Source organism: Watersipora subatra, chromosome 10, assembly GCF_963576615.1.
Source record: "Watersipora subatra chromosome 10, tzWatSuba1.1, whole genome shotgun sequence".
NCBI classification, from domain to species: Eukaryota; Metazoa; Bryozoa; class Gymnolaemata; order Cheilostomatida; family Watersiporidae; genus Watersipora; species Watersipora subatra.
The window spans coordinates 29,320,945-29,733,890 of record NC_088717.1 but is presented as its reverse complement, the minus strand read 5'-3'; the positions used below and the strand labels follow the sequence as shown (position 1 = coordinate 29,733,890).

The window sequence follows — 412,946 nt, the reverse complement described above, 5'->3', positions numbered from 1 at the left end:
CACCTACCTAAATAGTCTAACACCTACCTAAATAGTCTAACACCTACCTAAATAGTCTAACACCTACCTAAATAGTCTAACACCTACCTAAATAGTCTAACACCTACTTAAATAGTCTACCACCTACCTAAATAGTCTAACACCTACCTAAATAGTCTAACACCTACCTAAATAGTCTAACACCTACCTAAATAGTCTAACACCTACCTAAATAGTCTAACACCTACCTAAATAGTCTAACACCTACCTAAATAGTCTAACACCTACCTAAATAGTCTAACACCTACTTAAATAGTCTAACACCTACCTAAATAGTCTAACACCTACTTAAATAGTCTAACACCTACTTAAATAGTCTAACGCCTACCTAAATAGTCTAACGCCTACCTAAATAGTCTAACACCTAACTAAATAGTCTACCACCTACTTAAATAGTCTACCACCTACTTAAATAGTCTACCACCTACTTAAATAGTCTAACACCTACCTAAATAGTCTAACACCTACCTAAATAGTCTAACACCTACCTAAATAGTCTAACACCTACCTAAATAGTCTAACACCTACCTAAATAGTCTAACGCCTACCTAAATAGTCTAACACCTACCTAAATAGTCTAACACCTACCTAAATAGTCTAACACCTACCTAAATAGTCTAACACCTACCTAAATAGTCTAACACCTACCTAAATAGTCTAACACCTACTAAATAGTCTAACACCTACCTAAATAGTCTAACACCTACTTAAATAGTCTACCACCTACTTAAATAGTCTAACACCTACCTAAATAGTCTAACACCTACCTAAATAGTCTACCACCTACTTAAATAGTCTAACACCTACCTAAATAGTCTAACACCTACCTAAATAGTCTAACACCTACCTAAATAGTCTAACACCTACCTAAATAGTCTAACACCTACCTAAATAGTCTAACACCTACCTAAATAGTCTAACACCTACCTAAATAGTCTAACACCTACCTAAATAGTCTAACACCTACTTAAATAGTCTAACACCTACCTAAATAGTCTAACGCCTACCTAAATAGTCTAACACCTAACTAAATAGTCTACCACCTACTTAAATAGTCTACCACCTACTTAAATAGTCTACCACCTACTTAAATAGTCTAACACCTACCTAAATAGTCTAACACCTACCTAAATAGTCTAACACCTACCTAAATAGTCTAACACCTACCTAAATAGTCTAACACCTACCTAAATAGTCTAACACCTACTTAAATAGTCTAACACCTACTTAAATAGTCTACCACCTACCTAAATAGTCTAACACCTACCTAAATAGTCTAACACCTACCTAAATAGTCTAACACCTACCTAAATAGTCTAACACCTACCTAAATAGTCTAACACCTACCTAAATAGTCTAACACCTACCTAAATAGTCTAACACCTACTTAAATAGTCTACCACCTACCTAAATAGTCTAACACCTACCTAAATAGTCTAACACCTACCTAAATAGTCTAACACCTACCTAAATAGTCTAACACCTACCTAAATAGTCTAACACCTACTTAAATAGTCTAACACCTACCTAAATAGTCTAACACCTACCTAAATAGTCTACCACCTACCTAAATAGTCTAACACCTACCTAAATAGTCTAACACCTACTTAAATAGTCTACCACCTACCTAAATAGTCTATCACCTACCTAAATAGTCTACCACCTACCTAAATAGTCTAACACCTACTTAAATAGTCTAACACCTACCTAAATAGTCTAACACCTACCTAAATAGTCTACCACCTACTTAAATAGTCTAACACCTACCTAAATAGTCTAACACCTACCTAAATAGTCTAACACCTACCTAAATAGTCTAACACCTACTTAAATAGTCTATCACCTACCTAAATAGTCTACCACCTACCTAAATAGTCTAACACCTACTTAAATAGTCTAACACCTACCTAAATAGTCTAACACCTACCTAAATAGTCTACCACCTACTTAAATAGTCTAACACCTACCTAAATAGTCTAACACCTACCTAAATAGTCTAACACCTACCTAAATAGTCTAACACCTACTTAAATAGTCTACCACCTACTTAAATAGTCTAACACCTACCTAAATAGTCTAACACCTACCTAAATAGTCTACCACCTACTTAAATAGTCTAACACCTACCTAAATAGTCTACCACCTACTTAAATAGTCTAACACCTACCTAAATAGTCTAACACCTACCTAAATAGTCTAACACCTACCTAAATAGTCTAACACCTACTTAAATAGTCTAACACCTACCTAAATAGTCTAACACCTACCTAAATAGTCTAACACCTACCTAAATAGTCTAACACCTACCTAAATAGTCTAACACCTACCTAAATAGTCTAACACCTACTTAAATAGTCTACCACCTACCTAAATAGTCTAACACCTACTTAAATAGTCTAACACCTACCTAAATAGTCTAACACCTACCTAAATAGTCTAACACCTACCTAAATAGTCTAACACCTACTTAAATAGTCTAACACCTACCTAAATAGTCTAACACCTACCTAAATAGTCTACCACCTACTTAAATAGTCTAACACCTACCTAAATAGTGTAACACCTACCTAAATAGTCTAACACCTACCTAAATAGTCTAACACCTACCTAAATAGTCTAACACCTACTTAAATAGTCTAACACCTACCTAAATAGTCTAACACCTACCTAAACAGTCTAACACCTACTTAAATAGTCTAACACCTACCTAAATAGTCTACCACCTACCTAAATAGTCTAACACCTACCTAAATAGTCTAACACCTACTTAAATAGTCTACCACCTACCTAAATAGTCTAACACCTACCTAAATAGTCTAACACCTACTTAAATAGTCTAACACCTACCTAAATAGTCTAACACCTACCTAAACAGTCTAACACCTACCTAAATAGTCTACCACCTACCTAAATAGTCTAACACCTACCTAAATAGTCTAACACCTACTTAAATAGTCTACCACCTACTTAAATAGTCTACCACCTACCTAAATAGTCTAACACCTACCTAAATAGTCTACCACCTACTTATATAGTCTAACACCTACCTAAATAGTCTAACACCTAACTAAATAGTCTAACACCTACTTAAATAGTCTAACACTTACCTAAATAGTCTAACACCTACCTAAATAGTCTAACACCTACTTAAATAGTCTACCACCTACTTAAATAGTCTAACACTTACCTAAATAGTCTACCACCTACCTAAATAGTCTACCACCTACTTAAATAGTCTAACACTTACCTAAATAGTCTAACACCTACCTAAATAGTCTACCACCTACTTAAATAGTCTAACACTTACCTAAATAGTCTAACACTTACCTAAATAGTCTAACACCTACCTAAATAGTCTAACACCTACTTAAATAGTCTAACACCTAACTAAATAGTCTACCACCTAACTAAATAGTCTAACACCTACTTAAATAGTCTAACACCTACCTAAATAGTCTAACACCTACCTAAATAGTCTAACACCTACTTAAATAGTCTAACACCTACCTAAATAGTTTAACACCTAACTAAATAGTCTAACACCTACCTAAATAGTCTAACACCTACCTAAATAGTCTAACACCTACTTAAATAGTCTAACACCTACCTAAATAGTCTAACGCCTACCTAAATAGTCTAACACCTAACTAAATAGTCTACCACCTACTTAAATAGTCTACCACCTACTTAAATAGTCTACCACCTACTTAAATAGTCTAACACCTACCTAAATAGTCTAACACCTACCTAAATAGTCTAACACCTACCTAAATAGTCTACCACCTACCTAAATAGTCTAACACCTACCTAAATAGTCTAACACTTACCTAAATAGTCTAACACCTACTTGAATAGTCTAACACCTACCTAAATAGTCTAACACCTACCTAAATAGTCTAACACCTACCTAAATAGTCTAACACCTACCTAAATAGTCTACCACCTACTTATATAGTCTAACACCTACCTAAATAGTCTAACACCTAACTAAATAGTCTAACACCTACTTAAATAGTCTAACACTTACCTAAATAGTCTAACACCTACCTAAATAGTCTAACACCTACTTAAATAGTCTACCACCTACTTAAATAGTCTAACACTTACCTAAATAGTCTACCACCTACCTAAATAGTCTACCACCTACTTAAATAGTCTAACACTTACCTAAATAGTCTAACACCTACCTAAATAGTCTACCACCTACTTAAATAGTCTAACACTTACCTAAATAGTCTAACACTTACCTAAATAGTCTAACACCTACCTAAATAGTCTAACACCTACTTAAATAGTCTAACACCTAACTAAATAGTCTACCACCTAACTAAATAGTCTAACACCTACCTAAATAGTCTAACACCTAACTAAATAGTCTAACACCTACCTAAATAGTCTACCACCTACCTAAATAGTCTAACACCTACTTAAATAGTCTACCACCTACTTAAATAGTCTAACACTTACCTAAATAGTCTACCACCTACCTAAATAGTCTACCACCTACTTAAATAGTCTAACACTTACCTAAATAGTCTAACACCTACCTAAATAGTCTAACACCTACTTAAATAGTCTACCACCTACTTAAATAGTCTAACACTTACCTAAATAGTCTACCACCTACCTAAATAGTCTAACACCTACCTAAATAGTCTAACACCTACCTAAACAGTCTAACACCTAACTAAATAGTCTACCACCTACCTAAATAGTCTAACACCTACTTAAATAGTCTAACACCTACCTAAATAGTCCAACACCTGCCTAAATAGTCTAACACCTACCTAAACTGCCAAAGTGCCTAAATTGCCCAGCAAAGTTTTATATCTATTCAGTTATGTGAGTAAATTGTTACTCAACCTACTTACCCTTTAAATACAATATAAATGCTAGTAATATATATATAGGGTTAGTGATTTTACTTATATAACTATTCAAGTGTAAAATCTTTACACATCATTTTTTCTTATTGGTGCACAAAAATAACTTATTCTGAGTTCTAATAAGAAGACAGGGTGTAAAACTGTCTGATTTTGTTAGTTTCATGCTTAGTGATGAAACGAAGCTTACTGTTTGGAGCTCATGATTTTTTAAGCTACAAAACCAGAGTTTTGAGTGATTCATGGAATTTTTATGAGAACTTTCAGGCAAACCATTCATGTTTCAGAATCGATTACTATGCGTGATTGTACTACTGTCAAAGGTATGTCAACAAAGATCATCCAAAAGTAACCACAGTTAAAACAAATGTGCGTAAATACATGGCATAAGGATGACCGGACAAGGGGCATTAATGACAAAAAGTTCTCTGGTTGTTGCGTTAGATGCTTGCAGGGTGTGTTAACAGTGTGAAAATAAAGAAAATTGTAGAATTTGGAAGCGGATCAAGTTTGTCACAGACAACAGATATGATGCTAATTGCTAAGTAAATATAAAAATAAATATCATGAAATATCAGTGTTTTATTAACTCACTTTTTTATGTCATGGCATGGTTATTTTCTTCAATAAACTAAACGGGTGTGATTGTTCATAGCTGCGTGGGACGAACTCATGTGAAATTCTCTCAAGTTTAGGTTGTACCACCCAAACATAGACCAGGTACGATAAAGTGCCCCTAGTACGAAAACACTACATACAAGTGGTAAAATACAGAGACTGATAATTCTAGCACCGACCGGACATACCTGTGGCATTCATATATATATTGTATATATTCGTACATATACAATGCGGAATTATCATTGTATGCATGCATGGATATCGGCAATAAAACACTTATCTCTTCGCTTCCTACACGCGGCAGTTGTACAATATATCTTCTACTTTCGCAATCTTAAACAATCAATCATGTGAAGCTAAGTAACATGACATGGTGGCAGTGATTGTCATCCTCACACATTTATAGTGATGGGGGATGAAGATGAACCAGCCCAAAGTCCACGTTTTCACGCTCTGAGACTAAACCCACCGGATAAATTCGACTTTACAGATCCGGGCAATTGGTCTCGTTGGAGAGCTAGATGGATGCGTTATAGAGATGCCAGCCGTTTAGCCGAAGCACCTGAGATAGAACAAATAAGCACTCTCATATATACCCTTGGCGAACAAGCTGAAGACATTATTTTAGCTCGAGGTATTAACGAAGACACTCACCAGAACGTTATCGCGGCATTCAACGACTACTTTGGCGTTCGAACTAACACAATTGTGGAACGTGCGAAATTTAACAAGTTAGTGCAAGGCCAAGATGACATGGATACTTATATACATAAGCTATATCGCCAGGCAGAATACTGCGAATACAGAACTTTAAGAGAGCAACTAATACGGGATAGACTAGTTGTGGGAGTAAACGACGATTGCTTGAGCAAAAAGTTGCAATCGGAAGCAGACTTGACATTGGCAAACGCCGTTGCAATGTGCAGACGCTTTGACGCAGCCAAGCAAGCGCAACCAGTAGTGAGGTCGGGCACAAACAGTAAGGAAGTACAGTAGACATGGTGAAGTCTAGTAGTAGAGGCCAATACACTAAAGACAAACACCGTAGTGACACTGCGTACAAGCCTAAAGCTACAGCATATAAACCTCAAACACACGCTTTATCCAAACAGCATCAGTCTAAACCCACCACCAGCTCCAAACGTCACAGGTGCGGTAGATTCCCTCAGCACAGTAAGCAGTCTTGCCCAGCTATCAAATCTAAGTGTGACTTTTGCAAAAGTGTTGGCCACTGGAAAGTAGCATGCCGTAAAGCTAACCCAAACGTGACAGAAGTAACCACAATTGACAATTCAACCGACTTTCTGGAAGAGGTGAAGAACCTTAGTCAATCAAGTAAACCATGGACTTCAACACTAGACATTACACTAGACAATGGTCAGGTATTAAAACGAACTTTTAAACTTGATACTGGCGCCGATGTTTCAGTTTGCAGTGAAATCGGGTGGCATGATAATCAGATAACCCGGTCAGACCGCCGTCTCATAGGCCCTGGGAACTTCGCATTACCTGTTGTTGGAAAGGTAAACGCAAAGTTGAGCGTTGGTAATAGACACGCTAACGAGGTCATTTATATAGTTGAGAATCAAACTACTAATCTTTTAAGTAGATCTGCATGCATTTCCTTAGGTTTAGTGCATTATGATGCTGATTATGTAACGAATGTTTCATGCGATAGATCAATTTCTGATTCTAATTGCAGATTTTTTTATGAATATCCCGAAGTTTTTACAGGCCTAGGTAAGCTAACTGAGCCTTATACGATAGAGGTCAGAGGCGACGCCAAACCGGTCGCATTACACGTCCCATATGAGGTTTCACAACCGAGGTTATCCATAGTTAAGAGACAACTAGAAGATCTAGAGTCGAAAGGCGTAATTTCTAGGGTTATGACACCGACTGACTGGTGCGCAGGGATGGTCCTGGTGCCAAAGGATGACCCGAATCAAATCCGCATATACGCCGATCTAACTAACCTGAACCGTGCTGTAAAACAGGATACACACCCGAGTAGCTCAGTTAACAGTACATTAGCTATAGTATCCGGCGCAAAGTTTTTAACCAAACTAGACGCAAACTCGGGTTACCATCAAATACCATTAGCTGAGAATTAACGACTACTCACAACATTTATCACCCCCTTCGGAAGATACTGCTATAACAGAGTGCCCTTCGGTCTAGTCAGTGCGGGTGACATATTTCAGCGTTGTATGAGAGACATATTCGAGGGAATGGATGGTGTCGTTTGCCATATGGCCGATTTGTTAGTATACAGCACGGTTAGCAGAACCGAACAAGATGCTTGTGTACGTCGCGTGTTAGAACAACTAAGATCTGTAGATATGACTTTAAACCACAAAACTGCAAATTCGGGCAAACTTCGTTAAAGTTCTTAGGTCATTATGTAGGTGTCGAAGGCGTTAGCGCTGATCCCAACCGTATACAGAACATACTCGCAATACCCGACCCGACTAACAAAACACAATTACAGTCATTTCTGGGATCTGTCAATCAACTCGGAAAGTTCTCACCCAGAATAACCGAATTGACCCTTCCCTTAACAGCATTGCTTAGAAAGGATTCGTCGTGGGCCTGGGACATTACACAAAAACAAGCCGTGATAGACATTAAAACAGCTCAATGCTACACCATGCTTAGCTTGGTACAGCCCAACAAGGCGCACAGTCATCATGTGTGACGCGTCTAACGAAGGCTTAGGAGCTGTGCTGTTCCAAATACAAGACGATGGCACTCAATGCTTGGTAGCGGCTAAATCCAGATCCTTGACCGACACAGAAAAGACATGGTCGTCTATCGAAAAAGAAGCTCTCGGCATTGCTTGGGGTTGCATGAAATTCGAGATGTACATCCTTGGTCATCCAAAGGTGGCAATTGAGACCGACCACAAGCTGTTGGTACCGATATTTAATTCAAAAGCCATCAATGACCTGACATTGCGAATTCAGAGACAAAGACTCAGAACTATGAAGTATGCGTTTACAGTAGAGCATATTCCAGGCAAAACCAACTATATAGCTGATTTATGGTCGCGACAACCTTCCGGAAGACCGAGCCAAGATGATGTTGAGCTAGCAAAAGATGTTGACGTGAGCGCAATTACTGACATAGTGAATCTACTAACAACTGAACAACGACTAGTTGAGCTTAGGAACAAGCAACAAGAGGAAACAACTCTCCGATCTGTGATTGAGTACACCCAACGAGGTTGGCCAGCATATTTATCCGACGTTGACACACATCTCAAACCATACTGGCATGCTCAGTCTCAACTCACACTCGCCGATGGTTTATTGCTGTATGCTAAACGTATCGTAATACCTCTGTCGGAACGCCTGAGTATTCTTCGACGATTACATGGTGGACATCTGTTTGGTGGCCTGGTATATCCGCCGAAATGGCAAAGATGGTCAAATTATGTCGCACATGTCAAGTAAACCAAGACGAACATCGAGAACCCTTGAAACCTAGCAATCTGCCAGACAGACCGTGGCAACGAGTTGGAACCGACTTGTTCTATTGGAATCAATCGAATTACGTCATTGCAACAGACTATTTTTCAAGGTATGTTGAAATCAGCAAACTGTCGAACCTGGACAGCAAATCGACTATAACATCACTCAAATCGATCTTCGCCCGTCATGGCATTCCAGAAATCGTTGTTTTCGATAATGGACCACAGTACGCAAGTCAAGAATTCCGTCAATTTGCCAAAGATTACTCGTTTCAGAGTGTCACAAGCTCACCACATTATCCTCAAGGAAATGGAGCTGCCGAACGCGCTGTTAGAACAGTCAAAAATCTTCTCAAGAAATCTACAGATCCATACAAAGCTTTACTTGCATACCAAAATACACCAATTCGAAATGGATACTCCCAGGCTGAACTACTCATGTGTAGACGACTCCGTTGTGATTTACCCATAAATCCTTCTTCATTAAACCTGATGATACCAAGCTATGACTTAGTTAAAGACCGTGAACACACTTACAAACAACAAATGAAATACAACTACGATCGCTGACACAAAACACGACCACTACCACCCAAAGAACCTGACGACAATGTTTACATCCGAGACTTAGGCAGGACAGGTACCGTAAGACAGAGACTTCCCGACAATTCGTTTGCGATTCAGACTAGTTCACACGAGGTACGACGTAGCCGACATTCACTCACCCCGGTACCTGACAACCATACTTGTGACAACCACCAAGCTAGACCTACAACTCCCACGCTTAGCAGTCCACAGCCGATCAATCAAACTGCTCAGAGACCCCAGATTGCTCCATCTCCACGCCGTAGCAACCGGGCGCGTAGACCTCCAAACCGCCTCACCCTCTAGGCTTGGTTAGTTTGCGCAGGTCTGCATTATATTGTATTTTATGCTTATACTTGCTTACAGCTATCCCTTTATTATACTCATACATATTGTCCGCTTACTCAGTTGGCCTTTTGGATAAAAAGGGAGATGTGGCATTCATATATACAGTGAAACATGGATAACTCGCCCTCGGATATAGCGAACACATGGTTAACTCGACTAGATTTGCTTGGTCCGTTCCCACGCAATGATAAATGGCTCTATATAATTCGAACTCAACACTGTTATAACGAACTGTTTTTTGCCCAACGGCTACCGAAACGGTTGCTATCGCTTTAGAAAATCACTTTATTCCAAGCCATAGAGGTAAACCTCAACTTTCCGTAATTCATAAGCGTCGTTATTACCTCCATCGGCAAAACATTTTTGTCAACGAATTTTCTAAAGGTTTGGTGAAATTTGATTTATCCTGCTTTACGATGAATAGCACGGACTAGCCGGGACACGCGCGCAAAGATTTTCGCCACGCACATACAAAACAAAAACAGCATGTTGTTTTTGTTTTGTATTTGCGTGGCGAAAATCCTTGAGTGCGTGACCCGGCTAGCCCGTGATGAATAGTTTTCCGACGTTGATTCCGTGTTGAATCAACGTCGGAATGTTGAATGTTTAAAACGTCTTAAAGATTGTTGTAATTAAACGTATACGTTGTCTTAGCTAAAAAAAACTATTCATCGTTTGACCTAAACACAGAATACGTGTGTACATTCAATAAGTATCCATTCAAAAAGCGTGAGTGATATACAATGTACCGTAAACCTCGTAAAACTTTTAATTGAACTGCCTCGGCGTGCTGCTCTTAACGAATCTCAGATAAAGTAAGGTAATCTTTGCATAAACTTCAAGAAAAATCGGCAAAATTGATCGTGGGTAAAACGCTCAAAAGAAAAAGATGTCTTTTCTTTTGAGCATTTCAGCAACGATCAAGTTTTGCCAATGTCAATCTAAAAAACGTCCTGGCAATAACATCACCTCAAACAACAAACCAATCTCAAGTGATAGAAAAATCTTATTACTTTTTGATAAAAACGTTTTAAGCTTTACATTAGAAGCATTTAATTTGAAACAAGCCATTTGTGCTTTTGATTTATATTATAGTTTGTATATGTACATGTATCTACTAATGAATAAGTAAATACATGGACTTGTGATAGTGCTCTGATAACTTGAACGCTCTGATAATTCGAACACTTTTGCTCGGTCCCTTGAAGTTTGAGTTATCCGAGTTTCACTGTATATCGTATATATTCGTACATATACAATGCGAAATTATCATTGTATGCATGCATGGATATCAGCAATAAAACACTCATCTCTTCGCTTCCTACACGCGGCAGTTGTACAATATATCTTCTACTTTCGCAATCTTAAACAATTAATCATGTGAAGCTAAGTAACACTACAATACCTGCCAACTCTCACGCATTGGGCGTGAGACTCATGCAATCACCCCAAAGAAAAAATGAAAATGCGTGAGAAGTGCGTGAGATTTTTGCCTCAATTTCCACAATTTTATATATACTATCATTGATACATCAATTGCCCCAAAACCAAGTCTCACGCATTGCCCCACACTTGGGTTGGCAGGTCTGCGACCGAAGATTTGTTACCAAAACTCACTGTACTACAATATGTGGCAATGAAACTGTATTTATGATTAATCGATAATGAAATTCATTGATAATACCAAAAACACTTGGCTTGCTATTTGCTGTTACCGTAGATTGTTTATTCTAGTTTTGAGACTGGAGAACGGATTTCTGAGGCATACATAAACGGTTTACATTATAACTTGGTGAAAAAGTGTGTTGGTGAGGATGCCATTACAGATTTCATAGAATAAAAAAATAGAAGGCTCAAATGAGAAACTCACCCATACGTGGACCCTAACCAAAAGAGCATCATCTTTATATGCTCACTCGTAGTTTATCCAGAAGAAAATAGACGATACTGATATTTTATACATGAAAACTTAAATTTAGCATGCTTTTGACACGTTTAAGAACACATACTAGTAAAGTTACTATTGCAGTAGTTGTACCCAAATGACAGTGCATCTGTGCATAGCAAGTATATGAAAGTTTAAAACAAATAGTTATGGTGTTATAATTTATTTGTTTTGGATAGATAGTTGATTAATCTTAAAAGACAGCAAAATGAGAGAAATATAAAGTAAGAACAATTAGAACACCCATTTAGTTTGTGCAAACTTTCGTAAACTCTTACACAATTCTTAAATTTTCATCGAGATAGGTAGATAGAACACCCATTTAGTTTGTGCAAACTTTCGTAAACTCTTACACAATTCTTAAATTTCATCGAGTTTGAGTCACAAGTCATAATATCAACAATGATAAAACAATTACTGTAGGACGTTGTGGCAAACAAATGTTTGGACATTACAAAGGTTGATTTTCTAGGAAAATATACTATAGTAAAAACATTGTTCACTAACGTTTTACTGGTGACAGGTCTATGTTCCGCACGCCCTATGTTCCGCAAGGCCCTATGTTCCCCACTTTTCCGCAAAATCGGATAAAATTTATGAAAAGAACAGACAACTTCTAAAGCAAATGCAATTATTGTTGTTTAAATTAAAACCGTCGTTGCGAAATCACGCCGTTGGAAAAATACAAACCGCTCTGCTGAAGATCTGACGAATGAACGTTCACTAAAAATTAGTAGTAATAATAGTTCTTCCCTTACCTAAGCTATCACATTACTTCACCTGCCTCGCTGCTCATTCAATACTCCACGATAACTGCCCTAAATAGCTCAGCTATAGCTTTCAAACCATAATCACAAAACCAGAAACAGATTCAAATTACCTAGTGCCATAAACCACAACAAACTCAACAGTAACCTGCTAAATTCATTTAATAATCTCTTCACTCATTTAAGAACTCTTCCTCTGCAATCTTTTAAAACAAAACTCAAACTACCCCTACTATCCTCTGACCAATAATACCATTCACCATTTAGCCTTACCTATTTTAACCATTTCATATTACACTTTGTTTTCATGACTAGAAAACTTGTCATATATTTGTATACTATTTTCACTGAGCTATTATTTGTCCACTTTTTGTTTAAACAATACTCATATCAATCCTCAAGCTTGTGTTCTACATATTTTATGCATTCAGTTCTAATATTATTATATTAGTTAGACTATTCACTAGTTTTTTAGTTAGACTATAGTTTCTTTGCGGTCCTTTTTATTTTTTTGTTGTACACCGCTTTTTAGTTAGTTTACTTGCCGTGGTACCTTGTGGAAAACATATTGTAAAATATGACTATTGATTACCACAATAAATATTGCTCAAAAAAAAAAAAAAAATAGGTACACGAATTATTAAATTAGAATACGCAAAAAAACATCTTTTTCAGTCATTTTTATCTTAAAGTAATATTGATAAATTCAAAGGCTACTTCATTTTTTTATTTAATTAAATATAAGTGTTCATGTAAGCCTACATTTCTAATTATAAAAGCCATAAACTCTGTATATCTCACTCCATAACAATATAATCATGTAAGCCTTTTGTTACGTACTCTGTAATATTATACAATTTTTCTTCTAGGCGTAATGTTTTTACCATATGATATTGTATGCCAAGAAAACCGGTGCTTTACACTAAATGATATAGTAAATAAACATAATCATGAGGCTATGTTCCTCACTCAATTATAATACTGTATTAATATAATCATGAGGTTTATACTCCTCACTCAACTGTATTATAAATATAATCATTAGGGCCAAAGTTCTTCATTCGATTATATTATAAATATAGTAATAAGGGCCTATATTGTTAACTCTATTATATTATAAATATAATCATGAGGGCCTATGTTCATCACCCTAATATATTATAAATATCATCGTGATGGCCTATGATCTACACTCTGTTATAAAGATAACCCTGATGGCCTGTGTCCTTCATTCTATTAGCATAAAAATAAAAACCATGAAAGGGCTATGTTCCTCGCTATACTTTATTATAAATATAATTATGTTATATTATAAATATTTTATTAGTTAAATTATTTATATTATTAGCTATGTATAGTTACGTATATTATAAACATAATATGTTTCTCATTTTATTATAATATAAACATAATCATGAGAGTTTTTGTTCGTCACTCTATTTTATTATAAATGTAACAATGTTGTATTATATATATTTTATTAATTAAATTATTTATATTATCAGCTGTATATAATTATGTATGTTATAAAATAATATGTTCTTCATTTTATTATATTATAAATGTAATCATGAGGGTCTCTGTTCCTCACTCTATCATGTTATAAATATAATAATGAAGGCCTATGTTCCTCGCTCAATTATAATATAAATACAATAATGAGAGACTATGTTCCTCACTCTATTTTATTATAACTATAACAATATTATATTTTTAATATTTTATTTCCTAAATTAGTTATATTATTACTAGTTACGTATATAATAGTTACTCACTCGTAACTATATATAGTTATGTACATTATAAATATAATATGTCCCTCATTTTATTATAATATAAATATAATCATGAAGGTCTCTGTTTCTCACTCTATTTTAGTATAAATATAATAATGAGGGCCTATGTCCCTCACTCAATTATAAAATAATTATAATCATGAGGGCTTATGTTCCTCACTCGATATTGTACAACGTACTCGCTTGAGCCTATGTTCCTCACTCGAGATATTACGATATTGGTATTCACTAAGGCCTAAATTCCTAACTTCATAACGAGCATGCTACACTTGCTTGGGTCTATGTTCCTCACTCAAGATTGCGCAATATACTCAAAGGGCCTATACTCCTCACTTCATAATGAGCATATTATAATAATCCCTTGGGTCTATGTTCCTCACTCGAAATTGGGCAATATAATTAAAGGGCCTATATTCCTCACTTCATAATGAGCATGTTATACTCACTTGGGTCTATGTTCCTCACTCAAGATTGCGCAATATAATCAAAGGGCCTATATTCCTCACTTCATAATGAGCATGTTATACTCACTTGGGTCTATGTTCCTCACTCAAGATTGCGCGATATACTCAAAGGGCCTATATTCCTCACTTCATATTGGGCAATATACTCCCTTGGGCCTAGGTTTCTCACTCGATTGCTTGGGCTTATAATCCTCAATTGGTAATGCGGAACTTTTGTAGAACACATGTGCTTGCCTGATGAAAACGTAGAGACAAAGTGCAAGGCGGAGAGCTTCTTACAAAACATCAGCATTAACCAGCCTTCGTTAATGACTGCTGATGATGCGGACATGCTGACAAAGTCTCCACCTCTAGTTGACACGACTAACCTACGACCTGCTATTGACAACTTCCCGGCTCACTTCACTACAGACATGATCAGTCATTCACTACACATGCCAAGTGTATGTGACACAGGCTACCAAAGTCAGTCAGCCAGCAGATGTTATATGGATGTTTCCACCATTCGCGAAACTGTAAAAGAAGATCTCCATGGTGAAGGAGTAGAAATGGAAAGAGCATCAAAATCAAACAAGTCCACTTGGACCCCACCCAGTTCATCCACACCTACCAAGGCACTATGGTAGGTGTGGATGAACTGCTATGTTCATCTTTAACTGCTCAAAGGGGCTATGTTAGTCACTCAATCCTGATATAAATACAATCAGTAGGATCTGTGTTCTTCATTCTGTTATATCATGAATAGTCATATGGCCGAGGTTCTTTCTTGATATTGCATGCTAGTCTTGCTAGATCGTATAAAGCTTTTAGGATCTCATAAAGTCAGACACGGCCATTTTTGGCATGATTGTGAGGCGCAGCACATTTGAATGCTCCCTCGCATACTTTACAGCCTAGATGTGAACTTTTGCTGTCATTTATGCTGCTTTAGGCAGCACTTGGCACCAACTATCACTGAATGAGGTTTCATCCTTGTCATGTAATGGATTGAAAAATTATTAAATATCAAACCTGGTGTGATAACCATAATTTGACATCAAAAACTGATTTGTGATCAATTGCAAAAATCTTCTGAAGTTTTTGACACATGGCATTAATGTTCGGCAAGCTCATATTTCTACTAACCTTCTACTAAAAATATGTACTGTTTTGTTTTTAGGACCAAGTTTAATGATTCTGTGAGGTTTGAAAGAAGACTACCTACTGTGACGCGCGGAACTGTGACGCGCGGGACAAAAATAACACTACGAAAAATCCAGAATTTTTCTACGTTTTGTAGTATTTAGACAACAAATTGTCATGATTTGGAGTTACAACATCTACGCATATACATGTGGTCAACCAACTAATAATTTAAAATTAGTATATATTATACTTATTTTATTTAACCATGAATTATAAGACACAAACTATTCAAAGATTGTGAGACTTTTATGCAGTAAACAATTTTTTCTTAAAATCGTCATATTCTGCCGTTATCATTTTCTCATTTATTAGTAAAAAGTACCACAGTGACCTGATAGTTACCCCTGGTGCAATAACTGGAGATACTTTAAGAGGAAAGTTCATCTGGGTGGTTCTTTTGTTGTTGGGGTTTGGCTGCATAAACTTCTTGCGTGCACTGTGCATGTACTTTATAGTTCAGCTACTTTCATTGGCCTTTGCTATGAGAATTTCTCCCATGTTGACTTTAGAGTCATAGGCCAATGCGACCAGCATTTGTGGTGAAAACTCCATTAATGTTTGTGAAGTATCCCTTGTGGTTACTTCTTGATTAGGTTGGCTGCTCTGTGTGTGTGGAATTGGCTGCCAGGTGGGATCAATCAATCAGAACAACATAACTATCTTTTAATTGCTATGTGATGGCACGATCGAATGCCATGAATTAAAGGCACCATGGACCAGGGCTCTTTGCATATTTGCACAGTTTCAGTAATCTTATCTTTTGAGATAGAGAATATCTTTATTGGTTTCGCTGACTTGGAAGTTATTGTTGTTGCAGCTTTCGCAAATGACTGCGGAGTTTACGACATACTTTTTTTCCCGGTACACTGCCATTAGCACCTGTTGTTTGATGCTTTTCCTCAATACCATCTATTACACCTTTGCCATGCGATGTGATTTTTGTAATCATACATTAAAAACACACATTCAGTTCAAAGATTACCTCACAATTTGACGGGCATCACGCCAAGTGTTTGTATCAGTAGGGTAATATTGACCAACTCCATGTTTTGAGTTCGAAACATCGTAAATTAATTCTAATTTTTTATTTCTCTCAAAGAAACTGGCTTTTTTGCTTTGGAATATCCAGCGATGTTTTCCCATGCAAGGTATCAAAATGAAATCTCAAACAAAGGCAGACATCGTCATAGTATTAAAATTGTTCGGCGTGTCACAAATACTTCCATGTGCCCATAAAACCGAAACTAGCTATATTTTCAGCTAATTAGCAAGTTTGGCTGGTCAAACTCGCCAATTCTCGCCAAATCTCGCTTTTATATATAAAAGATTTTTACCTCGGATTGCTTAGGAAGAACAGGCTGCAACTAAATGCACTAAAATAGTGACACAAATGGTAAAAAAAAGTTGCATGTGTTAGGAAAAAACACCTAAGCTAAAAATCTACTTTTGTATTGATTATAAAAGAAAAGCAAAATATATTTCAGAATGAATAGCAAAATTTAAAGAAAGATGACCTATTGTCCCGCCCGTCACACACCAAACCAAAAAAATATACTTGCATACCCCATATCATCATGAGAGATTATTTCATTATAAAAATTTTCTTGTTTCCGTATGTCTGAACATGTTTACTCACTAATTGACAGAAAATTATGATCACAAAAAAGTTTAAAAAAAATTGCTTATGTGTGTGACCCTATGTCTGGCTCTGCCCAGTCAGATTTTTCTTGCTTGTGCTCGCGTAGAACAACTCGCTGTTGCTCACTGAAGTGGGCCATGCTGAAACTGACAATTCAGTTATGTATAATGTATACAGAAAAAAAACTTTTTTTCTGGCATTATACAAAACATGCCTTTATAATTGACCTCAAGACTCGAATTTTGGAGTAATACATTTATAGTCTTTCCTTTTAGAATACAAAAACCTGTGGTGAAACCTTACGATGCTCAAGTTAATCAATAACTTTTGGGAACTTAGGTTTGGAAATGTTCAGGAAATCCAATTTTATTGCATTCTAAGCATAACGTGATGAGGTATTCCAAGTATTGATGAGATTTTGAATTTAGCGATGTTTAATGTATTTGTGTTTACTTGCTACCAAGCCAGCAACAGCGCATTTTAAGCAGCTTTGGAAAAATTTTCAACTGACCAAAGAGGTGCAGTTTATCTTACAACTACCAGCAAGTATGTTTGGGGCCTATGCTTATGGGATGTTAGGCCTATTATAAATGTAGGTTATTTAGGAAGTCCTGTTTGTCATTCTACTCTATTTCAACTTTGCTTATGCAGGCTCCTTGGGTGGTGTTCATAAAGCTGAAAGATCATATTTCACTTCAGAAGGTGACAGCAACAATAAATATGTCGTACGTTTCAGCCAACTCATACTCACTCAGGCTCTGTAACTCTTAGTCTGATCATCAAGGACCACCGAGAAAGTAGATGGCTGTAGATAGCCGTTTTCTTATGCCTATGGTGTTTTTATAAAAGCACCTATACTGATCATCCCACTGAACACGTAGCCAGCAAAATAAATCAGGCTTATGGGGGAATATGGGCACTAATTCAGGACTGACAACTGCCAGCTTACCAAACTGAGAATTGTTATTCACTTTTCTAGTTTTCCTTGTGCCCAGCAACAGTTGAGCATTAGTTATGTTGTGATATCATTATTTGTGTTCATAAAATTAAGGCTATTGGAGGGTATGTCAAAAAAGTGTCTTATTGCAGCCACATTTATATACATGTAGTCGTAAACATTTGCTCCGTTAGATTGTCTGACTTAATAATTTAAGTCAGAAGTTTAAGTTCTTAAAATTATTTTTTTACTTTTATAAGGTTTATCATCACCTCTATGTACAATATTTTGCTATGTACAATATCATACCATGCAATTTTTTGTAAGTGTTTGTGTCAGGGTTTGAAGCAATAGATGACCAAAAGTCAAAAGAAATAATAAATTGTGGGATCACTTAATACCACAACTGCTGCAAAACATTGCGGCAAGCACTGTGATGCATCAATAAGCAGACATGAAATATATGGCAATTACTATGCTGCTGGAAATATCAAGCATGGGAGTTGTCCAACCATTACAGCTGATGCAAAGCAATTATAAAGGACATCAGTTGGATTGGGAGTTGTCTGACCATTATAATGAAGAGCCTAATGAATGGAAAACAGCATAAAATTGTTACTAAATCACGATTATTATTGATCAACACCATTTAATGTGAAAGAGACTAACTGGCTACAACAATTATTAATGGATATTCAGCGAAGCAAACAACTCTACAGAGTATCAGGCAAAAATGGAGGTATATCGCCAATATTACAGAAGCCAGCCAAATTTATGACTTGTTGGAGCGAAGAAACAGCCGGCGTGCACCAGATCAGCAACCAGCCATAAGAATAAAAGTGAAAAAATAATTTACAACACTTTATTTAGTATATTTAGTTATAGCTTATAACATCATTATAGTCTAGAAAATGTCGCATTGTAGAGCCGTAGAAAAATATAGCATAATTATTCATTAACTCAGATATTGTATTTTATGAGAAAATATTGACGAAATGGTAAAAAGAATGGCATAATATGATAATAGTTTCTCTTGCTTCATATAAATTAGCTAGCTAGTAGCAACTTAGGACGAGGATTACTGTAAAATTAATTTTATAATGCTGCCACTGTTAGTTTTTGAGTTATGGCCAGTTTTGTACAATTTGTTACTTAGAATTTGTACGACTTAGAATATTTTTCACTTCTCGTTCGCTTGTCGTCATAGAATCCCAACCACAGTAAGGAATTTTAGCTCACTGCAAGGAATCTGAAATAGAAATTACACAAAAGCTTACGCAAAGACCGCAAGTAAAACACAACCAACCAATGACATTCGACAATGGCTCAAGGTCAAGTGTAAAAGAGGGGCAAAATCAAGGGAAGAGAGGAGGAACTGGCGGCGAGCCAGGCAGGACAGTGAGAGGCTGGCAGCGAGCCAAGCAGTAGCAGAGGGGGGAGCTGGCAGCGGGCCAGGCAGCAGAGGAGAGGCACAAGAAAGGAGAAGCCGGCAGCAAGCCAGGCAGCAGAGGAGAAGCCGGCAGCGAGCCAGGCAGCACAGCGAGAAGCCGGCAGCGAGCCAGGCAGCAGAGGGGAGGCACAAGAAAGGAGCCAAGACAAGAGAAGACTAACAGAAGCCCAAGATAGCTAAGGAGCCGGCAGCAAACAGCTTGCCAAGGAAATACATAGCAGATACGATTCACCCAAAGAGGTGGCAAGCCAGGAAGCCATAAAGCCCTGAGAAGAGAGTTTATCCAGCCCCCCTGACAGTGAGAGCTATCGCTGCTCGCCTAATAGATACATACATACTCATTGAACCTAGTAAGGCCATAACAAATAGGGCTAAGTATATAAGCATAATTATTGTTATTTTTGCTTGAGCTAGTAAGCTTTGACAGAATAATTGTTATTTTGACCTTTGGAGGAAAATAGAGTTCACAGACACTTAGAAACAAACCACTGGCGTGTTATTGTCAATTATAAGATAATTACCTGCAGAGAGTTGCCTACAAGAGATAGTAGGCCTCATAATCTCAATAATACTTGATACTTGGGCTCATCATTACAGCAACGCCTTACTGTCAAAACAAATTGCAAGGATAACTATTATAGTAGTGCCCATCTCCATTGATTGAGTTGCTATTTCAATTTTGCTGTATAGCAACAGTCTGATTTTTGTGGGGCAGAAGTGCCACTTTGTCTGCGGTCAAAATTTGTCTTGGGAGAAATTGAACACAAAGTCCAGAGGCTAACCATTACACATAGAACCATTGTTATGGCGTATGGCGCCTTACAGTGCCTCGCGTTGCGCGTTCACAACTCGAGTTGCACAACTCGGCCTGGGTTTTGATGAACTCGAGTTGTGCTACGCAAAACTAACCCGGGTTTAAAAAAAACAAAGTGCGTAATTGGAGTGTCTCGTTTCATTTACGGAACCGCATTTGCGCGCCCTCTAGTTGCCGATAAGAAGCGCGGTCAAGGTACAATATTTTTTGAGCAGGCTGTTTTTTATGCACACAATCGGTTGTGATAGAGTTCTTCCTGGCGAAAATGAAAATGAAATAGAAATTTTCTTCGATGTTAGCAAAAAAGTTTAAACGTTTAATTTTGTTTGATGAAAGCAATAAAATAATAATAAGTAGTAATTAATAGTAATAAAAGGGAAAGTTTAATATTTGTTTCTCAACTTAAACTTTTGTCAAGGAATAAGTTTCAGATGGCTATGGGCATCGGTGTATTTGGAGGTATAATTTACTAGCAGTTAAAGATTAAAGGCCTAATTGTCTAATATGAAGGTGGGCTTGAAACATCAACCACTGCTCAGTAGAGATAAATTCTATTTTTAATTTAGGTAATTATGATAGTATTTAAAACAACACAAAAAGATTATACCTGTCAAATTGAGTGTTTCGCAGGCAATTTTTGGGCTGTTTGAGACCCCTTGGGAATATTAATTTATCAAAAATCGATTTTAAAAAAATCCCTGATACAATCTTATTTATAATATTGTAAATGTGTATTACGCGTTTATGATACGGGTAAATACTAATAAACGTGTTTCAAATTATTTCTTCTCATAACTGTTTCTCTAGCTATGATACATTTGGAAGCATGCTGAATCTGCAGTTATTGCTAAAGAAGCACAAAGGTCATATAATATTTTTAAATGTTTCCTTCAAAACACACCAGTATTCATATTTGGAGTTGTTAATCCTGCACCGTCTCCTGTGCAGTTCTTTTAGTCACCACTTGTGTGAATGATGTTTTTGCTGTACTTTTCAAGTTCTATCTATCATAACGAGGATCTGATTTAAATATTTCCAATTTCTTTCTATCGCTTGCTCCTCAGCTTACTCCTGGTTGGTGCAATGCCAGCTGATGACCTATCTATTTATAGATGCACTAATCTTCATTTTAGAAGAGATTATGGCGCCTTACAGTGCCTCGCGTTCCGTGTTCACAAATCGAGTTGTACAACTCGAGTTGTGAACACACAACAAATTAAACTATGTATGTACTGTAAAACTAGAGCTAATGGCGAATTATAGTGTCCTGAGTTTGCAACTCGAGTTGTGAACGCTCAACGCGAGGCACTGTAAGGCGCCCATAGGAGGTAGTATGTCTGTCGCAGCAGTGATAGGTATGTAATTATTTCTGGTGCTGAGCATTTGTTACATAAATATATATTATATGTAACAAATAATCTACCACTTTTCCTGTTTTAGGTCATTTATTAGTGCAAGCGGATTGTTCAAGCAAAGATGATGACTTTGAAAGATTTGTTACAGGTTTGTGCGAGTTTTCACATGTGCCAGTAAACCTGTTAGTTGTTTATTATCTGAACATGTGCCAGTAAACCTGTTAGTTGTTCATTATCTGAACATGTGCCAGTAAACCTGTTAGTTGTTTATTATCTGAACATGTGCCAGTAAACCTGTTAGTTGTTTATTATCTGAACATGTGCCAGTAAACCTGTTAGTTGTTTATTATCTGAACATGTGCCAGTAAACCTGTTGGTTGTTTATTATCTGAACATGTGCCAGTAAACCTGTTAGTTGTTTATTATCTGAACATGTGCCAGTAAACCTGTTAGTTGTTTATTATCTGAACATGTGCCAGTAAACCTGTTAGTTGTTTATTATCTGAACATGTGCCAGTAAACCTGTTGGTTGTTTATTATCTGAACATGTGCCAGTAAACCTGTTAGTTGTTTATTATCTGAACATGTGCCAGTAAACCTGTTAGTTGTTTATTATCTGAACATGTGCCAGTAAACCTGTTAGTTGTTTATTATCTGAACATGTGCCAGTAAACCTGTTAGTTGTTTATTATCTGAACATGTGCCAGTAAACCTGTTAGTTGTTTATTATCTGAACATGTGCCAGTAAACCTGTTAGTTGTTTATTATCTGAACATGTGCCAGTAAACCTGTTAGTTGTTTATTATCTGAACATGTTCCAGTAAACCTGTTAGTTGTTTATTATCTGAACATGTGCCAGTAAACCTGTTAGTTGTTTATTATCTGAACATGTGCCAGTAAACCTGTTGGTTGTTTATTATCTGAACATGTGCCAGTAAACCTGTTAGTTGTTTATTATCTGAACATGTGCCAGTAAACCTGTTAGTTGTTTATTATCTGAACATGTGCCAGTAAACCTGTTAGTTGTTTATTATCTGAACATGTGCCAGTGAACCTGTTAGTTGTTTATTATTTGAACTAAGATTAATTTTTTTGCCAGAAAATAAATTTTGTTTTCCCAAAATGAAAGTATTAAAAAGTTATTATTAGTAAGTTCACAAAGTTAAAAATTAGCAGGACTGTAAGTAAAATCGTAAAAGGTTTGTCTGAAAATAATAATGTATAGCTATGAGGGAGACAAGCAAAATGTATTTTGCTATGCCTCTTTATGCTGGGCCGCCGAAACAGCACCTCCCAATAATTCTTGCAGCAAAATATAAAAATTACTTCAAAATCCATCAACTTTTCAATATTTTTCGTTTTTTTCTAATAGAGTTGTCCTCTCTTCAATAAGAAAGTAGATAGTTTTAAATGCAAATAGTAACTAGCTTCTATAGCGACTTTAATTTGTGTTCTATTCTACATGAGCTTCCCCGCTGTCTTCTCCTCTACCATCCTATCCCACCTACTGATACCGAATAGTTGATGGTTTGGTTGGCTATTGGTCAGTGTAGTGTAGGTCATAAGTATGTTCTGTCTTACCACCACATAGAGTGAAGTTCAAAATGGCAAAGAAATTAGGCTAGTCAAGTACTGTGTGTATAATTATTATACAAGTTTCATTGATCAAGGAGTTGTCTTTATCAGTATGTGAGTAAAGTGATATACACTATACCAAAGGTGGGAAAGAGACTTAGTGTGGGTTATACATATTGTATTCTAGGGCCATTTTAACCCACCACGCGTTTGGTACAATTTTCAGAATAATTTCTAGAATCAGTGCGAGTTCAAACTACAATACAACGACATATTTCATTATTTATTTACATGGTTTCTATATTTACATGTTTAGTTGTGTTTGTTTCGCCCTCCCCCCTCCTCCCCTATTTTCGGTGAGTCTATTTCAGCAACCCCAAACTCAAATCGGTTTCTACTGCGCTGTCTTCATACAATTCACTTTTTGGGCAGATGGCCTGGCCTAGATAAATTCGCACATTAAAACTTAATTTATATTTCAAGTAAATCTGGAAGACTATTGTTTTTGTCAGTATTCCATCTTCTTTCTTCTAATTTCATAAAACCTATGCCTCGGGGATCTAAGAACTAGAGTTAAGAGCTTGAAACTTTGAGCATTGGTAGGTAGAACATCCAACCTTGATAATTGATTTCTTTTATACACCTAGGGTGTCTCTGCAGCAGGATTTACAGCAAAAACTGTTTTTTTTATTATGTATATCTAAAACACCGTGGAAGTTGGAAGCACCAAATTGTGTAAAAGAATAGACATTTCAATTTTCTACGGATCATTATTTAGGACCTAAGCTGTGTCATTATTTAGGACCTAAGCTGTGTCATAAAAGGTTTTCTCAATACTTTGCGCCATAAATTTAGTTGTCACTCCATAACTCGCTTTTTGGGGCCATTAACTACTTTGACTTTATTGTTTTAGATATTCGCCAAAAAGGTATTTTGGAGCACCATGCATTGTGTTGCTTGAGCAAACAACTTTTCTTATATCAATAGCATGTTAGACCACACAAAAGACCACCCTGAAATCTAAAGCCTACATTGTATATTTGTATTGGATAGTATATTACTGTAAAGCACAGTGTCTACTGTGATGCAGTAGGTATTGCATTTGACAGTGAATTTGAAAGTCCGAGGTTGATCCTTGGGGTTGTGCACCCTTTTTTTCTTTTTAGAGCATACAATAATTATGATTGCACAGGAAAATCGTTTCAAATCAAGCAATTTTCTCTTGTGGATTAATTGTATTTTATGTTAAATCATTGTATTTTTCGTAGAAAAGCTAATATCTTTGATTTATATTACTTTAAACAAGCATATTATTGAACATTTGGAAACCTTTTGATTTTCCGTAGGAAAACCAATTATATTTAGTTGTAGTTTCTAGGAAAAAACAACTTTGAAGTGCGATACACAAAAGGCGAGTTGCTGGTGGCACTACCAAACAGGGTATGAATTTTTGTTGTTCCAAATATCAATTGTTGTCAGTTATTTGACATGCACATACATTGAGGTAACTGAGATATAAGAAGTGGAGAAAACCAACTGACACTGGGTAAGCCCATTTAATTTGGAAGAAATAATTGTAGACTTTGGTTTTAGGGTACTGCCACATGCAAACCCTTTGACTAGCCGTTATTTACATACATGTATGTACCTGAACTGAATGGAGTGAAGAATTTTGTTCAATTTGTATGTTTAATCCAATTGCAGAAACACCAGCTTGATCACATCTATCTAGATTTGTTCGCCAAAAACGTAAGTTTTCACCATACATAAGCCAGAATTGAATAATGCTACGGTTGACCCTACAAATGAAAATCATCTGTCAACAATTTTTAATAACTTCCTAATCATTTGGTTTTTACATGAATAAACAATATTAGACTTTAAATTGTTTAATTTCTTATGTTTGGAGTTTCTTTTTCTCCGCACAATATATATACAAAAAACATTTTGTAAATGTCGACGTTTCTTTTCAATATAACTTTATATTACAATGATGATTGGTCAAAGCTTTTTATCGTTGATAATGTCTAAAGAGTAAGGTGTTGTTAACATGGTACAGTCACAATTGTTTAGATCTCTTCATTAAAAGGTTGTCTGTTTAAACCAATTTTGTGCCATTCTGACAAAACTATTCTAGCAGAATTCTAGCCCTAACTGCTGTGCTTGTTCTAATAAAGGCATAAATGAAAACAAAAACAATTTTTAGCATATCGCTATTGAACAAGGGTCTGTCTAAAGCATTTCCAACTTATCAGCTGCGTAAAGCTTGCGCTTTAAGCCTGGTTCACATTCACATACATGTCCTATAAGGAAAAGTTCCTTTGTGTAAGCATTGATATGGATTATATCAATGATATCATGGTCACAACTAGTTGCTGAGCATCTGGGATTTATGTGAACAGTGTGGAAAATAGTTGCGTAAGACATCCTAAGGCATCTACAGTATCTAGGATGTTTACACTGTCTAGGCATAGTGATAGTGAAGGCAAAACTGGGCAAGCATTGCATGAGGCGAGACAAGATGCCTTTAAAATTTCAAGATGAGAAATGAGACACCAAAAAGAAAACTGAACTGACATCGACAAAAATATGCTTTTTATTTCATTCTGACCAACAAAAAATGAGTTGTCTGTTTAAAGAAGAGATAATTCACAATTTCATCGTCATATTTATTAAAACACATTCCCGACGAGACACTGTCTTGTCAACCCCATTCTCATTTTTCAAGAATAGATCTTGTCTGGTGGCATCACTATCTAGGAGAGTGCTCTTGACAAACATTCCAGAAACATTCCAGAGTAGGCCTAAAGTTGAAAAGGTGGAAAATAGAAATTTGTTCTTTCACTACCTTATATTGTACTGAGTATCATGCCCTTATATGGTACTGAGTATCATGCCCTTATATTGTACTGAGTATCATACCCTTATATGGTACTGAGTATCATGCCCTTATATTGTACTGAGTATCATGCCCTTATATGGTACTGAGTATCATGCCCTTATATTGTACTGAGTATCATACCCTTATATGGTACTGAGTATCATACCCTTATATTGTACTGAGTATCATGCCCTTATATGGTACTGAGCATCATACCCTTATATTGTACTGAGTATCATACCCTTATATTGTACTGAGTATCATACCCTTATATTGTACTGAGTATCATACCCTTATATTGTACTGAGTATCATGCCCTTATATTGTACTGAGCATCATGCCCTTATATTGTACTGAGTATCATACCCTTATATTGTACTGAGTATCATGCCCTTATATTGTACTGAGTATCATACCCTTATATTGTACTGAGCATCATACCCTTATATTGTACTGAGTATCATACCCTTATATTGTACTGAGTATCATGCCCTTATATGGTACTGAGCATCATGCCCTTATATTGTACTGAGTATCATGCCCTTATATGGTACTGAGCATCATACCCTTATATTGTACTGAGTATCATACCCTTATATTGTACTGAGTATCATACCCTTATATTGTACTGAGTATCATACCCTTATATTGTACTGAGTATCATGCCCTTATATTGTACTGAGCATCATGCCCTTATATTGTACTGAGTATCATACCCTTATATTGTACTGAGTATCATACCCTTATATTGTACTGAGTATCATACCCTTATATTGTACTGAGTATCATACCCTTATATTGTACTGAGCATCATGCCCTTATATGGTACTGAGTATCATACCCTTATATTGTACTGAGCATCATACCCTTATATTGTACTGAGTATCATGCCCTTATATTGTACTGAGTATCATACCCTTATATTGTACTGAGCATCATACCCTTATATTGTACTGAGCATCATGCCCTTATATGGTACTGAGTATCATACCCTTATATTGTACTGAGCATCATACCCTTATATTGTACTGAGCATCATGCCCTTATATTGTACTGAGTATCATACCCTTATATTGTACTGAGCATCATACCCTTATATTGTACTGAGTATCATACCCTTATATTGTACTGAGTATCATACCCTTATATTGTACTGAGTATCATGCCCTTATATGGTACTGAGTATCATACCCTTATATTGTACTGAGCATCATACCCTTATATTGTACTGAGTATCATGCCCTTATATTGTACTGAGTATCATACCCTTATATTGTACTGAGTATCATACCCTTATATTGTACTGAGTATCATGCCCTTATATTGTACTGAGTATCATGCCCTTATATTGTACTGAGCATCATGCCCTTATATTGTACTGAGCATCATGCCCTTATATTGTACTGAGTATCATGCCCTTATATTGTACTGAGTATCATGCCCTTATATGGTACTGAGTATCATACCCTTATATTGTACTGAGTATCATGCCCTTATATGGTACTGAGTATCATACCCTTATATGGTACTGAGTATCATACCCTTATATTGTACTGAGTACCATGCCCTTATATGGTACTGAGTATCATGCCCTTATATGGTACTGAGTATCATACCCTTATATTGTACTGAGTATCATGCCCTTATATGGTACTGAGTATCATGCCCTTATATTGTACTGAGTATCATGCCCTTATATTGTACTGAGTATCATGCCCTTATATTGTACTGAGTATCATGCCCTTATATGGTACTGAGTATCATACCCTTATATTGTACTGAGCATCATACCCTTATATTGTACTGAGCATCATACCCTTATATTGTACTGAGTATCATACCCTTATATGGTACTGAGTATCATACCCTTATATGGTACTGAGCATCATACCCTTATATTGTACTGAGCATCATACCCTTATATTGTACTGAGCATCATACCCTTATATTGTACTGAGTATCATGCCCTTATATGGTACTGAGCATCATACCCTTATATGGTACTGAGTATCATACCCTTATATGGTACTGAGCATCATACCCTTATATTGTACTGAGCATCATACCCTTATATTGTACTGAGCATCATACCCTTATATTGTACTGAGCATCATGCCCTTATATTGTACTGAGCATCATGCCCTTATATGGTACTGAGTATCATGCCCTTATATTGTACTGAGTATCATACCCTTATATTGTACTGATTATCATGCCCTTATATTGTACTGAGTATCATACCCTTATATTGTACTGAGCATCATACCCTTATATTGTACTGAGTATCATACCCTTATATTGTACTGAGTATCATACCCTTATATTGTACTGAGCATCATACCCTTATATTGTACTGAGTATCATACCCTTATATTGTACTGAGTATCATACTCTTATATTGTACTGAGTATCATACCCTTATATTGTACTGAGCATCATACCCTTATATTGTACTGAGCATCATACCCTTATATTGTACTGAGTATCATACCCTTATATTGTACTGAGCATCATACCCTTATATTGTACTGAGTATCATGCCCTTATATGGTACTGAGTATCATACCCTTATATTGTACTGAGTATCATGCCCTTATATTGTACTGAGCATCATGCCCTTATATTGTACTGAGTATCATACCCTTATATTGTACTGAGTATCATACCCTTATATTGTACTGAGTATCATGCCCTTATATGGTACTGAGCATCATACCCTTATATTGTACTGAGTATCATGCCCTTATATGGTACTGAGCATCATGCCCTTATATTGTACTGAGTATCATGCCCTTATATGGTACTGAGCATCATACCCTTATATTGTACTGAGTATCATACCCTTATATTGTACTGAGTATCATACCCTTATATTGTACTGAGTATCATACCCTTATATTGTACTGAGTATCATGCCCTTATATTGTACTGAGCATCATGCCCTTATATTGTACTGAGTATCATACCCTTATATTGTACTGAGTATCATGCCCTTATATTGTACTGAGTATCATACCCTTATATTGTACTGAGCATCATACCCTTATATTGTACTGAGTATCATACCCTTATATTGTACTGAGCATCATACCCTTATATTGTACTGAGTATCATACCCTTATATTGTACTGAGTATCATGCCCTTATATGGTACTGAGCATCATACCCTTATATTGTACTGAGTATCATACCCTTATATTGTACTGAGTATCATACCCTTATATTGTACTGAGTATCATACCCTTATATTGTACTGAGTATCATGCCCTTATATTGTACTGAGCATCATGCCCTTATATTGTACTGAGTATCATACCCTTATATTGTACTGAGTATCATACCCTTATATTGTACTGAGTATCATACCCTTATATTGTACTGAGTATCATACCCTTATATTGTACTGAGCATCATGCCCTTATATGGTACTGAGTATCATACCCTTATATTGTACTGAGTATCATACCCTTATATTGTACTGAGTATCATACCCTTATATTGTACTGAGTATCATACCCTTATATTGTACTGAGCATCATGCCCTTATATTGTACTGAGTATCATACCCTTATATTGTACTGAGCATCATACCCTTATATTGTACTGAGTATCATACCCTTATATTGTACTGAGTATCATACCCTTATATTGTACTGAGTATCATGCCCTTATATGGTACTGAGTATCATACCCTTATATTGTACTGAGCATCATACCCTTATATTGTACTGAGTATCATGCCCTTATATTGTACTGAGTATCATACCCTTATATTGTACTGAGTATCATACCCTTATATTGTACTGAGTATCATGCCCTTATATTGTACTGAGTATCATACCCTTATATTGTACTGAGCATCATGCCCTTATATTGTACTGAGCATCATGCCCTTATATTGTACTGAGTATCATGCCCTTATATTGTACTGAGTATCATACCCTTATATTGTACTGAGTATCATACCCTTATATTGTACTGAGTATCATGCCCTTATATTGTACTGAGTATCATACCCTTATATTGTACTGAGCATCATGCCCTTATATTGTACTGAGCATCATGCCCTTATATTGTACTGAGTATCATGCCCTTATATTGTACTGAGTATCATGCACAAAAATGTTATTTTGCTTATTTTGTAAAAAGGCAACTTCAGTTAACTTTTACAGTTTGATACTTTTACAGTTTGATACTTTTACAGTTTGATACTTTGACTGGTAAAAGTTGATAAAAATTTAGGCAAGTGTATGTAAGTGTAAGATATGATGAAAAGCAAACCTAACAATTCATGTCATTGTTTTAGAGTTGTAATTAATTTTAATCACATCAGTTTGTTTTACCTTCTTGTTTTGGCTTTCGCTACAGATAAACGCAATAGATCAATTAAGTAATCTTACTTCCAAAGATATACACCTATGCTCCGCCGATAAGAAAAAGTTTGATGCCTTGAAAAAGGATGTTGCGGTCGCGGCTCGGCTTTCGACTTACATATCTGATAGGGTATGTATTGATTACGACATGATAATATAGTTATTTTTAAGAATCCAAGTGACTAATTTTCCATATTTCATTTGGAAGACTAGTGTGTTGTTAGGGTTCTGGATTATATTTGGAAGACTATTGTTTTTGTTATTTCGTCTTCTGTCTTTTTATTTCCTAAATATTCTCACTCGGTGATCTCAGAACTGGCCAGAGCTAAGAGCTTGAAAATTTGAGCGTTGGTAGATAGTACCTCAAACCTTGATAATGATTTCTTTTATACACGTAGGGGGTCTCTGTGGCAGCATTGGCAGCCAAAACTATGTTCTCTCTTTTAATTATGAATATCTAAAGAGCCGTTGAAGTCAGGGGCAACAAATTTAGTAAAAGAATAGAAAGAATAGACATTGTAATATTCTATGGATCATTATTTATGACCTAAACTGTGTCATCAATCATTTTCTCAAGACTTTGTTCCAAAGTTTTCGTTGTCACTCCATTACTTGCATTTCCGGGTAAGTTGCTACTTTTGAATAAATAAAACTTATACATTAGCCAATTAGGTATACTGGATCAACTTGGCTTTGCCTAGCTTGAACAAATAAGTTTGTACATCAATAACATGTTAGACCACCCTGAAACTTAAAGCTCAGATTCATATCCGATATTATATTCCAATACAGTGTCCACTGTGGTGCAGTGGATACTGCACTTGCCACTTGTGATGGCTGGTGTCTGGGGTTCAATTCTCAATATAGCTGTATTGCATATATACATATCTCCTTTTTGATGGCTCACAATATTATTGCAGAAGAGTGTCAGTTCAAATTTATCAGTTTTCCTTTTTACTTAATTTGTTTTCATCTAAAATCATTGGATTTTTATAGGAAAGACAATATCAATATTTTAGGGTTAAAACAGCAGGTTTATATTTGGAAGCCTTTTTGATTTTTTGTTTGAAAATCAATTATCTAGTTTATTTTTTAACTTGTAGGGACAAAGTCTTAGAAAGCAGGAATACAAAGCTACGATTGGTATGAAACTACAAAGAAATGGAAAGTTTGTGCAAGTGAGTATCAGTAGCTTATATACATATTTAACAATATTGATGTGTTCTATTTAAATAGTAATATTTTTTAACTAATAATTTTTTTTCTTATTATTTGAAATATGAATGTTCTGATTAGAGAAAAGCATATGAAACTAAATCAATATTGTAGATGGTGTATTGAATGACTAAGGAATTGCAAGTTGCATTTAATAATTATGCCATTAGTAGGTTAGAACTGTTGCAGAAACAAAGAGGCTCTTTGGCTTTTGGTGTACTAAAAACTGGTAGCTCATGCTTTTTCAAATTTTATCTATTACCGACTAGAATCACTCAGATCATAAAGGCGGCTCCAAACAGATATTAAAACCTCTATTTAAAATCATTATATATCAATGTAACAATGTCAATTCAAAGTCCCAATTGTTTTTGCTAATCTAAAAATACATATAAAAGCAGTAAAAGTTTTATATCAATTTTTTAAAATCATATTTTTACATATATCTCAAATTCCTGTATACCCTTTAGCAAATATAATTTTCGAACAACTATTGGCCCAGTATTGAATTTACATGGTACCATTGTGCTTTTTGGAAAGTTTGATCTTTGGCTATTACAATTGTGGGTTTGAGGTAATTTTTATCTCAGCTTTTTGAGACATTCCAGATAGAGGGCATTTCTCTATGATGTTTTTCTTTCTAATCTATTGTGTCTTATTTTGCAGTGTAAAACACCTGGTAAGAGACTGGAGAATTACTCTATTAATTTAGAAGATAGCGTGGAAGAATTAATATCTAAATTAATGAAGGAGTTTGAAATGGAAAGTTTTGTTATTCCAACACGCACAACCGTACATCTTGGAAGGAACACGGGACCGTATTTCCAACCATCCGAGTCCATGGGAGAGATTATTAAAGCTATAAAGCGAAAATCAAACCACATCCGCCTTTATATTTACATTGAAACGTTAGTAATATGTTTTCCTATATGTGAGTAAATTATTATCCATTAAATGTATTACTGTAGTTAGGTTTCACAAATATAGAGGTTTCCTTCAGATGATGTTAAAAATCTGGAGCATCGGTTTTCGATAGTTAAGAAATGGAAACTTAATATTTTACTGAAAAAATTCTTTGGAAACATAGATTTTTGTGAAAATTAGACAGAAATATAAAATGCATAAAACTTCCTTTTTAGGTTTATCTTTTAAATGTGAAAAAAATGAAGACTGGTTTAATTGGAAAGAGCTTCAATATGATTAAGTTTTACAATGATAAAGTTTAATGTTTTTTCAAAGCACTGTTATTGGTCTATGTTCTTGTACTCACTAGGAACATGAAAATATTTGATCTTTAAATTGCAAAAATGTGTAACATATTTTAACTTTTTATTACTTCAAAAAACCAATTTTGGAAATCTTTTTGTTGCGCATGTCTTATTCTATTATTAGTTTTTTTAATTTGCAATGCAAACCATATCTACATGAAACTTTCTATAAATTATGTGGTTCAGTGTAAAGTTAAGTACACAGAGGCAACTATAGCAATTATTTATCTGTTTCTCAATTAAATTGACCAGTTTATTGGCTTATAGGGGGGGGGGTCCTAGGATAGGCTTTCAGCTTTCGTTTCATTGTTATTGATTAGGAAAGTTATGATTTTGAAAATTCCTAAATACTATAGATGAATTCTGGTAATAGGATATAACTAAATACTATCGATGAATTCCTGTAATAGGATATAACTAAAAATCACAGTATGTTCGAACTACAACAATTGTTTAATGTTATATAGTCTGTATAATTGAAGTTTTTCAGCTTTTATGAATTAATTCTGATTTGTTTGTACAGTCAAACATGGATAACTCGGCCACGGATAGCTCGAAAACATGGTTAATTCGAATGGTTTCTTTGGTCCGTTCCCACGTAATGATAAATTGCTATAGATAACTCGAACTCAACACTGTTAATTCGAACTGTTTTTTTGCCCAACGGCTACCGAAACGGTTGTTATCGCTTTAGAAAATCACTTTATTCAAAGCCATAGAGGTAAACCTCATCTTTTCGTAATTCATAAGCGTTGTTATTACCACCATCGGCAAAATAATTTTGTCAACGACTTTTCTAAAGGTTTGGTCAAATTTGATTTATACTGCTATACGATTAATAGCACGGGCTTGCCGGGTCACGCGCGCAAGGATTTTCGCCACGCACATACAAAACAAAAACAGCATGTTGTTTTGTATGTGCGTGGCGAAAATCCTTGAGTGCGTGACCCGGCTAGCCCGTGACGAATAGTTTTCCGACGTTGATTCAACACGGAATCAACGTCGGAATGTTGAATGTTTAAAACGTCTTAAAATTGTTTTTATTAAACGTATACGTTGTCATAGCTAAAAAAACTATTCATCGTTTGACCTAAACACAGAATATGTGTGTACATTCAATAAGTATCCATTCAAAAAGCGTGAGTGATATACAATGTACCGTAAAACCTCGTAAAACTTTTAATTGAACTGCCTCGGAGTGTTGCTCTTAACGAATCCCAGGTAAAGTAAGGGATTTTTCTTTGGTAACTTTTTCTTGAAGTTGCATAAACTTCAAGAAAAATCGGCAAAATTGATCGTGGGTAAAACGCTCAAAAGAAAAAGATGTCTTTTCTTTTGAGCATTTCAACAACGATCAAGTTTTGCCAATGTCAATCTAAAAAAACGTCCTGGCAATAACATCAGCTCAAACAACAAACCAATCTTAAGTGATAGAAAAATCTCTATACTTTTTGATAAAAACGTTTTAAACTTTACATTAGAAGCATTTAATTTGAAACAAGCCATTTGTGCTTTTGATTTATATTATAGTTTGCATATGTACATGTATCTACTAATAAATAAGTAAATACATGGACTTGTGACAGTGCTCTGATAACTTGAATGCTCTGATAATTCGAACACTTTTGCTCGGTCCCGTGAAGTTCGAGTTATCCATGTTTGACTGTATATCTTTCAAACTATTTAACTAAATATAAGCACTTTTTAGCAAAGGAGAAGATCGTAGTGAAAACAGAATGAACCCGGAAAGAAGACTAAGATCTACGAGTAGGAGCCCAGGATTTGAGCAGGAGATGGGATTGGAGAGTAGGAGCAGAGGGTATGTGGAGGATGGCTCTGAGAGCAGGGGAAGATGGTATTGGCAAGAGAGGTCAGAGAGTAGGGGCAGAGGGTATGGGCCGGATCAATCTGAGAGCACGGGCAGAGAGTGTAGGCAAAAGAAAAAATCAGAAGGCAAGAACAGGCAGGAGGGAAGATCAATGAGCAGGATAGAAGATGACGGGCAGAGTGAAAGGTCAGAGAGCAGATATGGAGATGATGAGCAGAAACGATCAGATAGCAGGGACAGAGATGAAGAGCAGGAAAGAATGTCTGAGCGCATGTGGGAAGATGACGGGCAGAGTGAAAGGTCAGAGAGCAGATATGGAGATGATGAGCAGAAATGATCAGATAGCAGGGACAGAGATGAAGAGCAGGAAAGAAGGTCTGAGCGCGTGTGGGAAGATGACGGGCAGAGTGAAAAGTCAGAGGGCAGATATGGAGATGATGAGCAGATAAGGTCAGATAGCAGGGACAGAGATGAAGAGCAGGAAAGAATGTCTGAGCGCATTTGGGAAGATGACGGGCAGAGTAAAAGGTCAGAGAGCAGATATGGAGATGATGAGCAGAAACGATCAGATAGCAGGGACAGAGATGAAGAGCAGGAAAGAATGTCTGAGCGCGTGTGGGAAGATGACGGGCAGAGTGAAAAGTCAAAGGGCAGATATGGAGTTGATGAGCAGATAAGGTCAGATAGCAGGGACAGAGATGAAGAGCAGGAAAAAAGGTCTGGAGATGATGGTCAGGAGAGTAAGAAACATAAAAGAAAGCAAAGATCTGAAAGCAGAGAGAAACTTAAACGAAAAAAACATGGAAGATCTACTAGTATAACTCAAGACGAGGATTCTCTTTCTGTCGTCTCAGAAAGCAATGATAAGGTTATTATATTTTGTTATTCAACTCTTGTTTTATTCATAATCGATTTTAAAGAAATTTCCTTCAATTGAGTCAAATGCTAATACACAACAGGAAGTTTCACTTCTGTGTCTACTGAAAGAGTTGTACATTCTTCGAGCTAAATATATTCATTGTTTGTTTTAGTCAAAGAATTTAAGAAAGAACAAAAAGGCAGTGAGTGCAAGGTGTCAGCTAAGGTTGCCAGATGTGAATGCTGGACAAGCTCTGAAGAACTTACTGTCAACAGTAGATATCATGGAGGTAAGTGCACTTTTAACAATTACAATTAAATTTGTCTCTTTTGGTTTAATTTATGTGTTGTGAGAAGTGTCTTCGACAAACGAGATTTCTAACAAACAAGCTAATAATGTCTTTTGGTATAATAATTTATTAGAATTTTTTTCTGTCTAGATCTTACAGTGCAGGTTAATAAGACAAGTGAGCTAGTTTTGCAACTGAGGGCATACCACATTAAGCACAATTTCTACTGTGGGGCAATGGGTATTGTGTTTGTTAGTGAATTTAAAAGTCTGGAGGTCGATCCTCGACATTTTACACCATTTTTTTTATCTTTTAATAATGTTAATTAATGTTAATAATTTTCACAATGTTATTGCAAAGGAATATCGTTTAAAATTTAGCATTTTTTTATTGTTCGTTAATTTTTTCTTTATTTCAAATCGTTTGATTTTTCGTAGAAAAGCTAGCATCTTCATTTTTTACTTTAAACAGACATATTATTGAACATCTGGAAGCCTTTTGGTTTTTTGCAAGAAAACCAATATTATCTACTTTACTTTTAACATTGTCTCATTCGTTCGCAAGAGTGATAAAAATGTGTAGACTAAATCCTGCAAGTCATCTACCTAAACTATGTGCATCCATTTCATTCAATGTGTGTTGTTGCAGCAAATGGTTGCTTTATTTACACTCGAATGGCATAATTCAGGTCAGAAAAAAGAGCCCATAAACCAGACATTTGTTCCAATATTATCCATGTTCTCTTGGATTTGAAATGGAGTTTGAAGAATCTCAGTCAATATAATATGTCAATACCCAAATATGCTAGCAAATATGACCAATTTGCACACTGAAGCACTTACATTATGGTCAATGACTGCTTGAAGTTGCTGTTAACATGTCTGAAATTACTTTCAGTTTAAAAAAGTTATTCTAGCGCAGTTCAGTAGGCTTCTACCTAAACAAAATCCAAAAGTTATTTACCGAGTCCAGGTAGGCCTGGTTAAGAGTATAGTGGTACTAAGTCCAGGTAGGCCTGGTTAAGAGTATAGTGGTACTAAGTCTATGTAGGCCTGGTTAAGAGTATAGTGGTACTAAGTCTAGGTAGGCCTGGTTAAGAGTATAGTGGTACTAAGTCCAGGTAGGCCTGGTTAAGAGTATAGTGGTAAAAATATTCTCTCTACTTTAGTCTCTCATTCTTTATGCCATCATTATAAATGTGTTTCTATGCATTTTCAGGGGGAGTTCAGAGGCATCTGTGGTACAAATTCTTTAGAAAGATGGAGACAATATGCCAAAAACAAAGTTTCTCAGCAGGTATATTCTACAATATATTGCCACAATGAAAAGGTCGAATGTTGTTATGCAAGATATTTTTACTGAACTTTAACATACTTTAACGAACTCATAACATTACGCTAGTAAAATCCCGCAAAATATTATAGTAATGTAGCATCTAAAGTGACTGCCTCCCACTTTTCTTTAGAAACATCCTTGGATTTGGAAAGTTGCTGGGGCGGCATTCCATTAGTTACAAATTGCATTAAATCTTTATTCTCCAGCACCGTCAAATTTTGAACCAACTTCACTGTCTGCCACCTGAGAGATGATGCTCTCACTATCTCCCGGCTTATTGCATGATGTCATGGGCTAGCTAAGAGGCTGTCTCGGTAATTCATATGAGTGCATAAATTATGTATTTACCTAGTACAGCAATGTGTCGTAATTTGGTGTTATACGAACATTTGGTCTGTTATTATTTCACAGTCATCTCTTAAATGTCAAATTCCTGATGGGGGTGAGTTGTATTGCTTTGTTTTAATCTGAATAAGCATTAGTGCAAGCATCAAAATACAGTGCAACATTTGTTTGGATTCATATTTTGGCAGATCCTATAGAAAGTTGTATTTTTATGCTTGGTACTTTATAGTTGCTGTTAGTTTTATATTAGCCTCATTCAGTGATTCACTGACTCAACACCTAGTGATGGCAAAACAAGGCGAGACAAAATGCTTTTCAAATTTGGAGACAAGAACAAAACAGCAATGAGCCACCAAAAAGAAAAATTACCTGACATAATATAGATAAAAACATGTTTTTATTTCATTCTCCCCAACAAAAGAAAGGAGTTGTCTGTTTAATAAGGAGATAATTCACAATTTAATTATTGTTTTTTTATCGAAACACATTCCCGACGAGACACTGCCTTGCCAACCCTATTCTCGTTTCTCCAGATAGGATCTTGTCTCGTGCCGTCACTAGTGACACCCTTCCTTGTAGTTGACTGTTCTTTGCTTATTTGTCTGTTTGCTTGTCCTGTCTGATCAATCATAGAGTTGCATTAAATGTTCAACACATTGTCACACTTTGTCCAATGATATAGGTTAGAGAAGTAATCCATATCATTGCTTTATCATATGTTTTAGTTGTGTTGTGTACCAGCAATGAGCAATGCAAACATTACATAGAGTCTTCAAGTATTGAAACAGGATATTATTTCTTCATCCTCCTTGATCGCGAACAGGTAATTAACAATATTACTGAGATATATTAGTTTATAACGTTTGATTCTCTGACCATCGAACAAAACAGTGTACTGTTTGTTTAATAGTAGCACTAAACCATATTTATCAGACTTGTGCAGAGTAGAGATTTCAAAGAGTCCAGAGTCAAGTCAGAGTAAATAAAATTCTATTGTAAAAGAGTGAAGTACAAGTCATCATCAAAAGTCAGTAATAAGACTAAAGTCAAGTGACATTGTGAATGACAATTTTGTAAGAGCAGAGTTAGAGTCTGAAGGTATCCAAGAGTAGCCAAGTATAGAATGTACGTGTTAGAATAACTTCTCTGCTTATGTCTCATGGGAAAAATAATAGCCTAAATTACCATGAACTCAACAAACAGTATTTTCTCTTCTGAATTTAGTGACTTTTTGGTTACTAATACTACTTTTGGATGTATTTTAACTAAATGTGGACATATAAATAACATACATATAAGTGACAAGTTGAAAGAGTCTTTTGAAATATAAATGAATAGAGCAAAAGAAGAGCAGAGTAAAGAACAATTAAGAGTAAGAGCAGAGTCCAGTCTTCAGCTTATATTATTACAAAACTAAGAGTCAAGTCAGAGCAGTGAAAAAAGCATTTTTAGTCAAGGAAAGTCAAGCGACTCTAGTGCCCAAGCCTGACACTTTTTGAAAAGGCTTATAACATTGCAGTTGGACATTCAGTCAGCATCTTACCGTATTTTCTTACTTTTATGGATATCAAAGAACATTCTAATCACATCATGATGTATGATTTCTAGGGGCAGTCATATGATATTCCAGCATTTTCGGGGACTGAGATATACGAACTGATTGTTCGTAATGGTTACAGCAATTATGAAGTATACACATATGGTACTCAGTACTTCTGTCGAAGAGATGACCATCAATTGCGGGTTACAACGTCAGAAGTGATGGACCAAGCTAGGAACAAGGCAATAGCTGTTGTTCTGAAGAAAGTTGGTGTAAGTTACTAATAACTTGTTATTTGATGCATGCTGTACTCTAATGGGGAGCGCACCGTTTGAAACAAACTCCTTTCCTTTATTTTTCATTGCTGCAACATTACACAAAGAAACTTATTGGACACCTACGCAATGAGAGCTCATTTCTAATTGGTGATAATTACGCCAAATTTGCCAAAATAAATTGCTGCATTATCTCAAAGATGTCTTTATATTATTTAATAATATAATTAATAGTTTAATAATATTGACAAACCCATTCACAACTCCAAAAATTACTCCTCAAAACGCAGCTCTGCATAATTTTTTTCTGATATATATTTGCATGTGTGACTCATCATTGGTTGATTCTTGGTGCAATAAAGTGGTTGCGTTGATCTATGAACGTTCTATATAATATATAGAACGTTCATAGCCCAATTTTCTCGCCGTTAAATTGATCAAGTTGTAGTCATACTAGTTTTCATTATTTCTTTAATAAATTGTGAACAACATAATTTAAAAAGAAATAAATGAGTAGTAATAACATTGATTATTGAAATAGATAGCATTTTTCATGTAATTTTGGTCATTAATTTAGCAATTTATAAACATTCATCAAAGCCTTGAACATTTTCAAGTCTATTTCTTGAAAGAATTCATCAAGTCTCAAATAACTTTTATTTCTTGCAATAATAACTCTATTCACTTCAATTATTGAGTGAATTGATTTGATCAAGTGTCAAGTCATATTATAATCTACTGGAATTTCTTGATCAAGTCAAAAAGTGGGCAATCAAAATGAATTAAGTGCACAGCACTGGTTCCGATATACTGTATTATTTAATATATTACTAACATATTACATATGAATTTGACATAAATCTATATTGATCATGATCAAGTAATTGGGATTATGGCCAATTATTGATAACACGGACAGAATAATGTTAGTGAAGAACACAGTAAATAATTAATATTCGGCATCGCCTGTATCTTCTTTATGAGAGAAGACAACTCACCCACATAATTTAGAGTTTGATTATGTCTTCAAACTTGGTTCGCATTTCGTTTTGTCACAATTCTGCAATATTTGCTACTTTAAGCTAACCCAAAAAATCTAAGTTGCTTGAGTAAGATGAATGAAGTTATTTCATATTTTTTATTTTTAAATGAGATAATAACCTTTAAACCATTTAACAAAAAATTCTGATTTTTAATTATAAAAATTATTGACTTTATAAACCTAGATATGTTTTTACGTTTACATCAAATAGCCAATGTGTTCCCTATTCCCTACTTTTCACAATTAGGCTACACAATATCGTAAAAATGGCAAGACAGGCTGAGTTTGAGAATTGTCAAACTGATGGTATGCACCTTTTGCGCAGCTATATCACAAAACAGCAGTACAAGCTTACAAGTTTAATATCAGCAAAACTCCTTGTCCATTAGCACTTATGAGGATTATAGGCTATTATTTGTAAAACAATTACAGTTATTTTTACAATATTGAGCTATTAATGTGACTGGTTCTTGTTGGATTTTTTGACAGGATTCAAAGATCATGTGCCTATACTTGGGGCTACCAACAGATTACACGCTATAGACCCTGCCTTTTTGAGCCGATTTGGAACACCTATTGAAGTTCCATTACCTGATGCTGTGAGTTCTTTTTTAAATCGATTTTCTACATTTTAAATACCGGTATCACTTTCAAGTTTGCAGTTATTCTTAGAGTTGTGGAATCTTGTCTTTAGCACAGTTCACTTATTAATGAGTTTGGACAATCTTAAGCCGCCTTACAGTGCCTCGCGTTGCGCATTCACAACTCGAGTTCATCAAAAACTCAAGCCGAGTTCTTTCAACAACAACTCGAGTTCAACAACTCGGCTTGAGAACATCTCATCATTTCATTTTCTCTAGCTACGGTATATTTTATATGGAATTTCTTTGGTGCATCATTAAACGTCGTTGACATAATTTCTATGTTTGTTCATTTCTGGTGTTCATTCAGTTTCTTGTCAGGCTCTAGAGAGATAACTCTTTTTCATTTGAAAAAGAAGTGGCCTAGCTCCCACATAGATTGTTTTTTAGTTTGTTTCTTACATTCTACAATTGTTTTTGTTTCCAATTTACTCACATACTAATAAAGATAACTCATTGATTGATGAAAATTGCATAATAACTATACACACAATACTTGACTAGCCTACTTTCTTTGCCATTTTAAACTTCACTTTATGTGGTAGTCAGACAGAACATACTTATGACCTACGCTACACTGACCAATAGCCAACCAAACCATTTACTATTCAGTATCAGTAGGTGGAATGGTAGAGTAGAAAAAGTGGGAGAAGCTTGATGCATTTAGAGCTATCTACTTTTTTATTGAAGAGAGGACAACTATATGAAGAGAGTATAAAACACTGAAAAGTTTATGGATTTGGATGGATTTTTTATTGTTGCAAAATTATTGGCGCTGCTTTAGCACCCTTTGCACCCTTGTTTCTACAGCCCTGTTTATTTTAAAATTTTATCAACAAATAATATTTTTTTGCTTGTCCGCAGCTATTTCCTTGATTAATTTAGGTTTTTAGGTGCTTTGTCACTATTCTTCACTGCAGGCGAGATAATTTACAGTGTTTTATGCATAGGCCTACGTATGTTTTACATGAGGCTAGAAGAGTTTACCTTGAGAAAACTCTGCAGGAGATGAAAAATCATCCTAACGCCAAAGTCACCATGGACATCAATATTGATGCTTTGGTAATCCATACTGATGGCAAATATATGCGCGATTTAAGGGACATATGTCAGTAAGTGCATTGAGTAAAACTAAGAATAGCAGCTACACAATTTTTCAACATCCAATATGGTTTAAATATGACAAAAACTTAATAAAAATACAATACTTTTCAAGAAACTAAATTTACATAATAAGTCTTATTTCTACCAAAATCAGCAGTTGATTCTCGAGTACTGCACAATAATGCACACATTAAAAGTTACTATATCAGAGTCTGTCTTTTCTTTAAAAGACTAATGCCCATAGTTTTATAAAATAATCACTATAGTATAAGAGAAAGAGTGTGTCAAAAAGCACAACAGATATAATACTCAGTTTATTTCCGACAGCAGCATTTCTAGCTCCATGCGCTGTTTTTTTCATGGGAGAGCTACAGGAAAATGAGCAGTCCTGTAGTATTTTAGTTGCAAAGGTTTTAAATGATGAGTATACATCTGGCACTGTCTCAGTATATTCTTTTTTCATCTCTAGCTGAACCGATGAGACAGAATATAGATATCGATGGCAATCTATAAATAGAAATTGAAATAGGTGAACCAGAATACCTACCTATTTGATGACTTTCTAAAATCCAAATAAACTACATGTACAGACAGTTCCCTACTTACGAACATTCGAGTTACGAACAACGGTACATACGAACGCATGTATGTTGTTCGTAACTCGATTAACTTTCGAATTATTTGTTTGAACTTTACACATGTATTGTAAAGAGATTTGCCGGCCTTTACTTGGCAAGATCTCTACTAATAAATAAAGATAAGAGAGTGCCTGTAGTTTCATTCAGCTTTTAATTAGCGAAATAAATTTCACCAGCCGAGGAGCATACGGCTATTTGCTCTGCTCAACTAAATGCGCGCACTCATTTATATACAATAATATCAACCGTTCCGGCTAACGGCAAACGGTAAGAACACCGACTAACAAGGTGAATGAATAGGACCGCTAGAGCGTTGGTATGACAACAATCTAAGTGACGATAAGTGATGGTGTTATGACGGTATATCAGATATAACAATAGCATAACGAGTGAAACAACGATATAATAAACGGACAACACATACAAAAAATAAGACAACAGCGATAAGTGATAGCATAACGATTAAAACAACAATATAATAGAAAGGACAATAAATAAGAAATGCAGTGTCATGGCCCGGCATCCACCAAAGTATTATTTCCATTTTATTAAATATTTTTTTCAGTACAAACCAATACAGGTTAATTATACAAGCCTTAAACATACTTATATAAACCTTCAATATACTTATATAGGCCTTAAACATAAATTATAATACAAAATATAGCACTGCAGCACCTTACGAACAAATTCACCTTACGAACAATCGTTCGGAACGTAACGCGTTCGTAAGTTGGGAACCGTCTGTACAGTCAAACATGGATAACTCGCCCTCGGATAGCTCAAACGCATGGTTAACTTGAACGGTTTCTTTGGTCCGTTCCCACATAATGATAAATTGCTTTAGATAACTCGACCTCAACTCTGTTAACTCGAACAGTTTTTTGCCCAATGGCTACCAAGATGGTTGTTATTGCTTTAGAAAATCACTTTATTCCAAGCCATAGAGGTAAACCTCAACTTTTCGTAATTCATAGGCGTCGTTATTACTACCATCGGCAAAATATTTTTGTCAACGACTTTTCTAAAGGTTTGGTGAAATTTGATTTGACCAAACTTTCGCTCGGTCCCGCGAAGTTCAGGTTATCCATGTTTGACTGTATATAGAAAATTTTATGTATGAGTCAAGAATGATTTGGTGTAAAAACATAGTTCATATACAAGCACAAACACTAAATCTCTTATATTATCATTGAACCATCCTTGCTTTCCGGACTGACAAATAGTCTGGTCCAACGAAAACACAATTGATTAAATTATTCACAAAATCCCAAAATAGATTTACAGGCATCGTTTGAAACAAGATTGTTAATATTTGAGGATCTAGAAGCAAATTCAAATTCCACATGTTGGTTTTAGATTAAAAGGTATATTCACAAATATTGACATAATTTTCAAACTCATAACGGATTAATAGTTAATAAATGACATCAAATAGATAACTTCTAAAAAAAAAGAACTCTCAGCAAGGTGTCAACCGAGCGACACTGTCCAATAAAGGCTCTTGCCACAGATTGGGAAACGCTTCTCTATATAGACCGGCGATGCATAAAGTAAAAATTCAACCAGAACAAAAACCCAAGCGGACCCGATAACTCCAAATGTTGTAATTGAATCTCCTTACAGGTTTACAAAGTTGAATTTGCAGACTAAACCAAAAGCACAAAGGGCTCCATTACCTGCACACTACACAGGTAATGGAGACCGGTAATGGTTTTACTTTGCACTGTAATAATTGGACTGCATTGATTAGCATTGATATATTCACACTGGCACCGTAATGGAAAAAAATCACAATCACATATATAACATCATGCTGCTTAGTGTTGCGTCATTCTATTATAGTGCAATACTCTTAAATTGGGAGTCATTAGGTGCGCTTGGGTCTTGTCCTGGCTGATTTCTTTCTATAAGCATTGCCGATCTACGTAGAGAAGGGCTTACAAATCTGGGGCTCTCGGAGACTACAATGGAAATAAAAACCTGGCGGAACGGTCCTACGCTCTGTAGTGGTTTTGTAATTGATGGTTATTTTTTCCATTATCATGCAAGCGTGAACATCTCAATGCAACACAATAGAAACTGATTTTTGCAGTAGAAAATATAACCATTACCAGTCTCAATGGAGCCTTATAGCGCCCCATGTTCCATGTTCTCAACCAGAGTTGTTGAACTTGGGTTGACAACATGGTTACATACATAGTTTTACAGTACATACATAGTTTAATTTCTATTAGCTAACGGGTGCCTATTGATGTACCATTGTTAATATAACCAGATCCACGGTTATGCTACCGTAATACCACGTAATACCAGTATATTGCAACATATTTTTACAAACTCGAGTTTGTGAACTCAGGTTGTAATACTGGGCTTGCAACTCTGTTTATCAACTCTGATTGCGAACCCGGGACACTCTAATCCGCCATAAGTCTCAATAACTTGTATAGTGTGCAAATGACATAGTAGATCATCGCACCTGTTAAATACAAAACTTTAGGTACACCATAAGCATCTCCATCCTTTTTTGGTCTTATTCTGTGTGTATTCCATCGCTCTTTAAAGATTTTCAGCTGTTCTCGAATTATGCCCATGAAGGAAAATCTTATTGCTTCGCTAGAAAAGAAATGACAGTTGATCATTTGTAATACTATTAATATAGTAATTTACACAACAATTTTTTCATCTTGAATGTAATGTAAGGTAATGCCTGCCCACAAGACATAGTCTCTGAAATATAATAGGACCTATTAATAAGCTCCATACTTTCGTAATAAATTAGTTGTGACAACAAGACAATTGATCACACATAGCGACCTGTTAACACATGTATGGAAACTACGCTTCTTTAAAACACAAACATTGTGCTAGGGGTAGTAGTGGCAGAAGCTATCAACTACCAACTGTGGTAGTTGATAGCTTGTGCCACTGCTGACTAACTTGTGCCATTGTGGCTAACAATAGGAAGCAAACACCAAAATCAACTGTCACTTCTACACACATACATATGGGTTTCGTTAGCTGTAGATATCTGTCCTTTAGATTCCAAGTCATCAAACAAGTGTATAAATGGCTGAAGGCAACCTTCCCTTAAACTTCGCCAAAACCTTTCTATCCGCTGAAATATTTTACATTACATTTCACATAATATAACACAATAAATATTGTTTATATAACACAGACATAAAGAATGCAAGAAAAATAATTGGAAACAGGGACCAAACTGAAATCAATATAACAGTAAGCGCTGGTACAATTATTTTACTAGCATTCAATTGTTTGATTATAGTTTTTGGTTTGATGGTTTCTGTTTTTCGGTATGGGAGTCCAATTAAATGGATAATTGCTCCAATTAATTTGACCTTCAACTGTTGAGCTTTAATTATTCCATTTATTTGATGTTTAGGTTATTGGTTCTCTTGTTGAGTCTAGCACCACAAAACTTTTCATTTAATTGGAGCTACATAACAAAATAATTGGAATAATTGAACCCGAATAATTAAATGAAAAAAAACCTAAATAATTAAATGGCCCAAATAATTGGTAATTGGACAACCCTATGATTCAATTATTCCAGTATTTAATAATTGCACCAGCTCTAGATGATGCTATGCTGCAACTACATAGAATTGTAGGTCTATTCTAAAGTGTGTATAAATCAACGTGTATTAATCATCGTTTACAGTTTGACGACAAAAGGTATGAATGACCAGCAAAGAGCAAAGATTTTTCGGAGCTTTGCTACAAGCATGGTTGTCTATAGCCTGTATTTACAAGCTTTTTTTTCGGAAGGGGAGATGAAAAACAGCTCGTCACATATTGTTTAAACAAACTGAATCTAAAAATCAAAGTTGTTGTCTTTATTCTAGTAATCTCCTAAAAAATAAAAACTGACCAATCATCGTTTGTATGTAGTCTGATGGTAGTCCTCTGACTACTACACAGTAGTAACTTGTGTGTTTGACACAATCAGTGCTGAAGAATCTGCAAATGCAGAGTGCTGTAAATCTATACTGTAAATTTAACATTGTATGTCTGCCTGGCAATAAAATTCATGTATATATATATATATATATATATAGGACAGTCTGCATGACTCAGTGCCCGGTTATTTTGTACAATGAAAAAAAATTGTTTTACAAAGATGAGAAAAATAAGATTGATACTTTGCAATGTGGTTACAGATAAAGACTTTTAAAAATAAATATTCGAAAGTATAAGATAAAATTTTGTATCTATATTTATTCATATTTACAGCTAGCATTTTTTTCTTCATTGTACACTTTACATGGTTGAGCATGTCCGCGCAATCATCCTATGAGAGAACACCTTTTTGGAAATATTTTGTTTTGCAAACACAATGATTATGAGATGTACTACACTTTTATAGTATACTAGCTGCATTACCCGCCTACAGTAACAGATTCACGGGCAGCATAAGGTTTATTGAGAGTTGGCTTTCATACTGTAAAACAACTCCAAATATGCAGTTACATCTCCCTCTCTCCCCTCTCTCCCTCCCTCTTCCCCCTCTCTCTCCCCCCTCTCCTCCTCGCTCTCTCTCTCCCCTTCTCTCCCTCCCTCTCTCTCTCCCCCCTCTCCCTCTCTCCCCCTTTCTCCCCCCTCTTCCTCTTTCTCTCCCCCCTCTCCCTCTCCCCCTCTCTCTCTCCCTCTCCCCCCTCTCCCTCTCTCTCCCTTTCTCTCTCTCTCCCCCCCTTTCCTCCTCGCTCTCCCTCTCCCCTTCTCGCTCTCCCTCTCTCTCTCCCTCCCTCCCTCTCTCTCCCCCCCTTCTCTCCCTCTCTCCCCCTCTCCCTCTCTCCCTCTCTCCCTCTCTCTTAGTTCAACGCAACACTTGCGGATAGACAACATTTTTGGTTTTTCTGTCGGGCGTATGAAGAAACAGTTTTCGGCGTGTGCCTACTTTTGAGCAGGCGACGTATAGCTGGTCATGGCTGATGCAGGGTGACAGTAAGTCGATAGCAGCTGCTCTCTTTCTTTTCACAATAGCGTATCGCAACCCTCGGAGTACTCGTGAAAGTTCTGTAATAGTAAGTTACAGTAGGCCTACTCGTAGCTGGAAAAAAATTAGTAACTCGGCTGCTGAAGGAAATGAACATGACCCACTATCACGAACAGCGGCAAATCCAACGTTATTAAGTAGTGGAGATGTGGCAATTCATATACAATACAACATTGTATAAGAAACACTTACCTTTTTGATGTGGAAATTTAGTAGGTGAGAAATGCGTTTTTCCAGTGGCTCAAAGAAACAAACGTTTACATGACCTTCTCCGTACACGTTGGCAGTAAATATTAATTGCATGTAAATAACTACTCGTTAATTTATTTTATTTAATAAATAGTACATTTGTATAGCTGTATAGACACCTTTGTATAGGCCGCAGAACTCAGGAAGGCGCTTTTTAACACGGCAGAAAATTTGCTGTTTAAAAAGCGTGCTAACCGGGGATTTCGGTTAATGCGCCCGAGCGGTGAAAGAAAAACAACAGAATCGCCACACCTTTATATAAGCCGCTTGGCTCAAATCGTCAGAGAAAAGTAGCGGCTAATAGTCCATATTACGAAATTACGATATTTAGTATTCATATTAGTTCGGTTGGCTTCGTTCGACCGAATGGAAAAAGAAAGACCGCTCCATAATTTATTTACTGTTACTACACATATTAATTCGGTACACGTTGGCAGTAAATATTAATTAGATGTAATTTACTACTCATTAATTTATTTAAAGAGTAGTAAATTTTATTTAATTCACGACTAATATTTACTACTAATTTAATTTTACTACTTACTCATATTAATTAAGTTTGCTTCGTACGATCGAATCGAAAAAAAAGACCGCCATATAATTTATTTATACTGCTCATATTTGGGAGTTATCGGTGACTCAATATGTCGAGAAGACAACTCATACTATTAGCATATCAGTATTTATCGTCCATCCCTACGATGAATAGCAGGTTACGTATTATAATAGAGGCGTGTACTAACCGGAGATTCCCGTTAATGCGCCCTAGCGGTGAAAAAACCACAGAATAGACACGCCCTTATATAAAAGTAGCGGCTAATAGTCCGAAAAGTACGGTACTCAATAAAGCGGACAGACAGATACACAACGATTGCCATTTATATAGTAGACTAGAATTCTGATGCTCGCTTTGCTCTCAGCAGCATTCTAGAGGATCACACTGCAAATCTAGAAAATTTTTTAACTAATTCAAAGCCAGCGGAAACCTATGACATCAAATTCTGAATTGGTTTCATTTATTTATTTTATTGAAAAATGTGGTTTTATGATCCTGGTTATATATATATATTATATATATATACAAAAAGTAAGAGATGATTAAAAATGAGTTTTTATTACTAATAGTTTCATCAGACATTAACTCATTAATACAATCATCAGACAACTCATGCTTAAAATTTTTTAGCATGAGTTTATTGTCTGATGATTGTCTGATGATCTTAAAATTTTTTAGCACAGTTATTGTCTGATGATTGTACTCTGTACATGAAACTATTAGTAATAAAAACTCATTTTAGTCATCTCTTACTTCTTTTATATTTTAGCACTTACTTCCAGTAATAGAGCACTATGCTAGAAAAGAGTGACATTATTCTATATATATGTATATAGTTATGTAAAACAGTTGCACTTAACTTTCAGCTACTGGCAGTTTCATGACTTCTTCTGTCAATCTTCAGGCTGCTACTAAAATTCAAGCTGGTGACTGATATTTCCGCCCTTTCCTCTGATTGGTTGATGTTCCGTTTGGTTGGTGAGTGGTGGTTCTTTTTGATGATTGGTTGACTCTAAAATGAGCGGGGAGAGAATTTTTAGAATAAGGGCAAGTTGATGTGATTTCTGATCATTTGTTAAATGTAGAGGTTTCTGGCTTGTCAATAATACAAAACTTTTCTGCTAAAAAACTAGAAACCTCTACATTTAACAAACGATCAGAAATTACATCAACTTGCCCTCAATCTAAGAATTATCTCCCCGCTCATTTTAGAGTCAACCAATCATCAAAAAGAACCACCACTAACCAATCAAGCCGATCATGAGCCAATCAGAGAAAAGGGTGTGAATATCAGTGACCATCTTGAATTTTATTAGCAGCCTGAAGATTAACAGAAGTCATAAAACTGCCAGTAGCTGAAAGTTAAGTGCAACTGTTTTACATAACTATATATATATATTATACAATATAGATAATCTAGTAGTATAACTGTTTTGTCAACGAGAGCTTTACAATGCTTGTATTGTACATAAACTAGGTGACTGGACAGTTTTTAAACATGTGAGAGGACAACTTCACAGGATAAAGCTGTTTTCTGCAATATGTGACAAGTTTTTTTTGGTTTTCCGCCACTCCGGAAAAAGCTTGTAAAAACAGGCTAGGTTGTCCAAAGCAGACTAGACAAACCAAGGTTAATCACATAAAGTCTATTAGCATTAGAATTTGGCTACTAGCAACAATAACATAAGTGAGATTTTAAGTCATGTTAGATACTGTACAAGAGCATTTTTATTGCATTTCACCTATTACATAGCGATAGCCAAATATTCGCTATTAATAAAAATAGAAAACACTATGATCTTTGTATAGCCTCAGGTATGTTTACGTTTCCACCACTAAGAAAGGGGTGATATTCTATTACGAACAATCAATTTCGAATCAGGCTGTTATGAACTGTCATTTACGAATAGGGCCGGATTCTATGACACTTGACATGCTGCTGAAGCAAACAATTGCTCAACTAAAAGCCAAATTTTTTTGCAGCTTTGTTTTGCTAGATTATGTTCCTTCAAACCGACACTTTTGTCGTTAAAACATAGAAACCCTCTTGTAATAATAACTCTTCTACAGTGTTAATGATAGAATAAAATTACTTGATTTCTGGTAGACTTTCCATAGAGAAAAGACTTCCCACTCATGCTATCACTATGAACAGGCACGTACAATTTTTGGCAAAGCTAAAATAGATTTACTTTGTGATGACAAGAAGAAATGCTCACAGAATTATAGGCCAAACGCAGTGAGAATTAAAAAAGTAAGGAGACAAGCTTACTACCTGGCAATTGTGCAATAAAAATAATTGATGGCAATGGAATAATGCATTTGTCAGTCACTGAAGCCAACATATTTGTTTAATTAGTTCAGTAGTGTCCAGCAGACGATCTTCAACCATTATTTCATGGGGCCTTCAACTACTTGATGCAGTCATGTAGCGGGTGAGATCAACCTAATATTTCACCTTTCCCCAGCTGTCATGTAGTACAATATTTATAATTGGAATGGATGCAATAGGGGGGGGGAGAAAGACCTTTATCTTGAATCCAACCAAAACGTCACATCCGGCCCGCAAATTGAATAGGTTGAACAGCCTAGTGCAGATTTGCAACAAAGGATTTCTTCAAAGTGTCATATGTGATGAACCTATTTGCAGTCAAATAACCCCCGAACACACTCTTTCCTAGATGATTTCAAAAAATGGGACAAGTTGGTCAAAAGATTAACCTTATATTGAACATGTCCCAGTTAAAAGTCCTATAACCTCTGATTTGCTTACAAACAAAATATCAACAAAAGTACAAAGTTTACCAACATCCAACTCGAATAGAAAACTAGCATTTAAACAATGCAAACCTATCACTAACCTACCTTTAAACTTCTCAACTTGATCCAAAAAATATTTAGCGATAACAGCAGGATCATTGTTGGTTACACCCACTTCTAACCACAGAACATATCGAGAGAACCTGAAATGGTAATGTTTTTAAACTCAATATTAGGCGCTTCACTCCATAAATATATTTTTCATTTAATTTCATAGTTCATGTCAGTGTTTTTTACCAATGATCAATAGTAAATTTAAAAAGAGGTTCATTTCACACAAACCTCAAATAGGCTTCCATATTATATGTGGAAATTAATTGTTTTTGTCAGAATTCTATTTTCTTTGTTTTTTTTTATTTGATAAAGCTTTTGCCTTTAGGATCTCAGAACAAACCAGATCAACATTCTTTGAATTTCAAGTGTTCATAGCTAGTACATTGAAGCTTGACATTTTTTATTTTTATGCAGATACTGGTGAACACCAAAGCATAAAAAACTATACTATATTTTAATGACCGTTATCAGATTTTGCACATGTTTAGAGTTTCCGAAACTCCGCAGTATAATCTTTGTGACCTAAGATCTTCATTGCAGTGGGAGAGTCATTGGTTATTTTCTGTTTAACAATATACGGACAAAATTTAACCACTTAATGAGGCTTATTGTTTACTGAGCTGTTAGGCCAGTGTTACAAGAGATATTCAAAAGATTTATTATTTGGATACTATTTATCTACAAAGCAGATGGTCATTGTGGAAAAATGGTAGTCAGCTTACTCAACTTCACACTTCTGAGTCTTGAGTTTCATCCCGGACAATGCTGTAATTTTTTATCCCATTATCATTGCTGGTAAATTTTGTTTTGACATTGTCATAACTTATCAATGAATGACTATTAATATTCTTTCTAAAACAAACTTTTATCAAACTAATGATACATATTAATCTATATCGATTATGAAATTTCATGTTGTAGCCATTAATTGTTTCATTGAAAAGCCAATTATCTAGTGAATTTTAAAATGCTTCATTAATATCAAATGTTTAGACCGAGACATGAGAATTATTTGCTCTAATCATATTTTGTGGGTTAAATTACATTGACTATGCCCAGGTTTTGGGAAAATTCTGTCTGCTTTATCAACTGTATAGCTCTTAAAATGCCCTCAGCCGGCCTGGGAATAATGAGTTTCAAAACGTTGTCGCTGCTAGAATCTTCACACTAGATACATACAAAAATAGTTTAGTTTGTAGGCAAATGTCTGCTCTTCCTGGTGCATTTTTTATTCAAACCTTTGGACTTTTAATAATATTTTGTAGGATAATTGTAGAGGTAAGTCTCTATTTTTGAAAATATTCATGGGCTATAGGATTAATGTTGTTCTAGATTCAACTGCACAACTTATAAGAAATGGTCATAAAAATTACCAGCAAATCTTAAAACAGATTCCAAAAAAGAATGGCTCATGTTGACTGTGCAAGTAAAACAAAAAAAATGTTGAAATAGCGTGAATGAGGCATAAGTTTGCTTTTCTTACCCATCAATGCAGCCATGTACAGCAAATCCAAATTTTTTGAGTTTGTCCCAGCCATCTATATGCCATACATAATTCGGGTGCACTGTAACAACATGGAAATCCAGAATATTCAACCAATGATATAGAATATGCTATGTTATTGATTCAACGAAAGTACAAATAGGAGTGACTAACAATTAAAATATAATTAAAACAATATACACAAACTACTTTAACTCTGTTTGCAAAAAATTGTAATGCAATAGTCTAGCACACATTTGTTACAGTTCTTCTAAACATAAGTACAAATAAGTACATTGCTTTCAAATGGAGCCAAAACCATGTTTTTTACACTAGAATTAAAGTAAATTAACTGTGACTTTGACAATTCTTTAAATATTAGTTAGTACAAAGTCTGCAAATTATCTTGGAAGAACTGCATGTTATTTAGTAAGAAAGATTCAAGGTAAATCTTTCCATGAATTCCGGCTTACTTTCAGAACTGATATTAAAGTTGATATCGATATAGTTGATAAATGAGTTGCCATAATTGGGTGTTACCAAACTAACATAGAATTTCTTGTAAAGAAAACAAATTTGTTTTTAGTTAATAAAAATAATTAAAAGACGATAAGCAAAGCAGCTATAATGGTTGTAATTAAAATTAAATAATTAGATACTTACTAATAGACACGACGTTTTAGTGTACGTTCCTCATCTGAACACCTTCAAAGTCAACAATTTTCATTAGCAGCATGACATCCCGCCTAAAGATAAACCACACATAATCCAATAAAGTAACACGCAAGCGAGGAGTTAATTCCTTGATGCAAGCCGTGCCGAAGATTTCAGCTATTTCACAGGAATAAAATAACATTATAGGTTAAATTGAAATAAGAACATTATTTCAATTGAAATTGAAATAACTTGTTTTGTTAAAAACAAAACAAGTTAAATAGTAATATAATAGTAATACTCGCGTAAGTTTTAAAACGCCGGATAAAACTTATCAATGCAAAATGAATTGATATCTGTATATGTTTGAATGTGAAGATTGAAGATCAGACAACTCCTCAAGCATTACGAAAAGTATTAAGCGTTCTTTCTTCCTCCTCCTCCACCCAAGTAACAGGAAACCTGTGAAATTGGGCTAGAGCTGAGCTAAGTAAAACATACTCTGATTATATACTCAGATTGGGATATTTTACATCACAATAATAGCACAATCCCTCAAGTTGAACAACAATAGAGCTTTTGGACCTGACAGAGTGGAACACTTGCAGCTTACTCGGCACGAGTGTTATTCACAGCGATTGCGGGCTGTTTATTAGATTCCCAGGCACTTTTTAACCTCTAGCGGATTAAATATCAAACATGCTTGATATTTTGTACTATTTTGTACTAAAACTCTCGGGTGAAGCAGCCTGTAATCTGGTAGAAGTGGCCCAAAACTGACAAAGGTTGAACACCCCAGCCCTAGACACATCAGTTCTAAAACTAAACACATACATATTTAGTACACCAGCACAATTAGAATACCTGCATATGAACAATTGAATATTCTATACTACCAATCACAATTCGAATTAGTTTCAAATTAAAAGATTTATTGTTAAAGCAACTAATCTATAAATAATCGTCTATGTTGCCAATTAAAACCATTGGTAAAAACTGGTATATCAGCAAAGCGTAGCGTAGTACATGTACATTAACTCACTGCCTCACATTCAATCCATATTCATTGTTGAGAATCTGCCAAACTGTTCTGTAACCAATTAGACCAGAAGAGCTGTTGATCAATTCCTAAAGTGTTACAAGAAAACTTGTATTATAGATAAAAGAAAGATTTGCATTCATTATTTAAACACAAATTTTCATTTTTATTATTGTCTGTACAGTAATACTTCAACTTACGAGTGCTCTAACGTACGAGAAACTTGAGATACGAGCCAGCTTTTAAGCACGTTTTAGCACTAACATACGAGCAATGTTTGAGATACGAGTACGTGAGTCAGTTGCTAAGTATGCCGGAGGTGTTTTATGAGAACAGCATCACTCTGTATTTTTCAACTACTCAGGTTATACTTTTGTACCGTGTTTTCTGTGCGCAGGCTTCAGTGCAGAATTATGTGAATTAAAAGTACGGTGCGTAGACCGAAAGTTTGCCAGTAAAATGAAAGATAATGGAAAGAAAAAACAAATGATAACAATTGATATTAAACGGAAAATTATTGTAAAATATGCGAAATGTGTATGCATGATTGAGCTAGCTCAGCAATATGACAGAAATACATCTACAATTATCAAACCGAAGGGCATTCAGGGCATTTAGTTTGCAAAAGGACTAACCATAGTTTCTAAACGACGCAGCGATCTTCACGACCGTTGATGGAGAGACTGCTCAGGCATTGGATAAAAGATAAACAATTGGCCGGTGACAGCGTAACTGAAACGATGTTTCAATAAAGGCGAAAAGGCCGGTGGTGAAAAGGCGAAAAGGCCTATGTGAAAAGACCGGTGCTATCTATAAAAATTATAAAAATAGACTTTCGAACGAATTGGCTAGTGGTCGTGCATTAACCTCTTGTGATGACACCAGTGTTCGTCCTGATCGCAACACGTTGAAAGGGCGACAAAGGCAAACGCCCTTAGATAGGTTTATCTTAAAACGGCCGGCTAGTCGTGAAAGCGAAACAAAGGAAAAATTAGCTAACCAGCGAGAAACTTCCAACTATGAACGCCGAAGAAATTTTAATTACGAAAAATGAAAGTTTGCTTTTAAGTTTTTTTTAAGACTTCGATAAAACCCAAATTTATTAAATTCAACTGTTGTAATGAAGAATAACACTTATATCTTCCTCCCTGGCAAATGCTAGCGTTAGCAGCAACTGTATGTATTTAATTTTACATTTTAATTAATCTTATTTCCTTGCATCGTTTTTATATTTGTTGCTTTTTAAAAGCAAGTGGTAAGTTAGGACAATAACCAAAATGTTTTTTCTGTTACAATATCTTGTTTTGAGTGTTTTATTTGCATTTTTTAGAGTATAGAAACCAATTAATATATATTTAATTGGTCTATATATAAATAAATTGCACCAACATGCGAGTAAATTGACATATGAGCTCAGTCTCGGAACGCATTAAGCTCGTAAGTCGAAGTATGACTGTAATTGAGAGGATCACTACTAGCAAAAAGAGGTTAGTCCACTGAACGATTGATTAATTGAAGGAGTGAAAACCATTTCGCAATGTTCCCTTTACATGCTCGCTCCTGTACGAAAATAGTTTCAAGACACTTTAAATCCTTGTAATTTACAAGGAGGCAACAATAGCACTGTGAACTGCACTATGTGCTATGTTAAACATTTGTGTGGTCTTACGCAGAAAGATAAGACGCCAGTAAAATGTAAAAAAGCTACATATTTCTTAATAAGGTCCAGCAAATTAAACTTACCAATAGCTTTTCTAATAAGTTTCAATATCAGCTGTCAGATTGTATCCTCAATGACAAATACCTTTCCTTAATGACAATTTACTTAGCTGGCTTGTCCTAAAATGTCGAGATAACGATGTAATACAGTTCGAGTCACTAGCTAAGCTTGGACCTGTCATTAGTATTTCATTATGAACTAGAACTGGTTACTCCACCGCAAAAAAACCAAAGACTTCAAATAGGACTAGAACCAGTAACTTGTTACTTTTCAAACCTACACACTACATGTGAGCTATGTAGTGTCAAACCTACACACTACATGTGAGCTATGTTGTGTCAAACCTACACACTACATGTGAGCTATGTAGTGTCAAACCTACACACTACATGTGAGCTATGTTGATTAATTACAACGAATATCAAGTAGGCCTACTTCTAAAGTGTTAATGTTATAAGCTTGAAAACAAAAATGTTTGGCAGCATTTACGGCAGCACCTGTTGACCTGACGTCTTAGGTGTCAAACTGAAAGTTACTTAGTTTAATATTATTTATCTGCCTACAAAATTTCAACCTAACTAACAGTTTTAGAACATTAAGAAACACAAAATGCGCTGCCAAACGTAACCCTGCTGACATTTTCAATAAATACCGCAAACTCGTCAAGGGCAGCTTTATCTGTCAAAAAATTTGTTGCTATAACTTCAACAGTCTCCGAGATTTAGTTATCAAAAAAAGGTGAAATAAAGAGAACAAATAAATAATTCCAGGTATTTCAATAGTCTTAATAATTATCTGCTGCACACTGATCAAGCGATGTGACTATACATCTTGTGTATACAGAAGAAATTGTTTCAATATGTACTCAAAGATGTACTCAAAGATGTATCTGGTGCTAATGAAAAAACTAGGATATATTCTAAATGTTTGTTTTTTTCTAAATTTGTTTTAAATATATTTTAACAATATGTACTCTTTGCATTTAACGTTAGCGAATAACCCACCTTAAAGAATAGAGAAAGCATAATATTATTATGCTTTATTATTCATCTTGAGGTGTTGACTGATGTTCTAAAAAAAGAATCAAGGAGATTGACCAACCAGAAGCTGAGATATAGCCAGCCAAACACAGGTCTACCAAAAAACAAAAGTGTTTTGGTAATCATCAATATATGACGTATGAAATCGACTTGTGTGCCATTGGTCAATTAAGCCAACTAATGCGCTCTCCTATAACAATCACGGCGTTTTAATTGGTTTAATCCCTGGAAGTATAGAACAATCAAATTGGGCCTAACAATCATCGCTCCTAGAATTCCGAACCAGTCCCTCTGACGTGTAGATTAGTTTTAGCATAAAATAATTACACGCATCTATTATTTCGCAACATTTCGCTATCTTGCTAGTTCAGCTCAGTTTTGTTGTTCTCCTACTTAGTTTCCATATTCAGACTCATCTTTAGCGTTGTTCAGATTTTTTAACTATAGCTATAGCTAATAAATAGAATCAATCATCAATCTCGGTTATCATTTGGAATTTTCTACAAATTATATTAGTTACATCATTTATTCTATTCGCAGTAATATTATTATTTTGTATAATATGCATTATGAATATTATATAAATCATAAAAAATAATCATAGATAAGATAATAGATCAATAGAAAAATCAAAGCAAAGGTTATCGTTTTCTTTTCTTATAGCAAGAGCAACACGGTCAAGTTAGTCTTTTTAAGATTATGGCTGTAGTGAATTTCCAGTCTGTTAATAGTGACGATAATCATGAAAATCAACTGAATGCTGCAGTAGATACACAGTAGAATAATGATGAAGGAACAAAAAGTCCCATTCCTATTTCTTGTTCTAAACAATCTGCAATCGTGGATATCGCATATAGACTATACACGCGCCGTTCGTTGAACAGATGATCTTCGGAGCATATCCGTGGAGATCGAGTTAAAATTTGAAGCACAATAGTCAAAATCTGCTCTTCTGCTTTAAAAAATCATGGCGAGGGGTTGTGGGCAAATGCCTTTACCACACAATGTTTGGATGATTTTCCTGAGAAACCAGAGCTAGTATGTAAATTATTTACTATCGCGAGAAGCGTTTCACATCTCGTAGCCAAAACAATCATTATACATAACGGCGGTAAGGGTGCGCAACTCCGGCACATGACCATTAAGTCGATTTCATACGTCACAGTTTTCGGGACTTTCGAAGGGTTTTCCTCTAATTCTTTATTAGGTAGACCTGTGTTTGGCTGTCTATATCTCAGCTTCTAGGGGGTCAATCTCCTTGATTCTTTTTTTAGAACATCAGTCAACACCTCAAGATAACTAATAAAGCATAATAATATTATGCTTTCTCTATTCTTTAAACAGTTTTACATATTTTTATATCTGATATTAACAATAAGCTAGGTTTCTCCAAAAACTAAAAGCTGTGGTGTGAACCTTATGTTATAGAATCTGGCATAGATGTGAAACTTACGACAAATTTACTCCATGTTCTGCAACAACAACATGTTTCAATTCTTCCAATGATAATGTCCCATGACGTTGCAAATAGCTCGCACTGAGAAAATTAGCCATTTCTTATATTTCTGCAATACAAAATTACATCAAAAGAATTATATACCAAACACTTTCTTTAAATAATGTAAACAATCTTTCAAAGAATTACAAATTACTACTTTTCAATGTACCTACATTACATTTGGCTGCATGTATGTAACAACTATTTCTGTATAATGTAATAAAAAGTGTTTAGCAATTACCGCAAAAAAGTGCATTAGAGAACCAACTCTAACTTAATTTTTTGAAATAAACTTGGTTGAGCCTAGAAATTAAAAAAAATCCAATAACATTTGTCAAGATTATTTTTTCTACAAGTTGTCATAGAACCATTTAGTGTACTAAAAAGATTTTGTGTCATTAAAAGATGCTAGCCATTTGTACAAGACATTACAGGTATAGGTTTCCCATATCCTCACAGTCAACTCTGTTAAGTAAAAACTTCCATTGTAAAATACAGTCAGTTTTCAACTGCTGATAGAAACAGGTCTCAAAGAACAGCATTTTAAAACATTTCCTGAGGTTATCTAAGGTCCCTAGATGCAAATTAGGCAGTTAACAGAATGAAAGGACTACAACTTTTTATACTGTCAACTCTGGTCGCCCTCTCACAACAGTATGGCGCCTTACAGTGCCTTGCCTTGCGCGTTCACAACTCGAGTTGCACAACTCGAGTTGTGAACACGCAACGCGACTTTTCAAAAGTAAGGTGCAATATATTGGTATTACGGTAGCATAACCGTAGATCTGGTTATATTAACAATGGTACATCAATAGGCACCCGTTAGCTAATAGAAATTAAACTATGTATGTATGTACTGTAAAACTAGAACTACGTGGCGAATTATAGTGTGCCGAGTTACACAACTCGAGTTGTGTAAATATAACTCGAGTTGCACAACTCGAGTTCATCAAAACTCAAGCCGAATTCTTTCAACAACAACTCGAGTTCAACAACTCGGCTTGAGAACAACTCATCATTTCATTTTCTCTAGTTACGGTATATTTTATATGGAATTTCTTTGGTGCATCATTAAACGTCGTTGACATAATTTCTATGTTTGTATATTTTCTGTGTTCATTCAGTTTCTTGTCAGGTTCTAGAGAGATAACTCTTTTTCATTTGAAAAAGAAGTGGCCTAGCTCCCACATAGATTGTTTTTTAGTTTGCTTCTTACATTCTACAATTGTCTTTGTCTCGTTATATTTATAGAAACAAATATGCGCAAATATCGCCAATATATATAATTTTAATGTGTATATATATTTAAATTATTATTATTAAATTTCTGTAAATGTTCTGTAAATGAGACACCCCAATTACTCACTTTGCTTTCTTGTCGAACCCGTGTTAGTTTTGCGTAACACAACTCGAGTTCATCAAAAACCCAGGCCGAGTTGTGCAACACGGCAACTCGAGTTGTGAACGCGCAACGCGAGGCACTGTAAGGCGCCATACAACAGGGACACCAGCTGCCATTCAAACTGATGAACTTGTGGTCTCTGATTAAAAACCTAGCCACTGAGCCAACCTGCGAGTTGTAGTGGCAAAAATAAACAACATACTCTAGTGGCACTTAATATTCGTGGCATTAATATTCGCCACTGAGATTGGCAAAAATATCCCATAGAATTATCACCATATAGTGCATTTATTTAAATTCTTTTGGTTTTTATGTTTGCGAAGTTTAGTTCTTAAGAAATTGGAACTTCCATTCTATTGGAATTGCCCCACACATAAAATTGGTTCGAGTGTGTATGTGAGATGAATAGTAATTTCTTTTTTTGCTTTATCTTTTGTTTTTCAATTCAAAAGTGAGTAAGAAATTAGTACTGCTAGGATACGTTCCTCGAGGTGCTTTTGCTTCTATGTATAGGATAATGGACAAAAAGGAAAGCATCCCTTCCGTTTGATATCAACAGTGCCAACAGTGAGTCATCTAACCTCCTGTTTGTTTGCAACAATAGGTATCAATTCTTTTTCAACTCTTATTATAGACAAATAAAACTACATTATCAAAGCAATACCCCTTTCATGTAAATGTTGAGTTATTGAGGATTTTAACTGTTTCATAAATTTGAATATTTATGAACACTAGAAAACAACAATTTTTGCTAGCATATAGGCATGGAAGAAATGTTCGCTAATAAAAATTAGCTGATCCCTAGAATTTGCTATGTCAACCAAACCGAGCCCCCAAAGGGTTTCCTTGATGTCGAAATTTGTGCTCATTACAAAATGCAATGTAATGACCTTGTACATTGCTGATGTAATAGATGTTAGACCTGATATGCGGCAGTGCAAAATGTAACACTTCTCACTGCTGATTTGTCTTGTTGACCCTGCCTCATTCTCCCCCACTAAAGCCTAAAGCCGGTCCTGGCTAAACGTTCCTGGCATCAATTGAAAAAATCTTCAAGTTTTGAATCAGGCCACATATAAACACAATCACCCTAGTTTCTCAATATTTCACCAGAAAACAACTTGACGCAAATTATTTTTGAGCCAACACAAATTCATGGCAATACCTTGGATCCGATCTGTGTTAATCATCCATCACTGGTCAAGGCTACTAAATCTATAACGCCAGATTTGAGAGACCACTCTGTGATTACAGCTGAAATAGTGGTACCAAGTCTACAGAGAAGCAGACATAAAATAATTTTATAAACATATGGCAAATACAGAGCAACAGCTGTCTAATATGAACGATGTTAAAGAGATGAGGATCAAATTTGCATGTTCTTTCAGAAAAGCAATTGATGCATCTGTACCAGTAAAGTCTATTACCTTACCAGCACCAAACCAACCTCCATGGTTCAATCAAAGAGCTAAGAAATCTATTGATAATCAGCATAAAACCCTAACAAAATACAAAAAAGACAGCGGTTTATTTTTAATAAACAAATATAAGCAAGAAAAACGAAACAACAAAAAACATTCCACATGTTAAAAAAGACATTCATTAATGATAAATTAGGCAAACCTCTGTCCAAAGGTAATAGCAAACCATTCTACATATACCTTACATTCTCAACACATATTTTAATAAACAATTCTGCACTGATGAACCAATAAATGATCTAACACAACTACCATCAGTTGTATTTTTAAAATGTTCATGGCTAGTTTTTGATTTGTTATATAAACTCTATATAACATAAGTAGTTTTTAGGTTACAAACTGGTACAAATACAGTTGCTGTTTTTTTACCAGTAGTATGTGTATGTTATAAATGTTTTATTTAATAGTAGTAATGTTATAATTGTTTTATTACGTACATAAATATTCTATATCATTGCCAGCATAATGTTAATTTTGAGATAACTGTTTGAATAATACGAAATATCTATCCATTTCATGTCAGCACCAGCAGGCGCATCCGATTAACCCGTAGCTAACAAAATAATTGCAGAACCCATAGATATTAATAAAAATGGTGTGACCAAAATGATCTACGACTTGAAAAACAACAAGTTCTCAAGACCTGATAATATTAGGAAATGTGAACTATTAGTGCATCCTTGATAGCTCGTTGTTTCAAACATATATATCAAGTCTCATTAAAACCAGAGAAATCGCCCACAACCTAGAAAACTGCTATCATCACTCCCATTGACAAGAAGGGTTCAAAAGAAGCTTGTAACTACCAGTCGATCACTCACTAGCATACAAATAACAAATGAAGCGCTCGCCATTTGTGCCTCATGGCATGTTCATAAGTGTTCTAAAATATTTGAGGTATTAAATCTTTGAGGTATTAGTAAGAGTAGCTAGTGTGTTATTTACTTTCAATATCAAAAATTTCGCACTAATGATACTGATTAGCACATTAATACTGATCAGCACAATAAAAAGTATTATATATAAATATAAAGAGACAAAAACTATTGTAGAATGTGAAAAGCAAACTAAAAAACCATCTATGTTCGAGCCGGTCTGCGAAATTCTTTTTCTCAAATATGTTTACATACGGCAGTAAAATTTTGGCTCGATTGGTTTTAGTAATTGAGTTTTAGTAATCAAAACGTACATCATTAGTTACAATTAGAAAGGAACACAAAATTCCTGAATTTTATTCAAAAAGGCGTAAATTAATTAGTTTCATGTGAATGCCCGCTTACCTTTTAACAGCACTTTTTGAATGATAACACAATTTCTACTAGGTTTTTTAGAATTTTGTGTTCCTTTCTAATTATATATATATATATATATATTGTTGCGTCTTACCTGTTTGAGTTATGTAGAATGTGTATGCAATATATGTGTGGCTATGAAAATCTTAATGATAAACCTGGCCAGGCTAAATCCCTAAATAAATACTCTACTTGTCAAGTTGCCATTTTATCGAGCATGGACTTTTTACGCATGTGCAAAACATAGTCTATATTGGCGTCGGTAATAGTTCGGCACAACATCCTCCCTTCTTTTAATAATGTGCTGAGTCTATCTGTTATGTAGAGAACTGTTTATATGTTGATTGTTGTGTTCCCCGTTGATTGTCCATATGATCGACGCTAGCAATTAGCAAGTTGAGTAAGATGTGAGTATTGATATAATAATATATATGGTAAGTAGTAGAGTGGTATAGTATGTACAGCGCTGTACCAAAAGACAGCCCGCTAGTATTTTGGTACAGCAGTATTTCAGTGACCAATGTCCCAAAAGACAGCCCGCTACTCTAGGTAGCGACGAGGATTAATTGTTCTTCCGTAGCGTGTGATTCTGATAGGCGTTGCCTCTGATACCTCCCTCTCTTTAGTGTTGGTAGATGTTGTCTATCACTGGTTCTGATGTTGTTGTTTCAGGAGTGCTGAGTACTCCTGGTTCAGACTTTGTTGGATGAGGGACTTGTCTAATATCCACTCTGTTCCTACGCACAGGAGCTCCTCTCTCTGGTTGCACCATATAAGATCGTTCATCCAGACGTTGTGTGACTTGAGCACGTCGCCAAACTTTCTGACCCAAGGTCACTGGTCTAGGTCGAACTACATCCCCATCCTGCAGAGGTTTTAGTTCCTTTGTGTGCTGGTCATATACAGCCTTGTCTACAGATTGTTTTTGTTTAAGTGCAGATTTTACACTATCAGTATTTGGATTTGATGGGCTTAGTAATGATGCAGTAGTTGGCAACCTTGTCCTGCAACGACAACTAAACATTCGCTGAGCTGGACTGTATTCAAGCCCTTCTTGAGGTGTGTTTCTATGGGCTAGTAGCGCTAAATAGGCATCAGTCCCATCTTCGTTAGCTTTAGTTATTAGTCTTTTTGCTGTCTTGACTGCTGATTCCTGCCATCCCCCTGTTGATGATGTGGACTTGAGGTTTGATGTCTAATGTCATACTTTTGAGTGAACTTTTCAAATAATTCTGATGTAAATTGAGGGCCATTGTCAGTTATAAGAGTTTCGGTAAGACCATATCGAGCCATGTGCCCTTTCAATTTCTTTACTATAGTTCTAGCGTCTTTTGACTCAACTCTATCTACTTCAATAAAGTTGCTATAGTGGTCGACAGTGACCATATACTCTTTTTCACCACATGTGAAGAGATCACTAGACACAATCTGCCTTAGATGATCTGGTAGGTCTGTCTTCATCATTGGTTCGTTCCGTTGTCTTGCACTATATCTTTGACAAATGTCACATTGGGCTATAAAGTTTTCAATTTCAGCCGTCATTCCAGGCCAGTAGAGGCACTCTCTAGCTTTTCTCAGCGTGGCCTTGACCCCTTGATGGGATGAGTGTAGTTCTTGTTTTACTTCAGCTCTCAGTGAGCTGGGAATCACAATTCTCTCCCCTCTGTAGGCAAGTCCATCATGCACAGCCATTTCATCTCTCATGCTATGAAATGGTTTTGCTAGCATGTTTATTCTCTCTTTCTCTTCTGGCCACCCCTTCGCTATAACTTTCATAACAGCTTGTAGAGTCGGACAGTTTGCAGTTTCCATTTTTAGATCTTTTTTCCATGGACCAGCTATTGTTTCAGTTAAGGCTTGAACAATTTCTGTGAGACAGTTTATTGTTTCATTCTCCCTTGCACTGTCTGCTGGATCATTCAGGTGACATCCGTGTCTACTAAGCATGTCTGCAATATGTTGCTGCGCTCTTGGGTGGTATGTTACAGTAATATCATACTGCTGAAGCCGCATACGTAGACCTTGCAGTCTTTTAGGGACATCTCTGAGAAGTTTGAGCATGATTCTTTGTAGACATCTGTGGTCTGAAAGTACAGTTGAGTGCCTGCCATATGTGTATTGATGATACCTTTCAATTGCCCACACAATGGCAAGAAGTTCTTTCTCGATGATAGCGTACCGGGTCTCTGCATCTCGAAGAGCTCGACTGCTAAACTCAAAAGGTTGATCATCCTGTAGTAAGGTTGCTCCTATAGCCTTGTCACTAGCATCACACTGCACAGTTAACTCTTTCTTTGGATCATAGTATTTTAGCATCACTGGCTCAGCTGCTACTAGTGCTTTGGCTTCCAAAAAGGCCTCATTTTGAGCTTTGGTCCAGTTCAAAATTCCCTTACTGTTTGCCTCTCGCAGACGAACTGAAATCTCTGCTAGGTTGGTGAAGAACTTGGATAGATATTGAAGAAAACCAAGGAAACTCTTCAGTTCCTTTTCATTTCGAAGTTCTTTCATTTCCGCCACACTCTTGATTTTCATGGGATCAGGCAGTAACCTTTTGTCTGTTACTATGTGGCCTAGAAACTTGATCAATTTCTGACATAACTGTACTTTGTCTGGGTTTAGCTTAATTCCTAGATCCCCACAGCGCTCAAGAAGCAATCTCATTCTTGCATCATGATTTATGCGCGCTTCTACATCGTCTGAGCCGCAGCCTATCACTACAATGTCATCGGCTACGCAGACTACACCATCTACACCTTGCAGTGCACGATGAAGTTGTTTCTGAAATATCTCAGAAGAGACTTTCAGACCAAACGGCAGACATAGCCATTTATAACGACCAAATGGTGTGTTCATGCATGTCAGTAAAGATGATTCTTCGTCAAGATTCACATGCCAGTATCCAGCCTTCAAGTCTACTACAGAGAACAGTCGAGCATTTTTGAACTGTGGAAGTACATCCTCCAATGTGAGCATAAGGTAAGATTCTCTCTGCAACGCTTCATTTAATCTCTGTGGGTCTATGCATATCCTCAGCTTGCCATTAGGCTTCTTTGCCACTACCATGTTGCTTTCCCAAGGAGTGGGTGTATCCACAGCCTCAATTACCCTTTTCTTCACCATAGCATCTAGCTCAGCTTTAACCTCTGTGTGTATAGCATGTGGCACGCGGCGCACTGGTGAGGTATGTGGTCTGACTTCTTCTGCCACTTTCAAGTGCTGAACACCAGGTAGAGAACCTAACTTGTCGTCGAAAGCACCTGAAAATTCTTTCAAGATGTCAATCTGACTGTTCGTATTCATAGCATTGATATTTCCTTGGTTAATGGTTATCATGCCCATTGCCACAGAAGCTCTTAAGCCTAAAATGAGTGATCGTTCTTTGTCTACAATATGAAACGTCACTTTGTACTTTTTGTTGTTTTTGGGATTACGAACCATTATCCTAGCGGTACCCAAGACTGTCTGCACATCGTTGGTCCATGAAGTTAGTATTGTTTTGTCTGCTGTGATTGGTACCCCCTGTGGTAACATATCCCGCCTCAAGATATTGACAGTCGAGCCACTGTCTACCTGAAACTTGGCCTCTGCACCTGAGTTTATCAAAACCAAGCGTGCGAAAACCTTTTGAGAGCTGCTTTTTGTTGTGATCTGGTCTATTGATTCATGATGACTAGTCTCCCCTGCTATCGCATGTTTCGATGCATGCGCACCAGTTTTCTTTTTAAGACAGACAGCTTCAAAATGATTTTCTGCCTTGCAAATCTTGCCAAAAGCTTTGCAAGATTCCTTCCTGGCAGCATGCCTTCTGCCACAGTATTTGCAATCCACCGACCTAGTTGCCGATTTTGTGTCCTTAAAGGAACGATGACTTCTCATTGAGATTTCATTCACATTAACTGCTTCTTCTGCTTGTATTTTTCGAAGAGTAGTAGTAGCACGTTCCTCACTCTTACATAGCTTAATTACAGACTCAAATGTTTGCTCAGTAGAAGCCAGCAGTTTTCTTCTTGTGTCATTGTTTTGAATGCCTAAAACAAGTCTGTTGCGCAGCATTCTATCCTTCAACTCTTCAAAGTTGCACACTTTTTCCAGACTGCACAGTCTTGCTAAGAAAGTGTCGAAATCCTCTCCCTGCTTCTGGTCAGCAGTGCCAAACACAAAGTCATGGTACAGTTCATTCTTTGTTCCAACACAATGTGACTCTAGAATATCTAGTATTTGTGTAACAGTGGTGTGTTCTTCTCCACTAGATTCTACTAGCTTTACTGCAGGTTCACCAACTGTGTATAGTAACAATGCAGAACGGTAGTCCTCATCTTCCTTGCTTAATTTACTTACTATAGCATATCTCTCCCATTGTTTCTTGAACACTCGAAACGCTTCTTCACGATGTTCATCTAACAACAGTGCATTAGGAAGGTCAAACCTGCGAGCCATAGCTTAGTATAAGTCTTTTAGATCTTCTGTGACTAGATTTTTTATTTATTTATTTTCATTAGCTTAAATTAGCATCGTACTCGTTTGCATCAGGATGTTGGTAGTATATTCAGTGGGCTATTACCAGTTCACTTCAGACACCATGTTGCGTCTTACCTGTTTGAGTTATGTAAAATGTGTATGCAGTATATGTGTGACTATGAAAATCTTAATGATAAACCTGGCCAGGCTAAATCCCAAAATAAATATTCTACTTGTCAAGTTGCCATTTTATCAAGCATGGACTTTTTACGCATGTGCAAAACATAGTCTATATTGGCGTCGGTAATAGTTCGGCACAACATATATATATATATATATTGATTCTTAACCTTTTGGATACCATTCCGGTAATCTGACGGGCTGAGAGCGCAGTCTCAGCGTACGTCAGAGTCTTTGATACGTATTTTTTAAATTCATTTATTTATTTTAAAAATGGCACTAAAATTTTTAATTAATATTTTTAGGAGTTTTAAAAGATATCACACTACTATTTTGAGGCAATAATTAGTCCTTTATACGCATGTGCAAAAAGTACACGTGGCTAGAAGTTGATCATTCTTTTTGGAAAGCTTATCATCATGAACGGACGTGACATTTCAAGCGCTGCTAAAAAGATTCGTTTACAGGAAGATATCGACTGGTTTGAAAGTGAAGCAGAGGATTTCAGTGCAGAAGAATGTGAAGAAGACGATGAAAGTGAAAAAGAAATTCGACCGAGTGAATCGGAGTACGAAAGTGAGAGTGAAACAGCCGGCGTTGAAGGAGGGAGTCATGACGGATTTCAGAGAGGAGCCGATTTAAAACCCAAAGAATTTCATTTTGATGACAGCTTGGCAGGTGTAAGAAGCCGAATTCCTGGTCAGATAAGTATTTTTGGCTATTTAAAGCTGTTCATTACATCGGCCATCATGAATATTATAGTTAATGAAACAAATAGCTATGGCCTTCAAAAACATGGCGATGCCTGGCAGCTTGTCGATGAAAAAGATATTTGGCGAATTTTTGGTTTAATTTTGCTTATGGGTATTGTCAAAAAGCCTACTCTAAAATCTTACTGGTCTACCGATCATTTGTTATCTATGCCAGTGTTTAGTAAAATGATTTCAAGAAACAGGTTTTTAATGGTTTTAAGCAGTTTGCATTTCACTGACAATTCGGAAAACCCTGCTGGCAATAAATTGTTCAAATTAGGAAGTGTTTTTGCCATGATATGTGACCGGTTATCTTCTGTTTTGCTGCCTGGTAAATTTATATCTATAGATGAAAGCTTGCTGGCTTGGAAAGGGCGACTCAGCTTCAGACAGTATATTCCATCTAAAAGATCTAGATTTGGAATAAAGCTGTTTGCTCTCTGCGATGCTGTCTCTGGCTATGTGCACAAGCTGTCTGTGTACATTGGTGATGAGCAGGAGCAAGCCGAAGGAACTGGTAGAGGCTTGCTCACTCACAACATAGTCATGAAATTAATGGGTGGTTTACTAAATTTAGGTCATTGTTTATTTATGGATAATTTTTATAATTCGCCAGAGTTAGCAGCTGAACTTGTAAAAAATAATACTCATGTTTGTGGAACTTTGCGTCCAAACAGAAAAGGTGTCCCCAAAGATTTGAAAATGTATAATGGAAAATTAATTAAAAAAGGTCAGACAACAAGCTTTGCTAATGGGGAAAGTATGGTTAGCTGTTGGAGAGATAAAAATATATTTCTGTAATTTCAACTATGCATAAAAACATGGATGTCGCAGATACAGGCAAAGTAAATTATAAAGGGGATAAAGTTTGCAAACCAGCTGTTATTTTGGATTACAACAAATACATGGGGGGAATTGACAAATCGGATCAAAATCTGCATTATCATAACGCTGCACGTAAAACCATGAAATGGTATAAAAAACTATTTTTTCATTTATTAGATATTTGTGTATACAATGCGGCCATAGTTTATAGAATTCATAGCAGCTGTAAAATAACTGACTTGCAGTTTCGACAGAAATTAATTCATCAGATATTTGAATATACCGGTTCTTGTCGCAAAAACAGTAATCCCCGCGCTTCAACTTCTTCTACTCATCGAATAGTGACAAATAGTCCAGGGAAAGGTAGACCGGCAAAATACAGAATTTGTAGGCACTGCAAAAGGCGCGGTGATGACAACAAACCTAAGCAAAGCGAAACTAAATTTAAATGTCTAGCATGTGGAATACCTTTGTGTGAGTCGTGTTTTGATGCTTACCATGCTAAATAAATTCATCTTAAAATTTATTTAGCGTGTGCAAATGCTTCATTGCTTTGTATCACTTGCTTTTGTACATACACTTGCTAAAATGTCATTGTATTTATTGTATTGTTATGTATTGTATTTGTTGTACATTTACAGGTTGTATTTGTTGTGCATTTACAGGTTTTATTTGTTACAGACCACCCTTTTTAGGGCACCCATATAATCAAAGAGTGCAGTTCACATGCTTTCTAGCAGTCCATGATTTGCAGTTTGTGCTCGTAATAAATTTTGCCTTCTGTCTTGTGCTGCTTCACCAAATGTGCCAATGCAGGCTCACGACTCAATTCATTTTATGCACAATAAATTTTGCTGCAGCACACATGAATTTGTGCCATGTGTTTATATGCAAAATAAATAAATATAGTTTTGAGAAATGCATAAGATCATAACTAAAATCAGAAAAACATGATAACTATCAATATATATATATCTCAAGTTGTAAAGCTTTGCAAGCTGTCTGGAGGAAGAAATCAGTCTAGAAAATAATCTCAGCTTTCAAATGCATATTTAGTTGCAGCTAAATGCCAATTTGCACGAAAGTTATAGCAGTGATGGCACAGCCTGTCAGGTCTTGTCAGCCCTCTCGTGCTCTGCTTACAGACATGGCGTCATGAGCATTTCTAAGAGCTGCACGCGCAATGCATATGAGCGCCTAACTCTGCTTTTGATGCACTTGGACAACCAATTTTTTTTGCTGCGTGTAGCAAACATATTTGCCGCCGTGCAGATGCTTATCATAAACTATTTTCTTAGAAGTATTACTTGTAAAAAAATATTTATTATCGATATTTTATGGTAAAAAGCTGACAGCTTCGTCGAATCAGAACACTGACCAAAATTTTTACAGTCGATTTGCAGGAAATAAACGGCAGCCTCTTGAGAAATTTCTAAGCTTTCTAGTGCATATTTATTTGTGACTGTATGCCAGTTAGCATGAAAGTTATAACCAATTTTAGGCGGCCATGTCAAGCCTCCATTTTTCGCTTGTCATTAGGGCCACGCGCTGAGAATTTTGAGCGGCGCTCCCGCATTGCATCGGAGATCATAACTCCACTTTCATTGCTCTTGGGCGACCAATTTCTTTTGCAAATTGTTGTGGACATATGAATCCATATAAGTACTGTTTATACAACATTTTCAATTACTTCTATTATTTAGAAAACACAATTGAAAATGACGTACGAAAATAAAATATTGGGAGCTTCAACAAGTTGAGACTTCTGCAGGATAGCAATTGCAAGCTATTTACATAAAAAATATATTAGTTTGTAGAGAAATTTCTCAGCATTCCTATGCATGTTAATTTATGTATCTACCTCAAGTTTACTGAACGTATATTCAGTTTTTACGCAGTCGAGTCGAAGGCTCAGATCGCCGTAGTAAATGCTCTGGTACGCTGGGGAATTTCCAGCCGTAAGCGCCCGGTCGCTAAAGGGTTAATGTAATGATGTAAGTTTTGGTTACTAAAACTCAATTACTAAACCAATCAGGAGCCAATATTTTACTGCCCTATGTAAACCTTTTTGGAAAACCAATTTCGTAGTCGGGCTACTTCTTTTTCAAATGACAAAAAGAGTTCCCTTTCTAGAACCTGACAAGAACTGAATTAACACCGGAAATGATCAAACAGAAATTATGTCAATGATGTACCAAAAAAGTGCTTCGTATGACGCCTTACAGTGCCTCGAGTTGTACAACTCGAGTTGCACAACTCGAGTTGTGAACACGCAACGCGACTTTGTAAAAGTAAGGTGCAATATATTGGTATTACGATAGCATAACCATAGATCTGGTTATATTAACAATGGTACATCAATAGCCACTTGTTAGCTAATAGAAATTAAATTATGTATGTATGTACTGTAAAACTAGAGCTAATGGCAAATTATACTGTGCCGAGTTTGCAACTCGAGTTGTACAACTCGAGTTATAATTACCAACTCGAGTTTGTAAATATAACTCGAGTTACACAACTCGAGTTCATCAAAAATCCAGGCCGAGTTTTTTTAACAGCAACTTGAGTTCAACAATTCGGCTTGAGAACATCTCATCTTTTCATTTTCTCTAGCTACATTTTCTATATATGGAATTTATTTTGGTGCATCATTAAACGCCGTTAAAATAATTTCTATGCTCATTTTCGGTGTACAGTTTCTTGTCAGGTTCTAGAGAGATAACTCTTTTTCATTTGAAAAAGAAGTGGCCCAGCTCCCACATAGATTGGCTTTTAGTTTGCTTCTTACATTCTACAGTTGTTTTGGTCTCGTTATATTTATAGAAATAAATGTGCGTAAATATCGCCAATATATATAATTTAAATGTGTATATATATTTAAATTATTATTATTAAATTTCTGTAAATGTTCTGTAAACGAGACACCCCAATTACTCACTTTACTTTTTTTACAAACCCGTGTTAGTTTTGCGTAGCACAACTCGAGTTCATCAAAAACCCAGGCCGAGTTGTACAACTCGGCAACTCGAGTTGAACAACTCGAGTTGCAAACACGCAACGCAAGGCACTGTAAGGCGCCATAGCTTCGCGTTCCATGTTCTCAAGCCGAGTTGTTGTTGGAAGGAACTCGGCTTGGGTATGGCTATGGCGCCTTACAGTGCCTCGCGTTGCGCGTTCACAACTCGAGTTGTGCAACTCGAGTTGTGAACGCGCAACGCGAGGCACTGTAAGGCGCCATAATCTCATCATTTCATTTTCTCTAGCTATATTTTCTATATACAGTGAAACATGGATAACTCGCCCTCGGATATAGCGAACACATGGTTAACTCGACTGGATTTGCTTGGTCCGTTCCCACGCAATGATAAATGGCTCTATATAACTCGAACTCAACACTGTTAATTTGAACTGTTTTTTGCCCAACGGCTACCGAAACGGTTGCTATCGCTTTAGAAAATCACTTTATTCCAAGCCATAGAGGTAAACCTCAACTTTTCGTAATTCATAAGCGTCGTTACTACCTCCATCGGCAAAATATTTTTGTCAACGACTGTTCTAAAGGTTTGGTGAAATTTGATTTATACGTACTGCTATACGATGAATAGCACGGGCTAGCCGGGTCACGGGCGCAAGGATTTTCGCCACGCACATACAAAACAAAAACAGCATGTTGTTTTTGTTTTGTATTTGCGTGGCGAACATCCTTTGAGTGCGTGACCCGGCTAGCCCGTGATGAATAGTATTCCGACGTGGATTCCGTGTTGAATCAACGTCGGAATGTTGAATGTTTAAAATGTCTTAAAAATTGTTGTAATTAACCCACTCAAGACTGTTCCCGATCACTTCGGGAAGAGTTGTGCTCTCCAGGGCCCGTTCCCGAAGTCTTCGGGTTAAACTTTGATTTGTTCTATTGCTTAGCTGGTTAGGTACATCGGTTTTATTCATTCACCAAACGAAGTTTAAGAGTCTGGGCATCATTTTGATACCAAATATGTGATTGGACAAGAAAGTTTTAGCTAACAAATTATGTGATAGATAACAACTGTTTTGAAAATTTGTTGATCGCCATTTTGGAAAATGTTCATCCGAACGATGGCAACATTTTTAAGTGAATTAGATGTGGTAATCAGCTCAGGGGAAAAAAATAGCAACGAAAGTAATGTTCAAGAAGAAAATGAGAATTTTCTGATAAAAGAAGGTAAGTTTTATGTGGCTATTTATAGAATTTTACCGGAAAAAAAACGATAAAAAGCCGAAATTTTTCTTGTGAATTTTTAACAAACTTTATTCTAACAGTGTAAGATATGGATTTTTTCATGATACACATGATTATAGCATTGTCAATCCAATAAAATTTAGATCTTTTTGCAGCATGAACTCATCACTCTATTACCCCATAATAAATAATAGTTTTATGATTTCCTTGTAGAACTACAAGATAATAAAAATTTCTTTTTTCATTTATATCCAATTGTTCAACCCACAATTAGTCAAGCATATAGTTCTCAACCTCAACATCTACTATAAACTAGCCCCAACCACTAGGCTCTAATATTGGTTATAGGGGACACTTACCACAGTAATCATCTTCATGACTTTCTGTGTTTATATCTGCAGTATCAAAAAATATTTGCAATTTGCATTACCAATTGTTAGCTGCAGTAGACTACTTATTTTCAATTTGTTATCAGGTATTTACCCTGAAAAGCTACTAAAGCACAATTTTTTTCTAGGCTGTACGAGAAGTTTGAAAGCAAATAGGTTGCTTACTACCGATCATACTTGCTACATGAAGGTGAAGACAGTCAAGGGCTTGTGAGTGATGATGCCGTTGATGATGAGCCTATGGCTTCAACACCATTATCTGATGAATACTGCATCAACTAACTTATAATGGGAGCAAATATGCATGTGTAGTTGGCATCAAATAACTCTCACCATGTCATCATTTTTTTATGAACACACCCATATTATACATGTATATATTGTTTCGTTTTCATGCATATTCATTTTTACTGTATTTTTTACAATATATTTTACTGTATTTTTACACCTATTTTTTTACTGGTGATTGATTGTCTGTTAGCTGGTAACTTGAGTATCTTTTTTATGCATAATATATTCATAATAACCTCTGCAATGCATTTCAATATAAATTAACAAATTGTTTGATTATATAATTGATAAAACTGTCAGTGACGTAGTGTTGGTTAGGAGCTAGTAACACCTGTTCTATTGCCTGGAATTGAGAAATCTTTTTTTTTATTTGCTGCTGATAAAGTTTGTTATCAATCTAACATAGGTCCAACAATGTCAGTACCAAAAAACTGCTTGTGAACTGCTATGAAACATAAAAAACAATTTTGATCAAAAAAAGTTCACAGAATTATTAGAAATTGTGGTTAGTAGAATTTGTAAAGGTGCACAAAAATTTATATCAAATTGTAGCCTGGAAGGTCTTTGTTAAGCTGCAAAAAACAAATCAAGATTATTTTGAAAAGAACTCTAGTTATACTCTATTTTGTGTAGCTCTATTTTAATTGTAAGGCTAGTGAAAAATTAATTAGGCTGGGGGAGCAGTCAACCAATAACTAATTAGCCCTGAATGGGTTAATGATGCACCAAAATAAATTACATACAGTGAAACTCGGATAACTCAACTTCAAGGGACCGAACAAAAGTGTTCGAATTATCAGTGTGTTCAAGTTATCAGAGCACTGTCACAAATCCATGTATTTACTTATTTATTAGTAGATGCATGAACATATACAAACTATAATATAAATCAAAAGCACAAATGGCTTGTTTCAAATTAAATGCTTCTAATGTAAAGTTTAAAACGTTTTTATTAAAAAGTATAGAGATTTTTCTATCACTTGAGATTGGTTTGTTGTTTGAGGTAATGTTATTGCCAGGACGTTTTTTTAGATTGACATTGGCGAAACTTGATCGTTGCTGAAATGCTCAAAAGAGAAGACATCTTTTTCTTTTGAGCGTTTTACCCACGATCAATTTTGCCGATTTTTCTTGAAGTTTATCCAAAGATTACCTTACTTTACCTGGCATTCGTTAAGAGCAACACTCCGAAGCAGTTCAATTAAAAGTTTTACGAGGTTTAACGGTACATTGTATATCACTAACGTTTTTTGAATGGATACTTATTGCATGTACACACGTATTCTGTGTTTAGGTCAAACGATGAATAGTTTTTTTTAGCTAAGACGCCGTTGAAATAGGCGCGTTTATTATATCCTTGCGTGAGAAACATAGGCAGAGCTGATGTGCTATGGCGAATCATCATTTACTTTTACGTCCGCAACGTCTAGACAGCAATAAATTTACTGATTGAGCCGTTGCGATTTGTGGAACATAAGGCCTTGCGGAACATAGGGCTGTCCCCTCAAAAACTGCTGGGTGGTTACCCAGTTCCCGCAATAGTCTGATTTTGCGGCAAGGTTAACTTTCTAAAAAGTATTTCAAAGGTTCGGACTGATTTGTTATAATTATCGGTGCTGCTAATTATCTGGCTCTCTTGTTTAAACTAACACTCTAGAACTAACGGTCCTTCATTCTAGAATATTTTTGACCACGACTGTACAACAGGTGCTGAGTGGTAACCTACCACAAGTTTATAATTTTGATGTATGTGATCGAACAGCTTTAACAACTTATTCTTATAAATTGGATTACGTATTACTATTATAGTGTTATCAGATAAGGGAAGTATTGTTAGAATCTTTTTGCAGGAACTTTTAAAGGCTTGTGATACGGTAAACTGATAGTTAGGCTGAAAGGCATCGGATCTCATGGTAATGTTATTTGTTGGAGTAAGGACTTTTACATAAAAGGAAACAGTATGTTGTAGTAAATGGGTATAACATCGTTGTAATTATATAAGTGTCAGATGTATTCACACAATAATCAGATTATAAATACACGACTGTACAGCTCAGCAGCGGCAATTCAAAAGAAAGCTTACATAATAAGACAGCCTAATGTGCTGACTTTCAATTCAGAACGAGGCTTGAATCCTGTCATACCTATGACAATTAACTTGTTTACAAAACCCAGCAATAGGGAAGACAATTCCAATGTCTAGGATATTACACCTCATGTTTACGTATAAGATTTAGCTAGTCAGTAATAAGAAATATTATCAAACCCACAAATACATATATATATATATATATATATAATTATGACATTATTGCATTTTAGCCATTTATATTAGTCTAAACGTCTGTTGCGGACGCCGTAAATTGAACCCTGGCAGCATAATAAACCCAGCCGCAGCTGGGAAATCTCTGTTCCAGGCATGCCCCCATAATAGGGCGGGTGTGCTTTCCCTTACAAGCACTCGGGATGTCTGTGCCGTTATCTCGAGTGACTCAGGCTAGGGTTTGATCCCTTTATAGCTAATGTATGCGTTGACGGCTTAGTTCATGTTATGTATTTGTTTAGATATGCCGGTGGTCTTCTGTCTCTTATCGGCCTTGCTGAGGATTCACTGTCAAGCGCACTGTCTCGTCCACTCATCGGGGTGATTAGACTAGCGGGTAGTTTTCTTGCGGGCGTATCCGGTCGAACTGGTGTGTCCGGCTCCTCTCGTACTGAATCCCAACAAGCAATGTCGGTCTGTGGTCTTGTTGGTCGGCGGTCATAATCACAGTTTCGGGCTGGTGGTAGGGTGGTTCCTCCACTATTTCCAGCTTCATCTACAACAGGTAAATTAGTTTCCGGGGAGTGAAAACGTCTAACATGCGTTACATTATGTTTCACTATTTTGCGATCTACCGACTCTAACGTCAACATGGGACTGCATACTTCTCGCACTTTATATGGATCATAATGGAATGGTGTCTGGCATTTTGACTGAGTATCCCTTTTCAACAACACTAAATCGCCCACCTCCAAGTCGTGCCCCGACTTGTTCTGATTACGTTTGACAACCATCTGATTTTTTACTTCCGCATCACGATCCCGTTCCTCCAACTCCCCAAAGATATCTTGCACCTGAGGGACCTTTACCCGTAATTTTCGCCCAAAAAGCATTTCTGACGGAGATTTACCAGTGATCGAATTTGGCGTGTTTCTGTAAGCCAACAGGTATTTCCTTAACTCCCCTGCTACGCTCCTACCCTCAGCTATGGCAGTCCTAACTCTCTTCATCAAAGAACGATTCTGACGCTCTACCTCCCCATTAGACTCGGGCCATCGCGGTGTCACTAAATCATGCCTAATGCCCATACTTTCAATGTATCCAGCAAACTCCCGAGAAATAAACTGAGGTCCATTATCTGATTTTAAGCTCAAAGGCAGTCCATGCTTGTCAAAAATCTCAACCAAAGCTTCTATGATTTTGCAGCTAACAATGGACTGCATGAATACACACTCATAAAACCTGCTATAGTAATCTACCACGACAAATATATATCTACCATTCTCTAGTGGACCCAATAAGTCGCATGCTAAGTCTTCCTAGGGCCCATTTGGCAACTCAGTGACTCTAACTGGGTCTCTTTCCTGTGCCTGACCTACTAATTGACAACCCTTGCACCGCTTCACATAGCATTCTATTTCTGCATCCATACCCGGCCACCAGACCCTCGTTCTCAAGTTACGCTTAGTACCCACAATACCAAGATGTCCTTCGTGTCCCGGCTCAATTATTTTATGTCTCAACTTCACCGGTACAACTATCCTGTTTCCCCTCAACACTGTTTGGCCAATAATACACAGCTCATCAATAACGGGTCTAAATTGTTTTGCTATGTCTTTTGGTGCATTGTCAAATGAACCTTCAGCTATTGAACGCCTTACATAACCCAATTCCCCATCTCTGTCAGATATTCTCTCAACCTGTTTAGCCGTTATTGCCTCAAAACCTAATAAATCGTCCACAACTACCTGCCTAACAAAAAGCTCAGTGTCTTCTACAGACTCCACTGGAGATCTATATTGACCCGTCACCATTCTAGATAAGCAGTCTGCAATGTTCAATGACCCTTTAATATATTCTATATTAAAGGGTTATTGAACAAAGACCCTTTAATATATTCTATATTAAAGGGTCATTGAATATTCCACCTCTCTATTAAGGGCCTTTAAATATTCCACCTCTCTATTTGAGCAGAGGGAGATTTCTTTTCGTGATTGCATAGATCACCTCCAATGGCTGGTGATCTGTCATGAGAGTGAATTTAATCCCAAACAAATAATGGTGGAGCCTTTCGCATGCCCAGACTATGGCCAAAGCTTCTTTTTCTGTCTGACAATATCGTTTCTCAACTTGAGTCAACGCTCTCGAAGCATAGCAGATGACCCTATCAACCCCTCCCTGTACTTGAACGAGCACACACTCTAAGCCCACGGGACTTGCATCTGTGTATAGCAAAGTATCGGACTCCAAGTCAAAAAACGCCAGTGTCCTTGTATGAGCTAACGCACATTTCAAATCCTGAAAAGCCTTCAATTCCTGCCCCCCAAACTCCAGTTGCATTTCAGACTGCTTGCCGATGGTCATGCTTTGCAACAACTCCGTTCTAGATGCGAAATCAGGAATAAACCTTGAACAATAGCTCACTAACCCTAGAAAACTTTTCAATTCCCCTACAGTTTTTGGTACTGATGCTCCTGATATGGCCTCAACCTTGTCTGAGCCTGGATCAACCCCCCGGCTAGAGATTCTATGTCCTACAAAAGTGATCTGCTCGGCCCCAAAAACACACTTGCCTTCATTCACAGTTAGCCCTGCCTTTTCTAGTCGCTCAAGTGTCAATTCTAAGCGTTCATTATGCTCTGCCATGTTACCTGCATTTACTACTATATCGTCAGCTAAGTTCACGACTCCTGGAATCCCTGCAATTATGTCGGCAACTTTCCTTTGGTATATTTCAGGGGCAGCGCAAATACCAAAGCTAAGCCGTTTGTTACGGTATTGACCAGCATGGGTGGTAAATGTTGTAATATCCCTAGGCTTTTTGTTTAAAACGAATTGATGAAACCCCATTTTCATGTCAATTTTCGAGAAAACCTTAGACCCGTTCATGTCTAGCACTAGCTCATCCACCGTGGGCACAGGGTAGTGATGTCTGATTATGGCTCTGTTGGCCTGCCTCATATCTACACACAACCTAATGCTGCCATCAGCCTTTGGCACAATAACCACCCCGCTACTCCATGTTGTCGGCCCCTCTACTGGTTCATTGATGTTTAAAAAGCATAACTCATCCAAATGCTTTTCTAATTTTTCGTGAACAGAAAATGGCACCCTACGGTTGAGGCACGGTAATGGCACCCACTATGGTTGAGCCACAGGCACAACTGTATGATCAATAAAAAGTGTTATCTCACCATCGACTTTTCCTATACCTTCTGAGAACAATTTTGGAAACTTACTTTTCCAGGCCGCCCCCTCCTCAATGACAAGATTTGTAAAAATGCTGATCAGCCCCAACTCCGTACATGTTTTTATCCCCAATAGAGCCTCAGCCACGCTGTCAATCACCAAAAACTTGGTATTTTTGGCCATCTCACCATTACCAGAACAATGTACCTCTGCCCAAAACTGCCCTATCACTGACAGCGGTTTCTGTGATGTATATGAATAAATTTTCGGACCAGAGCGCTCTGACTTTTTAACTACAATACCACCTTTTTTAAGCGTTTCCCACGTAGGTTTATCTATGACATTGCAATCTGCTCCTGAATCCAAAATAAATTTCACATCTACACCTCCCACTTGCACCACTGCTCGGTGAAGTCCTACTTTGTTGATAGAATTTAATGTGAAAGCAAATCTATCAGGGTTCTGGCTAACATTACCAGCGTCAGGCCTATCGCTAGAATCCTCATCGTTCTGTTCTACATAATTTACATGCTTACCCTTACACACAGATTTAAAATGATTGCATTCTTTGCACTTGAAACATTGTCTGCCCTTGGCCGGGCACACAGCATGTGAATTTTCCCTATTACCCCCATTGCCTCGGGCTTTACCTCAAAATTCGTTAGCAACCCTACTACCCCTATCTAGGCCTGTCCTGCTGCCACGAAAGCCATTACTACTCCGATTGGTGCCTGGCCTATTATCACTAACCCTGTTCAACAGCGGTCTGCTACTCATCTCCCGGAATCGACTTTCTACTGACTCGTGTGTACTAGCCAAAACCAGTGTGCGTTCGAAAGTTAAAGCGTTTCCTTCTTCCATCAAGTGCTTCCTTAGCACATCGGATATACAATATTCCACGATTTGATCCCTAATTTGATCATTCACATTGTGGTAATTGCATCCATTACCACCTGCCTTCCTTAATCGCGCACAGTATTGGCTCACTGTCTCATTTTCCAATTGCACCATCTTACGAAACACATGACGCTGAAAAGTCTCATTTGTCTCAAACCCGTTGTAATTGTCTCTATCAGTAGCTGCCAACATGCCATAAATTTCCCTAACCCTGGCCCCAGCGTGGTACAACAAGAGCGCCTTTCTCTGAGCCCTCATGTTGACGTTCCCTTCCCCATCCAAATTAAAAATTCCCTTCGAGTCAGAAAAGGCCTCAAATTCTTCAACCCATGATCTCCAATTCGTGGAAACTATTGAAGCATCGCCGTCTGGAGAGAAATTGCCTGGCCCCTTGCTATCCATTCTGAACTCAAATTTAATCAGCAATGAAGGAAGAAAAGAAAATACCTTAAAAATAAAGACCAATCTACTTGGCTTTTAGAGTGAGATGGTTGCTACAAACAGTCTGGATCCCATCCTCGTCGCCATTATAACATCGTTGTAATTATATAAGTGTCAGATGTATTCACACAATAATCAGATTATAAATACACGACTGTACAGCTCAGCAGCGGCAATTCAAAAGAAAGCTTACATAATAAGACAGCCTAATGTGCTGACTTTCAATTCAAAACGAGGCTTAAATCCTGTCATATCTATGACAATTAATTTGTTTACAAAACCCAGCAATAGGGAAGACAATTCCAATGTCTAGGATATTACAATGGGTACGAATCATCTTTGAGATCTTTATAGCCAAGCATTTTTCAGAGATTTGATTTTAAGCCACTGCTGTTCCTTTCATTCATAAATGAGTTATATGGCGCCTTACTATGGCGCCTTACAGTGTCGCGCGTTGTGTGTTTGCAACTCGAGTTGCTGTTCAAAGAACTCGGCCTGGCTTTTGATGAACTCCAGTCGTGTTACGCAAAACTAACCCGGGTTTCTAAAAAAAGCAAAGTGAGTAATGGTGGTGTCTCATTTACAGGACTGTATTTGCGCATATTATATAAAATTTAATAATTGATTAATAACAATAATTTAAATATATATATATATACATATTTAAATTATATATATTGGCGATATTTGCGCATGTTTATTTATATAAATATAAAGAGACAAAACAATTGTAGAATGTAAAAAGCAAACTAAAAAACAATCTATGGGGGGGGGCCAGGCCACTTCTTTTTCAAATGAACAAAGAGTTATCTTTCTAGAACCTGACAAGAAACTGAATGAACACCGAAAATGAACAAACATAGAAATTATGTCATCGGCGTTTAATGATGCACAAAAAAACTTCCATATAAGAAATATAGCCTGAGAAAATGAAATGATGAGTTGTCTAGTACAATGCCCCCACAGAGCTTCACGTTCCATGTTCTCAAGCCAAGTTGTTGAACTCGAGTTGCTGTTGAAAGAACTCGGCCTGAATTTTTGATAAACTGGAGTTGTACAACTCGAGTTATATTTACAAACTCGAGTTTGTAAATATAACTCGAGTTGTAAACGCGGGACAAGATAATTCACCATTAGCTCTAGTTTTACAGTACAGTGCAACCTCGGTTCTCGACCATAATCCATTCCTGAAGGTTGTTCAAACACCGAGTTGTTCGAACACCGAAATCATTTTTCCCATTACAAATAATGTAAATCGTTTTAATCCGTTCCAACACCCTGAATGTTTACCTTGTTAGTACACATACATTTATTTGTACAGCAAAATGGCAAAGACACAAATAACATAAATGTAACCCGTAAAACGTAATGTAATTACTATTGTAATCTTCCATACGAAAGATTACGCTAGCATGAACGTGTAAAAATAAAAAAGGATAAAGAAAAGAATTATGAATAGGATTTTTTAGGATACAGGATGTTCTTTTCTCTTAAAATATCTATTCAATGACACTTGCTTCTGCCTTCTTTATAGCACATTTCGGAAGTGGTTCATGATAGTGCCATTTAAGTCATTGATGACTCTTGTGGCTGCAGCTTTATCGGGGTGGTGGAGTTCGCCGAAATTCTGTAACTCGGCCCATTTGCTACACATTTGTTTAATCTCGGACGTCGGGGCATCCTTTCTTGGCGACAACAGTTGGTCACGGTCAACGCCGCTCAGCATCCGGCGTTCGAACTCTGATTTTTGTTCCAACTACGAAGCAAGAATTGCTTCTTAAATTTTTTGTTCGGACTCCGATTTGTTCGAACTGCGAGTCGTTCGAAAACCGAGGTTACACTGTACTTACATACATAATTTAATTTCTATTAGCTAACGGGTGCCTATTGATGTATCATTGTTGATATAACCAGATCTACGGTTATGTTACTGTAATACCAATATATTGCACTTTTTACAAACTCGCGTTGCGTGTTCACAACACGAGTTGTGCAACTCGAGTTGTGAACACGCAACGCGAGGCACTGTAAGGCTATGGCGCCTTACAGTGCCTCGCGTTGTGTGTTCATCGCGAGTTATTGTCTTGTCACATGAATTATGTTGTTATGTTCTCACGTGAATTGAAAGGCCAATAAACAGCTTAATATAAAACCTATCGTAGCACTAGTTTATGACAAACACTTCGGGTTTTACCGAAGACCCTGTAGAAGACATATAGATGTTCGCTACTTTACAGTTTTGTTTCGGCATTATCTAATTGTCAAGTCGCAATCTGATCATGTGACCCAATGCTTCACAAATAATTTTTGCTGTACTTTTCGATTATCAGCAGTGACCAACAAGCTTGTCATGATTATCAGACAATGATATGTACTCCTTCAAGCTAAGGCTAAAAAATTAAACAAATTTTTACGGTATGTTATACGATATCATTGCTAAAAGTAACAGCATTACGATGACGATAAAATAGACGCGTAAGAAATAGACATGGTTTTATTGAATGCTTGAAGTATATTTGTGAAAATGTTTCGACGAATAAGGTTGCATGAAAGTGTAAACAGAAACCATCTCTTACAACTACGTCACATTTGAGCCGTTTTGGAAAGAAAATCCAAACAATGGCGGTTTCGTGTGGCTGCGATTTTCTGTTGGTTTTTGAGCATTTAAGAGCTTGTAATCACCTTTCAACATATTTTGCACCTACAACACAACAGAGTAAGACATGGTGAATCTTTTCATCTTTTCAATTAACTGTAATGTGAATTTTGTTGCAAGTCAACTTTTAAGAATAATTTGAGGATTGTGGTTTGGAATCTAAAAAAGCCGGGAGTCTAACCAGTATGCAAGTTTTAAAACTATTAGTGAAATAGTTTTAAATTAAGAATAGAGAAATTTAAAATTTGTGCTAGGGCTCATTGAGGTGTGAAAGTCTCTAAAAAAATTGGAAGAAACATCAACTTGAACTCATACACGAACGGTGACCACATATATATGTAAAGCTAGGAAATGCAAAATATGCGTACCGTAAGTCTTTATGCTCAAGCCGTGCGGCTTGTCGTTGGGCGCGGCTTCTGGTTCAAGGTCATAGGCCGCTGCTAAAGCCAAGTTTTTAAAATTTATGTGGGGCTCAGGGCGGCTTCTCGATAAATGCGGTCTACGCTCAGTTCAGCGCTATAACCATAGACTTGCAGTCATGATACACTTTTATGTACGGGGTTTTGGCGACCTGCTCGTTTATTTTCAAGGTCCTGTTTATGAAATACTTTAGACTAAAGAAGAACTTATTGCTCATGTTTAACTCACCACAGTCGTAGATTATTATCACCTTTTCATTCTTGACCCGCATATTTCCATAAACCTGAAGCCCTCTAACAGCGCAATAAAAATCTAGCTGAGACGTGGCAAGTAAGTTCTTGATGCAAGGGTTTAGGAATTTTAATTCGAACTTGGAAGTAAAAGAAAATTATTTTCACGCGTACTGATGTAGTCTGTTTTCCTATTCAAGAGGACGGGGGTATATCAAAACCCGCCTCAACACTCTTGTTCCCGAAGAGGTCAAGGATGACAAAGCCTCCGTCATTAGCCGCGGTCTGTGGGCATATGCGGCTGGTTGGAGGATTATTTTTTCTTTCGTGAGTCATTTGCTTTCGAGCACAAGCCGCTCGGCTTGAGCATGAGGACTTACGGTATACGCGAAGACATGGTTAATTAACAGCTTCAGCAGTCAATAAAACAGTTGAATAAGATAATATGGTGAAATCTAAATATGTGAAATGTATGGGTGACATCAGCTTTGCTCAGCATTCATTGCATAAATAATTAAGCAGAGTAATGTAGTATTGATGTCAACTAAAATATAATCGGCTGGCATTGTTAAAATTGGTTGAAATAGTTGTCACACTTGAAATATGCACTTCACTGAGCCATAAAGCATTAATTAGTACACGCCGCTTGCAATCACAACCTCCTATGTTAGTTCGCATTTACTTTTAACTTCAAGGTCTACTTACCATCGGGTCTACTTACCATCGGGTCTACTTACCATCGGGTCTACTGACCATCGGGTTTACTTACCATCGGGTCTACTGATGATCGAGTTTACTTACCATCGGGTCTACTTACCATTGAGTCTACTTACCATCGAGTTTACTTACCATCGGGTCTACTTACCATCGGGTCTACTTACCATCGGGTCTACTTACCATCGGGTCTACTTACCATCGGGTCTACTTACCATCGGGTCTACTTACCATCGGGTCTACTTACCAATCGAGTTTACTTACCATCGGGTCCACTTACCATCGGGTCTACTCACCATCGGGTCTACTTACCATCGAGTCTACTTACCATCGGGTCTTCTTACCATCGGGTCTACTTACCATCGGGTCTACTTACCATCGGGTCTACTTACGATCGAGTTTACTTACCATCGGGTCTACTTACCATCAGAAAAAACAGATGTTTTGGTTAAGCAGTTTATTTGCTGCATTCCTCTGTTCCCTTCATGCTACTTCTATTCATTTTATTCTTTATTTATTCATCCGGGTGATGATCTGTATAACTGTTTAACCTTTTGTAATATTTATTCATTCGGGTGGTGATCTGTATAACTGTTTAACCTTTTGTAATATTTAGTCATCCAGGTGATGATCTGTATAATTGTTTAACCTTTTGTAATATTTATTCATCCGGGTGGTGATCTGTATAACTGTTTAACCTTTTGTAATATTTATTCATCCGGGTGGTGATCTGTATAACTGTTTAACCTTTTCTAATATTTGTTCACAGCAAATTTTTATTTTTTACTGGAAAAAAACTTATCACTCTGCATGTTCTTATTTACTATTTGGCATTCAAAGAGTTGCATGCCATTACTGGCATGCAGTTTGAGTACTGAACTTTATTGGGTATTTGTGGTATAAACTTTTTTAAAGGTGGCTATTACTTTTAATTTTGTAGCTGTATGTGATTAAGGAAATCTCCTTCACCTTTTGGCCAGAATAAAGCTGAAATGAGTTACTACTTTGTAATAGTTGGACACCATGATAATCCTGTCTTTGAGCTAGAATATTACACTAAATCTGATCCAAGGGTGAGTATAGAAATTGTTGGGATGCACGGAATGCTCTGTAGTGATATTTATACCTGTATATCTCACAATTGCTGTTAACGCAGACAGTTTATGGTTCTCCAAGCAAGGGTCATTTTTAGAGAACAATGGAGCTCATTCTCTGCTGTGCTAGGGTCAATACACCAGACTTAATACCTCTGCAAAATGGACCAAAATACAGTTTGTAAAACTGATGCCTGTGATAAGGTGATTATTTTTCTAAAAATTTAGTGCCAGGGTCACGCAGGCTACACAAACAATTGGCGACAATTTGTTCCTAATTTTGGTCATACAGTTAAATCTCTACATATAAAGTTTGTCTCTTCTGCTACTTACCTCATACCTGTGTATTAAAACTGTGGTGTGTTGAAGCTAATACACCTCATATCTGTGTATTGAAACTGTGGTGTGTTGAAGCTAATACACCTCATATCTGTGTATTGAAACTGTGGTGTGTTGGAGCTAATATATCTCATATCTGTTATATATAATGTTCCTTGCCACTCGAGTCTGACAGTCTTCGAGGGATTGCTCGCGCGCGAGGGTCTCAAGCGTTTAGTTTTTATTTTGTCGAAGAACTCAAAAGCAATGACAAATTTTTTTTAATTGAATTCATTAATCAAATTCCTTCAATTAAGTACATATAGCATGAAACATACATATAGCATATAGCATGAAACATACATGTAGCATATAGCATGAAACATACATGTAGCATATAGCATGAAACATACATGTAGCATATAGCATGAAACATACATGTAGCATATAGCATGAAACATACATGTAGCATATAGCATGAAACATACATGTAGCATATAGCATGAAACATACATGTAGCATATAGCATGAAACATACATGTAGCATATAGCATGAAACATACATGTAGCATATAGCATGAAACATACATATAGCATATAGCATGAAACATACATGTAGCATATAGCATGAAAGCGAGTGATGTACAAACTATGCAACAAACCAAATATAAAAGCTTAAGTTATACATAAAAACTAGATAAAAAAGTATTTAGTTGAAAAATATTGTTATTGTTACTTTAGGTTGTTGAGACTTTAACATAAGCGTAGGGTGATCATTGCGTAGGGTGATCATTGCGTAGGTTTCCTGGTAGAGTGAATGGCAGAAATACGCGTTGTAAATTATTCGAATTTAAACAAGAAATAGCCATGCATATTATAAACGATACTGAAAGCTTGCTTTTTTATCTTCTTCTGAAGATTATGTTTTGTTTTTAAATAAATTAGAAATCGAAAGTATGACAACCTAAAGTCAGCGAATAATCAGTTATAAGACTATAATGGGAAGCTAGCTCTATGATGCTTCACAATCTGTCAGCGAGTTCCATGCTAAACCTTGTGCAACAATTCGTCATTGATCTAGCTGTGATGATTTTCATTAACAATTTTTGCTTTGAAGCATTATTTTGTATTTTTTTCCTACGACCAAACACGTGCGAAGCGATTGTTTGGGAGTTTTATGATAATTGCATATGCGCACACAACTCCCAAAAAATTATCCGTCAACGGCCGTTACCAAACCCTTGTACCGAAATCATATAAAAAAATTAAACCATTTTTGTGTAGATTCGTTTAAGTATAATAATAATACAAAACACATATACACCTATTTAAAAATGTTACCAAGTCTTTGAAAAGTTGACAAAATACCCTAAAACTAACCCATCTGATCGTATTATACATAAATAGACAGATTTATTTGGCCTAAAATCGCCATTAAAACTTGACAAGCCGTCTTTGATCAAAATTGAGATCGGCCAACGAAACACCGATAAGGCCACGCGACAGAGAGTGGAGCCATTAAGTCGTGTGCATTTCACGAGAGAAACGTGCACATTTTACCAGTCTATGGCATTGTCCAATTGCCGAAGGTTTCTGTAATTAACGTAGAAGTACTGAAAAGTAATCGTTTCTTTTTGGCCGATTCTACCGGACTGACATTTTGGACACTTATAATGAGTACTTTGGTATTCCAACTGATGTCCAAAGCAGTGAAAGTAAAGGAAATAACGATGATATTTTTCTAACGATTCTTGTAAGATTATTACAATATTTAATTATAAGAATAATTGTTCGATTTTATAAGATTATTTTGAGATTTAGTTATAAGAATAATCATTCGAATTTACAAGATCGACGTATATAGTGACCGATGGTGTGCAATATGTTACTGTTATTGTTTTTCTAAAGATCTTTATTGATGATAATGCGGCTGTGCCCAATATCGCAGTACTGCCAAGCCGTTTTCAATATCTGCGAAATTAAGTAATAGGCCTACATATTTTTATAGATATACATTTATTTCTATGACAACCAGCTAAAATCTGTTTAGATTTTTAAATTCAGCATAATTTTTTAGATATAAATACAGAAATCTTGATAAATATCACAACTTCTTGATATTGGTTGCTATGACCAATGATATACTGCCACCCCAACCTGTGTATATTACACAGCAGCTTGCCATTTTACTTCTAATATTGCATTTCTCCTATTGCAGGAGAGAGATATAAACACATAATCTTTTCCTTTCGTTATTGCTATTAGTTGTACATAATAACACCCAGTACATTACAGCTACCATTGCAGCTATCGTTACAGTTATCCTATTGCCCTGCCGTGCCATTTGACTGGTAATATTGCATTTCTCAACCGGAAGTATCCTTTCTTTTTCCATCGTCACCATTTCTAGTTTACATATGGAACTTTTTTATCATTGTTATAAATGTAGTGAGACCGCAATAGTAACTATCCGTAATTCAACAAGAGGTGTGGGTGTGTTGGTAACTTGCTGGGGCATGAGTCAACATTGTGTGTGACTTTTTATCTTGTTGCCCAATACGTTTCCTAGTGACAGTGACGAGCCCAAGGCAAGTCCGAGCTGCTCGCACTCCAGTTAGTTGTGTTTCAAATGTAGCTTGATGAACTTCATTTGGATCATGTCGCTATTTAGCTGTTCAAAAATCAAAAGACATTATGGTATCCATACCACATCCATCATGGCATGTTTCAGTTTATGGCCTTTCTGTCACTACAGCCTTCTGTTCGCTATCCCGGCTCTTCCGCAATACTAATAAATAAGCAACTTTTAAAGCACGTCTGTTCAATTCAATAATTCCTGATTTCTGTCTTTTTATTTGTTGTCATTTGCTACGTAATGAAAAGCAGCATTTTGTTGATTACCCATAACCAATAAAAAGTTATGAACCTGCGTTCAACTGTGAACATTGAATAAATGAGTTTGTAAATCAAGCCTATGAGAGAATCTATATGGAGAAGCATACATATTGTAATGTCTGTTGTCGTGACTAAGTTTGTTTGCAGCGTTTGTTTGCAGCGTTTGTTTTTACATTTGTATTTTGCTTGTAAAACTTTATAAATCACTGAGTGTGTGACTTGAGTGTGTGACTTGAGTGTGTGACTTGAGTGTGTGACTTGAGTCGCAGCTTATTGTCATTCTAGTTTTGATTGTAGTGATACTTGTTATCATTGTGGAAAATGCAATAATAAATCAGAAGCTACCTATTACAATAAATGAAAATGTGACATATTACAAAGGCGCAGCTTTCTATAATAAACAATTTCCTCTCTTTGGAAATACGTCGAAACAGTTTGAGTCACGAAGTGGAAAATTATGAAATTCTGTAGAAATAAGGACAGTGACTCTTATTTTAGTAAAACCTTTGGCAAAGGTATCTAGTTGATAGCTCATATTATGTGTTAGTCGAACTGCAGGGATTAAATGGCAGGGATCGATGGTTCCAACATGATTCGGAGAGGTTTATTAGTAAACTAGACTTTTATTAGTAAACCATATATACTTCTATTGGACAATCCATAATCATTTTGAAAGAAAAAATGTTTTTCACATGGTGTAAAACATTTTTTTCTAATTAATAATTAATTAAACATTTACAACCTATGATCTACAATTAATAAACTATCATCAATAATTTGAAGGGTCATTTTTCATTTGCTGTAGAAGGAGGATCACGGTCATCTGAACCAGTTTATTGCTCACGCTGCTCTCGACCTTGTTGATGAAAAGATATGGACAACTAACAATATGTACCTCAAGGTCGTTGACAAATTCAATGACCTTTTTGTTTCTGCTTTTGTAACATCTGGTCGTATCCTTTTATGTCAAGTTGTACGACCGAAACGGTCCATCTCAAAGCTTTTCTCATCACGTTGTCTCATCACGTTGTCTCATCACGTTGTCTCATCACGTTGTCTCATCACGTTGTCTCATCACGTTGTCTCATCACGTTGTCTCATCACGTTGTCTCATCACGTTGTCTCATCACGTTGTCTCATCACGTTGTGTCTATCGTTCAGTTTCATTTTGAAAGAATTTACCTGCAAAAAGTTTATAAGAAAGCAAATGTGGCAGAGTTTATAACTAAGCGAGGAGAACACAGTCACAGGCATAATATAATAAATATAATAATAATAATATAATAAATATAATAATATAATAAATATAATAATATAATAAATATAATAATATAATAAATACAATAATGGTATAATAAATATGATGTGGGCTTGCTTAGCATCTCGGCTACCAAATTATTGCTAGAGTACACATTTATGTCATAGTACATGCAGTAATTCATCGAGTTACTCACAAATCATAGCAGTCAAATTCAGTCTCCAGATAGATCATGGTGCTGAGATGAAATTTTTTCTCAATTGTCTCTCATGGTCAACCCGCAATAATTCTTTAATCAAGGTCTACAATACTATTACGTATATTTAATGAAATTTTGATTTTAAATTTACCGTAGTCAAACTTCTACTATATACTACTCAGCATATACTTTTTCTAACAGACGATTTAGAATTTGAGTAAATATATTGCTCTACACCTGAAGAGGTAAATTTTGGCAGAAAAGAGGATGAAGGGATAATTACTAAAAGTATAAAAATATAAAATAATAAGAAAATAAATTAGATTAGTTAGCTAGTCCTAGCCTAAGTTACACCGCTTGGCTTTATCACTACTTCTTCCTTTATATCACCAAGTCTACCCTTCAGTCCTTCACCCTTCAGTCCTTTCTCTAAACTGTTATTACCATAAAAACCATTTTGCATCTAGCAATAATGGATTTGTTGTAATGATATGCGTTATTATCTGCGGTATATATGAAAGTGTTATCGAAAATTGTTGTGCTGTGAAATGAATTAACTGGATTACATAGTATTTGTATTTGTAAAGGAATACAGCCAAGTCTTTACTTTGTAACCTACCTTTTTCGTATGTTAAAATCGGTTAGAGTAGATATTCTCATGAGAATACACTGTAGTGAACCGAGAAACTTTAGAAAACTATTATTATTATTATTATTTTAGCGCTTCAATAAGTTCTCTACATACACAAAATAAACAGCATTAATTGAATAATAATACTTAGTATTAAGAGTATATTATATTATCAAACTTATTAAGCATAATAAACAGCATTAATTGAATAATAATACTTAGTATTAAGAGTATATTATATTATCAAACTTATTAAGCATAATAAAAGCATTAATAAAATTATGTAAAAAGGTTAAAACATATGTAAAAAAATCATAGTGTTTGTAAACAAATCAAACATATTGATAATCAATTAATAACATTAATAATATGGTCTTTTATTTGGCAGAAATATTTGGCATGTGATAAAAATCATCATTTTGATGATGACCAATACAAAGTTATACATAGAAGAATAAAGTTTATTGTATGTACGTATGTACGTATGTAAGATCCTATGCATCGCCAATCTTGCACTTATGTTCGAATGTCTCTTATTGTATATATGTATATTATATATATAATATACATATATAATAATACATACATAATATACATATTATATTATACGTATATTATTGAAGACATTCAAACATAAGTGTAGGATTGGTGATGCATAAGATTTTAAATAGTACACAACTTAGTTTACTTACACTGACTATTTACACTGACTTAGTTTACTTATACTGACTACTTACACTGACTTAGTTTACTTACACTGACTACTTACACTGACTTAGTTTACTTATACTGACTACTTACACTGACTTAGTTTACTTATACTGACTACTTACACTGACTTAGTTTACTTACACTGACTACTTACACTGACTTAGTTTACTTATACTGACTACTTACACTGACTTAGTTTACTTATACTGACTACTTACACTGACTTAGTTTACTTATACTGACTACTTACACTGACTTAGTTTACTTATACTGACTACTTACACTGACTTAGTTTACTTACACTGACTACTTACACTGACTTAGTTTACTTACACTGACTACTCACACTGACTTAGTTTACTTACACTGACTACTCACACTGACTTAGTTTACTTACACTGACTGGTAAGTATTTCATGTATTTTTGATGTAGACTCAGGTGTCAGCTCATATTTTGCATCATTCGTTGGAAAATTTGAATGTCGAGATGATAAGTAGGTGTTTGACAGTATTGGGTTCAAGACTGATGGCTCTGTGTGCCAAACATCTCAAAATGAATCAAGTTTGTATGTGGTGGTTTTGCTATATGATTTAATTGAAACTTCACCTTGTTTCCTTAACCATAGCATACAGGAACCAAGTTTATCATGGTGCATGATGTAAAGAATGAAGAGTTAATTAAAAGTTTTTTCCAGGAAGTCTATGAACTTTTTATTAAGGTTGGTGTCAGTCTATTTAAGTATTTATGAAAAGTCGATTTAAATTGATATTGAAGGTGTGCACCTTTCCTTTAACTTAGGTAAAGTTATTGTAATCATGGACCCTAAGTGAAAGTGATAAAAAAATGGATAGATTGTCGATAAAAACCAGTATCACATTTATTGTACATCGATTAAATTAAAAAGTTGAGCTTAGTTTGTTCCCCCTTTGAAGGGCAAAAGGGGTGAGTTTGGGTTGGGGAAGATCCTGGAATGTAGTTTACATGTAGATAGCCTGAGAAACAAGACCAATATCAAATGTCTAAATGAAAATTAAGTTCTAGTTTGCATTTTTAAGCGTATAAAATATATGTATTTTATAAGTTTGTAATGTATATGTATTTAAATACATATACCATTGCATTTAAATACCATATATACCATGGTATTGAATACCATAGTTTTAAATACCATATCACTCTGATGGTGATATGGTATTTATTACCGGTACCCACTAGGCCACCTATGAGAACACTACAGAGCATTGTCACCACATGACAGAAGCATGCCATTACTTTACTACACCGTTCAACCCAAAGTCAGCCCAAATGCGTTTCCTGTAAAAAATGAAGAGGAGCTATTTTAAATACATGTATATGTACTGCAAATTTGAAAGCTTGCTATTAACGGCATAGTTAACGGATTCATAGTGCAACGCTGTTATGTTACAGCATATCACTATCCCACTTTTCCCTTTTTTCCGCTCAAGCCTATACATAAGTGGCTTATTTTTGTGCATAGAACAACTCAAAGCCTGGCATGTGCTCTATAGATATTGTGGTGCGCAAATCGCTTCCCTTACGCAGCTATTATATGTAAAGATATTGTATGTAGAGGTATTGTATGTAGAGGTATTGTATGTAGAGGTATTGTATGTAGAGGTATTGTATGTAAAGGTATTGTATGTAAAGGTATTGTATGTTAGGTAGAGTTGAAATTATAAGTACTAATTTAGGTTGGTTTTAGTTGATGGTTTCAAGCTGTGGTCAAACATCATGTATATTTCATGCTAGAAAACTAATACCTCAAGTAGCTTAATATTTGGTGATGAGATGTAATAGACCGCAGCATAACATGCTATTAACATGCTATTAACATGATATCATAAGACTCTAATACATGCCAACTGCCAATATCAAACATTTTAAGTTGCTGCAACTGCTAGTTTCCAACTTCTAAATAGCCATCAAGTTTCAATGTTCAGCCTTCAAATACGCATGTAAGACCAGTGCCCAACCATGGAACACTTGTATGAGCCAGTCATGTCCATCAGATAGATGCTAGCCTCCCAATTCTAACGTTCAAATAGCAAGCGGTTACTCTTCTCCACAGATAGTGAATGTTCAATCGATAGTTAGTCGATAGTCAGTTGATAGCCAGTCGATAGTTAGTCGATAGTCAGTTGATAGCCAGTCGATAGTTAGTCGATAGTCAGTTGATAGCCAGTCGATAGTCAGTTGATAGCCAGTCGATAGTTAGTCGATAGTCAGTTGATAGCCAGTCGATAGTTAGTAATAGTATTATACAAGTGCTTGTGTTTAATGCAGTCAAATTGTAATTCCTAAATTTTGATTTATTGACATAGTTGCCACTTCCTTTTCATCTTTTGTTAAATTTTACATGTAAAAACAATTTTTGAGGGCGTCAAGTCTTCTGCCTTATTGTATCATTAGACATTTTTGTTGTTTCATTGAGATTGACTTCCTTTTTGGTTGAGTTATTCATTCCTGTTCAAATACTTACAGCAAGTTTTTTAATTTTTGCCGCCATAACCAGGCCAGGAAATCAAAATCTAGAATTAGCTGGCCATGGTAAAAACATGGTAGTGTGATGCTATCAAATTTCACATCCAAAATCGAATACTCAAGCTTATAACACAATATCAGCTACTTCTAGTGTTTAACAAAGCAAGTCTAATTATTAGTTATTAATAGTTATTAATATAATTAATATAATCTATTATTTAGTTGATGTAACATTTTGGCATATGCATTCTTTTCAGCAATCTATGAACCCATTCTACAAACAGAATACCGTCATAACATCTGCTGCTTTTGATAAAAGATGTCAATCCCTCGCTAAGAAACACCTCGGCAGTTCTAGACTCTGAAATTGTCACCATCGGGTATTTTAGAGGCTCTTAGGACTTACTTGGCGGGTTTAGGGAGCAATTATTTGTTAGTTTCACCTACTGCATATATTTTTATTAAAGTTGACTTTCTATTCTTATTTTTCCTGTGCGATGGGGTACCAGCAGTTTTTTTTCTTGGACAAACATTGGAATACATTTGCAATAAATAAAGCCTACTTTCTATCTAGAGTGTTTTATTTATAAAGAACATGTAAGAAGTGTAATTGTTATACAGAATTGTTTCTCAAAAGTGGATTTAATACAATACTAGTTTGGTAGATATTATGTAATTTAGCAGGAGCTTTGTATCACTGCCTTGATGATGAGAAGTCGAATAGCGTATGTCGATAATGTTTATCACATCAATCACGCTGATATCTGTGGAACACTAGATGCATTAAGTTGCTTTATTGTCACTTCAGGAATTGTCTGCTCTTTCGGAGATGCTTCTCTCGTTGATTGTTTAGACTTCAATGCAGACTTTCTTATTTTACCTGTTCCTGGAACACTAGTGATGAGAGAAGCTCTTGCATTACTCGACACCTAAAGGACAAGGGTTTAGTATCACACAAAGGTATAGTGCAGTGATAGCCACCACCTTACCATATTTGTACCAAGGGATACAACACTGATAACCACCACCTTCCCATATTTATACCAAGGTATACAACAGTGATAGGCGCCACCTTCCCATAGCCAGGTTCAAGGCATTTAAATGTTCTCGATGAAAACTTTTGCAACACACCGTTTCATTTTGCTAATTTTTTGCCATTTCATTACAAGGCCAGTAATTATAATCTGTATAAAGTAGTAATATTTACTATACTACTAGAGGTTTCACTCTATTGGTCTGTCTGAAGCCACGCTAAGAGCGTTAGAGAAAAATATTGCACCGCACTAGAATCAAACCCGGATATTTAAATTTACAGCCAAGCGTGTTACCAACTGCGCAGTCAATCACTTGGCTGTAACATAGAATAGTTGTGCACATAGTTATTACGCATAACAATCTCTCACGGCTCGCCGGACTACCAGTGGTATGAAAGTCTTCCAGAGCCATTATATTCTAGTGAGCCGTGGCAATGTCAAACTGGATTAACTGTATCACGCGTAACCCTAGTATGAATGCATAAAAACAAGAACTGTTTATATAGCTTATGTTCCCGTTGTTGCTAGTTGCTCTTCATTTGTTTTATTATTACTCAATGTGGCTACTCAATGACTTACCAACAGAACCCGTCTAAATCATACCACCTTGAAAGCCAGCATTTGTTTACCTGCATGTCGGGGGATTCCTCGTAAGCACAAGAAATTGGAGGTGGTCGTCTCGCTGCCCTTTCTCCTATTGTAGGCTTTATATCGAACCTTTGTGGGTCTCTCAGTCTGTCAACTCGTCGTTGCTCAACATGATTTCTAATGACATCGTGAGCCTGCAGCGGTAAAGATATTGTTTCTGTTACTAGGGCTTTTAGCAACACACCGATTATTCTCACTAAAGGTTTTGAGTGACATCCTTTTTTACGTAGTTTTGAGATCAGGTTTATTTAATAAGGGCAGCAGCTTATCTAGAAATATTACTAGTTCAGTTTTTTTGAACTTTACTGATTGTTTAACCTCACCTTGAACTGCGTGTGCAGTATGCTGGGTTGAGCGTCAAGCTCTGTGCCCTTTATGTTATTTTTCACCACTTGGGAGGCTGTTGTTCTGGCATGCATCGGTAGTTTGTTTTGGTATGCCCTATCTGAGAAGTCTATTTCATTCCCTTCTTTCTTCTTCACCCTGAATCAGGTAATTAGCTCAATAGTCATATAGTTGAAATGCTAAGTGGCGGAAATATTTAAAATGCATTAAATACTAAAGTCAATGTTTTAAAACATCTGTAGGTAAGTGCGATTGTGTCATACTCGCTGAACATCATTCAGTACTATTATGTTATACTTACTGTCTGTTTGTTAGGATCTCATACATTCTCTCCACTAACAGCTGGGCAGCCCCTTCTTTACAATGCATTGTACCATCTGTATATTCAGGTGGAATGTCTATATTGTACTTCTTTAAAAACTGCAAATATTTAGAAACAGGAAAATTATAGGAAAAACCGCTGTGCTTGCCTATTTATGTTTGTTGTTGGTTTCAAATTGTCCACCAAATGTAACCATTAGTAATATAATATATATGTACCATATATACTCAATTATAATGTAACCATTAGTAATGTAATATAAATGTACCATATATACTCAATTATAAGACGCACTTTTTTGACCTGAAAATCGGCCTACATTTCACCTGCGTCTTATAATCGCAACATACCACGAGAGGCCATGTGTTTCTATGAAGCAGCACCGATTATCAGGCCACTGCTATACCGTATACCACGTATACGAGAGGGGAATGGACACTCGGTAGACGGAAGACAATCGCGGGGATTTTAACTGTTTTTAACTCCACTTATTGCTCGCAAAAATGTCTTCAGTCAACAAACGTAAGATGATGCGCCGATGAGCGAAAAGCGCCGATGATCGAAAAATCCTTCAAGAAATGTTCTATCAGTAACAACCTCGACGGAACAGAAGACGACATCCTCTGGACTGATCAAGTGAACGACACCAATGAAGACACTGATGACGAAAATGAAATCTATGACGATATACTCACCGAGGAACAAGCCAAGAAACTCCTTGAAGATTCATCTGATGAAGAAGAATTCAACGGCTTTTGAAAATAAACATTTGTCAGTTTATTATGTATACACTTACTTGTAAAAATTGCAATGAATTTCAAATTTCTATGTCTGAGTGAGGTGATAAATAAATGGAATTATGTTTTTATTTCACGTTTTCGTAGCTTTTTATTACGGTATGAGGTCAAACGGACGCCTTTATAAGGAAGATTAAGAATGATTGCTCACTTCCAAGATATAGTCACGTGACTGACAAGAAAATAACAACCAGATTCGTTTTCAAAAAATTTATTCATGACAAACAAAAACAACACAATAAACAGCGCATGTGAAAAGATTTATGGATTCCAATTACGGTACAAAATTGATTGCCGGCAGACTTCAGTTGAATTCACTCCAGCATTAAAACTTACCTGTCAGTCAGTCAACTGAGCCCTAAAAGTGAGAAAACAATCGATTGATCGCGCGAAAATTTCACTTGTGAAGAGATCAATTGAAGTGCGTCCTATACTTGAATTACCCTTTATTCTCAATAATTGGCTGAAATTTATGCTGCGTCTTATACTAGGGTGCGTCCTATAATTGAGTATATACGGTATATGTTACTTTATAGGCAACCATGTGTAATGTGATATATATGTCACTTCATGGGCAACCATTAGTAATGTAATATATATGTCACTCCATAGGCAACCATTAGTAATATAATAGGCCCTATATATGTTACTTTATAGGCAACCATTAGTAATGTAATATATATATGTTACTTTATAGGCAACCATTAGTAATCTACTATATAAACGGCAATCGTTGTCTGTCTGCTTGATTGTGTGTCCGCCTTATACAGTACCGTACTTTTCGGACTATTAGCCGCTGCTAGGTATCTAGGGCGCATTAACGGGAATCTCCAGTTAGTACACGCCGAGCTATACATAACCTATTTATCGATTTTACACAAAATCACGTTATCTCGGGTTAGCGCGCCTCTTTACGGTACTCAACGACACTGGTGCGTTTGAAACAGCAAAATTGCTGCCATGCTAAAAAGCGCCGTCCTGAGTTCGGCGGCCTATACAGCTATACAAATGTACTAATCATTAAATAAAAAACATTAATGAATAGTAATTTATATGCGATTAATATTTACTGCCAACGTGTACCGAGAAGGTCACGCAAATGTTGGTTTCTTGCGGTCACTGAAAAACGCAGTTCTCACCTACTAAATTTATACATAAAAAAGCTAAGTATTTCTTAATCAATGTTGTATGCCAACACTGAACTGAAATCATATACAGTCAAACATGGATAACTCGAACTTCACGGGACCGAGCGAAAGTGTTCAAGTTATCAGAGCGTTCAAGTTATCAGAGCACTGTCACAAGTGCATGTATTTAACAGAAGATACATGTACATATACAAACTATGTATAAAGCAAAATCATAGATTGCTTGTTGCAAGTTATAGAGCCTCTCATGTAAAGTTTCAAAATTATTTATCAGGAAGTATAGATATTTTTCTGTCACTTGAGATTTGTTTGTTGCTTTAGGTGATTGTAATGTCATGAGGTTTTCAGATGAAAATTGGCAAAACTTGATCGCCGTTAAAACACTCAGAGAATAAGACCCATCTTTTTTCTTCTCAGCGTTTAAACAGCAATCAATTTTGCCAATTTTAATCTTAAAACATCCTGGCAGTCACATCACCTGAAACTACAAACAAATCTCAGCAGATAAAAAAATATATCTTCACACGAGTAAACATTTACGACCAATCCAAAATCGCATGCTTTACATCTGATCAGTTGTTTCATTTAAAAAACCTATTCTGCTGCCTAACCATATATGCTGCCGTGTTAAAAAGCACCGTCCTGAGTTCTGCGGCCTATACAAAGGTGCCCATACAGCTATACAAATGTACTACTCATTAAATAAAATAAATTAATGAGTAGTAATTTACATGTGATTAATATTTACTGCCAACGTGTACCAAGAAGGTCACGTGAACGTTTGTTTCTTGGGGCCACTGGAAAAAACGCTGTTCTCACCTACTAAATTCATACATCAGGTGAGTACTTTAAAAGGTGAGTCCTTCTCATTCAATGTTATATTGTCTATGAATTTCCACACATCCACTACATAACCCTTTCACTTGCGTCAGTGCACAAATTTAGCTATCGGCCTACTGCCAACCATTTTGCCGATATTGCTTAATATGTATACAATATTTTTTCAATTTCAAACTCCATCTATAACGTTTGTTTTGGTTATATATTTCATTTTGCCAACATGTTAACAAGCACTGCTATACAAAATATCGTTGTATTTATACTTTATGCAGTTTGATTATCTGTGTAATCACAAAAATCTGAATTGGCTATATCATCAACATAAGTAGTTATTTGTTTTTAATGAATGCATTTAATTTTATTAATGCATTTAATGAACTCGCACAAAAAATCTTCGTTTTGAAGTTGGAAATTCTCAAACAAAGATTTAAAATTAAATTTTAGGCTAATTTTATAGAGAAATCTTAGGACAAAACTGTCACTACCGTAAAAGTCCTAAAGATCGTTGGTTATGTTATCAACAAATAATAAAATTCAGTTGCTAGCAATTGCTGGGAAAGTCACAAAAATGTGTTTACTGCGGTCGACCATAGAAAGAGCATGAATGAGCCTACTTCAGTGAAAGGGTTGCAAACGTTAGATTTGCCATTGTTTGTGATAGTAAACATGTTCATTTCCTTCCGCAGCTGAGTTACTTTTACTTTTTTTAAGCTACTATTACTACAGAACTACAGCTACTACAGAATTTGCACGGGCACTCCGAGCGTTGCAATAGGCGACGGTGGGAAGAAAGCGAGCAGTGTATATTACAAAAAAGCACACCATCTCATTCAATTTTAGAAATGCTTGAAGCAGTGCAATGCCTTCCAAAAAGCCTACTGCCCAAACGCAAGAACAGATTGATTCCCGTAGAGAAAGAGACTGAATTCGCAAAGCAGCAGCTAGACGAGCAGAAACTGCAGAGCAAACACAGCTATGCCCACAACGAAGCGGAACTGCTACTGCATCTGCTAAAAGTGCAGAAACTGCAGGGCAAACACAGCTATGCCTACAACGAAACAGAATAGCAGCTGCTAGAAGAGCAGAAACCGCTGAACAAACACAGGTACACCGAGAGCAGGTTAGAATAGATGCTACAGCCGCTAGAAGTGCAGAGACTACTGAACCGACCCAGCAACGACTGAAACGGCTCAGAGCAGCTGCTACATTGGCCAGACGTGCATAAACCTACAAGCAGATGCAGCGGCGACAAGAACATGATGCACTAGCTACAACAGCTGCTCGGCGAGCTGAATTTTCTGAGCAGATGAAACGGCGACAACAGCGAGACGCACTAGCTACAGCAGCTGCTACCAGGCGCCGTGTATGGACAGAAAACTTCGCACTTGACTACACTCCTGCAACACAGTATAGGGCCGAATTTTTCTAAGAGACGAATGTCCAAAAATGCTCCAGATGTAATGCCTTACATTGAAAAGGCAAGAGGCCATATATGTAGTTTATATAGTAGATTTTATTGATAATAAATTTTATCAACACAACCACATTACCGCTGCACAGTTTGTATACACCATGTCAAAACACAGGCTATAGACGAAGAACTGGTGAGTCATGATTAGTGTTTCGAGCATGTAGAATAAATCTCAATTCAATAAATGCTGGTGATACCTTAGCAGTGCAATAGGAAAATATTTTCTAGAATTTCTTAAAATATGTAATTTAAAATATGTAAAACTTTTCAATACTGCCAGTTTGAAGAACTTCAGTTTGCCTAGCGATGTCAATTTCATTATCAGTTCTGTGTACAAAATTAGGACAATTCCGATTTGAATGGTTCGAGACTGATGCATTGTAGACTAGCTGTAGAACACATTGCATATTTCCATTGGTCTCTCCAACATTATTGACATGTACAACTGCATATGTGTATGCAGTCAAATCAGCACAGAAATTTCAGTAGATTGCATATTTGGAGTTGTTTTACAGTATGAAAGACAACTCTCAATAAAACTACTGCTTTACGTAAATCTGTTCCCGAACACGAGTAATGCAGCTAGTGTAATATATACATATGTTACTTCATAGGCAAAAATTAGTAATGTAATATATATATATATGTTACTTTATAGTCAACCATTGGGAATATAATATATACGTTACTTTAGAGACAACCATTTATAATGTAACTAGCTGTGTCACCCGGCGTTGCCCGTGTAATAGAAGAGTCTTTGGACAGAAAATTGATTTGTATTTAACATATAACAACATTTGTCATTATAACTTTCAAAGTACATATCACGAGAGAAGTGTGTCGCGTAGTTGAAATAAATTAAGTGAAAAATAAAAACAGCTGTAAAGGTTTTAAAACTTTTTCAAACAACTGTACCTTTCAAGCTAGTAGCCTGGCATACTGCCAATGGAAAACCCCACTAAGCTAGTTAATAAGGTTAGGCTTCCAATAATTGTCCAGCTCAGCTGTTCTAATAATAGCTATAGCCGGATTTCCAACAGATGGATTTCCAACACACGGACTTTGAGAAATATATATGTAGATATAAGATATATATGTTACTTTCTAGACAATAATATTATTTCAAACAGAAATAAATATCTTCCAAACTAAGCCATGCAAGAAACAAATAAACGGCAGCAGTTAGCCAATGAAATCAAATGAATGGCTTGACATATAACGTTTACAACTTTACAATACCCTCGGGTGCTGTGAGAAGAGGTATTATTAGGCAAACGATAGCAGCTAGCAATGATAGTTTCAAAATAATTGTTAGAAAAGAAACAGCTCATTGCTAGCCGCTTGAACAATCTTCCACCAAATATCTGTTCTCTTAGCGGAGAAGGTATTTTGAATGCTATGTCAAACCATTTTTTCATTTTAATGGCTGCCACGGTGAATGTTTTACACTTTAATAATATTGAATATTGACATGATAGATATAATGAATATTATATAATACCTCATTGGCCAACGTAACAGTTTGTGACAATCTTCAAGAAGAGAAGGTTGACAGACGCTTGTACAAGAATAAGTGGAGAAATGCTACTCTCTTAATAACTTAATAATGTAACTCAACAATGTAACTTACATTGTTGAGCAAGTCCCAGTTGAGCTGCTTAGATTTGAGTGAAGTGCCATTCGTGTAATAGTTGTGCATCTGAATGGCTTGAGGATAGTACCAAGAGAATATTTCGGCTACTATATATCCATTAGTGAGGTCCCTGTAACCATTGACATATGATACAGATAGACATATGATACAGATAGACATATGATACAGATAGACATATGATACAGATAGACATATGATACAGATAGACATATGATCCAGATAGACATATGATACAGATAGACATGATACAGATAGACATCAGTTTTATTACTGGACATAATTGTTTTCAACAGCTTGAATGAAAATTGTAACTTTAATACTGAACTTAGGCCAGCAGAGTTTGTAAGTGATGTACCACACAATTAATGCAAACATGTAAACACAAATTTGATATGTCATTGCTTGTATTTTCTTGTTATTATCTCATACTACATTATTCACTGCCAGATGTTTTATCACAACTGACAAGTTAGTTTGCATTGTTGTTTGCCTATTCCTGGTCCTCCATGTTTCCTACATGAATATACCAGCTAATCTGTTTCAGGATATTATTCTGTGCTTTAATTTGATGTATTTCCTGTTTATTGTGACATTTCCTAGCTTCTGTGGGAACTTGTAAGTGAACATAGATAAAAACAGATTTATACATAGTTATTGAATCTCTATCCATTATCAAAATAAAAAACAAATTGCCATATATATGCTTCAAGTAAGGTGGTATGGATATAATGGAAGATTTTCGTGCTGCACCTAACATTCACAGTGTTGAATTTTACGCATGTAAGAACATGTTAGAAGCTGATTTCATGAGACCAGACCCTTTGCAAGATGACCTCACGACACCTTAACTCCTTTTGGGAAAGGTGAAGTTATTGAAGATAATCTTTGCCTAAACAGCAAACCTGTAGAAATTTCACGCCTACTAACATATACATTGGCTGGCCTAGTAGAAATTCTGATACATGTGGTGGCTGATGATATTCTCCGCCTATGGCAAATGTGAAACCGTGAACGATACAACAACCAATCACGACCACAATCTGCAGAGACTACTGGGATGAGCAGAGAAAGCTATCTTCCAGTTCATTTAATATAATGCAAGTTTTACTAGAATAGTTGTCTTACACTGGCCATATAAAGTTTTACTAGAAGAGTTGTCTTACACTGGCCATATAAAGTTTTACTAGAAGAGTTGTCTTACACTGGCCATATAAAGTTTTACTAGAAGAGTTGTCTTACACTGGCCATATAAAGTTTTACTAGATGAGTTGTCCTACACTGGCCATTTTAAGTTGTACTAGAAGAGTTGTCCTACACTGGCCATTTTAAGTTTTACTAGATGAGTTGTCCTACACTGGCCATTTTAAGTTGTACTAGAAGAGTTTACTAGAAGAGTTGTCTTACACTGGTCATATTAAGTTTTACTAGATGAGTTGTCCTACACTGGCCATATTGAGTTTGACTAGAAGAGTTGTCTTACACTGGTCATATGAAGTTTTACTGGAAGATTTGTCCTACACTAGCCATATTACAATAGGAAATATAAAAAAAGCGCAAACAAGGTAATCTCAAGAATACCAAAGCCAAAATCAGCCATGTTGTCAGACAATTTCAAGGATATATAAACTATTTAGCTATATTTGTTCCTAACTGCTCCTCACAAACGGAACATTGAAAAAGGAGTTTGATTTGTTAGATTGTGAGTTAAAATGGAAGTATAACCAAAGAAAGGATTTTTGAATACTTAGAGAAATAGCTACAACTGAAACAACTTGGCAATGTTTCAACGTAAACAAATCTATGACCATATAAACCAATGTTGGTGCAAAGGGTCTGGGTCACGCATTAGTCTAAGACAGTAACTAGTTTGAAAACAGAACTAGTCCAAGTACCAAAAAACTTATCATTTATGCTGCTGGTCCCACAATGATATTCAGTCAAAAGTGCTCAAAAATCAGGCAAATGTCAAATAGTACCGAATATGCTATGAAAACGCCCAATCGACAATGGAAATAAAATCATATGAGATCTGACACAAATGGCAACATAATTTGAGAAAAAGCTTGTCTTGACAAGCTTTTTCTAAAATCACGTTGCAAAGACAGCAGAAACACACAATACTACTCATTCGCTGATTCATGTATTAGACTACACAAAACTACTCATTCGCTGATACATGTATTAGACTCCACAAAACTACTCATTCGCTGATACATGTATTAGACTACACAAAACTACTCATTCGCTGATACATGTATTAGACTTCACAAAACTACTCATTCGCTGATACATGTATTAGACTACACAAAACTACTCATTCGCTGATACATGTATTAGACTTCACAAAACTACTCATTCGCTGATACATGTATTAGACTCCACAAAACTACTCAATCGCTGATACATGTATTAGACTACACAAAACTACTCATTCGCTGATACATGTATTAGACTCCACAAAACTAGTCATTCGCTGATACATGTATTAGACTACACAAAACTACTCATTCGCTGATACATGTATTAGACTTCACAAAACTACTCATTCGCTGATACATGTATTAGACTACACAAAACTACTCATTCGCTGATACATGTATTAGACTCCACAGAACTACTCATTCGCTGATACATGTATTAGACTACACAAAACTACTCATTCGCTGATACATGTATTAGACTACACAAAACTACTCATTCGCTGATACAAGTATTAGACTACACAAAACTACTCATTTGCTGATACATGTATTAGACTCCACAAAACTACTCATTCGCTGATACATGTATTAGACTACACAAAACTACTCATTCGCTGATACATGTATTAGACTCCACAAAACTACTCATTCGCTGATACATGCATTAGACTCCACAAAACTACTCATTCGCTGATACATGTATTAGACTACACAAAACTACTCATTCGCTGATACAAGTATTAGACTACACAAAACTACTCATTCGCTGATACATGTATTAGACTCCACAAAACTACTCATTCGCTGATACATGTATTAGACTACACAAAACTACTCATTCGCTGATACATGTATTAGACTTCACAAAACTACTCATTCGCTGATACATGTATTAGACTACACAAAACTACTCATTCGCTGATACATGTATTAGACTCCACAAAACTACTCATTCGCTGATACATGTATTAGACTACACAAAACTACTCATTCGCTGATACATGTATTAGACTACACAAAACTACTCATTCGCTGATACAAGTATTAGACTACACAAAACTACTCATTCGCTGATACATGTATTAGACTCCACAAAACCACTCATTCGCTGATACATGTATTAGACTACACAAAACTACTCATTCGCTGATACATGTATTAGACTACACAAAACTACTCATTCGCTGATACATGTATTAGACTCCACAAAACTACTCATTCGCTGATACATGTATTAGACTACACAAAACTACTCATTCGCTGATACAAGTATTAGACTACACAAAACTACTCATTCGCTGATACATGTATTAGACTACACAAAACTACTCATTCGCTGATACATGTATTAGACTACACAAAACTACTCATTCGCTGATACATGTATTAGACTTCACAAAAGCCCTTGCTAACATCCCATATGCTCTCTTTTCGGAAAAACTCAGATATGTGATGTAACATTGTTAGGAACCATGGAAACGTGATCCACGCATTTCACGAGATCACGGATGCGGTGAGACCAGCGACACCTCTGAAGATTCAGATTATTAACAATACTTCGGTCCCCCTTATAACAAATTCTCCACCTGAGCGGTCAGCCCTAACCTTTTGTGCAACTATTAATAGTGACGACTTTTGGAGCTAACAATACTGTGCCAGGTAATATTACTACACCTGATTAAAATCCCTTCCGACAATCTTGATACAAGTTTTTTTGATGGAGCGAATACAGTATGTTGTACTAAGGAGCTATCTTCTGGTGTGTGACAGGGCCGGACAGGCGCTGGGGCCGACCCTCTCTTATTCACTATATTAATATTTTACCCGCTGATTTCAACTGTAGAGTCAGCTTGTACGCTGATGCCACAATACTATACCAAGAAGTTATTAATAAAATGGAAATGATTATCTTCCAGAAGAATGTCAGTGCAGTAAAAAGGAATGTCTAACATTGGAAGATGCGTCGAACCAAACCATAAACTCCATTATTTCTACTTAATCTCATGTACTATTCTTTCTACTCTACACTGATTATCTTCTATGTAATAATGGTTTTATGCTTCCTATCGCCTACACATGTTGCCTGATCAAAGCCTTAAACGAGAGGTTGTGCTCTTCTATAGTCCATGAACAACTACAGTAGCTTGTTTAGTTTTTAGCCAGTTCAACAGAATATGGTGATTTTCCAAAGCCTAATGGAAACATTTTATTTACATTAAAAAACTGAATGAGTCCAAGCCTCTGTTAAAAAAGCTGTGGGCTACAATCAGTGAGTATGCATTATCGTGTTACATTTTCTCTGTTATATTATTCGTTTCATCTTTCTAATTTATATGATTGCAAAATGGTTGTGTCAGTTATATCAAACACAAATTACACAATAACTGAGCTTATGAGCTTGACTCATCGCATATACAATGCCTAGAAAATACCAAATATATAGGTGTCATTTTGCAACAAGATCTAAATTACGACCGATACATTGCCTTAAAAACTGAAAAAGCTAGTAAAATCTTGGTGCAATTAAATATACACTCAGTAGTGCACCCGAAAACATCTGCCTGCTCATATAGACCAGCCTATGTATACCCACCAAAAAGTACGCGGATACAATATGTGAATCTACCAACAAAACTATGAAAAACTCAATTGAAGGCATGCAGAGGAGAGCTGTTAGGTTCGTGAGCAGTTTAAAAAGTTGTGACAGTATTACTGAAGCCTAGGCATACAGACGCAGGCATAGAGTAGCTTACTCACTAAAATCCTCTAAGATGAGCAACGACACAGTATTCTCACATCAAGTTCTCACATCTAGTTATAATGAAATAATTAAAAACAAATCTCATAAAAAAACAACGAGACACAAGCGTACCCAGCCATGGGAAACTCACTTCAGTATATGCAGCCTCTGGTATACTTCCCAACAGCTTTTTTACCCAAAACTATACATGACTTGAAAGTACGACCAGAAACTGTATAGCCACTAGCCAGCTATGCGCTAAAACAAAAGTAATAATGTGGTGGCACACTGTTTCCCTTTGAGACACTCTACTTTTACTTAGCGGTGTAGAGTATGCTATCATTTCAGATGTATTCAGAGATGATTAACTTGATATTCCGAATTTACCAAACAATATGTCTGCATCCATAGCAAAGTTGTATGGAAATACTGCGAAAACAAGATACCAACAGGAAATGTACCCAGACCACAGGATAAGCATATAATTCGTACAAGCAGCAAGACACCCAAAGACATTAAAAGATTCAATAATTAGAAAATGTCAAAAGCAAACTAGAAACTTCAAATTTGGAAGAAATCAATCATAGAAACTGCGTCAACACCAGATGGAGAATATGCCAAAGGGAAGTCAAAGCAATTAAACCTACCAATCATCAACATCAAAAAGCCACCAGAGAAACATTAAAGGCGAGTCAAATGAGTCACATACAGATCTGCCACTCCTGTCAAACATGACCTAGACACTAGGAGTAAGTCACGAGCTTCACCCTACATGTCAACATCACGTGCACCAGCTGAAGACTTACGCAAACAAGATATCTTCGCACGCCTCACAGAAAGCATCGAACTTTAACACTCAACCTACACCCACAGGCTAACCATCCCACATGCCAGACATCAATAAAAGAGAACAGCTCCAATGACTCAGCACCTCCATCTCCATCTCTATCTTCGGCTCTAACTTGAGCTCCGGCTCTCTCTTACCGAGGGCCTCCTTGGACGCTTTCCCATCTGCCTGCCGAGGAGCCTCTCTCTTTTCTCTACCAATGGAGCCTCCTTCTTCTCCACCAGCTGAGCTTCCTTTACGCCACTATCTCAACTGCCGACACTTTCTACCTATGACCTCTCACGACTCTCGTTTGACTATTCACAGCCGCATGGACCGAGCCAAGCAAACACAGACGACCGTTCGAGTAAGGATGTAATTTTTATTAGCTCTCTTAATTGTTTTGTCATTAATATTATTGTTTTAGAGTTTTTTTAGTTGTGTATTTTAATTGTTTGACTTATAGAATAAAGAAGTAACTTGTACTAGTAAATATCAGCATTACTTACAATAGCTTAACACCTTCATTAGCACCTGAACCAGTAATAATCAAATTAGCACCCACAAGCTAAGTAAAAGTGCACAAACTAAACATAGTCAAAATAGAGTAATATGACAAGCAAATTCAACGCTGATGTTGTGTGTGAATTTGGATTAGTTATGCATAACATAATTTCTCCACAACCACACATAACAACAACATTTGAAGGTGTCAAGAAAGCTACAAGTTGTAACTTTAACCTATAAGCTCATAGGTTAAAACTATTCAACTAGGCTTTAACCTGCCAGCAATGGCTTACCTGATAACCCATAACTAGTCACAGTGTTAAACGACTATGAAGAGCAAGCCATATTATTGTCTCAGAAACCAACTAAATGTGCTAGACAGGGTCATTTACAAATAGGTGCAGTTGGCCCTCCCGCAAAAAATAGATAAGCAAGTATACGTTTGCATACAAACTACAAACATTTTTAATGGTCTTCTGTCATCAGAATATTATGTTGTGCTTTAATTTGAAGTGTTTTATATTCGCTATGACATTCCATAGCTTTTGTGAGAATCTGTAACGAAATGTAGATAACACAAATTGTAAGACTTCTAACTATGCTAAAAATACAAATAATAAACATTAACATTATATTTTTGCTATTTCGATTAAATTAATGATGTAATTTCTCTACAAGTTTTTATGCAGAACGATTAGTCACTTGAACATGTTGTTCGAAGCAGATCTTCTCGCAATAAAGTGAACATGAATTGATAAAACTCACCACTTGACATTTTTTACTTGCCAAGTCAAATCAAGACTTTGTAACCATCTTATGACTTCTCTGGGCAGACCTGCCATTTGTCAAATTAACTTTCAATGTGAAAGGTTTAGGTCAGAGTCAAGATGCCGTTTAGTAAACACTATTGCAACTAACTAATACACTACTTATTTCGCTGAAAATCGTTATGACAACGTAGCCTGAAACAACCTTCGCCTAAACCTTCGTCCATTTGTTGCACAAAGCGGTTATATTGTATAGCCTGCTTTAAAAACTGTTTTGGTTTCTTATCACAAAGATGAGTGTTTCCGGACTCACTGCTAACGTTGGAAGCTCGCAGCTTACCTGTCCAGAGGTACATTCCCCGTAAGACCAGTGTAGTCTTTGAACTCGATTATGCCTAATCATACAGACGCACTGCCGGAAGATTTTGATGTAATACTTTTAGGCACAGGTAACAGTAACCATTTTGCTGTCATATGTTTTGCGGCAGTAGCGCAAATAATATTTTTCTTTGTGTATCATCTATCCGTAAAATTATTTCCTAACACTATCTAGTCTGTAAGCAAATTGAACTACTGTTATAATCTAGAGCTTTATTTCAACAACAAAGTAATAAGACTGTTTTGCATTATATAGACTGTTTAGATACGCATGGAACGATTAAAGTTTGAACACCCACTAGGCCTATATCCAGAGCTGAAAGCGTCAAGGTATTTGATGCTTTCATCTTTGGCTATAGTGGAGTTGTGCAGGTGGACTTGGTAATCAAATGATTTTTACTGACAACCAAGTCTGTCTGCACAACACCACTAAACCCAGAGCCTAAAGCATCAAATACCTTGGTGTGACACTTGACAGTAAGATTCAGTGGCAGTCTCATATCAATGGCACGCCACCAAAGCGAACTCCACCTTGGGTTTTATCAGACACAACAACATCAGAACAGGTTCGTGTGACTGTGTACAAACAGTTTTTGCATCTTGTGCTGGAATATGCCCCAGCATCTTGGGATTCTGCACCAGACAGTACCTCTTTCAAACTGAAGGTTGTGTTAGAGAAACAGATAGAAAGATCGGCACCACCAGTCTCTTCTAGTGACAGTAGCTGCTACCTTTATCCGAACGCTGATCTGAGGGACGACTTAAGACCTTTAATCGATATCATCACTCAAACTCGGTATTGTTGGATCGATACATCAAACGTTCTCAATTCTGCTCACTGCGTAAACATCAGCACCAGTACTTCATACCGCAGTTCAACACGCTGCACCACCAGCGCTTATTCTTCATTCATACAGCAAGAGTTTGGAACTGACTGCCATCCAATAGAAATCTTTTAGTATAGCCTGACATCTAGTTTGCATGTATTGTACTATAAGTCCAACTTTGTTGCCGACCAGAAACAATGTAATCGATAATGAGACAATGTTTCCCAAGTCTCAGCTTTTGCTGGTGCTGGGGACTGTACGGACGCAGGTAAATACCCAGATTTTTCCCTTAACCTTGATATTGCTATTTAGCATTGTTTGATTTTTCAATACAAAAAAGATCATTTATTGCGGGATTTTCACATTTTTTAAAGCATTTCTTTGCCTTTTACCACTCGTCTGTAATCCAGCAAAAGCCAGTCCGTGTAGTGCATGCACCCACTACAATCACCACTATATCTGTTCCTACTTGGCAACTGAATATTTGCTTTACCAACTAGCCTTAACTTACTACGACCATCCTATTTCCAAAACACACCAAATGCAAATGACTATCGTTCATCAAAAATCCTTCAAAGGCAGTAGGCCTATTCTTTTACCGTTTCTGATCTCGCTTCTCCAGGAGCCCTCCTGCGAGGGCATCAGAGTCCAAGCCCTGGAACTCTTCTAGAAGATCCTCATGATCTGAAATAACAGCCTCGCTGAAGCTTGGCTTCATCGGCATTGCCCCCACCATACTTACATACCATACTTTCACCGGTGTGAGGGTCCACTTGAACTGGCGCCGCATCCAGCTCACTAATGCTACCTCCATGGCATCAACTTTATTGAACCAGCTGGCCCCTAACCTGTGTTCAGTATATGGCTATCCTCAACCTCATCAATCCTTTCCAAGCTAGCGGATGTGCCTCCATTCTTGTCAGTGTTGCTACTTGCAGTAGATTTGGTGACCGTGGCTGCTCAACTAATATACTGCTGTCCTTACTGCTGGCACAGTAGTACGGAAACCTCATACGATGCTCATCATTTTGGCTAGGTACTCCTAAACCTTGTATGTCTGCCTGTTCTTTTTAACCTGTCGAGAGATGAGCAGTTGTCTTCTTTCTCCTGTAGCCTAGCAGAGTCCTCTCGTAGGCTGTTCTGGCTTCCCATCATTTTCTGTCAGTGTCTACAAGTTGCTCATTGACTTCCTTTTGCGACACAAAGCCAAAATTAATGACTGCAATGACTGTCAACAATTACTGCATTTATTGGTCGCTGACCTGACTCTTTGCTGTCACTGCCTAGCTGGTGCTATGGCCAGACAGCTTTATTTTGGCTCCAACTGCATAGAGCTAATGCTAGTCGCTTCTCAGTAAAATTGCGAAAGTTTGTAGAGGCACCTTAAAGACTATAGTGCTCCCTCAGGATACGATTGCCCTGATATACAATTTTTTTCACCTTATGAAGTTGAACATAGTGAGATTTTCACCTCACCATACGAATTTTATTTCACTATACGAATTCAAGAAAATTTTTACTCGAGTTCAGTTTGGCAGTCGATGCGCTTATTACGTACATCAAAATACAAAGACGCCAAAATGCAGTTCAGTTCAATAACATTTTCACAACGTTTAAAAGAGACACGTTGACCGAATTCTCTCAGGTCAGCATTCCATCTTGGAAATTTTTGTGAAAAGTGCGTAAGCATGAGCAAATATTCATTTTTAGCATTATACTTCCTTTTACAATAAATTTTTATTCATCATACATTTATTTTTACAAGTATCTATATTTAATTCGTTAGCTATGGAATTTGAGACTGATACAAACATTGCAAGACGAAGGAAAAACTATTCTTATGACAACAAAGTTGGAGGTAATAAATAAATGGGAAGAAAGCCCTCGTATTGTTAATATTGCCAAGGAATATGGTCGCAATCAATTAACAATTGCGATCACTGTTATTAAAAACAAGAAATTCGTTAAAGCTAACACAAGGAGCAGATTAGGACTGACAATTTGAAGGAGTTCGAGGCTACCCACGAGATCAGCATTCAAGAGGAGCAACCATTTAGTAGTGGCACGGAAGCAGAAGCGACAGAAAAACTTACATCGTCAGAAAAATTTCAAGTGTTTAATTTACTGGTGTGGACTGGTACATAAAAAACAATACTGTACAATATATATAATGTATATCATTCATTTATTTTCTTTGTGTGACGTGTTTTTCATGTTTTATTTTATTTCATGTTTTACTCATTTCATTTTGATTTTATGTTTTATTTTCTTGTTTAATCATGTCATTGCAGGTGGGCCTGTTTTCTACTACGTAAATACAATTCATCGTATGTATGTAACTCATATATAACTAGCTACTCAAGATGGTTGAAGCATCCACATTACTTTCTAGAACTTGCTAAAGCCCTGCCTGTTAGGGTATAAATACGTACAAACTTCTGCATGTATGGTTACATTGATTCTTGTGCACATTCCATACAAAAAAAAACTACTGTACAACCTTCTGGAATCCTTTTACAAGCGTTAGCTCGCTAGCAATTTCCTGCATTGCATCAGCATGTACAAGGCACCAGCAAGCATCATCCTCAATAAGTGATCAAGTAGGCTATCCTCTACATTGCACCAAGTTAGCTTGTTTTCTTAGAGCACTCTCTGCACCAGCAGGAAAGCTGTGTCTTCCTGGCTATTTTTACTTTTCATGACCCAATGTATTGAACTTCTTTTAAAACCAGTCGAAAAAATTGGACAGAATTGGACAACTTCTTTTAGCCTAATAAAAAATTCCATTTCATCACGTATTAAATTTATTTTCAAATGTACAGTAACATAATTAGCATTGATACGTATTTGTCTCCTCTAACCTTGGAACGGATCGACATCGCATCGTGAGGGTGCATTGTATACAATGCACTCTCATGATACGATGTTGATCCGTTGCAAGGTTGGCATCGTATAGTGAAAAACTCGTATGTAGGGATATAGAAACCGTAGTAATTTTATAATGCAAATATCTCCTAGTAAAAATCATCAAAATTTTATACAAGTGATGTACTTATTAAAAAATAGCAACACTATAGTATGTTAACTGTATGATAACTGTAATGTGAATTTCATTGCAAGTCAACCTTTAAGGAACAATGCTGATAAAAAGAATTGTGTGTTTACAATATACTAATCCAAGTTCTTGAATGTTTTGTCCAATTACAATCTATTTTTAGATTATCAATCTTTTGCTTGCAATATGCGCAGAATAATTCAGTGATACATAATAATACACTCAGGTACCAATAGCATCAAATGGAACTAATGGAAGTTTTGCCCTTAAATGGTTCTTTTCCCACTCATTGCAAGAATATTTGGGTCATGATCACAGAAACCATGGTTAAAGATGTGGTTTCGTCAAATTTAAGTTGATCTTAAAAGAAAGCATTTTTTTCTCTATCAGTTGATATGTTGTTTGTTGTGTTACGCGATCGCATTGCCAAGATATTTGAAGATTAAAACCGAAAAAATCTGATCGCCGTAAAAACGCTCAGGCCACAAAAACGTGCCCAGACTTGCCCAAAATGATGTCACGCGTTAGGCAACCTGTCTCTATCTCTCATATTCACATTGGCTATTTGCGATAAAAGTCTAGTCTTACGCGGCTCTATTGGCATATATCTTATTTTGTATTTGCTCATGTTGGCTAGAATAAAATTTTAAATCCTGCTACAGATGCATTATTATGAATGTTTCAAAGGCCTCAAATAACGAAAATTGAAAATTTGTTCTACTCACTTTCTCTAAATGTTGTGTAAACATTTGGGTACCGACTATCAATTCTACCGGTCTACGGTAATTCTGTCAAGTCAACTATGTAGAACGCGGTCTTTGTATCAGCACAGTTCTGCAGCTACCCATACTAACGATATACAGCCTTCCATAAGCCCCGCCCACATTATGTCTGTTGCCTATCTTTGGGGCGGGGCTGTATATTATTGCCTACACCGTCTACGTACTAGTTTCTTACTAGTAGTATTCTTATTGAAAACTACTGAAGTGAAATAAGCAAGCCACATCTTTGAAAAGAATATAGGCAGGGATAGAGTTTTAAGGATGAGAAGTCTGCTGCAAACTGGATTTGAACTCACATTCTCCAGTTCTGCGGACATCCATATACCATATCCAATTCACTACAATATTCTGCAAATCATGTTTTGCATTATCTTCAACAATATTATTTTATTATATAATTTTTACAAGCGAAAATATTTTCATCTTGGCATAAAGCTTTTATTAAAAATATTCATCAAGTCGTGGCCACTCACATAGTATTAGCTGATACAATAAGACAAATTCATCTACTGCAACAAACTCAAACAAAACATCATGGCTTATGCAGCACGCATTCAAGTCTCTCTTTCCCCTTATGGCAGTTTCCACACTGACAAAGCTTCTTCGGCTGGTGGGACGACATAAATATTCTGTAATCAGTAAAACAAATGCAATAAATATGTCATTCATAGATATGTCATTCTAAAGCGTATCTATTGACAGCTTCCAAATTGGGAGTTGAATAGATTGCGAGTGTAATTTTAAAAACGAATAAACGTTTAATAAAGGCACTAGTACGCCAAGCCAACGATTCGAAGCTTTGGTTCTGGAAATTAAAGATTTGCAATGATCAATCGATTTTACCCACTTCCTACGAGTGAAAATAATTTGTAATCAAGACTCTAATTTACCAAAGAAAATTCGAAAAAAATATTATAGCTAGGTAAAACGGCAGATAAGCTATGAAGTGATGATTGGAGATAGCAAAGAATTATCATTTTATTAATTAGTATATGTTTTTATGACTATAAAAATCTTACATTTACTTAAGTATAGAAGACTCTAAGTTAATTTACTTCCATGCTGTCTTCCTCTGCAGCAAAACGCTGCTGACGCCTGTCAGCTTTGACCATAGGCTGTCTACTCCAATCTTTTACTAAAAGTTGCTCAGATAACTCTGAGTCGCAGTCGCTCGAACTTGAAGCCATTTTAAAACTATGTATAACTTAGTAATTGTTGAAACGCGTTGAATCAGTAATGATGAGAATTCTCCAATGAATGAGAATGAATTCTCTAACGATGAGAATCTTCGAGATCACAGACAACGCGTTTTACGAATGATAACATTTATTACGGCCTATATAAAAATTTCGCGCTCAAGATTGGCTAACGAAGCGACCTCATTTATTGCTCGTGGTTTCGTTTCAGATATCTTGCTTGTGACGTCACGAAAGAAGCACCCAATGGAACGTGAGCTTTTTAAAAGAGGGCCTGATTCAAATGCATATATCTCTAGACAGGGTTGGTCTACAAAGACAAAAATGGCATCAAATTGTAGCTGATGTTTTAGCCTTTTATGGGTCTTAATTTCATTAAATTGAATTTTTTGACGCAACCACATCTTCAAGTCGGAATTGTAAGATTTGGAGTTATTTACATTAGCAAAGGGAGAAAATTCTCAGTTATTTTGCAAAAAAATTTTGATTCTAGCTTAATTACAGCAGATTTTATTGTCAATAAACTGAATGCATGTTTACCATTAGTGCGAAAGCATAATTCTGAGAAAACTGGTGTTAAAGTTTACGAAACGAAAACCAACGCACAATTTTGCTTACATTTCAAAACGTCATAGCAACCAATATCAAGAAGATGTGATATTTATCTAGATTTCTGTATTTATATCCAAAAAACTATTCTGAATTTATTAATCTAAATAGATTTTAGCTGGTTGTCATACAAATAGCTGTATATTTATAAGAAAATGTATTACTCAATTTTGCAGATGTTAAAAACGGCTTGGCAGTATCGCGATATCGGGCACAGCCAAATCATCAACAAAATCTTCAGTAAAATAAAAACAGTAACATATTGCACACCATCGGTCACTATAGACTTCGATATTGGAAATTCGAATAATTATTCTTATACTTAAATCTGATAATCATCTTATAAAATCGAATAATTATTCTTATAATTAAATATTGTAATAATCTGGTAAGAATTGTTAGGAAAATATCATCGTAATTCCCTTTACTTTCACTGCTTTTGACATCAGTTGGAATACCCAAGTACTCATTGTAAGTGTCCAAAATGTCAGGGTTTTCTTTAAAATCGGCAAAAAGAATTGATTATATTTATCAGACGCCATTTTTCAGTACTTCCTGTTTAGCATAGCAATGGTTTTAAGGATTTTTTAGGGTTAAAGATTTCTATTGGCTAAACTGATTTCAGATTCAGAAAGACCACTCTTTGATTGGTCCAGATGCACGTTTTACAAAAATTGTTACCAACATTATAAATTCAGTTGGTTCAATTTCAAAGTCGGATAACTCAACTTCGTGATTTGCGACTTGACCATGGTTTCTGTGACCGAGACATATTTATAAATTATATTATATTATATTTATTATTATTATTTATTATTAAATTATATTTATAGCGTAAACTAATTGTGAGAGTAGTATAAGTGTATAGAAGTAATAAAGAATAAGAGTGAAGGTAGTCTTATATCTGTCTAAAATAATTTAGCTTTTTTCAATAGGGTAACTGAGAGATTCAGCTGTCAGTTTTTACCATAAAAGCAGCTAGCACATAAGACAAGGGTGTGAAAAAAAATTTCGATAAAAATATAGCTAAGATAATTGAGAAAAAAGTTTGATGTACGAGGTTCAGTGAACATGCAAGGCAGGTTGATCTAAGTACTTCCGCAATTTATACCATCTTTAAACAGATTGATAAAATTGTTTCTTATTGTTTTTGTAAAATACACAAACTCCTTTGTTTATGCAATAGAGAATTCATCCCAATTGTTATTGTTGTCAAAAAAATGAAAATTCAATTTATGGTTGTGAAAAACCTTTTCCTCAGCCACACTCTAAAATTGTTGGCCACATTAATCTGTTGCTAAGGTAAAAAAGCTAAATAAGATTTTTTCTTTATATACTCAAATTTGCTATTACCATTTATGTGTAATACACAAAATGTACTGGTAACAAGTATAAGTTATTTAAAAACTATTTTATACTTTACAAAGATTTTATATTCTTTTCAGACTGTGGCTGCATAAATTCCATTTGAATAAAATTAATTTGATGGTCATATGACTAGATTAGTTTACGACCTTGATTCACAACGAATTCAACTTGTATATTGAGGTTCCACTTAATTGCGATTGCGTACACCAACAATTGAGCGGCAATTTGCTATCAAAGAAAGATATTAAGATTGAGAATACATTAAGGTTTGCATGCATAATTGAAAATTTTTGTCATGGTACTTCTTCCGAACCGACTCAATGGTTAATTTAATTCTTTTATTCTATTAATATACATTTTAAAGGCAGAGTGCCGCTTTTTTCTAAAATTTGTCATGACATAAATTGACAGCAAGGTTGAGACGTTATCATAAGCTCACAGAAACAAAAGCATATTAATTTCGAAATGCACAAGACATTTACAGGCTAGACTTAATGAGATTTAATCTGGAAGTCATATCTGTTATAGGTACGTCAGTCTGTTCATTCTTAACCTTTTTTGGCTACAGTTTATTGATTGTACCATGTAATTGACTAGTGAAAGGACTAGTGAATTGAAGCATTATAACAATAGTGCCAGTGAAATCATGAACAACGTGTTGCATAAAGTATCAATTATGGGCTAAAAAGTGAACAAAATGGAAGGAGCAAAACATGTGTGCACCACAAAATAATGACATATAACTCAAAATAACTATATATAATGCAAGCAAAATGGCAAATGTAAATTCTATAGATCTAATAAAATCATGAGCCACAAAATTATAAAACAAATTTCAAAATTGAGGTTGTCCATTACAGTTGAGTATTACAAAAACATTAAATTTGGTACTAGTATTACAAGTATTATTAGTTGAGTATTACAAGAACATTAAATTTGGTAGTAGTATTACAAGTATTATTAGTTGAGTATTACAAAAACATTAAATTTGGTAGTAGTATTACAAGTATTATTAGTTGAGTATTACAAGAACATTAAATTTGGTAGTAGTATTACAAGTATTATTAGTTGAGTATTACAAGCGAAATTCAATAATCATTTTAGCATTTACAATGTACAATGGCGAAAAATGAATATGTCGATGTGACTTACAATTGTTAATGTATGCAACGACCATAGACAAGTTAAGATTCAGTATGATAATAGAGGGTGCAATGTTGACTACAGTTGAATGGGTATAGTGTCCCGGTTCTAGCTCCAAAAATATTGAATATCCTGGCATAAAGCTAGCTCTTATAAATGATGATAGTATGCATAAGATTATCTCCAGCAAAACGTGGTACTTGCAGCCATTGCTGGGAGCCTGGGGCTTGATAATTATATAAAAAGTTTGGGTATAAGCCCTAGATGTTAACAGTTGGCGCCAGCTATTCAATTGAAAAATTATGGTGTTTAGGAAGAACTAAAAAATCCATGGTGATTAAGAAGATCACTGATGCAGATAATAATGTGAAGACGACTCCTTATAATATTAGCAGAATAGGTTTCACTTTATTATATGTACATGTATTGCTGAATTATAACATCTGATCGGCAATCTGCAGGTTAACCCTTGTGAGATATAATCTAAAAGTTATGCTTATTAAGGGTGATCATCATGCAGGCAAAACCTATAAAGGCCTGGCTACACACAATGAGGGAATGGTTTGCCGAGGCATAGTGTAGTTATTTGTTGTGACTATTCACACCGATGTTACTGAAGGATGCTTCGGGTTAACAAATAGTTTGAGAAATAATAATCTATTTCATCTGTGCGGAGCCCGATATGTTCATGTTGGAATTTCCTGTATACTTAACCCTTTCGTAAGCGATGCGACATTAATATCCTCCGGAGTTTTGAGCAAAGAGACATTTATGTTGTTTGGGAAATCTCAAAAGCCGTTATTCTTCAGCCGTTTTGTTATTGGCTATTTTTGTTTGGTTCTTCAAATATTCTTTCAGCTTTATATTACTAAACATAATATTATTGTGTTCGCTATAATAATCATTCAAACCTAACGGAAGAACTAAGTTCTTATGGTCATTACGGCGATCAACTACCACCGAAACATCTTCTTTCGCGAACTACTACTACGCCTAAAAAATACTATCGAAACGAAACAATGGCAAGTCAAACGAACGACTGCGTCAAAAAATTGCTACTAGAACCAACTACAAGGAAGATATTGCTGATTATGTGGTTGAAACTGATGAATCTTGTTCCAGTAAAAGCGATATTGATGCCAATGATTTCGATGTAGAGTCAGAAACCGGTAGCGATAGTGATGAATCTGAACATGCCGACGGTCATGATCCACGACGACGGTGGGGTTATGCAAAGCTGACTGCTTCAAGAAATATTAAATGTAGTGACTTCTATGTGTGTGAGTTACATGTATTTTAAATTTCATGTAGTTATTCCTGTAAATAAAAAAGTTATGACGTTTTATGTATCCCTATGTACAAATTGCTAGTCGTTTTGCAAATATATTCACTCTGTACACAAAGGTTTAATTAATTAATATACTTGCGAAAGGGTTAAGTATCATCAGGATAGTCATTAAGGATTGTTAAAGGTGGACTTGCAGCAAAATTCTCATTACAGTTGTTTGGTATCAAAAGATTCACCATGTCTTACTCTGTTGTGTTGTAGGTGCCAAATATGTGGAAATGTGATTACAAGCTCTGAAAAGCTCAAAAACGAAAAGCCGCCGTAGATTGGAATCTCTTTATTTCGATGACGTAACCACGAAATTTGGTTATCGTCTTGTCACGTATGTTCTCAGGTGAATTGAAAGGCCAATACAAAGCTCAATATAAAACTTATCGTAGTACTAGTCTATGGCAAACACTTCGGGTTTTACCGAAGACCCCGTATCAAATATAGATGCTCGCTACTTTATAGTTTTGTTTCGGCATTATTCAATCGTCAAGTCGTAATCTGATCATGTGACCTAATACTTCACAAAAAATTTCTGCAGCACTTTTCGATTATTACAGGTGACCAACAGGCTCCTCATGATTATCAGACAATGATAGGTACTCCTTCAAACTAAAGCTAAAAAATTAAACGAATTTTTACGGTAAGTTATAAGATATCACTGCTAAAATGTCAGCATTACTATGGCGATGAAATAGACACGTAAGAACAATAGACATAGTTTTATTGAATGCGTGAAGTATATTTGTGAAAATATTTCGGCGAATAAGGTTGCAAGAAAGTGTAAACAGAAACCATCTCTCATAACTGCATCACATTTGAGCCGTTTTTGAAAAGGAATCCAACCTACGGCGGTCTCGTGTGGCTGTGATTTTCTGTTCGTTTTTGAGCCCTAAAGAGCTTGTAATCACCTTTCCACATATTTTGCACCTACAACACAACAGAGTAAGACATGGTGAATCTTTTCATATCAAATAACGGTATTTTGAATTTTGTTGCAAGTCAACCTTTAAGGTTTCTTGAAGAGATGGCGGCCTTTTTGAAATACTACCATGTTTAATTTACTCACCACAAGTTCTTGATTTTTAGGTCTCTGTGAAGCAATTTTAGCTGCTGCTTTCTCTCGTATCAGCCTTTCAGTTCTTCACTTGGACAGGTAATGGTACTAGCTACTATGATGTGACATTTACTCACATGTTATGCTATTTTTCTGATTAATATATTGTTGTACCATGTTCTGTTTCTTCCATAGACCTTTTAACTATAGTATAGTTAATAACTAGTGTATAGTGTAGTTAATAGGTCTATGGTTTCTTCAGATTGCAAGCAGCATTTACATGAGAGCCGTTCAATGCATGTTCAGCAGTGGTGAAACCAGAAATGCCCTGTCACATACATGTATATATATATGTGTGTCGAAAAGTTATGTTACTTTAGAATTGAAACCTAGCTCGCAAATGTGCTATTCGGTCTGTGTAGATAGTTTTGCACTTTCCAGTGATTTTGTTACAGGAAATACTTGGTTAATGAATTATATTAAAACATTTTAAATTTTATAAAATTGAAAATAACTAATATAACGTAACCTTTCGAATTGTGATTTATGTTGAGCCAAAGTATATGTAGTCGTGTGCTAATCCCACACTGCTGTTTTTGCATGGGACACACCGTAACTCATGCCTCTGGCTAGCTCACCCATCATGACTAACGTATACCTCTGGCTAGCTCACCCAGCATGATTAATGCATACCTCTGATTAGCTGACCCAATGTCTTATCAGAGACAGTTGCCTTGCCAAGACAGGAAACATTTGCTAGTTTCCAACAAACAAGCCATTCCCACTATTTTTACATAATCCGATGGAGAGACCATAACTTGTAACAAACAAACATAACTTCCATTTGCAGTAGCTCTAAAGTTGTTTGATGTTTCATACACCATTAGAGAGAAGATACGATGCACTATTGATTGATACAAGATATAATTTACATGATTACTACTTACAGCTGATTACTACTTACAGCTGATTACTACTTACTGCTGATTACTACTTACTGCTGATTACTACTTACAGCTGATTACTACTTACAGCTGATTACTACTTACTGCTGATTACTACTTACTGCTGATTACTACTTACAGCTGATTACTACTTACAGCTAATTACTACTTACTGCTGATTACTACTTACAACTGATTACTACTTACAGCTGATTACTACTTACCGCTGATTACTACTTACTGCTGATTACTACTTACAGCTGATTACTACTTACTGCTGATTACTACTTACTGCTGATTACTACTTACAGCTGATTACTACTTACAGCTGATTACTACTTACTGCTGATTACTACTTACAGCTGATTACTACTTACAGCTGATTACTACTTACTGCTGATTACTACTTACTGCTGATTACTACTTACTGCTGATTACTACTTACAGCTGATTACTACTTACAGCTGATTACTACTTACTGCTGATTACTACTTACAGCTGATTACTACTTACTGCTGATTACTACTTACTGCTGATTACTACTTACAGCTGATTACTACTTACAGCTGATTACTACTTACTGCTGATTACTACTTACAGCTGATTACTACTTACAGCTGATTACTACTTACTGCTGATTACTACTTACTGCTGATTACTACTTACTGCTGATTACTACTTACAGCTGATTACTACTTACAGCTGATTACTACTTACTGCTGATTACTACTTACTGCTGATTACTACTTACTGCTGATTACTACTTACTGCTGATTACTACTTACTGCTGATTACTACTTACTGCTGATTACTACTTACTGCTGATTACTACTTACAGCTGATTACTACTTACTGCTGATTACTACTTACAGCTGATTACTACTTACTGCTGATTACTACTTACTGCTGATTACTACTTACTGCTGATTACTACTTACAGCTGATTACTACTTACAGCTGATTACTACTTACAGCTGATTACTACTTACTGCTGATTACTACTTACTGCTGATTACTACTTACTGCTGATTACTACTTACTGCTGATTACTACTTACTGCTGATTACTACTTACTGCTGATTACTCACTACTGTTCCCATGATACTTTTTACTATTCCTAGGGCTTCCTCTAGGGGAAGATCTACCCGCTGAATCGTAGCTTCTATCTCTACCACCACTCCGGTACTGCGCACGACTTTCGCACTCTGATACCCTTGGTACCTCTTTTTTAATTTCACATTTTAAATCGCTTCCGCTACTATCTGCTTTCACGAACCTGTCTGAATGATTCGCTATCTCACAAGCCCTCAATGCCTCATTCAACATCACCCATGTCAAATTGCCATTCTTCATCAAGTCTCTACTTCTCTATCTCTCAACCCGTTTACTGCCATTATAAGAGCAAACCTTACTCTATCAGAATTTTTTGCTACCTCAGCATATCTGCTTAAACTCTCAACTTGTAGCAAGAACTTTCTATCACTTTCACCAAGTGCCTGTCTAGCCATCAAAAACTTATGACCCTTCACAAACATGCTCTCCTGTCTGCCATAATATTCCTGCAAAATGTCCACTGCCTCTTCATAAGTTGAATTTGCACCTTTTACGTTAAACCCTGCACCCCTCGATACTTCTCTACCGCTGTGCCCAATAGCTCTCAATAGTGGCACTAACCTAGCCCTACCTCTCATAATAGGCACTCTGTTGCCATCTTCATCAGCTACATAACCTCTCCTCTCGACAGCACTCTCGATAGACAAATTCATATCTTCCATAAATCTTTCCCACGAGCCATCACCGTGCTCACCGAACACCAGCTTCAGAAAACTACTCTCCATCTCAACACAATACGTTTTATTTCTCGCCACAAATTTACTCTACCCCACTTGTATAAATTTAATGTACATGTAATTCTCACTTCCGAACACTTAATAAATATCTACACCTCTCCAACACCGATGCTTCACCGCTACAACGCCTCACAATACAACCCTACCTCACGTCACCTCACCTGCACGTCCGTGAACGGGTCTAATCAATTGTTAAACTTAACCCGTAATCAGAAAATTATCGCTAATGATAGCACACAAATAAAAAAAATTAGAGCTTCGTCAACTGCGCCATGTTGTATAAATATAACACTTACACGTGATTGAAGTGAAGAAGGCCCCGGTCTGGTTCTCCCCACGCTTATCTACTCCTCTCGCAACTACCTGTAACTACCATGACCTCTTATATCAGCATAGCCCGAGGCCCATCCACCCGATTATACAACAGAAATGTGATTACAAGCTTTTAAAAGCTCAAAAACGAGCAGTTAATCGCAGCCACACGAGACCGCCGTAGTTTGGATTCTCTTTCCAAAACGGCTCAAATGTGACATAGCTGTGTTAGATGGTTTCTGTTTACACTTTCATGCAACATTATTCATCGAAATATTTCACAAATATACTTCACGCATTCAATAAAACCATGTCTATTGTTCTTACGCGTCTATATTATCGTCATTTCAATGCTGTCACTTTTAGCAGTGATATCTTATAACTTACTGCACAAATTCATTTAATTTTTTAGCCTTAGTTTGAAGGAGTACCTATCATTGTCTGATAATCATGACGAGCCTGTTGGTCATTTGTGATAATCGAAAAGTGCTGCAGAAATTATTTGCGAAGTATTTAGTCACATGATCAGATTACGACTTGCCGATTAGACCAAACCGAAACAAAACTGTAAAGTAGCGAGCAGCTATATTTGATGTGGGCTCTTCGGTAAAACCCGAAGTGTTTGTCATAAACTATTGCTACGATAAGTTTTATATTGCCCTTTTAATTCACATGAGAACATCACGTGACAAGACGATAACCAAATTTCATGACAATGTCAGAGAAGTAAAGAGATTCCGATCTACGGCGGCTTTTCGTTTTTGAGCTTTTAAGAGCTTGTAATCACATTTCCACATTTGTAGGCACCTACAACACAGCAAAGTCAGACATGGTGATTATTTTGTTACCAAATAACTGTAATGTGAATTTTGTTGCAAGTCAACCTTTAAACTGCAACCGCTACTGTGCTTTTGCTTGAGCTAATACAGTGGACTCTCACCATACGTTTTCAATTCGTTCCAGCGTTGGCGTCATAAGGTTCTAGCCATTGAACTTAAAACCCCTGGAATGGCAATCACGTGACTTTTACGTTGATAATAATACGTAATGTATGCGCCATATTGGAGAGCTAATCGAATGCTAGTTCCGTTTGTAAACAACCGGTGAAAAATGACAGAAATGTACATAATGAATAGTTATTTTCCAGCTGGGTGTTAATGAAAACTCCTCCTACACAACGTTTAGAGTGCCCTGATAAAAGAAAACCTATTTATAAAAGATGGAGTGGGATATATCAAATGATAAGTAGATGTAAAATAGATTTTTGTGGACCATGTTGTTCATAGAAACTGTTGTATTACAGATGTATAAACCCAAAAAGGAAATATTCTGGCAAATAACAACTGTTCCATTATATTAAAATTTATATTGCATAAATGCATAAGGACAAACTTAGCACATGAAGTATTCCGATAAAAACAACACATAGGTATGCTGCCAAAACAGAAACTGTTTTCAAGATTTAAGTGATAATAGCTTATGAATGTATGATATGTATAATACAGCATCTGTGAAAGATGGAATGAACTACTGCAACAACTAAACAGAAATTAAAAACAGTTGTAATAGAGGATAATCAAAATAATGCAAACAAGGAAATGCAGGAATTAGTGTAATCAGATGATTAAACTTATATATACACGCTACAGAAACTGTGTAAAAGGAGATTTGTATAGCACTGGATATTGAGCCAAGGTGCATCAGAGTTTCTTAGAACTAAATCAGATTAGGAATAACATCACAACAACAGCTGCAGATGAATATTACGGTGATTACATTGTTACTGGTCTTTAAAAAGTACTACTTTAGTATTGTATGCCACAAAGATGCACCTTGCAGTTTGAGTTTAGGATTTTAGCATGATGCTGTCGGAGATCATAAAACGACTGAATAAGGTTTTTCATCAATGCAGTGGTTGGATATGCCATCTGCCGTATTCGTAAGGTGTTTCCCAAGGCATAACACATGACTAGATCTTACACTACTGATAAAAACACCACACAATGGAGTGGATCTGGCTTTGAATTAATACGAAAGTATTGATCTGCAACTAGCAGGATCCTGGTGACATCGTCTGATGGACGCACCAATCCTCCATTGTTTTGTAGCTCGAGTAAAGTATAGAGATGTCGGTACTGGATACTTGACTTAGTGGTCACCAGCGACTGACGACCAATGTCACGACAGCACTTTTGTTAGCTTTTGCACAATGTAGCCAGCTATATAGACTATACTGTTACCTATAACAGAAATTTGACATCTGAAATCATTGAGTTCCACAAACTGATCAACTTCTGGAGTAGCCTGTATGATGAGAATCTCGTTTTGAGCAGTAACATTACCTGTCTTACCAGCGTCTGATTTTGCATCACATTTGCTAATAAGTTTGCGAAAGGTAGCCTTAAACTGAGTAACAGTAGGATTATTATTCCAACCACCTAAACAAAAGCATCAATTATAACAATTACATAAAATCAACAAAAATGATTGTCTTATTCACATAAATATAGTACCCTTAATATACAACAATACAACTAATAAAATGAGTGAAAATAAAACAGCTCAAAATGCTACCTTATCGCTATGTAAAAATGTGGCAATTTTCACTGGAAGTCATTAACACCCATCTTAGGCATAAAGTTTAATGGTTGACTAGCAACAAAATTCACATTACAGTTATTTGGTATCAAAAGATTCACCATGTGTTACTCTGTTGTGTTGTAGGTGCCAAATATGTGGAAATGTGATTACAAGCTCTTAAAAGCTCAAAAACAAAAAGCCGCTGTAGATTGGAATCTGTTTATTTATCTGACGTAGTCATTACAGTTTGGTTAAACTACTTAAGTTGAACAACCTTGCAGCACTGTGCTTGACAATATGGTTTTAAATTCAATCATTGAAAAGCATCATTCAACATTGAAAAATATTACCTTTAAATGACTTCAGTCGAACGTTTTAACCTGTTGTCAAAAAATGGATCATTGAAATGTTCGTTGCAGATAAGTGCCCAAGGATCAGGCTTACTCACTCTTCTGCGGTTGCGATACCATTGTAAATAACGAGAGTTCTGTTGCTTTGTTTGGAAATCTAAAAATTAAAATGAAACTCTAGTAGTTAGTTAGCAACAGTAATAATAACGATAGTATTATTACTCTTATTTCCTTACTGCTAGCTATATCCAGGTACAACAATAAATAATATTATAGGCACTACAAACATTTTTTTCAAATATACATATTTAGAAATAACCTCATGGTTTGTAGTTCAAAAATATTAATATAAAAAAATTCCAAGTTTAAATAATAAAAAAACCTTTGTTCTGAAGGAAAAAAATTTCACTCACTAGCTTATAAATTTATCTAATCACCGACAAAATACAGTCAAACTCGTACTCAGTAGTGACACTGATCGACTTTCACTCACCCAGTAACTAGTGTAGTAGAACTAACTAGTGGCAGTACTAACTAGTAGTAGCACAACTAGTAGTAGTCGTAGACTTTAGCAATAGTAATAGAACTAGCAGTAAAAGTGACTCACTTGTGAAATGTCATGCCCTTTCCTTTGAAAGTCCATTCTTGCGGTTTTTGCAGTTCGTGGAATAGCAATAGCACTGTGCACCTACACCCTTCTCTCTCTTACATAAATTATTAGTAGTAATATCAGTAGTCTGTTCCTTTGATTTAGCGGTGTATTCGTGATCTTCCATAGCTGGTAAATCTGAAATTAGATTTCTTTCTCACATTGAACAAAATGAAATTTACTTCAACAGTAACTGAAAATGGCGTCGGCCGGATTTCCGTACTCGCGAATGAACTCTTGCCATTCCAGAGGTTTTAAATTCAATGGTTCTAGCATTGGCGTCATAAGGTTCTAGTATTGGCGTCATAAGGTTCTAGTGTTGGCATCAAAAGCTTCCAGTGTTGGCATCATAGGGTTCCAGCGTTGGCATCATAAGGTTCCAGTGTTGGCGTCGTAAGGTTACAGTATTGGCGTCATAAGGTTCCAGTGTTGGCATCATAAGGTTCCATTGTTGGCGTCATAAGGTTCCAGTGTTGGCGTCATAAGGTTCCAGTGTTGGCGTCATAAGGTTCTAGTGTTGGCATCATAAGGTTCCAGTGTTGGCATCACAAGGTTCCAGTGTTGGCATCATAAGGTGAAAATTTCATATAGAAACTGATTGTAAATATCTGATGCAACCACCACTTTGTAAAAATCTTCAAAATTTTATATACAAAAAAGAAAGGGTACTGATGATTGAGAAATGCAATATTAGCATTCAAATGGCACTGCTGTGCAATAGGATAACTGCAATGGTAGCTGCAATGTACTGGGTGTGGGTGTTATTATATACAACAAACAGCAATAATGAAAGGAAAATATTATGTTTATATCTCTCCCCCTGCAATAGGAGAAATGCTATATTGGCCAATATTAGAAGTAAAATGCACTGATATTATTAAAATAATCAATATTATTAATATAGTAATAATATAAAACTTTTGCACAATTTTGTTTACATTTAAAAACGTCATAGTTAGCGATATCAAGAAGTTGGGATATTTATATTAATTTTTAGAAAATCTTTTACTACGTAGTCATTGTTCTGTAGTCATCCAAACTTATAATTAAATATCGTAATAATCACATAAGAATCGTTAGAAAAAATATCGTCATTTCCTTTACTTACACTGCGTTGGACATCAGTTAGAATACCTAAGCACTCAAGTGTCTAAAATGTCAATTTGAAATCGGCAAAAATGAAACGATTTCAGTACTTCTACATTAATTACAGAAACTGTCGACAATGCCATAGACTGGTGAAATGTGCACGTTATTTTTTCGCGAAATGCGCACGATTTAATCGTTCTATTATCTGTCGCCCGGCGTTTCAATTTCCGGTCTTAACTTTTATTAAACCAAGCTTTTCAAGCGTTTTGTGACGATTTTCGTCCAAATAAATCTGTTCATTTGTGTATAGTCCGATCAGATGGGTAAGTTTTTAGAGAATTTCGATAATTTACAAAGACTAGGTAACATATTTAAATAGGCCTATATGTGTTTTGTATCATTATTATACTTTAACTAATCTACAAAACGATGGTTAAATTTGTTGATGAAATTTCTAGACAAGGGTTCGACTCATTGTTGATGAATAATTTTCGTAAGTTGTGTGCACATGGATTTATCATAAAAAACTCCCAAACTTCGCATCCGCTCGTTTGGTCGTGGGATTAGTAACAACATCATATGTTAACCTTAGTAACTATAGTTACCTACAGTAATTTTAGTGTATTTAGTCGGTATGATCTGCAATGAAATGTAACGTTACAATGTAATATCTGCAGTACTTGTCATAAGGAGTTCTTACTTTTAAGGCATATGTATAAAATGAACGTTGAATTTAGCTAACTAAACAAATACATATACTTAAAGCTAAGTTTTAGTATATATTTTCAACTACTGTATCTTACTGAAATTCACCTTTTTCATCCCTAAAATTTCATCACGTATTTATTTCCGGTTTCGTTTTCACTATATCTAATAACGAATAAAGCCCAACTGAGAGAGATCGAGCATCGTATTCTTTTCAATCGTTCTTAGAGGTATTTCGGCGAGTAGTGTATCGACATATTTGTCATTCCGATATAATCAGCACATCGACGCCCAAATTTGAATTTTGAAAGAAACTTTTGTTTATTTTGTATGGCGAAAAATATTTTGTATAGACAGGGCGACAAATCAGCGACTTCTACATCGGAGGGTGAAAAAATCGTATGATAGGGTCATCATCGTAACTTGAGGATGCACTGTGTAAGTACTCTGCGCCCTTATGACGCAGATAGTTTAAGGAAAGGCACAGTATTCAAATGGATATTGCTGCCAGACATCGTTGGTATATCTTTTGACTGTTTTGCAGCCGCCCCTAGGGTTTTACATAACACATCAACACATATAACTCTTCTAGAAACACAAACCAAAAACTGGTTGCAGATGCAAAACCTATTATAATTTGACCTACTTACCGGCATATGCAAATTTGGGTAAGACTTGTGCTTTAACTTGAGCTACACAAGGGTTATAGTATCATAATCTATAAAACCTTTGGCAGTATTTTTTAGCAAGTTGTGTCTTATTTCAAATAGTGTATGGTACAATAATGAATTTTAGAGCTGCTGCAAATGAGAGTTGTTTTTGTTTGTTAATGTTGGGGTCTCCATTGGAAATAATATAGAAATAGTGGGTGTGGCCTGGTTGTTTAAAAACTAGCAACCTCCGTATGCGCTTCCATTGGTCGCGCAACTATCTCCTTCAGGGCTCTGAGCTGATCTAGTTTCACTCATGCATACCTCTCAGTTGATGCGTAACATGAACATTTCAGGAACTCATACTATGGTGAATTGGAGGCTACACATTCCCTAAATGGAATACTGGATTACACTGCTCAACATTCGGACGGTTTACGTGTAACAGAACATGGTCACTCTATTGCTGATGAGGAGCTAAGTCTATCTTTACCGATTGCAAAAGACTCGTCCCTCACAAATCTCTCTTACGACTTTTATGATATAAGGTACCTGCCCTCCACTTTCTCGACTTGTAATGTCTAAGGTATCATCTATCGTTGCTTTTCTCTGAGGTATCTGTTGCTCTTCTCTGCGCTTATCTGTTGCTTTTCTCTACGCTATCTGTTGATTTTCTAGGTAGGAAGCAGCCAATTGAACTTTCTTGAGGTTGTTGGCCAAACTTGATTTCTATCTAAGTAGTAAATGTAGCACCATCAAAAATAGGAATCACGACTTTTTATGTGTGTTCAAGGTATTAACCGTAGTAGTTTTCTACTGTTATAGGCAGGTACAATGCCTTTGCTACTTGTCTACCCACAATTATAATATTGGTTGAAATTCTCGAGTTTTTGCAGCATCCACAACCATATGCTAACACTTGAACAATTTAATCAAGTTTTTTTTGTATAGCTGTAGTAGTTAATATAATTTATCACTATTATAATCACTAATTTTTTAACTTATGTAACAACCTGTTTTTAAAAATAGCTGCTTTGCCTTGTCTTACTCGGCGTTATGCGCATGTCCTGTATATTTGAGTGTTCACATGTAAGTAACTCATAGCAGCTCTACTCTTCAGTGACTATGACCTGTATATTTGAGTTGTCACATGTAAGTAACTCATAGCAGCTCTACTCTTCAGTGACTATGACCTGTATATTTGAGTTGTCACATGTAAGTAACTCATAGCAGCTCTACTCTTCAGTGACTATGACCTGTATATTTGAGTTGTCACATGTAAGTAACTCATAGCAGCTCTACTCTTCAGTGACTATGACCTGTATATTTGAGTTGTCACATGTAAGTAACTCATAGCAGCTCTACTCTTCAGTGACTATGACCTGTATATTTGAGTGTTCACATGTAAGTAACTCATAGCAGCTCTACTCTTCAGTGACTATGACCTGTATATTTGAGTTGTCACATGTAAGTAACTCATAGCAGCTCTACTCTTCAGTGACTATGACCTGTATATTTGAGTTGTCACATGTAAGTAACTCATAGCAGCTCTACTCTTCAGTGACTATGACCTGTATATTTGAGTTGTCACATGTAAGTAACTCATAGCAGCTCTACTTTTCAGTGACTATGACCTGTATATTTGAGTTGTCACATGTAAGTAACTCATAGCAGCTCTACTCTTCAGTGACTATGATCTGTATATTTGAGTTGTCACATGTAAGTAACTCATAGCAGCTCTACTCTTCAGTGACTATGACCTGTATATTTGAGTGTTCACATGTAAGTAACTCATAGCAGCTCTACTCTTCAGTGACTATGACCTGTATATTTGAGTTGTCACATGTAAGTAACTCATAGCAGCTCTACTCTTCAGTGACTATGACCTGTATATTTGAGTTGTCACATGTAAGTAACTCATAGCAGCTCTACTCTTCAGTGACTATGACCTGTATATTTGAGTGTTCACATGTAAGTAACTCATAGCAGCTCTGCTCTTCAGTGACTATGATCTGTATATTTGAGTTGTCACATGTAAGTAACTCATAGCAGCTCTACCCTTCAGTGACTATGATCTGTATATTTGAGTTGTCACATGTAAGTAACTCATAGCTGCTCTACTCTTCAGTGACTATGACCTGTAGACTCCGCTCAACATTTACTGTGTCTCTATGTTTCGACTGGGTTCAGAGTTGCCTCCACTCCGAATCATAGAAACGCTCACTGCTGTTGAACAAGAATTGATAATACCTGGCTAAGCTCTCCCATGTGGAGGTAAATAACATCAGCACAATCACACGGGTCTCTGCTATGGAAACGCTCTACTGCTACTCAGTACTGTTTCTGTTTGATTTCTTTTACATTAATATTTACATGCCAAGCATGGGCTGCCCGTAAGAGCATGAGGAAATAACACCTTGTTAGTGCAACTAGTTGTTCACATATGAATTGAAACGTGTCTGTGGCCTGAAAGGGAGTCTATTTCAACAAGTTTTATTTTGAGGGTTATATAGCGAATCTTTAGTGCAACTCTAATCCGCTGAAACGGTAGGGTGCAAATTCGTCAGCAGCGGCAACTCTAACCCTTTCAAGGCATGGAAACGGTCATTATTTAGGACGGAGTATACATAAGCTCTTAATATCAGAATATCCATACCTGGAGTTGAATTTTAATAATTTACTCACCCTTGTGAGCATTAATTTATTCTTCAACTTTATACACACAGTAGTTTGTGTGTTTTTAAGTGATGCTATTGTTTTTATTTAGTAAAAATCAATAGAAGGCAAGGACATTTAAGACAGTTGCACCATATAACTTTGTACAACTTTAAGTATGTATGTTAGCCATGTTTCCAAGATATTACACTTGTACAACTTGTCGCTTGCTGTTGTAACCATTAGGGATTTCTAGCACTATCTTAAGCCTATTTTAAATTTACCATCATTACAGTGAAGATGAAAAGACATGTTACATGAAAATATTGGAGGCCACATCAGCAAATTTGTGTGAAAAACCTGGAAATGTTGCACTCCAAAAACCATTCGTGAATTGGGAGGTGAGGTTGCAAATTGAAGCTTAGTTGTCGAAAACACCAAATGTTGGCTATATGTGTATGTATATACACCTATATGGTTGACTATATGTGTATGTATATACACCTATATGGTTGGCTATATGTGTATGTATATACATACACCTATATGGTTGGCTATATCTGTATGTATATACACCTACATGGTTGGCTATAGGTGTATGTATATACACCTGTATGGTTGACTATATGTGTATGTATATACACCTATATAGTTGGCTATATGTGTATGTATATACACCTATATGGTTGGCTATATGTGTATGTATATACACCTATATGGTTGGCTATATGTGTATTTATATACACCTATATGGTTGGCTATATGTGTATGTATATACACCTATATGGTTGGCTATATCTGTATGTATATACACCTACATGGTTGGCTATAGGTGTATGTATATACACCTGTATGGTTGGCTATATGTGTATGTATATACACCTATATGGTTGACTATATGTGTATGTATATACACCTATATGGTTGGCTATATGTGTATGTATATACATACACCTATATGGTTGGCTATATGTGAATGTATATACATACACCTATATGGTTGGCTATATCTGTATGTATATACACCTACATGGTTGGCTATAGGTGTATGTATATACACCTGTATGGTTGGCTATATGTGTATGTATATACACCTATATAGTTGGCTATATGTGTATGTATATACACCTATATGGTTGGCTATATGTGTATGTATATACACCTATATGGTTGACTATATGTGTATTTATATACACCTATATGGTTGGCTATATGTGTATGTATATACACCTATATGGTTGGCTATATCTGTATGTATATACACCTACATGGTTGGCTATAGGTGTATGTATATACACCTGTATGGTTGGCTATATGTGTATGTATATACACCTATATAGTTGGCTATATGTGGATATATATACACCTATATGGTTGGCTATATGTGTATGTATATACACCTATATGGTTGGCTATATGTGTATTTATATACACCTATATGGTTGGCTATATGTGTATGTATATACACCTATATGGTTGGCTATATGTGTATGTATATACACCCATATGGTTGGCTATATATGTATGTATATACACCTATATGGTTGGCTATGTATGTATATACACCTATATGGTTGGCTATATATGTATGTATATACACCTATATGGTTGGCTATATGGTATATACAGAACTTTGCCTTATTTATTGTTTAGAAACAAGTAACAAACAGTAACAAAGAAGATGGACAAGATGATGCTGACACAAACCGTTACATACTAGCAGCAGCTGACAATATGGCTAAGACTGTGCCTACGACTGAGAGAGTCACAGATTCTGATGTGCTTACGACTGAGAGAGTCACAGATTCTGATGTGCCTACGACTGAGAGAGTCACAGATTCTGATGTGCCTACGACTGAGAGAGTCACAGATTCTGATGTGCCTACCACTGAGAGAGTCAAAGATTCTGATGTGCCTACGACTGAGAGAGTCACAGATTCTGATGTGCCTACAACTGAGAGAGTCACAGATTCTGATGTGCCTACGACTGAGAGAGTCACAGATTCTGATGTGCCTACGACGGAGAGAGTCACAGATTCTGATGTGCCTACGACTGAGAGAGTCACAGATTCTGATGTGCCTACGACTGAGAGAGTCACAGATTCTGATGTGCCTACGACTGAGAGAGTCACAGATTCTGATGTGCCTACGACTGAGAGAGTCACAGATTTTGATGTGCCTACGACTGAGAGAGTCACAGATTCTGATGCGCTAACGACTGAGAGAGTCACAGATTCTGATGTGCCTACGACTGAGAGAGTCACAGATTCTGATGTGCCAACGACTGAGAGAGTCACAGATTCTGATGTGCCTACGACTGAGGAAATAATAGAGCCTGAGAGACTTGTGACCGATTCCTCCATTTTTCACTCTCTTTCTGAAAAAAGTGATACTACACGACTGAATCCGATAGTGCAAGACTATTTGAGCAGTGTTACTGCACGAGACAAAGAAGTAGCGCACAAACTTCGCATTCTAAAGAAAAAAAGCAACAGATTTATATTGGATCTTTCACCTAAGGTGTGTTGTAATCTTTATACGTTGCTGCCTTTTCTAATGCTTTTACCTTGCATCATCAGCCTTACCGCAGCACCTCAGAGTTGAAATCAGGGTACTCCTGAAGAATTGCGTGTTTGTGTTTCCACATTCTTTTTGCCAATTTCATCCCAACTTCAAATGCATATGCCGAGTTGCTAAAATACATGATTTTAAAACTCTCTGGTTTCTGAAAACCAGTCTCTTACACAGAAACCTGCAGGCTATATGATTGAAAATTGAAGAAGTCCTAGGCAATGCTGGGCCTACTGCTAGTCCATTCTAAGCTTGACCTAATCTAAGGCGTCTAGCAGCGGAGTTCTAATACAATTTACTCATCATCTGAGCATTGATTTATCCTTAAACTTTATACACGTAATAGTTTGTCTTTTCAAGTGATGCTATTGTTTGTTTAGTAAAAATCAATAGTTGACAAGAACCTTTAAAAAAATTGCACGATATAGCTTTCTACAACTTTAAGTATCATGTCTCCATTAAGGACCCCTTTTTGGTTTGTCCACTTGTGGCTAAGCAAGGCCGATGTTTGGTATAATATAAGTAGGCTTGCCATAATCTTTCCTCTGAATGACTGATTCACTTACCAACTTTAATACTTTTTAACGTGTTATTTTTTTATCTTGTTTTAATTGCTCGTGTTTACGATTGCGCTTTTAGCTTTTGTTCGCAAGAGGTGAGATGATTGATTTATTAATCACGTCAGATGTTGCCCGCTACCTTGAGTTTCGATCTATTACACAGATTCTTACAATCAATGATGATGAGTTCTTGCAGGTAATTTTATTGTTATCTCTACATATGTTATATATTCTATATCTCCGCCTATAAGCCGATTCTAGAACGCAAAAGCATTTAGCAAACTAAGAGGATTGGCTTATACTCGTGTAACTCTTATTGTAAGCAGACGAAATGACACGCTAACCTAATTTCAACAACTCCAACTCAAACCTTTAATAATTCAACTTTATTAATAGCAGCATAACATGGCAATAATGGTTACCCGCTACCATTAACTCTTTCGCTACCAAATAAAATAATTTTTTTATGGAGACACTTAAATATTCAGAGAAATGAAATATTTGGCATTGACACAATAAGTTGTCATTACGTCTAACCAATTTAATTAGCATAAAATGTTACATTATCTGATGCCATAAAAAGGCGACAAAGGTGTTGCAGACTGAGTTGAAACATTTTGTTGTTCTCTTCATACTACCGTAGTTGAAGAGTTACCAATATTACTATAGCTTACTGCATTACTGTTACTGTTAAGAGCGTTGTTGCACAGACAATGGCTCTGTGATCTTGGCTGGACACGTCTGAGTCTGGTGGCAAACGCGCCATAATGACTGGAGACATTCCCAGTTACCGCACTCTGCATGTCCTGTCACCACTAGTAATCTTTTTTGGGTATTGAACCCCAAACCTGTTGTTTGCAGATCAGGTGTTCTAGACCAGTAGGCCATGGCTGCCCTCTAGTATTATTATTACTTGACTTGCAATAAAATTCACATTACAGTTATTTGGTATCAAAAGATTCACCGTGTCTTGCTCTGTTGTGTTGTGGGTGCCAAATATGTGGAAATGCGATTACAAGCTCTTAAAAGCTCAAAAACAAAAAGCCGCCGTAGATTGGAATCTCTTTATTTCGATGACGTAGTCATGAAATTTGGTTATTGTCTTGTCACGTATGTTCTCAGGTGAATTGAAAGGCCAATAAAAAGCTCAATATAAAACTTATCGTAGCACTAGTTTATGACAAACTCTTCGGGTTTTACCGAAGACCCGGTATCAAATATAGATGCTCGCTACTTTACAGTTTTGTTTCGGCATTATCTAATTGTCAAGTCGTAATCTGATCATGTGACCCAATACTTCGCAAATAATTTTTGCAGCACTTTTCGATTATCACAGGTGACCAACAGGCTCGTCATGATTATCAGACAATGATATGTACTCCTTCGAGCTAAGGTTAAAAAATTAAACAAATTTTTACGGTAAGTTATAAGATATCAGTGCTAAAAGTGGCGGCATTCCGATGTCGATAAAATAGACGCGTAAGAACAATAGACATGGTTGTATTGAATGCGTGAAGTATATTTGTGAAAATATTTTGACGGATAAGGTTGCATGAAAGTGTAAACAGAAACCATCTCTCACAACTACGTCACATTTGAACCATTTTGGAAAGAAAATCCAAACTACGACGGTCTCGTGTGGCTGCGATTAACTGTTCATTTTTGAGCTTTTAAGAGCTTGTAATCACATTTCCACATATTTGGCACCTCCAACACAACAGAGTAAGACATGGTGAATCTTTTGATACCAAATAACTGTAATGTGAATTTTATTGCAAGTCAACCTTTAAGAGTCAAGGGGAACATAGGAATATCGATCAATCCTATTGCTGGTGCATACTACGCATGTGACAGCAATATGATTATATCTATTCCTATATACTGTTTCTACGTATATGATGCTGATCAGTTTACGGATGGCCTGTTTCATTTTTTCAAGGTCGTTCCATGCAGCCGAGCTGATATATTTTCCAGCAAGACTCTTTCGATGGTTGAGAAGAGAATTCTCATGAAGTTGCTAACTATGTGTACACGGTATAAGACATGTCAAGAATATCAAGGTAGATTTCTATATCTTTTACGACATATTTTCTACGGCAATGTTGAGGTGTGTTGAACTGAATTATTGCCCATGGTTACTTGACTTGAAGTGATTGCCAAGCTGTAAGATTGCTTCCATGTATATCGAATTGTAAATGAGGTTGTAAAAAGTTGACAATTATTTAAAAAGGCTTCACTCACGTTTATATACATGTATAATGCACATTGCAACATGTTTAGCTAAACGTCATATAACACTTAGGTAACCAGGCTACGCACTTGTAGGTATACTTATAGGTAAACACAGGTGTATATATTTTATATCTCTATTATAATAGGTAACTTGTTTACTAGGAATATGCTCAACTTTTCAGCTACGATCTTGATTAGTAAGTGATTTCAAACAATCTTCACATTTCTGGTTCACTATTAGCCACCTGATGAGCTTCTAGAGTCTTGAATAAGCTCATGTTTCTATAAAGTTTGTGTAAATTAAAACTTTTATTGGAAATTCTTTTTAGAGTTTCTTACAGTCGGAGGGCGAATAAATCTCGAAAAAATGGTCCATGTGTTTTACTTTCACTATAGTGATGATATCTGATATCTCAAAAACTGTTTTATTTTTATTCACCCTCAATGAGACAATTCTCTGCAGAATAATAAAATAATACTACCACTAATGACTAGATTACATCAGTATACAATACTACCACTAATGACTAGATTACATCAATATACAATACTACCACTAATGACTAGATTACATCAGTATACAATACTACCACTAATGACTAGATTACATCGGTATACAATACTACCACTAATGACTAGATTACATCAATATACAATATTACCACTAATGACTAGATTACATCAGTATACAATACTACCACTAATGGCTAGATTACATCAGTATACAATACTACCACTAATGACTAGATTACATCAGTATACAATAGTACCACTAATGACTAGATTACATCAGTATACAATATTACCACTAATGACTAGATTACATCAATATACAATACTACCACTAATGACTAGATTACATCAATATACAATATTACCACTAATGACTAGATTACATCAGTATACAATATTACCACTAATGACTAGATTACATCAATATACAATACTACCACTAATGACTAGATTACATCAATATACAATACTACCACTAATGACAAGATTACATCAGTATACAATACTACCACAAATGACAAGATTACATCAGTATACAATACTACCACTAATGACTAGATTAAGTCAGTATGCAATGCTACCATTAATGACTAGATTACATCAATATACAATACTACCACAAATGACTAGATTACATCAGTGTACAATACTACCACTAATGACAAGATTAAATCAGTATACAATACTACCACTAATGATTAGATTACATCAATATACAATACTACCACTAATGACTAGATTACATCAGTATACAATACTACCACTAATGACTAGATTACATCAATATACAATACTACCACAAATGACAAGATTACATCAGTATACAATACTACCAATAATGGCGAGATTACATCAATATACAGTACTACCACTAATGACTAGATTACATCAGTATACAGTAATACCACTAATGACTAGATTACATCAGTATACAATACTACCACTAATGACTAGATTACATCAGTATACAGTACTACCACTAATGACTAGATTACATCAGTATACAATACTACCACTAATGGCTAGATTACATCAGTATACAATACTACCACTAATGACTAGATTGCATCAGTATACAATACTACCATTAATGACTAGATTACATCAGTATACAATACTATCACAAATAACAAGATTACATCAGTATACAATACTACCACTAATGACTAGATTGCATCAGTATACAATACTACCACTAATGACTAGATTACATCAGTATACAATACTACCACTAATGACTAGATTACATCAGTATTCAATACTTCCATTAATGACTTGACGACATCAGTATACAATACTACCACTAATCACTAGATTACATCAGTATACACTACTACCATTAATGACTAGATAACATCAGTATACAATACTACCATTAATGACTAGATAACATCAGTATACAATATTACCACTAATGACTACATTACATCAGTATACAATACTACCACTAATGATTAAGTCAGTATACAATACTACCATTAATGGCTAGATTACATCAATATACAGTACTACCACTAATGACTAGATTACATCAGTATACAATACTAATACTAATGTCTAGATTACATCAGTATACAATACTACCACAAATGACAAGATTACATCAGTATACAATACTACCACTAATGACTAGATTACATCAGTATTCAATACTTCCATTAATGACTTGACGACATCAGTATACAATACTACCACTAATGACTAGATTACATCAGTATACAATACTAATATTAATGACTAGACAACATCAGTATACAATACTACCACTAATGACTAGATTACATCAATATACAATACTACCACAAATGACAAGATTACATCAGTATACAATACTACCGCTAATGACTAGATTACATCAGTATTCAATACTTCCATTAATGACTTGACGACATCAGTATACAATACTACCACTAATGACAAGATTACATCAGTATACAATACTACCACTAATGACTAGATTACTTCAGTATACAATACTACCACTAATGACTAGATTACATCAGTATACAATACTACCACTAATGACTAGATTACATCAGTATACAATACTACCACTAAATACTAGATTGCATCAGTATACAATACTACCACTAATGACTAGATTACATCAATATACAATACTACCACTAATGACTAGATTACATCAATATACAATACTACCACTAATGACTAGATTACATCAGTATACAATACTACCACTAATGACTAGATTACATCAATATACAATACTACCACAAATGACAAGATTACATCAGTATACAATACTACCACTAATGACTAGATTACATCAGTATACAATACTACCACTAATGACTAGATTACATCAATATACAATACTACCACAAATGACAAGATTACATCAGTATACAATACTACCATTAATGGCGAGATTACATCAATATACAGTACTACCACTAATGACTAGATTACATCAGTATACAGTACTACCACTAATGACTAGATTACATCAGTATACAATACTACCACTAATGACTAGATTACATCGGTATTCAATACTTCCATTAATGACTTGACGACATCAGTATACAATACTACCACTAATGACTAGATTACATCAGTATACAATACTAATATTAATGACTAGACAACATCAGTATACAATACTACCACTAATGACTAGATTACATCAATATACAATACTACCACAAATGACAAGATTACATCAGTATACAATACTACCGCTAATGACTAGATTACATCAGTATTCAATACTTCCATTAATGACTTGACGACATCAGTATACAATACTACCACTAATGACTAGATTACATCAGTATACAATACTACCATTAATGACTAGATAACATCAGTATACAATACTACCACTAATGACTAGATTATATCAGTATACAATAGTACCATTGATGACTAGATCACATCAGTATACAATACTACCATTAATGACTAGTTAACATCAGTATACAATATTACCACTAATGACTAGATTACATCAGTATACATTACTGTAAAAGTTTTGTGCGACTTTCACTTTTTCTCCATTAGTACAGGAGTCAGTGCATGAGTTTATGCATATATTTCTGCTTAGTTCATAAGTTGTACAAGAATGATCAAGTAACAGGCAATGAACAGGCCCAGAACAGCTATGCTGTTTTACACAATTGTTCGAGCTTATATACATTTGTAGCTTGTAAGCTTGGCCTCCGTTCTAATTGGCTGGACCCGGCTCAGTTCGGTCCTGACTCGGCACGGCTCTGGCTTGGCTTTGGCTTGGCTAAACATAAAGGGACACCATCGGCCACACACTCCCTCCATTGGCGACTAAGGTCTTCACCAGTTGGGCCAGGGCTTTTCGCCGGCAGGCTCCTTAGCTGAGGCCCTCCACCTCCTCTAGCAGTAGCTGGCGCTCCCGGTCCTCCCAAGTGTCCCTGCCGTAAGACTGTCTGCATTGTTTTGGCAGCCCTCGTCAACTCCTGGTTGTCTTGTGCTAACAACCGGGCTCGGCTGCGCGTGGTCTGCAGGAGGGTCTGGCTAGCTGTAGTCCGTCCCACTATCTCGGCCAGCTCGCGTGACCCGGTGGGATCCAAGGCCGTCCGGCTCCTTCTGGTCGAGGTCGGGTGGATCCAGGCTGGGGGTCACAGCTGAGTCCATGCCTGCTGGACTCCTTTTCGCGAGCTACGGCACCTCCTTATTCTAGTAGTAGGAGTGCAGGCAGCCATTGTCAGAGATCCCCGTCTGTTCTCCTGACAGAACTGCTCCCAGGAGTCTTTGTTGACCAGATACACCACTGGCTCCGCTCTTCCCTGTTGGTGAGCAGCATGGTGTAATAGCATTTGGTCTTTCGATATGTGCTGCCAGTCACAGGGGCACACAAACACGGCGTAGTGTTGTAAGACATGAAAGTGGATCCGGCGGGTGCTGGTTGTAAATTGGCAGTTCTAACAACTCCCATCCTTCACCTGTTCCTCTGCTTGTGAGACCATCCGGAAAGACAGGTATTTGATAGTCCTTACTTTGGTTTTTTTCCGCAGCCTGGTTTCCTCTTGCTCTGATTCTCTTACAGGTGTGCTTTCTCTAACAGTAACAGCCGGCGGAGAAGAGGACAACTCTGGTAAGGGAAGGCCGACTTATCTCCTCTTAGTGCCCACAGCAGCCACCCGGTATTATTTTTCCACTTCTGGCATGGCCTCGTTGAGCAGATCCTCCAATCTCTTCGGTTAGGGTTGCATCTAACAACGCCTCTGCTCCTTCTTCTGTAATTTCTAAGATGGCAGAATTCGGTTGTCCTTTCATATCCAGCTCCGTGTTGTTCCCCTTTGTAGGCCACCACATTTGCCGGTGTTGGCCTCTCCATTCTTTCTCCAGCTTCTTTCAAAGCTAATTGTGACCGACTGATGTGTTGCCCTCGCTATTCATCTTTTTTTAGAGTGCTCTGATGTCGTCCAGAGAAAACGAGTGCTTTAAAAGGAAAGCCTCAGTTGCGTCTGTGAGAACCGTTTTACAACTTTCCCACGCGACCTTCGGACCGTTTTCTGGTAATTCCATAAAATAACATACACCATCTCCGTGCCGTCCTGGCTTCCTAGTTGTCCGGGCTGGCCTCTGATTGTGCCGGATCTGAGTTGATTGGATTGCAGGGTTGATGGGATCTGGTGTTGTGGTCCCTTCGGTTTCCACCGGGTTTGCTTCAGGTTCTCCTGGAACTTTTTCCCGTGTGGTCGGATCGATTTTCTCGGAGCTCGGAGGGCGTCTTTGGCTATCTCCTTTCTCCAGTTTGGTCGAATTTTCTCCCGGAGTTATCTCCTGCCCTCGTTTTTCTGCAGCTTCTAGTAGCAACTTTTCTCAGCTTAGGGTTGGCATTATGGGTACAGGGTCTATTCTGACCTCCTCCCGCCTCCTCTCCGGCCTGCTGGGTCGAGCTCCTTTCATGTTAGGACCCCTCCTTTGCCCCAAGGTGCCGAGGCTTGCCCCAACCTTTCTGGCCAAGCATGATAAGGTTTCGGCCTTCCTTCGCTCTGAATGGAAGACTGGCCCGTTGTTCCACCAGGTATGTGTGGTTTCTCTAGGCCTTCTGGACCTGGTATGGTCCCACGAACTTCGCCTGCAGCTTGGGATTTTTTTCCCGTCTCCGGCGTTTATTCATGAGCCATACCCAGTCGCCTGGGGAGTACAGCGGTGGCTCTTCCAGGTCCTCCTGTCTCACCTCCATTTGACTTTGTCGTAGCACCTCGTGCACCGTCTGCAGCCTCCGCTGCACCTAAGTTTGTGCTCGTCAGCAGGAAAGAACTTGTTTGGTGGTGGGTGGCTTTCCAGCTGGTCTAGCAACCTAAGCTCTCGTCCTAACATCAACATGTTGGCTGTCTCTCCAGTTGCAGAGGAGAGGGTGCCTCGGTATGCCCTCATCAGCTTGGGAAGCAGCAGGTCCCACTCGTCCTGTCCCCGGGTCAAAAGTTTTGCCCTCAAGGAGTCCCCGAGTCCCCGATTGTTCAGTTCAAAGATTCCATTGGCCTGTTGGTGATAAGGAGTCGTGTGGGTTTTCCCCACGTTCCCCACGGCACAATTTGGCCATCAGTTGGCTCTCAAACTGTGCCCCTGGTTCGTGTGGATCTGCTCGGGTAACCCCAGGCAGCAGAAGACCCGCTCATCCAGTGTGTTTGCGACCACTGGGGCCATGGCTTCAAGTTGTGCCAGCGCGTCCTGCCATCGGGTGAAGTAGTCGGTGAGTACCAGCACCCCCTTTTTCCCCCCTAGAAGGGACCAGAAATAGCCCCACCAGGTCTACGGCTACTTTCTGCCAGGGTCTTCCGGCGTAGAACCTTCTTTTCCCTTCGGCCGCCGTTGTCCCTCCATGCTTTGCGGCCTGGCACACCTCACAACTCTTGATGAGCCGCCTGACTGTTGCCGTCAGTCCGGGCCAGTACCAAGTCAGCTGGAGGCGGCTTATCGTTCTTCTCACCCTAGAGTGAGCCAGGGCATGCATTTGCCACACCGTGGTCTTCTGGAGGGCATATGGCGCACCATCTGGCGTTGCCCTGCGGGGCCACGCGTGCTTCTAGCACGCCGTCCTGTCGTATGCGCAAAAAGCCTCGCTTGCGATGCAGGATATCCAGCTCTCTGCTCCCGACTTCCAGGTGTTCCGCTGGCACCTCTTCCCCTGTGGCGATGTCACGATACATGATGGCCACGGGTCCTTGTCCAGTGGCCTGTGTCCTTGCCAGCTTGCCCTTTGGTCCTGTTATCCCTGGTTTGGCTGGTAGCCCCTCCGAGGAACTTCTGGCACCCAGGTTCAATCCCGCCACTGTTGGGACGGGAGTCCCATGCGAGCTGCCGGCTGGCCCTCTGGGGTATGCGACATTGCCCAGGGTCGATCTCGCCTTGTCGAGAGCGGGAGTCCCATTCAGGCAACTGGTCGGTACCCATGCGGCTAACGGCCCCTGTTCCTTTGCCAACTCCTTCCGTGAGGGGCCTCTGTCTCTCTGCTCAATGCCCGCGCATTGCCAGCAGTTCTCACAGGTTTGCCTGCTCAACTCATCTGCGTTCCCATGGCGAGTCTCTGTCCAATGCTCCAGGACGTAGCAGAACTCAACCAGAATCGGTAGCCACCTGGTTCGAGGGTTCCCTCCTCCTGGAGCTACTGGAGTGACGCGTGGTCCGTCCGTAGGAGGAACTCCTGGCCATACAAATACGGCCAAAAGTGTTTCACTGCCTTTACCACCGCAAGCAGCTCTCGTCGAGTAACGTAATGATTGTGTTCCGAGGAGGTAAGAGTCTTGCTGTAGTAAGCAGTGACTCTCTCGCAGCCATCCTGTACTTGGGACAGCACGTCCCCCACTCCACATTCACTGGCATCTGTGTCCAGGACGTACTGACTCTGGGGATCCGGGTAGCCCAAGGTTGGGGCGGTGCTGATACTAACCTTCAGTGCATGGAAGGCGATCTGTTCCCCTTCCGTCCATCTCTGGGGTTCTCCTTTCGCAGTTTGTCGGTGCAAAGGATGCGCTATAGTGGCGAACTCCGGGATATATTGTCGGTAGTAGCCGACTGTCCCGAGGAATCCTTGGAGTTCTTTCACTCTGCGCGGGCTCATCTATTCCGTGACTGCTTTCACTTTGTCGGGGTCTGTAGAGACTCTGTCCTGGCTTACTATGTGGCCCAGGTAGCGGACCTTGGGTTGCAATAGTTTGCACTTGGATGGCTTTAACTTCAGTCTGGCCTTGTGGAGTCTCTGGAAGACCTCTTCCAGTCGATGTAGATGCGTATCGAAGATCAGGGCGATGACTATAATATCATCCAGATATAGTAGCAGCGTTATTCAGTGGAGGCCATGTAGCACACGTTGCATGAGTCTTTGGAAGGTTGCGGGGGCGTATGTCAGTCCGAAAGGCAACACCTTCCATTTCCATAATTCGGACCGAGTCGAGAAAGCCGACTTTTTGTGCGTCTGCATCCAGGGGTACCTGCCAGTACCCGCTCACCAGGTCGAGCGTGCTGAAATAGCGGCTGCCGGACAGGGCATCCTGACTGTCATTGATCCTGGGTAGAGGGTAGGCGTCCTGCTCGGTGACGGCGCTTAGATGCCGGTAGTCGATGCAGAAGCGCCACTTCTCATCCTTCTTCCGGACCAACACCACAGGGGAGCTCCAAGCTCCTCCGACTGGCTCGATCAGCCCCCGCTTGAGCAGATCCTGGACCTGCCTTTCGGCCTCGGCTTCCTTCTCCGGTCTGAGTCTGTGGGGGGGGGTGTTGCCAGATTGGCCGGGTGCCCTCCTTAAGTGGAACAGAATGTTCCACCTCGATGGTCTTTCCTACGTCATCGTCACCTGTACTGAACACAGTGGCATATCGACGCATCAAGGAAGCCAACTTTGCCGTTCGACCCATTCCCTCACAGATTGACTGGGCTGCCTGGAGCAGTTCCTCAAGGTGAGCTGGCACTCCATTGGGTAAAGTCAGTCCGACGTCACACAGTAAAAGATCGTCCTCTTCGACCTGCGGGTCTCCACTCCGTGTAAGTGCCGATAGTGGCTCCGAACCGAAAAGTCAATGGCCGCTCCGTAGCATTCATGCAGCGGGTGATGGCCTGTTCCCCGGGTCCCCGCTTATTCAAGCTACTTGCTATCGGAAGTCCGTCGGAAAATTCTTCGATCAGTCCCATGGAGCAGTAATTTCGCATGGTGATGTGACAGTGTATTGCCATTTCTGTCCGGGCGGGAACCACTATCCCCTTATTACCTGCACCTTGCTCTGTAGCAGCCGCCCATGTCGATCCGTGCAGACTAGCCGTCTGCCATCCACTCGGACCACTGGCTGCTCGAAATCGAGAGAGCACTGATAGGCCATGAAGAAGGGCATTCCGACTGGCATCTTCTCTCACACGGCTAACCACAAAGACTTCCTCTGTCTTTACATCCCTCAGGCGGATGGCCAGACGGATTATCCCGTAGAAGGGGAGCCGTGTTCCATCAGCCAATAGTCCATAGCTGTCATTCTCTTCTCCTCTAGTTGGTCCCGTACGGCTCCTGGCAAGACCTGCTTATTGATCAGGTTTGTGGTGCATCATGTTTCTAAAAGAAGATGGATGGGCCGTCCCTCCACTTTTCCTGGGTGAAAATAGCTGGTGGAGTGAGGCCGGCCGAGCGCTCGCACTCTAGAAGTGTCTTCCACGACATATTCCGGGAGGCATGGGAGCCTTCCTTTCCGCGGAAGGGCGGGGTCGGTTCCTCGGGCCGTCCTATGTCTGGGGTAGACCCGCAGCTCCTGTGATTGCCACCCCCAAGGCGGATAAGGGGTTGGCCCTGCCGCCTTTACAGCAGGCTTCCGACCATCCGGTCAAGTTGGGTTGGTTCTCGCTGTTTGGGGTGGAGGGGATTTGGGGGTCACCCTCCTTGGTTTGGAGGGTTCGCACCGAAAACAATAAACTTAACTTTCTAACTTAATGACTGTACATTGACTGTGGTATTATTGGTTTGTGTCGATAATTAATTGATAATTATAACTTTTGGGAGTGCTTTTAATTTTTTATGTAACGCGAATCAAAACTTTACATAATTCTGTCCATTTTTTAGAATTTACTTTATAGGAGGTTTACGTTACGTTATCTAATATACTGCCAGTTGTGTATAGATGATCTAATATACTACCAGTTGCGTATAGATGATCTAATATACTACCAGTTGCGTATAGATGATCTAATATACTACCAGTTGTGTATAGATGATCTAATATATTACCAGTTGTGTATAGATGATCTAATATACTACCAGTTGTGTATAGATGATCTAATATACTACCAGATGTGTATAGATGATCTGGCATATTATTTGATAGCATCATTGTGGTAATCTTATCTTACAATTGATGGACGCTCTTAACTCCTTCTATTGCACATAAAAAGCTTGTTGTGGCTGCAAATTGTAGCAAAACATATCAATGAGTGCAATGTGGTTTTATGCAACATCATTAAATATAACATACAAATATGCTTTCAAATTTGGAATGAAATAAAAATTAAAAGCTCTAGCAAATTGCAAAGCAGGACACAGGCTAGAACATCATCACAGGTCAATTGCCAGCAATAGATATCAACTAGTAAATCTATTTCTCGGTTTATCAATGAGTATTTATTAAGAGATCTTTGACAAGTTGGAGGTGAGTTACCAGATTGCATTATTGCCTCCAAAAGGTTTAATATCGTTCTACCCGAAAAAGAGGGCAATATATAGGCAACAATCGCTTCACCCGAAAAATGGCTAAATTAATCTTCCCAAAATTTGGGCGAGCTATTTGAAAAATACTCGGCCAGCCTCTATTTGAATGCCGCCCTTGATTGACCACCACTACAGATGAAGGGTTGAAAGATAGCGCACCATAGTATTCAATTAGAAGTTTTGCTGTATATCTAACCGCTGCTGCCCAATGCTACGCTTGGCTTAAAATAATGAACTGCTGTTTTCACTTTGGCGCAAAGCAATATTAATTTTATTCATATGCCACTAAAGCCATATTTTATTAGTCCCAATTAGCTAAGAAATAGAATTTTCAAATTGCAGACTTCTCGGAACGGCCTTTTGTTGAGTTCCTGAAGACACTGAAGCTGACAAACAACTTAATCAAGTATGTGGTTAATGCCATTGCCATGGTTCCACGGAATGTTCCTACATCAGTAGTAAGTGCTTCCATAGTAATTATGGCTAACTCATCACATATTACGTGTATACAACTTATCACCTATTAAATATATATATATATATATATATAACTCATCACTGACCAGGTATATATAACTCATCACTTACTAGGTATATACAACTCATCACTTACTAGGTATATACAACTCATCACTTATCAGGTATATACAACTCATCACATATTAGGTATATATTACTCATCACTTATTAGGTATATATAACTCATCACTTATTAGGTATATATAACTCATCACTTATTAGGTATATATAACTCATTACTTACTAGGTATATATTACCCATCACTTATTAGGTATATATAACTCATCACTTACTTGGTATATATAACTCATCACTGACCAGGTATATATAACTCATCACTTACTAGGTATATACAACTCATCACTTATCAGGTATATACAACTCATCACATATTAGGTATATATTACTCATCACTTATTAGGTATATATAACTCATCACTTATTAGGTATATATAACTCATCACTTATTAGGTATATATAACTCATTACTTACTAGGTATATATAACTCATTACTTATTAGGTATATATAACTCATCACTTACTTGGTATATATAACTCATCACTTACTAGGTATATATAACTCATCACTTATTAGGTATATATAACTCATCACTTATTAGGTATATATAACTCATTACTTACTAGGTATATATAACTCATTACTTATTAGGTATATATAACTCATCACTTATTAGGTATATACAACTCATCACTTATTAGGTGTATATAACTCATCACTTATTAGGTATATATAACTCATCACTTACTAGGTATATATAACTCATTACTTATTAGGTATATATAACTCATCACTTATTAGGTATATACAACTCATCACTTATTAGGTGTATATAACTCACCACTTATTAGGTATATATAACTCATCACTTATTAGGTATATATAACTCATCACTTATTAGGTATATATAACTCATCACTTACTAGGTATATATAACTCATCACTTATTAGGTATATACAACTCATCACTTATTAGGTATATACAACTCATCACTTATTAGGTATATATAACTCATCACTTATTAAGTATATATAACTCATCACTTATTAGGTATATATAACTCATCACTTATTAGGTATATACAACTCATCACTTATTAGGTATATATAACTCATCACTTATTAGGTATATATAACTCATCACTTATTATGTATATACAACTCATCACTTATTAGGTATATACAACTCATCACTTATTAGGTATATATAACTCATCACTTATTAGGTATATATAACTCATCACTTATTAGGTATAAACAACTCATCACATATTAGGTATATATTACTCATCACATATTAGGTATATATTACTCATCACTTATTAGGTATATATAACTCATCACTTATTAGGTATATATAACTCATCACTTATTATGTATATACAACTCATCACTTATTAGGTATATACAACTCATCACTTATTAGGTATATATAACTCATCACTTATTAGGTATATATAACTCATCACTTATTAGGTATATGTAACTCATCACTTATTAGGTATATGTAACTCATTACCTACTTGGTATATATAACTCATCACTTATTAGGTATATATAACTCATCACTTATTAGGTATATATAACTCATTACTTATTAGGTATATATAACTCATCACTTACTAGGTATATATAACTCATCACTTACTAGGTATATATAACTCATCACTTATTAGGTATATATAACTCATCACTTATTAGGTATATATTACTCATCACTTATTAGGTATATACAACTCATCACTTATTAGGTATATATAACTCATCACTTATTAGGTATATATAACTCATCACTTATTAGGTATATATAACTCATCACTTACTAGGTATATATTACTCATCACTTATTAGGTATATACAACTCATCACTTATTAGGTATATATAACTCATCACTTACTAGGTATATATAACTCATCACTTACTAGGTATATATAACTCATCACTTATTAGGTATATATAACTCATCACTTATTAGGTATATATAACTCATCACTTATTAGGTATATATAACTCATCACTTATTAGGTATATATAACTCATTACTTATTAGGTATATATAACTCATCACTTACTAGGTATATATAACTCATCACTTACTAGGTATATATAACTCATCACTTATTAGGTATATATAACTCATCACTTATTAGGTATATACAACTCATCACTTATTAGGTATATATAACTCATTACTTATTAGGTATATATAACTCATCACTTACTAGGTATATATAACTCATCACTTACTAGGTATATATAACTCATCACTTATTAGGTATATATAACTCATCACTTATTAGGTATATATAACTCATCACTTATTAGGTATATATAACTCATCACTTATTAGGTATATATAACTCATTACTTATTAGGTATATATAACTCATCACTTACTAGGTATATATAACTCATCACTTACTAGGTATATATAACTCATCACTTATTAGGTATATATAACTCATCACTTATTAGGTATATACAACTCATCACTTATTAGGTATATATAACTCATTACTTATTAGGTATATATAACTCATCACTTACTAGGTATATATAACTCATCACTTACTAGGTATATATAACTCATCACTTATTATGTATATATAACTCATCACTTATTAGGTATATATTACTCATCACTTATTAGGTATATACAACTCATCACTTATTAGGTATATATAACTCATCACTTACTAGGTATATATAACTCATCACTTACTAGGTATATATAACTCATCACTTATTAGGTATATATAACTCATCACTTATTAGGTATATACAACTCATCACTTATTAGGTATATATAACTCATCACTTATTAGGTATATATAACTCATCACTTATTAGGTATATATAACTCATCACTTATTAGGTATATATAACTCATCACTTATTAGGTATATATAACTCATCACTTACTAGGTATATATTACTCATCACTTACTAGGTATATATAACTCATCACTTATTAGGTATATATAACTCATCACTTATTAGGTATATATAACTCATCACTTATTAGGTATATACAACTCATCACTTATTAGGTATATATAACTCATCACTTATTAGGTATATATAACTCATCACTTATTAAGTATATATAACTCATCACTTATTAGGTATACATAACTCATCACTTATTAGGTATATATAACTCATCACTTACTAGGTATATATAACTCATCACTTATTAGGTATATATAACTCATCACCTATTAGGTATATATAACTCATCACTTATTAGGTATATATAACTCATTACTTATTAGGTATATATAACTCATCACTTATTAGGTATATATAATTCATCACTTATTAGGTATATATAACTCATCACTTATTAGGTATATACAACTCATCACTTATTAGGTATATATAACTCATCACTTATTAGGTATATATAACTCATCACTTATTAGGTATATATAACTCATCACTTATTAGGTATATATAACTCATTACTTATTAGGTATATATAACTCATCACTTATTAGGTATATATAACTCATCACTTACTAGGTATATATAACTCATCACTTATTAGGTATATACAACTCATCACTTATTAGGTATATATAACTCATTACTTATTAGGTATATACAACTCATCACTTATTAGGTATATATAACTCATCACTTACTAGGTATATATAACTCATCACTTACTAGGTATATATAACTCATCACTTATTAGGTATATATAACTCATCACTTATTAGGTATATACAACTCATCACTTATTAGGTATATATAACTCATCACTTATTAGGTATATATAACTCATCACTTACTAGGTATATATAACTCATCACTTATTAGGTATATATAACTCATTACTTATTAGGTATATACAACTCATCACTTATTAGGTATATATAACTCATCACTTATTAGGTATATATAACTCATTACTTATTAGGTATATATAACTCATCACTTATTAGGTATATATAACTCATTACTTATTAGGTATATATAACTCATCACTTATTAGGTATATATAACTCATCACTTACTAGGTATATATAACTCATCACTTATTAGGTATATACAACTCATCACTTATTAGGTATATATAACTCATCACTTACTAGGTATATATAACTCATCACTTACTAGGTATATATAACTCATCACTTATTAGGTATATATAACTCATCACTTATTAGGTATATACAACTCATCACTTATTAGGTATATATAACTCATCACTTACTAGGTATATATAACTCATCACTTACTAGGTATATATAACTCATCACTTATTAGGTATATATAACTCATCACTTATTAGGTATATACAACTCATCACTTATTAGGTATATATAACTCATCACTTATTAGGTATATATAACTCATCACTTACTAGGTATATATAACTCATCACTTATTAGGTATGTATAACTCATTACTTATTAGGTATATACAACTCATCACTTATTAGGTATATATAACTCATCACTTATTAGGTATATATAACTCATTACTTATTAGGTATATATAACTCATCACTTATTAGGTATATATAACTCATTACTTATTAGGTATATATAACTCATCACTTACTAGGTATATATAACTCATCACTTATTAGGTATATATAACTCATCACTTATTAGGTATATATAACTCATCACTTATTAGGTATATATAACTCATCACTTATTAGGTATATATTACTCATCACTTATTAGGTATATATAACTCATCACCTATTAGGTATATATAACTCATCACTTATTAGGTATATATAACTCATCACTTATTAGGTATATATAACTCATTACTTATTAGGTATATATAACTCATCACTTATTAGGTATATATAACTCATCACTTATTATGTATATACAACTCATCACTTATTAGGTATATATAACTCATCACTTACTAGGTATATATAACTCATTACTTATTAGGTATATATAACTCATCACTTATTAGGTATATATAACTCATCACTTATTAGGTATATATAACTCATCACTTATTAGGTATATATAACTCATCACTTATTAGGTATATATAACTCATCACTTACTAGGTATATATTACTCATCACTTATTAGGTATATGTAACTCATCACTTATTAGGTATATACAACTCATTACTTATTAGGTATATATAACTCATCACTTATTAGGTATATATAACTCATCACTTATTAGGTATATATAACTCATCACTTATTAGGTATATATAACTCATTACTTACTAGGTATATATAACTCATTACTTATTAGGTATATATAACTCATCACTTACTTGGTATATATAACTCATCACTGACTAGGTATATATAACTCATTACTTATTAGGTATATATAACTCATCACTTATTAGGTATATATAACTCATCACTTATTAGGTATATATAACTCATCACTTATTAGGTATATATAACTCATTACTTATTAGGTATATACAACTCATCACTTATTAGGTATATACAACTCATCACTTATTAGGTATATACAACTCATCACTTATTAGGTATATATAACTCATCACTTATTAGGTATATATAACTCATCACTTATTAGGTATATACAACTCATCACATATTAGGTATATATTACTCATCACATATTAGGTATATATTACTCATCACTTATTAGGTATATATAACTCATCACTTATTAGGTATATATAACTCATCACTTATTATGTATATACAACTCATCACTTATTAGGTATATACAACTCATCACTTATTAGGTATATATAACTCATCACTTATTAGGTATATATAACTCATCACTTATTAGGTATATGTAACTCATCACTTATTAGGTATATGTAACTCATTACCTACTTGGTATATATAACTCATCACTTATTAGGTATATATAACTCATCACTTATTAGGTATATATAACTCATTACTTATTAGGTATATATAACTCATCACTTACTAGGTATATATAACTCATCACTTACTAGGTATATATAACTCATCACTTATTAGGTATATATAACTCATCACTTCTTAGGTATATATTACTCATCACTTATTAGGTATATACAACTCATCACTTATTAGGTATATATAACTCATCACTTATTAGGTATATATAACTCATCACTTATTAGGTATATATAACTCATCACTTACTAGGTATATATTACTCATCACTTATTAGGTATATATAACTCATCACTTATTAGGTATATATAACTCATTACTTATTAGGTATATATAACTCATCACTTACTAGGTATATATAACTCATCACTTACTAGGTATATATAACTCATCACTTATTATGTATATATAACTCATCACTTATTAGGTATATATTACTCATCACTTATTAGGTATATACAACTCATCACTTATTAGGTATATATAACTCATCACTTACTAGGTATATATAACTCATCACTTACTAGGTATATATAACTCATCACTTATTAGGTATATATAACTCATCACTTATTAGGTATATACAACTCATCACTTATTAGGTATATATAACTCATCACTTATTAGGTATATATAACTCATCACTTATTAGGTATATATAACTCATCACTTATTAGGTATATATAACTCATCACTTATTAGGTATATATAACTCATCACTTACTAGGTATATATTACTCATCACTTACTAGGTATATATAACTCATCACTTATTAGGTATATATAACTCATCACTTATTAGGTATATATAACTCATCACTTATTAGGTATATACAACTCATCACTTATTAGGTATATATAACTCATCACTTATTAGGTATATATAACTCATCACTTATTAAGTATATATAACTCATCACTTATTAGGTATATATAACTCATCACTTATTAGGTATATATAACTCATCACTTACTAGGTATATATAACTCATCACTTATTAGGTATATATAACTCATCACTTATTAGGTATATACAACTCATCACTTATTAGGTATATATAACTCATCACTTATTAGGTATATATAACTCATCACTTACTAGGTATATATAACTCATCACTTATTAGGTATGTATAACTCATTACTTATTAGGTATATACAACTCATCACTTATTAGGTATATATAACTCATCACTTATTAGGTATATATAACTCATTACTTATTAGGTATATATAACTCATCACTTATTAGGTATATATAACTCATTACTTATTAGGTATATATAACTCATCACTTACTAGGTATATATAACTCATCACTTATTAGGTATATATAACTCATCACTTATTAGGTATATATAACTCATCACTTATTAGGTATATATAACTCATCACTTATTAGGTATATATTACTCATCACTTATTAGGTATATATAACTCATCACCTATTAGGTATATATAACTCATCACTTATTAGGTATATATAACTCATCACTTATTAGGTATATATAACTCATTACTTATTAGGTATATATAACTCATCACTTATTAGGTATATATAACTCATCACTTATTATGTATATACAACTCATCACTTATTAGGTATATATAACTCATCACTTACTAGGTATATATAACTCATTACTTATTAGGTATATATAACTCATCACTTATTAGGTATATATAACTCATCACTTATTAGGTATATATAACTCATCACTTATTAGGTATATATAACTCATCACTTATTAGGTATATATAACTCATCACTTACTAGGTATATATTACTCATCACTTATTAGGTATATGTAACTCATCACTTATTAGGTATATACAACTCATTACTTATTAGGTATATATAACTCATCACTTATTAGGTATATATAACTCATCACTTATTAGGTATATATAACTCATCACTTATTAGGTATATATAACTCATTACTTACTAGGTATATATAACTCATTACTTATTAGGTATATATAACTCATCACTTACTTGGTATATATAACTCATCACTTACTAGGTATATATAACTCATTACTTATTAGGTATATATAACTCATCACTTATTAGGTATATATAACTCATCACTTATTAGGTATATATAACTCATCACTTATTAGGTATATATAACTCATTACTTATTAGGTATATACAACTCATCACTTATTAGGTATATACAACTCATCACCTATTAGGTATATATAACTCATCACTTATTAGGTATATATAACTCATCACTTATTAGGTATATACAACTCATCACATATTAGGTATATATTACTCATCACATATTAGGTATATATTACTCATCACTTATTAGGTATATATAACTCATCACTTATTAGGTATATATAACTCATTACTTATTAGGTATATATAACTCATCACTTATTAGGTATATATAACTCATCACTTACTAGGTATATATAACTCATCACTTATTAGGTATATATAACTCATCACTTATTAGGTATATGTAACTCATCACTTATTAGGTATATGTAACTCATTACCTACTTGGTATATATAACTCATCACTTATTAGGTATATATAACTCATCACTTATTAGGTATATATAACTCATTACTTATTAGGTATATATAACTCATCACTTACTAGGTATATATAACTCATCACTTACTAGGTATATATAACTCATCACTTATTAGGTATATATAACTCATCACTTCTTAGGTATATGTTACTCATCACTTATTAGGTATATACAACTCATCACTTATTAGGTATATATAACTCATCACTTATTAGGTATATATAACTCATCACTTATTAGGTATATATAACTCATCACTTACTAGGTATATATTACTCATCACTTATTAGGTATATACAACTCATCACTTATTAGGTATATATAACTCATCACTTATTAGGTATATATAACTCATCACTTATTAGGTATATATAACTCATCACTTACTAGGTATATATTACTCATCACTTATCAGGTATATACAACTCATCACATATTAGGTATATATTACTCATCACTTATTAGGTATATATAACTCATCACTTATTAGGTATATATAACTCATCACTTATTAGGTATATATAACTCATTACTTACTAGGTATATATTACCCATCACTTATTAGGTATATATAACTCATCACTTACTTGGTATATATAACTCATCACTGACCAGGTATATATAACTCATCACTTACTAGGTATATACAACTCATCACTTATCAGGTATATACAACTCATCACATATTAGGTATATATTACTCATCACTTATTAGGTATATATAACTCATCACTTATTAGGTATATATAACTCATCACTTATTAGGTATATATAACTCATTACTTACTAGGTATATATAACTCATTACTTATTAGGTATATATAACTCATCACTTACTTGGTATATATAACTCATCACTTACTAGGTATATATAACTCATCACTTATTAGGTATATATAACTCATCACTTATTAGGTATATATAACTCATTACTTACTAGGTATATATAACTCATTACTTATTAGGTATATATAACTCATCACTTATTAGGTATATACAACTCATCACTTATTAGGTGTATATAACTCATCACTTATTAGGTATATATAACTCATCACTTACTAGGTATATATAACTCATTACTTATTAGGTATATATAACTCATCACTTATTAGGTATATATAACTCATCACTTACTAGGTATATATAACTCATCACTTATTAGGTATATACAACTCATCACTTATTAGGTATATACAACTCATCACTTATTAGGTATATATAACTCATCACTTATTAAGTATATATAACTCATCACTTATTAGGTATATATAACTCATCACTTATTAGGTATATACAACTCATCACTTATTAGGTATATATAACTCATCACTTATTAGGTATATATAACTCATCACTTATTATGTATATACAACTCATCACTTATTAGGTATATACAACTCATCACTTATTAGGTATATATAACTCATCACTTATTAGGTATATATAACTCATCACTTATTAGGTATAAACAACTCATCACATATTAGGTATATATTACTCATCACATATTAGGTATATATTACTCATCACTTATTAGGTATATATAACTCATCACTTATTAGGTATATATAACTCATCACTTATTATGTATATACAACTCATCACTTATTAGGTATATACAACTCATCACTTATTAGGTATATATAACTCATCACTTATTAGGTATATATAACTCATCACTTATTAGGTATATGTAACTCATCACTTATTAGGTATATGTAACTCATTACCTACTTGGTATATATAACTCATCACTTATTAGGTATATATAACTCATCACTTATTAGGTATATATAACTCATTACTTATTAGGTATATATAACTCATCACTTACTAGGTATATATAACTCATCACTTACTAGGTATATATAACTCATCACTTATTAGGTATATATAACTCATCACTTATTAGGTATATATTACTCATCACTTATTAGGTATATACAACTCATCACTTATTAGGTATATATAACTCATCACTTATTAGGTATATATAACTCATCACTTATTAGGTATATATAACTCATCACTTACTAGGTATATATTACTCATCACTTATTAGGTATATACAACTCATCACTTATTAGGTATATATAACTCATCACTTACTAGGTATATATAACTCATCACTTACTAGGTATATATAACTCATCACTTATTAGGTATATATAACTCATCACTTATTAGGTATATATAACTCATCACTTATTAGGTATATATAACTCATCACTTATTAGGTATATATAACTCATTACTTATTAGGTATATATAACTCATCACTTACTAGGTATATATAACTCATCACTTACTAGGTATATATAACTCATCACTTATTAGGTATATATAACTCATCACTTATTAGGTATATATAACTCATCACTTATTAGGTATATATAACTCATTACTTATTAGGTATATATAACTCATCACTTACTAGGTATATATAACTCATCACTTACTAGGTATATATTACTCATCACTTATTATGTATATATAACTCATCACTTATTAGGTATATATTACTCATCACTTATTAGGTATATACAACTCATCACTTATTAGGTATATATAACTCATCACTTACTAGGTATATATAACTCATCACTTACTAGGTATATATAACTCATCACTTATTAGGTATATATAACTCATCACTTATTAGGTATATACAACTCATCACTTATTAGGTATATATAACTCATCACTTATTAGGTATATATAACTCATCACTTATTAGGTATATATAACTCATCACTTATTAGGTATATATAACTCATCACTTATTAGGTATATATAACTCATCACTTACTAGGTATATATTACTCATCACTTACTAGGTATATATAACTCATCACTTATTAGGTATATATAACTCATCACTTATTAGGTATATATAACTCATCACTTATTAGGTATATACAACTCATCACTTATTAGGTATATATAACTCATCACTTATTAGGTATATATAACTCATCACTTATTAAGTATATATAACTCATCACTTATTAGGTATATATAACTCATCACTTATTTGGTATATATAACTCATCACTTACTAGGTATATATAACTCATCACTTATTAGGTATATATAACTCATCACCTATTAGGTATATATAACTCATCACTTATTAGGTATATATAACTCATTACTTATTAGGTATATATAACTCATCACTTATTAGGTATATATAATTCATCACTTATTAGGTATATATAACTCATCACTTATTAGGTATATACAACTCATCACTTATTAGGTATATATAACTCATCACTTATTAGGTATATATAACTCATCACTTATTAGGTATATATAACTCATCACTTATTAGGTATATATAACTCATTACTTATTAGGTATATATAACTCATCACTTATTAGGTATATATAACTCATCACTTACTAGGTATATATAACTCATCACTTATTAGGTATATACAACTCATCACTTATTAGGTATATATAACTCATTACTTATTAGGTATATACAACTCATCACTTATTAGGTATATATAACTCATCACTTACTAGGTATATATAACTCATCACTTACTAGGTATATATAACTCATCACTTATTAGGTATATATAACTCATCACTTATTAGGTATATACAACTCATCACTTATTAGGTATATATAACTCATCACTTATTAGGTATATATAACTCATCACTTACTAGGTATATATAACTCATCACTTATTAGGTATATATAACTCATTACTTATTAGGTATATACAACTCATCACTTATTAGGTATATATAACTCATCACTTATTAGGTATATATAACTCATTACTTATTAGGTATATATAACTCATCACTTATTAGGTATATATAACTCATTACTTATTAGGTATATATAACTCATCACTTATTAGGTATATATAACTCATCACTTACTAGGTATATATAACTCATCACTTATTAGGTATATACAACTCATCACTTATTAGGTACATATAACTCATCACTTACTAGGTATATATAACTCATCACTTACTAGGTATATATAACTCATCACTTATTAGGTATATATAACTCATCACTTATTAGGTATATACAACTCATCACTTATTAGGTATATATAACTCATCACTTACTAGGTATATATAACTCATCACTTACTAGGTATATATAACTCATCACTTATTAGGTATATATAACTCATCACTTATTAGGTATATACAACTCATCACTTATTAGGTATATATAACTCATCACTTATTAGGTATATATAACTCATCACTTACTAGGTATATATAACTCATCACTTATTAGGTATGTATAACTCATTACTTATTAGGTATATACAACTCATCACTTATTAGGTATATATAACTCATCACTTATTAGGTATATATAACTCATTACTTATTAGGTATATATAACTCATCACTTATTAGGTATATATAACTCATTACTTATTAGGTATATATAACTCATCACTTACTAGGTATATATAACTCATCACTTATTAGGTATATATAACTCATCACTTATTAGGTATATATAACTCATCACTTATTAGGTATATATAACTCATCACTTATTAGGTATATATTACTCATCACTTATTAGGTATATATAACTCATCACCTATTAGGTATATATAACTCATCACTTATTAGGTATATATAACTCATCACTTATTAGGTATATATAACTCATTACTTATTAGGTATATATAACTCATCACTTATTAGGTATATATAACTCATCACTTATTATGTATATACAACTCATCACTTATTAGGTATATATAACTCATCACTTACTAGGTATATATAACTCATTACTTATTAGGTATATATAACTCATCACTTATTAGGTATATATAACTCATCACTTATTAGGTATATATAACTCATCACTTATTAGGTATATATAACTCATCACTTATTAGGTATATATAACTCATCACTTACTAGGTATATATTACTCATCACTTATTAGGTATATGTAACTCATCACTTATTAGGTATATACAACTCATTACTTATTAGGTATATATAACTCATCACTTATTAGGTATATATAACTCATCACTTATTAGGTATATATAACTCATCACTTATTAGGTATATATAACTCATTACTTACTAGGTATATATAACTCATTACTTATTAGGTATATATAACTCATCACTTACTTGGTATATATAACTCATCACTTACTAGGTATATATAACTCATTACTTATTAGGTATATATAACTCATCACTTATTAGGTATATATAACTCATCACTTATTAGGTATATATAACTCATCACTTATTAGGTATATATAACTCATTACTTATTAGGTATATACAACTCATCACTTATTAGGTATATACAACTCATCACTTATTAGGTATATACAACTCATCACTTATTAGGTATATATAACTCATCACTTATTAGGTATATATAACTCATCACTTATTAGGTATATACAACTCATCACATATTAGGTATATATTACTCATCACATATTAGGTATATATTACTCATCACTTATTAGGTATATATAACTCATCACTTATTAGGTATATATAACTCATCACTTATTATGTATATACAACTCATCACTTATTAGGTATATACAACTCATCACTTATTAGGTATATATAACTCATCACTTATTAGGTATATATAACTCATCACTTATTAGGTATATGTAACTCATCACTTATTAGGTATATGTAACTCATTACCTACTTGGTATATATAACTCATCACTTATTAGGTATATATAACTCATCACTTATTAGGTATATATAACTCATTACTTATTAGGTATATATAACTCATCACTTACTAGGTATATATAACTCATCACTTACTAGGTATATATAACTCATCACTTATTAGGTATATATAACTCATCACTTCTTAGGTATATATTACTCATCACTTATTAGGTATATACAACTCATCACTTATTAGGTATATATAACTCATCACTTATTAGGTATATATAACTCATCACTTATTAGGTATATATAACTCATCACTTACTAGGTATATATTACTCATCACTTATTAGGTATATACAACTCATCACTTATTAGGTATATATAACTCATCACTTACTAGGTATATATAACTCATCACTTACTAGGTATATATAACTCATCACTTATTAGGTATATATAACTCATCACTTATTAGGTATATATAACTCATCACTTATTAGGTATATATAACTCATCACTTATTAGGTATATACAACTCATTACTTATTAGGTATATATAACTCATCACTTACTAGGTATATATAACTCATCACTTACTAGGTATATATAACTCATCACTTATTAGGTATATATAACTCATCACTTATTAGGTATATATAACTCATCACTTATTAGGTATATATAACTCATTACTTATTAGGTATATATAACTCATCACTTACTAGGTATATATAACTCATCACTTACTAGGTATATATAACTCATCACTTATTATGTATATATAACTCATCACTTATTAGGTATATATTACTCATCACTTATTAGGTATATACAACTCATCACTTATTAGGTATATATAACTCATCACTTACTAGGTATATATAACTCATCACTTACTAGGTATATATAACTCATCACTTATTAGGTATATATAACTCATCACTTATTAGGTATATACAACTCATCACTTATTAGGTATATATAACTCATCACTTATTAGGTATATATAACTCATCACTTATTAGGTATATATAACTCATCACTTATTAGGTATATATAACTCATCACTTATTAGGTATATATAACTCATCACTTACTAGGTATATATTACTCATCACTTACTAGGTATATATAACTCATCACTTATTAGGTATATATAACTCATCACTTATTAGGTATATATAACTCATCACTTATTAGGTATATACAACTCATCACTTATTAGGTATATATAACTCATCACTTATTAGGTATATATAACTCATCACTTATTAAGTATATATAACTCATCACTTATTAGGTATATATAACTCATCACTTATTAGGTATATATAACTCATCACTTACTAGGTATATATAACTCATCACTTATTAGGTATATATAACTCATCACTTATTAGGTATATACAACTCATCACTTATTAGGTATATATAACTCATCACTTATTAGGTATATATAACTCATCACTTACTAGGTATATATAACTCATCACTTATTAGGTATGTATAACTCATTACTTATTAGGTATATACAACTCATCACTTATTAGGTATATATAACTCATCACTTATTAGGTATATATAACTCATTACTTATTAGGTATATATAACTCATCACTTATTAGGTATATATAACTCATTACTTATTAGGTATATATAACTCATCACTTACTAGGTATATATAACTCATCACTTATTAGGTATATATAACTCATCACTTATTAGGTATATATAACTCATCACTTATTAGGTATATATAACTCATCACTTATTAGGTATATATTACTCATCACTTATTAGGTATATATAACTCATCACCTATTAGGTATATATAACTCATCACTTATTAGGTATATATAACTCATCACTTATTAGGTATATATAACTCATTACTTATTAGGTATATATAACTCATCACTTATTAGGTATATATAACTCATCACTTATTATGTATATACAACTCATCACTTATTAGGTATATATAACTCATCACTTACTAGGTATATATAACTCATTACTTATTAGGTATATATAACTCATCACTTATTAGGTATATATAACTCATCACTTATTAGGTATATATAACTCATCACTTATTAGGTATATATAACTCATCACTTATTAGGTATATATAACTCATCACTTACTAGGTATATATTACTCATCACTTATTAGGTATATGTAACTCATCACTTATTAGGTATATACAACTCATTACTTATTAGGTATATATAACTCATCACTTATTAGGTATATATAACTCATCACTTATTAGGTATATATAACTCATCACTTATTAGGTATATATAACTCATTACTTACTAGGTATATATAACTCATTACTTATTAGGTATATATAACTCATCACTTACTTGGTATATATAACTCATCACTTACTAGGTATATATAACTCATTACTTATTAGGTATATATAACTCATCACTTATTAGGTATATATAACTCATCACTTATTAGGTATATATAACTCATCACTTATTAGGTATATATAACTCATTACTTATTAGGTATATACAACTCATCACTTATTAGGTATATACAACTCATCACTTATTAGGTATATATAACTCATCACTTATTAGGTATATATAACTCATCACTTATTAGGTATATACAACTCATCACATATTAGGTATATATTACTCATCACATATTAGGTATATATTACTCATCACTTATTAGGTATATATAACTCATCACTTATTAGGTATATATAACTCATCACTTATTATGTATATACAACTCATCACTTATTAGGTATATACAACTCATCACTTATTAGGTATATATAACTCATCACTTATTAGGTATATATAACTCATCACTTATTAGGTATATGTAACTCATCACTTATTAGGTATATGTAACTCATTACCTACTTGGTATATATAACTCATCACTTATTAGGTATATATAACTCATCACTTATTAGGTATATATAACTCATTACTTATTAGGTATATATAACTCATCACTTACTAGGTATATATAACTCATCACTTACTAGGTATATATAACTCATCACTTATTAGGTATATATAACTCATCACTTCTTAGGTATATATTACTCATCACTTATTAGGTATATACAACTCATCACTTATTAGGTATATATAACTCATCACTTATTAGGTATATATAACTCATCACTTATTAGGTATATATAACTCATCACTTACTAGGTATATATTACTCATCACTTATTAGGTATATACAACTCATCACTTATTAGGTATATATAACTCATCACTTACTAGGTATATATAACTCATCACTTACTAGGTATATATAACTCATCACTTATTAGGTATATATAACTCATCACTTATTAGGTATATATAACTCATCACTTATTAGGTATATATAACTCATCACTTATTAGGTATATATAACTCATCACTTATTAGGTATATATAACTCATCACTTACTAGGTATATATAACTCATTACTTATTAGGTATATATAACTCATCACTTATTAGGTATATATAACTCATCACTTATTAGGTATATATAACTCATCACTTATTAGGTATATATAACTCATCACTTATTAGGTATATATAACTCATCACTTACTAGGTATATATTACTCATCACTTATTAGGTATATGTAACTCATCACTTATTAGGTATATACAACTCATCACTTACTAGGTATATATAACTCATTACTTATTAGGTATATATAACTCATCACTTATTAGGTATATATAACTCATCACTTATTAGGTATATATAACTCATCACTTATTAGGTATATATAACTCATCACTTATTAGGTATATATTACTCATCACTTATTAGGTGTATATAACTCATCACTTATTAGGTATATATTACTCATCACTTATTAGGTGTATATAATTCATCACTTACTAGGTATATATAACTCATTACTTATTAGGTATATATAACTCATCACTTATTAGGTATATATAACTCATCACTTATTAGGTATATATTACTCATCACTTACTAGGTATATATAACTCATCACTTATTAGGTATATATAACTCATCACTTATTAGGTATATATAACTCATCACTTATTAGGTATATATAACTCATCACTTACTAGGTATATATAACTCATTACTTATTAGGTATATATAACTCATCACTTATTAGGTATATATAACTCATCACTTACTAGGTATATATAACTCATTACTTATTAGGTATATATAACTCATCACTTATTAGGTATATATAACTCATCACTTATTAGGTATATATAACTCATTACTTATTAGGTATATATAACTCATCACTTATTAGGTATATATTACTCATCACTTATTAGGTGTATATAACTCATCACTTACTAGGTATATATAACTCATTACTTATTAGGTATATATAACTCATCACTTATTAGGTATATATAACTCATCACTTATTAGGTATATATAACTCATCACTTATTAGGTATATATTACTCATCACTTATTAGGTGTATATAACTCATCACTTACTAGGTATATATAACTCATTACTTATTAGGTATATATAACTCATCACTTATTAGGTATATATTACTCATCACTTATTAGGTGTATATAACTCATCACTTACTAGGTATATATAACTCATTACTTATTAGGTATATATAACTCATCACTTATTAGGTATATATAACTCATCACTTATTAGGTATATATAACTCATCACTTATTAGGTATATATTACTCATCACTTATTAGGTGTATATAACTCATCACTTACTAGGTATATATAACTCATCACTTATTAGGTATATATTACTCATCACTTATTAGGTATATATAACTCATCACTTATTAGGTATATATAACTCATCACTTATTAGGTATATATTACTCATCACTTATTAGGTATATATAACTCATTACTTATTAGGTATATATTACTCATCACTTATTAGGTATATATAACTCATCACTTATTAGGTATATATAACTCATCACTTATTAGGTATATATAACTCATTACTTATTAGGTATATATAACTCATCACTTATTAGGTATATATTACTCATCACTTATTAGGTGTATATAACTCATCACTTATTAGGTATATATTACTCATCACTTATTAGGTATATATAACTCATTACTTATTAGGTATATATTACTCATCACTTATTAGGTATATATAACTCATCACTTATTAGGTATATATAACTCATCACTTATTAGGTATATATAACTCATCACTTATTAGGTATATATAACTCATCACTTACTAGGTATATATAACTCATTACTTATTAGGTATATATAACTCATCACTTATTAGGTATATATAACTCATCACTTACTAGGTATATATAACTCATTACTTATTAGGTATATATAACTCATCACTTATTAGGTATATATAACTCATCACTTATTAGGTATATATAACTCATTACTTATTAGGTATATATAACTCATTACTTATTAGGTATATATAACTCATCACTTATTAGGTATATATTACTCATCACTTATTAGGTGTATATAACTCATCACTTACTAGGTATATATAACTCATCACTTATTAGGTATATATAACTCATTACTTATTAGGTATATATAACTCATCACTTATTAGGTATATATAACTCATCACTTATTAGGTATATATAACTCATCACTTATTAGGTATATATAACTCATTACTTATTAGGTATATATAACTCATCACTTATTAGGTATATATAACTCATCACTTATTAGGTATATATAACTCATTACTTATTAGGTATATATAACTCATCACTTATTAGGTATATATTACTCATCACTTATTAGGTGTATATAACTCATCACTTACTAGGTATATATAACTCATCACTTATTAGGTATATATAACTCATTACTTATTAGGTATATATAACTCATCACTTATTAGGTATATATAACTCATCACTTACTAGGTATATATAACTCATCACTTATTAGGTATATATTACTCATCACTTGTTAGGTATATATAACTCATCACTTATTAGGTATATATAACTCATCACTTATTAGGTATATATAACTCATCACTTATTAGGTATATATAACTCATCACTTATTAGGTATATATAACTCATCACTTATTAGGTATATATAACTCATCACTTATTAGGTATATATAACTCATCACTTATTAGGTATATATAACTCATCACTTATTAGGTATATATAACTCATTACTTATTAGGTATATATAACTCATCACTTATTAGGTATATATAACTCATCACTTACTAGGTATATATAACTCATCACTTATTAGGTATATATAACTCATTACTTATTAGGTATATATAACTCATCACTTATTAGGTATATATAACTCATCACTTATTAGGTATATATTACTCATCACTTATTAGGTGTATATAACTCATCACTTACTAGGTATATATAACTCATTACTTATTAGGTATATATAACTCATCACTTATTAGGTATATATTACTCATCACTTATTAGGTATATATATAACTCATCACTTATTAGGTATATATAACTCATCACTTACTAGGTATATATAACTCATCACTTATTAGGTATATATAACTCATTACTTATTAGGTATATATAACTCATCACTTATTAGGTATATATAACTCATCACTTATTAGGTATATATTACTCATCACTTATTAGGTGTATATAACTCATCACTTACTAGGTATATATAACTCATTACTTATTAGGTATATATAACTCATCACTTATTAGGTATATATTACTCATCACTTATTAGGTATATATTACTCATCACTTATTAGGTGTATATAACTCATCACTTACTAGGTATATATAACTCATTACTTATTAGGTATATATAACTCATCACTTATTAGGTATATATTACTCATCACTTATTAGGTATATATAACTCATTACTTATTAGGTATATATAACTCATCACTTACTAGGTATATATAACTCATCACTTATTAGGTATATATAACTCATCACTTATTAGGTATATATAACTCATTACTTATTAGGTATATATTACTCATCACTTATTAGGTGTATATAACCCATCACTTATTAGGTATATATAACTCATCACTTATTATGTATATACAACTCATCACTTATTAGGTATATATAACTCATCACTTAATAGGTATATATAACTCATCACTTATTAGGTATATATAACTCATCACTTATTAGGTATATATAACTCATCACTTATTAGGTATATATAACTCATTACTTACTAGGTATATATAACTCATTACTTACTAGGTATATATAACTCATTACTTATTAGGTATATATAACTCATCACTTATTAGGTATATATAACTCATCACTTATTAGGTATATATATAACTCATCACTTACTAGGTATATATTACTCATCACTTATTAGGTATATATAACTCATCACTTATTAGGTATATATTACTCATCACTTATTAGGTGTATATAACTCATCACTTACTAGGTATATATAACTCATCACTTATTAGGTATATATAACTCATCACTTACTAGGTATATATAACTCATCATCTATTAGGTATATATAACTCATCACCTATTAGGTATATATAACTCATCACTTATTAGGTATATATAACTCATTACTTATTAGGTATATATAACTCATCACTTATTAGGTATATATTACTCATCACTTATTAGGTGTATATAACTCATCACTTATTAGGTATATATAACTCATTACTTATTAGGTATATATTACTCATCACTTATTAGGTGTATATAACCCATCACTTATTAGGTATATATAACTCATCACTTATTAGGTATATATACCTCATCACTTATTAGGTATATATAACTCATCACTTATTAGGTATATATAACTCATCACTTATTAGGTATATATAACTCATCACTTATTAGGTATATATAACTCATCACTTATTAGGTATATATAACTCATTACTTATTAGGTATATATAACTCATTACTTACTAGGTATATATAACTCATTACTTACTAGGTATATATAACTCATTACTTATTAGGTATATATAACTCATCACTTATTAGGTATATATAACTCATCACTTATTAGGTATATATATAACTCATCACTTACTAGGTATATATTACTCATCACTTATTAGGTATATATAACTCATCACTTATTAGGTATATATTACTCATCACTTATTAGGTGTATATAACTCATCACTTACTAGGTATATATTACTCATCACTTATTAGGTGTATATAACTCATCACTTACTAGGTATATATAACTCATCACTTATTAGGTATATATAACTCATCACTTATTAGGTATATATAACTCATTACTTATTAGGTATATATTACTCATCACTTATTAGGTGTATATAACCCATCACTTATTAGGTATATATAACTCATCACTTATTAGGTATATATAACTCATCACTTATTAGGTATATATAACTCATCACTTATTAGGTATATATAACTCATCACTTATTAGGTATATATAACTCATCACTTATTAGGTATATATAACTCATCACTTATTAGGTATATATAACTCATTACTTATTAGGTATATATTACTCATCACTTATTAGGTATATATTACTCATCACTTATTAGGTATATATAACTCATCACTTATTAGGTATATATTACTCATCACTTATTAGGTGTATATAACTCATCACTTACTAGGTATATATTACTCATCACTTATTAGGTGTATATAACTCATCACTTACTAGGTATATATAACTCATCACTTATTAGGTATATATAACTCATCACTTACTAGGTATATATAACTCATCACTTACTAGGTATATATAACTCATCACTTATTAGGTATATATAACTCATCACTTATTAGGTATATATTACTCATCACTTATTAGGTATATATAACTCATCACTTATTAGGTATATATTACTCATCACTTATTAGGTGTATATAACTCATCACTTACTAGGTATATATTACTCATCACTTATTAGGTGTATATAACTCATCACTTACTAGGTATATATAACTCATCACTTATTAGGTATATATAACTCATCACTTACTAGGTATATATAACTCATCACTTATTAGGTATATATAACTCATCACTTATTAGGTATATATATAACTCATCACTTACTAGGTATATATTACTCATCACTTATTAGGTATATATAACTCATCACTTATTAGGTATATATTACTCATCACTTATTAGGTGTATATAACTCATCACTTACTAGGTATATATTACTCATCACTTATTAGGTGTATATAACTCATCACTTACTAGGTATATATAACTCATCACTTATTAGGTATATATAACTCATCACTTACTAGGTATATATAACTCATCACTTACTAGGTATATATAACTCATCACTTATTAGGTATATATAACTCATCACTTATTAGGTATATATATAACTCATCACTTACTAGGTATATATAACTCATCACTTATTAGGTATATATAACTCATCACTTACTAGGTATATATAACTCATCACTTACTAGGTATATATAACTCATCACTTATTAGGTATATATAACTCATCACTTATTAGGTATATATTACTCATCACTTATTAGGTGTATATAACTCATCACTTACTAGGTATATATAACTCATTACTTATTAGGTATATATAACTCATCACTTACTAGGTATATACAACTCATCACTTATTAGGTATATATAACTCATCACTTACTAGGTATATATAACTCATCACCTATTAGGTATATATAACTCATCACCTATTAGGTATATATAACTCATTACTTATCAGGTATATATAACTCATCACTTACTAGGTATATATAACTCATCACTTACTAGGTATATATTACTCATCACTTATTAGGTATATATAACTCATCACTTATTAGGTATATATTACTCATCACTTACTAGGTATATATAACTCATCACTTACTAGGTATATATAACTCATTACTTACTAGGTATATATAACTCATCACTTATTAGGTATATATAACTCATCACTTATTAGGTATATACAACTCATCACTTATTAGGTATATATAACTCATCACTTATTAGGTATATATAACTCATCACTTATTAGGTATATATAACTCATCACTTATTAGGTATATACAACTCATCACTTATTAGGTATATATAACTCATCACTTACTAGGTATATATAACTCATTACTTATCAGGTATATATAACTCATCACTTACTAGGTATACATAACTCATCACTTACTAGGTATATATAACTCATCACTTATTAGGTATATATAACTCATCACTTACTAGGTATATATAACTCATCACCTATTAGGTATATATAACTCATCACCTGTTAGGTATATATAACTCATTACTTATCAGGTATATATAACTCATCACTTACTAGGTATATATAACTCATCACTTACTAGGTATATATTACTCATCACTTATTAGGTATATATAACTCATCACTTATTAGGTATATATTACTCATCACTTACTAGGTATATATAACTCATCACTTACTAGGTATATATAACTCATCACTTATTAGGTATATATAACTCATCACTTATTAGGTATATATAACTCATCACTTACTAGGTATATATAACTCATCACCTATTAGGTATATATAACTCATCACCTATTAGGTATATATAACTCATCACTTATTAGGTATATATAACTCATTATTTGCTAGATGTTTAAAGCCCACAATTCAGACTTCCACTGATGATTTATTTCCGTTTACATCAGATTTTGCCAAGACAACCTTTAATGGAAACTTAGTCCAAATATTGAGCAAATGATCATCTCATTCCTTCTTTTTACTACAAACTGTTAGTAAGTGCCAATTTTTACACTAGTTAAAATGTGAAACGGCGTGAAGTAAGATGATATTGATTGGTAGTTTTGCACTGGAACCCTTAAAACTTGTAGCATCATTGCTGATCTTCTGTAAGGAAACTTGGTGCATGTTACTAGATATGCCACAGTTGATTGTTGTTTGTTGTAACATACTACTTGCGCATTACATGGTGCCATTACAGGGCATGGAAAGAACAAGGCTCTTCATAAACTCTCTAGGACGTTATGGTCCCACCCCTTTTCTTTGGCCCTTGTATGGCGGAGAGATCAATCAAGCATTTTGCAGGTATATTTTTGTATTATAAATTATGGTAAATATTATTTTCCCTAGTGCGTTTAAAGTTTCCCTGATGATGTTATTTTGCTATTTGTCTGTTAATACATACATGTTTTACATGCATTTGCACAACTGTCTGTCTTGTACATGTGAATGTTTGTTTATTATACATGCATGTATGAGTGTGTCTAGTACAAGTGTTAATGCGTATGTATCTGTGTCTTGTGCATGTAGGTGCCTTTGTCATGCTTGTGTATGCGCATATTTCTGTGTTTATATAATAGTGTGCGTGTATGCAAGTTCATCGGTGTGTGCGCTAGTGTGTTTCATGCCAATCCATGTTTTTCATGCTGATTTTCAGAATTGAAACATCTTTCGAGATGTTGATTTACAGATGCAAAAAGCTAATGCATTAGCTTCCCGAATTTTGACAGTTGGAAGTAAATAAAAGTGACATTCCTGTCACTTTGTTTAAGCTCTGTCTTAAAAAATTTAGCTTCAAGTTATAGAGGATACCTAAAATTATTGTGCTTGTGTGATTAACTCTTATTTGGTACACAGTGTACCCTCAGGATACGCTTACCCTGTTACATGCATTTTGTATACAGTGCACCCTCAGGATACGCTTAACTCGTTATATGCATTTTGTATACAGTGCACTCTCAGGATACGCTTACCCTGTTACATGCATTTTGTATACAGTGCACCCTCAGGATACGCTTACCCTGTTACATGCATTTTGTATACAGTGCATCCTCAGGATACGCTTACCCTGTTACATGCATTTTGTATACAGTGCATCCTCAGGATACGCTTACCCTGTTATATGCATTTTGTATACAGTGCACCCTCAGGATACGCTTACCCTGTTATACGCATTTTGCATACAGTGCACCCTCAGGATACGCTTACCCTGTTATATGCATTTTGTATACAGTGCATCCTCAGGATACGCTTACCCTGTTATATGCATTTTGTATACAGTGCACCCTCAGGATAAGCTTACCCCGTTATATGCATTTTGTATACAGTGCACCCTCAGGATACGCTTACCCTGTTATATGCATTTTGTATACAGTGCACCCTCAGGATACGCTTAACCCGTTACGGTGCCTCAGTCTGTCTATATATATATATATATATATATATATATATATATAAACTATATTAAGAACTGAAAACTTTTAAAACATTTTACAACTTATAGTTTCATGGTTGCTACCATTCATCAGGTAAAATTAAAATGAACTGAAGCTCATATGACTGTACGTAAAGCAGTCATATGAGTCAGTTCATATTGATGTTTTATTCTGGGGTCACGACAGGTCTGTTTCGTGCTGGTGCACTCTTCAGGTGACTTGTGATTCAACACAAGTCACCTGAAGAGTGCACCAGCACGAAACAGACCTGTCGTGACCCCAGAATATAACATCAATCTGGAATAAAGATAAGTAAAATTAACCTACCCTAGGACACTTATATTTCGCTAGTATTTAGTTTCGTGAGTAGCTCACAGAGTAAAATTTCGAAGCAACTTAATTTCGCAGCTCTGATGAGTGCGAAAATATAGTGATGTGAAAATAAATGCAGTGGAACAAACATAATTATATTCCTCAGGTTCGGTTCACCGATAAAAAATTCAATTTGCGACTAGTTTGTAATTGTGAACCGCAGGTAGAATGGTGTGGGCAAGGTCGATAATGCAATTTGATCGCTTGCTGCCATTTGTTTCTTGGACTATCAACAGGCCAGTTTTCACTGGGGCAGCTGGCCGGCTGAGCCGCCCCAACTTTTTGGGAATTTTTTTACGGTAAGTACAGTCCAACTCGAAAAACTCGCCCTCAGATAAAATGTAACATTTCATCTCAAACACAAGGTCAACTCAAATGGATTTGTTTGGTCAGTTCCAACGCAATGATAAATTCCTTCAGATAACTCGACCTCAACATCCTTCATTCGAAAAGTTATTTGCCCAACGGCCATGGACGCGGTTTTTATCGCTGTAGAATGTCACTTCATTCCAAGCCATAGAGACAAACATCAACTTCTAGTAGTTCTTAGGCATCATTATTATCATCATCAGAGGCAAAATATTTTTGTTAACGACTTTTATAAAGGTTTGCAAAAGATTCAGTTTTATCAATCACCCGCTTGGCCGTGTCCCATCGAAAGCGTAAAAGCCTCCGAATGAACTTAAAATAAAATCCGCAAAATTGATCTTTGTTAAAACGCTCAAAAGGAAAAGATGTTTTTTTTTCTGAGCGTATTAACTGCAGTCATGTTATGCCTATTTTAATTTAAAAACGTCTCGTCAGTCACATCACTTAAAACAAAACAAATCTAAAAAAATTACAAGTTGTTGAAGAGGTGTCAGTGGTGAATCTAAACCTTTCCAGAGCCATGCCGCTTGTGTAGTACTGCGAGTGTCAGTGCATGTGTCTTATTTTCTTTCAACACACGGTGCTCACTGCATTGATTGATGTCCCCAGCAAACGATAACGCTAACTAATGCATGTGCATTGACATCAAATTCCTATCATTATAAATCATTCCTAATGGGAAAATAATCCTAAATAATTGCAAAATAATAACGTAATAAATTTTGACAGTCAAATTATTTTGTCGGTTTATATTTTAACGATGCTATAGTGGTCGTTAAAAACGATAAAATAAATGTCGTTATAAAATTCAATTATACAGTATCAATGAACAAAGCTATTTAGTTTCGCTTTTTCGCTCGTTTGTTATGATAGTTTAGTTTCGCACATGAAACTTTCGCGAAAGGATGACACCGCGAAAACGCGAAAGTTAGATGCCGCGAATACATAGGTGTCCTAGGGTATTCCACACTCTAGTTATATATATATATACACATATATATATATATATATATATAGACAGAGGCATCGTAATGTGTATATATATATATATATATATATATACACGTTACGATGCCTCTGTCTATATATATATATATATATACATGTTACAATGCCTCTGTCTATATATATATATATATACGTTACGATGCCTCTGTCTGTATGTATATATATACACGTTACGATGCCTCTGTCTATATATATGTATTTCTCAAAGTTGGTATGCGGGTCCGTATGTGTCTATCCGGATATAGCTATAGCGCATTCTAATTATTTTACCGATACTGCTACACGTTACGATGCCCCTATTAAAAAATATTTTTGGTAAGGTTCAATTACAATATCTGGGGTTAAAGCCAATTCTTTTCATGTGGACAAGTGTACTGTATTTGTGAAAAGAGCCTCGACATTCTCTCTCCTTCTCGGCCTGACAAAGTTCGATATTTCATTTTTGCATTTGTACCAGTATCGAGACAATGGTATCGTCGAATTCAAGGTTTCGATGGATATTTTCTAATGGAACAGTGATCTTTTTTAAACACACACTTCTTTGCAAGACTTATTATTAATTCAACATTTTCAGGTTTTTTATTTTGTTTTCTCAGTTCGTAATAGTGGTATCATTAGTGAATCATCCTTTGTTGTAATCGTAGTAAACCCGACTTAATTTAGCTATTACTTGCTAATTATTTCACATTTATATCTAAACCCTTCTATAATTGTTTTATTTTTTGTAACTTTTTTTGACCTGCACAAAACATCTTTCTCATAATATGAAGTTTGAAAGTTACAGTTGTTTGACAAGGTTTGAAAACCTTGACAGTCGTTTTTATTTTTTCTTAATTCATTTCAACTACACAAAACACCTCTCTCATGATATGTAGTTTGAAAGTTAGAATGGCAAATATTGTTATATGGTAAATACAAATCAATTTTTGGTCCAAAGACTTTTTAATTACTCAGGAAATGCCGGGTTGTACAGTTAGTTTAGTGAAAAAGTTGAAATTCGGTAAAATAGTTTAAAATACTGAACCTTAGCTATAAGTGTGTGTTTAGTAAGTTAAACTTATTTGAGGTGATTTCAAAGTTTTTGTTATACGTACGTCTGTCTGTCTTGAAGGTAAGAACTCTCTGCGGTACCTACTGCACATAGTAACGTGTCATTTAAATGCAGATTATAACCAATAAATACACTAAATATACTAAAGTTCCTGTAGGTAACTATAGTTGCTGAAGTTAACATACTATTTTATTACTAATTTTCAATGTACTGGTGTAAAATATTGATGATTTTTACTAGAGTATGTTTGCATTATATAATTACTAATGTTTCTATACCCCAACATACGATTTTTTTACCATTCGATGCCAACCCTGGAATGGATTAAAATGAATGGATCATGTGTTTTAGAATGTCTGCTGTGTTTGGAGGAGTTTATATACTTGAGAGGACTGTTTCTCAGTTGCTAGTCAACAAGAAAAACAGGTACAATCAAAAATAAAGAGCCCTGAGTTCAATCTTGTTTTGTTGGCTTCTTAGTTCGTCTTCATTGTTTGGCAAACGGTTGTATCTACTGGAATTGAGTGCATGCATAATCTTTAACCGATACTGCCTAAATCCCGTTTATATGTCACTGCAAACCATCTATATATCTATGTATTTCTCATCTGTTTTTTGTCATCTGTTTTCGAAATGTCTAGCTATAGTTATTAAAATTTTAAAATTAAAATTCAACATGTAGCTGGGCTTGAACTCACAAGGATTGCGAACGCAGTTAAATAATCCAACGCTTTAACCCCGAGACCACGGAAGCTCTTCCCATCAGCTGCTCGCTCTTACTACTTAAAGTATACATCCTTTTCCGTTTTACCTCAAAATGACATATTAATTTAAACTACGAAATATTTTACCTCTATGAAACGCGAGGCTTTTTCGTCCTCGCCGTATTAGGGCTAATTTTTTTTCGGCAAAAGGAGATCAACAATAGATTATTTTGAAATGGAAATTTGGCAATTGTACTGATTACCACGAAATAACGATTTTGTTGGATTTTCTCAGTTTGTATCAATTGTATCATTACAACATCATCTGTTTCCTAGTTTGTATCAATTGTATCATTACAACATCATCTGTTTCCTAGTTTGTATCAATTGTATCATTACAACATCATCTGTTTCTCAGTTTGTATCAATTGTATCATTACAACATCATCTGTTTCTCAGTTTGTATCAATTGTATCATTACAACATCATCTGTTTCTCAGTTTGTATCAATTGTATCATTACAACATCATCTGTTTCCTAGTTTGTATCAATTGTATCATTACAACATCATCTGTTTCTCAGTTTGTATCAATTGTATCATTACAACATCATCTGTTTCTCAGTTTGTATCAATTGTATCATTACAACATCATCTGTTTCTCAGTTTGTATCAATTGTATCATTACAACATCATCTGTTTCCTAGTTTGTATCAATTGTATCATTACAACATCATCTGTTTCTCAGTTTGTATCAATTGTATCATTACAACATCATCTGTTTCCTAGTTTGTATCAATTGTATCATTACAACATCATCTGTTTCTCAGTTTGTATCAATTGTATCATTACAACATCATCTGTTTCCTAGTTTGTATCAATTGTATCATTACAACATCATCTGTTTCTCAGTTTGTATCAATTGTATCATTACAACATCATCTGTTTCTCAGTTTGTATCAATTGTATCATTACAACATCATCTGTTTCTCAGTTTGTATCAATTGTATCATTACAACATCATCTGTTTCTCAGTTTGTATCAATTGTATCATTACAACATCATCTGTTTCTCAGTTTGTATCAATTGTATCATTACAACATCATCTGTTTCTCAGTTTGTATCAATTGTATCATTACAACATCATCTGTTTCTCAGTTTGTATCAATTGTATCATTACAACATCATCTGTTTCTCAGTTTGTATCAATTGTATCATTACAACATCATCTGTTTCTCAGTTTGTATCAATTGTATCATCACAACATCATCTGTTTCTCAGTTTGTATCAATTGTATCATTACAACATCATCTGTTTCTCAGTTTGTATCAATTGTATCATTACAACATCATCTGTTTCTCAGTTTGTATCAATTGTATCATTACAACATCATCTGTTTCTCAGTTTGTATCAATTGTATCATTACAACATCATCTGTTTCTCAGTTTGTATCAATTGTATCATTACAACATCATCTGTTTCTCAGTTTGTATCAATTGTATCATCACAACATCATCTGTTTCTCAGTTTGTATCAATTGTATCATTACAACATCATCTGTTTCTCAGTTTGTATCAATTGTATCATTACAACATCATCTGTTTCTCAGTTTGTATCAATTGTATCATTACAACATCATCTGTTTCTCAGTTTGTATCAATTGTATCATTACAACATCATCTGTTTCTCAGTTTGTATCAATTGTATCATCACAATATCATCTGTTTCTCAGTTTGTATCAATTGTATCATTACAACATCATCTGTTTCTCAGTTTGTATCAATTGTATCATTACAACAACATCTGTTTCTCAGTTTGTATCAATTGTATCATTACAACATCATCTGTTTCTCAGTTTGTATCAATTGTATCATTACAACATCATCTGTTTCTCAGTTTGTATCAATTGTATCATTACAACATCATCTGTTTCTCAGTTTGTATCAATTGTATCATTACAACATCATCTGTTTCCTAGTTTGTATCAATTGTATCATTACAACATCATCTGTTTCTCAGTTTGTATCAATTGTATCATTACAACATCATCTGTTTCTCAGTTTGTATCAATTGTATCATTACAACATCATCTGTTTCTCAGTTTGTATCAATTGTATCATTACAACATCATCTGTATCCTAGTTTGTATCAATTGTATCATTACAACATCATCTGTTTCTCAGTTTGTATCAATTGTATCATTACAACATCATCTGTTTCTCAGTTTGTATCAATTGTATCATTACAACATCATCTGTTTCTCAGTTTGTATCAATTGTATCATTACAACATCATCTGTTTCTCAGTTTGTATCAATTGTATCATTACAACATCATCTGTTTCTCAGTTTGTATCAATTGTATCATCACAACATCATCTGTTTCTCAGTTTGTATCAATTGTATCATTACAACATCATCTGTTTCTCAGTTTGTATCAATTGTATCATTACAACATCATCTGTTTCTCAGTTTGTATCAATTGTATCATTACAACATCATCTGTTTCTCAGTTTGTATCAATTGTATCATCACAACATCATCTGTTTCTCAGTTTGTATCAATTGTATCATTACAACATCATCTGTTTCTCAGTTTGTATCAATTGTATCATTACAACATCATCTGTTTCTCAGTTTGTATCAATTGTATCATTACAACATCATCTGTTTCTCAGTTTGTATCAATTGTATCATTACAACATCATCTGTTTCTCAGTTTGTATCAATTGTATCATTACAACATCATCTGTTTCTCAGTTTGTATCAATTGTATCATTACAACATCATCTGTTTCTCAGTTTGTATCAATTGTATCATTACAACATCATCTGTTTCGTAGTTTGTATCAATTGTATCATCACAACATCATCTGTTTCTCAGTTTGTATCAATTGTATCATTACAACATCATCTGTTTCGTAGTTTTAATACTTGCCATTTATTTCACATCAACATTTGCTCTCCTAATTTATTTCCGCTGCTCCGAAGACTTTGTCCCAGCCACACTGCGTTTTCCTAATTCTTATGATAGCTAATGATAATTTATAGCGCTGTAATTTATAGGTATTTATAGGTATTTATAGGTATTTATAGGTATTTATAGGTATTTATAGGTATTTATAGGTATTTATAGGTATTTATAGGTATTTATAGGTATTTATAGGTATTTCCACGCTAATTGACGTGTTAATGGAAGTTCTATAAATTCTATCAACTCTATGAAACGCGATGCTTTTTCCGTCTTCGTAATTCTAGTATGTATTTAGTAAACTTAATTCAAGTATGAATTTAGTAAACTTAATTCTAGTATGTATTTAGTAAACTTAATTCAAGTTTGTATTTAGTAAACTTAATTTTAGTATGTATTTAGTAAACGTAATTCAAGTATGAATTTAGCAAACTTAATTCTAGTATGTATTTAGTAAACCTAATTCTAGTATGTATTTAGTAAACTTAATTCGTTTAAATTAAATTCAGCATTTCGGTTGATCATCTGTTTCAAAGGTAAGAACTCTCCAGGTAGTACATTGTAATGTTATATCTCGGAGATCATGACCACAAAATGCACTTAAGTCGTTGTAGGTACCTATAGTTACCAAGGTTAACATAGTATTTTGGTACTATTTTTAATTGAGCTGCACAACGATTATAAAAGTTAATCGCGATTAATAACTGGGCTGAACCAGTTAATCTTCGATTAATCTTAGAAACAATCTAGCAAAAACTTGCATATTTGAAAACAAATAATACAGCTATATATAAATTAATTATATTTGAGACAATTATTGCTAACAGGATTACATGTTATGTGCAATGTACATAAGTTACATTGTAATATTATGAGTATGAAAATAGTCTATGAAAGTCTATAATTAAGCCAGCCAAGAGTTGAGGCAGCACAGTTAATTCACATTATCCGAATGAAGAGATGCCCTCTGCCTACATACAGTAGTAGTAGTTATTGTCTGTGACAGATGGTTATGATTGCTGAGTGGTAGGATGAGAATAAGTTAAATGATATCTTAATGATGATGTGCTGTGGTAGTAGGCAAATTCTTTCTGGCACATATTGCCCTTCACTTTCTTGTTATGCTTCCAGCAACGTATGAAAATGCGCTACTTAGTACGGAGGATATTTTTCTGCTTTTATGTTCCAATAAAGTGTCAATCCTACATTTCTATCATTCTAAAGTTGAAATATGATTGTGATGTTTTTAAAAAAATGAAAATACATGTATAATATACCGAAAAAAATATAAACAAAATATTTTTAAATATAAACAAAAAATGGGCTGTAAAATATTAAATAATATTGAAATCACTTTTGTTGCTATTACTTAATTGTTGCTAATGGATCAAAGATGGATTTTCTCAAGGAGCAATTCAATCTCGAACTGAACAAAGCTAAAAGTGAGTACATTGAAAAACAATCTACTGAACTAAACTCAGCAGACAATTCCAAATTTTGGAAAACATTCAAGAAGGTTTTCTATCACCAGGAAGATCGCTTAATAGGTGACTTAAAAGATAACCATGACAATATTCTACACAGTGATGAAAGCAAGGCAAAATATCTCTTTGACCATATGATTGGAGGTGGTCACCTAAATATGAACGCAATGCCATTTCCACCAAAAACAAATCCAGCTATTCTAGCTGAAAATGTAGAGAAATCTGTCTCACTTAATGAACACGTAACGGCAGAGATAGAACTTGCTCTGGGAAAGCTGAAATCATCAAGAAAAAGTGCAGACTGCAATGGCATTCACCCAAGGATGCTAAAACAATCGAGTCCATTTCTTCTCATAGCTTTACACTGCTTATTCAACGCAGTTCTCAACACACAAATATGGCCATGGGACAAGTCAAACTTGGTAATATTCCTTAGGAAAACTAGCAAAGTAGACTACACTGATGTAGGATCATGCCGTCCCTTAACCATCAGTTCCCATGTGGGGAAAAACACTAGAAAGGATTCTAGGACAAAAACTAAGAGGTAACATAGAAAATAATATATTATTACCAAACTCACAATTTGACTTCCGAAAAAAGCAGAGAAACATTGATGTACCTTCTTCAACTAATATCAGAAACACAAAAATGCTTTAAAAAGAAGGAACACACTGCAGCCATTTTCTGAGACCTTCAAAAGGCCTTTGATACTGTATGGCATCAAGGGATGATGTCTAGATTAGCTGTCCTTGGGGTCTCTGGTGCCTTCTTGAGGACCGCTGAATCATTTCTCACCACAAGAAATATTCAATTGAAGGTAAACAACTATATACACATACCACAAAAATGTACAATAGGACTTCCACAGGGCAGTGTTTTGTCTCCATTGCTTTTCATTATATACATACATATGCTACTACAAGTAGAAGGCACTGGTTTGCAATTTTCTCACGATTGTACCATACTGATGTCAGATCATTCGTCATCAGAGATTCAAGACGCATGTAGCAAAAATTGCACTATTATCCAAGAATGGATGACAAAATGGCAATTAAAAATTAACTACCAAAGAATAAAATTAGTAGTTTTCTATGGTCATCTTCAACTCCCAGTCATGGGAAACCAGAACATTAAAATTGTAGACTCCACAAAAGTACATGGAATCAGGGTAGATAAGGGTCTAGAATTTAAGAAACAGATTAGCAACAGCGTTAAATCGGTGCATACAAAAATGATCATGTTAAAGCCGTTTTTGTGTTCAGGAATGAGCTGTCAAACAGCAAAAAAGATTCCCACTCATGCAATTATTCCCAAGGCTTTACATGCATGTTCTCTTTGGAACTTGACTGAAAAAGTCTCACTAGATCCTCACTTCAAACTCCTTTTTGGAGCTCATTTAAAGATGTGGTTGCGTCAAATTTGAGTTGATCTTAAAAGAAAGCATTTTTTTCTCTATCAGTTGATATGTTGTTTGTTGTGTTAGGCGATCTCATTGCCGAGATATTTGAAGATTTAAATCGAAAAAATCTGATCGCCTTAAAACGCTCAGGCCAAAAGAACATGCCCAGACTGGCCCAAAATGATGTCACGCGGTATTTATCTGTCAATATATCTCGTATTCACATCGGCTATTTGCGATAAAAGTCTAGTGCTACGCGGCTCTACTGGCATATATCTTATTTTGTATTTGCTCATGTTGGCTGAAATAAATTTTTAAATCCAGCTACAGATGCATTATTATGAATGTTTCAAAGGCCTCAAATAACGAAAATTGAAAATTTGTCATACTCATTTTCTCCAAATGCTGTGTAAACATTTGAGTACCAACTACCAATTCTAACGGTCTACGGTAATTCTGTCAAGCAAACTATGTAGTACAAGGTCTTTGTATCAGCACAGTTCCGCCGCTACCCACACTAACGATATACAGCCTCCCAAAAGCCCAGCCCACATTATGTCTGTCACCTTTCCTTGGGCTGTATATCATTGCCCACACCGAAAACTAGTTTCTTACTACCGTAAGTAAAATAAGCAGCACGTCTTTGAAAAGAATATACATAGGGATATATAAGTCTGGGATGAGAAGTCTGCTGCAAACTGGATTTGAACTCACATTCTCCAGTTCTGCGGACATCCATATACCGTATCCAATTCACTACAATATTCTGCAAATCATGTTTTACATTATCTTCAACAATATAATTTTATTATATAATTTTTACAAGCAAAAAGATTTTCATCTCGGCATAAAGCTTTTATTAAAAATATTCATCAAGTCGTGGCCACTCACATAGTTGTAGCTGATACAATAAGACAAATTCATCTACTGCAACAACTCAAACATAACATCATGGTTTATGCAGCACACATTCAAGTCTCTCTTTCCCCTTTATGGCAGTTTCCACACTGACAAAGCTGCTTTGGCTGGTGGGACGACATAAACATCCTGTAATCAGTAAAACAAATGCAATAAATATATGTCATTCATAGATATGTCATTCTAAAGCGTATCTACTAAAAGCTTTCAAATTGGGAGTTTGATAGATTGCGAGTGTAATTTTAAAAATGAATAAATGTTTAACAAAGGCACAAGTACGCCAAGCCAACGATTCGATGCTTTGGTTCTGGAAGTTAAAGATTTGCATTGATCAATCGGTTTTTTTCACATTCTATAAGTGAAAAGTGAACATCTAAAGTCAAGTCATAAATCCAATTTACTAGATAAAACTGCCACAGAAAATTTCAAGCAAATGTAGCTAGGTGAACCGATAAAAAAATATAAAATGATGATTAGTGATAGCAAAAGTTATAATTTTATTAATTAGTACATGTATTAATGAGTACTAAAATATTGCCTTCAGTGTATTCATCAATCTAAGCCATTGTATTGCTAGATGCTAAAGATTAAAAAGAAGCCGTCAAGAACTCACTGTACATATGTATCTCGCACGCGCAGGAAATTACATTTTAGCCTCAAACAGGGAAATATAATCTGAATTCAACTCAACAGGAAACTCTATAGGAGACTCAAAGTAAAAGATAAATTTACCTCCATTCTCCGATCTTCCTCCATAGAACTTTAACTACCTGAAGCCAAGAAAACTCGGAGTCACCTTCACAGCAATTTTTACAATTATGTTGTTCGCCAATAAAATGTGTCGAATGAGTAATTGATTAAAGTAACGATGTTAATTAATTCAGTAAATATCGATGTCCATGCAATTTAATAATAGAGTAGAATCTCTAAATGTGAGATCACAGACAACCTGTTTTACGAGTAATAACATTTATTACGGCCTATATAATAATTTCGCGCTGATGATTGGCTAAGGAAGCGACCTCATATTTATCGCTCGTGGTTTCTTTTCAGATGTATTGCTTGTGACGTCACGAAAGAAGCACCCGCTGGAACGTGAGCTTTTTAAAAGAGGGACTCATTCAAACGCATATATCTCTGGACAGGGTTGGTCTACAAAGACAAAAATGGCATCAAATTGTAGCTGATGTTTTATCCTTTTATGGGTCTTAATTTCATTAAATTGAATTTTTTTGACGCAACCACATCTTTAAATCCATGTTTAGAATCATCACACGTTATTTTTAGGGTACCTCCGATAAATATTCAAATGACAAGAAAAAGGCTACAAATAATGCGGTATCTGATTAAGTCAGATATGTCGCACATCATTACTGTTTTTCCTCACAGCTCACTATTAAAAACATTAAAAGCATTAAAAGCTGATATCAGGAAGATAATCTCTAAAAATGTAGAAGTTGATAATATTGGCTCTAAATAACTCAGTAAAACAAACATTAACAATCTTATGAAATCACAATGGCTGAGATGATGGAAGATGCAACCAATTAATGGGAATTGCTCACTAGGCCTAATTGCAACTCTCCCAGTCGACCATTTATTCAATAACCCATTACCTCTTGACACAGCAAGGAAAGCACTTGCTGCACTGTGTGATCTGCTAACTGGTCATAGCAAGCTGCAACTATTCCACTATACTATTGGAGCAACCTACAGTATACACCCACATGCACATGTTTGTTGGAAGACGAAACTAGTACACACTACCTCTACCAATGCTCAGACCATAGTACTCCTCGACAACTGATGCATCCAAACACTATGAAATGGGACACTGTTATTAAATTCATCGACAAAACAGAACGCCTATACTATTAAAACTCATTTACGTAAAGACAATACAATTATATAGTGCTACATAAGTATACTCATGAATTAATATATGCACATATGTGAGCGAAATATAAATTTATTTTATAAATCAATTGTAATATCAGGCCTGCAAATAGAGGCAATTTTTATTTTTTCTTGTTGATTGTTTAAAATAAAGAATTAACTAACTTTGTTGCTATTACCTAGAAACATGCTCAAACAACTAACAACATGGCCGCTTATGACTACATCGACACCGAGCTTGCGTCTTTGTATTGTATAAACGAGTTTTATGTTAGTGACTCTCTTCATGTCTTCATATTTGGCTGCAAAATAATTGTGGTTGTATCTAATTGGTAAAAAAGTGTTGCTTGTCTTAATATTTATTTGTTAGTAAATTAAATGGTACTAGCCTGCTATGGTAATGTTATATTGTGGCAGACTCCGGGCCATGAATTTATTTCTTATATTTTTAATACTCGCATATAATTACTTTTATATATATTTTGCACATTGTGGTTTCCTTTGTTATGTGTCTTATCACTAATACTTTGTTAGTTTGGCCGTAATTACCCGACAGGATTAATTTATTCGCGGAGTTGAGTTTCGCGCAAAAGGCCTTTTTCATGAATATTTGCGGACTAATTTAGTCGCGGATGAACACAATCATTCTCTATTAAGGGTTAACTCTATTGTGGCTAGCAATAGAGTTGATGCTTCACGTGATATGTAGTTTGAAAGTTAGAATGGCAAATGTTATTATATTTTAAATGGAAACAATTTTCTGTCCAAAGACTTTTTATTACCCGGGCAATGCCGGGTAGCACAGCTAGTACATAACTAAAGCCACTTGTAGGCTGTACATATGTTCCTGTAGGAATGTATGTACGTACGTATGTACATACATGTGTATGTTCTTATGTATGTACATACGTATGTACATACGTATGTACATGTACATAAAGATTATACTTTATTCACATTTAGTGCACGCTACAGGACTTATTACGTATTATGTGAGTCTTGTGGGCCTGTATTCTATGTTTGTTAGAACTAGTTATAAAGCACAGCCGACCACAGCAACACTCACTGTAATGCATTCACCCCATTCCTTAAATAGCCCCAATCTTTATGTAATGACGTTCTGTTGCAATAATAAATTTGCTGAATCTTTATGGAAGTTAGCACAAGTTCTTTATTCTTAATCCGTACTTGGCATTGAAAGTAAATATTTTTATATGTTCTACATCAGATTCGGTGAATCTTGTTATCTAACTGCCCAACTTTTCGTTCTGTTTAAGTGCTCATGGAAAGACAATTCCTATTATAGCTGCAATAGGTTCTGCTCTTACAAAGCTTTAGCAGGCTGTTGTCAACAGGTATACTAACTATTCTATGAATAGACAGCTTTTCCTCAATACTTGATTAATGATATAAATATCCTAGTTTCGAATCTTCAAAATAGCTTGATTCGTGAATCTTTCGGCTCCTAAGAAAACTTCATAGTTGTGTTGTCTCTTTTAGCACTTTTCCATTTGCCCATCGGCATCGCTTTATGTAATTTTACAATGTCCTTCCTTACAGAGTATCTCATGTTGTCTGCAATGAAGGGTCAAAGATAACATGCAAGTGGTTGATATGCAATCCAGGATATCTGCCCAAGGGAGTTGATGAATCCGATGCCAAGTTCTTATCGAGGGCTATTATCATAGCTTGCGGTAGTCTTAGTCCCACAGCTGAGAAGGAAGAGGTGTGTATAAGCGATGCTAATTTGTATGAGGCTTGAATGAGTCATGGCTATTCATTCTCTCTACATTCGCTTTTTCTTACTTTCAATGTGCATGTCAACAGCTGTTCTTTTTTTGTTTTAGGCTGTTCTCCTCAGTATCCCCGCCATTGATTCATCCGGAGACCCTATCACTGTCATAGAACTTGGGCCTGCTGCTTATGTCTGCCCCAAGGATGAGCTCAACCTAAGTTAGTGTCTGTTCAGAGTTATCAGAGTTGTCTGCACTTAGTAAACATACGTAGCCTAGAATTGTATCATAATGTTCTAAGTCTGTGAGGTGCTATGCCTGTGTATGCCTTGCAACAAATGCTTGACGGAACACACTAGAGTTGTTTCGTCAAACACACTCAAGCGCTTTGGTTCTCGACCAACTCAGTTTTCGACCAAAGATTTTGAGATTTGTTCGTTTCGAATCTTGAACATATAGGTTCTCGACCAAACCGGAACATGCGCATTGGAATTGCTCCAGAAACAGCATGGAAACATTCGTTAACAAACAGAGAAGCAATTTATGCTTCATAAATTCTTTACAAAATGGGAGGAACCATCGAGGACGACGTCTCCTCTATCGAAGAGATCTGCTAGGGAGACTTACCCTCCGGTCGAGTTACCCTAAATTGCTTTGGAGGAGGATTCTCCTTCAAAGATGTGAAGTCAACGTGCCATTGCTGTTTATATTTTCTTTATCCTACGGTTTTTGATGTAACTGATCTGTTGCATTTTTTTCATTGTCGATTTCTGCAATTTTTGGTATTGTATCATAATCTTTAATGTTTTTGAGGTTTTAAGAGCAAACCATACGAAATGTTTACTTTTGTTTTCTTTTTCCATCATCATAAACAGAAAACCTTTATTAAAATTAAACACGGTCTATATCTACCAGTTTTTATTTATAGTATGCAGTATACAGTACAGTTTACGGTGTAAAGTTTTGAAAAAATGCTTTACCGAAGTTTACAGAGCCCACACCCTCTGTGGTTAGTGGCCTACACCCTCTGTTAGCCTACACCCTCTGTTAGCCTACACCCTCTGTGGTTTGCCCCTTGAAAGTATTCTTGAAAGATTAAGGAAGAAAAGAAGCGAGGAGCATAGACTGTGAACTTCTGCGTCCCTCTTTACTAATCGTTGTGATGAGACAATAGTGATGATAATAAGATCTACCACTAGCTATTTTTCATTCCGTGTTTGCTAAATATAATTGACGAATTACTATGTAATTATTATTATTATGAATTGTACATCCGAATGTACAGGTAATAGAAAAATTACCTGATTAATTTGAGTAACTTTTCTGGAAAGCTATATTTTTACTAAAATCTTTACTAAAACATTACCCATGTTTTGGGCCAGCTTAATAATCGTTATGCTTAACTGTCAGTAGTGCTAGTTATTAACTCCAAGTGAGCGCTTCACGCGTAAGTATCTTAACCAATGTAATAACTGTTCGCCCAATGAATTCATCGTATTCCATGTAGCTTAAAGGTTGACTTGCAACAAAATTCACATTACAGTTATTTGATATGAAAAAATTCACCATGTCTTACACTGTTGTGTTGTAGGTGCAAAATATGTGGAAAGGTGATTACAACCTCTTAAAGGCTCAAAAACGAACAGTTAATCGCAGCCACACGAGACCGCCGTAGTTTGGATTCCCTTTCCAAAACGGCTCAAATGTGATGTAGTTGTGAGAGATGGTTTCTGTTTACACTTTCCTGCAACTTTATTCGTCGAAATATTTTTACAAACATACTTCACGCATTTGATAAAACTATGTCTATTGTTCTTACGCGTCTGTTCTATCGTCATTGTAATGATGTCACTTTTAGCACTGATATCTTATAACTTACCATAAAAAATCGTTAAACTTTTTAACCTTAGCTCGAAGGAGTACATATCATTGTCTGATAATCTGTAAATGCTGCAAAAATTATTTTCGAAGTATTGGGTCACATGATCAGATTACGACTTGATGATTGAATAATGCCGAAAAAAAACTGTGAAGTACCGAGCATCTATATTTGATACGGGGTCTTCGGTAAAACCCGAAGTGTTTGTCATAAACTAGTACTACGATAAGTTTTATATTGAGCTTTTTATTGGCCTTTCAATTCACGTGAGAACATACGTGACAAGACGATAACCAAATTTCATGGTTATGTCATCGAAATAAAGATATTCCAATCTACGGTGGCTTTTTGTTTTTGAGCTTTTAAGAGCTTGTAATCACATTTCCACATATTTGGCGCCTACAACACAGCAGAGTAAGACATGGTGAATCTTTTGATACCAAATAACTGTAATGTGAATTTTCTTGCAAGTCAACCTTTAATGATTAAGTTCACTGCCTGTAGAACTGGAGGTCCTAAGATTAAATCCGTGTCGTGTGGATTGTTCATTGCGAGATTTTAATTGCTATAACTGGATACAGATTTAACAAGACAAAAATACAAAAAGATAAACACTTAGATTAATTTATATATATAAACTAGCTGTACTGCCCGGCGTTGCCCGAGTAATAAAAAGGTATTTGCACAGAAAATTGATTTGTATTTAACATATAACAACATTTGCCATTCTAACATTCAAACTACATATCATTAGAAAAGTGTTTTGTGTAATTGAAATGCTTTAAGAGAAAATATAAACGACTGTAAAGGTTTTCAAACTTTGTCAAACAACTGCAACTTTCAAACTGCATATCATAATAAAAAATTTTCTGCAGGTCAGATAAATTACAAAAAATAAACCATCTATAAAAGGGTTTAGATATCAATGTGAGATAATTAGCAAGTAATAGCAAAATTAAGTCGGTTTTGCTACGATTACAATAAAACGGTAGTTTTATTGTAATAATTGTAATTTGTAATTGTAATTTATTGTAATCTTATTTTACAATAAGATTCGGTAGTTCGGTAATTAAATACAATAATAATAGTACATCAATCAGATACAGTAATTAATATTAATTCGGTATTAATGATACCATTAATACGAACTGAGACAAAAAACCAAAAATCCTGAATATGTAGAATTAATAATAACAATTCTTGCATAGAAGTGTTTGTGTATAAAAAAGGTTACTGTTCCACAAGAAGCTATCCATCAAAACTTTGAATACGGAGACAATCTTATTTTACGGAGGTTCTTCCCACAGAGACGATGTAATTGTCCGCGCAAGAAGAATTGGCCTTGACTTCGGATATGGTAATTGAACCTTACAAAAAATATTTCTTAACAGGGATGTCGTAACGCGTGGTCGCATCGGTAAAATAATCAGTGTGCGCTATAGCTATATGTATAGCCGGAATACAGACAGACGACAAACTTTGAGAAATATAAAGAGTAGCTGTGCTTGCCGGCTTTGCCAGGATATTAAACAACAGCTTGTAAACAATGACAAGTAATGAGAGTTGCCTGCCACTTGCTATTAGCCTGGCACATTGCCGATGGAAAATTTGAGTAAGCTTACTAATGAGAGCTATTAGTCTCTGTGATGTTACACAATCACCTTGTGTAGTATGCAAAATTGTTGGGTATTTGCTCCCATATAGCGACATATATCGGCTCTCTAAGGCCTAATTGGTACGGCATTGGACTGGCAAACGGAAGGTCCGAGATTAAATCTTCTTCGGTATGGACTCTTTATTCCAATATTTTAATAGCTATAGCTGGACATACCAAAAACGGACGACAAACTTCGAGAAATATATATAGATTAATTATAGATTATTATTATTTTACTACTATAAATAATAATTAAGTAGTAGTAATTCATTAGTGAACATAATTGGCTAAAAATAAAAGTATGGTCAAAGGGTTAATAAAAATTCAATTATAATATTTTGCTAATGATATTAACAAATAGTAATTCCACGACCAAACGAGCGGAGTGAAGTTTTGAGTTTTATGATAAATGCATGTGCACACAACTTATAAAAATTTTTCATCAACAACATCGCAAACCCTTGTTTCTAAATCTCATCAACAAATTTCACCATCATTTTCTAGAGTCTTTAAAGTATAATAACGATACAAAACACATATAAGCCTATTTAAATATGTTACCAAGTCTTTGTAAATTGTCGACAGTATCTTAAAACTTACCCATCTGATCGGATTATACACAAATAGACAGATTAATTTGGCCGAAAATTGCCACAAAACGCTTGAAAAGCTTGGTTTAATAAAAGTTAAGACCGGCCTACGATACGCCAATAAAGCCGTGCAACAGATAGTAGAACTATTTAGCAGTGCGCATTTCACGAAAAAACCATGTTCATTTCACCAGTCTATGGCATGGTTTACTTGTAATCGAATTTATTCAAAAGTTTCTGTAATAAACGTAGACCGTTTGAGGCGTAGACGGTTTTACAGGTACGAAATTGTGATATGAAATTTATCAGCCTATGTTTTTTGTCCAATCACCGAAGGTGTCATTAAATTACCTATTTGGCGTTAGCCGAAACTCTTTACAACTTATGTACAAGCTAGGACCGAACTACAATGCCCCTTTATGACGAGAACATTTTTATATTTTGCTGCAGTTTGCAGAAAACTTCCAGACGCGTGAACGCTCATACTTGCTTTTTGTTAAAGATCGCTATCAAAACTATGTATTCTACATTCAACACAACCAACTTTCAAACTGTGTATAGTACTGTTATGGATTTCCGGATTTAGCGAGTCAGTGAGATTCGATTCTTTGGCTTGCTGACCGTGAACCCACAACCACTGGTTAGTTGCCCTGTTCCCGCAGTAGTCTGCCTTTGCACTAAGGCTAGCTTTCTTAAGAAAGTCTCGCAAAAGCTAGGACCGATTTGTTGTGTTTAGGGTTTAGAGACACTTTTGAATTGGCAGAGCTAGGAAACGTTTCTGTTTTTGTGTCAGGACTTTATTTATTCACTCTAACTCTTTTACTATTTACTGTGTTTCGGTGATTTATTTGCTTTAACGACTTTCCTTTACATTATTTTGTATTAACGGTAACCCTGGTAACCCCGGTAAGCTAACGTTTATATGATGTATTTATGTGGTGCTTAATAATAATTCGACTTGTCTTGATCTTGATGGTGGTGTTGTTCATTGGTTATTGCTACTGAATCTTTAACGTAGGCTCGTAAGACAACCAGATTAAATAATCACTGAGAAAAGGACCCCAATTACTTAAGTGGGAATTATTTGCCCCTAACCTGGGCGAATTCCATTTCAGTACGCAGTAGCTTGCCATTTTACTTCTAATTTTGCATTTCAGAGTTATAATAAACATATTTCCTTATTGTTGTTGTTAAATTATATACATTACAGTAGGTTAGGCCTACAGCTTTAATTAACAATTTAATCTAGAAGTTAACAACTTCGCTAGGGAGCGCATCACTCGATTAGCTATCAATGACCAAATCCTACAACGTAAAAGAGCGGAGACTAGATTGCGTGACCTTTAACAGAACACTGAACTTATCTAATTTTTCTATATTTGTTGAAATTGTTATTTACACCTTTTTGAAGTCGTGCTCCCTCAAATTTATTTTATGTCATCTCGAACAACTTTCATTTACACTATACTCTACCAATTCCTGCTGACAACTACTTTTTCAACAACCAGCACTGCCATTTCTTTTTTCCGTTATCACTTATTCCATTATCAGGTCGTGGGCTGTATGACAGGGGAATTTCTAGTTATAGTTGACTGATAATAATAATGATAGTAATATGTACATCATTAAACAAACAATAATCATCAGCTGGTCACAAATTGATTTAAAGATAGCTTGAAATGTTGTAGGATTAAAGAATGCTGTTTATTTCTTTTTGTCCAGTGATTGGCTGAGAGCCAAACTATCAGGTTTCATTTCGCAATTGGCTAGCAGTCCACCATTTAGCAACTCGTGTATCGCTTATGAACCTTACGAAACATATTCCTTGAGCCAGAGTTTTATATTTTCTCACAAAGCTGACATTCGAAAGCTTGATGTTCAAAAATAGACAAAAATTCTTTTTAAATGTCATTTGAAAAAACACAAACTTAATATGTTCTTTTCTAAATACCGATTTAATGGAATGAAACTCCTGCTGTATTTCCATTTTCATTTGAGATTTTCGCTGCACTTTTGTGTTGCTGTTGGTATCGCTGAAAAGCATTGAAAATTGCTGCAAAGCGTTTCTAGTTCTTCAGTTTGAGTCATTTTTTCGCTCTATTGACTGTCTCTTTTTGGATTGTGGTTGTTCTCTACAGACTATTGTGATATTTTGAGTCTCCTTTATGAAATTGCCATTTGATAGTTTGCTCAAATTCTAATACAGGTGATTGTTTCTGATTGATGGTTTTGTGTTAAGTCACATCGGGCACAAAAGGTGTATTGCGTGTCCATCTTCTCAGATGGAGGACAGCTTACATAGCAATAAGAATTTGGGCAAATTTGGTTGGACAAGAACGCTGGAAATGGCTGGAAAATGGTTGATCTGTGAGATGAGTAATTTCTTAACGCTAGAAGTAAATGGGACAACTATTCATTTGAACAGTCAACACAGAGCATTACTGTATATTGGAAATAAGGGGTTCTATATGACTGATTGCCCACAGATATTCTATGATGTTTGTTGACTGCACATCTGGCTATGCTGAAATAAGGGTGCGTGAGTCAACCAATTTTAGATGTTTCTTCTCATCTGATATTCCATATCTTAAATAGGTTATGGATGATAATGCAACTTGTAGTTTTGTAGTGCTTGTTATTTGAAGAGATATTTGTTATTTATGTTGTAAAAACAACTGTATGAAAGTAAATGATCCATCATTACAGGGGTTTGCCATCTAACCACTTCAAGCAAAGGTGTAGCTCGACAGGATTTGGAGCCATATGTAGAACGACTGTTTAGCAAGAGTGAGTGCTAAATATTATTAGTGAGTAATAGCACTCACTAATAATATGAATATTAATAGAGGTATTAATAGAGGTATTAATAGGACTCACTAGAGAATGCTATTGTCTCAAGCGTATAGATGTATAAAGATATAGATATACAGTTGTACATATATAGATGGTAGGTATAGAGTGTGTGTTCAGGAGTATACGCACACATATACCAGCTATCTGGTCTTTGAATGTATTCACTATTCATAATATCATATATTCACACATATACCAGCTATCTGGTCTTTGAAGGTATTCACTATTCATAATATCATATATTCATACACATACCAACTATCTTGTCATTAAAGGTATTCACTGTTCATAATATCTTATATTCACACACATACCAACTATCTTGTCATTAAAGGTATTCACTATTGTATATACATGTGTGTACTTGTAAATACCTATATACTATATGTATATACATGTATGTACTTGTAAATACAGAGTTCCTATATACTATATGTTTAGGTATGTAGTCTTTCATGGATGAGCATTTAGTAAAGTTTGAAATTACTTTTGTTTGTATCTCGGACTGATCTCAGCATATCTCATTTTTGTCCATGACAGAGTTTGAATGTTTTACAGCTGTGGAAGCGGGTAAACCTAGGCTTATGCTTGCATGTTACTTCAACCTACCAGACTACAGCGAAGAAAAGCTACTTGAGACTCGAGCGTATGAGAATCTGTTGGTAACCCCTGGCCCTGGAGCTGACATCAGCTCGGATAACTCTGTCTCACGCGTGAGTAGCAGCGTTACTAACCTGTTGCTATCATATGGATGCCTTGTACGCTATCATATGGATGCCTTGTACGCTATCATATGGATGCCTTGTACGCTATCATATGGATGCCTTGTACGCTATCATATGGATGCCTTGTACACTATCATATGGATGCCTTGTACGCTATCATATGGATGCCTTGTACGCTATCATATGGATGCCTTCTACGCTATCATATGGATGCCTTCTACGCTATCATATGGATGCCTTGTACGCTACCATATGGATGCCTTGTACGCTATCATATAGATGCCTTGTACGCTATCATATGGACGCCTTGTACGCTATGATATAGATGTCTTGTACGCTACCGTATGGACGACTTGTATGCTATCATATGGATGCCTTGTACACTATCATATAGATGCCTTGTACGCTATCATATGGGCGCCTTGTACGCTATCATATGGACGACTTGTATGCTATCATACAGATACCTTGTACGCTATCATATGGATGCCTTGTACGCTATCATATGGATGCCTTCTACGCTATCATATGGATGCCTTGTACGCTACCATATGGATGCCTTGTACGCTATCATATAGATGCCATGTACACTATCATATGGACGCCTTGTACGCTATGATATAGATGTCTTGTATGCTATCATATGGATGCCTTGTACACTATCATATAGATGCCTTGTACGCTATCATATGGGCGCCTTGTACGCTATCATATGGACGACTTGTATGCTATCATACAGATACCTTGTACGCTATCATATAGATGCCTTGTACGCTATCATATAGATGCCTTGTACGCTATCATATAGATGCCTTGTACGCTCTCATATGGGCGCCTTGTACGCTATCATATAGATGCCTTGTACGCTATCATATGGACGCCTTGTACGCTATCATATAGATGCCTTGTGCGCTATCATATGGACGCTTTGTACGCTATCATATAGATGCTTTGTACGCTATCATATAGATGCCTTGTGCGCTATCATATGGACGCCTTGTACGCTATCATATGGTCGCCTTGTACGCTATCATATAGATGCCTTGTGCGCTATCATATGGGCGCCTTGTATGCTATCTAGCTGCCTTGTACGCTATCATATAGATGCTTTGTACGCCATCATATAGATGCCTTGTACGCTATCTGGCTGCCTTCATGCGTTTTTTCTTCTTGCAATGAACATTCACAAAACTTATTTGAAAAAAGTTGCCTAATCTAGTCTACATACAGCCAATTTGATCAAATGATGTATAGATTTTGCCGCATTGCAACAGATTCTAACCAATTTCCTAAATTTGATACAAATTTTAAATTATAGAAGATTTGTGTTTCATTGTTTTGCCCATAGCCTAATACTATGATTATTCAGTTATATTTGGAATTAATCTACAATATTTTATATCTATTAGTATAACGTCAAATTAAACAAATGTGCCCTATGACGATTACATTCAGATAAATCATGCCAAAACGTCAGCAAAAAGGTTGGCTGATTAGAAAAACAGAACATGTCTATGAATTAACGCTAGAGCTTTCTCTGACGCCAACCTGATTATTGTCTTCTTATCTTTTTAGGCAAAACAAATATTTTCTCTAGTTTGTCCTGGTGAAGAGTTTTTACCACGACCTCCTGACCCAGAAAATATTATTTTCTGCGAGACAGATAGTAAGTTGGATTCGGCTGAAGAAAGGAGCACCGATCAGGGTATGCAATGAAAAGGATTATTCTGTTGAAGCTTGTCAGAAGTCGCGAACTGCTTCCCAAGCTGGGTCTGTCTTAGCAGTCTCAGCAAATTGACCCGCAGAATATGGTTATAATGTTGCACCATAGCCCTGATTTATCGTGCAAAAGCTAGCTTGTTATTTCATGGACACACATAGTATCTCTCAGATTTGTAATGCTGTTAATTTTTTGAAATTTAATGTTTGTAGTTAATTCTAGACTGTTGGTGTCAGTTATCTATACCAACAATGTTATTTGTACTAGTAATACCAATGTTATCTATTTTTTTAAATATATTTGCAGCGATTAATTTGTAAACCGGACAAAATTGTCATTCTCGCATTTCTACCTTGACCTTTCCCAACCTTGACCGTCCCTACCTTGACCGTCCCTACCTTGACCGTCCCTACCTTGACCGTCCCTACCTTGACCGTCCCTACCTTGACCGTCCCTACCTTGACCGTCCCTACCTTGACCGTCCCTACCTTGACCGTCCCTAGCTTGACCGTCCCTAGCTTCACCGTTCCTACTTTCACCATGCCTACCTTGACCATCCCTACCTTGACCGTTCCTAACTTAACCATACTTACCTTGACCGTCCCTACCTTGACCATCCCTACCTTGACTGTCCCTACCTTGGCCGTCCCTACCTTGACCGTCCCTTCCTTGACCATCCTACCTTCACCATACCTACCTTGACCATCACTATCTTGACCGTACCTACCTTGACCATCCTACCTTGACCGTACCTACCTTGACCATCCCTACCTTGGCCATCACTATCTAGAGAGGTTTATTATGACTAGCAACTCGTACACTCATACGCAGAACATGTCTCTTTGTCAAGCTCATGTAAGTTAGTTTAATTCATGCTGAATGGTTTATTTTTGTTCATTTGTTGGTACATAACTTTCTAACACTACAAAGTCTATAGTTTAACACTTCATAATCTATAGTTTACCACTATTTAGTCTATAGTCTACCACTACATAGCCTATTTTTACCACTACATAGTCTATAGTTCTATATAGTACATAATCTCTATTGCTCTGTCTAGTCTACCAATCATGTTAAAAATGACCCCCGAGGATGCTATGCGAAAGGAATACAATGCAAATCGAAGAGATAATAAATGGCTGGCAAGATGCCTATTGTAAGGGTGATCCAATATGTAGGAGCAGGTGAGGCTAACATAGTCTTACTCAACAAAAAATACACTGCGTTTACATGAAGTGGATGATGCAGATTTGGAGTTGTGCACACATTGAGTTATTGCGCCATAAGTGTTTGCACGTTGCGCTCATAGCAGCCATCATAGGTCATAGCGGTGCATTTGCAACTGCTCAAATCGAAATAAGGAACCGATGACATGTTCCACTGAATAGAATAGCTTGCACAGCATTTTTGGCGTATTGTTCCTACATGACGATTAATCACATCATGGAAACATTGTGAATATTTCCAAGTACTAAATCTCGCTTGTCGTGCAGATTTTAGTCGATTCCATCATGTGGATAACACCAACTTGCGGTTATATATAACCGCGTTCTGCAAGTGTAATGAGTATAGGACAACAGGACGACGAGACAGGGACGATGGACAGGAGATCATTTATTATCTCATGTACTGTTCAACACATGTTAAAAGGCAGTTATAATTTACAGCAGCAAGATTGATATGAAACCGCACTGTACAAATTCTCTTAGAGAGAAAATGGCAAAAACTGACTTGATTATTAGCCAATATAGTCGTAAGCAATATTATTAGCCAATATATCCGTAAGCAATATTATTAGCCAATATAGCGGTAAGCAATATTATTAGCAAGCTATAAGAATATTTATGCCACTAAATATCCAGTAAAAATATATAGACAAAATGCACTGCATGTAGACCATGGACACTTTAGTTGGGTCTGTTACATAAATACGCTCTCGTGTCATGGTGCTGCCATGCTCACGTATCATTCATAAGATGCACAATCATGAAGAGTACAGTGCTGCCCTGTCAGTGATGTTTCCACTCTCAAATAATACTGCAGCTCTGATAAAGTATATCAAATCACATCTTCTGTATATAGAAGGTTTCCTGCTTTTGAAATTTACACTCTTCCAATGTTTTGTCGAGAGGCAGTCTGGAAATTTTTCGACTAGGAAAGTTGGCCATGACTTCATATGCATCACGCTTGAATCCCAAGCTTTCCACATAGAGAATAAGAGCCTAGCAAAGAACAATCATTATTGGTCGAACTAGGATGACCCCTGAATAACGACCAATCTGGATATAGCGCAAGAAAGCAGAACTGCGGACTGGCAGAGCCACACAAATGCTAATAAACAAGGATCAAGAAGCCTGTTTTACGTTTAAAAAAACTAAACAAAGGAAAGTAAAAGCTGATGACATAGTTCTGTTGTGCCATAAACTGTTGTAAAAACAAACTGGTAAAATGATAACAGCAATTATTAAAACATTAACAGTAACCTTGGCATGAAGGTCAGTACTTACATATAGACATATCATAGGTCAGTACTTACATATAGATATATCAAAGGTCATTACTTACATATAAATATATCATAGGTCAGTACTTACATATAAATATATCATAGGTCATTACTTACATATAGATATATCATAGGTCAGTACTTACATATAGATATATCATAGGTCAGTACTTACATATAGATATATCATAGGTCAGTACTTACATATAGATATATCATAGGTCAGTACTTACATATAGATATATCATAGGTCATTACTTACATGTAGACATATCATAGGTCAGTACTTACATATAGATATATCATAGGTCATTACTTACATATAAATATATCAAAGATGAGTAGGTCATCCGCTCCAACAGCACACAGGTTTGCTGACAATTAATATCAGAGTATACTATTCCACAAACATATTCTTTACCATAATATTATATATTCATTGCATAAACCGGAACAGATCACTATTTCACTTAGATCACTATTTCAGTTCAAAACTGTTGAAGATTCTACAAATATGCGGAGACAACAGTAACTATGAAAAGAGCTTGGTTGGATGGCTGTAATAGAAAGTGAAATGCTGCCAGTTGTTCTTCAATTAGCCTCTAGATTTTGTAATCTTAGCTCAGTATGAAACAGCTGCAGCCAAACTGCGATGGAGCCTGTGAATAAATAGTCTACCACACAACTTCAGTTTTCAAGTGGTGCATGTAAAACAAAAATCAAAACTGGGAAGAGAGTCGAACAAAAGAGCGGATGAAGCGTACCTTGATAGTAGACTTCGACTTGACTTCCCATTGACACCTAGACATATCTGGTTTTTTGAATAGAATACTTATGTCTGTACCTATAAATACCAGCAAATCCATACTGTCAAACTGCCCCTTACAAATGTCAAGGTAATCATGTAATCATAACAATGAAGCGATAAGTAGCAGCAGTTTGTTCCGCAGATCATCCATGGTTTGTTTCGTTCCTCACCCCACATCTAAATATGCTCCGTTACATGTTTGAAAGAAAGATAACTGACATAAATACATGTATTTGGTGCGTTTACCTTCCTGCGAAATATGGTCTGTCCAGAAGCCGTCGATCCTGGCATCTTTGTTGGAAGGTGGAGTACTAGGAATGGATGGTAGACAGCTCTCCATCGACTCTGTAGTAGGGAAGCCAGATGTCAAGCGCTTCTTGTCCACAGCTGTCTACAAATGGATACAATCTACAACAACACATTACTAGCAAAACCGTACATACAATTGGCGACAATATGATATACAATTGACAATAATAATTATATTTATATTATATATTAATTTATTAAATATAACAATCGAACAACAACACTAGTTATGGTACTAAAGAACAAACCTCATCATCAGAGTCACTCTTCATATTCGAACTGCTAGAGCTGTCACCATCCAACAATTGCTCCTGTGTCTCCTTCCGCTTCACTTCCTCTAACGATGCCTGGAGAGCTGCCTCCAGTTGTGACTCCTCACTAGCATCCACTGCTGGGCGTGTGTGCTAAAAACACTCAAATGAAATATTCTCGTGACAATTATGAAAGCAGGGTGCCTCACAGCCAAGGTGCCTCACAGCCAAGATGCCTCACTACCTCAAGCAAAAAATTATAATTGATAGCTTCAACAACTCTCAGTGCTTCCTATGATAATCTACTAGCTATATTACCTGTGTTCGGGAACAGATTTACGTAAAGCAAGTTTTATTGAGAGTTGTCTTTCATACGGTAAAACAACTCCAAATATGCAATCTACTGAAATTTTTGTGATTAGACTGTGTACACATATGCAGTCATACATGTCAATAATGTTGGAGAGAACCATGGAAATATGCAATACGTTTTACAGCTAGTCGACAATGCATCAGTCTCGAACCACTCAAATCGGAGTTGTCCTAATTTTGTACACAGAACTGATAATGAAATTGACATTGCTTGGCAAACTGAAGTTCTTCAAACTGGCAGTATTGAAAGGTTTTACATATTATAAGAAATTCTAGAAAATATTTTGCTATTGCACTGCTAAGCTATCGCCAGCATTTATTGAACTGAGACTTCTACATGCTTAAAACACTAATCATGACTCACCAGTTCTTCATCTATAGCCTGTGTTTTGACATGGTATATACAAACTGTGCAACAGTAATGTGGTTGTGTTAATAAAATTTATTATCAATAAAATCTACTATATAAACTACATATATGGCCTCTTGCCTTTCCAATGTAAGGCATTACATCTGGAGCATTTTTGGGCATTCGTCCCATAGAAAAATTCGACCCTATAGGCCTATACTGTGTTGCAGGAGTGTAGTCAAGTGCGAAGTTTTCTGCCCATACATGGCGCCTGGTAGCAGCTGCTGTAGCTGGTGCATCTTGCTCTTGTCGCCGTCACATGTGCTCTGAAAATTCAGCTCGCCGAGCAGCTGTTGTAGCTAGTGCATCTTGTTCTTGTCACCGCTGCATCTGCTCGGAGGTTTCTGCACGTTTGGTCGCTGTAGCGGCTGCTCCGAGCCGTTTGAGTCGCTGCTGGGTCGGCTCAGCAGGTCGGCTTTTATATGTAGAACATATGTGATGGAACATATGATGGAGAACATATGTGAAAACAGCATTTTTTCAGTAGTTGCAAGAAACAAATGTTCTAAATGGAGATTCAAATTGAAAGAATATTGTAATAAGAAGTACTAACCTTTTCCATGTAGAAACAGTAGTAGACTGATTTATGTGTTATACCCTATATGGTCGACCGCGTAGACGCAGTTTTGCGACTTTACCAGCAATTGCTAGTAACTGAATTTTATTATTCGTTGATAACATAACTACCAGTCTTTAGGACTTTTATGGTAGTGACAGTGTTGTCCAAAGATTTCTCTATAAAATTAGCTTAAAGTTTAATATTTTAATCTTTGTTTGGAAATTTCCAACTTAAAAACGAAGATTTTTTGTGTAAGTTCATCAAACGCGTCCGAGTTAGAAAACAAATAACTACTTATGATGATGACATTATAACCGATTCAAATTTTTGTGATTACACAAATAATTAAAATAGCAATAGCAGCGCCAACTCTGATGGTGGTGGAATTAATGGTTTTGTAAGAATAAGGAACATTGTAAAGGATCATTCTAGCTTCGTAGTTTCACATCGCTTTATCAATGCACAAAGTATAGATACAATGAACTTTTTGCATAGCAGTGTTTGTTAACATGTTGGCAAATTGAAATATGTAACCAAAACAAACATTCTAGATGGAGTTTGAAATTGAAAAAATGTTGTATACATATCATGAAGCAATATCGGCAAAATGGCTGGAAGTAGGCCGATAGCTAAATTTATACACGGACGCAAGTGAAATAGTTATGTAGTGGAGGTGTGGCACTTCATAGACAATATAACATTGAATGAGAAGGACTCACCTTTTAAAGTACTCACCTGATGTATGAATTTAGTAGGTGAGAACAGCGTTTTTTTCCAGTGGTTTCAAGAAACAAATGTTCACGTGACCTTCCTGGTACACATTGGCAATAAATATTGATTAAATGTAATTTACTACTCATTGATTTATTTAATGAGTAATAAATTTTATTTAATTCACTACTAATATTTACTACTAATTTAATTTTACTACTTACTCATATTAATTAAGCTTGCTTCGTACGACCGTATCGAAAAAAGTAATGACCACTCTTATTATCTATTTATACTACCCATATTGATTCAGCTGGTGCACTAACCAGAGTACTCCAGAGATCACATGATTTTTGTGTAAAAACGATGTATAGGTTATGTATAGAGGCGCACTAACCGGAGATTCCCGTTAATGCGCCCTAGTGGTGAAAGGAAAAACAGCAAAATAGCCTCACCCATATGTAAGCCGCATGGCTAACAAACCGTCAGAAAAAAGTAGCGGCTAATAGTCCAAAAAGTACGGTACTCAATAAGGCGGACACACAATTACACACACACAGACAGATACCAACTGCCGTTTATATAGTAGACTAGCTGCATTACCCGCCTACAGGAACAGATTCACGCAGGTTTATTGAGAGTTGTCTTTCATACTGTAAAACAATTCCAAATATGCAGTCTACTGAAATTGTCCTGGTTAGTGTATGCATACACATATACTTGTCAATAATGTTGGGGAAAACAATGGAAATCTGCAATGTGTTTCACAGCTAGATGCGTGTAAAATCTAGTAAATGTTCTAGATTCATGTGTCTAGATTCATGCCTTCGCTCATACCCGTCTATATTTGCAGTTGACGATCGCGCATTTCTGCCGCTAAGCTCCCGCCTCAGTTGACCAGTCTTTACCCGCCGAGCAGTTGACAATCGCGCTCTTGCACTCGCCTCGCAATCAATCGTTTCGCACTCGCCTCGCAATCACCTCCTACTCGCCTCGCAATCAATCGCCTCACACTCGCCTCGCATTCGCAGCCAATTGCCTCGCAACTAATCGCCTCACAACCAATCGCCTCGCAATCAATCGCCTCGCAACCAATCGCCTCGCAACCAATCGCCTCACACTCGCAATCAATCACCTCGCAATCAATCACCTCGCAATCAATCGCCTAGCACTCAATCGCTTTGCAATCAATTGCCTCGCACTCGCCAACTCATTCATCTGGAAAACCGTGCCTGGAGACTCTCGCTGCACTCGGGGCGAAAATTTCTCCCGCGCATCCCCGAGAGACGCCACAGTCCCAAACCGCTAGCTGCATTACCCATCCACGGGAACAGATTCCTGTACAGCAAGAGGTTTATTGAGAGTTGTCTTTCATACTGTAAAACAACTCTAAATATACAGTCTACTGAAATTTTCTACCCTGATCACACTATGCATACACATACGCAGTCATATACGTCAATAATGTTGGGGTAAACAATGGAAATCTGCAATACGTTTTACAGCTAGTCTACAATGCATCAGTCTCAAACCACTCAAATCGGAGTTGCCCTATTTGTGTACAGAGAACTGATAATGAAATTGACATTGCTAGGCAAACTGAAATTCTTCAAACATAACGCCAACATGATAGCCTTTTTATGAGATACAATAAGGAAAGCGAATGCATGAAAATATATATATATATACTGAAAATTATGTTAGAAAATGCTGCATGTGGTATAGCAGAACATGAAGAACAATAGCATGACATAACAATAACACAATGTTAGTTCAATGTAACACTTGCGGATAGACAACAGTTTTTGCTTTTCTGTCGGGTGTATGAACAAACAGTTTTCGGCTTGTGCCTACTTTTGAGCAGGCGACGTACAGCTGGTCATGGCTAAAGCAGGGTGACAGTAAGTCGATACCAGCTGCTCTCTTTCTTTTCACCATCGCCTATCACAACTCTCGGAGTACTCGTGTAAGTTCTTTAGTAGTAAGTTACAGTAGGCCTACTCATAGCTGAAAAAAAATTAGTAACTCAGCTGCTGAAGGAAATGAACATGTCCCACTATCACGAACAGTGGAAAATCCAATGTTATTAAGCAGTTGAGGTGTGGCAATTCATAGACAATACACTACAACATTGAATAGGAAGTGCTTACTTTTTTGATGTAGAAACTTAGTAGGTAAAACGCAGTAGCAGTACCCATGCAAGTTCTGTAGAAGCTGTAGTTCTTTAGCACTCGTAGCTGAAAAAAAGTATAACTAACTCGGCTGCGGAAGGAAATGAACGTGTTTACTATCACAAACAGTGGCAAATCCAACGTTTTCAATCATTTCACTGAAGTAGACTGATTTATGTGTTATACCCTATATGGTCGACCGCGTAGACGCATTTTTGCGACTTTACCAGCAATTGCTAGTAACTGAATTTTATTATTCGTTGATAACATAACTAACAGTCTTTAGGACTTTTATGGTAGTGACAGTGTTGTCCAAAGATTTCTCTATAAAATTAGCCTAAAGTTTAATATTTTAATCTTTGTTTGGGAATTTCCAACTTGAAAACGAGGATTTTTTGTGTAAGTTCATCAAACGCGTCCGAGTTAGAAAACAAATAACTACTTATGTTGATGACATTATAACCGATTCAGATTTTTGTGATTACACAAATAATTAAAATAGTAATAGCAGCGCCAACTCTGATGGTTGTGGAAGTAATGGTTTTGTAAGAATAAGGAACATTGTAAAGGATCATTCTAGCTTCGTAGCTTCACATCGCTTTATCAATGCACAAAGTATAGACACAATGAATTTTTTGCATAGCAGTGTTTGTTAACATGTTGGCAAATTGAAATATGTAACCAAAACAAACATTCTAGATGGAGTTTGAAATTGAAAACATGTTGTATACATATCATGAAACAATATCGGCATAATGGCTGGAAGTAGGCCGATAGCTAAATTTATACACGGACGCAAGTGAAATAGTTATGTAGTGGAGGTGTGGCAATTCATAGACAATATAACATTGAATGAGAAGGACTCACCTTTTAAAGTACTCACCTGATGTATAAATGTAGTAGGTGAGAACAGCGTTTTTTCCAGTGGCCCCAAGAAACAAACGTTCACATGACCTTCTTGGTACACGTTGGCAGTAAATATTAATCACATGTAAATTACTACTCATTAATTTATTTTATTTAATGAGTAGTACATTTGTATAGCTGTATGGGCACCTTTGTATAGGCCGCAGAACTCAGGACGGTGCTTTTTAACACGGCAGCAACTTTGCTGTTTAAAATGAAACAGTACCGTTGGGCACTGGAAAAATACGCAGATAACTAACCGAATATGACGTAATTTGTGGGTGAAAACTGAAAACGATGAATAGGTTATGTATAGAGGGGCACTATCCGGAGATTCCCATTAATGCGCTCTAGATACCTAGTAGCGGCTAATAGTCCGAAAAGTATGGTACTCTATAAGGCGGACACATACACAGACAGACAACTATTGCAGTTTATATAGTAGACTAACTGTGCTACCCGGCGTTGCCCGGGTAATAAGAAAGTCTTTGGACAGAAAATTGATTTGTATTTAACATATAACAACATTTGCCATTCTAACTGTCAAACTACATATCATGAGAGAAGTGTTTTGTGTAGTTGAAATGAATTAAGAGAGAATAAAAACAACTAAAGGTTTTTAGGTTAGGTGAAGCTAGTAGGTGAAGCTAGTAGGTGAAGCTAGTAGGTGAAGCTAGTAGGTGAAGCTAGTAGGTGTAGCTAGTAGGTGAAGCTAGTAGGTGAAGCTAGTAGGTGAAGCTAGTAGGTGAAGCTAGTAGGTGTAGCTAGTAGGTGTAGCTAGTAGGTGAAGCTAGTAGGTGTAGCTAGTAGGTGAAGCTAATAAGTGTAGCTAGTAGGTGTAGCTAGAAATAAGTTTTTCGATATTATGAGTAGCAAAGGAAAAAAGCTAACCTTGACAGGCAAGTTGGCTGCTGCTGTCAGTGTGGAGGCATTAGTGTCATTGGGTCTGCCATGTAGTCGTATGAAATCTTGAAGGTCCTGAAAAGAAGCGAATAAGAATAATAAGCAACAAATCAAGCAACGCACGCGCGCATACACACACACACCTGTATGTGTGTATGCGCTCCAATGTTATGTTACTGTCAGTTTTCTGCTGGCGCATTCTTCAGGCTGTAAGCTTCAACTGTTGAAGCTTACAGCCTGAAGAATGCGCCAGCAGGAAACTGACAGTAGCTGAAAGATAAGTAAACTATTTGACCTTCAAATTATATATATATATATGTATATATATACATAGTGAAATTGCCATGTGCAACCTCTTCTGAAAAGTGTTCAATGCTAGGCAGAGCATATGTAAAATGTATTAAACCGTAGAACTAAAAGGTTGGCAACATTTTATTACTATTTAGTTTTGTACAGTTAGACCGACTGCACTCATCAGATAAAATTTGCCGAATAGAATATGCTCTATGTAAGGTATACATAGTCAGATGGTTGAAATGATTAGAAGGGATTACTAAGAGTTACGGATATAGGCCTAGCTTGCAGATATAGCTTGTAAAATCATGGTGTTAAAGCTATATAATTAGGAAATGTTGTTAAGTGGCACAATAGTTTAATAAAAACTTTGTGGCATGCCTAGGCTTATAAAGCATTTCACTTCTTTTGTTAGATGATAAATGTGGTTTGTAAACTATAAAAAAACTTTTCCCAAAGACAAAGCTCACAACTCCCGGAGATATTATTAAAAGAGGATGCAGTTCGTAAAACTTTCCAATCCATGCTGAAATTAATGTTATTGTCTTTTAATTGCCATATATGTTTTGATAGCTCTGTTGATAGTCCCTTATCAACAGGTTGGTGTAGCGTGTCTTAAATGTGCCTTCTGTGAGCCCAACATGGGTGTTAGTTTGTGTAGTGTCTGCAGTGGTCAATGCTACCTAGTATACAAGTGATCGAGTTAAGCATTTTCCTTCTTGCAGGCAAGTTTGTTGGCAGCAATTACATTCTTGGGTGTTCTCTCCTGTTGGTGTTACGCTTAGCGTTGATGTGTTGTGGCTCATAATTGTATGTCTTATATTGTTCATGCATCTATAGCTAATCTCGTTATATCAAAGCTATATCTGCCAAATCAAAGCTATATCGAAGCTATATCTGCCAAAGTAGTTTCGGTAGTTTATTCTCGGCATCCTAAGCTTTCATTTGATGTATAGTTTAGGGTGCTCATTACATAAGCACTGAACAATTCCTAAGTCAGTATTAAAGCATCTCACAATGCACGGTGGTGCTAACATTATTATCATCACTACATGTATACATATACATTTATATATAGGCCTACATGTAATTATACACGTATATCTATAATTATATATTTTTGTGCTTCTTGTTATGAGATATAAAGTAGCATAAGTGAAGGGAAAGCATTTGATGCCAGACGAGGCTGCATTGAGCTACAACTAACTGTCATCTATATATATATATATATATCTCAAAGTATGTCTGTCATTCCGGCTATGGATTCCGGCTATAGCACACGCTGATTATTTTACCGATGCGGCCACACGTTACGATGCCGCTGTTAAGAAATTTTTTTCATAAGTTCAATTATTATATCTAGGATCAAGGCCAATTCTTCTCCCGCGGACAATTATATTAAAATATTTTGGGATCTAATTATATGCAACACAATGCTTCTTCGTCTTTTTTTCGTTAGGGAAAATTTGTTCGGCCCACGAAATCAGCAATAATTTATCTCGAACTTGAAATTTGGCCATTAGTGTACCGATTATATACCTTATTAAAAGATACAAGTCATTGAACTCGCCATGGCAAGCTATCCGCATTCGTTATAATAAACACAATTCGCTAATGTAAATAATAAAATTTCTCTTTAAAGTTTAATAAAATACATAGTAAAGCTTCCTTCAAGTATGTGTTTAGTGAATTAAATTAAGTTATATTCAGCGTTTATGTTACACGTCTGTCTCAAAGGTAAGAACTCTCCACATAGTACATTGTAATGTTATATCCTGCAGATCATAACCGCAAAATGCACAAAAGTCATTGTAGGTACTTATAATTACTAAGGTTAATATAGTATTTTGGTACTATTTTTAATGATGATGATTTTTACCAGGAGGTGATTGCATTAGATAAATACTATGGGTTTCTATACCACTTTATGTACGTCTATAGCCTACGATATTTTCGCATGCCAATTTTCGCCTGCCAACACTGAACTGAAATCATATAATTGCATACCAAATAATTTTTTTTTTATTTTATTATTTAATTGTAACGAAATAGACTATATTTAGCCATTACTCTCTAATGAGTTCACGTTTACATTTAAACACCTTTACATTTTTATTTTTCGTTCTAATTTATTTCAAGGTATAAAATTTTAAACTTACAGTTGTTTGAAACCTTTACAGTTGTTTTTATTTTCTCTTAATTCATTTCTACTACACAAAACACTTCTCTCATGATATGTAGTTTGAAAGTTAGAATGGCAAATATTGTTATATGGTAAATACAAATCAATTTTCTGTCCAAAAACTTTCTTATTACTCGGGCAACGCCGGTAGCACAGCTATTATCTATGCATAAACTACATACACTGTAAGTCTAGGAACTTGCCTTCTGAAAACTTCTTAATGTCAGAGAACTCCAGGACTCGAGGAGCTCAGCGGTGACAGGGTGCACAATGGCAACATACGGCCATGTTGTTACCGGGTAAAATTGCATATACTTTTGACCCTCAACACTGTCATGATACACCTGTAGAAAGATTGGGTATCACTGTGAACAATTACATTTATGTTTAGAACAGGTACGCGTTTCATGAGAAAAGATAAGAGGAAGGCACTTGCGCCATGATATACAAAAGAATGAGCTGCACCTTGCTGAAATACTTGGTTTTAAAGTGTGACAGCAAGGTGTGTCAGCAAAGTGTGTCAGCAAGGAGCTGATCACCGAAAGGCAGATGAAAACATCAAAGCTTGCACACACTTTAGCCAATGCACATGAGTAAATGAGGTGGAAACCAAAGCTTAGCCCTGATAGCATAATAGTTCTGAGAGAAACAGCTATTATTACCGTACTTTTCAGATTATAAACCGCACCCCCATATAAGCCGCATCTACTTTATTTAAAAAAAACGATAATAAAACAATACATACCTTTGTATAGACCGCAGAACTCAGGATGGTGCTTTTTAACGCGGCAGCAGGTTTGCTGTTTAAAACGGAACAGTGCCTAACGGCAATGTTTCGTATTTACCGATGCTTTTTAACCCAGCGCCTAACGAAACAGGACCGTCAGGCATCGTTTCATATTTTCTCTCACCGCTAGAGGCGCACTACCCAAAAATTCTGGTTAATGCGCCCTAGCGGTGAAAGAAAAAACCACAGAATAGCCGCACCCTTATATAAGCCGCATGGCTCAATTCGTCAAAAAAAAGTAGCAGCTAATAGTCCGAAAAGTACTGTACCTCACTTCATCATTTAAACCATATCGATTTTATCACAAGCTAGCATTGTTATCGCACTTTTTGAGCATTTTTCTCGGCGTTCAGCCGATTAAACATCCTGTAACAAGCTACAAGCAATGTTAAATAGCTTATCTCTCTTTCAGAAAAGACTGAGATTATTTTGAGGGCTGAATTCAGAGAATAACGAATTTTAAGACACCCATCTCTATAATTTTAGATCGGACTTAACATCCCCAACTTCCGTGCCTAACAAGCTAGCTTATGTCACATATTTATGAGCGGGGCTTGTTGTGCAGATTGCGACACCTGTACTACTGTACAAAAGCCTTTAAAAACAAAAATGGAGCCAATCTTTATTTTGAGTAGAAAATTGGAATCAGCGTGTCTGATTACCTATGAACAAACAATGAAAGCTGTTCATAGCAGTTATTTTGTAACTAAGTTGAAACCAATTTAAAGAGTGCATTTAGGGTATAGAATGGTAAACTAATAATCTATATATATATTTCCCAAAGTATATGCACGTGGATCTGTCTGTCACTCCAGCTATAGCTATAGTGCACGCTGACGATTTTACCGATGCAGCGACGCGTTACGATGCCCCTGTTAAGAAATATTTTTTATAAGGTTCGATTACTATATCTGGGGTCAAGGTCAACTCTTATCACGCAGACAATTATATCCTCATCGTGGAAAAAGCCTCTACATTCTCTCACCGTTCCATTAACAGAAAGACAGTACAATATTTCATTTTTACATTTGTACTAATGTCGAAAGGTACCAGTATCGCCGAATTCAAAGTTTTGATGGATAGCTTCTGGTGGAACAGTAACTTTTTTATAGACACACTTCTATGCAAGAATTGTTATTAATTCTACATATTCAGGATTTTTATTTTGTTTTCTCAGTTCGTTTTAATTGTATCATTACAGAATCATCTTGTATTGTAATCGTTGCAAAACAGACTTAATTTAGCGATTACTGGCTAATAATTTCACATTTACATCTTAACCTTTTTATAGCCGTTTTATTTTTTCAAATTTATTTGACCTGCACGAAACATTTTTCTCATGATATGAAGTTTAAAAGTTGTTTGACAAAGTCTTAACAACCTTTACAGTTGTTTTTATTTTCTCTCTAAATTTACTTCAATTACGCAAAACACTTTTCTCATGATATGTAGTTTGAAAGTTAGAATGACAAATGTTATATTATATGTTAAATACAAATCCATTTTCTGTCCAAAAAAAATTTTATTACCCGGGCAATGCCGGGTAGCACAGCTATTACAGAATAATATAATACTTTTATGGCGTTTTAAAGATGAGCTTATAAGAAAAGTATCGGTATTTTCTATCATTAGGGAAACATCCTGACAGTCGGATCACCTCAAACATCGAAAACAATCGCAAATGATAAATACCGATACATCCTGATGAGATCTACTAAACTTCTGTGTAAACTAATCTAATAATATAAGAGAATGAACATATAATAGAATAATAATAATAATACAAGTGTATAACAGAATAAAGATGACATGTACAACTGAGAAGTTTCATAAAAAATTTAATATATGCATTTAAATAAAAACCCTGCAGCACCAAAAAAAATAATCTCAACGAGTAAAAAAACATTTAATAACTGAGGTATGAACTAATGAAAGTGTTACAAAAAACTCTACATTATGACTAGCAACCTTGAGGCTAGTTCACATTATATTGCCGTATCTCGGCGTTGTCATTTCGGCGTTGGTCGTCGATTATGTGAACCGTGAATTGATGTCATCGACTAAGCATCGTGGACACGTCGAAAAAGTTTGTAGCGGTCAAACTTTCCCGATGCTTCGCCGAGCATCGACAATCGCCTTTTAAATGATAACCATTCCGGCGATGGCAATTCACGGTCGGGGATACCGTGATCTATTCATATTTGTTTATGATAGTCGCTGCGGGACTAGTTTTTGATTACCGCATACAAAGAGGTTTCTTCGCGAAAGTTTAAAAAGATAAATGTCATGGAGTATTTCCTGATACAAACGGGGATGGGTTTGTGATAATAGGAACATTGTTATCATCGACGATTGCCAAAGTATTGTGGCATCAAGGCCGAAATACTGCGATATAGTGTGAACCAGCCTTAAAAGTGTGTTTTGGGAAACAACTAAATGCATCACCACAAAATACCTGCCAGAGAATAAAGTGATTGGTTACAATCTCACGAATGGACAAATTCTTCCAGATGTCCCGATTTAGGACCTGACAAGAAAACTCAGTAGTATTTTGCACGTTTACCAGCACCCATTTCTTCTCCGCTTTTCCTTTGGCCTGTGCCTACAGCAATCAGATCAACCAAGGTCAACTAGAAGCTCCCAAATCCCACAAGCGTGTCAAAGATTATCTCTTTGCTCAGTGGTACATGAGATTTACGGTTAAACTGCAGTGAGTTTGCTCACTGAAAATGAATTTGAATTGGTTATAATAACTCGAAAACGCGATCGGTGGAACTTTTTGTGAAAGACATCTTAATTTAAATATGACCTGTACCTAATATCAGACTCAAGAGATGAGTGATTCATTATAAATAATAGTAACTCATAGAGATGAGTGATTCATGATAGATGATATCAACTCACGGAGATGAGTGATTCATGATAGATAATATCAACTCACAGAGATGTGTGATCCATGATAGATAATATCAACTCACGGAGATGTGTGATACATGATAGATGATATCAACTCACGGAGATGAGTGATCCATGATGGATGATATCAACTCACGGAGATGTGTGAACCGTGATAGATAATATCAACTCACGGAGATGTGTGATACATGATAGATAATATCAACTCACGGAGATGTGTGATCCATGATAGATGATATCAACTCACAGAGATGTGTGATCCATGATAAATGATATCAACTCACGGAGATGTGTGAACCGTGATAGATAATATCAACTCACGGAGATGTGTGATACATGATAGATAATATCAACTCACGGAGATGTGTGATCCATGATAAATAATATCAACTCACAGAGATGTGTGATCCATGATAGATGATATCAACTCACGGATATGTGTGATACATAATAGATATCAACTCACGGAGATGTGTGATACATGATAGATAATATCAACTCACAGAGATGTGTGATACATAATAGATAATATCAACTCACGGAGATGTGTGATACATAATAGATAATATCAACTCACGGAGATGTGTGATACATGATAGATAATATCAACTCACAGAGATGTGTGATCCATGATAGATAATATCAACTCACGGAGATGTGTGATACATGATAGATGATATCAACTCACGGAGATGAGTGATCCATGATGGATGATATCAACTCACGGAGATGTGTGATACATTATAGATAATATCAACTCACGGAGATGTGTGAACCATGATAGATAATATCAACTCACGGAGATGTGTGATACATGATAGATAATATCAACTCACGGAGATGTGTGATACATGATAGATAATATCAACTCACAGAGATGTGTGATCCATGATAGATAATATCAACTCACGGAGATGAGTGATCCATGATAGATAATATCAACTCACGGAGATGTGTGATACATGATAGATAATATCAACTCACGGAGATGTGTGATACATGATAGATAATATCAACTCACAGAGATGTGTGATACATGATAGGTGATATCAACTCACGGAGATGTGTGATCTATGATAGATGATATCAACTCACGGAGATGTGTGAACCATGATAGATAATATCAACTCACGGAGATGTGTGATCCATGATAGATAATATCAACTCACAGAGATGTGTGATCCATGATAGATGATATCAACTCACGGATATGTGTGATACATAATAGATAATATCAACTCACGGAGATGTGTGATACATGATAGATAATATCAACTCACGGAGATGTGTGATACATAATAGATAATATCAACTCACGGAGATGTGTGATACATGATAGATGATATCAACTCACGGAGATGTGTGATCCATGATAGATGATATCAACTCACGGAGATGTGTGAACCATGATAGATAATATCAACTCACGGAGATGTGTGATCCATGATAGATAATATCAACTCACAGAGATGTGTGATCCATGATAGATGATATCAACTCACGGAGATGTGTGATACATAATAGATAATATCAACTCACGGAGATGTGTGATACATGATAGATAATATCAACTCACGGAGATGTGTGATACATAATAGATAATATCAACTCACGGAGATGTGTGATACGTGATAGATAATATCAACTCACGGAGATGTGTGATACATAATAGATAATATCAACTCACGGAGATGTGTGATACATGATAGATAATATCAACTCACGGAGATGTGTGATACATGATAGATAATATCAACTCACGGAGATGTGTGATACATGATAGATAATATCAACTCACAGAGATGTGTGATCCATGATAGATAATATCAACTCACGGAGATGTGTGATCCATGATAGATGATATCAACTCACGGAGATGTGTGAACCATGATAGATAATATCAACTCACAGAGATGTGTGATCCATGATAGATAATATCAACTCACGGAGATGTGTGATCCATGATAGATAATATCAACTCACAGAGATGTGTGATCCATGATAGATAATATCAACTCACGGAAATGTGTGATACATGATAGATGATATCAACTCACGGAGATGAGTGATCCATGATGGATGATATCAACTCACGGAGATGTGTGAACCGTGATAGATAATATCAACTCACGGAGATGTGTGATACATGATAGATGATATCAACTCACGGAGATGTGTGATCCATGATAGATGATATCAACTCACAGAGATGTGTGATCCATGATAAATGATATCAACTCACGGAGATGTGTGAACCGTGATAGATAATATCAACTCACGGAGATGTGTGATACATGATAGATAATATCAACTCACGGAGATGTGTGATCCATGATAAATAATATCAACTCACAGAGATGTGTGATCCATGATAGATGATATCAACTCACGGATATGTGTGATACATAATAGATAATATCAACTCACGGAGATGTGTGATACATGATAGATAATATCAACTCACAGAGATGTGTGATACATAATAGATAATATCAACTCACGGAGATGTGTGATACATGATAGATAATATCAACTCACGGAGATGTGTGATACATGATAGATAATATCAACTCACGGAGATGTGTGATCCATGATAGATAGTATCAACTCACGGAGATGTGTGATCCATGATAGATAATATCAACTCACGGAGATGTGTGATCCATGATAGATAATATCAACTCACGGAGATGTGTGAACAATGATAGATAATATCAACTCACGGAGATGTGTGATCCATGATAGATAATATCAACTCACGGAGATGTGTGATCCATGATAGATTATATCAACTCACAGAGATAAGAGATCCATGATAGATAATATCAAGAGGCGGTCTAAACAGATCTTCAAGTCTAATAAGATGGGCAGGTAGTGCCACCTGATTTGCTCCATTCTTCAGCAAACTTTCCTGTTCCCCTAAAAACAACATAATGAATAGTGTTTCCTGCTGATGTACAATCTACTATTATAACATTTCCTCAGATAATAACATAGACAGTTATATATTACAAAATGTTATTGCTATTTCATCTAAAGTGACATTAAAATTTTGACAAAGCAATGCATTGGTATTGGTTACCTACTAAATATGCCATTGCAAGCATGCTATTTGTTACCTACTAAATATCCAAAAGTATCTGATAATTCTATAATCTAATAAAAGTAAAAACAAATGATCAACTTCCCATACTTGTTTTACAATCAACATATCCTAAAATAGCTGTAAAATCCTTCCTTTGTAGGTATACTATACAGCTTAAATACAGTAAGTTCTAAGATCAACCAACAACTCTTCAACAGTAATGAAAACATAAATAATAGCTTCATTTTATTTGAGTTTTGAAATGATATGGCAAGCATGTGGCAAGCATGTGGCAAGCATGTGGCAAGAATATGGCAAGCATATGGCAAGCATATGGCAAGCATGTGGCAAGCATATGGCAAGCATATGGCAAGCATATGGCAAGCATAAGGCAAGCATATGGCAAGCACGTGGCAAGCATATGGCAAGCATACGGCAAGCATACGGCTAGCATGTGGCAAGCATATGGCAAGCATATAGCAAGCAAATGGCAAGCATATGGCAAGCATGTGGCATGCATGTGGCAAGCATATGGCAAGCATGTTGCAAGCATATGGCAAGCATATGGCAAGAATAGCAAAACTAATGGATCAAGAAAGATAGGAAACAAATATATGTAGGAGGGCAAAGATGAGCTGAGGTCAACAGTTTACATAAAGTCTCACCACAGTTATAGTTTTTAAATAGAATTAACATTTATGGAAAAAATTCTATAGTAAAACTCACTAGCTTCTGCTTGAAAATCTCTGAATTTGTCAAAAACTGAATTAGGATTGGAAGTCCTCTTCCGTTTGCGTTGATTGGCAAGCAGGTACCCATCATGCTCAACAAGAATTTCCTGTTTTTGCGGTATAGGTGCACGGACTGCATCAAGATCAGTTGATGTTCCTTCCGAAGATCTGGTATAAACATGGTCAGGTGCAGGTTATCAATAGAGATATTAAAGCCGTTATGACGCTAATGGCGTATTGGAACTTCTGTTATATTACTCAATGAAGGAGAAATTCAGACTAAGACCATTGCAACAAGGGTTCCAAATTCTGATACACGTAAAATTATTGAACCTGTGCACAACAAAATCCATTGCGGGTTAGATGAGTTACACTACCTTACCTAGAGTTAGACTGGAGTTACTTTGGGCCTATGGAATCTACCTCTGAGCTGTCTATGTGTAGACTGAGTGGCTCACCTTGGGCCTATGGAATCTACCTCTGAGCTATCTATGTGTAGACTGAGTGGCTCACCTTGGGCCTATGGAATCTACCTCTGAGCTATCTATGAGTAGACTGAGTGGCTCACTTTGTGCCTATAGAATCTACCTCTGAGCTATCTATGTGTAGATTGAGTGGCTCACCTTGGGCCTATGGAATCTACCTCTGCGCTATCTATGTGTAGACTGAGTGGCTCACCTTGGGCCTATGGAATCTACCACTGAGCTATCTATGTGCATGGATATGGCGCTGTTTAGGTTTCCCTTGCAGGCCTCAAGGTAATTTTTGGCCACCTCCGGGTCAGCTGTTCCTACATAAAAGTTAAATGCTCCCAATATATGCCTCACAAAAAACTGAGCATCAGATGTCAAAAATGCCAATTCATTGGAAACATATTTTTCTAATACTAATTAATAGCGTATCAGCTTGAGAAGTAGGGGGAGATGGGGGCATATTGGGACACTTTCTTAATTTTATGACTGCAAAAAGAGAGAATTTTACTTCGGCTGGATTTGATGCTGCAATAGGTTATAATAACATGTGCTTTATCTTGTAGACAATTAAAAACATTGTTGTTTGAACAGAGAATGTGCAACAAGCGTTTGAAAAAAATGTGTCACCTGTCCTAATACGCCCCAATGGTGGGGCGTATTGGGACAAAGGTCGGGGCAATTTGGGACTATACAAAAACAATGGGGTCGCATCATGATAATTAATGACTATATATTTTGCATAAAACCCAAACCATATCTATGTGAACTGCTTACATGAGGTTAGTTCATAAAAAACTTAGTCAGATCCACAGCAAATAACATTCGTTCTGATAGTCTGCTAGTGCCACCAGTAATATTGGGAGAGGGGAGCACCATGACAATATCACACTTGTCAACATCTGCAATATCGTCTACCTCAGCCTTAATGAATGTCACATTAGTACTGCCCTGGACTGTTTTAAAGAATGACACTGTAATGATAGAGTCATCAGTGCTAGTGACTAGACCAGCAAAGTGTTTAGGCCTAACATCTTTCTTTCTTTCAAACTTGACTAAAACATAGTCACCAGGCTTGATGCTATCCGTGGGTTCCATGTCACTCTCATCTGCGAGTTGCAGCTCATCGCCTGAGCTTTCTTCTGCCAGCTTTTTGACTAGTGCCTCTTCATCCTCACTGACAGAGGACTCTTCATGAATAATCTGGTATGGTTTTCGTTTCTTGGATAGCTTTTTTCTAGCAGTGTATTCTGTCTCAATTCTTTCCTTTACAGGAGTATTGGTTAAAATCTCAGATTTGGCTCTCTTTCTAGCTTGACCTAGCTTACGTGGGGGTGCTTTTTTAAATGGTCTAAGTTCATGTGGGGTGCATGTCTTTTCATTTGCTACAACAGAGCTAGTAGATGCACATGTAGAGAGTTGATGGCAATCTTCATAAGAGCTATTCGGTAGAGCACCAGGTGAATGACGAGGACTGAAGGCTTCATTTGCTAAGGGTCGGTCAGTGACACTGGATGGAAGAAATTCATCCTCCCCAAACACATCAGAATTGTATGGGGATATACCAGTTACACGAAATCCAGATGTGATGTTGGAGGGTGTAAATGCCTTTGGATATGCATCACCAATAAGACTACCTATATCATGAATTGATATGGTACGTCCTGGGTGATTTATCATCCATCTACTGCAACTCCCATTATAATACTTCTTCAATGGCCCATATACACTCCTATCTAAAGGCTGTAGTTTGTGGCTGCAGTGAGGAGGGAAAGTTAACAATATCACTCCATTCTCTTTAGCATAGTTGATCACAGCAATGGAGATGTGGCTTATGTGGTTGTCCATTAACAGCAAAACAGGTTTTTCCTTAGAACACCGAGTGCAGTTAACAAAATGAGCTAGCCACTGCAGGAATATATCCTGGTTCATCCAGCCAGTCGGGTGTGCTGTACCTGCAGACTCAGGTGGTGTCCCATTTAACATCGACTCTTTAAAGTGCACTCTTGGCCAAATCATAAATGGAGGAATCGACCCACCTTGTGCATTGATACAACCTACTAGGGTCACAAGAGTTCCTCTCTCTGCTGAAGTTGAAAGTCCTACTTGCTTAATGTTTTTCTGTGCAAGAATCTTCTCGGGCTTGTGGACAGTTGTGAGGGCTGTTTCGTCCATGTTATATATATATATATCTTGGAGAAAGTTTGTATCGTTTCATAACCTCTTCGAGATTGTTAAAGAACATTTGGACATTAGTTTTGTTAAAGCTGGTCGCACGAGTCAAACTTGTCGCTTCTGGTGTTCTCACAGAGATTCTAGGGTGTCGTTTTAAAAATCCATATATCCAGTCAGCACCAGCCATGTTATCTCTTTTCCAATTTTCTGGTTGCTTTCTATTTAAATGGCATGCATATTCGTGAGCGAATTCTCTAACCATCTTCTTGGTCAGTCCAGAATGCAGTTTGGAAGCTTTGATAATGTAGTCCACCAATAGGCTTTCTTCACGGTCACTGAAAATGCGAGGTTGTCCATGCCTTGGTTGAAACGTAGCTACAGTGTCACCACATTCTTGAGCTTTTCTTGCCTTGTCCACAGCACGGGCCAGGGTGGATTTAGTCATACCCACAGACTCCGCAGCCATTCTCAGAGTTAGTGTTTTATTTATAACTGATTGGACAGCGTCATGGATATGAGTATCATCTGGTCTGTTTCTCTTTGTAGGGGCTCTGTTGCGAACCATGATCTGTAAAAACAACTAATATGTAGGCGTGCTAACAGCATATGGGGCATATTGGGACATGTCCCAATATGCCCCATCTATGTTGTCCCAATATGCCCCGTGGGCACACCTACCACAAAAAAGTTGTGTGACAAAAATTTCTCAACTTTTAACATTGTCTGATACAAGCCACTTAGACCTTAACCATTAAATTATTCTCTATTTAAAAATCTAAGCTTTGTACCTGGTCATTTTTACTGAGCACAATATCCAGTATAAGGTTCTAATTTACTTTTATATCTCAAAAAAAGTTTTCACTTACCAAATTGTAGCTTTTTGTCTCTGGCTCTTGATTTCAATATGGCTGCCCAATGATGTCATTTCCTATAACCTGACTAAAAATTACTGCTACCGAGAGAAGACAAATAACAAATATTGTGAAGTGTCAATATGTCCTATGTCCCAATATGCCCCCATCTCCCCTAGTTAAGTTGTGTCAATTAGTATAATGTTAAAGGATAACACGGAGTAATGGGTAAGGTGTACAAGTGAATCTTACCCGTTTGTAAAACACAAAAAATTCTATAGAGCTACTTGCCAATGAAAATGATCTTATTTAAGTAATAGATGGGCGAATGCTAGCAGACGTCTCGAATCGATATATGCGAATTATGTCAACTTCATTAAACTGCTCAGTTCACCCAGGAAAAAACCTAATTAAAATTTAATGCTTTTAAAATTCAACAGCAGCAGACATGAATTTTAAAGAGACTAACGCATTTGTGTAGCATTGTCATATGGAAGTAATAGCAAAAGCAGATAGCATAATGGAGAAATGCCTAAACACCTGAGTGATGCGAAATATTACAATGAGCAAAGAACACCTGGTACATCAGAAGACCATCAGGAAAAACAGTCATCATATACCCATCTAAAAGCAGATTAGAAACCTCCAGTGGAAGTAAACCGTGAGGAAAAGAACATCAACTTATGTGCCAGAAAACCATTGTAAAGAAATTAGACATCTACCAGACACGACCAAAACTATTGGAGTTAATCCTTTCCAACCATTACACTCCCGTAAGATGTACTTAAGACAAATCCACCCGATTGCTAACCCTCTGCAACATAAAGAACAGAACCTGAGCACCTAAACACTTGAGCGCCTAAACACTTTCTCACAGGTTAATAGAGACTTCTATAAAAGAGAACAGCTCCAATGACTCAGTCTCTCTCCTAAGGGGCCGCTGAGGCTCCCTCTTTCCTCCTGCCTGCTGAGGCAATTTCCTGTGCCTGTGGAGTTACTCTCTCCTCTGTCTTTGGTGCCTCTCTCTCCCTTCTGTCTGTGAAGCCTCTATCAGGCTCCTCTTGCACCTGCAGAACCTCTACTGACCCTGCCTATGGAGCCACCTTTTCCATCATCAGATGAGCCTCTTCTGCTTCACTTTCTTAAATGCCACGCCTCTACATATATCTAAAGACTATTATGACTCTCATTTGACTGTCGAGACTCGCAGCCTTACAGGACCGAGCAACAAGCATGCGGCCGTTCGACTAAGGGTGTAACTTTTATTGGCTATTTTAATCTCTTGTCATCAATATTATCGTTTCAACTTGTTTTTAGTCGTGTATTTTAATTGTTCGACTTATAGAATTGTCTGACGTATCGCAACTCTTACTGGTAAATATCAGTATTACCTACAACAGCTTAACACCTTCCCGAGTACCTGAACCAGTAATAATCTAATTAGTTCACCCAAGCTAAGCAAAGTGCACAAATTGAACATAATAAAAATAACCTAAGATGACAAAGCAAATTCAACACTAATGTTTGTGGATTCGGATTAGTTATGCATAACATTTCTCCCTAAACACGCATGATAGCGTAATTCAAAAATGTTTGTTTAAGTAAACATAACTTTTTTGATTACGCCTACATCTTTTTCTATAATATAGCTATTACGCTTAAGCTGGCTCTAGAATATGAATGTACCTAGCTAGTATTCTCCTAAGAGATATTCACCAATTTACTGAGAAACTTAGATGCCCAAGAGAATGCGTGCATAAAAATGACGAACGAAAAATATAATTGACAACTCGAAAACTGACAGGAAGTTCCAATATATGCAAACTAGCAAATTACCAGTGATTGTACAAAATTGGTCTATAACATCATCCATCATTTGTTTGCAGATGAGTCAGGTAAAATATTGTTCCCATAAGTACAGGATTATAAATGGTTAACAAGGAATCGCGGTGGCGGTATGAAACCTCGAAACCACTGAATTATGTATACTCACTGAATTATATGGGGACAGCCCTATGTTCCGAAGGCCCTATGTTCCGAAGCCCCTATGTTCCGAAGGCCCTATGTTCCGCAATCTGCTACAGCTCGCGAGAGGATATTAGCGTCCCAAAAACTCTCGTGAGAGAAGTCAAGAAGGAGCGATTGTACCGCGATATATGACGTTATCACAACCAAAGCCGTATAGCATCAAAGTCCTGCATCAAGAACCGGAAACAACGATGTTGTTTCCAAACAAACCCGTTCGACATACGTACTGATCTCTGATGGAATATTTTTTACCTTGCTCTGAACATCACACTTTTTTGCATTTATTTTATTTCTTTACAAAAGCAGTTGTAGCTTATTATGGAAAATTTTGTTCTCTTTCAAATGGTGTATCATACAACAATCAACTTTAAAGCAACTGCCAATGAGAGTAATATTTGTTGGTTAATGTTGCGGCGCCTCAATTATAACTTATATAAAAATAGAGCTTCCATAAACGCTTCCGCTGGCCACGAAACTCTGTGAAACTATACGGCTCTGATCAAAACAAGGAAGTAGCTTTGTTGATATTTTGCACTGTCTTCCAAACTCCAGTTCATGACTGAGCAGTTGTTTATAGAAAAATGCAATGTCGCTGCAGATTATGTAAATTTTGGGAGCTGATCATATTTTTTCTCAACGCCAAGAACAAAAGTTAACTCAGTTTTTGTGTGTACCATTGAATGGAGTGAACTTATACTCTCACTTTGGGTGGTAAGCTACAAAAACGCCTTTGGTTTGGCTGATCTAATAAGGATCTATTTACTGTGATGAATAGCACTGCTGCTGTACAACTGATGCAGAATTTTTACATGCCACAACTCACTTACACATCCGCATTTCATCATGTGACTTTTGAAATAGATCAGTTGTAATAGTAAGTAACAATATCAAATCAATAATTCTTGATCAAATCAAGTCAGCTGTGACCTATATAGACAATTCTTGGCGCAAATGCAGGCATCAACTTTTGCATCAAGAGGCTCAGTTTTATCATCAAGCTGTATCAATAAATATAAATAGGACAATTGGCCAGGCTGTGTCTTTATATCTTTTTACAAATCCAAAAGCGTCATAATCCTCACTATTGCTACAGCATAAATTAGTTGAGTTTGACTAACAATGTCTGGTGCTAACCATTAAAAAGACTCATGTTTGTGGCTCATCCAGGAATCATGTCCGCTTTATGATGTGGCGGATTAGGGGATAAAATGTGAGATTAAGTTTGAAAACACTTAAAATGTATATCCAGAATGTTCATTGTATTCTTTCAATAAGTTTTAATATATAAAAACTTTATTTGGAAATACTCAGTAAGATGCTATTCAGACTGTACGATAATGAAGTCTCACACCTAACACACCAAAAATAATAAAACAAAATAATGCAAAGGGGTGAGCTTTCATGTCATATATGGGAGATGCTGGAGCATTTTCTGATGTAGCAATGATATCTTCTTGAGCCACTGGCAACTGATCATCATTCAGTGTGTCATAAGATTTACTACAATAATAACAAAAAAAGTGTTACTAACAGAAAGTATCCAAAAGTAAGTGCTGGCCATTGAGACTAACAAATGAGACTTGAGATGTACTCACAAGCATCTTATCAACAATAATGAAAGGTAATTCCTAAAACTGATCAATAAAATTGATTGAATGATAAAAGATTTAACGAAATGGTTTTTTAGATTTATAATATTTTACACTTATGTTCCATTCAAAAATGTGGATCGAACGTTCGTTAATAAAAATGCATGGTCTGCTGACATTCTCACAGAGCTTTGGACGTGTAAACAAGAAACCATTATCATTCATAAGACACCATCATTTATAAATTCTGGTGTGTACAGTTAATTAAAAGCGCAAGTCACAGCCATGGACTATTCTATACCTATAAACATACCGGTATCATTTCTTGGAGTGAGTTTTGCCTAAAGAAATGGTTCTTTCCACACAAAATGATAAACTGTGTGGGGCAGGGTGGTTCTTCTTGGTTTCCTTCCCATAGGCATGTTCAGCAGCCATCCTACAGAAACCTCTACGTTGGCTCGTTGATGTGCCGAGTGGCCTTTTTCTTCTGGCCACTGCTGAAGGTTGCACTACAATTTTAGTCCTGTAATTATTATGATATTTGTTCTTTTTCATGTGAAATATGTTTTGTGTTATGTCTTACATGGTATAAATCTGATGATACCTCGATTAATCACAAAAATTCATCCAGAATATCCGATGAGGAGTGTCTGACACCAGCTAAACTATTAGTCCCAAAACCGCTAGGGAGGGGGGTGGGTCTAATAGTTAGGCATGTATCAAACAGCTATCAATATTGAATACCATGTGAGGCATGCTTGTACATTAATGTATAACTGACTGACTTGTTACCTAAACTATGGTAATACTACACCCTGCCAATTCACCCTAAAATTCACCTCTTTTGCGTAAAACTGTATCCTTCTCCTAAAGACAACGGAACTTCGGGACTGTACGGGACTTCCACCGTTTGATGGAAGTCGACTTCTACCGTTTGACTTCCACCGGTCTCAAAGGCCGGACCATACATAGCCGCCTCATAGTAGTTTTCGAGTTTATCTGACATCTCCTTGTGGAATGTATCAATAGCTGCTTGCCTTAAAAAAACTCAATAGATGTACATGATGTGCCTATTATAAACAGTAATATCTCCCAGTGTTATGTAATCTTGTCTTTTAACTATTGAATCATCATTGTTCACACAGAGTATGTACTCTTGCATGAATCATAAAATGTACAATCATTTGAGAAGCAGAAATTATTACTGAATAAACTGACCAGGAGAGTAAACACACCACTGGAGTAATGAAGCGAGAAGCAGAAGGTGGTAAGTTTGTTGAACAGAGAACATAGGACAAGGGGCTTCTGACGTGATTTTATCATATCACTACAGTGGCAAATAATAACCATCAGGTATGTTATGCCATGATGATTGCTGACATGTCATAACAGGCATGTGTGACAAAATAGCTTATAAATGAAAAACATGTATGAATATGATGATCATGTGCCTTGTCTCGTGGCCTACCATTTCTGGCGCTGTAGTTCAGAAATCTTTAGTATCACTTCCACTTCTGAATAACTGTTCTCGCTAAAATGATAAAAACAAAACAATTGTTCACAAATGTAATATATCAAGCCACCTAATGAATTTTAGTGTTTGAGTAATCATACCCACATACGATCAAACTTTATATTGTATAACACAAGTAGGTTCTAGTTGAAAAAGATTAGTTATACTTTCATACTGCAAGTGGTTCGAATGAATTCTTGGTCTCAAAAAGTTCCAATCTTTAGTAATAGTAAGCTTTATGGCTGACTTTTGTTAGTCATACATGACCACTCCATTTTACGAAGCGTTGATGGTTAATACTAGGCCAGTACCTTCTAACAATCTCTTCATATTCAAGATGTTCTTCTACTTCTCCTTCTGTATTAATTGTTTTATTATTTATAAAAGTATTATGGTGGAGCGGCCCCAACCAGCCTTTCTGTGCTTTCTGACCTGTAAAATAGTTTAGGATGTTTTATGAGAGTTCACTGTGAATAGTCAAACTTTACATCTAACAAGGCTAAGCAAACTAGTTGACTTGTTATCATTTTAAACAGTAATTAGTCCTGTGGTATCACCTGTTGAAAGCCAAAACAAATCCTCCCTTTGGTGCTGGAGTGGCTTATAGTGGTGTTCATTTGGTCCACGTTCAAATGCACTCTCCATCACAGCCCACAGGTGCTTACAGAGGTTTCCTGTGTTGCCATGAGTGCAGCTACACAGACTTAGGTCAGCTTGGACGAGTCTCTTGGTCTTCCCTATGACAACCTCATACTGGTCAACCACCTTCTGCAAAGACCAAGTAAGTTATATATACATAAAAAACCGTAAGGTCATTGTTGCAGCAGAACTTACTATACTTGAGGAACGCTTAATGGCAATATCAAGAAATCTGACACAAGACATCTCCCATATAAATCAACTTACCCTACTCTAAAGTTATGTTCAATAACAGAAATTGAACTAATCTACCTCATGTACCACTTGCTACTCACATGCTTTATTATTGCTGAGGAAGTTGCAGGTCATTTCCTTCTGTGTCTCAGCTCTGTCCTGCCATGGGCAATATCAAGAAGTCTGTTACAAATTGATATCTCAAATTTTGTGATCAGATACTCAGTCAAATTGACACAGTTAAACGCTCTAGCTTGATGAAGAACTGTGTCCTTGAGAAGTCTGAATGCTGCCTCCACAAAATTGTTGGTGTTGTTACCTTACAGATCGAACATAGATGTTAAGTATAAAAGTAATAATTTGGCAGCACAGGCCTGCATAAAATCATACAAGAGGCAATATATAATAAAGTTATAAGGCCATACAATTCAGGCTTATGAGTATAAACTAGACGTATTAATGAGTATAAACTAGACAAATGAAAGGACATTAACATTTCATACAGTTTCTTCTCATACATACATGTAATATCAATTGCAGACTCATGCCAAGCATTGAACTTTGTGGTATACACTATATGTATGACATGCAATGCAACACCACATTCAATTGACCATAACCCATGTATACACCTAAAAAGCTAAGAAGGTGAAGAGCAGAAGCAAGGAACAGTGAACAGTGAATTGCATGCAACAAGCTTATTTTAATAGCCACCTCTTGTGAGACTGTTCTGGCGGAAGCACAAAGCCCAAAGACTTGGCCTGCCATGTAACACGCCAAGATAATTGGCATAATTTGGATATTTTGCCAGACACGAATATCAGACACGAATGGTCACTCTTATGGCTATAAATCATTAAGGAAGCTGTAAATGGCTGCTTTTCAAATCATCAAATATACATTTAAAGTATGCCAGATAAATTACAAAGAATTACACCTAGCCTAACTATTAGTCATCAACCCTCCCTTTGGGGTTTGGGGAATGATAGTTAGGCTAAAATTACACCAAATAAACACTGTAACCTCTACATAACAACACCAAAGATTGGTATTGTTATTCTGCTTTTATTATTTTCATTAACCATACAGAGTAATCATTGCTGCTCCATTTAGTACTCTTACTCCAAAATATCAGTAAGTATATGAAAATTGCTTTTTGAATAATGGAAATATCAAATACATAGCATTAGAAATTATACTTACATTTTCATGTATTCAGATTCACTATCGCTATAGAGAGGCCTACGAAACAGTCCCATGCATGTGTTACGATCTCTCAGGTAGATCTTGTTGTGGCTGTTCCACAGCCATCTTCACACCACTTGCTGTATGTGGAATGTGCAAAGCAGCACTCGACTTTCTGGAAAAACGGTGTTAATGGCCGCATGTTCTGCCTTTGAGTCATCAACCATAAACAACCTTGGTCCAACTAGGCCTAAAACTGTTGAACGATGGGTGTTGATCATGCCAAACAAGAAGAAGGGCAGAGATGGGTTCCTTGTCACCAAAACGCTGATTGCCAAGAGAAGTTTTTATGTGATTTGTGAAATGCATTGTTCTAGATACTACCAAGTTCACTCATTAACCACTAAGCAGAGTGGAGATTTTTTTCATCTGTCTCTCAGCCTACATTGTTTTCTTGGGTACCAACATTCAATGAATTATAGTTTCAGATGAATTATCTTTAAAAAAATAATAATGACAAACCTCTGTTATAGAAGCCAGACCTGTCAGCAAGCTGTTTGATCTGGTCTAACCCCATGGTGATGGCATCTTCACTTTTACTTGTGGTCAGAAATGCACCTGCAATAAAATCACAATGTTTAGTTTGGGTTTTTCGATGTTCTAGCATTTCAAATCCTTCATGGCTTTTTGCAACTATAGCATGCATTGTCTTGAACAATAACATCAAATCAGTTTGTTATTAGTGAATGAAGAATTACATTGTGTTTAAATTTTATTCATACCTAAAGGGACAACAACTCCTCCATGGCGGTAGGTTAGACAACTCCTCCGTGGCAGTGGGTTAGACAACTCCTCCATGGCAATGGGTCAGAAGTAAAAAGCGGCGGGTCTAGCGACCGTCCATTCCACCACTAGCATTTAAAAACACTATCTTTGCAGACTCTCTGCAACAGATTATGTGCCATGCATGTTATTTTCACTGCCAGTTTGAACATAAAGGCACATTTAAATGATAAATAACAATAAATGACACTGAATGTCTATTAATAAAGGAATATAATCAGTGGTTGGGGTCACTAAATCCTATATCCTATCTAGTAAGTGCATGCTGTACATAGACTATACCTATGTAAAGCCAAAGTAATGTTTAGAAGCTGACCTTAAATTGTGTGAGCGCTCCATCAGTGGAGTTATCAGAGAGACAACCATTTGGCCGCTCTCTGTTAGACATGTCAAAAACTTGACATCCTCATTCTCCAATTTTGTTTGTAGAGCCTCTCTCATCTCTGCGGTTGTCTTTTGAAATTCACCATATTTGACTTTTTTCAGTTTGTTATAAAGTCTAAAAAAGCAAAACATGAGAATTGCCAGCAATCTGAATAGTTACCAAATAATTTGTGGGTCAGACAATGTACGCAGAGCGTATAAACAATGTTCAACTGGCCTTTCCTTCACACAAATTATATACCTTGAGCAGAACTTGGATGATGGGATGATTGACCTGTCCGCAAGTTTGACAACATCCACTTCAACAGTCATTTTCAAATGACTTAAAGCTGAGGTCGGAAAATGTCCATCAACAAAAAGCTGTTCTAGTGCTCTAGTGGTTTCTTCAGAGACACGATTCTTTCCATATGAAGCAGCAGAAGCTGTTTGGTGGTTGTGGGCCAAATTGAGCTTAACCACTGCTTTACTAGATCCCCTTGAAACAGAAAATATTTCTTTCTATTAAATAATCTGATGAATTCAGTCCAACAGTCGCTTAACAAGTTACAAAATTCTCTTAGAGGCATAGAATCAGGGGTAACAATGTTTTATTTAATTGTTATGTTACCGATTGATTTTGATAACCGATTTTGGTTTGAAATACAGGCATTACCTCAAATTTTATAAATCCTAAAGCAATTAAGAGAGACTCGCTATATTCTAACTTACATGTTTCCCTTTGGCTTTAAATTTATTGTGAGCGTGGCTGGACATCCAGTGTTTTTAATGTTGGAATATTTTCGCTTCCTCTTCTGCTTATTTTTGCAGCTATGTTTGTTTTGATACTGTGTTTGATGCTGACAAACAGCTCTAAGCTGAAAAAGGTAAGTAATATATTAGATACACAGAGTACAAACATGACAGTGTATACTATACTTGCACCAATCCAATGCCTTTGAGGTTCTTCTTTCACAACTGTATAGTGTGTTGGACTCGGGTCTTGTGTCTTTCGAGTGCGGTGAGGTTAGAAAACGGTTGAATCTGTTCTTGAGTCACAACCAGCACTTCTAGTTATACTTTGTAGGCTGGTGATAAACTTGGTTTAACAACACTAGAGTATTTCCATTCCTATTATACTTGTACACTAGATTATTTCCATTCCTATTATACTTGTGCTAACTTACACGAAACAGGAGTCTTTTTGTAGGCTTCCTGATTTCCTTTGTGCGCCATCTGTTGTTTGCCTGAAACGAGGCCTTCTAAGCCAAGATATCGGATTTTGATTTTAGTTACTTTACAGAGAAGACAAAGGTCGTCTTGGAGGTTACTCGGACCATCTCGTGCTTTAGAAGGTGGTAGGCAAAACCTTCAGGTAGGATATTCTAAGAACAAAAAGTATCATCAAATACCTTCATTGGTGAACACATCACAATCATACTCAGACCATGATTAATAGCAAAGATACACTATATAGTTGCTTCGTCATTACTAGTTTGACCAATGTAGTGAGTAGCTGGCGGCAAATGCCCACCAACCTCCCCGAAAATAATGTAATGGGGCAAATGAAATGCATGAATTTTGGGGGATTTTGACAAACCAGGTGTCATATTAAAGCGAAGTACGTTCTAAAAGACGAGCTCATTTACGAAGCGCCACATGTAATTTGGACAGAGTAGGCTTGACTTAAAAGACGGATTCATAATATAATATGCTTGGCAGGCATATGATATTTATTCTGTGAAGCAATTGTATGAGAAAAGGTTTTCCTTGGCTTGTCTTTGGTATGAGCAAGCAAAATCTAGTTCAGTGTTCAGTTAGTTAACACAAAGTGCAAGTAGAGTAAGTAGTTTGAGATTGATTTTGATACAATGTGGTTATATACAAAATTAAAAATCAAATGATTATATCTCTGCTCTACTCTTCCCCTGACTTAACTGAAGATCAAAGACAGACCGACAGACAGACTGACAGACAGACCACACAGGACAGTCGCTTGAGCCTTGTTTTCAGTTCATGTTGCTCTATCTAATTATCCTGTTAATTAGTTATGATAAGTATTTACAGGTTATAAATCATAGACAACTAGAGAGCACATGAACTCACCAAACTACTTAGGCTTGCGACTTGTTGCAGGACTCGTCGGTACGTCTACCTCTGAGTGTTGTCCAACTTCAAGTCCCTGGAGCTCACGAGATTGGGAGCTGCAGATTTCTTATTCCAAAATCAACCACTCAGAGGCAGTGCCTAGAAACTGGTAGGCTGTCTTTACCTTTATTTGAGCCATAAGGGATCCAATGCTGTGTGTCTTTCAAGGTTAAATTATTCACTCTTACATCAGCATTGGTTCCGTTGAAGTATGTATAATTAGATGGTAATACTTAGTTCATAGGATATGCCAGTCATGAGTCGTAGCTTTTGTTTCGGAAGGGCAACTGCGTTAGCTATAGCCTACTATGTATAATTTGTAGTTCTTTGTTTCTATGTGCTAGTCAGGTATACTAATTTTGCACATATCAATGTCATGCCTTACTTTACAAATGCTGTCCCATTCTGATACTCCCACTTCTTGGTGACTGGCTGCTGGTTTTTTACAATGATATGTGTGGTCAGTGCTCATGGTATGATAGGTGTCTGATTCAAGCTTGCTGAAAGAATCTTTTCTCCAAGATGGGGAAGATGCAAGTTTAGTGTACGAGTTTAGTTGCGTAGTTTAGAACGCCATAATGAGCGTACTCAGTGGGTAAACCCAACAACCCGTTATTCCTAACTCCCGCGTGCGTTCTCATTTGGGGTGCTAATTTCCTCTCGCCTACGTAGGCTGGTCAGGTATAATGGCAGTGGCTCAAAACCTGGTCAGTTTCTGGGTCGTTTTGTAGGGGTGAAGCTTAATCCGGAAATACAAAAGCTTTAAAGTTAGCCGTACTGAGCCACAGTTAGTCGTTTTAAGCCACTGCAAATGTTTAGTTGTTGAGAAATCGAGTAGTTATCTTTTTGTTTAACAAAATATCATGTAAGCATCTTTTTCAAGCAAATTTTAATTACAAATATGAGTTCTTTTAGCAAAATAACATAAAGTACTTACATAGCTGTTTATTGTAGTTTTTTCCTGTTAAGAATAAATGGTAATATGCTCACGAAGCGGAAAAAATTTTCTCAAAAATACACCATTAATTATTCTGTATTCGGTTATACTTGAAAAATAGTTTTATATTTTTTTAATATGAATACACTTTTGTAAGGCATTGTAACTTTAGGCATTGTACTTCATGTAAGGTATTACATGAAATATTGAAAAGTTACGATTATGTTCTGAACAAATAAAAGGCACATTAAAACGATTGTCCACTTTGTTACCATTCTGAGAGCCTAAAATGATTCTATTTAATTTCACTGTAAATATTAATATTAGCATCTCGTTGGGCATTGATTGTAAAAATGAAGAAAACAGAAGACATCAGTTTTTTATCTTTACTGTATTTGCTACAAGCACACACTTTTTTAACAACTAACTTTGTATTACTACTAAGTCTCAACTGTAGTACCTTTTGAAACAACGACAGTATGGAGCTACCTAAGGAACAACCATTTATTTGTGTATCTCAAATTTTATTTGAACTTGTTACTACAATGGTGCGTTGTCAGTAGCACTGCCAGGCCTAGGCTGTATCTCATCTGTTTGGCTCACAAGAAGTGTAGGAGAAGAGGCAAAGTAAATCAAATTTTTGTAGTCTCCTGCAATGCAGGGCAGTTATACTTTCGGACTAGAGAGCCTGCCTGTGATCAGTAGTCCTCAGTAGTCAGAGTCGGTTACTGTTTGCAATTTGTCTTAAAAAATTAATTGAAATGCACTGCATATTCATATTGCTTCAACCTTAAAAGAAGACCTCAGTGGGTCATCATGTATCCATAACTGACTTTTTGTATCCGTCATTTCATCTTCTATATAGGCCTACCTACAGGCCTCCCGTGCCTGTAGTCGGCAATCATGTCGGTAGGTTATCGAAGGCTCGATAGCTGAATGACATGATTGCTGACAAAAGTCAACTTCTACGAGGAGCCTAAGGGCCTAACAAATATATTTTTTGCAGTGCATTTAAGCATTATGCCACTTGTTCTTGCCTCATCGTTAGAAGAGGCTGAGCAAGCCATCAAAGCCCATGAAATCGAATATGGCAACAAGTTTTACACATACCATGAGGACAGCATATTCAACAAGCATGAAAGACTTTTTGAAGGTAATCTCATATCCTTAAAGCACTTTTTCTCCACTGCCTAATTTGTGATCTTGTGTTGAAAATGAACATTTTATACCTCGGATATTTTAGTGTAACCTTGATTGCGAAGTGTAACCTTGATTGTAAAGTGTAGGCCTATGCTTGGTTGTTGTGCAGTAGAAGTACATGTCAATAGTAGCTTATATGTTTTTATGCTGCAGTTTTATGAGGCCCTTTTTGGTTTGTTTTTGTACTATGTGATCTATGACGTCACAGGTCCTACTTGAAGCAGAGTTGACACAACTTTCATCAGTTCACTAGCAACTCACACTGGATACACACCATCTACCTCTCAGCAATAAAGGATTACTCTCTATGGGCACTCAACTCTTAAGCTTAATTTAACGAAGTGGATATTCATGTATATACAGACATGCAGTGGATTACAATCAAGCTTATAGTGCAGCCTTCATTCGAAGATATACATGGGCTTCAATGTACAAGCACTGGCATGCAACTGAAATGACATTAAAAATCATTGTATATTAATAACTACAATCAAGCAAGCAATAAATGTATCAAGCATCATATACATGCAGCAGTTAGTTCTCAATTGAGTGTTAGCAATCAAGTAAGGCTAAAAACCTACAACGTCTTCAGCCAATGAATCTAAAAATTCTGTACCATGTTTCTTAATTTTAAAATTTATCTGCTCTAATTTAGCAAGGTGAAAATATTTGGAGAGGAAAGAAGGTCATTCATGACAGTCAAGGCTATTTATGTATGTATGGCGAAGAAAAAGAGTATGGCTGCATGTACGGCCCTGAAAGACATCAAACCCAGAAGGAAAAGTACAAAGAACAGCGGAGGGTAAGTTACCGGTACACCAAGAATATTTTACTCAGGCTATTATAAGGGATATTTTTGGACAGCAAAACTCGGTCATTGTATGTCCAATATATTTAGACAGGGCTATCCTTTCATGTCTTTGCAAATGCACAGATAGTATAGTATGGATTTTACATAAAGATGATAAATAATATTTATTACTTTTATGGATTTTAATTTGTCTTATTTCTGAAACAGCTATCTTGTAACAAAAGCACGCGTGCACATTTATGTTCTTGTAAGCCTGAAATCAGAGAATGCAGTAAATTTAAGTCTACACTACTGTGAGGGTTGGATATGTCTAAGCTGTATTCGATACTTTGCTTTCGGTCTCACAGTACATCAAAGTTCAAAAACACTTTCTCTTATTTTAATTCATCTACACTCTCATAGAAATTCGGTAGAATTGCAAAGAAACAAGGACTTAACCCAATAGCCAGTAAAGTTTACGGCAATCTGTCTCATTTTTCTTGAGGATTTCTCATCCCGAGGCCTCACACATGCGCCAGATAGCATTACATCGCAGTTCACACCTTTGCTTAAACTTGGACGTAATATTTTATTTTACATTTAATATTTCACACCTAAAATTTGCAAAAGCAATCATTAAAAGCAAGATGAAATGAATGCTTATTTTAGAGCCCTGGCAACAAAGCCTTTGTTTGGACTCTTTTGTCAATTTGAATTTGGTTAGATTGTGCCCACAAATATAAATATTATGGCGCCTTACAGTGCCTCGCGTTGCGCGTTCACAACTCGAGTTGCACAACTCGAGTTGCACAACTCGAGTTCATCAAAACCCAAGCCGAGTTCTTTCAACAACAACTCGGCTTGAGAACTCGGCTTGGGGCAAAAATCTCATGCATTTCTCACTCATTTTCATTTTTTCTTTGGGGTGATTGCGTGAGTCTGACGCCCAATGCGTGAGAGTTGGCTGGTATGGCACTGTAAGGCGCCATACTAAAAATCTCATCATTTCATTTTCTCTAGCTACGGTATATTTTTATATGGAATTTTTTGTGTGCATCATTAAACGTCGTTGACATAATTCCTATGTTTGTTCATTTCTGGTTTTCATTCAGTTTCTTGTCAGGTTCTAGAAAGATAACTCTTTTTTTCATCTGAGAAAGAAGTGGCCCAGCTCCCACATAGATTGTTTTTTAGTTTGCTTTTTACATTCTACAATTGTTTTTGTCTCATTATATTTATAGAAACAAATATGCGCAAATACCACCAATATATATAATTTAAATGTGAATATATATTTAAATTATTATTATTAAAGTTCTGTAAATGTTCTGTAAATGAGACACCCCAATTACTCACTTTGCTTTCTTTACGAACCAGTGTTAGTTTTGCATAACACAACTCGAGTTCATCAAAAACCCAGGCCGAGTTGTACAACACGGCAACTTGAGTTGTACAACTCGAGTTGCAAACATGCAACGCGAGGCACTGTAAGGCGCCATATAAATATGCTATACATGTGCATAAATCCATATATGTTGTCACATGGTGTCGCTATACGTAATTTACGTATTATTTATATTTTTAGTCACAGAATCGAACAAAGAGACCGCATCCTCAAGACAATACATCTGATAGTAACACGAAGATACTCACATAACCAGCAATAAAATTTTAGGCAAATTGTGCAATATTAATTATGGTTAAATGTGGAATTTCATTGGTAGGCGGATCTTCAAGCCCTTTATAACCCTAGATTAGTAGCTAGAAAAACATGAATATATAGTAGGATAATGCAGAAGAACCCCTTGTGTAGGCAGGATTAGGTTTTAGAAACAAATTATTTGCTGCCAACTGCGATATTTGTTAAGTTGCCTGTTCACACCCAGCCAAACGTTCAATGCCTCGAGCATTTTGATTTATAGCTCAAGATAAGGAGGAAACGCAGTGCTTGCTCAGGACGGGTAGGAGTAAGAGCAGAGGCTATGCGAGCTTCCATAGATGTGGGGAGCATCTACAAAACGCCACAAACGACAGCATTATAGATGTAACTGAGACACCTGATGTTACTTTCATATCTAACAGCCCGGTGAGTGGTAATATTCAGTAACTCAGTTTTAAAATTAGAACCCTGTTGCATGATGCTTTCGTGTCACTTTAGTGTAAGTGCTCAGTGTCTGAATTGGAGAGAGTTGTGCAGCGATGCTCCCAAATCTCCGATTCCAGATTTGTAAAGCTTATCAAATCGCTGGCATGCGTTTTGATCCAAATCAAATCACTTAGGAGGGTGACGACTCAGCTTTGAAATAAAATGAAATTAAAACCATCATCCATTATGTAATTGATGGTTTTAATTTGATTTAATTTACAAGCTGGGTAATCCATTTTCATGGTGCTTTGATGCCAATCTCATGATTGGTGATTTGATGTGATTTGCAAATCTCTAATCAGGATTTGGGAGCATCTCTGGAGTTGTTATCAACTCTTTGAGAAGTTGATAACAAGGTGCCACAACACCATCCGATTCATAGACTGAGTACTTGGACTAATTTCGCTGTTGTCTTCTACAAGTCAACTCTATGGGCTAAGTCGGTGGAGCAGTGTAGGATTGGAGAAGATATATGAAGCCAGAAAATAATTGTGAAATAAAACTATTGTAAAAACAGTAATAAAGTCAGGAATTAGCAAAAGCAGATTTGCCCGGTTCTTTGAGATCGCCAAATTAACTTCCAGCTAATCACAATGTCCAATGTAACTTTCCAATCTGCTTCATTAAATTAACAAATAATATTCCTGTCAAAGTCAAAAATCATCTCAAAACAATGCCACTTGAATACTGCATTCACAGTACTTTACAAGTTCAAGGGGATGTAAATACACATGCTATGATTGTCTTTATTCTAGATCAAGGATCTCCAAGAGGAGTTTGCAGGGAGTAAGAAATGACAGAGCAAAAATGCTTTCTGAGTCCTGAGGCTTTATAATACATGCAATATCTAAATAGGCATAGAACAAGTTTGTTCCCTATAGCTGTTGGTGAACTGGCAATGAAGGGAGTGCACGCCAGATGGCATCTGGCGTGCCCTCCCCTCATTGCCAGTTCATCTGCAGCCATAGAGAACAAACTTGTTCTAGATAGGAATACTTTTATATGCAAAAACTTGAACTGTTTCAGCTTGTACTGTGCTCAATTTCGAGTAAATATATTGATCAAATTAAAACATACCTGCATACATACAACATTCAGGATTTTCAACACTGATTTTTTTTTAAATAACCCAGACTTATATTCACTTATTTTCACATATCAACATGTAGTATATGTGGCCCTTTTCTACTGTGTTATTTTGTTCTCATTTGTGCTTGTTAAAGGCCTTTTATGGCTTTGGTGCTGATGTGGTAGTAATTAAGTTATGTGCAACATTTTCATTTTATATCAAATAAAGTAAAATTATTAAACTTAACAATTTATTATGATAGATTCGTCCGATAACTGAAACAACCTACTTCCTATGATTGTTCCAGTGGTCCATCACCAGACATTTTGTCATTGCGCATCGACTTTTCAAACAATGTATGCTGTATAACGTCAGCAATGCCAATAGATATACATCATGCTAAAGGTTTTGTGTGCTGCCCTCTGATTTTTCAGAATTGGCTACATTGTGCTTGTGGAGGTAACGGGAGAGCTGCTAACAAGGATGCACAACAATTGCCACATGCATTATTTATATTGAAGCAAGAAAATACATCATCATGCCAACAACAAGAAAATATTTTTTGCCCAACAAGTCAAGAAAAATTTTTTGGTCACACATTGCTGTACTTAAATAATAAATATATAAGCAAGCTGGCAAATGAATACCTACAGAGCCGGTCAAGTTCAAAATCTAAATAAAGTTAGTTGTTGGAGAAGTCGGTGTTTGCAGTAAAGATAAAATAGACTAATTTTTTCTGTTGCCTTTTTACAATCTTTGTGTCATGATACGCTAACATAAATAGTTAGACTAAAATGAAATAGAATCTTCTTTAGCTCTCAGAATGGTAGCAAAGTAGACAATTGTTTCAATGTGCATTTTAGTTGGTTAGAACATAATCACAAATATTCAATAACTTATGTAATACTACGTTACATACATAAAAGTGCAATCATATTACAACGTATGTAACATATCTTTCATATTCACTGTATAAACGAATACAGAATAATTAATTATGTATTTTTGAGAAGATTTTTTCCATTTCGTGAGCATGTTACTATTTCGTCTTAACACGACAAAACTACGATAAACAGCTATGTGACTACGTTACGCTAGTTTGATGAAAGATCTCATATTTTTAATTAAAGATTTGCATAAAAAGATGTTTATGCTTTATTTTGTTACAAAAAATAAAAAGATTACAGACTCAATTTCTAACATACTAAACATTGGCACTTGCTTAAAACCTCGTCGCTTAGTGCCGACAAAACATTTGTATTTCCGGATTAAGCTCCACCTCTACAAAACGACCCAGAAACTGTCCAGGTTTTGAGCCACTGCCATTATACCTGACTATAATAGTAATAGTAAAGATATATATATATATATATATATATATATATATATATATATATATATATATATATATATAGACAGCGTGAGAGCAGCAGTAATAGTAAAGATATATATATAGACAGCGTGAGAGCAGCAGTAATAGTAATAGTAAAGATATATATACACAGGGTGAGAGCAGCAGTAATAGTAAAGATATATATACACAGGGTGAGAGCAGCAGTAATAGTAAAGATATATATAGACAGCGTGAGAGCAGCAGTAATAATTAAGATATATATACACAGGGTGAGAGCAGCAGTAATAATTAAGATATATATAGACAGTGTGAGAGCAGCAGTAATAGTAAAGATATATATAGACAGTGTGAGAGCAGCAGTAATAGTAAAAATATATATAGACAGCGTGAGAGCAGCAGTAATATTGAAGATGTATATAGACAGCGTGAGAGCAGCAGTAATAGTAATAGTAAAGATATATATATAGACAGCGTGGGAGCAGCAGTAATAGTTAATAATATTAGTAAACAGAGTGTTGATTACAATGCCATGTGGCATTGTTGCACCATTGCTCATTTATGTTTAGCATAAAATGCATAATTAATGCTTTTCAAATGTAAATTTATTTATTTATATTCTTTATGCCGTACTTCCCATGTTCTCATTCTATTTTACACAACGGGCAGCTGTTGCTTGAAGTAAAGTTTTGGCACTAGCCGTGCATCGCATATCGCTGCCTTTAGACTTGTGCTAAGCTCCGACTCGCTATTCCCATCAAATTTGCTCTTCTAAAATTAGACACATTCTATGGTTGAGATAAATACTTTGTTAGATGTCAGAGCCATATAGACTGGCATATTTTGGCAGCTGATCGAAATCTGATCGAAATCTGATCGAAATCTGATCGAAATCTGATCGAAATCTGATCGAAATCTGCGCCAAAACAGTTTATTGAAATATTTGGAATGTAGCTCTTAAAGATGAGCTTGCACAAAGAATTACTTGATTTTATAGGAAAGTGCAAAGATTTTTCTATCATTTGCGATTGTTTTTAATGCTTGAGGTGATCAGACTGCCAGGATGTTTCAATGTTAAAATCAATAATCTTGCTGTTAAAACTCTCAGGTCAAGCGAAAGCGCAGCTATGATGTCATTAGTTGCAAACAGATCGACAGAATAGAAACGTGCTGCACTTGAAAGTGATAGTCGATATCAACTATAATAGCAACTATAGCAACTAGTGATGTCATTTCTCACATACTTTTCTTTTGAGTGTTTCATCTGCAATCAAATTTTGTCGATTTTAACCTTAAAACATCATTCAGATCAGCTCAAACATCAAAACAATTTCAAATGATAAAAAACACCCGATATTTTCCAATAAAATTTGCTAGAATTTTGTGCAAGTTCATCTTTAAATGCTAACATTGGCTATATAAGCTATATTAGCTATATAAGCTATATTAGCTATATTAGCTATATTGAGTTCGGGACTTCAGTTTAACGTTTGCATTTCGATGTCAGTCTACACTTTTTGAATATTTGAAGTAAAGAGCGGGTCATTACAGGGACAAGTGCGTGTTAATCAGGAGTAACTTGTTTGTGTAGAAATGTGCACCAGTTTCGCCTGAGCCTGAAGGCGGGTCCAAAACAGATTTAAACTACTGGTTTCATTGTTACAATGGGTTAACAAACTATCTGCTCTCTTAACTGAGAGATCTATTGCTCTGGCTGATGCATAATTACTATGCCATTTTTGGCTGTTCAAGGCTTTGGTAAAACTGCGAAAGATAGGGTGTACTCATCACAAGATTTACTCCTGCTACAAACTAGGGTATGATCACATTGTTATGACACTCAACTATTCGAAAAAATATTATGAAGAAGCCTAGGTTTAACGCATTCTATAGATTGTTGGTACAAGAAATATTGCTGCCACGCCAAGAGTTCATAAGTCAGCAAAGGTTAATATTGCTTAACTGTTTTCCCATGACCAAAGACGAGCGAAGCGAATGTTTGGAGGCTTTATAATAAATGCATATGCGCAAACAACTCCCAAAAAATTTTCCGTCAACGGCCGTTACCAAACCTTTGCGCAATAACCCCATCAAAAAATTTAACCATTTTTGTGTAGAGTCGTTTAAGTATAATAATGATACAAAATAATATAAACATATTTAAATATGTTACTAAGTCTTTGAAAAGTTGACGCAATATCCTAAAACTAACCCATCTGATCGGCTTATACATAAATAGACAGATTAATTTGGCCTAAAATCGCGATAAAAACTTGACACGCTTTTTTTAATCAAAATTAAGACCGGTCAACGAAACGCCGATAAGGCCGTGCGACAAAGAGTAGAACCATTAAGTTGTGCGTATTTCACGAGAAAAACGTGCACATTTTACCAGTCTATGGCATTGTCCAATTGCTGAAGGTTTCTGTAATTAACATAGAAGTACTGAAAAGTAATCGTTTCTTTTTTGCCGATTTTAAAGATAACTGACATTTTGGACACTTATAATTAGTACTTTGGTATTCCAACTGATGTCCAAAGCAATGAAAGTAAAGGAAATAATGGTGATATTTTTCTGACGATTCTTATAAGATTACTACAGTATTTAATTATAAGAATAATTATTCGGATTTATAGGATTATTATAAGATTTAATTATAAGAATGTTCATTCGAATTTACAAGATCAAAGTATATAGTGACTGACGGTGTGCAATATGTTACTGTTATTGTTTTTCTAAAGATTTTGTTGATGATACTGTGACTGCCCAATATCGCGGTACTGCCAAGCTGTTTTTAATATCTGCAAAATTAAGAAATAGGCTTACATTTTCTTATAGATTTACATTTATTCCTATGACAACCAGCTAAAATCTGTTTAGATTTTTAAATTCAACATAATTTTTTAGATATAAATACAGAACTGTAGATAAATATCACAACTTCTTGATATTAGTTGATATGACCAATGATATACAGCACCCCAGCCTGTGTATATTATACAGCAGCTTGCCATTTTACTTTTAATATTGCATTTCTCCTATTGCAAGGGAGAGATATAAACATAAGATTTTCCTTTCAATATTGCTGTGTGTTGTACATAATAACACCCAGTTCATTACAGCTACCATTGCAGCTCTCCTATTTCAGCTCTCCTATTGCAGGTATCCTATTGCACTGCGGTGCCATTTGACTGCTAATATTGCATTTCTCAACTGGCAGTACCCTTTCTTTTTCCGTTATCACTTTGGTCGTGGGCTGTATGACAGTGGAAATTCTAGTTGTTAGCGTTAAACTTGTTAAATATTATAAAAAACATGAAAGATCTAAAATCTTCAGTTTGAATAGAAATATGAAAGCGGCTTATTTGTTTAATATCATGTTGTATTTGCTTTCTTAAATGAAGTAATGTAAAAGTGACCATGTATCAGTAGTGTTGGAATACACCATCATATGAAGGGTAGAGCTGAGAGATAATTTGAATATAAGTTTTAACAAAGATTAAAATATGAAAAAAGTTATTTATTACTATGCAAATTTTGTGAAGTTCTCACATCAGGTTTTATTTAATACCGTGGAAAAGATATTTGATGGCTAGGGTTTGTATATACATCTATGTACTATATGTACATAAATACGATATGTACATATAGTACATACATGTAGATGCCTATATGGCTATATAGTATGGCTGTATCTATGTACTAGGTATATAGTACATAGACATGTATTATATACCTAGTACATATCTATGTACTAGGTATATAGTACATAGATATGTACTATATACCTAGTACATATCTATGTACTAAGTATATAGTACATAGATATGTACTATATACCTAGTACATATCTATGTACTAGGTATATAGTACATAGATATGTACTATATACCTAGTACATATCTATGTACTAGGTGTATAGTACATAGATATGTACTATATACCTAGTACATATCTATGTACTAAGTATATAGTACATAAATATGTACTATATACCTAGTACATAGATATGTACTAGGTATATAGTACATGTCTATGTACTATATACCTAGTACATATCTATGTACTAGGTATATAGTACATAGATATGTACTATATGTACTATATACCTAGTACATAGATATGTACTAGGTATATAGTACATGTCTATGTACTATATACCTAGTACATATCTATGTACTAGGTATATAGTACATAGATATGTACTATATACCTAGTACATATCTATGTACTATCAAATATCTTTTCCACAGTATTAAATAAAACCTGATGTGAGAATTTCACAAAATTTGCATAGTAAAAAATAACTTTTTTCATATTTTAATCTTAGTAGTATCGTAACGGCTTTACGCATAGCGATCAACATTAACCAACCAACCGCAAGAAGGGATTAAAGAACATTGCCTGTTCAATAACCAACTCTTAGAGCGATGGTCACTGAAACAGCAAATAAATGAATTATAATGTATAGAGATTTATGTGATCAATAATCAATCAATAATGATAAATCATTGTTTAAGTTGCTTTGTGAGGAAAAGTAAAAATATTTGTGCAAGCAAATATATGTCAAACTATTTATTTGATTTTAATGGCTATTTTTGTTGCCCTTTTTTGTTGTATGATTCTTGTATTTCAAAATTTGGAAACATATTTGTTTGAAATGAAATTATTGCCAATAAATTAATATATAATACAATAAAGTAATATATACTACATATGCAAGTATTGAGAAACGAGCAAACAACTCAGCCTATATATAGAAAAAAATACTTTCTAAATAAAAACAAAGAGCTCACATGATGGTGTAAGCCTGCATGGAGTTATTTGCTCACATGATAGTGTGAGCCTGCATGAAGTTATCCGGTCAGTTTGGAGACTAACATTGACACAACATACAGTATTCGCATCAGGCCATTTCATCAGAGAGAGGAAGCAGACTTTTTCTAGCACTTTAAGAGATGCTAGTGAAATCAATTTGTTGTTCAGTCTGGGCTTGTATGCTTTTGCAACTTTAAGTAAACAATTTATAACTAAAGCTGGCCCTATAGGTGTAATTTATAACTAGAGCTGGCCCTATACATGTAGTTTATAACTATAGCTGGCCCTATACATGTAGTTTATAACTAGAGCTGGCCCTATAGGTGTAGTTTATAACTAAAACTGGCCCTATAGGTGTAGTTTATAACTAGAACTGGCCCTATAGGTGTAGTTCATAACTAGAACTGGCCCTATACGTGTAGTTTATAACTAGAGCTCGCCCTATAGGTGTAGTTTATAACTAGAGCTGGCCCTATACGTGTAGTTTATAACTAGAGCTCGCCCTATAGGTGTAGTTTATAACTAAAACTGGCCCTATACGTGTAGTTTATAACTTGAGGACTTGATAGTTCTGACCAATCATGCGATAGCAAATCTTTCTATGAATAGTTAACTTTTATTTGTTTTAACTTGACACTTTTTTGACAAAAGTTATTTTATCTATATACCAAACTTTTAACACTTTGAAGCTTGGACCAGCAATAATTCGAGGAATCGTCTTCCCACCTAATCCTTTGCCCAGTCAACTGGGTGTGTAGTTTGTTATTCAGGACTTCTTTTTCACATTTGACTCCAAAAATTTTGTTGCTCTGTTCGTAATACGTTTGGAGCCTAATTTCTAAGTTTCGAGTCAATTGCCTTAGGGCACTTCTACTGACTGAAAAATGGGAAATAGCTGCTGACAGAACATTTGTTTCTATAGACACACTTTTCTATAGATACACTTTTTTATAGACACACTTTTCTAGACACACTTTTCTATAGACCCACCTTTCTATAGACACACTTTGCTATAGACACACTTTTCTATGGACACACTTTGCTATAGACACACTTTTCTATGGACACACTTTTCTATAGACACACTTTTCTATAGACAAACTTTTCTATAGACACACTTTTCTATAGACACACTTTTCTATAGACACACTTTTCTATAGACACCTTGGATGAAACTTTTGGGAACGAAATATTAGAAATAGACTAAGCTTCCCTTCAGCAACAAGAGTTTCCCACTAAAACTATGTACTTTTGTACTCATAACAAATATACGGACTCTATCATACTCACTGTACTGCGATCATTATCCTTCTTCAGTTACTTCTAAAATGTCAGTTCTTTGAAAGAGTGTGAAAAAAATACTATATTTAATTTCATAGAGTTCTGCAAACTTTGAGCTTTTGAGCTTCAATATAATACTTAATTAGAAAAGGAATTGTACTATTCTAAGTGCTTTCACAGTTGACGGTAGGTTGTTAATACTGTCAAGGATTGGGCAATCTGCATGAAGATACCTGTTTAGGTTTGAAAGTGGCAAACATATGAATCGGATGGAATTAAAAATAAATAGATATAATAAACTAGAAATTCCCCTGTTATACAGCCTATGACCAAAGTGATATTGGAAAAAAGAAATGGTACTGATGGTTGAGAAATGCAATATTAGGAGTCAAATGGCAATGCAGTGCAATAGGATAACTGCAATGGTAGCTGCAATGTACTGGGTGCGGGTGTTATTATATACAACAAACAGCAATAATGAAAGGAAAAGATTATATGTTTATCTCTCCCCTTGCAATAGGAGAAATGCAATATTGACCAATATTAGAAGTAAAATGCACTGATATTATTAGAATAACCAATATTATTAATATAATAATACAGTAATAATAGAAAACCAATGCACAATTTTGTTTACAATTCCAAACGTCATAGCTAACAATATCAAGAAGTTGTGATATTTATATAGATTTTTAGAAAATCTATTTAAAAAAGTGTTTGGTCATGACAAGCAGCAATAATGAAAGGAAAAGATTATATGTTGATATCTCTTCCCCTGCAATAGGAGAAATGCAATATTAGAAGTAAAATGCACTGATATTATTAGAATAACCAATATTATTAATATAGTAATACAGTAATAATAGAAAACCAATGCACAATTTTGTTTACATTTTAAAACGTCATAGCAACCAATATCAAGAAGTTGTGATATTTATATAGATTTTTAGAAAATCTATTTAACAAAACTATTTAAGAAAAGTAATAACAGTAACATACTGCCCATCATCGATGTTGTTAGTGTGACTATAAGACTTCAATAGTCATCCAAACTTATAATTAAATATTGTAATAATCCCATAAGAATCGTTAGAAATAAATATCATCGTCATTTCCTTTACTTTCACTGCTTTGGACATCAGTTAAAATACACAAGAAATCAAGTTTCCAAAATGTCAGTTACTTTGAAATCGGCAAAAAAAGAAACGATTTTTGTACTTCTACATTAATTACAGAAACCTTCGGCATTTCGACAATGCTATAGACTGGTGAAATGTGCATGTTATTTTTTCATGAAATGTGCACGACTTAATGGTTCTATTCTATGTCGCTCGCCATTTCGTTTGCCGGTCTTGATTTTGATAAAAGTAAGGCTTGGCCAGTTTTAATAAAGATTTTTGGCCGAATTAATCTGTCTATTTATGTATAATCTGATCAGATGGGTTAGTTTTAAGATATTGCGGTAACCTTTCAAAGACTTGGTAACATATTTAAATATGTTTGTATGTGTTTTGTATCGTTATTATACCTTAATGACTCTACAAAAATTTTTTTAAATTTGTTGATGAGATTTCGATACAAGGGTTTCCGACATTGTTGATGAATAATTTTCGTAAGTTGTGTGCACATGCATTTATCACAAAAACTCTCAACCTTCGCTCCGCTCGTTTGGTCGTGGGAGAAGTATTTTTAGCTATAAACATGTATCGGGTATCATATAACATAAAACAGATCATACATATACATCATATTTATCATACATATACATCATATATATCATACATATACATCATATATATTATACATATACATCATATATATACATCATATATATACATCATATATACATCATATATATCATACATATACATCATATATATACATCATATATATCGTATATATACATCATATATATCATACATATACATCATATATATACATCATATATATCGTATATATACATCATATATATCATACATATACATCATATATATGCATCATATATATCATATATACCATACAAATAATAAGCATATCAGGTTTTGTCACCACAAAGTAAAACTGTTGATACATCTTTGTAACATGAACTTCGCCTGGCTTGTCACAGCTTAACCTTACCTGTCACAACCTCACCTCACATGTCACAGCTTAACCTTACCTGTCACAACCTCACCTCACATGTCACAGCTTAACCTCACATGTCACAACCTCACCTCACATGTCACAGCTTAACCTTACCTGTCACAACCTCACCTCACATGTCACAGCTTAACCTTACCTGTCACAACCTCACCTCACATGTCACAAAGCCACTTCTAACTGCTGGATGGCTGCTCATTAGTATTCTGCGTGTTCCATCTAAGCCTGTGAATTACTGCTCATCATGGAGTGATTCTTTGAAAGTCACTTGATATGCCAGGGGATAGCGGTAAGATGCCGGTGTGCAGCCTTATTCACCCTGTCTGTGGCATATATTTGCATTATTCACAAAGATTGCCAATACAAAAAGCGCATAAAATGAACACTGAGATGTTTTATTTTGGTAAATGCCATAGTTATGCACCTGGTGAGGAAAAACGGTGTAACATAGAGAGAAGATTCATGTCCTACTTAAGGAACATGGAAAAAGAATTTGGTTAAAAGACACCTATATGAAAATAGACATTCTGCTGCAAGACACTGGAATCTGTTGTAAACTATGGCTCTTTCTGTAAAACCATATGAGCTCATAAATGTAATCTCATTGGACAGTTTTTGTCACAGCTAATCTGCCAGTTACGGTTTTTGGATATTAAATTTTTTTTATTTATACATGTATATAACACTGTCATGAATGGCAAATATTATAATCAGTTAACAAATTAATTAATTATTAATACTTTTTGTTAACTATTAATTAATAATATAAATATTAATAAGTTATTATTTAACCACGATCAAGTTTTGTCGAGTTTAATTTTACATGTAAAACATCCTAGCGGTCCGATCACCTCAAACATTAAAAACAATCACAAATGATTGAAAAATACCGATACTTTCTGATGAAATCCAATAAAATTTTGTGTCAGCTCATTTTTAAGGTAGTGACCGCTTTGATTTTTTCATTGTTTCTGAGATGCTGCTGGTCCATGAGATAAGAATGACCTACAGGGAGAGACAGGACACTTATAACCTTTCTATGGGGTAGGAATGACGCACAAGGACATAGAAGACACTCAAAATCTTTCCATGAGGTAGGAATGACATACTGTACAAAGTGAGACAGGGCATTTATAACCTTTCCATGAGGTAGGAATGGCATACAAGGAGAGACAGGATGCTTATAACCTTTCCATGAGGTAGGAATGGCATACAAGGAGAGACAGGACACTTATAACCTTTCTATGGGGTAGGAATGGCATACAAGGAGATACAGGACACTTATAACCTTTCCATGAGGTAGGAATGACATACAAGGAGATACAGGACACTTATAACCTTTCTATGGGGTAGGAATGACGCACAAGGAGAGACAGGGCACTTAAAACTTTTCCATGAGGTAAGAATGGCATACAAAGAGATACAGGACACTTATAACCTTTCCATGAGGTAGGAATGGCATACAAGGAGAGACAGGACACTTATAACTTTTCCATGAGGTAAGAATGGCATACAAGGAGATACAGGACACTTAAAACCTTTCCATGAGGTAGGAATGGCATACAAGGAGAGACAGGGCACTTAAAACTTTTCCATGAGGTAGGAATGGCATACAAAGAGATACAGGACACTTACAACCTTTCCATGAGGTAGGAATGGCATACAAGGAGAGACAGGATGCTTATAACCTTTCCATGAGGTAGGAATGAAATACAAGAAGAGACAGGACACTTATAACCTTTCCATGAGGTAGGAATGACATACAAGGAGAGACAGGACACTTATAACCTTTCCATGAGGTAGGAATGACATACAAGGAGAGACAGGACACTTATAACCTTTCCATGAGGTAGGAATGACATACAAGGAGAGACAGGACACTTATAACCTTTCCATGAGGTAGGAATGACATACAAGGAGAGACAGGGCATTTATAACCTTTCCATGAGGTAGGAATGACATACAAGGAGAGACAGGACACTTATAACCTTTCCATGAGGTAGGAATGACATACAAGGAGAGACAGGACACTTATAACCTTTCCATGAGGTAGGAATGACATACAAGGAGAGACAGGATACTTATAACCTTTCCATGAGGTAGGAATGACATACAAGGAGCGACAGGATACTTATAACCTTTCCATGAGGTAGGAATGGCATACAAGGAGCGACAGGACACTTATAACCTTTCCATGAGGTAGGAATGACATACAAGGAGCGACAGGACACTTATAACCTTTCCATGGGGTAGGAATGGCATACAAGGAGCGACAGGACACTTATAACCTTTACCTTGCTTCCGCTTATCTAGCTCAGCTTTGACGTCAACTGCTGCCATTTGCAATTATGACAGGAACTGAATTTTTAATTTCATTATATTATTTCTTATCAACACTTATTGCTTCCTTTACTTGCTGTTAAATTTTAACTGCTGTTTTGACAGTAATGTGTTTTAAGATTTTAGTTGAAACTTGGGTAAAATGGTAAGTTTGGTTGAAAGACAGATAAATGAAATAGTTTACTCTGTTTTGACTGAAATCTGTATTATTTCTTGTTTATCACATCATTATTTGAAATATTTTGCAATAGCAACGTTGCAGTTGATTTTACAATTTTTACATGTTTTGGTTAAATTGAAAAATAATTGCATTGAAACGTTATTTATATTGAAAAAAATGAAAATAATTAATTTTCAAGTATTCTTAGGTTTTGCTTCCAAAATATAGAGTGGTATGTTTGTCGCAATGAAAGCCCATAAAAATCATATTGTTTTAAAAATAGAACTATGAACAACTAAAGAAAAAGCTGACTTATGAAATTGTAAAAGTTTTGTTACAATACAAAACAAAGAAATCGACATTCTATTGTTTCGTGTGTGACATCACTTGGTGTGAGATGTCACAGAAACAAGCAGCACCTTAGGTAAGATAGCATACTTACCTATGGTGGTGCTTGTTAGACCATAGGTAAGATAGCATACTTACCTATGGTCTAACAAGTCATATAGCATACATCTAACAAGTCTACTGAAGCTTTCTTAAATTACGAAATATAAATTTTTGCAAATGGCTGCTCTCAAGAACAGCAAACCAAAGCAATACTGAAAATGTATCACTCTATTTATCACTCTATTTATCACACTATTTATCACTCTATTTATCACTCTACTTATCACACTATTTATCACTCTATTTATCACACTATTTATCACTCTACTTATCACTCTATTTGTCACTCTATTTATCACTCTACTTATCACTCTATTTATCACACTATTTATCACTCTACTTATCACTCTATTTGTCACTCTACTTATCACTCTATTTATCACACTATTTATCACTCTACTTATCACTCTATTTGTCACTCTATTTATCACTCTACTTATCACTCTATTTATCACTCTATTTATCACACTATTTATCACTCTATTTATCACTCTACTTATCACACTATTTATCACTCTATTTATCACTCTATTTATCACACTATTTATCACTCTACTTATCACTCTATTTATCACTCTATTTATCACTCTACTTATCACACTATTTATCACTCTATTTATCACACTATTTATCACTCTACATATCACTCTATTTGTCACTCTATTTATCACTCTACTTATCACTCTATTTATCACACTATTTATCACTCTACTTATCACTCTATTTGTCACTCTATTTATCACTCTATTTATCACACTATTAATCACTCTACTTATCACTCTATTTGTCACTCTATTTATCACTCTACTTATCACTCTATTTATCACTCTACTTATCACTCTATTTATCACTCTATTTATCACACTATTTATCACTCTATTTATCACTCTACTTATCACACTATTTATCACTCTATTTATCACTCTATTTATCACACTATTTATCACTCTACTTATCACTCTATTTGTCACTCTATTTATCACTCTACTTATCACTCTATTGATCACTCTACTCATCACTCTATTTATCACTCTACTTATCTTTCTATTTATCACACTATTTATCACTCTACTTATCACACTAGTTATCACTCTATTTATCACTCTATTTATCACACTAATTATCACTCTATTTATCACTTTACTTATCACTCTATTTATCGCTCTATTTATCACTCTATTAATCACACTGTTCATTACTGTATTTATCACTCTATAGATCGTTTAATAACCTATGTAGTCGTTTACAGTCTATGTTAAGACAATATGAGCGCGCAATCATATGAAATATTGTACTACGTGTAAAAATAAAATATTTCTAACAAATAAATAAAGAATAATTAGAAAAATAAATGAAATCGTAAATCATAAATAAAAACTGCTAAACAGTTAAGTATGAATTGTGTTTTAAGACATATGTAATATTACGTAGTTTTCAAGGTTACTTTCAAGAAAAATTGCAACTTCCTGTTTAATTCAGTCCTGCTTTTAGCAACACTGTTTGATTTGTCACCAAAATTTCAATTTTTAAAATTATATTTCAAAATCTACTGATAAAACTTCTATATTTTTATGCATTGCTTGGCATATGGTGAAAAAAGGAAAAAACTTTCAAAGTCAGAGGGAGCCGCAGCGAGGGGATGAAAGAGCGACCCCTGAGGTAGGGTATAAACTTTCCTGAATCATCTAGGACCCCAGGCTTGAGAGTGTTAATGAGTTTGTAGACTTCCAAAAATGTGAAGGATTAGAGAAACACGAGCAGAATCTGTTCAAACCTTGCAGTAGTTCTGGCAAACAATGTCGATGTCTGTGCAAATATATGAGCAAATCATCTTTATGCCGGAATTACATTGCAGATCATGGTTTGTTGCAGCATTGAAGAACTCAGAATAGAATTTTGTAAGCGACAACACAAAATGACTGGTCGATAGCATAACACCCGCAGGTACATCAATAGTAGGATGTGGTTTTGTGATGGATATTAGGCTATCTTAAGAAAGGTTCTACCTAGGTTAAAGATGCATAAAGAATAACAAAGTAAAACTAACTTAATGGAAAAGAGGCTACTTTATTGAGTTACAAACTTTCCTCATCAGTTATGCAACTACAGCTCGAGTTTGTTTTTGTTAATAGCCTATGCTTCCGCTTTATCGTTAATAGCCCGTGCTTCTGCTTTATCGTTAATAGCCTGTGCTTCCGCTTTATTATTAATAGCCCGTGCTTCTGCTTTATTGTTAATAGCCTGTGCTTCTGCTTTATTGTTAATAGCCTGTGCTTCTGCTTTATTGTTAATAGCCTGTGCTTCTGCTTTATTGTTAATAGCCTGTGATTCTGCTTGCCCAAAAGCATGATAAGTTGTTAAAACAAGTACACTGGCAGCTCGGCACACCGTGAGAGATTGTAAAGAGTAATCAGCAAATGTATAATTAGTTTGTAAAGTACCAAGCTGGCTGAGGGGCGTAGTGGTTAGAGCGCCAGACTGTAAATGGGAGTACACGAGTTCCATTCTCACAGGAGCCAATTTTTTTCTTTGATGCTCTAACCTCTGGCTTCAGACAGACGGATGAACTCGGCTCTTATTATAGTAAAGATTTATTTTAGGAAAAAATAATTCATCTGCAGAATAAAGTTACCTGGTCAGTAACTATTTTGCAACATTCAGTCACCTCACAGCATCTTGTCTCCTTCAACGGTTACAAAAGCTGATAGACCAAGATTGATTTTCTCACGAATAAACACGAGCGAAGCAAAGTTTTAGGAGCTTTATGATAAATGCATATGTGCACAAAACTCATGAAAATTATTCATCAACGGCCATCGCAAACCCTTGACCGAAATCTCCTCAACAAATTTAACCATTTTTCAATGGAGTCGTTTAAGTATAATAACGATACAAAACACATATAAACCTATTTAAATATGTTACCAAGTCTTTGAAATTTGTAGACAATATCCTAAACCTTACCTATCTGATCGGATAATACATAACTAGACAGATTAATTTGGCCTAAAATCGCTATTAGATCCTGACAAGCCTTTTTTAATCAAAATTAAGACCGGCGAACGAAACGCCAATAAAGCAGTGTGACCAAGAGCAGAACCATTAAGTTGTGCGTAATTCACGAGAAAAATGTGCACATTTCACCAGTCTATGGCATTGTCCAATTGCCGCAGGTTTCTAATATCTATTCATTTTTAATATTTTGCAAAAATATTTAATTATAAGAATAATTATTCGATTTTATAAAATAATTATAAGATTTAGTTATAAGAATAATCATTCAAATTTATTTATCCGAAGGTTTCTGTAATAAAGTAGACCGTTTGAGGCGTAGACCGATTTACAGGTACAAAATTGTGGTACACAGTTTATCAGCCTATGTTTTTTGTCCAATTACCGAAGGTTTCATTAAATTATTTAGAACTATAGCCAAAACTCTTTACATTTTATGTACAAGCTAGGGCCGAACTACAATGCCCCTTTATGACGAGAACATTTTTTTATTTTGCTCGTTTGCAGAAAACTTTCAGACGCGTGAATGCTGATGCTCGCTTTCAGTTACAGATCGCTATCAAAACCATTCTGCATTCAACACAACCAACTTTTAAACTGTGTATATTACACAGTAGCTTGCCATTTTACTTCTAATATTGCATTTCTTCTATTGCAGGGAAGAGATATAAACATATATTCTTTTCCTTTCATTATTGCTGTTTGTTGTACATAATAACACCCAGTACATTACAGCTACCATTGCAGTTATCCTATTGCACTGCAGTGCCATTTGACTGCTAATATTGCATTTCTCAACCAGCAGTACCCTTTCTTTTTTCCAATATCACATTGGTCGTGGGCTGTATGACAGTGGAATTTCTAATTATAAATATTCTCTAACAGTCTCTGCTTTATATGTGTCTCCCCATCCTTCAGCACAGTTTAGTCAATCTCGTATGTGCGTTTGAGATGCTCATTTGTAGAACTAAGGCTAACAACGAGTGTGTTTGGCACACTGCCAACAACACCTATTTCCTAAAAATAACATGAGAAAATAAATGCAACTTTTTATTTATAATTCAAACTTCAACTTATATATATATATACCCTAGGACACTTATGCATTCGCGGCATCTAACTTTCGCGTTTTCGCGGTGTCATCCTCTCGCGAAAATTTAATGAGCGAAACTAAACTATCATAATGAACGAGCGAAAACGGGCGAAGTTAAATAGCTTTGTTCATTTATATCCACAATAAAATCGTCATATTAGAAATGCAGGCAATTTTCGTCTGTGGTTGGGATCAATGGGAAGTTTCTGGTAAACTCATTATAGCTAATACACCGACTGAGCAGCATGGCAAAGCAAATTAAGATTATATCAGTTTAGTCACCGAATTTGTAACTAATGAAGATGAATGTCTGGTAGGTGAAGTCATAAAATTGAAGAATAATTATTGCAGTGATGAATTTTATTACCAACCAAAAACAATATCAACCCTCATCAGGTCCAACCACATTATCTCTTTCACTGCCAACCATGTACAAATTCGCTACCGGCTTAGTGCCAGCCATTTTACCGAAATTGCCGATATTGCTTCATGATATGTATACAATATTTTTTCAAGTTCTACTTTAATTATCTGTATAATCACGAAAATCTAAATTGGCTATTATGTCATCAACAACTACGGTAATTACCTGTTTTATGGCTCACGCGGGGTAGTTAATGAACTCACAGAAAAATGTTCGTTTTTAGATTAGAAGTTCTCAAAGAAAAGTTTAAAATTGCTTCGTTGTTTTAGGCTGATTTTAGAGAGAAATCTTCGGACAACACAGTCAATTTCATAAAACTCTTAAAGACCGTGAGTTATGTGGTCAACAAATAATAAAACCAGGTTACCACGCAATTGCTGATAAAGTCCAAAAATGTGTTTATGGCAGTGGCCCCTAGAAAACGCATAAATGCGTTTATGGCAGCGTGAGGGTTATACAGTTTTGGTTGTGAAGTTGGTTGTTACCTATCTATTTTCTTCTTCTTGGGATTCGAGTGTGAAAGTCACGGCGGGAGGGACCTAGACGTCATTGATAGTCTATGAAACCAAATGGCAGCAAGTGATCAAATTGAATTGTCGATCTCACCCACACATTTCAACCTGTGGTTTACAAATACGAACTAGTCCCAAATTGAATTTTTTTCTTATTAGCAAACTGGACCTGAGGAATGTAATCTGTTTTTTCCACTGCATTTATTTTCACATCTCTATATTTTCGCACTCATTAGAGCCGCGAAATTAAGTTGCAGCAAAATTTTACTCTGTGCTACTCACGAAACTAAATACTAGCGAAATATAAGTGTCCTAGGGTATACATGTATGTATATATATAAAATATGTATATAAATTTTATATATATACATATATATACATGCATATATATATGTATATACATGTATATATATATATATATATATATATATATATATGAGGGAGCATATACACATATACATATGAGTATATGCTCTCTCACTTCGGTTTGGTTGAGCACTCTGTGAGAGGTGCGGCACTATTAGCTAGCCTTTGTGAAAAGCTCATCACTTTTGTGATTTAAGCACTCTGGTGTCAACACATTGGCCTTCTTAAAGTCTGTGAGGCAACTTAGTTGTTTCATGGCAGAAAGTCCACTCTCATTGGTAATGGAATTTGTGTCCCTTGCCCGAACTCTAAGCTGCACTGATGAGGCTTCAATAGTCGAAACAGTACTGTCTGTAGCATGAGTATATATATACTCATGCTCTGTTCAAAGACTTTGTTATTACCCGGCGTTGCCCGGGTAATAACAAAGTCTTTGAACAGAAATTATTTTTTATATTTAACATACCGTATACAACATTTACCATTCTAACTTTTGAACTTCGTATCATGAGAAAATATTTTTGCGCAGTTCAAGTGAATTAAGAATAAAAAGAAAACAACTGTAAAGGTTTTCAAACTTTTTCAAACAATTACAACTATTAAATTTCATATCATGAGAAAGGTGTTTTGTTGAAATAAATTAGGAGAAAAAATCCTCCTGAAAAAGCTTGCGCTAATCTCTGACTATATAAATGTACTTGTACAGTCACTCCAACTTTTACTATAACACAGCATGCTAACGTCTTATATTTATCGATTTTATTTGATTACCAAGACAGAGAATTGCACGCTCAGCAAAAATCAAGTGAACTACATCCGCTACATTTGGACTGAGAAATCAGAATATTTTTTTTGCATTTCATATCTGTCTGATAGAACAATAACAACCTTGATTTAACATAACAAATTTATTAAGCACTTTACTTCATTCTTTGAATTTTTTCACCTTGTATAACGTAGCAGATGAATCTGTGGCATATTATGTTTAAAGATAGACGGAGATTGGAGAGAAGAAATTGAAGACCACATGTATGCTTACTTATGCACATGTATGCTTACTTACGCACATGTATGCTTACTTACGCACATATATGCTTACTTATTCACATGTATGCTTACTTAAGCGCATGTATGCTTACTTATTCACACGTAAGCTTACTTATGCACATGTATGCTTACTTATTCCAAAAAATGACTGACCAACAATGCATTTAGGTTACAATTTTGTCTCTCAGATGATCGCTGAGAGCATTTACCAAGACAAGCTGCCTTTAATCTAGGTCAGTCTGTCAGCGCTGTTCATATTGTTACTGCGTTTCCACACTGTGAATGGTTCAGAGTTGTCCGCTGTTGACGGACATATTCTCACCCATTTCAACGTTTGCAGCTGCATTATATAGATCTTTCCAAAATTTTGTTATAGACTCATTTTTGGGTTACAGTCACTTTTCAATTGATGCTTATTCAACTAGTTGCACTAAACTAGGATGCCTCATAGCAATGTGTATCCATCAGCAGTGAGTGTTTCGTATCCATCAGCAGTGAGTGTTTCGTATCCATCAGCAGTGAGTGTTTCGTATCCATCAGCAGTGAGTGTTTCGTATCCATCAGCAGTGAGTGTTTCGTATCCATCAGCAGTGAGTGTTTCGTATCCATCAGCAGTGAGTGTTTCGTATCCATCAGCAGTGAGTGTTTCGTATCCATCAGCAGTGAGTGTTTCGTATCCATCAGCAGTGAGTGTTTCGTATCCATCAGCAGTGAGTGTTTCGTATCCATCAGCAGTGAGTGTTTCGTATCCATCAGCAGTGAGTGTTTTTACGACGTCGAAGTACTCTCACAGCGAATACCTTTGCACAAGTTAGCCAAGCGAAATGGCGTCGAATGTGTTTGGATTTTACCATTTCAATAATTCATAGTGGAAGCAACTCTAAACCTGGAAACGCAGCGATGGAGAAGCCCAGGTGCCAAATGCCAATAGACACCAGTGAGAAGTGTTGTTTTATGAGAGTCAACAAGCTAATAGCGCAGAGATATGGTCCAAGTATATCACAGTGATGGTTCTGTTCAAGACTTGAGAGATCGCACCACGGGCATCAGCATTTGATCAGCAATAGAAAAATGAATCTATGTAATCATTCTGCCTTTTGAAGAAATAGAGATAATACTGCATGGTTTATAATATAATGTACATATATATTTGTTTATTAAACAAAGACAGACTAGCACCTAGATGTCAATGCCGGACAAGCAGACCGGCATGTCCAATTACATAGAATTGTAGAGATCAACAGAAACTCAATGATTTCAGTAATAAAATAAGGAAATTGTGTAACTTTACAGCAAAATGTACCAGATTCCCTGAAAAACAGTTGCATTCACAACCAACACAGAACCCGTGACAAGCATATACAAATTGTACAGGGAGATCCATCAGCCACCATTACATTTTCACCATACATAGTGGAGCTGGTACCAACACTATACATAGTAGAGCTGGTACCAACACTATACATAGTAGAGCTGGTTCCGACACTAAAAACCATCGTTTCTATGTTATACCTACTTTTGTTAGCGATACAATATGGTGATTCAAAATTGGAGGCAGATGGCCGATTGGTTAATTGTGCGCAATAAGAATATACTTTCACTTAGCTCAAGCTAAAATTGTGACCTTCCAGTCCGAAGTGTCAAAATACAACAATGATGGAGTTGCCTCACATCAATTAAATACGCTGGGAAGTTGAGAGATATTTTAGCTACACTGAGCGGTTTAGGCAAGGAGTTAGAACGTACGAAACTGATTGCATTGTAAAATATAGCAAAGTGATTATGTAATATTTAGAATGATAATTTTATGAATTACACCGAATAGATCTAGTAAAAAAGTGAGCGAACGCAACTCAGACTGCTTGATGTCGCTTCATATGGAGAGACAAGTGGTCACTGCGTGAGAACCTCCGATCACAGAAGTTGCATCTAAACGGTTTATCTCCCGTGTGCTTACGGTAATGTCTCGTTAGCTCGTCACTCCGTGCAAACTTCCACTGGCAGTCTTCCCACGAACAAGAATACGGCTTCTCACCTGTAATTGCAGCATGACTGTTAAACTGCATAAGCTGGTTAAAAATAAAAAAATAACACAAAACTAAAAACACTGTTACCATGACTACCATGACGAGGATGACACGGATTTGTAGTTGTGCACACGTTGAGTTACCGTGTGATGAGCGTTTCATTGGACATTTGCATGTTGTAGATTAACGGGGCGCTTTGTTGAAAAATATATGGAATTTTAAATCAGACGTCATAGCGGCACATTCGAAAAGCTCAAATCGAAACAAGAATGACTGAAGGGTGGGAAAGGTTGAAAATGAAATAGTTTGTACAGTTTGAATAGTTTCTTGCACTTCAATCCCAAGTGTCATTTCCCTCATCGACAAGCAGGAAACATTCGATAAAAAGTTGCGACTAACAAAACTCTTTGACTTGCGGACATTTTCTGTTTCCATCTTGCGGATAGCACCAACTTGCGGATGGCACCAACTTGCGGATGGCACCAACTTGCGGATGGCACCAACTTGCGGATGGCACCAACTTGCGGATGGCACCAACTTGCGGATGGCACCAACTTGCGGATGGCACCAACTTGCGGATGGCACCAACTTGCGGATGGCACCAACTTGCGGATGGCACCAACTTGCGGATGGCACCAACTTGCGGATGGCACCAACTTGCGGATGGCACCAACTTGCGGATGGCACCAACTTGTGGATGGCACCAACTTGTGGATAGCACCAACTTGTGGATGGCACCAATTTGCGGATAGCACCAACTTGCGGATGGCACCAACTTGTGGATTAACTGCGCCAGAGAAACAGAGCCAGAACAAAAAGGAAACATTTTAATTTCGGATCATAAAAGCACAGATTTGTGGACTGAATTATTTAAGGATTGTAGTTAAACCTTTCCATATTATAGTAACTCATAAAGCAGCATACGCAAGAGTAAATATTCTTATACGATGACATTGCATTCCATTTAATAAACAAAAAATAATGATAACGATTTTAAGTATGTCTAACTACCTATAACATTACAACAAATGAATTTTACAAAATTGTAATAGCTAAATTATATATTACGTTAATAATGATTATGGCAATAATCATTTCAAACCAAACTGTTTTCTTATTAGCTAGATAGCTCAAGAATTCCTAGTAAGACTGGCGCGTGACGATGCAAAGGCTAACGTACCTAGTAAGAATGGCGCATGATGATGCAAAGGCTAGCATACCTAGTAAGAATGGCGTGTGACGATGCAAAGGCTAACATACATAGTAAGAATGGTTCGTGACGATGCAAAGGCATACCTTGCATCTATAGAAGAAAAAACTGTAGAGAGCGACGACTGCTACGAACCTGTGTGTGTTCTCCTGTGAGCTTTTAAATGTGAACTTTTTGTATATACTTTTTGGCAGTCTGGAAAATCGCAAACATGCTGCCTCCTCGGCCTTTTACTCTCTTCGTCTTCACTAAGTTGGCTAGGGGAACTCAGGCGGTCATATGAGCCTGCGGAGAGCCCATGCAATGGGTACATACTAGCTGGCTGATTGGATAGCAGGCTATTGCAGTACGGCTCATTTAGGGAGCTAAAAACAACAAATTGCTGTAGAAATGTGACAAGAGAGGTAATGAGAGGTAATGAGAGGTAAAGAGAGGTAATGAGAGGTAAAGAGAGGTAATGAGAGGTAATGAGAGGTAATGAGAGGCAAAGAGAGGTAATGAGAGGTAAAGAGAGGTAAAGAGAGGTAATGAGAGGTAAAGAGAGGTAATGAGAGGTAATGAGAGTTAAAGAGAGGTAATGAGAGGTAAAGAGAGGTAATGAGAGGTAAAGAGAGGTAATGAGAGGTAAAGAGAGGTAATGAGAGGTAAAGAGAGGTAATGAGAGGTAATGAGAGGTAAAGAGAGGTAATGAGAGGCAATGAGAGGTAATGAGAGGTAATGAGAGGTAATGAGAGGTAATGAGAGGTAATGAGAGGTAAAGAGAGGTAATGAGAGGTAAAGAGAGGTAATGAGAGGTAATGAGAGGTAAAGAGAGGTAATGAGAGGTAAAGAGAGGTAATGAGAGGTAATGAGAGTTAAAGAGAGGTAATGAGAGGTAAAGAGAGGTAATGAGAGGTAAAGAGAGGTAATGAGAGGTAATGAGAGGTAGTGAGAGGTAGTGAGAGGTAATGAGAGGTAATGAGAGGTAATGAGAGGTAAAGAGAGGCAATGAGAGGTAATGAGAGGTAAAGAGAGGTAAAGAGAGGTAAAGAGAGGTAATGAGAGGTAATGAGAGTTAAAGAGAGGTAATGAGAGGTAAAGAGAGGTAATGAGAGGTAAAGAGAGGTAATGAGAGGTAATGAGAGGTAAAGAGAGGTAAAGAGAGGTAATGAGAGGTAAAGAGAGGTAATGAGAGGTAATGAGAGTTAAAGAGAGGTAATGAGAGGTAAAGAGAGGTAATGAGAGGTAAAGAGAGGTAATGAGAGGTAAAGAGAGGTAAAGAGAGGTAAAGAGAGGTAATGAGAGGTAATGAGAGGTAAAGAGAGGTAATGAGAGGTAAAGAGAGGTAATGAGAGGTAATGAGAGGTAATGCAAGTCCCGATTAGAGCTTCACGATATGGTGATTTAAATGTTTGGTAGAGATTTGAAAGGTAGATTATTTGAAAGGTAGACTATTTTAAAGGTAGATTATTTGAAAGGTAGATTATTTGAAAGGTAGATTATTTGAAAGGTAGATTATTTTAAAGGTAGATTATTTGAAAGGTAGATTATTTGAAAGGTAGATTATTTGAAAGGTAGATTATTTGAAAGGTAGATTATTTGAAAGGTAGACTATTTTAAAGGTAGATTATTTGAAAGGTAGATTATTTGAAAGGTAGATTATTTGAAAGGTAGATTATTTGAAAGGTAGATTATTTGAAAGGTAGATTATTTTAAAGGTAGATTATTTGAAAGGTAGATTATTTGAAAGGTAGATTATTTGAAAATCGCCACCTTTTAAAGAAATATTGCCGATCAGATGAACGATATAATCTAGTAATGGCAATTCATCAATTCATCAATTGATTTATAAAAGTTGCAAGCTTTATGATTTTTGAAAATCGTGAAGCTCTAAAATAAAAAAACTTGCAGTGCATTATTGTTATTACAACATAAGACTGTAATAGAATCATGTGAGAACTCGCCGAGAGGTTTTGCAAAGGCACCAAAATAAGCTTCCATGTATGACATGTACTTACATTGTACATAGTACTTTATAGAACCACAATCATGATAAGACCTACACTGTATCTTATATTGATGGTTAATTAAAACTCTACAGGTTTTATAAAACAAGACAGAGAGTAAAACATGATATATATTTAAATATAACATAATTAGCAAGTAAATAGTGTATAATTTTTACTCTGTCTATCTGTCTGTCCATTTATCTGAAGCTCGTTTTGGAGGATGAAAAAGATTACATTGTACAGCATTTGAACGCCCACTATTTGATTTTGCAACACAACAAGCTACCACTTTAGCACTAATCATTTCCTTCTAGGTAATCACACCTGACTATCTGTCACGGCACACCTGACTATCTGTCATGGCACACCTGACTATCTGTCACGGCACACCTGATCATCTGTCACGGCACACCTGACTATCGGTCACGGCACACCTGACCATCTTTTATGGCACACCTGACTATCTGTCACGGCACACCTGACTATCGGTCACGGCACACCTGACCATCTGTCACAGCACACCTGACCATCTGTCATGTCACACCTGACCATCTGTCACGGCACATCTGAATATCTGTCACGGCCCACCTGACAATCCGTCATGGCACATCTGACTGCCAGAGTGCTAGTATACAATGATATATTACATTGATAGAATAGAAGCGCACTATCATAGTCATCTGGAGTTGTCTTTTCAGAATAACTTTGCTGACCAAGCGTATGAAATGTGTCCATATCTGATTTTGTTAAAGACAGTCTGAAAAGATGTTCACTTTCTAACTGAACCAAAGATTTTTATATTAAAAACTCTGGTTAGGAAAAACAGCCAAAGTCTGGCATGTGGTTTGATCAGGAGTGACCAATGCTCAAAGTTGATTGGAGAATTTACTATTAGCTAATGGTTTCACCTATTTTTCATTATATAATTGGGCTAAAATCAAACAAGAAACAACAGGAACTATGTTAGTATGTTGATAAGGCAAGGTTTTTTGGTGACTTGGATTGGATGGTCTGTAGTTACTGAATGCACTTGTTGCTCCATTTCCCAACTGCTGTCTATTTGTTAATAATACAAGTGATACACAGTTAATAATGGGCCCCACTTCAAGTGATACACGGTTAATAATGGGCCCCACTTCAAGTGATACACGGTTAATAATGGGCCCCACTTCAAGTGATACGCGGTTAATAATGGGACCACTTCAAGTGATACACGGTTAATAATGGGCCCCACTTCAAGTGATACACAGTCAATAATGGGCCCCGCTTCAAGTGATACACGGTTAATAATGGGCCCACTTCAAGTGATACACGGTTAATAATGGGCCTCACTTCAAGTGATACACGGTTAATAATGGGCCCCACTTCAAGTGATACACGGTTAATAATGGGCCCCACTTCAAGTAATACACAGCAAGATTGAATCCCTCAAAATACTTGCTCTTGATCATTTTGTTAAGCTCGGCTAACTGCCTTTTATGTCTGATAACTGTTTCTAGATCAAACTAAAAGGTAGTGGAAACTAGGCCTGACCGAAGAGTGATAGCGCAAGAGATTCACAGCTTGGAGTTATTTACCTTGCATGAAGGCAAACTTGTTATCTACATGTCTACCTTACTGTCATAGACCTACTTACTGAATGAAAGCTCCTCCATGACTGCCATTAGAGTAGACCAGTGAACGGGGCGAGCTGCATTCTACAAAAAACATGTTAAAATTAAAGCCAACTCAGCACTACATAGGCACTACATAAGCACTACATAGGCACTACATAGGCAGCCCAACCAACAGTATACAATTATAGTAATGTAGCGGGTGTGTAAGAGCCGTCTGTGTAAATAGTATTGATGTCAGCTGGCAACACAAGTAGTTCTTACCAATATCAATTGAAAGTAGCGCCAAACAGTATTAATGCCAACAATTTGACTGAGATCATTCGGGGAGTTGTTTTCTCTCCTCATCCCATGCCTGCGTAAACTCGGCTGGGTAGTTTCGCTTTGTTTCTCCGCATTTTCACTTTAAGTACAATTACAAAATTTGGGTCGCTTCATGTGTAATACATTATCTTTTGAATTAAAAATTTTGAAGTCGATTGAACCATTAGTTTGTTGAGATCTCGCTGCTGAAATAAATATTCGTCCAGGGAAACTTTTTAAATATAAGCTAGTTATGATGACATACTCTCTGATAGCAACAAGACTAAAAAATACTACCTACTACGACAGTCGTTGATCAACACCCTCGCCCCCCCCCCCCCTTCATCTCTCTGCGCTCAATTTTCTGCTTGGCAAATATAAGTTTGCTGTGATGCCATTAATAGGAAGAGCAGATTTATAGAAGTACTTTGACCTTGTTAACAACATCAAGCTAGGGTCACATGGGTGTCAACATGGTCACATGGGTGCTGAGAAGCACTTTTACGGAACTGTGGTAGAAATGCTTAAAATAGAATAATAAGCAAGAGGCAGGATGTCTAAATACCTATGGAAATCTGAAATTAGGTGACGGATTCGGGTGGGCCAGTTATTTGTCTAAGACAACATTTTTATGAATAACTGATTTGTAAAACAATGGAAAATTAGAAAATGGTAAATTAATTTGCATATTGAATTAGATAGACCAGGAGCTAACAGCATGCCACATGTCAGTGGGTCATGGCTGGGGGATAGCAGATCCAAATAACAAGGCTGGCTGGGAGCGCACAGACGATATATTTTTCATAACCATTTCGCAACCCAAAATCAGCTTCTTGAGCAATCTCAGGTACAGAAAGTAAAGATTACGCGAGAACATCAATGTCAGCAATAACTGCAGCAATAACTGCAAAAAATTCATCTCTGGTGTCTTAGTATTTCGCTGGTTTTCAGCCCTTGCACATTTTGACGCTCCTCCAAAGACAGCGGAAGCAGCGAACATGAACTCATTTGTCCTTAGAGTTTTATCGAAGTAAAAGGTATCAAACATACATCCATGGGACAGCCAGCCAATCGGGACCAAGTAAAAGGTATCAAACATACATATATGGGTCAGCCAGCCAATCATGACAAAGTAAAAGGTATCAAACATACATCCATGGGTCAGCCAGCCAATCAGGACCAAGTAAAACGTATCAATATCAATCATTCCTAGAAGTATATTCAGTTACATTGAACACTTGTGGCAGCGCCTGACAGTTGTTGTTAGTGAAAACTTTTCCAGTCTGCATCAGCTCTGAATATAACGAAAACACATGACAAGACCAAGTGATTCACGTATTGGGGTCGTCAACTCATGATTTTTAAGATTAAAAATATCAAACCTGCTAAATTATAACCAAAATGTTGATATTTGTACTTGGGCTTGACGACCATGTTGTAAAGCAGACTCGGCTAAGACCTTTGAGGATTCCTCAGCATGACACAGCACTTCTGTATGCTATCACACTGGCATACTTGGTTTTATGCAGCAAGTATCAGTCAGACCGCATAATCCTAGCCTCGCAAAAAGATTAATTTTAATGTTTCTTCTTTTAATGATATAGGAATGCCAACTAAGGCTGCAGATCGGTGGGAGAGAGATCGAGTGGAAAGGTCAAGTCATACAATGACCTCATGGACACTACCATCATATACTAGTTGATGTACTTACTAGACTTACATGGTTTTAGAATTTCTACAAGTCTAACCCTCTAGTTCATCCCCAAAAGATCTATAGGATGGTAAGAGTATTTGATGGGTAAGCCTGCCTAGAAGTATCTTTAAACCAGGAGTTATCCTTGTTTCAACATTGTGGGTGATACAGTAATTACTGTATTGATAAAGAGGAAGATCTGCTGACATATCTGGTGTCAGCAGATCACTGAACTTGTCTGTCAGATGGCAGACATTACAGTTGTTTATTACAGCCAACAGACCTAGCTGTTAATATGGATCATACATGGGCTACGGTTTCTGTCGAGAGAGACAGAGCAACCGACTTGTGCGACGCTTTATGTTAAGAATCTGTAATCGGACGATCAAGGAACATTTTGATTTCGGGGTCGGTCTATACAGCCTTCTGTTTTGCCATTTTTTTTAGTTTATGGCATATATCTATATATCCATAGTAAAACAAATCATATATCTATATATCCTTAGTAAAACAAACCATGTATCTATATATCCATAGTAAACAAATCATATATCTATATATCCATAGTAAAACAAATCATATATCTATATATCCATAGTAAAACAAATCATATATCTATATATCCATAGTAAAACAAATCATATATCTATATATCCATAGTAAAACAAATCATATATCTATATATCCATAGTAAAACAAATCATATATCTATATATCCATAGTAAAACAAATCATATATCTATATATCCATAGTAAAACAAATCACATATCTATATATCCATAGTAAAACAAATCATATATCTATATATCCATAGTAAAACAAATCATATATCTATATATCCATAGTAAAACAAATCATATATCTATATATCCATAGTAAAACAAATCATATATCTATATATCCATAGTAAAACAAATCATATACAGTCAAACATGGATAACTCGTCCACGGATAGCTCGAACACATGGTTAATTCGAACATTTCCTTTGGTCCGTTCCCACGTAATGATAAATTGCTATAGATAACTCGAACTCAACACTGTTAATTCAAACTGTTTTTTTGCCCAACGGCTACCGAAACGGTTGTTATCGCTTTAGAAAATCACTTTATTCAAAGCCATAGAGTTAAACCTCATCTTTTCGTAATTCATAAGCGTTGTTATTACCACCATCGGCAAAATAATTTTGTCAACGACTTTTCTAAAGGTTTGGTCAAATTTGATTTATGCTGCTATACGATTAATAGCACGGGCTTGCCGGCTCACGCGCAGAAGGATTTTCGCCACGCACATACAAAACAAAAACAGCATGTTGTTTTGTATGTGCGTGGTGAAAATCCTTGAGTGCGTGACCCGGCTAGCCCGTGACGAATATTTTTCCGACGTTGATTCCGTGTTGAATCAACGTCGGAATGTTGAATGTTTAAAACGTCTTAAAAATTGTTTTTATTAAACGTATACGTTGTCTTAACTAAAAAAAACTATTCATCGTTTGACCTAAACTCAGAATACGTGTGTACATTCAATAAGTATCTATTCAAAAAGCGTGAGTGATATACAATGTACCGTTAAACCTCGTAAAACTTTTAATTGAACTGCCTCGGAGTGTTGCTCTTAACGAATCCCAGGTAAAGTAAGGGATTTTTCTTTGGTAACTTTTTCTTGAAGTTGCATAAACTTCAAGAAAAATCGGCAAAATTGATCGTGGGTAAAACGCTCAAAAGAAAAAGATGTTTTTTCTTTTGAGCATTTCAACAACGATCAAGTTTTGCCAATGTCAATCTAAAAAAACGTCCTGGCAATAACATCACCTCAAACAACAAACCAATCTCAAGTGATAGAAAAATCTCTATACTTTTTGATAAAAACGTTTTAAACTTTACATTAGAAGCATTTAATTTGAAACAAGCCATTTGTGCTTTTGATTTATATTATAGTTTGCATATGTACATGTATCTACTAATAAATAAGTAAATACATGGACTTGTGACAGTGCTCTGATAACTTGAACGCTCTGATAATTCGAACACTTTTGCTCGGTCCCGTGAAGTTCGAGTTATCCATGTTTGACTGTATCTATATATCCATAGTAAAACAAATCATATATCTATATATCCATAGTAAAACAAACCATGTATCTATATATCCATAGTAAAACAAATCATATATCTATATATCCATGGTAAAACAAATCATATATCTATATATCCATAGTAAAACAAATCATATATCTATATATCCATAGTAAAACAAATCATATATCTATATATCCATAGTAAAACAAATCATATATCTATATATCCATAGTAAAACAAATCCTATATCTATATATCCATAGTAAAACAAATCATATATCTATATATCCATAGTAAAACAAATCATATATCTATATATCCATAGTAAAACAAATCATATATCTATATATCCATAGTAAAACAAATCATATATCTATATATCCATAGTAAAACAAATCATATATCTATATATCCATAGTAAAACAAATCATATATCTATATATCCATAGTAAAACAAATCATATATCTATATATCCATAGTAAAACAAATCATATATCTATATATCCATAGTAAAACAAATCATATATCTATATATCCATAGTAAAACAAATCATATATCTATATATCCATAGTAAAACAAATCATATATCTATATATCCATAGTAAAACAAATAGATTAGAGTTTCAACAACAAAACTTTTGCATATGAAGGAACAGAAAAGTAAGACCGAGTACTCAAAAGTGCAACGCCATTGCTCGCTACAGCAGTCTATTACAGCAGTCTCCAAGGCACAAAAATGGCACATCGCACGGGTGTTTCGCTTACAAACAGTGACGCTGAATCACAACAGAATGAGAATGACACATAGGGGAATGTGTCACTACGTATGACACAGGGGGGAAGTGTCACTGCGTAAGTACGTATGAAACATGGAATTGTGTCACCACATACGAAACATATGAAGTTGTGTCACTACACTATTGCTGCATAGAAGCTTAGTATTACACGCAGAGAATCAGTCAGAAAGCGCATTTGAAGGAAGAATGTTGTGGGAAGCTTTTAAACTTATGGACCAGGACGTTCAGACTTGCATTCCCTTGGTGATTATCTGTATTTGATGAAGGATTTTGCATCAAATCCTGTTATACTTTATTAAATGGTAAACCTTTACAATGCCATAAAGTGATATGTTTAATGGCAGCAGATAATGGTAGAGTCAATCGATAATCTTTACTGGAGACGGCTTGCGATTACTTCTTAGAGCTAAATTAGAGGGGGGTATCTAGTAGTATCATAGGAGTATCTGGTAGTATCATATGAGTATCTGGTAGTATCATAGGAGTATCTGGTAGTATCATAGAAGTATCTGGTAGTATCATAGGAGTATCTGGTAGTATCATAGGAGTATCTGGTAGTATCATATGGGTATCTGGTAGTATCATAGGAGGCATAAACAAGAACCTGTCGCTAATCTCTAAGGTTCCCCAGAAAGAGCACTAAGTCCTCCAAAGACAGAACGGCAAACAAAATCATTGGACAATTAATCAAATAAACCAGGCTCTATGAAGCTTGGAATGACATGGTATATTTTAGTAGACACCCGCAATTTCTTTTGTAAACAATTGTTATGAAATGTGAACGGTTTTGTATTATTTTAGAGCTTCTCTGTTCAAGCACTCCTAATAGACAAATATTTTCTGTCATTCCAAGCTAGCTTTAGTAATAACATCCATTCTCATAAACTCATTCATGCGATGCTTTGGCCTATAGACAGCCTTGATGCACTTAATAAATTACATGTAAAACTTGGCTGAGCTATATCATAGTTTTGTGCAAATGTAGCCTTGCTTGGCCAACTTAATTCGGAGTGTCTTATTTGGTAACAATATAAAAAAAAACTAAGAGTTTCTACGTGAACATTGCTTGGTAAAAGGTGTATCTACGTGTACGTGACTAACATAACCGAAAACCTTGACCGTGATTAGTGATATACGGGAGTCACAAAACTAGTTCAAATCTATTTGGCAGGATTACCCCTTCTGTGTAACAACCATTTAACTTGGAGCCAAATAATGGCTGTCCATTCTCTCAATCCTAAAAGGAGTTTTGCTTAAATTAGGAGAAGATGAAAGGGAGAATTAATGCGTATAATGCGAGCCGGTATCAGCACTGCCAACTGGAAGCTTGTCAAAGGATGACTGGGCAGAGACAGTGCCAGAAAAACAGGGCGATGGTCGATACTGAGACATCTAAACATTCTTCAGCTATGCGATTCCAAAGAGTCACGTATTTGGCAACTCTAAGCACAGCATTGGCGCTATTTCTTGTTTTTGTTGACTGGGTATTTGGAATTTTTTTCGTGATGAAAGCTTCTCGAGCCAAATCATTCATCTGTTATCTGAATGCCAACCATCGGCATGGCAGCCAGAGTAGGTGAATATACAGGCGTACAAGGGAGAGTAAGCAATAATAACCAAGTATCAATAGTCCATTTTGACTAATGCTATAAGAAAAAGCAATAAAATATATCATTTATTTACCTATTACATTAAAACTGTTAACTATAGCATCTATTTCACCTTCATTAGATTTGTCATAAATTAAACTGTCAGCAAGATTTTATGAAATTGTCAGAAACTGAACAAATTAAGTGTCATTTCTCTCGACGAACATCAATTATCCCTGCGTGCAAATGACAGTTGTAATACGATAAAAGTTATATTTTTTTATGTTGATAACTATTTTATTTTGGGCAGATTCCGAATGTGTATGCCTCATGGTTTCAGAAGTTTTCTGCTTAGATTAACCCTCTCACTGCCGTAGATGCATTTATGCGTTTTCTATGGTCGACTGCCATAGACGCATTTTTGCGACTTTCCCAGCAGTTGCGTACTAACTTAATTTATTATTTGTTGACAACATAACCAACGATCTTTAGGGCTTTTATGGTATTGACAACGTTGTCCCAAAATTTCTTTATAAAATTAGCCTAAATTAACGAAGCAATTTGAAACCTTTGTTTGGGAATTTCCAACTTAAAAACGAACATTTTCTGTGTAAGTTTTGTAAATACATCCCGAGTTAGAAAACAGATAATTACTTATGTTGATGACATTATAGCCAATTCAGATTTACATTTTTGTGATTATACAGATAATTAAAGTAGCAGCACTGACTCTGTGGGTGATGAAAGTAATAGTTTTGTAAAAGGAACATTGTAGACTCTACAATGTAGATTGTCGTTGTAGCTTCACACAGCTCTAGCATTGCACAAAGTATAGATACTTTCAATTTTTGGCATAGCACTATTTGTTAATATGTTAGCAAAATAAAATGTAAAACAAAAGTGTTCTAGATAGTTTGAAGTTGACAAAATTGTATACATATCATGAAGCAAAATTGGCAGTTTTCGGTAAAATGGCTGGCAGTAGACTGATAGCTAAATTGGTACATGGATGGCAGTGAAAGGGTTGAGGTAGATGATCACCTAGTGCAATACGGCTAAATGCAGCAGAACTAAGTGTATTTTTGACACACGTACCTTTCCAGGGAACATGATAAGCAAAATTAATGTTAGCCTACTGGCCATAATTGAATTTAAATTAAACCTTGTGGTGTACATGTCTACTATTGACCTATTAACTATACTTTAGTTAGTATAGTTAGTAGGTCGATGATGTTTACTATGACATTGAGCAAGTATTTTGAACTCTGTATGATGCAACTTCTTCTCTACCCAAAATGGCCAATCACTGTTTCCATGACGCAGATTTGGAGTTGTGCACACGTCGAGTTACTACGCGATAAGTACTTCAATGAATATTCGAATGCTGCGTGGATTAACATAGCCGCTTTGATAAAAAACTCTTGCGCATCATTCACAATAGCCGTTTCCATTTTTTGCAAACATGAAACATTTAATAACGATCTGCAAGTAACGACTAGCGACTCTGCTCGCTCGACCTGCGAATTTCTATTGTTTCCATTTTGCGGATGAGACAAACTCGCGTTGACACAAATAGTTGGCCTACCCACAGATTTTGAGCATTTAATGTCACATGAAGGCAGGATGTCACATGAAGGCAGGATGTCACATGAAGGCCTGGAAGAATTATGATTAAAGACCAACTTACACAAGTATTTGTTGTAGATTTCATTAGATAGACACATACTATTAGATACATTAGATATTTTCAGCATTTGCGATTGCTTTTGATGTTTGAGACGTTTTGATTCTAGACTAAAATCGATGAAATTTGATTGCGATTTAAATGCTCAGAAGAAAAGTGTGTGTAAACTGACTGCACCAGTTGTTATCGATGTGATAGTTGATATCGGCTATTGATATCGGCTATTGATATCGGCTATTGAGTTCAAGCTGAAGCGTTGCGTGTCTCTATTTTGTCGGCCCCTTTTGCAATTATAGTCGCCATAATCGCACTTTCACTTCATCTGAGTGTTTTAAGCGCGATCAAGTTTTATTAATTTTAATCTTGAAACATCCTGGCAATCAGATCACCTCAAAAATCAACAACAATCAAAAAGAAATGATAGAAAAATACCAATAATTGCTGATGAAATCTACAAGAACATTGTGTGAGTTGATGTTTAATAGCGAAAATAGAAAGGAATATCCTACAGTAGAGAAAGAAAGTAGTGCAGAAAGATGCCTAGCTATGGCCTAATGCTGTGCAGGTATGAACTAGATAGCCATTGCCAATGACATTCATAACATTCCCGACGAGGATATTTGAAGGTGAGGCTGCTCTTGCAACATTCCAAAGGTGTTTAGAGAAAGGTGTGATATTTGCCTTAATCATTCCATCGATTACCTCCTTTACATGATAGCCTAATTAGAACTGGGTAATTGCTCAGCACTAACAGAGCAAATTTACCCACATTGAGACGATCATTACTTTCGACTTACTGGTTCCAAGGCTTGGCCAGACATTCAGTAAATGTCCTATGATATATGAAAACTTGTCTAGGTTGGCAAAGATACAAAGTTGCATAAACATTTGCTGGCAGAGAACATCGCTTGCGAACTGGTAACACGAAGGCAACAGGTGCCATCAGTGGCATGCAAATAAAGACAGTTGGTGTGATGTGTAGAGCCTAGTAAGCATTGCCTCACATTTCTGTAACTGCCTTGGCCGTTAGTTTTTGCGCACTCTGGTTACCCTGAGTGGCGAAACATGGACAACTGGCCTGTCCTCTGCACTGGTTGCCTTGGGTAGTCTGATGATGATGACCAATGATAGCATTCCTTTTGGGTCACCAAATTTGTTTGTTCCCGCTCTTTTTCTTTGTCCTGTTTTAGTTTAGTTCCAGAGTCTAAGCAAATAAGACTTACCTTTGACACATTTACAGCTGTTTTTACAAATAACGAATAGACTAAAAAATGTGACGCTAGTATGCTAGTAATGTGATTACGGAGGCACAAGGTTAGTGAAACAGATGTTATACATAATATGTCATTTTGCTTGCTATTCTGCACTATTTGCCAGTTTGCCTGCATGTTATATGTTTCTACGTAAAGCTTTAGACATTTTATGCTTTTTACTTTGTGTAGTAATATTCCACTAATTAGAGTGCCTTTATCCATTGTATAGGTTTCACGATCTACATGTCTTAAAATAGACCAGTAAGCCATAACTCCAAACTTATCACGCTAGTATCTAGCAAAACTCTACAGTTGGTATCCTTTTCTGTAGATGAACAGTTGCGATCAGTATCCAATGTAACTTTCTCTAGTTACATCGGACAGTCAGCTAGCTAGACATGCTAGCTAGCTAAACATGCTAGCTAGCTAGACATGCTAGCTAGCTAGACATGCTAGCTAGACATGCTAGCTAGCTAGACATGCTAGCTAGCTAGACATGCTAGCTAGCTAGACATGCTAGCTAGCTAGACATGCTAGCTAGCTAGACATGCTAGCTAGCTAGCCTCGTTTGTTCATCTTACCTAATCTAGTGGTTGGCACGCTGGTAGGAGAACTGCATATGTTATGTAATCATTTCCGGCCTGCTAGCGGGTTGTCACTGCTGATTGGTTGACCGGAGTATCTCGTTCGTGTGTCCACCAATGGGGTTCTTCCCTTTTCCCTTACCAGTAGCTAGTTCTATCTGTGCTGCCAGTAGGACTGTCCACAGACAGGTTAACATTGCGTTTTATGTTTCTACTCAATTTTATACCTAGACTGCCTCACATACCTATTATATCACCATATATCATGTGATTACTGGATCAGCAAAGATAATCATACCTCAATAATATTACATGTATGTATCCATCTTTGCACATTTCACTCTTGTCTTTTGTCTATGCAGCCTACTCTTTGCAATTATCAAATATTTCAGTGTGTTCTTATCAACCATACAAGTGTGTCTGTGCACCATGTCTTTACATTTTGCTATACCTATACCTATATGTCGAGGCATCAAGTATTATTTTATATTCATCTTACATTCAATCTTTTATGATCCGATCCGTGTAATGTTGTCAAATCTTATTTTAGATGTCACGGTGTTGTCGGTAATTACGCATAAATACATACTAGTAATTCATCAACTCAGCTGTGATTTCAAGTCCATCAACCGCATCTTAGCAATTGGCTTGCTACATTCTAATCACCCTTAAAAATGAACAAAGACACAAAGTGTTAGTAGATTTTGTCAGAAAGTATCAGTATTTTTCTATCAATTGAGATTGTTTATGATGACATAAGGGATCTTATAGGTTTATAGATGTCATATTCGGCTTTCACTTAAGTCTGACGTTTCAACTATGATAAGTTTTTATCTATTTTAATCTTGAAGCACCCAGTCAGGCAGTCAGATCACCTCAACCATCGAAAACAATCGCAAATAATAGAAAAATACCGATTCCGCTTGATAAAATCTACTAAAGGTTTGTATAAGTTCATCGTTAATGCTGATGAGCTAACAGTGTTAGTAGTTAGTAGATATCTGCTGCCTATAATAGTACTCAGTGATGAGCTAACAGTGTTAGTAGTTAGTAGATATCTGCTGCCTATAATAGTACTCAGTGATGAGCTAACAGTGTTAGTAGTTAGTAGATATCTGCTGCCTATAATAGTACTCAGTGATGAGCTAACAGTGTTAGTAGTTAGTAGATATCTGCTGCCTATAATAGTACTCAGTGATGAGCTAACAGTGTTAGTAGTTAGTAGTTATCTGCTGCCTATAATAGTACTCAGTGATGAGCTAACAGTGTTAGTAGTTAGTAGATATCTGCTGCCTATAATAGTACTCAGTGATGAGCTAACAGTGTTAGTAGTTAGTAGATATCTGCTGCCTATAATAGTACTCAGTGATGAGCTAACAGTGTTAGTAGATATCTGCTGCCTATAATAGTACTCAGTGATGAGCTAACAGTGTTAGTAGATATCTGCTGCCTATAATAGTACTCAGTGATGAGCTAACAGTGTTAGTAGATATCTGCTGCCTATAATAGTACTCAGTGATGAGCTAACAGTGTTAGTAGATATCTGCTGCCTATAATAGTACTCAGTGATGAGCTAACAGTGTTAGTAGTTAGTAGATATCTGCTGCCTATAATAGTACTCAGTGATGAGCTAACAGTGTTAGTAGTTAGTAGATATCTGCTGCCTATAATAGTACTCAGTGATGAGCTAACAGTGTTAGTAGTTAGTAGATATCTGCTGCCTATAATAGTACTCAGTGATGAGCTAACAGTGTTAGTAGTTAGTAGATATCTGCTGCCTATAATAGTACTCAGTGATGAGCTAACAGTGTTAGTAGTTAGTAGATATCTGCTGCCTATAATAGTACTCAGTGATGAGCTAACAGTGTTAGTAGATATCTGCTGCCTATAATAGTACTCAGATCATATCGCCAATCTAGCTGACCATCCATTACACCCTACTTCACCGGAAGATCTACTACACTTTACACGAGACATCAACACTTTGCCAGTCCACATCGTAGAACAGCGTTATGTAAAGAGCTCTTTTTCAATACTCATAATTTTACTTCATTCCTAAATTCTCACTTAAATTCTTTATTTGTTGTCTCATGGTCTAATTTGTGCCACGGAAACGGCCTTAGTGAACAACTACTTCGCACTTGACCTTAGCATAAGGCCGTCACACAGCCATGGCTCAAATATAGTACTCTATGGAACATAGTACTCTATGGAAGCATGATCTGCTTGTCAGACAAGACTAATACTTAGGCACTGGCGCGTCCTGGTGTCCCTAAACTATCACATCATGGAAACTCAATATTAATCTTTTCAAACATATAGCTTACCTGTAGATGAGTCAAAGCCAGTATATTAAACTACTAGCTGTGCTTTCCATCGTTGCCCGGGTATTAAACATCAGCTTATAAACAATGATAAGTGATGAGAGTTGCCTACCTCTTGCTATTAGCCTGGCACATTGCCAATGGAAAATTCCAGTAAGCTAGTTAATAAGCGCGCACGGCTTATAATGGCTTTAAGCCATGACATTGCGTAAGCATTGTCCAGCTAAGCTATTCTTATAATAGCTATAGCTGGAGGGACACACATACACACATACTTTGAGAAATACAGTGCACCCTCGAGATACGATTACCCTGATATACGATTTTTTCACCTTACGAAGTCAAACATTGTGATATCTTCACCTCGCTATACGAATTTTATTTCACCATACGAATTTGAGAAAAGTTTCGCCCGAGTTAAAATTTGGCCTTCGGTGTGCTCATAACACATGTCGAAATAAAAAAGACACCGAAATATAGTTTGCCGAAAAAATTCTTAGAACGTTTAGAAGAGACACGATGATCGACTTCTCTCATATCGGCGTGGAAAATTCCGTGTAAAATGCACAAGCGAGAGCAAATATTCATTTGTAGCATTATTATAGCTTTTACTATAAAATTTTAAGTCAGCATAGGTATATAACTACAAGTATCTACGTTTAATTCGTTATCTATGGAATCTGAGACCGATACAAACGTTACAAAACGAAGGAAAAATGATTTTTATGTCAACAAAGTTGGATGTCGTAAATAAGAAGGGACCCGTATTATCAACATAGTCAAGGAATATGATCGCAACCAATCAGCATTTGCAATTATTATTAAAACAAGAACTCCATTAAAGCAAGCACAAGAAAGAGCTTCCGACTGAAGATTTGAATGAGCTAGGTCATGCATGCGATCAGCATTCAAAAGGAGCAACCATTTAGTAAAGGCGAGGATGTAGAAGATACAGAAAACCCCACATTCGCAGAAATATTTCAAGTGTTTAATTTACTGATGTGGGCTGGTACATTAAAACAATGCATGTATAATATATATTATTTATCTCTTGTGTGGCATGTTTTTCATATTTTATTCATTTCCTTTTGATTTTATGTTATATTTTCTTGTTTAACCATGTCTTTGCATATGGGCTTGTTATCTTCTACGTGAATACAATTCATCGTATGTATGTATGTATGTATGTATGTATGTATGTATGTATGTACGTATGTATGTATGTATGTAACTCATATAACTAGCTACTCAGGATAGTTGACGCATCCACATTACTTTCTGAAACTTGCTAAAGCCCTGTCCCCCCTAGGGTATAAATACGTTCAAACTTTGTATGTATGGTTACATTGATTCTTGTGCACAATTCAAACAAGACAAACTACTGTACCACATTCTCTGGATCCTTTTACAAGCGCTAGCTAGCAATTTTCTGCATTGCACCATCAATTTTTTCGTAGAAAAAGTAGAAAAATTGGACAGGAATGGACAACTTCTTTTCGCCTGCTAAAAAATTCCAATTCATTACGTTTTAAATTTATTTTCAAGTGTACAGCACCATAATTAGCATTGATACGTTTTTTGCCTCATCTCTGCTTTACTCGCTACATGTACCAGCTAAAGCCACGTTACTCCAAAGGTATGTACGTCCTGTATAGAAAATAAAATTTTTCTTTTCGGTAGCCATTAAATGGTCAAGTGTGCGAGAGGCCGCGTTCTATAACTGCATCGCTCGGCCTTATTGATTTAGGTTGAAAAAGGTTTCAACCAGATAGGCTAAAGTTTATAGTGAAAGTGAAGATAGGAACTGCTGAAGGATAAAATTTCATGATAAAAAGTTGAAATTCAGTAAAATAGTTCAAAACACATACTAAAACTTAGTTTTAAGTGTAGGTTTAGCAAGCTAAACTTACTTGAAGTGAATTCAAAGTTTATGTTATGCGTACCTTTTGAAGGCAAGAACTCCTTGCCGTACGTACCGCATTTGGTACACACATTATAATTTTGCATTTTATTGCAGATCATAACCATTAAAATACACTAAATACAATACAGTTACTGTAGGTAACTATAATTACTAAAGTTAACATACTATTTTGTTGCTAATTGTCAATATGTACATTTTTATAAAAAAAAATTGACGATTTTTACCAGGGGGTGTTTGCATTGTATAATTACAATGGTCTCTATACCCCTACATACGATTTTTTCACCATACGATGTCAACTCTGGAACGAATTAACATCGTATCTCGAGGGTACACTGTACAGTGAAACTCGAATAACTCTCCCTCGGATAGCTCGAACACAAGGTTAACTCGAACGGATTTGTTTGGTTCGTTCCCACGCAATGATAAATTGCTTTAGATAACTCGACCTCAATTTCGTTAACTCGAACAGTTTTTTGCCCAACTGCTACCGTTATCGCTTTAGAATATCACTTTATTCCAAGCCATAGAGATACACGTCAACTTTTAGTAGTTCTTAAACGTCATTATTACCGTTATCGGCAAAATATTTTTGTTAGCGACTCTTCTAAAGGTTTGCAAAAATCAAATTTTACTAAACATCCGCTTGGGGATAGCCTTCGGAAAGCAAGGAGAAGCGGGTAACCTTCAGATAAACTTGAAGAAAAATCGGCAAAATTGGTTTTTGTTAAAACGCTCAAAAGAAAAATGTTCTTTTTTTTCCAACCGTGATCAAATTTTGCCTATTTTAATCTGAAAACGTCCTGGCAGTCGCATCACCTAAAACAAACAAACAAATCTCAAGTAATAGGAAAATATTTATACTTTCTGATAAAAATTGTTAAGACATATGAGAGGCCCCTTAACTTGAAACGAGCAATAAAAGCTTTTGATTTATATATAGTTTGTATATGTAGTGATGAAAACATGCACTTATGACAGTGTTCTCATAACTCGAATACTCTGATAACTCGAACATTTTCTCTCGGTCCCGTGAAGGCCGAGTTATCCGAGTTTCACTGTATATACAGCGAAACTCGGCAAACTCGAACTTCACGGGACCGAGAGAAAGTGTTTGAGTTATCAGAGCGTTCAAGTTATGAGAACACTGTCACAAGTGCATGTATTTATCAGTACATATACAAACTATATATAAATCAAAATCATAGATTGCTTGTTGCAAGTTAAGGAGCCTCTCATGTGATGTTTTAACAATTTTTATCAGAAAGTATAAACATTTGCCTATTACTTGAGATTTGTTTGTTTGTTTTAGGTGATGCGACTGCCAGGACGTTTTCAGATTAAAATAGGCAAAAACTTGATCGCAGTTGAAACGCTCAGAAAAAAGACATATTTTTCTTTTGAGCATTTTAATAAAAGCCAATTTTGCTGATTTTTCTTTTAAGTTTATCCGAAGGTTACTTCGCTTCTCCTTGCTTTCGAAGGGCTTCTCCTTGCTTTCGAAGGGCTTCTCCTTGCTTTCGAAGGGCTTCTCCTTGCTTTCGAAGGGCTTCTCCTTGCTTTCGAAGGGCTTCTCCTTGCTTTCGAAGGGCTTCTCCTTGCTTTCGAACGGCTTCTCCTTGCTTTCGAAGGGCTTCTCCTTGCTTTCGAAGGGCTTCTCCTTGCTTTCGAACGGCTTCTCCTTGCTTTCGAAGGGCTTCTCCTTGCTTTCGAACGGCTTCTCCTTGCTTTCGAAGGGCTTCTCCTTGCTTTCGAAGGGCCATCACAAAGCGGATGTTTGGTAAAATTTAATTTTTTTCAAACCTTTACAAAAGTCGTTAACGAAAATATTTTGCCGATAGTGGTAATAATGACGCCTAAGAACTACTAAAAGTTGATGTTTTTCTCTATGGCTTGAAATGAAATGATATTCTAAAGCGATAACAACCGGTCTCGGTAGCCTTGGGTAAAAAACTGTTCGAGTTAACAAAGTTAAGGTCGAGTTATCTAAAGCAATTTATCATTGCGTGGGAAAGGACCAAACAAATCCGAGTTAACCATGTGTTCAAGCTATCCGAGGGCGAGTTATCCGAGTTTCACTGTATATAGATTTTTTGTCATTACTACTGTACATTCCCTTTCATTCGCTACCTCAAGGCTAGTTCACGCTATTTCGCCATATGTCGGTGTCAATCACACTTTAGTGATCATCTGTGATAACAAAGGTTCGTACTATCACAAACACATCCACGTTTATATTAGCAAATAGTTCGTAGCATTGTGTTCTCATTATACCATACAGTTGGGGAGAAAATAAAATACTAGTCCCACAGTGAATGTCTTGAAAGAAATACATATAAACCAAGCGATCCACAACAGCCAATCACCATTGTCGAAGTGCTGCACATTGTACAGGCTGCATACTCGGCAAACTATTTTGAAAGTTTGACAGCTGCAATGTTTCCGACGTAACCACGCTGCCTCGACAGTGTCATCAGTTTACGGTGCACATAGTCGATGAACAATCGTCAAGTAGACAATTCCGAAATATGGCGATAACTGAACCTGTGTGAACCTGTCTTTCGTTCCCCAGAACCCAGAGTATTCTCCTAGTACTAGTCAGCCAATCAGGACTACTTTTATACGTACCAGAAGCACTGTCCTCATTGCTGTCTGACCGGCTATAGTCAAGTTTGCCCACGGACAGGTCGATAGGCTCGGTTTGTGTAGGCTGTAAGAGAGATAGAGAAGATATGAGCTGATATGATTCTGTGTACAAGTTAATAATAGCAATAATAATAAGTTAATAATAGCAATAATAATAAGTTAATAATAGCAATAATAATAAGTTAATAATAGCAATAATAATAAGTTAATAATAGCAATAATAATAAGTTAATAATAGCAATAATAATAAGTTAATAATAGCAATAATAATAAGTTAATAATAGCAATAATAATAAGTTAATAATAGCAATAATAATAAGTTAATAATAGCAATAATAATAAGTTAATAATAGCAATAATAATAAGTTAATAATAGCAATAATAATAAGTTAATAATAGCAATAATAATAAGTTAATAATAGCAATAATAATAAGTTAATAATAGCAATAATAATAAGTTAATAATAGCAATAATAATAAGTTAATAATAGCAATAATAATAAGTTAATAATAGCAATAATAATAAGTTGATAATAGCAATAATAATAAGTTAATAATAGCAGTAATAATAAGTTAATAATAGCAATAATAATAAGTTAATAATAGCAATAATAATAAGTTGATAATAGCAATAATAATAAGTTAATAATAGCAATAATAATAAGTTAATAATAGCAATAATAATAAGTTAATAATAGCAATAATAATAAGTTAATAATAGCAATAATAATAAGTTAATAATAGCAATAATAATAAGTTAATAATAACAATAATAATAAGTTGATAATAGCAATAATAATAAGTTAATAATAGCAATAATAATAAGTTAATAATAACAATAATAATAAGTTAATAATAGCAATAATAATAAGTTAATAATAGCAATAATAATAAGTTAATAATAGCAATAATAATAAGTTAATAATAGCAATAATAATAAGTTAATAATAGCAATAATAATAAGTTAATAATAGCAATAATAATAAGTTAATAATAGCAATAATAATAAGTTAATAATAGCAATAATAATAAGTTAATAATAGCAATAATAATAAGTTAATAATAGCAATAATAATAAGGTAATAATAGCAATAATAATAAGTTAATAATAGCAATAATAATAAGTTAATAATAGCAATAATAATAAGTTAATAATAGCAATAATAATAAGGTAATAATAGCAATAATAATAAGTTGATAATAGCTAACTCTCCTATATAAAACAGTAAATGACGAGTCATTCACTGTGTTACACGCTGCGCAGTGTTACAGCGTTACACTGTTCAGTGTTACACGCTACACATTTTTGAGCTTCGAAGCTGTGGTTTTGATCATAGGAATGAGGACGAATTTACATGATATGCAGGCATGATCGCACAACTCCAAATTATGCGTAGCTGACGAGTTTATGTGCTGCGAAGAATTTGGCACACAACTCGATGTTTTCTATATTAGTCTGTTGCGCTTTTATATACAAGTGGCGCATAATTTATATCACGGCTGACATTCCTAAAATGCGTCCAAGGTCAAACGTCAAAGCGTGTAAGAAATTTTTCTTTCAAATTCAGAGTTGATGGTTTTTATTTCGGAGATATTTTTAAAACACGTGCATTAAAAACAGAGCTGCGCAGGGATGCTGTAAGGACGTCACTAATAAAGACGATGAAAATCCAACCTCCAATTGCAAAACTTTGTGCAATGATACGAATATCGATGTTTACATGATACACAGTATTTCGTTGTTAATACGATGTTTTCAAAAAGATGAAAAATACGACAAAGGTTCGTAGCATGTAACACTAGTGATAGTGACAATGCTTGCGATAGAAGACAGCAATTGAACAGTTGTAGGTTACAGTAGCTAAAGTATTGAACAGTTGTAGGTTACAGTAGCTGGAGTATTGAACAGTTGTAGGTTACAGTAGTTAGAGTATTTCATTTTTAACCTTTTGTACACTTTAGTCGTTCTTATTTCAATTTGAACTTTGAATTTCAATTTAAGTTCGATTGCGTTGCTCTGACCTATGACCTCTGACGTAGCCATTCTGAGCGATTTCAATCTGCAGCATGCGAATGTCCAAGGAAACATCACACGACAACACAACGTGTGCACAACTCTAAATCTGCATCAACGAGCCCTGCCATGGCAAACTCATGACGACTGGAAAACGAACATGTACAGGCAATCGGACGCATTATTCATTGTTTCAATTGTGTGTATGATGCAGATTTGGAGTTGTGCTCTACTTCAATGATAAACGTGTTTCATTGGACATTCACATGTTGGATATTAATTCAGACGCTTTGTTACAAAAGTTAAAGGTTGACTAGCAACAAAATTCACATTTCAGCTATTTGGTATCAAAAGATTCACCATTCACGAACAGTTAAAAAACAGCCGCAAGTTGGAATCCCTTTATTTCGATGATGTACTCAAAGTGGTTATTGTTTTGACGTGAAATGAAAGGCCAATAAAGGGCTCGATATAAAACATCTCGTAGCACTAGTTTATGACAAACACTTCAGGTTCTACCGGAAATCCCATATCAAATATAAATGTTCGTTACTTCACAGGTTCGTTTCAGCCTGGTCTAATCATCTAGTTGTAATCTGATCATGTGATCCATATTTTCCACCAAATTGCGCGAACAATTTCTATAGCATTTTTCGACCATCACAGGTGACCAACAGGCTGCTCATGTTTATCAGAGGATGATATGCACCCGTACGAGCCAAGGTTAAAAAATTACACAAATTTTTAGGCTAGGTTTTGAGATATCAGTGCTCAAAGTGACAGCATTACAATGATGATGAAATAGACTTGTATGGACAATAGACATGGTTTTATTGAACGCGTGAAGTTTATTTGTGAAAATATTTCGATGAATGATGTTGCATGAAAGTGTAAACAGAAGCACATCAAGTTCAACTACATCATATTTGAGTCGTTTTGAGAGGGATTCCAAACTACGGCGTCTTCGTGATGGCTGCGATTAACTGTTGGTTTTTTAACTTTTAAGAGCTTGTAATCACATTTCCACATATTTTGAACCTACAACACAGCGGAGTAAGACATGGTAAGTCTTTTGATACCAAATAACTGTAATGCAAATTTTGTTGCAAGTCAACCTTTAAGGATGTCTACACCAGATGTTATAGCAGTCAACCTTTAAAGATGTCTACACCAGATGTGATAGCAGTTAACCTTTAACAATGTCTACACCAGATGTGATAGCAGTCAACCTTTAAAGATGTCTACACCAGATGTGATAGCAGTCAACCTTTAAGAATGTCTACGCCAGATGTGATGGCAACGCAATCGGAACTAAATCGGCTCAAATCGAAATCAGAATGACAAAGTGTGGAAAATGCTTCGACTAGTGCGGCACTTTCTTGCGCATCCGCAAGTGCCGTTCCCATCCTCCGCGAGCGTGAAACATTCAGTAAAATTTTGAAAGTAACAAAAACTCGCTTTAATTTGTGGATTTCTGCTGTTTTCATCTTGCAGATGACACAAGCTTGTCATGAACCTAGCCAAGCCTCGTGACATGAACCGTGCCATGCGCGTGAACCGTGCCATGCATAAAAAGCTATTGAACGACTGAGCGACATATGTAGCTGACAGAGCCGCTACTAGGAGTATCACAATCCCGAGCTCATGTTTACTAGTGATATGCCAACCGTCTGCTCACCGCAGCAGGCATCAGACGGTGTCCATAGCATGACCAACATATTAGCGTTGCTTGGAATGTCTCTAAATCTCCTTCGTCTAATCGATTGATTCTGGTTGCATTATAGCAACAAATCTATAATTGTACTTTATCATAAGTAGCTAGCTCATAGCTGTGAATAATTGCCAGTGAATAAACTGATTGTCTAACACGGGTTCCCAATAAGTTCGCTGGTTTCCCCTTCCAGACGACGAAAACTTTATTCCCCCATTCTATCAGGCTTCGTTTTGCTTTCAATCCGCATCCTTCTTCATATTTTGTCATTTCTGCATTCCACAGCACCAAATATTAAGTATCACAGCATTGAGTAGTTTAACTATCTTTATAAATGTCTGGTCAGCATAATACTGGTAAAAAGAAAATGGAAAATCCCCAAAGTTATAGAAAGTATGATGAAACTATGAATCACAAGATAGTACACAATGTAATAAACACCCAGTTTATTAACAAAACACAATAGGCAGCATGTAACTATTATGCACAGCTTTGCAAATACAATTTATCAGCAAAAATTTATAAATAAAGGCCAGAATACGCCCCTGAAAATTTCCCCCCTTGGGGGAACTCCCCACCATTTGGGACCCACTGGTCTAACATCAATTGATGTCAATACAATCGAAGTGGTCTCGAACAATACAGATGACTCATAGCTCGAACAATACAGATGACTCATAACTCGAACAATACAGATGACTCATCACTCGAACAATACAGATGACTCATAGCTCGAACAATACAGATGACTCATCACTCGAACAATACAGATGACTCATAACTCGAACAATACCGATGACTTATAGCTCGAACAATATAGATGACTCATATCTGAAACAATACAGATGACTCATATCTCGACCAATACAGACGATTCATAACTCAAACAATATAGATGACTCATAACTCGAACAATATAGATGACTCATAACTCGAACAATACAGATGACTCATATCTCGAACAATATAGATGACTCATATCTGAAACAATACAGATGACTCTTATCTCGAACAATACAGATGACTCTTATCTCGAACAATATAGATTACTCATAACTCAAACAATATAGATGACTCATAACTCGAACAATACAGATGACTCATATCTCGAACAATACAGATGACTCATAACTCAAACAATATAGATGACTCATAACTTGAACAATACAGATGACTCTTATCTCGAACAATATAGATGACTCGTAACTTGAACAATACAGATGACTCGTAACTCGAACAATATAGATAACTCTTATCTCGAACAATATAGATGACTCATAACTCAAACAATACAGATGACTCATATCTGAAACAATATAGATGACTCATAACTTGAACAATATAGATGACTCATAACTCGAACAATACAGATGACTCATAGCTCGAACAATATAGATGACTCTTAGCTCGAACAATACAGATGACTCGTATCTCGAACAATACAGATGACTCATAACTCAAACAATGTAGATGACTCATAACTCGAACAATATAGATGACTCATATCTCAAACAATATAGATGACTCATAACTCGAACAATATAGATTACTCTTATCTCAAACAATACAGATGACTCATAACTCAAACAATATAGATGACTCATAACTCGAACAATATAGATGACTCTTATCTCGAACAATATAGATGACTCATAACTCAAACAATACAGATGACTCATATCTCGAACAATATAGATGACTCATAACTCGAACAATATAGATGACTCATATCTCGAACAATATAGATGACTCATAACTCAAACAATATAGATGACTCTTATCTCGAACAATACAGATGACTCATAACTCGAACAATACAGATGACTCATAGCTCGAACAATATAGATGACTCATCGTTTGCTGCCAGCATCATTCCTTATTACATAATCCATAGTAATATACTGACACAGGATTCTGAATAGATCCCGCTCAGCTTGCGTTGCATACAACAGGTAACTTAACAGGAGTTGTCTTTCCTGCGAGGTTGCTGATGAATTAATACTTATACTTGTGCATCATATTTCTATCATCATTAAAACCAAAATAATTTTATACTGCTGTATACACATACTTAGTTTCTCCAGTGCAATAATCAATATTCAAACACCTTGACCTTCAACATACTAAATTTTACTAGAACAAAGAAAGTTATTACTTCAGATAGTAATTTGGAAAATAAATAACAGATGAACTAAATTAATATGATGCTTTTAATTAGTATAGGTGATTACTAACATAAATGTCCACGTGAGAAAATGTGATAGGCTGTGTTGGTTGCTATTAATATACCCTGATGGATTGTCTATATCATTAAAGGTTGAATTGCAAGAAAATTCACATTACAGTTATTTGGTATGAAAAGATTCACCATGTCTTACGCTGTTGTGTTGTAAGTGCAAAATATGTGGAAATGTGATTACAAGCTCTTAAAAGCTAAAAAACGAACAGTTAATCGCAGCCACACGATACCGCCGTAGTTTTGATTCTCTTTCCGAAATGGTTCAAATGGGACGTAGTTGTTACAAGATAGTTTCTGTTTACACTTTCATGCAACCTCATTCGTCGAAATATTTTCACAAATATACTTGTCGCATTCAATAAAACCATGTCTATTGTTCTTACGCGTCTGTTTTATCGTCATTGTAATGCTGTCACTTTTAGCACTGATATCTCATAACTTATCGTAAAATTTCGTTTAATTTCTTAGCCTTAGCTTGAAGGAGTACATACAATTGTCTGATAATCATGACGAGCCTGTTGGTCAACTGTGATAATCGAAAAGTGCTGCAGAAATTATTTGCGAAGTATTGGGTCACATGATCAGATTACGACTAACCGATTAGATCAGGCCGAAACAAAACTGTGAAGTAGCTAGCATCTATATTTGATACGGGGTCTTCGGTAAAACCCGAAGTCTTTGTCATAAACTAGTGCTACGAGAAGTTTTATATTGAGCCTTTTATTGGCCTTTCAATTCACGTGAGAACATCACGTGACAAAACAATAACCAAATGTAATAACCAAATAAATCTTATCACTCGTACGAGTTGTCTGTGATTTCAAATTTAGGGATTTTACTCTATTATTAAATCGCATGGACATCGATATTTACTAAATTAATTAACATCGCTACTTTAATGAATTACTCGATTGACATGTTTTATTGACGAACAACAGTTTTAAAAATTGCTGTAAAGTTACTGCGGAGGTGACTCCGAGTTTTCTGGGCATCAGGTAGTTAAAGTGCTACGGAGGAAGATAGGAGATCGGAGGTAAATTTATCTTTTACTTTCTTATAGATATACTGTTGAGTTTACATTAAGATTATATTTCCCTGTTTTAAGTTATAATGTAATTTCCTGCACGTGCGAGATACGTATGTACAGTGAGTTCTTTACGGCTTCTTTTTAATCCATAGCATCTAGCAATACAATGGCTTAGATTGATGATTATACTAAAGGTAGTATTTTTAGTACTCATTAATACATGTACTAATTAATAAAATTATAACTTTTTGCTATCACTAATCATCGTTTTATAATTCATCATTTCACCGAGCTATATTTGCTTCAAATTTTCTGTGGCAGTTTTATCTAGTAAATTAGATTGATTGAGACTTTAGACGTTCACTTCTCACTTGTAGAAAGTGAAGAAAATCGATTGATCAATGCAAATCTTCAACGTCCAGAACCAAAGCTTCGAATAGTTAGCATGGCGTACTTGTGCTTTTGTTAAACATTTAAAAATATCCTCCAGATTGTAAATCTGGACGATTTTTAAAAATATCCTTGTTAAAAGTATCTTATCCATTGTTAAAATTACACTGCAATCTATCTAATCCCAACTTCAAAGCTTTCAGTAGATACGCTTTAGAATGACATATCTATGAATGACATATTTATTGCATTTGTTTTACTGATTACAGGATGTTTATGTGGTCGCACCAGCCGAAGCAGCTTTGTCAGTGTGGATACTACCATAAATGGGAAAGAGACACTTGAATGTTTGCTGCATGAACCATGATGTTTTATTTGAGTTTGCTGCAGTAGATGAATTTGTCCTATTGTATCAGCTAAAACTATGTGAGTCGCCACGATTTAATGAATATTTTTAATAAAAGCTTTATGCCGAAATGAAAATTGTTTTGCCTGTAAAAATTATATACTAAAATAATATTGTTGAAGATAATGCAAAACATGAGTTACAGAACATTGAATATATCATAGCCCCATTAATACCTGTGCTGAAATCTTTCTGATAGATGGATTTTTGAAGTGCAATCAGAGCTGCATGGACAGGCACTTTTGCATAGCTCGAACATTTGTTTAGTACTTGAATCAACTAATCAAATGTGACCAGTGAATTTTTTCTAAACATTGATACCAATAATGACTCGATAACGTTGACAGTCGCCTATGCAATGTACATGACTTTGAGGGATGTAGTTGGCTGCGCCACGTATTCTTTTCAAATACGCTTATTTTACTTACGGTAGTAAGAAACTAGTTTTCGGTTCAGGCAATGATATACAGCCCTATTCCCAGGATAGGCGACAGGCATAATGTGGGCGGGGCTTTTGGGAGGTTGTATATCGTTAGTGTGGGGAGCGGCGGAATTGTGCCGATACAAAGACCTTATTCTACATAGTTTGCTTGACAGAATTATCATAGACCGGTAGAATCGGTAGTCGGTACTAAGATGTTTACACAGCATTTAGAAGAAGCCAATATGACAAGTTTTTAATTTTCTTTGTTTGAGGCCTTTGAGACATTGGCAATAATGTATCTGTAGCTGGATTTAAAATTTTATTCTAGTCAACACGAGCAAATACAAGATAAAATATATGCCAATAGAGCCGCGTAGGACTAGACTTTTATCGCAATAGCCGATGTGAATACGAGAGATAGAGACAGGTTGTATCACGCTTTACATCATTTTGGGCAAGTCTGGGCATGTCTTTTTGGCCTGAGCGTTTTTACCGCGATCGAAGCTTTTCGATTTTAATATTCAAATATCTTGACAATGAGATCGCCTAACACAACAAACAACATATCAACTGATGGACAAAGAAAAATACTTTCTTTTAAAATCAACTCAAATTTGACGCAACCACATCTTTAACACATGCACACAGTCTACTCATGGTTTCAATCAGTAGTGTTATGTTCCTTTGCAACACAAACAAATTCAATTTCAACATGTTTCCATTCTCGACATATTTATGCTTTTGATGACAGCTAGAGGTGAAGAGGTGAAGAAATGAAACGAGCGGCATCAAGCAAAGCATGCTTTGCCATTCAGAAAGTTTTACATGGTTTCAGAAATGTTTGAAACTTTGCGGTCTTGCTATAAACTAGTGCTGGGACGATATCAAAAATTCGTTTCGGTACGATATGATAGCGTAGTCAACCGATATATCAAAATATCGGTTATGTTATTCGGAGTTGTCTTACCTGCCAGAAAAACTGCCATGAAAGAACAACTCCCTAATGAATCTATATACCGGTATAATTCTCTGAAGAATCGGGTATCAAATAGGTAGAGTAGAATATCCTTCGTTTTTCGTGACGTCTTTCTATCGTTGTCCGCCATCTTTATGAAGAACTTCTATCGTTAAAAACACGAAGCTTCTGCAATTAATTATGTTTGTTATGCTTTTGTTTGCAAATTTTTTATTGTAGTATCAAAACAACATCAAAAATACTATTATTCATGTAAACATCAACGATACTTAAACAGTCAGATGATACAGGCTATGTTATAGTCATCAAATTATTAATAACAATTAATAATCAATACTCATAGAAGACCTATTCTTCAAACCTGAACTCTTGTATATAGTATCAATCAATTTATTTTTGTAAAAGTTATCCTGCATTACTTATTTTAAGTCATCATCTCATGTAAATTTTATTTTAATTTTTACACCAATAATCTCCAACTAAACATGAATTGTTCACTACTATTTTGCATTCAGGATACTTTTACAGGTTTCATTTTATTTGATAATATGCCTGAATATAGAGGCTTTTTGTTATTTTGTTATCAGCAAAATTAAACATTACTAACTAACATACTACGTATTAATCAAGAGAATGACGATAGTTTTCTACAAAGATGGCGGCTTTTTCGTGGACGAGTGCGTTTGCAAACAATGCGATGACGTCAAAAAACCGATGTATCTGTATTATCGTCGATATCGTCCAATATCGACGGTATCCGATATTTCGATATGGGCAGAAAGCACTCGGTACGGTCGGTATCAGAAAGTGATATCGACGATATACCGAAATATCGTAATATCGTCCCAGCACTACTATAAACCAAAAAGCGTTTGTATAGTGTTCGTAACTTTTTGTAGCCAGAGGACCTGAATGTATAATATTGCTATCATTGGCATGGATAGCTTCATCATACTGATATATAATTAGGTTTGTTGGAGGGCGTAAGCCATGATGATTCTAATAATATAAGATTATAGGGCCAGCGCAGTTCATGCGATAAATATCACTCAAGGAAATCATCAAAATCATGGGTCACTGAGAAGTCAAATGGCCCATAACCACCCAGTAGGCCATCCTAGCAACATTACGTCACTCTCCTGGCTGCAGCAAAGAGCCTAGCTAGTCTGATAAGGGATAATTGGTATTACAACATTCCTTCAAATTGTACCCATTATAGAGAGGTTTACTCGTGACCGCTATGTATATAATTATTTGTACAATACTAGAGCAGACACGCAAGCAGACACACAGGAGAACACGACAGATTTTTTACAGAAGTTGAATTCGTAATGAACAAATGATGTCTGTCAGGCTAATACACTAGACAATTGTGAGGCGGACGATGGATTTTACCCAAAACAGGAATAGGCGTATAAAGCCGTGGTCACACGGGCACCGAACCGAACTAAATGACGCAAAACGACGTCGTTTTCAGCTCTAAAAAGTTCGGCTGAGGACATTTCTGGCCGAAGCGAACTATTTCGGTACTGCTCGAAATTTCGTGCCGAACCCTTGCTCTTATTGGCTGGTTAAAATTCTAGAATTCTAGCGAGCACGCGTCACATTTTTTCTTACGTGCGTGTGAGTAAAGTTAAAAAAGAAATGGGACGATACTTTTATTTCGTTAAATAAACAACATGAAGCAATTTACGACAAGGTTCACCCGGACTTGTGATTGGGTTGCATAAATGTAAGATGTTGCACTTAAGTTTTGCATAAATGTAGGGGAATGGTTGTGATTTTCTTTCGTGTAGAATATAAGTAATGTGTCATATTCATCCTGATGAACTATCGTTGACTGATTTATTTATGTAAACCCACAGTACTATGATAAAGACTGTTTTTGTTTGTTATGTACTCAGCATAGAAAAACATTCATATGTTAATAAAAAAAATATAATTATGTTGATGGGAAGGGTTAGCAAAATATTTGTATCGAGTGATTTATTTTGAGCAGCCGAACGATCTTCTGATAAATCTGCTGTGTAATTATGATTTATAATAGTTCCTCAAAGTTTTTTGTTTACAATAGAAATATTTAACTCAAATACATAAAAACTACTAATGAAACCGTGTCCTGCCTCTATACGTATGGTATCTAAGAAGCGAAGTTACTTCGGTGGCCGTGTGACATGTGCCACGAACCGAACCAGCCTCCGAACCGAACCGATCCTACGTCGGTTCGGTGCTCGTGTGACCACGCCTTTAGGGAGAATTGAGAGCGGAGAAATTGGATGTTTACATGTGTGTGGATATAAGATATGCTATGATAAGTTAGTCTTTTTATATACTAACACTAAAGGTCCTTCCCCATGAACAACGGTATACATACATATATTTACAGTATACATACGTAAATTTACAGTATACATATGGGATACATACGGTATACGTACCTTAATACATAGGGGTACATATGGGACGGACACATGGTATACATATGGGATACATGTGGGACCTCTGAGTAGCCTCTAGGAAGTAGCCTATGCCTCTAGGAAGTAGCCTACGCCTCTAGGAAGTAGCCTACGCCTCTAGGAAGTAGCCTAGACCTCTAGGAAGTAGCCTACGCCTCTAGAAAGTAGCCTACGCCTCTAGGAAGTAGCCTAGACCTCTAGGAAGTAGCCTACGCCTCTAGGAAGTAGCCTACGCCTCTAGGAAGTAGCCTACGCCTCTAGGAAGTAGCCTACGCCTCTAGGAAGTAGCCTAGACCTCTAGGAAGTAGCCTAGGCCTCTAGGAAGTAGCCTATGCCTCTAGGAAGTAGCCTAGACCTCTAGGAAGTAGCCTACGCCTCTAGGAAGTAGCCTAGACCTCTAGGAAGTAGCCTACGCCTCTAGGAAGTAGCCTAGACCTCTAGGAAGTAGCCTACGCCTCTAGGAAGTAGCCTACGCCTCTAGGAAGTAGCCTACGCCTCTAGGAAGTAGCCTACGCCTCTAGGAAGTAGCCTACGCCTCTAGGAAGTAGCCTACGCCTCTAGGAAGTAGCCTACGCCTCTAGGAAGTAGCCTACGCCTCTAGGAAGTAGCCTACGCCTCTAGGAAGTAGCCTATGCCTCTAGGAACCAAACATGAAATATTCGGCCCAAATCTGTGAGTAACAAAACTCTCTTGACTCTCGCATATTTTCGCTATTTCTATTTTGCGGGTGACATGTAAATTTGCAGACGGACATGAAAGATTATGGAGACAATCACTAGTGTTACATGCTACGAACTTTTGAGCTCTAAAGTTGTTGTTTTGACTGTAGGAATGAGGACGAATTTACATTATGCGCAGGAGTGATCGCACAACTCCCAATTAATCGTAGCTGACGAGTTTACGTGCTACAAAGAAATTGGCGCACAACTTCGCGTTTTCTATATTAGCCTGTTGAACTTTTAGCTACATCGAGGGGCATATTTTACATCGCGGCTGACACTATTAAAATTTGTCTAAGGTCAAATGTCAAACCGTGTAGGAAATTTTCTTCTTCAAATTCGAAATAAATGTAGATCTTTAAAAAAAAGGTTTAACGCAACCGCTAGGTCGGCTAGGTCGAGCATTGTGATAACTAACTCGTCTGAGAACAGAGCGTTCACTGTTTTAGAAAATAGCTCCGAATTTGAAAGAAAGATTTCCCACATGTTTTGACATTTTTAAAATGTTTGGAATATTTTTAAAACATGTGCGTTGAAAACGGAGCTCCATAGGGATGCTGTAAGGACATCACCAATGAAGATGATGAAAATCCAACTTTCGATCACAAAGAATTGTGCAATAATACGAATATTGATGTTTACATCATACGCAGTACTTCGTTGTTGATACGTTTTCAAAAATACCCCCTTGAATAGGTTTGAATCACTTCGAAGAATTAAATATGCGGCGTTTGAAACCATTTACATGCTATGAATATGAAAAAATATGACAAAAGTTTGTAGCATGTAACACTAGTGACAGTGACTAACACTAGTGATAGTCAGCCAGCTGTTGGCCTGAGGAAGCTTTCGGTTGTCACTCGACCAATAATACAAGGCACTCGTTAGTTCCCTAAGCATTGGATATTAGCTAGTGAATTTACTTATGTCATTGGAATTACGAAGGAACTCACATAGAGTGATCCTGATAAGAATATTACAGAGGAACTCACATAGTGTTTCTGATAAGAATGCCTAAATGCATGCCCAAAGGTCAACTTTTATCCAACATATCACAAAGGAGGAACCACTTGTGTCAAGTTTAGTCAATTTATTAAGACCACTTGGGGCACACCAGCTATTAGACCCCGAATCCTGTTACTAGTCGTTATAAGCCCAGGCCACTATCACTTATTAAAGATGAACTTCCACAAAATTTTGGAACCTTCTAGATAAATACTTCTGTTTACAGTCTCTGCTGCCAGACAATTGCTCCTCCAACTTCAACACCATTTAGTAGAGAGCGTGTAAACTGGCATGTGTCCTATTACTACTCTTTCAATAAACCACATGGCTGCTTCCACTTCATTTTCTATAAAAATAGTTCACCTTTGTGCAAGTATCTTTGATGGCCTCTGTACTCTATCGGTAAAAACTTCAGAAAATCTATTCATTGGACTGCCAGTTTCCAAGTGTGTCAACTTATATCCAGAGTGCATGATTTCATACAGTACTATGTAGGAGATTATTCATAGGCTTGTTGGGATGGGACCCTTTAGGGGTCATCTTTCCTGATAGACAAGTGAACAAAGCTCCTTGCAAGGCATGGCCACACGTACGTTCTCAGCTCTGCCCAGACCCTGGAGGCCAAACATAAACATAGCTGAGGTCATGGCCGTGCCAAATCAGTCTAGGCAGCAGCAAACACTAGTGCAATCTATTCGTTGCCCCAATAACATACTAAGGGTGTCCACAATAACCAGCTGAGCAATTCTGAGAGGCAGAAGGCCTGGGGGGCCAGTACAATGAACAGTATGACCTTGGTGGGGGCAGTACAGTGAACAGTATTACCTTGGTGGTGGGCAGTACAGTGAACAGTATGACCTTGATGGGGGCAGTACAGTGAACAGTATGACCTTGATGGGGGCAGTACAGTGAACAGTATGACCTTGGTGAGGGCAGTACAGTGAACAGTATGACTTTGGTGGGGGCAGTACAGTGAACAGTATGACCTTGGTGAGGCAGTACAGTGAACAGTATGACCTGGGTGGGGGCAGTACAGTGAACAGTATGACCTTGGCGGTGGGCAGTACAGTGAACAGCATGACTTTGGTGGGGGCAGTACAGTGAACAGTATGACCTTGGTGGGGGCAGTAGAGTGAACAGTATGACCTTGGTGGGGGCAGTAGAGTGAACAGTATGACCTTGGTGGGGGCAGTAGAGGGAACAGTATGACCTTGGTGGGGCAGTACAGTGAACAGAATGACTTTGGTGGTGGGGGTAGTTTGTTGTTATGAAGCGTATATGACCATATTTGGTGATTTGTAAACATTAATGCACTGGGTGATTTTTTTCTTACATAAACCACAAATTATTTCTATGACTTTTGCATTTGATTAATGTAATAATAATCATCTATTATTATAATAATAAATGATTATTTTGATTTTACACAAGATTTGAGGACACAAGGCTAGGGTACATCCCTCAGCTTAGCCCCTGCTATTATTAGAGTATAAAAATTTGGTATGCTCTATATCCCAGGTGCCCAAATGGAGGCCCGTGGGCCTGATCCGGCCCTCCAGCTGTTTTATCAGGCCCCCAGCTGTTCTAATTTTTTTAATGTTTTGAAAATTTTAAAGAGTTTGTTTGGCCATGTATTATTGTTATTGTATCAGTAGTAATTATTACCGTACTTTTCGGACTATTAACCGCACCTCTATATTGGCCACATCTGCTTTATTTAAAAAAACGGTAATAAAACAATACATAGGCCGCATCTTTTGTATATGCCGCAGAACTTATGACGGTGCTTTTAACACGGCAGCAACTTTGGTCGTTAAAACAGAAAAGTGCCGTTAGGCACTGTTTCGTATTAACCGACGCTTTTAACCCAGTGCCTAACGGAACAGTACCGCAGTAGGCAAAGTTTCGTTTTTTATATCACCGCTAGAGGCGCATTTACCACAGAAGCCATTTAATGCGCCCTATCGACGAAAAAAAAAACTGCAGAATAGCCGCAGCCTCTAAATCAGCCACATGGCTCAAAACATCGCAAAAACGTAGCGGCTAATAGTCCAAAAGGTACGGTAGTTATCTGAAGTCACCTGACCAGCATTATCGGCAATACTAGAGTTTAGTTTTGCGTTAGTGTAGGGGATTTCTCAGCATAAATTGTTTGATTGTATGACTAATGACTTTAAATAAAAAATAATTCGTAAGCAATCATGGCTCAGAGATTGGTAGACAGAGAAAACCGACGTTTTAATCCAAACTGGACTACACAATTCTTTTTTCATGAAGTAAAAGGGAAACCTATGTTTGATATGCAATAATTCAGTCGCTATAAACAAGGTAGCAAATATCAAAAGGCATTACACTCAAAACCATCCTGACTATGACAGAAGCTTTCCTCCAGGGACAGCTAGGAAGCAGGAACAGCTTGATAGATTAACAAGGCCGGCTAATGGACAAATGGCTATGATGAGGGGAGCTACAAGCTTGCAACAAAGAGCAGCTACTGCTGGTTATGAGCTTTGTTATAAAATTGCCAAGGCAATGGCTCCATACAGCCACGGTGAACTGATCAAAGAATGCATGGTTTCAGCCGTTCAAGCGCTCTACCCCGAAAAGCTAGATATTCAGCAAGCTGTTCAGTCAGTACCGCTATCTAGGAATACGTGCGTCCAACGGATAGAAGCTATTGCCAATCATGTGACTGAAGGTGTGATATATAACTTGAACAGTTGTAAATCATTTTCAGTTGCAGAAGATCAGGGTTGGCTCGGTTTTTGTGGTTTTTTCATTATTATTTTTTTAAACATAATATTTTAAGCTCGTAGTGGTTTATGTGCCATGATAGAAATGCAATTATATGTAATTATCAGCTGTGAAAGTTTATTTAGGACACATTAGTAAATTGATGGCAGAGCTCAAGTTAAAACTACAAGAAATCCTAGCACAACAATAAATTAGTGAATTTCATTTTCAATTGCTTTTATCAAGTGATATAATAACCTCTTTAATGATGAAATAGAAAAACCGTGTGAAATATACTAATTCAATCATCGTCTCTAATAATGAATGCATACTTTCTCAAGTCTGGCCAGTGAGAAAAGATAGAAAAGCCAAAGTAGTTGGATTGTTAGAATTCCGTTTGTCAAGGTTTGTGTTTTTAAAAGTTAATGTTGTGTTTCAAATTTCCAATACGCCTCGCACACATGATTCCATTTGACAGCTTTTCACTCGAACTGCAAAAGGCAAATGTTCTAAGGCAAAATGTAATAGATGTGCTGTTGTAACGCGAGGTCACGCAGATAGGCTTCAATTTCACGTAGCAAAATGTCAAGCTGACAACACCAACTTAGACAGAGATGCTAGTATCCAGGTGATAGAAGTTGAGTCATCTGCCACTGCTCCAAACACTAGCAATGCATCTGCATTATGCTCTGCTCTACACTACCACACGACTAATCACTTGGATTAAATTTCCACTCATACATAGAACTGTATGTAAAATATTTACTTTATGCCATGAGATTTCTGCTCTGTATTTCATCGATCATGTTTGATTAAAGACTCATTCCGAAATTTCCGTATGTTTTCTTTCTTTTTTCCCATAACAACTCCCATAGTACCATCTTTAACAGATGATTCCACGTATGTATGTTCAGTACTCAATCATACAGCTATAGTAAGTGATGTTAATTAGACTTAAAATTGCAAAAACGTTAGTAAAATTATAAAAACCGTTTTAAACCAAAAAAACCTGGTTTTTCCATAAAAACCGTGTTTTTTCCAACCCTGCAGTAGATGAGAGTACTGACATAAATGATGTTGCTCAGCTGAGTTTTTTTGTTCGGTATTATCTCAACAACAAGTTTAGTGAGGACCTTGCAGCAGTTATTCTACTGACAGAACGTACGACTGGAGAAAACATATATCAGGCATTCAAGGCTTACACGGACTCCCATAAAGTGTCAATACATAAGATAATTTTTGTAGCAACAGATGGCACCCCAGCTATGGTGGGTGTATATTCTGGTTTTACTAATTGCTTGAAAGAAAACGATCCTCAGATGATTGAATTTCATTGTATCATACACGAAAGCATTTTCTGTGCACAACTGAAAGATGAATATGGAAGTCTTATGTTGAACATAATGAAACTAATAAACTTTCTCTGATGAAAATCATCTCTACGACATCACCAGCTTAGAAAACTTCTGCAGGAGTCAGATTCTCAGTATGATGAATTGTTAGTACACAACAATGTCAGGTTAGTACCACACCGCTATCTTCGAATTATATTTGACATACTTATTTTCATTACATTATGATGAGGTAAAAAAGCTCAGCAAAGTTGTGAATATTGTCAATTATTTTTAATATACAATGTACTTTAATGTATATTTGCAGATGGCTGAGTAAGGGTAGAGCTTTGCAAAGAGTATGGACTGTAAGACAGCATATTGAGCAGTTTTTTAGTGAGATTGGAGGAGATGCAGCAGAACGATTTTTAGAGATCCTCAGATCGGAGCATTCACTGAGAGACATGGCTTTTCTGACAGACAGTTTGGCTCATCTGAATGACCTAAATTTGAAATTGCAGGGTGAAGGTCGTAATGTGGTAGAACTCTGGCAGGCAGTAACATTTTTTAAAGACAAACTCCACTGCTTTTACGAGGACATAAACAGTAATATGAACCACTTTCCAATCATCAGAGAATTTGCAATGGTCGTGATGATGTTGTGGACCTTACAGCAGCACGCGCTTTTCTCATTGATGTTTCTTCAGAAATGGAGCATCGCTTTGCTGCCTTCGACAGTATCAATGGCATTATTGAGCTGGTTGCGTGCCCATTTCAGGCACATCAGCTTTGGAAAGCCCAAGTTGATAACTTTCCTCATGTTCAGAGAGGTGTGGCAGAATTAAAGCTGTGTGATTTAAAGGCAGATATACTGGCTAAAGCTCAATTTGCTGAGCAAACTATTGGAGGGTTCTGAACGCAATCTGCTGTACAGGAGAAGTATCCTAAGCTATGCAATATGGCAGTGCACTTACTTTCTTTGGTACAAACTAATTGGGTGAATCAATGTTTTCAAAGCTGACATTTATAAAAAAAAGTAGGTATCGGAGTGTACTGACAGAGGAACATACTCAACAGCTCTTAGCTGTAGCAGTAACCAAAGATAAATCAGATATTGTAGCAATAGCTGCAAAGCAAACTCGCTTCCATGTGTCTCATTAACATTACAGATACTTCTTCTGCACAGTAGATTTTTGTTGAGAATAAACCTACATATGTTATTATGTTATACCTTGTTACTTTCATGTTTATGTTCATGTATATATGTTTACTTACACATTACTTAAAATACACATACATTTACATATATACAGCTGTATTCAAGTCTGGCCCGCCTGATAAGGCCTGGTTACCTGTTTGGCCCTCCAGCAAAAGTATTTGGGCACCCCTGTACCCCAGCCCTCCCCGCTCTATATATTGCCGTCTCTCCTCATATATAGTTTATGGTGTTAAAAATGTGAAAAGCTTCAAAAAATGATTTTTAGTTTTTCAACAAATTATAATTATTTACGTTACATATAGCAGGAAAATTTGTTTTAAAATCCATGAACTCGTTTTGTGAAAAAGCCTTTTGAAACAGATCATTGCCAAAAACTGAAGTAGGACTGTACAATTAATACAGTAAAGTTGAATTAAAATAAATTTTGCTGTATCAAATGTATTATAGTCTGCAGTGAGCAACATATTGGGATGGATTTGTTAGCAGTAGAAACTGATTAGAAAGAGCATTACTAATACATGAGCCACGAATACTACTGAAAAACTCTATTAAAATGTTAGAAATAGCATTACTAATACATGAGCCACGAATACTACTGAAAAACTCTATTAAAATGTTAGTAATAGCATTACTAATACATGAGCCACGAATACTACCGAATAGCTCTATTAAAATGTTAGAAAGAGCATTACTAATACATGAGCCACGAATACTACTGAATAACTCTATTAAAATGGACGCATGATTGATTATTAGAAACAGACACATTGATAGCTTGCGCGGGATTCTTATCAGTTTTAACCAAACTGGAGTGTTTCAATTTGTATAATGTGTAGAGTAGTGACTTACCTACTTCACATATTACCCATAATATATGACCAGCTGGCAGACTGGTGTAAATTACCAGCTGGTAGACTGGTGTAAGTTACCAGCTGGTAGACTGGTATAAGTTACCAGCTGGCAGACTGGTGTAAGTTACCAACTGGTAGACTGGTGTAAGTTACCAACTGGTAGACTGATATAAGTTACCAACTGGTAGACAGGTGTAAGTTACCAACTGGTAGACTGATGTAAGTTACCAACTGGTAGACTGATGTAAGTTACCGACTGGTAGACTGGTGTAAGTTACTAGCTGGCAGACTGGTATAAGTTACCAACTGGTAGACTGATGTAAGTTACCAGCTGGCAGACTGGTGTAAGTTACCAACTGGTAGACTGGTGTAAGTAACTAGCTGGTAGACCGATGTAAGTTACCAACCGGCAGACTGATGTAAGTTACCGACTGGTAGACTGATGTAAGTTACCAACTGGTAGACTGGTGTAAGTTACTAGCTGGCAGACTGGTGTAAGTTACCAGCTGGCAGACTGGTGTAAGTTACCAGCTGGCTTACCAAACTTCACTTAATGATAAACAATAAATGTGCGAAATTGATAATGGCCTTAGTTTGAACTTAATCATTACGCTGTCCGTGGTGTGGTACTTTTAGATGCCGTTAGTCAAATCAGTAGTTGTAGAAAATGTCATAAGTGAAACAGCTACAGTAAATTTATATATTTTTGTTGAGCTTCAGCTATTGGGTTTCTCCTGGGTTGGTTAAGGCTTACGAGAGAATTGAACACATTACTAGAACTCTACAGAGCAATGGAACACCCATCATCTAGAGCTCTTGCTCACAATAAACGAGATGGCAGACACAAACAGGGGACCTCGTTACAATAGAAGGCCAAAACTGACGCAGAGCCTCAACATAGGCAACCTTACTATCTAAAAGTGATTCACTATTCTATCAATGTCAACTCAACATAGGCAACCTTACTATCTAAAAGTGATTCACTATTCTATCAATGTCAACTCAACATAGGCAACCTTACTATCTAAAAGTGATTCACTATTCTATCAATGTCAACTCAACATAGGCAACCTTACTATCTAAAAGTGATTCACTATTCTATCAATGTCAACTCAACATAGGCAACCTTACTATCTAAAAGTGATTCACTATTCTATCAATGCCAACTCAACATAGGCAACCTTACTATCTAAAAGTGATTCACTATTCTATTAATGTCAATCCAACATAGGCAACCTTACTATCTAAAAGTGATTCACTATTCTATCAATGTCAACTCAACATAGGCAACCTTACTATCTAAAAGTGATTCACTATTCTATTAATGTCAACTCAACATAGGCAACCTTACTATCTAAAAGTGATTCACTATTCTATTAATGTCAACTCAACATAGGCAACCTTACTATCTAAAAGTGATTCACTATTCTATCAATGTCAACTCAACATAGGCAACCTTACTATCTAAAAGTGATTCACTATTCTATCAATGTCAACTCAACATAGGCAACCTTACTATCTAAAAGTGATTCACTATTCTATCAATGTCAACTCAACATAGGCAACCTTACTATCTAAAAGTGATTCACTATTCTATTAATGTCAACTCAACATAGGCAACCTTACTATCTAAAAGTGATTCACTATTCTATCAATGTCAACTCAACATAGGCAATGGAAACATTGTGATATGTGTTATATAACATGTTATATAACACGTATCACAATGTTTCCATGGCACGGTATGTATACAAAAATGCACACGGTATGTATACAAATCGGCTAGCGTTCCTACTGACTTCAGTCTTAGCGTCAGTGCCGGCGAATCACTCGATATTTCTCCAATGTGCTTCAGCTTTCATAACGCCTGCAGAAATATGACTACACAAACATTAAGACAGTATTTCTTCTAGAAATCAAATGGAGATTGGTTGACCTCTATATAACCTTGTGATTCCTTTTGCGCTAAATCCTAGGTGTGGCCAGGCAGGCATTGACAGCTGTATTTTTCCCCTTTGGCCGCGAATCACCTGGCCAAAACATGCCTATAGCGTTTCATGCTGGAGAATATGGATGATTGTTAAAGCTAGCTGAACAAACAAAGAAGCAATGAAATCTTATGTGGCCATGAGCAAAAGGTCATATCTCCGCACACAAAACATAACTTCCTGCTAGTGTTCCTAGCCACTTCACCTTGCCTGCTTGCCTAGCAAAGCATGGCACTTCGATCTTTTAAAAAAAATTGCTCCCAGTGCAGTCATAATCCATCCTCCAACGAGCCATTACTCTTCAGGTACCTGTATTGCGCAATATGCTATCCATTCTAATCTGAAGGGATGGTTTGTTGCACAACACGTTGCCACCTAGTGCGTAGCCGCCTAGTGCGCAGCAGGCATTGCACACAGGGTCAATGATGTACCACGTAGGTGGGAGTATTTCAGACTTATTTAGCTCTGTCAAATTATCCACATTTATGAGATGCCCAAATATGACACGGGCTCACATTAGTTCATTACACTAGCATACTAGTTACAGTTCCATAGCATAAGCTAATACTAAAAGGTATGATTAGAGTGGTGGGGTAAAATATGGAGGTAGGTGGTAAGAGATGGAAGGTGGTTAGATAAAGGTCATTGAAGATGAATGGAGGTCGTTAGAGAGAAAGGAATATCGTTAGAGATGAAGGGAGGTCGTTAAAGATGGGGTCTGGCATGAAGGTAATGACCAACTGGACAATGTTTGCTGACTCTCAGTTTTTTGTATGTTTATGATAAGCAGAAGCAGAGCACAGAAGCATGTAGCTAAAGAAGCTAAAATTAATTTTGACTTTGTCTTATTCGATCAGACTAATGCATATTTTTGAAGGAGACCAGGTGATCTGTGGCCACCATACATGCTCATGTACACCTATACACTGTGTCCACAACTACAACTTTCTCTGACAGCGTGTCAAAAGACAACACTAAATCAACCAGTCTCCTGATCTGCCAGGCAGGACCTTACAGCAATGGTCCTGGGATAATAATAGTTCTAGGATCATGACCTAAATGTTATCGGTGTAGTATGATGAGACTTACCTGACACACCAAAGAACTATGGAGCTGCTTGGATTTGACTGGCACCTGCACAGGGAGAAAGCCTGTAACCGCTAGGAAGTTTAGCCTTTGTCGCTTATTAAACCAAAGTTCTCGTGTTTTCCTTTCATGCTCAGACTCCGTAAAAGCAGGATTCCATATTTTCTGTTCATTTTTGTTGTTGTTACTGTCGTTGTCATCATAACTGTTATCCGTTGGCAACAATAATCGTGGATAAGTTAGAAGTGGAGTGCACACAGACATACCTACTTGCTAGGTCAAGTCTATCAAGGAAAGCTTTGACCGAACATTGGAATCCAATAGATAGCCGTTATAACGAATGTAGCAAGCTGTTCGTGTCGAGCGATGCTGATATCCTAAATTAAATGTTTTAATCTGTTGGAACGATGTCCTTGAGGTTCAAATTCCAAACCAATGTTCCGACTTCTCTTATCTTTCAACGTGAAGATATCCTCTAGTCGAGCCTCTAACTATCACACTGGCGAGAATAACACCTGTCCCGTGTATTTTATTAGCTCTCATGGAGATTTAATAAACAGACCACTGAGTGGAAATCGTGGAACGGATGCCCGCCTCACGCCGATACTAGTTTCTATAAAAAAAGGCGAACCGTCGCACGCTTCAATTTGAGTGCCGCGACTATCGATGACTACCTAAGTTTCCTGAAGCTAAGACCAACCCAAAGCCACACCTCCTCGACGCGATTAACTGCAAGCGAATAACTCTTACGGTTCCCCCTAGAGCAACAATGAGGTGGCATTTGGTTTTATTCACATATTTTGTCTCATTGGTGTTGATGTAATTTATTAGTGTTTTTAATCTCTGTAAGCATATAACATGTCTTATAAACATATTATTGATTATTGAAACCATTTATGCATTCATTTCTGTGATAGTCAGCGTGACAGAATAATCGATGAAGCGTCTTGACAAAGTTTCTACTAAGTCGATACGGAATGACAGGAGCATTCAATAATTATTTCTTTCAAATAGCAACGCAGGGTGCAGCAGAAAATTGTGTATTGGGAGCAAACAAAAGGAACAATACCCAACCTCTGACTGTGACATTATTCCTCGGTAACCAATGATATAATCTTGTTAGCCGGCCAGCTAGATATATAACCACGAGTCGTGCAGGACCTCACCGCAAGGCTATTCATTAACTAATAAGGTTCAACGAATCTACCATCTCCAGCATGCCTAGAATACATCGACTTGCTGGTCGGTTGCAAAGACAGGCCAACGTAACTTTTAGCCTTTTCTCAGTTCAGAGATCATTCTTGCGACATCATCTTCTCTATCTCCTATAGATAGCCTCTGGCAAAACTGTTCCTTACGATATTGAAGTGAAGACTTTGGAATACATTCATATCATGTGTATGCATATCATGTGTATGCATATCATGTGTATGCATATCATGTGTATGCATATCATGTGTATGCATGTATTGCCAATGGGTAGTTGATTCCATAAGGCTACATTGAAATATCTAGCCTGTCCATTTCCTTGACAATACATGTGCCAGGTTCAAATTAAAATACTATTTTAAAATTCAAATTAGCTGCAATATGCATGCACATGAAGGGAGTTGGCTGCACATGAAGGGAGTTGGCTGCACATGAAGGGAGTTGGCTGCACATGAAGGGAGTTTACTATGAATAGGATTTACACCAGGCCAGGTTTAAAGGGACTCTTAAAAATGAACTTCCGCAGAACTTTAGTAATTTTTATCGGAGGATATCGGTTCGGAAGGTTTCGGTATTGTTCTAACATTTGCGATCAACTTTTATGTTTGATGCAATCTGATTACCAGCATGTTTCAAGATTCAAATCTAATAAACCTTTTACTGGTTAAACCGCTCCAGAAAAGATACATGCCAGAATGACGTCACCAATATCACGGCTGCCAATAAAGCATCAAATGTGTTCTGATAGAAAAATAGTTTGCCTTAAGATAGGTTAAATATATAATATTTGTTATTTTTAGGTCTCGTAACCTACACATATATAAAGCCTGATTAACAGAATGCCGCGGTTACATCTGCTAATAGAACAAATGCAACCACCAAAAGTGTAGTCTTCTTCCCTTACAAAGCTAGCTGTGGATGTTTTTATATCTAACTGTTAGGTATAGAGATTCAGCAAACGTTTGTTTGAAGTTATATTTGTTGTTTGTTTTAGGTATCACCTCCACTGTTTTACACTGTCTTAACGAAGAGCACAAAAATGTGCTTAGCAGTTTTCGAATAAAGCAAAAAGGTAGAAACGTTGCAAATATATCCTAAAGCAATAGCTACTGGCGCCTGCGCTGGGCCCAGTGATAATGCCATCGATGGCCATATTGGCTCTGCATCAGTGCCCAATGTCCCATTGACACAGGCAGTTATATCATACAAACTGGTATGAAAATACTAACACCAGTTATATAATACAAACTGGAATGACAGTACTTACACCAGTTATATCATACAAACTGGTATGACAGCACTTATACCAGTTATATCATACAAACTGGTATGGAAGTACTTACACCAGTTATATCATACAAACAGGTATGAAAGTACTTACATCAGGTATATCATACAAACTGGTATGACAGTACTTACACCAGTTATATCATACAAACTGGTATGAAAGTACTTACACCAGTTATATCATACAAACTGGTATGACAGTACTTACACCAGTTAAATCTTACAAACTGGTATGACAGTACTTACACCAGTTACATCATACAAACTGGTATGACGGTACTTACACCAGTTATATCATACAAACAGGCATGACGGTACTTACACCAGTTATATTATACAAACTGGTATGGCAGTACTTACACCCGTTATATCATACAAACTGGTATGAAAGTACTTACACCAGTTACACCATACAAACTGGTATGGCAGTACTTACACCCGTTATACCATACAAACTGGTATGAAAGAGCTTACACCAGTTATATCATATAATTGGTGTAAGTATTGTCATACCAGTTTGTAAGATATAACTGGTGTAAGTACTTTCATACCAGGTTGTATGATATAACTGGTGTAAGTACTGTCATTCCAGTTTGTATGATATAACTGGTGTAAGTACTTTCATACCAGTTTGTATGATATAACTGGTGTAAGTACTTTCATACCAGGTTGTATGATATAACTGGTGTAAGTACTGTCATTCCAGTTTGTATGATATAACTGCTGTAAGTACTTTCATACCAGTTTGTATGATATAACTGGTGTAAGTACTGTCCTACCAGTTTGTATGATTTAACTGGTGTACGTACTTTCATACCAGTTTGTATGATATAACTGGTGTAAGTACTTTCATACCAGTTTGTATGATATAACTGGTGTAAGTACTGTCATATCAGTTTGAATGATATAACTGGTGTAAGCACTTTCATACCAGTTTGTATCATATAACTGGTGTAAATACTTTCATACCAGTTTCTATGATATAACTGGTGTAAGCACTTTCATACTAGTTTGTATGATATAACTGGTGTAAGTACTGTCATTCCAGTTTGTATGATATAACTGGTGTAAGTACTTTCATACCAAATTAATCTGCATGTCTGCATTGAAAACAACATTCAGTATGAACAAATTTTGCAGATCGCAGCCATTGAAACAAAATGAAGCTAAGAATTCAGAAGGTTCTTGAAAGTCATACCATATGCACAATCATATCTCGATATAGGAGCCTAGCGCATTCTGGGACTGAGCTCCTATGTCAATTTACTGTTTGTTTACGATTGTTCGTAAGTATGACTGTATGTTGTAATGATTGACCATAAGGTGGATGATACAGCCTGAGAGTGCCACACAACTCTGTACAGTGCACCCTCGAGATACGATTACCCTGATATACGATTTTTTTACCTTACGAAGTCAAACATTGTGATATCTTCACCTCGCTATACGAATTTTATTTCACCATACGAATTTGAGAAAAGTTTCGCCCGAGTTAAAATTTGGCCGTCGGTGTGCTCATAACACGTCGAAATAAAAAAGACACCGAAATTTAGTTTGCCGAAAACATTCTTAGAACGTTTAGAAGAGACACGATGATCGACTTCTCTCATATCCGCGTGGAAAATTTCGTGTAAATGCACAAGTGAGATCAAATATTCATTTGTAGCGTTATTATAGCTTTTACTATAAACTTTTAAGTCAGCATACGTATATAACTACAAGTATCTACATTTAATTCGTTATCTATAGAATCTGAGACCGATACAAACGTTACAAAACGAAGAAAAATTGATTTCTATGTCAACAAAGTTGGATGTCGTAAATAAGAAGGGACCCGTATTATCAACATTGTCAAGGAATATGATCGCAACCAATCAGCATTTGCAATTATTATTAAAACAAGAACTCCATTATTTAAGTGTTTAATTTACTGATGTGGACTGGTACATTAAAACAATGCATGTATAATATATATTATCTATCTCTTGTGTGGCATGTTTTTTCATATTTTATTTGTTTCCTTTTGATTTTTTGTTTTATTCTATTGTTTAACCATGTCTTTGCATATGGGCTTGTTATCTTCTACGTGAATACAATTCATCGTATGTATGTATGTAACTCATATAACTAGCTACTTAGGATAGTTGACGCATCCACATTACTTTCTGAAACTTACTAAAGCCATGTCCCCCCCTAGGGTATAAATACGTACAAACTTTGTATGTATGGTTACATTGATTCTTGTGCACATTTCATACAAGACAAAATACTGTACCACATTCTCTGGATCCTTTTACAAGCGCTAGCTAGCAATTTTCTGCATTGCACCATCAATTTTTTCGTAGAAAAGGTAGAAGAATTGGACAGGAATGGACAACTTCTTTTAGCCTGCTAAAAAATTCCAATTCATTACGTTTTAAATTTATTTTCAAGTGTACAGCACCATAATTAGCATTGATACGCTTTTGCCTCATCTCTGCTTTACTCGCTACATGTACCAGCTAAAGTCACGTTACTCCAAAGGTATGTACGTCCTGTATAGAAAATAAAATTTTATTTTTCTTTTCGGTAGCCATTAAATGGTCAAGTGTGCGAGGGGCCGCTTTCTATAACTGCATCGCTCGGCCTCATTGATTTAGGTTGATAAAGGTTTCAAACAGATAGGCTAAAGTTTATAGCGAAAGTGAAGATAGGAACTGCTGAAGGATAAAATTTCATGATAAAAGTTGATACATATTAAAACTTAGTTTTAAGTGTAGGTTTAGCAAGCTAAACTTACTTGAAGTGAATTCAAAGTTGATGTTATGCGTATCTTTCGGAGGCAAGAACTCCTTAACGTACGTACTGCATTTGGTACACACATTATAATTTTGCGTTTTATTGCAGATCATAACCATTAAAATACACTAAATACAATACAGTTACTGTAGGTAATTATAATTATTAAAGTTAACATACTATTTTGTTGCTAATTGTCAATATGTACACATTTTTATAAAAAAAATTGACGATTTTTACCAGGGGGTGTTTGCATTGTTTAATTACAATGGTCTCTATACCCCGATATACGAATTTTTCACCATACGATGCCAACCCTGGAACGAATTAACATCGTATCTCGAGGGTGCACTGTATTTATCTGGCAAGGTAAAGGTTCTGCCTAGAGCAGGATGATCAACTGAGTACCCTACAGGATGAATTAATTCGCGGAGTTCAATTTTGCGAAAATTGCCATTTCATGCATATTCCCGGATTAATTTATTCGCAGCTGAAAACTGTCACTCTCTATGAAGAGTTAACCCTTTTACGTCTAACAACAGAGTTAACCCTACGCATGCGCGCATTGCGTGTTTCGTTTTCTATTTAGCTTACAACTACGGGTCGATCGTGCTAAGCTATAAACTTTTTGCTGCGTTCAGAGTTTTTCACGAATATTCGTAGATTTGGAGGCCTTTGATGAACCAACAATTTGTGGTAAGTAATGACTTTTTGCAAAACCATTTACTAAATTAGTTGAATTTTACTTTGGTTCTTCGGTAAAACCATAGATATGTATACCTAGATTGGCCAATAATAGCTATTCCCATTGGTTGCCTTGTCAGACTTAAATAGCACGACGTAACATCACTGTATTGTACCTCACGCTTGACTGCACTGCTGTTTACAATGAATCTAATGGGAAGAAGGTAACAAAATTACATTTATTTTCACATAAAAACCTTCTTGGATACATAATCCAGTAAACTAAAGCAATTCTGTGATAATATCTGATAACCACCATAGATTAAAACTATAAAAGCTATGAATTGTTGCACACAAATCATGAGCCATCAGGGCTTTATTTGCAACCCTCTCCTATCCCCATTCTCTCTTTTCCCCTTCTCCAAAGAAGAAGTGAGAAAGGAAAAAGAGAGAAGGGGGAAAGGAGAGGGGGGGGGCAAATAGCCAACCCACCCAAAGAGCCAGACCCTGGCTAGGTAAAAGACTAATATTATGTTGAACTAAACATTACTAAGTACAGTAATACTTCAACGTACGAGTGCTCCAACGTACGAGAAACTTGAGATACGAGCCAGCTTTTAAGCAAGTTTTAGCACTAACATCCGAGCCATGTTTGAGATACAAGCACGTGAGTCAGTTGCCAAGTATGCCGGAGGTGTTTTATGAGAGCAGCATCACTCTGTATTTTTCAACTACTCAGGTTTATACTTTGGTACTGCGTTTTTGTGCGCGATAAAATATGCGAAATGTGTATGCATGATTGAGCTAGCTCAGCAATATGACAGAAATACATCCACAATCATCAAACGGAAGGATTATATTCAGGGCATTTAGTTTGCAAAAGGACTAACCATAGTTTCTAAACGGTGCAGCGATCTTCACGACTGCTGCTGGAGAGACTGCTCAGGCATTTAATTGGATAAAAGATAAACAATTGTCCGGTGACAGCGTAACTGAAATGATGCTATGTGAAAAGGCCGGTGCTATCTATCAAAACTATAAAAATAGACATTCGGACAAGTTGGCTAGTGGTCGTGCATTAATCCTTTGTGACGACACCTGTGTTCGTCCTAATCGCAACATGTTGAAAGGGCGACAAAGGCGAATGTATTTAGATAGATTTATTTTAAGACGGCCGGCTAGTCGTGAAAGCGAAACAAAGGAAAAATTAGCTAACCCGCGAGAAACTTTAAACTACGAACACCGAAGAAATTTTAATTACGTTAAGTTAAAAATGAAAGTTTGCTTTTAGGTTTGCTTCTGAGTTTGTCTTTTAAGACATTGATAAAATTCAAATTTATCAAAGACAACTGTTGTAATGAAGGATAACTTATATCTCCCTCCCTCGCAAATGCTAGCATTAGCTGCTATTGTATGTATTTAATTTTACATTTTAAATAATCACATTTCCTTGTATTATTTTTTAATTGTTGCTTTTTGAAAGCATGTGGTAAATTATGACAATAACCAATATGTTCTTTTTGTTACGATATCTTGTTTTGAGTGTTTTATTTGCATTTTTAAAGTATGGAAACCAAGCAATATATATTTAATTGTTCGATATATAAATAAATTGCACCAACATGTGAGTATATTAACGTACGAGCTCAGTCTCGGAACGCATTAAGCTCGTAAGTTGAAGTATGACTGTATAAGTTTTTAGCTTTTAAGAGCTTGTAATCACCTTCTCATATATTTCACACCTACAACACAACAGAGTAAGGCATGGTGAATCTTATGATACCAAATAACTGCAATGTGAATTTTGTTGCAAGTCAACCTTTAACTTGCTTTTGCATATTGTACAAATAACTTGGTATTGTCCTTTCGTGACTGGCTTCTTAGTGGTGGCAATAGGTACTAGCCTGGCAAAGTTTTTCACCAATCCAGCACTACTAAGCAACGCTCTTGTCGCTTTCTCGCTGTGGTTGCAAACCTCAATCATCACAGGCGAAGACAAAGTCAAGCCACCCTGATTCTTAACTGTGATTAGGGAATTCGTTGCTTGGTTTACATCAACGCTGGTAACATCCACGATGCTAGTGATACAATCATTACACTTCAGCTTTGGTGACCTAGCCAGCTACATAGCCAGCTGTAAAATAATCATTTTGTCTCATTTTTGACTTCAGACATACTTGCATACTCATCATATTTAGTCATGTTTAGTTCAGCATATTAGTCTATGTACCTAGCCAAGGTCTGGCTCTTTGAGTGGGTGGGCTATTTCCCCTCCCCTCTCCATTCCCCTTCTCTTTTCCCCTTCTAACTTATTCTTTGGAGAAGGGGAAAAGAGAGAATGGGGATAAGAGAGAGTTGCAAATAAAGCCCTGATGGCTCATGATTTGTGTGCAACAATTCATAGCTTTTATAGTTTTAATCTATGGTGGTTATCAGATATTATCACAGAATTGCTTTAATTTACTGGATTATGTGTACAAGAAGGTTTTTATGTGGAAATAAATATAATTTTGTTACCTTCTTCCCATTAGATTCATTGTAAACAGCAGTGCAGTCAAGCGTGAGGTACAATACAGTGACGTTACGTCGTGCTATTTAAGTCTGACAGGCTTTTTCCCTATTGGCCAATCTAGGTATATATATCTATGGGTAAAACACAATATTTATTTTTTCCATTCCTACCGCTTCATTATTTGTTTTAGTGTGAGAGAGATTTTTCATCATACACGCAAGCACAATGACTGCAAGGGTGGTAGATGTCATTCTTAGAAGATCACCAATCATTCTGGGAGGTCTGGAAATTGAGGTAGAAGTGACCGCAGCTACTTACGAGGAGAATATATCTGTTTTAAAAAAGGAACAAAAATGCCTTTACGAGCACAAATCTTTGGCCAACCGGCAGAACTTTGCAATAGTAAGCCACGAGGAGAGTTCTGATGATAACTTCCTTACCAGCCATGTAGTAGCGAGGGAATTGCATTTAACATCTACCCAAGACAGTGACACCGATATAGAGCTGCTATTACCAAAATAACTAGTTAGAGAGCACCATTACATGCTAGTATTCACTTATCAAGACTGTCAGTTTAATTTTATTGCTCTAGACAACCGCCATATAGACTAAACTGTTTATATTTACTCCATTCATCGTTTGTAAAATGTTATTTGTGTTTGAAATATTTTATTTGTACACTCAAGTTTGTAATAAATTATAAAATATATCTATAAATGAAATAAAATATGTAATTTAATCATGTTTGCTGCGGCGAATCAAGGAGTTGTTGTCGATGAAGGGGCTCTAGGTTGACTGGTTGCTTGTCTGCCAATATTCCTGCCTTGATGAATATTACTACTTGTCTCTAGTTTTCGTAATCGGAGTACATGTAGGTTGTTTCATTCTCAATCTGCGGTAAACACAAAAAATAAAAAATATTAATAAGTGTTAAGTACAAAAACAATAGCTGAAGTATTTAATGAAGGCGATCAGTTTTTAAACAAAAGATTTAACTAATGCAGTTAATTATGGAAAAACGTACCTGCACTGCAAATCAAATACATACCATAATGTCCAGATCAGAATCATGATCATCCTCAACTTCGGTATTAGCGATCGATGGAGTTGATTTCAATGTAAAAAGACTAGGAGAGATTTCTTTGCGATGACGAAACCATGTCGAATAACTTGTGAAAACCTTGAATAATTTTGTAAAGTTTGATGCAATGGCAATAAAACTCGAAGCCCGGCATGATTTTAAAGAAGTTTTGGAACTCGGCTACGTTTAGTACTTCTGCCTAGCGGCTATTTTTGCGATGACGCCATATTGCATATCTTGTGACAACCTTGAATAATTTTGTAAAGAAATGTGATGCATTGGCAATGGTGTTAGCTCAAAGCCCAGGCAATGATTTTAAAAATGTTTTGTAACTCAACTACGTTGAGTATTTATATTAAAAACTAGCCTAGCAGCTAGTTTTTAATTTGATGCATTAGTTTTCCCTTGTGATTAAAAACAGAGCTAATTATTCTGAGAATTTAATAATTCGTGGAATTGACTGTTCGCGAAATCGCGAATTTTTACAACCAACGAATATTTTCATCCTGCAGGGTATGTCTATCAACAAGACACATGGACTGCCACAGAATGACTACATGTATTTTATCATTGTAGTTGCAAGACATCAGCCAGACACAGACCACCCAACTAAGTGAGTGTATAAGCAAGACAATTTTGAATGACACATCCATATTAATTAGTCACGGCCAGGCCTACCCTCTACCGATTAAAAAGAAGCCGTCAAGAACTCACTGTACATACGTATCTTGCACGCGCAGAAAATTACATTTTAGCCTCAAACAGGGAAATATAATCTGAATGTAAACTCAACAGGAAACTCTATAGGAGACTCAAAGTAAAAAATAAATTTACCTCCATTCTCCGATCTTCCTCCGTAGAACCTTAACCACCTGATGCCCAGAAAACTCGGAGTCACCTTTGCAGTAACTTCACAGCAACTTTTACATCTATGTTGTTCGCGAATAAAACGTGTCGATCGAGTAATTCATCAAAGTAACGATGTTAATTAATTTAGTAAATATCGATGTCCATGCGATTTAACCCATTCAGGACTAATTAGTTATTGGTTGACTGCTCCCCCAGCCCAATTAATTTTTCACTAGCCTTACAATTAAAATAGAGCTACACAAAATTGAGTATAACTAGAGTTCTTTTCAAAATAATCTTGATTTGTTTTTTGCAGCATAACAAAGACATTCCAGGCTACAATGTGATATAAATTTTTGTGCACCTTTACAAATTCTACTGACCACAATTTCTAATAATTCTGTGAACTTTTTTTTATCAAAATTGTTTTTCATGTTTCGTAGCAGCTCACAAGCAGTTTTTTGATACTGACATTGTTGGACTTATGTTAGATTGATAACAAACTTTATCAGCAGCAAATAAAAAAAAAGATTTCTCAATTCCGAGCAATAGAACAGGTGTTACTAGCTTTTAACCAAAACTACGTCACTGACAGTTTTATAAATTATATAATCAAACAATTTGTTAATTTATATTGAAATGCATTGCAGAGGTTATTATGAATATATTATGCATAAAAAATACTCAAGTTACCAGCTAACAGACAATCAATTACTAGCAAAAAAAATAGGTGTAAAAATACAGTAAAATATATTGTAAAAAATACAGTAAAAATGAATATGCATGAAAACGAAACAATATATACATGTATAATAAGGGTGTGTTCATTAAAAAATTATGACACGGTGAGAGTTATTTGATGCCAACTACACATGCATATTTGCTGCCATTATAAGTTAGTTGATGCAGTATTCATCAGATATTGGTGATGAAGCCCTAGGCTCATCAACAATGGCATCATCACTCACAAGCCCTTGACTGTCTTCACCTACATGTAGCAAATATGATCGGTAGTAAGCAACCTATTTGCTTTCAAACTTCTTGTACAGCCTAGAAAAAATTGTGTTTTAGTAGCTTTTCAGGGTAAATACCTAATAACAAATTGAAAATAAGTAGTCTACTGCAGCTAACAATTGGTAATACAAATTGCAAATATTTTTTGATACTGTAAATATAAACACAAAAAGTCATGAAGATGATTACTGTGGTAAGTGTCCCCTATCGACCAATATTAGAGTTTAGTGGTTGAGGCTAGTTTATAGTAGATGTTGAGGTTGAGAACTATATGCTTGACTAATTGTGGGTTGAACAATTGGATATAAATGAAATAAGAAATTTTTATTATCTTGTAGTTCTACAAGGAAATCATAAAACTATTGTTTATTATGGGGTAATAGAGTGATGAGTTCATGCTGCAAAAAGATCTAAATTTTATTGGATTGAAAATGTTATAATCATGTGTATCATGAAAAAAATCCATATCTTACACTGTTAGAATAAAGTTTGTTAGAAATTCACAAGAAAAATTTCGGCTTTTTATCGTTTTTTTTTCGGTAAAATTCTATAAATAGCCACATAAAACTTACCTTCTTCCATCAGAAAATTCTCATTTTCTTCTTGAACATTACTTTTGTTGCTATTTTCTTCCCCTGAGCTGATTACCGCATCTAATTCACTTAAAAATTTTGCCATCGTTCGGATAAACCTTTTCCAATATGGCGATCATCAAATTTCCAAAACAGTTGATATCTATCACATAATTTGTTAGTTAAAACTTTCTTGTCCAATCACATATTTGGTATCAAAATGATGCCCAGACTCTTAAACTTCGTTTGGTGAATGAATAAAACCGATGTACCTAAACAGCTAAGCAATAGAGCAAATCAAAGTTTAACCCGAGTACTTCGGGAACGGGCCCTGGAGAGCACAACTCTTCCCGAGGTATTCGGGAACAGTCCTGAGTGGGTTAATAATAGAGTAAAATCCCTAAATTTGAGATCGCAGACAACTCGTTTTACGAGTGATAACATTTATTACCACCTATATACAAATTTCTCGCTGATGATTGGCTAATGAAGCGACCTTATACTTGTCGCTCGTGGTTTCTTTTCAGATGTATCACTAGTGACATCACGAAAGAAGCACCCGCTGGAACGAGAGCTTTTTAAAAGAGGGCCTCATTCAAACGCATATATCTCTGGACAGGGTTGGTCTACAAAGACAAAAATGGCATCAAATTGTAGCTGATGTTTTAGCCTTTTATGGTTCTTAATTCCTTTAAATCGAATTTTATGACGCAACCACATCTTTAAAGGGTGTGTGTGGTTAAATGCTTACTAAATTGAACAACGACACTAATGGTAGAAAATTGTCAACTTGGCCATCAGGCACATGCATTGATGGACATCCCAAGAGAGATCTGCCGAAGGGCGTATCATGTAAAAACAATTCTCAACTCTTTCGTTACATTTTTTTTTAGCTGGGACATAAATAATTTTCTGAAAACTTAATATTTCAGACATCAGTTGACAGTTTTGACCATAATTTGAAAAGTGTTGATCCGATTGTCAGAAAATAAGGGAGATGAGTACAATGTATCCCCTACAATAAGAGAGATGAGTACAATGTATCCCCTACAATATGGAGATGAGTACAATATATCCCCTACAATAAGAGAGATGAGTACAATGTATCCCCTACAATAAGAGAGATGAGTACAATGTATCCCCTACAATAAGAGAGATGAGTACAATGTATCCCCTACAATGAAGTTACCTTGAAGTTACCTGCAGTAACTATAGTTACCTGCAGTAACTTTAATATATTTAGTGTATTTATTGTTCATGATCTGCATTAAAATGTAGCATTGTAATCTGTTGTGGGCATCACGTACCATAAAGAATTCTAATCTTCAAGACAGACTTATGTATAACATCAACTTTGACTTCACTTTAAATAAGTTTAGCTTACTAAACACACATTGGAAAATGGAAACTAAGTTTTACTGTGTATTTTTAACTATTTTACTGAGTTTCAACTTTTTATCACTAAAATTTTGCCCCCTATTAATTCTGGTTTCGCTTTCAATAAAATGTTAGAAGATCTCATTAAACGCCTGATCAACCTGATTCAGCAAGAAAGCCCGCACGATGCTGTTTTCATAATGAAGCAGATTTTGTTAGCGAGTTAAGAGAAGTTGTCTGACTACAGACCTTCTGTTGGAAGAGATCCCAACTCCATCTTTGCTACTAGTTTTGAAGGGGAAATAAAGGGGGAGATAACTCTAGGGGAAATGCTACCGTTTTACACACGAGAAACGTTGATCTAAAAAATATTGGTCATCGTGTTTCTTTCAAAAGTCGTGGAAATGTTTTCGGTGATGAGCATTTCGGTGCGTTTATTATTTTTACGCGTGTAATAAGCTCACTGACCTCCAAATTTTAACCGGAGCGAAAATGTTATTGAATTTATATAGTGAAATAAGATTCGTATGACGAGGTGAAAAAATCCTCATGTTCCACTTTGTGAAGTGAAAAAATTGTGTATCAGGGTAATCGTATCCTGAGGCTATTGGTAATCGTATCCTGAGGCTATTCTTAATCGTATCCTGAGGCTATTGGTAATTGTATCCTGAGGCTATTAGTAATCGTATCCTGAGGCTATTCGTAATCGTATCCTGAGGCTATTCGTAATCGTACCCTGAGGCTATTGGTGATCGTATCCTGAGGCTATTGGTAATCGTATCCCGAGGTAATCGTATCCTGAGGCTGCTTTTGAGATCCGAAAATACAAACTTGCATGCAGCACAAAGGAGTATTGATACTTGAAATAAAGAATTGGATAACGGCGTGCACCTCCTATGTTTCCATAACGGCGTATACCTCCTCATATGTTTCCATATTGTACACCATACACCTCCTCATATGTTTCCATATTGTACGCCATACACATCCTCGTATGTCTCCATATTGTACGCCATACACCTCCTCATATGTCTCCATATTGTACACCGTACACTTCCTCATATGTCTCCATATTGTACACCGTACACCTTCTCATATGTCTCCATAATGTACATCATACACTTCCTCATATGTCTCCATATTGTACACCATACACCTCCTCATATGTCTCCATATTGTACACCGTACACCTCCTCATATGTTTCCATATTGTACACCATACACCTCCTCATTTGTCTCCATATTGTACACCGTACACTTCCTCATATGTCTCCATATTGTACACCGTACACCTTCTCATATGTCTCCATATTGTACACCATACACCTCCTCATATGTTTCCATATTGGAGTACTTACGTAAGCAACAGTGGAACATAAATTTCACCGCCAGACTGTCAGGTGACAGCAAAACTCCAATCAGTTGTAGGAAGGTCATATTATTATAATTATTATATTACACTATGTATGTATAATATATTATCTATGTTATTAAATTTAACATAATATACGTATATACTAATATATCTATATAGAGATATATATTTCTCAAAGAATGTGTGTATGTGTGTCCCTCCAGCTATAGATCTTAAAACCTTGATATTAAAACTCTGTTTCTAATGAATTTGAACTCACAACAATTGTATCAACAAGGTTCTAAGCCGGACACTCTACCACTGAACCAGCACGACATAACGATTAGTAGTGTTATCATTTACCGCATAACCCATGCGCGTGCTAAATATTTTAACCTTGCGCTACGATGCCCCTTATCAGAATTCTTTTGGGACCTAAGTATATGCAACGCGATGCTTAGTCGTCTTTTTTGTTAGGGCTAATTTATTCGGCCCCACGATATCGACAATAATTTAACTCGAACTTAAAATTTGGCGCTTTGTGTACTGATTATATACGTTATTAAAAGATATACGTCATATCTCTCTCATGGCATGGCAAGTTATCCGTATCCGTTATACGGTATATCCGGTATCAGTTAAAATAAAAACATTTCGCAATGATACGAGGGTCAATCAATAAGTAGTGAGAATTTTGTCATAACATTTTATTACTAGAAATTCCATTGTCATACAGCCCACAACCAAAGAGATATTGGCAAAAAAGAAAGGGTACTGATGGTTGAGAAATGCAATATTAGCAGTCAAATGGCACTGCAGTGCAATAGGATAACTGCAATGGTAGCTGTAATGTACTGGGTGTTATTATATACAACAAATAGCAATAATGAAAGGAAAAGATTATATGTTTATATCTCTCCCCCTGCAATAGGAGAAATGCAATATTGGCCAATATTAGAAGTAAAATGCACTGATATTATTAGAATAACCAATATTATTAATATAGTAATAATATAAAACCAATGCACAGTTTTGTTTACATTTCAAAACGTCATAGCTAGCAATATCAATAAGTTGTGATATTTATATAGATTTTTAGAAAATCTGTACTACATAGTCATGGTTCTGTAGTCATCCAAACTTATAATTAAATATTTTAATAACTTCACAAAGATCGTTAGAAAAAAAATCATCGTCATTTCCTTTACTTACTCTGCGTTGGACACCAGTTAGAATACCAAAGCACTCAAAAGTGTCTAAAATGTCAGTTACATTGAAATCGGCAAAAATGAAACTATCATGAAATGAAATTATTTCAGTACTCCTACGTTAATTACAGAAACCTTCGGCATTTCGACAATGCTATAGACTGGTGAAATGTGCACGTTATTTGTCCATGAAATGCGCACGACTTAATCGTTCTATTCTCTGTCGCTCGGCGTTTCAATTTCCGGTCTTAACTTTTATTAAACCAAACTTGTCAAGCTTTTTGTGAAGAATTTCAGCCAAATTAATTTGTCTATTTGTGTATACTCCGTTCAGATGGGTAAGTTTTAAGATAATGCCGACGGTTTACAAAGACTTGGTAACATATTTAAATAGGCTTATATGTGTTTTGTATCGTTATTATACTTTAACGACTCTACAAAACGATGGTTAAATTTGTTGATGAGATTTCAAAACAAGGGTTCGTCTCATTGTTAATGAATAATTTTCGTAAGTTGTGTGCACATGTATTTATCATAAAAACTCTCAAACTTCGCTCCCGCTCGTTTGGTCGTGGGACAATAAGATATAGCTACAATTTTTTGTTCACTTTTCAACATAATCCCTTGTTTTCTATGCACTTGTTCCACTTTTCTGGAAGTTTCTCAATGCCTGCAGAATAAAATTCTGGCCGCTGGGTTCTAAACCATTCACGCACAGCTTCCACGACGGCTGCATCAGTAGTGAAGTGCTTGCCTTTCATGTGGTTCTTTAATGGTCCAAAAAGATGAAAATTGCTTGGTGCTAGATTTGGACTATAAGGAGGGTGTACTAACACCTCCCAGCCCAGTTCCTCAATTTTGACCATTGTGCGGGCAGCAGTTTGTGGGCGGGCATTGTCTTGGTGGAACACGACATCTCTATCTGGAGGCCTCTTCTCTCGTTCCTTGTGTCTTGCTTCACCACAGCCTAAAGCTCACAGTAGTTTTTAGAGTTAGCAGTGTTACTTTGGCTCTTGAAATCCTAAGTTATAGGGTCATTTCTATCTCAGAATATTGTGAGCATTACTTTCTGTGTCGTTCTCTTGGATTTGAACTCCTTCTTTACAGGAGAGGTTGTCTTCTCGCCCATTCTTGAATTTATCAACCCACCTATTAATAGCAGCTTGTTTGTGACATACAGCTTTCCCCATATTGTTGTTTCATTTTTCAGTGTATGACTCTTGTTTTCACACTTTCAGCTCTAAAAAATCTTATAACAGCTCTTTGCTCTATGAGTGCGCATGTTTTCAGCTTGGCAGCCATTTTGGATATAAATAATATCAAATAGTTGAATCACTAAAAGGATGAATTTTGGGTAAGTGATGAGAACTCCCATTTATAAAAGTCTAGAAAATATTAAATAAATAAAATGAATATATAAAATAAATACAATAAATAAAATAGTACAAATGTTATGACCAATTCCCACTACTTATTGACTGACCCTCGTAAAATTAATGTTAAAAGTTTAAGGTTTACTAAAATACATATTTAAACTTCTTTTAAGTATGTGTTTAGTAAACTAAATTAATTTACGTTAGATTCAATGTTTATATGACACGAATTTCTCGAAGGTAAAAACTCTCCACGTAGTACATTGTAATGTTATATTATCTTGCGGATCATAACCACAAAATTCACTAAAGTCGTTGTAGGTAGCTATAGTTACTAATGTTAACATAATATTTTAGCACTATTTTTAAAGATGATGATTAGTACCTATAGCCTACAATATTAGCCTACATGCCAACTTTTGCATGCCAACACTGAAACGAGCTGAAATCATATAATTGTATACCAAATAATTGTAATGTAATATAATGTAATCGTAGCGAAATAGACTAAATTTAGCCATTACTTGCTAATGATTTCACATTTACTTTTAAACACCTTTAAAGTTTTATTTTTCCTTCTAATTTATTTCAACAAAACGCTTCTTTGAAGTTATGAAATTTTAAATTTGCAGTTGTTTGAAAACCTTTACAGTTGTTTTATTTATTTTTAATTTAATTGTCCTGCACAAAATTTTTTCCTCATAGTATGAAGTTTGAAAGTAACAGTTGTTTGACAAAGTTTGAAAACCGTTACAGTTGTTTTTATTTTCTCTCTTAATTTATTTCAACTACACAAAATACTTATCTCATGATATGTAGTTTGAAAGTTAGAATGGCAAATGTTGTTAAATGTTAAATACAAATCAATTTTCTGTCCAAAGACTCTTCTATTACACGGGCAACACCGGGTAGTACAGCTAGTAGTACTATAAATAATACATAAAATATAAATAATATATATTATATACCTATATTATATATGTTATATATATTATAGATATAAAATATATGTATTAAATTATGATATAATCCCACAACCAAACACGAGCGAAGCGATTGTTTGGGAGATTTATGATAAAGGCATATGTGCATACGACCCCCGAAAAATTATCCGTCAACGGCCGTTACCAAACCCTTGTACCAAAATACAATCAAAATATTTAACCATTTTTGTGTAGAGTCGTTTAAGTATAATAATGATACAAAACACATATAAACATATTTAAATATGTTACCAAGTCTTTGAAAAGTTGACGCAATATCCTTAAACTAACCCATCTGATCGGATTATACATAAATAGACAGATTAATTTGGTTTAAAATTCGCAATAAAAACTTGATAAAAACTTGACAGCCACAGTCTTAATTTTTAATCAAAATTAAGACCGGCCATTGAAATGCTGATAAGGCCGAGCGATAGAGAGTAGAACCATTAAGTCGTGCGCATTTCACGAGAAAAACGTGTACATTTCACCAGTCTATGGCATTGTCCAATTGCCGAAGGTTTCTGTAATTAACATAGAAGTACTGAAAAGTAATCGTTTCTTTTTTGCCGATTCTACCGGACTCTGACATTTTGGACACTTATAATGAGTACTTTGGTATTCCAACTAATGTCCAAAGCAGTGAAAGTAAAGAAAATGACGATTATATTTTTTTAATGATTTTTATAAGATCATTTCAATATTTAATTATAAGAATAATTATTCACATTTACAAGATCAAAGTATATAGTGACCGATGATGTGCAATATATTACTGTTATTGTTTTTCTAAAGATTTTGTTGATGATACTACGGCTGTGCCCAATATCGCGGTACTGCCAAGCCGTTTTCAATATCTGCAAAATTATGTAGTAGGCCTACATTTTCTTATAGATACACATCTATCTCTATGACAACCAGCTAAAATCTGTTTAGATTTTTAAATTCAGCACAATTTTTAGATATAAATGCAGAAATGTAGATAAATATCACAACTTCTTGATATTAGTTGATATGACCAATGATATGCAGCCCCCAGCATGTATATATTACACAGCAGCTTGCCATTTTACTTCTAATATTGCATTTCTCCTATTGCAGAGAAGAGATATAAACATATAATCTTTTACTTTCGTTATTGCTGTTTGTTGTACATAAAAACACCCAGTACATTACAGCTACCATTGCAGCTACCATTGCAGTTCTCCTATTGCACTGCACTGCCATTTGACTGCTAATATTGCATTTCTCAACCGGCAGTAGGCCTACCCTTTCTTTTTTCATTATTACTTTGGTCATGGGCTGTATGACAGGGGAATTTCTAGTTTATAATATATATTATATAATAAAATGTGAACCATATATTGTATAATACATATAACATTTATTATATCTATTAAATATAATATATATTATAGCATTATAATATAACTATATTGTAATATTAGAATATAATTTGTAATAATTATAATGTTATTTGAATATTTGCTCCTTACTATGACATTTCAAAATTCTTGGCAAATATTAACCAGACTATGTTTTTTGAGGTTTGACAACACAAGATAATAAGCTACTATATATAAATAGCATACTATATATAAATAGCATACTATATATAAATAGCATACTATATATAAATAGCATACTATATATAAATAGCATACTATATATAAATAACACACTATATATAAATAACATGCTATATATAATAAGCTACTATATATAAATAGCATACTATATATAAATATCATACTATATATAAATAGCATACTATATATAAATAGCATACTATATATAAATAGCATACCATATGTAAATAACATACTATATATAAATAGCATACTATATATAAATAGCATACTATATATAAATAGCATACTATATGTAAATAACATACTATATATAAATAGCATACTATATATAAATAACATACTATATATAAATAGCATCAAGAAGATCAGTACAGGGATCAGTACAGGGATTAGTACAGGGATTAGTGCAGGGATTACTGTTTGGATAAGCACAGGGATAAGCTGATTAGCGAGTAAGCAAAGGGATAAGGAAGCTCTTAGTTGTCTCTCTGATCCTCCTGTTGCTGATGATTCATATGTAAATAAGACTGACCCACCTGTGAAGCTAAACAGGAGGCGGTTCGTTATAACCTTCCTATTAACGGAGGCTCAGGCGCATGCGAGCTGGAGCAATTTCATTCTACTCTAAACCCGGCCTGTGATCCTTGCTTAGGGCAGTGGTAAAACTTGCTATCAGGCATGATTATTGCTAAACTATATTTAAGGTTAACTGACAGCATGAAATATTATTACATTAACAAGATTGGTGCTTGAATAATACTTTTGTGTTATTTCGACCAAATACAAGATTTTATCAACACTTTAAATTGTGAAAATAGACTGAAAGACTTGTGATCTGCAAAATATTGAGCGTAAGCAGCTGCAATGCAGCTTATAATAAAATCGCTTATATTTTGCAGTAAATTATCTATAAATTGACGGTTCAAAAGTTTTATTCAAGAAAGCTGAGCACTGGTCCTGAGCAGTTTATTTATTTTAAACAGTTTAAACATATTTCTTTGCTATTGCATTATTATATATAATAATAGCGATGTGATAATAGCGATATGATAATAGCAATATGATAATAGCGATATGATAGTAGCGATATGATAATAGCGATATGATAATAGCGATATGATAATAGCGATATGATAATAGCGATATGATAATAGCGATATGATAATAGCGATATGATAATAGCGATATGATAATAGCGATATGATAATAGCAATATGATAATAGCAATTTGATAATAGTGATATGATAATAAGCGATATGATAATAGCGACACGATAATAGTGATACGATAATAGCGATATGATAATAGCGATATGATAATAGTGATATGATAATAGCGATATGATAATAGCGATATAATAATAGCGATATGATAATAGCGATATGATAATAGCAATATGATAATAGCAATTTGATAATAGTGATATGATAATAAGCGATATGATAATAGCGACACAATAATAGTGATACGATAATAGCGATATGATAATAGCGATATGATAATAGCGATATGATAATAGCGATATGATAATAGCGATATGATAATAGCGATATGATAATAGCGATATGATAATAGCGATATGATAATAGCGATATGATAATAGCAATATGATAATAGCAATTTGATAATAGTGATATGATAATAAGCGATATGATAATAGCGACACGATAATAGTGATACGATAATAGCGATATGATAATAGCGATATGATAATAGCGATATGATAATAGCGATATGATAATAGCAATATGATAATAGCAATTTGATAATAGTGATATGATAATAAGCGATATGATAATAGCGACACGATAATAGTGATACGATAATAGCGATATGATAATAGCGATATGATAATAGCGATATGATAATAGCGATATGATAATAGCGATATGATAGTAGCGATATGATAATAGCAATATGATAATAGCAATATGATAATAGCAATTTGATAATAGTGATATGATAATAAGCGATATGATAATAGCGACACGATAATAGTGATACGATAATAGCGATATGATAATAGCGATATGATAATAGCGATATGATAATAGCGATATGATAATAGCGATATGATAATAGCGATATGATAATAGCGATATGATAATAGCGATATGATAATAGCGATATGATAATAGCAATATGATAATAGCAATTTGATAATAGTGATATGATAATAAGCGATATGATAATAGCGACACGATAATAGTGATATGATAATAGCGATATGATAATAGCGATATGATAATAGCGATATGATAATAGCGATATGATAATAGTGATATGATAATAAGCGATATGATAATAGCAATATGATAATAGCAATATGATAATAGCGATATGATAATAGCAATTTGATAATAGCAATATGATAATAGCAATTTGATAATAGTGATATGATAATAAGCGATATGATAATAGCAATATGATAATAAGCAATTTGATAATAGCGATATGATAATAGCAATATGATAATAGCGATATAATAATAGTGATATGATAATAAGCGATATGATAATAGCGACACGATAATAGTGATATAATAATAGCGATATGATAATAGCGATATGATAATAGCGATATGATAATAGCGATATGATAATAGCGATATGATAATAGCAATATGATAATAGCGATATGATAATAGCAATTTGATAATAGCAATATGATAATAGCAATATGATAATAGCGATATGATAATAGCAATATGATAATAGCAATATGATAATAAGCAATTTGATAATAGCGATATGATAATAGCAATATGATAATAGCGATATAATAATAGTGATATGATAATAAGCGATATGATAATAGCGACACGATAATAGTGATACGATAATAGCGACACGATAATAGTGATACGATAATAGCGATATGATAATAGCGATATGATAATAGCGATATGATAATAGCGATATGATAATAGCGATATGATAATAGCGATATGATAATAGCGATATGATAATAGCAATATGATAATAGCGATATGATAATAGCAATATGATAATAGCAATATGATAATAGCAATTTGATAATAGTGATATGATAATAAGCGATATGATAATAGTGATACGATAATAGCGATATGATAATAGCAATATGATAATAGTGATATGATAATAGCGATATGATAATAGCGATATGATAATAGCGATATAATAATAGCGATATGATAATAGCAATATGATAATAGCAATTTGATAATAGCAATATGATAATAGCGATATGATAATAGCAATATGATAATAGTGATATGATAATAGCGATATGATAATAGCGATATGATAATAGCGATATGATAATAGCAATATGATAATAGCAATATGATAATAGCAATATGATAATAGCAATATGATAATAGCAATTTGATAATAGCAATATGATAATAGCAATATGATAATAGCAATATGATAATAAGCGATATGATAATAGCAATATGATAATAGTGATATGATAATAAGCGATATGATAATAGCAATATGATAATAGCAATATGATAATAGCAATTTGATAATAGTGATATGATAATAAGCGATATGATAATAGCGACACGATAATAGTGATACGATAATAGCGATATGATAATAGCGATATGATAATAGCGATATGATAATAGCGATATGATAATAGCGATATGATAATAGCGATATGATAATAGCAATATGATAATAGCAATATGATAATAGCGATATGATAATAGCAATATGATAATAAGCAATTTGATAATAGCGATATGATAATAGCAATATGATAATAGCGATATAATAATAGTGATATGATAATAAGCGATATGATAATAGCGACACGATAATAGTGATACGATAATAGCGACACGATAATAGTGATACGATAATAGCGATATGATAATAGCGATATGATAATAGCGATATGATAATAGCGATATGATAATAGCGATATGATAATAGCGATATGATAATAGCAATATGATAATAGCGATATGATAATAGCAATATGATAATAGCAATATGATAATAGCAATTTGATAATAGTGATATGATAATAAGCGATATGATAATAGTGATACGATAATAGCGATATGATAATAGCAATATGATAATAGTGATATGATAATAGCGATATGATAATAGCGATATAATAATAGCGATATGATAATAGCAATATGATAATAGCAATATGATAATAAGCAATTTGATAATAGCGATATGATAATAGCGACACGATAATAGTGATACGATAATAGCGACACGATAATAGTGATACGATAATAGCGATACGATAATAGCGATATGATAATAGCGATATGATAATAGCGATATGATAATAGCGATATGATAATAGCGATATGATAATAGCGATATGATAATAGCGATATGATAATAGCGATATGATAATAGCGATATGATAATAGCAATATGATAATAGCAATATGATAATAGCAATATGATAATAGCAATTTGATAATAGTGATATGATAATAAGCGATATGATAATAGCGATATGATAATAGCGATATGATAATAGCGATATGATAATAGCGATATGATAATAGCGATATGATAATAGCAATATGATAATAGCAATATGATAATAGCAATTTGATAATAGTGATATGATAATAAGCGATATGATAATAGTGATATGATAATAGCGATATGATAATAGCGATATAATAATAGCGATATGATAATAGCAATATGATAATAGCAATATGATAATAAGCAATTTGATAATAGCGATATGATAATAGCGACACGATAATAGTGATACGATAATAGCGACACGATAATAGTGATACGATAATAGCGATATGATAATAGCAATTTGATAATAGTGATATGATAATAGCGATATGATAATAGCGATATGATAATAGCAATATGATAATAGCAATATGATAATAGCGATATGATAATAGCGATATGATAATAGCAATATGATAATAGCGATATAATAATAGCGATATGATAATAGCGATATGATAATAGCAATATGATAATAGCGATATAATAATAGCGATATGATAATAGCGATATAATAATACATGTAGCTATATATTAATAATATCACTGTTATATATATATATATATTAATGCTATTACTATATTACTATTACTATAATAGCAATATCGCATTAGTGATATAATAATAGTGATATAGTAGTCATATAACGATAGTGGTATAATAATAGTGATATAATAATAGTTATATAATAATGTTTGTATTGTTATACAGCTGTACGTAACCCGCCTATAATTATATTAGTAATACGATTTGTTTTCGAGAAGGATGTTTGCTGTTTTGAACAAAACTCGTTGAAAGCCTTGGACAGCGAGTAACGCTGCTGTATCACCAACCAGCTTGGTTTGTCTGCGACCTCATTACCGTTTGTTTATGGTTTATGTCCTCATGACCTCATTACCACTCAAGCGTAAACATGCTGAACAATTAGAAATGGATACATTTGATTGATGTGAAGTTGTCTGTTCCTGTGACCACTTTTACTAAATGAGTAAACTTCTGTCACTCCTTTTTTAAGTTTCTAGGAGTTTGTTATCTAGCCTTAGGATATTAGCAATTATGCAGGAGCACCGTTCTGTACAAGTACCGTCCCAAGCACCGTCCTGTACACTGGGTTGCGTTTAATCCGCTATAAGTAAGTCCTACTCCGAGATCGCTCATCCATCTGGAAGGAGGTCGGTAGCCGCGTAAAGCAAGGGGTAGGGAGAGACATGCCACATACTTGTATGACAGATATACATCAAGTTTGATGGGGACACAATAGAAAGTATTTCTTATGAATTGCTAATCTAGCTGACTGAACCATCTATTATAACCTTAAGACAGCTCCTTACTTTACCCATTAAATTTATTTGCAATTTGCATGATGATCTAAAACCGTCAACCAATTGTGACGCTTAATACATGTCATACAATGCGTTCCTGTCAGGGAACTGCCAAAGTTCCTGCCAGAGTGTGCCTCAAAGAGTCGGACATACACAGATCCACCCTTAGATAAAAGATAAATGCTGCCTTTGTTACAGGACGTCCCTTACATTAAAATCAGAAAAGCTCAATAGAGTAGCGATTTACTTGTAATCTCACTAATTTCTTATGTGAAACTGTTTTGTTGAAATTAAACAGAAAATGAAATTTAGGGAAATAAACCCCAAACAGAAGGCAAGAGAAGGTGGAAAACAGAGCTGCATGGAAGTCAGTGATAAAGTCTAAACCATAAGACGATTATTGGCGAGGCGACCGACTGCGCAAGAGAAAGAGAGTGTAAAACTGTAGACATTTACCATTTGACAACGTAAACTGAGACACTCTAATCATTGGTTAATATGAACTGTTCTGTTATAGCTAGTAGTTATCTACTTTAAAAGGTTCAAAGGTCAATCTTGGTTAAATGTAGTTGGAATATTTGTCAGTCAAAACTGGGCAAAGTCAACCTTTTTTCATCATAATCTATGATGTTTCGCTCTGAACAGCATACATATTTAACACTACTTGTTTTACAGGTACATATGTTATAGGTGTATATTGTTCAATGAAACATCTTATTACTGGAAAAATATTTGTGCCTTTAAAACTGTTATCCATATTTATTGCATTGCAACATATAAGGACTATGCTTCTGAGCCAATTTTTTATGAGCTATTTTCTCAACAAAACGATCTTTAAAATTGTGTCGCAGCAACTTTATCGAGACGGTTTCTATTCGATCTTTGCTGGTGTGATACCAGCGCATGATTATGTTTTAGGTGATTTTGAGGTGATCTGATTGCCAGGGAGTTTCAAGATTAAAATCCACAAAACTTGATCACAGCTAAAACTTGATCACAGCTAAAACTTGATCACAGCTAAAACTTGATCACAGCTAAAACTTGATCACAGCTAAAGCCTTGAGAAGAAAAAAACGTGCAAAATGATGTCACTAGTTGCTATCATTGTTATAGTTGTTATAGTTGATATCGTTGTTATAGTTATTATCCTTGTTATAGTTGATGTCGTTGTTATAGTTATTATCCTTGTTATAGTTGATGTCGTTGTTATAGTTGATATCGTTGTTATAGTTGATATCGTTGTTATAGTTATTATCCTTGTTATAGTTGATATCGTCGTTATAGTTATTATCGTTGTTATAGTTGATATCGTTGTTATAGTTATTATCGTTGTTATAGTTGATATCGTTGTTATAGTTATTATCGTTGTTATAGTTGATATCGTCGTTATAGTTATTATCGTTGTTATAGTTGATGTCGTTGTTATAGTTGATATCGTTGTTATAGTTGATATCATTGTTATAGTTGATACCAGCTATTATGTTCGAGTTACAGCGTTAAGCTTCTTCATTTTGTCGGTATGGACATCATAGTTGCACCTTCACTTGATTTAAGCGTTTTAACCACGATCAGGTTTTGTTGATTTTAATCTTGAAACATGCTGGCAGTCAGATCACCTCAAACATCAAACCAACCGCAATCGATAAAAAAATACCGATACTTTCCGGTAAAATCTACTAAAACTTTGTGCAAATTCGTATTCCAATCGTCTCAGGCAAGTATTGTGTATACGTGTCCTAGCAATGAATCATGTGTAATCTGCTTACCAGTATCATTGGCCAACCCGTTATCGAACAGCCAATGGCAAAATTGGATTACACTTGTATTCAGCACATGTCGACAAGACATAACATGTGTGAATTTTCATAAAACTGCTAAAAAATTGGAAGTAATTGCTGAACACACCATTTGAGCCTAGCGCAGGATTGTAGAGTGCAATCTATGTGATTCACAATTTACCGTGATTGCAAAATTGTTCATAAAACGGAGAGGCGTAAAGCTGTACTTAGCTTGGCAAACAGAGATGCATGTCACGGACATATTCAAGTGCTTGTTACCATCACAAATCTGGTTTGTGATTAGCATGTCATCAGCCTTACCCATACATGTACCAGAGACATGACCAGAGCACTAATAACAACTGTTAGAGTCTTTTATGGTTCTGCTCAGATTTCACCTCTTTATTATATCTAATACTCCACTTTGACTTCTAACAGATATCACTCAGTGTATTAGCTAGTAAACCCATCATAGTATCTATGGCTATGGAATACTCCACTTTGACTTCTAACAGATATCGCTCAGTGTATTAGCTAGTAAACCCATCATAGAATCTATGGCTATGGAATACTCCACTTTGACTTCTAACAGATATTGCTCAGTGTATTAGCTAGTAAACCCATCATAGAATCTATGGCTAGGGAATCAGCAAAGATAGGGTATTTTATTGTGCTGCTATTAATAGTAGGGAGAAAGGCTGTGGGCTGAAAGTAGATTTGTGAACAGAATGCTCGAGGTTTTTGAGGCGTCACTGACACTTACTCTGTACTCTTTTTTACTTCCCCACTCTGAAGTGAATACTCCACACAAATGATTTTCACCTATGCGAAAATCAAAGTAAATTACAAGTGAGAACAACTCCATAGACGTGACTAAAGGGTCTGTACAATTATTGCAGACTCCAACAAGATGGATGAGTCGTGCACTTGGTAGTCGGCCTGGCTAAAGTGCCAACTATTTGGGATCAAATTCTGTGTGATGGGATCTTTTTTTCAACATCCCGCAGTGGATTCTGATGGCTGGGCACAGCTCTTATTACAGTAAAGGTTAACACAATTCTGGCCAGCAACAGTGGATTAAATATCATTATTATAGGTTAGCATATGCTCTTGTAATAGCAACTGCACATTAAAGAAAGAGTATGGGGGCGTGAAAGAACATTTCTGGTACTTATTGGCATGAATTTATAGCCATTGATTGTTTCTAAATATACAGTCAAACATGGATAACTCGAACCTCAAGGGACCGAGCAAAAGTGTTCGAATTATCAGAGCATTCAAGTTATCAGAGCACTGTCACAAGTCCATATATTTACTTATTTATTAGTAGATACATGTACATATACAAACTATAATATAAATCAAAAGCACAAATGGCTTGTTTCAAATTAAATGCTTCTAATGTAAGGTTTAAAACGTTTTCATGAAAAAGTATAGAGATTTTTCTATCACTTGAGATTGGTTTGTTGTTTGAGGTGATGTTATTGCCAGGACGTTTTTCAGATTGACATTGGCAAAACTTGATCGTTGTTGAAATGCTCAAAAGAAAAGACATTTTTTTCTTTTGGGGTTTTACCCACGATCAATTTTGCCGTTTTTTCTTGAAGTTTATGCAGATTACCTTACTTTACCTGGGATTCGTTAAGAGCAACACTCCGAGGCAGTTCAATTAGAAGTTTTACGAGGTTTTACGGTACATTCTATATCACTCACGCTTTTTGAATGGATACTTATTGAATGTACACACGTATTCTGTGTTTAGGTCAAACGATGAATAGTTTTTTTGTAGCTCAGACGACGTATACGTTTAATTACAAGAATTTTTAAGACGATTTAAACATTCAACATTCCGACGTTGATTCAACACGGAATCAACGTCGGAAAACTATTCATCACGGGCTAGCTGGGTTACGCCACGCACTCAAGAATTTTCGCCACGCACATACAAAACAAAAACAACATGCGATTTTTGTTTTGTATGTGCGTGGCGAAAATCCTTGCACGCGTGCCCCGGCTAGCCCGGGCTATTCATCGTATCGCAGTATAAATCAAATTTCACCAAACTTTTAGAAAAGTCGTTGACAAAAATATTTTGCCGATGGTGGTAATAACGACGCTTATGAATTACGAAAAGATGAAGTTTACCTCTATGGCTTTGAATAAAGTGATTTTCTAAAGCGATAGCAACCGTTTCGGTAGCCGTTGGGCAAAAAACAGTTCGAATTAACAGTGTTGAGTTCGAGTTATCTATAGCAATTTATCATTACGTGGGAACGGACCAAAGGAAATGTTCGAATTAACCATGTGTTCGAGCTATCCGTGGACGAGTTATCCATGTTTGACTGTATATATCTTAGTTTAATATTTCACCTCTACCTACACGCCACTTTACTGACATATGGAATCATTTATTTTATGCTGGGGATTCCACTTTGAAAGTCACTCAATGTGTAGTTAGAAAAGTGGTATTGCTTGACTTTTATTAGGAGAAAACCTATAACTTCTGTTTTTACAAAAAATAAACAAAAATGTATTTCATCTGGCCAATCATTAAACTCGTTTCAAAGATGGAAATACGAAAAGCAAAGTTGTTTGATTTACTAATTTTTTCTCTCAAGATGGCTAATTGTAGGGGATATATTGTACTCATCTCCATATTGTAGGGGATACATTGTACTCTCAAGATGGTTAACCATCGTACAAAGAAAGTATGTTACATATTATAATAGTAAATAATAATTATATATATATATTATTAAATATATATATATATATATATTATATATATATATTATATATATATAATATACCATATAATATACCATATAACATACCATATAATATCCAATATAATATACCATATAATATACCATATAATATACCATATAATATACCATATAACCCCACGACCAAACACGAGCAAAGCGATTGTTTGAGAGATTTATGATAAATGCATATGTGCACACAACTCCCGAAAAATTATCCGTTAACGACTGTGACCAAACCCTTGTACCGAAATCTCTTCAACATATTTAACAATTTTTGTGTTGAGTCGTTTAAGTATAATAATGATACAAAACACATATAAACCTATTTAAATATGTTACCAAGTCTTTGAAAGGTTACCGCAATATCTTAAAACTAACCCATCTGATCGGATTATACATAAATAGACAGATTAATTTGGCCTAGAATCGAAATAAAAACTTGCTAAGCCTATTTTAATCAAAATTAAGACCGACTAACAAAATGCCGATAAGGCGGTGCGACAGAAAGTAGAATTATTAAGTCGTGCGCATTTTACGAAAAAAAAGTGTGCGCATTTCACCAGTCTATCACATTGTCCAATTGCCGAAGGTTTCTGTAATTAACGCTGAAGTACTAAAAAGTAATCGTTTTTTTTGCCGATTCTACTGGACTCTAACATTTTGGACACTTATAATGAATACTTTGGTATTCCAACTGATGTCCAAAGCAGTGAAAGTAAAGGAAATGGCGATGCTATTTTTCTAACGATTCTTTTTCTAGTTTAACGATTTATAACGATACAATATATAATTACCGTAGAAGTACTGAAAAGTAATTGTTTCTTTTTGCCGGTTCTACCAGACTCTGACATTTTGGATACTTATAATGAGTGCTGTGGTATTCCAACTGATGTCCAAAGCAGTGAAAGTAAAGGAAATGACGATGATATTTTTTTAACGATTCTTATAAGATTATTACAATATTTAATTGTAAGAATAATTATTCAATTTAATAAGATTTAGTTATAAGAATAATCGTTCAAATTTACAAAATCAAAGTGTATAGTGACCGATGGTGTGCAATATGTATGTTACTGTTATTTCTTTTCTAAAGTATCTGTTGATGGTACTACGGCTGTGCCAAATTTTGCGGTACTGCCAACCCATTTTTAATAACTGCAAAATTAAGTAATAGGCCTACATTTTCTTATAGATATACATCTATTTCTATGACAGCCAGCTAAAATCTGTTTAGATTTTTAAATTCAGTATAATTTTTTAGATATGAATACAGAAATCTAAATAAATATTGCAACCTCTTGGTATTGGTTGCTACGATCTGGTCGCTATGACCTGGTATATATATATATATATATATATATATATATATATATATATATATATATATATATATATATATACCAGGTCATAGCGACCAGATCGTAGCAACCAATACCAAGAGGTTGCAATATTTATTTAGATTTCTGTATTCATATCTAAAAAATTATACTGAATTTAAAAATCTAAACAGATTTTAGCTGGCTGTCATAGAAATAGATGTATATCTATAAGAAAATGTAGGCCTATTACTTAATTTTGCAGTTATTAAAAATGGGTTGGCAGTACCGCAAAATTTGGCACAGCCGTAGTACCATCAACAGATACTTTAGAAAAGAAATAACAGTAACATACATATTGCACACCATCGGTCACTATACACTTTGATTTTGTAAATTTGAACGATTATTCTTATAACTAAATCTTATTAAATTGAATAATTATTCTTACAATTAAATATTGTAATAATCTTATAAGAATCGTTAAAAAAATATCATCGCCATTTCCTTTACTTTCACTGCTTTGGACATCAGTTGGAATACCAAAGTATTCATTATAAGTGTCCAAAATGTTAGAGTCCAGTAGAATCGGCAAAAAAACGATTACTTTTTAGTACTTCAGCGTTAATTACAGAAACCTTCGGCAATTGGACAATGTGATAGACTGGTGAAATGCGCACACTTTTTTTTCGTAAAATGCGCACGACTTAATAATTCTACTTTCTGTCGCACCGCCTTATCGGCATTTTGTTAGTCGGTCTTAATTTTGATTAAAATAGGCTTAGCAAGTTTTTATTTCGATTCTAGGCCAAATTAATCTGTCTATTTATGTATAATCCGATCAGATGGGTTAGTTTTAAGATATTGCGGTAACCTTTCAAAGACTTGGTAACATATTTAAATAGGTTTATATGTGTTTTGTATCATTATTATACTTAAACGACTCAACACAAAAATTGTTAAATATGTTGAAGAGATTTCGGTACAAGGGTTTGGTCACAGTCGTTAACGGATAATTTTTCGGGAGTTGTGTGCACATATGCATTTATCATAAATCTCTCAAACAATCGCTTTGCTCGTGTTTGGTCGTGGGGTTATATGGTATATTATATGGTATATTATATGGTATATTATATGGTATATTATATTGGATATTATATGGTATGTTATATGGTATATTATATGGTATATTATATATATAATATATATATATAATATATATATATATATATTTAATAATATATATATATAATTATTATTTACTATTATAATATGTAACATACTTTCTTTGTACGATGGTTAACCATCTTGAGAGTACAATGTATCCCCTACAATATGGAGATGAGTACAATATATCCCCTACAATTAGCCATCTTGAGAGAAAAAATTAGTAAATCAAACAACTTTGCTTTTCGTATTTCCATCTTTGAAACGAGTTTAATGATTGGCCAGATGAAATACATTTTTGTTTATTTTTTGTAAAAACAGAAGTTATAGGTTTTCTCCTAATAAAAGTCAAGCAATACCACTTTTCTAACTACACATTGAGTGACTTTCAAAGTGGAATCCCCAGCATAAAATAAATGATTCCATATGTCAGTAAAGTGGCGTGTAGGTAGAGGTGAAATATTAAACTAAGATATATACAGTCAAACATGGATAACTCGTCCACGGATAGCTCGAACACATGGTTAATTCGAACATTTCCTTTGGTCCGTTCCCACGTAATGATAAATTGCTATAGATAACTCGAACTCAACACTGTTAATTCGAACTGTTTTTTGCCCAACGGCTACCGAAACGGTTGTTATCGCTTTAGAAAATCACTTTATTCAAAGCCATAGAGGTAAACTTCATCTTTTCGTAATTCATAAGCGTCGTTATTACCACCATCGGCAAAATATTTTTGTCAACGGCTTTTCTAAAAGTTTGGTGAAATTTGATTTATACTGCGATACGATGAATAGCCCGGGCTAGCCGGGGCACGCGTGCAAGGATTTTCGCCACGCACATACAAAACAAAAATCGCATGTTGTTTTTGTTTTGTATGTGCGTGGCGAAAATTCTTGAGTGCGTGGCGTAACCCAGCTAGCCCGTGATGAATAGTTTTCCGACGTTGATTCCGTGTTGAATCAACGTCGGAATGTTGAATGTTTAAATCGTCTTAAAAATTCTTGTAATTAAACGTATACGTCGTCTGAGCTACAAAAAAACTATTCATCGTTTGACCTAAACACAGAATACGTGTGTACATTCAATAAGTATCTATTAAAAAAGCGTGAGTGATATAGAATGTACCGTAAAACCTCGTAAAACTTCTAATTGAACTGCCTCGGAGTGTTGCTCTTAACGAATCCCAGGTAAAGTAAGGTAATCTGCATAAACTTCAAGAAAAAACGGCAAAATTGATCGTGGGTAAAACCCCAAAAGAAAAAAATGTCTTTTCTTTTGAGCATTTCAACAACGATCAAGTTTTGCCAATGTCAATCTGAAAAACGTCCTGGCAATAACATCACCTCAAACAACAAACCAATCTCAAGTGATAGAAAAATCTCTATACTTTTTCATGAAAACGTTTTAAACCTTACATTAGAAGCATTTAATTTGAAACAAGCCATTTGTGCTTTTGATTTATATTATAGTTTGTATATGTACATGTATCTACTAATAAATAAGTAAATATATGGACTTGTGACAGTGCTCTGATAACTTGAATGCTCTGATAATTCGAACACTTTTGCTCGGTCCCTTGAGGTTCGAGTTATCCATGTTTGACTGTATATATATATATATGTGGGGGGCAGGTTATATATATATGTGGGGCAGGTTATATATATATATATATGTGGGGGGCAGGTTATATATATATATATATATATATATACAGTATATATATATATAGCATCAATAGTGCTAGTTATCGCAGTTTTTATTAAAAGAATAGTTATTTAGGTTATCCTGATTAATGGGTTATCCTGACAAGTAGGTTATATATATATAACCTACTTGTATATATATATATATATATATATATATATATATACATATAGTATATGTGGTTTACACTGTAAAGTGCTCAATAATCGAGTCAATTAGAGCTGTGTATGAAGTTTATTAAAAACTACAGGTTAAAATCTTTACTACTATTAGTTTCATGCAATCGTGTTGCAATCTTCAGGTAGAATCTCCAGGTATATATGATTCTACCTGAAGATTGCAACACGATTGCATGAAACTAATAGTAGTAATGATTTTAACCTGTAGTTTTTAATAAACTTCACATATATATGTGGGGCAGGTTATATATATATATATATATATATATATATATATATATATGTGGGGGGCAGGTTATATATATATATGTGGGGCAGGTTATATATATATATATTTATATATATATATATATATATACATATATATGGGGCAGGTTATATCTATATATAGGGCAGGTTATATATATATATATATGGGGCAGGTTATATATATATATATATGTGGGGCAGGTTTGGATTATAATCTTGTACCCTTCACAATTTTGAGACAAATGCGGTAGTTTTCAGTTTGATTGACATTTAGGAAAGTATACGATAACTGAGTCAGGTAGGGTTCATATTACAAGATAACTGAGTCAGGTAGAGTTCATAGTACAAGGTAACTGAGGCAGGTAAAGTTTACAGTATGAGATTACTGAGTCAGGTAGAGTTCTTAGTTCAAGGTAACTGAGGCAGGTAGAGTTCAAAGTATAAAGTAACTGAGGCAGGTAGAGTTCATAGTACAAAATAACTGAGTCAGGTAGGTTTATAGTACAAGATAACTGAGTCAGGTAAGTTCATATTACAAGATAACTGAGTCAGGTAGGTTCATATTACAAAATAACTGAGTCAGGTAGAGTTCATAGTATAAGATAACAGGCATGGTAAGATGGGATCTGCATAAAGGGCCATATTTAGCCAAAAGAACAAGCTAGCCAGTGGCGAACGAGCTGTGAAAGTAAATATTTTGGCATTTCTTTGTAAATCTTTTTTGCATGCAACAAATATGAAAGATATGCTTTATCATTGAGATTCAACTAGAAGCACCTTGCAGCACACTGCTAGGTTAGATTACACTGTTAGGTAACTGATGGCATACTGTTGAGTAACTGATGGCATACTGTTGGGTAACTGATGGCATACTGTCGGGTGACTGATGGCATATTGTTGGGTCACTGATGGCTTACTTTTGGGTAACTGATGGCATACTGTTGGGTGACTGATGGCATACTGTTGGGTCACTGATGGCATACTGTTGGGTAACTGATGACATACTGTTGGGTAACTGATGGCATAGTGTTGGGTCACTGATGGCTTACTTTTGGGTAACTGATGACATACTGTTGGGTGACTGAGGGCATACTGTTGGGTAACTGATGGCATACTGTTGGGTAACTGATGGCATACTGTTGGGTGACTAATGACCTACTGTTGGGTGACTGATGGCATACTGTTAAGTAACTGATGGCATACTAGTGGGTAACTGACGGCATACTAGTGGGTAACTGATGGCATACCACTAGGTAGCTTTGCTGCAGCTGTGTACTCATGCAACTACAAAGTTTTTCTGTTTAGAAACGAACAAAAATACATGTTAATTTCGTTCTAGTTACCATTTCTTGCTAATTTCTCTTTTGGTGTCCTATTTTATTAGCTATTATTATTTATCATTAGTATCATTTTATTAGCTATTATTATATATCATTAGTATCATTTTACTAGCTATTATTATATATCATTAGTATCATTTTATTAGCTATTATTATATATCATTAGTATCATTTTATTAGCTATTATTATATATCATTAGTATCATTTTAACCGCTATATCTGTGCAAGTTTCAGAAAATATACATCATTCTTTCCAACCACTTTACAATAAAAATTTCTTGCTCTCTCTTTACCTCGCTGATTGGAGTAAAAAAAGAAAACCTTGAACTGTACTGTGCTTTTTGTTGCAAAAAACTTCAGCCTATAGAATGTATACAGAATTTCTCAAAGTTCCCTTAAATACTATTAGAGGACAAATTGTAAAGACTTGTATAAATATGTGGAAAGAAGGATATTCTCTACGTAGTTATAGTGATAACTAGCTATCCACCACCCATTACACCAACCTTGATAAAGTTCGGTGTTCCTTTACGCCTAGCTGATGAGATGGGAAAGGGTTGGTTGGCATTCACCTCTGGTTTACGCTTGTACTTCGCTTTGCATGGTCCACATGGTGTTGCATTTATCCTTATCTCGCCATCAATGAATCCACATTCTGTACACTGAAATTTACAGACGATCAGTCTCAATAACCTTTAGTCTAACTGATAAGATGTGACCTTGAAAAATTAATTAGATCTCATTGTCAGTATTGAACGATATGTTTATTTGTCAGCCTGTAAGAATTCAACTACAATAAATATTCAGGATATTAAGAATAGAAGAAGCGTCTTAACTTTGTAAACTAAAAATTATATCAGCAAAAAATAAAACTTTGTAATCACAATTGGAAAAGGTGTAGTAAAAGGTGCGAGACATGAGTTAATCACTTAACCACGGAGTAATCACTTTTTCACATTTTGTGTTAAAATTAATGTTGTGATTTATGTTAAAATTAATGTTGTATTTTCCTCTCCAACCCACCTTACATGCGACAACGTACCTAAGTAGCGCAAAATCATGCATTTTACAACTGTTTATGCAATACAGTGACTATACGTAAAACTATACTGAAATTGTGTTGTCTGCATATTTTTAAGTATTTGAAAATAAAAGATATTGTACAACTTTTATATAATATCTGAAAATGTTTGGCAAAAATAAAATCAAATATTTCAATAGCAGTTTGACATGGCTCAGCGTGATAAACAATGTAAGGCAGAGACGTGTGTCCAGAGACATGTGTCCAGAGACAGAGACATGTGTCCAGAGACAGAGACATGTCTCCATGCAGACACAGATGCATGTGTCCAGAGACAGAGACACATATCCAGGGTCAGAGATATGTGTCCAGAGACGGAGACATGTGTCCAGAGACAGAGACATGTGTCCAGAGACAGAGACATGAGTCCAAAGACACGTGTCCAGAGACAGAGACATGTGTCCAGAGACAGAGACATATATCCAGGAACAGAGATATGTGTCCAGAGACAGAGACATATATCCAGGGACAGAGATATGTGTCCAGAGACGGAGACATGTGTTCAGAGACAGAGACATGTATCCAGAGACAGAGACATGTGTCCAGTTCTAAGTGATAAGTTCTAAATGCTGCTATCCCTAAAGGAGTTTTCCAGCATTCACGGGGCTTTGTTTACAAAAGTGGTTTCCAAGTAACTGCATAAACCAACCAAATTAATTTTTGCACAGGATGTTAGACTAGAAGTTTCACTTCTGTTTGTAACAGTTTCAAATATCTTTACCCACTTTCTTAATTTTAATAACAACATTTATCAGAGCGATTTCGTTTGTTGTTAGGTAATAAATGATTGTGATGCAAATAAAGATTTTGAGAATACTAGCTAGGTACATGTATAATATTCCAGTATATTTTGAGTGGTCAATAGATATGATGCTACTGTAAATTTTTTTACAAGTTTTTTAAAATCGCTCGAACTTTTATAGTTTTGGCCTGAATAATGGTGAAGTACTGTTTTTCTGTTTGAAGGCCTTTGCTGTGGGTTGCCCGACTTTTTTACTAGTGTTTTATCAAATATCATTGTATTATGAGCACGTTTAGATAAATTTAATAAAAATTTAACAACTTCGTTGAACAGATTGCCCAGGTTACTGACACGCGTTCACAAAAACAGCCAGGGTTTAAAGGGTTAATATTTGAATAATTGACTGAATGAACTCCCAATTTTCTAAAATGGTAACAATCAACAAAAGGAGGAAAGTTGACTTCGAGGGCCGACGGTTCAAGGACAGGTGAAAATTGGATTGTTTCTTCACTGAAATATGTAACCACTGCCTCATTTGTAGAAAGACAGTGAATGTTTTTAAAGAGTTGAATGTGAAGAGACAACCAAACCCAACAAAACAGGCTGATGTATATGACAAGATCACAGGTAATGAGTGCAGCTAGAAACTGAAACATTTTGAAGCGAGTTTAATCTTAGAGCAGCAATATTTTACATGAGCTCAAAAGTCCAATGAGACTACAAAGGCTAGTTATGAGGTAGAAGCGTTGATCACAAAGCATTGCAAACCTTGCACTGAGGGTTAATTTATCAAACACTGTGATGACAATGGTTAAAAATATTTGTCCTGAGAAGCACTAAGAGTTTACCAAAGTCTGCCTGGCACTGTGGTGAAGTTAAGTGAACATTAAAATTCAATGATGTCCATTCAATTTTCATATGTATGAACCAAATGAACCAAAACACATGCTTAAGATAGCTGAACTTGAAATAAAAAAGCAAATGTGAAACGAAGATTGACTCGGGGAAATTTATTTAGATTGATTTTATATGTAAAAGGTTCCCCAAGGTCGGCCCCCTAAATTTTAAACACACTAAATCTGGGCTCCTTGGCAAAAAGTTTGGACACTCCTGCCCTAGAGTATAGACAGTGTGCCATACGCACTTTCTGCACAAATATGTAACTTTAGCCTCGGTTCCCAAACTATACAGCTGATTGCTATAATTTTTAGATTATGGAACATAGTCTAATGCGAGCACTTCTCGCAAGCTGAATGCAGTCTGTCATCTTTTCATGCTGTTGTTACACATGGCCTTTGACTGAGAGCTGTTGTTACACATGGCCTTTGACTGAGAGCTGTTGTTACACATGGCCTTTGACTGAGAGCTGTTGTTACACATGGCCTTTGACTGAGAGCTGTTGTTGCACATGGCCTTTGACTGAGAGCTGTTGTTACACATGGCCTTTGACTGAGAGCTGTTGTTACACATGGCCTTTGACTGAGAGCTGTTGTTGCACATGGCCTTTGACTGAGAGCTGTTGTTACACATGGCCTTTGACTGAGAGCTGTTGTTACACATGGCCTTTGACTGAGAGCTGTTGTTACACATGGCCTTTGACTGAGAGCTGTTGTTACACATGGCCTTTGACTGAGAGCTGTTGTTACACATGGCCTTTGACTGAGAGCTGTTGTTACACATGGCCTTTGACTGAGAGCTGTTGTTGCACATGGCCTTTGACTGAGAGCTGTTGTTACACATGGCCTTTGACTGAGAGCTGTTGTTACACATGGCCTTTGACTGAGAGCTGTTGTTACACATGGCCTTTGACTGAGAGCTGTTGTTACACATGGCCTTTGACTGAGAGCTGTTGTTGCACATGGCCTTTGACTGAGAGCTGTTGTTACACATGGCCTTTGACTGAGAGCTGTTGTTACACATGGCCTTTGACTGAGAGCTGTTGTTACACATGGCCTTTGACTGAGAGCTGTTGTTACACATGGCCTTTGACTGAGAGCTGTTGTTACACATGGCCTTTGACTGAGAGCTGTTGTTACACATGGCCTTTGACTGAGAGCTGTTGTTACACATGGCCTTTGACTGAGAGCTGTTGTTACACATGGCCTTTGACTGAGAGCTGTTGTTACACATGGCCTTTGACTGAGAGCTGTTGTTACACATGGCCTTTGACTGAGAGCTGTTGTTACACATGGCCTTTGACTGAAAGCTGTTGTTACACATGGCCTTTGACTGAGAGCTGTTGTTACACATGGCCTTTGACTGAGAGCTGTTGTTGCACATGGCCTTAGACTGAGAGCTGTTTTAAGGTTTATGTTGGTTACCCAATCTAATGGCAGGGTGCAAGGCCTCCCTTACAGTGTCAAAATGAATATATGTCTACAAATTATAAGAAGATACTTTAGTGTCATACACTTATATTCAAATATTAATATATGTATATCAAGCAATTCTACTGAATAATATTATTTATTTGCACTCAGGTAGCAAACACTGCCAATAATATATTAGAAACCAGCAGCTGGTTGGAGGACCTCATGACAACCCAACTTTGCAACTTTTAATGAATAATTCAAAGTGATTTGACCGGTGTTGTAACACCACACCCTATTATAATCTTTTCCTAAGCAACAACTTGTTATTTGATGGGTTACCATTTGATTGCATTCCTATCATCATCCTGGTGGAAAGGGTCGTGAGGTCATGACAAATGTTTATACAGGTAAAAAACTAAAGCGAAAACAAGACAATGAAGCTTGCTGAGCCTCCTTTTCAAACATGGAGAGTGGCATTTTTATAGACACAGTTTTTAATGGCCTTGAATGGTCGGTCATCTCCGAGTAGAACAATCTTTCAAAACCATTTTGACCAGCAGTCATTCATGGTGAATCATGTAATTGCAGGTCATTTAAAACATCGGTGTTTTTAATAACGTATTGTGGCCTATTGTTTAGCTACGGATTGAAAAATATACTAGTCTTTCAGTCACTTGATACTGAATGTGTAAAATTTCACATTGTTGTTTATAGCATTCTGGACACAGTTACAAAATGTTTTAACCAATAACTCTAAATTTCCAGAATAAAGATCTTCTGCTAGCAGCATGTGCAGAATGTTTCAGTAGTACAATTGCTCCGACACCGATAACATTTGGTCAAACTTGCGAAAGATATGACCTTCAAAGATACCTTAAACGATACCATACTTTCAACAATGACGTTGAACTCTACCTTTACATCGCTAGAATATTTTGATTTTCAAAGTTTATAAACTCATTGAAAGAGTGATATTATTAATAGCAACCAAATAAAATGCAGGTGAAGGTCAATGCATGTGAAGGTCAATGCAGGTGAAGGTCAATGCAGGTGAAAGTCAATGCAGGTGAAGATCAATGCAGGTAAAGGTCAATGCAGGTGAAGGTCAATGCAGGTGAAGGTCAATGCAGGTGAAGGTCAATGCAGGTGAAGGTCAATGCAGGTGAAGGTCAATGATTCAACTTTATTCAATCGGATGACAGAGAAATTCAGCTATAGCATTCAATAAAACTAAACCATTGTTGACCTTCACATGCATTTTTTTTCTAATCGTTTCTAATAATATAATTTCTGTTATTGCACGGCCCTTCTCTATTTAAGGTTCCAACCAGTCAACACAGAGGTCAACACAGAGGTCAACACAGAGGTAAACACAGAAGTCAACATAGAGGTCAACACAGAGGTCAACACAGAGTTCACCACAGAGGTCAACACAGAAGTCAACACAGAAGTCAACACAGAAGTCAACACAGAGGTCAACACAGAGGTCAGTCAGAGGTCAGTTGCCTTAAAAACGAAAAGGTACATACTGCACATGATTCATTATAATGTTACATTTCATTAAAGATCATAACCACTAAATACAATGAAGTTACTGTAGGTAACTATAGTTACTGTAGGTAACTATAGTTACTGTAGGTAACTATAGTTACTGTAGGTAACTATAGTTACTGTAGGTAACTATAGTTACTGTAGGTAACTATAGTTACTGTAGGTAACTATAGTTACTGTAGGTAACTATAGTTACTGTAGGTAACTATAGTTACTGTAGGTAACTATTGTTACTAAGGTTAACATAGTATTTTGTTACTAATTTTAATAGGTAGTCGACAGGCCGTATATAAAATTTTGACTTTTTTTTCAGGAGATGTTTGCATTAGACAATTACTGTTGGTTTCTATACCCTTCTATACAACCTTTTCGTCTTATAATGCCAATGCCGGAATGAATTAATATCATATGGCAGGAGAACTCTATAGTTGTTTTTGAGACAGTCAAATATGCTGGTGTATTTTAGTCAGTTACAATAAAACCCAAACCTTTAAATGGCATAAAACCAATATATACCAATATAATATTATAGGAATATATACCAATATTATATTATACGAATATATACCAATACTATATTATACGAATATATACCAATATTATATTATACGAATATATGTAGTGGAGCACAGGAGACTGGTAGTTTAACAGCCGAGCATTTATATAGTTTTCATTTAGTTAAATAAACACATTACAGGCATATATGTGTATAATGAGTTTGCAGTTAACTGAATAGTTTATTATACAAAAGAATTTCAAGAAGAAATGCTATGCATTTGTAGAACTAGGCTGACTTTTAGGCTGACTTTTAGACACCTGTGACACTTGTAAGACTTGTAAGACTACATATATTACAGCAGCACAAACAACTGGAGATATTGAAATAATCCATTTTACGGGATAACAATAACAATAAGAATAACAATAACAATAAGAATAACGATAACGATAACAATAACAATAAGAATAAGAATAACTTCTTATGAGGCTGTGAAAGTGCAGTTTAAACATTTAATTGTTTATCAACCTTCTAATCTGGACTAATAATGACTAATAATAAGGACCACAGCCTAAAGTTTGCTATATATATCATGACTTTGGCATCTACTAAGCTGATAATCATTAATAATGACTGCAACATTCCTGGAGTTGTTTTACTGCTAAAAATAATAATGCGAGTAATAGCATAGCAGCATAGAAGTACTCTACATGTATATCAACATAAAGGTACTCTATAGCGGCATAAAGGTACTCGTAAAGTTTCAGTAGATCATAACATGGTACTCAGAAGTTCTTGAGCTCTCAATAATGGCCAAACTGCAGATATTTTCAATTGTGCTTTCAATATGCTTATTTCCAGCCTTAATAATTTCATCAGGCTTTAAACTGAGCTGCAGGAACCCAAGCTATTGAGTGAAAAAACTCCTATTATTCTGTCTATTATGTTATTCATGCAGACTACAATTTCTCTCAAGGTATGAAGTGACAGAGCAGCTGCCTGGCTAAACTGGTTTTCATGGCCTAACCTTCCTTTGTTAACTAGTGTCTCACCGAGTGTCTCACAGAGTGTCTCACAGAGTGTCTCACAGAGTGTCTCACAGAGTGTCTCACAGAGTGTCTCACAGAGTGTCTCACAGAGTGTCTCACAGAATGTTTTATGATAATATCACAGGGAGCTTACTGGCCCATGACATGAATGTTTATTCCATTTGATGAGGTCTTTTGAACACTGCACAATCTGGCTGAACAGCGAAACAGAATTGATGAATAATGAACAAGAATTGTAATGAATAATGAACAAGAAATGTAATGAATAATGAACAAGAAATGTAATGAATAATGAACAAGAAATGTGATGAATAATGAACAAGAAATGTGATGAATAATGAACAAAAAATGTAATGAATAATGAACAAGAAATGTAATGAATAATGAACAAGAAATGTAATGAATAATGAACAAGAAATGTAATGAATAATGAACAAGAAATGTGATGAATAATGAACAAGAAATGTGATGAATAATGAACAAGAAATGTAATGAATAATGAATAAAAAATGTGATGAATAATGAACCAGAAATGTGATGAATAATGAACAAGAAATGTAATGAATAATGAACAAGAAATGTAATGAATAATGAACAAGAAATGTGATGAATAATGAACAAGAAATGTGATGAATAATGAACAAAAAATGTAATGAATAATGAACAAGAAATGTAATGAATAATGAACAAGAAATGTAATGAATAATGAACAAGAAATGTAATGAATAATGAACAAGAAATGTAATGAATAATGAACAAGAAATGTGATGAATAATGAACAAGAAATGGGATGAATAATGAACAAGAAATGTAATGAATAATGAACAAAAAATGGGATGAATAATGAACAAGAAATGTAATGAATAATGAACAAGAAATGTAATGAATAATGAACAAGAAATGTAATGAATAATGAACAAGAAATGTAATGAATAATGAACAAGAAATGTAATGAATAATGAACAAGAAATGTGATGAATAATGAACAAGAAATGTGATGAATAATGAACAAGAAATGTGAAGAATAATGAACAAGAAACATAATGAATAATGAACAAGAAATGTGATGAATAATGAACAAGAAATGTAATGAATAATAAACAAGAAATGTAATGAATAATGAACAAGAAATGTAATGAATAATGAACAAGAAATGTAATGAATAATGAACAAGAAATGTAATGAATAATGAACAAGAAATGTAATGAATAATGAACAAGAAATGTGATGAATAATGAACAAGAAATGTGATGAATAATGAACAAGAAATGTAATGAATAATGAATAAAAAATGTGATGAATAATGAACCAGAAATGTGATGAATAATGAACAAGAAATGTAATGAATAATGAACAAGAAATGTAATGAATAATGAACAAGAAATGTGATGAATAATGAACAAGAAATGTGATGAATAATGAACAAAAAATGTAATGAATAATGAACAAGAAATGTAATGAATAATGAACAAGAAATGTAATGAATAATGAACAAGAAATGTAATGAATAATGAACAAGAAATGTAATGAATAATGAACAAGAAATGTGATGAATAATGAACAAGAAATGGGATGAATAATGAACAAGAAATGTAATGAATAATGAACAAAAAATGGGATGAATAATGAACAAGAAATGTAATGAATAATGAACAAGAAATGTAATGAATAATGAACAAGAAATGTAATGAATAATGAACAAGAAATGTGATGAATAATGAACAAGAAATGTAATGAATAATGAACAAGAAATGTAATGAATAATGAACAAGAAATGTGATGAATAATGAACAAGAAATGTGATGAATAATGAACAAGAAATGTGAAGAATAATGAACAAGAAACATAATGAATAATGAACAAGAAATGTGATGAATAATGAACAAGAAATGTAATGAATAATAAACAAGAAATGTAATGAATAATGAACAAGAAATGTAATGAATAATGAACAAGAAATGTAATGAATAATGAACAAGAAATGTAATGAATAATGAACAAGAAATGTAAAGAATAATAAACAAGAAATGTGATGAATAATGAAAAAGAAATGTAATGAATAATGAACAAAAAATGGGATGAATAATGAACAAGAAATGTAATGAATGATGAACAAGAATTGTAATGAATAATGAACAAGAAATGTAATGAATAATGAACAAGAAATGTAATGAATGATGAACAAGAAATGTGATGAATAATGAACAAGAAATGTAATGAATAATGAACAAGAAATGTAACACGCAGATTCTGACTCATCCTAAAGAATGATCGTCACATGTCCTTTTAACACTTGAATTGAGCTGTTACCAAGTTATGAGTTTAGGCAACCAGGATACAGACAACATGTAATGAATTGTCTGCTCTTTTTATAATAAAACATTTTGATAAAAAAGACAATTCCTACTATTGGGATTAGTAGTCTGAAATGGACAATTATTTGAGTAATATTCAGGACCTGTTCAGAAGTGTGTTCATCAAGAAGTCAGTGGATAGATCACAATTCTTGTTAATGTGTTGAGTGATATATTGAGTGAGAGATAATACTTGAGTTATAGAGTGAATGAGAGACAATACTTGAGTTATAGAGTGAGTGATAGACAATACTTGATTTATAGAGTAAGTGAAAGACAATACTTGAGTTATAGAGTGAGTGAGAGATAATACTTGAGTTATAGAGTGAGTGAAAGACAATACTTGAGTTATAGAGTGAGTGAAAGACTATACTTGAGTTATAGAGTGAGTGAGAGATAATACTTGAGTTATAAAGTGAGTGAGAGACAATACTTGAGTTATAGAGTGAGTGAAAGACAATACTTAAGTTATAGAGTGAGTGAGAGATAATACTTGAGTTATAGAGTGAGTAAGAGACAATACTTGAGTTATAGAGTGAATGAGAGATAGTACTTGAGTTATATAGTGAGTGAGATATAATACTTCAGGTTAGAGAGTGAGTGAGAGATAAGACTTATATTATATAGGGAAATGTTAATGTAAGATCCATCTTATTGTTAATGCCTGAAATACAGCTTCTTGTTCAAGTTATCTGCTGGTGAACCCATTTACACCCGTTTAGTATAATATTAAAATATGCTTTCTGTTTTAGAATTATTAAAGCTAGTATGAGCATCAAAAAGCTATAGACATTGTCATTGCTAAATTTTAGACACAGTCTAAATTAATTTAAAGCAAGCAATGATAACCAAACAATGAGAGAGTAACCTTCCTAGTTGTCTACTATGTATAATCACACTTTATTAAAATAGATAACTCGCTTTCAAGTTTGGTCCAATCAAATAGTAAGTTTCAATGGGTACTTCAAAATACAAAACGATTTCGCTGAGACACTTTTATTTAAAAGATTTACTGGAGAGACACAATCATTCTGTTTCCATGCTTTGCATGGGTTCGGAGTTGCTTCCACTCTAAATTATAAGTGGTAAGATCCGAACCAATTTCAAGCATGGAAATACAATGATTGGTAGGCACTATTTCCTCATTTATGATTAAAGCACTGGACTTTGCTATAACAGCTTTAGAATGCATTTTTTAATATTTGGTAGAGGCCAAAGATGAGAGGCATGTTAGTAGCTGCCACTTCTGGTTAGGCTAATGGCGTGTTAGTCGACCTCGTAATCATCTTGAGGTTTAGATTGGTGATTGTTAGTTTGACTAGCTTGTGACAGGTTAGAGAAAAGTTGCGATCTATCGTATTACGGAAAGCTTCTGATAGTAACACAATTAGCAATAAAATTGTAAGACTCAGGTTACATGGAGCAAAAGGTTTAACAGTAACTCAAAAATAACTTTCTATTGACAGTTAAGCCATTAGAGAAAAAAGAGATTTACTAAGTTAAACTGGTGAACTGCTATAAGCATGCATCAAGGACACCAAAGAGCATACATCAAGGACACCAAAGAGCATACATCAAGGACACCAAAGAACATGCATCAAGGACACCAAAGAACATGCATCAAGGACACCAAAGAACATGCATCAAGGACACCAAAGAGCATACATCAAGGACACCAAAGAACATGCATCAAGGACACCAAAGAACATGCATCAAGGACACCAAAGAACATACATCAAGGACACCAAAGAACATGGCTCTCAGGTTAAACAAAACTTGGTATATAATTAAGGATGAAGTGTTCAAAGTAAGGTAAAATAAAGATGCTTTATTTTCACTGTAAATCTTGTAGATTAATCATTCTAATCTATTTCTATAATTCTAATCTAATCTATTTCTGCAAGAATAGTTTTTGTTATTTTTATGTTTGTTTTTGTTACGTTGTTATATTTTTTTGTTCATAACTTTCTTGATCATGAATAAAAAAAATTCCTATTTTCATTCTCTTGCTACTAAAAAAATAACCGCAAAAACAATAAAAGACTCTCATGAATGCATAGAAAGATTTCGGCTAATAATCAACTAATAATCAGGTGCGAAATATACCGAGAAGACAATTCTTACCTTTTAAAAGATCAGAGTTTTCTGAGACGTTCAGGTCATTTGTGACCATAAATGCAATAGTTAGAAATTGCTTGTAGCATGCTTAGAGCATTACAAGACTATAAAAAGTGTAAAAAAGTCAGCAGTCCAGAATAGTAGCGGCCCTTATCAGGTTCCCCTACTTACCATGGAGACCAGTGGTACGTGCTTGTCATTGTTTCTCTGTTTTTTCTCTTTGTCTGTATTGATACTCAGGCTGGAGTCACAAACTGCGCGTCTAAGTTTCAACTCTTGATTCCTTCTCAGCTTGCACGCTATTGCATCCAAGGATTTTGAGGTCAAAGGTTGAGAGGCCATTTACTTTACATTACTATAACTAAAATGAGAAATGAAAATGTTGCGCCTGTAAGAGGCTTTTAAGATAACACTGATTTTTTGCAAAATTACAGAACTAGTAATCTACAACTGTGGAAAATTCTGCACAACGGTGATCTATAGCATTTCCTTCAAAAACAACAGGTGTGATATATTAAGGCTTATCTTTCCTGCTGAGTTATGATACATTAAGACTCTATCTGCCCTGTTGAGGCATGGTAATGTACATACATTAAGACGTAACTCCCCTGTTGAGACATGATATATTGAGGCTTGTCTCCCCTGTTATAAAATTGTACACTACTGAAGTTGTGTACTATTAAGTCTGCTATCTTATATTGTTCACTACAAATGAGCTGCATGACTTCCACTTCCCCTTCTCGCTGTATAAGCATTAACAATGATTATGCCACCTTTGCCATGCTATGGCATAAGCATTCACCGCTATAGATCATTATGAAGAACACATGGTCACAAGCTAGCTTCAGATGTAGGACATGACCCTTATTATAGTAAGTTAATAGTTTTACTTTAGTAAAGTTACTTTACTAGGTACTCAAATTTATTGGGTAATTATTTTATTACCCAATAAACACTAGGTAAAATAGCTTAGTAATATAATATAGTATATAGTTTCATCTAGTAATATATAATTTTTTTCGACATTTACTTCAAAGTTTAAATTTGTTAGCAGAGTTGTTTCATTTTCCAACGCTAAAAGATCTCTTTAATGAGAAATAAAACTTTAAAATCTTTTTACTGTCACTATGAGTTTATGGAAATGGAGTTAAACCTAATCCCTTTTTACTTTGATCAAACAATCGATTAGTTAGGGAAATTTATTTGTAATTTCATGGAAAAACAACTCCATAGGAACTTTGCATTGAGCAAGGTGTATTGTAGGCATTCACCGGCAATTACTGTTGCCTAAAATTGGTGACAATTCATTTTCACCATCTATAATTTACACAGGACGTGATTAAAAAACATACCATCATTGTGAAGAAACCCGATATCTACTTATTTAAAAGCAGAAATTGTTACAAAGGAGGTTACCATGATGACTTATGTATAATGCATGAGATGATAAAGAGAGTGGGTTACAAGCAGGTCTTAGATTTAGTTCTTCTGCCTTTACACAAGAGGGCATAACTCTTAACATAAATGTTCTCAGCACTCTCTATGAGTTGAGGTTTGTTCGTTTCAATTGTTGGCTTAATTCAGTTTTTCAATGATAATTATTATCCTTTAATAGTAATTAAATAATATTATATTTAATATAATTTAATAATATTAATTACAATATTATTAGGAATCTTTACTATAATAATCTTGACCCGTGTCATCCGCCCGTCTGCCACACTTAAAGGTTAGAAAAAAAGATCGCATCGTGCGGGTTTTAAACTGCAACATATGGCATAGCCACCTAGCATGTTATTATCTGCACCAATTGTTCAGGGTTGACAATTATTGTTCATATTAGTGTTATTCTTTGTACATTATTGGCACACCTGACAATCTCTCTCGACACACTAAACTGCCAGGTACTAATAATCAAAATTTTAAAATAAGTATTCCAATACAGGACGGGTAAACACGAGCTATTCTAGTCCACCTCACCACCTCACGTTACTTTCAGAACTCACAACAGAACAACTTAGCAGCTGCATCGCAACAACAAACCAGATTATTTTACAAGGTTTATCAATATGGTGAGATAATCATCGGTTTTGTGTTTTTCCCACGACCAAACGAGCGGATGCGATGTTTGAGAGTTTTTATGATAAATACATGTGCACACAACTTACGAAAAGTATTCATTAACAATGAGACGAACCCTTGTTTTGAAATCTCATCAACAAATTTAACCATCGTTTTGTAGAGCCGTTAAAGTATAATAACGATACAAAACACATATAAACCTATTTAAATATATTACCAAGTCTTTGTATACCGTCGGTATTATCTTAAAATTTACCCATCTGATCGGATTATACACAAATAGACAAATTAATTTGGCTGAAATTCTTCACAAAACGCTTGAAGAGCTTGGTTTAATAAAAGTTAAGACCGGAAATTGAAACGCAGAGCGACAGAGAATATAATGATTAAATGGTGCGCATTTCACGGAAAAATACTGCCCACATTTCACCAGTCTATAGCATTGTATGTAGAATTGCTGAAGGTTTCTGTAATTAACGTAGGAGTACTGAAATCATTTCATGAAAGTTTTTCAAAAGTTTTTAAATGTAAACGTTTTTAAATGTAAACAAAACTGTGCATTGGTTTTCTATTATTACTGTATTACTATATTAATAATATTGGTTATTCTAATAATATGAGTGCATTTTACTTCTAATATTGCATTTCTCCTATTGCAGGGGAAGAGATATAAATATATAATCTTTTCCTTTCATTATTGCTGTTTGTCATGACCAAACACTTTTTTAAATAGATTTTCTAAAAATCTATATAAATATCACTTCTTGATATTGTTAGCTATGACGTTTTGAAATGTAAACAAAATAGTGCATTGGTTTTATATTATTACTATATTAATAATATTGGTTATTCTAATAATATCAATGCATTTTACTTCTAATATTGTACTTCTCCTATTGCAGGGGAGAGATATAAACATAATCTTTTCCTTTCATTATTGCTGCTTGTCATGACCAAACAATTTTTTAAATAGATTTTCTAAAAATCTATATAAATATCACTTCTTGATATTGTTAGCTATGACGTTTTGAAATGTAAACAAAATAGTGCATTGGTTTTATATTATTACTATATCAATAATGTTGGTTATTCTAATAATATCAGTGCATTTTACTTCTAATATTGGCCAATATTGCATTTCTCCTATTGCAGGGGGAGAGATATAAACATATCATCTTTTCTTTCATTATTGCTGTTTGTTGTACATAATGATACCCAGTACATTACAGCTACCATTGCAGCTACCATTGCAGTTCTCCTATTGCACTGCAGTGCTATTTGACTGCTAATATTGCATTTCTCAACCATCAGTACCCTTTCCTTTTTCCAATATCTCTTTGGTCGTGGGCTGTATGACAGGGGAATTTCTAGTCGTATCAATTATGATACCATAAATACTTCTGTAAAAACCCTTTGCTTAACAACAACAGCAAAAATTAATAAAATTCAACATAATTATATTAAGACAATTTATTTAATTTGTCATATTGTTCATTTATTGTTATATTTTTACTTTTGCTCTTTCCCTTAAAAGCATAGCGACAAGCAAAAAATATATTTGTTTATTTTTTTGCATACAATTTCTTACAATTATTTTGAAGATATCATTGCAAGCTGCTTTAACAATCTTCCACCTAATATCCTTAAAATATCTTTTAAAAGAGAAAGATATTTTAAACGCTATGTATCAAACCATTTGTTTGATTTTCTTGGATAACTGTTGCCCTCTTTTTGTTTAATGATTCTTGTTTGGCTTAATTTGGAAAACATTTCCGTTTGAAATAAAATGATTATCATTAAAGTGACATTTATTGTATTTATATATCTGCAAGCAGAGCCAGTGTTGTACAAACAATGGATCTGTGATCTTAGCTAGACATGTCTGAGTCCAGTGACAAGGGAACCTCGACGACTGGAAACATGCCCAGTTGCAGAAACTAATTTAAGGTTTTTTGTCATTATTGTACACACCAGTGCCTTTTTTATGATTGAACCTCAATCGGTGCTTTAAGGTTGGATGTCACCACCACCATCCATCACCACCATCAGGCCTATTATAGGACTTGAACCCTGACCTGTTGTTTGCAGGTCAAGTGTTCCAGACCACCAGGCCATGGCTGACCAGAGACAAAGGGAACGCGAGTAGTCGTCTTCAACGACAAGGGTGGAATTAAGAAATCATGACAAGAGAAACAATTCCAACACTCAGATATAAAAGAGCTGCTTGCGCTCAAAAATATTTGTAACTTAAAAATCTTTTGTTTGAGCTGAGGAAATGCTTAGTATGGTTAGCTGAGATTTTCTTTATGCAATGAAGTAATATTTTGACCAATTTTACATTTACAAGTAAGAACAATAATGGATAATAGAATGATGAATAATTTGTAAACTTATTGGTTGAGAAACAGCAACAAGCTTTTAAACTTATTGATGTTTCTTCAATATGAGGATACTGGATGAATGCCTGGTGTTGCCTGAGTAATAAAAGTCTTTGCACAGAAAATTTATTTTTATTTAACATATACATAACAAAAGTTACCATTCTAACTTTCAAACTACATATCATGAGAAAAATGTTTTGAGCAGTTTAAACAAATTAGGAGAAAAATAAAACAACTGTAAAGGTTTTCAAACTTTTTCAAACAACTGTTACTTTCGAATTTCATACTATGAGAAATGTTTTGTGCAGGTCAAATAGATTAAGAAACAACATAAAACAATTACATATAACAGTGTTTAAATGTAAATGTGAAATAATTAGTAAGTAATAGCTAAACTAACTCTGTTTTGCTACGATTAAAATAAATGATGATTTGGTAATGATACAATTAATACAAATTGAGCCAACAAAATAAAAATCCTGAACACGTTGAATTAATAATAACAATTTGTGCATAGAAGTGTGTGTGTGTGTATAGAAAAAAGGTTACTGTTTTAGCAGACGCTATCTATCAAAACTTTGAATACGACGACATTGGTACCTTTCGATACTTGTACAAATGTGAAAATGAGATATCGGACTGTCTTTGTCTGACCGAACGGAGAGAGAATGTAGAGGCTATTCCTACTCAAGATAATACAGTTTTCCGGGTGAAAAATATTTCCTTTTACTGATTTAGGAATCAAACCTTACGAAAAACAGGAAATAGATGTCTATCCTCTATTTGAAATTGAAATGGCACATTTAAAAATTTCAAATTAAAAAAATAAATAATGTAGCAAAAACTTAGTTTTTCAAATGCAATAATAACAAAAATTGCCCATTTGGTATGTACTTTTGCACTGTATGCGTGTCTGTATAATATACACTACATAATAAATGCAACAAATTTATAAGGTCGCTATAGAGCTCAGTGGTTAAGCGCATGGATTGGAAGATAGTAGTTGTAATAACTGGGAGTTCAAATACAGCAATCAGTGAGCTTTTAATGCAAGATTTTAATAGCTATCCACAAACACACACTAATTTTGAGAAATATATATATACTAGCTGTGCTACCCGGCGTTGCCCAGAGAATAAAGAAGTCTGAACAGAATATTGATTTGTATTTAACATATCACAACATTTACTATTCTAACTTTCAAACTACATATCATGAGAGAAGTGTTTTGTGTAGTTTAAATAAATTAAGAGAAAAATGAAAACAACTGTAAAGGTTTTAAAACTTTGTCAAACAACTGTAACTTTCAAGCTGTGAGCCTGGTACAATGCCAATGGAAAATTGCAGTAAGCTGCTAGGATTCTAATGACTGTACTCCATGACATTGCGTCAGCATCGTTGTCTAGCTGCAATTATTCTAATAATAGCTATAGCCGGAATGCAGACAGACATACGACATGCACACGGACATACTTTGATAAATATATATATAGATGATATGCATTTCTTAAAATTTATATATATATAAATTTTGTATATAGAAATGTATATTAGAAATGTATATATATACATTTCTAAAATATATATATATATACATTTTAGCTAATACAGTATATAGATACTATATTACTAGTCTATATATATATTATATATATATTATATATATATATAATATATATATATATATATATATATATATATATATATATATATATATATATATATATATATATATATATATATATATATATATATATATGAAGCAGATGCCAGAATGTTGAAGTTTGATCGTACTTGAAGTCATACGAGCAGACGACTTTACCTGCTATTCTTTCACTTCAATGCTAACACTATTGTAAAACCATGTTATACTTCTATTGCATGTCAATGGGAATAGAGTTAATCCCTTTTACCTTTTCTAACTAATCATACAGTTGATTAGTTAGTGAACTTAATTTGTAACTTGATGGGAAGACACACACATGTACAAATTTGATTATATAGGTATATTGCTTCACGTACATATACATCCATATGTACATACATTTATAAATATATTCATACATATGCACTGTTATGTCTTATTCCCCAAGGTCAGCCAGCTAGCAGAAATGACCTACTTACGCAATTGTTGTTTTTTGCTTAGAGTGTCTGATTCTCCTAATATGGCATGGCTTGCTATCTTCTTGTATGCTGTCAGTTTATTAAATAGATTGTAAGAGACAAGTCAACCTCTCGTTTCTACACAACCTAAGGATTTATCACTGGTGTTAGAAGTGGGATATGTCTATCAAAAAACTCTTAATTAAATAAACGCTTAAGTGGACAATGGAGGATACGGTTAAGGCAATGATGGGTGCTATGCAGCAGCAGCAGGTTCTGTTCCAGACACAAATGCTAGAGCTGATAGAGAAATCGGAAACAAGAACATTGCAAGGTACGAATTCCACTCCAACTATTCCGAAGTTTGACACGTTTGACAAGGAGACTGAGAAATGGCAAATTTATTTGGAACGTTTTAACCAACACTTTGCTGTTTACAATGTTACTGATGCTAAACAAAAGCGAGCCTGCTTGCTGTCTTGGGTAGGTGCGCCAACGTATGACCTAATGATGAACCTGTTCAGCTCAGAAGATATAACGACAAAATCTTTTACTGAGCTAACACAGAAACTAACCAACCACTATAAGGATAGTGTTCATATACAAGCAGCACGGTATGAGTTCTATCAGTGTAAAATGAAAAAGAATCAAACGTATGCTGATTGGGCTGCAGAGTTACAGGGCTTAGCACGCCACTGTAATTTTACTTGCAAAAATAATGGCTGTGGTCAGAGCTATGTAGATGATCAGATTAAAGACGTCATAATCAAAGAAACACCCCACGCTGATGTCAGACGCCAGTGCTTACTGGACAACAACCCTACCCTTGATGATGTGCTCGCTAAAGCCGTAACATACATCAAAACTACGGAAACGGATAGAGTGCTGAAAGGTGAGTTCAATGAACTACCTCCAGATTCGGTTAACAGAATGTCTGACACATATGAACAGAGAACCAGACGAGCCCAAAGCGCTCAAAGTAGTAACCAAAGAAACTCTAATTCTAACTCGCTAAAATCCTGTCCGAGTTGTTTTATCAAACACAATTGCAAAGATTGCCCTTGTAGAGAAATCGTTTGTAGAATCTGCACCAGAAAAGGGCATATCTCGCCTGTTTGCAAATCGAAGGGTGGGCAATCTACAAAGGCTGAAGTCCAAAACTCAAACCTAGCTGAAGAATCAGTGTGCACAGTTAGGCATAGCCGTGACACTACAAGACATGCCCAGCAGAAAACAAAGGTAGACATAATTGAACGAGTTGGAAAACAAATCTGGGTAAATCTAAAGGTCATTGGAATCGACGCCAAATTTCAGTGGGACACTGGAGCTACATGTTCCATGATAGGCTTGGAAGGATATAAACAACTCGGTTCACCGCAACTGGCGGAAACAAAAACTTGTGTCAGTGGGTATGGGGTCCGCAGACTTCAAGTCAAAGGAGAATGCTATGTAGATGTTGGAGTTGGATCCTAGGTAAAACAAAACCTGCGTTTGTTAGTAGTCGATACACCTGCAGGATCTAACCTATTTGGCTTAAACTGGAGTGATCTTTTCGGCTTGTCACAGATGGGCTTGTCAGTGGTGTTAGAAAATGTAAACACAATTCAAAGCGACCTGGTTGAGGGTTTGGCAGGTAAAGTCAGTGCACTGGCAACAAAATATCTAGAAGTGTTCAACAAAAGATTGGGACGCTGTAAAAAACTGAAAGCTTCAATACACCTCAAAGAAAAATCACAGTCTGTTTTTTTCAAGCCAAGAGAAGTACCATTTTCCCGACGGGAAGCTGTGAAACTAGAAATTGAGCGTTTAGTCCAAGCAGGAGTGTTGGAACATATTGATTTCAGCAACTATGCGGCACCAATTGTGGCCGTATCAAAACCTAATGGAAAAGTGAGAATTTGTGGGGACTTTAGAATGCTAAACAAACAGATATCTGTTGACCAGCCACCCTTTGCCAAAATTAGATGAGCTTATGGAAAAACCTCAAGGCGGCCAACGTTTCACCAAAATCGATCTTGCCGATGCCTATTTGCAGATAGAGTTAGACGAACAAGCTAAGCAACTTTGCGTCATCAATACACCATTGCGGCTTTTTCGTTATACTAGAATGTGCTTTGGGGTTGCATGCAGTCCCGCCCAGTTTCAAAGATGCATGGACACAATGACTAGTGATTTACCAGGTGTTGCTGCATACCTGGATAACCTCATAGTAACTGGCAGCACCAGTGAAAAACACTGGAGCAATCTAGACAAACTGCTAAAAAGACTCCAAAAGTATGGCTTCTGTATCCAGCAGTCAAAATGTCAGTTCTTCAAAACCTCTGTGGACTATCTGGGCCACCACATTGACAAAAATGGTAAAACACCATCCAATGAAGCCATAGCTGCTCTCGAGCGTCTACCAAAACCTCAGAATTTCCATGAAGTTAAGGCTTTCCTGGGAAAAATCAACTACTATGGCAGGTTCATAGGAAGCCTCGCAGACAAAGCAGCTCCACTCAATAGACTGCTTTGCAAAAATGTTACTTTTCAGTGGACACCACAGTGTGAGAAATCATTTTAACAGCTAAAGCAAGATGTTATTCACACTACCCAGCTGACTCATTTTGACTCTAACAAAGCCGTAATTTTATCCACAGATGCATCACAGTATGGCATCGGTGCAGTACTGCTACAGGAAGAAAATGGCGTAGAAAGACCAATAGCTCATGCTTCAAAAACGTTAAACGCACCACAACGCAATTACTCACAGATTGAAAAAGAAGGGCTGAGCATTATCTATGGTGTGAGCAAATTCAGACAATACTTATTTGGTCGTAAATTCGCCCTTGTCACAGACCATGAGCCTTTAGTTGCCATATTTTCCCCTGACAAACACATCCCATTGCTCACCGCTCAAAGACTCCAGAGATGGGCACTGACTCTCATGGCCTACCAATATGATATTCGATATAAACCAACTCAACAACACGGCAATGCCGACGGCCTTTCTCGCTTACCCCAAGGCCCAGCCCAGCCATTGTTTTTGATTCACAAGAAGCTCGTGATAGTGAGGAAATATCGCATATGATTCAAGAGGATTTGGTGGACTCACCACTTGATGCTTCCTTAATCCTGCACGAAACGACAAAAGATGCTGACCTTGAATTAGTCAGAGGCTAGATCACGCAGGGTAACTGGCCAAAGAAACTGCCAAGAGACCTTTTGCATCTACTCCCCTATCTGAGAATGAAAGATTCTTTATTTATGCATAAAGGAATACTGTTGGTACAACGAGATGCACACACCAGAGCAGTTATTCCCAGAAATATCATTTCTCAGGTCCTTGATACACTGCACACATCCCATTAGGGAATCGTTAGAATGAAGCAGCTCGCTCGTCACTATGTGTGGTGGCCTTCCATTGGCAAGGACATTGAGCACATGGTTAGAACCTGTGAACCATGCTGACTCTTAGCTAATGAACCACAACAAACATACTCTGCATGGCCAGTATCTCAGAAACGATGGGAAAGAATTCACCTTGATTTTGCTGGACCCTTTAAAGACAAAATGTGGCTACTGTGTGTTGACTCATACTCTAAATATCCATATGTAGCTATTATGGATGTAGGAAGCACGACATCGTCCCACACTATTGCTATGCTGCGCCATATTTTTATAACAGAAGGACTTCCCGAATCTATAGTAACGAACAATGGCAGACAGTTTGTATCAGATGAGTTTGAGGAGTTTTGTAGAAAGCTCAGCATACACCATCTCACATCGGCACCGTTTCATCCAGCTTCTAACGGTGAAGCAGAAAGATTTGTGCAGTCACTAAAAAGAAGCATTGAAAAGACTTGTGCGGGAGGAGAATCGCCAAAGATTGCCCTTCAAAAGTTTCTAAGCACCTACAGATGTATGCCACACCCAGGGCTAAATTTGAAGTCACCGGTTGAAATACTTTATGGTAGGCAACCTCGCAATATGCTCTCATTGCTCGGACCATCCCAATTAACCAAATCACCCAACCAAGCTCTGACGACTAGCACCAAGTACGAAGTTGACTCATTGGTCTATGCCTGAAACTAAAGAGGAGGACCAAAATGGCTACAAGGCAAAGTAACATCAAAAGTTGGTGGTGTAATGTATGAGGTCTACACAGATAGAGGTATTTGGCGACGCCATATCAATCAACTGCAACCAAGAGTGTATGTTGTTGACAACAATATTCCGATACCCCAGAATCTACCAGCTGCTGTTCCTGAGCCACAACAACCCGTTTTGGCATCCAACTCACCCAGATACCCACGACGTAACCATCGTAAACCTGATTACTATGACGCATCAAACTATTAACTTAACTCACCTTGTATTAACCTTGATAGCCGGTGGGGCTAACCAGTCACAACATTCGAGCTCGTGCTCAAGACACTATGTTCGCTTGTTACTCAAAATACAACTTTCAATAATTACATTAAATTTAGTATTTTGTATTTTGTGCAGGAGGAGTGTTATGTTTTATTCCCCAAGGTCAGCCAGCTAGCAGAAATGACCTACTTACGCAATTGTTGTTTTTTGCTTAGAGTGTCTGATTCTCCTAATATGGCATGGCTTGCTATCTTCTTGTATGCTGTCAGTTTATTAAATAGATTGTAAGAGACAAGTCAACCTCTCGTTTCTACACAACCTAAGGATTTATCATGCACATTCATATATGTATGCAAAAAACATGCATGTGTATAATACGTGATTACGTGTACCGTAATCTGTATCGGTATCTGTATCGGTATCCGTATATAAATACCGTAAAACCTCTAATTGAATGCCACCACCAATTGACCGCCACCCTGAGAGAAGGGTTGAAAATAGACAGCCACTCTCCAATTGAACGCCACTTCCAGTTGACTGTCACTTTTACATTATTTGATCTTTCCGAGCTCATATTATTAATTGATCAGTATAAAAATGTACACAAAATCGTATTAATAATTAATCGTTTATATCAATAACAGTTAATTCTTTCGTTGTCCAATTCCAAAGCTTTTCATTTTCTTCGTTAAAGCTTTGAATGCACACCGTAGCAATAAACAATAACGGTCTCAGGCTAGTAGTAGCTCTGTGTTTAACGCGGTCTTTCTACTTCAAACTAGCCTACATACTGTATATAAAAACAGCTTAAAATTACGATAGTAGATGGAACTTAAAAAGCAACGCCATAGAAATAACTATTAATTATCTCAGGCTAATAGTAGTTCCTTATTTAATACGATCGTAATACTTTGAAGGACATGCATATAAAACCGGTTCGTAAGTTTTTGACCAAAGGTTATACGTTTAGCGAGCAAGCCTTTAGCACTGCATCAGTACTAAATGCAGCACGGAAAAGTTTTACTCTGCCGAAAAATTGTTTGGATGCTAATATTGACTGGTTCAGCACTGCAGAAAAAGAGTTGTAGCCAAAAGATATCGTGGAAAGTATTGGACAACTAAAAGATGTTCATTCCATCAAAAGCAACAATCAGAACGCAGCTAGACAAGCAAACAATGGAAAAAATTTTTTGTTTTAAAAACGTCAAACTTGTTTCTGCATGTAATATAAGTGTGGTTTGTTTATGTCACTTGTTCATTAATACATATTTGTATCAGTCGACAGATTATTGTCGTATAACTTATAAAGATTATAGCATGCTATAATCTTATATACACAGATTTATAGCATGCTATTTAATAGCATTTTGCGGCTATCTTAACACTTAGTTGAGCAGCGCAGGGATAGCTTACGTGACCTTGAAACTGACCTTGACACTGAATATCTGAGTTTGATTCCTACGCAGCGGAAATGATTGTCTTACGCTCCTGTTATAGTGAAGATAGATGGCACTTCATAAGATATCAATGATAAGATATCAATGGTAAGAGATCAATGGTAAGATATCAATGGTAAGAGATCAATGGTAAGAGATCAATGGTAAGAGATCAATGGTAAGATATCAATGGTAAGAGATCAATGGTAAGAGATCAATGGTAAGATGTCAATGGTAAGATATCAATGGTAAGAGATCAATGGTAAGAGATCAATGGTAAGAGATCAATGGTAAGAGATCAATGGTAAGAGATCAATGGTAAGATATCAATGGTAAGATATCAATGGTAAGAGATCAATGGTAAGAGATCAATGGTAAGAGATCAATGGTAAGATATCAATGGTAAGATATCAATGGTAAGAGATCAATGGTAAGAGATCAATGGTAAGAGATCAATGGTAAGATATCAATGGTAAGAGATCAATGGTAAGAGATCAATGGTAAGATATCAATGGTAAGAGATCAATGGTAAGAGATCAATGGTAAGATATCAATGGTAAGATATCAATGGTAAGAGAACAACGGTAAGAGAACAACGGTAAGAGATCAATGGTAAGAGATCAATGGTAAGATATCAATGGTAAGATATCAATGGTAAGATATCAATGGTAAGAGATCAATGGTAAGAGATCAATGGTAAGAGATCAATGGTAAGATATCAATGGTAAGATATCAATGGTAAGAGATCAATAGTAAGAGATCAATGGTAAGAGATCAATGGTAAGATATCAATGGTAAGAGACCAATGGTAAGAGATCAATGGTAAGATATCATTGGTAAGAGATCAATGGTAAGAGATCAATGGTAAGAAATCAATGGTAAGAGATCAATGGTAAGAAATCAATGGTAAGAGATCAATGGTAAGAGATCAATGGTAAGAGATCAATGGTAATAAGGATATTAAAAGCAATTTTATTTTTACCAATTGTAAGAACATCAACATACAAAAGGCTATTTCTGAATATTAAAGTTAAAAAAAGGCTGTCAAGTGAGATGCATACTCATCGCCACATACTCTCAGTTTAGTTCGGTGTTAAAGATATTCAAGTTCTGATTTTTGTTCAGTACCTACAAAAAGGTTTTCTTCTGTTCAGATTACGTGTTGTTCAAGATGTGAGACTGAACAGGCTGAACTGCATATCAAATGAGCCGTGACAACCAGGAAGTAACTCTTCCTTGTTTAGCATATCCTAGTGCGTATAGTAGCATCTTATGGTTGAATTATGAATACATATTCAGATGCATTTGGTCAAACAAAGTTTAAAATTAAACTAACAAGTTTGATTTTCATTCACTATAGTATCTTCTGTACAGATGTTACTTGTACTAGCAACCAATGTTCATTGGGTTACCAACAGAGTTTTTTATTGGCTTTCACAAAGGTTCCTGCCGTCCCATTCTAGTCATGATGTTTGCCCTTTTAATGTTTTAGCTGTCCATAGAATGTTTATGCATAACATACAGTACTTGATCGGTCAGTTATTATAACTGCATGCTGTATAACATACAGTACTTGATCGGTCAGTTACTATAACTGCATGCTGTATAACATACAGCACTTGATCGGTCAGTTACTATAACTGCATGCTGTATAACATACAGTACTTGATCGGTCAGTTACTGTAACTGCATGCTGTATAACATACAGTACTTGATCGGTCAGTTACTATAACTGCATGCTGTATAACATACAGTACTTGATCGGTTAAAAAAAACGATTAAAAGCGGGATATTACAGTGGAAAAATGTGTTTTAATTGTAAAAAGTAAAAAATACCTATCTAGTGGTTATGATCTGCCATTAAATGTGACATTATTATATAGGGAACTGTATGGAGCTCTTACCCTAGAGATTGACATTAGCGGCTAATGGAGGTATGAGAGAGTATATAACAGAGGTATAACAGCAACACATTTGATATGCTACACTTCTCTGATACTATGTAACATGTTATACATAAATAAGATTTGATCTTACGTTCCACTTATTTCTGATTCTAATTTCAAGTTCGACTTTTTAATTTCCTTCATTTGGCTTTGTTGCCTCGCTTTCTGACTCATTTTAATCTTCAGTTTTAGTCAACCTTATAAAAACCTTTTAAAACTCAACGAGAAAGACCGATTGATGTTGTTCTCATAAGCAAACTCGACCGCTTAGTGACCGCATCGAGATCCTCGTATCTAAAGGCAATCATTTGCTCGGGGTTTTCTTTACATCTCAAATTGCTCATACGTCTGGACACTCACATCTCAAGGTGTTACAGTACTGTGTTAACTGTACTGTATTAACTGTACTGTGTTAACTGTACTGTGTTAACTGTACTGTGTTAACTGTACTGTGTTAACTGTACTGTGTTAACTGTACTGTGTTAACTGTACTGTATTAACTGTACTGTGTTAACTGTACTGTGTTAAAACCGACATAAAAAAGACAACTCTAGGTTTCATTGACCTCAACACAATTGTGATGGATTTTGTGGCTAATATAAAACTTTTTGTGAAATTACCGCTCTATATTTTGTGTTTTATGATTCTTACCTTTTCAAAACAAGAACTATTCCACCACTGCATTTGGCAAATAACTTAATCGTCCATCACAATCTTTACCATAATAAGAGCTGTGACTGTCCGAAGCTATGCTAGGAAAAACGAATGCACCACTCAAGAATCAAACCCAGATATTTAGACTTGATGCCTAGCGCGCTACCATCTTCACTACTTGCCCACCTTATTGCATTTTGAGGTAAGTGTACTCATGACAATTTGAGAGCTGCCAACATCTGTCGTCTGTCAGAAGCCACGCTGAGAGGTTAGGAGAAAAGTTGCTTTGCGATGGAATCAAACTTGGACACTGAGTTTCGCAGGCAGTCACACTACTAACTACCGACTACTAACTGCCATGCAGAATAATTGGGGCTATTGCACATGACAATCTCTCATTGGCCAGAGTGCTAGAGTACTATTAGCTAATAATGGGAATAATGGTCATTTTTAATGATTCGTATAATCAGTAGTATTTCATGCCATGTACACCAAAAGTTTTTAGAATGAAGTTAGTATTATCTGTTGTATCAAATAGTATTTTACAATTCATGGCTACGTCAACAAATGCTGCCCAAGGAGAGCAGGCTTAGCGCAAGCAGTGTTTTAAAAAATGTTAAAAACATTTTAGACAAAGAAGTACAGTTTAGTAGCTATCTGTAGATATTAGATAGCTACTAGAATCCTTGCAGCTCTTAGAAGTATATAAAGAGAAATCTTGCAGCTCTTAGAAGTATATAAAGAGAAACCTTGCAGCTCTTAGAAGTACATAAAGAGAAACCTTGCAGCTCTTAGAAGTATATAAAGAGAAACCTTGCAGCTCTTAGAAGTATATAAAGAGAAACCTTGCAGCTCTTAGAAGTATTTAAAGAGAAACCTTGCAACTCTTAGAAGTATATAAAGAGAAACCTTGCAGCTCTTAGAAGTATTTAAAGAGAAACCTTGCAACTCTTAGAAGTATATAAAGAGAAACCTTGCAGCTCTTAGAAGTACATAAAGAGAAACCTTGCAGCTCTTAGAAGTATATAAAGTATATATATAAAGTATACATCTGTAGATATTAGATGCAGATATTTTGCCAAGCTATTTCTGTATATAATATCTGAGATGGTTTCTCTTACGTGGGTTAACAAATATTTCCTGATCGTAAATCTATCAAAAGACGTTATTATGCAATCGGCTCTTGGCTTTGGTCACGTGTACAATAAAAAAGGCTTTTTTCTTAAGGCTAGAAACTAGCAGATGAACATCGCAGAGCAACGGATTCTTACATAAACAGCCTTGCAACATATCGACTCCAGAACGAGTAAGAGCGTTCCCATCCTTCCCAGTGGCGCTAATCAACTATATAATAGTTATTTATAGCTGATGTTTAGTAATTTACTCATTGCCAGCTTCTGCCATGTGACCAGTCGTCATCTGTTGATGGCAAAGACTAGCTAGTATTTTGTTTACGAGAAGATCTGCAGGAGATGGAATTCTTGGCACTTCCTCAGCCTAACTACAGGCAGAAGGAATGACTGAGGGAATATGTTGACTCACAGGCTTAATGTTTCTCTTGATCTCTTAATAGTCAGCCATGAAAGACTGTGCTCCTGAGCATCCACATGCTTTCATCTATTTACATTGTCTATCTTCACTCCCTCTCTTATGGAACCCTCTTTCCCGGACGCTTTCTTTCACTCTACCCCTCAGCACATCTACCACTCAAACATATCAAATCAACAGAGCCACAACTCGCCAGTGTATATTGGCTGGGCCAAGTTAACATGAGTTCATGACATGTTTGCTGGTCAGGCTATTTCAACTGTGCTAAAATACTCTGTCACGCCTAAACCACCAATAAAAACTGCTATCATGATTCAGAGAAAGCTTGTTCTGAAGGAAGTTTAGTTGTACACATGTTGTCAGGCACCAAGGTGTACTTTTTGGCAGGCAGCTAAGGTGTGGCTGTAGGTGCAGCTGGTTTAGCCTGTTTCTTAGCAACACAACTGCAGCCTTATCAACTCTTCAAAAATATTCTTATTGACAAAAGGCAAAAGTATAAAAAGAGAAAACTTAAAGATCTTAGAAGTATATAAAGAGAAGCATTGCGGGTCTTAAAAATATATAATGAGAAACCTTGCAACTCTTAGAAGTATGTAAAGCGAAACCTTGCAACTCTTAGAAGTATATAAAAAGAAACCTTGTAACTATTAGAAGTATATGAAGGGAAACCTTGAACTCTTAGAAGTATAAAAAGAGAAACCTTGCAGCTCGTAGAAGCATGTAAAAAGAAACCTTGTAACTATTAGAAGTATATGAAGAGAAACCGTGAACTCTTAGAAGTATAAAAAGAGAAACCTTGCACCTCTTAGAAGCATGTAAAGAGAAACCTTGTAACTATTAGAAGTATATAAAGAGAAACCTTGTAACTATTAGAAGTATATAAAGAGAAACCTTGCAGCTCTTAGAAGTATATAAAGAGAAACCTTGCGGGTCTGAGAAATATATAATGAGAAACCTTGCAGCTCTTAGATGTATATAAAGAGAAACCTTGCAACTCTTAGAAGTATATAAAGAGAAACCTTGCAGCCCTCAGAAATGTATAAAGAGAAATCTGCAGGTCTTAGAAGTATATAAAGAGAAACCTTGTAACTATTAGAAGTATATAAAAAGAAACCTTCAAACTATTAGATGTACATGTATATAAAGAGAAACCTTGCAACTCTTAGAAGTATATAAAGAGTATCCTTGCAGCTCTTAGAAGTATAAAAAGATAAACCTTGCAGCTCTTAGAATTATATAAAGAGAAACCTTGCAACTCTTAGAAGGATATAAAGAGAAACCTTGCGCGTCTTAGAAATATATAATGAAAAAACCTTGCAGCTCTTAAAAGTATATAAAGAGAAACCTTGCAACTCTTAAATCTGAAGAGTGGGGATTCGACTAAAGGTATTAACAAATTACCAGAAAAAAGTTAATGATCATTTCTTGAATATTTGAAATAAGATTAGAACGGCACTCTACTTTTACTATTTCTATAACAAAGGCACTCTACTTTTATTATTTCTATATATCAAAGGCACTCTACTTTTATTATTTCTATGTCAAAGGCACTCTACGTTCACTATTTCTTTGCCAAATTCACTCTACTTTTATTATTTCTATGTCAAAGGCACTCTACTTTTACTATTTTTATGTCAAAGGCAGTCTAATTTTATTATTTCTATATCAAATGCACTCTACTTTTACTATTTTTATGTCAAAGGCAGTCTAATTTTATTATTTCTATATCAAATGCACTCTACTTTTACTATTTCTATATCAAATGCACTCTACTTTTACTATTTCTATGTCAAAGGCACTCTACTTTTACTATTTCTATATCAAAGGCAGTCTACTTTTACTATTTCTATGTCAAATGCACTCTACTTTTACTATTTCTATTTCAAATGCACTCTACTTTTACTATTTCTATGCCAAATGCACTCTACTTTTACTATTTCTATATCAAATGCAGTCTACTTTTACTATTTCTATATCAAAGGCAGTCTACTTTTACTATTTCTATATCAAAGGCACTCTACTTTTACTATTTCTTTATCAAAGGCAGTCTACTTTTACTATTTCTATATCAAAGGCAGTCTACTTTTACTATTTCTATATCAAATGCACTCTACTTTTACTATTTCTATGCCAAATGCGCTCTACTTTTACTATTTCTATATCAAATGCACTCTACTTTTACTATTTCTATATCAAATGCACTCTACTTTTACTATTTCTATATCAAATGCACTCTACTTTTACTATTTCTATATCAAAGGCAGTCTACTTTTACTATTTCTATATCAAATGCACTCTACTTTTACTATTTCTATGCCAAATGCGCTCTACTTTTACTATTTCTATATCAAATGCACTCTACTTTTACTATTTCTATATCAAAGGCAGTCTACTTTTACTATTTCTATATCAAATGCACTCTACTTTTACTATTTCTATATCAAATGCACTCTACTTTTACTATTTCTATATCAAATGCACTCTACTTTTACTATTTCTATATCAAATGCAGTCTACTTTTACTATTTCTATTTCAAATGCAGTCTACTTTTACTATTTCTATATCAAATGCACTTTACTTTTACTGTTTCTATATCAAAGGCAGTCTACTTTTACTATTTCTATATCAAAGGCAGTCTACTTTTACTATTTCTATGTCAAATGCACTCTACTTTTACTATTTCTATTTCAAATGCACTCTACTTTTACTATTTCTATATCAAAGGCAGTCTACTTTTACTATTTCTATATCAAATGCACTCTACTTTTACTATTTCTATATCAAATGCACTCTACTTTTACTATTTCTATATCAAATGCACTTTACTTTTACTATTTCTATATCAAAGGCAGTCTACTTTTACTATTTCTATATCAAAGGCAGTCTACTTTTACTATTTCTATATCAAAGGCACTCTACTTTTACTATTTCTATATCAAAGGCACTCTACTTTTACTATTTCTACATCAAATGCACTCTACTTTTACTATTTCTATGTCAAAGGCACTCTACTTTTACTATTTCTATGTCAATGTGCTGACTGACTGCATGAACACTTCATTGATCAGCAGGTCAACAGAATTCATTACTAATATGGCCGAGAATTAAAAGTTTAAAAATTGCCATAATTTCCTGTTCTTCATTATCAAAACTAAATTTAGTTTCTACCACAGCTATTGGTTCTGCGATGCAATTATATTTTGTCCACCATTACTTTTATTGCTAATTGCTATGTAAGTTGCAATTGCAGTACTTGGTATAAGCCTATGAAAGCAGTAGTTTGTATAAGCCTATGTAAGCAGTAGTTCGTATAAGCCTATGAAAGCAGTAGTTCGTATAAGCCTATGTAAGCAGTAGTTTGTATAAGCCTATGTAAGCAGTACTTCGTATAAGCCTATGTAAGCAGTAGTTCGTATAAGCCTATGAAAGCAGTACTTCGTATAAGCCTATGAAAGCAGTACTTCGTATAAGCCTATACAATAAAACTTGAAAAAATGCACTTTATCATATTTTAGCCCAACATTGTGCTGGTCTTGTAATATTTAAACAAATTTTATAAAAACAAAATCACAAATGATTTGGTAATATATATTTTGGTCACTTTTGAAATTTTGCAGTACATATAACTCTATATATTTTATTAATTACAACAGCTAATACATAAATTATATAATTGTATATTATAAATATAATATATTATAAATATAATATATTATAAATATAAATATAATATATTATAAATGTAATATATTATAAATATAATATATTATAAAGCGTCACACAAAGTGCTCTTCAGTTGAAAATGTCAAATTTATTGAATAATTATATGCAGAGTTTATGAGGCAGTGAGAATAGACTTGATTGACTTGTTAGTATAAAGCTAAAGAGTGAAGGTATAAACTGGTTTAACCAGTTCGGTTTGTTGCTTAAATCAGAAGAGAAAATTTTTGTGTACTTTCGATCAACTTTCTGAGACCAACGTTGTCTGATATTTTGCAAAATAAATTCTTTGGTCACTTTTTAATAGCAGTAACTAAAATGAGTAAATAGTTTTGCTTCCACATAGTTCTCATTGAATGTACAGATGGTAATTTAGGCTACACAGAGCTAGAGGCTACACAGAGCTAGAGGCTACACAGAGCTAGAGGCTACACAGAGCTAGAGGCTACACAGAGCTAGAGGCTACACAGAGCTAGAGGCAACTAGGCTTGAAGACCAACTTACACAAAATTATAATAAATGCTATCAAAAAGTATAGGTATTCTTCTGTCATTTCCGATTTTTTTTATGTTTCAGGTTGTCTGACTGCCAGATGTCTGACTGTCCGCATTTTTCAAGATTAAAATTGATAAAACTTGGTCACAACTAAAATGCTCACATTCAAGCGAAAGTACTATTATGAGATTTATAGTTACAAAAAGATTGGCAGAACAGAGACGCGTAACGCTGCAACTTAAAAGCAATCGCTGATATTAACCATAGCAACAATAACAACTAGTGATGTCATTTTGCACGCCTTTTTCTTCTCAGTATTTTAACTGTGACCAAGTTTTGTCAATTTTAATCTTGAAACATCCTGGCAGTCAGATAACCTCAAACATCAAAAACGTAAATGATAGAAAAACACCCAATACTTTCTGATAAAATCAACTAACACTTTGTGTAAGTTTATCTTTAAAGGGCTGTTATTCTAGTCACTACAGTAAAAAAAACACAAGGATTTTGTTGTTTTAACTTTACTTTACTAAACGTTAATTGGATAGCAAGTCATTCTATAATAGATTGGGTAGCAGGTTGTTCTATAATAGATTGGATAGCAACTTGCTCTACAATAGATTGGATAGCAAGTTGCTCTACAATAGATTGGATAGCAACTTGCTCTACAATAGATTGGATAGCAACTTGCTCTATAATAGATTGGATAGCAAGTTGCTCTACAATAGATTGGATAGCAAGTTGCGCTATAATAGATTGGATAGCAAGTTGCTCTATAATAGATTGGATAGCAACTTGCTCTACAATAGATTGGATAGCAAGTTGCTCTATAATAGATTGGATAGCAACTTGCTCTACAATAGATTAGATAGCAACTTGCTCTATAATAGATTGGATAGCAAGTTGCTCTACAATAGATTGGATAGCAAGTTGCGCTATAATAGATTGGATAGCAAGTTGCTCTATAATAGATTGGATAGCAACTTGCTCTACAATAGATTGGATAGCAAGTTGCTCTATAATAGATTGGACAGCAACTTGCTCTACAATAGATTGGATAGCAACTTGCTCTATAATAGATTGGATAGCAAGTTGCTCTACAATAGATTGGATAGCAAGTTGCGCTATAATAGATTGGATAGCAAGTTGCTCTATAATAGATTGGATAGCAACTTGCTCTACAATAGATTGGATAGCAAGTTGCTCTATAATAGATTGGATAGCAACTTGCTCTACAATAGATTGGATAGCAACTTGCTCTACAATAGATTGGATAGCAACTTGCTCGATAATAGATTGGATAGCAAGTTGCTCTATAATAGATTGGATAGCAATTAAGTTGCTCTATAACAACATAACTTTATCAGAGTGAACAAACTGTGACAATTAATATAATGTATTCATAAAAATATTTCATCTACAAAATATTTTTTTAGCAAAACGAATACCATACAACTGAAGCAACTATAAAAAATCTTTCCACAATCCAACTTTATGCATCTAGAGATCGTCTATAAAGAGTTGTATCTTTACAGACCCATCATCCATGCATTATGTTGAGTATAAAGAGTTGGGTGAGGCCCATTTAATTTTTCCCCTTTTTTCTGGCACTGTAAACACCCAAATTAGTTTGCACATGAACTCAATCCTAGAGAGTAAAACTCTTATCAATATATATTTACATCAATTTTCAAGTATATATACACATTTGATATATTTTTAAAAGTAAATAAATATATATTTATATAAATCATCAAGTAAAAAACTAACCTTGACCTTATTGTAGAATTATTTGCTAAACTTCATTGTCTAACCGCAATTACATCTATTAACAAAGTTGAGGACATTGACAATAATTTTACACTGAGTGAGTCATAAACCAGTTTGGATAAAACTTAAATGTTAAAATTTAACAAAACTCACACAGAAATTAGTTGCTCAGTTTTTGTTCTCTAAAACGCTATTAAAAATTATTAAATATAGTTACACTACAGATAGTTGGTTGAGGCATTTACAAACATTGCCTTTAAATCTATATACAATATTACTAAAATCACACTGCAGCCATGCATGTCCATAATTATGCATATATGTACATGTATATATATGTACATATACACACAGTCGTACATATATAAGTATGTTACTCCACCTACATGTACATTCATATGTACGTACATACATTTATAAATATATTCTTACATATTCGTATCCATATATGTATACGAAACACAAAATATAATTATATGTATATACATATACATATGCATGTATACGTGCATATACATGCATATGTGCATATATTAATACATTAACTTATGTAAATATACATGCAAATGTACATATAAATATATTAATATATATACATACAAACCATTAAATGTTATTTGTTTACTAAACTTTTAATACCCTGAAATTCTGTTATATTGTACGTTTGACCTACAGAGGTTCTATTGCCTTTTAGATCACAGCTATATGTTCCTTTGACTTGCACAAGTTAATTAGATAAAGAGAAGAGTGAACGGGGAGTGAACGTTCTAGCAGCAAACAACAGAACACTTCCTTATTTCTAATGAGTCATCCATTCATCCATCTCTTTGACAGCGTTATACAGAAAGCTAGTGCTCAAGGGCAATTCTCTCATCAGATTACAACACATTGATTCATTGATTGCCACGTCATTTCAAGCTCCTTACTTATTGATAAAAAAAACAATGTTTGTGATGAACAGAGTATCTGGCAGATGCTGGTTGTATCACAGCATAGTTGGTAGTGTTTAACTAAAGAGAGTTGGCCTCAAGTGTTCTTACAGCTACTAAAATCACTAGTTTGTTCTATCGATCACACCGCTACGTCTCCTGCATCATCATACCCTCTTCTAACTAGCCCCTAGCTAAACTAAGCTCTTAGATCATTGATGCTGTCAAAGCCGAGTGTTTATTGGCTGTTAGATTCATTTCTATATTCTTAAGGCTACTGACCGCACATTCACCCCATATATACACAGACACCTGAACACACACACACACGCACTGAACACACGCACTGAACACACGCACTGAACACACGCACTGAACACACACACACTTAATACACAGACTTAATACACACACTTAACACACACACATTGAATACACACACTTAACACACACACATTGAATACACACACTTAACACACACACACACACATCGAACACACATGCACGCACACGCTGAACACGTCGAACACACCGAACACGCTGAACCCACACACACACTGACTACATATACTGATCACACACACTGACCACAGAAACTGAGCACACATACTGCCCCCACACTGACCCACATACTGACCACAATTGACTAATGATTTGAGTTGACCAAACTCAACCACCTGTACATGCTGTAACCTCAACCACCTGTACATGCTGTATACTCAACCACCTGTATATGCTGTAAACTCAACCACCTGTATATGCTGTAAACTCAACCACCTGTACATGCTGTAAACTCAACCACCTGTACATGCTGTAAACTCAACCACCTGTACATGCTGTAAACTCAACCACCTGTATGTGCTGTCAACTCAATCACCTGTACATGCTGTAAACTCAACCACCTGTACATGCTGCCAACTCAACCACCTGTACATGCTGTAACCTCGACCACCTGTACATGCTGTCAACTCAACCACCGGTACATGTGGATCACAAACATTGACCAACTACTCTGACTCTAATCACTGACCACACTTCATTGACCGGACAAAACAGACCATAAGCGGATCATAGCAATTATTTTAGCATCAAGCTATTCATAGTAATGAGTGTTAGTACACAGGCTACAGCTGTGGCACTATTAAGTCATTTTACAGAACACAGGCTAGAGCTGTGTCACCATTAAGTCAGTTTACAGAACACAGGCCACAGTAGATCACAAATATTTTTTATAGAGAGGTCTCAAACAAAAACCAAGAGTCATTAAAGTGGTTGAATAAGGATTATCTAATATGTCGTCGAATTACAGGTCAACTATCGCTGACAAAAGTGTTTCACTCGTGAGTAAAATTATCGGCGGTATCAGTAGCCTATGCCCTAGCACAATTGGCAGCAAGTAGCTAAATTATATTATCACGTAAAACTAAGCTGTTTGGCAGAGAGAATGCATCACAGCTGTCATTTAACTTTGGATAGCTACATACTGTAATTACTTACCGAGAGTCAGGCAGGAAAGGGATAGATAGAGGTTACTAGCGAATAACGTATAATTGAATGTTGATAGTATCTAGGTTGAGAGCTTGGCTTAGTGATATGCGCCTACTAGCTGAATCCAATCTACTAGCATTCTGTCCTCGCGCCACACCCCTATATAATGATATAATCAGTCGTCAACCACTCCCATCGCTTGCCTAGTGTCTAGTGATGTGAATGGTTCAAAGGCCGACAGGGTGTGTTCACTGCTTAGCCCAGCCAGCAATGAGCAGTTTCCCTGGCACAGACCTGACTGTAGGAGATACAACAGCAGCTCTAGAACACTCTTTTCCTTTTCTCAATCACAGAATTATTAGCACTTGTTTCACTCGGTATAATAGAAGCTATATATACTCCATGCTGCCTCATGCTGCCTCATGCTGCCTCATGCTGCCTCATGCTGCCTCATGCTGCCTCAAATATTATTGTTTGAAGACTCTTTCAAGACTATCCAAGTGACTCAAATCATTTAGTTCTTTAAATTCTGCTGAAAATTTATAAAGGACTCTTTAAAGATGAACAAACCTACACAAGTCTTTGATAGATTTTTCAGAGATTATCGACATTTTTCTATCATTTGTGATTGTTTTTAATGTTTGGGATGCTCTGATTGCCAGAATGTTTCAAGATTAAAGTCGACAAAAACGATCGCAGTTAAAAAGTATAGAAGAAAAGTACATGCCAAAATGACAGCACTGCTGTCATTTTTACAGCACTGCTACAAAAGTTGCACGACCGCCTGCCTCTCTTGTTATTCATACTGATGCTGATGCGTATCAATAACGAGAGAGAGAGAAGAGAGAGAGAAGAGAGAGAGAGAGAGAGTGAGAGAGAGAGAGAGAGAGAAGAGAAGAGAGAGAAGAGAGAGAGAGAGAGAGAGAGAGAGAAGAGAGAGAGAGAGAGAGAGAGAGAGAGAGAAGAGAGAGAGAGAGAGAGAGAGAGAGAGAGAGAGAGTGAGAGTGAGAGAGAGAGAGAGAGAGAGAGAGAGAGAGAGAGAGAGAGAGAGAGAGAGTGAGAGAGAGAGAGAGAGAGAGATGAGAGGAAGAGAGAGAGAGAGAGAGAGAGAGAGAAGAGAGAGAGAGAGAGAGAGAGAGAGAGAGAGAGAGTGAGAGTGAGAGAGAGAGAAGAGAGAGAGAGAGAGAGAGAGAGAGAGAGAGAGAGAGAGTGAGAGAGAGAGATGAGAGAGAAGAGAGAGAGAGAGAGAGAGAGAGAGAGAAGAGAGAGAGAGAGAGTGAGAGAGAGAGAGTGAGAGAGAGAGAGAGAGAGAGAGAGAGAGTGCTATTACGTTTAGGTGGCAGCCCTACACGTATCCATTCTCCTGGTCTCTCTGTCGAAGTACAACTATAGACGTCATAATCCTACTTTTGCTTCAGCCTAAATGTTTTAATCGTGATCAAGTTAAGTTGATTTTAATCTTGAAACATTCTGGCAGTCCGATCACCACAAACATTAAAAACAATCCCTAATGATAGAAAATACCGATACTTTCTCATAAAATCCACTCTAATTTTGTGCAAGCTCATATTTAAATGCCTTCAAATAGTGAAGTACTATAGATATCATAGTGAAGTACTATAGATATCATAGTGAAGTACTATAGATATCATAGTGAAGTACTATAGATATCATAGTGTAGTACTATAGATATCATAGTGAAGTACTATAGATATCATAGAGAAGTACTATAGATATCATAGTGTAGTACTATAGATATCATAGTGAAGTACTATAGATATCATAAGTATCAAATAATGAAGTATTATAGATATCATAAGTATCAAATAGTGAAGTACTATAGATATCATAAGTATCAAATAATGAAGTACTATAGATATCATAAGTATCAAATAGTGAAGTACTATAGATATCATAAGTATCAAATAATAAAGTACTATAGATATCATAAGTATCAAATAATGAAGTATTATAGATATCATAAGTATCAAATAGTGAAGTACTATAGATATCATAAGTATCAAATAATGAAGTACTATAGATATCATAAGTATCAAATAGTGAAGTACTATAGATATCATAAGTATCAAATAGTGAAGTACTATAGATATCATAAGTATCAAATATCAAATAGTGAAGTACTATAGATATCATAAGTATCAAATAGTGAAGTACTATAGATATCATAAGTATTGATGATAAACTGCTTATGTGTCAATATTCAAGTTTTTAGGGCCTTGATATCGTAAAAGTATTAAACAAATGCTACTCTCGACATCTCATCTAAGACAGTCAGTGTATGAAGGTAGTGTGGGGTTCACCATTGATTACTGCTAATATAACTTGAAGGACTCGTGTCAGCAGAGTCAGCAAGTGACTCTTCACGCAATCTTTAAAAATACTGTATTGATTCTTGGGTATCAACGTCTAAGCTCAGCAATATTCAGAAGTAACTTTTACTTGGCAATGCTGAAAGCATCCCTAGCAGAAGTTTTGATATGCTGTCATACTGGAAACCCCTGTTTCTAGTATGGCAACAGGGGTTTCCAGTTTTTCGAATTGTTCAATTGGTTTGCAAGAAAGCCAGACCTTGTGAAATACTGTCTGTATCTTACACGAGTTAACAGTGTCTGTAAAAAGTTTTTTGTTATAATATAACAGGTAGAAATCTCTGCCAAGCAGTGCTGGACAATTCACATGTCATACCATCTCCCTCATGCCAACCAGATTTAGCAAGTTCTGTTGTTTCCAAAGCGCCTTGTAACTAGTGCCCTCCAGACCAACCACCTCCCCCCCTCCGCAATAATCAGTACCTGATCAGTTGAGGAAACTCAGGCTAAGACGTTATCTTACCACCATCATCCTTGTTGCTGCTTCTTAATGGCAAGTCAGCATTCTTAGGTTCTTAGGTTCTTAGGCTCACCATTTCTATAATACTTTTTTATGATATGATAAGAGAGGAACGAGTTATATAGTAAGTAGAAAGAGCTCAGCAACTGCTGGACCTCAGTAGCTGCTGGACCTCAGTAGCTGCTGGACCTCAGTAACTGCTGGACCTCAGTAACTGCTGGACCTCAGTAGCTGCTGGACCTCAGTAACTGCTGGACCTCAGTAGCTGCTGGACCTCAGTAGCTGCTGGACCTCAGTAACTGCTGGACCTCAGTAGCTGCTGGACCTCAGTAGCTGCTGGACCTCAGTAGTTGCTGGACCTCAGTAGCTGCTGGACCTCAGTAGCTGCTGGACCTCAGTAGCTGCTGGACCTCAGTAGCTGCTGGACCTCAGTAGCTGCTGGACCTCAGTAGCTGCTGGACCTCAGTAGCTGCTGGACCTCAGTAGTTGCTGGACCTCAGTAGCTGCTGGACCTCAGTAGCTGCTGGACCTCAGTAGCTACTGGACCTCAGTAGCTGCTGGACCTCAGTAGCTGCTGGACCTCAGTAGCTGCTGGACCTCAGTAACTGCTGGACCTCAGTAGCTGCTGGACCTCAGTAGCTGCTGGACCTCAGTAGCTACTGGACCTCAGTAGCTGTTGGACCTCAGTAGCTGCTGGACCTCAGTAGCTGCTGGACCTCAGTAGCTACTGGACCTCAGTAGCTGCTGGACCTCAGTAACTGCTGGACCTCAGTAGCTGCTGGACCTCAGTAGCTGCTGGACCTCAGTAACTGCTGGACCTCAGTAGCTGCTGGACCTCAGTAGCTGCTGGACCTCAGTAACTGCTGGACCTCAGTAGCTGCTGGACCTCAGTAGCTGCTGGACCTCAGTAGCTGCTGGACCTCAGTAGCTGCTGGACCTCAGTAGTTGCTGGACCTCAGTAGCTGCTGGACCTCAGTAGCTGCTGGACCTCAGTAGCTGCTGGACCTCAGTAGCTGCTGGACCTCAGTAGCTGCTGGACCTCAGTAGCTGCTGGACCTCAGTAGCTGCTGGACCTCAGTAGTTGCTGGACCTCAGTAGCTGCTGGACCTCAGTAGCTGCTGGACCTCAGTAGCTACTGGACCTCAGTAGCTGCTGGACCTCAGTAGCTGCTGGACCTCAGTAGCTGCTGGACCTCAGTAACTGCTGGACCTCAGTAGCTGCTGGACCTCAGTAGCTGCTGGACCTCAGTAGCTACTGGACCTCAGTAGCTGTTGGACCTCAGTAGCTGCTGGACCTCAGTAGCTGCTGGACCTCAGTAGCTACTGGACCTCAGTAGCTGCTGGACCTCAGTAGCTGCTGGACCTCAGTAGCTGCTGGACCTCAGTAACTGCTGGACCTCAGTAGCTGCTGGACCTCAGTAGCTGCTGGACCTCAGTAGCTGCTGGACCTCAGTAGCTTCTGGACCTCAGTAGCTGCTGGACCTCAGTAGCTGCTGGACCTCAGTAGCTACTGGACCTCAGTAGCTGTTGGACCTCAGTAGCTGCTGGACCTCAGTAGCTGCTGGACCTCAGTAGCTGCTGGACCTCAGTAGCTGCGGACAGTATGAGTAAAGGCAAGTTGTCACAATGTAAATTGTGGAGTTTCACCTACTAGCTGCAGAGGCTTAAGGGATATACATGTATAACAGGGGATATATAGCAAAGGATATATAGCAGGGGATATATACCAAGGGATATACAGCAGGGGATATATTGCAAGGGGTATATAGCAGGGGATATATAGCAGGAGATATATAGCAAGGAACGTAGGGATATATAGCAAGGGATATATAGCAAGGGATATATAGCAAGGAACGTATAGCAAAGGAAATATAGCAAAGGATATATAGCAAGGGATATATAGCAGGAGATCTATAGCAAGGGAAATATAGCAAGGTATATATACCAAGAGATAAGTAGCAAGGGATATATAGCAAGAAACTTAAGTTATGCATTAAATTAGCTACAGGCCTAATATAGTCACAGGAATTGTGGGAAAGATGCAGCAAGAGCTCTATGTACCTACCATAGCAGGCCATAGGTTATTCAGGGAGTATGTATCAATGATGTTTTGTTGCTCGATATAGTATGCCAGAGCTATCAGAAAAGTACATGGTAAAAACAGCGATTTCAAACTGTTGCGGCCCTTTGGACAATTTGGCGATATTTTACTTTGTAATATAATATGCAGTAAGACTCAATCTTTTCATCTTCTCCACTTATTTGCTAAAGAACAAAAATGCCTGCATATTTGTCCTTAACATCCTATTCTAGTTTAACCATCTCCAGAGTTCCTGATACAATGTGGTGTATATCGAGCTTTATGCAAAAGATCTAACCTTGCAGTCTCTGCGTTAGTCTTCAAAATTCCATTTCTCTCTAACAAACACGCTTGACTGTTAAATGTTATTGAATTGCGCAATTGTCCATAAATAACTAAAGCAAACTGTCAATTCTGCGCGTAGATTGATGGATGATTCTCATAAACACAGGCTATTTGATGAATGATTCTCATAAACACAGGCTATTTGATGAATGACTCTCGTAAACACAGGCTATTTGATGGATGACTCTCATAAACACAGGCTATTAAAATGACATCGAGGAGTTTACTCGATGGCTGGTGATAATTATGCTTTGGTAGCTTCTGGCTAGTGACACCAAGTAAACTTTCCCTTGCCACACGGAGATGTTTTTCTACCTATTTCGTCTGAACCCATTTAAAAACGAACCTCAAACGTAAAGATACATTTTTATGCAATCGTCATCTGCAACAGTTAGTTTATAGTGTAGACTTCGTAGAAACTTTTAACACTGTCATTAAAGCTGTCAGTTTCACTGTATGTATAAGCTGATTAAAGCAGTCAGTTTCACTGTATGTATAAGCTGACTAAAGCAGTCAGTTTCACAGTATGTATAAGCTGATTAAAGCAGTCAGTTTCACTGTATGTATAAGCTGATTAAAGCAGTCAGTCTCACTGTATGTATAAGCTGACTAGAGCAGTCAGTCGCACTGTATATATAAGCTGACTAAAGCAGTCAGTCTCACTGTATGTATAAGCTGACTAAAGCAGTCAGTTTCACAGTATGTATAAGCTGACTAGAGCAGTCAGTCGCACTGTATGTATAAGCTGATTAAAGCAGTCAGTCTCACTGTATGTATAAGCTGACTAGAGCAGTCAGTCGCACTGTATATATAAGCTGACTAAAGCAGTCAGTCTCACTGTATGTATAAGCTGACTAAAGCAGTCAGTCTCACTGTATGTATAAGCTGACTAAAGCAGTCAGTCACACTGTATGTATAAGCTGACTAAAGCAGTCAGTTTCACTGTATGTATAAGCTGACTAAAGCAGTCAGTCTCACTGTATGTATAAGCTGACAGATTTACGGTTGCTCGCTTACAGATGAACGCTTACACAAAATTTTAGTTGACTTTATTAGAAGGTATCGGTTACCAAAATTTGCTACTGTTTGTGATCTTTGAAGTGATCTGACTGCCAGGATAGGTCAAGATTAAAATCATAAAAACTTGATCGCGGTTAAAGTGCTCACAAGGCAAATGCATGTCAAAATGACATGACTAGTTGCTATCGTTACTATAGTTGATACTGCTATAACGGTCAAGTTAAAGTGTTAGGCGTCTCTATTCTGTCGGTCTCTTTGCTGAAGTGCAACTATCGACACGATAATCGCACTTCTGCTTGAATCTGAATATTCCAAGAAAAAATCTCACTCAAACTATTATATCTCTAGACTGGGTAGGGCTACAAAGACAAAAATTATATCAAATTGAAGCTTGATGTTTCAGCTTGATATTTATAGTATTGTCATTTACATCGCTTCAAAGGTGTAAGTTCACCTTTAACCCAGGCTGTTTAGCAACAATTAGGTTTTTTATATTTTTGTATTAAAATTCTAGCACTGCAATGATTACTTTAAAAAAACGAAAATGTTGAACTCAAATAGTTTTAGGAAAGCAGGTCCACCACAGATTTTAGCATGAGCATTTTGAAAGGTCAGGTCGATGAGGTGATCATTACATGCCAACTGACAGTACCAAGTTTTATTGCGCTAACAGCAGCAGATACTATTACAGGTGGTTGAATAATATTCTTGTGGGGCTTTCACCAAATACCAGAGTTTATCAACATTTTCAAGTCGTACAAATGAACCAAAGGATTTGAAGATATTAGCAAAGTATCAACTGGAAACAGCTGCGGTGCTATATACTTATACTAGCTGTGCTATCCGGTGTTGCCCGGGTAATAAAAACTTTTTGGACAGAAAATGGATTTGTATTTACCATATAACAACATTTGCCATTCTAACTTTCAAACTACATATCATGAGAAAAGTGTTTTGTGTAATTGAAATAAATTTAGAGAAAAAATAAAAACAACTGTAAAGTTTTTTTAAATTTTGTCAGACAACTTTTAAACTTCATATCATGAAAAAGATGTTTCGTGCGGGTCAAATAAATTAAAAAAAATAAAACGGCTATAAAAAGGTTAAAATGCAAATGTGAAATAATTAGCCAGTAATAGCTAAATTAAATCTGTTTTGCAACGATTACAATACAAAATGATTCTGTAATGATACAATTAAAACGAATTGAGAAAACAAAATAAAAGTCCTGAATATGTAGAATTGAGAAATAACGATTCTTGCATAGAAGTGTGTGTGTAAAAAAGTTACTGTTCTATCAGAAAATAAGCTTTGAATATCAAACATTTGATTTGACACAAGCTTTGAACATCAAAGCTTTGAATACGGTGATACTGGTAGCCTACCTCTCGATATCGGTACTGGTTAGTGTGATTCTAGAACCACCACTCAAAAGTTAATGAGAGTGTATAAATAGGTATAAATATTAAGGGGTGTATAAATATGTGTAAAAGCTAATGGGGGTGTATAAATATGTATAAAGGTTAATATGGGTGTAAAATATGTATCAAAGTTAATGGGGGTGTATAAATATGTATAAAAGGTAATGGGAGTGTATAAATATGTATAAAAGGTAATGGGAGTGTATAAATATGCATAAAAGTTAATAGGTGTGTATAAATATGTATAAAAGTTAATAGGAGTGTATAAATATGTATAAAAGTTAATGGGGAAAATAGGATGCAGACTTTCACAGTACTTTGGATATTTGCTTCGATCTCACATCATACTTATCTGTCATGATGTCATGATGTCATGATGTCATGATGTCATGATGTCATGATGTCATGATGTCATGATGTCATGATGTCATGCTCTCATGATGTCATGATGTCATGCTGTCATGATGTCATGATGTCATGCTGTCATGATGTCATGATGTCATGCTGTTGGGTGAGAAAAGACAAAATATGAGGCAAATAGATGAGGAAATTGTACAAGAATGGCGACCATTAGAAGCATTTTTGTTTCAGGGTAACATTTGACTAATCATCGGCATTCACATCGTATATCATACATTTTTATTTTCGGCTCTTGCTGATCAGAGGTACAAGAGAAACATACCATGGCAAACACTAGAGTGAGCTATGCTTTTAATATGGTATTGGCTTTAGTATTTTCTGTTGGTAAGTGCAATAATAAGGCTTCAATTAACTGTTTGAGAGTAGCTATGGTCTAGAACAGCTGAGCTGTGAACAACTGATGCAGCACTCCCTCCTTTAACACCTGGGCAACAGGAAGAACAACCTTACTTATTACTGACTCATGTGTAAGTGAAGAGAGTAGCTGTCGTCTAGAACGGCTGAGCTGTGAACAACTGATGCAGCACTCCCTCCTGTTGAAGAAGTAAGGTTGTTCCACCTGGGCAACAGGAAGAACAACCTTACTTATTACTAACTCATGTGTAAGTGAAGAGAGTAGCTGTCGTCTAGAACGGCTGAGCTGTGAACAACAGGTTGAGGTTCAACTCTGGAAAAAGGCTGCTGGTTGCGACAAGAATGATATCCAACCATAAATTGATTCCTGCAACTTGGCACCTCTTTCAGTCGTTGAGGTTCTCCTGCCAGTGCACTGGACATGTTCAGCTATGGTCACAGAGCCAGTTGCCTTACCAGTGGACCCAGACATGTTCAGCTATGGTCACAGAGCCAGTTGCCTTACCAGTAGACTCAGACATGTTCAGCTATGGTCACAGAGCCAGTTGCCTTACCAGTGGACCCAGACATGTTCAGCTATGGTCACAGAGCCAGTTGCCTTACCAGTGGACTCAGACATGTTCAGCTATGGTCACAGAGCCAGTTGCCTTACCAGTGGACTCGGACATGTTCAGCTATGGTCACAGAGCCAGTTGCCTTACCAGTGGACCCAGACATGTTCAGCTATGGTCACAGAGCCAGTTGTCTTACCAGTGGACCCAGACATGTTCAGCTATGGTCACAGAGCCAGTTGCCTTACCAGTGGACTCGGACATGTTCAGCTATGGTCACAGAGCCAGTTGCCTTGCCAGCGGACTCAGACATGTTCAGCTATGGTCACAGAGCCAGTTGCCTTGCCAGTGGACCCAGACATGTTCAGCTATGATCACAGAGCCAGTTGCCTTACCAGTGGACCCAGACATGTTCAGCTATGGTCACAGAGCCAGTTGCCTTACCAGTGGACTCAGACATGTTCAGCTATGGTCACAGAGCCAGTTGTCTTGCCAGTGGACTCAGACATGTTCAGCTATGGTCACAGAGCCAGTTGTCTTGCCAGTGGACTCAGGCATGTTCAGCTATGGTCACAGAGCCAGTTGCCTTACCAGTGGACTCAGGCATGTTCAGCTATGGTCACAGAGCCATTGTTTGTGTAACAATGCTCTATAAAACATACACAGCCTCTGTTTTCAGGAAGCTAAGCAGACATCATACTCGATCCTCGAGTGATTGCTCAAACGCATGATATTGGCCTTCACACGAAGGATAGACTGAGATCTGCAATGCAACCTTGCCATCACTCACTCACAGTTCTCTAACTTTAAATCAGCAAACGTTTGAACAAAAAGCCTGTTACTATGGTTACTGTTACTACGGTTACTGTTACTACGGTTATTGTTACTACGGTTACTGTTACTACGGTTACTGTTACTACGGCTACTGTTACTACGGCTACTGTTACTACGGTTACTGTTACTACGGTTACTGTTACTACGGTTACTGTTACTACGGTTACTGTTACTACGGTTACTGTTACTACGGTTACTGTTACTACGGTTACTGTTACTACGGTTACTGTTACTACGGCTACTGTTACTACGGCTACTGTTACTACGGTTACTGTTACTACGGTTACTGTTACTACGGTTACTGTTACTACGGTTACTGTTACTACGGTTACTGTTACTACGGTTACTGTTACTACGGTTACTGTTACTACGGTTACTGTTACCACGGTTACTGTTACTACGGTTACTGTTACTATGGTTCACTAACCAATCAGCAGTGCTGTAGGTACATACTAATAATATCAGGTCTCACCTTGGACTTGATAGACTAATAATTGCCACTCTAAAAGTTTTTCTGATTCCAATATCTTGTGCTTATTGTTTTATAAGCTAGGCAGAAGGCAAAAAGATGCATATTCTTTGGTGCCACCTGTTTTACGACTGCTAGTGTTGGTTTTTGACTCATCAAGACCTATAAGGCTGATTAACCATGTCATGTGACCATTTCAAACCTTAACTTCCACCTGAGGTCGCTTGCCCGTGTCTGTGTGGGTCTGGGTCGCTCTGCAGCACACTTTGTAAAAACTGAACAAACTTTTGGCTCGCTTACTTGTCCAATCATCTTTTGCCAACTTATGCTACATGATTCAACGAGCTTCTAAATGGCTCCAGTCTTCCTCCTTTTTCTTCCAAAAAGTGTGCGAAAGTTGCAGAACTATCTATGAACTCACTTCATGCACTGTGTTTCTATGGTTTGAATAGATTCGGGGTTGCCCAATGCCGACAAATTTGCACTCTACCCTTGCAACGATTTATTTGAACTGTAAAAATCACTTTTCTCATCATATGAAGATTTAAAGAATTTGCGTTTTCTTTTTTGTATAATGAACTTTGGAGTTGCCCTATAAATGTGTCCAAGACTTTGGAGTTGCCCTATAAATGTGTCCAAGACTTTGGAGTTGCCCTATAAATGTGTCCAAGACTTTGGAGTTGCCCTATAAATGTGTCCAAGACTTTGGAGTTGCCCTATAAATGTGTCCAAGACTTTGGAGTTGCACTATAAATGTGTCCAAGACTTTGGAGTTGCACTATAAATGTGTCCAAGACTTTGGAGTTGCACTATAAATGTGTCCAAGATTTGCGATGACCTTTAAACAAAACTGGTTAAAGCAGACTCACTTTCGAGTCATGGTCCCTTTTCAATTCATGCGTAGTCAACTAGTTGCACTAAAAAGTAATCATTTTACCTCCACGTGGGAGAGCTTAGCCAGGTACTATGAATTCAGATCTATCAGTAGTAAGCGTTTCTATGATGTTGAAAAACTCTCACAGAGAATGCCTTTGCACAAATTTAGCGAAGTGAAATGTTGACGAATGCATTCAAATTTTGACGTTTCTACGATTATGAGTGGAAGCGACTCCCAACATATTCAAATCAAATTGCAGTGATATTCTCCTCCAACAAATTAGAAACTACACTTCCTACAAGAGATGCTGAGTGAAATAGCCCTACATATACTTGTGTTTGTATTTCACTGTGTGACTGATTTTCCTACAAAATTTGACATATATAGGCTCTGGACAATGTTGGTTTTGATTCCTAGCAAAACCCTCTGTGGGTGGCAAAAAGGTACCCGACCTCAAACTGCTCTATCTAAGGAATAAGCAATGTAGGATGTTGTTTATTTGTCTAAGGATCTAGACAAATAGCATTTAGATAGAGCTTTGGGCTCAGACAGGATGGGTGTAAACCACAAAGGTTACATAGCCTGAGCTCTGACAGTACAATGAAATCACTCTGCTAACCATTAACACAGTTAGCACGACAATTTAGTTAGCGCCACATTCTTACGCACTAATGAGAGCTAAGAATGACGATCTAAACTAAATAGTCTATCAGTTGGGATGCAAACTGCACAGACTTATACAGACTTCCACATTCCCCTCCTTTCTGTCAAACCTCTAGCATTCTCACTCATTTTCTTTTCTAGTCCCTCTTTCCTTCTCTCACTCTTTCTTCATTCTTTTTCTTTCTTAGTCTCTCTCTCCTGCTTCATTCCTTTTCTTTCCTAGTCTCTTTCTCTCCTTCATTCCTTTTCTTTCCTAGTCTCTCTCTCTCCTTCTTCATTCCTTTTCTTTCTTAGTCTTTCTCACTCCTTCTTCATTCCTTTTCTTTCCTAGTCTCTCTCCTGCTTCATTTCTTTTCTAGTCTCTCTCTCTCTCTCCTTCATTCCTTTTCTTTCCTAGTCTCTCTCTCTCTCATTCACTCCTTTTCTTTCCTAGTCTTTCTTCATCTTTCTTCATTCCTTTTCTTTCTTAGTCTCTCTCTTTTTCTTCATTTCGTTAGCCTTTTCTAGGACAGGCCAGTAAAAGAGATATTATATTGTTCTAATCTACTTATGAGATCATATTTTAATAAAAGGTTAACGGAAAATAACCAAACTAAATATGAATAATATGCTCTATACTTATCCCACGACCAAACACGAGCAAAGCGAGTGTTTGGCAATTTTATGATAAACACATATGTGCACACAACTCTTAAAAATTATTCAACAACGGCACACCCAGAACCTTGTTCCGAAATCCCATCAAAAATTTAACAATTTTTCTGTGGAGTCATTTAAGTATAATAATGATACAAAACACATATATACCTATTTAAGTATGTTACCAAGTCTTTGAAAATTATCGACAATATCCTAAAACTTACCCATCTGATCGGATGATACACAACTTGAAAGATTAATTTGGCCTAAAATCGCCATTAAAACCTGACAAGCCTTTTTATTCAAAATTAAGACCGGCCAACAAAGCGCCCATAAAGCCGTGCGACAGATAGTAGAACCATAAAACCGTGCACATTTCACCAGTCTATGGCATTGTCCCATTGCCGAAGGTTTGTGTAATAAACATAGACAGTTTGAGGCGTAGGCCGATTTACAGGTACGAAAATGTGGTACACAGTTTATCAGCCTATGTTTTTTGTTCAATTACCGAAGGTTTCATTTAATTATCTAGAATTTTAGCCAAATTTTTTTACATTTTATGTAAAAGCTAGGGCCGAACTACGATGCCCCTTTATGACTAGAACATTTCTTTATCTTGCTCCAGTTTGCAGAAAGCTTTTAGACGCGTGAATGTTAATGCTTACTTCCTGTTCCAGATCGCTGTCAAAACCATTGTACATTCAACACAACCAACTTTCAAACTGTTTATATTACACAGCAGCTTGCCATTTTACTTCTAATATTGCATTTCAGAGATATAATAAACATATTTCATTATTGCTGTTGTTACTTAAATTACATACAGCACAGTAGGTTAGGCTTACAGCTTTAATTAATATTTATTTTATTGTTGTAAAACATAGGTTTGATATAGTAGTAGATTAGGTCTGATTTTTATACAACTTTTTCTTTTGCATAATTGACTTTTTGAATTTCATTTCAAAACAACTTGTCAACTACCATGAACATACAAGCTCCCAGAACACCTTGTCGTCGCAGTGGCCCTCCACGTATCTCCCAATTATTACAGCGTAATCGGAGGAGAAATAGAAGGTCCTCACAGCAACCATCAACATCAAATGCTCATGTTCAACAACACGCTACTGAAAATAATAACAATTCATCTGATTCAGATAATCCTTTAGTAGATGTTGTAGGCAATGTAAATGACATCAACTTGGCAGCCCCTTTGTTTCCAGATAATGATCATGACTTAATGGACATCATCGACCATGAAAATATTGCACCAAATATTGCACAAAGCAATATTGCTCCTCCCAATTCTGCCCCCTCCATGACAATCCTCATTTTCAATCTTTAGATTGTCCTGATTTTCAAGAACTGCGCAACAACTTTCTAGGCAGCCTTGACAACAACATATCCTAGCTCAGATGTACTGGATGTAATGAGAAACATTTCATTATATACAATGCTCAAATACAACCATGTCGTACTTGCTAACAAGTTAGACCTGATACTGTTAATAAATTCAGTGCAGCCAACAATATGGACCCAGGTCCATCTGTTGAATTGTTATCTTCTCTTACAATTATAGAACAGTTACTCATTGCTCAGATTAATCCTACAATGTCTATATTCCGTCTTCCACGTATTGGCCAATTTGGGTTCAGAGGTTATGTCATCAATTTCCCTCAGAACGTAAATGACTTTGCTATAAATTTACCTCGCCAGCTACAACAAATTGACATCATTGTCTTTCGTAGACGCATTGACCAACCTGCTTTGCCGGCCAATCTCTTTACAGTTCGTCGTCAAAGGGTTCTTGCCGCACTCATTTGGCTTAAGTCTAACAACGAATTTTATCATGACATAAACATTATCCAGGAAAACATAGATGCTTTGCCACTTGATGACATTGTGGAATTACTTAACCATCATATAGTACAAGAGTTAGATGCTGACCTACCTCTAGCACCTATTCCAGATAACGACCACAACCCAAATGAAGCCAACAACCCAAATGAAGCCAACAACAATGAACCTAACTTGCAGTGTCAACAAAATATTCCAAGCTCCTACTTTTCTAATTGATGCTCAAAACAATAACAACAACAGCAACATACTTCCCATTGAGATACCCCTTATTGATATTGTCCAACTAAACAATGACCAAAGACATGTCAATGACCAAAGGCGTGGCAAAGGCCATTCCCAACTTCCCAATCCTCCTCCTCTCAAAGCACTTATTCTTGGTTCTGCTGGAACAGGTAAAAGCTTCCTAATTCAAGCATTGCATCAACTACTCGGCCAACGTTGCAAACTTTTGGCTTCTACTGGTGTTGCGGCATTGAACATCTCTGGTTCGACCATTCATTCTTTCTTGCACTTTGCTAAACCTACTGACATGGGGCAGCGAAATGGCCCTGCTTTATAAATTTTTCAAGCTAAATGTCTGGAAACAAAATACATCATAATTGACGAACTTTCAATGATTGGTTGCCGTCTGATAAATGCAATTGATAAATGTTTGCGACAAGCCTTCCCTGAAAAACCTGACCATTTTTTGGTGGCTGCTCCATAATCATGTTTGACAATCTTGGTCAACTTCCACCTGTTTTAGATGCCAGAATGTCGCAGCCCAACGTCAGGAGTGCTGTTTGTTTGCATGGCCACTCAGCTTACCAAACCTTTGATACTGCGTTCTTCTTAGCCCAATGTATGCGCCAAGCAAACGATCTAATCTTCTGCGATCTATTACTAAGACTCCGTGATGGAGAGTCGACCGAGCAAGACTATTTCTATTTCATACATAGTGTGAACTTGTCTTCACTTATTTTTAGGCAGTTTTTAAAACTGTGGAAACGATGGAAATTATGCTGCTAACCTTAGGATATCTCTTGCATTTCACAGTAAATATACTCCTAGACCTCTCATAGGTCAAGGACTTTGGAGGTCCTTATTGAAATGCTCTTTTATTACAGCTTTTTTCTCAGCCTCTCTTTTGGTTTTGCCTTTGAGCGGCCTTTACTGTGAAAGTGAACTCAAATATTAGGCTCCTAAATTTTAGATCTATAGTAATCAAAGCCTTAAAATAATTTGGTTCCAAAAGTGTTGAAGTTGGCAGAGAATTATAACAGAATGGACCGAAAAGCGTTATTTAACTTGGAACCCTGAAGGTGATATAGAAATTGCTTTAATTATTTTGGCCTCACAAAAACTCTGTGTAATTTCAAGTTATTTATTACTTTTTATAAAATTACATTGTTTTAAATAGAATACTATTTGAACAAACATGAAAGAAGTAATAGCATAACTATGAACTGGAATAGGCTTCGATTATTCTTCTAACATGTACTGGATATTCTACACAAGAACATGCATGCCTGCATGTATGCATGTACGCGTGTGTGAGGGCGTGTGTTCTTGTCACTTTGAAATGAATATTTATGAAAATGACGGAAGAAATCACAAGCTTTGCAAAAATGGCATGGTAGTACCTGGAGAACATGCCAGGTGCTAATGTAAGACTTTGTTAGGGTTTTACAAGTCTTAGTCTTAATAGTTGACTTCAGTGCTCAGCGTACACTTCTGATAGTTGACTTCAGTACTCAGCCTAAACCTTTGACAGTGACCTGTTGACTTCAGTACTCGACTAAGACTTGTTTGAATGCAGAGTGTATGTGAGCTGGAACATCAGGATACTAAACCATCAGCCATACTTGGATTAAACATGCTCTTCTACTGGACCAATGTGAGCCTTAACAGCATTAAATAGGTATCTCTGTAAGGGATGTTACATTATATTTGCTCATTTAAAGCAATGTTACATGATGTATTTTGACTGAGCATACCGTTTGTGTCTTATGCGCCTAGTCTTCACTCTAACAAAAGTTGTGTTCATCTGCTCATTTGTCCAAAGCCATGATTAGTTAGGAGGCAACATTGCTTTCGATGACACTCGAACTTACAGCTTCTGGCTTGGTTGGGTGACTACTTTGCTGAATAATTGTCTAGATACTTATTCTCTGTGCTTTATCGGTGCATCTGACAATTTCTCATGTCACACTAGACTGTACTGTCAGGGTACTAGTATAGGACACTAAACTGTACTGTCAGGGTACTAGTATAGGACACTAGACTGTACTGTCAGGGTACTAGTATAGGACACTAAACTGTACTGTCAGGGTACTAGTATGGGAAACTAGACTGTACTGTCAGGGTACTAGGATAGGACACTAAACTGTACTGTCAGAGTACTAGTATAGAACACTAAACTGTACTGTCAGGCTGCTAGTATGGGAAACTAGACTGTACTGTCAGGCTACTAGTATAGGACACTAAACTGTACTGTCAGGGTACTAGTATAGAAAAGGTTGGTAGTTGTGCTCTGTCATTCAACAAATGTGGAAAACAAATGTTATTGAACCATGGTGTATTCTGAAACTATCTTAATACATACAAGTGATTGCCTTACTCAACTATGCATGGCAGTTCATGTCAGAGTCACTGAGGTGTCCGGGTCTCACTGTCTTGAATAGGAGTCGCCCTCTATACCAACTAAAAACTCCATAGTAGAATGTTATATTATGTTTACACCTTTCAATAAAAGTGGTTAATTTTACAATAAATAAGTTGAAAGTTTAAATCTTTTACTGTCTCAGGTCTTTTCTGTTAAGTTATTTGCAAGTCTAGAAGCATCATAGCTTATATTTTGCTTAGCTAAAGAACTTAATTGCATATCGATGCTCATACATGTACGAGTTGATACCGAAGGTGTGAGTTTTACAGCATTTTAAAAATATAACTACACTTTGTACTCAAGGCCATTATTATGGTATGCGGAGGAATCACATTTGTAATCACATTTCCACATATTTTACACCTACAACACATCAGAGTAAGACATGGTGAATCTTTTGCTATCAAATAACTGTAATGTGAATTTTGTTGCAAGTCAACCTTTAAGTAAAAGCGGAAGAGAAAAATTTACACATAACGACTGCATTTAAAGCTACAGATGTAGTTCATGAGATCCTTCAATCAAATTTTGGTGATGTGAAAGCAGACATTCATATAAAGGAAGACACTAAAGATGGTGAACTGATTAATGAAATAAACGAGCATGGCCACAGATCATCAGCTGCATTAATTGAAGCTGCTCATATAAAATGTGCTAAAAAACTATGAGTTAAATATTGAATTGAATGAGTGAAATACGCTGAAATGAAATAAAACTTCAGTGTTATTATTTTATGCATTTTGAAGAAAAGGGTATATTATGTATCAAGTTTTGTATTTATTATTATTATTTCTTGTTATCATCATGTTATTTATTTACCGTATATAAACAATAGATAACTTTTTGGTGCAAAAATAGCGCTACTAAAAAGTCTGGTGCCACAAAGTGCTTTGCCAGAAAGTTCAAGATCGTGCTTAGCTTCAGCGATTGATTTTTATATTCTAGTTCAAGTAACATAACTCACTGCAGATTGCAGAGTGCAGATCATTGGCTCTCACAGTTGTGGTTTATGAGGTGCAGCATGGCTTCACCAATCAGGTGCAGCATAGCTTATAACGAGGCAGATATACCGTAAAACCTTTAATTGAATGCCACCTCTATTTTAATGTCACCTCCAATGGACCGCCACCCTGAGAGAAGAATTGGAAAATAGACCGCCACTCTCCAATTGAACGCCACGTCCATTTGACCACCACTTTGACATTATTTGATCTTTTCGAGCCCGTATTATCAACTGATCAGTAGAAAACTTTCCACAAAATCCTATTAATAATGAACCATTTATATCGATAACAGTTAATTCTCTCGTTGGTTAACTCCAAAGCGTTTAATTTTTTTCGTTAAAGAATTACGTTAAAAAATATGCTTTTATCGTTAGAAAATACATTCTCACATTGTGAGCTTAAATGGTAGAAACACAACTATAGCAGATATGTCATCAAATCATTTTAGAAGATCCACTATTCGAAAGCAACTAATTAATGATCGGCAACCCGATGGAAAACTCATCTGATACCAAGACACTGTTCCACTGGTTTATTAAAGGACCTAAAAACAGATCATCTGGAGAAAAGCCCTATTCCACTTATATTACCAAGGAGACAAATATCAATTTTAACTGGGCTCTTCACAGGCCACACAACCTTACAATATCACTTATACAAACTCAATTTAACATTTACACCAAAATGCACATGCCTGGATGAAGACGAAACAGTAGACCATTACCGTACCTATACAGATGCAGCTTTTACATTAATCTAAAAAAGAAAATATTCCCTAACCCTCACAGCTATCAATATCTGCTAGAATTTGCACATGAAAGCGGCCGATTCAATTGAAAACATAATTAACCCACTGCAGATAAACCATAGAAGTAAACATCAATGATACTCACACAGACAGATGATACAGACCATATTATAGTCATTCAATTACTAATTACCAATCAATACTTGACCCAATCGATACTAATGGAAAATCTAGTCTTCAGACCTGAACGGCTGAACCCGGCTGGACATGTATATAGTATCAATCAATTTATTTTTGTACAAATTACACTACATTACTGATTTGAAGTCATCCTCTCATGTAAATTTTATTTCAATTTTTATGCAAATAATCTCAAACTAAACATTAATTGATCACTACTATCTTGCATTCAGGATACTTTTATAGTTTACATTTCATTTGATAGTATGCCTGCAAATAGAGGCTTTTTGTTATTTTGTTATCAGCAAAATAAAAGATTACTAACTTTTTTCGTTAAAGTGAAAGTAAACACATAATTTTAACAATGTTTTGTATAATTGGTAATGCATGATGATATGCTAATTGAACGAGAAAACAAAATTTTAGCAGATATTTCTGCTAGTTTAGCAAGTTCAAAGTTGAAAATATATTTTGGTGCATTTACCTCGGCACATCACTGATTCTCAATTCAGCTGTTTCCGGAAACTTATTCCTTAGTGAGATACCGTCCAACGCATTTGAATTTTTTTGTTTAGCCACAATCAGTTAGTTACAATGGGTAGATGTCTCTTTGCTAGTTGCGAATCTGACACTAGAAGTCGTGTCATGACTGCTTTTAGAGTGCCTGTGTCTCAGTCCCCAAATTTAGCAAAATTGTGGCTGTCTAAGGCAAAGCGTGCCGATTTAACTTTTTGCAGACTACATGCTAGTGCGGTCATGTGCATTAGGCACTTCCGTGAGAGCCAGCTTTATTCTGAAAAATTTGGGACAACCACAAATTAAGGGTGAAAAAGGGAGAAGTTTCATTCCCCAATGGTGTTGTACCACACAGCAAGAGGGCATCATCAAACAGGAAAACCTCAACTGTAAGTAATTTATCAATAATTAAAAAAAAATTAATAACCAATATAGTAGTTTTATAATATAAATTAATAAATATAATTAGAAATATTTAGTACTGTACATGAGTACAAAGCAATGATTTAATATGACTGGGTGACAATGAGACACAGGCTGAGTTTCACGCGTTTGATTTTAACCTGATTCACTTGAATTAACTTGGCAAACTGAGTAAAAGTTAGTCAGGGAATTTAAATTTTCTGTTTGGTCTGGATTGTTAAAAATGCCCTAATTGCTCATAAAATACATGACTAATATAACCATAAAATTTGGATTGCGTTACTATTTTTATATTTATGCTACCATTACTAATATAGGCTTTACAGATCGCTTGAAGTGATTAGCCTATACTTACAATCAGGTATAACTTTTTAACTATGTGTAGTGTTAGTGTGTGTTGGTGATGGTGGTAGATAGCGGTTATGGTGATAGTATTTGTGGTAGTGGTGGTGACACTGTAGGCAATGGTTTAGAGGCAATTCAAACGTATTAACTTTAGTGGTATTTATTTGTAATTTTTTGATAGGATATATGACATTGGACCAAGAATCTGATCCAAAATCTGACTAGAACATGTGTGCGCAAAGATCAAAAAGAGTTGCTCCATTGGATAAAGGAAATAAAGAACCATGTGTGGTATTCTGCGGTTCAATGTAAAAGCGATGCTGAGCTATTGGTTGAGATGGTACTTAGCATAAGATACCATGTCACTAATATTCATAGGAGCTTTCCAGGACATGACAAGTTCATCCACTGCTCTCACGAACCAATTGATCAGTGAGTGATGAAAAAATATATTATTTGCACCCAATGTTGGCATGAAAGCTGTATGTTGAATCTAATAATATATTCAGAAATAACAAAGCACAGGCAAATGTGTAATATAATATTTTATATATCACTTACAATGCCTTTGGTTTGTGATATAAGAATATGTCATCATTTATTGCATAATACTAAACAGAGATTGTACAAAAGGTAAATATTCTGCAGCTGGTTGACATTTGAATAAACAGAAACTTTATAATTCGATAACTTGATAATTCATAAACAGAATAATTTGATATGTTTACAGAGAAATGGAAAGAAAGGTGAAATGGTTAATTCCAGGATGTGCAGGGCACAAAGTCCTTTGTGATGCGTAATGGCAAGCGTGACAGCTAAACACATTTCGTCTGTTGAACCATGGTTAATACAGGGGTGCTTTAGAAAACCTTCACAGCCTCATATTAAGTTATGCACCCAAGCGAATAGACTTTGATCTTCCAGGATATTTTACGAGAATCAAACTAGCAGTGACAGATCACAACGCGAATGTGGGAAGAGAAGTTCTGACTGGTAAGCTGTATCTGCAATAAAATTATACATGGATTATACTACTCTTCAACAGGGATACCACTTTTACAGCTTGAACAACATTAAAGATAAATTTATGCAGAAATTGTATTAACACAATTGATAACTGGCATTAAATGTTAATTATTATTAATTATTTATTAAAGATAGCGGTGGGGAACTGAAGATGACAGTATATTACTCTAAAGAAGCTAAAGGCTTTTGCACAAGAAATGTATATGCTGGAAAGGCGTTTGAATTTAGAATAGAGCTTTTAAAGATTATCTGTAAGAAATCTATGGGATCAACTCCAAAAGTACCTGCAGTAAGTCATACCTAAACTGTAATGTATTAAAAGCACATTTTGCGCCAAGATGTTGGTTCAATTAGTCACTGTCACACAGTCTGCAGAAAAATACATGAACATACAGTCACCATGCAGTCTTAAATTACCCTAACACTGTACTGTGCGTCATTCTGAAATTAGTATGATGATGGCGTGACGCACAAAAAATTTCAACCAGTTTGTTATACTTTTAATTGCTCTACATGTAGATAATAGTTATATTGTGAATAAATATAAATATATGACTTGCAGGACAGAGCAGCTCCACTTTCAAAGCATTTTACAAAACCAGATGGTTGAACAGCAATAGAAATGCACAGGTCAAGAGTCTCACGAAAGTTATACCCAATCCTTAGTAGTTTTATATGAGGTATCGTTTTGATAAAATTCATATAACAGGCTATTCAAATTATAAATATTATGCTGTTCTTTGTATAACATGATTTAGATTTATGGAACGTAAGCTGTTAAATGTGGTGTTTTTATGTAATGGTTCAAGTCAAATGATTGAAATATAATTATTCATCAAATATGATTGTATTATTTTGTTAAAATCACTTATTCAATGTACAAGACATAAACATTAGCTAAGTAAAGATGCTGTCAGACTCAGTTAAAATATTTCTAAAAACTATATTTTTCTTAACTCACAACTGAACTTACATTAATTTCCTTCATCCATAATAAAAAGCTCCACTTCATCTGCGTCATTTTGTTTCATCATCTTCTGATTCTACATTTTTGAAGTTTACATAACTCCCATTTGGATCAGGCAACATTATGTAGGAAACAACGCATAAAGGATTAACTTTTCGGTTTTTCCTTCTAAGGTACTCGTAGACGAAAAAGAAGTAGTTGTTTTAGCAGTGAGTCTTTTAGCCTTCGTATTGTAAACATAATAAAAGAACGATAGAAATAAATTATAGTTGAAATTTTTAGCAATACGTACGTATTAGCAATGATGATCATAGAACGCGTTCTATATGTGCACTTGTTTCCAAGTTGTCACAATTGTGGGGACGTGCGGTCTCCATCACATTAGCTAATAACGAATCAAGTCAAACGTTACGTTTAGTGATTGGATGATTGATTGAGAATCAGTGTTCTCAGTGGCGAATCCGTTTCACACTCATTTTCGCAACTGAGTTATCTACCCGATTTTTGCAAAATTGGCAGTTGAAAAATTACTCTGTACTCAGTTATATGTTAATGCTATATGTTAATATAGCATTCACATATATGTTATATGTTAATGCACGGGCATTTTTTTGTTTTAAGATAATATTCTGATTATTTATTTGTGGTAAGAAATAATTTATGTTTTGCTAAACGTAGTAAATTACACAAAAAATAGGGTAAAAGTTGGCCTTCACCAGTAAATTGTGTTTAGCTTCCCTTTAAAACATTGAAAGCAACACCAAGCAATGATAAATATGGTAACGGAATATGGAAATATGGTTAACGCGGTCTTTCTACTTCGAAGTAGACTATATTTTTAAAAAACACGGTCTAAATTTTTGGTGGTAGATGGTGTAACATTATGCTTAATTACATTAACATTAATTACTTATTAACATTACGTTTATCTACGTTGTCATGATGACGCTCATGCTTATCGCGAGATCACGCGAGACTAGTGTGCGCCATCTTCAGATGCTTCAGAGATATGCGCTTATGATAAACCTTATATATTATTACTGTATTCTAATCACAACCGTTTAGCTTGTACTATCTAATACCAAGCTGGCCAGCCACTAATAAGAATCACATTGCACTAACGCTACGCTAATAAAATACACTCGTTATTAACCATATCGCCATACCATACTTCATATTGAGGAGATCTACAGGCTACATACGACAAAGGTAATAACCGTATGTCTATGTTGTTAGGAGCCTTTCAATAGCAAATATAACAGATGGAACCTGGAAAGCAACGCCGTAGAAATAACTACATACTACATTAACTATCTCAAGCTAATAGTGGATCCTTGTTTACCGCGGTCCTAATACTTTGAGGGACATGCATAAAAAGCCGGTTCTCATGTTTTTGAGCAAAGGTTATACGTTTAGCAAGAAAACTTTTAGCACTGCATCGTTGCTAAATGCAGTGCGTGAAAGTTTAACTCTGCCGAAAAATTGTTTGGACGCTAATATCGATTGGTTCAGCAGTGTGGTGTATTATGGGATTTGTTAGACTCAGGCTATATTGGTGTCTGAGCTCAAGGCAATACAGGTGGTCTTGGTAATTACGGTGAGTGCATAAAGCTGGATATAGCTAGTGGGTAAAGCTAGTAGATTAGGTAGTATAAAGCAGTATGGGGAGGATATAAGAAGTGTAATGACAGACGGACGCCCTCTTGGTCTTTTTCGCTCCAATCACATGTAAGTGTTATATTTATACAACATGGCGCAGTTGATGAAACTCTATCTTTTTTGTGCGTTATCGTTAGCGATAATTCTACGTTATATTTATACAACACAGTGCAGAAGAATTGAAGCCAGAAAATATTGTGGAAGGTATTGGAAAACTAGAGGATGTTCGTTCCATTGAAAACAACAATCAGAACGCAGCTACTCGAGCAAACAATGGAAATATTTTTGTTTTAAAAACGTCAATTTTTGTTTCTGCATGTACTACAAGTGTAGTGCGTTTATGTCACTTTTTCATAAATATATATTCGTATCATTTGATAGGTTACTGTTGTACAACTTATAAATATGCAGATTTATAGCATATTATTTAATAGCATTTTGCGGCTATCTTAACACTATGTTAGCAATATAGCGAGGATATTGCTGCGCAGCACCAAGCTGCCACGATGACACACCAACCTCCCCTTCGCCAACAGCCTTCACCACCACGGTGATACACGCCCACAGCAGATTGCTGCCACCGATCTCACGACAGTCTCTACTGCCAACTCGTAGGCAAATTAAATCAGCAGCCTCACTGTTAACCAATGGACTCAAGTCTGATCTCCACAGTGCCAATTGCTTGTCAGTAGAAGCATTGCAATACAGATGATCAGCTCACTTGCTCTCCACTGAGCCTTCTCCCAAGCATCTGTTTAACACCTGTTTATACATATAGCGAGACCTGTTAGTCCCTCGGCTTTCCTGTGAAAAGCTAGTTTTTCAAAGCCCTGGCTCTCCATGAAAGCCAGTCCCTTGTTACCGGTTAATCACTAGAAAGCCTCGGATACAGTGTATTTATATAGTATCCCACACACTGCATACATCGATGCTTACAACTCAGCCTCTATTGCACATAAAAAGCTAGTTTTGGCTGCAAACTGTAGCAAACATATCAGTGAGTGCAACGAGCTTTATGCAAGACTGTTTAATATAGATATAAAATACATATATGTCTTCAACTTGTAGTAAACCTAAAAAAATCGCTAACTATTTTAGTGAGTAAATTATAAAATGGGCGATGATCTTACAAAGAGCCGTGAGAAAGCAACTCCATAAGCTCTTATTTAAAATAGACTAAAGAAAATACGATGGACATCATAAACGAGGATTAGTATAAAATTTGTATGCAATGAATTTAATGTTCACATGTTCAAAGGATTTATTTATGTTCATAATAGTTTATCAGAATAATAGTTTATCAGAATAATAGTTTATCAGAATCTATCTGTTGTAATGAAGCACTAGTTGTTAAAGTCATTTAAGTAATATTTTTCCGTTTTTGTTGTTGTTACTTTTCTCGTAGCAACATTTTATATTTAGTCTTTTTCGTTATTAAGAGTTGTCCTACTGTTTACAGAGAATGTTATTTTCTACATAGTATATGTAGAATTTCATAAGAGATATTGGACTAGATATTGGACTCATAGATTATTGGACTGCAATGGCTAGTTTTCTATCAATACTAGTTTACACATAAATCGATGTGATTGGCGAGTTTGAATAAGAACGTAATGTCGAGCCGTTTCGCTAATAAGCAGGACTGTTAGATTTTGGTTGGAAACAGTCAGCTGGTGTTTTGCTCTTAAAAGAGATATAATATAATTACTGTAATAAAATCGTTTATTCGTTAGATCAATATCATTATTTTATCATTATTAAAAGACAGCAAGCTCGAACAAGATATCATTTCTGACAGTTATTAGGAGACTTATCAGCAAGCTCAGAGAATATTACAACCACTAATTAGATAAGAAGTGAGTTGGTTTCAGATTCTTCCTGTTGAGTACAGCAGGCTGTAGGGTGATATGAATAGAGTAATTCATATTCATTTACATGTAGCCATTACTATTTCCACCGTTGCCGGGTTGCTTGTCACATAGGTAATTATTGAGATTCGGAGTTGCCGTTCCATGTTTATATTGTTGGCCTAGTGATAGACAACTGACACTTGACAAGACAGTATAATAGCAAGTGCATTTCTTTTCCTTAGTCAGTCTATACCGAGATACTGAACAGACTACACCTTAGATAACATTATACATTTACTTACTGTTAATGACAACCAGGAAAATATAATTCTATAGTATACTAATCTAATATTAGCACTTACCCTAGTTATATAGAGGGAAGTGTTAAGGAGTGGAGAGTGAGATAACTAGTGGTGAGCTAGGAGAAAATAGCTTCCAAGAAAGACACACGCTTGGCCACATGAAACCACTACTATTGTAGAAAAGGACATTAACTATATGCAGCAATGGTCCTCCAAGCCACACCGACACTTACCGCAGAGAGAGACATAGATTCGTCAAACTATATTCACGGCAAGGACAAAGGATATCACTGGGTCGTGCTCTACACATAATAAAAGAGGTGCGACCATTAGTTAAAAACAGAAAATGAAAATTTGAGTTATATTAAGGGGCTGTATCGTCGGCAGCGTTTGTTTCAGCACAGATACATTAAAAATAGGAGTTGTCTCCATCCCACTCCTAGAAGCTTTCTTCAAACTTTACAATGGAATAAAAATTGCAAAGACGAACACAGACTATAATATCATCGCAGATCAATTGCAAGCAATAGATATCTACCGGTAGAAATATTTGTCGGTTTCTTGATGCATATTTATTAAATTATCTTTGACAACTTGGAAGTAAGTTAGCAGATTTATTGCATTCAAAATGCTTAATATCGGGCCACCGGAAAAAGTGGGCAAAATATGGACAACATTCACTTCACCCGTAATAGGGCTAAATTTATATTCCGAAAATTCTGAAGAGCTAGTTAAAAAATTGACCGCCAGTCTCTATTTACACGCCGCCTCCGATTGATCACCCCATAGAGAAGGGTTGAAAAATAGAGCACCATGGTGTTCAATTAGAGGTTTTACGGTAGCTTAAATAAAACCTACACAGCCAATCAATGGTCCAGCTTATTTTCAAAAACTTCCTCATCAAAAACAGCCTAGCACTGACTTTTGCAGCATACAGTATCCTTCAACAAGCTTATTAAAAATGAGTTCATCATCAACAGAAACTGCTAAATACAGGTACAAATATTTAGTGCCAGCATTAAGCATAGTTGGAGTACATTGTACAGTTAATTACGGCATTATCACAATAGCTTTGTTCAGAAATAAGACTTGTGTTTATCTATGTGATTTTCTCTGCATGAAGCTTTCTTCAGCCATCTCGTTGGTAGGGTTTACTGATGTAGAGCTTCCTTCAGCCATCTCCTTGGTAGGGTTTACTGATGTAGAGCTTTCTTCAGCCATCTCGTTGGTAGGGTTTACTGATGTAGAGCTTTCTTCAGCCATCTCCTTGGTAGGGTTTACTGATGTAGAGCTTTCTTCAGCCATCTCGTTGGTAAGGTTTACTGGTATAAAGCTTTATTTAGCCATCTCCTTGGTAGGGTTTACTGGTATAAAGCTTTATTCAGCCATCTCCTTGGTAGGGTTTACTAATGTAGAGCTTTCTTCAGCCATCTCCTTGGTAGGGTTTACTGAAATAAAGCTTTATTTAGCCATCTCGTTGGTAGGGTTTACTGATGTAGAGCTTTATTTAGCCAACTCGTTGGTAGGTTTTACTGATGTAGAGCTTTATTCAGCCATCTCGTTGGTAGGGTTTACTGATGTAGAGCTTTCTTCAGCCATCTCCTTGGTAGAGTTTACTGTTGTAGCAATAAGAGAAGCATTTGTGGCAATGTCATGGTTTTATAGAAAGTAACATCATCTGTACTCTTGATATGATTAGTGTCCTGTGCTACCAGATCATTGGAATATATTAGCCTTAGAGTGTTGTACCCTGAGGTGCTCCTTCTCTGCTAGACGCGTATGCTGACTGCTGCGACCACAATTTCACACACTGAATCTTGTCTAAAAGGAAACTTGATATTAGAGCTGTCACATAGTTCAAATAAATTCATGCATTTTCTATAGTAAAACCTCGAGCTGTGACTGGCCTAAAGAAAACCTTTGAGATTTGCTTTAGTAAGACCGCGGGCTACGACTGGTTAAACGTCTTTGAGAAGTCAAGAGCGACACCCTTGTATGAAATTAGTGACAAGTTTGTCTAACTCTGACGTGAAATCATCTCACAGTTTTAGTAGTACGTCTGCTGTCCCAGTACCAGTCTCAGTCAGACCCTAAGTAAGCCTTGAAGGCGTCACTATTTTATCCAATTTTTTTCATATTTCATTGTAGTCTTTTAATTGTGTAGGAAATGTTACTTTTGACATATACTCAATTGAGTATATGTCAATTGAGTTCTATAGACATATACTCAATAGAATCTTCAATAGGATCAAAGGTTTGAAAAACCTTTGATTCTATTGAATATTCACCGATTGTTAGCACATTAAAATCACTGTTTCCATGATGTGGATGGGAGTTGTGCGCACACTGAATTACAGTGCGATGAGTGTTTCAATCGACATCTGCATGTTGCTGCTTAACACTAGTGCTTTGTTAAAAAACGAGGATTTCTATACCAGAGGTCATTGCGACAAACCTGCTATAGTCGAAATAAAAATGAGTGAAAGGTGAAAAATGTTTAAAAGTTGACTTGCAACAAAATTCACTTAACAGTTATTTGATATCAAAAGATTCACCATGTCTTACTCTGTTGTTTTGTAGGTGCCAAATACGTGGAAATGTGATTACAAGCCCTTAAAGGCTCAAAAACGAAAAACCGCTGTAGATTGGAATCTGTTTATTTATCTGACGTAGTCATTACAGTTTGGTTATCGTATTGTCACGTGATGTTCTCAGGTGTATTGAAAGGCCAATAAAAAGCTCACCATAAAACATATCGTAGCACTAGTTTATGACAAACACTTTGGGTTTTACCAAAGTCCCCGTATTAAATATAGATGCTCGCTAATTTACAGTTTTGTTTCGGCATTATTCAATCGTCAAGTCGTAATCTGATCACGTGACCCAATACTTCGCAAATAATTTTTGCAGCGCTTTTCGATTATCACAGGTAACCAACAGGCTCGTCATAATTATCAGACAATGCTATGTACTCCTTCGAGCTAAGGTTAAAGAGTTTAACGATTTTTTATGGTAAGTTATAAGATAACAGTGCTAAAAGTGACAGCATTACAATGACGATAAAACAGACGCGTAAGAACAATAGACATGGTTTTATTGAATGCGTGAAGTATATTTGTGAAAATATTTCGACGAATGAGGTTGCATGAAAGTGTAAACAGAAACCATCCTGTAACAACTACGTCCCATTTGAGCCATTTTGGAAAGGGAATCCAAACTACGGCGGTCTCGTGTGGCTGCGATTAACTGTTCGTTTTTTAGCTTTTAAGAGCTTGCAATCACATTCCCATATATTTTGCACCTACAACACAACAGAGTAAGACAAGGTGGATCTTTTCATATCAAATAACTGTAATGTGAATTTTGTTGCAAGTCGGCCTTTAAGATGCAATAGCTCGAGGGGTAGCCTATTTGGTTGCATATCCTTTGCAAAAGTCATTTCCATTTTTTGCGAGCCTGAAACATTCGGTATAAATGAAATCGCTTGACTTGCTAATTTGATGATACAAACTTTTGAATTTATCGCGTAATGGAAACACAGTGAATGTCAGTTAAATTTACCTGTACCACCTACTAATGTACCTGTACCACCTACTAATGTACCTGTACCACCTACTAATGTACCTGTACCACCTACTAATGTACCTGTACCACCTATACTAATGTACCTGTACCACCTATACTAATGTACCTGTACCACCTATACTAATTTGTAAAACAAATTTAACTTTTTACAGAAAACTGCTACAGTCACAGCTCTTCCTGGAATCATTCGTGGCTTTGCTTTGATTCCGGCAAACTGATTGCGCCCTGCTTGGAGTTTCGGTCACTATTTCTAGTGTTTAACATTAAATTGATTTTTGATAATCTCCTTACTTTTTCTAATTCTTCTCCGCACTAGTGCTCTGAGCAATTTCCATGGGTTATACTTCTTTCTGCGAGCCTTGTCTCTGATTCAGATGTGATTCTCAATGTCTGGTGTTATCTAGCGTAGACCTCACCTTAGCTTACATGTTCTGAAAGGGCACTGTTTGTCAAGGACACCTCTGACAATGTTATGTAGCATACTAACTTTTTTATGAACATTAGGATGGGACAGTAAATTATCCCAGCGTTTGCAAGCCAGGTCATACGATAGTATGAGTGACATTTGCGGGTAACAGAGATTTGTCCAGTAGGTTTTTAAAAGCAGACCTACTCAAGGCGGCGTCCTTTTTTAACCTTCTGAAAAAATGAGCAGGCAGCACCTGAGGTGTATTCTCTTCACTTGCAGCACCATCATCACAACTTATTTACATCGCCTGAAGTGTTCTCTCTTCGCCTACGACATCTTCATCATAACCTGACAAAACTCAATTATTTTTCACTGCTCTATGTTTTAAACTATAGTAAATATTTATGTGCACAATTTCTGGTCTCCATTCTGCTACTCTAGAAAATAGACTCTTTGTTGTGGTAAATCGGGCAACTTAAAGGTGGACTTGCAACAAAATTCACATTACAGTTATTTGGTATCAAAAGATTCACCATGTTTTACTCTGTTGTGTTGTAGGTGCCAAATATGTGGAAATGCGATAACAAGCTCTTAAAAGCTCAAAAACGAAAAGCAGCTGTAGATTGGAATTTCTTTATTTATCTGGCGTATTCATTACAGTTTGGTTATTGTCTTGTCACGTGATGTTCTCACGTGAATTGAAAGGCCAATAAAAAGCTCAATATAAAACTTATCGTAGCACTAGTTTATGACAAACACTTCGGGTTTTACCGAAGACCCGTATCAAATATAGATGCTCGCTACTTTACAGTTTTGTTTCGGCTTGGTCTAATCGTCTAGTCGTAATCTGATCATGTGACCCAATACTTCAGAAATAATTTTTGTAGCAGTTTTCGGTTATCACAGGTGACCAACAGGCTCGTCATGATTATCAGACAATGATATGTACGCCTTCGAGGTAAGGTTAAAAAATTAAATGAATTTTTATGGTAAGTTATAAGATATGACTGCTAGAAGTGACAGCATCACAATGACGATAAAACAGACGCGTAAGAACAATAGACATGGTTTTATTGAATGCGTGAAATATATTTGTAAAAATATTTCGACGAATCAGGTTGCATGAAAGTGTAAACAGAAACCATCTACCACCACTACGTCCCATTTGAGCCGTTTTGGAAAGAGAATCCAAACTACGACGGTCTCATGCGGCTGCGATTAACTGTTCGTTTTTCAGCTTTTAAGAGCTTGTAATCCCATTCACACATATTTTGCACCTACAACACAGCAGAGTAAGACATAGTGAATCTTTTGATATCAAATAACTGTAATGTGGATTTTGTTGCAAGTCAACATTTAAAGGTTGGCTGGCAACAAAATTCACATCACAGTTATTTGGTATTAAAAGGCTCACCATGTTTTACTGTGCTGTGTTGTAGGTGCAAAATATGTAATTACAAGCTCTTAAAAGCCCAAAAACGAACAGTTAATCGCAGCCAGGAATCTCTTTATTTTGATGATGTACTCAATTCGACATGTTTTGTTGAGTTGTTTTTCTCGATATTGTTTTGACATGTGATGTTATTACATGAAACGAAAGGCCAATAAAGCGTCTCGTCTAATAAAGCGTCTCGTAGCACTAGTTTATGACAAAAACTGGGTTCTACAGGAAAGCCCGTATCAAATATAGATGCTCGCTACTTAACAGTTTTGTTTCAGCCTGGTCTAATCATCTAATCGTAATCTGATCATGTGACCCATACTTCCTGCCGAATGGCGCCAACAATTTCTGTGGCATTTTTCGATTATCACAGGTGACCAACAGGCTCGCCATGTTTATCAGAGGATAATATGTATTCTTTCGAGCTAATTTAAAAAAATTACACAAATTTTTAGGATAAGTTTTGAGATATCAGTGCTCGCAGTGACAGCATTACAATGATGATGAAATAGACGGTAAGGACAATAGACATGGTTTTATTGAATGCGTGAAGTATATTTGTAAAAATACTTCGACGAATGAGGTTGCATGAAAATGTAAACAGAAGCACATCGTGTCACTACGTCCCATTTGAGCCGTTTTGAAACGAGATTCTAACCTATGGCGCTTTTGTAATTGCTGTGATTAAAGATGTGGTTGCGTCAAATTTGATTTGATCTTAAAGGAAAGCATTTTTTTCTCAATCAGTTAATATTTTGTTTGTTGTGTTAGGCGATCTCATTGCCAAGATATTTGAAGATTAAAATTGAGAAAATCTGATCGCGGTAAAAACGCTTAGGCCAAAAAAACATGCCCAGACGTGCCCAAAATGATGTCACACGTGATATATCTGTCAATATATCTCGTATTCACATCGGCTATTTGCGATAAAAGTCTAGTCCTACGCGGCTCTATTGGCATATATTTTATTTTGTATTTGCTCATGTTGGCTAGAATAAAATTTTAAATCCAGTTACAGATACATTATTATGAATGTTTCAAAGGCCTCACATAATGAAGATTGAAAATTTGTCTTACTCACTTTCTCCAAATGCTGTGTAAACATTTGAGTGCCGACTACCAATTTGACTGATCTACGGTAATTCTGTCAAGCAAACTATGTAGAATAAGGTCTTTGTAACGGTACAGTTCTGTTGCTACCCACACTAACGATATACAGCCTCCCAAAAGCCCCGCCCACATTATGCCCGTCGCCTATCCTGGGGATGGAGCTGTATATCGTCACCGACACCGAAAACTAGTTTCTTACTACCATAAGTAAAATAGGCAAGCTGCGTCTTTGAAAAGAATATACATAGGTATAGAGTTTTAAGGATGAAAAATCTGCTGCAAACTAGATTTGAACTCACATTCTCTAGTTCTGCGGACATCCATATACCATATCCAATTCACTACAATCTTTTGCAAATCATGTTTTACATTATCTCTAACAATATTATTTTAGTATATAATTTTTGCAAACAAAAAAATTTTCATTTCGGCATAAAGCTTTTATTAAAAATATCCATCAAGTCGTGGCGACTCACATAGTTTCAGCTGATACAATAGGACAAATTCATCTACTGCAGCAAACTCAAACAAAACATCATGGTTTATGCAGCAGTCAGCAGCACACATTCAAGTCTCTCTTTTCCATTTATGGCAGTTTCCACACTGACAAAGCTGCTTCGGCAGGTAGGACCACATAAACATCCTGTAATCAGTAAAACAAATGCAATAAGTATGTCATTCATGGATACGTATGTCATTCTAACGTGTATCTACTGAAAGCTTTCAAATTGGGAGTTAGATAGATTGCGAGTTTAATTTTAAAAACGAATAAATGTTTAACAAAGGCATAAGTACGCCAAGCCAACGATTCGAAGCTTTGGTTCTGGAAATTAAAGATTTGCATTGATCAATCGATTTTCTTCACTTTCTCCAAGTGAGAAGTGAACATCTAAAGTCAAATCATAAATCAAATTTACTAGATAAAACTGCCACAGAAAATTTGAAGCAAATTTAGCTAGGTGAACCGATAAAAAATTATAAAACGATGATTAGTGATAAGTTATAATTTAAAAGTTATAATTTTGTTAATTAGTACATGTATTAATGAGTACTAAAAATATTACCTTTAGTATATTCATCAATCTAAGCCATTGTATTGCTAGATGCTATGGATTAAAAAGAAGCCGTCAAGAACTCACTGTACATACGTATCTCGCACGCGCAGGAAATTACATTTTAGCCTCAAACAGGGAAATATAATCTGAATGTAAACTCAACAGCATATCTATAGGAGACTCAAAGTAAAAGATAAATTTACCTCCATTCTCCTATCTTCCTCCGTAGCACTTTAACCACCTGATGCCCAGAAAACTCGGAGTCACCTTCGTAGTAACTTCACAGCAATTTTTACAATTCTGTTGTTCACCAATAAAACGTGTCGATCGAGTAATTCATTAAAGTAACAATGTTAATTAATTTAGTAAATATCGATGTCCATGTGAGTTAATAGAGTAAAATCCCTAAATTTGAGATCACAAAGCGTTTTATGAGTGATAACATTTATTACAACCTATATAAAAATTTCGCGCTGATGATTGGCTAATGAAGCGACCTTATATTTATCGATCGTGGTTTCTTTTCAAATGTATCACTAGTGACGTCACGAAAAAAGCACCCGCTGGAACGTGAGCTTTTTAAAAGAGGGCCTCATTCAAACGCATATATCTCTGGACAGGGTTGGTCTACAAAGACAAAAATGGCATCAAATTGTAGGTGATGTTTTAGCCTTTTATGGGTCTTAATTTCATTAAATCGACCCTTTTGACGCAACCACATCTTCAACTGTTCGTTTTTGAGCTTTTAAGAGATTGTAATCACATTTCCACATATTTTGTTTTGTACCTACAACGCAGCAGTGTAAGACAGGATGAACCTTTTGATACCAAATAACTAATGTGAATTTCTTTGCAAGTCAACCTTTAAGAAAATATTTTGGTTAATACCTGAAATGCAAACCCTTTAAAATAGACTTGTTGACCATTCTCAAACTAGTTGCTTTTCTTTGTTGGATAAGAGCCATCCGGCTCTGCTGAGATTATTACAGCCTTAAAAAGTAGCTACTTTGATTACCCATGTTCATTGGACACAGACGAGCAACACGACAATCAAGTGATTAGGATTAACACCATTCGTTGAACAAGTATGTCATCTAAACATTTGGTCAGATCTAAAAGGGTTTAGATATGGTTATTAGCTCGCGA

At 35.5% G+C, this 412,946-nt stretch overlaps 12 protein-coding genes and 2 long non-coding RNA genes across 19 annotated transcripts in view; 4 read left to right on the top strand and 10 right to left on the bottom strand.

The window, feature by feature from the left end:
- LOC137405768 (vacuolar protein-sorting-associated protein 36-like) overlaps positions 1–12,446 on the bottom strand; it is a 74,257-nt gene extending 61,811 nt beyond the window's left edge. The window contains exon 1 of the mRNA XM_068092156.1: positions 12,401–12,446. The gene's annotated coding sequence lies outside the window, so the exon portion shown is untranslated. The remainder of the gene's footprint in view (positions 1–12,400) is intronic.
- Positions 12,447–42,866: 30,420 nt separating this feature from the next.
- Positions 42,867–54,425, bottom strand: LOC137406177 (uncharacterized). The gene is made up of 6 exons (XR_010979843.1): positions 54,354–54,425; positions 53,691–53,772; positions 52,199–52,296; positions 46,514–46,626; positions 45,988–46,124; positions 42,867–43,377 (listed from the first exon to the last, which is right to left on the bottom strand). It is a non-coding gene; the product is annotated as an uncharacterized lncRNA (long non-coding RNA).
- A 960-nt stretch (positions 54,426–55,385) lies between these two features.
- LOC137406178 (uncharacterized) lies at positions 55,386–59,710 on the bottom strand. Its single transcript, XR_010979844.1, has 3 exons — positions 59,597–59,710; positions 57,127–57,222; positions 55,386–55,472 (listed from the first exon to the last, which is right to left on the bottom strand). It is a non-coding gene; the product is annotated as an uncharacterized lncRNA (long non-coding RNA).
- A 16,720-nt stretch (positions 59,711–76,430) lies between these two features.
- On the top strand, positions 76,431–95,918 carry LOC137405599 (trafficking protein particle complex subunit 2-like). Of its 3 annotated transcripts, none has more exons than XM_068091911.1 (5): positions 76,431–76,516; positions 86,681–86,813; positions 90,853–91,000; positions 93,480–93,565; positions 95,607–95,918. In XM_068091911.1, the coding sequence occupies exons 2-5, from the start codon at positions 86,733–86,735 to the stop codon at positions 95,712–95,714; spliced, it is 423 nt and encodes a 140-aa protein (XP_067948012.1). In that variant the 5' UTR covers positions 76,431–76,516; positions 86,681–86,732; the 3' UTR covers positions 95,715–95,918. The 3 variants fall into 3 exon arrangements, with proteins under 3 accessions (XP_067948012.1, XP_067948011.1, XP_067948010.1); XM_068091910.1 differs by lacking the exon at positions 76,431–76,516 and adding an exon at positions 76,522–76,637; XM_068091909.1 differs by lacking the exon at positions 76,431–76,516 and adding an exon at positions 76,529–76,676.
- LOC137406951 (uncharacterized) lies at positions 77,475–78,416 on the bottom strand. The gene has a single exon (XM_068093553.1). It carries the CDS (start codon positions 78,414–78,416, stop codon positions 77,475–77,477), a length of 942 nt encoding a protein of 313 aa, XP_067949654.1.
- Positions 80,335–81,681, bottom strand: LOC137406950 (uncharacterized). Its single transcript, XM_068093552.1, has 2 exons — positions 81,060–81,681; positions 80,335–80,897 (listed from the first exon to the last, which is right to left on the bottom strand). The coding sequence occupies exons 1-2, from the start codon at positions 81,679–81,681 to the stop codon at positions 80,335–80,337; spliced, it is 1,185 nt and encodes a 394-aa protein (XP_067949653.1).
- Positions 95,919–96,041: 123 nt separating the features above from the next.
- Positions 96,042–110,787, bottom strand: LOC137405598 (spermatogenesis-associated protein 4-like). The gene is made up of 6 exons (XM_068091908.1): positions 110,648–110,787; positions 103,585–103,717; positions 97,678–97,796; positions 97,355–97,514; positions 97,013–97,165; positions 96,042–96,278 (listed from the first exon to the last, which is right to left on the bottom strand). The coding sequence occupies exons 1-6, from the start codon at positions 110,722–110,724 to the stop codon at positions 96,102–96,104; spliced, it is 819 nt and encodes a 272-aa protein (XP_067948009.1). The 5' UTR covers positions 110,725–110,787; the 3' UTR covers positions 96,042–96,101.
- A 175-nt stretch (positions 110,788–110,962) lies between these two features.
- On the top strand, positions 110,963–200,297 carry LOC137406011 (rab proteins geranylgeranyltransferase component A 2-like). The gene is made up of 15 exons (XM_068092514.1): positions 110,963–111,098; positions 122,433–122,499; positions 131,886–132,077; positions 134,480–134,585; positions 135,838–136,704; positions 137,395–137,511; positions 139,255–139,375; positions 150,089–150,204; positions 175,422–175,525; positions 179,807–179,881; positions 190,382–190,547; positions 190,669–190,774; positions 197,387–197,467; positions 198,092–198,246; positions 199,834–200,297. The coding sequence occupies exons 1-15, from the start codon at positions 111,041–111,043 to the stop codon at positions 199,972–199,974; spliced, it is 2,472 nt and encodes an 823-aa protein (XP_067948615.1). The 5' UTR covers positions 110,963–111,040; the 3' UTR covers positions 199,975–200,297.
- A 1,294-nt stretch (positions 200,298–201,591) lies between these two features.
- On the bottom strand, positions 201,592–225,398 carry LOC137405700 (UBX domain-containing protein 7-like). 2 transcript variants are annotated; one of them, XM_068092059.1, is made up of 11 exons: positions 225,368–225,398; positions 220,557–220,668; positions 219,874–220,046; positions 218,860–218,981; positions 215,602–215,748; positions 212,563–212,703; positions 209,872–209,958; positions 203,850–204,005; positions 203,539–203,683; positions 203,249–203,328; positions 201,592–202,200 (listed from the first exon to the last, which is right to left on the bottom strand). In XM_068092059.1, exons 2-11 carry the CDS (start codon positions 220,595–220,597, stop codon positions 202,042–202,044), a joined length of 1,251 nt encoding a protein of 416 aa, XP_067948160.1. In that variant the 5' UTR covers positions 220,598–220,668; positions 225,368–225,398; the 3' UTR covers positions 201,592–202,041. The 2 variants fall into 2 exon arrangements, with proteins under 2 accessions (XP_067948160.1, XP_067948159.1); XM_068092058.1 differs by lacking the exon at positions 225,368–225,398 and adding an exon at positions 225,211–225,323.
- A 1,416-nt stretch (positions 225,399–226,814) lies between these two features.
- LOC137406633 (uncharacterized) lies at positions 226,815–228,495 on the bottom strand. The gene is made up of 4 exons (XM_068093242.1): positions 228,460–228,495; positions 227,831–228,028; positions 227,305–227,514; positions 226,815–226,902 (listed from the first exon to the last, which is right to left on the bottom strand). The coding sequence occupies exons 2-3, from the start codon at positions 227,995–227,997 to the stop codon at positions 227,310–227,312; spliced, it is 372 nt and encodes a 123-aa protein (XP_067949343.1). The 5' UTR covers positions 227,998–228,028; positions 228,460–228,495; the 3' UTR covers positions 226,815–226,902; positions 227,305–227,309.
- A 7,375-nt stretch (positions 228,496–235,870) lies between these two features.
- On the top strand, positions 235,871–253,598 carry LOC137406949 (taste receptor type 2 member 42-like). Its single transcript, XM_068093551.1, is given in 2 exon segments — positions 235,871–236,003; positions 252,733–253,598. Coding segments are annotated over 2 exon segments (999 nt in total).
- A 5,896-nt stretch (positions 253,599–259,494) lies between these two features.
- Positions 259,495–260,261, bottom strand: LOC137406948 (ice nucleation protein-like). The gene is made up of 2 exons (XM_068093550.1): positions 260,256–260,261; positions 259,495–259,833 (listed from the first exon to the last, which is right to left on the bottom strand). Exons 1-2 carry the CDS (start codon positions 260,259–260,261, stop codon positions 259,495–259,497), a joined length of 345 nt encoding a protein of 114 aa, XP_067949651.1.
- Positions 260,175–378,306, bottom strand: LOC137405884 (Krueppel-like factor 6). 3 transcript variants are annotated; one of them, XM_068092324.1, is made up of 7 exons: positions 378,167–378,306; positions 353,423–353,612; positions 342,052–342,207; positions 282,743–282,824; positions 265,911–265,971; positions 262,422–262,651; positions 260,175–261,084 (listed from the first exon to the last, which is right to left on the bottom strand). In XM_068092324.1, exons 2-7 carry the CDS (start codon positions 353,591–353,593, stop codon positions 260,903–260,905), a joined length of 882 nt encoding a protein of 293 aa, XP_067948425.1. In that variant the 5' UTR covers positions 353,594–353,612; positions 378,167–378,306; the 3' UTR covers positions 260,175–260,902. The 3 variants fall into 3 exon arrangements, with proteins under 3 accessions (XP_067948425.1, XP_067948426.1, XP_067948427.1); XM_068092325.1 differs by lacking the exon at positions 378,167–378,306 and adding an exon at positions 369,749–369,863; XM_068092326.1 differs by lacking the exons at positions 342,052–342,207; positions 353,423–353,612; positions 378,167–378,306 and adding an exon at positions 305,339–305,934.
- On the top strand, positions 360,043–361,290 carry LOC137406947 (uncharacterized). Its single transcript, XM_068093549.1, has one exon. It carries the CDS (start codon positions 360,043–360,045, stop codon positions 361,288–361,290), a length of 1,248 nt encoding a protein of 415 aa, XP_067949650.1.
- Positions 378,307–412,946: the final 34,640 nt, after the last annotated feature.

Coding starts and splice junctions, on each gene's coding strand:
- LOC137406951 (XM_068093553.1), bottom strand. CDS start 78,416: ATGCAGTCCATTGTTAGCTGCAAAATCATAGAAGCTTTGGTTGAGATT.
- LOC137406950 (XM_068093552.1), bottom strand. CDS start 81,681: ATGGATAGCAAGGGGCCAGGCAATTTCTCTCCAGACGGCGATGCTTCA. Junction 80,898..81,059: donor CAGGACAGGCCTAGATAGGG/GTAGTAGGGTTG, acceptor TAAATTATGTAG/AACAGAACGATGAGGATTCT.
- LOC137405599 (XM_068091911.1), top strand. CDS start 86,733: ATGAGTTACTACTTTGTAATAGTTGGACACCATGATAATCCTGTCTTT. Junction 86,814..90,852: donor ACACTAAATCTGATCCAAGG/GTGAGTATAGAA, acceptor CATTTGCTGTAG/AAGGAGGATCACGGTCATCT. Junction 91,001..93,479: donor TGCTTTTGTAACATCTGGTC/GTATCCTTTTAT, acceptor CATAGCATACAG/GAACCAAGTTTATCATGGTG.
- LOC137405598 (XM_068091908.1), bottom strand. CDS start 110,724: ATGGCAGGTCTGCCCAGAGAAGTCATAAGATGGTTACAAAGTCTTGAT. Junction 97,515..97,677: donor GAGATCCTAACAAACAGACA/GTAAGTATAACA, acceptor TACCTGATTCAG/GGTGAAGAAGAAAGAAGGGA. Junction 96,279..97,012: donor AGGAATCCCCCGACATGCAG/GTAAACAAATGC, acceptor CTTGTCCTTTAG/GTGTCGAGTAATGCAAGAGC.
- LOC137406011 (XM_068092514.1), top strand. CDS start 111,041: ATGCCTAATCATACAGACGCACTGCCGGAAGATTTTGATGTAATACTT. Junction 139,376..150,088: donor GACATGTCAAGAATATCAAG/GTAGATTTCTAT, acceptor TTCAAATTGCAG/ACTTCTCGGAACGGCCTTTT. Junction 190,775..197,386: donor CAAGGATGAGCTCAACCTAA/GTTAGTGTCTGT, acceptor CCATCATTACAG/GGGTTTGCCATCTAACCACT.
- LOC137405700 (XM_068092058.1), bottom strand. CDS start 225,250: ATGATGGATGATGTTATAGACCAATTTTGTACAATCACTG. Junction 220,669..225,210: donor CCAATTTTGTACAATCACTG/GTAATTTGCTAG, acceptor ACTTTTATGTAG/GAACAGCTGACCCGGAGGTG. Junction 203,684..203,849: donor AGAGTGACTCTGATGATGAG/GTTTGTTCTTTA, acceptor ATCCATTTGTAG/ACAGCTGTGGACAAGAAGCG.
- LOC137406633 (XM_068093242.1), bottom strand. CDS start 227,997: ATGTCAGATAAACTCGAAAACTACTATGAGGCGGCTATGTATGGTCCG. Junction 227,515..227,830: donor TACAGTTTTACGCAAAAGAG/GTGAATTTTAGG, acceptor TAATAATTACAG/GACTAAAATTGTAGTGCAAC.
- LOC137405884 (XM_068092324.1), bottom strand. CDS start 353,593: ATGGCCTCTCAACCTTTGACCTCAAAATCCTTGGATGCAATAGCGTGC. Junction 342,208..353,422: donor ACGTACCACTGGTCTCCATG/GTAAGTAGGGGA, acceptor TGTAAATTTCAG/TGTACAGAATGTGGATTCAT. Junction 282,825..342,051: donor GAACACCGAACTTTATCAAG/GTTGGTGTAATG, acceptor TCTCTCTTACAG/CCTACACAAACCGAGCCTAT.
- LOC137406947 (XM_068093549.1), top strand. CDS start 360,043: ATGGAGGATACGGTTAAGGCAATGATGGGTGCTATGCAGCAGCAGCAG.